The following is a 576716-nucleotide window of genomic DNA, read 5'->3' as shown; positions in this document are numbered from 1 at the left end:
CCAAATAAAGTCTATCAGCTGTGCCTTTTCAGTGCATAAAATACAGTAATCCTTGAGGTTGATTGGTAGAATGCAGCAAGCACACAGCTTGCACTATGCATCATGTCCATATGTGTCTGCAATGCATACATTCATCTGCCGGGGGCCTCCCATGTCAGCATGGGGGTCTGTGTGAGCACGACAGCTGAGAGTGTCCTGAGTCACTGGCAGCTTGTGCCGCTGCTGATGTCACCTTAAACAGTACTAACTCCATGACAAACAAGGCTCTGACAGCAATCTAGATGATGAGATGTACGACATGAATCGTTTTTTAAGGAGCGTTCTGCATTAGCATTAGTGCAACAAGCCAGAGTTCTGTGATGCTGGACGTCATAAACGACAACATTTTTGCCAGCAGTCTATTTTAAAAACCAAAATTTAGGAACCCGTATCATGCAAAACCAGCTTTTTTGAGCTTTTAAGTTTACTAAAATGTTCATTCCTTGCAAAAAACAACCTCAAAGCGGTATTTTGAAAAGCTTTGTCTTCTGTCATTGCCAACAAAGGATATATACAGTATATATAACAAAATGTCGAGTTGAACTTTTGTTATTGTTATTGACCAAATACCGTACTTATTTTCCACCATAATTTACAAATAAATTCTTCAAAAAGCAGGCCATGGATATTTCTCTCTCATTTTGTGTCTTACAGTTGAGATGTACCTATAATAAAAATTACAGGCCTCTCTCATCTTTTTTAAGTGAGAAAACTTGCACAATTGGTGGCTGAGTAAATTTGTGCCCCATTGGAGGTATATAAACTGTCTATATGCAGTTTGAGTAATACTCTGCTCTGCAGCCATGGCCTCACCCAACAACAACTTCTTCGCCCTTTTTGTGTGCTTTGCTCTTCTCCTAGGGTTATTGCAGCAAGCACAATGCTCCGTCTTCTTCGTTTTCTTCTCAGCATCAACCCCGATTCACAAACATGCAGGTCTCTGAGTCGCTGTGGTGCTGTCAACGCCACGATGAGTTTTGTGCAGCATCAATGCTGTCCTCCCATTTTTGTGCAGGACCTAGATTGGGTCGCCAGACTGAAGTCCGGTCATTGCTGGGCCTCGGCCCATCTCAACAGCGATGGTTGAGTGCTACCAATCAATTTCTACCCTTGATGGTGGCAGTGGGATGGCAGCACAGCGGCAAGGCAAGTTTATTTGTATAGCACAATACGTACACAAAGTAATTCAAGGTGCTTCACAAAACAGAAAAATGCATTAAAATCACAATACATCATAGAAATAATCAACATAAAATTTACTTTAAAAGAAAAGAAAAAATTTGAAAATTGATTCAAAAATAAAGGAAGGAAAGGAAAGAAAAGTGCAGATAGGACCTTTCAGTCATATCCACGGCTGAACAGAAATGTTTTAAGTCTAGATTTGAACATGAGCACAAAAGAGGCCTGTCTTACGACTTCAGGGAGGCTGTTCCAGATTTTAGCTGCAGAATATTGAAACGCTGATTCCCCTTGTTTAGTTCTGACTCTGGGAATCAACAGGAGGCCGGCCCCTGAGGTCCTCAGAGTACGAGATGGTTCATATGGCACTAACATGTCCGAGATGTACTTTGGTGCTCGGCCATGGAGAGACTTGTACACAAGCAGAGCTGCTTTGAAGTCTATTCTTTCAGATACAGGGAGCCAGTGCAGAGACCTGAGCACAGGACTAATGTGATCATACTTTCTGGTTCTGGTCAGGACTCGAGCAGCAGCATTCTGGATGTACTGAAGCTGTTTTACAGTTTGTTTGGAGAGGCCGGTGAGCAGGCCGTTACAGTAGTCTAACCTACTGGAGACAAATGCATGAATAAGTATCTCCAGGTCTGGCTTTGACACTATGTTTTTGATTTTGGCAATGTTTTTCAGATGGTAAAATGCCGCTGATGTTACTGACTTGATATGGCTGTTAAAGTTCAGGTCAGAGTCCATGATTACCCCTAGATTTCTGACTTGATTTGAGGGTTTAAGAGACAGAGAATGAAGTTAGCTGCTGAGACTTTCTCTTTGTTTCTGTGGGCCAAAAATAATAACTTCGGTCTTGTTTGAGTTTAGCTGGAGAAAGTTGTTCTGCATCCACGCACTGATCTGTTGGAGGCAGTGGCTGAGTGAATCCACCGGCCCATATTCACCTGTTGTCAGTGACACATAGATCTGAGTATCATCTGCATAGTTGTGATAAGATATGTTATTACTGCGTATTAACTGCCCTAGTGGCAGCATGTAGAGGTTGAACAGAAGGGGTCCCAGGATCGATCCCTGGGGCACACCACAAGTCAAGGCCATGTAGTCTGAGACACAACTCCCAATTTCAACAAAATATTTCCTGTCTTCTAGATAAGACTTGAGCCAACTTAGGGCAGATCCAGAGATGCCAACCCAGTCTTGGAGTCTGTGCATAAGGATCCCATGATCAACAGTATCAAAGGCAGCACTCAGGTCTAGCAGGATTAAGACAGTGACTTTGCCATCATCAGTGTTCAGGCGGATGTCGTTGGTTACCTTGATAAGAGCAGTTTCTGTGCTATGATGGGGTCTAAAACCTGACTGGAAAACATCAAATGTTCATTCATCATTCATTCATTTTCTTAACCGTTTTATCCCTTTCGGGGTCACGGGGCTGCCGGAGCCTATCCCGGCCACTTGTGGGCGAAGGCAGGGGGGACACCCTGAACAAGTCGCCAGTTTGTTGCAGGGTAGAATGTCCTCACTCACACACCCATTCACTCCTGCACTCACACCTATGGTCAATTTAGAGTTGCCAATCAACCTATGAAGCATGTTTTTGGATGGTGGGTGGGAGGAAGCCGGAGACCCCGGAGAGAATCCACGCATGCACGGGGAGAACATGCAAACTCCACACAGAAAGGTCCCCCACTGATGTTCTGTTTTTCATGTCCCCCAGCCGGGACTTGAACCAGGGGCCTTCTTGCTGTGAGGCAAGAGCGCTAACCACTGCGCCACCGTGCAGCCCAAAACATCAAATGAATTGTTTAATAAGAGAAAATCAGTGAGCTGTTGGTAGACAACTTTTTCAAGGACTTTTCCTAAAAATGGCAGATTAGAGATAGGTCTGTAATTATTCAGTACAGTGGGATCAAGACCGCTTTTCTTCAGGAGAGGTTTAATAACTGCAGTTTTTAAGGCCTCGGGAAATATTCCAGATTGAAGAGACATGTTAACTATTTGAGTAATTGATGGCAACACACTGTTCAGGACAGACTTTAGAAATCTAGTGGGTAACACATCAAGGCAGAGTGTAGACGAGCTCAGACGGGTGATGGTCTCTTGGACAGTTTGGTCAGTGACAGGTATAAAGTGAGTCAGCTTAGAGTGAGTAGGTGGCCGTTCGATAGTTATATATGTTGTGGAGTTGATGGCTTTTTTAATGCCCTGAACCTTGTCATTAAAAAATACAGCAAACTGATTACATTTAGGTGTGCAAACCAGTTCTATTGGTAGCTGGGTTGGAGGGTTAGTTAATCTGTTTACTGTTCTGAACAGGACCCGAGAGTTGCTGCTACAACTTCCAATGATTTCAGAGAAGTACCTTTCCCTTGTTCTGCATAAGATCTGGTTGTAAGCGTACAACCCTCCCTTACACATGCTGAATTTGCTGAAAAACCTGTCTGTGTTTAGGCCTCCATGCAGTGGCATTTTGGAATTTGTGACCGTAGTTTTAACTCTCCTTTTTTAGTCCACTGGATGTGTGTTTACACTGTAGTGTGGCACTTAAAGATTTTCCTTGTTCAGGTTAGCTCACACCAGAATTCAGGTTAATTCTCACACCTGGCAATTATAGCCAGCCATCTGAGAACACAAGCTGATTTAAAACTCCACATTTGATCATGGACATAAAAATGTTTGCTGTATTTTGGTTTAAAGCTCCGTTATCTGTTTCCTGGTTGGATGACCAAAGCTGCTCATGAGTGTTTGCACATTCATTTTTCATTAACCTGGAACTTCAATGGAAATATGAGGGTGGCGTGTCAAAGGACAAAAACACACATATATACAGATAATTATACATTTTCTCCCGATTTATATATATATATATATATATATGTGTCTTTACATATTTATTCATTTATTGTATTTAATTTATTTATGTTTAGGACACCCCCACCCCTCGCGCGCTACCAAATCCCAGGCTTCTTGGTGGGGTGTTAGGTGCAAAGAGGGAGACTGGTCATGCTCCCAAACTTGTTACTATCACATAAAAAAACACACGGCCACGTTACTGTATTTCGCGTATTCACAATAACACCTAACTTTTTTGCAACTTGTTAAAAAAACAGACTTACATTTTGACAGAGCGCCGTGTACCTTTCAAAATCGCTTTGACATCAGTAAATACACAGAATTCCTTCACATCCTCCATACCCCAGATATATATATGCCCTAGATTATAAGACGCAATGTTGTTTAATTGAAAAAAAATAAGGCTTCAAAGTGTACCATTAGTGTGAAAAATACAGTAAACACCATTTCATTAGGAAATATTGACTGCTGCACACACCACCTATTGATATTGAATCAAATCCAAAGACTTTAAAAAAACATTTTAATTTGTTTTTTTTATATTTGAATCAGAAAGTTAGGGGCTAAAGAGCTGCATGCGGTCCTTCAAATGCCGGTTCCCGCCTGCCGTTCTACCACCACTAAAATGTATTAATGCGCAATAAATGTAGTTTATGGCCTTCAATTACTTGTGACTGGGGTTGAGGGCCCTCACCATGTAGGCTTAAAGGGGAATGAGAAAGGAAAGCACGACTAAAATCCTTCCTTTCTCAAAACGCCTGCATTGCATTATATAATATAAATCATCAGCAACACTTTTTTTTAAGACCAAAAACCTGCTGGTTTTGTGCTTTAACAATACAGTTTAATTTTCAGAGGTTTTGAAATACGGGGGGAAGCAAGGACCTAAATAAAACCATCACAAAATAAGTAACAAAAACCCCGTACGAAAACTGGAACACAAAGTGAGGTTAAAAAGACAGGATGTTTTGGACTGACAGTGGAAATGATGACATGGATATATCCAGCTACAACAGGAAGCAGACTAATACAGAGGGAATGCTGAAACAACCAGCAGCAGCTGTGGTCATTCTTACTGACCCCAGGTGGGAGCAATCAGCTGAACAAGGTGCAGAGCGAAGCACAGCAGGAGAACACAAACCCGCTAACAAGACCAACAGCAATGAAATGGCACCGCCAAAGCCAAAACACATGGGCATAATCACATGGCGAAAGTCTTTAAAGGACGTCAAAACTGACAGGTAACATGACATGAGGTGCTACACTCTGATAAATCACTCAAACTAATGAGACATGATGGATTACTGAGGTGCACTCCCCGGTTGAACTGAAAACCAGCAATCAAGTTACCGTATTTTCCTCACTGTAGGAACACTTGACAGGCTTTTTTATTTTATTTTTAATGATAGGGCGGTTTATAATCTGGAGCGCCTTGTATACAGATTAATTCTGGTTGTGCTTATTGCTATCAACGCAATTTTAAGAGTTACACAGAGTGCTAGCAAAATGCTTAAATTGATGTTTTTGTAAATACACTAACTCAGCTAATGTGTAGCGGTGTGCGACTGTTCTTAATTTGGTTGGGAGTTAGCGTTGTCACAGTAACGTTTTAGCTTTATCGGTCTGTTTTTTTTACATGTGGCAAAAAACATTGGAAGTCACAGGTATCGCGATGCGCTATTGAGGCTAACACTTGTAACGTGACTAACATGTAGCGTGTTACAAACAAGTTCTAGAGTTGCTGTGATTGCAGTTACTAAAGTCTGACTGACTGACTTACCATAGGTGTCACTTAATGCCCCTATGGGAGTTCGGTGTGACTGAAATATGACATATTTTCAAAAACTGTCCAATGCGCTGTGCAGTGCAGAAAATAGGTAGCTTAGTTATATAAATGATTGATCAGTTCTGCTTTGAAAGAATTCTACAAGAAAGCTAAACGGCCTGTTTTGTTTACTATCTTATTAAAAGAGAGGGTAAAAGAACAAAAGTTTAAAAAGGCTGATATTGTTTGCTCTGATTTCTATTTTCTTTTAGAAAAGTGGAAACGTTGATATTGGGCCACATGAGAAAAAAATACAACCTACATGTTTCCATTTTATTTATAATCTGATTGGGATGGAATAATTACTGCAGAATATTCAGCAATTTAAAGTTACGTGGATGCTGCTTATAAAGTAGTACTAATGGTGGACTTAGAAAATAACAATTTAAGTGATTTTTTTTTATACCAGTGCACCTTAAAAGTTGAATGAGGTTGAAGTTGGCATACAATTTCTTTGGGACAGATATGGGTTAAGAGAAAATCGATTTCACATTTTCATAAATACCACACCAAATCTAGAGGACAACTAAAGTTAGAAAAAAAGGGTGCACGCTTCAGCCTCACACAGAATGGTTCGTGAAAATATTGTGTGACAAACTCTTTGGTTAGCTGTTTGACATAAAAAAAGACTTCTTGCACATTGTCTTGTTTTATTTTCAAGCATTCATCCACATTTTTTCTTTGCGATTAAAAAACGCTTTTATGAGACTAGATTTAGACTTTGATTACTGAAGAAAGGCCTATTTTAGGCTCTTTAGGGGCTGAATTTGGCCTTTAATAAACGTCAAAGTCAAATCTATTAAGATATTATTATCAAAGAGATCTAATAAAAATTTTCTTGGGCCACTTATTCAAAATCAGATACTTAGATTGATCTGAATATATTAAATGTGCTCATGAGTCAAAATCAATTTGTAATGTGGAGATCAGGAAATTGCAGAAGAAAAACATCCGTTTCTTTCATGGACCATGTCATCATCCTAATATGTATGCCACATCTTCTAGACCATCTTCGAGTTCAAATTGGGATCATATTAAGGAAGAAAATTGTGCATAATTTGGACAAATTATTTTTTTTCTTACACCTTGGGAAAGAAGAAACATTTTAAAGCTGCTGTCAAATTTGGATCACAGCTGCTCATTTCTGAACACAGAATCCAAAAGGAAAAAAAAATCCCCACAAAATGTTGCTTGCATGAATGAATTAATGGTAAGAGGATTACGTTCAAAGTCGCTAACTGTAACTTTAACTGACATGGTATATTCAGCAAAATGTGGCTTACCTAACACATCTGCCAAATGATTCACTATCTGTTTCGAGAAGGTAAAAACTCTAAATTATTGAATAAGAGTTTATTTTAAAACTAATATGGATAACCAAAATCAAGCTTTCAAATGTTAAAAAGCAGCCCGGTGCTGTAAGTAAGTAAAAAAGTGGCAAATAAATAGAAAAATATCTGCTTCCTCTTGCTCCTAGAAACATCACAGTATTAAAGATCCACTGTGAAGAAAATGTTGGTTTTTGGTATTTTTAACATCTTGTGGCATTTTTCTGATGACGGAGGGTATACATAAAAAAAATTAGGCTTTTAACACTGGATTTCTGAGTATTTCTGTGAATCAGGAGCTGACAAAAAAAATTCTGTTTGTAAAAGAGTTGATTTGTGACGTCACAAATCAACTCTTTTACAAAAATCCAGTGGCTGGGCCACAAGCTCCCTGTTCCACTCTGCAACAGGGAGGTCAAAGGAGGGGTGGGGTTGCTCTAACTCTACCATCCAAAACTCAGAGGTGAAATTATAATGAACAACTGCCACTCTGCAGAAACTATGTCCTAGAAAACCGGTGAGTGCATGATAATCAGCCCCCTGTTTTATCAGATGACATGTTTTGTTAGTTGATTTTCCCATGAAATTTATGCTGTTTTGTGCTGGCCCAGGCTTCTCCCTGAAGTTCCACCCACTCACTCATGGTTTCTATGGAGCAGTGTATATCTGCCTTTACTAAGGCGCCTTACCTGTATGTAGTATTGGCTTGTTTTAGATGTTTCCCTCATTAGTGTTCCAGCATTTTGAGTTTTGGGTTTCAGAGTTCTACTTCTAGTTAGTGTCTTTTCCGCTTTTTTTTGTACTGCTTTTGGTGATGTTTTTTTTCCCTTCTTGTTTTCCAACTCTATTCATCCATTTTCTTCTGCTCATCCGGAAGCAGCAGTCTAAGTGATGCCCAGACTGTCCTCCTCCAGCCCCTTCAGGGGAGTCTGGAGGCGTTCCCAGGCCAGTCTCTAACTGCATGTCGGGGGGGGGGGGGGGGGGGGGGGTCCCAGTGTCTCTGCCTGGTGGGACATGACCGGAAAAAAACTTCCCAAGGGAGGTGTCTTGGAGGCATCTGTACCAGCCACCTCAGCTGGCTCCTCTCAATGTGGAGGAGCAGCAATGACCTCCCTTAGGGGTAATGGGCCTCCTCACCCAATCTAGCCAACCTTGCTCCTCTGTGATCCACTACCTTAATGTGGTGGAGACATTTGGCCGCTAAGGTAGTGCTTGAAGCTAACTCCCTGAACTCTGCCGTGACAGAGTGTTCCAGGAAGGACAGGTCAAAGGTGACAAGCCAAACAAAGAGTGGTTCAGAATCCCCTTGTGACTGCACCACCAACAGGGTTTTATAACATAGCTGCACCACCAGGGCTGAATTTTGGATCCAGGCCTGGGGTTGGAGATTGCAGGTGAGCTGGGTTTTGGACCATGCCAGGCCCAGGCTGAAGGGATGATGTGGGATCACTCCATTGTAGGAATACCACCTGCTGGGAAGCTTAAAAGGGCCCAGTGCAATGCAGGTTGGGCATGACAGCCCATCATGAAGTACAACCCTATCACTTCGGGGTCAGTGGTGCTTCACTGAAAATAACGTGGACTCTGCTGCTTTTATGCTCACTCAGAAAAGATGAAAAAAGAAATACAAAAGAAATACAGTCAGCAAAACGCTAATCACACTGATAGAAAAAATATTATTCAGCTATAACCAAATAAATAAACTCTGATATCATTCAGAGACTCAACTTGGACTTGTAGAAAGTGTTTGCAAATATCTCTGCTTTGCATTCCTTGATGAGTCCCGGGGTCTGATTATGTCTTTCTTTGAAATTACTGAAGGCTCAAAGTGGTGTTTAGTCTTTTTTGGGTCGTATGCATTCATCAAAGAAAGGCTTGAGCCAAATTGGTCTTTCATCTTTGAACAAAATTAAAAAAGGAAAATGATAAAAGCAAACAAAGAGTTGTTTCTTGTTTCCCGTCTGTGGTCCTGAATCTGCTTTGCTGTTTGATGGTAGGACTCCTTTGTACCCCATCTGTGGGTTGACCCTAAACCTGACTGACACATCTAATGACGACTGTGATATTGTTGGAGGGATCCATAGGCAGGAGACTGTGGCTGGAAACTTAGACAACAAAGACAGGAAGTAAGACAAACCAAAACAGACAAAATCAGAAAAGAAAATGGAAATTCAACAACACAGGACGGCTTTATGGGCTGCAGGGTGACCTGGCATGCTCTGAAATGCCACAATGCACTCAACAGCAATGAACAAAGCAACAAAGACTACTGCAAAAACCATACAGATAGCTGGAAGACCGAAATTAAGACCAACCAAAAAAGAAACTTAAGGAATTTAACAGATTAAAAGACTATATGAACAAAAAGAATGAATGAGCTTCAAAGCATTGAGGGGATCAAATTACAGAATCAGAAACATCGGTGAAGGAAGATGGAACTTAAGAGGAAAAAAATGAATCGATCAAAAGTTAAACAAACCAAAAGATGAAACCAAAAGCTCAAATTCTTTGAGCACGCCGTTTGAAAACATGACAGCCAAAAATCATATTTTTGTCTTTCAGTCGAGGTTTATGTGGAAAAGATGCTTGAAACAAACAGCAAGATCTGGTTGGAAATAGAAATACAAATGTTCCTATCGTGTCAAATTAGCGCCTAAAGTATTGCGCATCAAAAACAGTAAAACCGCGCATCAAAACCCCAAATCTGCGAATCAAAATGCATAAATTGAGAACCAAAACCCACAATTTGCAACCAAAAGCTATAACCCAAAGCACAATCCTATTTCTCAGCTGGCGATTTGTTTTCTCGCCATTCCTGTTTTTGAGTTGCAGTTTTATTTTGAAATTGTCTTTTTGAGTTGCGCTTTTATTTTTTGAGTTGCGCTTTTATTTTTTGCGGTTTTGATTCTAAAACCTGTCGACACGTAAAAACAGCGACATGTCAGTCAAGGGGAGGGGAGGCGGGACATCCCTGAAATCCAGAAGCTCATTGGCTGCCGAATAACACCGAGTCTTACGTCAACAGACCAGTTTAGAATGTGCCGGTAAGTTTTTCATGTTTTTCAAATCTTTTACTATATTAAACGATCAAACTTGTACTTTATTTAACCAAAGGACACCAGCACAGTCAGATGAGAAGCTCCACCAGTAGCTGCTAGTGAAAAAAGATGTTGGAAATTTAGATGTTGCATGAAAAACTATCAGCATTGTTCTCTCGTGTTAGCATGCTAGCTAGCTCAATGCTAGCGGGGTATGTATGCGTCTGCACTATGCAGACTGGCAGACTTCTGGTTCAGTGAATCAGAGCAGAGTAAATTGTAGCAGACCAGCAAAAACGTGCTTTATTCCCCATAAAATTATTCCAGTATTAGACATCAATAGAATTATTAGTTTCTTTTTAATTAGGTGGTGGTTTTAAAATGGACTATTGCTGTATGTCTGTTGTTTTCTATAAGGGCCGTTGTTATGCATGCCATAACAAAAAAGGCAGGAATACTGAGGTAGCAACGAAGTGGATGTCCACAACTTCTTTAAGGTAAAGAAAACAATTTTAATCTTATTTTTTCTCTTCTTTTTTTGGTTAATTGACTTTGCTGGTTTTGTTTCTTTCCAGATGCAGGCTCCAAAGACGTCCCTGGTGTGATGCAAAGGCTGTCCAGCAGGCTCACAGACATCTCCTGTTAACTGAAAGAGAAGCATTTAAAATAGTTGTCCATTTTGACCATGATTGCATTGACAACATGCCCAGGCACACTGTCTGCTTCCCATTTCTCAGTGCCACCTGCACGAAAACAGTGACTTTTCCACCTCAAGTCTTTTGAGGAGTTTTAAAAACAGTTATTTTAATTTCTCTGAATTGTGGTTCAGAATTTCACAGAATCTAAAACACTTGACTCTGTGTTTCAAAGATCTTTGCAAAACCATCAGTCTTTTGTACAAAACACATTTAATGGTCAAAGATTAAAAAATGAAGCATTACAAAATACCAGTGGTGATTATTAGCCATTTCTTTTCTTAAGGGGTGCAGTATTTTTTAAGGCAGATGAGATCTGTTCACATTGTTAGTTTTTGTTACATCCTGCTGAGATGACATGCATAGATCAGTACATAAATGTTAATGTCTTGGCCATGGTTTTCCGATGTCCCACAAGGGTTGAACAATAGTGACAGGTCTGAGAGGAGAGAGGACAAGCCACAGAGGGAACAACAACTCCAACAGTTTCCAGGGGCCTGTTTCATAAGGAGGTTAAGTGTAAACTCTGAGTGTGTTAACCCTGAAATCAGGGAAACTCTGGGTTTTCCGTTTCAGAATGGGAGGTTTGTTAAACCAGAGAAAGCAGAGTAAGTCAAACCCGTTTCTGAAAGAGAGTTAACTTACTCGGAGTCAGTGTCCATGGTTACTTACGCTGTGAACCTAACCTGGTCGGGAGCAGGTTTTATTCTCTAAACTCAAGGTTTCTGCCGGTCCCCTCCCCTTTTTCTACAGAACTCAGCGGCACGAGTTCTGACGAGAACCAGAGGGCGGGAACACATTACACCGGTTTTAAAATTGCTGCATTGGCTCCCTGTGCGTTTCAGGATTGATTTTAAAATTCTTTTAATGGTTTATAAATGTTTTTATGGTCTTGGGCCTTCTTATTTAAATGATATTCTTTTAAAATATGAGCCCTCGCGGACCTTGAGGTCTTCCAGTGCTGGCCTCTTAGTTGTTCCTAAGGTGAGGACCTAAACTTATGGTGAGGCTTAGTTCTGCCATTATGGTCCTCGCCTGTGGAACGGCCTTCCGGAGAACCTCAGGGCCGCAGAGACTGTAGAGGTTTTTAAGAAGAGGCTCAAGACTCACCTTTTTAATTTAGCTTTTAGTTGATTTTAACTGCTAATTTATTCTATTAGTTTTAATATACGCTATTTTTTGTATTTATTTTAATTTTATGCATCTTATTCTCAATTTTATGTTTTTTTTTTTCTTCTTTTTTATGTTCATTGCCCAAATTTCCGTCACACAGAGACAAGTGACAAGAATGGCTTGTCTTTTTTTGGAGGACCCAATAGACGAGGAGGCTGCATTAATTCATAGAGAATTACATTTACGTCGTGCGAGGATTTTGAGACCTAGACTTGATTTTCTGTCATTTCCCCATACGTTTTTGTTTGAGCGTTACCGTTTTTCGTTGCAGTCAATTACATATATACAATGAAAACAACATTAGATATGTATTGCTATGTAGATGTTTCATATGTCAAATATTGTCAACAAAGCCTACATCCATGACATGCTCAAATTTGACCTGATTGAATTATGTTTTTATACTTCATTTTTAGCTGCTGCCATGTTCTTTTAATTCCTGCAGGATTGCATCTACATGAAAATGAAATCAGGGACATTGAATTAGATTAATGTAACAATTGCTTTTTGGAAACACAATTTGCTAGTACTGCTTACTTTCTTAATCCCATATAAACCTATACCACTTGATCAATACAAGGGTAAACAAAAGTTCACTTTTAAAAACACAATTGCATGTATTAATATTAAACTGACCAACGTTTGCAAGAGGGGAAGGTTAACAAGAAAGTCCTCTAAACATTACCGACGTTAAATGCATTTTCCCCCAGATTGGTTCTGTACACTATGCAGCATTTCATGCAATTACACCAGGAATAACACTTCAAAAGTACACCTAAATATCGCCATTTTTTTATTTCACACCTTACTCTATTTAAAAAGTTATTACAGTCAATATTTTATAACAATGATTTAAATGCAAACTTAGGCATTAACTTGAGCAGCTATGTTTTCCCACGCTAACTGTCTCTGTTTTGCAGATGCAGCGGTGTTGCTTTTCTTCCGGAATATGTGCTCATATTCACTGTAACTCTGCAGCAGCACGTCAAGTTTAGCTGGCGAAAAATACGCAGACCTCTTTTTTTCACGGTTGCCATGGTGACTCGTAATATCTGCACTCCATTGATAATGGCTTCTTATAGTCGCGGTGCGCACGCTTACCTCCGAATCAGTCCACTCAGAATTGATTGATCTTACTCGGATCAGCTTCTCTGAAACAGAAAACTCAGAGTTGTTAATCTCTCGATTGACCAACTCAGAGTTTAAGTTTAACCTCAGAGTTGGTTGAACCTCCTTTCTGAAACAGGCCCCTGGGGCCAGGGGCCTGTTTCAGAAAGGAGGTTCAACAAGGAGGTTCACAAGACTCCTCCTTTTCTTTTCTCTCGTCTTTCCGACCGTGGTCAGAAGTGCAGAGGAGATTTCCTTCAGGGCCGAAGGGAATTCTCCCTCGGGGTTCACTTCCCGTTCGAAACCCTCAACCTCCAGAGCGGATTAAGAATGACTCCAAAACAGTTATTCTGGGAATGACACCTTCTCTTTATCTAACTAAGTGCTCCGTCCTCCGAACACACAATATATACCAAGCACACACCTCTGCTCCGTGCTCACCCCCCCCCATCTGCACCTGCACTCGCCCCTCCCCTTCTCTCTCGTGGATCGCACCCCGCTCAGCACACACACGCTGCAACACTACCCTTGTATTGATCGAGTGGTATAGGTTTATACGGGATTAAGAAAGTAAGCAGTACTAGAAAATTGTGTTTCCAAAAAGTAATTGTTACATTAATCTAATTCAATGTCCCTGATTTCATTTTCATGTAGATGCAATCCTGCAGGAATTAAAAGAACATGGCAGCAGCTAAAAGTGAAAAAAAAAAATCGAGTCTTCTCAAAATCCTCGTAAATGTAATTCTCTACGAATTAATGCAGCCTCCTCGTCTATTGGGTCCTCCAAAAAAGGACAAGCCATTCTTGTCACTTAGACCGTCTCTGTGTGACGGACATTTGGGCAATGAAGGTTAAAGCGAAAAATACGTCGTTCGTCTTTAAAAAGGGGAGGGGACCAGCAGAAACTTCGAGTTTGGAGAATAAAACCTGCTCCCGACCAGGTTAGGTTCACAGCATAAGTAACCATGGATACTGACTCCGAGTAAAAGTTACCTCTCTTTCAGAAACAGGTTTGACTTACTCTGCTTTCTCTGGTTTAACAAACCTCCCATTCTGAAACGGAAAACCCAGGGTTTCCCTGATTTCAGGGTTAATGCACTCAGAGTTTACACTTAACCTCCTTTCTGAAACAGGCCCCTGCTCTGCCTGGTTTAAGTTAGTCTGTCGTCCAATGTCCACAGCATCCTGCACACAAAGAAAAATGTATTTAAGACAGTTAAAATCAGAATATATATATATATATATATATATATATATATATATATATATATATATATATATATATACACACACACACACACACACACACACACATTAAATGATACTCAGTAGCTGCATATTGTGAAAGTTAACTTCCTTTGTGAACCTGCAATCTTTAAGGTTGAGAATAAAATGGTTTGGGAATACAGTTCAGAATCAGAAAAACTTTATTGATCACACATGTGGGAGATTTGTTCTGGTACCTCAAATAAATAATGTGTTTCTGAATCATAAATTTACTTTTCTTTTTTTTTTAAATAGGGATGAACTTGATCCCAAACTAGGAAAGGTGGCACTTTTCTTACAGAAATATGTTGCTTTGTTCAATCAATCTGTAATCCCTAAAGATATATTGAGAAACCTTATAAATTATACATGAATGTACTTCTTGAAAAAAATCTTTGATTAATCCTAGTGACAATTCACGGGCAATTATTCCCAGGTTTACAAGACTGATCCTGACACTGTGGTAAAAAATGGACTTTGTTTAATCCATAAAAGTCATGAAAAGAGCTGGAAAGCCGCTAGCATTGAGCTAGCTAGCATGCTAACACAGGAGAACAATGATGATAGTTTTTCATGCAACATCTAACTTTCCAACATCTTTTTTCACTAGCAGCTACTGGTGGAGCTCCTCATCTGACTGTGCTGGCGTCCTCTGGTTAAATAAAGTACAACTTTGATCGTTTAATATAGTAAAAGATATGAAAAACATGAAAAACTTACCGGCACATTCTAAACTGTACTGTTGACGTAAGACTCGGTGTTATTCGGCAGCCAATGAGCTTCTGGATTTCAGGGATGTCCCGCCTCCCCTCCCCTTGACTGACATGTCGCTGTTTTTACGTGTCGACAGGTTTTAGAATCAAAACCGCAAAAAATAAAAGCGCAACTCAAAAAATAAAAGCGCAACTCAAAAAGACAATTTCAAAATAAAACTGCAACTCAAAAACAGGATTTCAGAATGGCGAGAAAACAAATCAGCAGCTGAGAAATAGGATTGTGCTTTGGGTTATAGCTTTTGGTTGCAAATTGTGGGTTTTGGTTCTCAATTATGCATTTTGATTCGCAGATTTGGGGTTTTGATGCGCAATACTAAACAAATCAGCAGCTGAGAAATAGGATTGTGCTTTGGGTTATAGCTTTTGGTTGCAAATTGTGGGTTTTGGTTCTCAATTTATGCATTTTGATTCGCAGATTTGGGGTTTTGATGCGCAATACTTTAGGCGCTAATTTGACACCATATGTTCCTTGCCATCCTTGGTAGTAGCGTGATTCAGAGTGAGCTGGACGGATCGTGTCGAAATTTCTGTAGTCACACTACTATGAGTCAAAGGTACGCAACCGATCTACACCCTGCATGAGACATGATGCTCCAACTTTGAGTGGAAACGCTCACTTGAATTTCCTGGACCATTTTAAACTGGACTGTACAGCTCAGTGGAAACTAGGCTTTATTGTCCTTTTCCCTTGTTTGTGTGGAAATTGCTTTAAAATAGCTTGAACAGGCAGCAACTAACTTGTAAAATGATCAAGTAATGAAGAGGCACAAACACTAAATGGAAAAATTGTAATTTACCAAAATTTCTACACATTTAAATATATTTAGTACACAATTTGCCGTTTAGTATCTAAAAACCTGACTTTTTCCGACTTTGGTCTTTTTAAGACCGACTTGAAGATTATTGTGAATACGTTCTGACTATCTTTGAACGAAAGCAGTCATGATCTCAAACTTAACCTGCCAAAAAAAAACTAATAATCCAATGTCAGTTTTTGATCAAACTACCACTGGTACTCCACCTAGCCCTTCTTTCATTAAGCAAATGGTGTTTTGTAATCACTGTGTTCTATCAAGTTTGCTCAGCAAAGCCTGTGTCTTACTCTGCCAGAATAACTGAGTCAGTGATGACTGTCCATCTTAAAAAGGGGTAATTTTTTTCTGTTGAAGTGCTCCCTTAAAACGGCAGGAGAGAGATGTGTTTTACCAGTATCTGAAATCCATCCTTTTTCAGGCTCAGATCACCAGGAACGTTCAGTGTTTTCAATCAGCAGTGACAGTTGGTGAGTAGGCGTATTCCATCAGTACAATGACCAATTCCTGAAGCCTGTATGGTGCAGTCTATGTTCTTTATTTTTATCTGTATTCAATGAACTTTGTGGCACATCCTGTGGGGGGAAAAACAGTTCACACAATTTTGTCCTTGAAGTGGTCACGGCTGGAAATGGAAAGAGAAAGATTTATCCGATTCAACACACTGAGCAAGTGCCGTTCAGACAGAAACTCTATGGAAGGCATTTGAATTTCAGATTTTTCTGTAGCATGCAGCAACCTGTCTTAAGAGATAACATAAGAAGAAACCAGTGAAAGCTATCCAAATAGACTTTTTCTGCATCTGCCGGGCTGATTGAAAGACCAAGACTTCTGGAAAATTGAACATAAAATGGTCACTCGAGATTTATGCTTCTGCGAACATTGGATAATGTGATGTAAATGCACTCTGCCCTGAATTGATTTGTCTCAAGACTGAAATTCTGAGTGAGCACGAAATCAGAATACGTTTCTCCTGAAGTAAGCCACGCTGTCAGTCTGCTTCTGAGACGGAGCCTTTTGCTGTGGAGAAGGTCGCCGCATTTGCACGCATTAATACATGCACTTGTGAGTGAGCAACACCTTGCTTTGGGTTGTGGGTATAATGTCTCGTTCCATTGGTTTGATGGGGCTGAAGGGTGCACTTAAAAGCTTCCTGTTTTGTGTCCCAACAGCTGACAACAGACACTGCATTTTACATGTCAAAGAAGCCTGGGTTGATTCCAATCTGTGAGTTGCTCATGAGATATTAATAACTCACCTGTGTGTGCTGGAGTCCATGCGTGGGTGTGTGTGTGTTGCCAGAGACTAGGAGAGAGAGTCTGTGTGTGGGTCAGAAACACCCACAGCTCCCTCTAGCTTCCCCACTCTGAATAGCTCACTGCTCCTGCAGATGCAAAGGGGTTGAGCTGTGTAGGTGTTCATAGATCCAGCTTTAACCAGCTCATTTGTCATGATTTCCAACTGAAATGGTTGTTTTGCTCTGGAGCAGGGCTGCGGCGAAAGCACCACTTTGCTCAACAACTCCGCCTGCTGCTGTCTCACTATTAAATCGCCAAATTTCGAATAATTCAAATTGCCTCTTATCTCAAACCACATGGTTGAATATTTTCCTGCATTCTTAACAGTTTTTTTGTTTTTTTTAGGCAAAAGCTCCACAGCTGCAGTGGAGGACGAAATGTCTCCGGGAGCTGGACCATTTTAGAGAAGGACCCGATGGAGTGAGACAAAACTTTGACTCACACAGAGAGCCTGCAGGAGAGCTGCTGTTTGGAATGTTGGTCTGTTTTTTATTGTAATGTACTGTAATTCATTTTTACACATTTCAGACATACGTTTGAAACCTATTAGAGTTTATTCATTTTAAAATGTAAGTTTTACGAACCAAAGTTATTAATAACAAAAAAAAACATCTAGAAATAAGACAAAATCCATTCAAAGAGCCACTCCAATCAGTGTTTCCTCAATTGTAAAAGCGTTCCTTGTGGTCTTTAAATTAGGATTACGTCGTTTTTAGCTAAATCAAAAAACCTGTCATTTTCCAGGACATAGTTTTGGCAGAGCAGCAGGAGTTCATTAGAAATTCACCTCTGACATAAACACTCACTTGAGCACAGGTGTTAGCTCACCTTTGCACAAATAGTTTACGTGATTGAATGAAATATTTCACACTAGTTGGTTTGAAGGCATAAGTATGCGTGTGTGAACATTATTTGTATTGTGTACATGTTGACATGTGAACATTTTTGGAGTCAACAGGTATGTTTATAACATTTAAGTGTGTGTGTAGATAGGCCCCGCCCTTATAGACTGAACCTCACTGTAATGATTATAACCATCCACAAACTTGTTGCTTTATGCTGCTTCATGGTTTTACACCCCTCCCCCCCATAATCACCCTCCTATCCCCCCCTCTTTCTAACATCACTCTCTCTTTTTCCCTTCTTTCCTTTTCCGTCCGGTCCACCACAAAAGAAAACGAATAAAGTTTGGCCTCGATTACAAAATGGGTTTATTCAGACATACCTCTGGTTTGTCAGTAGATTTATAACCCCTATTGTTAAAGTAAAATATGTCCAACACAAGAGGCCTTCAGCTCTCATCTGTCTGCCGAGCTGTTGGACAGGACAAGTTAAAAAAAATTTTAAAAAAATAAATAAAATTCACCTCTGAATTGTGGGCAGGACCCTTGGCACTGTAGCAACACCAACCCCCTTCCCCTTCTCATTGCTGAGAGTTCTCTGTTTACATGCGCTCCTACTTTTTCACAGCCCCTCACACCCCCAACCTGACATTACCGGTGCAGCAAAAATGGTGAGCACTATTAGAGCTATCCAGCCGTAGAGTTTTGAGCCAGATTCCAGCTCAGACAAGGAAAATATAGACATAGGGTTCATGGATCTAGTCCTCCCCAGTGGATGCATCAGAATGGGGTGGAGCAGGAAGCTTGTGGCTTGCACGACTTATTTTCTAGGCCACAAACACGGTGTTTTTCAAAAGGCTTTTTTTTTTATTTGAAATACTTGGAAATGGAGTTTTAACCTTAATTTGATTTAAACATGTCCTCTATAATCAGAAAATTCCACAAGAACATGTAAAAAGCACCAACAACACTATTTTCATCAGAGTAATTCGTTAAAGACTTGTACACATAAAACATTCAAAGAGAAGAGTTGGGACTTGACTAGTCAGCAATATAGGAAAAATGAGGATTTTTTGAAAACACGTCTGCATTGTGACATGAGCATCCTGCAACTCCAGAAAAAAAAAATAATAATAATTTTGCTTAAAATAATTTATTAATAGTATATTTCCACTGAATAACCTTCCACATATATATAATATATAAAAACGTACGAATATAAATATGTGTTTGTGTGTATATAATTTGTACTTATGTGCTGAAATCTTAAGAACAGCCCACTATATTGTTGTGTATGTATTGCTATTGTCAGATATTTCAGTCATTGTTAGTTCATATCTATATCTATTTTTATGGATTCATCCCTTCCTGCAGGTGACATACTGTCATACAGAAAGATCTTGTTTTCCTCTGCAACTACACAGCCATTGTTCTGCAGCCAACATCCATAGTGACCAGAAAACAATAAGTAGTGACCTAACCCTGGACAGCTGATATCCTGTGTTGGGCAGCTGATGTCTTGTGATTATTGTTGAATCCCATAAAAGCAGGCCAGCAGAGATGAAACATCACTCCTCCCTCAATGCAGTCTGTTGCATGGCAGATTAACTCTTTTAAGAGAAACAGAAACTACATTATTAAAAACTACATTTTCATGTATCATTATAGTCAACTTGAAGTATCCTGATCTATTATTTTTGCATAACACCAAACACTTAATAATTTTTGATTGCCATTAGCTAGTTACCCGCTGCTATAAATGCATGCAGATGATTTAAATTTACAATAACAATCAATCAGTTTCAAAACACAAATGCATTGGAACACAGTTAGAAAAATAAATACACATAAAATTTATAAAATACCATTGGCATTAAACACTAAAGAAAGCCTATAAAAAAGAAATTGGGATACTGTAAAAAAAAAAGAAGGTAAAACTGAACAATAAGGGTACATTTTTTACGTTAATAATGCATAATTAAGCGTTGATTAACTATGGAAATAAAGTGTAAATAGCCGCTTTATTGCGTTAATATCCATTACTAAGAAGATTACTTAATGCATTAGCTAGCAGTTAAGGGTTCATTTTTCAACCTTACCTAATGCATTACAAACATAATTGTAATGCATTTCAATTGAATTGAAATTACATCAGACAGTAAATGCTGTCTGGTGCAATTTTGTAGCATTATGTATTCAATAACTACATTCTATGTATTATGTTTGTAAAGGCTTATTAATGTCTAAACTTATCATTTACCATTTTTTTAAAGTTATGTAGTAATAAATACGGTTTAACGCTATCTTTTTTCCAACCCTTTATGCATGCTGAAAAGTCTCATAACCATCATTTAAGCATTAATTAATCTTAGTTAATAATATGAATTGATTATTGGAACTCTATTATAAAAGTGAATTGTAAAGTACAATTATCCCTTCGGGAATAAAAAAAGTCTGACAACCTCTTTTAATAATTATATTACATTTAGAGTCTTTTTCAAACTCTTTAGAAGTATATAATGGTGGTAAATAAGCCTTCCCTAATCACTATCATTTTAAGAAATCACACAAATCAGGCATTTCAACTCCAAACAAAGATACTGTTTACAGGTCACCTTGAATCTTAATTGTTTAAATTATCAATTATTTTTAATTGAGATAACCAACATATTAAATAACTAGAATGCTAATAATTTTGGTCATCTTCAGTTCAATTTCATTGCTGGTGTACCTGTCTGTTTATTTAACTAAGATATTAGTCTCTTTATGACAGCATGGGTTAGCGTAAATTAAAATTATTATTACATTTGCTGATACTATTGTGCCCTGCAAAAACAGCCCCATTGGAAACCAGGGAAAAATTCTTACCGCATTGGCAGATTTTCTTTAAAACAAGAGAACAAAATTTAAGCAAAAAAAAATCTGCTTAAATTTTTTTTTTTTACCATCTTAAGGTTTAGTTTTTGCAGTGTGTGCACTTTTCTTGTGGAAAAGACCTAAACAAATGTGCATCATCAATGTAGAATAGTGTTTAAAAATGTACCTCAGAGATGTGTTGTTCCAAAAGAGTAAGGGGGCTAAAACTACAACCTTGTGGAACACCATCAGAGAGTGAATGAGAACTGTGAGACTCAATAATAATAATAATAATAATAATAATAATAATAATAATAATAATTTAAACCAGTAGGCTACAGATTTGTATAAGAGGTTATCAGATAAAAATACAAAGATTCTGTGCAAAATATTGTGATTATGCCAATTTCCATTACTTTAAAATGATAAAAGTGTCCCTATGGAGAATAAATGAGTCACAGTGTGAGGCAAAAATCCAATTACAGCCCAAATGAGAGATTATGCAGTTTATTTTTCTTTAACATTTTATGTGGAAGTTTACACACTTTCAGATGCAGAATTCATGATTAGGAACTCATTCTGTAACCTGCTGCTGTGTTTCAATGTGGTTTCCTCACAGCTATTTCAGGTGGTTAAAAAAAAACCATTTATATATGTTTGGAAGCCATTTTGACAGAAAAGACTATATGCTTTTATTTCTGCTTTTTTTTAAGAATATTGGCCTCCATCATCTTTTTCTATTCCATAAAATTCTATTTATTTCTTAACCTGCACCTCTTAAAACTGCAATAAATTCTACTTAAATGAACCTCCTGGTAGGTATTGATACAAATATGCATTAAATGACCTCAGCTCCAAAATTACCCTAATTTAGCATCTACATTAAAACCAAATACATAAGTGACTTAGTTTTTTTTTTTTTTTTTCATAGCTGGAAATAAATTCAGGCGTCAAAGGAAAAAGTAGATGAACATTTAACCTTCTGAAAGTGAAAAACACAAACTACCTTGTTACATTTTTTTCCTTAAGTTGTGACATTTGTTCTCCACTTTTAGTCTGATTCTTTTCCGTGGAACTTCCAAAGCGTCTCTGCGCTCCAGTGAAGATCTGAGGTTGGAGTCGCATTTATCATCACAGATATATTACTCCCCTGCCTCACACACAGTGCTTAGGCTGTGCCCAATTAATTTGCACAAAAAATTTGTACTTTTCCCTTCCACAAAAGCTACTGTAGTGGTGCCCTTAAATATCTTGCTGTTAACCCCCGACTTGGTGCATTGGCAGTGGAACTTCCAGCTCTGCAGGGTAACCTGTCATCTTAAGTCAGACTCTGTGGAGGATGTTTTTTTTCTGAAAAAGTGCATGTGCGGGGAAAAAAAAGAAGAAACAATGGTTCAAAGAGAGATTTCCCCTCTGAGCCAGTGACACCATGACCTGCTGAGGTTTGACTTTTGCCGGCGTGGGCATCATGGCACTGCACAGCCAAATGGGGAGCGCATTATTCTGTAAATTGAGTCCCTCGAAAACCCAAATTATTTTAAATTATCACTGGAATTAATGGAAAAAAATCCACTGGGATTCTTGTTCTTTTAAAGTTTTATTTATTTATTTATTTTTTGACAAAGCTGTTCACATTAGTAAACAGCAATTTGACAAGATCACACATGGATGCCTCTTTTACAGAATTTCAGACGTGTGTGCACACAGATCGGGTGAGCCTCGGAGTGTCAAACAGGTAGAGAAAAGCTTTGCTTTTAACCTCTCACTTTGGTTTTGTGGCTTCTTCACACATAATGAGGTGCAAAGCTTGTGAGAGAAGCTGTCAAGCTGATTGGCTTGTGGCGCTCATGGTGGCCTGTCAGTGGAACGCAGGACGCAGACAAAACAAAAAGCAACAAACTTGCAAGTGTCGTGCGTGATCAGATCACAAGTGGGCAGCGGCGAGTACAGGTGTGACCAGACTCAGGGTGCATTTAGACGCCATCGCTCAGGCTACGTTTTGGGACACCTGCGGCCCCATTCTCATAACCACCTGAATACAGATGAGCGGTGGGTCACAGTGAAGGACTAATGTGTCTCTGCACGAGCTGCTGCTGTCCCACAGCAACATTTTCTCACTCTTCAAGTTTATGCGTGTGTTGGGGGGGGAGTGCATTTAATAAGAAACTCGCAAGATTTAATATTCACAGAAAAACCTCCTGCTCGCTTTTTATGTAAATTTTTTAAGAGAACAAAGAAGCTGCAAATGCAAAACCAGAGATCCATGCCATCGGTCGTGAAAACTGCCTTTTAATGGGCCTTAAATCTACAGAACTAAACTGCCCTTTTTTCTGCTTCTCATGGTTAGTGTTTTAATGAAAGAAAGCAGAAGTGAGAGGAAATGTGCTGTTCAGCAGCTCTAGCCCTTTGACGAATCAGAGACAGTAAAGTTATTTATCTGAAAAAGTCTTTTAGACTAACGTTCAAATCTTCTTTCTCTTTCGGCTTTTCCCATCAGGGGTCGCCACAGCGAATCATCCTTTTCCACCTCACTCTATCATGGACATCTTCTACCCTAACATTAGCCAACTTCATGTCCTCTGTTAAGACATCCATGTATCTCCTCTTTGGTCGTCCTCTTGCCCTCCTGCCAGGCAGCTCCATCTCCAACATCCTTCTACCAATATATCCACTATCCCTCCTCTGAACATGTCCAAACCATCTCAGTCTGGCTTCTCTGACTTTGTCGCTAACACAGGCAACATGAGCCGTCCCTCTGATGTACTCGTTCCTTATCCTGTCTAACCTGGTCACTCCTAAGGAGAACCTCAACATCTTCATCTCCGCTACCTCCATCTCAGCCTCTTGTCTCTGTCTCACTGCTACCGTCTCTAACCCATAGAGCAGAGCTGGTCTCACCACTGTCTTGTACACCTTTCCTTTGAGTCTTGCTGGCACTCTTCTGTCACACAACACTCCTGACACTTTCCTCCACCCGCTCCAACCTGCCTGCACTCGCCTCTTCACCTCTTTTCCACAATCCCCATCACACTGAACTGTTGACCCCAAGTACTTAAACTCCTGCACCTTCTTCACCTCAGCCCCCTGTAACCTAACGCTTCTACCTTGATCCCTCTCGTTCAGACACATGTATTCTGTCTTACTACGACTGACCTTCATGCCTCTTCTTTCCAGAGCAAACCTCCACCTCTCTAGCTGTTCCTCCACCTGCTCTCTACTCTCACTGCAAATTACAATGTCATCCGCAAACATCATTGTCCAGGGAGATTCCTGTCTTACCTCGTCTGTCAGCCTGTCCATCAGCATAGCAAACAAAAAAGGACTCAAAGCTGATCCTTGGTGTAGTCCCACCTCCACCTTGAACTCCTCTGTCTGACCTACAGCACATCTCACCACCGTCATACTTCTCTCATACATGTCCTGAACTACTCTGACATACTTCTCTGCCACTCCAGACGACCTCATACAGTACCACAGCTCCTCCCTCGGCACCCTGTCATACGCCTTCTCTAAATCTACGAACACACAATGCAGCTCCTTCTGACCTTCTCTGTACTTTTCCATCAACATTCTCAAAGCAAAAATGGCATCAGTGGTGCTCTTACGGGGCATGAAACCATACTGCTGCTCACAGATCTCCACCTTCTTCCTAAGCCTGGCTTCCACTACTCTTTCCCACAGCTTCATTGTGTGGCTCATCAACTTTATTCCTCTATAGTTGCTGCAGTTCTGCGTGTCACCCTTGTTCTTAAAGATCGGGACCAGAACGCTTCTCCTCCATTCCTCAGGCATCTTCTCACTCTCTAAAATCCTATTGAACAACCTTGTTAGAAATTCCACTGCTGTCTCTCCTAAGCACTTCCATACTTCCACAGGTACGTCATCAGGACCAACGGCCTTTCCGCTCTTCATCCTTTTCAGAGCCTTCCTAACCTCATCCTTTCCAATCTCTGCTACTTCCTGCTCCACAACAACCACATCTTCCTCCCTTCTTTCCCTGTCATTTTCCACGTTCATCAGCTCCTCAAAATACTCCTTCCATCTTTTCTGTACACTCTCCTGGGTTGTTAGCACCTTTCCATCTCTGTCCTTAATCACCCTTATCTGTTGCACGTCCTTCCCATCTCTGTCTCTCTGTCTGGCTAGCCTGTACAAGTCCTTCTCTCCTTCCTTTGTGTCTAACCTGTCATATAGCTCATCGTAAGCTTTCTGTTTGGCCTTTGCCACCTCTCTCTTCACTCTACGCTGCGCTTCCTTGTACTCCTGTCTACCTTCCTCAGTCCTTTCTACATCCCACTTCTTTTTAGCCAACCTCTTCCTCTGGACGCATTCCTGTACTTCCTCATTCCACCACCAAGTCTCTTTACCGTCTTTCCTCTTTCCAGATGACACACCTAGCACCTTCCTACCTGTTTCCCTGATAATTTCTGCTGTAGTTTCCCAGTCATCTGGAAGCTCATCCTGACCACCCAGGACCTGCCTCAACTTCTGCCTAAATTCCTCACAAGTTTCTTCATTCTGTAGCTTCCACCACTTGGTCTTCTTTTCTGTTTTCCCTCTCTTCTTCTTCCTGACCTCCAGAGTCATCTTACACACCACCATGCGGTGCTGTCTGGCTACACTCTCTCCTACCACCACTTTGCAGTCAATAACCTCTCTCAAATGACCTCGTCTACATAGGATGTAGTCCACCTGGGTACTCCTACCTCCACTTCTGTATGTCACTCTATGTTCCTCTCTCTTCTGGAAGTAAGTGTTGACTACAGCCATTTCCATCCTCTTCGCAAAGTCCACCACCATCTGTCCCTCCAGATTCCTTTCCTTCACACCAAACCTGCCCATCACCTCCTCATCACCTCTATTGCCCTCACCAACATGCCCATTAAAGTCTGCTCCAATAACAACTCTCTCTCCTCTGGGGAAACTCTGTATGACCTCATCCAACTCACTCCAGAATCTCTCCTTCACTTCTAACTCACAGCCAACCTGTGGCGCATACCCACTGACTACATTCACCATCACCCCTTCAATTTCTAACTTTAGGCTCATCATCCTGTCTGAGACTCTTTTCACCTCTAGAACACTGTTTACAAACTCCCCCTTCAGAATCACTCCTACCCCGTTTCTCTTCCTATCAACACCATGATAGAACAGTTTGTATCCTCCTCCAATACTACGTGCCTTGCTGCCCTTCCACCTTGTCTCCTGCACACACAGTACATCTACCTTCCTTCTCTCCATCATGTCTGCCAGCTCTCTGCCTTTCCCTGTCATTGTGCCAACGTTAAGAGTCCCTATTCTCAAACCTATGTTCCTGCCTTTTCCCTTCTCTCTCTGGCCACGGGCCCTTCTGCCTCCCCTCTTTCTTCGACCAACAGTAGTCAAATTTCCACCGACACCCTGTAGGTTAACAGCATCGGTGGCGGTCGTTGTTAACCCGGGCCTCGACCGATCCGGTATGTCTAAAGTGTTGTGGATGATTCGCATGGTTATTTTGGCAATTTTTACGCCGGATGCCCTTCCTGACGCAACCCTCTCTATTTATCCGGGCTTGGGACCGGCACAGAGGCAACTGGCTTGCAACCCCTGTGGCTAGATTTAGACTAACGTTCAAATAATGTTTATTAATTCTTCAATTTAAAATTTCTGTTTTGAAAAACAAAAAACAAAAAAAAACAGTATTTTCTTCAAAATTTTAGCAATTTATAAATTTGTTTAAAGACCCAATTTGATTGGAAATGTGTTTTTAACAGGTTCTTGTGTCGTTTTACTGATGATGGAGGACATTTGTCAAGAAAATTAAGAATTAAGAAAATGAAAATTGCATTTCTGGGTATTTCTTTATTCAATCGTTGGAAATGATGAAAAATACTGTTTGTAAAAGATTATTTTTGTTACACATAGAAAATATGCTTGGGGGGGCCACAAGCTCCAATATTGCTCACCATTTTTGTTGCACCACTAATGATAGGTTTGGGTGTGAGGGGCTGTAAGCTAGTGGGAGAGCATGTAAACAGAAAGCTTTTAGCAATAGGGAGTGGCAGGAAGTCTTGTCCACAACTCCCACAAGAATACGACACAGGTAAATTTAGGCTAAAAATGGCATAATCATAATCAAAAGTGCACTTTGAAAATAGGCTTGAGGATGATCGGAGTTGATATTTGACTGCAGCAAACAAATAATCAGACTCAAGACTCCTTCAGCATGCGTTCTTAATAGAACTTTAGAACTTTTTCAAACGTTGTCAAATATATATATTAAATATAATTTAACAAATATTTAACCAGAAAAGATTCATTAAGAGCCACAAATATCTTTTTCAAGGGCGTCCAAGAGACAAATTACAACACAACTTAAGACATTACATACAACTAAAAAACTCAAAAGACAACATTGTAACCCTGGATCTGCTGTTTTTCACAATGTTATAGTAACAAGGTATTTTCTTCTTGTGGAATCATTTAACCCTTGTGCTTTCCTAGGCACTTTAACTTAGGGAGTTGGGTCATCTAGACCCCACTAGACATTGCTCTGAACCTTTTTTCTTCAATGATTTGTGATCCTCACTGGTGTCCATGGATTCCATGAAATCTTTCCACCTTTATCCACCTTTGTCATGGTAGGGAGAACACGTCAATGCAAGGGTGGGGTCATCTAAGATAGCACCAGGGTTAAGTTTTATTCTATCCTATTAATTGTTTAATGTCCTTTTTTATATATTTATTTTTTATCAGAACTCATTTGCATGCTTTTCACTTTAACATTTGAATTTAAAGCTTTTTCACATAATTTACACATATATTAAAACACAACATTGTTTTATTTTTTCTTTGCTTGTTGACTTTATTTTATCTATCAAATAAAACAATTACTGACAATTGTTTTCAACAATATTAATAATGCATTGGATTTATCTGCACTTTTCCAGACACTCAAAGCGCTTACATTGTGTCCATTATTTATTCACTCCTCATTCATAATTGGTGATGGTAAACTACTGTTGTAGCCACAGCTGCCCTGGGGTAGACTGACAGAGGCGTGGCTGCCAGTTCGCACCTGTGGACCCATTGACCATCACTGGGATCATTCATACACATTCACAGGTGTGTATGAAGGGTCTTGCCCAAGGGCCCTCACTGGGTGGTGTTAAGTGCTCACCATTGTTACAGTAATTGCACCATACCATTTCTTGCTCATCCCCACTGAGAATTGATTCCTGGATTCCTGCGTGGCAATCCTTCACCTAACCAACTGAGCTACCAAGCCACCAATTGGTTTTTGGCTTACATTGGTCGCTACATTCAGATTAGAGAGATCTTCATCCCACGTGTCCACTTTCACTAAAATGGGGAGATATTACAAAACTCTTAATGATTGCTGCACAGATTGTGTGTGTGTGTGTGTGGGGGGGGGGGGGGGGGGGGGTATGTTTGATCTTAAGAGAAACGGAACATTTCAGAAGATTTCCCACAGAACTGACTTTTTATCTTTTAGCCCCTCCTGAATCACCTGACTCTGTTTAACTTTATCCTCTTCATATTCGTCTTTCACATTACTATTCAACCCTCACAAACTCTATAGACCATGCAAAGGGATTAATGGATGCACGTTTTTTCCCCCTGATATGTAGAACAAATGTGATTTTTTTGTTTGTTTCCCTCCTTCTTCACTTTTCAGTCCTGAGTTTTCAGTCTCGGGAGTGTTTTGCTATGTCCTTTTGAATCGGTCCTGATAGTGAACTCTAACATGGGACAGGAAAACCAAAAGAGAGGAGGTCATGGATGAGCAAGTGACTAAAGAGAGGAAATAAGATGGAAGCAGGAATGGATGAGTCATGGACTGTCCGGGGTGTTTTCTGCTTTTGCCCAAGTTTGGAAGATTTAGGACCATGACACTGTAAAAAAAAAGGGGGTCTAGGTGACGTTGGTTTGGTGTCAAGTTGTAATGAAGATGATCAGGTCAGGTGATCAGAGGGTGAGGCGTGGTCCCACTCCCCCGAACTCTGAAAAACACATTAACTGGCAATCCCCAACGTCCTTTTTTGCAATTGTGGTGAAATCTAAAACCCTCATGCTTTAGTTTGACCTGCATGCATTAAATTATTGTTGTTTTTTCTTAAATAGTACTCTTAATATTGCAGTTTGCATTAAGGCTGCAGACACAACAGGAAATCCTATAGGTTAAAAACAGAAACAAGTTAAAGCTACCTCCTCCTTTCGACCGGCCCTCACTGGCTGAGTGGCTGCTACACGCCCCTAACTCTTCCCCGTCTGCTTCTGCCACTCTGGTCAGAGCTGCAAGTGAAAAATGTATTTAAAAAAATACAAAACACTCGTTCCTCCGCATGGTGGCTAGGAGCTCACTTATAGATAGGGCAAGGAGCTCGGTCGCCCAGACAAAACACAGAGTAGAGCCACTTCTCCTCCACATTGAGAAGATCTAGCTGAGGTGGCTCTGTCATCTGGTCCGGATGCCTCCTGGACGCCTCCCTAGGGAGGTGTTTCAAGCATGTCCCACTGGGCGGGGGCCTCGGGGAAGACCCAGGGCACGTTGGAGAGACTATGTCTCTCGTCTCTCTCCTCTCGAGGTCCCCCCAGAGGAGCTGGAGGAAGTGACCGGGGAGAGGGAAGTCTGGGCATCTTTGCTTAGACTGCTGCCACCCCGACCCAGTCCTGGATGAACGGAAGAAGATGAACGGATGGCCGGACAAAACATTTTCTTTCTTTTGGTTCAAAGGTACACAATCTACTACAATCAGCCTTATAGGAGCAGATATTAACTGTTATTGGGGGTGTAACGAATCAATTTCTATTCCTACGATTGAACCAGATTGATGAGTCTTAGGCAAGTTGTTAATCAAATCTAATCCTCTTAAACCATTAAAAAATCTTTTTGAAAATATATAAATCAATATTCGATGTTGTAAAATACCATTTTGATTGAGGCATGTTCTGGATCAGTTTTAGGTCAGTGAATCGATTTGTTCAAAATGAACCAATATTGACTATGAGTCGTATTGGCAACCACAAATTATGGGATATGGTTTTAAAACGAATCGTTACACCCCTAATTGTTACCCATGATGATGCTGATGATTGGTCATATGACAGGCAACCTAGTGACATATCATAGCTTCTCATGTATAGATCACATTGGTTCCCAAAGACTTGTGGGGCCACACATTTAATGCCAGGTGCAAACATCAAGAGTGATGCTCTTGTGATGGAATCAGCCTGTGAGCATGATAATGCTCAATCTGACCAGCCTCTGACTGATTGTGAGGAGGTGCGTTGAATGACTAAAGGCCTCCTGCAGATCCCCTTGTCCATATATAGAAGGGAGGCGTTTTCAGCATTCCCTCACACACATTCATTTCTTTCATCTGGAGAATGTCAGGATGATCATGAGAATGTGATTCACGTTTTACCCCCCATGCCCTTCACACCCATTGATACGTGTCTTCATCTCCTGCTGCTCAGTTAAGTAAAAGGTGAATCCGTCTGGAGTTTGATTCTGTGTCTGCTGAGTTGCATGCAAGTTGCAAGCTGTTGCCTCAGCAGGGTTTCATGCAACGACACAAAACAAAAACCCAAGAAAGGTTGGCATTATGAGTTATTCATTCCTACACAATAACTCCAGCAAGTATGGCATAAACAGTTTGTACTGATATCTGCTCAGCCTAAGCCGATCATGACAGAATATGCTATTAGAAAGCATTCATGCTGGGACCTTTCTGTATGGAGTTTGCCTGTTCTCCCTGTGCATGCATGAGTTTCCTCCATGTGATTTAGCTTCCTCCCACAGTCTAAAAAAAGCTGCTTAGTTGAATTGGTTTGACTAAATAGCAGTAAGAGTGTGTAGATTGTTTGGTGTCCATTGCAGGACAACAGAAACGCACAAAGCCAAGGTGAACCCAGCTTTTGCCCAACAGTTGCTGGGTAGACTCCCGCTACCCCGTGACCTGGACCAGGAATAAATTAGGTTTAGAAAATGGAGGGATGGACGGATGGAAAGCATTAAAGACGACTGTTAAAGTCCAAGCAGATTCACCTTTGTATTTGATGCAAACCTCCATCTCCTGTATGTGGTCAAATCAGTATCAGCTTAAAGTTAACATAAAAAACATTGAATAGACATTGTAAATTGAAACAATAAATTACAATAAAATTCATTTAAAAATTACATTGTAAACTTACAAGAATTCTGTTTGCTGAAATATTTAAAAGTAAATTTAAAAAGCCATCCTCCTAATTTTCCTTGGGGGTGGGGTTTTAACCCTATTGGACCTGGGGCATGATTGCCACTGGGAGACTAGGTTTTGGTGACATAATTTAAGCTGAAGAACAGCATCTGCTGTTTCATCCCTCCTCTGAAGTTTCACACTTTGGTAGAAAACATTCTCACTTCTGTACGCCAACAAAACCAAAAAGTCTGAATTCAGTCAATAAAGTGAGGACTGAAAGTAAAGAGAGAGGGAAATGAAAAAACAGCAACAGTTGAAAATAAAAAAACAGCAGCTGTTCCACATCCACTTTTTCTTTCTAGGTTTGTAGCTTTATTTGATTCTCGTTTTTAGTAATTCTTGATATTCAAAATGCTTCAAAATTACATTTTTTTCTTTTTAAATGTTTATTTTGGTCTACAATGTGTGCTGTCAAGTTTACATTTCAAATTTAGAATCTGTTTTTATCTTTAAGCTGATGCCAACTTTTCACCAAACTTCGGTTTCCAAATGTGATGCAAACCCGGTTGTAAATAACTCAGCCCACCAGAGGCTTGTTTTATTATTTCTACAATAAATTTGCAGAAAATCAGATTCCTGTTGCCTTATTGAAGATTTTTTCATCTATCATTTTGATTTAGGTTGGAGCTCAAATTATTGTTTTTTTATTTACCGGTATTTGTTTATTTATTTGTTTTTTGGAGGCAGATGAACCCAACAAAGGTCTCACTTCATTCTGTCCTTTCCAATTGCCTATTATTGCAGCGCTGTTGAGGTGGGAGGAGCAAACTCCTGTCAGTGTGCCAGTCACATTTCTGGCTTTGAGTTCACTGTTCCGAATATGTTTATTACTATTGGTCCAGTGTATAAATGTGCATGGTATGTGGCCAGCAGTGGTATTGATTTGCAAAGTTGTGTCTGGTGGACTTAAAAATAGTCCAAAAGTCTGAAAAGACATCTGGTTCTTAATTTATGGGTTCAATCAGAACAAATGTTATCATTTGGAATTTGACAAAGTGGGATAAAAACAGACGAGATATGGGAAATTTAGAAACTACCCCGAGTGCAAAGAAATGTCGATCCAATGTGGAGATGGAAGCAGAAATGTGAGCAGAACGTTTGTTCTCTGTCTGTTTGGAAGTTTTCTTTGAACAAATCTTCCTGTTGAGAAAAGTGTCTGCCTGTTATGAGACACAGCTGTCGGTTCATTACACTTTCCCCTGCTTCCCTTTGACTTTACCTCCTCGGCCATTGATTTCCATGTGGGAGGGGAATCAATCGTAAATGTCTGAACCTGACATCATTCTAAGAGATCAAATTTCATGCCCACCACTTTTTCAAAGAGGAAACACCGATCCATGCCTTCACGTGTTTTCGAGCCTCAGCCATGTTCTGCAGCAGGATCATGCAGGAAATAGTGCCACTGTCTCCGTCTAACAGGTTAAAAAGGTAAAAAAGGCTCGTTTTCCCTTTTTTTTTTTAATGGTGGAGTGACCGTGATTCAGATGATTATCATGGAGATAATGGCGAAGATGAGAATAGTAATTATGACATTTTCTCCCGTTTTTGAGAGATCAAACTGTTTTGTGTTAGCTTTAGCACACAGCCATGGTAGGATTGGTTTATAAATGGTTGATGAAAGCCCAATAAGATGAACCATGCTGGGTTTATTATTAATCTGGTGGGAAGTTATCTATTTTTGACCACAATCCACCTATTTGGTTTCTTGGTCATATTCTTTGGTAAAATCTATGGACTTACTGAAGAATGTAATTTACTTGGGTAAAAACCATCTTATGCAGGGATGCATATAATATCATCGGGAGGCTGATCCGCATCTCGCTTGTGGCGTGGAGGGGAAACGCAATTCTTCACGTGCGTGTGCCCTGAAGCACAGAAGTCTATATTTTAATATAAGTAATAACTTTTAGTTTTAGCATGACTTTTTAAAGTTATAAAACTGATGTTGTTACGTATTTTCCGAGTGCTGATGTCGATGACCGGTGACTATTGATGATGTCATCGACTGGGAGTGACGTCCGAATTTGAAGACACACTATTTTTCCATAAATCTCCCCTTGGACGGTTAACCCTTGTGCTATCTTAGATGACCCCACCCTTACTTTCTAGTGCTCTCCCTACCATGACAAAGGTGGATAAAGGTGGAAAGATTTCATGTAATCCATGGACATCAGTGAAGATCACAAATCATTGAAGAAAAAAGTATCAGAACACTGTCTAGTGGGTCTAGATGACCCAACTCCCAACGTTAAAGTGCCTAGGATAGCACAAGAGTAACATAGGGGTAGAGAGAAGCCGTAGAGTTAGGGGATAAATCTAGATCTGGCTTAAATGTCTGATATTGAAAATTCTTGATTTCATATAGCATGACTGTATAAGAATCAGAAATTAAATACTATTAATTCTGTCAATACCAACTGAATTAAAGAACAACCATAACAGGGTTAAGTTTTTTAAAACACAGAATTTTTTATCTCTCTAAAACGTCATTGTGTTCACTAATATTTTATACAGAAGGTCATGTTTTTGTCAACCAGATTGGGATTTTCATGGCATGATCTGATGCAAATTATTTATTTAAAGCCAGATGATCTCCTGCAGCCACTTGTCCAAAAGCATGTGTTTCTTTTGCGATTCAGACTCTTCTGTGAGGGTGGAGGAGCACCAAAACAATTGCTCAAGGGAGCTTGCTTCTTCAACAGCTTTGATGTTTGGAGAAAAAAAATCTTAAGTGCGTAAATGCGTGCAACAACTTTTCATCTGTTGCACTTTTTTTTCAGCCTGCACATCACCTAAGTGCATCCCTGATCTAATGTTGCCTTCTTTTTTCCAGAAAAAAGCAAAACCTACCATCACTTTGGTCGTTTCTTTCAAATTAAATACTTGAACCTTCAGATCTTCTGCTGTGTGAACATTACCTCCTCCTTTTTTTGAGCGGCATGTGAATATACCTGTGGGTGTGTGCATGCAAAATTGTGAGAGCACATGTGTTTGTGTTCACTAGCACATGGGACTTCTATCCTGCCTGTACAGGTTGCTATAGAAACTGTTTTTTTCTCTCTGCAATAAAGCTTTTATCAGCGGGTAACATTTAATCTTTACATGAATAGATGTTCAACTTTAATCGGTGCTAAACTGTATGTTGCATACTTTTTAAAGTCTTTTTTGGTGAGATGACTTAATTGAGGATTTTCTGCTGGCACAGCAGGAGGGAGGTCTGATCTTTTTCTAAAATTATGCTTATTTTTTGCTGCATTTTCATGTCTTATCCCTTTTTGAATGCTGCCTTTCCAAATGTGCTGTTTCGTGCCACCGATGAGCTAAAATAATTTGTTAAAAACGAAAGAAACAGAAAAAAGGAAAATCTACTGCAAACAACTATAATGTCATGTAAGAAGGTCCAGAAGGTTTATGAATTATGGAGCACTCCTGACTAGGTGCAAAATAATCAAACCCTGATGAAAATAATGTAACAAAATAAGCTAAAGTGGAGCCACAAAATGGGTATTTTAGAAAGAAGATAAAAAAGATCACAGGGACTCCAAAAAAATGAAAATCAGACAGTACGATTACACAAAAAGGCCAGCATCAGAAAAATGAAAACTAACATGGAACAGCCATAAAAGAATGGCTAGAAAGAGATACCAAGCATAAACGGATCATTAATAGTTGTGCAGGCAAAAAATGGGCAAATCTTTCTGTGGGCAGGTGCAGCGCATGGATTTTTGAGATGGCAGACAACCCAGTAAGCTGGCAGAGCGCATAGGTTCCTTTTTTTTTTTACGGGCATGCTTTTACAACATGTACGGGTAAGTAAGGGTGAAATAGGTGAGGCGCAGGGGTATTGTATAGTTTTTGAATTTCTTCAACCACCCCCTGCTGTTCAAGTTATAATAGTTATGCGTTCTCCTTTTTTTTTTCTCTTTTCTTTTTTTTCTTTAACTTGTTCTGTCCAACAGCTGAGCAAACAGATTAGAGCTGAAGGCTTTTTGTGTTGGACAGGTTTTACTATCACAAAAAGAGGTTGTATAGCTTCGAGAAACCAGAGTGTAGATTTGTATAAACCCCTTTTTGTCATATTTCTTTTTGTTTTATTTATTTGTTACATTTTGTGTTTGTGGGGAGGGAAAGGGGAAGAATGTGAAGGGGGGGGGGGGGGGTGGAAGAGAGTAAAAGGAAGAAAGGTGAAAAGGTGGGGGATACAAGCACCACAATACATCAATACACTGTAGGTAAGGAGGAGGGATGAAGCAGACAGGGAGCAGTGTGGCAGTGTGCACGTGCACGTGGGGGTGGAGATACATGCATGCTGCCGACGTGAACCGTATGTTCATAAGGGGAACCAGATCCTACCCAGCCAGACCAGGAGAGGGGAGGAGAGCCCCCCAGGCCAGGAGTCCCCCCAGCATCCGGACCCAGGCAGCCCGGGATGGGGGGGGGAGGGGATCGCCCACCCCACCAGCCAGGCACAGAGAAGGCCCCCCTACAGGGCCCCCCCCCAATGCCCAGAGGCATAAGCGAACCCAGTGTCCGGCCCCCAGGCCACAGAACAGGAGCGCTTAGCCGTACCAGGCGGCAGCCATGGGGGCCACCGTGCGCCGGACACCGAGACAAAGGCCAGGGACGAAGCCAGGGCCCCCAGAACCCATGAGCCGCCCACCACCCGACCGGCGCCCCCTCACCGCAAGCCCAGGCACGCGACCCGAGCAACCCAGGGATCGCCACGCACTCACAGCCACCCCCCATAACCCTACGACCCTACACACTACACCCCCCCCCCCGCCATTATATCTGCCCTCCCCTCTCTGTGATGGGGAGGGAAAGCCCCAGAGGGTCCCAGCGAGCCAGCCCCCAGGTCTTTCCCAAACATGCACTCACGCACACATACTCACAATCATCTGGTTATCCTCCCCACCCCCCGCCACCACGCAGGAACACCCCCCCCCCCCCCCCCCCCCCAGCCGGCCGACCCCCAGCGCCGTATGCCCGACCATTCCCGCAGCCGACAGGATACCCATAAGCCCGGCCGCCCCGAGAGGACCAGGCGGGTGAAGACCGGCCGCCCCCCCCCCCGACCTGACCCATGTATGGAGGTGTGGGAGTGCTGTGTGTGTGCTGCAGGTAAAATAGGAGGTCTCCAGTATGGGGGGCCCCACCGCTGCCAAGCCGCAGAGCCCCCCACTCCGGGATCCCTCTGTGAGTGGTGTGTATTTGCTGTGTGTGTGCTGCTAACATGCGGTGTGTGTGTCTACAGAGGAAGTTAAAATTGTGGGGGGGGCCAGTGAAAGGTGAACATGGATGTTTCACCGTGCCCCCCTCCCCCAGACCCTCCCCACAAGGCCCTAGATGAATCAGAGTGTCTAATATGCAAGTAAAAAGCGGGGTGGAGGGCGGGTGCCAACGCGAACCCAGAGAGGGGCATCCCCAGTGAGCCCCGCCAGCATACCCCTCCCATCCAGTTCCCGAAGCCCTATGTGCCTGTGTGCAATATTTGTTTGGGTGAGAGCGGGGAGGAGCAGGCGGATAAGCACAACCGGGGGAGAAGGCTCCCCCGAGCGACCGGCCCCCCAGCCGGCTGCGGTAGGCGCCCCCCCTCCCAGGGCGGCCAGGCAGCCAGGAAGCGGCAAGCCAGCCGCAGTCGGAGGCCAGAGCCTCGTAGCGCCGAGAGACAGCCAGCAAGGAAGGGTCCCGGCGCCAGAACGGAGGGGCAAGGGGTCCAGCCCCACCATTCATACCCTGGCCTCCCCAAGGACTAGCACACCGCCCCCCCCAGCCCCCCCCCAAAAAATTAAATAATTATAATAAAATTAATAATAATAATATTAATAATAATAAAATAAACCCACCCAAGTGAACCCCTTAACCCCTGCTGTGAATGCGGCGTCGACCCCCGGGGGGCCAGGCCAATGCGTGCTCCTGGACTGTAGCCTGATTGTTACAATTGAGGAAATTTGACAATCAGAGCGTAGTTTGTGTGGACATCCTATAGGCAATTACATATCATTGTGTGCAGCATTTGCCAGGACTAACAACTAGAGTGTGGCATAAAGACACCGTACAAAGGTACAAATGTATCTTTTTCTTTGCAAATACATCACAATACATTTACCACTGACCACAATGGTACATTCTATTGTCATGTTGACCCTTTAGGCGGCTGCACGAGCCTCAAAGAACTGCAAGACACACCCGTGCGCCCTTTGAGATACAGCCCTTAATCTCTATGACCCTTTATGGTCCAAGCAACCCAGAAACCCGCATCAACCGTACAGGTAAACCCCCAAGTGGGTGCATGTGATTAAGGCATAGGCTGAATTAGATTTTTGATAAATGACATAAAACACAAATCGACAATAATCAGAAAACCAGACACAACAACATTGGCTCTGACAGGATCCCAAAAAAAAAAGTGGATTGTAAATGGACTCCAGCCATCTTTTACAGGTGAACGTGTAACATGTATGTTTGATGGAATCATACTTTACGGCCACAAATCACACGGTGGCAAGACATTTGTTTTCCTTGAAACAACGTCCCCTCAAGATGAATGCAACTTCAGTCTGTGAATTTACAATACCCAAGTCATACAACCTGCACCCATTTTTTTCCTGTTTTGTCACATTGGAATCCCAGACATTCATGAGTGACAGAAAAGCAGAGGGGGATGAGACCAAGCGAAGCAGAAAAGTGAGAGGACACTGGAACGCAAGGCGGTGAACTCCCCCCTTACTTCTTTCTTGATAAGAAATGAAAGAAACCGTGTGACTGCGCGTGCCGTCCCTCAGCTGCACACTTCTGTTAAAAATCGAATGCTTAAAGAAGGTGATGCAGTAAAATCTGGGGAAATAATAGAAACGTGATTAGTGTGACTTATGAGAACAGAGAAGCTGGTCGTTTTGTACAGTTGATGGACAACGATGAGAATACTCGGTTCCTTATGATTGTGTACATTTTTCTAATCGGTCATCTTTAACAGCTATAAAACTAAATCACTGACAATGTTTTTATGATTATAGATAATTATTATTTTGACAGGGATAAACAGAAGTTCTGTTTAAGTATAGTAAACAAAAACATGTATTGTTAATGTACATGAGGACTAAGACAAATAACACAAACTGGACTCTATGATCAGTCTAATTACTTTTATTAATATTCAATAATTACTTACATGAATGAGCTTTAGAGCACAAACTTTCACTCTGCAATGGTTTTTATCTTTTCATAGTTTGCTTTCTCCTTCCTTCAATGAATGGATGAAAAATGATTTAATTTCCAAATGATGATTAATAAATGTAATTTGGTACTTAAAGATCTGTTTGCTAAATCCGTTGATGACACATCAGTCCTTCTGTTTTTCTAATTTATTTATGGTTACGGGTTTGTAAAAACTTTTTTCACTTCATTTTAGTTCCTCGTTGACAGTTTACAGCTACCTGTCTTTTAGTTCACCGGCATTTTATAGCTTAGATTTTTATATTTATTGTTTATGACTTTCATAATGTTTACACCTGAAGGCGACTTAGCCAGAAAACCGTGTCTGTCTCCACACTTAAAGAAAATGAGGGAAACAGTGGCTGTATGGTGGAGTCTTCTATGCTTCAATAATGAGGTTTTGGATCATAAATCTGTACATCAATAAAAGATATTAAGAGTTTGTAGGTGTTTACCTCAGCGGACCCCCCCCCCCCCCCCCCCCCATCCATCTTTACAGTTTTTATTCTCTTCTCTGTTGAGACATTTTGGCTTCTAATCAGACATTTTGCTCAGATTAGCAACACTTTGCAGTATTTTCCACAATACAAGGTGCACTTAAAAGACTTATTTTTTATACATTCATTCTGGTTGTGTTTACTGATGTTGACACAATTTTGAGAGGTACACTCTTAATGTCAGTCTGTTTTTTCTTTTCTTTTTTTACAAGTTGCAATCAAGGTTAGGTGTTATTGTGAATATGCTAATGGAGCGAACATCTAGTGCTGTCGTACTGTGTTTTTTATTTCGTGTTAATAACAAGGTTGGGTTTGTCTGAAGATTCATAACCCCTGTTGTTAAAGTAAAATATGTCCAACAATAGAGGCCTTCAGCTCTCATCTGCCTGCCCAGCTGTTGGACAGGACAAGTTGAAAAAAATAAAAATTGAAAAAATATAACAAGGTTGGGCATCAGAGTATAGTCACAGTACAGTTTGTTTTAGTGGATTACGTGTGGCAAACAAGGTTGGGTGTTGTTGTGAATATCCTAATGTGACTTACGTGATGTGGCGTCAGACTGTTGTTCTCCTTTCGGTTTATCCCATCAGGGGTCGCCACAGTTGTGGAGTTACTGTGAATGAAGTTAATAAAGTCTGACTGAATTCATATCTGACTTTTCCGTCTCTTGTAATGCGCCTTATAGTTCAGTGGGCCTTATATATGACCTAGTTTAAAAAAAACACAAAAACAATAATAACTGACGGTACACCTTATAATCCAGAGCGTCCTAGACTGAAGTGTGGAAAATATGGTCATTCTCCATACGGTTTGGTCTGTAAATATTCCAAACTTTCTTTAAAGTCACCCGAATTAGAAATTAATTTAAAAACCTTTTCTGCAGAATTCTTTTTGCAAGTGTTGGAACCATTTTTGTGTCCATCCTAGCAAACGCTGCAATCTATAAGCAACATGTGTTGATGCTGTCACTTTGCTCGACTTCATCTGTTGTCCCACTGGCTTCATGAAACAGGTAATCACGTTAGCCGAGCTATTGTCTGGGAGCTGCAGCAACCTGCCTGGTAATTGAAAATGAGTGAGTGCGGCGCAGAGAGACTGTGGCAACGTTTTAAATTTGGTGAGAGAAAAAGTTGGAAGACAGTAAGGGAGGGTGTGCGAGGTGTGTGTTTGTGTGTTTTCAGCTAGATTGTCAGGGACGTTGTCCCCTAAGATTCCCCTGCAGTGATGGCTACCGGTGTCTCTCCTCCTTGGAGACCCGCTGCTTTGTCATCCCACGCGCTCACAGCCTCCTGCCTCCCTCATTTTAGGTGTGTTTTAGAGGACACACACAAACATGCAAGCACACAATCCCACAATCCTTCACAGCTGCAGACGCACTACCACATGTGTGAATTTGTTTTGGCAGACATTCACAGAATACTGTATACACACATATGTAATGGCTTTTTGGGTTCAGCTGTTGGCACACCGTGGCATCCATTATTGCTCAGCACGAAGGAAGCAAGGTCAGTCCCTCAAGGAGATCTGCATTTTTCCTAAAGTGACACCGTTCCGCTGCCCCTCTGCCCAGGATTGATGATTCTCTCGCCAGTTGCTCATTCGTGACATTTTCAGCTCAGTAGGTGGCTGGAAATCTTTTCAGCATAACAATGTTGTTTTGAAAGCAGATCATCAATTGATGTTTTTTTTCTGGTGTTGCTGTCTGTTACCTGCAGATGGAGAATGCAGGAGAAAACTCGACGTGATGTGAAATGTATGAACCGGATTTGTAGCACATCCAAAGATGGAGGTGCCACTTGACCTTTAAAACCAAAAGAAACTTTCGGTGATGTTCTATTCAATTTAAAAATCATGCAGTGGTTGAAATTGGTCCTCTATAACCATCAAATCCCGTCTTCTAACACCATCAATCATTCCTTCCATCCTTTTTCACAACCCAGCTATATCTCTTTCAGGGATGTGGGGCTGCTGGAGCCTTTCCCAGCTATGAAGGCGGGTACACCCTGCACAGATTGCTAGTCTGTTCCAGGGCTATACATGCACACGTAGGGCTGATTTAGAGACACCGATCAATCTATTACGCTTGTTTTTGGACTGCTGGAGTGCCCAGAGAAAACCCACACATGCACAGGGCGAACATGCAAACTCCACAAAGAAAGGTCCCAACAGAGATTTGACAGGACCTTCGCGCTGTGAGGCGATCAAAACAGATTTTTCTTGTCTTTAGAAAGGCATTTGTGTTGTCTGACCTTGTCACCCGACAATGACTGTAAATGAAGAGCTTGACAACCCTATTAGTGTGGATAATGAAAGAGGACAGGAATTAGAGGGAATGTCAAAACAACAATGGTGAGCAGTGAGAAAGAGAGTGAGGACCCTGAGCATTAGAATAGGAGGAGAGATTAGTAGAGCCGTTGAGAACACAACATTCTACATAATTGTTTCCCATTGGTCTCTAACCTAAGTCCTGATGAATCTGGCCAGTCTACTCTCTGCAGCAAAAATGAATGGGAAACGTGAAATTAGGTCCTTGGAGGTCAGTTTTAGTTTATAATCTGTAAAAAAAAACTATGTGGATTTGCAGTTGTTTTTATCTAAGTAGCAAATGCTGCAAATATTGCAATGTTTGTGCCTCCAGGACAAAGTGGGTAGAGGGCTCTCAACATTAACCCTTTAGCTCCAGAGTTTACATTCTTTTGACTACTGTAACTCTTTAACCATTGACATAATCAATGAAATTCTGGTGGTAGTGAAAAAAGCAGCTTTGCGCTGATATGCAACACTTTACAGTAGTGACGTGTTCACGCAATTAATGTAAATCAGCTGATTCTGTCGCAGAGAACAGCGGCTTTGTGCCATTAAGCAATGGTGTAATGCAGAATCGGTGCAAAGCCAATGTGAGCGAAGCCGCATCGCATAAGATTTATAGTATGTCAAAGAGTGTCATTTAGGTGTTGCCAGCGACCCATTTGGTGTTAAACGGTTAAAGGTGAGGACAAGTTGACGGCTGGGTCCTGCATGACTCTGTCAACCCAGTGGTCTATTTTCAGAACTGACAGACAGATGGGTGTAGTAAAGTCTGATCGCCATTGCTGCCCTGATCCAGTTTTCAATCATGTGACTCCTATGGGTGGCATCAGAGATCATGAGTCCAGTTACTGTGTGCCTACAGAAGAACTACGGCATTGGCGAAGTCAAAGTCACTGCGTTAAAAAAGTGCACGGCAAAAAAGTCATGGTCCACTGCCGTACCCTTTTTGGGTCTCAAGTATGAACTGTTAAGAATGGACCATTGACGGTAAGAAATTGGTTTTAAATCTATGTTAATTAAGGCCAACAATGTATGTCAGTAATCATCACACGTTGATATGTACAAGGGAAAACTCGACAGCTGGTGAGACGGCTCATCACGAGGACTTGGCGTCTTCCCGCCATTTCCCTCTTTTCCTCAGTCCAGCTAAGTCCCACAAAAACAAAGCAGTGTTTTGGATCGGGAAAGAGAAGGGGCTTTAAAGGAGAGACAGGGGAAAAGAGAAGTCCAGGAAGGGATGAGTGCCAGCTCCGCCTCCAGCATCCATCTGAGATCCCTCAGTATTTCTCTTCATCGTGTCTCTTCATCCTCTCCCTCCTTCCCCTTTTCCAGCAGCTGGCCAGTGAAAGACCTCTCTGATGGGGCAAACTGAGACATCAGAGTGTGTGCCAGCAAAGAACAGAGACTCTCACTAAACTCTCCATGAATTTGTCTGCTCCCTTCTCCTCCCCTTCTACCACATCGCCATCTCAGTCCCCCGTTCCCTCACTTCCCCTCGTCTCTACATGGTCTCCGTTTCATCCTTCAATCCCTCTCATCCCCCCCTTCTATACTCCCAACTTCTCCTTATCTTGTCTCTGTGTTTCTCCACAAATCTCTATCCAACTTTTCTCTCCCTGTTGTACCCCAGCTGTCACTCCACTCCCCACTTTCTTTGGACCAGGCTTTCAGTCTAGTTATAATTGACTTGGAGTGGCATGATGCTGAGCCCAAAGCAGCAGTCCTAGTGGGGAGGTCATTATGTACTGATATGAAGCGCCAGCTCCACACCACTGAGTCAACAGCAGCTTGCAGAGGCTCACTAAGCTAAGGTGTCTTTCCATAGAGCTTTTCTATTTCCAAGACCTGCTGCAGTACTAAGACTGGGAACAAGAACAGGTGCCTTCTACTTTCCAATATTGATCAGAACCCTTAAAGTCCCACTCAGATCACCTTTTGATCTATTTTCAAATCGTTCCCAATGGTCTTTTAGTAATAATGATGCCATTTTTAGCCAAAGCCTGTATCATTTTCTGGAACATAGGTTCTGCAGAGTGGCAGTAGTTCATTAGAAACTTGCCACTGGACCCATAATGGAGTAGACGGTGGCAGAACTTAAGCTTTGCAACAGTTCTTCAATGGAACTATCAGAAAACTGACTGAAAATGCTTCTTGCTTGTACCAAAACTTAAACATTGATGCAAGCTACCATTGTTAGACCTTCCTACATAACTAAACTGAAAATTAGCTCATCCACCTGACTGTGTTTGATGTGAAAGCAGCAAAGTCTAAAAATAAAACAAATTTAAACAATATTTTTTTCAGTGTTGATGTGGAGCAAATCTAGGTGCTCAGCAGGTGTTAAAAAACAAAACGCTGACAAGCGTGAACAACTTTGTCACACTTTTCCCAACACAGAGCTTGGAGAGACGCCTGTTTGAAGGGAACTCTAGAAAACTGTGATAGAAAACATCAGGTGGTCTGGTCATAGAAAGCCAAATTTGAAGCGGCGTTTGAAGGCTTTGTGGGCTTCCTCTGTGAATGCTACTGCAACAAGTCCCCAAATCAGTCACTAATATGATACTGTACTGGGATTTCCAGCTGTGGGGCTTCCTCACTGTGCGTTTTGAAGACTGTAACTAACTGAGGCTCAAACAAAGACAAAAGAAGAATTCTAAAAATGATTTAATTCAACTTGCATTTACCTGTTAACAAATGCTGACTCGCTTAAGCCACATAGACACGTTGTGCCTAATTGTGTGACAAGAACAAACTCCAAAAATGAGTATTATTTCTATTTGAGTTTTTTACTTTTCTTATTTCAGTGCATCTTTTTTTTCCTTGTGTCATGGATATAAAATGATTGTGAAGCTACAATCATTTAATCAACTAAAACCACTTTAAATTTAACGCCACAAGTAGTATTATGTGTCCTGCAGGTGCTATTTGCCCCTCCAAACCGGCCCTCACTGGCTGAGTGTCTGCTAAGCTCCCCTTATTCTCCCCTTCTGCCTCTGCCACTCAGGCCATACATGTCACAAATTCATGCAAATCAAAAAAAAAAAGGTGGCTTTTCTATGGGTTTATCTCCATAGCAACAATTTATGTCTTCGATCTCCTGAAGTTGACAAACCTGTTTATGTAATTTTTAGAACAATTAGCGAAAAGAAAATTTTGGATTTCCTTGGCAATGGATGTTTTTGTTAACCACGCCCACATTCCTAATATGTTCATATTGTATGTCATATTTTTTTCATTCAGCTTGAGTCAGAGGTTCATGTGTTAAATGTTTACGATATTCCGGTAGAAAGTGTCAGAGCCACAGGGCCACATCTCGCCACACTAACGCCATTAAAGATCTGCAACGCAGGTGTAAAAAGATATTGTTACAATTTTGTGAATGTATTTCTGGTTGTGCTCCAAATAGTTCATCAATAAGAACTCATGTTTAGCTTTAAAGTCCTTTTAAATTCTTCTTTGGAGAAAAAATGTTGGTAAAACCTGACTTTTCAGGAGGTGGGTTAGTAGATAATGAGAGAGCTTTAATTTACTTTGTATTTAATATATTTTTTGTATCTTTTTTATCTTTTATAATTCTGTATTTTGTTTAAATATTTCAAAAAGTTTTTAATACTGCTACCCCAATTTAAATGCTGTTCTGATGATGGTGCTGCCCAAATAAAGTGTAAAGCATTTACATTTTAGTATGTTTTTACTTTTACTGTATATCAGTGGTCTCCCATCCTGGTCCTTGAGGGCCATCGTCCTGGATGTTTTAGCTGTTTTCCTGCTCCAACAGATCTGCTGCAGTGGTTGAATTGCCTCCTCAAGTTCTGCAGGAGGTGGTTAATCACCTGTTGATTCAAATCTGGGGAGCAAAGAAACATCTAAACCCTGCAGGATGGTGGCCCTTGAGGACCAGGATTGGTGACCACTGCTATAAAACTACATTCTCTTTTCTTTCTCAAATATATCTCAAATATTCTCATTAATAGCTTTGGTAAGACAGTCAAGACAAATTATTTAGACATGAAAGAGACATCAGACAGACAATGATGAGATGTCTTTTAGGACTCATTCTTCTCAGATTTGTCTCATAAGCGTCTCAGGTTCGTCTCTCCCAATTCTTAATTTTTACTCAAACATTTATGTCAACTCAACCTCATTTGTCTCAGTGATGTCTTTTCTCATTCTAGCTGATCTCTTGCTCTTAAGGGACCTTTAAGAGCAAGAGATCAGAAGCAAATGATCACAGAATGATACGAACATGAGACGCTCAAACTGATCTCAAGAGATGAGATTAAGCAACATGTGAGCAACAGATTTTTCCAATGGGAATTCCATTTCTAGCATTTTACCCAAGTAGCTTCCCAATGATGCTCCAGGATTTAAGAGGCAATGGATTGAAATTACTAGGAGTTTAAATTTGTAGCTGGTACTAAAGGTCAACAAAACTTCATTTGTTGTTGTGGACTTAATCTGGTTGTATGTGTATGAATTGTGAAGATTGCTCAACAATTTTTTTCCCCTTATTGTGGGGAAATGTGAAAAACACCTACATTTCACACTATGCCATAATATGACTGCCAAGCCATTACTCCTGTGGAAATCCCATTATAATTTCAAAAAGTCCTTTGGATATCCCAAACACATGTTTTGTTTGTTTTTTGTTTTTTGGATTAAAGAAAAAAAATTGAGCCCCCTAAGAGATTTTGGCCCCATTCATTTTTTTGATAGTTTTGTCCCCTGAGAATTAAGACCTGCAAAAACAATCTGGTCCTTGCAATCAGGACTGCTGTAGGCCATAATTAATATACCGCACATAGTTTTAAATGCTAATTTTTGTCTTTAAAAAAATATTAATGAGTAAAATGCAAACAAACGGTCTACAGTCTGCATCAACAACCATAATACTTAAATAAGAACATCTTAATATTCTGAAAAGCTCCAGATCATTTTATTTCAGATGCTTCACTCACAACTGCTTTTTCATTGAGAGAATACATGGCCAGAAGAGAAAAAGGAAAACTGTTACCTCAAGGGGAGGTCAAATGTTGCAAATACAATATAATATACATTAAAAAAAGGAAATATTGACATGATACCAGGCTTTCAATGACTGTTGCTTGAATGAGGCAAAGTTAAGCATTAACCGAAATAAAAAAGTGTTATTAGGAAGTGGCACAAGGCACCCGAGGCCATCTCCTATAGGAAAGTCCAGCACTGAACCTATTTACAAGGCCACAGCTTTTCTATAACGAATGAAAATTGACTACCTTCAACTTTTCAACCTTTATTTTATGGCCCTCTATATGAACTCAGATTATCCAAGATTCTTTTACTTCACTTCAGTTCATGTCTGTGTTTCAGATCATAAGATTGAAGGTTTATGTCCTTCACTGTAACCCGTGTTTTGGCATCCAGTCCCCAACATTACAATTTTGAAAATTAGGATTTGCTTATGTGTCTATTTTATGAAACTTTTGATGGAAAATACTTGGTATTTAAGACCATTTGAATTGATTTTGAGATAGGATTTTGGTCAGTACCTGCAGTCACCAATGCCCCAGTTTATGTAATCAAGCTTCATGGCATTCACCAACTCTGGTGAATGCACTATGAGTCGCTACGGTGTATGAGTTGCAGCCTTTAAAAAAAATGCATAATAAAGAAGAAAAAAACGGAAACAAGTGGCACTTTTGCAAGAAAGGTTTTTAACAAAATACGCAAACAAGAACTGACATTTCATTGTGAAAGGTAAAATCATAACGGAATAGATAACATTAATAGACGATTAGATGCACACTTCACTGCCGTAACTGTATTTATCTCCATGAAACATGAGAGAAATCTGGTATTTAAGTGCAACATGTGATCAATTCTTCAGGTAACCATAGCACATATGTCGCACCTGAATATAAGCCGCACCCCTAGCCAAACTATGCAAAAGAACGGAACTAAAGCTATGTACACACCAGGCATGTTTGTACATGCATTTTAGCACACAGTGTTCACACTGGTCTGTCACCACCCAATACTAGTGCGTATACTCACAGTTGGAAGAGGCTTGGTGCAAAATATCGAAGTGGTACGAATCTTGCAAATCTTGTGCCAGTATTTTATTTTTTTCCACAGCTCTATTCTGATATTTTAAAGTCTTAGTTTCATTTAGTTTCAGCCTGGGCACAAACCAAAATTATTAATCTCTCATTCGTGATCGATTTGAACTGGTTGCCAATTCTATGTTTTGAAAAGGAAGTCACTACCAAATCCAAGTCCCTGGTCAAAGTTCAACTTATTTAATTTTTTAGGGCGCGTTCAATTGTTGCACGTTTTGTGTGTAGAGCCCAAACACATGGAATCCTGAAACATGCACATATGCATTTTTACATAGACTTTTCACTGGAAGAGGTCGTTCAAACGGGCGTTTCTGAGCTAAGTGTGTACTTAGCTTTATGCTTCAAAAATATATGCTCCAGCCTTTTTTCACATTTATGTGGTTAGTTTGGCATTTTCTGTGATAACCAAGCTTTTTTTATTTATTTGTGCTGTCAAAAAATAATAAATTGCAGCCATACATAAAGTATTTGGACCTTTTGTGCCCGTAACAAGCTATTTTTTGTTTCAGTGTTGTCCTCAGAGTTGTCATCAGAAGCACACCAGTCTAAGGGATCATTTCCTCACACAACTTTCTGAGTTAAGCCTTTGGTTTGCATTGTTTTAACCTGTATCCTCAATTTTCTTCATGTGCAACCAAAAAAAAAAAGATAAAAGGCAAGCCTAATTTCAGGTAAGTGTCACAAAATGCTGCACATTTAGTAGCGCTGGTGTCTCTCAATCTCTGATTTCAGGCTGTAATCCCACTCTGCAGGCAGGCAGAGAGCCATCTCAGGCGAAGCGGGAAGCTTGAAATGCTTGTGTCTGCACGTTAGATTACTGCTCCCTTCTGTTCGTCTCCTCTTCCGTGTGCACCTTCTGTTTATTTTAGTGCAGCTACTGCATCCAAAGCTTTCGTCAGAAACGACTTCCCTCACTTTAGCGTTGGATTCGGAGCTTGATCCCTTTAGCCGTCCAGATGTTTAGCTGTTTACACAAATATCAGCAAACATAAAATAATAATAAACTGAAAATGTGTGTGCATGCATGCTTTTGCATCTTTGCAGAGATTAATTAACTCAGTTCAACTCATTAACCTCTGAGTGTGTTTTCTTTATCAGGAGGGCTTGTGAGTCCTTCCATATATTGCATCCGCATGCCGTGATCCATATGGAGCAACTCATCTAAAAGAATATCTAATTAAATAATCAGGTTGCTCGTGATTCTGCGGGCTATTTGAAACTTAGTCATGCGTGCACTCGCTGGTGCTGGAGGAAATGATTCCAGAATTAAAGATATGCTTCTTTTTGTTGCTGATATGCTTCTTTTTTATAGTTTCAAGGCAAACAAAAGCAACCCAGTCTTTATGTCACTGTAAGCAGCACAGACTTAGGTACGTTAATCATTTTGGTTCTGCTTGGTGCACTTTCTTTCTCTTGTGATTCCTATTTGCACCTTGTTTAGCGTTTCACGGTTTTTTGCCTTCCTTGGTTTGATGCTCAAGCCGCTCCCTGAGTGCATTTTCCTGGAGCTGGGTTCTTGTAAACAAAGCACATGTTCTGTTCTCCTAACCTGCCTCCTGTGCCTGAATTAAGGTCACGTTTTGAAGTGAACAAACAGCACAAACCACATGTTGCAATCCTGTCACCTCCTCTTACGTCTGATAGAATTCGGCTCTCTGTGGCTTAAGCGAAAGCTGCGCTTTGATTTGCTCGTGGAAGTTTTGTTTCAAAACCCTAAGCTGTAACATACCCTTAAAATCATGTAAAATGATGTTCCTTAAATAGACAATATTCGTTTCATAACTATGCAGTGCAAGTGAATGAGTCCTGTTTTCCAGTAATGATGGAGGAATGTTGGGAAGCAGCGGTTGTAGGCACTAATATGCCAGAATACTTTTAATGTGATTTATTTTGACTAATGAATCTGCTTTCTTCTGTTTAGTGCTGAATGGCTGCACACACTCACATGGGCCAATATAAAGCCAGAGGGAAGCAGTTCATTGGTCTCTCCCCAGTAACGGCGTTTTGTTGTTTTCTTTTCCATTATTAATTAGTTGGGTTGAGACTTACCAGCGGTTCTGTTTTCGATTTTGGCTTCATTAATTTTGTTTCATAGGGACTGAGTTAAAGGGAGCGGCAACAATGTAGTGGTCCACTGCATGGCCTCTTTGAGCTTCTCTAGTGGTGCTTTTTTTTTTAGGACTGTTACATGTTTCCTTAAGCCAACGTTGGAATTTAGGGACTATAACAGTCGCTTATTTGGCTGTAATGGCACCTATTGGTGTGTTTTAAAAAGGGGACTTAATACTTATTGTACAGGGGAAAATAGTTCTGTCAGCGTGGGGGTGGTGGTGGTGGGGGGGCTTAATGAATTAAGTCGAGACATTTTACTCATCGACTGTGTAAGAGAACTGAACCAGTGATGTGCGGTGAGGTTGATGGCTGGTGAGGCACTGACTCCTCTGGAGTGAGATTTAAAATTGCACGAACTGAATATTTCACCATTCATCAAACGGCAGCTAACAGCTTATAAAATACACACAAGAACATATTTGTCCTACAGAGAATATATTTTTTTTGACATGGATAGAACACTCTTCTTGTGTATAAATTATTCATATATACTGTAAACAAATTAAAGTATACAGATGTGTTCAGCACACATTTGACCCTCAGTAACTATTTCTGGTATTTTTCCAACTGCAAATTCTGAAGCTGTAATCAGTTATCACATGTTGTCTGTGAAAATGATCATAAAATAAAATAAATTATATTAGTTAAATTTTTTTTATACCTACTCCCATGTTATTTAAAAAAAAACTAAAATTGAAAAACATGTTTGGCCTTACTTTTTGAGTCCGTGCACTGATCCTTCTCCACAAAAAGCTTGATGATCTGTTGGAAAAGTCTTCTTTATTTTCCTTTAGTTTATTGATTCTCTTCCTCTCAATGGAGACAGACGTCCGTGGTCTGTTCTGTTTCTACGGCACCAGTGTAGCTACAAAGCAGCTGTCAGCTCGTGTCTGCCCCCTGCTGTTGAGGTACATGTAGTACCTTGCAGGTACATGGGCACATGTAGTACCTTGCAGGTACTACATGGGCCCCTCCTTGGTACTACAGGCACATGCAAGGTATTCATGTAACAAACTGACCAGATCAGATGCCTTAATAAAAGTGTGTGGTCTCACGTTGAACGCTTAAAACGTTAGACAGATTGTCCCAAGCCCACTCTTAAGTAGTAGGAAAGCGGACTTCCAACAAGCTTACTCCTGATTGGCTGAGTAGGACTGTTTATTTCTCACTAGAAGGCTATGGGATTTTGGTTTGTACAGCCGTGCAGGCACTTCCTGTTTGGAACGTGAAGGGGGCGGAGTCATTTTGTATGGTTCTCATACACACTCAATGGTTTTACTGCACCGAAACTCGATCAAAGCTCATATTCTTTTCAGTCTTTTTCAAATTCTTAACATTAATGCCAATAATCAAAGTAGGATTTCTTTCCCCTTAGATTTAATCCCTAAAGGATTAAAGAAAGGGAACAAATTAGCCTTTCATCAAAAAAAAAAAAAGAATTATTTGATTTACCAAAAGCAGCGAATCTAAATGTCAGGTACAAAGGTAATCGGAGAAAATTTCATGCAGAACCAATCAAGATAAGCTATTCAGGTAGTCAGGAATGAAGTGGTATCCATGACAACTGCAACAGATGGTCAGCTGAGCTTAGCGTGTGAGTAAGAGAAAGAGTGTGGCAGCTCGATGAGTAAGCCCCACTGAGTGTTGGAAAGTTTGTGCAGCATTCAGTAACCTTCAGTAGATATCAGACCCATTCAATAATATGTCAGGCTGACATTCAGACGCCGCTTGTCGCTGCTGGAATCTCATTACCTCCGTTGGATTATGTTTCTTTCCACACATTATTGGATACGAGATTGTGATGGTTTCTCATATTGTCTCATGCAACAAAGCGCCCTCTGAAGCCCGTGTTTTTTTTTTTTTCATGTAAGACCTGGAGGCCAAATTCAGCCTGACACAAAAGTCCTGCCATCCTCCAGAGAGCTGATGTGTTAGAGGCCAGCCAGGAAGATGGTTCGTTTCATGCATGAAATAGTAAATGTAACCAACATGTCAGACAGCCTCCTAACTCTGTCCAGTTTGAGCATCCTCACATACATGAGGATGGTAGTTCTAACCCTTGTGCTATCCTAGGTACTTTAACATTGGGAGTTGGGTCATCTAGACCCACTAGACAGTGCTCTGAACCTTTTTTCTTCAATGATTTGTGATCCTCACTGGTGTCCATGGATCACATGAAATCTTTCCACCTTTATCCACCTTTGTCATGGTAGGGAGAACACGTCAATGTAAGGGTGGGGTCATCTAAGATAGCACAAGGGTTAAAAAGTGAGACAAGATGAGACAAAAGCTTCTCCCTCAAGCAAAAGGGTTGGTGAATTTTATTTGAATCATACCTTCAAATTGTGAATATTAACGTTCAACATTTGGAATTATCAATATTTTCATTTCTAGCCAAGTCGATTCAGTTGAGTTTGGAAGCATGACGACTACCAGGCTCTGGTAGTCAAGAGAAACTAGCTCTGCACTGTGGAAAGGACAAATGCTACAAAAGACCCAGAATTCAGTCTCCAAATGTCTTGAAACATTCTGGGGGTCTTAGTCGCCTCACCTGAGCTGCAGGGCTTTACTCTCATGTGGTTTAAATTTTTCATTTTTTTGTGAATAAATCGTCGGTAGTCGTAGACACCATGAATGTAAGTATTTTATATATTTACAATAGAAAATGTTGATCACTTTAAACTGGAGTGAACTATTGTTGCTTATTTAGTCATCTTTTTTTTCCTTTCTTTGCCCTTAGCCTACTGTGTTTTTGTTTGTCTGTGACTCCGCCTCCCACTCCATAACCCTTTAAACACCCATTCTGGTTAAATTGGTGTTTTTGGTGCTTTTAACATTTTCTTGTGTCATGTTTCTGAGAGGACACTTTTTAAAATTGCATTTCTGAGTATTTCTTTATTGTTGTGAATCGGGAACAGAGGGGGTAAAATGCCAATAGAAAAGAGTGTATTTTATAAAGAAAATACATTGGACAAAGGTTCCTTGCTCCACTCCATTCTGATTCATCCACTTGTAGACGACTAGATCCATGTACTTCTTTGTTTTCCTCGTCTGAGCTGGTATCTGGATCAAAACAGCACAGCTGGACAGCTCTAATATTGCTCATCATTATTGTTGCACCACCAATACTAGTATAAACCAATTGATGATGAGAAGTAGGGGCTGCATTACTGACCGCAAAACAGTCCTGCCCACAATTTAGACATCTAAAAACTTCCTGCCGCACTGCAGAAACTATAACAATTTTTTTGGTCTAAAAATGGCTTAATCACAATTAAAAGACCACTGGGAACATTTTTTACAATAGATCAAAAGATGAATGGAGTGGGGTTTTAACAGTGGAGATGTCGTCAGCGACACCTAAATAATCAAATTCTGATTCTGACACAATATTATATCGACTTTCTGTTGATATGTAATTGTTGCAAACGGCGAGAAGCACTTCAATGCTGTAAAGTGTTGCATATTAGTGCAAGGCTGCTTTCCCTCGCTTCAGAATCTTCTGGAATTACATCAATTAAGTAAACGGTTAAAGAGGTATGATAGTTGAAATAATTAAAACGCTGAGATGTCGCCAGGGAAATGTCGTAACTCTTCGACCGTTTACGCAATTTCTGTAATTCTGAATTTGAAAAAAAACAAATGTTTTGCTCCGATATGCAACGCTTTAAAGTAAAGAGTTGCATAACAGCGTAAAGTCGCTTTTCTCCGTTTCACAATTCGTTGGTTAAACAGAAATTGCAAAACGGTTGATGAGTTTTGCAGTTTAATCAACATTTATTCAAATAATGTTAATGATTGAAGCAGGTTTTAAAGAGTTAGGTTCCTTCCCAGTTTTTCCCCACATTCCTCTCAACATCTTCCAAGTTTAAACCTCTATTTTCTCCTCAATCCAGTTTGGAACTGAAAGACGGAAAAAAAACAGAATCAAGTCAAACATAAAAGGCATTTAAACAAAAATCTATTTTTTGTGTTATCTTTGGAGCAAATGACAAAATCCTGAGACACAATTCAAATGTGTGATTTTATGATAATAAACAACTTTGTTTTGCAAAAATATTTCCAACCTTGCCTAACTAAATCTTGCTATCTTGAGAGCCAAATATTTTTGCTTTGAATAAAAATTAAATGTTTGCATTGTTTTTTTTTTTCTCACACACGTTCCTGGTTTCTTTATTATCAACAATCGCAATTTCAACAAACTTTTTTAGAGAAATCGTGAAATGTGTTTGGAGCATTTCTCCAACATGATGGTGTTGGCGGCAGCATCCCACAATGAACATCAGAAACTACAACCATCAAATAAGATAAATCACACCAATACCAGGCACAATCAATTATTAATTCTTTTTCTTGGAAAAGTGGAGGCTGCGCTGCACAACAAGCATTGGAAGATAGGCCGCTGCGGGGTTTGTGTGTACGCCGCTCCTCATCTGCATAAGAATTACTGTTCTCTCCTCATCACGTTGTGTGGAAAACATGTTGCTGCCTCCAGCCATGCCCAAAGATGAGGTGTAACATAAACTCACAAGGAGGCCACTCTCAGCCCTGTGATTTCCTCTTCTCATGCTGAGAGAAAAGACTCAAAGGCGATTTGCTGTACAAATAGCACAAAGGCCCAGAGATTCACTTTTATGCAGAACTGAGACAAAGCACTCATTAGAGTGAATCAATTTTGTATTACCCATTGTGTCCCTGTATTTCTAAATATGGGTGGCTATTGTGCTTTAAACCCCATCCTATGGTATCTTTGTCCTGATGCTTCTGTGGCCCAACTGTGATAGGATGCTGCCTTGTTATAATTACATCAGAAGAGGATATCTTGGGGCGGCCGCGGTGCAGAGGTGGGGCGGTCGACCCATGATCGTCAGATTGCAGGTTTGATTCCCATGTGTCGAAGTGTCCTTGGGCAAGACACTGAACCCCACTTTGCCTTTGGTGGTAGGTTGGCGCCAGTGTGTGAATGTGTGTGTGACTGGGTGACTGTTAAGCACTTTGGGCCTTGTAGGTAGAAAAGCGCTATATAAGTAAACGCCATATCTCACATAATCTAAATGCAAGCCAAATCCAAAACTGTTTTTCTGCAAAATAATACAATGCTTGTGTACATGGCAGCAACAACACAGTTGTGAGGACTCGAATGAGTGTGACATCATCCATGGAAAATAGTTTACTTCCAGCTCCAACCAATTAAAGTAAATTCAGTCACCATTTTTTTAATATTTGGACGCCAGCGTGTTGGAGCCAGACAACCTCAGTAAGTGGTGATCGGTCCAAGTCGATCTGAGTCTGATCATTGTTTCCATGGCAACCCCCCTCACCAATCAGGAGTGAGCTTGTTAAAAGTCCACACCCCTACTGAATCAGTCAATCAAACGATTCAAATGTTCCATGTGAGACCACATTCTTTCATTGAGGCATCTGATTGGTCACTTTATAACATGATTAACTTGCAGTAAAGGAAAAAAAACGTGATGAAAATCAAAAACGTCACTGAGTACCCACTTGATGTTGCAGCAACAGTAAAGAGTGACGCTGAAACTGTCTGAAAAGCCTGCAGAGCTTTACAAACAGCAGGGGAGGATGGCAGCGATAATGTATGAGATGAAGGAAGAGGTTCGGTGGGTCAGGGGAGCGGGTTTTCACAAACCCCAGCCCTTCAGATTAAAAGCAAGACGAGACGTAAACACAATAAAGGTGAACAGCTCGTTTGATTGGATATCAAACACTTCAAGAGAATTGAAGTGCAGACTAAATGAGTTTGACTAAAAGTCATGAAAGCACAGCTTTTACATTCACAAATAAATATCTATTAAAAGCTTATAAGCAAATATGTCAGGAAAGTAACCGCATTTACATTGATAATAATTTAGGTTTTAGGACAAAACTGCTTTTTTCCCCACAAGAATATCCAATAATAAGCTTAATTAAGAACAATTACTCATTCCTGCTGTTTTCAATTCCTGAACTAAAATTGCCTCCCAATAAGAAACCCACATTAAGTAATCGATCTGATTCGTATCAGGCTTGCTGTCGGCTCGCTTACAGCTGAATAGAAGCTAAATTAAGTTACTGCTAATGTAATCATTTCCTGCTGCTGCTTTGGATTTAAAGCAATCACCACAGAGAAACACCAGCCTGGTGTCTCCAAGCATGAAAGTGTTAGGCTCCAGCTTGTGTCTCCTCTTGGAATAAAACACACATGATGCTGAACGGTCCAAATAATAGTGGAATAAAGATGTGATTTTTTGTTAAATGTCATGGAGTTGAAAGAAACTAAACTGTTTGGTGAGATCAGGAAGTTTGATATTTGATATTAATTCTGTTGGAAACTGTTTGTGACAGAGTTTCTGCCCCGTGACAGGAAGGTGGTGAGATTCAAATCCACTGCTGAGTCACACTAAAGACTCCAAAAATGGAACCCAATGCCTCCCTGCTTAACACTCAGCATTAACCCTTGTGCTATCTTAGATGCCCCCCCCCCTTACATTGACGCGTTCTCCCTACCATGACAAAGGTGGATACAGGTGGAAAGATTTCATGTAATCCATGGACACCAGTGAAGATCACAAATCATTGAAGAAAAAAGGTTCAGAGCACTGTCTAGTGGGTCTAGATGACCCAACTCCCAATGTTAAAGTGCCTAAGATAGCACAAGGGATACGTTTGGGGGTCAAAGCACCAAATGGTTCCTGAGCTCACACAGTTCTGTCTGCAGCTCTCCGTCTACCCAGGCAATGGGTCAAATGCGGAGAACAATTTTATGGGACTTTAACTTTAACTTTTTAACTGGGTGATCAAATTGTGAGACCCAATGAACTATGGATCCAAACCAGTGTCTGTTTGTTCTAAATGATTGGAAGTAATCCACAAAAGTAGTTAGTTAGTTCTTCATTTACTATTTTGATTTGTAAACAGTACAATCTGAGCTGCATAAAAGAGGACACTGAGTAAACTTGACTTCACTGTACTGACCATTTGACTTCCGGATTGCTGCATGCTGGAAAACGAAATGGAGGACAGCCTGGTTGACAAAGTAAGGACCAGGTGGCTTGTTGCGCAAAACTGTCTATTCCCTCAAATTCAATTCAATTTTATTTATAAAGCCCAATATCACTACACAGCATGGCTGTGTTTCTGTGCTTCAGAATCCACTGGAATTATGGGAATTGCGTCAATGGTTGAAGAGTTATGGTAGTTGAAAGAATGTCAACACTTGAGCTAAAGCTCTGTTGTTAAAGGGTTGAAAGATGATGAGTTAATTATCAGCTCCACTACAACCTCTGGGTGTGTTCCAACAGTTGTCCGCATTGTTTCTAAAAATTTTGTAAATTTTTAGAAATGTACAAAATGGTAAATTATGACATTTTCAAAGATGTTTAAAAAATTGCTTTAAACACAGGCCAAAGCAACACAAACCAATGGCTTAGGACTCCACAATTACAATGTAATGCTTTTCACAGAGACTGTTAATGAAATCAATTCACTACAAACCAATTGGTGAGATCACACTGTATTCAGCCATTATACAGTCATTGGTACCAATGCACTGCCTTGCGTGATTAAATCTACTGGTAATTATTTAAAAGTAAAATAGAAGCAGAAGTATTTCTTTTTAGCCTGAAGGACACCACCTTAAAGAGATGCTACATATGTTTATGTTAAAATCTTTTTAACACTTGAACAGTGAAAAATATATATTAAATTGAGATTTCAAACCCTATGTTTATATGTGCTGCAGCAGCAAGGATTTCACTCTTTATGAATCTAAACATATCCTGAATGATGTAAAATCAATGGGCTGCACGGTGGTGCAGTAGTTAGTGCTCTTGCCTCACACCAAGAAGGCCCCCAGTTCAAGTCCTGGCTGGGGGACCTGAAACAGACCATCAATGGGGGACCGTTCTGTGTGGAGTTTGCATGTTCTCCCCGTGCATTCGTGGGTTCTCTCCGGGGTCTCCGGCTTCGTCCTACTGTCCAAAAACATGCTTCATAGGTCAATTGGCAACTTTAAATTGTCCCTAGGTGTGAGAGTGAATGGGTGTGTGATATGTGGCCCTGCGTCAGATTGGCGACCTATCAAGGGTGTCCCCTGCCTTCGCCCACAAGTGGCCGGGATAGGCTCCAGCAGCCCTGTAAGGGAAAAAACGGAACATGATGATGATAAAAAAAGTGTGTTGATTTAAAATGAGCGAAAAAATGTCCAACATTAAAATTTAAAATGTGAATGTATATACAGGTAAAACATAACAAATTTTTTTTTTCTCTAGAGGTTGTTAGCTAAAGGCTGCATGGTAGTGGAGTGCTTTGTGCCTTTGGCTCATGGCAAGAAGGTCCTGATTTTAAATCCTGGCTGGGTCTTTTCTGTGTGGACTTCTTCTCATGCATGTGTGGGTTTTCTCCAAGCAGTCTGGTTTCCTCCTGCAGTCCAAAACATGCTTTGTAGGTTATTTGGAGAATCTAAATTGTCCCTAGGTGTGAGTGTGTGCCCCTGCAACCGACTGGTGACCTGCTCAGGGTGTACTCCATCTTCACCCAACAGTAGCTGGATCAGTTCCACCAACCGATGACCCCAAAAGGGATTCAACAGGTTCAGAAGCTTAATGGGGTTATTAACCTGGAAGTAGAATATATCTGAAACCCAAAACTGTAGAATCAAATGTCAAAAATTTACTGAGTGCCCCTTTGCTAATGTTAATTATTGCATGAATAAGCAATATTTAACTATTAAATGAAGTGTTAATAAGAGATAATCTAGGTGTTAATAGCCACTGTTCTGTCTACTTTGCATCGCTAATTGTATTACCTATTATATATTATTATATATTATTATTATAATATATTATTATATTATTATTATTATATATTATTATATATTATTAGTATAATATATTATTTTATTATTATTATACATATTATTATATAGTATATATTATATTACCTATTGCCTTAGTTATCAGCTAGTTAATGTTTAATATTCAACCTTAGTTAATACATAACAAAGCATTAATAACTACATGTTTGTTAATATTTTTGTTAAATCATTTACTATGTTTTTTCAATTGTGAAGCAAGGAGGTTTGACATTATGTTTTTTTTTATTAAATTTCAAAAAGCCTTTTGAAACGCTTGATAAATGCTAAAAAGTTTTACATAGATTCCTTACACGTTAATTAATCTTTGCTAATAATTTTTTAATAGCTAATGAACGTTTAAGTATGCATTAACCGACAATAGTATAGGAACTCTCATTGTAGTGTTTTCAGATACGAGTGTAAAAGTCATAGGGCGGTCGACCCATGATCGTAAGATTGCAGGTTCGATTCCCGCCTTGCACGCCCATGAGTCGAAGTGTCCTTGGGCAAGACACTGAACCCCACCTTGCCTCTGGTGGTAGGGCGGGCGCCTGTGTTCGGCAGCGGAGCGGCCACCAGTGTGTGAATGTGTGTGTGAATGTGTGTGTGACTGGGTGATGGGTCCGTGACTGTAAAGCGCTTTGTCCTTGTAGGTAGAAAAACGCTATACAAGTATACGCCATTTAAATCCCCATGAATACACGGATCAAGCTCCAAACAGGCCATTATCAGAGTTCACTCTAATAGCTGAATTCTGTTAAAGGAAAAAGTTCACAGGGACTTTTTCCTTTGACGTTACATCTTTTGAACCTGTCATGTTGATTTCATTTATTTAAATAAGATGATTTATTGTTAAAAATCAATACGTAGGATGTAATAACTTTTGTTATGGGTCTAAACTGAGGCGATGAAGCTGATTGAGCAACCAGGGAACCTGTTTACGTTTTGAGTATCTGTCATTGGCGACTCTTTGGCCGGTCACCTCCAAACAAATATTGGCTGGAATGCCAAGCCAGACTAAAATAAAGCCACCATGCCAAGATAAACAGCGGTGTCATCCCTGCAAGGTCAGGCTCTGATGTTAGTGTGTAATCTTCAGAGCTGACTGTCACAGCCCTTTGCCACAGAGTGCACAAATGATGCATACGGAGCACGAGCCGGGCCGCATGTCTCTGCACGGACAGCGGACATAAGTGATATTAATGGATGCCATTATAGAAATCTTAGAAGCTCGAGCCTTGGAGGAGCAGCTGTGAGTGGCACTGTGCAGGACGACTGACACTTTTTATCGGGACAGCGTTTTCTGCCGGAACGAGGCACGAATAAGCACAACAAATTTTTGTGCCACATTAAATGTCGCATTTCGGCTTTGCCAGGATGACCCCTGTGGCCAATTATAGGGGGAGGTTAATGCTTTGGCTGACATATCTATTTGAATGGATGAGATGTTTTTCTCATTCGCTGACACCGGAGATCACACGCCTATTATCATCACAATGGTCGTATACACAAGCTTATGTAAATGTCTCCTCACGCAGTAGTGACTGTCAGGGCCGCCGCATATTAGCTTTGTGTTCAGAAGAATGGCGAGCATGAAGAGAATAGGAGGGATAAATTCAGAGTTGCTGGGATATCAGTGCCTGAGCTGTAAGGGCTACACACTGAGATAACAAAGCCCCCCTTTTTTTCCAGCGGTGTGTAATCATATTTAATTAGTTCATCTCAAATGGTTTTGCAGTTTGCATTTACGTGCCTAGTGTGTTTTGTTGTGCCTCAGAGGGCAAAAAAAGCAATAAGATTCACATTTGAGAATCAAGAGATATTTTAAACCAAGCGGAAAAAGTACAAATGCTTTTTTTTAACCCTATCTCTAATCAATTCCCAAAGTCTGAAATGCTAAATTTGAACACGTTCCTGATGTCAGACAAAAATTGAAAGTCTCCTTCTCCGTCTCTGGAGTCTTCCTGGTTCGCCCGTCTGCTTTTAGCAGACGGAAAGCACCTTGTGGACCGAAGTGGGGCAAGCACAAAGGCCTGAGGCACAGGAAGAGATGGAAAACAGTGGCAAATAATACAGCTGCTCTCACTCACTCTGTTGGGAAATGACCCTCAATTAGGCCCCTGCATATTGCTCTATGCCAGCACCTGAAGAAAAGGCTCCTGTAGGCTTTTGGAAGATTTCATCTGTAGAGCTTTTCACTGAGCGCCATTGTTTTGGCTGCGATATCGTTGGCCGCCTGCCTCATTGTTTCCTTCATCAGACCTCTTCATCAGACCCCAATTAGCTGCACGTACGCTGAAGGACGAGACAGAATGACCAGGGATGAGAGCAGTGTGTGTGCGCACCGCGCCAGTGTGTGGACTTGTCGGCACGCATTTGCCACACGCATTGTGTGTGTTCGCATTGAGCCCGTGAGCTGCTGTCAGTAGTCATCGCATCTGGAGGAGAAGTTAACTGATTTGCCTGTTTGATCCTGCTGATGCTCAGCCGTAAGCTTGTTTGGTGACCTTTGGCACGCAGATAATAGGACTGTATAGATGACAGAACAGGCGTAGTGTTTATTGAGTTAGAGCCTCAACAGGGTCTCAATCCACACTCAAAAAGCTTAATTTCTCCTCTTGTAATTACTGTATTTTTCCCAGAGTGTAAATCTATGATTTTTGCATGTTGCGTCTTCCGCTTTATAGGGCGCACCGTCTATAAATGATCTATTTTCAAATTGATGTCATCTATAAGGCGCACCAAAGTATAAGGTGCATTAAGTGAGACAAACGAGTCAGACATAAGTTTCTCAGTCAGTCAGACTTTGTTAACTGCATTCACAGTAACTCTAGAAATTCTTTGTGACATTCTAGGCACATGTTAGAAGTGTCAGACACTTTCGAGTAATCACAATACGTGTAACTTCCAACTCTGTTTGCAACATGTAAAAAAAGAAAGACGGACACTGCCAAAACAAATGGCCTTAACCCACAATAACTCCCGGGTTTGCTATTAACACGTAAAAAAAAACACATTCCGACAGAGCTACGCACAGCAATGAGCTGCGTTCGCATACTCATAATACCCGTAACTCTTAGCTTTGTTTGCAACTCATAAAAAGACAGAGTGATACTGCTAAGATAAACTTTTCCGTGACTACTTTAACTCCCAGCCTTGTTAGTAACACGTAGAAAAACACACAGTCTGACACCGCTACACGTTAGCCACGTTAGTTTATTTATAACATTAGCGGACCATGCATTACACACCTGGGCCTTCAGTACTGCTATGTCTGATTCACTCAAACCCTCGTTAACCCTTTTTATGCCTCTAAATAAACTGGATAAAGAAAACAGTAAACAAGTCTCGCTATGAAACTACAACCAGCACAAAATATTGAAAATAACCACCTAAATCTGGAGTATTATTTATTACGATATTTACTATTTCACTCATCAAAAAATCGGATTATTTGAAGGCAAAATCCATCCTCCTCTCTTTCCTCAAAAACAGTTTGATCACCCTGTTATGTAGATGGTCGAGGTTCAGTTCCGTTAAGAAGTCCTTTTCTATTCCATCAAGGTCAGTGCTGAGAGCCGAGTCTCTCCAGTAGTGTTTCTTGGGTAGGTTTGAGTTCGCCTTAGAGCCGAACTTCTTTTCCTTCTTCAGCCATTGTGTGCTGAATAGACTTTTTTTAGCATACTAATAATGCACTTCCAATCAGAAGGTCTGAATACTGTGACGTTGCATAAGCCTGCTAGAGAGCCCTGCTGACTCCAAATCTGATTGGTTGAAAGACATTAGTGCCCGACACTGATTTTCATCAGAGGGCCTGCAGAACGGATAGTGAAGGCCTCTTTAGCTCTGACCCTGCCTGGCAACAGAGGACAGCTGAAATGTGTTTGGTTAAAAGCTCCAATTTGAAAATACGTCTGTCTGGAAGCAGCATGACCATCATAAACACAATAAAAGGAAATGGACAAAGCATTTGGAATTGAATGAGTATGCATGGACAAAATATAATTAACACATGATTCAGATATTTGTTAGGCCTTCAGAGAAGGCCTTGAAGGCCCTGACGGCCCACCACTGATTTATAATAACACCCAACCATATTTTCAGATTCTAAAGACTGTTGTTTTTCGGAAAAAAAAGGGTTTTCAAGTGCACCTTATACTGCGGAAAATACAGTAGTTTGGCCAGGGGTGTGACATATGTTATTTTAAATAAAGAGGATCATGTGGTCATAATGTTCCCACAAACAAAGCTAGAGGGCACTGTTAGTGTGTGTGTGGGTGTGTGTGTGTATGTGTGTGTCAGTATTTGCTACTGACAGCAACACAGAAGAAATACTTCTCAGTCTGATCAGCTGGTGGAGTCTAAAGCAAACATGGAGGAGAATCTGATCGCTTTTCTCCTGAACTTTGAGATCTAAATTGTATGGAGACAATAATAGAAAGGTTTGATGTGAACGCAGCATCACGTCGGGGCTGGCCAAGTTATTCAGAGGCATTGCACTTTTCACCCAGAACCACAACTTATACTCCAGTGCGACATATATATGATTTTTTCTTCATTAATATGAATATTTTTTTGCTATTGGGACTTTTACTCCGGAGCAACTTATATAGCGTGGATAATACAGTGTACACAGACCTGAGGTGGGATGGTCACATTTGCCCTCATTTGGCTGTGTTTTTGTTGAGTGTTAATTAGTTCCAGACATGCAAAGAGCTTGAAAATGCTGTCCTCCTGTCCACAACATCTAAGTGGGCTTTTCCAGGTCACCACTTTGACCAAATCCAGGAGCCTGTGGCACAGGGGGAAGGGACAGTTGTGACGATTTGCGCATTGAGGTTTTGCCCGTTTTCAAGCACACTTCTGTATAGATCTTCAACAGCAGAAATCCTTTTCATTTTCCTGAGTGGCAGGACCTCTTTTTTAATGATACCCACACCACACCTCCACCTCTTCAACATCGGTCCATCTCCTCTCACTCGTCAGCCGATCTCTGGCTGTGATAATAGAAGCAAACTCCCATCTTTGAAGATGGGAAAAGGCTCCGTCTCTGTACCATTTTGTTGTCTTCTCTGGTATTCATCGCTCCACCTGTCACACTGGAAGATTTCTTCAGCCTTCTGCACGTGTACAGGGTGTTTGTGGTCACTGACTGCCCCCCGCTGGCCCTACGAAGTAGTGCATTGCATTTGCATACTTCCCAGTGAGCAGTCTTGCATTGAAAAGGAGATTAAATGTAATGGTTGATGTAGCAGTAATAGTTTTTCTTGCTTGTAATCTTGAATGCAGCCATCTCATAAGTTTGTTGGTGTACTTTGTGATTGACTTAGCTGAGGAAAAAAGCAATCATGAGGCAGAAGGTTCTTAAAGGGCCCACATCCTCATCATCATCACTTACCAGGTGTTGCTGTCAGACTCTGCCGCAAGGTTCAGTGCACTGGACAGGTATGTTACTTTTAACACAGTGAGCAAAAGAATCCCACTCTTTTTAGGGTTATTAGTAGATCTTACATGTCCAGACTCTTAAAAAAAGTATCCTTTTCATCATGTTTAGTAAAATAAATAACCCTTGGCAAATGCCATTTTTGCCTTGTTTTGGGACAAAAACTCTGTCCATTCAAAGCTTGAACAATACTAATACATGTTTTCATTTTAACCCCTTTTAATGTGTAAATATACATGTTCAGAATGGATCAATACCGGGTTAGCCAAAAACAAAAAGGCAGAAATCATCAAATTCTGTATGAAATGTTGACATTTACAATTTTTTTTTAAGTTTGTAGGAGTTTTTGATATATGATTTTTTTTATTATTAAACCAAACTTCTTTTGCTTGAATGCCGTGAAAGAAACTGATTTCTTCCTTTAAAAACAAAAAATAAAGAACTATGTCAACAATGAATGTTTAGATCACCTTTCAGATGAGTTCATCTGAAAGGTTAATTCTTTGTTGAAGCCTGAGTCACAACCACCCTCACAGATGGATGGATACAAGCTGTCTGCAGATGAAAAATGGTCAAACCGGTAGTTCACATGAAATATGAAGCTTATAGAATGCTTGGTAAGCCTGTAGAGCGAAATTGTTTATGCACATTTTATTTCTATGGACATGCTGTGGTCTTTCCGGGACGGTTTATGGCTGAGTGTGAAGCAGCTGGGATGAGGGTCAGCACCGCTAAAGGTAGTTTGCCATCTCTTGGTGGGTGGAGTGATCCTGTCCCAGGTGGAGTTTAAATTTCTTGGGGTCTTGTTCGCGAGTGAGGGAAGACCGGAGCGTGAGATTGACAGGCGGACCGGTACAGCGTCCTTAGTTATGCGGTCGCTATACCGGTCTGTTGTGGTGAAGAGAGAGCTGAGATAGAAAGCAAAGCTCTCAATTTATCGGTCGATCTTCATTCCAATACTCACCTATGGTCATGAGCTCTGGGTCACGATCGAAAGAACGAGGTCCCAAATACAAGCAGCTGAAATGAGCTTTCTCTGTGGGGTGGCTGGGCGCTCCCACATCGCTCGACTGACCTGGGAATGTCTCAGGGTCGCCCCAGAGGAGCAGGAGCAAGTAGCCGGAGGAAGTCTTGGCATCTTTGACCAGACGGCTGCCCCTGCGACCGGTCTCACATAAGCGGAAGAAGATGGATGGATGGATGGATGGATGGATGGGTGGATGGATGGATGGGTGGATGGATGGATGGATGGATGGATGGATGGATGGATGGATGGATGGATGGATGGATGGATGGATGGATGGATGGATGGGCATGCTGTGAGCGACAGGTCACAGCGAACAGTTATAGAATATGCAAGTGTAAGTAAGGGTGAAGTAGGTGAGACATGCATGTATACAGGTTTTTAATTTTCAACCCCAAAGCAATGGTACGTTCCGTTTCCATGACTTCTCTTAAGGAGGCCGCAAGAACCTCAAAGGAACTGAAAGACAAACCTGCACTTCCCTTAGGATGCCGCAACCCCTGTCGATTACCCTCTACGGGCCCGGACAACCCAGAAACCCGCAGCACCTGACTGGGTTAAACCGCTGTGGACATGATGAATGCTTAAACTACAGTCGGGGGGCCACGAACTCCCTGCTCCGCTCCATTCTGATTAATCTACTTGGAGACAGATAGATCCATGAATGTCTTTGTTTTCCTCGTCTGAGCTGGAATCTGTCTCTGAACTGTACAGCTCTGCACCGGTAATGTTAGGTCGGGGGTGTGAGGGGCTGTAAGCTAGCAGAAGAGCGTCTGAACAGTCCCACCCACAAGAGGAGAATTTCTAATGAACTATTGCAGAAACTATGTCTTAGAAAACAACACAAGTTTTTTTTTTTGTTTTTTTTTTTTAAATTGTGGCTAAAAATAGCATAATGATAATTAAAAGACCACTGGGGGACACTTTTACAATAGATCAGAAGATCATCTGAGTGGGACTTCAACGTCATGCTTGAGTCTCCAGATTTCTTCACCGTCTCACAGAAAGCTGGTTTTGTTTTTATCTTGAAGAATACAATTTCTTCTAGGATGAGACGTCACCATTCACAGGAGAGTGTGAACGTTGTTTTTCCTAGGACTGAATCTATTTTGTTTTGGGAACTGTTAAAGAAAAGAAGACATGCAAACTTTGTAGAAGGTCTTTAGATCTTAGGCAAAGTTCAGACAGGCTTGAAATGTGCCGCAGGCGTTCATTTGTATTCTGCCGACGGCGGCTACCGCTTTGTTTGGGGATCCAAGTCCTCTCCAATCATCTCTGCATGTCACCATTTTGAAAATGAGTGGCTTAAAATAGATCCAACCATTTTGGATTTGGCTGGATGTGAAGCAGCTGCCCGAAAGAAAGAAAAAAAAGAGCTTCAGACTGACTGCTGAGCCCTGTATATGCGTGAACACACAATGACAGTTATCCTCCATGGCAGAGCTGCAATCCAGCTGGCCGGAGAATGACTGCACTTCTCTGTGCAAGAAGCTGCTCCTCAGCCCAGAGGTGAGACATGAAGGAGGGACAGCAACAGCCCTTCGACTGAGAGCTCCTAACAAGAACAGGAACCTAGAAACGAAGCTTTCTTTCTCATCCAATCCACAGCCATAATGAGGCCTGGCATCTGATGGATTACCCAGACTTATTTAGCAAAGGCTGTGTCGTTTCGTTCTTTTTCTCCAGTCGCCCTTTGCCACCCTCAGCTCTCCCACTCGGTTGAACAAAGGCCAGCCTCCTCGGCGTCGTGGTGCCATCATGTGCATCTGCTCCCTGTATGTCTCGCTCATTAATCCTTCAAAGAGAAGTGTGACATGATTTCTGCAGAAGAAAAAGTGAAAGACTTGATAACTATACTGCACATACAAACCTCAAAGTATTTTTGAAAAAAACAGAATTTTAACTCACCATCAATATATAATTTGACTTTTTATATAATTTCATGAATTAAAGTCCATTTGTGATCTAAATTCAGTGTTTTTCTTCTTCAGATTTGCACATATTTAAAGCCTCAGTCACAACTACCCCTTGGGGTGGATACAGGCTGTCTGCGGCCGGAAAACGGGCAAACCAAGACAAGGGCATGCAGATGGCTCGCACAAGATTTTAAGATTGTTGACCTCTCTGTAGACAGAAAATGTTCATGCACATTTTTTTCCACGGGCACGATGCGAGCGCAAGGTCATAGCAAATACTTAAACGACATACGTTAGTCTCTACCAGTATTTAAATCTCTTTTAAAAACTTACCTTTATGGGTGTGCTTTTAATGATTTTATGGATTTTTAAAAGTAAACTTATGATATCATTGATTTTAGTGATTTGATTGATTTTAACCGCTATCACTGTTTTTTGTGTGTGCTGTGCTTTATTTTGTCGTACTGCCCAACACCCCAATACTGTTTTTAAATTCTGGTCTTTTGTCTTATTTTAATTGTACAGCACATTGTAATCTTTATTTTGAAAAGTGCTATACAAATAAAGTTTATTTTCATTATTGTTTTTCATTTTTACAAAATTCTTCAGACTGTGCAAGGAGTCTTTAGTGCTGTTAAAGTGCTAAGTGTGCACTCCTTGGTCACTTTTTGCCGGCAGCCTGACTGTTATGCTGCGTTCACTAATTTTGCATCCCCTGCCTCTCTTTTGACAAGCGTCAAAAACTTGACACTCCTGCTGTTTGTGGGAGGAGCTTCTGTTAAAAGGTTTTAGCCTCATCGCCACATGGAGGCATTGGATGTATTTCTCATATTGTACAGTGATCAATCAATACAATTAAGAAAACTATTGTACAGGTCAGGAGAACAATCAGAATCTCCTCCATCAACCCATCATGGGTCAAAGTTGAGTCCCTGATTGTTTGATGCAAAACGAAAGACAGAAACTCCAGCCAAAGACTTCTTCCCCCATGGGGCCATGGAGACACCTGGTTTTTAAAGTCCCATCCTCCAATCACCTGCATCCATCAATCTTCCTCCCTCCAATCCTGAGCACCAACACCAGTCACTCATCCTCCAATCGTGGGCAGCCACAAGGCCTTAGTGCAGCAATCCAGGTCACCTGAAAAAAACAACCTACACACATACAAAAGTACTTTCACCCCCCTACTCAATATACAAAACATCAAATACAAATAAATAAATAAAAAACATAAAAATACGACAAGGGTCGTAACAGATGCAGCCGCTCCTGTCTATAATCCTCTACAGACCTGGACAACCCAAAACTCCTCTGAGAAGGAGGGTCTAAGGGCTGAGATGTCCAGGGTCAGGCTAGTTTAGTTTAGCAATAAGCTATTTTTCATATTTTCTGATTATTGGTCTGAAGCCTGTTGAGATGACTGTATTGTGATGTTGGGCTATGTAAATAAAACTGAATTGAGTTGAGTCAAATTGAATTGGAAAAACACCTATACACAGGTTCACGTAACTAAGAACCAAGTACTACACTCACTGCACAGCAGAAAAAAAAAATACATGAAGTTATGAAACATGAAGGATTTCTTTGGATTTTGAGGTTAATTTGAAAACATTCAGTTGTAAATGTCTCAGTCCTCCCAGTTTAAAGGGTGAAAGCCTGCTTTGTTTGGAAGTTTATCAGCACAAAGTGGTGATTCTAAGAAAAACAAATCACTGCTTTAAGAAATGACTTTGACGTCTAAATTAGGCTGTGTCTTTTTTGTTGTTGTTCTTTTTCTCCAGTTGAGAGCATCAGCTCTCGTTTGAGGTGAGACATCATTATGTGTTATGACAGCCTTCTATTATTTGCTTTTAAACCATTTGATTCGTAAATAGCACAAAAAGAAAATAATCGATGGTGAGACACTTTCTGTTCCAACTCACCACCATTAGAGGGACGACAGTGGCAGCACCCTCAAAGGAGTTTAATAAATGATACTCAAACCCTTTTTGCTTCTGTAACAGCTGCCATGTTTGCTCTATTAAAGATGATCTGTTGGATCATAGCACGAAACACGCTATTTCCAAAGCATGTATAATATTTACATCATCATTTATGTTTTCTAAATGCTTCCTGAAAAGAATTAGTTCTCCGGTCAGCTGGGTAAAGCTGGAGGCTAAAGCTCCTGTTCAAAATTTTATCAGCATAATATTAGGCAAAACATACAATAAAACCCATAAATTACATATCCTGTCAACAAAAAACAATAAAAGTCAAAACATGGGAAATATAAATATTTTAATCAAACTGAATGAGTGTTGGTTGGAGTGACCATTAAGGAAAAAGATTTTTGAAATAAAATGAGGAAAGAAATGATTAAAAATACTGAAACGTCAATTGTGCAAGAAATGATCACCTTGGTTATGGTTTAAAGCAAAATAGGGTTAACAAAAATTTCTAAGCAGTAAGAGTATCATTTTGAATTGGGTCTAGACCAACACCAATACATTTTTCATATATAATTGTTAATATTGCTGCAATTATACTTCTTAAGGATTATATTGAATCACACCTGTTGAAATTACTAATAAACAAAAACTATTAGGAACTATATGAAATTTTAACTTGTGTGATTTTTAGGTATTTAATCAGACAAGAAGACTGACAAGAAATGAGAGTAAAAAATATTATTTTATCGTGTATTTAAAGTTTGTACGAATGCATATATATAAATTTTTTGTATGAACAATGAATGCAGTGATATCAAGATCTGTTGCTGCATTTATTGCTGCCATAATAAAGGTACAACAGCCTGCCTCTGGTCTAAAGTTTTTAAAACCAGATTTCTTCATTTCTGTGTATATCATTGACTGGCGTGTGACATCACCCATGAAACTGGCTTACCTCCAGCTCTAATGACATGCAGTCCGTTCTCAGATGCCGCCAAACAAAGACATACATCTTCTAGAAGTGGATGCATCAGAATGGACTTGTGGCTTTCTGTTGAAGGTTCTATGTCACACCTACAAGGTCTTTCCAATGGCATTTTTTTCTTTTGTTCCCGATTCCCAAGGATTTGAATAAAGAAATGTGCAGAAAAGCAATTTTGAGCTAGTTGGATTGGGTTTTGCATAAGGACATATCTAAAAAAAAAGTTTTTAACCTTTTTAGGTGGGCTTTTTAACTATCAACCTTTGCACAGTAACTTTTAAACATTAACTTTGTGTGCTCATTAAAGAATAAGGCTGACATCACTTCAGGCAGAACATTCTTTTTCTTCACTGAAGTTCATATCACTCAAAAAAATAATTCAAGCCCCTCTTTCATGTAACACAATTACATTCTGTTTGTTTTATTTAAATATATTTATTTTAAAATAATGTATCTACATTTAATTGACCTAACACAAAATGTATTAATAGGTTCACCTATAAAATCCAGTAATCCAAAATAAATAAATAAATGCTGTTTTCCTGTTTCTCTTTATTCATTCTTTTTAGTATCTTCTGCCGTTTTACGACTACAATTTTTCACCTATTTTAACTATTCAACTATTAAAATGTTCAACTCTTTCGTCTAATGCCTGCTATGACTTTTGGTCCTTCAAATCCTTCGACTTTTCGAAGAGAGAAAACTTTCGTTTGTGTTTTTCCACGTTTTCCACTGTGGCTCTGAATCGTTTCAACTCGGCTTCTCCCAAAAAGACGATAAACGATGAACCTCATTTATACAAAAAATGATTCTATGTCTTTATACTGGCGGCTGTAAATTGTCACTAAAGTGTTGGCTCAGTGGATCAGTCAGCGGGATTAGCAAGCAGAGATTCTAAGCTAAAGACCGCTCTCAGATGACTTTTTTTTGCCTTGCCTTCCTTGATAAAATTGAGTTCGACTAACTCAATTATATTTCATTACATGGAAGAAATTTCTTTGAGGTGGGGTTACTCATATTTATTGGATGGAAATCCTGCCCACAGTTAAATTGAGTTCATCTAATGAGTTGTTTTTTTTTTAGTGTACTTTTGATCCCCCCCACCACCACCACCATGTTGGAGCCAAATGTCATCAGGAAGCATGATTCATCTGAGTCATCATCAGGGACAAGATGGATGAAAGTCCACACCCCTACCACTTAAAAGTGGCCTCAGGAGAATTTATCAAACATTTGGGACGTTCGGTGTGGGAGCACGTACCATTATTGAGGCATCTGGTAAGTTTATAACTTGAATAAGTTGCACTACAGAAAAAAATATAACTAAACAAATTAGTCATGGCAAGAACATTTTAAGAAAAACATATCAGAGCCAGAATGGTTATTTTGAACAATAAAATGACTGAGTAAGTAAGAGCTGTTTATTTCTCTATACGAGTCTGTAGGATTTTGGCTTCTTGGAACCAGGGGGTACTTCCTGTTTGAAGCTAAGGGGGGAGGATTCACTCAGTTCAATTCTCATATACAGTAAATAAGAAATATTTATTCTATTTTGAAGGTTGCTACCTATTGTGACCATAAAAACATGCCAAACAGAAAATAAAGGTTGAATTCCACTGTTGTTTTTTTCTTTATTAAAATCTGTCTATGACAAATTTTCAAATCAAATGTGACTAAATTTGGGGAATTTGGTTCAAACGTTGTTTATAAAGCTCCATTCAGTCAGAATTCACTTTCCAGCTGCTTTGAGGTTAAGTCATCTTCATCATTACTTATTCAGGAATAAAGAAGAATACAAAGAAGAAACAATCCTTCGGGTTGCACTGTCAAAAATTCCAATGTGTGGAAAAGAGAAGGTGAAGAAGCGCTGGCGCTCTGAGTCTCTGTTCAGCCAGAATGAAACAGCCAGAAATGACTTGCAGGGTCCTTGAACTGGATCCAGGTATTTTCCACGTTTTTATCCAACTATTCTGTGGATCAGGGAAGGGTGATCTCTGCCTCCTTCTTCTTCTTCATGGGTGTAAGGCAAAAAGAAAAAAAGGATGTGGAGCAGTGGAGCAGGGAATAAAGCCTGCCGCCTCCCTGAAGAAAGGAAGAAATGAAGCTTGTTTTTCTGTTCTGGTGAAGGACACTCACCACTGTGTTTCCATCATTCTGACCACAAACGCGACCACACTAAACAATGGGGGTGAAGACCTGCAGCTTGTTTTGGAAGGCATCCCTGCAGGCACAAACAACAACAAAGGAAAAAAAGGCAGAGTTTTAATTGTGTGTGTGTGTGTGGGGGGTGTAATTTATTGCCCGAATCACTTATTAAATTGGATCTCTGACCAACCTCCCAAACGCCATAACCGCACCGTTCGAGCAAAACATCGCCGCGGGGCAGAGAGCGTGGAAGAAGGGATGAAGGAAGCTGTGAGGTGAAAGTGGTGGAAAAAGAAAAAAGGATGAGATAAAAGCGGGATGAAACACATGCCCCGCTGCAGAACATCACTGATCCTCCCAACTGATGCCACAAGATATAAAAAGTTAAAAGAAGTTCACATGTAACCTCCAATTATTGCAACAGAGCTGAAGAGGAGGAACTCCGAGGGGACGGCGTGCCTTTTTTTAGGAAAAGAAGAAAAAGCAGTCAGAAAGTTGAATTAGCTCCCGTATTATCATGCACTCATACCGCTTGATGTGATATTTATTGCATAAATGCATTCATGCATTTTAGTCATCTAATAGAAGTTCAGATGCCGCAGTGAGCATGAAGTGATGGTTTCAGTCCCACAGAGAGTCATCATCCGTCTTCCACAGCAGCTGAACTTCACATCACAGTTTCAAACGGTGAAATTGTCAGCGCCTCGGATATGTTATGCTGTTTCATAAACCCAGCCGAGCGTGCAGACCTGAGTCCATCCATGTGGAGCGCAAAGGCAGAAACTTGTGACATGGCACCGGGTCGAGGAGTTCTGAAAATCCTGTCTGGTGAAAAGGACAAAGTTTCCCAGGAGCCGGCAGTATGTCTTGGCTTTTTTTCCTGGAAGAGCACAAATGCATAAGTGAAGATGCATGTTAAGACACGACCTCTGAGCTTCGGCTGGCTGGAAGGGCTGGCATGTCCATCACTGCCACCACAGGGAGAGGAGCTGCAGAAGACGGACCACTTTTGCCCGGCAGCAGATCGCTGCCGGGACAAACCCCTGCATGTGATCGGGCGCCAAACCCCTGCATGTGATCAGGCGCCATCGTGTAAGGTAGCTGAACATCCATTTGGGGAATTCAGAGATGAACATTGCAAGATAGGTTCCCTTGTGATGCCATGGCTTTCTCCCTCCACATATTGGTCTGAAAGCATTCTTTTGTGCGGATGTTTAATTAAAAGCTGCTGATGGAGCTGTTCTGCATGCAGCAGACGGAGGTATATTCATCGGCGCTCGTTAACCATCGCCCTGCTTCACACCGTGAGATTTTCTTACTTATTGATTTTCTTTTGTCCGTTTGCTGCCAGACAGAAATGATAAACGTGACATGGTTGTGGGGAGAAGGCCCGTCACCGAGCATGAATTTAGATAAGACGCTTAAAGCTCACAGCGGGAGCGTCATACATCAAGTTATTATCTGCTGTCACCTCCTCTCCCCTTTTAGCGCCCCACAAAGGGCAGTCATGTTGCTTTTTTTGACATCTTTTAAAATCGTGGTGGTTTGACAGCAAAGGTTTTTATCTTGACTGGGTTCCTGCAGTTTTGCATATTTGACCCACTCTGATGGGTGTTTTGGGGGTTCTAACAGGTTCTTGTGGCATTTTTCAGATGAGCGAGGTCATGGATAAAGATCATTTAAATTTAAATTTGCATTTCTGAGTATTTTTTTTATTTCAGATTGTTGTGAATCAGAAGCAGACAAAAAAATACAGTTTGAAAAGATCGTATTTGTGATGTAAAGAATACGCTGGGCGGGCCACTAGCTCCCTGCTCTGCTCCATTCTGATGCATCCACTTGTAGACGACTGGATAATCGATTTCCTCCTCTGAGCTGGAATCTGGCTCCAATGTTTCTCGCCATTTTTGTTGCACCAGTAATGTTAGGTTGGGGGTGTATGAAGCTGCAAGCTAACAGGATAGAGTGTCCCCCTCTGGGGGATCCATCGTTCTTGGGCACCACCAGCTTGACCTGTAGGGCGTGCCGTTGCTGTGGTGCCCGTTCTGGTTGGGCGGGCTGGGGTCCCACTCTGTGGTCTAATAGCCATGGATGGGGCCCTGGGCTGCCCTGTGTTGGGCGGGCGCTGCGGTAATGGCCCCTGTGGTCGGGCTGGGCCTTGGAATGAATGGATCCCCATGATATCGTTTCCTCACAGCAGTACCAAGCCAGACCTTCTTCAACTGCAGTTATTTGTTTCTGTTCACTGTTCTACTGGGGTAACTGGGTGGGTGGGGATGGGGGCGGGGGGTGGTGAGGGAGGGGTACCTTCTTTGTGGGATTGTCCTTTGTTCTCTGTTTTGAACAACTTTCATTTTTTATGACTGTTTTATCTGTTTTTATGTTAAGCGCTTTGTGTTTTTAACCAAAATGAAAGGCGCTATATAAATAAATAAAGTTTGAGTTTGAGTTTGAGTTAACAGATGGGTGATGGGAAGGGGGACGGGCTTCTTCCGCACCAGCGCTCCCGCCCACAACTCAGGTGAGTTTCTAATGAACTGCTGCCGCTTGGCAGATACAATGTCCGATTAAAAACAACACAAGTTTTTTGGATTTGGCTTAAAACGGCATAATTATAATTAAAACACAAATGAGAACACTTTTACAATAGATGAAAAGAATAACAGAGTTAGACTGTGACTGTAAAGAAGTCTTTTTCCTGAAAAATCTGCATACCTTTATATCCTGTGTTATGATAGAACTTCCATGTTTTATTACTTTAACCTTTTTAAAATAATATCCCGATTAAAAACAGGATTCCTGCTGTGTTTTCTTGCAAAAAGACTTCCTATACATGTTAAAGTGCAGAATTGTGTTCTGTTGGCAGCTTTGTTTTACTTTTTATATTATTTATTCATTTCAAGTTACAGCTCCTGTTTGTAGGATTTATTTTCTAAAAACAAGTCATTTTATTACAGTGAATTAATACTTATTTAAGTTCTTCGTCTTCCATCAAGTTCATTTGACCCCCCCACACTATGCCACCATAAACATATTACAAAAACGAAATAATTCCTTAAGTGGGATTTTATGAACACACCAGCATTTTCTTTTATGAATCAAGAACTAAAAGTTATAGATATAATAAAATGTATTACAATGTAAATCATTTATACATCCTTTACAGAACATACAAAAACTATTTCATAAGTTCATTTTTTCTTTTATTTTGTCAGCATTTGCTTCCTGAAAACCTGGAATCAGCATCATATAGAGATAGTATTGGAAAAATTTAAAAAGTGCAGACAGAAGCATACATATATGCTGCTGTGTTTGCAAAAATAAGACTTTAGAAAACGTGTTGGGTAATTGTAGTTTCAGTGATTGAAATGACATTAAAACAGGTCCTTTCAATTAAGCTAAGCCAAAATTCTTGGAGGTTATTGCAGTTTCAATTCTACAGTTCTAATCAAAGCTTCTGAGATAAGAAAACTTTTCATGCTGTGTTTCTCACCGTGGATGAATGTGTCATTTGAATTTTTATTCAACTTAATTTAATTAGCCTGTTGCATAGCAACAAGGTGATGCGGCAGCTCTTCTTTTGCATTGTATGAGCTGAACTTGTTGCTTGTTTCAGACCTAGTGTCAGGCAGCAGCGCTCGCCGTTACCTGCTTGTCCCCAACATTTGCACTGATGATTGCGTTTTTTAAGCTAATGACTGCATTACATGTTGACAACTCTTGTTTTCAAACAACACAATGCTGATAATATGAACTCTTTATCTTGCAGGGCCTGAAGGAGCTGCAGCAAATTCTCTCTCATTAATATCCACATGTTTACAGCAAGTTGCTAATCAGCAGAAGCCAATTATCTGCTTATAGAAGAACCGCGGTCCAGACAACACCTTTATTAGGCATGATGTTTGTGTGCAAATGAGCGCATGTTCATCTGTCACGGGTTTCACCATTTATTTGCTGTTCAGTTATTAAACACTAAGTGCTGGAATGTTCCATCTGTTTCACGTCATCAGGGGATGACCGATTACAGAGAGGTGGAAAAAAACAGTTAAATAATGACTTGAGTTATGAAAACTGTTCAAGCAAGTTCAGAGTAGGCACAACAGAACGTAAAATAAAAATAAAATCTTGGTCAGCAGACACCACTAAGCGCAGATTGCATAGCTGTGACATTTATGCCACTCTGATGTCCTATTATGCTTATCCTCAAACAGATGAGCCGTTTACTTTTAGGCAACATCATTAAAAGTGGACTATCTTCAGTATTTTCACACCACCAGAACATTCACATGTGAACAGCACAGCCTTGATACCCTGAGGGGGTTAAGGGAGCCGGATGATAGCTGAGCGTGTGTGTGTGTTTGTGAGTTGCTGCTCACCGGAGCGACAGGCCAGAGTTTGCAAGCAGCCCACAGATGGGACAGTGAGACCTTTCCACCGCACGACTTTTCAAGCCGGCGTCAGATGATTCAGCGTGTCCCGGCAAGCGGAGAGCTGTTTAGGGGACAGCTGTGATGCTGCAACCCCCGCCGGCCTGCTGGGATCTGAGGCGTCTGTGTGAAATCAGTCTCATTTTCATTCACTGTTTTTGCTGAATTGGTGCCCACCAAGCAGAAAAAAAAAAAAAAAACCTGTGTTACTTAATTCAGTAAAACAGACCACAGACTGTTCAAACAAAAACAACATTAGTAAAAATGTCAAGCTCTTCAGCCCCTAACAAGATTGCATGATTTCTGCTAACATGAGTCTCAAAGGGCTGTCATAAATTCCATATTACTTGGAATTGTATTATCCTAGTTTACATTAAATGAATGTTTGGTTTTGGAAGGAACGTGTATCTTGTTTGTCTTCCAGCCTCTCCCTTTAGGGGTCGCCACAGAGCACCATCAGCTGTGGTTTAACCCATCATCTCATCCTCCTCACTAACATCAGCCACCTTCAAGTCCTCCTTCACTACATCCATGAACTTCCTCTGTGGACTTCCTTCAGCGCTCTTTCCTGGTAGTTCCAACCACAGCAACATGTTACTAATATCATTCCTGTCCATCCGCTCCATGTGTCCAAACCGTCTCAATCTCCAAAAAATCTGCCATGATCCGTTCCTCTGATGTACTCATTCCTGATTCTGTCAGTCTTCGTCCCTCCCAGAGAGAACATCAACATCTTCATCTCTGCTACCTCCAGCCTCTGTCCCTAAGGCTCTAGGACCCGGAATTTTAAAACTTTGGATCAGGATTAAAGTTACCCGAATTACCAAATCCCCTGACTCCATGGACCGGATCCAAGACGAGAAAAGGGGGAGCGTTTCCCTGCAACAAGGAAGACTACAACTTTTAACACCAAATGTGAGTGTGAATGGGATTTTTAAATCTTGATGAAAGTTGTTGTTTTTATTTATATATGAAAACTATTACTATAAAAGAAAAACTGAAATAAAGAAAATGTAATTAGAATTTTTTTTTTCCATTTGTCAATATGTGTCTATTTTCTAAACATCCTTTTTTTTTGGAGCGGGGGGGGGGGGGGGTAAACATATTCTAAAAAGAAAAAACCGACACAAGATCAGCCTCAGATGCTGCTCTGAGCTGTGATCAGGACAATCGCCATTTTAAGGATCAAATTGATCCAGTATTCAATCCAATACTGTGGAAATACCCTCAAAGGGCTTTAACAAATTAAAGGTAGGATTTTGATCACCAAATCCGAATTCCAATCCTCAGGATCCATCCTGGTTTCAGATATCCAATTTCAGATCCTGATTCAATCCTGGAGGTTTAATTCTGTGGGTTATTGTTTCAAATTATGGGCATGAACCAATGAGTTACATCGCTAGAGGAGACACGCCCGCTTGAAAAGCCTAGCCAATGGTGGCGGAGCGCGACGCCATCTTGGTGAGGTCATCGGTGCCCACATGACAATGCCTTCTATAGACTTCGGTGGCATAGCTGTACATATATATATATATATATATATATATATATATATATATATATATATATATATATATATATATATATATATATATATATATATATATATATATATATATATATACATACGTTGACATGCAATTTAAGTTATTTAGATAACCCAGACAATAAGTCAATAATAAGTAAATAAATAATAACAATAAGAATGAAAATAATAATGAAAATGATTATAATAATTGTTATTATTATTATTATTATTATTATTATTAGTGTTATTTTATTAATAATATTAGTAGTAGTAGTAATAATAATAATAATAATAATAATAGATCACTAATAAGTCAACAATAAGTTGAAAAGTCAACAATAGATTTACCCTAAAAAAACAGAGAAAAACAGTAGATTTACTAATTCATGTGAGTGATCATTTTGTGTAACACAGTTGGTATGGTGTCGGGTTTCAAGCGAACAGTCTGGCCTCTTATCAAAATCTGTTTTCACAAAACGTTTTGAACTGTATTTGTAGTTGGTACCACAGTGATCCTTCTGGATTAGCTCTTTTGATTGCTAAGGCCCACTTTTTCCTTAAGTCTGAATCCATGAAAAACTGCAAGAAAAGTTCAGTCACTGAATCAGAAGTGTATAAATCTATATTACTACAATAGCCTAGTATACTGTATATAGGTTTAACAAAATAAAGTTCACATTTGTGTCGACAGCAAATTATACGTACATCATGCAGCATATTGATAATAGCCCTGCAGCATCATGCATGTCAACATGTGTACTATTAGTGATGCCCCTGCAGCATTAAAAGGAAAAAAATGACAGTCCTTACCTGTGAAATGTTATGCCTTTCTCTTTCGTGGACTCATTTCTCCGATTTTGGCAGTTGAAACCCGCACAATGAGGTGGCATTTTGCAAAAAAATGTGTTCTCATGCATGCACTGCAGCAGTGACTTGACCTCACTAAGGTGGCGGTGCTCTCCTCCCATGAGGAACCACGTGATGTCTCCTCTGGCGATATAACTCATTGGCATGAACCATCAGCCTGACTGCTCTCACCACAATCTTCTGCCCCTTTCCTCTTATTTTTGTTGACACTCTTCAGTCACACATAAACACATGAACCCTTCCTCCACCTGCTCCACCCGGCTGCACATGCCTCCTCACCTCTTTCCCAAAACTCTCTGTTGCTCTGGACTTTTGACTGGAAATTCCTAAAGTCCTCCACTTTCTTCTTCACTGCTCCCTGTCACCTCACCATTCCACTTGAGTTCCTCTCATTTACACACAGATACTGTGTCTCGCTGCAGCGGATCTTCATTCATCTCCTTTCCAGACCTCCACCTCCCTAGATGTTCCTCCACCTGCTCCCTGCTCTCACTACAGACCCACATCTGCAAACATCATGATCCACAGAGATTCCTCTCTAACACCATCTGCCAGTCTGTCCATCATCATAGAAACAAGAAGAAGCTCAAAGCTTGTTTGTTTGTGCAGTCCCACTCCTCTGTCACACCTCCAGTGTGACTCTCTGACACTTCAGAGCTTCTCATCTAAACCACAGCTCCTCTCTCTTTATCCTGTCATAGACCTTCTCTAAATCTACAGACACAAACTGCTCCTTCTTTGTTCTTCTCCAGAAGCATCATCAATGCAAACATTGCATCCCTTGTTATGTTTGGTTTTTTGCCATGAAAACACACTATTGTTCACAAATGCTCAATAATGACCTCAGTCAAGTGTGCAATATTTTACCATAACTCCATTATGAAAAGGAAACTGTGCATCCGTGCCAATTTTCCAACATATTCACAAAGAGTATTCTTACAATAAGGACACACAAACATTGTACGCCTGTGTAGATTGTAAATAGCTTTTATTTGTTCCAGCTAGGCTACTTTTGCTTGATTTGCCATGATACAAATTTATTTTCCATGTAAATATCAACATTTTACCTCGATTTGTTTCCTTATTTTTAATTCAATTAATTTCTATTTAATTTTTAACCAAGTTCAGGAGAGACTTGTGTTGAAAGTAAGAACTGTTACTATCTTCCATAATGTCTGTAAAATCTGTTAAAACCAAGGCATAACACTGAACCAAGAAAAGGCCTATGTCATTATGACGAATGGAGAAAACGTGTTTTACATTGAGCACATCAGTGTTCAGCTGGTTCTTATAAATGTCTATTCATATGATGATTTGTGTGTGTCATTTGAAAACACAAACCCCATTTTGAGAGGACATAACATTGTTTTGATTGTAAAGTTTTATTTTGCAGGAGAATTGAGGGTTTTAGCCCATTGTGTGTGTGGATTACTGTTATTATTTATTTTTTTTTAAATTGGGGGGGAGTTGTGTGTAGGGTTCTGAGAATATGAGGCGTGCTTTCAGAAAATGTTTGTAAACAGAAAACAGAAAAAAAAAATGTTTGTAAACAATTGAGAAAAACTGTGATGTGAGGATTTATTAAAAAAGCGTTGAGGTGCTTGAGCGAAGGAATCAAGGGTGTATTTCACGGATCCACCGCTAGGGGAATGTCGAGAGTCAAACGTGTCGTGTAGATTCGACACGAAGAAGACGGTGAGAAACCAGGAGCTAAGAAATAGAAGGTACAGAACGTTTTTCATTTTCCAATAATATGCATCAATAACACAGAAAGGTACATATAAAGACAGCATATTAAAGATTAACTGTTCAGCCGAGTTTAAAAAATTGCCAATACTCAGTTATACAGAAAGCTATAATACATCACACTGATCTGTCGATGATGATGCGGTGACGTGACATATTATTATTCTAACGTTTTTTCAAACATACATCTGCAAATATGACGCAGTAATTCTTATGTTAAATGCCATTCATTGATTTATTAATGATATTTCTAGCTGATAATACTAGAGGTTTTGCTATGCTGTATTGTTTGCATTGAATAATTCGGACGGGGGGTTGCACCATCCCTGGTTAGTTTCCACTTTTCAATTCTCTCTTCTTTTTTTGTTTTTGTTTCATATGTTAACATTTAGATTTGTAGACACATGAAGAAAATCCATCATGTAAGTGCTTTGTACATAGCTCGTTGCTATCGTAATGCTAGTGCTAGCTTAGGACTAAATAATGTAGCGGTTAGTTTGACAAATTTAATGTCCCGGTTCTTCACAATTAATGTTTTAATTTCAATAATCATAGACAGTATGGCTCGCAGTAGTTTTTGTTTATATTACATGGACGTTTATAGCCAATCTAAATGTTTGCCTGGTAAGTCAGACTGTCATCAGCTAGCTAGAGATCGTTAGCAATTTGGGTAGGTTATGCTAGCTACGTTTAGCTTTGGCAATTTTGCTGTTACAATACATTTTCCCATCAGTAGGGCGTAAATATGTATCTGACTTTTGTGAGTTTATTATTATTATGAGCTCCAGCTGGATTGATTGCTATTACATTTGCACCACAATGTTCTTATACGAGTCATTCTATTTATTTTTTTCAAATATAAGAGTTTTGCTACTTTTATATTTCGTAGAAACAGTGGGACAACCTATGTTCGCATGTATTTGCAGAGGCGTTTGTTAGACTGAAATATTGCATTGAGAAATCACAGAACTTTGGGGGTACTTGAAGTCATTTCCAGGTGGTATTTTTTAAATAAATAAAGTACCCAATTAAAGCAAAATATATATGTGGATCAACTATATAATATTTTACCCTTTTATCCTAATTTCAAAAACTTCTGTCTTCTCGATAATTTTAAATTTGTGGGATATATAAGAAAGTCTCCAGCACATCTGACAAAATAAATGTAGCTTTGTTTTTAGTTATTTGAGAGTGTTAGATGTAAACTGCAGAGCTATGTTTATCTTAATTAATTTAGTTAGTTTTTTTTTTTTTCAAGCTTTTAACTCTCAATCGATGTTATTGTTTTCATTGTATGTTTCTTTGTGGCTTTGTTGTTGCACAAACTGTCTTTAAAATGATCCTTATTTCTATTGGAAGTTTGACAGTTACCTATGTGTGATATTATAATAGATTACCAGCACAGTTTTACGTCTACATGGGTTTTTCTCTTTGAGTATGTTGCTTTTAAAGAGTGATTATAGTCTTTAAAGAGTTTTGCTGCCCCTCCATATGAATGAGATCATCAGGCCACACAATAGGTAATGTGCAGGAATGATTTAAACTAAGCTCATTCCCAGCAGAGGGCACCATAGCATTATTTTTCTTGGTAACAGAACGTATGATGATGGGAATGCCTATTTCTTTGTACAAAGTTCTGAAGTTTGAGCTTTTTTTTTGGGTTGATAAATTGCAAAAATTGTAAGCAGTGGACTCACTTTATTCAGCAACATCTGTAACAGGTACTCTGTGTTTGTTTTAGAGAAACATTGACAAAAAAGAATAAAGGTTTTGAGAGTCTTTGGGAACTGAACCATGACCTGGACACAGAGAGATTGTTTTTCTGTGTTGAAGTTTGTACATAAGTCAAATGCATTTATGTGTTGTTGATTTTGTTTTTTCCTATGTTTTAAATTCTTTCTGAATGATTCATTTTATCAGTATAATATGACTTGTAAATCCAGAGAGGGTGAAAAGATTCAGGGAGCTTCAGCGATAACTGTTGAGCAGACCGGCTCAAACAGAATCTTTCTTTTCTGTTGTCTGCAGCCTGTTAATGTTATTTACTTGGGTGATACATGACACATGTTAGGTCTTATTTTGACTTGATTTCTTCTCCTTTGCAGATTTTCCTCAGGAATCCCAGAAATGGAAGAACAGACGGGCTCTCCTGCAGCCAACACTGACACCAGCACCCAGAGGAACGGAGATGAGGTACGTGAGGCAGTTCACCAAAAAGATGAGACAAAAAAGGGCTTTTTATGTATTTTAGTACAAAAAGATTAGAGTTACATCCATCATTACACTCACCTATATTAGCAATTTAGTTTGAACTGGTCAAAGTGTAGGGAGGGATGTTTGTACAGGTCCATGAAACGGGTTCACAGAATTTTAGTTCAAAGACCGGAAACCTAAATTCTCTAATTATTTTAATTTGTAGGATTGCTTATGTGTTTGGGTTTGCAGATATTTTTTGTTCCCTATAAGATCAAGTTTCGGTTCTTTGCAGCTTCCATTTAAACCAGGTTTCTCTAATGTTTTTTTGAGCATCAGTCTCATCCCAGAAGGCCGTGCCACAGTAAAGACCATTCTAATTGTTTTTCTTTGCAGAAACCCCGGCGAGGCAGCTGGACCAAAGGAAGGAAAAGAAAGAAGCCGATGAAGGACAGCAATGCTCCCAAAGCCCCTTTGACGGGCTACGTTCGCTTCATGAACGACAGACGGGAGCAGCTACGGGCAGAGCGTCCAGACGTCCCATTTCCAGAAATTACCAGGATGCTGGGCAACGAGTGGAGCAAGCTCCCCCCCGAGGAAAAGCAGGTCAGTGAAGAGCATTTTGAGCAAGTTCAAGAGGTGAGGAAGATTGGATCTCTGAACCTTATTGGTTAAGGCACAGTCATTCCATTTTTTTTCTTATTCTAAAATATATTTTGATGTCGAAATACTTGCTGACTGTTCCCTTTATATATTTTAAGTCACCAAAACAAAAGCACTATGAATTTGCCTGGGTAAAAGCAACTTGTATATGCTTAACATTGTGATCATTAAATAAACTGAATTTTAGAATTTTATTATAATAACAGACGTATTGATATGCAGGTAGAGTTTTTTCTAAATCCTATTTAAAAAAGAAAAAAAGAAAATGTGTTCCGGCACAATATTGGGATACGTATCAAATCGCCAGACTCTTGCCAATACACACCCCTGATAAGCACATTCTAAATGCCAATATCTTTCCTTTAGAATAGCTTTAGAAGCTCTGAAAGTGCCACTTTAAGCATTCCCAGTGGTCTTTTATGATTATTTATTATTATTAATGATAATACTGTTTTTAGCCAAATTAAATTAAACCTTTGTCATTTTCCAGGACATAGTTTCTGCACAGCGGTAGTAGATTACCGTATTTTCCGGACTATAAGTCACTGCGGAGTATAAGTTGCACCAGCCCAAAAATGCATTATAAAGTAGTAAAAAACACAGATAAGTCGCACTGGACTATAAGTCCCATTTTGACAGGAAATCTATTTGACAAAATCTGAGACCAAGAACTAATAACTTGCACAACCTTATATGACACAATCATAGCAGCCTGTTTATCTCATAATTTCACAGTAATTCTTTCTCATACTTATTTATTTATTCCTTTCATGAAGCATCATTGGCCAACTAATACTCTGTTTTCATCCTGTATTTGTAGAAACAGTTGTCATTTTTATTTATTGCATTTCTGAATCTATGAAATCATTGGAAAATAGAATATTATGTTGTTAGCCTTCAAGATCTTACTTTAAAAAAAGGTTTTCTGATTCTCTGAGTCACTTAACATACTCTTAACACTTAACATACCTCATACATCAAATTGACCCAGGAACATCATCTCTGTTCCTCACAAATGAACATAACAGGTGGGTTAACAATGTATTTATTTCAATGTATTTCTAATATAAGTCGCTGCGGAGTATAAGTCGCACCCCTTCCCAAACTATGAAAAAAAGGGCGACTTATAGTCCGGAAAATACGGTATTAGAAATTCACCTCTGAGTTGTGGGCGGGACTGTTGGTAAGGAGCAACTCCGCCCACCTTCCCTTCCCTGTGCTGAGAGCTCTCTGTTTACATGTCTTCCTGGTAGTTTTTTGTCTGCTCCTGACTTGAATAATCAAATACCCAGAAATGGAATTTCAGGCTTAATCTTCTTTATATATATGGTCTCCATCATCAGAGAAATGCCACAAGAACAAGTAAAAAAAAAACCTTTTTCATCTGATTGGGTCTTGGAATACTGATTTTTTTTCTTTTTTTTTTTTTCTTTTCACAAATTTGATAGTAATTTGTAACAAATTGTCCCACAATTCCTTCCTCTTTCTCGTTCCGTCCTGTCAGAGATACTTGGACGAGGCAGAGCGAGATAAGGAGCGCTACATGCGTGAACTGGAGAAGTACCAGAAGACGGAGGCCTACAAACACTTTACCAGAAAAGTCCAAGAGAAGCAGAAAGGCAAGAGACACAGGGGAGGTGAGAACTGGTTCAGTTAACAGTGGGGGGGAGGCGCTGATGTCAACCCCTGAAAATAGCTAATCTGTCAGATAACCTACTTTCCCCCTTTGGGCTTCCTGTTACAGCAAAGAAACTTCCTCTCTGAGATGTTTATTAGAGCAGTCGTCGTTGGTGGTCAGATTCTGTCCACACAGGATGACTCACATTAGGTTCTTCCAGTTCTGCAGACCCCCATTAAAGTTAAACCACTTCATAATTCATTATTTATGGGTGAAAATGGATGAATGCATGTCAGGGAAAATGTCTGTCTGCTAGTTTCACTACATTCTTCTTTTCCTTCCTTCCTTCCACAGATACCGGACACCAAACAACCAGTGAGTCCCTTCATGAGGTCAGTGACGCATCTCATTCACTAAGTTCAAAGTCTTGAAACAGTTCTGTCACTAAATTCCTTCTTTCTGCCTGTTGACATAATTCCCATCACTGGAAGGAATCAGATATTTGCTAATTGACTATAGAAATAGGAGGATGAGAAAATCCTGCTTTTTATAGGATATTTCAGAGTTTAGTACGTATGTAATGATGTTTTTTTTCATACTCTACTGCTGTGTTCTGTCATCCCCTCTGAGTAGCAATCATGAATGAGGATGGATGGATGGATGGATGTGGTTCATCTTTCCGCATATCATAGACAATATATAGTTAGTTATGTAAGGGTTAATGTCCGACGAAATGTCCATTCGGGAATAAATAAATTGAAATACAATAGCAGGCAGCTGCTTGCATGTAACAAAACTCCCACATCAAATACATTCATTACATCCAATCAGACACAAATCTCCCTGTATTTACCAACTAGAATCCCTGCAGTTGCTGCTTCCATGACCTGGAAGCCGTCCTCCCTTCATGTCTCGGTGGACAGCAGCAGCACAGGGAGGCTCTGTGGAAGGACAGACTAGAGCGATCAGGTCCTGAATGGAATCCTCTGAACTGGTTTTCATGTGGATTCTCCGTCTCCCGTGTCCCCCCCACCACCACCTTAGTTTGTACACAGAACACTGATCGTGTTCCTCTGAGTTCAGCTTTAGTTTGAAAGAATACATTTGTGAAACAGGAAATCCACCCGGTGTGCTTTTATTTTGGTGGTATTTGTCTCCCTCCTGGCTCTGCTGTGTTTGCCCTCCTCCTGCACATTAACTTCTCGTTGTTTACTCACAATAGCCGGCTTATGCTTTCAGCTTTAGCTTAAGCCAGTCAAATGCTCGGCTTTTCCTAAGTGTTTAATTCATTTGACTGGCTTCTGCGTGTAATTGAGAGCTTTGCTTACGCCGCTCCTTCAGCGTGCTCTGAAGGTTCCTTTAGACCTTCAGCTTCACGAGATTCTGCAGGAATTAGATTTTTGTCAAGAAATGAAGATGGATGGTTCATCCCTATGATCCAGGGAAACCTGCATTCCGCTGTCTTTTGGCATTTTGAAACACATTTCTCCTACCTCTGGAACAGCAGTAATCAGATTACTTCTACCTCCGCATTTCATGGACCGCACAACTTTATTTCTCTGGTGGCCAGAAATGAAATCCATTATGAACCCACAGAGATGAATGACTGCACGCTGCAAGCCGTCTTCATTTCCTGCTCCTCTTCATCCTTCCTCATCCTCTCTTAACAGAAAGATGTGGAGGGGAAGGACAGGACTGTGTTTGACATTCCCATCTTCACAGAGGAGTTCCTCAACCACAGCAAAGGTGAAGAACTCGCCGTCACAACATCTAAGAAAACCCTGCTGGGTTTCAACTCTAAAGTTCTTTTTTTTTTTTTTCCTTTCTCATCAGCAAGAGAAGCAGAGATGAGACAGTTACGCAAGACCAACATGGAGTACGAGGAGCGCAACGCCGCCCTGCAGAAGCACGTCGAGAGCATGCGGGGGGCGGTGGAGCGGCTGGAGGGCGACGTGATGCAAGAGAGGGGCCGCAATGGGCTCCTGCGCCAACACCTGGAGACCCTGCGCCAGGCGCTCACCTCCAGCTTCTCCTCTGTGCCTCTGCCAGGTCAGAGCAGCCCAGGCCAGCTTCAGTCCTTTCAGAAGTACATTCATTCAGAGGCAGCAGACTATTTCTCTTTCATTTCCCCCCCAAAACAATGGTATTATTTTTCAGCATGATCTGTGTTTCTGTCAGACTGTCTGTTTCCTGTACAGTGTTCTAAAAATAACCCATGATAGGTGAAATCCATGATTGTAGATGTTTGAAAGCTGTCAAACCCCTTAACTACACACTTTTCTCAGACAAACATGAGCGTTTTCAAACCTTCATAGAGAAATAAGTTCAGTGTTATAGAATGATTTCTGTGGTTTTAGTGAACTGAATGCATTCTGTACTGGAGGAGATGGATCAACAATGTCAACTGCCAATCCGGACGCACAACACAGTGCATTGTTAAAAATAAAAAAAGCCATGCAAAGTTCCATTGAAAAAACTCTGCGAAACAGCGAGACGTGAACTGCGACATAGTGGGAGTCCACTGTGTTACACAGGGTGAAGCCCCTCCACGACTTATTTCAATTCTTTGCTTTATCCTTTACTATCATCTATACTATTTTTACTAACTGACGACATTGCGGATTGAAACTCTGACTGTTGCATCTCCTGTAGAAACACGCACACATGCAGACTCGAGCTGACCGGTCAGCTGCGTTCACACCAAACGCGATTCACGCGACTGATTTGTGTCGGCCGTCTCTGTTTCCCCTCCCCTGTTTAAAAATGTGTTTGTGAGCTTGACGCTCTGGCCGCGTGTGGGAGGTTGAAAGATCTCTTTATTTTGAAGGGCTCTACAAAAACAAACGTAACAAAATTAATTGAAGTTCAGGAGAACTATCGGATCGATTCACTATATTGGATGTGTTTTCTACCTGATGTCACTGAAACCGTCGCTCGCCCAAAGTTGAGTCCCCGATTGATTGACACGAGACCCTTTGATCACATCTGTACCATGATGAAGGCGGATAAATATAAGACAGGATTGGTGGGGTAGTAAATGGAACTGGAGTGAGTTCTGGTTCTGTATCAAGCCTGCGTGGAACCTCTCTCCCTCTCAGCATTTGAATCTGTGTAACCAAAACCCATTCATTTTGACATGTTGACATCACAGAATGGTTTGTGTGCACGTCTCCATGGTGGTTGGATGACCCTACCTTCTCACCGCTTCTCATACTTGTTCACAGGCAGTGGAGAGACGCCCACTCTTGAAACGGTTGACTCTTACATGAAGAAGCTCCACACCATCATCGTCAGTAACCCTCAGGAGCACGAGAACCTCATCAACACTGTGAGGGATGTGGTCAACCGTTTGGACAGGTATCTCTCAGCATTTGAACGTTCTCTGGATGGATTCCCAGTTTCCAGAGTTCTAAACTTGTTGGGTTTTTTTTGCTCTTGTTGTTCCGATCAGATAATTGGACCAAGCTCTGCTGAGGCTCATTCCAGATCACCTGTTCACACTGAACCGTTGGATCTTCTCCACTTCACATCCCAGTTTTCCTGAGAATTCGTTCTTCTGCTTTCATTATCTTGGCTAAACGTGGTTTCTACTATTTATTTATTGTTTTTTTAGACATTTTAAACATTTCTCACAATTGATTCCTGAATTTCACAGAGGTTTCCAGTCATTCATCTCGTTTCATGTGACGCATATTCTACATCACTTCCTGTCAGTTATCTAGTTAGTGGGTTTGTACTTTACTATATCAAAGAAACTATTGTTACATGTCTCCTGTATCTTTGCTATGTTGAAAAAACGATGTGCCATCTCTTTTTTTATTTGTGTGATACATTTTTGTCTTTTCAATAAATGTTTTGATGATATGCATTTTAAGTTTGTTAGGAATTTTGGGTACATGTTTGCACTGAAATGAAAATAAAACTAAAAAGAAACCCTGTTGTGAGAAATGAATGGAAATGCTTGTTTTTAAAGTTCTGAGTTTTAAGCAAATGAATAAATGAAGCTCATTTATATACCTCTTGTGGGGTCCACATGACCCCACCCTTACATTGGCGTGTTATCCATACCATGATAAAGGTGTAGAGGATTTCATGGAAGATCACAAATTATTGAAGGAAAAAGGTTCAACGCACTGTCTTGTGGGGTCCAGATGGCCCCATCCCAACGTTAACGTTGGGATGGGGTCATCTGGACCCCACAAGATAGCACAAGGGATAGCAAAGTAATTTGAGCCGGGTCAGTTCACCATGTGGCCTTCAGGGGTTTCTTACTCTAAAAGGGTAACTTCTAATTACTCTGAGGTGTTTTTTTTTTTTTTTACCTTTTTTGAGCCAAAGTAGACTTTGTCTTAAGTAAAAATGGCATTTACTCCATCAACTGAAAATAAGAAAACATGAGACTCTGTAGTCTGCATTACCATTGGTGAATTATTCCCAAAAATTCTTTAACACGAATTTGATTAAATAAAACGCAAAGAAAAATGTATTTCTATGATCTTGTACCTTCCCATGTTAAATCTGGGTCTGTAATGATGAAGACAGAACTGATCTCCTGGCAAAGGTAAGCGTTTTTTAGACCAATTTGGTGAAATTGACCTATTTCCCCACCACACCTGACCGTCTCCCACAGCACGCAGGTGCAGCGGTAGACTGGCCGAAACCTCTGCTCTAATGGACATGGATACACCAGAAATGGACACACACTGGTTCCAACATTCCTCTTTTCTTTTTATGGCTGTTAAATAATCAGAAGAAGTGTAATGGAGTTACATCTCAAGAACCCTGATTTATTAACCCTAACAGGCAGAGGTCAAATCTTTGTCAACAATGGCCAAGACGGAGACCTAAACCAAAAACAGTAGAACTGCACAACTGAAAATGGAGCAATGAAAACTAAAGGGTCACATCTGGTATGTGTCTGTTGTTCAGTAGAGTGATCTAATTTGTAGAAAGTATTTTCGTTTGTGGTTTCACATCGAGTTCTTTCGGGTACCTTTGCTGACTTTGGCTGAGTTCTGTCTTTTAGTCTGTTTCTACAATTTGAAACAGAAACTTAGATCATGTTTGATATTTCCCCCACATCTTTGCCTCTTTCTGACTATATTGACCTAATGGAGATCAGATGGGGGATTTATTTTAAAAGGGTTTGGGGTCTTATCCTGTAATATTTGAAATGTGATTTTTTTTTTTAAGTTACTTCAATTACGTTAGCTTGACGGCCATCCTCTAGAGATGGACTGCAAGCCGTTTTAAAAAGCACATCGCAAAGTGCTGTTTTCCTCCTACAGTTTAGCAAATAAACTTGTGCTGTTGTCTAGGACATAGTTTCTGCAGAGCAGCAGGAGTTCATAAGTAATTGCCTGTGGAGCATCCCCACCCCCCCTTCCCTTCACTCAGAACTGAGAGCTGTCTGTTTCACAATGACTTGAATAAAAAAAATACTCAGAAATGCAATTTGAGCGCCATCATTAGAAAACAGCAAAAGCCCAATTTTCATGGGAGTGGGTCGATGTAGTTTCTAAAGTCTGGTGTACGTCTCCCTGCATTGTGTTTGTAGAACTGAAGGATCTTATTTCCTTGATGATCTAGATTTAGCTTTAACTGGGCCTAATTTATTCATCTAAAGAAGCTCCTCTGTCAAAATAAAGAGTTCTTATTCATGATTTTAAACTATTATTTTTAGAATGAGATCTGATTCATCATTTTCCGCACTTGAAGCCTTATTTCCTTTCTCCGATTTTTCCAGCATGTCGCACACATTCCAGCAGATGTTCTCCACCCAGTAAAGTAGCCGTTAATTCCATGGAGCAGTGCTGCACAGTCAATGATCCGCTGAGAGAATCCAGGCTTTCCTTCACAGGATCGGTCTGGGAGGAGGGGAAATATTCCAGCCTGGAAGAAGACCACCTTACATTTAATATACAGTAGAATAGACAGTGGGAAGTTAATCAAACAGATATGAAGTCATTTTTTTTTATCTTTTATTTTCCAAACGTTGGACAAGTAAACTGGTTTTGAAATTCTAATCGAATTTTTTAAACAGATTAAAAATTGCTTTTCTTTTTGTTCTCAGGGAATTCTTTAATCTACTAAATGGTTTCTGGCTGCAGGGAGGGATGACATGCTGACAGGAAGAGCATTATGCAAGCTCAAACCATTCATTTGTTGCACTTGAACCTCATTATTATCTCGATCAACAGCAGCGCTCTGTATGTATTTGCTTGTTATCACACGTTTGAAGCAAGCTGACAAGTTTACATGCGCAGTAAATCTGAGCTGTGGTTATAGCTGCAGTTAAAGGTCAACTGCGCCGCCGCTTTCCTTCCAGTGGGCAATTGTGAAGGAGGGATGGAGGGAATGAGCGCAATGTTCTGAACTCACTGGGATGTGGTGACATTTCCCCCCCTTTATCCAGTTAGGATGATTTATGTCACCAAATTAGCTGAAACTGAAGCTGAACTATTGACAAAATCACAGACCATTTGAGGATCCATGACTGTCGGCTGTAAAACCAGCTAGGGGCTTAAAAGCAAACAGTCAAAGGCAATCCATCCATTGACAATAATAGTTTCATCATTCCCATTTACCTAAACATTTCTATAAAAAACAAAGAAAAAATATTTTGGGGGGGTGACTGCAGCCCAGTGAGATCATCTCCAAATCTATTGGTTGCAGTTCAAACAAACAAGGTGGATATTTGTATAAACCCTGTTTGTATTTGAGGCTAAACTTTAATTACTTTGATTATGTTTGTATACCTTTTTTTTTTTATTGGATCGGACAGAAAAGTTGTAGAGAGAAGAAGAGAGTGGAATGGTAGAGGTAGGGGGATATGGGTAAAAAAGAAAGAGGCTGAAAGAAAATGAAAAAAGGGGGTTAAGGAGGTTGGAGGATGTTTAAAGAGGCAGGGGGAGGTAGAATCATAATGCAACAAGTTACTAGAGGTTTATCGTCATTACTGTTTGCTGTTTGGCTAAAGGGCGGGGCTTGTCCACACACACTGAAATGTTACAAACATACCTGTTGGCTCCAAAAATCTTCAAATAGAAACATGTCAACATGAACATAATATAAGTACAGACCACACATACATTAGATATTCATACAAACTCATGTGAAGCATTTCAGTCTGTCTCGCAAACTATTTGTGCAGAAGTGAGCTGACACCTGTGTGTCTATGAGTGTTTATGCTCTGCTGAGGTGGATGATGGAATGTAAGTAAAGAAGGGAGCATGCCCGGTCACACCAAGACCCCAACCGAAGCAGCAGCCGCAGGCGGGGCCCCCTCGATGGCTGCACGGGATAGCAGACAGAGGAAATCTGCTCGCCGGGTAATCACGTTCGCCACCCACAGGGACATGGACACCCCCCGGGCATGTGTGATGTGATCCCCGGCTCATGGTCTCCCTGCGTGGAGAGAGGGCCGCCAGGCCCAGGAAGCCAGTGCCCAAGGGACCCGGCCACCATTGCTGAGGGGCCGGTTCTCCCCACCGAGGAAAAAAAACAAAAAAGAAAATCTGCAATGCTCACTCTTTGTGTACTTGTACTACATCTAAAATTACATCACCCACAACTGTAAGTATCTCCTAAACCACCATCAGAGGCTACATTTACCTAAACATTCAACTTCTCAAATTGACCTCATAATTACTGAATTAGACTCCCAACATTTAGACTCGGTAAAATCTTCTACTTAAGTTTTCTAGCTCTTATAGGAAATACTGCTTGAGGCCAGAAGATAGTTGTACTGTGTCTTCAGTCTTCTAAGTGATTTTTGTGTACAGGAAAAATCAACTGGAGCCTATCTTACCCATTGTTGGGTGAAAGAGAGGCACATCCTAGACACGTCGTCAGTCCATCATAAAGCCACACAACAACACACACTCACATCCAATACTTGAAATTCAGAACCAAAAAAGGAATCAAAGTGTGGCGATGTCATAAATGGATTAATCAAGTGTAAAACTTTTAAAAAATCAAGTTTACTTTGTTGAAAAAGGATAAAAGGAAACAGATCAATACTGAATTTAACAAAATAGGCCTTAACATTTATTTGGTATTTATCATTTTATCAATAGAAAACTGTGAAAACAAAATTTCTATACGAGCAAATAGTTGTATAAGTCAGATGGTTCGTTCTTTAGAAAAGAAGATTTTATATCATTTTTAAATTGGGGGTTTATCCTGTGGGTCGCATGTCGATGAACTCTCTGAAGAGACTCCACTTTTTTAGAAGTGCCTATCCTCTAACTTGCAGATCCACCTTTCACATGTGGACTGCTGTGCTCTGCTCATTTATATAACAAGCTTAACTGCAGCCGTCATTCCTTTAATGGTGAACCAAAATCCCCCAAATAGAGAGGAAAATGGAGAGTGACAGCTTATCTCCAACCATTCTGACCCTTTTCCTGGGTTATGTAACTCAAGGTGTCCATTCTGCCCTTGTCAGCCGTGCTTTCAGACGAGACAGCACGGCTACAGTCCTGTTTTATTCATGCCACGAAAACCCTCACAGTTCTCTGAAAAAAGAGGAACACATTCTCTGCCGCCCCAGCAGGCCGTGCCCCTGCTGCTGGCTGGGATCCCGTCCACGGCGCTCAGGGTTGACACGAGGACAGCAGAACCATGCGGCTCCAGCAGAGCGCCACAGATCCTGGAACAGAGGAAGGAGCCGGTGACTCAGAGGAGAGAGGATGAGTCAGGGATCCTGTGCTGAATTGGCACTCGGTGGAATCCTGAATAGCTTCTTTTAGAAAGAGTGGAGCTACCTTTTGTCAGACTGTCAGACTTAATCTAAGCAGCTTTGGCTTCATCACTTGCACATTTGTTTGTAAAATAAAAAAATAGTTTTGACAGACTTTTAGATGGGTTAGAATATTTATCATGCTCTTAAGATTTATTTTTTTAGAACGGAAAAGTTTGATCATTTATCAAAAACATGAGCTGATGCACCCTCAAAGCTTCTTTTAGCTCCATAATAGGGAAAGTTTGCATCATTTCTTCTTCTTTTTCAGTCTCTCTATCCCCTCCACTGCTGCTCCATTTGCCCCCTGACTTGTGCCTCTCTGCTTCTGCCCTGCTGGTGTCAAACATCTGACAGTGAAGCACATCCACAGTTCCTCATCCTTCCCCCTTCTTTCTGTCGCTGGCCTTAAAGCCTGGGAAATGAGGCGAAACAATGTTTGGAATGTGCACAAAAACGCAAGTCATTCCCACACGCTGTGGCGCTTCCCAGAAAGGGCTGAGGGAAAAATTCCCTCAGCCCTTTCATAAATCAATTTCAGTTTCACGCAAACCATAGAATAGTTTTCACTCCAGACGTGATTTCAGGCACCTCCAAAAGAACAGAGTCACTGAAAAAAGGATAGAATTTTTTTCTGCTGACTAATTTTTTTTGAGGCATTGGAACTTCAACCATCAACCTTTGGAGAAGACGGCCGTTTTCCCGAAAAGCTGCAGTTGAAGAAGAATAGGACGCTGTGGCTTGGTAGTGATTCAGTTTCTAACATCATAAGAATATGAATCAAAGAGAAACCACATTGTGTCACCTTTGGTGGTAAAAAGTTACACCCACCATAACCATAACTTTAACTTGGTGAGACATTGCATTAATCAGACTAAAATGATGCAAGTTACTTGGTGGTCAAGAAGGAATTGTGAAACTCTATGTCATGATATTCGAGACTTTGAAACAGACCCAGATGCTGGAACCCGGAAGGATAACAGGAGAGATTTATGGTAAGTATTTTGATTTATTTTTCTTGCAGGTGATTTTCCATCTTGGTTCCAGATTGCAGGTGAGTAACAGGAAGACGTGGCGTGACTGGAGGACTTCTGTGAAGGCTGTGAGGGCATGAACAGCTGACGAGGCGAGCGTGGAATGATCAGACCGTTCCGGAGGGAATCCCAGTTAGCACTCATGGTGATAACTTCCTGGAAGCGAGGCGAAAAGGCACAATTACTAAAACGAGAAATTTTCTTAAGAATAAACATGAGTGACCTGACGAGCACCATGGAGGAGCAACGAACTGGCGACGAATACTGGCTGTGGATCTCCTTAAGAAGGCAGCAGGCTGATGAGGTGAGTGGCAACAGCTGGGAATCCTCCGGAGCAGGGCAGAGAGGGGTGGGACTGACAGAGGCACCATGACATTCTAAAAGAGAAATGGACAGGTTGCATGTCTGTAACAGAGCCTAAATCACACACCCATGCACACTCACACTCACACTTAGGCATGTTTTTGGATGGTGGGAGGAAGCCGGAGTTCCCAGAGAGAACCCACGCATGCATGGAGAGAACACGCAAATTCCACACAGAAAGGTCCCCATTGGTGTTCAGGTTCAGGTCCCCCAGCCAGGACTTGAATAGGGGCCTTCTTACTGTGAGGCAAGAGCACTAACCACTGCACCACCATGCAACCCAAATGTATTATTATTATTATTATTATCATTATTAATATTATTATTACCATCATCATTATTAATATTATTATAGAAATTCGACCAATTTGATACAATTACTTCTAAATGAACTTGTCTGGTTCCAACACGGCGATGTCCGTACTACTCAAAAATGGCGACTGAATTGACTTCATTTTATTCCAGTCAGAAGTAAATCATTTTGGGTGATGTCACACTCACTCAGTCCAGTTCTCTTTTACAGTCAAAGGTATGATTAATGCCAAGTCATGCTAAATGCACCTGGCAAATGGCGGGAAAAACAATAAAACTTTGGTAGGATATAAAGGAAATAATTTATCCTGTGTTTGTCATATTCTTTAATGAGTGCGCTAAGTGTAAGTGTTATTGTTAAAACATTACTGTGCAAAAGTTGATAATTAAAAAGTCCACCTGAAAAGCTGAATGGCTCTCTTTTTACAGATATTTGATCAAAGTAATGAAATCAGTAAAAGACTTTTCATTTGACAAACCTTTCTGTGTAATTTAAGGTTTTGCCAAAACTCCTAGCAGTTTTCACAGCAAATTTTTGGCAGAATCTTTCAGGATGACAGCTCTTTCAATCTAGAGGTCAGAAGATATGGGAGAACCACACCAGGTGTCCTAGCATGCAAAAAAAAGAGACTTCCAGCTAAACCAAACTTTGCTCTGTTCCTGATCTAAACAGACCTGCAGCGTTTATATGCTTCAGTGAACTTTTCTTGCATGCGTATGCTGTTTTCTCTGCATGTTTACGTACTGGAATTATTGCTTGAATTTATAATGTTCTGTTTTTATGAATGGCAATGCTTCTTCCAGCCTTAAAACTGAGATTCTTCCTGTTATGTGGATGAGAAGAGAAGGAACAGAGTCTGGGATTTTGGTAAGAAAGAGGCAAATTTGTGCATTTTCACTTTGAATTTAAAAAATGGCAAGAAATCTATGACAAAAAACAGGATATATAATGCCTCCTATTACCTGAATGTGAAAAATGGTGCTTCTTTTCTATAAATATAATAAATATCATAATAGGATAACAGATGAAAACTTAAAATGAATTCAAAGAAAATGATTCCTTTTACATATTTTTATTCAGATTGAACTGTTTTATTTTTATATTTTTCTGTTTTCATTATAGTTCAGTCTATCAGCAAAGGCCTCCGTGTCTGCACTCTGGGTTTTTCAGTGATCATCATGGGAATCTTCTCACTGTGGCTTTGTTCTGCGCGTTTGTTTACACCCTGCTGATCGCAATCATCGTTGCCAAACACAATCAAATCAGATTGAATGTGCACTCTGAAGTGCGGCCTTACAATGAGTGAGTTTTAGGCTTTTATGGTAAAGATCAATGCAATGCTTTAACATCACAACTCATTTCAAGATTTAAGAACATTTAATCTACACTTTAGAAGTTATGGTTTGACAACAGATTTTATTGAGCTACTATTTTTTTCCACTCTTTTTTTCTGCAGCTAGATTTTTCAAATTTGAGGAATACCATACCAGGTCTGGGCTAAAGGTGCATTACTCTACTGGCGTGTTTTATAGCATAAGATTAAGAGGAATTCTGGGACTATAGGATGTGATAATCCCAAAAATACTGTTAATCCATGAAAGAAAATGTTTTAGAAGAGATAAATATGTGAATGATTAGCTTACCTCATAAGACACAGCCTTTGCAGGGTTTGTCTTTTGCAAGTAAACACTCAGGGAGAAAGGTTTACTTATTTGATAAAATCTCACATCAACCAATCGGGGTCAAAGACAGCTAGAAGTCAAACGCAAAGAGGAAACTGTTTGGAGAGCTCCACGCCATCAGGGGAGGTGGGAAACAGTTCACGGGGGAGAGGACATGTCAATCAATCAATCAATTTATTATTTGTATAGCACTTATAAAAGCCAAGGCAACCAAAGTGCTTAACATAAAATCAACTAAAATCACAAACAATACGATGCAATAAAGAAACAATAGGAATAAAACAATAAAATCAATTGAACAATAAAAGCAATAAAACAATAAAACAAAAGAATAAGATTAATAAAATGAACAATGAACAAGCTGGCCCACTAGATATGCTCACTGGAGTTAAAAGCCTGAGTAAAAAGATGTGTTTTTAAAAGAGTCTTAAAATTACTGACAGTTCTGGCAGACCTCACAGAAAAAGGGAGAGCATTCCAGAGTTTAGGACCTGCAACTGAAAAGGCTCTGTCTCCCCGAGTCACAAGCCGAGTCCTGGGAACCGCTAAAAGCATTTGATCTTCAGACCTAAGGACTCGACAAGGACGATAAACATGATAAACGATAAACATGTCAGTCAAAATCATGTGATACACAGTAAAGTTCCAACTTGCACGGTTCCACGGTTTTCCAGGCAGTGACTTACTCACTTTGCAGGGAAAGATCAAAGAGGAGACAAGAGCTTCCGGTGGTACTAGCAATGGTGTAGAAGGGAAGATGCTGAGGCTGCCAGAATACGGCTGAAGGAAAAACTGTAGCCTCAAAAATGCAAACAGACTGCAGAACATATGGACGGAATCAGACAGGGCTCCAGGAGGGGCAGGCGGGAAAGCTGTAAGCTAAAATGACACAGACACCCTGACATGAGTGCACAGAGAAGACGACAAAAGACAGGCTTTGGGTGTTGAACCCTTCATGTCTAACATCATTTCCAATTATCTCAAAAACTACTCTTCAATGTTTTTTTCCATTCAAGGTGATGCTAAATTACACAGAGTCCTGGATTCAATGGGAATTGGCGACATACCAAGTGAAAGGGTTAAATCCTTTATTCTTTACAGTGACAAGTGATTTTTTTTATCAAAACCAATTGTATACAGGCTAATAGAGTTCAGCACTAAAATACTAAAAGTTACAATGACTGTTAAATAAGTCATTCAGAAACCGTGTTCAGTCACAGTTAAATCATCATTTAAAGTGTAAATGTGTAACAAAAGTGACACACTTAAACAATACACATGGTCTTTGTTGATTTGCAGGGATATGGCATATAAAAGAGATGGAATCATTGGTGCTTTTGACCCAAAAATGCATTGGAGACCTGTTTTAACCCAAATGAATGGAAACAGATGTAATCATCCTGTCTTCAGATGGAAGACACTTGTGCCTCCACCCAAAGCTTTGAGGATGACCTTTGGGTTCTGTTCTTCTCAATTCAACACAAATAAACTAAAAGCATTTGATTTAATGTCTGCCTTACAAGAACATGTCAGGATTTTTGGAAATGCTCAGCTTGAGAAAAGAGGAGATTATGCTTCCTATTATGGCTGCTTAGAATGAGAGATTGAATTCAAACTCAGATTGAAACTTAAATTCTGCACAGACCAGCATTCTGTTTTATCATCACGTTTGCAGATTCGGCTCATGTTGCGTCTTGTTCGTGTGCCCTGGCTTGTGGACTTATAAAACTAGTTGCCAGTTAGCAATTGCCAAAAAAACTGTTTCTATGTGGAAATCAGTTGGTTAGCTTCTATTTTCCAAATGTCAGAGGAGAAAAATCTGTTTATGTCTGGGTCGCTCAAGCAGAATATTTACAAAAAAGACGTCAGAAGCTTCTGGCTGCCTGACTGTTGCAGGATAAGAAGCTCAGAGATGATCCTTTCCACTTCTGTTCTGGGCCTCCTCAACCAGACATTTCTCCTTTTCCTTGCAAACAAATAGATAAATATTTCTGCCAAGTTTTAACATATAGAAGAGTAAAACACCGGGGTTGTCCACAAATCGATACATTAAAGATTAAACTAACTTTGTGGCGATACCATCCAATTCTTTGAACTAAATGGATACAGTCTAGATATTTAGTATTCCTTTAGCATTTAAAACTACAGATAAATATCTTGTATAAAGGTATAAATACCTTTTAATAGAGAAACTCTTTGTTTTTTGAACTGGCACTTTTGATTATAAGCAACAAAAACAAAATGTTTATAACATAACAGCTTCAAACATTAAAACCTGCATTTTGGTCTTTTAGAGACTGTTTTGTTTCTAAAAAAAAAAAAAAGCTTCTTAAATTCAGGTATTATTAGCAGCGCTGTGAAAAAAAAGGTTATCATATATATGTTTAGTGAACACACCTCCCACATCCATACATACAGTACAGACCAAAAGTTTGGACACACCTTCTCATTCAAAGCGTTTTCGTTATTTTCATGACTATGAACATTGTGGATTCACACTGAAGGCATCAAAACTATGAATTAACACACTTGGAATTATATACATAACAAAAAAGTGTGAAACAACTAAAAATGTGTCATGTTGTAGATTATTCAAAGTAGCCACCTTTTGGTTTGATTTTCCCAGATCCCAGAGATGCTTAGCACTTGTTGGCCCTTTTGCCTTCGCTCTGCGGTCCAGCTCACCCCAAACCATCTTGATTGGGTTCAGGTCCAGTGACTGTGGAGGCCAGGTCATCTGGCGCAGCACCCCATCGCTCTCCTCCTTGGTCAAATAGCCCTTATACAGCCTGGAGGTGTGTTTGGGGTCATTGTCATGTTGAAAAATAAATAATCGTCCAACTAGACACAAACTGGATGGAATAGCATGCCGCTGCAAGATGCTGTGGTAGCCATGCTGGTTCAGTATGCCTTCAATTTGGAATAAATCCTCAACAGTGTCACCAGCAAAGCACCCCCACACCATCACACCTCTTCCTCCATGCTTCACGGTGGGAACCAGGCATGTAGAGTCCATCCGTTCACCTTTTCTGCAAAAACACAGTGGTTGGAACCAAAAATCTTAAACTTGGACTCATCAGGCCAAAGCACAGATTTCCACTGGTCGAATATTCATTCCTTGTGTTATTTAGCCCAAACAAGTCTCTTCTGCTTGTTGCCTTTCTTTAGCAGTGGTTTCCTAGCAGATATTCTACCATGAATTCACACAGTCTCCTTTTAACAGTTGTTGTAGAGATGTGTCTGCTGCTAGAACTCTGTTTGCCATTGACCTGCTCTCTAATCTGAGCTGCTGCTAACCTGCCATTTCTGAGGCTGGTGACTCGGATGAACTTATCCTCCGCAGCAGAGGTGACTCTTGGTCTTTCTTTCCTGGGGCGGTCCGCATGTGAGCCAGTTTCTTTGTAGAGCTTGATAGTTTTTGTGACTGCACTTGGGGACACTTTCAAAGTTTTCCCAATTTTCCGGACTGACTGACCTTCACTTCTTAAAGTAATGATGGCCTCTTGTTTTTCTATACTTAGTTGCTGTTTTCTTGCCATAATACAAATTCTAACAGTCTATTCAGTAGGACTATCAGCTGTGTATCCACCAGACTTCTGCACAACACAACTGATGGTCCCAACCCCATTCATAAGGCAAGAAATCACACTTATTAAACCTGACAGGACACACCTGTGAAGTGAAAAACATTCCAGCTGACTACCTCTTGAAGCTCATCAAGAAAATGCCAAGAGTGTGCAAAGCAGTAATCAAATCAAAAGGTGGCTATCCATATACGTAACAAAAAAGTGTGAAACAACTGCAAATATGTCATATTGTAGGTTCTTTATAGTAGCCACCTTTTAAATCGGGTCCTGAATCCTGAGCTGCCAGGATGAGCGCTTCAGTGCTGTCCTGTAGGCCAGCCCTTTCTAGCCATTGGTAGGACTTCTTGATATCAGCCACTTCAGTTATGGTCCGGTGGTACATCCCATGCAGGGGTTTGTCCTCCTATGAGGATCTGTCCTCCAGCACTGTATCCTCTGCTCTCCATTGCCTGAGACATTCACTGAGCACACTGTCAGTTGGGGCCTTGAGCTTGATGTAATCATGCATCTTGGATGTTTCATCCTGGATAGTGGCTTCCACGCTCACTAGTCCTCGGCCTCCTTCCTTGCGGCTAGCATACAGTCTCAGGGTGCTGGATTTGGGGTGAAACCCTCCATTCATGGTGAGGAGCTTTCGTTTTTTAACATCAGTGGTCTGTATCTCCTCCTTTGGCCATCTTATTATCCCTGCAGGGTATCTGATTTTTACAGATAGTAAGTACAAAGGAGTTCAATAGTTCTAAGGTTTTCCTTGTTTCTAAAGCTCATATTTTTTACTTAGTAAATATTTTTTGAAGATAAGAACATGTTGTTTAAACTTAATCTAATAATAAACACTTCTCGCAATAGAGTTCATAATTCAGTCATCTGACGTGTGTGGATTTTGAAAGATTGCTAAAAAACTAAAGGCCTCTTCATTTAGTGTCATGTCAGGAGTGGTTAAATACAAGTTTATTTAACTATTATAAGATCATCCCATTACTAAACAAACTTAAATATGGAAACAAAATGTAACCAACAAACCCATCATTGATGCACAATAAGAAACTAATCAGGTTCATGCAAAAACTTCTGATGAAACATTTTAACACAAAAACACGTTTAATAAACAGAACAACTCAAATTCATGATCTCAACTCCAGAACCGTGACAGAGCCCCCCCCCCCCCCCCCCCCCCCCCCCCCCCCGGCTCTCATTCTCTCACCCCCCCCGTTTACGTAAATGAGTCGTTCAAAAGATTAAATTGGTTCGGGAATGTCACATAACTAGTTTTTTAATTTACCACTGTGTGACTTTTATTAAAAAAAACAAAAGAACCATCATAATAAGAGTTTTAAGTTCCAAAAGCATCTCCCGAATTCCTCTTTTGCATTTTTTCTTTTCTCTTTTATTTAGTATACTTTTTCAAACAAAAAACTCATATTTAATGTATTTAAAAGTAAAACATTTTCAGACTTAAAAAATGTACACATGACCTTTACATTAAAATATATTCATTGTGCCAAATATTTCCCACCTTAGTCAGTTTCAAATGCTATCATGAAGACTGGCCAGCAGATGTCGCCACACTCAATTTAAAATGATTTACTCAATTTTAGACATTGTTGAAATACCTATGAAATTGGGGAGCTAATTTTGTCAAAAAAATGTCAAGTTCAAGTTACATTTGATAAAATGTGTTATTTGTGTGTGGCTAAAACTTTTATTTTCTGAGAATGTAAATGACATGTAAACAGAAGTTTAGGTTACATTAACACTTCAGATTGGTGAATGAAAAAAAAAATTTAAATGCTAATAAATTGTTCCCTTAATTGAAAAAATTATGGCCACAAATTAGTATCTGTGCATACACATTAACATTTGATGGTCACACTTTATTATTTGCATTTTATTAGCATTTAGTGTGCACAAATTAGTATTTTTTGGCCACAATTAGTATTTTGTGTGCACAAATTAGTATTTTTATGATCTCAAATGAGCATTTTATTAGCATTTTGTACGGACAAATTTGTTCTGTGTGGGCGCAAATTCGTATTTTATGCACAAATAAATTACTATTTTGTGCACACAAATCAGTACACTAATTATTTGGCCACCAAATGCTAATATGTGCACAAAATATGAATTAATGACAAGTCATTTTAAATTGGAGGGAAGAATCTTTGTGTCTGATGTCATGTCCATGGCTCTATACACTCTAAAGCAGGCATGTCCAAAGTGTGGGCCGTGGGCTAAATGCCGTCCACATTCAGATTTCTACTGAGCCCTCAGGCTCCCGGCATAAAATCAATAAGATGCAAACCTCACTTTCTAAGAACTGTGGATACGATTTTTGTTTTCATTGTGGTTGCTTAAATCATTTTTAAAGCTGGAGTAAACCTGGCAACACTTCTGTGACACTTTCTAGCTCATTTCTACACACAAAAAGCCCTTTCAGACATTTCTGAGAAGAAAATGAAAACAAAATGAACAGATTTGTTTCTCTCATCAAAACCACTGTGTTTCTAAGATTTTTGAATTGAAATGAATGAATTCCAAAAACCTTATTCAGGAATGTAATATGATTTAAATAGCGCAACTATTTCTGTTATTTCCTGTTCACATGACTTACGTTCAGAAGTCTACATTAATAATAAAATAAATAAATAATATGAACCCATATTTAATTTTGATGCAGCATTTTTTTTTCCTGGACAGACTTTTTCTTTGTTTTATGTCTTCAAATATGAAATTCACAGTAATTTGGGCAAACATCTATTTCGACATAGTTCTGTTCTGTATTGAAGAATAGCCAAAGAAGCTCTTTAAACGTCTTTGGCTATTAACCCCCCCCCCTTCGGCCCCCTGCACCCCTCTTTTTTTTTCTTTTTTTTTTTTTTTTTTAATTGTTTTTTTATTGAACTTTTCAAAGACAAAATACAAACTCAAGCCAGCAGCAGATCTCAGATGAACACACCACAAAATACACACTCACTGGGGGGGGGGTATATCATACTCTCAGATGTCATCATCATACAGTGTTGAAACACTTACACAAATAAATTAAGAGACAGAAAATAGAAATAAATAAAAGAAAAAAGAGGATCCAAATGATAGCACAGGACAGAAACTATAATAACAGCCACAAGGAAATTTGTTTACATATTTTTTTTGATTGGCATCTAAAATGAGCGCGATGGTGCCTTCAGGAAACTCTGAAATGAAAGTGTCATTTTCAACAGTTGCTCTTCACCGTGTTTAATCGATAGCCTTGAACGCATCGCTCAAGTAACGTCAGAGAAATGCTTAAGCCGCACCGGAACCGGTCTTTCCCACCGGTTTTTTTTTTTTTTTTTTTTTTTTTTTTTTTTTTTATATAACTTTATTGAAGATATACAAGATACAAATTCAAGTCAATTTTAAGTACACAGACAAAACAAAGAGTAACAAAATGTGCCAGGGGAGCATAAAGAACAAAAGAGAAAGAAAAAAAAAAAAAGAAAAAAAAAAAATTATAAACAAGAGAAGAAAAAGCAGCAAGTTGCTATTCTGTACATTTAAAAAATTCCAGGGTGTCAAACGTTCTTATAGCTTTGGGGTTGGAAGAATATTTTATTGCTTTGATATATTGGTTTAACTCAATCATGAAAAGTTTGAATAAGGGCTTTTTTTCAGAAAATTTGCATTTATGTATGTGGAATTTGGCTAGTATTATCAAAAGATTAATTAAATAGTATTCCCTTCTTAGTGAATTATTAACACAATAAAAACCAAATAATACATCCTTGTATATCAAATCAAATTTTTCATAAACTTTACATCGAACGAAGGAGGTGAAGTCTTTCCAAAAAATTACTGTTGGGGGGCATTTCCAGAAAAGATGTATAATTGTTTCAGTGTCTAATTTACAGAAGGAGCAGTTTTTATCAATGTCTGTGTGTAATGAGGATTTGGCTGGGTAGCATCTGTGAAGAAGTTTAAAACAAACATCCCGGGGTTTATTTGAAATAAAATATTTAGAGGACAAAGTCCAAACTTTCTTCCATTCAATATCTGGGGCAAATTTTCTCCAATAGTGGGTCACATATGGTACAACTGCAATATCTTTCTGAAACAGTGATCTTATTTTTTTATTTCTTGTAGATGTTCTTGTAAAGCAGGTCTTACCAATATTTGTTTCAAATAAAGAGACTGAATGTGAGGGTAAAGGGTGAACAAGACCTTTAAATAACATTATAACACCTTTAGGAATAGCATCCATGACTATTGCAAACTCTTTGGGGGTAACTGGAATATTATAAGTGGTCAAAAATTGATTATATGACATTAAACACCCTCCTGAGTTAAAAAGTTGATTTACATAGAGTATATTATTTTGAAACCAGTAAGGGAAGAATAAAGATTTATTTTTGTACAAAATATTAGTATTATTCCAGATATAAAATCTGTGAGGAGAAAATGAATGTTTATAGATTAGAGACCAGGCCAGAAGCATTTGTTTGTGAAAATCTGCTAATTTAATGGGCAACTTTTGAATGTTATAGTTAGATTGGAGAAGAAAAGGGAGTCCACCGAGTTTAGAAAATAAATAGTTTGGAATAAAATTCCATAAGGAATCTGGGTTGCTAAGAAATTTCTTAATCCAATTGATTTTAAAGGTGTAGTTTAAGGTGGTGAAATCTAAAACATTAAGTCCTCCTGCGTCTATTGTGTTCAAAAGCACTTTATCTTTAATGTAGTGAGTTTTATTTTTCCAAATAAATTTGTAAAGCATTTTATCAACAGTTTTACATGTGGATGCGTTAACATTTAGGGCAAGTGCTGGATATGTCAATCTGGAGATTCCTTCAGCTTTGGATAATAAAGTTCTTCCTCTTAAAGTGATGTCTCTCTGAAGCCAGCGGTTAAATCTCTTTTTGGTCTTTTCAATTATGGGATTAAAATTTAGGTTGCATCTATCCTCTGTGTTTTTAGAAATCATAATTCCAAGATAAGTAATTTGTGATTTTACAGGTATACCATGTAAAACTGAGTGATCGCATTCTGAAATAGGTAAAAGTTCACATTTATTTATATTAAGTTTAAGGCCAGAAGCTTCTGAGAATTTATGAATAAGGTTGATAACAACGGGAATTTGATCTGAATTTTTCAGAAAAAGAGTGGTATCGTCAGCAACTTGACTTATAAGAATGTGTTTATCAGCGACTGAAATGCCATGGATGTTATTTTCCTGGATGAAAGCTGCCAGCAGTTGTGCTGCTAGCAGAAATAAATAAGGGCTCACTGGACAGCCTTGGCGTACCCCCCTACCCACCTGAAATCTTGGAGACGTACCATATTTAAGTTTTATTGTACTGTTAGAATTATTGTAGAGAGTTTTAATAGCTTTTATAAAAAATGGTCCAAACCCAAATTTTTCTAGAGATCGATAAATGAATTCATGTTCTAGGCAATCAAAGGCTTTATAAAAGTCCAAAAACAGAATAAAACTATTCTCATTTATTAGTTCGGAATAATCCAATAAATCCAAAACTAATCTGATGTTATTTGTAATGTGTCTATTAGACATGAATCCTGATTGGGATTCGTCTATAATAGATGTTAAGGTTTGTTTAATTCGTTTGGCTAAAATTAGAGCTAATATTTTATAGTCATTATTAAGTAACGAGATAGGTCTCCAGTTATCAATTTGTAGTTTATTTTTATTAGGTTTGGGTATTAGTGATATAACACCTTGTGTTAGAGTAGGGGGTAGTTTTCCCAGATTAATACTTTCAGTGAGCGTCTCCAGGATAAAGGGACTAAGTTCTGTTGAAAAGTTTTTGTAAAATTCACTTGACAATCCATCATTACCAGGAGATTTGTTCTTTTTTAGAATCATTATAGCATCTTGCACTTCCTCTAAGGTTATGCTGGCATCACAGAGTTTTTTATGTGTTTCACTGATAATCTTACAATGTTTAATAGAATCTAGCAGCTCACGCGTTTTAATTTCTGAGTAATTAGAAGAGTAAAGTTTGTTGTAAAAGTCAGAGCAAAATGAGCCAAGAATTTTATGATCTGTTTCAATTTTGTTGTTAATTTGAAGAGAATCCAGAGAGTTATTGCTGAAATTAGAATTTTCTAGTCCAAAAAAATAGGAAGAACATTGTTCCCCTTCTTCCATCCACTTTGCTCTAGATCTTATAAATGCACCTTGTGTTTTCCTTTTATACATCTCTTCCAGCTTGTTCTGATATTCACCAAGTTCTATCAGCTCATTTTCAGTGATGTTCTCACTGCTTTTATTAGACAAGGCAGCAATTTTAGAGCAAAGTTCATTTTCCTCTTTCCTTCTAAGTTTTGCTAAGTTACTACTATAAGATCTCATAAATTTCCCAATATCAAATTTTAATAATTCCCATTTAGGGCTGAATATTTTTAATTCAGTAGTTTCTTCCCAGTATGATTGGATTATTTTTTTTGTCATTTCTATTACAGTGTTGTGAGACAGAAGACTGTTATTTATTTTCCAGCAAACAGCCCTGGGAATGTTGGACATTGGGGAGAGAGTTAACTTTAGGGTGACTATCATATGGTCAGAAAAGGGAGCTGGATGAGAATTCACATCAATATTAGTGACATTAATTCTTTTTGACGTCAGCCAGTAATCAATCCGAGATTGTTTAGAATAATCTTTGGTGTGCCAAGTAAATGATTTTAACGAAGGGAATTTTGCTCTAAAAGCATCCACAATTTCAAATTTATCCATGAAATTTTCTAAATACTTATTGTTTGGATTAGTTTTTTTAGGAGGGTGTCTATCTAAGGTGTTGTCATTAACAACATTGAAATCACCACCAAAAATCAAAAAGGCCTCAGGATATTTTTTAAGCCACAAACTAATTTTTCCATCCCATAAATCAAATAACTGACTGTTTTCCAAAGGAGAGTTGTAGCCATATACATTAGAAATGATCACCACGTTCTGGGAGATTAACAGCACCATAATAATTAAATGCCCATTAGGGTCACTGTAGTGATGGATGATTTCCCCAAGAAATTTATCCTTTAAAATCAAAACACCAGCCATTTTTTTAGAACCATGAGCTCCCCATATTTCTTTACCCCACTGACTTTTCCAAAAGTTTAAATCTTCCTTTGTGCTATGAGACTCCTGAATAAAACAAAAATCACATTTAAATTGTTTGATGAATAAAAAAACTGCTTTGCGTTTCAAAATATTTCTTAAACCCCTGGCATTAAAAGAAAGAAACGATAAAGACATGAACAGTAGAACAAATTCTCAACAGAGAACAATAAAGAGAAATATGAACTTCAGAAGAGTGTTTCTTACTTTAAGAAACACGTTAGAACTCGAGCTTCACTTACTCAGAATATTAACGTGTTTAAAGCCTAATAATGTCATTAAAAACTAAGTGACGTGAATAGTCACATTTTAACAACCAAGATCAAAACAGAAAGATTTTAACTAAGTTTTGCAGACACCTTGAAGTTAAGTTTTCTACCAGAAAGGAGTCAGATTGGTGTCCCACATCATCCTCGGGATGGTAACATGGTGACGGTTAGGTGGAAGGGGGCAGGAACAACTCGGTGCCGTTGGCGAAGGCGCGTCCAGCAACGTAGTAAGCCGTTTTGCCTTCTGCCCGAGCATCTCTCACCAGCGGCCAAAGGAGGCGTCGTTTCTCCCGGTCAGAAGCGATGAGGTCTTCAGAGAATCGCATGTTGTTTTCTTTCAGGTATCTGGACTTTTTGGCTGCTTTCCAGAGAGCATCTCTCAGGGCGCGGGAGGAAAATTGGAGAATGATGTTCCGTGGCGTGGTCTTATTAATGTCCCTCCTTCCAAGTCTGTGCACGATGTCGAGTCCTTCATTTACCTTGATGTTTTCATCCAGTAGGGTTTTCTGGCAGATGCTGATGACTTTAGCTTTCACATCTTCGGTGTTGTTTTCTGGAACCCCGGCCAGCCGCAGGTTCCACCGTCGAGAATAACGCTCCAGCTCTTCAATGCGACTTTCACAGGACCCCATGCGCTGTTCCCCCATTTTAACTTTTGTGTCCATCTCCTTGATTTTAGTTTTCATTTCCTTCAGTTCCTCCGAAAGGAAATCAATAGTTTTTTTCAGACCCTCAATTTTCATACAGTTCTCCCCCACCATCTTTTCAATGGAGTCAGATCTTGAGTTAATGAGGCAAGAGAGTTTGGAAACAATGCCTTCAGGGTCTTCGATTTCAGAAGCTTTACCTTTTTTCAGAAGTGGGGACTTCAGTGGCGTATCAGGGAGGGGGGTCAAAGTGAAATCGTCAGCTTCCATTGAGTCTGTTGCAGCCGCTTGGTTAGCATAGTTGTGTGCGTCTACAACACAGCCTTTTGTGGGCAGACTTTCTCGCTCTTTCCGTTTATTTTCGGGTTTTGGCATGGTGGTGATATTAATATACGGTTGTTGTTGTCACAGTCTTTTTAATTTTGGCTTTAACAAGGCTTTTTAAGCGGAGCTCGAGCGCGAGTGTCTTACCGAGACGCCATCTTGGCCGACGTCCCCCTTTCCCACCCCCCCCCTGCACCCCTCCCTTCTCGGAGCTTACGTTTTTTGACGTAGCATCTCCTTGTCTTTCGGGGGGGGGGGGGGGGGGGGGGGCAGCAAAGCTGTTGAACAGCGCCTCTAGAGTCACCAAAAAACGCCGCGCGCTCACACATTTCGGCGCGGCACCGCCAGTGCTGGCTCGCGGCGGCGCCTCCGTCAGGATCACAGCTCAGAGTCAGAGGACAGTTCGGCTCCACTCTTGGGTTTTCCTCATTCCCGTCGAGGGCGGCCGTCCCCCAGAAACCCGGATTTTACGGCTGTCGAGAGGAACTCGAGTCGGAGGGGAGGACGCGGAGCAACGCAGAGCCAGGCGAAGAAGAAAAGTTCAGGGTTTGTTTCTGTTTAATTGAAAAGTGTCTCGCCAGTTTCCCTCGGCTGCCAAGTTCCAGTTTGTACAGCTGGAGGGGGGGAAACGAGTCTTTTGCCTCGAATGTCAGTGTTTTTTCTGTCCACCTATGAGGATGGTCCCGCCAAGCGAGGCGGGTTCGGTTCGCAGAGTTCGGTTGTTTTCAGGCAGCGTTTACCGCTGTTGTCAGGGCGCGTGCCAGCTCAAATATTGGGGTGAAGAAGTGCCTCGCGGGATTCAAGAAAACTGCTAAAGTTCGGCGTCGGAAGTGACTCCAAACCAGAACCAACCTTTGTCTGCGTTCGCTGAACGGGACAGGCGACGCCTGACTCGGTTCTGACCCAATGGGGGTCCGGCAGAGGACCCAGAGGGTCTTCTGCCGGGAGGGGTGGCTGGTTCCAACTCCCCTGACATGTCGCCACCCTAATTGTTGATGCAACGTGGGTTTGGGATGGGACAAGAGGAAAGGGATGTTTTCTGTTGTGTTTTCCTGCACCCTAAAAAAAAAAGTTTCTGATCGAATTTACATTAAAAAATCTTTTCAAAATAAAATCCATTAATTATATAAAAAAAAATTCTTAAGGCAGTATTTTCCCTGTTTATTTCACTACGACAGTTTTAAAATGAAGAAAGATGTCCCTCAAACTAATAAAATAACCAGTTTTCTAACTAAAAGTTTCATTTTTGAACTAATAAATACACCTGCAGCGGTTGTTTGTAATTATAGTTGAATCTGAATGTGTTAGTAAATAAAATATTTCTTAATTAGCTTCAGGATTTGATTCAGTATTTGTTTTCAAACTTGTTTAAGAAAAATCATAAAAACAAAACCGTAATCTAACAGAAAAACATCATTTGAGGGAAGCTGATGTCTGGATATTATAACATGTTATCTCGTAGTGCAAGTGGAGATGGAGCATCAATAAAGCAGTGGAGTGGGGTTAATGAATTCACTAAACGTCCCCTCTGCTGTTGGTTATTTTTTAATTTAACCTTTATTTTACTGGGAGGATCAGTTTAGAACAGTTTCTCATTTACAATGATGACCTGGCAAAGAGGGTCCAGCAGAAATAAAACCAGGAAAACAAAAATAGACAACAAAATAAATAAATAACCCAGATTAATCCATGACATACATCCAGTATCATGAAATAGTGACTGAGATTAAAACAGCCTATATAGACATACGCCAAAAGGGAGGGATCAGCAGTTATAGCAGCCAGTTTCTGCTGGAACCAATGGTGTGATGGGAAAACGGTGGATTTAAGGGAGTTTTGGACAGAGTTCCAGCCATTTGAAAGGAATTTTGACTGAAAACTGTGCCGACCTTGGGAATGGAAAGTGTCATGAGATCGTTGGACCTCAGATGATGGCTTGGACTGAGGCTGGACAGGTATTGTGGTGTCTTCCCTAGTAGAGCTTTGTGACTAAGAAAAAGCCTGGTGTGGAGCGAAGACCAACAGTTCATACGTACAGTTGTTAGTGAAAGTTTTGATGAACTCCAGCTTTAGTCCATTCAGGGCAGAAGCTCGGATAAAAAACAAAAGAACAATAAAACCCTTTAAGCAAAGTTCCGTTCTGGATTTGACTTCTTCCTCTCTGTCTTTTAATTGCTTTCGAACTGGCCTTTAGACATCTCAGTTATTATGAGTGTTTCACTTTTAATCAGATGAAAAAAATAGTGATTTCTCTGTTGGTGAATGTTGTGTGGATCCATGTCCTCAGGGCTGCATGGGACACTTATTTGTTGGATCGTTGCCGACATTTCTGAATCAGGAACATACCTGGCATTCTTGTGGAGAGCAACAGGAAGGCTGTGTTTAGCAGATGTTTTGTGTTTTGCTCGGTTCTCCATTCAGAAAGTGTTTTACTGATTTGAGAAAAGGCAAAGTTTGAAGTGTGAAGGATCCATGCTGAAGGAGTCTTAAGTCTGATCATTTTCATGCTGCAGTTTAAGACCAACTCCGATCATCTTTTGATCGATTGCAACAGTGACCTCAGTGGACTTTTAATTATTATGATTATGCTGTTTGTAGCTAAAATCTAAAAACCTGTGTCTTTTTTAAAGAGCATAGTTTCTGTAGAGCAGAGCAGGAGGATTTTGCCTCTAAGTTGTGGATTGTTGGCGTGGAGCAACACCGCCCCCCTTCCCCTCCCTGTTGCTTAGGGCTTTCTGTTTCAATGCTCGCCCTCTAGCTTACAGCCTAGGGTTGTGCCGATGGACGATATCATCGTCCATCGTGATGGGTGACTGACATCCCGATGGAGAGACCACCATCGTGATGCCACGCCCCCGCCACGTTGCGCGTCGACACCATAAGCCGCGGTTACATGTACAAAATATCCTGATGGGATCAATGGTCGGATTAGAATCCAACCGTGTACATGGGCCCAGAAAAATGTTTTCAGAATATAAAAACGTTCACTAAGGTCACAATTTCGGTCGGAATAAATCATTCGCACACGCGCAGTATTCGCACATGCGCAGTTTGAAAACCGGAAGGGGATACAACTTCCGCCGAGCGGCTTTTTTTCCAAACTTTATTGAAGGTAACAATTCAATACAAAACGATAACAGCACCGAGCGGCTATATATATTGACATGTCAGCGCGGTAAAATACGAGACGATCTTCTAAACGTGCTTTTAATAATGTTACGGTTATTATGAAACACCTGTTCGCTCATCATTTGAATTTTAATCCGTGTGGTCAGTGCTTTTTCTGAACGAAGCCAGGATTAGCAGTATGCTAACACGGGCTAACAACATTAGCTTTGGGTGGTGCTGCTTGCTGGCTGCACGTAAACATGTAAGAATAACATCAGCCTTTATTTAGTCGGGACACGACTGGAAACACAAATCCACGTGATTGATTGAATGTTTTCTAAGGACTGAGCGACATTTCTGCTTTGAAGCTCAAACCGCTGTGTGTGCTGACGATCCGAGCTGTGCTCAGACACACGTTTAGACCCGGTTCTGAGTTCGGTTGCTTGTACCCCTAGAGCTGCGGGACGGATCGCAGTCTTAAATCTCTCACACATAGCGCTCATGTAACAAAGCGCACCCCCCCCCCCCCCCTTCCCATCAAACATAAAGCTGTAAATCCGCCCTCCGCCGGTCCACTTCGCTAGTTAAGTGCGGGAGCGGACTACTTCTTTTCTATTTTGCTTGTTACTTTTTCTGTTAAAGTCACTTCCCTCAGTTTATACTGGATCATCACGGATTAACCATTAGTTGGGAAATACAATGAAAAAAGCAAAATAACGAATAGCAGTTATATAAGAACGAAAAATGTAAAAATACCCCCCCCCCCCCCCCCCCCCGACGATGTCATCGTCCATCCCGATGGTTGACAGCAAACATCGTCAACGGCCAAATTAGGGGACATCGCCCAACCCTATTACAGCCCCTCACATAATCCATGCTAGAAAAATGGCAAGCAATATTGGACTTATGCCCAGAGCTTCCCGCTCAGATGAGGAAAATGATCTTTTTGTCTGCAAGTGGATGCATCGGAAAGAAGCCGAGCAGTGAGCTTGTGGCTCGCCCAGCGTACTTTCTACTTAACAAATAAGATCTTTTTACAAATGCTATTTTTGTCTGCCCCTGAATTACAATAACTTAAGTAAAGAGATTCTCAGAAATGCAATTTTGAGCATAATTTTCTTTCTATACATCCTTCATCATCAGAAAAATGCCATCAGACCATGTTAGAAAACCTAAAACATGAGTTTTATCGGAGTGGCTCTTTAAAGAGTTTATCTTTGCTTCTGAAGTTGATATTGATCTAAATTGATTATTTGGAAGGCAGAGAAAGAAGGATCAGTGGCTGTGAGCTTCAGCTGAACTCAGTCTCTGTTGCTGTTTACTTATCAGATATTTTCTAAGTAGATAATAGTGGAAGTTCTCCGCTTTTGTCTTTATGTTCATCCAGATCAGGATGCAATGTTCCTGTTGCAAAAAAAAAGTAAAGAATTTCTCTGCAAAAGATGTAATTCTGTTGGGAAATATTATTTTAAACATAGCAATTTTATTTATTCATTTTACATTTCCAGATAGTGTTACTTTTTAAAACAGGCTACAAATCACCTTAAAGATGATGCTTCCAAGTACTGGAGTATAAAACTTATGACCATGAGACCAGAATGTTTTTATGAATGTATGGCGATCACTTCCTGGTATTTAGTTGTTTATCAAACAGCCGAAAGCGGTTTAAATAAAGTTGGCAGCACAACATGAAGTTTTTGACATGCAAACACAGATAAACACAGTCAGTGTTGCTACATTTAGCAGCAGCTTTCCAGTAACTCTTGTTCTAAACAGCAGCTAGTGTCAAATTGAGGGACTTTTTCTGGTGTTGTGTCACATTTCAGAGCTCAAGCCATGTGTGGCTTTACTGTTCCATAAAGGATGGTGCCTGATGCAGCAGTAGCTGCTGGGCTGTGTGCAGACTGGCCTGCTGTTGGCTGATCCTGATGCCAGCAGGATGTAAACAAACGCTTTTGTTTGGAGGGAACTGACAACCAAACAGCAGAGAACCCAAAGGCAGAACGATCAAAGATCATTCATCCTCCATTAAACAAATCTAAATGGATACAGAAGAGCAAAATACAAATACAAATAATATTATTACATAAAAAACACAAGAGAAGTTATTGATGGAATAAATGTAATTTATACATGTAGTATTTGCAATTTCTTCTTTGCCCCCCACATTGTTAATCTTCTGTTCGGCAGGATTCGGTCAAGTTTTAAGCACCTGTGAGCTTTGTACACACCAGGCACCTGACGCACGTTCAAGAACACGCTAAACGCAAGTTCTTGAACGTGCGTCTAGCCCAGGGGTCGGCAACCCATGGCTCCGGAGCCACATGTGGCTCTTTCATCCATCTGTTGTGGCTCCCTGTAACTTTGGAAAATAATGAGTATTTTCTAATAATTAAATTTTATTTTAGTTTGTTCATTTTTATGGCATTTCAAAGGCGCTGATGGCTCTGTACGAGCCACGTAAAAAACAGCTTCGTAATGAGCTCGTATTTATCGGGGGAGACCTGCAGAGCTGATAGCAGGGAGAGGCACGCGGGGCGGCTTCAATAAACACTCAGATCTTCTGCCGGGAACTTGACGTGCTGCGGGGCAGAGACCAACTCGCTGATGACAGACTGGGAGTTCGCGCCAGCGTTGCCAGATAGAGTCACAGTTTTCCAGCCAAAGTCATCTGAAAACCGCTAGACCCAGCCAAAAACCGCCCAAAACAGCTTTTGTTGATCTTTTTTTCCGTACTGGACTGATAAAATAAAAGATTTTTCTAAATAAAAGATAGTTCAGACTAATAATAAAATGTGTACAATATTGAATATTTCTTCAGCGGAGCGCCTTCTTCCATTCATTTGCTTAACCCGCTCTATCCCCGCTATAACCTGAGTCCAGCTCTTTCATCCTTGTGCGGCGCTGGAGGGCCCCGACTACCGTATTTTGTGCTCTCTGTGTAGGACATGCTGAGGAGCGCGGGGGAAACAAATCTCAGCTGCAGAGGATGTGAAAAGGGTGAACAGGTAGAGAGGAAAAGCAGGTAAAGAGGCGGAGGGGGGGCTTTGGCTTCAAACTCTGTCAGAGAGATGCAAACACGGCCGTCAGATTCAGACGCAGCTTTCCCTGCAGGAGTTAAAGCAGAGCCTTTTCCTGGGATGATTTTATAAACCCCAACATGGAAACATGCTTACCAAGTAGAACTCTTCAAAATAATAAACCTGATCTCCACATTCTCCGTGTCTACCATGCATTGATAAACACATCGCTCCATGCAGCAATCAGACCAGAATCAGTAGCTCCTCCCACATGCGGCCGCGGTATGATCCTTTAAAGAACATAATGTGCATTTGCAGCGACGTATGCTTCAGACGATGTCCGATTGGCCAATCTACATGTCAATCAAGTCCCGTATCTTTTCTGGCCCGCGATCTACACTCATTGAAGATCGACGTGATGAGCACCTTTGAATAATATATACATGCATAATATATATAATGATGTCAAAACGGGTTGTGGCTCCGGGTACTTTCTTTTTTATTAGGGGCGGTCCCAAATGGCTCTTTGAGTAAAAAAGGTTGCCGACCCCTGGTCTAGCCCATATGGTGGAAATCTTGCTCCAGGCTTTTTTTTCACAGCTCTATTCCAATATATAAAGAGTTGGTTTCATTTAATTCCAGCCGGACACAAACCACAATTATTAATTTCTCCTCCATGACCATAAGTCATTACCGAATCCGAGTCCCTGATTGGTCAAAATTTGACCTGGTTTATCTTTCAACAGGCGTTCAATGGTCATGCATTTTGGACGCACAGCCTGAAAATATCTGTTAAAAACTTACTTAGCTATGTGTGAACGTTTTTACTTGGAAGCCCGAAACACACACATACGCATGTCTACATTGAGTTTTCAATGGAAGTGGCCACTTGTTTAAAGCGGAGTGAAGGTATCAGTACTTTGAAAGGCATCTGAGTGGCAGAAGAAAATATAACGGGAACATTTTTAGATGAAAAAGATTTTGGTCTTTGTGTGCTGCTAACCGGAATCAACCAACACAATGGCAATGACTTGAGTGTCTCAAACGTGCACGTTTGTTGGCATTCTCTTCTCCCTTCTTTGGCCTGTCACTCCAGTTTGCTGTATTCACGTGTTCTCCCCATTTGTTGCTATGTTTCGGCTTTTGGCCTTCATCAGCTATGTGATCGCTTCATCTGACATAATATCTGAATGGAGATGTTTAATTCTTCGTTTCCTGCCCTTTTTTTCTTCAATAAGTGGCGTGTTTTAATGTTGAACCCGATAAAGACACATGTGGACACGTCAGTCAAGATTCCTTTGGATCTGCTAATGGAGTTGCTGGGCTTTTGGCCTCTTTAGACCTTTTATTTTTCATTCTCCTTGAAAGGCTGTAGGTGATGCTGTGCCAGAGGCTCCATTACCGCTGCAGCCGGCATCATGGCAGCTCATTTGTAACCGGAGATGAGCGGTGTGTTTAGGCTCATCAGGAGCGGGGGACTGCGTAAAAAGCGCGCTACATGTGTTGGGGCGGGCAAGAACGCATATGTGCAGAAGAGCTGGGACACGTCATGTGACACCCTGACCCCCCCCCATCCGGCTCTTCAGCTGTGGAACAGGTGTGACCCAGTGGTTTTGGGCCACACATGTATGCCTGCAGATATGCACACAAGAAAAGAAATCAATAACAATCCTAGATTCAGATTAGGTAACTCTTTAGCTTAGAAATAGAATCACTCCATCATGGTTTCCCTTTTACTCAAATAGAGGTTTGCTTTTCCTGAAAGGTTTTATTTTTCATTTTCTTCTTTTCTTGCTTTATACTTTGCCATTTTCCTGGCATTGTTTAAATAGACAGCTGTTTAATAAAAGCAATTGATCAAGTTTTACACTTTCTGAACTGGAAGTACCTGCTGGTCTGAGAAAGCCAAAGTCCCATAGAATTCTGTAGAGAAATAAACAGACATTCTATTTGCCACAATAACTATTGTGGCTCTGCTCCCCTCTTTTCATAACAAGTTCTTGAGAATCATTTTTTTTCCCATTTTCATATACACATAAAGTCTTTTTTATAATGAATAAAGTATATTAAAAGTAGTTCACACAAAAAAAGGGATTTGCCATGTGCCTTATGCAAACAAAGGGACGGGTATTGGAAAGTCTCCAAAACCTTGGATGTCGGAGTGTGTTTGGATGACTTTTCTGTCGGTTCTTCAGGTTCTTGCACAGCTCAGATACTTCCATGTTGGATTGGTTTGATTTTTTATAGTTTGTAGGTTTTGTGGCAGCTTGCACTATTGTTTTAAAATACCTGTATAGTCAGTGGGTTTTGTGCAGATAACACAGGCCTGAGTGCTGTTGTGGAGTTTTGACTACTTGGATCATTGGTCTGCTGAGATTTTGGTGGAGCTGCACACACTGCAGCCTCTTGAATGATGGCCTTTTTCTTTTCTTCAAGTGTGTCTCCTTGTGTCCAAAGCTGATGCAGCTGCTGTCCTCTGACCTGCACACCTGCCAGTAGGAACACGAGCCAGAACAGTTTACTCTTCAAACATGCAGCCCACTGAGCTGCAGCCAATCCTGAGGCTTCTTACTGTTGTTGTTTTTTTAATTAAGGGAATTCAAAAGGTTTTTCTCTTTTTTTAACCCTCTAAATCAGTCTGATGTGTTCAGCCTTTCTCACTGTAAGCTCCAGGATGGGCGTCTAAAAATAAACTGAGAACCTTTCATTTTTCTTTCCCTTTTTAAAAAGAATTATGTTGATTCGTTCAAGGATGAACCCAGTTGTGCATCAAACTAGGAAGCTTAAACTCGTCCTTTTCAGTTTTGGCATACTTCTGGAAAACATTTCTATTTGTGTTTTGTGAATAGACGAAACATTTACATTCCTGCAGAGAACTTCTCATCCTCCAAGCCCCCCGTACAATGTGAGAATGTAACATTATTGCCCCATCCCACTTTGAGGCATTTGCTCATGTTTTTGCTTCATAATCAAAACAGTCCAAGTTTTAGAAGGTCAACCGCGCCTGATAAAGTTCAGTTTGGGCTGGGAGCAGTGCCTCAGAAACTCGGCCCTGCCTACAATCAAAACACAACTGAACTTTGGCAGGTTTTTAAAAAAAATAATTTTATAATTCTGCATACACTGTATCCATCACATGTACCTAAGACAAAAAAATTAGAGTTTAGAAAAAATACTTCCAGCCTGTGGACACTTCTCAATTTTCAAGTCCAGGTCAGTTCCTCATCCTGTCAAGTCTCATAAGAACATGCCAGGACAAAGGTGAACAGAAGGACAAAGGAAAGTGGCAGAGCTGATGCTTATGATAAAGTCATCCTGAAAGAAAAGAGAGAACAATATTTTTAGGTGTACAAGTCGCATTCTTTTTGTGCATAGTTTGGCCGGGGTTACAACTTTACTCAGATGTGACTTGCGTGTGATAAATTAAATTAAATACTTTATTAGACATTGAAAAGAAAGAACAAACCATTTTCCAGGCTCAAGCATTTGTTTCACAAATAAAAGTTCTTTAGAAACGTTTTTTTCAACAAATAACTTCTGTACTGTCAAATAATAATTTTAATCATCAATGTGAACAGAAGGCTTCAAATTGCGGAGATTAACCCCGCCCACCGCGACCCGAGTAATTGGATTAAACGGGATAAAATTTAAAATGATTATGAATAAAATTCAAAGTACAGTGGGACAAATAGTGACTCAGGTGTATTTCACTGCTCTACAGACTGAGCCGCTGCATCCTGACTCCGCTCTGCAGTGTTTTTGAAGCCCGCGGTGCAGCTGTGTTTGTTCGGGAGAAGAACATAGTGATAGGAAATTGCAAGAGAATTTGCACGCATGTAATGTAAGTTTGGCAAGCTGTTTTACGTACGTGTACATATTAAACTGCAACGTTATTGACGCATAGGTAGAGAAGAAGCAGAGTGACTTTGTAGCCAATCAGAATGCAGAACACAATGCACGATTGAAATCCGTGAAGTAGCAAAACCGTGAAAGTAAACCGTGTCATAGCAAGGGATCACTGTAAAGCGGAAATGCAAAAAAGGAGAGGAAGAATTCAACGGGACTTGAAATGATATAAAGAGTTGAGTTGACTTGTTAGCATGTTCTCGAAGCTATGGTCATCTATGTTTCATGAAGCATCAATGTGTTATGGTAGTCAACTGTTCATATATTCAGTCTATTGTTGTTATCTATTCTGTTACTGTGATTTGCCTTTCAAGATGAAATGTCAGTGTTTTCCCCTGGATTTTTATTGAATAAATTCCCCCCAAAAGTGATTTTACTCCAATGAGATTTGTGTATGTTTTTTTTTCTTCTTTATTATACATTTGTTGGCTACTGCAACTTGTACCCAGAGCGACTATTACTCTTAAAATCTGGTAGATGCTTTTTTAGTTTGTTTTTATGTTTCTCATCTCATTCTTTAAGCTTTCGTATTAAAGACTAAACAAAAAAATTTAACAAAAGTGAATCTTTAGCTGAGCATTACCAGGGTTTAAAGAATATATTCCAAGTTGCTACAACAGTTTCAAATGGTTATTTTTGGCCTTTTAAAAGATTGACGACTTTGTCAACATTTCTTAATATCTGGGGAATTCATGGCTGTTGTGCAGCTGATAGTGGGTTATTCATATTCTCACTTTGGTTATGTGGATCTAATAAACTATTAGCTTAGCTGCTTTATTGTAATGCCGTTGTAAACATGCTGATGTTTGGTCTACTTTAAGGCACACAGGTAAAGATGTGTTTTAAGCTTCTAAAATCCCATCATTTGGCTTTCTTTGTAACCAGAAGCAGGGTTATAAGGGCATAAATGGGACCCAAAGTTGTTGTGTTGTTGTTTGTTTTTACTCCTAAAGCATAGTCCATGACCCTGACTGAATGCGGGATGCAGCCTTTTTGCTCCTGCTCCGCTCCCAACCTCCAGCCAGACATGTGATTTAGATGCATCCTCTTGTCTGTATGCCAGAGTTCAACTGGATTGTAAATTTGAAGCTGACTTTGTAGGTTGAAGCTGGCGGATTTGTTTCCACCTTTTGAAAACACTCGATTGTAAAGGAATAGGCATCCTACTCCTTTAAACTCAAGTACAAGACCAAGTCAGCCTGTGTAGCCTAAAAACGACAGCTATTGTCTCTTAAGGTTAGGAGAACTCTTAAGATGCATGTTAACTTTCCCAGAAATCTCAATATAAAAAGAAAAAAATGAAGTTGAATAAGACATTCAGTGTAATTTCTGCAAAGAAGTTCAACATCCACAAAGCCAAGATTTCAATAAAGGCATAACTGCCAAGCCTTGTCATTATTAGCAATAAGAAAATGGACTGTTACTATATATATAAATATATATATATATAAATAAATACAAAATCAAACCATGTTGAAAATCTAAAATTATTTCCATATGGATGACCTGATTCTTTCGACACCCAAGAGATGATTTATTTAAGCTCAAATGATGGCCATTAGAAAGTAATCCATTTGAGCTGCCCAAAAAAAACCAATGCAATGATGTTCACAAAATTGTTCTGCCAATGCTCGTGATCCCATTTCATGATATAATGTAGAAGTTGACTTGTAATACACACTTCTGTACTAGTGTTACTGGCATTTCATCAAGTCTTTCTATAGTTAACATCTTTGCATGATGTGAGACAGAAGTAAAGACACTTGCATATCTCTAATTGTATTAAAGTTTAGCTGGAGATGGGCTGGCGAGGAAAGGAATACAGTGATCCCTTGATTATCGCGGGGGTTACGTTCCAAATAGAACCCGTGATAAGCAAAATCCGTGAAGTAGAAACCTTTATTTTTTTTACAATTATTATACAATGAAATACACTATTATACATTGAAAAGAAAGAACAAACCATTTAACAGGCTAAATCAATTGTTTTTTAACAAATAAAAGTACTTTAGAAACGTTTTTTCAACAAATAACTTCTGTAGTGTGCTGTCAAATAATAATTTCAATCATCGATAAGAACAGAAGGCTTTAAATTGCGGAGATTAGCCCCGCCCACCGCGACCCGAGTGGATTAAACGGAAGAAAATTTAAAATGATTATGAAAAAAAATAAAAAAGTACAGTGGGACAGATAGTGACTCCGGTCTTCTTTTTCACTGCTCTTCATACTGAGCCGCTGCATCCTCTGCAGCGTTTTTTCCTTTTGAAGCCCGCGGTGCAGCTGCAGGTGTGATTGTTCGGGAGAGGAACATAGTGATAGGCAGTTGTTGTCGCTCTTTTTTCTTCTTTGCTATAAGATCCTTATACACCGACATGCCCCCATCGATTATGTTGGCGAACTGTAATGAACGGCTCATCAAAGGGTCCCATTCTTGAGCTACTCGCTGAGTGACTTTTTAGCCAATCAGAATGCAGAACACAATGCACAATCCAAATCCGTGAAGTAGCGAAACCGTGAAAAGTAAACCGTGATATAGCAAGGGATCACTGTACATGTACTCTTGATTCAGAATATGAAATCCATGTTGGTACTGCTTGGATGGCTTTAGCCAAAAGCTAAAAAAGAATTTTTATACCTTTGTTTAAGACTAGGGCTATTTCCCAATTCTCTTACTATTGCCTAGCCCTCTAAAAGACTTTATAGAACAGGACTATCCAGGATTTTAATGCAATGTGTGCTCACTATTTTATTTCTTTTTTTTTTTTTTTTTTTTAATCGTCATTTATGATGTTACAAAGACCGTTAATAAATCCGATGTGTTCTGAGGAAGACAACTTAGATCAGCGGTCCCCAACCCCCGGGCCGCGGACCGGTACTGGGCCTTTAGTCATTTGGTACCGGGCCGCACAGAAAGAATAAATAACTTGCAGTACTTCCGTTTTATTTATTTCGTAATCTGAAAGATGTATTATTTTGAAAAATTGCCCGATTATCTGTTCCATCCGTCTATGTCACTCTTGACGCAGGCCAAGGCGCTCTTCTCGGTCATGTGATAGGTTACCGCTAAAATAAAGCCCAGGAGCTAACAAATTGAGTAAAAAACAAACGTCTTTGGAAAGTTTCTTTGCCAAGGGGAAAAGGCCTAGCAAGGACAAAGATGAGGAGCCTTCGACTTCCAAAAAAAAGAAAGCTACATTTAATAGACAGTACTTCTTTTTTGCACCATGTGTGGGAAGGGGAGAGGATGATCATACCTGTGTGATGAACAATGTCATGCGTGTCAAAATCAAAGCTCAAAGTTCGTCTTGTTACGTCTCTGTTCCTCCTTCATCGTAGCGATGCTACAATAATCGTACGCCACATCTTAAAGACCGGACCGTGAAAACTTTATCGGACGTCATACCGGTCCATGGCGTTAAAAAGGTTGGGGACCACTGACTTACCGGTAGATCATTTATGAAAAGATTACATTAAAAGGTAATTTCCCTCGCTGGACTCATCACCGCCTATTTTAAATGACAATACATCCTTGTCTATATCTGTCAATCTAGTGAGCATTGATACACGCGTGATTTCTTTGCAGAGACTTTTTGGGAAATTTCTGGGAAATTGGATTGTGGAATTAAGGGTTTAAGGGATTGGAATTAGGGGTGTAAGTTACACTGTGTAACGATTCCTGTTACACTGGCTCATAGCACAAATACCACAGAAACCCTGTGCTTGCACGACTGTGCACGGCGGGTGGTCTTAAGGGAGCCCTGCCAGTATTAAAGACCAGCGTCTCTAAAGTAACAAGTATTTGTTAGACCCTGTGTTTATTTACTGGCCACTAGTGGAGGATATACGGTGCACAGTCAATGCCTTTAACTGAACACACACTGATTGTTAGTAAATTGTCGTAGGCTCGATTAAACTCTTTTTTTTTTTTTAATTCCTAAAAGACAATTTAAAAAAACATTTGTTGATTGGGGTTTAGGTAAAAGACATTTCCCAGTTCTTAAGAAAGCCAAAATTTTTGTACAAAAAAAGGTTTCTGTGATACCCAATTTCTGGTCCAGGTTTTTAATTTCTAATAATAAATACAAATCCAAATTCTGCTGTTTTGCAGCTCAAACATTATAAAGAAAAACCACAAAAACATCCAATATCAAAGTTAAAGGTGGGTCTGCGGCTTTTTGTTTGTAAATAGATTTTTTGAGCCGTTTAAGGTGTTAATGGTTTCAGTTGGCCGAATAAACTTCCAGAGTAAACATAGTGACCAATTCCCGAAATAAGAGCATACAGTGAGAAAAAAAGTAATCCCCCATGTCCACATAAAAAAGCTCCAACCTTTTAAAGGATCCTGCTGAGTGGATTTATCAATGTCATCAGAACAAATACAAATCAAAAGATGTCATAATCAGTTTTTATTGAGTTGTTTGTATAACTGCTGGTACATTTTTACTACTGTTCTTATTTAGAATGAATCATTTATTGTTTTTAAAATTCAACTGTGGAATTTTTTTTTAATGAGCCTGAAACGGTCTACTCACAATCAATGTGAATATTGTGTTAATAGCCACATATCAAAAACACACCTCATTGTTTTAGTGTTAAGCAATGGGGGCAGGATAGGCTTTGAATGACAGCAGGGTTTGATAATAAGAACAGGCATGGGAGCAAGGTTTTATGTCTTTTATGGTTTCATTCCACTTGAAAGCAGTTTGCAGACTTTTCTGTCAGGTAAAATGAAAGGGAAAGTAAGTCAGTAGTTATTGAGTCATTAAAAGGTGCTTCTCAGAATGTGACCGTTTAGCAGTTGTAACTGGTGTGTAAATGATAATCACCCGTTCAGATCAATCTTCCCAAAGAGGGAGCCTGGAAGTCAAAAGTTCATGTTTCCTTAGGAATAAAATTGAACTGCTGTTTTTGGAAATGAGTTTTAAAGTAATAGTTTGGTCATTATCTACCAATATTTTTGAACAGTCAAACAAACTCAAAAAACACCAGAACCTGCAATATTTGGCCTTAGTCACAACTGGGTGGATACCTACTGTCTGCGGGCCAACCTGTATGGAGCACATGACATGCATATCGTAGACAACTCTATTAACTCTTTTTTACAAGCATGGTGCAGGCAAGAAGTTGTAGTGAACACCTAAACAACACCCAAGGGTAAGTAAGGGTGAAGTAGTTGAGGGGCAGGCACGTTGTACGGATTTTTCCTTTTTCAACCCCCAAAACCCTGCACATTGCGCAAGGGACCTGTTAATGCTGTTCAAGTGACACTGCAACTGTGCGCTCCTTGCAGGCCTGTTGTGCACAGCCTGGCTGTTAGAAAATAGACAATCAGGGCGTAGTTTGTGTGCTCACTCTCCGGGCGTCCTACAGGCACTTTTGTATCACATGCACACCCCATGAGTGCTGCATTTGCAATACTTTCCATTCTTTCTCAGTAAATTCCAAATGTATTGTTATCGCGATATCAAACTTTGCAATACGCATATCACAAAAGTTGGAATTTGTTTTTATTGTTTTAACTTCACACGCTTTTAATTGTTCTGACCTGACTACAGCCTCTTTTACATGCTCTAGAAAGAGATCTGTGGTCTTAATGCTCTTAAATCTCTGAGCAGAAGCAGCATTTCACCACATCCAGAATTAGACACAGTTTAGTAGACTTGTCAGAGAGAATAAGTGAAGTGTTGAGGGTGAAAAAGTTTGCAGTTTTTCAGTCATGAGACTAAAAAAATGAATCGATAGCCTAAAAAAGAAAAACACCAATTTATGTCTGAAATTGGAATCAACACACACAAACTCATCAATCTGTCATGTTGGTTTTTATTTTGATTGAAAAGGCATAAAAGTGACAGAGCAAACGTGTCTACCTCTAGACTCAGAGCATCAGTTTGCACAGATACATGAGCAACTGATCATAAAAATAAAAATTGGCATCTCAGACAAAAATGGGATGGAAAACTGTAATTATTTGGGATTGAGATCTGTTCATGTTGACCAGCTCGGGAACAAAGTAGTTGTTTCTTTTTGCCATTATGGGTCCAGTGTTGGTTTAAAGCCAGAGTCCAAGTGAAAGACATTTGTCTATTCTGACCACCAAAGGATTGGCTTTGTGCCCAGAAAGTTAGTGCTACAGTCGCAGCAGCTCTTTGCTTGTCCAAAGAGTAGTCTGTCACAGGACTGAGTATCACTGCCAGATCTCTTGATTCAAGTTCATTTAGAATCCCTGTTTCATTATTTGATTCAAAACTGCTTCAATTGTCTGCTCCATTGTTCAGCTTCTGGAGTTACCAATTTAACTCGTATGACTAAAAAGAGATGTTCCTGTTGTTCTGACTGTCTACTTCCTGTTCACTCATTTCTGCAGTATAGATAATTTGCAGATGTTAAAGCATTTCTATTTGTCTCTTTGCTGTCTTCGCTGACCTCAGATGACCTGGCCAAATGGTCACCTGTACTGTTCTGCTCATTACAGGAGTTACTCTAAAGAAATTACTCAGAACATCTGACCTTTTTGGAATGATGTTAACGATAGAGCAGTCACATTTTGTAGTCTCAATTAAAATGTTCCCGTATTTCTTATTTAAAATCACAGTAGCAAATAAATATTTTTTTGATATACAGTGATCCTAAAAATAACAGAGACTGGGGATGTTTCTAAGATTTGGCAAACTGAACACGTTCTGTACAGGAGACACAACATGGAAGAGACTGATAATAGTCAACAGCCAATTAGGACACAGAACTAAGGGTTTAGCTATTCATTTTATCAATTTGATTCATATGTTAATTTAAGGTTACTGATAGGATTCATAGCTGATATTGGTCCATTTGAAACTTTTTGATTCAATTCACTGAGCTTAAATCAATCCAGAACATCTTTAACCAAAACATCAACCAGTGTAACAGAGATAAATACCTGGTACTGAACAGTGCAGGTGAAGTTTTCCACATCCCTTGTATTTCTTGCAAGATAAATAAACAAGAATTAATGGCAAATCCATTCACCTTTAGTTTCATAAAGCTCAGCCCAGAAGACAGTGTTCCAAAAAACTAAAACAAACATTCAAAAATGCACCACGAAAGGTGAACCGCATTCTAGCGCTGGGCCAGTGTACAAATTCATTGAAAAAAATATTTTATTCTTTTGTTTTTGTGACTTAGACACAGTTAACCAGAAGGTTTACATCTTCTTTATGATTCCCACCAGGACTACAAACAAATAAGGCAAACTGTGAAAGGGAAAGTGTACATATCTGGCTGATGTCTCACAAAATGCTTATATTTATGTGAGCAATTATTAGCTCTGTTTTATAGGCTATGGCATCTCTGTACTAGTGTAATCATATCAGATTTACGTTTTTCCTGCCACTGTTAAAGCTCTGTCTGTGCTATAGCGTGTATGTGAAAGCTACTTCCTCTCAGTTTATTTACAATGATGTTGATATAATTCAGATTTAAACTTTGCACTCAAACCTGGTAAAGTTGCTGTGCAATATTGGAGATGGATGAAAAAACCTCAGTGTTCACACATCACCTGTGAATAAACATTCATTGGCTGCTCTGCCCCGACTCAGCGAGAGTCTTTCCCACAAATAATTCTGTTGGCCCAAATAAAACCTGTTATCTCACGTCGTTTTTTCAGGTCTCCCTGCTGAGTGTGAGCACATCTTAAATTATCCAACGGATGAAGCATCCTTTGACTCTGTCACACCTAATACACACACATGCCTCATTCATGCTGAGAGCCCCTTAGCCTCTACACTGCAGGCTCAAGCTTAAGCTCCGCCCTTTGGAGTGGAGCTGGTACTTGTTGGCTACATGACACGATCCAGATCACATGGAGATGGAAATGGCAAGTAAACAAACACTCGCATTCCCCTGCATCTTGGCTCAGGCCCCATTTCAAGCCACATCCGTGTCAGAGTTGCTGGTCTGGGATGGGGGTAAGGGGGTTCTGGCTTAGAACGGTTTTTTCACCTTTTAGGTGTAACCCGTGTGATGTACCTGTCTGAAATTGATCTGAGATCATGTTGTGCTTTTCTTAGACAGGGTTTATACATTTGATATTTTTTTTAGCTAAAAGTGCTTTGAAACTTCATTTTCTGCTATATTAGTTTGTTTCTAAATAATGAGATTCAACCACTAGCTTCAGAACATGGAGGAAGAGGCAGATTTGTTTAGAACGCCGTGATCCTAAAAGTTGTTGACTGACAGCAACAGGGACTGCACTCAAAGCTAGAAGCTTGATACGGGGTAAACAAGACGCAGCAAAACAAGCCTGATGATTTAGCTCATTTCTAAGGTTGTCGATAGAGGTTTGGGCAGCAGCTTTCAGGATCAAAGGGAAAAGATGATTTAGGTTCTCCCCAGGTTGCTCTGCGGTGCTAATCAGGAGTGTGGAATGTCGGAGGTGTGTGATTTCCTTCCAGAGGAGAAAATGAGATTTAAATATGCATTATACCTTTGCATGCATTTAAAATGTGCGTTGGCACAAGAGAAATATGCATGCCAGCATGTTTCACTTGTGCCAACGCACACTTTTCCCTCTGGGTCAGTGAGTGAAGCACCTGCATCGACATGTGATTTCTTTTCTTTTTTCTTTTCTGAGGGGGTGGTGGTACTTGTATTAAACTGCACTCTATTTTTGTTCTTTGCTTCAGAAAATCTTGGTGGGAAGACTCATTAGAAGGTCTTTAATTATTGAATTAAATATGATTTTTTTTTTTTCTGAGACTTCTGTTATTTTGCCTTTACAATACGTGCAGCGGTAGGGCGGTTAACCCATGATCGTAAGATTGCAGGTTCGATTCCTGCCTTGCATGCCCATGTGTCGAAGAGTCCTAAACATTTGATTTTATTGATTTAATTGATTTTATTGATTTTACTGATTTATCGATTTTATTGATTCTAACCACTATCACCATTTCATATGTGTGCTGGGTTTTATTTCTCCATACTGGAAACTGTTTTGAATACTGATTTTGTCTCATATTAATTGTACAGCACTTTGTAATCTGGATTTCGAAAAGTGCTATATAAATAAAGTTTATCGAAGAAGGTAGAAAAGCGCTATATAAGTATACGCCATTTACCATTTGACTTTATGTTTCTCTACCATCTATTTATGGACATGTGATGCAAACAAAAAGAAGTCCAGTTTTCTTCTACAAAGTTGGGTCAATTATAATTTTATAATTGGCTGAAGGTGAACCACAGTGTGATGTGTGTACTAAACACGATTTTTTTAAAAATTGCAATTCAAACAATACCTGATTAAATTAATGACCCCCTTTTTTTAACCAAGAAGAACAAAAGTCTAAAGGACCCATAATAGCGGTTTTTAATGTTTCAAGCTGTAATGTTAAAGACATTTTGCTTTTTTTTTGTTTAAAATCATTAGTGTCTTCTGGGCTTCAGTTAAAAAAGGAGTTTCTCGGTTAAAAGGCTTTTTCATTTATAGTTTAAAAAAACAAACAAATGAATAATGAATATCTTGATTGTATCAATTTAGGTAAAATAATTGTACTGTATCGTTTTGCCAAATATTTAGTTGGATCTTTTAAGTATGGAATTGTGAAACATGTATCGCGATGAAAATCAGGTGAGAGGGAAATATGCACACTCCTAATAATAAGCCTTCTGATTAATTGGAAAGTAACTTAATGTTGAATTCGTTGCTGGTCCTTACAGTGTTCACAGAGCAATTTAAAAAGGGAAAAGGCATTATGGTCATAATTAGCCTTCGTATGGAACAAGATCCTAAAAGACGTTCCAAAACATCAGCTGTGTGTTTTAGCTGTAAATGGAAACAGCTTGGATGTTTAAATTTGAATCGGCTTTCCATCTTCTTTGCATGTGGAGTTTGGTTTGTCTGGACGCCTGCAATTAGTGCCAGAAGTAAACAACCGGAACTCAAAAGAGTGTTGCCAAGGGTGTCTGCCCTCATCTTTGCAATCTGTGTTTCCCCTTTTGTTCTCAGCTGTGTCGGATGGAGAACCAGCTGCCACAGCAAGGGATTTGAACTACACTCACACTAAGAATGAGAAAGTTAAGAAGTCTCTAAGGATAGAATATAAACAAAGTGTGTTTTGTAACAAACGTTTGATTTTTAAGGCTAACGTTTAACCCCTTCATTTACTGCCCTGGGGACCTGGAGCTGCTGATGTAATCCAAAAGGCTTTTGGCTTCAGGTTTATATCTGGTATCATTTAGGAGGAAGTAGTTAACATTTTTCACTCATGATGTCATCTTTGACATGGCACCATAGGTTTACAAAGAATATTTTATGTTTTAATAAACATAGAAATCCAGTCAATGAGCGGTTCTTGTTTTTAAAAGGCTTAAATAACAATAATAGTTTTTTTAATTTGAACCGTCTTTGGAACTGTACGTGTTTCCAGTCTAATGCAGTTAATGACAAACGACATTTCCTCATATAACGCAGTCTTTGAAAGTCAATCTTTTGGAAGTTTGCATTTTCCTCCCTTTTCATGATGATATTCCCAGATTTTTTTCAGATGAAGATCAAAGGCGTTGCCCAAATTTTATGCCATAGCCAGTTTAATCTCAACTACCATGTTTACATAGTCTTAGATCATCTCCTAAACAATCCAATACGGAGATTGTTATAACAACAAGCAAATCTGGAACTGATTGATTTAGTGTATCATTAGAACTTTAAAGTCTAGACTTTATTTACTTCATAAATGGGATTAATACACTTGTGTAGGGGGGAGTGGGGTTCATTTCATTGTCTGCTTTTGCACCAAAAAAACAAAAAAAAAAAAAGCCATCCTGTGGTCTTCTTCCAAAATCAGAGGAAGGAAGTGGTTTAAGTTAAAGACAGGGCCCAAAAGTGAAGCCCAGAAGACACTTGACCTGAATCTGCATTTCAATCTTTGCTCTGGGCAAGACCACATTATTCCAGCTGGGAAGTCTTCTCATGTGTAAGGAAACATTTCCTGTCTGCATTTCAGTGGTTTGTGAACATACATGAACCCTACCATCCGAAAACAGACTACACCCTAGTATAAAATAAAATATTAGATTAAATAAATGAAATATAAAATCAGTTAGTAAAATGCATTGACAGTCTGTGACAACTGGATTGAGTGACCCCTCCCTCCTTGCATTTGAAACAGGAAGTACCGGCTGCTTTCAAGAAGCCAAAATCCCATAGACTTCTATAGAGAAATAAACAGCTATTACTCAGGTATTCTATTTGTCAGGATAACCATTCTGACTCTGCTACCTTATTTTAACGTTCTTGCTAATCCCAAATTATTTTCACGATATTTATTCTGTAGTAAAAGTTATTTAACTTATGAACTGACCAGTCAGGTGCCTTGATAAAAGTATGTGGTCTCGCGTTTGAATCATTTTACAGATTCACCCGAGCCTCCTTTTAATGGAAGGGGTGTGGCAAATTCCTCCCTACTGACAATGACTTAAACCGACCTGGACTGAGCAGAATAAAGCTGAGGAGGGTGACAGCAGAATTCCATGCCTGCAGGGATGCATGTAGGGCAGAGGCGTGGGTCATGAATAATATCTGTTGCTTCACTGCTTTTAAAGACCTGGCGGTACGTGACAGTATTGAAGAGATGGAGTTCGGTATGCCTCGTTAGTCTGCCAGCATCAGTAGTTCATGCTGCCTCTCTGGCTGGTTGATCTTTATTATTTTTTTTCGTTGATTTGATGCTGATGATAAAAAGGTGGGTCAGCTTTTTGTGATGTTTTTAAATCATTATCCTCTCAAGACACTTGCAGACTAAAGTTTACTCTCTTTTTTTGTATACTAGGTCTTTTTTCTAGAAAAAAAAACTCCCACCAGTAAACTTTCTAAACTTGACACTCTCGCTAGTAGTCAATGCAAGCTTTAAGCTGCCATCTGCCATTTCATATTTTACTGTCTTTGTCTGCAGGAGGATCATCTGCTGTCTGAAATCCCCCTGTGGCTTTGAAATAGAGGACTGCTACCGTTATTGGAGAACATCTGAGGCAATTTGGAACCATACTCTTGGCAGGTGAGCCAAATCATAACTTCAGTTTCCTTTTTTACTTTTTCTTTTCTTTTTTTCCTTTGGGTAATTTTATATTTGCAGTGGAACAAAAATCCATCTTTTGAATTTGTTTTTGTGGAGATTCCCATTCCTTTTTTTGTGTGGTGATGTTGGAATTTTACAAAGACATCATTTAGTTGAATAATAAAACTTCATGTTTTGAGTAGTTTTTGCTTTGTTCGGTTAATGCTCTTAGAGTAAACTGGATAGATGCAATGTGTATATCAGCGTCTATCAACCATAAGGGCTGATGTTTGATAGTTCTTCTGAAAGGTTTAGGCTCTTTCTAGGCCAAAGGTCCATTTTGACAGACTAGTAAACATTCACACCATCTGCACTAAGTACAGTTATGTTTGAGTGATTCTGCTGATATGGAGAAGATTATTTAGTATATGTTATGCTTTTTTTTTTTTTGGGGGGGGGGGGGGGGGGATGATTTCACTCTCCATGACTTCCTGGTATTTGAATGTTGTAGCCCCCAGCCTCTTGAAAAGCGCAGCAGCTATTTCTGGGCATGCTGTGGTAGTTATTGCTAGTTTAGTAGCTGGGACTGTTTTGTACGTTTGGTAAGTTTAGGGAAACATGGTTGTCTCTCTTGTTCTGTTAGTTGATTACGTTCGTTTTTTCACCTTCGTTTCCTGTAAAACTCCTCATTATGAGGATTGATTCTTTGGGTGATTGAAGTTCTAGGTAGGGGCTTGTCACGTTCAGCTCGTAGTCTCAGAGGCCATCCTCATGGTAGAAGCACAGGCGGAGTCTCAGGACTTGGTTTTAGCTCAAACTTTATTTCCAATTTCTTCAACTGGCATCTAACAGTCATGCCCCGAGCTCTAACTGCTAACCAACAACAACCTCCCAATGGTTACAGCTCCCACCTTTATAGGATTTCACCTTTGGGAGCTACCATTCACCCAGGTTCCCACAGATAATCTATTTACACAAAATATTAAAATATGTACATTCAAAGTTTCCCCAACCCCTATAAAAGATAAATAGATAATTTCCCCAAGCAAAAATAGAATTCACCGACTGTTCCTAAAACATTTTAATAATTCACTCCAATAATAAAATTACTCATCTAAATCTCCCCTGTTAACTTTACAATGATTTTGGTTCCCTCCCTGGAACCAGTATAAGGTCCTTGTACCCTTAGGGACCTCTTTTGCTGGCGGACCATTCCTGACACAGAAAACTGAGGTGAGTCACCACCATCAGACAAGGCCAAGACATACATGCAGCAGGTGTAAACAAATATTTAAATCTATGTGCTTTTACAGGTGCTCCTGACCTAGAAGAACATTGCTGCTGCTGCTTAACTTTAACTGTATTAAACTAATAAACTCTGTAAGTTTACCTTTTCTGCCTGTTTCTTTAATGTGACAACTGCTCGTTGTCACAGGGCTGTTGTCAGAACACTCATGTGCTCGTGATCTGGCCTTTACTTTAGTGTGAAAACTTTCAAAATATGTTTGTGAACTTTTGAATCAGCCGAATTTGTTTTACTTGTCATTAAATCCACTTTAACAGTTCCACAGTGACTTTTACCAACTTTTGAAGGGCAAAAAAAAGCTTGAATTAAGCTTTTCTGTGCTGATTTTTAAACGGGAATGAAAAATATGCTTGATTTGGAATATGCCACCAGTTTTTCTAGTGTAAAAGAACAACTGTTATGCTGGTAAGTAAAAAAAAAAAAGATGCACAAATTAAAAGAATTGGGAAAACCTGATCTGTAAACTAGCAGTCAAACAGAAAGTTGACAGTAACACAGGTTTGAAGGCAGGCATCAGTAAATATAAGGTTAATGTTTAAGTCCAGACTTAATTTTAGTTTTTTTTTTTATTGATAATATATATTTTTTGTGTTTCAGTTACTATTTTTCCAGAATCACAATATTAGTACTAGGGCTGGGTATCACCAACAATTTCCAGAATCAAATCGATTCCATACACCAGAGCCTGGATCAATTCGATTTCAATCCACTCAATTCGATTCAATTTTGAATTTACACTATTAACATAGTTAGACTTAATTGTATAGAAATACAATAAGACAATAATAAATAAAGACTCTAGCTGCTCTGCTCAGAGACACGGTTCACTCGCATGGAGCAGCAGGTTTATTCTAACAGCCACAGATCTTTTACAAAGTGTGTTGTGGAAAATTTCTCTATAAACACTACAAAGAATAATGTCAGACACAACTTATGAGGGAAAAGAACTTTGGGTTACAAAAGAAAACGTGAAATGAAAATATGTAGAGCCCGAGCAGATCTCCACGCTACTTAATTTGTCCAAGTCGGGCTACCATAGTGTGGCGTTATCCTCAGTCGAAAGGACCCCGAACTGGAAAAGGAAAAGCCTAAAAGATCGATATCTACTTTTATGGATCAATTATTAATTTATTAAGCTTGGAATGATTCAGATCTATTAATCAGTTTTATCAAAATAAAAAATCTGACAAAATATTTTAGAACAAGTTTGATAAACTACGAAGCTACACAGCTTGATGAATTGGTTGAGCATGATAGTTACTGTAGTCAGGAGCCTTACTGAGTGGTATTGTTTGGTATTTTGTTACATCTAAACAATGTTGCGAGTTACCGTGAATTAAGTTTAATTTATGTGGTGTTGCACTTAGGGTTGTGCCGATGGACGATACCATCGTCTATCGTGATGGGTGACTGACATCCCGATGGAGAGACACCATCGTGATGCCACGCCCCCGCCACGCTGCGAGTCGACACCATAAGCCGCGGTTACATGTGAAAAATATCTTGACCGGATCAATGGTCAGATTAGAATCCAACCGTGTACATGGTTCCAGAAAAATGTTTTCAGAATATAACAAACGTTCACATGGGTCACACTTTCGGTCGGAATAAATCATTCACACATGCGCAGTAGGATTTGAAAAACCGGAAGCGGATATCAGTTCCCACGAGCAGCTATTTTTTTCTCAAACTTTATTGAATGTAACAATTCAATACAAAACAATGTTGCCGAGCGGCTTTATACATTTATATGTCAGCTCGGTAATATACAAGACGATCTTCTAAACGTGCTTTTAATAATGTTACGATTATTATGAAACGCCTGTTCGCTCATCGTTTTATTTTTAATCCGTGTGGTCATTGCTTTTTTTGTTGAAAAACGGAGCCGGAAAGAAGCCAGAATTAGCAGAATGGTAACACGGGCTAACAGCATTAGCTTTTGGTGGTGCTGTAATCTGCATCTTGGCTGCATGTAAACATGTGGGAATAACATCAGCCTTTATTTAGTCGGGACACGACTCGAAACACAAATCCACGTGATTGTTTGAACGATTTCTAAGGACTGAGCGGCCTTTCTGCTTTGAAGCTTACACCGCCCCAAAGCGCTGTGTGTGTGCTCACAATCCTCTGCTCAGACACACACTTTTAGACCCGGTTCTGAGTTCGGTAGCCCGTTCCCCTAGAGCTGCGGAACGGATCGCAGTTCTAAATCTCCCACATACCGCTCATGTAACAAAGCACCCCCCCCCCTTCCACTCAAACACAAAGCTGTAAGTCCGCGCTCCGCCGGTCCACTTGACTAGTTAAGTGCGGGAGCGGACCATTTCTTTTCTAGTTTGTTTGTTACTTTTTTTGTTAAAGTCACTTCCCTCAGTTTATACTGGATAATCGCGGATGAGTCATTAGTTGGGAAATAAAATAAATAAAGTAATAAAGTAAAATAACGAATAGCAATTATATAAGACCGAAATATTAAAAATAGCCCCCCCCCCCCACGACGATATCATCGTCCATCCCGATGGTTGACAGCAAACATCGTCAACGGCCAATTTAAGGGACATCGCCCAACCCTAGTTGCACTCTCTGCATAGCCTGTTTATTACACACAAAAGAGGCTCGCATGAAGAACAATAGTTTGTAGAACTTCCCATCAACCCTTTTGACCAGTCACCTCTCTCTTGGCTTCTCTTGGCATTCTGGGTTGTGTATTCATTCTTCTTATCTTATTGCTCTTTTTTATCTAATTTGCCCCAAAATCAGGTGCATTTATGGTCCAAAAATACAGTATAATATCAGTGTCATAAGTCATGTACAGATTATCTTAGTATTATATGATACACCAGACTGTTTTCAGTTTAGATGCACATGGTCATGATGAGATTCCATTCCATTCAAACAGGTTTGATTAAGTTAATATTGAATATTCAGATTTTAATCCAAGGCTAACTTTGCTTTGTTTTCACATCACATAACTGATTGAACATAAACAAACATGAGATACTTGGAACTAAAAGTGTTTTTTCCTTTTGTCAAACCTACAATAGAAACATTTATTTACCAAAAAATTACAAAAATGGCATCAAAGGAAAATTGATACCTTAACCATATTCAAAGAAAAAAAAAATTCAAGCCCTGTCTACAGTGAGTCATATTCTAAGATCAGGTCCGAAAATCCATGAGACTAACTGAAATTCCATAAAAAATTTTTCTCAATTTCTCTTTAGCACACACCCTGTGCCCTTTGCCCTTTTAGCACTGTGCCCTTTGCCCTTTTTTTTTTTTTTTTCAAGAAACGTTTGAGCTCAGCCAGAAAAAGTGAAAGAGCATGGCTGCATTACCTACCTGTCATCTGATTAGTTTTGGATTATTGGACTAAATGACAGTGGAAGGTAAAATCAGAGTTTCTGCATTAAACCCTCTGTAAAGCTGCTTGGTCTGACCTCAACCAAATTTCTTTAGAACAACCCATCAAGTTTCATATGACAGTGGGAAACCCAAATTGCTCTTGGATATCTGAGCTTGAAATCCCACAGTAAAAAGGAAACTAGGTCAGGCCACTTAATCTGTAGCACAACTGCAATTAAACCAAAGGGTTTACAGTAAAAAGGCTCATAGACACACATGGATTGAATTACAAAAAATATAAGTGTCCATTTTATGGTTTCGTCTCTCCATTAATAATCTCTGCATATGCAGTGTGTTTTAGTACTCAAGTGGAAGCTTATACAGTATGTATGGATCCATCATCATCACTCATCGTTAGCTCAGGAAGCTCTTTCAGTCGTTCTTCTTATTGATTGTTTCATTTCCTCCCTGTGGCTTTCGCTGCTAAATGGATTAGAATGTGTCCTGTGCTCTAGAATTACCCTCACATCAGTTACCAGGGCCAGTTAATACCGTTGTTTGCCCACTAAGATCATAGAAAAAAGGAGGTCAATCAATTATGCCACTTTATGTGTTGAACTTCCAGGAAAAGGTCACGTGAAAGCCGAAACCTGTCGGACCCTAAAGACGGTTATGTCCATAAAATCAGCAGAGGCTGTCAGGGATAGGTTTTCCGATCTCACGGTTTGCCTCTTACCCAGAGACCCGGAGGCTTATTGTTAAGTGGAGTTTGGAAGCAGGCAGCTGTTGGAATTCCCAACAGAAAGCAAACAAAGACTGAAACTTGGAGGTCAAATATTTCTGAAATTCAGAGGGATGAACTGACTAATCTAAAATGATGGCATTGCAACTACTTTAGTCATTCTCAGGAATAGCTGTTTAAAAAACAAATGTGTTTATATTGAAAGGGCATCAAGGCATTGGAAATGTTCTTAAACATACAAATGTCCTGCAGACAATCTTCATCATCTCCTCTTCTCTTCATCCCATGTTGGCAATAAAAGCCAGTAAATTCCCCCTGAAATGTTTTTTTTAGGTGTTTTAGGTACAATAACCTGCTTGATGGAAACAGAAAGGTTGACAGTTTTCAATAAATATCGTTATGCTGTGCTTTTTTTCCCCACGCGTTGTAGTTACCCGAGGCTTGTTTCAGCTCAGTCATGGCTGGAATGTGCCATCGCATGAGAGGAGCTCATCACTCCTTGCAGTCTGCAGAAGTTCTCTCCAGTTCTCGAGTCAGGGATGTCTGGATATGGATACGTTTTTCCAGCCCTGCGAGCACAATGCTGCTCATGATCGCAGAGATTTAGACATGTAATCTGGGGAGTCGTGCTGTACTTTAGCATGACTACCTTAGAAGTGACATTCTCTTTGATAGCTCATTCAGTCTGATTCTTTATCTTTATACTATTTATTTTACTCGTGGTATCACAAGCACTTTGTTTTGCTGGCTTTGCTGCACTTAGAATAACATTGCATTACTTTTCTTTTTTTCTTTTTCTCTTCTCTTGATTTGTGGAGTTGCAATCCTGCTTACCTTTTAGGTAATTTATTTGAAGCTATACGACTGATTTATTTACCAAATAACCCTGAATAGAGTGAATTTTCAAGGCCCTTCTGCAAGAAAACAATACAAAAAGAAACATTAGTAGAGGGTTTTGTGTCTGTTTTCTTCTTCATGCCGGTAGAGTTTGAGGAATTTGATATGGTATTTATGCTTTGAAGGAATGGTTGGGTCACAAGTCTATGAGCCTGAGGAGGAAGTACCATGAACCTCTTTGTTTCATTTGTGTTTTTCCTCACCCTGTTGCTTGTTATGTGGACATCATTTGAGTTTGTACATTTCAGAATCATCTAATGTACCAAAGCTGGAAACATTGCATGCTTACTACCACTGTCATCTTTGTTGTGTTCAAAGCATGTTTTTCCTCATTCTCACATGCACAGCTTTTCATTAGCATAGTGGTAACCAGAATGACTATTTTCCAATGGAAAACTACACGATCAGATGTGACAGGTTTTGTCATAAATTTAGTTTGTGCGGGTGTGATATCATATAAAGAAGCAGTGGTAGGTTTATTTGGTTTCTGATCATTTTTATCCTGTGTCAAGAACATTACCTTTTCAGGACCGTCCTCCTTTTTTTTTATTTAGTTATATCTGTGGATGGTTGAACACAAAGCAGTGATATTTTTTAGCCTTTTAAAGTTATTTATTGCAGAGCTCACGACAGTTTTGTTTATTGTAAAACCACGAGTCTGACAACTTTATTATTGTCTTGTTGTTGTTTATAGCCTGGAAATGACTTACTGTTATCACTTCGACAAATTAATGAAACAATTTCTGCTTGTGATACTATTTTAAAAGACTTAGAAGCAATTTTGCGAAATCTCCTAAAAAATCTAAATGCTGGTATCCTGCAATGGTTGGAGATTTTGGTTGAGGATTGGCTTCAACAACCCTTACAGATTTTATGCTTTTACACAAGTATCATTTTAAATAAAAGAAGATGTACTGTAAATAATGTGCAGGTCTAAAACTAGAGTAGATATGGTGGCGGAAAGTCCCTTCATCTTATGATTTCACATGCTGCTGTGTAGTCTTAGTTTCAGACTTATTGGCCACCAGCGTGCCGAGACGCTTTAAACTCAATCTGCTGTAAATCCTTCAGAGCAGCCACCAATTCTTTCACTGTTTGGTTAGTCGCGTCTGACCGGCCTCTGCAAACAGCCTGATGGTGCAGCTGTTGGACTGCTGCCTGCCTGCTGCCACTCGGGCCTCGAGAGGTCAAGAGTTTGACTATTGCTGCCACAGTGACGGGGATGTCCAGGTAGAAATAATAAAAAAAAAGAATTGTAGTTGTTAAGTATAGTTTATAGCTCTTTGAATTAATCTAACCACAAAGATCTGATTACATTTTAGTTATATTTAAAGTTTAGAATATATCCAGATCTATCAGAAAGTGCCACTCAAATGATCTTTTGATCCAGTGTTTTTTTGAAATTATGATGATTTTGGTTTAGGCAAAATCCATTTTCAAGGACCTAATTTCTGCAGAGTTGCACCTCTGAGTTGTGGGCGGGGCTGTTGGCGCGGTACAACCCAGCTCTCCATGTTACTGAGAGCTCTTAATGCGCTCTCCCAATAGCTTACAGCCCCTCGCACCCTCAACCTATCATTAGCTGTGCAACAGAAATGGCGAGCAATATTGGAACTATCCAGCTGTACAGTTTTGAGTCAGATACCAGCTCGGATGAGGAAAACAAAGACGTACATGGATCTAGTAGTCTATAAGTAATATGCATCAGAATTAGGGGTGTAATGATGAATTTGATTACCTTATCGATCTGTTTGAGGCAAGTTGTTAATTGAATCCAATCGACTTAAACCATTAAAAAAAATATTTAAAAATAAGATAAATCGATAATCGATATTGGAAAATACCGAGCAGATTAAGAAAGAGGTGGTTCATTTTACCATAGCATAAAAACGACCAAAAACATCACAGTGGACAACATACATGTGATGACAGCAAAAAAAAAAAAATCAGTCCATCATTCCAGTCCAGTGTGTGGAAACTTTGAATTTAGCAAAGTCATCTGACCAAACAGTGTGCTAGAATGTTCCCTTTTGATTATTGTGTGATGTGGAAAAACAACAGTGGGTTGAACTTTAGAAAAACTAAAATGTGAATGGATTTGACATTCATTCTTGTTTACTACTTTGCTTTTTTCTACACATTTAATTTACACTTCCTTATCTTGAAGAAATACAAATATTCTGAAAAACTTCACCTGCACTGTTCAGTACCAGGTAGAGTTATCTATCTCTTAGTCACAATGGTTGAAGTTTTGGCTAAAAATCTATTTTAGGTAATTAAATTGGATTGTTAAAAATGAACCGATATCGAATATGAATTGGATCAGCAACCACAAATTATATGAATGGAATCGTTGTGAAAACAAAGTGTTTCTCCTCTAATCAGAGTAGAGCGGAGCAGGAAACTGTGGTTCAGACGTGTGTTCACACGAGCGCCCCAAAAAAAAGCCAACCCCCCCCCCCAACCCCCCCCCCCCCCCCAGACTTAAACCACCCATTTCCATGTAAAACAAATGACATTTGCGTCAGGGCGCCCCTACTATCCTGTCACCTTGCTGCTACGATGACCGTATGTTGCGCTGTGTGAAGAACACGCTGGAGCCCCCCTCCAGTGTGCACACGGGGGAAAACGACGAACAGGCAGAGAGGGGGCGGCGGGGGCTTAGACTCACCGCTTATGATTCCAGACGCGAAACAAACCAACAGCTGCTTCATCCATACAATTTATGTAATTTATTGGGTTCATTGGTTTTAAAGAAGAAAAAAAATAAACAGAAAGGAGTCTGCCTCAAAGTGAATTTGTTTCCATCATTTCACTCATCTTAACTCTGAGTGTTTGACAGACGGAAAAGTCTATTCAAGACTGTGGAAAATGGACAGAAGATTAAAGGAAACATCACGCTCTTAAAGATAAAAAAAAGTTATAATAACTAATTTAATAAATATCCTTACAGCATTTTGAATCAATAAAAGTATTGCCAAATGAACTATCGCGATATATCGGCAAAAACATTTTTCTAACACACCTAGTGTTGCGGCTCCCTGTGCCTTCATTTCTGTGGGAAACTGATCCAAATGGCTCTTTGAGAGGTTCAGGTTGCTGACCCCTGGGCTAGACGTTGAATGTCTTCTAGTCTGACTGTTGCCGGTGGTTCTGTCGCTGGATCCTAACTTTAAACTACAGGTGCACTGGGAACATGGACGGTGTAATGCAGCCCTCTGAATGCGGTAAAGGATTAAGCCCCGATCAAATGTTGCAGTACCTCAAAAAACAAACACTGGATGAAGTTTTCAGAAAGAAGCAATTTCAAATTTTGCATAAAGTGGCTTACTTTAAGTGGTCTGTTCTCAAGGGTCCCAAGAGTCTTTTTATGCTTCTTGCTTTATGTTTTCTATTTATGTCAATTCTAGTGCTTCTTAAATTGTTTGTTCACTGAAGCTCAAATCGTACATTATTAGTGAATAGGGATATGTGTGTTTTGAGTGGTGTTTTGAGCAGATGGGTGGATCTATTGTTTGAAAAAGCTCTTCTTTTACAGTGTGCCGTTCCCCTCCAGGCTTTACTTTTGCTGTTCAAATCTGATGGTTGAGGTAAAATGAAGTACGGTAGCTGGATGTATCACAGTTTCCTATTCTAAAAGGAAAAGACCCACTGTTGGATCTCCAAAGACCCTAAATTTAGCAACAATGGCTTTTGACGAGTCCTTTATATTATTTATGTGTTTTGTATGTATGTTTATTTAAACGGCCAACAGACGCGAGACATGATTTTGAGACAGATTTAGATATGAAAAGATTTTAAAAAAGAATGTGGCACATATTAGGTGGTTACCAATAGGGGTGATCCCATGAAAATTGTCTGTTGAATGAGTAAATAATTGTTTTTTATATGTTAATGTGATTAGAATAAAACAACCTGATATTTAACTTGTATTACTGTAGCTTTCTCAACTATTGCAATAAAAAAATCCTTATAAAGCCTGATGGTAGTTCTGAAAGTTATAAACATCCCATTTGTTCAGGCAGAGATGTTGTTTTGGTCTAGAGAGACAAGATGAAGAGTTCAAATGAGGGAGAAAACTTGATACTTGAAGTAATCACAAAGAATGCAGTGACTGATGATAACCCCGCATCATGTGACAGTGCTACTCTCAACTTTTGGTTTTAGAAACATTTCTCTTTCATTCCCTGAATTGAGATACAATTTCCACCTTTGGCAGCAGGTCTAAAATAAATTTAAGGTATTTAAATTACATTTGAAACTTTTTGTCAGTTTTTTAATGAAAAAAGAAAAGTATAAAAAAAGTTTCAGAGTAGAAACCATGAAATCTCATTGCCCCTTGGGGAAAATGTGAAGCCATAAGTCTTTTTGGGAATCTAAACAGATTAGGTGTTAAAAATTGTGGTTTTAACTTTTCTGTTGCAACTCATAAATGTAAATTTATGATTGTTTCCCTCCAGAGTCAAAAGGTAATAACTTTCCTCGTATAGATTGATAATGTTTTCCGTCTCTTTAGGGACGTTGGGTTGCTTCTTGCCGAAGGGCCCCCAGAGGTAGAGACGTCTTCTGCTGCCAGATGCTCCAAATGAAATTGGACTTTTGAAGTCCTAAAGGGACACAGGAAAGAGTCTACAAACTATTTTGGGAAGAAAAGAAAGTGGAATGGGGTTTACAATTAACCAGAAACTCAATACACCATTCATTGCTCTGTCAATGTGAAACAAGAAGACAGAGCAAAGACGGTCTTCACAGCAGAAGTCTTTGTTTCTTTTGATAACTCTAGATTTGAACAGTCTTTAAAATCTGACAACAGTGACAGTGTGTTGGATAAGAAAAAGTCCAAATGAAAGATAAGACTCCAGATAACACTCTCCTACGCTGTAATGTCTTTATGCATCTTACCTTATGGGGACAAGCCACAATCAAATCATTGCAAACTAAGACTAATTTGAACAAAGTTAATCTTTTATTGTGAAACTTTTCCCTCCCAGGTTTCATTAAAGCTGTCTCTTCCTCAGAGTTTTGCATTCATCTCTAAGATGGATGGAAGACCCTCCTCATTATTCACCCCAACCTCCGCTCATCACACAATGCTCAGATGGGCCGAAGCAACTCAAAAGTACACGCCTAATGAAAGCACAGATGTTATAGAGAACAGATAGATATGGGTCCACCTATGTGGTCTTCCAGAGCTCTTGAAGGTATTGTAGACCTTAAACTCATACCTTTTTAACTTTAACTGTATGTATCGGTTCTCTTTTATGATGAGAGTTCCTGCTAACATTCTCAGAAAGCTCCAGCTTCATTATTGGGAATCTGCAAACCTTGCCAGGTTGTGACATGATGTGAAGCCTTTATCGTCCAATCAGCAGCACAGGCTTGTTGTGGTGTCCTGTTGCTGCATGTCCAAGCCAAAGGCTCAGCTGTTGGTGGAATGCAAGGCTGGTTGACTTGAAAAGCTTCTTTGCAGGCTGGTCTAGTGAATTTTGACAGAGTGTAACTACTGCACGTCTATTGAAAATATTGCTAAAAGCTTTGACTGAGAAGAGTACAATGGATGATAAACTACTCTAACAGTTACGTCATTACTGCTGCATTCTTATCTTTGAAGAGTTTGCTGTGGTGTTTTATTGTGAAAAATTTGCAGTAATTTTAGGAATTTGTGTTCTAACTTTGTTATTTGTCTGGTGAGAATCACAATCAACTTTTAGGGGCCAGTTTGTAGTTGAAACCTAAAGGAAAGTGTTAATAGGTAAAAGTCAGTAGAAAACAGCTTTTTTCATAACTATCTATATTCATTCCTTTTTCCACTTCTTTTATTTTTTAAACGGTGTTGGTGAATTTTGCTTTGTCCCTGAGTTTTGTGATGATTAAATCTAACTGATAACAGGTTCAAGTTTTTTGCAAGTCATGTGACTGCAGCTGCTTTTCTTCTTGACTTTTGAAATACCAACGTGACATTTTTGTGGAGATCCTCCTTTATCCAAGAGGCATCTGTTTTCCGTTCTAGTCTGCTATTGCTGGATAAATCATCTGATAGCTATCATGTATCGTCCCTATCTCTGTTTTTTTAATTGTGTCCCCCATTTTTTTTGCAGACCAAATTCCTTACTTCCTGTCTTCAAACATTGCAGTGTTGTAAGAAGCACTGAAATTAGTAGCTTTCCACAAATGTTGTCTATTTCTGAAGTTAGAATATTTTATTCATAAACAATTACCATACAAATTAAAGCTGACGATGAATCTATTTAATATCAGTCAAATCTTGACTGAAAAGTTATTTCTCATAAGGACATTTTTACCTTTATGATAATCATTAATGTACTGACTTTATTAACTTCACTTTGCACATATTTTCACAAAGTTCTGCCGTATGAACAGGGTAACCAAGCAAATACGTTTCCTTGTCCCTGCAGAACTGACAGGCAGATTTTTTTAGTCAGCCTGGACTGCAGCTTCTGACCATTTATGAAGAAAGAAACATTTTAGAGAGATCATCCTCAGAATTTTTCTTTATGACAATACATATGAGTCAGTGTATGCACGAGAAAAAAAGATGGGTGAAATGTTTATAATATTGTATGTACCAGTAAACAAGGCTTAAAAGTCTCCACAGGCTGTAGAGTACAGGTAAACTAAATGCCTGAATGTTGCTTGAAAGAGAAATTAATGGGTGGGATGAATGTGCTTATGTTTCTATTGAATGTTTTGCAGTGGTCAAATTTCAATAGTCACAGGTTTAAACTCGCTTTTAGCACAAAACCTGGAGGATTAAGGGGTTAATGTTGGCAAAAACTACATTTGGAACCCTTTTCCAGTTAGTTGTTATTCACGTGATCTATCTACAAATAATGTAAATTCCGAAGAATAAGAGCAGGCTGATGACTGATGCACAAGTCATGAGCACCCTTTGTTTGATAAAGTCAGTGTAAAACATCATGGGTGGCTACCAGCAGCACAGCTTTTATGAGATCACATACATTACTTGTGTTTTCAGTTGTCTAATTGTGCAAATAAATTAGACATGCCCAAGCACACAATCTATTCCATTGCAAACTCGCAACAGTTGATGCTGAGCCCAGTTTCAAGTCTTTTTTCTCTTTTTTTCCTTCTGTGTTTTAGTTTTTCCGTTGTTAACATGGGCTTTCTGAACAAAACCTCTGTCAAAGAACCATAAACAGTTGGCTTTTGTCGGAAATATTGGGAGGTTTTGAAGGGAACAGAGTGATCTGTACATAATAGAATAAAATGACAACGTCTGTGTTGAGATGATTTATAGTCAACATTATCAGTGGAGCTTATCAGTTTACCAACATGTGATTCTCATAGATGTGGGCTTTGTGGCACTCTGCACTTCAACAATTTATGGAATGTTTATTGAAAAGTTTTTTTAATACGATAAGAAACATGTTTGACTACACTGTGGAAAGATCCCACTAGTAATTCAGCATAAATGCACGTGTTCACCTGATTAAGAAAAAACCCATGTTCATTGTTTGTATTTAAAGCAAATGGATTCCAATATTCTTAAAATCAGTGCCATTACTATTTTTGTCATTTTTTTCATGGAAAGCCAAATATGGTGCACAATGTTCTCTCATTTATTGCAAGAATCCATTCAGTAAATGACCTGTGAAAGGTGAAATCCTTAAAGTATGATTACAGATGTTTTAAGGCTGTACAACCCCTCACTACACAATCAACTCAGTCAGTCAGACATGAACATTTTCACACTTTCTCTCTTGTTTAAACTCTCAAAGTTCAAACATTCATAGCAAAATAACTCCAAGTTTATAGAATGAAAACAAAGATCTGATCATGATCAAAGACTTATGCAGATTTGGCAAACTGAACATATTCTGTACAAGAGGCGCGGCACAGGGGAGATTGATTGACAAGGAAAACAGCCAATCGCTGTACACAGTGCACTGTTACAAAAAGAAAATCTGCTTAATGGTGAGACCCCGAAAGGTGAACCGCAGTATAGTGAACACTGTATTACACCTTTGGGCTTGTCTCAGTGAGTCATGTTTATATTGTCATATGTGTTGTTAAAGTCCCATTACCTCATTTGTTTCCTCACCTGTTCCACGGGGGAGTGGTGAAGCAGGAGGCACAGCCACACTCAAGAGCCATTTGGCGGTTTAACCCCCAAATCCAATCCATTAATGCTGAGTGTCAAGCAGGAGCCATGTGGATTTGAACAAACAACCAAAGAAACTCTGGGCAGGACCGTTGACTGTGTCAGGGAACTGGACAAAGCGACCCCTCCCCAATTTTGTTCCAAATAGGAAGTATAAAAGTATCCACCAGCTCAAAGAAGCCGAAATCCCATAGACTGCTGTAGCGAAATAAGCAGCTATTACTCAATCTAGTTGTCAGAATAACCTTTCTTGCTCTGTCACCTTTTTTTAACATGTTCTTGATAATCCTATTTTTTTTCACGACAGTTATACTTTATCACGTTTTTCAATTAATAAACTGACCAACCAGATACCTCAGTGAAGGCATGTAGTGCCCGCTGATTGATACGTTCTCCTGAGCCCAATTTCAATGGAAGGGATGTGGACTTTCAACATGCTCACTCCTAAATGGTGACAGTAGTTGCCATAGAAACATTGACTCAGACTACTGACACCAATCACTGTCGTCTGGCTCCAATATCCCCTTTTCACCCTTTCTTCTGTGCCCCCTTACCCCCTGTCTCTACCATCCCTCCCTTCTTTCTCTTCTTCTTTTCCTTCCGGTCCAACAAAAACAACAAAAGGAGACAAATGTAATCAATATAAATAAAGTTTAGCCTAAACGACAAAAGGGATTTATACAAATACTAGTGTGTTAGAACAGGGGTGTCAAACTCATTTTCACCGAGGGCCAAATCAGCATAGTGGCTGTCCTCAAAGGGCCAGATATAACTTATACATGTAACTAAATATAATGAAAAATAAACGTAACTACTCATTAATGTTAAATACCTCATTTATTTATTATAACGTTTTAAAGTGACAACTATAGTTACATAGAAAACACATGTTTGCTTGTTACTCTATAGCATAAATCCTTTTACATTTGATTTTGTCAGGATAGGTCATATGGACAGTGTTTAAGTCCTAATATATAGTTGCCCAATCCCATATTTAAAGTCCAATTCTCCCTAGATATGAATAACTACACACTAATTTTTTATTTTTTTAAGAAATTAAAAACTTTTATGCTCTCGCTGGCCACATAAAATGACATGGCAGGCCACATTTAGTTACTGGTTACATCAGTCTGCTGTAAAACCCTATGCAATGCTTGACCAATCACAATCCAACATTTTATGACATCACGAATTAAGAATGTAATTCAGCGGAAATGTTCTAAATCAAAACAATGTTATTTTTCTAAATGGACATAAAGCAACTGCTGCAAAAGCATATAATTAAACATGACAACAACATATGATTCACATATGTAGCATACTAGATTTTTTTTTGAAGGCACATAAGTGATCTCCTTCAAAGAACAGAAGTTGATATCTTCTGAGTTAAACCACATCCTGACTGTACCAGTGGTAATGAAACATTTGAAATATAAATTATGCATTGCACTGCATGCAGAGGCAAAAACAATGCAGTGCTATGCCATTATCCCTTTCAGTCACCCGCCTCCCCAAGCTCAGCCTCACTGGCGCAGAAACCCTTTCATGTGCTTTCATCCTGTTAATGATTGTTTGCTATGCAGCTCCAGAAGAAGGCCAGCATAAAAACAGCAACTGAATGTTGTGAACTGATAGGATGTTTGAGAGAGGGAAGCTTGGTACCGACTGAAATTGTGCAGCTGCCCTATTTTGACTCAAAGGTTCCCTTTATTAGTCTATTTTTGATGCATTTCTCACTTTAATAATTCAATCAAAAAAGCTTTGAAATAAAACGAGTGGTGCAGATATAATAGTGCATCCCTCGCTGTGCTCTCAATCATATTCATCTTTATTTATTCTTAATGAATTTTAAATGGTCTTGCCTTATCTCATCCAAGCTGTCCTGCACTGTTGGAAAACACTCTCCCCCTGGGCCCTCTCCCTGCGCCGACAGGCTTTAGGGCAGAATTAAAATCGGCATCACAGGCAACACTGAACTCCATGAAGGGGGGTTACTGGATCAAGAAACATGAGGAGAACAACTGCTCTAGATTGCTTCAACTTTCTTCATAATAAAAGAAATACCAGAACTAATTTCAGCTCCTTATTTTCTATTCGCCAATTTTTAAAGTCCCACACTTTTGATTTGTTAAGTGTTCCCCTTGATCTTTTATATATGCCATTTTTAGCCTAAATCAAAATACCTGTGTCATATTCTAGGACAACGTTTGTGCAGCACGGCAGGACTTCCATCAGAAATTTCCCTTCTGGGTTGTGAGTGGAGCATGCCTGTGTTCATTTCCGATCTTTTCTTTGTTTACACACTAGAGCTTACAACCCCAAGCTTACATTGGTGGTGCAACAAAAACGGCAATCAATTTTGGAGCTATCTACCGGTACACTACACCAGTGTTTTTCAACTTTTTCTGAGCCGCGGCACACTTTAAGCTTAAAAAAAATCCCGCGGCACACCAGCATCCAGAAATGAAAAAAAAAGGAGAAACTCATAGTCTGTATTGATCTACAGCCCCTCCACAATCTCACATGCATTTTTGTGATAATTATTGCAGAAAAAGCTGGAAGTTGCAGCTGTTTTTCTAAAAGATGTAATAAAAGTTAAGTTAGAAGATTTAAAAAAAGTTTGAAGTGTGTTCGTTGTTTTCAAGACGTTTAACAACAGAACTCCTTTTACGCTGTCACTCTCACAACCCAATGCATCATGGGAGATGTAGTGCATAAAAACGGCCGGCGGAGATCGCTTTTCGGAGCTTCATGGTTTTGTTCACTTGTTCCACGGTCTGACACCGGATTCTGTGGAAAGCTACACCGCTAAAGACGAGCTTTAGCTGCTATTTTTGTTAGAACTGAGCGACTTTACGAGCTAAATCGGGACAAGGAAGTGAAGACTTTAACCACTTCTGATTGGTCAGACTGATGACATGTGATTAAGCCTTCAAGAATGATTGGTGGAGTCGTGGAGACAGTAGAAGCTGCGGGACTTTTCAGAAAACAGTTATAGCTGCAGCTGAATCGCGCTGCCGTCATTCTTATCAAAATGTCTTTAATAAAATAAAATAAACGCAAAGAAAAAGTATTTTACGATCTTTTATATTCCTAACTCCTCAGTGTTTTATCAGGGCCTGTTTGGATGAACACAGAGCTGAAATCCTGGAGATGGGAAATGTTTTTAGATCAGTTAATGAGGGCAATTTCACAAGGCACACTTGACCATCTCCCACGGCACACTAGTGTGCCGCGGCACACTGGTTGAAAAACACTGCACTACACAGCCAGATGTACCCAGATCTAGGCATCTACAAGTGGATCCATCAGAATGAAGCGGAGCAGGGACCTTGTGGCCTGCTGATTTTAGTTTGTTCATAAAAACTACAGGCTTTATCCAAAAGCATTTTTTGTGTGCTCCGGATTCACCACGATCTGAATAAATAAATACTCAGAAAGCTATTTCAATCTTAATTTTCTTCATATATGTCATAAAAAAGCTGTAAGAATTTGTTAAAAACACCAAAAACACAATTGTCATTGTAGTGGGTCTTTAAAGCTTCATGTCTTAATATACTATGTAGGATCAAAACCAAAAGCCAATTGACTATCAATATCAAAACCAAAACTAAACCAAAAGATAATTTCAAGATTACTTATATATTTATGTAAAGACGCACACACATCTCAAACAGAGAAAAGAAACATGAAAGAATGATTAAACTAAAGCAAGTTGTTTACTTGATAATGTTGATCTTGGTGTGCCTTTAAGTGAATGATGGTGTTCAGTAAAGTTCATTAAACTATAGCAGACCAATTATTTAGTCACCTTATAGCCTGTTCATTAGCCATAAACTTTATAGGGTTCAGAGTAATGGTCCATATATAATCTTTATGGACTAGTTTTCTTTTTTGTAGTGTCAACTGCTGTTACAGGTGGATACAGGCTGTCTGCGGGCAAAAAAGGGGCAAACCTGTACATGCCACACAGATGGGCCGCATTAAAATATCAAGGTTGTAGACCGCTTGGTGAGCCTGCAAAGCACAAAATGTTTTTACACAACATGTTTTTATGGACATGCTGCTGGTGACAGGTTGTAGCGAACACTTTTAGAACACACAGGGCTAAAGTAAAGGTGAAGTAGGAGACCAAGGTGTGTCATTTTGATTCTTTTTTATTTTGGGGACCCCCACCCCCCCACCCCACACACACATATGAAGTGGGAGTGGGAGTGCTTCCAGATTCCAGTTGGCTCATCCGTGCTCCTGTACCCGACCAAGTACCTCGTCTATGGCTTGTCTCTATTACTGTTCCTACACTTAGCTGTGGATTCTGTCTCCGGCTCGTCTCGCGCCCCCAGCTGTCCCCCAACTTCATCTGGATGAGATACTTTGCTGGACTATAAATATGTAGTTTTAGAGTTAGATAAGTTAATTCTTTTATATGAGTTCTGGTATATCCCCTCTCCGTCCTGGGGGAGGATCCCTCCTTCATGTGGACACCCCTGAGGTTTTGTCGTTTTTTCCGGATTCTGTCTCCTGTTTAAGTAGTTTGGTGCAAAAGTGTTACTTAGAGGAACCACGGGAAAAAAGGTAGTGATCAACAGAAAGGCACAGACAAGTCAGGCCAAAATTTCTTCCAATTTGTTTTGATTATTTAAAAAATGGCAATCACAGAACCCACTTTAATTTAACAGAGCTCTCACTATAATGAAATTTGTCGTAGTTATGCTATTTGACCACGTAAAGGAAAATAAGTCTCTGGTTACAAGTGTGTGGTTTTGTTTAGAAGTTGTTGGATGACTTGACCACAAGAGAAAAAGTGGCCTATGATGGAAACGTCAAGAATAATGTCACTAAATAAAGTGAAATTCCTGACAAAAAAACTTGGATCTGAAAGCAAGAAAACAAATCTGAACATGACCCAACTGTGGTGACGGTGGCAATGACCTGATAATGTGCAACAGAAATCACAAACTAAAAACAAAGAGGAGGGGCTCTGTTAGCCGAAACAGATCATTTGTAAAGTAATAAAAGTATGAAAATGAAGAAATAAAACCTCAACATGACAACTAAGCCTTTAACTCCATGGATGTCGCCGGCAGGACTTAAAAAAAACGTATGCTCTTTGACGTATTGTTTTTCTTAGTATTTTGATGTGATATACATGAATCAACTAAATCTGATGCGGTGAAAACTGGCAAAATGGCGCAAAGCCGCATTTCTCTGTGACGGAATCGACTGATTTACGTTGATTGCATAAACACTTCACTGCTAAAAAGTGTTGCATTATTTGCATAAACAGTTGAAGAGTTGTGGTAGTTGAAAGAATGTTAACAGTGGAGCTAAAGCTCTGGTGTTAAAGCGTTGAACACTAAACGAAGCAGATAGCCCAAGATAACCAACAATTTATTTTTCTGAATTTCATTTTATGGGTGTGATGTGTGGTTTTAAATTAGAACATTAAATATGTTGTAACGGACTGACAAATATAATATTATGAACATTTTGCTAAGAATAAACGTTGTCTTTGTATACAGTATTTTTAATGACCAAGTTTCAAGACACTAGTGCATAACATACATTCAAACGCAGCAAATCTTGATGGTTTGCTTCCATGGTTCATTCCTTTTATGTTTAAAATAACTTGATGAGGGCTTAGATGTCACCAGTTCCTTCCTTTGGAAATGCATTTCGCTGTTGACATTTCTATTGAATTTGTATTTAGCTGACCGAAGGTCACCTGGGATTGCAACCATGTGGACGAGAAGCTGACAGCTGCGTACCAATGTTGGGTTAAGATCTATCATGCAACTGATACGGCTCCCTGGGAATTCTGTTTTAATGGGGAGGATTTAGCTCGGCCTTATTCTCTCTGATGTTTTGCTTTTCATCCTTTGTCTTCAACACAAGTTCCTAATTGTCGTGGATGGCATGACAGTTGAAGGAGCAGTTCACAGATGGGAACTGAAGGACCTTTACTGTTGAAAGTAGAGTCTGTTTCACTTCACTGTCATGTTTTTTCATGTCTCCATTCTCTTTTTGTGGAAGTCAAGCTAAATGAGATTGCTAATGTTTGTTGACTGCTTTCCCACCATCCTCCTTTCTTTTCCATCTTCATTCAACTACGTTTGGGGCCATCTCATTATAAACCACTCTGAAATATGCTCCCTACCTTTCTACCCCCTCCCTTTTTGTATCACTTAACACCGCTTCCTCTATCCACCGCTCCTTCCATCCACCGCTCCCATTCGCACAGCTGCATTTGTGCCTTATCTTCTCACTCACTCAGTTGGACAGCCTAAAGATTCTTTACCACATTTGTGTGTGTTGTTGTTGATGTGAATTCCTCTCCTCCCATTCTCTTGGCCTTTGTCAAGCCTTCAACAACTGCTGACATTTGCTCCAGCTGGGTCAGGATACCTATGATTCTTTACCTGTTCCTGACCAATAGCTTTTTCCAAACAGATTTAGTTAGTTCGGATCAAAGTTTGTTTCCTCTCATAATCCGGAACACATGTTTGGTATGAATGCACTCAAGCCGACCCTGGTCCAGGAACCGCTCTCTGACGCATCTTTGGAGGTGGTCTCGGTTAGTTTTCCAATCGGACTGAGCTTTGGTTCGCTCTGAGATTTTTTTCAGTCTGAATACAATCCGTCCTTGGAGCGGATCAAGTGAACCAAAACGGCCTCCGTAGATGACGTAAACAGTGTAGGAAAGACGGAACCGATCAGCCGCAGACAAATGTAAAGCAACGATTGTCGTGTTATCAAACAGAAAAAGGGTCAGACTGCTTACTTTTTGGAACGTTTATTTTAACACAGCTGAAAATGCTTCTTACATCCTTTTCTGTGTCTCGTTACGTGGCAGGTGCGCATTACTGCTGTGACGACATCCTAAGAGCTACCTTGTAGTGTCCTTCACAGAATTTGCTTAAAAAACAATGCAATTACACCACAATGATGAGAAATGAATGTGGTTTGATGACTGCTGGCTCATTAAAACAATTTTTAGCGCTACACCAGTGACGTGCAGTCAGGAGAGGCAGGTGAGGCACAGCCTCACCTGTCATTATGGGAAGAAAAGAGAAAAAATAAATTCAATTATTATATTTAATCAGTAAGTTGTGCTTTGCGGTCATTTTCCATTTAAATGTACCATTTTTGGGTGTTTTTTCTTTTCAAAATCGCTGAATTTCCGCATTTGCCGTTCAGATACTAAGTGACCTGCGATGAGGCATCAGCCCGCTGAGCCTCACCTTGGATTGCGCAATACCTATGCAGTCAGACGGTACTGCTGTCTCTCTGTATGTCGGTTCAATCACTTGTACTATATGAGCTGAGTTTAAATAATTTAGCAGATGTATATGATGCACAGTGCTTGTTTTTATAAATAACTGTATGTGAGGGACGTGTTTCTTGTGCTGAGCGCTAAACGACGGCGAAAAAGCCGCTGGGTGAGGCCAGACATTCTCGTGCCTCATGTTGCAGTTCTCGTGCCTCGTGTTAGGGGGCGCCGGTGAGCCCTGAGATTATGACGCTAAAAATACTAGAAGAAGTGATAGCAAGCGGCAAGTCATTTTCTTCAGAAGGAGCGGCGTATGGACTTTATTTACAACTAAAGGTAAGACGATAATAACGTTTGTGCTTTTTTCTATGCTGCAGTTTGTATATGAAAAAAAAAACATGTTGAAATTATATTTTAAACAAAACGTTAACTGTTGTCAATCAAATGGTGAATAAGTTACTCAGTTATTTATATTCATGGTTCATATGTTTGTAAATCTGACTGATGACGTCAGTGCCTCACCAGCCATTAACCTCACCGCACGTCACTGCGCTACACACATTGTTTCTCACAGTTTTCCCGACAGTTATAAACACTTTGCAGCGTATCTTCATACTGAACGTCTCCTCATCACTGCAGTTGCTAGTTTCCTCACACACACCGCCTAGTTCAAAACTTTTAATTGAAATATAAAGTTTTAATAAGTTAACAGTCCCGAAAACAATTGTAAAGCGCAGCACGTCCGTCTTTCTCTTGTTGTTTTGACCCGCCCTCATAGTTCCTGGCCAATGGCTGAAGAGACCTTTAGTCACATGGTTTTGTTTACAAGCTTTGGTTCGCAGCAGAATGGGACGCTCGATGCCAGTCTGAATACAGACCGAACACTGAAACAAATTAAGCAGAACCAATCCCAAACAAAGGATTTTTCCGGTCTGAATTCACCCAAAGAAAAAAAACTTTGGTTTTCATTTGTCAAACTGTTGATTTTTTTCACAATTCTTTTGTTTTCATGCACAAACACTAAAGGAACAAAATGTTCTTAACCCAACAGTCTGCACAGTTTTAATGAAGTTTAGGCAGTACTAAATTAGTAAGAGACAATGCCTGCTGAAGTGTCTATTGTCAGAAATTAATTTATGATGCGGAAGCAACAGGAGGAATTTGCGTTGCCTGTTAATTTCTAATTATGAACACTTCCTTGGGCATTATCCACCTATACCATGATAACTTACAAAAGAGATACATTTTAAATGGAGTATTAGTACTTTAATTGTGCTAAATTCTGAGGTTTTAATCATTTTTCACAAGAAGCAGATTTTTTGCCACGTGGCGCAATGCGTTGTCATTAGGGTTGGGCGATGTCCCCTAATTTGGCCGTTGACGATGTTTGCTGTCAACCATCGGGATGGACGATGACATCGTCGGGGGGGGGGGGGGGGGTATTTTTACATTTTTCGTTCTTATATAACTGCTATTCGTTATTTTGCTTTTTTCATTGTATTTCCCAACTAATGGTTAATCCGCGATGATCCAGTATAAACTGAGGGAAGTGACTTTAACAGAAAAAGTAACAAGCAAAATAGAAAAGAAGTAGTCCGCTCCCGCACTTAACTAGCGAAGTGGACCGGCGGAGGGCGGATTTACAGCTTTATGTTTGATGGGAAGGGGGGGGGGGGGGGTGCGCTTTGTTACATGAGCGCTATGTGTGAGAGATTTAAGACTGCGATCCGTCCCGCAGCTCTAGGGGTACAAGCAACCGAACTCAGAACCGGGTCTAAACGTGTGTGTGTGAGCACAGCTCGGATCGTCAGCACACACAGCGGTTTGAGCTTCAAAGCAGAAATGTCGCTCAGTCCTTAGAAAACATTCAATCAATCACGTGGATTTGTGTTTCCAGTCGTGTCCCGACTAAATAAAGGCTGATGTTATTCTTACATGTTTACGTGCAGCCAGCAAGCAGCACCACCCAAAGCTAATGTTGTTAGCCCGTGTTAGCATACTGCTAATCCTGGCTTCGTTCAGAAAAAGCACTGACCACACGGATTAAAATTCAAATGATGAGCGAACAGGTGTTTCATAATAACCGTAACATTATTAAAAGCACGTTTAGAAGATCGTCTCGTATTTTACCGCGCTGACATGTCAATATATATAGCCGCTCGGTGCTGTTATCGTTTTGTATTGAATTGTTACCTTCAATAAAGTTTGGAAAAAAAGCCGCTCGGCGGAAGTTGTATCCCCTTCCGGTTTTCAAACTGCGCATGTGCGAATACTGCGCGTGTGCGAATGATTTATTCCGACCGAAATTGTGACCTTAGTGAACGTTTTTATATTCTGAAAACATTTTTCTGGGCCCATGTACACGGTTGGATTCTAATCCGACCATTGATCCCATCAGGATATTTTGTACATGTAACCGCGGCTTATGGTGTCGACGCGCAACGTGGCGGGGGCGTGGCATCACGATGGTGGTCTCTCCATCGGGATGTCAGTCACCCATCACGATGGACGATGATATCGTCCATCGGCACAACCCTAGTTGTCATGGTAACAGCTATCAAGCCTGCACCTACCTTGCTCTGCTACAGCGAAGGAAAGTGGTACCTAAGTTAAACGCCTCTTGCAATATTTCATAGGGAAAGTTTACCCCTCAGATGATTGAGCAAAATTTGTTTTAACAAATCAAAGTCCACAAGTAGTTTCCTGGATCGCTTTTATTGCAAGAAATATCCATCATTAACTTTGACCAGTTAATGTGTATCAACAAACTATTTCTCTCATTATTTAATAATACAAATATTTATAAACAAATGTTTACTCTGTATCAAGTAATAAACTAAGCAAGGTAGAAAGGCTGGCTATGAACTATTTTAAATTCAAGGTAACATTGCCGTTGATGGTAAAATTTAATAGAGATACTGTCATGTCCATCATAGGGACATTTGAAGGACAGAGATCTTTTCTACTGTCTTACTGTTGAGATAAACTGGAATTACCTTTGTCCACCTATGTTCTAAATTCCTGTTGGTCCTGTTACCGACTGTCATTTAGGACAGTGCAATTTCTTTTTATTAGACACCCTACAGCCAATCAGAATAGAGTGTTCACGCCAATTGAGTGTTCCAAGCCAATTGACATACACTAAATAATCCCCTGGGGGCATCAAAATATATTACTGGGTCAAAAAGATTCCTCAGATCCTCAATAGTCTGGAGGCAGTGTGTTTTCCAGCCCTACCATCTGCTGCAGCAGAGGCCTGTTGGGCTGCTGAGCCCAGAGCTCCAGTCATCCAGGATGATCACTCTGGATGCCAAATTCACAGCAAAGCCGACATTCAAACAATTAGCAGTTTGATATAAGCAGTTGACATGAAGACACGAGCCAGTGTGTGCGACACCATCACATCCCATCATGAGAGTCAGGTCTGTGGAGATGAGACTTTCAACACTGACGGGACAGCCTCTAATTAAACAGGACGTGGAGCTTTGGACAAGCCCCATCCCATTTAATGAGTGCTATTTTACACAGACAAGCTGCCTAACTTGTTTTTTTTTAACGTTTATTGTAGTTTGGAACAGCAGTGGAGACATAAGAACACAGAACAAATTACAGAACAAAATCACTAGGTCCTTTACAAAGATAAAATCAAACAGAAATTGGTAAAAAATTAAATTAAAAAAAAAAATCAATTAAAAGCCATTTCAGAATGTCCCCTTAAAACTAATCTAACTTAATCAACTTACTTTCTTATTTATCTACTTTACTACCTTGTATCAGTTCTTAACAATAGTTTTTTTTCCTTTTCCTTTTATAGTTTATGCTAATCAATCGCTATGAATGAAACATTTGAGTTGAAGCTCTTTCTCGAAATTAGAATCTTCTTGAGCCCCCGCTGTGCTGTAAAAAAACACAAAAGAAGCTTCCTGTTTAAACAAATTTTAAAAAATAGACTAGTCGAATTAATTTTGATTTAATTTTGCTCACAAAAAGGATTCTTCATCTTCATCTGCACCTCTAAACTGAAGTTAAAAAACATGTATGCTTTAATGGAAAGTTAACATACTCTAGTGTTTGGTTAAGTCTTGGTCAGTTTAAGCAGAGTGGTATTTCCAACTCAGTTTTTTCAAAGCATGCACCTCATGTAGAATTAGATTCTTTTTGGTTGCTTGTTTTTCTCAGTTTCTGTTGCTTTAGGTTTTCTCAGTTTGTTGATGACATTAGATTTCTCTGGTAAAACTCATTTGTTTCTGTCAAAATAAAAACAGACTGCAGTAAATCTGGTTCCTGACGCAGTCTGATGTGCTCTCACTGTTCCATTATTCTGATGTTTTCAGCATCCTAAAAATAACTAAAGCGCGTCTCAAGCGGGTCTCGCACTGCGTCGTTGGTATTTTTGTTTATTTTACTCAATTGAGAAGTGCAGAACTTCAAAATAAGATCATTAAGTTAGTCTTTTTCACAGTGTTCCCTGTTACAAACATGTTTTCATATTTTTTTTGTTTTTTATAACTTTACAAGTAATCCGCTTAACTTTCTTCCTACTCTTTCTGGTCCATCAGAAACTTAACCACCTGAATGGTTTTGGGTTTAGTACTGGTTTAACTTGGTTTACCTGCTGCAAAGAGGTTCGGATTCTAGAAAATTTTCATTACAGGTAAGATGTGAGGGCATCAAACCACTACACTATCCCACATCTACACACCATGTAGAGGTCCAGAAGAGTCACAGATCAGGGATCTCAGATGGAGTTTCTGTAAAGTTTCAGAAGAGAATCTTTTTGGTGCGAATACAGAGCAAGATTGGCTAACCCAAAAAAGGGTCAACACATTATCTATTTTTGGTTTAACTGTAGGTAGAATCAAGCAGCTATGATTTGGGGCCGGCCGTGGTGCAGCGGTGGGGCGGTCGACCCATGTAGGTAGGGTTGCAGGTTCGATTCCCGCCATGAGTCGATGTGTCCTTGGGCAAGATCCACCTTGCCTCTGGTGGTTGGTGGGCCCCTGTGTTCAGCAGCGGTGTGTGAATGTGTGTGTGAATGGGACTGTTACTGTAAAGCGCTTTGGGCCTTGTAGGTAGAAAAGCGTTATATAAGTAAACGCCATTTACCGTTTGGCTTCCATATAGATGTATATTTAAAATTAAAGACACGTCAGATTAGATCAACTCACAGAGTTGTGAGCTTTTTACAAATCCAGGAAAAGGTTCTTTTTTTTCTTTTTTTTTTTTTTAATGGACCATCTTATCAACAATTTTTGGCTCTGTGGCTATTTTATCATCATGATAACCGTACTTGAAAACTTTTTGAATCCTATCATTTTATTTTTTATCCGACTGACGCATTTCACACAAAAACTTGGAAAATAGAGATCAGCTGATATTGATAGTGAAAAGTAGTTGTCAAGACGACAGATTACTGATATTTTGGGTCAATATTCATTTGCAGTAGAAGTGAAAATACTTGGAACAACATTTAGAATAATACAAACACAGATAATCAACTGTTTATTTGAAAATAACAGTGAAAATAAAAAAGAAAATAAACACAGAAGTACAGGGAGTAGCAGGCCCAGCAGCATCTTTTATAAGTTGTTCTATATTAAAAAAAAGTGAACAGTTCCCTGAAATTTTTCATAGTAAATTAAATAAAAAATGTAGCATATTTAATGTTCTATTTTTCGAAAACTTGAAACAAAAAGAAAAAAACCCAGGGAGTTCCTTGGCACAGTTGCATATTTTATGAGATCATATAAAAATGTAAATAAATACTGTAGATATGAAGATATGATTTTGCATGATATAGGACCTTTAAAATTGACCTGAAGCATTTAAAAAATAAAAAAAGGATAGTTACCGATATATGTCAAAATAACAAATATCTGTGCCGATTGTCACTCAACCACTAGTCTAAAGTCCTCAAAGTTTAGCTCTATCTGTAAATAGTTTGTCCCTCCCTTTTGCTTTTTGTTTATGGTACAGGATAGCAGTCATTGGTTAGCTCAAAAACCAGCTGTAGTTCTGGAAAAAAAGAGAAAAATATAGTTTTACAATTGTTGATAAATACTTGTCATTGTCGCCTTACAACAAAACATAAATATGTGCTGTTGAACGTTGAATGTCAGAGCTCAGAAGAGTTGGGTGTAGAACGTGACGAGTGCAGCATTAAACTCACAAAGCTGCAGAGTAGGTTGGTACTGAGACAGAGATGAGGTGGAGTTCACTGAAAGGAAGCAACATCCCTACAAGTTAATTGCAATCACTGCTTGCCAGTGTGTGTTGTGTTGCTGACAGTTTGTATCTGTGTTTGTGTTTGCGTCTGCGTGTGGCATGAACTTTACCAGGGAGCTCAGGACTGTAAGTGCTGATTTGTCTGTGGTCTTCCACTGAGCCCTGTTGTTGTGTAAATGCTTCCTGTGCTTTTATTTTTTCTAATTTTTGGGCTCGGCCACAGATTAGAACAATACAGAACATGCCATGTTAAGGAAAAAGACACGCTATTGCTACATGCCTAAAAAATTCCTGGTAGGGGAACCCCATAAACCCAAAGAGACCAGGAGGGATCCTGTAAACTGGGATTTGGCGGTAGGGGTGTGGAGTGTCAAACAACCTTTTTGGACAATCCGCCTGGGAAAATCCGTGAAGTTAGCAGTGAAAAAGATGTTTGTTGCTGTAAATAAGTCAATTGACTGTTGTCTGAGTAAAGTGCATTTGTCTGTCTGTGGTTGTTTGGCAGCTCTGTGTGCAATCCGTGGATTTCAGAGTCAGAATACTTTAATCCTGATGACAAAGGAACACTGCCCAAAATCTGTTGACTGTTGTTTGTACCAGACTTACATGTTTTGATTTTGTTTTAGTGATCTTATTGTTTTATTTTATATACGTTTTGTTCATTCAGCTGGTTTTGTGATCCAGTTGGTTTGCCGAGTCTTTATAAGACTGCTTTCATGAGAGTGATTCAGCGAATGAGGGAGATTGGTTATGTATTGGCAGGGTAAAGCTGAGTTCAATAGGAAGATAAATGTCTTTGAGAACATTTTTTAACGATGCTGGCGAATGGGAGCAAATTAAAACAGCCTCTCAAAAAAAAAAAAAAAAAACACCGCTAACTAGGGAACTATTTTCCAAAGAAGACTCATGACTTTATTGATTTTTCGTCCTTCAAATGATAAGTTCTGTTCAGTGATTAGACATCTGGGAGCAGGCCAGCCTCAAATCTGCCTTGGAGTTTTTAAGCCTTTCAAAAATAAAAGCCACAGTGTTTACTAATCGGTTAATTTACTCTCTTAACCTCATCTGTCCTCCGGGAGATTTAAAAAAAAAGAAAAGAATTTGGAAGATGGTGAACAAAAAACTGTGGACTGCATGATGAGAGTAAGTGTGTTTACAGGTCCCACCTAGACTTGGAAGCAGCTGGTGTTTGTGAAGCAGAACAGGAGGATGTGGTCACCTGAGATCAGGAGGAAGAAGGTCTAAGGGGTGACACAGATTAAGTCTGTGCAAACCAAACGGTAAAGCTCTAAAATAATCCTGTGAGGAAAAATGATGCCACAGTAGAGTGGCACTAAAAGGAGCTTAATGGAATCTCTTTGGAAGCTCTTTATCAAAGACAATGCACTGAAATGAAAAAGAGACTGACACTAAACTAAAATATTTGTTCAGGAATGGTACATTTACAACTGAAGGATGGTTTGTTCTGTTCTGGATCATTTTCAGCCATATACTTTGTATGCTAGAGAACACTGGTGGTTTAAATGTCATTTTGTATTTAAAAGACCAAGACATAAAATACATTTTCTTCCTAAAAGTTCTTCCACTTCACTTTTATAAATATCAAAGCTTTTGTGTGCTCTCTGCACAAGCAGGTTGGTGTCTGTTATCGCTCACGGTACTATCAGGTTCTTTCTTTACATTCATAACTGAAGACTAGCGACCCCCTAAGCATGACAGAACTGTTCATCTGTATTTAGATGGATTGATTCAATTATTCTTTTATTCTTGGTTTTTTTTTCTTTATTTAAAAAAAAACAGATTAGGCTCACAATCAAGTAAGAATCCTCAAATCAGGGCAGCATGAAAGAGCAAAAAGGTGGCAGGAGCAACTGACAGATACATCTGTAAACCTGATTTAAGCAAAGCATATGCTCTAAGTTTTAGTCCCATGCACCTGGATGAGGTTGACCCGTGTGGTTACCGTTAGGGCTGCACGATATGAGGAAAACTTGCGATATGCGATATTAGTGATCAATATTGCGATAACGATAAATTTGCGGTAAATAAACAAATAGAAAAATAAACAAAAACATCATTCCCATTTTATTGCAACAGTTTAAAAATTATACTCCAAATGACCCTCATCGACATGGGGGACAAACGTCAGGGTGGCTAACCCTGGTCCTCAAGAGCCTCAACCCTGTCTGTTTTCCAATTCTCCCTAGACTGCTCGATAATCATAACCAAAATCAGGTGTGTTCAGTCAATCAGGATGTGAAATCACTTGAGTCAGCCAATCAACAGCAAGCTGGTTAAGGAGAGCTGGAAAACAGGCAGGGTTGAGGCTCTTCGGGACCAGGGTTAACATAATAGGCCTCCATCTGATTGGTCAACAATGGGAAGGCGTCCATCTGATTGGTCAAAGCATAAAGGGATTTATTTGATTCATTAAATGCTTCAAGCTGCTAGAAGATTGTTTTAACACATTTTGGGTTTGCGATTTATTGCGATATTCGCCGTCTTTTGCGATATGCATATTGCAGAGCTGGATATTGCGATAACGATAAATTTGCGGTATATTGTGCAGGCCTAGTTACCGTGGGTTTTTGGGTTATCTGGGCCCATAGAGGGTTGTAGACCGGTGCGGCCGTACCCTAAGGGAAGCACAGGTGTGTTTGATGCTCATATGGATATTTAATATTCTTAAGGATAATGTAAGTTACACACAGCTGTGACATTTAGATGATGCTGTTGTAAAGTGCTCTTACACCACATTGTAGTTTTTACTGGGGGGGGGGGGGGGGGGGGTGCAGGCCCGTAGTTGACCCTGTGCAAATTGCATATGCATGGGATGTGTAGGTATCATGTAAGTGCCCTTAGGGCGCCAGTAGGATGTCCACTCAAGTGCTGCTCTAATTGTCTAATTTCCTCATTTCTAACAGTCAGGCTGCACACAAGGGGCACACACTTGTAACATAAACAACACAAATGGCTCCTATTGGTGTCCATAGGGTTGGGGGAGTCGGAAAAATGAGAAATCTGTTCGACACATCTCACCTACAGTACTTCATCCTGACTTACCCTAGCATGTTAAAGAAGTGTTAACAACAACCTGTCACTCGCAGCATGTCCAAAGAAAATAATGTGCTTTACATTTTGGGTGTATGGGCTCACCGAGCGGTCTTCAATCTTGCTATTTCGTGCAGGTCAAATTTGATCTGGGTTTGCCCATTTTTTGTCAGCCGACAATCCATATCTAGCTGTCAAGGCAGTAAGAAAGGTGTAAGTGTTAAAGGGCAATTCCGGCATCAGCCTCGAATGTTTACCAAAAAAAGGCAATGCCCTGTTGAGCTGTGGGGGGGGGGGGGGGGGGGGGGGGGGGGGGGGGGGCTGTGCAGACATATGGAGAGGTTGCACTCTGTTTGTAGAGCTTGTGAGAAATGTTCAGACCAGCACATGGCAAAGCCACTTGCATCTCAAACTAATGAACCCTGACAGTCTGTGGGATAAACACACATCCACCACGACAGTCTGCCAGCAAGAAGATGTGATTTTAATGACCAGGACAAGCAATATTGACAACAGCACAGCCAACAGTTCCGGAGAACTGACAAAACTCTGACAGTCTGGGTTCAAGTTAGGGGAGAAAAAAAATCTAGGAAAGTTGGGGGGAAAAACCACACACCCACTTTTTTATAAACACAATGTGCTGCATTAAATATTTTTTTAAAGTAAAGGTATATGATAGAGATATCCCAATCAAATCATGTGATTGGAAATCAGGCCCGATCATGTAGTTTCAGATTCCATCGGAATCGGATGTTGCATCCTGATCCGAGGTTGGATATTTTTTTTTTTCTTTTTAGGATTTATGCAATAGATTTGAAGCTTATCATTACAGATTAATACTATACTAGACGTTTAATATATCAAAGACATTTTAAAAGAAAAAAAGACCAGGTTTTTGTTACTTTTAATGAAAATGGCACTCTCCTGCTGCCAAGAGACAGACGGCTGCCAAGGGGCCCCTACAAAGTGCAAGCTCCAGGAAAAAGGGATAAAAAAACAAAATCCATAATCTCTCAATGACAACCAAAACTAATACATTTTTACATTGATATGAGCTTGTTGTGAATACTCAGTCATCTTTATGCTACAGCAAAATTTTAAAAGAAAGTCACCTATCGTTTTTAATGGAAATATTATTTTACATCTGATCAAAAATGCCCTGCGACAGACTGGCGAAGCGTCCAGGGTGTCCCCTGCCTTCGCCTACAAGTAGCCAGGATAGGCTTTGATCAGAATGTTCAAGCTACTTCACAAAATTGCCTTAAATGTCTTAAAGTCTTAAATGAATACAAAAAATCCCAATAAAAAAAAATGGGGGACATTCTGGAGCTGTTTTTTTTTTTATATATATTTTACAAAAGTGTCGGATTAGGACTCTGTATTTGCAGATACTCAAATCAAATGACTCAGATCAGAGTGAACAATAACAGCCTGATCAGGACATCCCTAGTTTGTAAACATTTTTAACAACCACAGGAGTTCACTTGTGGTGCTTTATCGATGTTGGCGTGGACTAAAGATCTTTGAAGAGGCGATAGGAGTGTTCATGTCCCTCATTTAAGGAGCCTCACCAGTCCTCGATCAGACGATGGCTGGTTAGCTAAATCTTTTTAACATTGTCAGAATTTATACTTTTATTTAATTTTAAACAAACCCAAAATCAGAATGTTTCCTCTGTGGTGGCTTAGTCTCACCTGCCCTCACAGCTAGAGGAGAGTTGTCTGCAGGTGATAAATGGGCAGACCTGTAAGAGGTATCCACAAAAAAGGAAGGTCGTAGACCACTTAGTGAACCTGCAGAGTGAAAATGTTCAGGCAACAGGTCATAGAGAATACTTGCACAACACGCAAAAGGGTGAAGTAGGCACGACGGACAGATTCTTCTTTTTTGACCCCTCTCCAAATCCTGTGGACAGCACAAACCACCTGGAAGTGCGTGCTCCCTCCGTGTACGTAAATAATATGTAGCCACACGCATGTATCAGGGCAGTTGTGACTAATGCTTTACTGACGACTAGCGTCGCTCATGCATCATTAATGTGTGTGCAACTTACATTACAAATACTTCACAACAGACTTGCCACATTCACAACAATCGTACAATCCATTTTCAACGTGGCTCAAGGGAACTGCAAGACACACTTGTGCTCCCCTTAAGAAGAATAGCTGCTCTTCACCACATGTACAGGTCAACCCATACGGGTGCATGTGACCGTAGCTTTAGCCATTGCAACAGAAAACCATTATGTATTTAGATATAAGCCAAATTCTTCTTCAGTTCTGACCATACCATAGAAAGCTTCTCAGTCAACTAATTTCACATTTCACCTGCTACTGTGCAGTTCTGCAGAACTCTTCTTTAAAGTTTCTGTGTTGTCTTGCTGAGACTCCATTTTCCTGTTTTGTCCTTTATATACTTTTTATACATTGTTGCTGAAACAGAGCAGCTTCATTAAATGTCATATAACAGTATAAGTACTGTCATGTCTGAATGAAAAAGGGCAAAAATCTGTTAAGGTAGATTTCTTTTACTGGCTGTCATGTTGACAGAAGCAGGAATTGACGGAGATCTCAGCCTGACTTTTCCAGATATGAGTCTGAAACAGTTGAACAATAGTACTACTTTCAAACACACCTATATTTACTTGCTAATGTGCTGAGAGTTCTGTCTCGGCGGAACTTCAAAAGTTTCTTTTTTTCTGTTTTTTTCTTTGTTTTCATTTAAAGCATAAAAGGAAGCTAATAAAAAATAAGCCAAGGCTCCAGAGACGACTGCGATTATTTATATCTCGAACAAGACGCTCCATCTGCGCATGCATTAACCCAGCCGACTTCTTACCACGAAATCCTAAATAGGAAACTAGGGTTTTGCCTTTTGTCCCCCCATATTTTTTTCTTGTTGCATAGCAACACTGCAAAGAATCCCACTACTCATGTCTAATCAAAGGATTCTTACAAAATCTAAAATGAAGAAAGATGGAATTTGAAAACTGGGTAGAGCAGTTCTGATTTGTTGACACTAAGTATGTTCTCCCGTCACAGTTGCCATTGAACTCACCAGCTGGATTAGGAGAACCACTCTCCAGTTTATTTTTAGCATTGAAAGGATCAGAACAAAGTGGATGTTCTATTCTATCAAACGCAAAACATGACAAAAAAAATTCATTATTTTCTGGAAAAAAAAAAATCCTGTGTATCTGCATCTTATTAGAAGTAATGTCCTTTGGTGGCATCAATATCTGCTGTGTTTTCAGCTTTTCTATTAGGGAAAATGCATCTATAAATCTCCCATTTTTGTAATGATGCATCTTCAACAGACATTGCTCAAAGAAATTTCCAAATTAAAAAGATCTCAGTGGACCTTACACTTTTGGGTTTGTATGTTTTCTACACAAACTGTACAATTAATTATTTATTAAGTGACCTAAATACTCACAAAAAAGGTATTGTTACCATTTTCCCATAAATTTGTCCTGTAAACTCAGCTAAAAATAAAACTTTAAAACTTCTTGAAACTAAGTTTTATACCTTGATTCATTTGAGTTGAGCTTATGTTGAACTACATGACATTGTCACATCAGTTTCTATAAATTTGCTCTCCTTGTGTTGAAGTCTTACTCTAAAAAGGGGCCTAGATGTTCTCGTGATTTTAGGACATTTCTCGAGCCCTCACAAAAAGCTTCTTTCATTTCCACTCACATAGACGCACCCTTTCTTTGGTTTTCCATTTATTCTGCTTCCTCTCTTTTGTGCAGTTTGTTTACCTTGTCCGTCTCTGTTTTCTGTCTCTGTCATCTCCAGGTTCCAGTGGTTGGTACTCTTCGCTCCTCCAACTAATACTCCATGGCGACCAGTTTGGAACTTTGAGCCATTGCTCTGTAAGTTACTTGTGTCTTCTATGTGTTCATATGTATGTATATCTTGATCTTTATGTCTTTTCTTAGATTTTAGCATGCATATAGCTGATATGTCTCAGTTTAGTTTGTCCTGAGCTGTTTTTGCTCCTCTGTAATTTGCTATTTCGTTGCTTGACCACTAGTGTAGTTTAACTCTTTAACACACAAGCTTTATCCAGTGTTTACATTCTTTCAACTACTGTAACTCTTCAACTGTTTGCGCAAGTACATAATTCCATCAAGAAGCCGATAAGAAAAGCCCCTTTTCTCTGCTTCATCTCATTCATGTTGGTCACGAAAATGGTCAAAGAGCATATGTTATTTAGGTGCTGTCCACAATGGTGAGGAGTTCATTTTCATGCCTTCGTTTAGTCTGGTTTGCTTTTACACATTGCACTCTGTGCATTGAACCAAAGACTAAAGTGGAATAAAATACAAATCCTACAATTTCCCATCTATAATCTTGGAAGACTACATTCGTCTCCTCCAACCAATCATTTTATGCTTCCCTCATTTGAGTTAATACCTTTGTTAGATCTACATTTCTGTCTAGAAAAGTTCTTACTCTGCAGTAAAAAATTATCCAGGAGCAGCATTAAGAAGATCCAGGAGAAGCAGAAAGAAAAGATGAAATTTAGTTACCTATCAGAAAAACATACCAGTAATCTAAAAACAACCTCTTCATACAATACAGATATTGCATTGAAAGACTTGTAAACATGGTGGATTATGCAAGGCTCTTCTCACCAGCACTAATCACATCAAATTGCATATTGTTCAACCCCATTTCTTAATGACATCCTGAAGGATTGATTAGATGTGCATCAACTAAAACCAAATGGGGCTACAGGAGGCAAAAGGAAACGAAATACTTGTTCAAGCTAATGTTCTGTCTTTTAAAGCTTTTTACCAAGAGGGATCTTTATCATTTAATGGTGGTTGCTTTGCTCTAGAATCCATTCACTCTCCACTGAAGAACAGCACTCGTTTCTATTGTATAATGTAATTGCTGCTTATTTTCTTTTCTGGCTCCACTTTTCTAAAACCTTCTTAAAGAAACTGTTCAAAATCTACTAAAAATAGACCTATTCCTAAAATAAACAGAATATGCTGCCTCTAATTCAATCACTTCATATGTCTGTTTCACAGTATTTGCTGTTACTACTGTGTAATTCTTACTTTGTACACTATAAAGTGAGTGTGAGTGTGTGAATGTGTGTGTGACTGGGTGAATGGGTCTGTGACTGTAAAGCGCTTTGGGCCTTGAAGAAGGTAGAAAAAGTACTATATAAGTATACGCCATTTCCCATAAATGTGTGAACTCGCCCACTTGCATCCCCAACCTAACATTAGCGGTGCAACAAAAATGGTGAGCAAAACTGGAGCTATTCAGCTTTCCAGTTTTGAGTCAAATACCAGCTCAGACCATGAAAACAAAGACGTACATGGATCTAGTCGTCTACAAGTGGATGTATCAGAATGAAGCAGAGCAGAGAGCTTGTGGCCCACCCAGCGTGTTTGCAATATTACAAATACAATCTTTTTGTCAATTTGCATTTTTTCATCTCCTCCTATTTTATAATAATTTGAACAAAGAAATGCAATTTTGAGCTTAGTTTTCTTTATATATGTCCTCTATCATTGAAAAGAGATATGTGGCTTGATTGTACCTTTGTAAACTTTAGTTCTGGTCTGATTAAAAGTAGTCATTTTCTGACTGTGAATTGCAGACAAATATCTGTAAAAATCACTATGTTCCCATTACTGTGGAATGAATAGAGGAAACGCTTTTGCCTTTGCTGTGTCTTTTGACAACATAACACAGCCAGAAACACAGAATCACTAGCACTTTGCTGTGAATCTCACAGAGTGATTAGCTGGAGGGAGGATGTTGATGCTTGGGGAAGCTAAATCATTTATTTTGGTCTCTTGATTGACTCCCTCCCTTCTTTTCCATCTTCCATTTCACTCAGCATAACAGACGATGTGTGCTTATGTCATCTGTTGTTTTGCTGTGAACTCATCTGAAGCGAAGTTATTTTGTTTTGCTTCTTGGTTGTGGCAGAAATGACCAAACTCCAGTCTTTAGGGAGAAATAAACATCACAAACAGGAAGGAGAAAATAACTCTGACAGTTGAAAGAACACACCCAGAAGAGCCGAAGGTTTAAAGAAAAATAAATGAATAAAAAACTCGCACGAGGACATAAATATTAGCCTTTTACAAGAAAAAAAATCAAGCGTAAGAATCCGGATGACCACTCACGCTGATCTAAAAGCAACAAAAAAAGCATAATGATTAAAAAGCAGGATAAGGAACAGCTTTACAAATATTTATTGTGAAGGTAATTACTAAAATAGTGATCTGCAAATTTCTAGGACCGTTTTTCCAGCACATCGCAAAGAATATTGCCTCCAAAGGAGGCACGAAACTAGTAAGTAATAAAAAATAACAGTAGAAATTATTATTTATTTGAAGGAAAAAAATGTTTTAAATGATCATTTGCTATATGCACCTGAAACAGGGGTGGACAAATGTTTTCACACTGCAGGGCTTAATGCTCAATTCCGATTTGTTGAAAAAAAAATTTTTTTTTTTTTTTTTATTTTTTTTGCAAGGCCGTTCACATTTCCAATTAAACGCGAATTTTTGTGGTGTCCTGTGTGAACGTGAAATGACCTAGAATTGACCCGCATGCGCAGAAGAGTACTCAACGGTGAACGACGTCACTAGCAAACCTTAACAATGGATGTCAACAACAGTGTTGTCAACAGCGGAGCTCTTTTTGCATCATAACATTTATTTTCACGAAGGAGCCAGCACAATTACATTCTTTTCATTTTAAGAAGGCATTGGAGCCAGGATCGTCTGTACCGTTGTGGAATGGGGATGTGTATGTGCTGGGGCCGCGCCCGTGCAGCGCAGGAAGGAGTGACAGGGGGGCAACGGAACGGTGTTGGGGGCACGAATTCATGTTGTGTGTTACGGAGGAAGGAGAACGGTAATAAAAGAAGGTTTCCCCCAGAATAAATGCTATTGACTCTTTATTAACCCGCTCTGAAGAATCTGACAGTCAGAACGGGGAAGTGAACCCCCGGAGGAGGATCCGCCTTCGGTCCCCCATGCTTTTGACCACGGTCGGAAAAGGAAAAAAAAAATAATCACGCGAAAGGTTCAACACCACGTTCGGCCATTTCGCTGGAAATGTTTTCAAATGATAAGAGCCCTTGAGTTTGGCCTAAATAGAGCCGTCACCCCAAAAATTTAATCCAATCGGTGACCTCGGTTCCCGTCCACTGACTGGTCTCAGCAGCATCGTCCGCCATGGTTGATGTATATGTTCTTGTTCCCGCCTACTTCAGCGCAGAATGATGATGTTTGTAGCGTATCGATGACGTACGGGTCGGATACATGTAGCCTGGCCGGTCAGACGGAGGTCGCATTTCAAAAGATCGGATATGTATCGGATTCAGGACCACATACCCAAGTGGCCTGGGTCGCATTTGAAAAGATCGAATCTGTGTCGTTCAGACTGTCATTAAGGCCGCATTTACACTGCAGGTCTTGATGCTCATATCTGATTTTCTGACTATATCCGATTTTTTTTGACGACCCGCTTACATCATCTTTTAAAAGTGACCCGTATCCGATTTTTGCATTTACACTAAACAATGCTGAAACTATCAAACGCAGACGTTCTGAGGACTATGTAGCAGTATTTCCGCCTTGCGCGGACCTCTTTCGGACTTTTGTGATTGCGGTTGTCATGGAGGCAAGGCGGCGACGGAAGGAGGCGTTGCCTTGGGCGCTTCTGAGGGGATGCGCGGGGGAGTAAAAAGGAGGGCTGCTCGGCTCTCTCTGAGTTTTGAATGAAGAAGTGTTTGCAGACGTGCTGAAAGGTAACACGCTGACAGCAAAATTAGCGCACAAAAAGCACCTTAATAAGTCATGTGATCTCAGTTGCTGGTGTCCTGAGTTGACGTCACTGAGGTACGACTCGCATTTACTGGGGAATATCCGATTTGTCTGCTTACATGGCACACGCAAATGCACGTATCCGATTCGTTTCCGATTTATTTCCACATATGAGAGAGGCCTGTATCCGATCTGAGAAAAACGGAATCCATGCGCTTTTGTCCTGCTTACACGCTCACCGGTCATATCCGATCTGTGCCAAATGAGATGAAAAAATCGGAATTGGGTCACTTGAACCATGCAGTGTAATGGCGGCCTAAAAGATCAGATACAGGTCGCATAGGGGCAAAAATATCGGAATTGGGTCGTTTCAGCCTGCAGTTTGAACGTAGCCATAGGGTTCTAAAATTTTACATAAGGGCCAGGAGCAGATGTGTAGAGTGGTTTGGTAATTAACATCATAAGAGAAGTAATGTCTTATATAGAATCTTTTTTTTTTTTTAACAGAAATTTTTTCCCCTCAAAACAGTGACTTTTGTTCTCATTTTAGTGCCTATAGCATCAACCGCAAACTTAGAGAAATGCTGCGTTCATAGGGTGTAGGAATGATTAGAAAAATGACTGTCTGACTTGGAAAACCCACACAAATGTCAGAAAAAGACAAATCTTCCAACACCCCACGAATACAAAATAAATTTCTGCACCTAAGCAGAGGTCAACATATTTGTAGAGCACAATCTATCGGGAGACAATAGGAATTACAGGGAAGATAAAACATTGTTAAGGATAATCAATATAATTTAATCCACTTTGGCGAGACATATTAAATAGTTTAATGGGCGGCGTATGGACGGCAGGCCGTAGTTTGCCCGCCTTGAAGTAAAAGGACTATTTACATAACAAGATGACATTATTGTTTGCAAATGTAAGACAAGAGTGGAGCCTTCACATTCTTCCATAGAAATCTACTCTAGGATTTTTTGGAGGGGGAGGGGAGGGGTTCATGTTTGAAATTATAGAGGGAGGCTGCGAGTGACCAAAAAGCTGCTGCAAAAGCTTGTCCCACTTTCTTCAAAGAATGAAAGGCTGTTTCTGCTGCAGCTCGCCGCCGTAGGAAAAAATAGAGAGGGGAACAGAATTGATAACACTTCCCAATTACCGCCAATAAAAAGAGACTGAACTTCTTTGGGGGGAGCTTGGACATTGTGAAGCTGGTGATTTAACGTGTCTTTGTTTTAATGCCTGCTAACTGGCTGTTGGGGACTAAAATTCTTCACTTTGGAAGGCATTCAGAGCCGGCTTTTCAGTTTGAAATTGGGACATTTATTCCCAAACGGGACAGGCTTTGGTGAAGACATTTTAACATTTCAAAGAGACAAAGACTTAATGGAAGAAAGTGTTTCTTTTTATACAGTTTCATCATGGAGGAATAACTTCTATTATGCCATGGTCCGGGTGAATACTCGATTCTGATTGGCTGCTGGGTGTGCATTAAAAAGTGATATACCACAGGATAACTGCACGGAGAAAAACGAAGTTCCGGTCACCTAGCTTAAATGTTTTGTATCACTGCGCTGGCTTCTTTAAAACAACCTTTTGCTTCACATCTGGGCAAAAACAAGCGGTAAGAGGTGAACTTTCTCTCTGAACTGATGCTTTATTCAACCCATCGGAAAGATTAGCATACATCTATATTGCTTTATATCGCCGAATCTTGAGTGCAGCGGTGGTGTACGGCGTGAAACGGACTATTTGTTGCGCCTCATCAAGTAACAAATAGTCCGCTTTTTGTGAGAAAAGTGATCCAAATTGGAAAAAATGTATTGCTTTTTTTTAAGTGACCATGGTATGAGTGGGTTAATGGCCTTCGAAGTATGCATTATCACTTTTTAACACACTTCGTGGAAGCAATCGCGTCAGACGGTTCAGACTTCCGCGGCGTGCGTTAAAAAGTGATAATGCACACTTCGTCGGCCATTAACCCTTACATGCTTGTCAGACAAAGACTAACTTAAAGACCAGCTTCGATCAAAATGGTGTTTTTAGCATGCTCCTGTGGCATTTTTCCCATGATGGAGGACATAAATAAAAAATTTAAGATTTCCTTTCTGAGTAGTTTTTTATTCAAACTAGGTCTGCACAATAAACCGCAAATTTATTGTTAGTACGAAAACGAGCTTTGCAGTACGCATGTTGCAAAAGTTGTTGAAAATCTCAATAAATAGTTACCTTAAATGTGCCAAAACAATTTTATGACAGCTTGAAGTAGTTAACGAATCAAATAAATCCTTTTATGCATTTGAACAATTGGATGGACCTCTTTACATCATTGACCAATTGATGCTTGCCTCCTGTGTAGACGAGGGTCATTTGGAGTACAATTTAAGATATGTTGACTCTTACTTAAACTGTTGCAGTAAAATGGAAATAATGTTTCTGGTTGTTTTGCAATTTATTCATGTATCGAAAGTTATATCGCAATTCGCAATATTGATCACAAATATCGCATATCACAAGTTTTCCTCATATCATGCAGCCCTAATTCATGTTAGCGACAAAGTCAGAGAAGCCAGACTGAGATGGTTTGGACATGTTCAGAGGAGGGACAGTGGATATATTGGTAGAAGGATGTTGGAGATGGAGCTGCCTGGCAGGAGGGCAAGAGGACGGCCAAAGAGGAGATATATGGATGTCTTAACAGAGGACATGAAGTTGGCTAATGTTAGGGTAGAAGATGTCCATGACAGAGTGAGGTGGAAAACGATGATTCGCTGTGGCGACCCCTGATGGGAAAAGCCGAAAGAGAAAGAAGAAGATGCAGCCCTAATTCAAACCATTATGAACTGAAAAAGAGCGTAATTGTAATGTAAGAAAAACCCGCTGGGTGGGCCGCAATCTCCCTGCTCAGGTCCATTCTGATGCATCCACCTGCAGACAAATAGAACCATGTATCCTATGTCTTTGTTTTCCTCGCCTGAGCTGGAATCTGGCCCAAAACTGTATGGCTGGATAGCTCCTATATTGCTCGACATTATTGTTTCACCAGTAATGTTTGGTTGGGTGTGTGAGGGGCTGTGAGCTAGCTGGAGAGAGTGTAAACACGGAGGTAATGGTTGAAAGGAAGGGAAGGTGCGGTTGTTCTGCACCAGTGGTGCCGCCCACAAAGAGGTGAATTTCTAATGAACAACTGCTGCCATGGAGAAACTATGTCCTAGAAAAAAACATTTTTTTTTGTAAATTGTGGCAATAACAGCATGAATATGATTAAAAGACCACTGGAAACACCTTTACGATAGATCAAAAAAGGATTGGACTGGGTCTTTAAACTAGTAAATGTAAACTTATTAATCAGTAATACATCTATTCAGTAATTAAGCATTAGTTTCTGGGCTTTGGTTGATGCCTCAAATCCATTGGGCTACTCTTGAAAAAATGAGTGTAGAATATGGATTGATAGAAAATGAGGTCAGTGGAAAGTCTCTCTGTTAGCGGAGAAAGCCGGTGAGTACTGTTACAGTACGGTCAAATTAAAGCCTAACATTTTTTTTCCAATGGCTTTAAAAACAGGACTCATCACACTGTTTACACTGAAAAGGTTTTGACCCAACAGAAAAAAAATCCACGTTCAAAATCTGCTTTCCTGTTATCTCCTTTCTGGATTTGGAAATTTTCATTTTAAACCCCTTCCTGAGGGTCGGTCCCTACTTTTTAAAAGCCAAAATGCATCAGTTGGACACAGTTTACTTACTAGTTGTGTGTTCTGATACCAAAACCTACAAATTGAACTAATTTTATGGCATATTTTTAATGCCCACACAACAGAGCTGTGCAAAAACTTCCCTCAAACATACTTCCATTGACATGTATTATATAACGAGTTCCAGTTGGTGTGTGTGTGTTTTTTTTCAGGATAGATGTTAGTGTGTTGTTCTCTGTGTGTGTTCCTTTTGTGTATTTTGTAGACTCCTACACATCTGGTCATGTCTGCCTGGCCACATTGCTGGTGTTTTTCTGGAAGCCGGCAGGTTTTTGTCTCCAGGGACCTGTGCTGGCTCTTTCCCAGGCCTGGCTGCAGCCACTCTTCCACAGCCTACACAATCCCCCAAACCGTACAGGAATGCAGCCGCTGCACCATTTCCTTTTCCTCTGCCTCCATCTTTCTTTTGGATTTTGTCTTTCATATCTGCTGTTTTATGATCCAGTCAGTTGTGGTGCTTCAGTACTGTCGGCTTCGCCTCAAGGAGAAACTAACCAAATAATAGGCCATTATATTACATTAAAAAAGAGTTAAACCCTCTGTGTTTTCATAATAGATTTTCCAAAATGTGCATTTCGCCTTCAGACTGCACAGGTTACATTAATAGATTTAATCTGGAGTGTTTTCTCTCCATCATTGTATGCAGAGCAATATAATGAGTGTTTATTACCTGCTACCCTGCTCTGTAAATGACAACTAATTATTCATTGGAAACCAGACTGCAGTAACAGCTGAGACTGATCCAGCGGACGTGCCCACTACCTAGCTAGTGACATGTAAAAATGGGTCAGGTTTTGGTTTAGATTAGGAAACTTGAAATTGACTTTTCTGCATGGAGGAACTTGAGGCTTTTTCTCAAGAGACTCGAATCCTGACTTAGACATGAGGTTTAAAACTTGTGGCCAATGTTTTTTCCTTCTGGAAAAGAGATGTCAGTGCAGACATGTGTGTAGCTCGGCTGTTAGAGTTAATATGACTTTTGCCCTATGCTTGGTTGGGACTCCGGCTCTGCGCACTCTCTGTTCCTTTCGCCCCTCAATTGGGGGGCTGCCAGGGTGGGACCCACCTCCGTCCCCATGGTGGGGAATGGGGATCTAGTACACATAGGAGTGGTTGCTCCGGGGCATCTTTCTTTATAGGGGCCCCTGGAGGACTAGTCTAGCCAGACAGCTAGGCTGTCTAGTGCAGGCTCTGTGGGGTGGGGTGGGGGTGGGAGGGGTCTTCCTGCCTTCAATGTGATCAAGCACACGGCAGGAAACACACCACTCATTCAACTCACCTGCTCATTCACTGTGTACGAACACTAGCATGGTGGATTTCCTTTTTTATTTAATTTAATATGCATATCCTATGTATGCCTGTCTTTGTGCACCAGGAAATACCAGTCAGTATGATGTGTGAAATAAGTCCTCTATAAATACTTTAAATCTGTTTACTTAATACTTGTTAGTAGTTTTGTGGATACTGTGGGATGGTGTAAGTTTGTGTATGAGCATCAACACTTGTAATTTACCTATGACACTCATCCTATCCCATGACTTTGTATTATCATCTGCCCCCCCACCCCCTACCTCTCGTCTTCTCCGAGCGGCTAAAACTCAACAAATAAAGTTCAGCTTCAGTTACAAAAAGGGTTCATATTAACACCCTCCATTTATTAAACAACCAGTCTGTAAAGGCGAAACAGAAACATGTCTATCACAAGAGGCACTGCAATGTATCTGTTCATTTGCTGGACAGGAAAAAAAAAAACTACACGAAAGTGTTGAATCTCAGCTGCTTTTCTCTGTTTCAGAATCAGTTGGTTTGCATGGATTGAATTTTGTATTTCATTTATTCATTTGCGTATTTACACCAATATTTGCATAGTTGCGTAATTGCGTAAACACTTCACTCCAGTTTATCAGCAGAAAGCGGTTTTTATTTGCGTCATAATCAGTCAGTTTATGTTAACAGTCGAAGAATTTCGGTAATTTAAAGGACGTCAACACTGGAGCTAAAGCGCTAGTGTTAAAGGCTTAAGAACTTTTTCTGAACCTTTTCAGGAGCTTAAAAAGAAATTCTGTCCCTGAACAGTAGATAACGTAGGCGCCAGCTCCAAGCAAGAGTTCCTGACTCGGAGGTGGTGGGTTCAAGTTTACATTCTGGTCATACCTATTACTTTAGAAAGGGACCAAGTGCGTCCCTGCTCCTTAAGAGATGGTCCCGACCTTTGGCTGTGACTGCATGGTTCAATGCTGAAAACATAACTTGCCTAGTTGGGACAACGATTCAAACGTATTCAAATGTCTTAGGGGAAGGGGGACTCTTTAAGTTTTTTCTCAAAAATATCTTGTAGAATAAGTTAAAAAAGAAAAAAGGAAAAAAAAGCCTGGTGTCTGGAAAAATTCTGTTAGAAGACCCTGAGGCCAAACTTTTTGACACCAGCGGTGTCAAGTTCATTACTAATTTTCTTTCTGCAGCCATGAGCAGTTGCGTTGTCCACAGTCCTGTAGATTTTTAAACTTTGAATTTTTTGTGCAGATGCAAAAACAAGAAGATATTTCAATATGTTCATCATTCTTTTTGCCCAGGTCTGCTGGAAACGTTTCTTTTTAGCAAGGAATTTCTCGAAGGTGGATTCAAAAGCAGTTTGTTTGTTTTCAGAGGGTTTTTTCTTTTTACAATAAAGTTTATGAACCGTTGTTTTTGTCCATTATTGTTTATTTCAGAACATTTGGGCATTTTATTTCTAAAGCAAAAGACAGATGACATGCAGCAATTATGTCAATTTCTTTATTTACACAAGTCTTTTCATAAATGTCATGACTCTTAAAAATGGAAGCACTAAATTCAGTTTTAGAAAAACATACAATTAAACATAAAATGGGCCAAAAGTGCAGCAATTTCAGGTCCAGTAGTTCATACACAAATGTGTGCTGTTCTTGCTATGTCGGCTGCTCTATTATTTAAGCCGGCTGCAACAAAGCAGCTGAAATCCTACATCCCACTTCCTTAAGGCTTTAGCTTTCAGCCTCAATTATTCGTCTTTTGTGTAAGCTCTGTTAGCCTTTGAGAGGATGTACTGTGTGTTGAAAGTGAAACTTTGCCGTCAACATTCCTGTTTTCCCTGAAGTAAAATGATTGCCCCTTTGTAGAGAGAGAGTGTACTGGATTGGGATATTGAGTGAATTAGCCTAAGCTTTTTACCTCAAGTTCTCCTTATTGAGTTTGCCATCAAAAACTGTATCTGCTGCACACTAGTATTTTTGATCAAACAAGCCAATCAGCTTTGCATTTAAGTTTGTCAGAAATGTTTTTAAGGTATTTTTAAAAATATGGCTGGCTATGGTGCAGAGGTAGGGCAGTTGACATTTGATTAGGGGATTGCAGATAAGGTTCCCGCCTTGCCCGGCCATGTGCCAGAGTGTCTTTAGGCAGCAGTGTGTGAATGTGCGTGTGTGCATGGGTTAAAAGGGCTGTGACTGTAAAGCACTTTGGCTTATTTATATATATTAAAATATATATATATATATATATATATATATATATATATATATATATATATATATATATATATATATATATATATATATATATATATATTAGGGCTGCACGATATGAGGAAAACTTGCGATATGCAATATTAGTGATCAATATTGCGATAACGATAAATATGCGGTAAATAAACAAAAACATCATTCCCATTTCATTGCAACAGTTTAAAAATTATACTCCAAATGACCCTCATCGACATGGGGGACAAACGTCAGGGTGGCTAACCCTGGTCCTCAAGAGCCTCAACCCTGTCTGTTTTCCAATTCTCCCTAAACTGCTCGATAATGATAACCAAAATCAGGTGTGTTCAGTCAATCAGGATGTGAAATCACTTGAGTCAGCCAATCAACAGCAAGCTGGTTAAGGAGAGCTGGAAAACAGGCAGGGTTGAGGCTCTTCAGGACCAGGGTTAACATAATAGGCCTCCATCTGATTGGTCAACAATGGGAAGGCGTCGATCTGATTGGTCAAAGCATAAAGGGATTTATTTGATTCGTTAAATGCTTTAAGCTGCTAGAAGATTGTTTTAACACATTTTGGGTTTGCGATTTATTGCGATATTCGCCGTCTTTTGCGATATGCATATTGCAGAGCTGGATATTGCGATAACGATAAATTTGCGGTATATTGTGCAGGCCTAATATATATATATATATATATAATATTTTTTTTGCCCCCCGCAGCCTGAGTCCCATTAATAGGCAAATTCCAAGAGGGCTTTAAGTTAAGTAGAAAAGTGCTACATACAGTGGTGGACAAAATTGTTGGTACCCCTCAGTTAAAGAAAGAAAGTCCACAATGCTCACTGAAATGACGTGAAACGTTCAAAAGCAACAATAAATTAAAATTTATTGAAACTTAAATAATTAAAATCAGCCATTAATTTTGAGTTGTTGATTAACAGAAATATTTAAAAAAACAAACTAATAAAATAGGGCTGGACAAAAATGATGGTACCTCCATAAAAGACTGAGAACTAATTGCCCAGGGGGTCATGATGAACTCAGGTATGTCCTTTCATTGACATCACAGCTGTTTTCAAACCCATAATCAAGTCAGTCTGTCAATTTAAAAGGTTGACAAATAGTCACGTTGCTGTTTGGTGAAAAGGTGTGTCCCACACTGAACATGGACAGCAGAAAGCCAAGGAGAGAACTGTCCCAGGACATTAGGAACAAAATTATAGACAAACATAAAGGTAAAGGCTATAAAACCATCTCTAAGCAGCTTGAAGTTCCTGTGATGACAGTGGCACATATTATTCAGAAGTTTAAGACCCACGGGACAGTAGCCGACCTCCCTGGACGTGGCCGGAAGAGGAAAATTGATGACAAATTGAGGAGACGGATAGTTGGAACTGTATCCAAAGAGCCCAGAACAACCTCCAAAGACATTAAAGGTAAACTTCTAGATAAAGGTACATCAGTGTCAGATCGCACCAGTCGTCGTTGTTTGAACCAGAGTGGACTTCATGGGAGACGACCAAGGAGGACATCACTGTTGAGACTGGAATTTGCAAAAATGCATGTTGACAAGCCACAAAGCTTCTGGGAAAATGTCCTTTGGACAGATGAGAAAAAACTGGAGCTTTTTGGTAAGGCACATCAGCTCTATGTTCATAGACTCAAACATGAAGCACACAACCAAAAGAACACTGTCCCTACTGTGAAACATGGAGGAGGCTCAGTTCTGTTTTGGGGCTGCTTTGTTGCATCTGCCACAGGGTGTCTTGAAGTTGTGCAAGATAAAATGAAATCTCAAGATTATCAAGGCATTCTGGATAGAAATGTGCTGCCTAGTGTCAGAAAGCTTGGTCTCAGTCGCAGGTCATGGGTCTTCCAACAGGACAACGATCCAAAACACACAGCTAAAAAACCCCAAGAATGGCTAAGAGAAAAGCCTTGGACAATTCTGAAGTGGCCTTCCATGAGCCCAGATCTGAATCCCATTGAACATCTGTGGAAGGAGCTGAAACATGCCATTTGGAGAAGACACCCGTCAAACCTGAGACAACTGGAGCAGTTTGCTCATGAGGAGTGGGCCAAAATACCTGTCAACAGGTGCAGAAGGCTCATTGACAAATACAGAAACCGTTTAATTGCAGCGATTGCCTCAAAAGGTTTTGCAACAATTAATAAATTTTTTGTTACTTTTGAACATTTCACGTCATTTCAGTGAGCATTGTGGACTTTCTTTGACTGAGGGGTACCAACAATTTTGTCCACCACTGTATATGTAATTTACCAATATAACTTGATTAGCCGTTTTGTTTTTCTTTGTTGTTTGCAGCCAATTGTTTAGCTAAACACAGACTTCCTGTTTTACATTCGACCAAAGGCAATATTCATTGAGGGCTTTACTGTGCCTGTCATGGGATCCAGGTTTTGAGTAGCTACTATGATCTCCTTACTGGATCTGTTTACCAAATAAACTTGTTTGTTTCTTTGAAGGTAAAAACTGAAAGTTGATAGTGTTAAGGGGGGCTTTCTCCATCTTGCATACCAACCCTAGTTGATTTTCAAAGTCAACAAAAAACCTGTCTGGTTGCCTTGTTGCTCACACTGTAAAAAATATTTTTTATACATGATTACATTCTCCTGCATCAGATGTTCCCACCACTTAGATTATCTTGTCAAACCTTATTGAGTCACTCCACACCCTTCTCAGCCATACTTTCTTCCACACGTGTGTCCTCTACAATCAGGATCAGCTTTAAGCATGTGGAGGATGATGTGGAAAAGAGCTCCGGGAGAGATGGCGCTTCACTTTGACTCTAACGGAAAAGAGGCTGAACACACCTTGACATCTTTAAAGTTTGTCCTGGACGGCTACCATAATGTTTCATCTTCTTCAGGGTCAGTACATTCCCAGCTTGTCAGTCCACTGAACTAGAACTGATGGGACACAGACAGACAATAGGAGCCTTGGGTAGAGGATGAATAAAGGAGAAAAAACATTCACAGTTTGGATGTGAAAAAGCTTGGTTTTCTAGACTCGTCCTCTAATCCAATGCTATTTTATTATCGCTAAGTTGTTTCCTCTATTAGAAAGGATTTTTCTTTCTAGCAAATGATAGGAAAATAGAGAATTTACAAGCGGTATACAAAGCAATGTGCAGCATTATACCCACAGTGTGGAGAAATTTTGCCTTATTATAAAAATGTTGCTGCAGTTCATCATTGGAACAATTTTTGTGCTTAGATCAGGTTTTTCCACAATCAACATTCAGTCTGCAGTAGTGCTGGGTTGATACATTTTTTGACTCTATCCAAGTTTAATAGATCAATAATCAATACATTAAAGTAGAAGATCTTGATCTTTTATGCCTTTCCTTTTCCGGTGACCTAACGCATTCCATCAGTAAAGCCAAAATCCGCTAGCTTGATGCTAGCATATGATGGAATTTTCCATGGGCCTTATGCTTACGCTTGGTCGACCCAAACATACAGTGCTGACTAAATGAACAGCTTTATATACTCACAGGCATGGATAACCTATAAAAAAAATTGTTGAGGTTCGATTTTAGTCAGAAATGGCTAATTTAAATTTGTTTTTTGTCATGTTTTATAGCGTCAAATAAGATTCTTTTTCATCCAGGTGACGTCTGACAGTTGAGTCATGGTGCCAGGGCATATGGTCTTCTTTCTTGAAACGTTTTTCCACACTTTCAGAATCAGATTTATTGGACAGGTATGGTTTATATACAAGGAATTTAGCTTTGGTGTCTTGTGCTCTTGTGCAACCAAGCAAGGTATAGAATAGGTGTGAAAGGGTAAAGACAAAAAAGATATATAATAATAATTCAAGAATCTACTTCAAAGAGTTAAAAAAACATTTTAGGTAGAAATACTTAAATTGCATTTGCTTAATAACTTTTCTGCCTGGACAATACTATTGTCTCCTGCAAGATGGTGTTTTATAATAATGGCTTTTGGAGAATGAAATTATTAGGTCATAGTAGAAGTCTGACTCACTATTAGGTGTGATATTGATATGACCTGTGAGTCAGCCTGGAAGTCTGGCACGTCAGATCCTGTACAGTCAGAGGTTACAGTATAAACACTCCACCCAGGGTAAGGCACAATGAAGCAGGAACTTCTAAATGACCCTTTGCTGACCACATAGCTAAGGGTGAGAGATTTATCCTCTTTCATTGCTTAAGCTATGTCCCAGCAGGAAGTGCTGCCTGTAATTTATACGTTATTTTAAACTGGTCAGCGCTGCAACACAAAGGCACTGTTCTCTGTGGTAGACTTCCAAAGCTGTATGGACAACCACACAAACAACCCGAGTCGTCATCGGCCGAAGCAGGGAAACCACAATGTCTGATATCTTGCCTTGTGTTCTGCTGATATAAGAAGACAAATTATGTATGGAATTACACAAAGCGTGAACAGTAGTTGACTTACCTCTTTAACACCGGAGATGTTACTGGTTACACCCAAATAAAACACGCTCTTTGACCGACTGTAACTCTTCGACCGTTTTTGTAATTAACATGAATCAGCCTATTCTGGCACAGAGACAAGTGGCTTTTCATATCAGCTTTGAACCGATATGCAACACATGACTAATTAAAAATATTACATGACTGCTTGTTTCTGCTTCAGAATCCACTGGAATTACATTAATTGCGTTATCAGTTGAAGAATTACGGTAGTCGAAAAAGTATCGACACTGGAGCTAAAGTCTGGTTTATAAAGAGTTAAAATTTAACTCTGGTGCAAAAAGAATGTGTTTCATCTAAGGTGTGACATTCAGTGACTCCTGCAAGGTACCACCATCCTCCATGAAGTTTTGTTTTAATTCTTCAATGCTAAAACTCTCCTACGCTAAAAGATTCTACAGAAAAACCTTCTATGCCAGGGGTCGGCAACCTTTTTTACTCAAAGAGCCATTTGGGACCGCCCCTAATAAAAAAGAAAGCACCTGGAGCCACAACCCGTTTTGATATCATCATATATATTATGCATGTATATATTATTCAAGGGTGCTCATTACGTCGATCGCGATCGACCGGTCGATCTTCAATGACATGAGTGTAGATCGCGGGCCAGAAAAGATTATATAAAAAAAAAGTACTTCTTTAAAATCCACCAGCCAATCAAAATCCTCACTGAGAAGTACGGGACTTGATTGACATGTAGATTGGCCAATCGGACATCGTCTGAAGCATACGTCGCTGCAAATGCACATTGTGTTCTTTAAAGGATGATACCGCGGCCGCATGTGGGAGGAGCTACTGGTTGTGGTCTGATCGCTGCTGCATGGAGGAATGTGTTAATCAATGCATGGTAGACACTGAGAATGTGGAGAGATCAGGTTTATTATTTTGAAGAGTTCTACTTGGAAATCATGTTTCCATGTTTGGGTTTATAAAATCATCCCAGAGAAAGTCTCTGCTTCAACTCCTGCAGGGAAAGCTGCGTCTCAATCTGACGCCCGTGTTTGCATCTCTCTGACAGAGTTTGAAGCCAAAGCCCCTCCTCTGCCTCTTTACCTGCTTTTCCTCTCTACCTGTTCACCTGTTCACATCCTCTGCAGCTGAGATTTGTTTCCCCCGCGCTCCGCTCCAGCGCCGCACAAGGATGAAAGAGCCGGACTCAGGTTATAGCGGGGATAGAGCGGGTTAAGCAAATGAATGAAAGAAGGCGGCCCGCTGAAGAAATATTCAATATTGTACACATGATATTATTAGTCTGAACTTTCTTTTATTTAGAAAAATCTTTTATTTTATCAGTCCAGTACGACAAAAAACATCAAAAAAAGCTGTGTTGGGCGGTTTTTGGCTGGGTCTAGCGGTTTTCAGATGACTTTTCGGCTGGAAAACTGTGACTCTGTCTGGCAACGCTGGCGCGAACTCTCAGTCTGTCATCAGCGAGTTGGTCTCTGCCTCACGGCACGTCAAGTTCCCGGCAGAAGATCGGAGTGTTTATTGAAACCGCCCCGCGTGTCTCCTCCTGCTATCAGCTCTGCAGGTCTCGCCGGATAAATACGAGCTCATTACGAAGCTGTTTTTTACGTGGCTCGTGCGGAGCCATCAGCGCCTTTGAAATGCCATAAAAATGAACAAACTAAAATAAAATTTAATTATTATAAAATACTCATTATTTTCCAAAGTCACAGGGAGCCACAAGAGATGGATGAAAGAGCCACATGTGGCTCCGGAGCCATGGGTTGCCGACCCCTGTTCTATACGCTAATACCTTTAATGCTAAGGTCTACAGTAAAAAATTCTTCATAAACGTGTACGCTAAAATGTTCTACCCTAAAATATTCTACAATTAAGAACCCTACTCAAAACTTTCTAAAGGTTCCACCCTAAACTGTTCTACTCTAAAACATTCTATCCTAAAATATTCTAAACTAAAATGTTCTTCCCTAAAAGGCTATGGACTCAAATGTTCTACCCCTAAAGATCCCATGCCTAAAACGTTCAACCCTAAACGGTTATACACTAAACCATTCTACACTAAAAGGTTTTACTCTAACTGGTTTATGCTACAAGGTATTACCATATAAAGGTTCTACGCTGAAGGGTTCTACCCTAAATGGTTCTACGCTAAAAGGCTTCACCCACAATAGTTCTACACGAAAATTTTCTACACTAAAACGGTCCTACATTAAACTGTTCTATACTAAAAGGTTTTATCCTGAAAGGCTCTGTCCAGTGGTGACATTAAAATACATATCTCCATAACCCTGGACAGTCCTTAACTATAAGCAATCATGTTTGGTAAGGTTTATATAAAACCCTAACTACATATGTCACAGATATACTTAACAGCCAAGCTTATTGGATTTTTTTTTTTAAGTGGTAGCTCTAAAAGCGTCAGAAGTTTAGAAGCTTTGACTGCCCTGAAAACACTCCTGAAAGCAGTCCAAATCAGAAAATACTCTGCAAACTTTCAGGAGGCCTAGATCATTTTAATGTGAAAAACTCAACTGTTAGTGAACAGATTTCAGTGTAAGGGGAAGTAAATGACTATGACCAATACGCCCACAAAAGCCTAAAAACAGGCTCTTGTGGTTTTCTGACAAAAATCCACAAACAACAAAGAATTCACACAGAAGAAAAATGCCTCACAAACCCAAAAAGGATCAAAAGAAGAGACAATAAAAAAAGACCAAAAAGGATGGATGTCTTAGTCTCTGTGGTTGCCCTGGCTGGCGCAGCAGTGGTTGGTCATTCGAGATTCATTGTTGGATCTTGATCTGTGACCATGACCATGAGCTGATTGCCTCTAACACCATCTGGTTTTGTGCCAGGTGAGAGAAATGTTATAACACCTGCTGCTTGGTGCCAAATAGCACCTGGTAACAGTGGTAACAGTGAGTCAGGCCTTTATTTACTGAAACTACTCTAGGGAGACTTACACATCAAACATCAATAGGAGGTAGAGGGTATGTCATTAGAAAAAAGTTAATAACTGATGAGCATTTTGTCCTCCAATGAGGTTTTTAAAATAATAAAATAAAAAAGTCATATAAGCTTTGTACATCCTTGCATGTTGCAATAACATGAAAACATTTCTAAATGACCTTAACAATATATGCAAAAGCCTCATTTCAGAGCATTTTGGAGAAAAAATCAAAAGGAGACTGTGAGGTTTTTTGAAGTGCATTTGTTTACATCTGTTTATCATTAATGTTTTCCACTTGAAAGTTCAACCCTGCAACCAAACCGAATTAGAGTATTTACAGACAAAACCAGGAATCTTCCTCAGCTTATGGATTTATTGAGACAGTTGTTCCCACGTGCCAGAAGCTGCTCTGCTCTGCCTGATTCGTGGTGACTGATTCTCAGATGTTTTTATATTTAGAAAATACCAGTCTTACTACGATTGTGTCACTTTATTTTGCTTTACTCATCCATCACACCTTAAAAGCTAAAGTTACCATCCTGTTGTTAGCATCCACTTTGACGTCTTCATCTTCATCACAAAGCCTGAGTTTTAACCAGCCGCAAACATGTTACAGAGAATTTAGGTTCAATCAAAAAAAGTTGCCAACCTCCTGAAGATGTTTCTGATCTGAGGAAACTTGTAGAAGGAAGGCAGCTGTTAAAAAAACTTTAGCACAAAAAATGCTTCTGTGTTAAAAATAAATATGCAACTAATCAGGATTTATATCTAAAAACAAAATATGAAAAAAAAATTTGGTCTGAAGGTGATCTGAGCCCAAGTTGAGTTCTCAATGTTATAATGGCATTCTATGGAAAAAAACAAAACAAAACTGTAAAGTCGCTTTTATTGAATTTTTAGAAATCAGAAACTTCTCCAAACAACAATTTTCCTTCACCGAATCCTCGTCATCTGCAATAAATAAACTTTTGATGTTTTCAAATTTTTCTTAAACTAAATTTTGTGTAGTAGTATTTTAATGTGATTCTTTTTTTTTTCTTTTTTTTTTTTTCCAGAAACTGGAAGCTAAAAAATATTAAACGCCAACTTCACCCCCATTCAGACCGGTCCGTGAAAATATCGTATGACATTAAACCGGTCAGCAGCCTGAAAATGGTCGGGGACCATTGCTTTATTCCACAAATGGTTACGTAAAAAAAAATGTTTACTTAAAAGAGTTTGGAAACTTCATCTTCTTGCAATGATTTTTTCAAATGAAACTAATCATTTTAAATGAATGTGTCTGGCTGTTTTCCCATCTTATTGCACTTTGTGGATTTTTTTCTTTAGGTCATCATGAAATGACCACAAGAGAATTATTTTTAAAATTCAAAATACACTTCTTTTGCTAAGTATTTTGTAAATTATTTATCTTCATACTAATTATACAGAAATTTAACCCCACCTTTCTCATTCATATTTTAGCTTACTTTACCAAACTATCACTTGTTTTATTTGGGACCTTTTGAGCCAAATAAAGAAGTAACCAAAACTAGATTCATCTTTCACCCTGTGCTTATGTTATCGACTAAAGTGCTTTAGGGCTGTTTAGAGCAACTATGTGCCTTTGAAATTTGAGCCAAGCTTATGATGGATAAAATCCACTCATGTTTGCAACATAACAACACTTAAGTTGTACATTTCTTTTTAAATTATAGAGATAATAGAGATCAAAATGGTTTTTCAGTGATACTGCATGTACTGACACCTGTTCAAGGAAATAAAAACATGAAATAAAGCTAAATAATTGTTTTTCTTATCCTCTTTTTACAATAACCTACATTTTTAACCAAAAACTGTGCTGGTGATGTCTAAATGGCATTAATTCCATGCTTTCATTACTGTTTACTATCATACAGGACATGTCTTCTACTTTTATAACTTCTGTCACTAGCCTTAAAGGTCTTTCTTAACCACCGTCTTTGTCTGCAAAGAATCAGAAACCTATTATTGTGTTAAGAGGATGAGTGCTCACTGGCTGATTACCTAAACAGGGGAATTTTAACAGGGATTACCAGGCGAAGTTTGCCACCTAATGGTGGCTCTGCAACACTGCTTTTTTCAGTCATTGCCTCTCCTTCATACATATTCTGTTTTTCTGCCATGCTTCGACATGTTTACCTTGATTTTATTACAAGTGTAACAATATAAAAGAATTTATCCTTTGTAAATTTTTAGAAAGGGTAATTAAATAGTATTTTGAAGTAATGGTTCATTATAAATAGCTGGTTTCTAAAATGTAAGCTTTCTTTTTCTTTTTTTTTTAGGTCAACCTTTCTTTGGCGATTTGGAGTGGAGAGCCGTTTTTGCCCTTTCTTCTGCAGTACCCTTCTGTGTCGTGTAGCTACATGGAGGGTTTTCCTGTCCTGACCTAGCAGGCTGCCACACAGACCAGCAGCCATGTCAGCCTGCAGCACCTTCACTGAGCATGTGTGGAAACCGGGCGAGTGCAAGAACTGTTTTAAACCCAAGAGTCTGCACTGTCTGGCTCAGACTGGCGGGGGCAAGCCACCTTCTGAACAGAGGCTTCAATCAAATCAGCCCCAAAGTCCACCCCCTTGTGGGACCAAAGCTAACCCTAATCTTAACTCCAGCTCCCATAGGGCTGGAAGCGGAACTGCACGCTCAGCAAACTTCCGTCCACCGGTGGCCAAGAAACCAACCATTGCAGTTAAGCCCACCATGATGGTGCACAACTCCTCACCTGGGCTGGATTCAGATGGGAACCTACAGCAACCACCAAATGTATTAAAACAAAGCAAAACATCAGCTGTTTCTGTACATAATCGCAACGGGCTAGTGTGTAGGAGGCCCGGTGAAGCAAACAACAACAACGAAGGTGAAGACTGCACAGACGAATTTGATGGTTATGGACAAATGAGCCCAAGAACGCCCAGTGGAAATAACAACAGTGGACTGACAGATGTCCTTAAGGAAATCGCCGGTTTAGGCTCTAGCCCCACTTACTTATCTGGATCCAAGGACTTATTTTGGGGACGAATCAGCAGTTCATATAGAAGGTCTTTGGAGAGAGGTCTGCCGGCCTCCAGCTGTCTGGCCATTGGAAGCAGCGTTAGCGGAGGAACATCTCAAAAGCGTGTATCTCTAAGTGAAAGTGCAAAGGTCATTAGTACAGAGGGAGGTCGCTTCTGCTACCCAGAGTTTTCCAGTGAAGATGAATATGATGAGGATGAAGACGATGAAGATACTGAGAAAAATGACAATGAACACGAGAGCTGGGATGAAAGCGACGAAGAGTTACTCGCCATGGAGATCCGTATGCGAGGCCAACCACGATTCGCAAATTTCCGCGCTGCAACTTTGTCCCCAGTTCCCTTTGCTGCAGGGAAAAAATGGAATACTGTCCCACTCCGTAACCGCTCCCTGCAAAGGATTTGTGCTGTGGATTATGATGACAGCTACGATGAGATCTTAAATGCTTATCCCTCTGTGAACTCCAACGGAGGTATACTTCCTTATGGACCTTGTGAAACTCATAACAGTACATTTTTGTCAAATTCAGAGTCCACTACATCTCCAGAGTCTTCATCGTCCCTTCCAGAGGATTCACAAACAACCTCTAGCAGTGGGAGCAGTGCCAACTGTGTCCTCAAGAATGGAATCAATTCACCCACATCTTCTAATGCGCCTATCCTCTGTACTTCTCCTGCAAACCCAGAGGCTGTCATCGTTGCAACAAGCCCACTTAAAGTTTCTGAAACACACAAAGCTGTCCTTGCCATTAGGTTAGAGGATCAGGATGGCAGGGAGCGCATGCCAATGCCCCAAGCTCTTCCAGGTCAACCAGTTACTATAAGTTTTAGTCCCACAGAGGAACAAGCTAAACCATATCGTGTAGTTAACTTGGAAAAATCAATGATATGCAAGCCATACACTGTAGTAGATGTGTCGGCATCTATGGCTAATAAAGATGAACCGACTACCGATTCTTCGCTGCAATCAAGAAACCTTTCAAAGCCTTCCAGCCCAGTATTATTCTGCAGCACTCCTGTAAGCCTACTGCCTTCTCCAAAGTCTCCTGTTTCCTCATCTACCTCTATAATTCCAACATCACCTGCACCTATTGTTCCATCTCCCCAAAAGAAGACCGGCATAATACGCTACCAGGAGGTGTGGACATCAAGCACGAGTCCTCGCCAAAAGATCCCTAGAGTCGATCTGGTGACTGGCAATAATTCTGGCCCTTCTGTTACAACACAGTTTTGCAGTCACAAGTCAGCTCCCACCTCTCCCATTGCCGGATTGTCCTCCTCCCGAACAGTGCCTGTAAAATCCCCTAATTTATCAGAGATTAAGTTCAACAGTTTCAATAACGCAGGCATGCCTCCTTTTCCTATCATCATTCGAGATGAGCCGGCCTATGCCCGCAGCTCCAAGAATGCTGTCAAGGTTCCAATAGTTATCAATCCAAGTGCATATGACAACCTTGCTGTGTACAAGAGCTTCTTGGGACTCCATGGCGAGCTGGCACAGGCGAAAGGGGTCGGTGGCCGGGTGACCAGCCACACCTATGAGGAAATTGGATCCTCTGAGAGTGTCCAGTCCTCTTCAACAGAACGATCTCTCTCTGGTAGAGGCACATCAGCATCAGAGCGAGCATCTTTCGAGGAGCCAAAATATGCACCTGACATGATATCAAAAGCATCAAATCTGCAATCTAGAACCACTACAGAGTCTAACACTGTAATGAGCTCCACGACTGGGCCCTTATCTCTCACTACTTCGACAAATACTCTTGTTACTCTTACAGCAGATCGTACTAAATCCAGCCCGACTGTTACCATCACAACAGGTACGACAGGTAGAGATGCTGCTAGCATTAAGGAAGATGATAAAGACCCATCTTTTTCTACTAGAACAGTAGGAAGCCACAGAGAGGAGGCCAGTGCTGTGCTGTCACAGATTGTGGCCTCCATCCAGCCTCCAAAATCCCCTCCTGAGTTACCCTCTACATATGATAATTCTTCCACGTCTGATGAACTATACGCTCTCCCACCTGACGCAATTAAGGAGACCCTTAATCAGCCTAAGACTCTCTTTTCCTCCACTGATGGTTGCCTCTCCAAACCGAAGGACAATCCTTCAAAAGTTTTATCCAAATCCCAGAGTGCCTCTGCTGCAGTTCCCCTCTCCTGCCCCCGATCAGAGCCTAATGCCCCCTTTCCTCCTCCAAGATCTACATCTTCTCCCTACCATGCCTCCAACATACTGCAGAGACACTTCAGTAACTGGACTAAGGGCGTTGCTTCTAGTTCTCCAGTGCGACCCATTGAAGGGGAAGCAAACCCTCGTGGAGAAGGAAAGCATGTCCCAACAGAAAGCTCCAAACCCAAACGCTGGATCTCCTTCAAGAGTTTTTTCCGTCGACGTAAAGATGAAGATGAGCAGAAGGAGAAAACTGAAAAGGACAAGAAGGGCAAACTGCTTGGACTTGACGGTACCATCATCCATGTGCTTCCACCACCACCTGCTCAGCACCAAAACTGGTTCACTGAGGCCAAACCAGAGGACCCCAGTCAGAAGTCAACCATTATTTTCACATATAAACCAGATGCTGGCAGTAGCTTCACTGAAGGAGAAGGACAACTACAAGTAGAGGGAAGCATGGGCAATGACCTGCTAACACAAGATGGGGGTGACAAACCAAAATCTTTGGGTTCAGAACAGATGCAGTCTTCAGAAACTGTTGGAGGAGACTTCATCAGCAAGAACCTCAGGTATTTACAGATTTTACTTACTTTATTTATTCCAATAACAAATGTATTAACATAGGACATTAACCCTTTAACAACAAAGCTTTAGCTCTAGTGTTGAAATTCTTTCTAATGTTATTCTTCAGCTATTTACGTAATTGACATGCTTCCAGCAGATTCTGTCGCTAAGTAAAATGGCTTTGTGCCGTCATGCAGCACTTTACATTAGTAATATGTTGCATGTCGCCGCAAAGCTAATAGGAAAAGCTGCTTTTCTCCACGTCAGAATCAACTGATTCACATAAACGGTTGAAGAGTTATGGTATGTAAAACTGTATGTGTTGTTCAGGTGTTGCGGCAGCATCCCTGGTGTCAAAGGGTTGATGCTGGGGTATCATTCACATTTTTTTTTCAAGGAAATGAATGACAGTCTATCGGGTTAAGATTAGAGTTGCAAAGGTCAAATCAGCTCATCGTATACATGAAAAACCTGCATTAGTGTTTCCATTAATGACTTCGATGGTGGACTTTCAGTTAAAAAGTAAGGTGAAGTGTCTTTTACGGTAGCTTTTATGGAAAGAATCCATTTTTTCATGTTTACAGGTTTCATATATATTAACTTTGTACTATTTCTCACCTGTCACTGCACTTGTGCTGAGAGTTGTTTCAGTGTGCTCAAATAAATGCCATCTCCTGCTTTCTACCATCCCTCCGTGTTTCTTGAATTTAGGTACTCCTAATCTACTCTCGGCTTCTTCATCTTTCCCCTTTGAGTATGGAGATCTGCAGGCTCTTAAATATTTTACTCATCCTCCCTGTCAGGAGCTCGGCCTCATTCTGTCTCCTTTCAAACTTTTTCTTCTTTTTTCTGTGGCTTCATTTTTCATCATCCTGTCGTTTGCCTGAGGTTTTCTTCTCCTGTCTTGGTTGACGATAGTTGGCAAAAGATATGAGCGTTGGACTGTTTTCCTTAGATACTGTTGAAGTGGATGTCTGGTTAATAGCACACTATTGGGTGTATTACTTATTAGCATAACATGCATGCAGTGGACAACGTGTTTATCCAATGTTAGATACCAGAAATGTAAAACTTATTATTGGTCTATGCGGTTGATTCATCTCCCACTGTAATTAGACTTCAAAGCAAAGCATACCACGTTAAGTTGATTTTTAATACATGAAACATACAAAAGTCAATATTATCAACTATCGACCATTGTAAATAAAATGTTTAGACATACAGCTGGTTGTTGTTAGCGGTAGTCAAACTCCAGTTCTGAATAAGTTTAATAGTTTGAAGACCCACTCTGATGAAAATGTTGTCTTTGGTGTTTTTGTCACACTGGTGATTGAATCAGCTCAATAAAATACTATGCAAAAATGACTAAAAACAATTAAAAATGTAAAAAGGGATTTAATAAATAGTAATCTAAAAACGGCTGTAAATTGGTAAAAAAAAATTGACATTTTAACATGTTCTTGTGACATTTGTCATAAAGAAAATTAAACTCAAAGTTGCATTCTGAGTATTTCTTTATTCAGATCATTGTGAATCAGAAGCAGACAGGAAGCAAAGTTTGACAAAGAACTTATTTGTGATGTAGAACATCCACTTGGCGATTTGCAAGCCCCCTGCTCCGCTCCATTCTGATGCATCCACGTGTGGACAAATAGATCCGTGTATGTTTTCGTATTCCTCATCCAAGCGGCTCAAAACTGTACGGCTGGACAGCTCCAAATATTCTTTGCAATTTTTGTTGCGCCATTAATGTTTGGTTGGGGTTGAGAGGGGATGTAAGATAGCAGCAGAGCACGTAACAGAAAACTCCCTGTTAGGGGTGACGGGAAGGGGAGGTGGGCTTGCTCCACGCAAATGGTCCCACCCAAAACTCTGAGGCAAATTTCGAGTGAACTAATGCCGCTTTTCAGAAATTATGTTTTTTTATTTTGGCGAAAAACAGCATAGTCATAGTTCAAAGACCACTGGGAACACTTTTTAAATAAATGAAAAGATGATCAGAGTGGGTCTTTAATATTCTGGTTCTGCATCTATTAATTAACAATTAAGCCGATCTCTTAAAGGTGATAATTATCTGTTAGGTTGATGTTCTCGGTGGTCGAGAGAAAAGGTATTTAAGATATATTTGTCCTATTGTGTGTTTTGCCATGATTTCCCCAAAGAATTCTACAATTTTATGAAGTTTAATAAAGATTAAAGTCCTGATTCTTCTAAACTGAAATAGTTTATAGATGGAGCAAAATATCACAAGTCCAAGTCACCATTTCATATTTTCGGATTTCGTATTTTCCGGACTATAAGTCGCCCTTTTTTTCATAGTTTGGCAAGGGATGCGACTTATATTAGAACTAAATTGAAATAAATACATTGTTAACCCTCCTGTTATGTTCATTTGTGAGGAACAGAGATGATGTTCCTCACAAATGAAGTGTTAAGAGTATGTTAAGTGACTCAGAAAATCAGCAAACGTTTTTTTACAGTAAGATCTTGAAGGCTAAAAACATAATATTCTATTTTCCAATGATTTCATAGATTCAGAAATGCAATAAAAATGACAACTGTTTCTACAAATACAGGATGAAAACAGAGTATTAGTTGGCCAATGATGCTTCATGAAAGGAATAAATAAATAAGTATCAAAAAAGAATTACTGTGAAATTATGAAATAAACAGGCTGCTATGATTGTGTCATATAAGGTTGTGCAAGTTATTAGTTCTTGGTCTCAGATTTTGTCAAATAAATTTCCCGTCAAAATGCGACTTATAGTCCAGTGCGACTTATCTGTGTTTTTTTCTACTTTATAATGCATTTTTGGGCTGGTGCAATTTATACTCCGGAGTGACTTATAGTCTGGAAAATACGGTAACAATCAGAAAAAAGTAACTGTAGGATTAAGGTTAAACAAATGATTGGTTCAACCAGTTATTTGAACTTATCTTGAAAAAATGCAGTTCATCCCGTAGAAACTGAACTTTTTATAAAACGACTAAGAAATGCCTTCTCTGTTTCAAATAAATCAGCGGCTGGTCAATTATTACTATGGTCTTGGCTTTACAACAATCCAAAAGCACCTTGAGATTGGTTTATTATCAGGAAATGTCTATTCGTTTTAATTATTATTTTTGTTAGTTTCCACTATTTCAGGGACTATTGTGAGGTTTTTGCTTTTAAAAACAGAAGGGTGTTGATGGCTTTGACAGTCTGGGTAAATATTCTCATTTTTAAATACTCTGTCAGCACTGATCTAAAATAAAGAGATTTACCTGATCACTGTTGCTGCATCACTGGAGTCATTACTGCCAAAGGGATCTTCTAATTTTATGAACACACCGTGAATGCATTTCTGTTGTGGTTAGTAAACAAAGGGTTAACTCTGCTGAGCCTCTTTTTTTCTATCATTGGTTAGCAGTAGGCGTGCTCTGTAGAGCGGGCAAACACACACTTACCTTAAACAGGTGAAGATCATACTTAAAGAAGAAACGGAGGAGAGGCATGCAGGAAAAGGCTGTTTTTGTTCTTCACAGCCGACTGTCTCGCACCTTTAGACCTGGAATGGGATTTTAACCCTTGACTTGTATTCAGGGTTTCCATATGGGGAGCTGTGTGAGCCACTACAGTGGGTAAGAACCGAAACCCAACACTCTTGAACCTCAATGTGACCTGTTTGATGCATCTGGGTGGAGGGCGGTTTTCCAGAATGTTTTTTTTTTATGTATATATTTTTTTCGGCTTGGACATTATAAACACAGATCAGAGGGAGAAAAGTGAAACGCTCTGAGGCGGTTCCTGGGAGTCAGAACAAGTCAGGTCCTGACATTAACCATTCAGCAGCCATAAAAGGCATTTCTCAGTCAAGGGCCTCTTAAGGTGTGGATCCACTCTTGATGTTTTGCTCATGCAAAATAGAAGGCTCTTGAATAGCAGTTTTATAGAAAACTGTAAACCATTGACAGTTTTTCTGAGTGCAGAGTTGCTTCCACCCGTTGACATCTTACACCAAGAATCTGAGAGAAACCAAGGTGGTCATTACAGAAAACGTTTATTTTTTGACCCCTTAGAGGTCATTTCTTAGGAGTCTAGGACTTAGTTCATAGCATTGGGTATTTATGTTAGTTCTTGTAATCATAGAAAACATTTAGAACTAGCATACAGTTTATGTCCAGGTGGGGACCATCATTAATATGTGGAATTTGATGGTTTTCAAAATGCCCAAATATTGAGGCAGATATTGGGGTTTATGTTTTTGAGTGTTAATAAAAGCGATGGGCAATGAGGTAGTGGTTGTCCTGAAGCGTATTGTAGCTCTGACAAAGCCACTGAAAAACAAAGTCAGACTTTCAGTCATTAAATCTTCGCTTAACATTCATTTAGTGTCTTTTATTTCTAGACTACAGGTACAAATTCCGTTCCAAAGCTGTGAGTTCTACAAGCTAACAGTTGCTGTGACTTACTTGGAAGAAACTCATTGATGATTTTTAAATGTTCTTTGAGCCTGTCTGCTCAACTGAGTTGCCCTTTTAGGGACTTTTCTTTTGTTTAAACAAAGTCATTAGTCATTTTGGAAACACTTTTTTTTTTTACAAAAACAGGAAATGGTTTGCCACATGACCCATCAGATCAGGATAAATCCAACCCCTTAACTCACCACCAGCCACAATGACCGGCTCTGTGGGCGTGAAACTACATTTTAAATCCTCCTCTACCTCACTCAGTGTCTTTTTGTTGTTATTTAATCTTTTGAAGTTTTTATTTTCAGCCAGCAAGACACATTTAGACAGCAAAGTACTTCTTTACCTTTCAGTACAACCGTTTTGTAGAAATAAATAAACTAAACTTTTGGCGTTTTAGATCGCCTGTACAGGTTATTTATGTATAGCATAGTTTTTGGGATTCAGTATTTTTTTATTTTTTGGACATTGCAATATTTTTGAGTGGATTCTGGCTGCAAAAAACAAAGCTGTTCTTTTGTATGGATAATAAACTATTGTCTGACACTTAAAGGTAGCTCGACAGCTCGTTGTTGGTTTGTTTTTTAAACTGAGTGTAGACTAGGTTCCCAGTATTAATCCTCACAATAACTTTGAGGTGCACAAATTTGTGATATTATAGACACGTCTAGTTAATCAAGTTTTAGCTTACCAGGTATCCCTGCTGTCCTGTTATGAGTTGAACTCGAAATAGTAAGGTTCTTAGTGAACTCATACATTGAAAATATGCATGCACATTTTTAATATACAGGCATGTTATACATGCAAACATGTATACAACACGCAGTAATAAGTGAGGGTGAAAAAGGGGAGATGCAGGCATGTTGTTTAAATTTTCATTTTTAACATGTCCCATAAGAGTAGTTCATATTATGAGTGCGTGCTCTTTGCCCCGTACAGGTTAGTCCATGATTTCTACCGCAGACAGCCTGTATTTAGCTGCAAGGTAGTAGTGACTATTTAGTAACAACTAAAGTGTGACGTAACGGGCACATTACAGCAGTGTCACCCTTCTGTCGTACCTGTGAGCAGTTTGACTTTACCTTAGTCTTACAAATATTTTACAATACAACAAGCCTCAAGGGAACTGCAAGATACACCTGTTTTCTCTTAAAATGCGGCTGCTCCTATCTAAGACCCTCCATGGGCCCAGAAACCCATAGTACCTGTACAAGTCAACCCCCATTTGAGTGCATGTGGCTAAGGCTTAACATTACATTTTGATTGAGCGAGCAGGCAGACGCTTTGGCAAATGAAGGTATTGAACTACCAAAACTTAAGTGCAAGTTAAGTCAGTCTGAGTCACATGATATAAGAAACATGCCTGTGCTGAAAAAAAAATAAAGATTCTTAGTCAAGAAGCTTCAAAGAGTTTTAGCCTTTTTTAAACGTTAGGAATGACTTTAGCTTGTTATCTTTGAGCCGTGCAGGAACGACCAGTCAGAGTACAGTGAATGTGTGTGTGTGTGTTTGGCGGGGGTGAGGGGGGTTTGGCCTGGAATAGAATGTTCAGGCAGAAAAGTAAGGTTAAGCTAATTATTTATTGGCCGACGGGTCAGCAGGCTAATGCACAGAGGCACACGTCGTGCATTAGCACGGCGTGCATCCATTCAGGCTGATCCAAACCTAAAAAAAAAACTTGTGATACTTGGAGAAGTGGGGAAAAAAGGACATTGAGATTTTGACCGGATCATTTCTTAATAATAATCAGGTTTTTATTTTATTTTTTTGCTTTCGTATGAAAGTTCAACTTCCAACTCCAAAGTGTTGTCCTCTGTGAGAAGACTCACAGAGGACAGCTCATCGTCAGAGTTGAGCAATCCTCCAGAGTTTACGTCATTCCAGCAAGTCCTTCACATTTGTTTTGCTGTTTGCTCAGACGGTGTCACTTCCGTGTTCCTTTGCTCTTCATTGATTCTTGTGTGTCAGAATCTTGATGCATCTAAAAAGAATCGAACATGCCAGCTTTCTCCTCCTTTGTTTTTCTTCTCCTCATTTGACACAGAATTGTCTAAATTTAGATGTCCCTCACACACAGACGTGAAGGCGAGAAGGAAGGAACCGTTTGAGAAAGATTGTTCCATTCTGGCTTCTTTTAGCTTCATGTCTTTGGTCCACACCAGCATTGTGTGAATGTGAAGTCAGTGAGGGTTAAGGTGCAGTTGTCTGGAGGAAGTGCTGCATTTACTGCCCTAACAGCAACACGTTATAAAGGTGTAAATCATAGAAGAAGCATCTTCAGGACTTTGACTGTGGGATTACAGTTCACAATCTTTCAAGCCTGCAAATGTTCAACATGGCTGACAAATCAAACTGAATCGTTTCCACCATTTCAAGGCATTCTTAGAGCTGCTTCCTTTATTATTTGCAGCTTGTTTTTAACCTTAAAGTCCCACATGGATCATCTTTTGATCTATTCTAAAAGCGTTCCCAGTGGTCTTTTTATTATGTTTATGCCGTTTTTAGCCAAAATCAACAAACCTGTAACGTTTTCTGGGACATAGTTTCTGCAGAGCGGCAGGAGTTTATTAGAAATTCACCTCTGAGTTGTGGGCAGGACTGTTGCCCCGCCCCCCTCCATTTTGCTGAGAGCTGTTTGTTTTACAGTCTCTCCTGCTAGCTTACAGCCCCCCAACAAGCCCAACCTAACATTACCAGTGAAACAAAAAAGAGCAAGCAATGTTGGAGCTATCCAGCCAGACAGTTTTGAACCAGAAGTCAACTCGGATGAGGAAAACAAAGACGCTGAATGATACAATGATACATTTTCATCTGAGTTGGATCTTTAAGGATTATTTTTCCTTATATATTTTTTAAATGGATAATACTTCAATGGATAAAAATACATGAAATGTGTTGTATGTTGTCATGGAACTTCCATATCTCTTTTTGTGTTGTATAGCCAGTTACCGGTCAGTGGGGGCAGGGATCGGCAGCTGCCTACGATCACCCCTCTGCCTCCCAAAGTGAATCTGGGCCTTGTGTTTGGGGAGCGAGAGGAGGCCTTCGCCAACCTCATCATCAGGGCCGCCGCTTCAGCCAGCGAGGGCAGCGCCAGCTTCGGGGAGCCTGAGGAGGATGGCGCTCGTTCACAACGCTCCGCCTCCCCCGCTTCCAGCCAGTGCAGCGCCACCTACAGCAACCTGGGTAAGACAGACCGACGCAGCAGAGGATTTTTGAAGGTGGACGTAAAAAAAACACTCCGGCTCTGCACTGTGTTTGAAATGGAAAATGGAAATGAGTAGCAGAAAAACAGATTCACTGTTAAAAGAAATGGAAACATTTAACACAAAACCCAATCTGTACAGTTTATTTGTTCAAAAATAAGGAAGAAAAAGAGCAAACAAATATTTTAGCCCATTCTCTTGATGTCATCATGACAAACTAATAAAAACTGATTTCCATTTGAAAAAAAACTCTCGTTTTGATCGTTATTATGTTTTTAGGTACACATAAGTGTAAATAATAATAACATCCGTTGTTCCTTTACCCAGATCTTCTCTTACGTCTGTCTCTGCGCTTTATGTCAAAAAAATTTACAGAAATTTTAGAAAAGCTCCTAAAATCCCACTCTGATCATCTGTTGATCTATTCCACAAGCCTTTCCAGTGGTCTTTTAATCATGATTACACCATTTTTAGCCAAAATTGAATACCATTGAGCTGTGGGCGGGACTGTTGGGCTGGAGCAACCCCCCCCCCCCCCCCCCCCCCCACCACCACCACCACCATTGGTCAGAGCTCATAGCAGGCAGTTGCTAGTCTGTCCTGCATATGGTTGTCTGCTTCTGATTCACAATAATTTGAATAGAAAAATTCTGCGAAATACAATTGTAAGCTCAATTTTCTTTGTCTATGTCCTCCATCATCAGAAGAATGCCATGAAAGTTACAAACATCAAAAGCAACATTTTCATCAGGGTGGTTCTTAAACAGTAAATAACAATCCCATCAAAAATGCTGTGGAAGGTTGTAAAATCCTTTTATTATCTTTGTCTCTTTCTGCATGACATCTGTTTTCTGTTTTGTTACTTTTCCAGCAAAACAATCTACTAGCTCTTCTTGCCTGCGCTGCAGTCTGTCTGTCTTCAGCCTGTGCGTCTGCATGGAAGTGTCTGCTTTTGGCAGTAATTTATGCTCCGCTAAAATGACTGAGATTCCGTCACCCACCGTCTGTCTCCCAGAATAAATGACAAGATGATAGTAAATGGTGGAAAATGCAGCCTCTTCTTCTTTTCCTTGTTCCTGCTTTGGAATGAAGTTCAGAAGAAGGTTCTTGAGGTGTTGCCGAAAACGCTGACCTCTCCCTTGCGTTAAAACTATTTTCATCTAAATGTTTGTTTGTTTTTTGGTAGCTCTATTGCTGTTTTATCATTGTTTCGCAACAAACTCTGAATAATAAATCACTCCTCCGACTTCTGAGTTAAATTTCAATTCAAAACCTTGACTTTAGCTACAGAGCAGCTGCCTGATGCATCATTTATTTGCATAATTAATTTAAAAAACTTGTTTTCCCTCATTAGCCAGATCTATTTTATTTTGGAGGAGTTTGGTAAGAATATATTTACCAATATATATGACCATTTTAGCCTCCCTGAGTTCAGACTGTCAGTCATGTCTGTGGATAACCATCAGTTTCCAGCTTCCATCTGTAGCTCAGTGCTGCAGGTTTGAGCACACAAGATCATGCAGCAGCCCTAGTCGTATAAACTGAGAAACGGTTTGGGTTTGTGGGTCAGATGCGCTGCTGCTGTTTATGTTTTTGTAAATAAATGTGCGTCTATTTACTCGCTGATTCATCAGGGAGAACACTTTTGTTTTTTTTGCCTTTTGGTTTTGCACTAATTAGGACCTTAAGCTCCGAACGTCTTCTTGATTGCGATAAAGCCTCCGTTTGACTTTAAAAAAACTCCCTACAACCTAGTTTGACTTTGCAGCCGTGTGCTGATGAGGAGACAAACATCCTTTTTGCTCAGAGACGAAAACACTTCTCCTTCACATCCTCACAATCTTTTACTTAGACTTTATTGATCTTCTCCATGTTTGGCTTAAAAAGAGAAACAGCAAGTCTTTTACTTGCTTGTGCCTGCTCGCTTCCCTTTTTTTTTTTTTTTTGGTTGGAGCGTGTTGCGGGAGGAGGCTGGCGCTCGCCGTCTCGCCCAGTGAGAAACCTTCAGTGCGGGCGGGAGCGTTGAGCCTTCCCGTTGGCACCAGTAGCTCTTCAGTGTCTCAGAGATAGAAGCAGCTTTGCTGTTCTCTGTCCTGCTCTGCTGCTGCTCAGACTTTAACTAAACAAAATAAGACGTTGGAGGAATTGAGGTAGGTTTCCTTTGTTGTCTGTGAAGTCTTCATCTCCTGCTCATCCCTGCTTTATCAACGCTCTTTGCATCAGTCTTCGTTTGTCACTTTTCCCTGCTGGTCGTTGTTTCTACCCACTTCCTGTTGCTTTACTGCACAATAATGACTGTGTTGTTATAAATCCGCTTCAGCAACCAATGTAGACGGAATACAATGAAGGAAGTTGATATATTCCAGCAAACAACCTACAACAATTGTCTTTTGATAACGATCTGACGTCTTCTTTTAAAGGAGAACAGATGAATTCATGTCAGAAATGACTGAATCGACATGTTTGTCATGTCAGATGGACTCTCAGCCGCAACAAAATACAGTCAACATTAAACACATCCAGTTCTCCAGTTTAGAAATGCGCAGATAGCTTTTTAATCTTCAGCAAATTTCAGAAAACTTTACTTTTCCTCTTCCCCATCTCCCAGAGAGATAAGCCCATCATAAGGAGTTTAGTTTGAGTAAAGCACTGATGGGTTTTTGACACTCCCTGCATCTTTTCTCAAGCTCATGTTTGCTAAAATCCCTTTTGTGGAACAACTTGAAGCTGCTGCATTTTCTAAGCTAGCGGGAGAGCCTGTAAACAGAGAGCTCTCAGTTATGGGTGATGGGAAGGGGGAGTTGGGGTTGCTCCATGCCAGTGGTCTCATCCACAACTCAGAGTTGAATTTCTAATTAAATCCTGCTGCTCTGCAGAAACTATGTCCTAAAAAAAACGACACATTTTTTGATTTTGTCTAAAAACTGCATAATCATAATTTAAAAACCGCTGAGAATGCTATTACAATAGATCAAAAGATGATCGGATGGGACTTTAAGACGGCTCCATCCTCTATTATGTATGATTTATTGTTGTGTTTTTATGTTTTGGTTAGAGTGTTGTTCATCTGTCAGTCATCAGGCATTTCCCAACAGAGATGTGTGACGCTGCCTTCAGGGATGCACAATAGCTCCAATCATCCATATTTGAACAGTGTCAGTGCTTTAATCAATGCACTGAATGGGGTTAGTCTTATGTAATTGGGTTAAGTCGCGGCCACATCGTTGTGACAGAAGATCCTTACCACTGGAAGAAGGAGACGGCTGCTGACTTGCAGGGATTATTGAAGATTGCTGGAGGAAGACGTTCAATATTCTGCGTTTGTTGAAGAGAGGATTACCAGGACTCATTTAGTTCATCCTGTCTGCGCTGCTTAAGGCCTTCCTCTAATTTTTAGGGTCATGGCGGCGGCTCTTGCTCGTTGACGGTTACTTATCCTTTTAACCCTCTAAGCCTATCAATAAATGAACAAAATATTCACATTTGCTTAGGAAATAAGATGTTTTTATACTTTGGAGGAAATGTACAGAAAAAAAACACTTGCAATATCTTTTTTATGAGATATAGATGGTATCAGTTATGGCACTTTTGGTGATTTGAAGTTTTTGCTTGCAACAATGTTAGTTTTAGATGCAGAAATATTGACAAGGGTTTTCAGGAAAAAAAGACCCTTATTTACCCAATGTCTCAAATGTGGTCTACACATTTTTAACATGGTGTAACTGCATTATAAAGAATTAATGATCAACGCATTTAGCTTTTATTCAATACAGGTAGTAGTCGTTTAAAAAAAAAGGATAACATTACATGAGTTCTTCTGACTAGCAAGTTTAGAAAACTAGCTCATCTTTTTCCCGCCAAAAGTGTTTTTGTTTTTTTTTTAGATTTCATGGAAGGAGCCATTTTGAAATGTGCAGGAATTATGTTATATGATGATGATTTAGAGGGCAGAAAACATGGTCCAAGATATACAGAAAGGTTTTTTTAGGAAAGTTTGGACCATGCTAAGACGATAGGGGTCTCAGATTTGTGCGCATCAAATATGATGCAAAAGTAGAATTTAAGGTTTGCATTTGTTAACAAATGGTTTGTTATTAAAGGTTTTGAAGTGATACTATAAACCAATGGAGTAAAAGTCACCATGTTTGTGGTTTTATTTGGATTTGAAGGCTCTTGTCTGTGTGGGTCTCAGCTGTGGATCATCCCCTGAACCCCTCTGTTTCCTCCCACCATCTTCTCAGAAAATCAGGTCAAATCAAGCCTCTGCTGGGTTTGTTCTCCTCCCTTCATCTTTTGCAGCAGTCAGGCAGCTGGATTGTTGGAGGCATAACTTACCACCCGCCCTGCTCTCTTAACTTGAATTACTTTTAGTCGTGTGCTCATGTGCTGCAGTACACACCCTCGTGTTAGTCACTAATCTTTGTGGCAGGCAGCAAGCCAGTGACTCCTGGAAATGAAAAAGCAGGAGAAACTAGAAACCCTGTTGAGGTCGTGAGAAGAGAACATTTAGTTCTGTGGGATTTTTTTAACAGAGATAACACTTAGGCCCCAAAGCATTTTTATCCTGTTCAAAGAATCAAAATCTTGTTCTGTTAGTTTTACTCATTGACTGTAAAAGACTGAGAGATCCCTCCCACCTCGTCTTCCAAACAGGAAGTACCTGCTGGCTCCGAGAAGCCAAAATCCCATCAACTTCTATAGAACAAATAAACAGCTGTTACTCAGTCATTCTATTGGTTAGAATAACTATTCTTGCTCTGATACCTTTTTAACATGTCCCTGATAATCCCAGTTTTGCTTTCATGACATTTTTTCCCTAAATGCAAGTCATTCAAGTTATATTCTGACCAATCAGGTGCATCCATAAAAGTAGGTGGTCAAATATGTGGAATGCTGCGTGACAGATTCTCCTGTGCCCACTATCTAGTGGTAGGGGTGTGGACGTCCAACAAGCTTACTCCTTATTGGTTAGAGTGGTTTCCATCGACACGATGACTCAGACCCACTCGGACCAATCACTGCTTACTAATGTTGTCTGGCTCCAACATGGGGATGACCATGTTGTAAAAAGATGGCAGTGACTTAGGCTACGTTCACACTGCAGGCTGAAACGACCCAATTCCGAATTTTTTGCCCCTAAGCGGCCCAATTCCGATCTTTTCATGACAGTCTGAATGACACAGATCCGATCTTTTCAATTGCGACCCAGGCCCCGTGGATTAGCCGTCCTGATTCCGAATTGTAGCCGTTCTTTTCAATTGCGACCGCCGTCTGACCGGCCAGGCGACTTGATTCCGAACTGTACGTCATCGACACGCAACAAACGTCATCATTTTGCGTTAAAGTAGGCAGGAACGAGAACGTAAACATCAACCATGGTGGACGATGCTGCTGAGATCAGTCAGTGGAAGGGAAGCGAGATCCCCGATTGGATTAATATTTGGGGTGATCGCTCTTTTCAGGCCAAACTCCAGGGCTCTTATCGCAACTGGGCGGTTTTTGAAAAAATTTCCAGATAAATGGCAGAGCGTGGTGTTGAACCTTTCCCGCGATAACTTTTTTTTCTTTCTCCCCTTTGACCGTGCTCAAGCGCGGGGGACCCGAGGCGACCCTCCTCCTCCTCCCTGTTCTGATCCTTAGATTCTCCAGAACGGGTTAATAAAGAGTCCATAGCATTTATTTTGGGGGAAACCTTCTTTTATTACCGTCCTCCGTAACACACAACATGAATGCGCGCACACACTGCCCCCCCCCCCCTATTCTCTATCGCGGCACGCGCTTGCACACACGCGGGCGAGCGGCTCCAACACATACACATTTCCATTCCACTACAGTGGGTACAGACGATCCCGACTCCATTGCCTTCTTAAAATGAGAAGATTGTAATTGTGCTGCTCCTTCGTGAAAATAAATTTAATATTACAAAAAGAGCTCCGCTTTTGACAACACTGTTGTTGACATCTGCTCCGCAAACAACAAGTGACGTCGTTCACCGTTGAGTATTCTTCTGGCTTCTGCGCATGCGGGTCTCGTTTGGGTCGTGTCACGGTTACACTGGAGATCACAAAAGTTCGGATTTACTTGGAAATGTGAACGGTCTAGCAAACAATTCGGATTTTTTCAAAAAATCCGAATTGAGCATTAAGCCCTGCAGTGTGAACGTAGCCATAATTTGGTTGGAGCAGGAAGTAAACCATTTTCTTTGGGTGATGACTCACTCGGTCCTTGTTAACCAGACGTGTCCAAAGTCCTGCTTGTGGGCCAAATGCCCCCTGCTTTCAAACTCTCACCGGCCCACAGGCTCCTATTTTAAACTCAATAATATGCGTTCCCCACCACTTTCTAAAAACTAAAATGTCTTGATTGTGATTGGCTTAATGACGTTATGAGCTGTTTTAAACCTGTGATAACATCCTGTGGTGACTTGACCTTCATAGCCGAGACGAGAAGAACAGATTTACATGTTTCTGTGATCAATGCCACAAATATTTTTACCTCTGAATAAGATGAGATGTGTTTTTCTGTTCCCATAATTAAATTTAGAGCTTTACAGTGAACATTTAACTGTGAATAAACCAAGCATTTCAAATAAAGCCAGATTTTCCAGACAGACTTTTTTATTTTATTTTTTTCTATTTTTTATTTCTGGTCTTCAAATCAGAAAATCCCATTAATTTTGGTAAAATGTGTTTCTGTTTTATATGAAGAAATGAAAAGATCCAATTCCAATAACATCTTCATTAAATAGTTACTTTGCATCTAATGCTGTTATGAGGATTCAAAGAAAACGGACTGAATGTTTGGCCCTCGCACAGTTTTACCTCACCAAATCTGACACCCCACGTCTTCTACAGTCAATGGTTTTACTTCTAGGGTTGGACTTCTGATGTTCAAATGTTTTCAATCTAGAGATGGACTTTCTTTTCCTGGTTTTTCTGCCATCACAGAATAAACGTCCATCGGTCTGCAGTTCATACAATCTTTCTTTTCTTCCAGGTCAATCACGAGCCAACATGATCCCACTGAAACAGCCACGGAACACCAAAGCATCCAATGACACCTTGGCCTCCATTGACTCTGAAGGCTCAGTGGAACAGCCACACCCTAAAACCACGCCGCCGCCGCTGCCTAAGAAGGTTCCTCGCTCGGTCACTGAACCCAGCCTGACTTCTGTCAAACCTCGGGCTGAGGCCAAACCAGGCGGCACTAACCTGAGTGTGGCGAATCCTCTCTATGACCTGGACTCCACCTGGGAGACAGCTAGCCAGAGCTCGTCTCACAGCTCTGAGCCTCATCGAGCTCAGGGTCAGGAGAGCGGCGACTCTTTGGAGAGGCCCTCAGCTGGTAAATCTGCCAACAACAGCCACCTGACAAACAGCGCCTCCTCCCTGGCCTCGCAGCCTGCGCCTGCTGCACCCGCTGCACCCAGCGTCGCCTCTGGCAGAGAGAAGAGAGTCTTCCCGAGCACAGAATCTCTGGGTGAGAGACGCCAGACAGCAGATCGAGCTCCTGCTGGAGCAGCCAGCTCCAAACCGCAGATTCCTGGTCTGTATAAGGGACTGGACAGCTGGGATGAGGTGGTGGGGAGGATCCGGGGGCTCCACATGGACACGCTGCGGAAGCTGGCATCCAAATGTGAGGACCGCTTCATGGCTGGCCAAAAGGATCACTTAAGATTCGGCACAGACAGCTGGTCCCACTTCAGACTGACCACCGGCAAACCTTGCTGCGAGGCAGGAGACGCCGTCTACTACACCGCCTCTTATGCCAAGGACCCGCTGGTCAACTACGCCATCAAAGTGAGTGTTGCTGTGGTCGCACAACAAGTTCTCTTCAATTCTTCAAAGCTCATCTTTTACCAGCGTTTCTACTAAAAGTTAAAACTGCGTAAATATATCCACATCATCGTTTTGCATTTCACCCGTTAAAAACGTTTTAAATGCTACTAACTGAAACCAATGAGGAGACCTGATTCTTATGTCCGGCTCCACTGTCTGATCACAGCAGAGTCTCTCATTACTGGTTACCTGCTTAGATGACACATTCTCTCAAAAGGTACCACACCTTCAAGTTCTTGCAAAGTTTGTGTTTGCTTTGCCTCCTCTTTGTTTCTCCAAAGAGGCAAAGGGAAATTGTTTACGCAGAAATATTGGCAGCAAAACTTTGAGCCTCGGGGGCCTCCATTTCTGCCGTCTAACCCGTCCGTACATGCGTCTTGTCTCGCTGTAATCTTCAGAGGTTTGCAATTAGATCCTCTGCCTTTGAGTGTGTTTGTAGTGACATTAAGAAGTGTTGGAGGAAAATCCTCCTGAAAGAGATTCACAGCACAACAAAACGTAGATGCAATCTACAGTATTCACAGAATTTGAAACTCTTAAGGCTTTAAAGCTATGTTTTATAAAATACGGGTGTAAAAACAGCAAAAGACTGATTTGAGGAAATTCCTAACAATATTTTTTATTGGCTGTTTAATGAAAAATCCTAAAGTTTAGCTCCAAATGAAGCATCAGTGCTTGAACAACGGCACACCTCACATGTAAGGAGAGGCTGCAGGCAGAGGACTCCTGGTTTCAGCACGTTCAGTCTGACAGCAGTGAAGCAGCACATTCCTGGAGTTGCTCGGTGTCTGGATGTTCAGACTCACCCGGGTTACTGCAGCTGGGTCTCAAAATGTTAAACTGGTGTCCTCAGGTGAAGGGAATTGGCTTGTTGGACCCAGAAACACACGTGGGAATCTGCCTGTTTTGTAATGTTTAAGGCTGTCACGGATTTCCCAGATTTTTAGAGCCCTTGAGAGTTTCCTAGACAGTTTGTACCATCAAGTTTTGTTAAAAAAAAGCTATCATTAGCTAATATAAAATCAGTTTTGACGTTTAAACTATGTTTTGACCAAAATAATGACACATTTGATCTAAATAACAGAAAGTGACACAATAGAAACTTCAGAAAATAAAATATATATATTTTTTTCATTTGTGGCTTTCAAAAGTCTAATATAAAATACATAAACTCCATATCCTACTGAATTATCCTTAAAGCTATAATTGCTATTACTAAATTGTAATTGTTAGCCGAAATGGCTTCAGTTACAGAAAAAAGAAACTTAAGAGGCAAAGCACAAAGCTCATATCCAAATGAACCTAATCTAGTTACCTTAATGCTAACAAGTGCCAAATAAATCTACTATAAAATAAAGAAACATGATGAGTTGCTTGTTGCTAGTTTTAAAAATAAATTCAGTGAGAGGGAATTAAAGAATATTTAAAACAGCATTTAATGATTTTAATGTTACAATAGATACCAGCATCTGCAATAAAATGTGTTAAAATTAACCTTTATGCAAAATAGAAAGACAGCCAGAGAAAGTCAGTCACTAAAACTCTTGAAGAAACATTTAGTCTTAAAAGTGTTAAAGGATTGACGGTGCCTTGAGTTCCACCAAACATGCTAGTGAGGTAAAACAAAAGAAGGATTTATTCAGCTTCTGCTTAACAAAAGACTTTCTTCTTGGAACAGCTCATAGTTAACCCCGAAGCTGCCTGTGCACGCAGTGTGGGCATACTAAGTTAGTCCTTATCCAGCTTTTTCTATGACATTTGGAAGAAGCAAAGGGTTTTTTGATGCCTCAGAGAACTAAATGATAGGCCAAGTTTGTGTTCCAACTTTTTTTTTCTTCAATTCTTTGTGAGAAAATGCTTTTTTGCTACATTAACCAGGAGCTACTGAAAGTTCTGCAGGCAAAGCTGAGAATGACTTCAATCACTCTTAAACTGTCCGTCATGATCATTTCTGCCTCCTCGTCTTGATTTTCTGCCTTTTTTCTTTCACCTCTTTAGTTGATAAACATTTCTTACTCATGCTACGTTTGCACAGGACTCGGAAACGCACGTTTGAGCGGCCACGTCAAAGGTCTACAGAAACAATCGGATCTGCCCGTATTTGGCTTTGGAGTTTAAAACTTGCGTGTTCAAGAATCGCTACACAAGTTTTGTGCTAAATGTCCATTTAGCTCGTTATTGAACACAGCACACATGCCCAGTGTGTCCAGAACGTCATTGTTTAGTCCATTTGTGAATGCTGTTCCTCATCTGTTCTGCCTGAATGAATAACAAGTTAAATTAGATAATAAAGCTCCTTTTTTTTTTCTTTTTCCTGTCATGCAGATCTGCCGCAGCCACATGAAAGAGACCCAGCAGCAGTTCTTCCACAGTCTTGCCGTGAGGCAAAGCCTGCCGCTCCATTTCAACATCCAGCAGGACTGTGGACACTTCCTGGCAGACGTCCCCACCCGTCTGCTGCCCTGGGAGGAGGAAGACGAGGAGGAAGAGGCGAAGGGGGGCGCAGAAGGACTGACAGAAACAGAGAAAGACGTGAACACAAAACTGACCGACTCCGCCCCGATCGGTAAACTAGGGGATAGTGCGGCGGCGGCTACGGCGGCTACGACGGCGGGCCGCTTGAAGAGCCGCGTGGTGGTGATCACACGCGAGGTGCCTTTCCAGACGGTGGCTGACTTTGTCAGAGAGGGCGCCGCCAGACATACTCAGAACCCGGAGCTGTACGAACGGCAGGTCTGCCTGCTGCTGCTGCAGCTCTGCTCCGGCCTGGAGCACATGAAACCTTTCCACGTGACCCACTGTGACCTGCGCCTGGAGAACCTGCTGCTGGTCCACTGCCAGCCAGGGAACCCCTGGAACCTGGACTTACTTGAGCCCAACAACAACAGCAGCAGCACTGCGGGCGCCACTTCCTCCAGCGCTGCTGCCAACGCCACCTGCCCCGCCCGCCTCATCATCAGCAACTTCTCCCAGGCGAAGCAGAAAAGCAGCATGATGGTGTCAAATGCCGGGACGCTGCGGGACCAGTCCAGGCTGGCTCCCGAAATCATCACAGCCACACAATACCGCAAGTGCGACGAGTTCCAGACGGGCATTCTCATCTACGAGATGCTGCACCGACCCAACCCGTTTGAGGAGACGCCCCAGCTGAAGGAGAAGGAGTACACGTGGGCGGACCTGCCGGCGCTGCCCAACAGGTCTCTGTACTCTCAGGGCCTGCAGCAGCTGGCCCGGCTGCTGCTCACCGTCAACCCGTCCGAGAGGATCCGCATGTCTGAAGCCCGGGCCTGTCTGCAGTGCCTGCTCTGGGGCCCCCGGGAAGACCTGTTCCAGGCTTTGGGCAGCAGCAGCACCGGCACCATGTCGGCGTTTGCTGCCAGCCATCATGCAGACACGCTCCAAAACTGGCTGGACCTGAAGCGGACGCTGATGATGATCAAGTTTGCCGAGCGCTCTCTGGACTCGGCCTGCAGTGTGAGCCTGGAAGACTGGCTGTGCTGCCAGTATCTGGCGTTTGCCACCACAGACAGCCTGAGCCGGGTTGTGCACATCCTGCAGCGGCACGCTCCACCGCACAACCAGAATCAAACCAAAACACACACCCCAGACCCCCTCCACCTGGCTCCCTCACAGCCTCTCTGAGCTCCTGCACTCAGCTGTTCCCATAGCAACAGATCCAGATTGGTGAAGGGATGCTGGTGGGAGCTTTGTTGTTGCAGCAGCCACAGTGCTCCCATGACAGCAGCATGTTTACCCATCAGGCCTCACAGTGACAGAGCCAATAAGATCTCGCAGGAAGAAGGAGGGATGTTTCATTTCTGATCTCAAAATAGTCACCAACAAAAAAAACGGCACGAAGTTCCGATCACTTCTGCAGTTCCGCTGTCACTTGAAATATACAGAATGTTTCTCAGAGGAGGAATGCAGAGAAATCTGAATTTACAAATATTACCGATTAGTTGACCTTCAATCCCAAACTGATGTTCTGTCACTGAAGGCAAAGATCAGAGCCACGCAGATGAACATTATGAGCTTTCAAAATAAAAGAGTTTGGATGTAGCTGTTCCAGCAGCGTCTCAGCTCTCCTCTGCAGAGGATGCTGTCTGTGCTGCTGAAGGTTGAAAACACGGCACACAGTTGCTCCGGCTGCTGCTGCTTAGCTTCCTTGTTGGAGTTTGTGCAATCAAAGTGTGTTGTTTTCTCCTCCTGAGTGCAACCGTTTTTCTTTACAGTGGGTTAGTACTAACTTTCTCTTCAAGCTGTTTTGTGGCACATAAATGGATCGATTCCGTCGTGCATCTGTCACATCAAACCGTTTGAGCGTAGATGTTTGCACAGACGGAGAGCAGAGAGCAGAAAAGATGGAGAAGCGTTGCTGTGAAATGAGAATCTGAAATTTGTCTTTTTTTGTTTGTTTTCTGACATTTGGACATTTACTCGTCTTCAGAAACATTTTGTTTTCTTCCAAATAAACCACTCTGCATGTTTAACTGTTTGTAGTCAAGACAACCTTGAAGAAAAATAGATTATTTCTGCCTCTAGGATGTGAAGGGTTTGACACTAAATAAGTTACACTTCTGTTGGATTACATTCTGTTTAACAAACAGTTAACTCACATCTTTAAGCACAGAACTCAAACTACAAGATGGACTGTTACTAGTTTACATCAATAGCTCTGAATTGGTTTCATGTCGATTTGCAACACAAACTGGTCCACAGCATGAAAATGAGAGGATGTGGGGGGAATAGTGTGTGTGTCAGCACTGGTGGCTGACATTGTGTCCAGAGTTTTAGGCCTTTTTATTGTATAAATAAATATATATATAACCTTTATTTTAATCCACACTCTATTTTGTCGAGTACAGAGCACCTTTGAGTTTTGTTATCATTTATCCGTGAAAGCCGTACTTGGCTCTCTCTCTCCTCGCATGTGGCGGGGAAAGGGAAAGGTGAGTCGTTGCCACTATCCTGCACACGTCCAGACCAATCAGAGAAGGTTTCACGTTCAGCTGCGTCCTCAGCTCTGCTTAGGAGAAGAACCACTTTGGCTGTGGAATTTCAACGCAGCCTGAAAACAAAAAAAATCCCAAGTGCATCAACTGTCTGACCAGAGGGTTATGTCTGTTTTTAGTCACCACTGGACCCAAAAGCAGAGACTCTTGAAGGTGTTTCACACAGGTGTGTACAGTATGTCTCCCGACTTGTTGCCTGTCATTGTTTAGCAACTCTAACTAAACAATAAATTTATGTTTTTTTATATACTCCTGCTGGTTTTGTGTTTTGACTTCCACACACGCCCCTAGAACTCATCTAAACGAGAAAAGAAACTAGATTTGAATACTTGTTTGGATTGCAGTTCCTCCTTTCTGCCAGCAGATGGAGACATTTGAAAATGTTGATCTGTCACTGCAGTCGATGAGGCTTTTTTAGTTATTCATTTACACGGTGGAATTTGTTTGCTACAATTTATTATTTTCCACCTGAAATCATTCATGTAAATGTCATTTGTGTAACATTTTAAATTTTCCCATTTGTGTTTTGTTTAAAGAAAATGAGCTGATCGAGGCAAGACGATGAACTTTAAAAAATAAACCTACGTTTTTCCTTGATTTCCATTTCAGTTATGATTATGCAGTTTGTAGCCAAAATCAAAAATGTCTCATATTTTTGGGACATTAGAAATTTACATCTGAGTTCTTGGCAGGACTGTTGGTGTGAAGCAACCCCACCCCCTCTTTCCATCCCCCTTGCTGAGATTTCTCCATTTACTCGCTCAGTCTGTGGCATTAGGGATGCAACAAAAATGGTGAGTAATATTGGAGCTATCCAGCTGTTTGGATCCAGATTCCAGCTCGGAGGAGGAAAACAAAGACGTTCATGGATCTATTTGTCTGCAAGTGGATGCATCGGAATGGAGCGGAGCAGGGAGCTTGTGGCCCACCCAGCATATTTTCTACATCACAAATACAATCTTTTGCACACTGTAGTTTTTGTCGGCTCCCGATTCACAACAATTTTAAATAAAGAAATACCACCATCATCAGAAAAATAACATTTAAAACACAATTTTCCTTGAAGTGGATCTTTAAAACTTGTCATGAATGATTTATTTTCCAGAATAAGTAAAAAATAACAGCAGAAATGAAAAATAAAATCCTCTGTTTTCCTGCAGTCCCCTCTGGTCTGTGAACCTAACAGGACCAGCTCTCATGGTGCTTAATCACAAAGTGATCCTCCACCGGTTTTATTACCTCTGATCAATAATCTTTCAGAATAAATCTCTGAAAGGTAGCAGCACGCGGACAGAGATGTGAAAAAGGAAGAAGAGTGTTGAAGGAAAACGTTTGAGTGGATTGTTTTGCTTTGGTGTGGAAACTGTTTCGTGCGCTGTGGAGCAGAGCTGTGATTCTGCCATGAGGCGTTTCTTTACACTGCTTCATCCCTCTGAGATGGGAATGATGAAGAGGAGGAGAGGATGGGGGCGGGGCGTCAGGATGGATGCAGTGAAAGTTTGAGGATGCCCCTGGAACACGCGCGCACACCTCCCACCCTGGCTTTCCCCCCCGCTGGGATCTCGTTGCGTGACGCCGGTGCGTGTGGAGCCGCCCCTCTTCTTCCTCCTCCTCCTCCTCCTCCCCTGCTGCGGGTGAAGCCTCGGTGGTTTGTTATTGAGCGACCCGCGGGCGCAGCTCGCTGCGGGGGTGGGACTTGCTTTCTGCAACAGAGATGCGGCTCTCCAGACGGACGGACGGACGCGCGCCTCTGAGCGGAGGATAGACCCTCATCCCGCGCGCCTCCCGTCTGACCACCGACCATTCCACCTCCAGATGCGCTGAAGCAGCTCCAGTGGCCACCGTCTTCCCTCATCTTCCTCCTCTTCAGGCCAGCCAAGCACCGCCCGAGCCAGTGGATGGAGAGAGGCGCCTAAGACGGGAGAGCGGTGGAGCAGGTCTGCTCTCCTCCTCTTCCTCATTCATCCCCACTGCAGCAAAAGAAAGTCCGGTAAGGAATGTGCGCTCATTCCGATTCCGCGTCGGTTCTGATCCCACTGAGGGGATGGAAAGAGGCGCGTAAAGCTTCTCGCTTCGCTGGCGCCACATTTTCCTCTTTTTTTGGAGCTGAAAGCTGAATCTCCTGCAGCTCCCGCACCAGCAGCCCCAGTGAACTCCTGCTGGGATGGTGGAGCAGCTGCAGGAGGCTGAGGCAAGTTCAGCTGAAGTGATGTTGCAGAGACTCCCCATCTGGACCAAAGGCCAGAAACAGACAGAGGAGGCAGAGTTACCTTAGAATGTAATCAGTTAAGGAGAGGTCAGAAAGTAACTAGTGGGAAAAACTACTCGAGTACAAAAACAGCTGGAACGTGTCCCATTTAAAGTAATGCATAAGGAAAATACGGGAATAAAAACGTTAAAAACCCCCTTTGTTTACCTTGTTTTAAACTAAAAAACAGACTTTTCCTGATTAAAAGAGCAGAAGGTTTATATTCAATGTGCCAGCATTAAAAGATTTAAGTCTTTATTGTCCTTATCTAAAAACCTCGAATTAAGTTTATCCAATTAATTACTGTAGCTTTGAGGGCAAACGGTAAACAAACAGTAAGTTTATCACTGCTTTTGTCAAGCTGTGAAATTAACAATGATCTATAGTTGGAATATTGTTAGAAATCTTTAGAGGAACTGGTAGCCTAAACATTGGATCGATCTACATCTCATTGTATGGCAAAATGTTGACAAAAATAAAAACAAAAGTAAAAAACACAATTCAGTAGAACTAATTTTAGAAATAAAATGCATGCCGAAACAAAGTAAATGGCATAACAAAGGACTGTGGATTTGTGCTTTTATCACAAAAACAAACATTTTTGAAATTCATAAATTTCCTCCTCTTTGTTTTTGCTCCAGTTTTTCCAAGTTGTGTATTTTTCTGAGCCCAATGAGGTTCTCTAACAATTGAATGAAAAGTCCAAACCTTTAGCCTTAAACACATTTTATTTTTAATATTCTATGAGTCATTCAAAAGAAATGTTCTGTCATCTGAGCGTCTTCGGGCAAAGCATCTCAAGTTTGGAGAAATGTGCCTGTTTTTAAAAATCCAGGCTCAGATGTCAAAATGAAGGAAGTTTGTGGAGAAGGTTGTGCGTTTCTTGTTCTGTCATGATCTTTGCAGCATGGGGTAATGGTGGGAAGCTCCTTCTTGTTCACTCTTCAGAGGCTGGTTGCTGTTTTCTGTGTTGATTTGAGAAACTTTTAATATTTTTTCATGATTTCTTTTCCCAGAGACATTTTTTTTCCGATTATTTTAATGAGATTTGTGTCTTCTGCATGTGTGAGCCGTTTATCTGTAGTTAAAAAAGTTCTTCTCCTGACATTCTGAAGTCCCACACCGGTTGCCGGGGGAAACCAGCTGAAATACGACCCCCCCTCAAAACTCAATTTCAACAGCAGCACTTGCAATCATCTAAGAAATCAGTTTAACACTTCACACACACACACACACATACACACGTCTTTCTCCAGACTCCTCCGTGAACTTTATGGATAAATAGCTTTATTGCATTAAGAAAGCTGAGAGCACTTAGAGGACCGCCGCCCCCGTCTGAGCGGCCTCCTCTGGCGTCCTGCAGTGGTTTGTGCCCTCGCTTTAATGCGGCTAATACTTCCAGAGCAGAGCGTGGAATGGACCGCCTCGTTTTATGATGAATGCTCGTGGGCCGAGCCAAACCCCCCCCCACCCGCCCCTACGACCTCCTCAGAGGAACCTGACGAAGCTGGAGAGGGAAGCCCATAAGGAGAAGGAGCTGAATCATATTTATGAGATTAAAGCCCTGAGAGTTTATCAGACACGGGGCGCGGAGGTCAGATTATTCTGTCACTGTTCCATTCATCACATTCAAACGGAAAGTGTTTCGGACAAAAAGTCAAAGAAAAAGGAGAATTTCTTCTGTAAGATGGAGCCTTTCACCTCTTTCACCTCATCTATAGGAACCCAGGCTTTCTGTGCAGCATTAAGGTGGCTCTAACAGACATTTCTGCAGCGCTGAATGCTTTTCCTGCCCCGTATTAGCTTAATTGTGAGGCTGTTAATCTCATAAGTGGTAGGCTTGATTAGTTTGTGTTGTAGGGGAGCGACACATAAGCCTTGATTTATCTCCTGTGCTTCAGTGCCAAGACGCCAGGCTGAAGCTTCAAGATTTAAAGCCGAAGAAGAGTTTTTATCGGGCTTTGAAAGTTTGAAAGGACTTGTGTTTGTGAAGCCGATGAACGGAGAGGATCCTCTGGTTTGTGTTTTACTCTTTCCTCTCAGTAAGGCTTTGCAGTTTTGCATGTATGCTGAAAATAGTTCATCTAATGTTGTTCAATTTTTGAAATCACTGTCTGCTGTATTAAAAGGAAGCAAAAAATTGACGATAATGATCTTTTTTAGAACACATTTAAACCATTTAAACCATGTTAAAATGTGTGGATCAAATTTGAGACAGTAAATAAAGTGATTTTCTCCACTCATGTCAATATTTTAGCATCTTAAACTAACATTGGTGTAAACAAAAGCATTACAGATTACCCAAAGTATCAATAAAACTCATTTAAAAAAATGAAATAGCAATTTTTTGGGGCGGATTCCATCAAAGGATTTAAAATATGTCTTAATTCCAAAAGATGTGAATTTTCTGTCAGTTCTTTGCAGGATCAAACCTGTTTTTGTTGTCTTTCTATTAGAGATGTTAAAGTTTCTGCTTTGAGGATCTTAAAGTTAAGAACAGATTTACTGTTTTCACCCTTAAATTATCTAAAACTAAAGAGTAAAGCAGATACGTTTTATATACTTTGTAACCCATTCTGTGTAAATATGAGCAGGTAGAAACTGTGGGACAGAGTAAAGCCCCACCCACCTGTGAATGTACAAACCACACCCTTTTTAAAAACGCAAAGTCAGCCTCTGATACAATTGGAATTGTTATTTGTATGAAAAATGATAATATCATTCAAAACACAGTAAAAGTGTTTTCTATCCATTTGCTGGACCTCCTGCTTTCTTCTGAAACCAGCCTCTGGTGGTCAATGAAGGATCTGCATCATTTGGTACATCCAGGCTGTTCTACAGCTAAGATAAGTCTGAACAGCTGATGATCAGCAGATCTTCACCCGTACTTCCTCTATTAATCGATACAGAAGCATTGAATGTGGTGGGAAAAACATTTCTTTTAATTATATCACTACAATTACATGATGAATAAGCTATTATATTCCAAGTCTTCTGAGATTGGATTTTCATAATAAAAATAGAGATTTTACATCATTTTCTAACATATTTTCTTTTTTCAATTTTAAAGAATATGTGTTTAAACATAGATCAATATCTTTTGAGAGTGAAATTGCTGCTTTTTTATTTAATTATTGGTGCTTTCAGCTCTTTTAGTCGGATGCCAACCAGCACCAATAGGGTGTGATAATGAAAGAAATGTTTTTGTCATTTATGTCCATCATTTATCGACAGAGAAAATGAGTTAGTACTTCCAACAGAAAAGAACACAGAAATTCCCAGGAGGGAATAGCAGTTCTAGTTGCTGCAAAGCACGCAGGAAACTTTCTCTGTGACCTAAATGCAGCTCAGACGAGCACAACAAATCCACACAGACCTGCTCTGCCAGGAGAAGCTACAGACCTGGATGGAAATCTGCGGCGTAAAAGAAACGAAGGGAAGGATGGTGCTAAAACAAGGTCAATCATTAAGAAAATACACCCTGCTTGACTGCATTTGACTAAAAAACATTCATGTGTGTGCTTAAAAGTAGAAGAGTAGAAGAACAGGCCATGTAGCTGCTCTCCTCAAGCGCTTTCCCATTTGCTTCCCCGAAAGCCTGATCAATCACTTCTGCGTTTAATCTAGCTCAATGCCTCATAATGAAATTAAGTGTCTCCCTGATATAAGCAGTCTGTGTACAGCCAGCACATCAGGGAGCCTCTCCGTCCTTCCCTCCTTTCAGATCGGTTTGTTTTGGAGCCAGCTGCTCTGTCTTTTTTGCTTTTGCTTCTCTTGCCTATGTTTAAGTTTGAACGGCAGCCGCCAGCGTCGGTGTTTAAATGTCAGCGTTGGGGGTTTGGGCACACTGCAGCCAAACCCCTCCATCGCTCAGTCAAAGCCCTAAAAGCTTTTCGAAAAGCCACATCGTCTCTGACGGTCCTGAAGATGCAACAGCACAAACTGACCGCACAAAGTCACGCAACCGAGGACACTGCTGTCCTAGAAAAGGCCGTCGCCTCGTCTCTGCTCGCTAACTTGTTAGCTGGTAATCAATGGATTCTGAGACACGATCACGTCATCATCAACGTCCTTTGAAGAAATGTCAGTTAAAATACGTTACCACCGCCCTCGGCAACACACGTTCAAACGACCACTTCCAATGAAAAGTCCATGTGAGCGCGCGCGCATAGGCATTCACGCTTCGCTACGCAGGTTTCAGCAGCTGTGTTCAGGCTCTAAGTACAAAACACACTGCCATTGAACGTGCATGTAAAGCTAAACCACACCAAACTTCAACCAATCAGGGACACGGATTTTGAAGTGATGGTGTCCGTTTTAATGCACAGAGGTGCCAACTGTTTGAAAATTAATCATGGAAACCGAAACGGAAAGTGCAATGTGGGGATTCAAATAAAAAACGTTGGATACTACAGCAGGCAGAGCGCAAATCAAACCTGCGACATTGTAATCAGATGTCCACAGCACAACAGGGTCTCCAGGTCATTGAATGTTGTGACCTCCAGCTGTCACTAGTGTTGTTATGAGTTTAAATGCTAGTTTGCCTTTTATAACAAGTCCCTCCCCCAGGTGGAAGGACATAATGTGCGATTGAATGATGGACGGATGCAGCACATGCAGTAGAGTACACTCTGTATCGGTCTGATGTGGTTAAGACAGAAATCAGCCATTCTGTGCTCTCACCTCCACCTCTAGCCATGAGCTGTGGGTCAAGATTTAGAGGCTGAGACCATGGATCTAGGAAGCTCTGCAGGGAGGTTGAACTAAAGAGCAAATCTCATCCAACCTGGAAGGAATCCCTTCCATCTGAGACAGTTTGGATTTCATGTGCAAATGTTTCTTGCTTTCCTGTCGTCTGGTTGAAGAGTTCCACTCTAAGCTCTTCACAGCAGCCCATCTCTGAGAGACAGTCAATGTTTCCTGTGAAGGAAACACTTCTCTGCTGCCTGCAACACTCATTTGAGCTGTTTTTTTTTACATCCCATGTTACCATTGGTCACATGTCAGGGTTAGAGCTGAGATTGACTGTTAGCTTAATTCCTTCTGTGTAATTGACAATGTACCATCCTAATCTAGGACTCCAACTTAATTTAGCACCACCTTTAACAGAGAACAAAATGAAGAGAATTATTTAATAGAATTGGAAATAAAATCAGGCATGATGGCCTTAAAGCCATGCTGGACTGGTCTAAAGTCAGCAATAATGTAGACGCCGCACCAAGCAGTTTCAGTCACTTTGGCTCAGAATAAAGCATCACAGCAGAGAAGAAGACTTTCCTTTCTCCTCATTGTCTGTGGGTGAATTGATGCCAATAGTTTTCAATGTTTTTTTTTGAAAAAACAAAAACAGAAATGATGAATTCAGTTCCTAACAAAATTCAAGTGAAGAAAGGATTTTATGTCTCATAAAGTAAAACATCAAAAGCTTCTCTGCATAGAGGCAGAAGTGTGTGCCATGCACACAGGTTCATGCAGGCAGGCTCGTGCACGCAGGCCCGTGCACGCAGGCCCGTGCATGCAGGCCCGTGCACACAGGTTATCTCACACAGGTTCATGCACGTTGGCTCGTGCACACGGGCTTGTGCACGCAAGCTCGTCACAGCATCCAAGATGCATTTGGGGAGCTGCTTTCCATGGCGACGTGAGTTCAAATATACAACTCTTAGTCGAATGAAGATCGGTTCTGCCACTAGAATACAAACAAAGCCGGAAAAGAAAAGGATCAAATGCTTTTATTAGTCAAAACCATTGTATAAAAGAAAAATGTAACCAAAGATGATGAAATAAAACAACATTTGTCTTCTAGTGGTGTATTAATCGCTGATACTGTTTTAGAAAAGTACATCACAGATTTACCAAACTGTCAGCTTAGTGAGAAAGCACGGAATAGTTTAACATCACATGAGGGATCTGAGCTGTGCAAACACTCAAGGGACATGTTCTTTCCAGATTTGAGGTGAAGATGCTCGGCAGTGGCAAACATTTAAAGAAGGCGGATGCAGGTCTGGCAGGGATGAGGAATTTGGGTTTCGAGGGAAGACAACAAATGCAGATGCTCAAACTTCTGCTTCCAGAATAGAGCTGTGAGAGAAAAAGCCTGGAGCTAGATTTGCACCACTTTGACATTTCAAATCAAACCTCTTCCAACTGTCTGTACATGTGCTAGTAGCGGGTAGCAACAGTTCAGAGTGAACACTACATGCTAACAGCACATTCAAGAATCCGCTTTCAGCGTGTTCTTGAACAGGCATCAGGTATGTAGCTTTACAGTTCGGTACACCTTCTATATGACATGAGTTTGAAGATAGACCGTTCATTGACTGTGCCCCTTATAATCCAATGCGCCCTATAGTGCAGAAAAACAGTAACCTATGAGGCGGCATGTTTTTGGACTGTAGGAGGAATGCGGAGTTCCCGGAGAAAACCAACACATGCACAGGAAGAACATGCAAACTCCACACAGGAAGGACCTATGCAGGGATTTGAACCAGGGCTTTCTCGCAGCAAGGCGAGAGCAAAAACCATTACACCATCAAGCAGCTCTCCAATTTGACTCCAACCAAATCAGTCAGAAACAGCGGCGGCGTGCTTTCTCTAATTGGATCCTTCTTCTATCTACCTTCAGAACTCCTCTGCAAACTTCTGTTACCTTCAGCTGAAGTGATGCCTAATGGCATGCGGGGGGGGGGGGGGGCATAGGGGGGGGCTTCCCTCTCTGTCAGAGATCCTCCACGTTTGTTTGATGCCACATGAGTGGGCCCTGCACTGCGTCAGCGACGTTAATTGGCCTGCATGGTTTTGTTCTGCAAAGCGTTCAGTCGAGCTGTGAAACACACAGCTCTCCCCGCCCCCCCCCCCTTTTTTTCCTTTCTTATATCATTAGTGTAATGCTCCCATTTCCAACAAGCTGCTGAGGTATGGGGAGATTCCACCAAGAGGAGGGGGAGCAGGAGGTAAGGGGGAGGAATGAGTCACCCACCAGCAACTCTGATGTTTTTCTTTTCTCGCAGTTTTGCAAGATGGAGAAAAAGACAAAATACGTAGATGTATTCACCTTTCATTGTCTCATACAGACCATAATCTACAAAATTTCTCAGATTAAAGGCCTTCTTTTTTAAAATAAATACACACATTATTATAACTGCTCAATTTCTGTTTCTTTTTTTTGTTAAGCATCAAAATCGCCTTTTTTTTAATTGTCATCATTCTTCACAACAAAGGCAAGCACAGTTGCTGATATATGGAGTCATGCTAAGCTCTGTGTGGACTGATAATGATCAGTAATTGATGCTTCGTTATTGCTTTGTGTCTTCAGTCTTGTGCTTGTGTTGCATTGTGGGTGTTTGGCGCTGGAATTTGATTAAAAAAACCTTTTCTCTGAAATGTTTATATGAAGCTAAATCCATAAACACCTTCTAAAATCTGTCAGAAGTTGCAACTTCTCAGGGGAGGAGCTATGGGGGGGGGGGGGGGGGGGCATCTGCCCCCCTACCAGTAAAAAGCTTTGACCCAACTAGTCCTTCAAATTTTGGGTCAAAATAAGTAAAAGTTTTGACAAAGATCTCATTATCCCTTGTGCTATCCTAGGCACTTCAACATTGGGAGTTGGGTCATCTAGACCCACTAGACAGTGCTCTGAACCTTTTTTCTTCAATGATTTGTGATCTTCACTGGTGTCCATGGATTACATGAAATCTTTCCACCTTTATCCACCTTTGTCATGGTAGGGAGAACACGTCAATGTAAGGGTGGGGTCATTTTGACCTCCCCATATGAGATGCTCTAGCTCCACCACTGTATCTTCTGCTGCACAGACGACCTAATCTCACAGCATGAAGCGATCACTTGAATCTTTGTGTTACTGATGTCTTGGGGTCTAATCAGTGGTTCTTTCCGGAGATCAGTTCAAATGATGCCATTGATGGCATCAATACTGTAAACCCAGATAAAGAGACCCTTCTTTTGCAGAGGTTCGTCATGTAATAGAGCCCGTTAGCAAGGCGGATAAATGTTAATTGTGTCATTTTGAAACTGAAGCCCTGTCAGCTAAAGAGGTTTAATCCTGCAGGGCTGTTATCAGCGGGTCGATGGATCCCCCTGACCGTGCCGTCAGCCTGCCTACTGCTGTTTCCTGGAGCAGCAGGAGACGTCAGGAGTCATTACAGGTTACATTTTGTCCTGTGGGCTTGAACTGGCTCGCACAGCCCCTGCTTTAAAATATGCTGCAGAGAGAAGAGAGTGTGAGAGTTAGAGCGGCGACGTTTGCTGCTTCTGAAGAGGTGGTTCACGTCAAACTTGCAAAACTTGTTTGTGGTTTTCATGTGTCTCTGCAGGCCGGCTCCAGCACCATGTCCTCAGCTCAAAGTGGGGATATATCGAGCTACCAACTGAGTGGTGAGTAGACGATTGCACGTTTGAGACTGCATGTTCCACTAGCTGCTGGTCTCTCTACTGACTGCATGTGTTGGTGTTCATGTTTTCTTTTTCTACTTCCTGTCAAGTTGCGGCCCAAATTCCAAGAATCTGTGCAAAAGACCATTTAATTGGGAATAATTATTTTTTTATCTTTTTATCCAGCTAAATAATGGGGCACACATGAAGTATTTGACAAATTCTTCGAACAACAACTTTGAAAACTGATCCTTACTTTACAGATTGAAAATATTTAATCATGAATTTGACCTGTGACCTCTGCAGAGATGTCAGACTCCAGGCCTTGAGGGCCAGCATCCTGCTGGTTTTTAAAGAATCGTGCCATATACAATGGTGGACAAAATTGTTGGTACCCCTCAGTTAAAGAAATAAAGTCCACAATGCTCACTGAAAAGACTTGAAACGTTCAAAAGTAACAATAAATCAAAATTTATTGAAACTTAAATTATCACAATCAGCCATTACTTTTGAGTTGTTAATTGACAGAAATATTTAAAAAAACAAACTCATGAAATAGGGCTGGACTAAAATGATGGTACCCATAACTTAATATTTTGTTGCAAAACCTTTTGAGGCAATCGCTGCAATTAAACGGTTTCTGTATTTGTCAATGAGCCTTCTGCACCTGTCCACAGGTATTTTGGCCCACTCCTCATGAGCAAACTGCTCCAGTTGTCTCAGGTTTGACGGGTGTCTTCTCCAAATGGCATGTTTCAGCTCCTTCCACAGATGTTCAATGGGATTCAGATCTGGGCTCATAGAAGGCCACTTCAGAATTGTCCAAGGCTTTTCTCTTAGCCATTCTTGGGGTTTTTTAGCTGTGTGTTTTGGATCGTTGTCCTGTTGGAAGACCCATGACCTGCGACTAAAACCAAGCTTTCTGACACTAGGCAGCACATTTCTATCCAGAATGCTTTGATAATCTGGAGATTTCATTTTACCTTGCACAACTTCAAGACACCCTGTGGCAGATGCAACAAAGCAGCCCCAAAACAGAACTGAGCCTCCTCCATGTTTCACAGTAGGGACAGTGTTCTTTTTGTTGTGTGCTTCATGTTTGAGTCTACGAACATAGAGCTGATGTGCCTTACCAAAAAGCTCCAGTTTTTTCTCATCTGTCCAAAGGACATTTTCCCAGAAGCTTTGTGGCTTGTCAACATGCATTTTTGCAAATTCCAGTCTCAACAGTGATGTCCTCCTTGGTCGTCTCCCATGAAGTCCACTCTGGCTCAAACAACGACGACTGGTGCGATCAGACACTGATGTACCTTTATCTAGAAGTTCACCTTTAATGTCTTTGGAGGTTGTTCTGGGCTCTTTGGATACAGTTCCAACTATCCGTCTCCTCAATTTGTCATCAATTTTCCTCTTCCGGCCACGTCCAGGGAGGTCGGCTACTGTCCCGTGGGTCTGAAACTTCTGAATAATATGTGCCACTGTCATCACAGGAACTTCAAGCTGCTTAGAGATGGTTTTATAGCCTTTACCTTTATGTTTGTCTATAATTTTGTTCCTAATGTCCTGGGACAGTTCTCTCCTTGGCTTTCTGCTGTCCATGTTCAGTGTGGGACACACCTTTTCACCAAACAGCAACATGACTATTTGTCAACCTTTTAAATTGACAGACTGACTTGATTATGGGTTTGAAAACAGCTGTGATGTCAATGAAAGGACATACCTGAGTTCATCATGACCCCCTGGGCAATTAGTTCTCAGTCTTTTATGGAGGTACCATCATTTTTGTCCAGCCCTATTTCATTAGTTTGTTTTTTTTAAATATTTCTGTCAATTAACAACTCAAAAGTAATGGCTGATTTTAATTAAGTTTCAATAAATTTTAATTTATTGTTACTTTTGAATGTTTCACGTCATTTCAGTGAGCATTGTGGACCTTCTTTCTTTAACTGAGGGGTACCAACAATTTTGTTTACCACTGTATGCTGTTGATTACCTGATTTAAGTGTGTTTATAAAAAAAACAGCTTGAAGGCAGTTAGTTGGAAATCATTTAAGAAATTGGGCCCTCAAGGTTGGCAACATAGCTGTGATTGTAGTTACATTAAAAAAGCATGTCAAAGGCGAACCGTAGACATGTACACTTAAAACTTAAAATCTCTAAAATCTTCCATAGGGTTCTGAAAGGCATAAAGATCAAAGAAGCCTGAAGTGTGTACGCCCTAATGACTGGAGCTCACTATGCCCACTTAAACGACAGTCCTAAAATGGGCTGAGTGGGCGGGAAACATTTGGTTGAGTCCACCCACCTGCCAATCAAAACCACATCCCCAAAGTATCCACGGATTTGAGGTCCAATGAAATAAAAATTGCCTATTTTTAAAAATTGTTTGATGGATGATGTCATGAGCAGAAACGGTTATTTAATTGTGTTTTTTTTGGGGGGGTAAAAAGCAATATTTTAACATGGGAGTCAGTGGGAAATTGATACCTTCTGAGACCAGCCTCCAGTGGTCATTTGAGGAACTGCAACATTTGCTACCTGAGGCAAGGCTTAGTGCAGATTTTGGCGGCGTGGTCAAATGCAGCAACACGGTCGTGTCCAAATTCACTGACTTCTCACTACGTAGTAAACTACAGGGCATTCGCTGTTTTGTAGGAAAGTCCAAAACAACAATTTCAAAATCCAGTGCCTTGGAAAATTTGTCATTAAAAAAAAATGTAAGTAATTTAGTTTTTATAAATCATCCAAGTTTTTATCATCAGAACCCAGTGGATTCATAAATAGTCTTTGTAAAATGTATCTTTGTCCTCATCATGACAAAAATGACATAAGTTAAGAACACCAAACAACACAACTTTCATCAGAGTAGGCTGTTAAAATCCAGGGCACTGGACAGACTCACATTGTAGTCTTTTAGGGCAACCGTCCCCAACCCTCGGGCCACGGACCGGTATTTGGTACCGGGCCGCACAGAAAGAATAAAAAAAAATTGCATGATTATCTGTTCCATCCGTCTATGTCACTCTTGACGCAGGTCAAGGCGCTTTTCTGGGTCATGTGATAGATTACCACTTAAAATAAAACCCAGGAGCTAGTAAAATGAGTAAAAAACAAACGTCTTTGGAAAGTTTCTTTGCCAAGGGTAAAAAGGCCCAGCCAGGAGACAAAAGAGGAGCCTTCGATTTCGAAAAAAAGAAAGCTACATTTAGTGGACAGTACTTCTTTTTTGCACCGAGTGTGGGAAGGGGAGAGCATCATGACTCCTGTGCGATGTACAATGTTATGCATGTCAAAATAAAAGCTCAAGGTTCGTCTTGCCATGTCATTATTCCTCTACTATCGTAGCGAAGCTACAATAATCATCCACCCACAAAATTATAGACCAAAACTTTGTATTACGTCACACCGCTCCACTGCGTTAAAAAGGTTGGGGACCACTGTTTTAGGGGATAGGGAGTGGTGAGCGAATTCGAACACAGCTCACGTCATGTGATATACTGATGTTCAGGGCTTGGCAAACAAATACAGGCTGTGAAAAACACCTACAAGACCTGCAATAATGTTATGCAACCCATAAAAAACCTTTTACCACAGCATGTTTTTTATGCAACTCTGATTTGTCTTTTCTTTTTTTTTTTGTCAGATGCAGATTTTCTTTACAACTCTGTGTGTCCTGAATATCTCCTCATGTTACACAACAATGTCTGAAAGTAAAGCTGAAGGACTGACAGCTTGGAATCCACCATCCCTCATTGCAGACACAAACAGGCTTTCATAGGTGTCGTGGAAGAGTGCTACTCTGAGGATTTGTTGTTTGTGCATTTTCGCTTTAGTGGTGCGAAACCCTCCAGGCTGGGAGGTGGGAATCTACCTCGTGGGTTTCCTCGTCCTGCTGGGTGCAGCCGGCTTGAACATCTGGAAGTTGTGGAAGTCTGGGACCTTCCCCGCGCCGTCTCCGTTCCCTAACTTTGACTATCGATATCTGCAGGAAAAGTATGGAACGTCCTTCTCAGAAGTCAGACAGAAGGTAGAGACACACTCTGGAAAAAGTTCAGGAAACAATGATTCGTCTTTGTTTTTTACTCTTTCTAAACTCAGTCATGCTGAGCTAAAGCAAACTAATTAGATTACAGAGAAAAGTTATTGTTTCTGATGGGTAACTGTATGAATCCATGTTGTAGCGTGGCCTCATTTTAACCACCTACTTCTCCAGAGATTCTGACCGTGCTAAATCTTTGAGTTTCATCTATAGTTGTCCTCTGCTCAGATCAGATCCTGCCTTGCAGTCTGTTCAGTCTGAAGTTCACACTGGCCTCAGCAAAAACAACCACTTCCAATGAAACGTCTGTGTAAACTTGGGTTTCGGGCTTCCGCGTTTAGATCTCTTGCGTTGAAGCGTAGCTACACAAGTTTCTATGACTGTTTTGGGCACAGCCATTGAACGCACGTTGAAAGTTAAACCAGGTCAAACTTTGACCAATCAGGGACTTGATTTGGGGATTTGGTAGTGACGTATGGATGGCGTTCCTTTTAATTCACGTAAATGGTAACCGTTTGAAAACTGATCATGGAGGAAAAATCAATAATTACGGTTTGTGCCCGGCTAGAATTCTATGTGTCTGTAGCTTAAGACGTGCAGAGTGAAAGGACAGGAGGTTTCTCTGTGTTGAACTGTTTGGTTTTTGTTTTCCTGCTTTTTCCTCAAGCGAGTGGCTGCCAGCAACCACCGCCGTACCTCCACCACCTCTAGCCGTAAGCCCAGCCTGGCATTGGGTGATGCCCCAGATGCCTTCAGAGACCTGGGCCACCTGGAGCTGATGAGCAGGGAGCTGGATGCCACGGGCTTGGCTCAACTCAACCGATCCGTCTCCACAGACTCCCTCAGCTCCATCTCCTCCATTGCCCACAACTTTGGGCATGACTTCACAGTGGGCCAGCTGGAGGTGACGCTGGAGTTCGAGCCGTCACGGCAGCCGGGACACGGGCCGGGCCTGCTGCACATCAGCCTGCACCAGGGCAAAGACCTGCTGGAGAAAGAGGAAGGGGACTTCCCGGGCTGCTTCATCAGAGTCTCTCTGGGGCCAGAAGAGCTCAGTGTGGGAGTGACGAGAGTAAGAAAAGCTTTTTGTCTTCCACTTCGTGAAAGTTTGTTTTGCACCTGATGAGGACCAGATTGTTTTTGCAATTCTTTTTTCCTACTGGGCCTTTCAGTGAAGGTTTTGCCCCTGCCATATGCACTCAGTGAAAATAAACTTTGGACACAGTAGTGAATGCCCCCCCCCACAAACACACACACCCCACCCACTGAAAAATGATGACATCACAACAGGAGAAACCGTCAAAAAGATTAATGGAGCTAAAATCTCTTGGGGCTCAAAATATGAATTTCCCAACCCACTAACAAAACCACGACACGTCAGGGAAATCTATGGGAAGTTGTGAAAGTATTATGGGATGGCCAAAGGACATACAACTTGGCGGCCATTATGTGACAAAGTGTGAAATTAGGTGATTTTCCCATTTTGGCACAAGATGGGAAAACAAAACTTCTGTTCAAGCAGTCTTTATAATATTTGACACACATATCGCCATCGTAAGTCAACAACCACAACCGAAGTTTTGTTGACCTTTGACTTCAGGAAGAGTTCGCCATTTTGAATAAAAAAAAAATCCCCTTTAGTAGCTTCTACAAGAACAAACATGGATTTTGATCTATCACCTCTTAACTCCTTGAGCGTCATTGGGAAGCTACTTGGAACAAAATGTTAGATAGATTTTAAACTTCTTTAGCTTTGCGAGCTCCAAAAGTGGCATACCCCTGTTTTACAAGAATATTGTAAAAATGTAATACATGAATCTCCGGCTCAAGCGGAACCCAGCTATATAGCATATGATATGAACATACAGTATTTGGAATGTGAGCCTGGTTAACCAAAAAATCTCCATTGCCAAGAAAATCTAAAAAATTGTTGATATGAAGATAAAACCATTTTTTACTGAATTTGTTACGTACTCTGACCAGGGTGGCAGGGGCAGAAGGGGAGAGTGTGGAGCGTGTATGCGTTTTCTTAGTAACAAACAATTCTACAATTATTATTCTCTTTGTTTTATTCTACAAATTAGAAAAATCTTACATAATATTTACTACTGTAAACCACATATGAAAACATAAAATTTCAATTTCTTGGGTTTGAAATATGTTGATATAAGTTTGCCTAATCAAAGTTATGCATCACTTACGTAAATGGTCAGTGCTGTAGAGTTTGGGATTTTGTTGTAAATTCCCGAGGTGATAAAACTGAATGATCACCATAAAATCTGTTGCTTTAAACCTCTGGAGGCCTGAAGGGAGTCTTTGTTGAGTCTCTAATAATGAAGAACTTCTTTTTTTCTTTTTAATTATTTGGCCTCAGAATCAAATCTGAGCTTTTTTCTCATCTGTTTTCTTTGCCCTCTGGGCCTTAGAGCAACAGAGTCATTCTTCCCCTGTCAGAGAGAATAGTGCAATTTATTTGGCGGAGTGTGGCCTCATGGGAGCAGCAGAGGGGCTGAGGCTGAAGTCACCTCTTCCTGTCGCAGAACCACTCAGCCCAGTGAAATGATGAGGAGAGCATCTTGATGGAAAGACTTCCTCTCAGTTCTGAGTGGAAACATTAAATCACTTTGTTTTTTTCTAATCAATCATTTTGCAGTTTTTCTGAGTGTTACAGACGTTTCTTTCAAACTTTAGATTACAATATAATGGACACAGAACAAATCTAGAAATAACGTCAGACACCCACCGGCAGTTTGTTTTTACCACCTTCGCCGCCTGCCACTCGCCTTCTGTTCTTTGCTCACTTCTGCCAGGAAAGCAGTGAATCCTGGTCATCAGTGAGTCATCAGCACTCTGTGTTTCTCTGCTTTTGCTCATTCTCTGTGGGGCTGACGGCGTGCAAAGCCATCCCTTGCTGTTTTAGTGTGTGATGACAACAGAGAAGCGGTCGCTGCAGCGGCAGGGTTGGCATTTCTGAAGGAACTGTGATGGGAATACTGACATCAGCACTCCCCTCTGTGGCGGTCCGATGGGACCGTCTCCTTTTCCTTCCCCTTCTGTCCACGTTCTCTTGGCTGTTACTTCCTCCTGCCTTTGTCCACTCTGTGATCAACCCTCATCATCACTTCTTCATCGCTCTTCTCACGTAGAGGAGTCTTTGTTGTGACTGCAGAAAACAGAGATTCTGCGCCACTTCTATCCTCATGAGAATTTTCACCAAAACATTTTTTTTGTTTATTTTAAAATGACGCTGCACCTATCTACTTTTCTACATTCAATTTTCAGACACGTCATTTTAATTTTAAGTTCATTTTAAACTCCTTAAGCAGGATATAAATCTAGAGAAAGTGTCGTTATTCTCCAAACAGAAACTCAATTGTCCCCCGTAATTCTATTTCTAGTGTCGGCAGATCTATTATTAAATCTGCTCTCATCTGCTGGTTGCCTGGTAACTTCAGGGTGGACGGACTCTGTCACACAACCATGAAAATCGAATTGATTTAAACCTCTCTGTCACTTTATAAAGCCATCATGGCGGGCTTTGATGGATGAACTCCCTCCATCCCACTTTCACCCAACCCCACCCACAACCTGTTTTTTCCATATAAACTATCGATGGGGAAAAACCTCCATATTCAAGGCTCACTTGAACACATTTCTGAAGTTAGTGTGTGAATGTTATGTTTGTTTTTAAGCATTCCTCATCATAAAAGAGGTTTGAGCTTCTTTTGTGACCTTAAACCAGTTCATTCTTACTTATTGATGTCAGGAGGATCTGAAGATCTTTTATCCAACCAGTTTTTCTCTGTGTGTGAAACATCTTTAACAAAGCATGTCCTCTCTGTGTTTTAAACTTTGAACTTTATCTTGGCTGTTAGAGCAGCACCAGTGAGGATTCCGGTTTGCTTGCCAGTGAAAACTCATAAGATCCAACAACAACGTGAACCTTGACAGACTATTTGGAGGACTAATAGAAGTAAATGCTGTGATTGTCTGTAGAGGTGTTGAAGTGGCTTATCTTAAAAATACAGGATGTGTTCAAAAGATTCACAATATGAATCAATGCACTAGATTTCCTTTGTGTTCAGTGATGGTTTGGACAAACCTGACTTCAAACTAGCTGCTGTTGTAACTTCAGGCTGCTTGCTGGTCTTCTCAAGTGGGAAACTAGCTCAAACTAAATGAAATGTAAAAGTTTCCCTGTTTAAATTAAGTCTGTTATGTTCAAAAAGCACTATTTGATGTTAAATACAAAAAAGAAGGAGGCATTTGAGTTTTTTGTCCTTTTTGATTTTATATAACTTTAATTTTCAACTTTGCACAGTTTCCTACGATGACTTCTTGTGAAGACGCTTTTGCTGACAGTTCATTGATCTTCCTCTTGTTGTTGTTCATCTTTCGACATTTCCCTGCAGGGGCTGCCACAGCGAATCTGCTTTCACTGATTCACACAGCTGGTTTGGCAGAGATGTTTATGCTGGAAACCCTTCTTGACCCTAACCCTGTATTTTATCTGGGCCAGGGACTGGCACAGGGAGACCCAGACTTGGGGTTCCTTGTGGCTACATAGTTGGGCAGTAGCATAAAGGGTCTTGCCCGAGGACCCACACTAGATGAAGCTCATCACGCCCCCTGGGAAACGAACCCTGGTTTCCAATGCGTCAGTCCAACATGGCACCAACTGAGCCATCCAGCCTCTGAATGTGCTTTTAATTAGCTTGATTTCAAAAGTCTCTCCATTTTAATCAGATCCAGTCAGTTCCTACATGCTCCAACATGCAGGCCTGCATTTTAGTTCCTCGTGTCCTGCTCCCCCTCAGGTCCAGACCAATGCATTCACCGTGATCTTTGACGAGCGCTTCTCCGTCCCCATGGACCTGTCCTCCCTGGAGGAGTACAGCCTGCGCTTTGCTGCATTTGGGATTGACTCTGACGAGAGAAACATCAGCGCAGGCGTGGCCGAGCTCAAGCTGTTGGACCTAGATCTCACTATCAGACCTTTCAACGCCTGGCTCTACCTTCAGGATGTCAACAAGGTGCGTTTCTGGAGACACAGGGACCAGTCTCCCTCTAGTGGGCATTTGGAAGAACTGTTTTGTTCAATGTTTCTCTGCAGGAAAATTGTTGTTTTACTGGAAAATAGTAAATGCAGATGTTCAAAAAATATTTAGAGGCCAACTATATGTCATTCTTCTTCCCTAATATTTTTCCAATTATCATTTGACCTTTATCCAAACCCACTGAAATAAGAGAAGTCCTAATTTAGTGAAATTCAATAAGTAATGATGATGGATATAAATGGGTAAAGTTTAGAAAATCTATTTTTCCCACAGTAAATGTAACTCTGACAATTATGAAACCAAAAGTTTGCATTATTATTTTATATTTTTATGTTTTTTACTATATCAAGTTTCCATTTTATTGGCTCCATTTAATAACTTGAACAGCTGACCTTTAAGGGATTTTTCTGTCGAGTCCTCATTGCCATAGTTATAAAAAACGTCTCAGTCTATGAGAGCCTAACTTCCTATGTCAAATGTATCTCCTTTCTGATGCTGCAGGCTGTTGATGCAGTCGGGGAGATCCTGCTGTCTCTCAGCTATCTGCCAACAGCGGAGCGCCTCACTGTGGTTGTCGCCAAGTGCAAGAACCTGGTGTGGACCAACGAGAAGAACACAGCAGGTCAGGAGCTTTCAGGGGGTTTTATGCTGTATATGTTTATGTGTACGTCTTCCTCTAAAACACGGGACTCTTAACTCCGTCCCCCTTCTTCTTCTGAAGAAGACTTTAAACCCACCACGCTCTCTTGGTGGGTTTAAACTCGGCCCAAACTCTCAGACGTGGTACCATTTTTCATTCTTCTCTAACCTGTTAGGAGCTGGTTTCCTGAAAACATCAGACACTGACTTGTCTCGACAGCAACATTGTATTTTCTTCTACATGGGTTTAGTCAATGAGTTATATAGGCTAGAGTCTCCAGCTTATTCCATATGCAAAGTTGGACGCCATATTGGATATGTTTACTGCTGTGCTACAATTGCACAAACAGAGCTGGAAAAAACAAGAATGTGACTTTTCACCAGGAAATTATTGTCATCAGTTAAGTAAGGGTTAATGGCCGACGAAGTGTGCGGTTATTACTTTTTAACGCACGCCGTGGAAGCCTGAACGCGGAGGAGGGTTGCTTCCGCGAAGCGCGTTTAAAAGTAATAAAGGCACACTTCGAAGGCCATTAACCCGCTTATACCATGGTCACTTACAAAAGCAATACATATTAACCAGGTTTTAGTCCTTAATTCTTGTTTTTGTTCCGATTTGATTCGCTTTTCTCACAAAAAGCGGACTATAGCGGACGATGGGTTGGATAAAGCAACAGTTCATAGAGATGGTTCATCTCTTACCGCTTGTTTTTGTCCAGATGATGAAGCAAAAGGTTGTTTTAAAGAAGCTGGCGCAGTGATACAAAATATTTAAGCTAGCTGACCGAACTTCTTTTTTCACCGTGTGGTGGTCAGGTTTTAATGCATACCCATTAGCCAATCAGAATCGAGTATTCAACCGGACCATGGTATCATAAAGGAGAACTTATAGAAAACATTTTAGAAAGATCTGAGTTGAGTCAATTCTGTTGCCATTTTGTTGTGATACAAACGTCGCCATGTTTGAACCAAACAACATCAGTAAGCAGTCAGAGGACTCATTGTTTCCATGACAACCACTCTCACCAATCAGGGGGGGCTTGTTAGAAGTACACATCCCTACCACTTGAAAGTGGGCCCCCGGAGAATCTGTCAATCAAACGCTTCAAATGTTCGACATGAGACTACATACTTTTATTGAGGCATCTGATTGGTCAGTTTACAATTTGAATAACTTGAACTACAGAAAAATATGAAACAATCAGAATTAGCAAGAAGATGTTAAAAAGAGGAAGAATGGTTATTCTGACAAATAGAATGACTGAGTCATAGCTGTTTATTTCACGATGGAAATCTATGGGATTCTGGCTTCTATGACCGGGTACTTCCTGTTTGGGGTGCAACGGGTGAGGGACTATTCATTCCAGTTCTAATATGCAGTCAATGGTGGCCACCTGTCTATCAAAATCTAAACTATTGTCTTACACGGATGTTGTTTTCCTCAGAAACTGCCAAAGACAGTTTTTTTTTCTTTTTTGGCTCGAAGGAATAAAAGGAATAAAAAGTGTTGTTAAGGTCTGCACTGGTGCACCATCTCTGTGCTGACCTCGCTGCTGTGTTCATTTGGCTTTGTGTAGCTGTTTGGTCACAAGCTTTCACTTAAAAATGTCCACAGTACAGCCTCCTATTGGATTAATGCGGCGCAGGTGACTTAAAGATTGACAAGGACATTTCCAAACCCATTAAATCTATTGACTTTTGGCTGAAAGTGTCACTGTCAGCAGAAAATATTATTAAATGATTTATGTTGATCACAAAAAGTTTGTAATTTTTGAGTTGCAAACATTGAAAAGGTTGCATATTTTTCAAAATGCAACACTTTGTTGTTCCTACAACGAGGAAGTACTTTCTAAAAACACACTGGGGGTACAGTTTTCTCTATAAGCTTCAATATCCATCATTATTTATTTCAAAAAACAGGAACCTTCTCTCTATTTCCTATTTTATTTGTTGTTCAAAGACTATTTTGGATTTCAGTTTGAGATAGTTGGTTTACATGCTGAAAATCTAGCCTTCATTTTAATTATTAACAATAAAAACATAATTTTTTCCATGATTTTGCAGCTGCAGTTTGCATACTAGTGCGAGGCAATACAGCAATGAAGAATGATGACAAAAAAGAGGGGTTTCTGTGTTGATATCCATGGACTTGAGTTTAAATTGAAAAACACAGACCAAAAATCTAGATTTTGATGTTTCAAAAAACGTTTCAAAAAGGCCCTGAAGGACAACTGTGACCTTGTTTGTCATTTTTCTTCCTCAGATCCTTTTGTTAAAGTTTATCTCCTACAAGACGGCAGGAAGATCAGCAAGAAGAAGACGTCGACTAAAAGGGACGACACAAACCCCATCTTCAACGAAGCCATGATCTTCTCCGTTCCGTCCCTCGTCCTGCAGGTGACCAACTCTTGCAGAATAAACTGGAGAGATAGAAACAAAGCAGGGAAAGGATGAGTGACAGAACAGAATACCAGCAAGTGGAAACCTGTTTTTCCTGACTCTCTCGTTCTGTGTTTAATGTTGACACTTACATTGCTCCTGTTTTCTGTTTGCTCTGCTCTCATATCACTTCCTGTTTTGATAAAAGCGCAATAAATTGAGGAAGTGTTCTACAGTTTTACAGCGTGGTGCAACAAATATTTGCATTTACTCTGAAGGAGCAACAGCCTGAATCAGAGCAGGTTTACAGTAGAGATCTTTATGGAAATGGTTACATCTTCTAAGCTGCCAGAGATCCTGGTGTTCATGTTTCAAACATATTTAATGGCTCAGCAAAGCTTTTTAGGTTTTCCTTCAAAATAAAGCACCATGGATAATTATAAGTGACACCCAAGTCTGCAGAAGAAGCCACACACTCGTTTACTGGTTTTTCAGAAGCAGCTGAGTGACGTTCACTCAACCATGTTGTGCCGTCTGCAGGAGCTCTCCCTGAGGGTGACGGTGGCAGAGGCCACGGACGACGGCCGAGGCGAGAACCTCGGTCACGTGATCATCGGCCCCGAAGCCAGCGGGATGGGGATCACCCACTGGAACCAGATGCTGGCCACCCTGAGAAAGCCCGTGTCAATGTGGCACCCTCTGCGCAGAATATAGCCGCCCACTTGCTGCACATTCGGACGACTCCGTCTCCAGTTGATCGTCTCCATGTGAAGATGTGTTGCCGTGTTCCAATTAGATATGTGATGGTCGTCTATTCTGTGCCATAAGCACTTGAGACCTGAATGTTTAAAGCCTCATCTCGCTTCAGGTACAGGTTTCAGGTGACGCTGGTGTTTGAGATGCTTGCAGGTGATTGGTGAGTCCAAAAGTGGTGTGTCTCTTTCATCCTCACCTCACTCCTATAGCTGTTTGAAACTCAAAAGGCAGGAAGAAGCAATATATGAACATTTTCCCCCTCACAAATTTAAATGAATCACTTCAGTTCTGGACATTTGGGCGATTCATAACAAACAAAAACAAATGACCCCATTTCTGCATGGTGCCCACTCCGGCTTTAGCCTTCCATGGATGTAAATGGGGTGAGCAGTGGAAAGGCTGGGGTTCATTCTCCTTCAGGACAGCACTCCTCTGTTCATTCGGTACCAGAATTCAGTTCAGCCTCTTAGATTTGCTTGTGTTATTTGTTAACGGTGACACTGACAAACAGTAATGATTTGTTGGTTTGTTCAATATTTATTGTGCTTTTCGTAAAAACATCCAGGTACTCTTATCCAGGTGTAAAAATGTAATTTGTAGCAGTTTTTTTTATTTTTTTTTTATTTTTTTATTTTAAGCCAAAATTAGCTGCAGCCCTTAACACTGTAAATAGTGTTTTTCAACAATGTTCCTTATTTTCTTCAAAGTACAGATTGAAAATCATCTTTTTCAGTGTATTACTAACTGTAAACACCAAATTTCACTCAAAAATATACATAAAACAAATTTGTGATGACTGAATATTCACTTATTTCTGGAACAATTCTGGTAATATTATCTATGATCTTAAAGACCCACTTTGATCATCTTTTGATCCATTTTTAAATTGTTCTCAGTTGTCTTTTAATTGTGATTTTTGCCATTTTTAGCCAAAATCAAAAAGCTGTTTCATTTTCTAGGACATAGTTTCTGCAGAGCAGCAGTAATTCATTAGAAATTCACCTCTGACTTGTGGACGGGGCTGTTGCCACAAAGCACCCCCCCCTTCCCTTCCCCACAGCGTTGTTGGCAAAAGCATCTTCTTCCTGTAAATCTGTATTCAATATTCTTTTCATATAAATTTTTAGGAGGTGGCGGTGGGATAAAAAGAGAAAAGTCAGTGTAGTAGCTCACAAAGTGTTTTAACTGTTCTTTATGAAAGTAAACTCATTCATTTTCTATGCCGCTTTATCCCTTTCGGGGTCACGGGGCTGCCGGAGCCTATCCCGGCCACTTGTGGGCAAAGGCAGGGGGGACACCCTGAACAAGTCGCCAGTTTGTTGCAGGGTAGAATGTCCTCACTCACACACCCATTCACTCTCACACTCACACCTACGGTCAATTTTGAGTTGCCAATTAACCTATGAAGCATGTTTTTGGATGGTGGGAGGAAGCCAGAGACCCCAGAGAGAACCCACGCATGCACGGGGAGAACATGCAAACTCCACACAGAAAGGTCCCCCATTGATGTTGTGTTTTTCATGTCCCCCAGCCGGGACTTGAACCGGGGGCCTTCTTGCTGTGAGGCAAGAGCGCTAACCACTGCGCCACCGTGGCCCGCGGTGATAGTAAACTATCAGGCAAAATACCCAACTCATGGTTATCAGTCATGTAAAGTTTCATAACGTGCCAAGTAATAAAGCAATATTTTCATTTACAATCAATGTCTCCAACAACAACTGTAGCCTACATAAAGTCATGCATGAAGTTAGTTAGAATTTGATGTGAATGTGCCTCATGAATACAGTGTACCGCGTGAATGCTGTTTCAAATAAAAGCAGTTCAATGATAACACTGGACACATGTTTATATTTTGGCAAAGGCAACAGTATGAAATAAAAGATTAAGAGAAACCTGTTTAAACCTCATTATTTTTCCAAGATAAAGAAACCTTCAAAATAAAAGCTTTCTTTACAACACTTTTGCACTTCCAAATGCAAAAACATCAAAAGTTTGTTGTGTCTCAATTTATTTATTTTTAAGTATTTTTTCTCAAGTTTTGGGAGTAAATTATTGATCTTATAGGAAATTTGGACTACCTATCCACTAAGACACAGGTGTCAAAGTGCCAGCCTCAAGGCTTAGTGTCTTGCATGTTTTCCAACTAACCTGTCATTGTAGCTTCTTTCTGGCAAATCCAACCTGATCTTTTTTTCTTCCAACATCAGTAATTTCCCTCACTCATGTTACCCCCTTACCTGTTCAAACACGTTTTCAACCCAGTCACAAGTTCAGTCACACCTGAAAGGCAGCATCTGGTAAAACCACATTTTTGAGTTCTGCACATCATCAGAGAGTTCATGTGCTTTAGACAAAACAACTTGAGTACTGAGTAAAACTTTTTTCATATCAGTCTTAAACTTATGGAACAAGGCAAACAAATAACCATAAATGTGTAAAATATGGTTTGCAAAGAAAGTAAAATAAAAATTTGGATCAAGTGAATAAAAGGGACTGATGATGTCAGGTAAGAATACTGATTTTGAAAGGGAAAAAAATACTATTTCAGTGACAAATACAATGAAGGAAAACTATTATCTTTCTGAGTAACAAGATTGAACTAAGTAAATGTAACTCATTACTAATCACCACTTTTTATCAAGATATAAATTAGCCTTTGCAGAATACTGATTTTTTTTGTTTTTTTATATATAATAAAAGTTTTATATAAAGTAACTGTAAACAGCAGGACACATGACATGAATTCCAGCCCCTCTTTGAACTCCATCTGAAAAGTAGGTCAGATCACTTCTGTCAGCCAATCAGAAAAGAGGGGCGCCGAGGGGGCGTGGTCACCCTGAACAAAGTCCATAGGGACAAATATATAGAGTAACGCTTTCTTGCAATACATCCCCTGAAGGTTGAAACGGTTTGCATACTCGAAAGGCGCTTTCTGTCAAGATGGCTGAGAACAGAGATAAAACTACCGACCAAATGAAGACATGGAAGGAGAACAGAGGCTCTCGGGTTTGTACAAACTCCGAATACGAATTGGTTGGACTCGGAGTTGTTCCGTTCTGGTTTTGTTTTGTTTTTTTGCTGCGCAGCGCTAGTCCTTGGAATAATAAGTAAGTAGGTGAGAGGTCATGTGGGGTGGAAGCTGGTTGTTGAGACAGTTTTCTTTTGCTTTTTTTGCTTTTTTTTTATAGTAATGTCATGGTTTTGCAGAAGTGGTAAAATCCTTTGCAGTGTTGTTTCGTTGCAGTTTAGCTAGGTTGCTAACGTTTCATGTTAGCTAACCCGGTTAGAAATCCCGTTACGCAGCTATAATAAACTATTGTTATTTTTACGAACATTTTAGCAAGAGTAAAAGCACATTTATGCTTTCGGTGTGAGAATTTATTCGTAAATACTTAAAGTTGGTCATGAACCTTGACCTTAGCCGTTATGTAATGGTGATTTTCAACAAACATCTGGTGTTGCCCCTAAAAACAACCTTTTTTCATTGCAGATTTGCTAAATTTCCTCAGTTTTTCATTTTTATTTTTTACATTTTTTTGGTCACAATCACAAAAGGACACTTTAATAAACCTCTGTTTTCCCAAAAATACCACATCAGATGTCAAATTGGGGTTTATTTTAATTAACAAAAAATGAAACCTCATCTCTCATCAGAAGCCAGACGTCCTGACCACTGGGGCTGGACATCCCATTGGAGACAAGCTGAACCTGCAGACTGCTGGTCCCAGAGGTCCTCTTCTGGTTCAAGATGTGGTCTTCACTGATGAAATGGCCCACTTTGACCGGGAACGGATCCCAGAGAGAGTGGTGCACGCCAAAGGAGCAGGTCAGTGCTTTATCTAAACATGACAAAGCGGATTCAGTGGTTGACTTGATTTCCTTTCGCCGAGTTAATCGTCCAGTTTTTTAAACATTTATTTCACCTCAGATCCCTGTTTTTGCAGGTGAAATGTCTTTTAAAGATGCACAAGACAAACCTTCAGAGCATTAGTTAAAAAATATGAAAACAAACATAGAAAAGTCATGCAAAAACTGCTTAATAAAGAGTTGGCATCAAAATTTCTAAAATCTGTTCAAAGATTTTAGCAGGCTATTTTTTCCCGTTTTTGTTTTTAATGTTTTCTGTAGTCAAGAAATAAAGCAATAATCTGGTTTCCATGTTTATATTTGTTCTCTTCTGTGTTGTAGGGGCTTTTGGCTACTTTGAGGTCACTCATGACATCACCCGCTACTGCAAAGCCAAAGTGTTTGAACATATTGGAAAGACGACGCCCATTGCTGTCCGCTTCTCCACCGTGGGTAATGATTACCATGTTTTTTTCCCCCCAGCTATTAATTCGGGGCATATCTCGGCAGAAGAAAGGCCTCCTGGGCAGACCTGGAGGCCATTGGATGAAGCAATACGGCTAAGATTCAACTTTGGTGCTTATATAACCAAAGTACAATCAAACGGCTTGTTGACAAGCTGTGCCAAGGTCCACATCCTTGCAACAGTTCATGTTTGCATAGTTTTCTGTCCCTTTTATTTCTTTAATGTGATAATAGTTTCAAAACAGAACGACTGTCCTCCTGCACAGCAGAGTATTCTCTTGTTTGTCCCAGTCTGATCGTCTTTTGATCAATTTTAGGAGCGTTCCCGGTGGTCTTTTGATTATGATTGTCGTCTTTAGCCAACATTAAAAAAACTGTTTTTTTTGTGTCGTTCTGGTGTTTTTTTTTGTTTGTTTTTTGACATGTTCTTGTGGCATTTTTCTGACGATGGAGGACACAAATAAAGGAAGTTGAGCTTAAAATAGAATTTCAGAGTATTTCTTTATCAAGAGCAGACAAACAATGTTGTTGGGGAAAAAGAGCACATTTGTGATGAGGAAAATGCACTAGGAGGGCCACAAGCTCCCTTCTTCAAGCTCTCAGCAACAGGGAAGGGTTAAAGGGTGCGGCTTAGCTCCGCACCAAAAGCCCCGCCCACAACTCTGAGGTGTGTTTCTAATGATCTACTGCTGCTCTGCAGAAGCTATGACCTTGAAAATTATGCAGGTTTTTTTTTTTGTGGTTAAAAACGGCATGATCGCAACTAAAAGGCCACTGGGAGTGCTTGGAAGTAGATGATTGGAGTGGGACTTTAAGCGGAAGAGGGAGAGCTATCTGGAAGTAGTTCTTGGAATTGGTTTTGGTGATGCTTTTGCAGGGAAAGAAAGGCAAAGAAACAGCTGACACTTGTGTTTGTCTCACTGTCCAGCTGGTGAGTCTGGGTCAGCAGACACCGTTCGAGATCCCAGAGGATTTGCTGTCAAGTTTTACACAGATGAGGGCAACTGGGACCTGACGGGCAACAACACCCCTGTTTTCTTCATCAGGGACGCCCTACTGGTAGGTTAGAGAGATCACTGGAGGGTAAACGATCTGCAGAGTTTGTGGTTTATGCATTATGAGTTTCAAATACTTTATGAAAATAAGCTCCTAATCTCCACCTGCAGTTTCCGTCCTTCGTCCACACCCAGAAGCGCAACCCCCAAACTCACATGAAAGACCCTGACATGGTGTGGGACTTCTGGAGCCTGAGGCCCGAGTGTCTGCATCAGGTACCTGCAGCTGACGACGTGAATATTTAACTCTTGTGTTGTCTTGTGGGTAAAAAGTGACCCGCTACCATGTTAGTTGTAGAAGAAAAACCTTAAGTCATCAGTTTCAAATGTGAAATATGACTTTTTCTCATGACTTCCATCATGAGAAAAAGTCTAACTTTGTTTTCTGTCGGTGTTTACATGTACACCACTAAAAGCATTTAAACACCAGAAAAAGTTTAAAGGCTTCACACAAACTCTTTAATTTTTGGGTACACGCCTACAAGCACACACATCTACACACACCTACACTTCTACACACACACACACACACACACACACACACACACACACAGACATCTAAACACACACAGACACACACTTGTATACCTACACACAGCCACTTCCTAAAAAATACTATTGACCAATAATTTGAGTTTGTCTGATTTATTTCCATTTTAATATAATTATTTCAGAAGTTATTACTTCACATTTCTATAATAACGATATTAACTTTACTGTGTAAAAAAAAACTGCTGTGACAGTTTGTTAGAAAAAGTGTAATAATGTTCACTGCTGGTTGTCCTTTTGTATTGTTTAACAAAAAGTGCAATAGAAATTGAATTGAATTTAAAAGTTCTATCAGAGGTAAAGTTCATTGAAGTGGTTTTATTTTGGGGTTTTGGTTGGATGGGGAATTGCAGACCCGTAAGAAAAACGGAGTAAACTATGTTAGGAGCGCAGAAGGGTTGAAGAATTGTTTTTCTTTTCTTTTCACGATACTTTATTTTGTGCTAAAGAAGCTTGACAAACTTGATCCCCGCTGCCGTGTGCAGGTGTCTTTCCTGTTCAGTGACCGCGGTCTGCCTGACGGCTACCGCCACATGAACGGCTACGGCTCCCACACTTTCAAGCTGGTCAACGCTGACGGCGACCGCGTCTACTGCAAGTTCCATTACAAGGTGTGTTGGCCGGGGAGCTTCTCACTTTTGGTTAGGAATGGAACTTTCATCGATGCCACAATAGGGAAATTGATTAAAATGAGTTTTTTTATTCTATTTAAAGACTGACCAAGGAATAAAGAATCTATCAGTGGAGGAGGCAGAGCATCTGGCTTCCACCAACCCAGACTATGCCATTGGAGACCTGTTCAATGCTATTGCCAACGGAAACTACCCATCCTGGACTTTTTACATCCAAGTCATGACTTTTGAGCAGGCGGAGAAATTCCAGTTCAACCCCTTTGACCTGACAAAGGTAATGCAGAACTCAGATCTGGGCTTTTCTGGTCCTTCTCTTAAACTGAATTGATCCGGCTCATCGCTGAATATTTTTAATTGTAAACTGTGTTCACAGGTGTGGTCACACAAAGAATTCCCACTGATCCCTGTGGGAAGAATGGTCCTCAACAGGAATCCCGTTAACTACTTTGCAGAGGTGGAGCAGCTGGCCTTTGACCCCAGCAACATGCCCCCGGGCATTGAGCCCAGTCCTGACAAGATGCTGCAGGTGTTTGGTTGTTGTTGGATGCTTTTCTCATGTGATCAGTGAACCGCTCAGTTTCCTGTGTCGGTACAACCTCCGTCTTGATAGATTTAGCTAAAGCTTTCCCTCCGTGTCTCTGTTAGGGCCGGCTCTTTTCCTACCCCGATACCCACCGACACCGGCTGGGGGCCAACTACCTGCAGATCCCTGTGAACTGTCCTTTCAGGACCCGGGTCGCCAATTATCAGCGAGATGGCCCCATGTGCATGTTTGACAACCAAGGTAACGTATACATTGGAATGAATTCACAAAGTGGTTTAAATTTGAGTATTTTATTACCATAAAAGAAGGAAAACAAACATAAGAGGAGAAAGTTTACAAATTATGAGAAGAAAGTGGTAAATTATAAAGAAAACTCAGCGAATTACGAGAATGAAGTTATACATTTTTGCTTCAAAAAATTGTAATTAAAAAAAAAAGGAAAAAGTTCTTGTTTTTCAAAAATAAAATGTCATGTTAGGCTTTGAAACTGTCATCAAAGATGCTCAAACAACCTGTTTAATTTATGTTCTAGACTATTCAGATAAATATGATGAACATCAAAGTGCTCAATCATCTCACTGAATCTTATGTTCTGTTGTAAATGTACAACTCTATTTTTCATAAAATGCCAACATTATTTTTGAAAAAGCAGGACTTTTTTTTCTTGTAAAATCACGTCTCTCTAAATCTTTCATTTACAATTTTATTCTTGTAAAATGTTGACTTTTTTTGCTGATATAGTAAACCTTTTATAATTTTATGTATTTCTCATAATTGTACACCTTTTGTTCTCATTTATTCATTTTCTTTTAATTTCATCCTAATACTTCTTCGTACTTCTGAACTTATGAAAAAGAAATGTGTTGACAAGAGAAACCTGGCAGATTTATAAGGACTGACATTGACCAGCAGGTGGAGGCAGTGAGCTCATCTCTAGAGTGTCGTGTACACCATCACCTTTAGGCCCGCGGAACCCACAGGCTTAAATTTAGCTGCTGTTTTTATTTAACTTATTTATTTATTTTTATGGTTGCAGTTAAGTGCTGCTACTAAAACTACAAAAATAAAAATTAAAATGACTTAACTTTTTCTGGGGGTTAAAATATCAGATAAGCTTCATTTACCAAAAAAGACATTTGAACAAAAACAAATATCCATACTTAACAGATCTATGGACATTGAGCATCCATATGTGGTTTGGACATCTGAGTGTTGGAAGCATTTGTAAAAACAAGCAGCAAAGTCCAGTGAAGCAGTTGCAACATCCTGCAAGGATTTATCCATCCCATTACTTCCAGGTTCCTCTTTAAGGAAAAAAGTCTAACATTTCTGTTTGAGATGTCACTTACTTTTATAAAAACGAATAACCTCTCACTGCCTAGTCATTTTGTCTTTTAATAAGCATCTTAAATATCAAATGAGGATTTGTTGTCATCTTTTAGTCGCTTTGGATCAAAGCATCTGATAAAAAACTCCATGCAAACAAATGTTTTCCATTTATTGTTAATAATTGGTTGCAGTAAAGTCAGTTTTACAAGCAGGAGACACATTTCCACCTTCTGTTTCACCTAAAAAAACAATAAATGTGGAGTAAAACAAAAAATTGAAAACCTTTTTTTAAAAGTGTCAATTCGTGCAAGTCAAATATTGGCATTTAATATAACTTACATTTACAAATTAAGACAACCTAATTGTCATCAGTTACTATGACTCGCAGTTTTGAGTTTTAAAGCCACAGGAATAAGTTTGCATAACTTAAAAAAATAGGGAAAAACAACATAATTTTATCTTAAAAGAACTCGATATATATTAGTTACCTTCTTGTACAGGAATAATCAATTTATTTCAGTCAGTAAACTCAAAACTATGCTTTTCAAAACTTATTTTTTTAGGCAAATGATTGCCTAAAAAAGAGTAATGGTAACCTAAAACACTCTATAAGAAAAAAAGTTGATCCAACTTAATTGAATTACTTCAGTTGGTAACACCTAATTGAACTGAGTTCATGCAACTTAGTTTTTTATGGCTATTCAACTCTGAACTGCACATATCAAAGACATGAATGACCCAGCAATGTCTCATAGTTCAAGACAGGAGCTCAGGTGTTGTAAACTCTGTCTTTAAAAATGGGACATACAATGTTTTCTGCTCTATGTGGTCGTCATCTTCTACCAAACTCTAACTTATGGTGCAGAAAGAAATAAAAATAATAGCTTAAATTACTAGTTAAAACAGAGTAAAACAGCTACACAACAAAAACCATGGACAAAAACGCACACTTAAACCCCAATCTGCCCAGATATGACGTCATGGTGCATTGACACCAAAGTTACACCAACTTAATTCAATTAAGTTGATTGAAAGTAAAATAACTACATCAGACAACTACGTGTTATTTTTAAGTTGAATGAACTAAAAAAAAAAAGATTCATTTTTCACCAAACCAAATAATTAAGTTAGAACAATGGAAAAAAGTTCATCTTTCCAACTACAGCCTAAATACTCTTTTTAGATTGTGCAGCAAAATGTTGTAAACAGCTGCCTAACAATATTATTGACGCACTCCTTTCTTTGCAATGCCTAAATAATACTAATAAAATACTTTTCTCTATATTTATGAATTTAAAAAAAGGAATAAACTTTTAAATACATGTTTAAAATTTTAATCTTACTAGAAGTATACAATTAGACAATATCTTTTGTCGTAAAAAAGGAGCCTTTCCTTCTGCCCGCTTCTTTCATTAATTTGAACACACACAGACAGCCAAACAGCATGGATGTCACTTCTGCTTCCAGCCCTCTCACTCATGGTTTTCACACCAAGATTCCCCCTTCCCATGAGTCTTAGGGGCTGAAGGCGGGACTAACCCCCAGGATGCTACAATATTTAGAAAAATAAAAATTTGAGAGCATGCGGGGCAAGGAATTGTTTAATCCACCTGAAACAAGAGAGATAAGAAATCCAGGACGCAATACTTAAATCTATATATTACACCTTAATTATCCTTTTAAGTTTAATTTACTTAATTTAAACATATTTTATTTTAAATTAAAAATTATTAGTTACATATACTCAAAACAGGGGATGTGTTAAACAAACTTTATATGATTGAGTTAGAAGAGCTTTTTTGAAAACTTTGAGTATTAGCTACTCATTATATTTAATTACTTTGAACGTTCGGGTTTACAGTGTTGATGTGGTTGCTTTGCTCTGTCTGACCTCTAGGTGGCGCTCCAAACTACTATCCAAACAGCTTCAGTGCCCCAGAGACCCAGCCTCAGTTTGTGGAGTCCAAGTTCCAAGTGTCTCCTGATGTGGCGCGGTACAACAGCGCAGATGAAGACAATGTGACTCAGGTGATGAAGAGTCCGGCCTCTGCAGAGCCTTTTCCCTTCAGTCTCTCCACGACATGAATGAAACCTGAATTTAGATTTTCATTTACAACTGATTTATGATACAGATTTTGAACTAAAGTTTCCATGAAACAATGAGAGTGAAACAGCAGAACCTAGATCTTCAGATTGCAGTGACGGTGGTTGATCTGTGTGCTGCAGGTTTGTACCTTCTTCACCAAAGTGCTGAATGAGGACGAGCGCCAAAGGCTTTGCCAGAACATGGCGGGGTCCCTGAAAGAAGCCCAGCTCTTCATCCAGAAACGCATGGTGAGTTCAGGCTCCATCAACTCTGTTAAACTGTGAAAAGAAAAAACTGAAAAAAGTTAAGCAGCCATTTTAGCAGCTGCATTTGTTCACTGGGGGGGTTGTGGTTAAATGTTCCAGCAACTCTGTTTTTGTGGTTGAAGGTTTACTGTCGGGTTTGAAAAAAAAAAGAGGGTCTGTGACACACAATGAAACTGATGTGGCTGCATGAACACCAAAGTATTGAAACAAGAGTTTTAAAACCATTTAAACTTTATCCTAAAGGAAAGTAAAAAATAAATTTCTGCCTAAAATGTGTTGAAGCATAAGTGTGGTTAAAATAAGAAAAACGAAGGAAGTTTGACCAAAATTATCAGTACGTTTACTTTTTAATTCTCCTTCTGGGTCTGCTGCTGTTCAGCTGCTGCAGCTCTACATGGGGATCTGCATCACCGCTGAGCTGTGGTGGAGCGGTCCCCGCCTGAGATGCTGCTTCTGGCTGGTTATGCAGCGATTCACTGAGAGAGAGGTTCCAAATATGAGCCTTTCCAAGAACAAACCTCTGGTTTCACGCTCAGACTATTTATCATTGTCTATCCCCATCAGTTATGGGGTGGGAAAGGGGTGGGTGGTTGTAGGTCTGGGAGGGGGCTCTATTTTATTTTTTGTGCTAGTTTTTAATTATGTTAATTTAGTTTTGTTTTAATGTACAGGAATTGGTGTTATACTCTGATAGGAAAAGTTATGAATTAAGTTTGATCTGATTTGAAAATGAAAACACTTGAGCTCACAAGAACATATTTGTTCTCTCCTCTAACTGCTTAAATTTATTCATGCTTCGTGTTCAAGTCAGACCTTTCCAAATACGCACTCACTAAATTACGAGTCCTTTTTCTTTTACTGTATTTTTCAGAAGCTGTAGCAGCCAAAAGATGAATAAAAACAAATTGTGTACAAGTGGTGTCTGAGTATGAGTCGCACTTCCAGCCACTATGCAAAAACTAAAACATGATTTATTCTCTGAACAATCTGGTAACCGCTTCTGCTGGAGGATCAAAGCTCAGTGTTTCATTTCAGAAGAAATCATGAACTTCCTGTCTGTGAACCACTTAGTCTCTTGGAAGACGTGCAGCCTGCTTTCAGGCAGCAGGGCTGTGGACTTCAACAAGCTCGCTCCTGATCAGCGAGAGTGGTTGCCATAAACGCAGACTTGGACCCATCACCGCTTACCGACATCCTCGGGCTCCAACATGGCGGTGTCCGCATCCCTAAAAAATGCAGACTGAATTGTCTTCATTTGTTTGAAGCTGGAAGTGAAGCGTTTTCTACGGGTGACGTCACTAACTCAGTCCAGGTCTCATGAACAGTCCGTGATTCCAGCCTTACCTGTTATTTTCAAGGGTAGAACATAAAGAAACGTTGTGCCCCGGGTTTTCTTACACCAGTTTTTTAGACTTGAATTTGTAGACCTGAGTCTGTAGACCCTGCTTTTATTTTCAGTGTTTCTAAAATGTTAACGTTATGGTTTTGATCAAAAAGACAAACGGTTCATAAAATAAATGAGCAGCAACAAAAATGAAAGAACCACAGAAGCTTTTATTCTTCACTGTTCTCCGTCTACATTTCCCATCTATTTATTTTTTGTTTTTGTGTGTTTCTCTTGCAGGTGGAGAACTTGAAGGCCGTCCATCCTGACTATGGAAACCGTGTTCAGACCCTCCTGGATAAATACAATGCACAGGCAAAAAAGGTACTTTTTTATTTTCTCTAATAATAATGGAAAAGGATAAATATCCCGTGGCTGTTCTGCATTCATTGCTGAATTTTTTGTTGTGCAAAAATGATTTATCCTGCTGCATTTTGAACATGTGATCTGTTTATCTCAGAGCGCCAGTGTGCACGTCTACAACCGTCCAGGAGCTTCCGCCATCGCTGCTTCCTCCAAAATGTGAAGCTGCACCTCCTCTTCCTCTAACCTCAGAGGAACTCAGAATCACCAACTTCCTGATGGAACGAGATTTGAATGAACCTGCTAACAGCTACGGCTAATCACGTGTGTCTTTGCTAGCAGTTGATTGTCTGTGCAGCTCAATGCTGTCAAATACAAGATGATCGGAATCCAGGCAAATGTCTTGAATTAATCCTGTTTCAGTGGATCTGTGGACGTCATCATGTCGTCTTCTAAAACAACTTTCTTCAACGATGCGGCGCTTTCATGGATTGGATTGTGTTCTACTTTGTGATGGCAGAAAGATGTGCGCACACGCATGTGCTCGCCTTAAAAGGTTCTGCTGGGAATGAATAATGGGATGAAAATGATGCCGTCAGAGCTGTGGGAACCATCTGGAAATGCCACGCCCACTTAAGGCGGGAATATCTGATCAGAAGCTTCAATTAAACAGATTTTCTTTGTACTCAACTGTCAGTGATATATTCTGATGAAAAACTTTTTTTCTAATTATTAAAAGTTATAATATATTTTGCCTGTTTTTTTTCCCAAATCATTTTGATCTGTTAGACATTATGGTAAAAAAAAACTATTTCAATTCAAATTGAACTTCATATAGCACTTTACCTGCTACTTATTTATGTAAACCAGGGGTTTCAGACTCATTTTCACTGAGGGCCACATCAGCATAGCAGCTGTCCTCAAAGGGCCAGATATGACTTATATATGTAACTAAATGTAATAAAAAATAAATGTAATTACTCCTTAATGTTAAATAACTCATTATTTATTCTAACTTTTTAAAGTGACACTCATAGTGGCACAGAAACATATGTTTGCTTGTTACTCTATAGCATAAATCCTTTTAAATTTTGTCCGCTTATTGAAACCCACATAACTTCATTAAAGAAGAATCAAACTTTTAAGTGAATAAAGAAATATAACATTAAACTGTGCTAGAAAGAACATGTGTTACATGTTTTACATTTTGTCTGCATACACACATAAGACCTGCAAGCATTGAATGATTACAGCAACTACACATAAATAAAATGTAATCACCTAAAGCAAAATTTTTATTTAAAGAAATTAAAACCTTTTGTGCACTAGCAGGCCACATAAAATGACATGGCGGGCCACATTTGGCCCCCAGGCCTTGAGTTTGACACGTGATGTAAACCATCAAAAAGGTTTACATAAATAAAAAGAAGTTTAAAAAAACAATTATTATTACAAAAAAATAGAAAATAGTAGTCAAATATGTGACAGACTGGTGACCTGCTCAAGGTCTCCCCAGCCTGTTCCCGCTAGTGGCTGGGATAGGCTCCGGCAGCCCCGTGACCCTGAAAGGGAACAAACAGATTAGAAAATTAATGAAAAGTAGAAATGACAATCATAATAAAAACAAAACTCATTCACATCTCACAAAAACAAATGGTCCATAAAATACATTAAAACAAAATATTAAAAGCTAAACTAAGAAAATGAGTTGTAAATTTGTTTTTTAAAACCACAAGCGAGGTCCTACGGCCCCCCAAAAGGTGCATTGAAAAAAAAACTAACTGGTGAGCACCTGTTAGTAACGGGTGCACACAAGATGCCTAGATAGTGTCTGGCCATTTGTGGTCATTTGCGCACAGAGACCTTTTACCCAAGTTCGGTGCAGGGGGTGGGATCATCTAAGATAGCACAAGGGTTAAGGTCCACAGTCCTGGAATATTTTTGGGCTGACCCTTGGGACCAGCATCCTCCCTGCACTTGAGGACCTGTGTGCTGTGGGAGGGTCATACACTAAAAGCAGTTCTGTTAAAAACGATGTTCTAATTCAAATAAGACCTCTATACAATAAGTAAAGAATCTTAAAACCAATCCTAAACTGACTGGGAACCAGTGCAAAGAGTTCCATGGTAGAGTCATGTGCTCCTGTCAGGTCCTGGTTAACCCTTGTGCTATCTTAGATGACCCCACCCTTACATTGGCGTGTTCTCCCTACCATGACAAAGGTGGATAAAGGTGGAAAGATTTCATGTAATCCATGGACACCAGTGAGGTTCACAAATCATTAAAGAAAAAAGGTTCAGAGCACTGTCTAGTGGGTCTAGATGACCCCACTCCCAATGTCAAAGTGCCTAGGATAGCACAAGGGTTTAAAAGGCATGCAGCCGAGTTTTGAACTAGCTGTAGCTGATTAACAGTAGTTTTCTTCACACCAGTAAAAAAGGGCTTTACTACAATCTGTCCTAGATATTATGAACATGCGTTTTAATATTGCAGCACTGGCTTTAGAGAGAAAAGGTCTGACACAGGAAATATTTCTAAGATGTTAACAAGGTTTGTGTGTTGCTTCATAGTTAAGATCTGCAATTAAAACCACAACGAGGTTTCTGACTTTCCTGCTCACATTCACATTTACACAGTATTTTAACTATTTTGCCTAAAGACATTTTTTTGTCTTTCTGGCAAGAGGGTTCAAATCTTCCTCAATAAAATTATTTAAAATTGATTTCTTGATTTTCTTTACTCTTCAAATGAATCAACCTTTAGGTGACAGACTGTCAATTTCAATTTGACTTTCTGGGGCAAACCTACTAAATTAGCAAGGTATCATGTCAGGGTTTTGACTCATTCCTAACAAAGAAAACAAGGAAAAAATAATTTTTGTTTAACTTTTGCAGAAGGTGAAGCCCGTCTGTCACAATGCAAACTGCGACAGAGAAGTTCTGTCTTTGAAGTGCATGGAGTCTGTTTTCATATTAGGCCGGGGTTGATCACATGAAAGTGGGTCATTCAATAAGGGCAGGAACATCATATTTTATATAATCAGCCCTTTGCCCGTCAGTGTTTTCTCACTGAAAGACAGGAGTGACATTCAATTATATTAAGGTGAGAGCAGCGTGTGAGCAAATGATAACTGCACAAACTCCATCAGATAAAATATTTATTTTCTTTCACTTTACCTCCATAATTAAGGAAGTTGCTTATTTGACAGGAACTTGAGGTGAGCCCGAAGTTTGAGCTGGTTACTCAAATGTATGAAGTTTTTTGTTCTTTTTAAACCCATCAGCTTTAGCTGTGTATATTCTGTCAGGACTATGCCCTCAGCTGATCATGCTAGACTGTCATGTTTTTAATTTGTACAAAACTTTAAAAAGTATTTTCTTTAGAAAATGTTGATTTTGTATTTGAAATTCGTTTTTTGAAATTATGTAAGGTTGGCAAATCAAGGCTTCATTATTTCCTTTTACACAAAAGCGAAAGTTTTCATTTGGTTTAACCAGCAGCAAAAACTCATCCTGTAAGCAAGCTGGTTCCAATAAAAGCCGCTCTTGGGTTATGTGGGTTTTGCAAATGTCAGTTTGGTTCATTGCACCGAATGCCTTCGTGGTTTTATCTGCCACAGCCAGCACTGAAGAATTCTCCTCTAAACTAACAAAAACTAGTCTGCAAGGATTCTTGTTTTTCCAAAACAAAAAAATTAAGAAGAAAAACTAGTTTTCAAAGTACTAAAGGAAATATAACTGTGATGTTTCTTCAACTAATGTGTCTTTTGGCTCCTACCTTTAGGGGTTGCCACAGCGAATCATCTGCCTCCATCTAATCCATCCTCACCTACACCAACCCTCAACCTTCCTCCAAAACATCTTTCATGATCTATTAGATAGATGGACTCTTGATTTTATCCATCCTTCTCTGTCCCAAAGAGAACCTTTTTGCTGCTCTCATCCAACAAATAGGATGATTTTATCGCATTTTATGCACCTAAAGTCCACCTCAGACCAGGTCTTATTGAAAAACTGCTGGACCTGGACTGCTCAGACCAGAATTAAATTATGCATTAGATTATAAAGAATACATGAAGCACAGCCTCTGATTTGTGAAAACTTTATTTGATTTCTGAAAATGAGGAAGGAAGAGATGCGGACGGCGGAGGAGGGTAGGAGAGATATGGACGACAGAGAAAGAGATGGATGAAACTGAAAAAAGGAAGAGAATAACATTAAAATGTCAGGTGTCTCAAAAGAAAGGTAGACAGAGTTTTTAAACCAGAATGGATAGACTTTCTTCCTTTTTAATTGAATTATTTTAAAATTAAGCACTTCATTTAGACATTTTTATTTTTTATTTTGAAAATAAAGGTTTCACAAAACAGAAACTGTGTTTAATGTATTCTTTACTATCTAAATCCAGGTTTGAGCAGTCCATGTCCTGTGGTTTTTGAACAGGACGCGGTCTTAGGTGGTCTTAGAGTAAAAAATGCAGTGGATTGTTCCTATAGTGCCCTCGCGAATCGGAAGCTGTGAATAGCAAGCCAACTTCAGCGTCCTGTATTGAGCATGACTTGAGAGTTGCAGTAAGAAACCTGTAACCTCATTTTGAAAAGATGTGTAACACAAAGCAGGCACAATGCAGCCATTAACACAACATTTTGTTTCTTTTTGCACATAGGTTCAATGTTATTGTTCTTGTAAAGTGAATGATCCTTTATTTAATTTTTCTAGTTTCTAGCAGCAGTAATGTTTAAGATTATGATATGGTATTAGTTTTGAACATATTTGGCTCATTTTGTCACAGTTTTTTTGAGGTGTTTGTGTGTGGGGGTGTGTGTGTGTGTGAACATGTCTCCTCCTTCTAAGGGGGAACAAGAGAAAAAGTTTGAGAGCCTCCGGTTTAGAAGGTGATTGAAAATAGAAGGGGGTAGAGTTAGGCTCTGACCTGAATCTTTAAGACTCCCTCCAATCATTTTGATCCATTTGAAAGTGCTCCCAGTAGTCTTGGATTTATGATTATGCCCTTTTTAAGGCAAATAGCTGTGATGTTTTCATGGACATAATTTCTGCAGAGCGGCAGGAGTTTAGCAGAAATTCACCTCTGAGTTGTGGCAGGGACTGTTGGCACAGAAGTAAGTCTCTGCCTATTTCCCGTTATGCCTTTATTTGCACTATCTCCCGCTAGCTTAGAGCCTCTCATTTCTAAATAAAGATAAGCAAAAGCAGAATCCCTGAACAGCTGATACAATTTATAAAAATGCATAAAAGTGTATTACAAAATGATCAGGGAATTCACAGCAACCTCACACCCAATAGCGCTTTAAACCGATGAAGGTGTTTGATGTACAGAACAGAAACAGGAAAGAACACTGAGTGCTTGATGTTTCTTTGTGTAGATTTCTTGTAAATCTTGAGAAGTTGTGTGTGAATCAGGGATTAAACAATGTGTTGCCATTAACAACATCTTATCTCCGTCCAAGAAACGCTACTCGTTCCTACGGTGGCCTGTTGGGGAACATTTGTAGTGGAACCTTCAAGTGAATGATCTGCGTCTCTTCGCTTTAGCATCTGCTTTTCTTGCAAAACAAAACCAAAACTAAAATGTCGACCAACTTAAACTAGGACATCATACCAATTCAAGTTTGTGACCAAAACAAGATAATCAACCAATCAACTTTATTTATGTAGCGCTTTAACATCTGCCAGACATCCAAAGTGCTGCACAATTGTAAAGATAACCATTAAGACACTTTAGGTAAAAACATCCAAAGTAACAAAGTTAGGTTGGACACTTGTGTTATTATTGTGTTTAAACTGTGTTTAAACAATTGGCATCTAAGTAATCATTCCACAAATCTCGGGTTTGGTTAGCAGACACACCCAAGGCGTGTCATGCGATGAACACTTGCAGGTTCTTTCAGGGCAGATGTAGCAGGTGTAGACTTGGCAAAGGTTCACACTGTGACTGTGGTAAGCATGTGTCGCACTTCACATTGGAATCAATCTGATTCACAAAGTGTGAGCTGTCTGCAGGGTGAGGAGCCGTTGTTGCAGGAAGGATGTGGTTTCTTCAGTTTTCTCTTTTTCATGACTTGATGTTGCGTCTTTTTTTGAATAACTCCAAGTTGGTCATGTCCTGAAGTGGTCTGACAGGTTAAAGTGAGCAACTTGATTTGTAGTGATGGTTAGGAGCAAACATCTTATGATCTTCTCTTATCTTATCTTGTCTTATGGGCATATAGTCCTCAATCTTTACTATCCCAGTCTTGCTTCTCTTTCTCATGTGGTCCAAAAAGAAAGACATTCAAATTATTTAATATAATTAAAGATTAGCCTCAAATAGAAAAGGGGTTTATTCAGATATACACCTTGTGTGTCAACAGCTTATGATGGAATGGCCCTCTTAGCTCAAAGTATGTTGCAGGTTTGGATCTGCCCTGCCACCTTTAACCCTTGTGCTATCCTAGACACTTTGACATTGGGAGTTGGGTCATCTAGACCCACTAGACAGTGTGCTGAACCTTTTTTCTTCAATGATTTGTGATCTTCACTGGTGTCCATGGATTACATGAAATCTTTCCATCTTTGTCATGGTAGGGAAAACACGTCAAGGGTTAAATCGTTGTGAAAATACATTTGTAAAAACAAGGAAAACACAAGGACTCAGAGTTCCTTTGAGATGACACTCTGTCGAGAAATTTATATCATATTTTTGCTAATACTTAACTTTTATAACATTAAAACGGTGTCAACAACCTTAAAGGACTGACAGATGTTTTACATAAAGGAGAGTTCTGAAATCTTTTGCAATTTGTTTTTAGATGCCACAAAAGTCATCCAGGATGAGGTTCAAAAAGTTTGTCACCCACTGACTCTGGTAGCTGTTCCACTTAAAAAGACAAGGTTGACCTGTGATGTTCATTAATAAAAACACTTCAACTGTGAGAGACAGAGTATAAAAAATAATCCAGGAAATCGTATGAAAGAAATTGATCATTGTGTGAGAGACAGAGACTGTCAAACAAATGTGATGGTTTAATGAAAAGAATTAACAGTTAAAAGTTGCCACACAACCAAAACCTTTTTTTATGGAGTTTAAACAGTTTCAGTCTTTTTTTATTCATGTCGACACATTCTACAAGGCATATTTTCATTTTCAATTAGTTTTCATCCCCACATAACCCCTCCACTAAAAGTGAAATTCTTTGCAGTACCCTTAAGAGTGTTGTGTTTTTGCAGGTATTACAAAAAAGAAACTTAAACGTATTATAGGAGTCATGTTAAGCTTTATAATTCTAGGGATTACTTTTGAAGAATAAAAACAAGTCATTTGAAATGTTTTACAGTTTGCAAGTAAGTCGCATAGTAATGATCTTCGAATCCCCCTCCCCCCCACTTTTGGTGTTTTCTTGTTCTTGCAATGCATAAACCTCAGACGTCTGGAGGAAATCAAATCTCAAAGGCTGCCGTGGACTCCTGGAGCTCACACACACCTGGAACTGCTGCCAAACCAAGAGCCATGAATCCTGTTTACCCAAATGCACCTCTATCTGCCGAGGATGTTCCATTGCAGGGAACACCACAGCACATGTACCCCGGACAGCTTCATACCACCACAGCTGCAGGGGGTCACAACACCATTGTCCTCCAAGCTGAGCCCCCAAAGGACCACATCATCTGGTCCCTCTGCTGCTTTTTGTACTCCAACCCACTGTGCCTGGGACTGGCAGCTCTCATCTTCTCCATCAAGGTGAGTTCATTTTAACGTTTCAGATATTTTCCTCAGAGACTTATTTTTCACATTCTTTGTATGTTTGTTACAACATATAATGACAGGATTCCATTTTGGGTCACACAACTAAAATCAGTTTCCTTGTAGATTTTCTTTGACTCTGTAAATGTGATTGTGGGGAATATTCATGTCTGGAGGTTTTTTTCTGGATGCTGCTGACACGTTTCTATTATTTTCTTGTCTTTTTAGTCCAGAGACCGGAAGGTAGTCGGAGACCTGGAAGGCGCCCGTCACTACGGCGCCACTGCTCGCTGTCTCAACATTGCAGCCACCATCATAGCGTGCATCACAGTTATCATTGTCATTATTGTCGTTGCTGTTATTGCAAGTCAAGTGTCATCATATCGATACAGTTATGGACAGTATGGTTCAAGAAATTATTGGAAATGAGTGTTGTCTTTAACTCTAGCTTGAATTTTGCTCTGAAATTAGAGATGCTGCTTTGAGATTTCACCGTTTCACTCCCATTTTTGAAAAGATCAAATGCAGAAATGTACTTTCAAACCTGTTTTACTCTCATAATCACAAACTAAAACTTTTTGTTACTATTTGCTAGATTTTTTCTTTGAAATGCTGTTTTGCATCTGAATCACTTAAGATTGTTTTTACGTCTGACAAAATGCTTTCAAGAAGCTCATGCAAGAAGATTTATAACCAAACGCTCTTACAGTTTGCTTTTTTATGACAAAACTGAAACTGTATTTTAACTCAAAATTAAAGACTATGAAACAAAGTCACGTGTGCTGTATTATTAATTAATTAAATCTGTTTTCATTTTTTATTTTAAAAAGCTTAAAGAACTGACAATCTAAGAATCCCACTTAAGCAGAAACACAGAGATACCCTTTGGTCTCTGTAATGCTGCCTCTGTGTTCCAGGCTTTCGTCAACATTTTCTGTGACATGTTGCAACGCTCCTTTGTCGTTTACATAGACAACATCCTGGTTTACTCTGACACGTCTGAGGAGCCCGTTGAGCATGTCCACCAGGTGTTACAGTGGATGATCTAACACCATCTGTGGAACAAAGGGGATAAGTGCCAGTTCCATAAAACCTTGGTGGTCTTTCTGGGCTATGTTATCAGTGCCGGGGGCGTGGCAACGGACCAGGGCAAGGCGGAGGCAGTGCTGCAATGGGCCCAGCCGACCACAGTGAAGGAACTGCAGCGGTTCCTCGGGTTTGACAACTTCTACCGGCGTTTCAATCCTGGCTTCAGTACAATGGCGGCTCCTCTCCATTCTTCTTCAGGCCGCACCCAAACTACTAAGGACTCCAGCTACTGTTCCAGACATTCCAGATGCTGAAACAGAGCTTTACCCATGTGCCCATCCTCCATCACCCGGACCCAGCCATGCAATTCATCGTGGAGGTGGATGCCTCCAACACAGGAGCGTTGGAGACTAAATTAAGCCGTGTTCTCACAGTGTCATGGTCAGGCAACCAAGATGTTTCCATGCACCTAAAAGTAGGTGCATGGGAGCAGGTTAAAAATGGTTTGGCCCAGCACTTGAGCGCTTGTGTTTGGTGCTCATACCCCGCCCATTTCCTGGTGGCTAACCCTCTGTGCTTCCTGGTAAGTGTGGTGATGCTGTCTCCCTGTGAATCTGCTTTGGGTTTTTAGACAAATTGCTGTTTTAGCTAGAAAAAGAGCTCTGGCATCTGGAGCTCCCCTCTTTGCCCCAGTGAGCTTAAGGCGTGGATGAGTTTCTCCACACTGATCAGGTGATCCGTTTGTTTGGTTTGAGCCTCTGCCTGTTTGGTTTTAATATTTATTAATTGGGTTTTAACAGATTTTTTTTGTATTTAGGAGCAGCAGTCACTACTGCTGTTTTTGATTGGCTTCTCTAATTTTATTGCACAGCAGTTATGTGGGGTGCCAGCTCTACCCCTCTACCCCCCCAGGATACTCTCCTCTCTGCAGCAGGGCATTGAGTGTCTGAACAGTCTGAGCGTGTCTGGTTACAACTGCATCTTATGGCTGCCAACCCCAGGCCACGGTGCCCCAGCTCCTGCCAGTGGGCTTTAGGCTGCACCCTGAGCTCGGACTCTCTTCTTCCGAGAAGTGCCACGCCCTTCCACCGGACCGGTGCTAAGTTGGTTTTATCCTGTTTTTACCTTTTGGTTTTATGGTGTGTGTGTTGGTGTACACTGTAAAAATAAAATGGTAGTTTTTAGCGTAAAAACGCCGTGGCAGCTGTGGTTGCCGGAAAAGTAACATTAAAAATTACGGTAAAACAATTTTTCATTTTTACTGTAAGAACGTATTTTTTTAGTTTTCACGATAAAAAAACGTTGTCCTTCAATATCTCACTTCTGAAAAAAAAAGTTTTTACTTGAAGAAAAATCAATGTTTCACCCTAAAATGAACAAAAAATTACATTTAGATAAGCAAAGGAATTGCTAACCATTTTTGTGTAACTTAAAAGTCTTAACTTTCTATTATCTATTGGGATGCCTGTATCAACTAACTGACAGTTTTAGATAGTGAAGGAACGAAGACATCTGTCGCTTTGAGATTTCTTCCATGCTTGTTCTTAAAGTCCCGAGAATGACCAGTAAATGCGAACGGAATAAAATTAAGAGTTTTTATTGTCCCTAACAAAGAGCTCTAAACAAAATAAAACAGATCGATCTGGGTTCCCAAATCCAAGGCCTGCAAGACGTAAGAAAACTACATGCGAATTTACATGCAGCTTGTCTGGGGACAAAGCAACTTCCTTGAGTGAAGACTTTTAAACATGTGGTCAGAATCTCCTCCCCTGGAAGCATGATGGCGGCTGAATCTCCGCCTCTGTCCGCTCGGATTGGCTGACAGAGGAGCCCGCCTACTTCCTTCAGTCCATACTTGGAATCATAGCATCTGGTGTCCGCTCCACATGTGGTCCTCTATAGGTGGAAGAAACTTTCACCGCAGGGAGTCGATCCTAGAGCTTTGTTCTCCACACATGAACGGACGCCTGGGGCCTGTTTCAGAAAGGAGGTTCAACCAACTCTGAGGTTGAACTTGAACTCCGAGTTGGTCAATCGGGAGATTAACAACTCTGAGTTTTCTGTTTCAGAGAAGCTGATCCGAGTTAGATCAATCAACTCTGAGTGGACTGATTCGGAGGTGAGCGTGAGCACCGCGACTATAAGAAGCCATTATCAATGGAGTGCAGATATCACGAGTCACCATGGCAACAGTAGAAAAAAAGAGGTCTGCGTATTTTTCGCCAGCTGAACTTGACGTGCTGCTGCAGAGTTACAGTGAATATGAGCACATATTCTGGAAGAAAAGCAACACCGCTGCATCTGCAAAACAGAGACAGTTAGCGTGGGAAAACATAGCTGCTCAAGTTAATGCGTAAGTTTGCATTTAAATCATTGTCATAAAATATTGGCTGTAATAATTTTTTAAATAGCGTAAGATGTGAAATAAAAAAATGGCGATATTTAGGAGTACTTTTGAAGTGTTATTCCTGGTGTAAATGCATGAAATGCTGCATAGTGTTCAGAACCAATCTGGGGGGGGGGGGGATGCATTTAACGTTGATAATGTTTAGAGGACTTTTTTGTTAACCTTCCCCTCTTGCAAACGTTGGTCATTTTAATATTAATACATGCAATTGTGTTTTTAAAAGTGAACTTTTGTCTACTGTTGAACCTTTCGCTGCGCGAAGACTTCTCCTTTCTTTTCTCTCGTCTTTCCGTGGTCAGAAGCGCAGGGGAGATTTCCTTCAGGGCCGAAGGGAATTCTCCTTCGGGGTTCACTTCCCGTTGGAAACCCTCAACCTCCAGAGCGGATTAAGAATGACTCCAAAACAGTTATTCTGAGAATGACACCTTCTCTTTATTTAACTAAGTGGTCCGTCCTCCGAACACACAATATATACCAAGCACACACCTCTGCTCCGTACTCAACCCCCCCCCCCCCCCATCTGCACCTGCACTCGCCCCTCCCCTTGTCTCTCGTGGATCGCACCCCGCTCAGCACACACACACTGCAACACTACCCTTGTATTGATCAAGTGGTATAGGTTTATATGGGATTAAGAAAGTAAGCAGTGCTAGAAAATTGTGTTTCCAAAAAGTAATTGTTACATTAATCTAATTCAATGTACCTGATTTCATTTTCATGTAGATGCAATCCTGCAGGAATTAAAAGAACATGGCAGCAGCTAAAAGTGAAAAAAAAAATCGAGTCTTCTCAAAATCCTCGTAAATGTAATTCTCTACAAATGAATGCAGCCTCCTCGTCTATTGGGTCCTCCAAAAAAGAACAAGCCATTCTTGTCACTTAGACCGTCTCTGTGTGACGGACATTTGGGCAATGAAGGTTAAAGCGAAAAATACCGCTTCGTCTTTAAAAAGGGGAGGGGACCGGCATAAACTTTGAGTTTGGAGAATAAAACCTGCTCCCGACCAGGTTAGGTTCACAGCATAAGTAACCATGGATACTGACTCCGAGTAAAAGTTACCTCTCTTTCAGAAACGGGTTTGACTTACTCTGCTTTCTCTGGTTTAACAAACCTCCCATTCTGAAACGGAAAACCCAGGGTTTCCCTGATTTCAGGGTTAATGCACTCAGAGTTTACACTTAACCTCCTTTCTGAAACAGGCCCTTGGAGAGGTTCCCATAGCTACAATCAGTCGCAGAGATGGTAATTTATGGTCCATGTCAGACCTACAGCCCAGCCTTCCAAATGGCCTTAGAAGTGTCCCTGCAGGGGGTGAGCTTGGAGCTGAAGTCAAAACCTTCTCAAATATGCAACTTAAGGAAGCGTCTTCAAAGGACGTTAAAGTACGCACTTCAGCACAAGACTAAGATTCAATGTAATAAAAAGTAAGAGTGAAAACCCTAATAAAATGAAAAAATATATAAATTCATTTAATAGCTATGGGAGCTCTCAAACAGGGATAGGTTCAATGTGGACAAGTTGAGCAGCGGTTTAGTTACCTCACACTTGATCCCAGCATTTCCCAACCTTCAGTTTTAAACATAGACTTGACACTGTAACAACATGAACGTCACCTCTCTTCACAGCTCCCTAACTCATGGTGTGGGAATCAACACTTCCCATGAGTCTTAGTGGCCATGGGTGGGGCTAAGTCCCGGGTCTCCACAACATTGTTTACAAAACAGCTGAAGCCTCTTTAAACTGCTGGGGCCTGTTTCAGAAAGGAGGTTCAACCAACTCTGAGGTTAAACTTGAACTCTGAGTTGGTCAATCGAGAGATTAACAACACTGAGTTTTCTGTTTCAGAGAAGCTGATCGGAGTTAGGTCAATCAATTCTGAGTGGACTGATTCGGAGTTAAGCGTCCGCACCGCTACTATAAGAAGCCATTATCAATGGAGCGCAGATATCACGAGTCACCATGGCAACCGTGGAAAAAAAGAGGTCTGCTTATTTTTCGCCAGCTGAACTTGACGTGCTGCTCCAGAGTTACAGTGAATATGAGCACATATTCCGGAAGAAAAGCAACACCGCTGCATCTGCAAAACAGAGACAGTTAGCGTGGGAAAACATAGCTGCTCAAGTTAATGCGTAAGTTTGCATTTAAATCATTGTTATAAAATATTGGCTGTAATACCGTTTTAAATAGCGTAAGGTGTGAAATAAAAAATGGCGATATTTAGGGGTACTTTTGAAGTGTTATTCCTGGTGTAAATGCATGAAATGCTGCATAGTGTACAGAACCAATCGGGGGGAAAATGCATTTAACGTCGGTAATGTTTAGAGGACTTTCTTGTTAACCTTCCCCTCTTGCAAACGTTGGTCAGTTTAATATTAATACATTCAATTGTGTTTTTAAAAGTGAGCTTATGTCTACCCTTGTATTGATCAAGTGGTATAGGTTTATATGGGATTAAGAAAGTAAGCACTGCTAGCAAATTGTGTTTCCAAAAAGTAATTGTTACATTAATCTAATTCAATGTCCCTGATTTCATTTTCATGTAGATGCAATCCTGCAGGAATTAAAAGAATATGGCAGCAGCTAAAAATGAAGTATAAAAACATAATTCAATCAGGTCAAATTTGAGCATGTCATGGATGTAGGCTTTGTTGACAATATTTGACATATGAAACATCTACATAGCAATACATATCTAATGTTGTTTTCATTGTATATATGTAACTGACTGCAACGAAAAACGGTAACGCTCAAACAAAAACATATGGGGAAATGACAAAAAATCGAGTCTAGATCTCAAAATCCTCGCACGACGTAAATGTAATTCTCTATGAATTAATGCAGCCTCCTCGTCTATTGGGTCCTCCAAAAAAGGACAAGCCATTCTTGTCACTTAGACCGTCTCTGTGTGACGGAAATGTGGGCAATGAAGGTTAAAGCGAAAAATACCGCTTAGTCTTTAAAAAGGGGAGGGGACCGGCAGAAACCTTGAGTTTAGAGGATAAAACCTGCTCCCGACCAGGTTAGGTTCACAGCATAAGTAACCATGGACACTGACTCCGAGTATAAGTTACCTCTCTTTCAGAAACGGGTTTGACTTACTCTGCTTTCTCTGGTTTAACAAACCTTCCATTCTGAAACGGAAAACCCAGGGTTTCCCTGATTTCAGGGTTAACGCACTCAGAGTTTACACTTAACCTCCTTTCTGAAACAGGCCCCTGGTCAGGAGCAGGTTTAGTTGAAGGTTAGTTTGTTTACAGAGAGGTGAAGCAGCATGGCATGTCCATTTGAAGATGATTTAGTGGATGAAGAAGCTCAGATAATACTTTTTCCACCGTGAGAGGATGATAAGATCACATATGGATGTTGGAAAATTAAACTTTTTTACTTTTATCTAACATAGTTATTTGCTTCAGTTAAGATAAATCATTTGTTTGTTAAGTCAGTTTTAAAATAACACGCAGTTTTCAGACAGTTATTTTACTTTCATTCAAATTAATTCAATCAAGTAGGTGTAACTTTGATGCTGCTGTTAGATCGGCACCGCAAAGGATTGTAGATATCATTCCCTTTGCCTGTCTGGACGGATTATGGTTTAAGTGTTGCTTTGTGACCAAATGTGTTTCGTTGTTTAGCTGTTTTACTGTGTTGTGCCATGTTTTGCTGAGTTGTTTAGTCCTACTGTGCTTATGTCTCTGCACCATGAGTAAGCGTGAAGGAGAGGATGATGACTGTAAATAGCACCCCTTCAGGCAAGAACTGTAATGACAGTGATGAAACATTCTTTAATGAATTTGTGCGCAATGTGCATTTTTTCCCGTCCTCTTTATTGTTATAAAAATGAGCATATCTGCCGGCTCATACTTAGACATATGAGAGATCAAGAAATATAATTAATTAAGATGGAAAAAATATTAATTGAATTGGAGTAATATGACATTTAGTTAGATAAATACATAAATTTGAGTTGTATAAACAATTATTGAGTTTAATAGACGTTAGAAATTAGGTTGATTAAATTTTACTCAATTATTTCTTACCAATAGAAGTAATTCATTTAAGGTGGCAAAATTGGATAAGTTATATATATATATATATATATATATATATATATATATATATATATATATATATATATATATATATATATATATATATATATATGTGTGTGTGTTCCATGGTGACGCCGTGTTCCCCTCTCTACCTCCGTGCCGGTCCCAAGCCCGGTTGCCTTGAGAGGGTTGCGTCAGGAAGGGCATCCGGCGTAAAACATTGCCAAGTTTACCATGCGACTCGTTCGCTGTGGCGACCCCTGATGGGAAAAGCCGAAAGGGAAACAACACAAGTTCCATGGTGACGCCAGAAATCGGCGATCTATTGAGAATGTCTTTTTGTACCTTCCGTGCACGTGCATTAACCCAGGGTTACCAAGTCGGGGTAAGCAAGTTCAGGCGGATTTCAGCCAGAGTTCAGGCTTAAAGTCAGGCTAGTTTAAACATGCTTCCTGGAATACCCCCCAGAACTACGGCTCCCGTGTGAAGGACAAGGAGGGGGGGGTCAGGGGCTGAGCACAAGTGAGTCTGTGATTGCGCATTCAGTTTGTATTACCCAGTTAGGGAGAACAGTAAAAAAAAAAAAGTTTCCTCTAAAATAACAGTGTCTGGTTCTTTTATTAAACCACTCTTGAGGCCATAAGGGTCTGAACGGTGCGTTGACGTGCCCGTGCCTTAACACCCGGTGCGCTTTTTGTATGTGTCAAAGAATGAAAAATCCCCCGTAACTGAGACCGGGTCCTATAGCCCGGTGCGCCCTATGGTCCTGAAAATAAGGTAGTTCATTTTAGCCCACTCTCAAATTCCTGCAAAAAACACAACATATCACAGCAACTGCACATTAACATTTCACCATAAAAACCTGTGCTTTTGTCAGTAAAAAGTTGTAAAAATGACAGTGTTTGACTGTTATAAGCATTATGGAAAATTTCCGTTAAAATAACAATGCCCAAGTCCTTTACAGCAGGGTTATGTATTTTTTCCAAATAAATAATGTACTAATTACAATTTTTACCAGTGAACTGATTAACAGGAACTTTAAGTCAAAATAACAATTTCAAACCGTTTTATAGTTTACTAGGTTTTCCTGTCATGGTTTCACGATTTTTCACTGTTAAAGAACTTAAAGAAGATGACCACGGGGCTCTCTTGCCCTTTCAGTGTTTGCTTGGGGGTCAACCTCCGTTGTTCCCCTGGTCAGGAGAACCCACAGAGCTGCCAGTAGTGGACGAGTGGTTTTGCTGCTGCGAGGAGACATAGGAGGCGGCTCATGTGCAGTTCCAGCAAGCCATTTGCTAAACCCAAGTGCAGGCCAATCGAGGCAGACGGGAGAGTCCCAATCTGGGCCCCGGACAGTGGGTATGGCTTTCCACCTGAGTCCTTCAGCTATGGCTACCCTGCAAGAAACTCAGTCCCAGGGATGTGGATCTATTCCAGATTGTCAATAAGATCACTCCTGTGTCCTGCCGTCTGCAGCTGCCCCATGTTTACCGCATCTCGCCGACCTTCCACGTCTCACTGTTTAAGCCCGCCGGAGGACCTCCGAATGGGGAGTCGCTGTCTGAGTCCTCTGACATCTGCATGCCCCCCTTGATGGTAGGTGGCGAGACGGATCTTTTACAGGATCTGGCAACCCTCGGAAAGGACGATAGGAGCCCTGAATTGGAATGACTATGGAAGCATTACTGTAACATAATCAAAAATAAAAGTCAATACTAGAAATGCTTTTTCATTTTCAAAATGAAGCTGCATTTATTGACTCAAAACTGAAAAGAAAAAGCAATCTGCCAAACCACTTTCATTCTCTTCTTCAACATCGGTAATTCTGTAACTTAATTAAAATGATAAAGAAAATGGTATTTGACTTTTTTTTTTAAGCAGAAATGCTTTTTCATTTTCACAATGTAACTGCATCATTTAACTCAAAGATAAAATTCTCCAAAATCCTTTTTAATGTTTACTCAAACACCGCTTGTTCTGTGACTTAATCAATGCGAAATGCAAAGAGGAGATTGCATTTTCTTTTTCACATCGACTGTGCGAAGTGTCCCATAATTCATTTCATGTCGGCATTTCCAGGGGGGAAATGAATGAATGATTGAATGATAAATGATTACGGTACATGTTTCTTACAACATAATGGCAAAAGGACAAGATTTTGCAAATAAATAAAGATTTTTTAAAAAGGTTTACAGTTTGTATATTTCCTGCTGATATTGAAATGTATTTCATTCATCTTCTAATCTGTTTTATCCCTTTAGGGTCATGGGGCTGCTGGAGCCTATCCCGGCCACTTGCGGGCAGGGGACATCCTGGACAGGTCACCGGTCTGAAAACTTAGAGAGACCAAATTTTGGATGGTGGGTGGAGAGTCCCCGGAGAGTCCCCGGAGAAAACCAACGTATGCAACACGCAAGAACATGCAAACTCCACACAGAAAGGTCACCCACTGGTGTTCTGGTTGAGGAACCCAGCCGGGACTTGAACTGCGCCACCTTGCAGTGGTTAACAGTATTTCCACATTTAAAAATTAAGAGCAAGTGGACCAGGGACTCTTCCTCAGTGGGTGAAAAAATATAGGATGTTTCCATTGTGTGGGTTTTTGCTAAATTGTTTGTTGAAGACCAGGTCACACAGCCACTATATATATTTTGTGCGTTTTCCGCTTATGACATTTTGGTCTTTGAATCATGCGCAATTCATAAGCGTAGATGTCCGTCGATGGTCTCTGCCAATGGGTCTTTATTCTGTTTTACTACAGTTTTAAAATGTTTAAAACTTTTTATTGGTTCAAAATTATGCAAACGCATTTCTTGCATAGTTTATAAGCCATTAATATGTGATTTTTGCTAGATGCATATTACATTTTTGACTTTCCACGGCCATTCCACATACATCCATAAATGTCTAATGGACTTTTCACTCATGTACCACCAATGTATATTTTTCATATCCTTATTCTCTTTGCCTGTCTGGACGGATTGGGGTATAAGTGTGGGTTTTTGTCTAAATAATGTTTTGTTGACTAGCTTTTTTACTCTTTTTTGCCTAATTATTTTATCCTGCTAAGTTTATTTCTTTCTGCATCATGAGTGAGAGGGCGGGAGAGGATGTTGGCCAAACCCCCTGTGCTGACTTATGCTGCAAGATCTAAAATTTGAAAATTTACAGTCAAAGCTCATGATAACTAAACTCTCAGCCTCCATAGTGCAAATCCACACTGGGTCATTCATTTTAACGTTATAAAAAGCGACAATATCCACAGACATATGAGAGTTCAAAAATAGTTACATTAAGTTGAAAAGACTGTCAATGGTGTTTTTGGTGTTTTATGACACACACGCTTGCACGTGCAAACGCATGCACACACATACACACACACACATCTCGGACTGTCTCACTGAAGTACAAAGCTGAAGGCACAACTCCACCGTTCTCTACAAGCCCATCCTCTGAAACATGATTTTCTGAGGTACGAGAACAAATGGACACTGAAGCTACCGCAGCGTCACCAGAGCGTGTTAATATGACAAACTCGAGATTTCTTCTGTCGTGAGTTCGGATAATATAATTGCTGTCAGTAAATTTCTTTTCCACCTCATATGGATCAGAAAACTGTGCATGAAGGCTGGAACTTGGCAATGGCACCAACCCAAAAACTTTATCACAAGCACAGAAATTTCTATTCAAAGACTTCTTATCGTAGCATGACTTCACTTTAAACTAAACATGTGCCAAGTTCTCCTTCGCCAACTGAAACACATGATGAAAATGCTCCAGAAATTACTTACGTAATCCAACGCATTACATTCAACATTTCCAGCCATCGGTCTTTGAAAAGATGAAGAGGGCCACGCACCATGTGTCCAAATATCAAAGCTGCAGGACTAAAAACTAGGAGACTCCAGCATAAACAGTCTCTCTGACATGTAAAAGCAGAAGTCCCTTCTCCCGCTCTTTGCCAGACTCAATACACTATTTAGCCAGCATGGACTTTAGAGTCTGATGTAATTGTCCCAGTGCACTGTGGGACTCGAGGTGGTAAGGACTTGAAGTTTGATGTTTAATCTATAATTCAACAAGCAATTGTGCAAACACACAAGACATAAAGTTCGGCCCTTTATCTGTCTGAATTACCTTAGGCAACTCAAAATGTGATAAGAACTTTATCAGAGCTTTCACAATAGGTTTATCCTTCACAGCAGTGGTCCCCAACCACCGGGCCGCGGACCGGTACCGGGCCGCGGGACACTTGGCACCGGGCCACACAGAAAGAAAAAATAATTTCCATTTTATTGTTTTTTTTGTCTCGAAAAAAACGTTTTATTTTGAAAAAAAGTGACCGGATTCTCTCTGTTACATCCCTCACACTTAACGCACGTCAAAGTCGCGACACCAAACATCACGTGATACACCCCGCTAATATTAAACCAAAACAACCAAAATGAGAAAAAAACAAACTTCTTTAGAAAGTTGCTTTGACAAGGGGAAACGGGCCAATGAAGGGACAGAAGAGGAACCTGCACCTGCCTAAAAAAGGGAAATCTGCCTTTAATAGGCAGCGGTGAACGTGCCTTACGTTGCACCTCAACCCCCCCACCCCCACCCCCCCCCCCACCGGTCCGCGGTAAACGTGTCTTACGTTGTACCGGTCCGCGGTGACAAAAAGGTTGGGGACCACTGCTTCACAGTGAGTAACAGGATAGCCTCTGCGCATCGATGGACGGAGGCATTGCCTTGGGCGCTCCTGAGGGGACAGGAAAAAGGGGGACTGCGTTGGGGGCTGCTCGGCCGGCTTATGTGCTCTCTCTAAGTTTTGAATGAGGAAGTGTTTGCAGACATGCTGTACTAGTAACAGTTTGATCCAAGTGCTGAACCTTTCCTGCGCGATGACTTCTCTTTTTTTTTTTTTTTTTTTTTTTTTTTTTTTTAACTTGTCCTGTCCAACAGCTAGGCAAACAGATGAGAGCTGAGGGCCTCTTGTGTTGGACATATTTTATTTTAACAAGAGGGGTTATTCATCTTCAGACAAACCAAAGGTATGTCTGAATAAACCCCTTTTGTAATTGAGGCCAAACTTTATTAATTTCAATCATGTTTGAAAATCTTTGGTGTTGGACCGGACGGAAAAGGAAAGAGGGGAAGAAGAGAGAGGGACGTTAGAGAGAGGGGGGGGTAGGAGGGTGATAATAGGAGGGGAAGGGGGGTAAGACCATGAAGCAGCATAGAGCAGGCAGGTTTACTGGTTGTTTATCGTTACGGTACGGTTCAAATGTAGTACAAAAAGGGCGGGGCCTGTTCACACACACTCAAATATTATCAACACACCTGCTAGCCGCAAAAATGTCCACATGTCAACATGCACACAAAACAGATAGTGTTCACGAACGCATACCTATGCCTTTAAACCAACTAGTGTGAAATCTTTCATTCAATCATGCAAACTATTAGTGCAAAGGTGAGCTAACACCTGTGCTCAGGTGAGTGTTTATGTTCTTCTAAAATGGATGGTGGAATGTGAAAAGAAGGAGGAGGAGCGCCCAGCCACCCCCACACCCATACCCCCGCCGCAGCAGCAGCGGCAGCCGGAGCCCCCCCAACGCCACACGGGAACAGGCAGGGAACAACCGCCCCCCGGGCGACCAAGACCGCCACCCAGGCCAGGGCCAGCAGGACCGCCGCGAGGCCCCCAGAGCCAGAGAGCAGGGAGGCGCAGAGGGAAAGAGAGCGCCGCCCCAGCCCAGCCAGGAAAGCAGCCCCCCGCCGCGCCGGAAGAGCCCAACGCAGGGCCCCACCGGAGAGGGATGCCCACAGCCCCAGACGAGCACCCCACCACCACCCAGGAGTTCCGGGCATCCCCCCGCCCCGACCCCAGGTACGAGCCAGGACCCCCCAAGGGAGACCCGCTCCGCACTCCAGGCAGCCACCCACCCGGCCCACGGTTGGTCCAGGTAGGAGCAAGGCAGGGGCCCGCCGCCCCCGCCCAGGAGGGGGGAACCCCGGGGAAAAAAGGGCGGCCCACAAGGGATGTTATAAATATGGCCCGACCAGGCTCGGCCATGTTGGAAGTTTGGCGGGGCCCAGCGTCCAGGGGCAAGGACCAGGACCCACCCCCCAGGGACACGAACACCCCCGGCTCAGGTGTAATATGAACCCCCCCACCGTGCGGAGAGAGCACCGCCGGGCCCAGGGAGCCGGCACCCAAGGGACACGGCCGCCATCGCCAAGAGGCCCGCACCCCCCACCAGGGAAGGGGTAGGGGACAGATGGACCCAGGTCCCACCTTCCTTGTAAAATGTGTGTGCGTGTATGGGTGTTTGAGAGGGTGTTTGTGTGCATGTGTGTGTGTTTATGTTTGAATGTATATATTGAAGGGGGAGGGGTGTGTGTACTAAGGGGGGTGCAGTTAAAATTGGCGAGTAGGGCACTAAGGGGACATCTCCTGATTACTCACAGTGATGTCCCCTCACCCTCCACACCAAGGGGCCCTAAATGTCTAAGGTGCGGTTAAAATTGGCGGGTAGGGTGCCAGGAGGACATCTGCTGCTTGCTTGCAGTGATGTCCAAGCACCCCCCCTACCAAGGACCCTACATGTCTAAGGTGCAAATAAAACCGAAAGAGGGGGGGCCCACTCCATACGGCAACCATAGGAGGGGGGCCACTCCCAAGTAGCCCCCCCCCCAAGGCGCATCGCAGGCTAGACCCCCCACCCCCTCACCCTAATATGAGGTTATATAAGGAAGGGGGTAAGTTGGGGACAGCTGGTAGACTGTCCCCCGGTGGTCAAACAGCCGTCCCCCAGCCCACCCCCAGCAAAGGGGCCAGGGCCACCCAGCCCAGGGGCCCACCCCCGGAGGCGCCGACACCCCAGGCCCGGCACCACCCACCCCACACAGAGAGAGAGGAGCCAGAAAGCGTCGCCCCCCCCCGGAGCAAGCCCAGGCCCCCACCCCCAGACACCGGCCCTAGAAGAGCTCTGGTCAGGCCTCGACGGGACCCAGGAGGCCAACCGGCCGAGGCAACCACTGATTGCCTCAGCGGAGACCCTGACCCGCTAGCCCCCCCCCGACCCGTACTAATAATGGGCCCCCCCTCCCCCCCAGAACGCCCCCCCACAGGACAGGGCCGACAAGCCCCCCACCCCACCCCACCCCAGACCCCGCAGCCGAAGCGGGTGACACCCAGAGCGACCGGGGGCCCCGAGAGGGTTGTCCCGTCCCGTCCCAGAGCCAGGGAAGGGCTGATCCCAGCCCCAGGTGCAGATGGGCAGCCCATCCGGCGCCGCTGGGCCCCCCCCACCCGAGCAGGGCCCCCCGCCAACCCCCCCCCAGCACAGGCAAAGGGACCACCCCCCCAAGCCAAGCCAGACCACCACCCCACCCCCCCACCACGCACCCCCACACCCAAGCCCAGAGGACCACGCAGCGCCCCAGCCCGCCCCACCCAGGCACCGGACCCGACCCCCCGACCAACGGAGCCCCCCACCGCCCCCGCCAGGCACCGGAAGCCCCGACCCCCACCCCAAACCACGGCAGAAGGGCAAGGAGCAGCGACGACCAAACCCTCCACCCCCTAAGTCATGGAGTCAACCACAGGAGACCAGAGAGACTGAATTCTTTCAAAGTTACTTGAGCTTTGGGCTGACATTTTTTCCAAGCTGATATGATCAAACAGCAGATTTCTGTGTTGACTTATGTTTATATTTTTCTTGTTTTTCCAATTTATTAAAATAGTTTTTTTGGCAATACAAAGAGTTATGAAAATGATAGATGCTAATCCTTCTTCTATATCGATGGCACTCATGTCACCAAGCACACAAAGTGACGGTGAGGCAGTGATTGAAACCTTAAGCCAGACTGATAAATCGGCACATACCTGCTGCCAGAGAGCCTGGACAGGCGTGCAGAACCACAGTGCGTGCATGTAGCTGTCGGGTAGATTATTATCACAGTGCTCGCAAATGTCTGAGTTACTGAGACCCATCTTGAACATCCTCTGTCCAGTGTAGTAAATTCTGTGAAGAGTTTTGAGATGGATTAGCTGCAGATTTGGACTTTTTGTCAGTTTAAAGGTGTTTAGACAAAGTTCTGACCAGAAGCTTTCATCTGTGCTGATGCTCAAGTCTGCATCCCATTTTTTTGTTGGAAGGGCAATATTGTTATCTAAATTACATAAAAGTTTGTAAATTTTGGAGAGAGTTCTATTCATTGAAAAATTAATCAGAGTGGTAACTACATCTGGTAGCTTTAAATCGTCGTCTTTAATTTTATACTTTTTAGTAATACTTGATTTAAGTTGCTGATATTCCAAGAAGTTATTTATTCCATGTTTGTCTTGAAGTTCCTGGGGGGTTATGAATCTTCTATCAATAATTACGTGCTCTAGTTGTTTTATGCCCCCTGCTTGCCAAGCTGGGAAGTGAATCATTTTTTTGTTAATAAGGATGTCCGGGTTGTTCCAGATGGGTGTCATTTTGCACGGTTGAATTGATGATTTTGATATTTTGAGAAATTCCCACCAGGCTGTTAAGGTGGCATTTATATTAATGCTTTTGAAACAGTCCTGTTTTTTAACTGTTTGGCTAATAAATGGTAGCTGTGACAGGTTGATCTTTCCACATAACACCTGTTCCAAGTCTAACCATGAGTTGGTTTCTGGATTATTTTTTAACCATTTTAAGATATATTGTAATCTATTTGCAAGAAAGTATTTGTGGAAATTAGGTAGTTCTAATCCTCCACAGCTTTTTGCAGATTTTAAAGTTTTTAGACTAATTCTTGCAGGTTTGTTGTTCCATAAAAAGCTTGATATGGATGAGTCTAATGTTTTGAACCATTTTAATGGCGGTTGTGTGGGAATCATTGAGAAGAGATAATTAACTTTGGGTAAGATTTTCATTTTAACCGTGGCTACCTTGCCCATAAGTGACAAAGGCAGGTTGGTCCAGCGTGTTAGATCGTCCTGTATGCTTTTCAGTAATGGGGTGTGGTTTAGCTGCACCAGTTCTGATAGTTTGGGGGAAAAGTAGATACCCAGATATTTGATATTTCCTGTTTTAACTGGAATTGTGAGTCTTTGTTCCATATTCCTGTTGAGTGGTAATAAAACAGACTTATTCCAATTAATGGAATAGTCTGATATGGAGGAGAATTCATTTATGATCATTGCTGTTTCATTTACAGAATGTAAATTCCTTAAAAACAGTAATATGTCATCCGCATAAAGACTAATTTTATGATGGCTGTGTTTGGTTTTTATTCCTATAATGCTCTCATTCTGTCTTATTGCTGCAGCTAAAGGCTCAATGAATATAGCAAAAAGAGAAGGAGAGAGTGGGCAGCCCTGTCTGGTTCCTCTTCCAAGAAAAAAACTGTTTGAAGTCTGTTTATTAGTTCTAACTGATGCATTGGGGTTGTGATATAATATTTTGATCCAATTGATGAATGCTTCTCCAAAACCAAACTTATGGAGGGCAGCAATAAGGAACTTCCAATTAACTCTGTCAAAGGCTTTTTCAGCATCCAGCGATAGTACCGTCATTTCCTGGTTTTTAATGGTGGCAAAGTCTATTATATTAACTAGTCTACGGACATTATCATCCGAGTGTCTGCCTTTGATGAATCCAGTCTGGTCGAAGTGAATTATGTGAGGAGTGATTTTTTCTATTCTCTGTGCTAGTGCTTTGCAGATAATTTTTACATCTGCATTGATTAGAGAAATAGGGCGATAGCTTGAAGGACTAGTGGGATCTTTGTCTGGTTTTAGAAGAAGAATTATGTTGGCTGAGTTCATGTTAGGTGGCATTGATTGGCTCTCATTAATAGATGTGACAGTTTTATAAAATGTTGGTGCCAGTTGTTCCCAGAATTCTTTATAAAACTCAGCAGGAAAGCCGTCAGGCCCTGGTGCTTTACCATTAGGCATAAGTAACAGAGCTTCATGAAGTTCAGACGGCGAGAGCGGAGAATCTAAGTTTGTGATTTGATCCTCATTTAGCCTGGGTAGGTTTACATTATTAAGAAATAAGTCAATACTTTGCTCTGACGGATTGATCTGCGGTGTGTACAGGTTTTTATAAAAGTTTTCAAATGCGTTATTAATTTCGACCGGGTCATGGGTGACATTTCCTGTTTGGTCCATAATAGAGGTGATTGATGATTTTTCTCTGTTAATTTTAAGCTGATTAGCCAGAAATTTGCCAGATTTATTAGAGTTTTCAAATCTTTCAAGTCGTAGCCTTTGTATTTGAAATTGTGTTTGTTTATTAATGATGTCATTTAACCGCAGCTTTAAATTTTTCAGATCTCCCAGAATGCGTTCCTGTGCAGAAGCAGCATAAGCAGTCTCCAGGGTTTTGATTTTATTTTCTAATTCTAATAAATCTGCTTTCTCTTTGCGTTTTTTGTGCGTTGAATAAGAAATGATTTTCCCTCTCATGACTGCCTTTGCTGTTTCCCAAAGAACGCACGGTGGGATGTCTGGAGTATTGTTGAAGTCTAAGAAGGTTGCCCACTCTTTTTTAAAGAATTCAAGAAATTCCTGGTCCTTTAACAGAGACGTATTAAACCTCCAGGTTGTACCAGAGGGTGTGGATTTTTCCCTAGAAATGTTTACAGAGACTGGTGCATGATCACTGATAATGATTGGATGGATATTGGAGCTTTGAATATTTTTTAAAAGAGAGTTACTGATTAATAAATAGTCTAAACGGGAGTGTGAATAGTGAACTGGAGAAAAAAAGGTGAACCCTTTAGTGCTTGGGTGACATGAGCGCCACGCGTCGCAGAGACCCAGATCATTCATGTACTGCTTTAGAATACTTGCAGATCGCCATGTACGCTGGTTTGCTGCTGTGCTGTGTCTGTCAAGTTCAGGGTCCAAAACAAGGTTGAAGTCTCCTCCTATAATGATTGTGGAGTCAGAGTGAACTGAGAGTGAGGTGAAGAATCTGTGAAAGAAGGAAGAGTCGTCAACATTAGGACCATAAATACTCACTATACAATAGTCCTTATTCTGAATGGATATATTAATGATTACAAATCTGCCTTCTGGGTCAGTAACTGTATCCTTATGAGTAAAATTAAGATTTTTATTAATTAAAACAGCAACTCCTCGTTGTTTGGAGTTGTAACTGGCAGAGTATATAACTGGAAATTGTAAGCAGCACATAAGGTGATTCAAAGAATTTGATAAATGGGTCTCCTGCAGTAGAGCTATATCTGCTTTTAGACCATCCAGGTGATTTAACACTTTCAGTCTCTTTTGACTTCTCTTTTTCTGACCGTGGTCAAAAGGCGGATTTTACTTCGGGGTTCACTTTCCCGTTCGGAACCCTCACCCTCCAGAGCGAGATAAGAAAGACTCCAAAACAGATTTTTTTGGGAAGACACCTTCTTTTTATTACGGTTCTCCGACACTCTCCTGCTCCGCGCTCACACCCCCTTACACACACACACAGCATGCGCTGTCCCCATCATACACGCCCCCACTCCGCAACACAAGCAAAGAAATAAACGGCTTCTAGCCTGTTCCATAGCAACGGTGTCCCGCTTGATTAGTTACCGTTTGTGTCCCGACCGGGACCGGACCGGAAATAACACGGTCTGAAGCCTGAGGCTGAAAGGTAACACGCTGACAGCAAAATCAGTGCACAAAAGCACCTTAATAAGTCATGTGATCTCAGTTGGTGGTGTCCTGAGTTGATGGCACTGACGTACGACTCGCATTTACTGGGGAATATCCGATTTTTCTGCTTACATGGCACACGCAAATGCACGTATGTAACCTGTATCCGATCTGAGAAAATCGGAATACATGCGCTTTTGTCCTGCTTACACGTTTACGGATCATATCCGATCTGTGCCACATGAGAGGAAAAAATCGGAATTGGGTCACTTAAACCATGCAGTGAAAAAATTATGCAATATGCGGTATGTCTTTTTAACACAAAGGTGTCTAGCTAGGCCGCCGCTATGTGCAAAATTCAGTATGTCATGGTCCCTCTGTCAGCTCTCCTCCCCCCTCCCCTCTCTGCTTGGTTCCTAATTCGACTCAGCTGTGAACATTCACCTCATCACCTGCCAGCCTTCATAAGGAGATCCAGAACCAGTATTAATCGCCATTTCATTGCTCCTGATGGTGCTTAGTCTGGTTGTCAGTTATTCTTGTTCATGTGTTTATGCTCTCGCCTAACTTCGTTTTATACCTTGTCATCAGGACATACTAACCATGAGAGGTCACCTGAGTTTCCCAACTTCCTGAGCAGAAGGATCTCACTGATTCACCCTGTCATGCCACAAGTCTTTGCCGAACCTCCAGTCATGCCACGAGCCATCATCCAGCTTCTAACTCCAAGCCACACTGGATAATAATAAACTCTATTACTCACCTCATAACTCACCTGAGTTTTTCTTCTGTATGGGTCTGTCTCGCCTAGCAAGTCATGACAGAACGAACTGGCCATACCCCAGACCCAGCTGACTTTGAAGGACTCCACTATACAGTCTCGCAGCAAAGAGCATTTTTGGAACTACACTCCAACACCGTCTCTCGGATTACAACTATTCAAGCAGATCTTATTTCACGAATTTATGGTATCTCATGAACTCTTAATGAAATAACGAGTCCATCATTTAATTCGACAGTTCCTGCTCTCAATCAATCGGTCAGTGAACACGTCATAGATTTTCGCATTTTAGCGATAGAAGCTGGTTGGCCCAATCTAGCCTTAAAAGGCATTTTTTTTACCAATCTCTAAATGAAAATATCAAAGATCATCTCTGTTCTCAACCGGAAGCCACCACGTTTGAAGATCTTGTCTCTGCGGCTCTTAGGCCAGATATTTGCCTTAGAGAACGTCAAAATGAACGACACCAATACAACCGTAAACAATCCAACAGTCCTATCATCTCAGCCATTTCAGTCAATTCCCCTTTGAGATCAGACACTGTCTCCTCACACAAAGTTATGGAAAAACCTATGCAGATTGGCCACTCAAAGTTATCGGCTGAGAAGCGTCAAAGGCGCCGAGAAGAGGGTTCTTGTTTTTATTGCGGAACCCAAGGACATTTAGTATCACAGTGCCCTCTGCGTTTAAAAACTCCAGAGCCCCCCGTCAGTAGGCAGGCCGTGGGTGGGCAACTCTGAAAATCATAGAGAGAATAACTTTCTTTTTATTCCTTTCAAGATCTGCTAGAATTCTGAAATTCATAACCTTAAGGCCTTAATTGATTCTGGTGCTGAACAAAGCCTCATTGATCATCATCTTGACTCTAAACTCTCTCTGCCTACAGAAACCTCTGGATACCCCCATCGAAGCTTTAGGTTTAGGGGGTCAACATCTTTCACGCATCACACATCGCACCAAACCGGTTCACCTCAAAAGTCAAAGTCAAAGTCGGCTTTATTGTCAAATGTACTGCATCCATAAAGACATACAGCACAGATGAAATTGCTTTCCTCTCACCCCACAGTGCAAGCAGCATATAAAAAAATAAATAAATAAACGACTTAAAAAATAGATAAAACGACAGCAATAATAAGAAGAATAACAGTTGTCTAAACAGTGCAGAGAGCAATGAGGTGGTTAAGTGGCAGTTTAAAGTGACAACAGTGCTGAGAACAGTAAGTGGATGAGTTAGTGATGGCAGTCTTTGGTGAAAGCGGTGAACTGAACTGTTGTGAAAGTTTTCAGTGTGGGCTTGTAGGACGGAGTGGAGGGGCCAGAGGGGGGAGGGCAGGGAGGGAATTGAGTGTCCTTATCGCCTGATGGAGGAAACTGTCCTTGAGTCTGCTGGTTCTGGCCTGCAGACTTTGCAGCCTCCTCCCTGATGGCAGCAGGTTGAAGTGTCTCTGGGATGGGTGGGAGGGGTCCCCTGCAATCCTGATGGCTTTGCGGGTGAGGCGGGAGCGGTAAATGTCCGAGAGGCCAGTAAGAGGGACACCAACGATCTTCTCAGCTGTTTTCACAATGTGCTGCAGAGTCTTCCGGCAGGACGCGGTGCAGGCTCCGTACCACACGGTGATACAGCTGGTCAGGATGCTCTCGATGGCCCCCCTGTAGAAGGTCTGCATGATGGTGGGAGGAGCTCTGGCCCTCTTCAGTTTGCGGAGGAAGTACAGGCGTTGTTGGGCTTTCTTGGCGAGTGATGCAGTGTTTTGGTTCCAAGACAGGTCGTCGGAGATGTGCACCCCCAGGAACTTGGTGCAGCTCACCCTTTCCACAGCAGCACCATTGACGATCAGTGGAGCGTGTTGGGTTGGAGTTCTCCGGAAGTCCACTACCATCTCCTTTGTCTTCTCCACATTCAGGTGGAGATTATTGTCTTTGCGCCACAGAGCCAGCCTGTTCACCTCCCTCCTGTAGGGGGTCTCATCGTTGTTGTTGATGAGACCCACCACCGTTGTGTCATCCGCAAACTTGATAAAGAGGTTGGAGCTTGATGTTGGGGTGCAGTCGTGGGTCAGCAGAGTGAAGAGAAGGGGGCTCAGCACACATCCTTGGGGGACCCCTGTGTTAATTGTAATGGTGCTCGAGGTGTTGTTGCCAACACGAACTGCCTGTGGTCTCCCTGTCAGAAAGTCCAGTAGCCAGTTACACAGGGAGGTATTGAGTCCTAGCTGGTCTAGCTTGTGGATGAGCTGCTGGGGGATGACTGTATTGAAGGCGGAGCTGAAGTCAATGAACAGCATTCTGACATGAGAGTCTTTTGTTTCCAGGTGAGTGAGGGCTGAGTGGAGGGCTGTTAAGATGGCATCATCGGTCGAACGGTTTGACCGATATGCAAACTGGTAGGGGTCCAGAGTGGGGGGGAGGGTAGACTTGATGTGCTGCATGACCAGCCGCTCAAAGCACTTCATGAGAATGGGGGTGAGAGCGATCGGGCGGTAGTCATTGTAGCAGGAGGGAGAGGACTTCTTTGGGACCGGGATGATGGTGGTGGCTTTGAAGCATGAGGGGACAACAGCCTGGCTCAGTGAGAGGTTGAAGATGTCGGTGATGACATCTGTCAGCTCATCAGCACAGTTCCTCAGGACACAGCCAGGAATGTTGTCAGGTCCTGGGGCTCTCTGTGGCTTAATCCTTCCCAGTGAGCGCCTCACGCTGTCACGTGATAGCATCAGCACTAGGTCACTGGGAGGGGGAGGAGTCTTCTGTGCCGGGATACTGTTGTCTGCCTCAAAGCGGGCAAAGAAGGTATTTAGCTGGTCCAGCAGAGGGGTAGAGTAGTCGCAGGCCTGTGGGGCGGGCTTGTAATCCGTGATGGTCTGGATGCCCCGCCACAGGTTCCTGGTGTCACCACTGTCGCTGAATCGGTCAGCCACCTTCCTGGAGTGCTCCCTCTTGGCCAGCCTGATGCCTCGTGACAGGTTGGCCCTGGCTGTTCTCAGACCAGCTTCATTCCCAGCTCTGAAGGCAGCGTTCCGTTCCCTCCAGAGTCTGTGGACGTCTCCTGTCAGCCATGGCTTTTGGTTGGCTCGAAGGGTGATGGTTTTGGTGACTGTGACATCGTCCATGCACTTCCTCATGTAGGATGTGACAGTCTCTGTGTACTCCTGGAGATCAGTGATGTCATTATAGGTGGCTGCTTGTTTGAATATACTCCAGTCAGTGGTGGCAAAGCAGTCCTGTAGAGCCTCAGTAGATCCCTCAGGCCACACCCGAACCACCTTTTCAGCTGGTCTGACGGCTTTCACCTTTGGCCTGTATGCTGGCATTAGCATGACAGTGGTGTGGTCTGAGGCGCCCAGGTGGGGGAGGGGAAGGGCTTTGTAGGCTCCTTTGTGTGTGGTGTAAACATTGTCCAAGATGTTTTTACCTCTTGTGGGGAAATTGATATGTCCATGGAGTTGTGGAAACACGCTCTTGGGGTTTGCATGGTTGATGTCCCCGGCCAGGATGAGGAAGGCATCAGGGTGTGCTGTCTGCTGCTCACTGATGTGCTGGTGTAGTTCATACAGAGCCTCACTCCTGTTGGTGGTGGAGCTGGGAGGGATGTATGCGGCTACCAGCAGTATGGAGCTAAATTCTCTCGGCAGGGGTTCATATTACACCTGAGCCGGGGGTGTTCGTGTCCCTGGGGGGTGGGTCCTGGTCCTTGCCCCTGGGCGCTGGGCCCCGCCAAACTTCCAACATGGCCGAGCCTGGTCGGGCCATATTTATAACATCCCTTGTTGGCCGCCCTTTTTTCCCCGGGGTTCCCCCCTCCTGGGCGGGGGCGGCGGGCCCCTGCCTTGCTCCTACCTGGACCAACCGTGGGCCGGGTGGGTGGCTGCCTGGAGTGCGGAGCGGGTCTCCCTTGGGGGGTCCTGGCTCGTACCTGGGGTCGGGGCGGGGGGATGCCCGGAACTCCTGGGTGGTGGTGGGGTGCTCGTCTGGGGCTGTGGGCATCCCTCTCCGGTGGGGCCCTGCGTTGGGCTCTTCCGGCGCGGCGGGGGGCTGCTTTCCTGGCTGGGCTGGGGCGGCGCTCTCTTTCCCTCTGCGCCTCCCTGCTCTCTGGCTCTGGGGGCCTCGCGGCGGTCCTGCTGGCCCTGGCCTGGGTGGCGGTCTTGGTCGCCCGGGGGGCGGTTGTTCCCTGCCTGTTCCCGTGTGGCGTTGGGGGGGCTCCGGCTGCCGCTGCTGCTGCGGCGGGGGTATGGGTGTGGGGGTGGCTGGGCGCTCCTCCTCCTTCTTTTCACATTCCACCATCCATTTTAGAAGAACATAAACACTCACCTGAGCACAGGTGTTAGCTCACCTTTGCACTAATAGTTTGCATGATTGAATGAAAGATTTCACACTAGTTGGTTTAAAGGCATAGGTATGCGTTCGTGAACACTATTTGTTTTGTGTGCATGTTGACATGTGGACATTTTTGCGGCTAGCAGGTGTGTTGATAATATTTGAGTGTGTGTGAACAGGCCCCGCCCTTTTTGTACTACATTTGAACCGTACCGTAACGATAAACAACCAGTAAACCTGCCTGCTCTATGCTGCTTCATGGTCTTACCCCCCTTCCCCTCCTATTATCACCCTCCTACCCCCCCCTCTCTCTAACGTCCCTCTCTCTTCTTCCCCTCTTTCCTTTTCCGTCCGGTCCAACACCAAAGATTTTCAAACATGATTGAAATTAATAAAGTTTGGCCTCAATTACAAAAGGGGTTTATTCAGACATACCTTTGGTTTGTCTGAAGATGAATAACCCCTCTTGTTAAAATAAAATATGTCCAACACAAGAGGCCCTCAGCTCTCATCTGTTTGCCTAGCTGTTGGACAGGACAAGTTAAAAAAAAAAAAAAAAAAAAAAAAAAAAAAAATTCTCTCGGCAGGTAGAATGGCCGGCATTTAACGATCATAAACTCAGCCAGGGGGGAGCAGTGTTGGTAGAACACTCTGGCATTCCGGCATCAAGCATCGCTGATGTAAACACACAGACCTCCACCGCGGGTCTTGCCCCCCTCGACGAGTATCCTGTCGGCCCGGAAGCATGCTAACCCGGCTAGCTGGATGCCACAGTCCGGGACGTTGTCCGTTAGCCACGTTTCCACAAAGACAAAGACGCAGCACTCACTCGCAGTCTTGGACGATGTGCGTAGCAGGCGGATATAGTCCAGTTTATTGTCCAGTAGCAGGCGGATATAGTCCAGTTTATTGTCCAGAGATCGTACGTTGGCCAGCATGATTGTTGGGATAGCTGGCCGGTGAGGACTAGCCGCTAGCCTAGCACGGATGCCTCCGCGCTTCCCCCTCTTTTGCTTCCTCATGCAGCGCCTGTGGCACCTCCTCTCTGTCCGGAGCAGACCGCAGTCACGTAGTTCAGCCGGTAAGTTCCTCAGAAAATGGTCCGAAACAGTGGTTCCGCCGATGGCGAGCAGGACCTCACGGGAGTATGAGTACATTCTTTCAAAAACAATAAATCCTTGAAATCCGAAAGATAAAGCCAACAGAAAAACCAAAAAACACCGAAAGTAGGGGAGAGAGGAGTCGCTGCGTGTGCACGCGCCGCCAGTCAGTCACAGACTTAGTGCTACTGCTAACATCTGGTAACCACAGAGATTCTATCCAATTTCTCATTACCCAATCCACCCATACTCCTATTGTACTGGGTTTTTCATGGCTTAAACCAGTGGTCCCCAACCTTTTTGTCACCGCGGACCGGTACAACGCAAGATACGTTTACCGCGGACCAGTGGGGGTTGAGGTGCAACGCAAGGCACGTTTACCGCTGCCTGTTAAAGGCAGAATTCCCTTTTTTAGCGGGTGCAGGTTCCTCTTCTGTCCCTTCATTGGCCTGTTTCCCTTTGTCAAAGCAACTTTCTAAAGAAGTTTGTATTTTGCTCATTTTGGTTGTTTGGGTTTAATTTTAGCGGGGTGTATCACGTGATGTTTGGTGTCGCGACTTTGACGTGCGTTAAGTGTAATGGATGTAACAGAGAGAATCCGGTCACTTTTCAAAATAAAACGTTTTTTTCGGGGGGAAAAAAACAATAAAATGGAAAGTATTTTTTCTTTCTGTTCGTCCCGGTGCCAAAATTTCCCGCGGCCCACTACCGGTCCGCGGCCCGGTGTTGCATAATCCTCAGTTTAATTGGACCCAGGGTCAAATTATTAATTGGAGTGTCTTTTGTATGGATGTGACGAAGTAGCGTCACAGGTTGCAGGACAGTGCCTGAACATGAGCCTATTTGTTTTTTTCTCTTTTCTCCCAACCCAGTAACAGTTTATAGTTTTGTGGGACACAAGTCATTCACATTACATGTTGTGTCTAATTCTAAGGGAGCACACCTGGTTTTAAACAGAATCTCACTCACCATCAAAGTTTTCTTCCACCGACAGCCAAGCCAGAGCAATGGACACATAAGCATTTATGCCCACAGAAAACAGGAAGTGACTTCACATGTCAGAATTGTTTATTTTTTTTTTTGCTTTGTTCCCCTTTCTGTCTAATTGATTTTGTTTCAAACCTATTTCTGTATTTCAATTGTTTTTTGTTCTGTTATATATCTGTAAGTTTGGAGTGATGTTGATAATTCTTCCAGTAATTTGTTTTAAGGAATTGTTTGGATAATTGGCCTGTGGGAGGGGCTAAGTCTTTATAAGGGGTGAACCTTTCCCAGTTGAGAGAGAGCAGTCTTGTTTGCAGTGGTGGCAACAGGCTCTCCCAAAATCAGCTGAATTTGTCTGTTTTTTGGGGGATCAATAAAATCCCATTTTTGAAATTCGGAGTCTGCTGGCTTGGTCATCAGAGTGATTTATTTATTTGCTGCTGAGAATAACCCCGTCACAATGGCTAATTGTCTTAAATCAGCCATACCCTCTGTTTCAGCCTTTATTACTTATAAATCCTGTGAGGTGGACCTTTCTAAAATCCCCTCTTGTTACCATGATTAAAAGAATATTTTTTGCAAAGCTAAAGCCAGTGCATTACCAGCTCACCGCCCCCATGACTGCTCCATAAATCCGTTACAAGGTGCCACCCTTCCTAAGGGTAGGTTGTTTAATTTATCCAGTCCTGAGAAATCCTCCATGGAAAGTTACATTCAGGAGGCTTTATCCCTAGGACACATACGTCCATCCTCCTCTCCAGTGGGAGCTGTTTTTTTCCTTGTGGAGAATAAAAGGGCAAAACTTTACGCCCATGCATCTATTACCGCAAGTTAAACCAAATTAACAATTAAGTGAAAATACTCTCTACCTCTCAATACTTCTGCATTCAACTCTGTACAAGAAGCCCGTGTCTTCTCTAAATTGGATTTACGGAACGCTTATCACATGGTTCGCATCAAAGAGGGAGACGAGTGGAAAACGGCATTCAACACACCCCTGGAACACTATGAATATTTGGTCATGCCCTTTGGGTTAACCAAGGCCCCTGCCGTTTTTAAAGAATGGTAAACGATGTTCTCAGAGACTTTCTCAATCGTTTTGTCTTAGTTTATCTGGATGATATCCTAATTTATTCCAATAACCAAACCCAACATGAAAACCATGTCCGTCAAGTGCTTGAAAGACTTCTGGAAAACAAATTATTTGTCAATTATGAAAAATGTGAATTCCATGTCGATACTGTTCACTTCCTGGGTTACATCATCGAGGTTGGTCGCATCTGACCTGATCCCTCCAAAATCGAGGCCGTCGTTAACTGAGTTAACTGAGTTTCTCCTTGTTGGGATTAATAAAGTTTTCATTCATTCATTCAGATAACTGTAAAAAATTACAACAATTTCTGGGATTCGCCAACTTTTACCGCCGATTTATACGGACATACAGCAGTATTGCCTCCCCTTTGATCCTTCTCACATTTACCAGTCAACCATTTCATTGGACTTCAGAGGCCCAAAAGGCCTTTGACAGGCTCAAAGAACTCTTCGTTTCAGCTCCCATTCTTATACAACCCGACCCCTCACGACAGTTTATAGTGGAGGTTGATGCTTCAGATTCTGGTGTTGGAGCGGTCCTGTCCCAAAAGGAGGAAAGCACAGGCAAACTAAAACCTAACTAAAACTAAAACTATGAATTTTTTTTACGTAAACTGTCCTCAGCTGAGCAGAATTGCGACGTCGGAAACCGGGAGCTTTTGGCAATCAAATTGGCTCTGGCTGGAGGGAGCGGAGTAACCCTTCATCGTATGGACCGACCACAAGAATTTGGCCTACCTGCGAACCGCTAAAAGACTCAATTCCCGGCAAGCCCGTTGGTGTCATTTTTTTGATCGTTTTCAATTTTATTATCTCTTACAGACCTGGAAGCCACAATGTCAAGCCCGATGCCCTTTCCGGCAAGTACTGCTCCACCGAACACACCACCACCACTATCCTGCCATCAACCTGTATTGTGGGGGACCTCACCTGGGACATTGAAACCAGGATATTCCAAGCCCAAGGTGAGGAACCCAATCACGCACCCTACCCTAGAAGTACTCTGTTTGTCCTGTCATCTCTCAGGTTGGATGTCATATCATGGGGATATACCTCCCTAGTAAAACAACATAGACCAAAAGACAATATATTACCTGTCTAAAATAACAGAAGCAAGAGAAAACGTGATTCAAAATGAATGGCAGTCCATTCCTGCTACTCTAAACTCCATCTACCTGGTTTTGGGAGAGGTGGAACATGTCAAATGAGCCTCCTCGGGTCTTCTTCCTGGTTCTTTTTGTAACAGGTGTTATTCCAGGTGTGACTTCCAGTAGCCAATCCACTCCTGGTGCTGGAGCACCACACCAATCACAGCCCTGAACCTGCACACTAATATTTGTGAGAAGAAAATAAAGGAAACCACAAAAAGAAATACGACCTAAGACGTAACAGTCATACACTGACCAAAAATTTAAATGCAACACTTTTGTTATTGCTCCCATTTTTTATGGTATGAACTCAAAGATGTGAAACATTTTCCACATACACAAAATAACCATTTCTCTGAAGTATTGTTTACAAATCTGTCTAAATCTGTGTTAGTGAGCACTTCTCCTTTGCCAAGACAATCCATCCCACCTCACAGGTGTGCCATATCAAGATGCTGATTAGACAGCCTGATTATTGCACAGGTGTGTTGTTCTCAGATTCCAGAGAAAACTGAGCCTGTTAAAGACTGAGTTTGATCTGCTCTTCTCTGACTTCAGAGCACAGCAGTCTGGCTTTGACATCTTCGCCAATCGTTTCATCACCGATGTCTGCACTGCACTCCAACACCTTCAGATGGAGCTAATTGAGCTTCAAAGCGATAGTGGGCCAAGAGCAAAGTTCCAGAATGATGAAATCCAAGACTTTTACCATCTGCAGCCCCCTGGTTTGATGCCACAGCTTCGACTTCATGCTGCTCGTGTTCTATCCATGTTTGGGAGCACCTATCTGTGTTCATTAAAATATAAAACTGTTTGCAATTTTATGATTGTGCTTGAAATTATTTGTTTATCATTTGCAGAACATGATCAATCGATGGTAGAGAGAGAATCCACTTGGTGTGTTTAAAGACAGGCAGCATCTATTCAAAGATAGACTTGAAATTTGACAAATACGGTTGTTAACTGAGTCAACCTTTATGTTGGTATTTTTAGTTGATTACATGTTATTTATGTTTAGATGCTGTTGTAATTATTTAATGTTTTCAGGTTTTATGTGTGAATGCAGACAAAATGTTATCAAACATGCAAAGCTGTGTCCAACTGTTTTTTTGTAAAATATTGTTTGTGTTATAAATGTTCTTTGCAACTCGGTTTTATGAAAATTTCAAACTACCGTAAATTCCGGACTACAAAGCGCACCCGATTACTAGCCGCACCCACCTATTTTCATGTGTTTAACTAGTTTTATACATACACAAGCCGTGTCGGAGTACAAGCCGCATGAATTAGGCAATATTGTCATCCTGACGGATCACATCCTGACTCACAGGGCAAGTGTGATTTATTAGCACACAGTGGGTGGAGTCAGTTTTGCCTCAGGCTCATGTATTTAAGTATATCTACATCTGCCAAACAGTATGCACCTCTATTCTGTTCACAAGTTCCTCAGTTATGTTTTTTTTTTTTTTTTTAACTTATTGACAATCTAGGTATCATACATAAAATTACAAACAGTAACCATATAATCAACATTACATCCCTCAGTTATGATGAGGAAATTTACATCCGCGATTCCCCATTTCCCATGAGTCTTAGGGGCTAAAGGCGGGGCCAACGCCCGGCTCGCCATTCTGTTGTACGTGTTTAAGAATGAGCAAGTATCAGCAGTGCATGGAGGGGTGAACGGGTAAAGCTCTCCTTCCGCTTGTGTCGCGGCAGCGTTATGGGAGTAACAGGGCTGGTTAAAAAACACACCGGTTAAACTTAAAGCAGCGACGACTGAAAAGCGCGCGCCTCAGCGCGATACGCGCGCCTCCTCGCGGCGCGTGGGTCAGAAGTTTCCTTCCGCAACAAACACTTGCTCCGCGGACGCCTCGAGTAAGCCCTGGCTGCAGCCTGCAGAATGGCTCGACGCCTCTGCGCTCCGCGCTCCCGCGCGCTCCTTGTCTCCCCTTCCTATCTTCTCCGACACCCCTGGCCAGCGCGGCTTCAAGGAGGAGCGCTTCGTCCCCATTGCGCCGGTGAACGGAGCAAATCGTGTCTGTGCAGAGCAATCGGACTTAATACTGTACGTTTTGTGTATGAGGGGCGGATGCGTTGTTACGTGTGGGAGCCTTCAGACTGCCATCGGCCCCGCAGCTCACACGACACGCAGTCTCCAGCTCACACGGAGGCTGTGAGCGTTTCAATGCAAAACTCCGCTCAGTCCTTAATAACCGTTAAAACGATCACGTCAATTTGTGTTTCCAGTCGTGTCCCGACAAAATAAAGGCTGATATTATTCCCATATATTTACGTGCAGCCAGCCGAGTCACTATGACTCAGAGGTAAATGCACTCCGGAGCATGCGCTGTTCTCTCCGTCACGCAGCTGACCGGCTTTTCCAAACCCGTTGGTGATGGGGGATTTTTTCACGCTGCTTTTAACGATTGCTTTTAACTTGAAAGCTTCATCATAGTGTAGCGGCGATCACGTGCACGTTGGGTCTAATGGCACCAAAGGATTCTGGGATGCGGCTGGACATGCGTGTTTCGTTTTGTTGAACCATGACTGAAGTGTCTAAGACCTGAAGTGAGGTCCATGCTGTTTGGCTGCTTGGAGGTGTGTTGCAAAACAATTGACTTGTGTTTGGTGTTAGCGAATTCAAACCATTCACTGTGTCCAAAAATATGTACACGGCAGCTGCCAATAAATTCCATAAATTAGCCGCGTCACTGAATAAGCCGCACGGCTGTAAGCACAGGAAAAAAGTAGCGGCTTATAGTCCGGAAATTACGGTAACTTATTACTTTTCCTGGGGGTCAAAATATCAGAAAAAGAAATACACATTTGAACAAAAATAAATATCCCTACTTAATAAAACTATGGACATTGGGAATCCATATCTGGTTTGGACACCTTAATGTTGGAAGCATTTGTAAAAAAAAGCAGCAAAGTCGCAAAGGACACAAAAACTGCATTTCAGTGAAGCAGTTACAACGTCCTGCAAGGATTTATCCATCCCATTACTTCCAGGTTCCTCCTTAAGGAAAAAAGTCTACGAACCTGTTTGAGATCTCAATTACTTTATATAAAAAAATCTCTTACTGCCCAGCCCTTTTGCCTTTAATAACCATCTATAATATTAAATGAGGATTTGTTATCATCTTTTAGTCGCTTTGGATCAAAGCATCTGATAAAAAACTTGAATGTAAACAGAATTGCAGTAAAGTCAGTTTCACAAGCAGGAGACACATTTCCACCTTCTGTTTCAACTAATAGAACAATAAATGTGGAGTAAAACAAAAAGTTGAAAACCTTTTTTTGTCTCCTACATTCTTTTATCGTCTTGATGTGATTGCTTTGCTCTGTCTGACCTCTAGGTGGCGCTCCAAACTACTACACTTGAATGACAGTAAATGTGTTTCTGCACAGGATTTAAATCCTGATATTGATGGTCTTGTGAAGTTTCAGGAGAGAAAGGAGGTTAACGCCAAACTCTTATGTTCACAAGTTTTAATTTAGTGAACATAATGTCATCGTAATGTCATCGTGAACATAATGTCATCGTTTGGACGTTTACATTTTAGGAAGATGTTTCATTTTTTTCTGTAGCCCCTCTTGAATTTATTATCAGGATTGCTTCAGTGTCAGATTTAAAATATTCAGGCTGTATAAAATTGAATAAACCAATATTTTTTAAAGTGAAATTAATTTTATTTAGGATTCCATTGGCCTCTGTGAATGAATGTGTAATAAGAAATTATTAGGCTACCATGTTGGTTGAGGCATGTTTTCCAATTGGGTAAAAAAACAAGAATAAAGTTGTTGTTTTGCCTTTACGCTACTGGTCCGGCCCAGTTGAGATCAGACGGGTTGAATGTGGCCCCCAAACCAAAATGAGTTTGACACCCCTGGTGTACACCATCACCTTTAGGCGCGCGGAACCCACAGGCTCAAATTTAGCTGCTGTTTTTATTTAACTTTTTTTTTTATTTTTATGGTTGCAGTTAAGTGCTGCTACTAAAACTACAAAAATTTAAAAAATTAAAATAACTTTTTACTTTTTCTGGGGGTTAAAATATCAGATAAGCTTTATTTACCAAAAAAGAAATACACATTTGAACAAAAACAAATATCCATACTTAATAGATCTATGGACATTGAGAATCCATATGTGGTTTGGACATCTGAGTGTTGGAAGCATTTGTATAAACAAGCAGCAAAGTCCAGTGAAGTCCAGTGAAGCAGTTGCAACATCCTGCAAGGATTTATCCATCCCATTACTTCCAGGTTCCTCTGAGCCAGTACAACTGTTAGGGTTTACAGTGTAACATTTCTGTTTGAGATGTCACTTACTTTTATAAAAATGAAAAACCTCTCACTGCCTAGCCATTTTGTCCTTTAGTAAGCCTCTTAAATATCAAATGAGGATTTTTTATCATCTTTTAGTCGCTTTGGATCAAAGCAAGTGATTAATAAAACTCGATGTAAACAGATGTTTTCCATTTATTTTTAATAATTGGTAGCAGTAAACTCAGTTATATAAGCAGGAGACACATTCCCACCTTCTGTTTAAACTAAAAAAACAATAAATGTGGAGTAAAACAGAAAAATTGAAAACCTTTTTTGTCTCCTACATTCTTTTATCATCTTGATGTGATTGCTTTGCTCTGTCTGACCTCTAGGTGGCGCTCCAAACTACTATCCAAACAGCTTCAGTGCCCCAGAGACCCAGCCTCAGTTTGTGGAGTCCAAGTTCCAGGTGTCTCCTGATGTGGCGCGGTACAACAGCGCAGATGAAGACAATGTGACTCAGGTGATGAAGAGTCCAGCCTCTGCAGAGCCTTTTCCCACACAGAGTCCATTTCCCTTCAGTTCCTTCGGGGGTGTTGGTAAATGTTCCAGCAACTCTGTTTTGTAGTTGCAGGTTTACTGTCGGGTTTGAAAATAAAAAAAAGAAGGGATCATGTCAGAGGGTCTGAGATCCACCGTGAAACTGATGTGGCTGCATGAACACCAAAGTATTGAAACAAGTTTTTAAAGTTTTTAAACCATTTAAACTTTATCCTAAAGGAAAGTAAAAAATACCTTTTTGCCTAAAATGTATTTAAGCAAAAGTGTGTTTAAAATAAGAAAAACGAAGGAAGTTTGAACAAAATTATCAGTACATTTACTTTTTAATTCTCCTTCTGGGTCTGCTGCTGTTCAGCTGCTGCAGCTCTACATGGGGATCTGCATCACTGATGAGCTGTGGTGGAGCGGTCCCCGCCTGTGATGCTGCATCTGGCTGGTTATGCAGCGATTCACTGAGAGGGAGGTTCTAGTTATGAGCCTATTCAAGAACAAACCTCTTATTTTTCGTACTTAGACTATTTCTCATTGTCTATCCCCATCAGGTTGGGGTGGAAAGGGGTGGGTGGTAGTAGGTCAGGAAGGGGGCTCTATTAAAATTTTTGTATTAGTTTTTATAATATTAATTTAGTTTAGCTTTAATGTATAGGAATTTGTGTTGTAGTTTGATAGGAAAAGTTAAATATAAATTAAGTTTGATTTTCTTCAAAAATAAAACACTTGAGCTCACAAGAACATAGTTTTTCTCTCCTCTAAGTGCTTAAAGTTTATTCGTGCGCTTCGTGTTCAAGTCAGACCTTTCCAAATACGCACTCACTAAATCAGGAGTCCTTTTTCTTTTACTGTCTTTCTAAGAAGCTATGACAGCCAAAAATTGAATAAAAACAAATTGTAAACAAGTCTGAGTATGAGTCGCACTTCCAGCCACAATGCAAAAACTAAAACGCGATTTATTCTCTGAACAATCTGGTAACCGCTTCTGCTGGAGGATCAAAGCTCAGCGTTTCATTTCAGAAGAAATCATGAACTTCCTGTCTGTGATCCACTTAGTCTCTTGGAAGACGTGCTCAACCTTCCTCCAAAACATCTTTCATGATCTGTTAGATGGATTCATTCCTGATTTATCCATCCTTCTCTCTCCCAAAGAGAACATTTTTGCTGCTCTCATGGACCAAATAGGATGATTTTATCGCATTTTACTCACTGGATCCAGACCTGGGGCCTCATTTATAAAACTTTGCGTAGGATTTGCGTCAGAAGTGGCGTACGGATGAAACATAGGACGTGCGTACGCACAGAAATATTCGGATTTATAAAACCATGCGCACGCACATCATACGCATCTTTCCCTTAATAAATCACAACCAATTCTAAATGCAGTGCAGCTTTTGTGGCTTCATGACACGCCCATAGTTGCCCATAAATAGTCCGTGAAACGCCCACAAATGAATATTCATTGATTGCGAAACCATGGCAAACACAGAGAGGAAATCAAAAAAACGTAACTTCACTCAATGTGAAGTAGAAATTATCGTTGGCGAGGTGGAAAAGAGGAGAAAAATGTTGTTTGGTGGGCACAGTGTTGGCATTACTAATGCCAACACTGATGCGTTCACTCCGAATTCTTGCATTTGCCACATCTTCTAAGTGCGCAAGATCATCCATTGTGCGTCATTACGCATTGTGATGGGGCATTTTATTTCCATCCATTTATTGCATCTGACAAGCTACAGATGTCGGTAATAATCGACGTGGAAATGGGAAATTGTTCCGCGCAAATGTAATTTCTTCTGGCTTTCTGAATGGTTGAGACATACGCCATACATGGTTTTATCAAGAATAAAACAAACTAAAGGCATATGCATTAATACCATAATTCCATAGCATATGAAGAAATGTTTTAATATGAAAACAAATTTCCCCAGTGGACAATTAGTACATCTGTCCGTCCGTCCGCACGCCCGTACCTATATTTGCTCCGCCAGACGGACACACTGACGAGAATATCAGTTTTGTACATTATTTCGTTCTGTTAACTATATTATTTATGAGGATGAATTGCACTACATGCCAATATTGCAGAATATATTTCACTTTTCTTTCTGCAAATAAGTGTTCATTTGAATTTCTGTTGTAATTTTCGTTTGATCTTTTTTGTTTGTTTCACTGCTGATGGATCAAACAGGTGTTCATGTAGGCTGTTAATTGTAAGACTTGCTTTGTGAAGTCTTCATGTTATTTATGAGAGGCAGTATTGTCATTTTCACTTTCACGTGTTTCTTCCATCTGCCGACGGTGTCGCCGTTTCTCATTTCATCCGTTTTTGTGCGTACGCCTGGGTCAGAGCTTGCGTGAAGGACCGCACATTTTCCCGTCAAGTTTGCTTTTTATAAATCTCAACTATTGCGTAGAGAGTGGCGTATGCCTTCTTTTGTGCGTACGCAACGTTTATAAATGAGGCCCCAGGTCTTAGATGGACTCAATGCGGAAAATGTGATAAAATCATCCAAACTTTCACTTCAGCTTGACCTCATAAAAATATTATTTTTTCTTAAAATCAAATATGTATTTATAGAAAAAAATAAATACATCAATAAACCCTCAGTGTGACAACTTTTTTTTCTTCTTGTTAATAGTGAAGAGTGGGGAAGAGTGGAACGCCAGGGAGCAATATCATATGGAGCAGGAGACGTTGGTGATGGAAATTCCTGCTATGTTTGTTATTGTGGGCTATCGTTATTACTGTCTCAAACTAATGACAATCTGATTTTTTTCCTCACTCAATAATAGTATTATTATAGAGCACTTCTATACATTTTATTAAAATTCAGTCCAAATTGGAAAAACAGTCATGTAAATAACAATATCCCTAACTCAGTGAGAGTAGTGTATATATTTTTGCTACTTCTTTATCTCTTTACAAGTACTACCACGCTGGAAATACTTGAGCTTTTTAGGGCGGTTCATCTTTTCTTACATGTTTGGCACTGATCAGTGTGCCTTCACATAAATAAAGGAAAACTTTAGGTCTGATGGTGCTGAGCCAAACTAAGGTAAACTATGCTTTTTACATAAAAACTCTGAATCCTTTATAAATAAGATATTTCTAAATAAAGATAAGCAAAAGCAGAATCACTGAACAGCTACTTAAAATGCATAAAAGTATATTACAAGATGATCAGGGATTCCACAGCAACCTCACACCCAATAGCGCTTTAAACCGATGAAGGTGTTTGATGTACAGAACAGAAACAGGAAAGAACACTGAGTGCTTGATGTTTCTTTGTGTAGATTTCTTGTAAATCTTGAGAAGTTGTGTGTGAATCAGGGATTAAACAATGTGTTGCCATTAACAACATCTAATCTCCGTCCAAGAAACGCTACTCGTTCCTACGGTGGCCTGTTGGGGAAAATTTGTAGTGGAACCTTCAAGTGAATGATCTGCGTCTCTTCGCTTTAGCATCTGCTTTTCTTGCAAAACAAAACCAAAACTAAAATGTTGACCTACTTAAACTACGACATCATACCAATTCAAGTTTGTGACCAAAACAAGATAATCAACCAATCAACTTTATTTATGTAGCGCTTTAACATCTGCCAGACATCCAAAGTGCTGCACAAGTTTAAAGATAACCATTAAGACACTTTAGGTAAAAACATCCAAAGTAACAAAGTTAGGTTGGACACTCGTGTTATTATTGTGTGTAACCCTTGTTCTATCCTAGGCACTTTAACATTGGGAGTTGGGTCATCTAGACCCACTAGACAGTGCGCTGAACCTTTTTTCTTCAATGATTTGTGATCTTCACTGGTATCCATGGATTATATGAAATCTTTCCACCTTTATCCACCTTTGTCATGGTAGGGAGAACACGTCAATGTAAGGGTGGGGTCAGCACAAGGGTTAAGCAATTGGCATCTAAGTAATCATTCCAGAAATCTGGGGTTTGGTTAGCAGACACACCCAAAGCGTGTCATGCGATGAACACTTGCAGGTTCTTTCAGGGCAGATGTAGCAGGTGTAGACTTGGCAAAGGTTCACACTGTGACTGTGGTAAGCATGTGTCGCACTTCACTTTGGAATCAATCTGATTCACAAAGTGTGAGCTGTCTGCAGGGTGAGGAGCCGTTGTTGCAGGAAGGATGTGGTTTCTTCAATTTTTCTTTTTTTTCATGACTCAATGTTGAAAGACCTTGAGTCTTTTTTTTACAACTCCAACTTGGTCATGTCCTAAAGTGGTCTGCATCTGAATTGCTTTTCCCACTGGGCGACTTGATTTGTAGAGATGCTTAGGAGCATCTGACGAAGGGGGACATACCCTTGTCCTCCATCTCTACTATCCCACAATGTCTTATCTTTTTCATGTGGTCCAAAAAGAAAGACATTCAAATTATTTAATATAATTAAAGATTAGCCTCAAATACAAAAGGGGTTTATACAGATATACACCTCGTGTGTCAACAGCTTATGATGGAATGGCCCTCTTAGTTCAAAGTATGTTGCAGGTTTGGATCTGCCCTGCCACCTTTAAATCGTTGTGAAAATACATTTGTAAAAACAAGGAAACCACAAGGACTCAGAGTTCCTGTGAGATGATACTCTGTCTCGAAATTTACATTTTTGCTAAAACTTAACTGTTATAACATTAAAATGGTGTCAAAAACCTTAAAGGACTGACAGATATTTTACAAAAAGAAGAGTTCTGAAAATTTTCACAATTTGTTTTAGATGCCACAAAAGTCAACCAGCATGAAGTTAAAAAAGTATTTGTCACCCACTGACTCTGGTAGCTGTCCCACGTAAAAAGACAAGGTTGACCTGTAATGTTCATTAAAAAAAAACATTTCAACCATGAGAGACAGAGTATAAAAAAATAATTCAGGAAATTGTTGTATGAAAGAAATTGTTTTTACAGTGGTGGTGAAAAAAAGCATTTGGCTCCTGCAAGCACAGATCTTTTCCTTCTATTTTAGGAAGCTCTTCTATCCTCCAGTGGTTACCTGTATTAATGTCACCAGTTTGAAGTGGTTATCTGTTTAAAAATCACCTGTCCACACCCTTAAGTAGTCAGCTGCAACCTCTCCACCATGAACAAGCCAAAAATCTGTCGAAGGACACCAAAGACAAGACTGAACACCTGATCAAAACTGGGATGAACCAATCTACAGTAATTAGGCAGCTTGGGGAGAAGGGACAATGATTAGAAAATGAAAGACAAACAAGCACACTGACAATCTCCACCCACTGTGGGCTCCAAGAAGGACCTCCCTTGATTACGCAGAATGTGTTGTGTGTAAAGTTAATGTGTTGTGTTGTGACCCTTCTGGGCCACCGTAAAAATGTTAAGACATACTAATACATCTTGAGTCATTGCATCTAGCATCCACATGTGTGTATTACAACAGAGACTCTGTCAAACAAAATGTGATGGTTTAAAGCACAAAACGGGAACAGTTAAAAATTGCCACACAACCAAAAACCTTTTTTTGATGGTGGTTAAACAGTCTTTTTTATTCATGTCAACAAATTCTACAAGACACATTTTCATGTTCAATTCGTTTTCATCACCGTATAACCCCTCCTCTAAAAGTGAAATTCTTTGCAGTACCCTTAAGAGTGTTGTGTTTTTGCAGGTATTAGAAAAAAGAAACTTAAAAGTATTATAGGAGTCATGTTACACCTTACACTTCTAGGGATTACTTTTGAACAATAAAAACAAGTCATTTCAAATGTTTTACAGTTTGCAAGTAGGTGGCATAGTGTTGATCTTTGAATACGCCCCCACACACACACACACACGCGCACACTTGTCTGTTTTTCTCCTTATTGCAATGAACCTCAGACAACAGAAGGAAGTCAAACCTCAAAGGCTGCCGTGGACTCCTGGAGCTCACACATAATTGGAACTCCTGCCAAACCAAGAGCCATGAATTCTTACCCAAATGCACCTCTCTATGCTGAGGATGTTCCATTGCAGGGAACACCACAGCACATGTACCCCGGACAGCTTCATACCACCACAGCTGCAGGGGGTCACAACACCATTGTCCTCCAAGCTGAGCCCCCAAAGGACCACATCATCTGGTCCCTCTGCTGCTTTTTGTACTCCAACCCACTGTGCCTGGGACTGGCAGCTCTCATCTTCTCCATCAAGGTGAGTTCATGTTAACATTTTTAATATTTTCCTCAGAAAATTTAATTTTTCACATTCTTTGTATGTTTGTTACAACATATTATGACAGGATTTCATTTTGGGTCACACAATTAAAATCAATTTCCTTGTAGATTTTCTTTGACTCTGTAAATGTGATTGTGGGGAATATTCATGTCTGGAGGTTTTTTTCTGGATGCTGCTGACACGCTTCTATTATTTTCTTGTCTTTTTAGTCCAGAGACCGGAAGGTAGTTGGAGACCTGGAAGGCGCCCGTCACTACGGAGCCACTGCTCGCTGTCTCAACATTGCAGCCACCATCATAGTGTGCAACACAGTTATCATTGTCATTATTGTCATTGCTGTTATTGCAAGTCGACTGTCATCATATGTACAAAACACAAGAAATTATTGGAAGTGAGTGTTGTCTTTAACTCCAACTTGAATTTTGCTGTGAAATTAGAGATGTTGCATTGAGATTTGATCGTTTCACTCCCATTTTTGAAAACATCAAATGCAGAAATGTACTTTCAAACCTGTTTTACTCTCATAATCTAAAACTAATAATTTTTGTTACTCTTTGCTAGATTTTGTTCTTGCAATGGCTTTTTGCTGCTGAATCACTTAAGATACTTTTTTTTACGTCTGACAAAAGGCTTTCAAAAAGCTCATGCAAGATAATTTATACCAAACCTTTTAACAGTTTGCTTTTTTATGACAAAACTGAAACTGTATAAAGTTGTTCAAAGCATGGCATCCACACTTTAAACAAATTGTGTTTTTAGCTGGGAAAAGAGCTCTGGCATCTGGAGCTCCCCTCTACGCCCCAGTGAGCTTAAGGCGTGGATGAGTTTCTCCACACTGATCAGGTGATCCGTTTGTTTGGTTTGAGCCTCTGCCTGTTTGGTTTTAATATTTATTAATTGGGTTTTAACAGATTTATGTTTTGTATTTAGGGGCAGCAGAGGCACACTGCTGTTTTTTTTTGGCTTCTCTGATTTTATTGCACAGCAGTTACAACCTGTGGGCTGCAAGCTCTACCCCTCTACCCCCAGGATACTCTCCTCTCTGCAGCAGGGCATTGAGTGTCTGAACAGTCTGAGCGTGTCTGGTTACAACTGCAGATTGTGGCTGCCAACCCCAGGCCTCAGTGCCCCAGCTCGTGCCAGTGGGCTTCAGAGCTCGGACATTTCGGACTTCTTCTTGGCCTCTGCTGCGGCCAACAACAACCCCTCTCTTCTCCATGGTCATTGGACATAGGACCTGCAGAGAGGTGCCACGCCCTTTCCAAGGACCTGTGCTGTGCTGGTTTTATCCTGTTTTTACCTTTTGGTTTTATGGTGTGTGTGTGTGTATTGGTGTATAAGTTAGGGTGGTCATGTTTTGTTTTTGATGCTCTAAAACAGGGGTGTCAAACTCATTTTGGTTCGTGGCCCACATTCAACCCGTCTGATCTCAAGTGGGCCGGACCAGTAACGTAAAGGCAAAATAACAGCTTTGTTTTAGTTTTTTTACTTAATTGGAAAGCATGCCTCAACCAACATGGTAGCCTAATCATTTCTTATTACACATTCTTTCACAGAGGCCAATGGATCTTAAATAAAAGTAATTTCACTTAAGAAAAGGTCTATTCAATTTTATACAGACTAAATATTTGACATCTGACACTGAGGCAATCCCGATAATAAACTCATTAGGGGCTACGCGAAAAAAATGAAACACCTGCCTAAAATGTAAATGTCCAAACCATTAAAAAATTACACTAAATTAAACCTACAAACATTTGTGAACATAGGAGTTTGGAGTTAACCTCCCTTTCTCTCCTGAAACTTCACCCGGCCATCAATGTCAGGCTTCAAATCCTGTGCAGCCACACATTTACTGTCATTCAAGTGTGCATAACACAGTGGCAACACCTGCCTACATCCTGACCTTTAATGGGGCGCCATCAGTGACCAAACTGACGTCACGTGACCACTTCACTCCAACATCGTCCAGCACAGTAACTAGAGAGCTGACTGTCATCAGCTGTTGTTGTGTCCATCAACTCCAGAAACTTCGCTGTGACGGTCTCTTCAACACATCTATATGCACAGCTGTACATATCTGTGATGTTGGTGCTTTCATCAATAGCAACTGAAAATGCAATAAATGACTGGATTCCTTCAGTTGGCGCCCAAGTCTCCTCAGATGTTGGATCTGTAATCGTGGTCCTTGACAGATTTATGCTAGCAAAGGTCAATTGCTTTTTGGGATACAACCTTTCTGTAGCCTTCAGCATTTTTTAACAAGTTCACCATCTAAAAATGGTTTGGATGTTTGCACCAACTTGTCTAAAAAGGTGTCTGTCACTGCTCCATCACTGACATCACGGCTTCGGTAAATGCAGACAGTTATCAGTCCAGCTAACATTTGATAAATCTTATTTTTTCTTAACTGCAAATGGTGAAACTTTTCTTTATGGTGAGTCTCATAGTGGTGCTGAATGTTATATTCTCTGAGCACTGTGACCTGATGACATACGAAGCATGAAGGTTTTGAATTCAGCTTTGTGAACAAATAAAACTGTCAATTTTTGCTGGAAAGCTCAGGACTTCACTTCAACCTTTTTTTCTTTTTGCCAACATTTTGGTCATTAAGGTGTCACTACTGATCATTCTTATAGTAATGTAACATTGGTGAGGCTCACAGGGAACCAAACTACTGCCTACCCAGACGCAGAGCTGTTAGGTTTTGCTTTTGGCACATGCAGAGATTTGCTGTTTCTCCTTTTTTTGTTTTCCTTTGCTCTCCCTAGTGGTGGAATTGCGCGTTTCGGTTATTTCTTTAAAAAATCATAACTTGCCACAGGAATGGACTAGGAACGTGCTTTCTTTTTTAAACATCCTTTTGATTTTTACTCTTCATGTCTGGGCCAGACTAAAGCACCTGGCGGGCTGGATACGGCTCCCGGGCCGTATGTTTGACACCCCTGGTCTAAGCAAAGCCTTAAAAGAGAAATTTAAAAACCATGTGGTGGGGACATTGATTCAGATGGGTGTTCTGGGAGAGCCTATGAATGCTGACCATGCTGTGATGGGGGAAGTTGCTTCTCCTGGTGTTTCTATTTTAGATGTGAAGCACCATATCACACCCATTCGTCCACCAGAGGGTGTTCCTGCAATGCCTGTCACCTTGCCCCGCTTTGATGCATTCTCTCCTCACGTTTCTGGTTCCGGTGCGAAACCTAAAGTACGGCTAACTCGATTCCATTTGGAAGCAGAAGAGAAGGAGAGGGTGAGAAAAGCAGAGTATGATCTACGACTCCAGGTGAAGAAATTAGAAATCTAAGCCGAAAAAGAGATTAGGCTCCGTCAGAACTTGAAGCCACAAAACTTTCTTCAGGGCAGTGTCAACCCTCTCAATTTGAAAAATCAGGGAATGTTTTCACAAAGCACGGTTTGGATGTGAGTAAAAAATATTGCACTTGTACCAGCATTCAGGGAGTCAGAAGTTGACTCATATCTCAATACATTTGAAAGAATTGCTTGTGCACTACACTGGCCAAAAGACATGTGGCTTATTTTGCTCCATTGCAAATTGGTGGGAAAGGCCCAAGAAGTTGTGTCTGCTTTGTCTTTACAGGAAAGCTTGGATTACAGTGTCCTCAAAGAAGCTATACCACGTGCGAATAATAAACTGGTGCCTGAGGAGGGCCCCTCGCTTCCGGAGCTGTACCGACTGAAACTGCATTTATTGACTCAAAATAGAAAAGAAAAAGCAATCCTTTTTTTTTTTCTTCTGTAACACCGCTCATTCTGTCACTTACTTAAAATGATAAAGAAAATGGTATTTGACATTTCATTTTAGCAGAAATGTATTTTCATTTCTTATTTAAAAAGGTTTACAGCTTGTATATTTCCTGCTGATATTAAATGGTATTTCATTCATCTTCTAATCTGTTTTATCCCTTTAGGGTCACGGGGCGGCCGGAGCCTATCCCGGCCACTTGCGGGCAGGGGACATCCTGGACAGGTCACCAGTCTCAAAATTTAGAGAGACCAATTTTTGGATGGTAGGAAGAAGCCGACGTATGCAACAACCAAGAACATGCAAACTCCACACAGAAAGGTCCCCCATTGGTGTTCTGGTTAAGGAACCCAGCCGTGACTTGAACTTGGTGCCCTTCTAGCTCTGAGGCAAGAGCGCTAACCACTGTGCCACCTTGCAGTGGTTAACAGTATTTCCACTTTTAAAAATTAAGAGCAAGTGAACCAGGGACTCTTCATCAGTGGGTGAAAAAATATAGGATGTTCCCATTGGGTGGGTTTTTGCAAAGTTGCTTGTTGAAGGCCAGGTCACACAGCCACTATGTACATTTTGTGCATTTTCTTATTATGACATTTCGGTCTTTGTGATTCATGCGCAATTCATAAATGGCAGATGTCCGTCGATGGTCTCTGCCAATGGGTCTTTTTCAGTTTTAATTCAGTTTTAAGCTGTTTAAAACTTTTTGTTTCAAAAATATGCAATATAAGCACTTCTTGCGTAGCTTATACGCCATTATTATGTGATTTTTGCAAAATGCATACATTCTGCGGTGTGACAGCTTAAAATTAACTTCAGAAAAATAATTAAATCAGCTCTCTGTATGTCAGAGTTTAAGCTAATTAATCAGCAGCTGAAACAACTGATCCCAGTGGCACACACCCTTGGAGGGGTTTCAATAGTTTGAGGCTCTTTCAGAGAATCATCTGAGTTTTTATTTCCTTATGGCCTGCAGCAGTCTTGGACAGTAAAGAATTAATGGAATTTTTTTCCTTTTTTTTTCTTCAGAATTAATGGAATTCAATGGAGCTTGTGGAATAGGTTGTTTTGGTTTTCCCTCAAGCTGACACGTATGGCATGAACAGTCTGCTACAGCAGGTCATAATCCAAGCCAATTAAATTATGCAATATGCGGTGGTATGTCTTTTTAACACAAAGGTGTTAAAAAAGCTAGGCCCCTGCTATGTGCAAGATTCCGTACCTGTAATCCTTCGTTCTACCAGTTGGTCAGTGTTGTCCAAGTCTCTTGAATCTTGAGTCAAACATCTCATCAGAATACCATTTTCTGTGAAATGTGACATTTGGCCTTTGTATCACTCCGTTATCCACAGCAGAAGAAAAACAAGAAGCAAGTGTAGGATCGTTTTGCTGCGTTGTTATCAGCATGACTCTGGTAACAAAGTCATGTTCTTATTCATGCATCCTGGCTCAGTATCACTTCTTATCGTCGACTCATGGTTTTGGGTTGACTGAAGAGTCTCACTTTCATCAAGGTTAGCCATAAAAAGACTCAGACAACTCTATTATTTCACCCATCTAACAAGCCTGTCCACATGTAACAGCGAATACAGAAAAAACATTTGGCACACCCCATTTCTTTAATTAATGCAGATGTAAAAATTATCTGCAAAGCACTAGCACAGAGAATAGAAAAAGTCACTCCTCACATAATTCACTTTGATCAAACTGGATTCATCAAAGGCAGACACTCGGATGACAATGTCCGCAGACTCGTTAACATAATAGAATTTGCCACCATCAAAAACCAGGAAATGACTATACCATCAATGGATGCTGGAAAAGCCTTTGATAGAGTAAATTGGAAGTTACTCATTGCTGCCCTCCATAAGTTTGGTTTTGGAGAATCATTCATTAATTGGATCAAAATATTATATCACAACCCCAATGCATCAGTTAGAACTAATAAACAGACTTCCAACAGGTTTTTTCTTGGAAGAGGAACCAGACAGGGTTGCCCACTCTCTTCTTCTCTTTCTGCTATATTTATTGAGCCTCTAGCTGCAACAATAAGACAGAATGAGAGCATTAAAGGAATTAAAACCAAACACAGCCATCATAAAATCAGTCTCTATGCAGATGACATATTACTGTTTTTAAGTAATTTACATTCTGTAAATGAAACGGCAACAATCATTAATGAATTCTCCTCTATATCAGACTATTCCATTAATTGGAATAAGTCTGTTTTATTACCACTGAACAATAATGCGGAGCAAAGACTCACAATACCAGTTAAATCAGGAAATATCAAATATTTAGGTATCAATTTTTCCCCCAAACTATCAGAACTGGTGCAGCTAAACTACACCCCATTACTGAAAAACATACAGGACGATCTAACACGCTGGACCAACCTGCCTCTGTCCCTTATGGGCAAGGTAGCCACGGTAAAAATGAAAATCTTACCCAAAGTTAAGTATCTCTTCTTAATGATTCCCACACAACCGCCATTAAAATGGTTCAAAACATTAGACTCATCCATATCAAGCTTTTTATGGAACAATAAACCTGCAAGAATTAGTCTAAAAACTTTAAAATCTGCAAAAAACTGTGGAGGATTAGAATTACCTAACTTCCACAATTACTTTCTTGCAAATAGATTACAATACATCTTAAAATGGTTACAAAATAATCCAGAAACCAACTCATGGTTAGACTTGGAACAGGTGTTATGTGGAAAGATCAACCTGTCAGATCTTCCATTTATTAGCCAAACAGTTAAAAAACAGGATTGTTTCAAAAGTATTAATATAAATGCCACTTTAACAGCCTGGTGGGAATTTCTCAAAATATCAAAATCATCAATTCAACCGTGCAAAATGACACCCATCTGGAACAACCCAGACATCCTCATAAACAAAAGAATTATCCACTTCCCAGCTTGGCAAGCAGGGGGCATAAAACAACTAGAGCACATAATTATTGATAGAAGATTCATAACTCCCCAGGAACTTCAAGACAAACATGGAATAAATAACTTCTTGGAATATCAGCAACTTAAATCAATTATTACTAAAAAGTTTAAATACAGAGACAACAATTTAAAGCTACCAGATGTAGTTACCACTCTGATCAATTTCTCAATGAATAAAACTCTCTCCAAAATATACAAACTTTTATGTAATTTAGATAATAATATTTCACTTCCGACAACAAAATGGGATGCGGATTTGAGCATCAGCACAGATGAAAGCTTTTGGTCAGAACTTTGTCTAAACACCTTTAAACTGACAAAAAGTCCAAATCTGCAGCTAATCCATTTCAAAACTCACAGAAACTACACAGAATTTACTACACTGGACAGAGGATGTTCAAGATGGGTCTCAGCAACTCAGACATTTGTCAGCACTGTGACGGTAATCTACCCGACAATTACATGCATGCACTATGGTTCTGCACACCTGTCCAGGCTCTCTGGCAGCAGGTATGTGCCGATCTATCAGTCTGGCTTAAGGTTTCAATCACAGCTTCACCGTCACTTTGTGTGCTTGGTGACATGAGTGCCATCGATGTAGAAGGAGGATTAGGCTCTATCATTTTCATAACTCTTTGCATTGCTAAAAAAACTATTTTAATAAATTGGAAAAGCAAGAAAAATATAAATATAAGTCAACACAGAAATCTGCTGCTTGATCATATCAGCTTGGAAAAAATGTCAGCCCAAGGTTCAAGTAACTTTGAAAGAATTCGGTCTCTCTGGTCTCCCATGGCTAACTCCATGACTTAGGGGGTCGGGGGGCCTGGTCGTCCTCCTTGCCCTCCTTGCCCTTCTGCCGTGGGCCGGGGTGGGGGTCGGGGCCTCCGGTGCCTGGCGGGGGGTGGTGGGGGCTCCGTTGGTCGGGGGGTCGGGTCCGGCGCCTGGGTGGGGCGGGCTGGGGCGCTGCGTGATCCTCTGGGCTTGGGTGTGGGGGTGCGTGGTGGGGGGGTGGGGTGGTGGTCTGGCTTGGCTTGGGGGGGTGGTCCCTTTGCCTGTGTTGGGGGGGGTTGGCGGGGGGCCCTGCTCGGGGGGGGGGCCCAGCGGCGCTGGATGGGCTGTCCATCTACACCTGGGGCTGGGGTCGGCCCTTCCCTGGCTCTGGGGCGGGACGGGACAACCCTCTTGGGGCCCCCGGTCGCTCTGGGTGTCATCCGTTTCGGCTGCGGGGTCTGGGGTGGGGGGTCTTGTCGGCCCTGTCCTGTGGGGGGGCATTCTGGGGGAGGGGGGGGGGGTACTATTGGTACGGGGCAGGGGGGGTTGACGGGTCGGGGTCTCCGCTGAGGCCATCGGCGGTTTCCCCGGCCGGTTGGCTGCCCCGGTCCCGTCGAGGCCTGACCGGAGCTCTTCTAGGGCCGGCGTTTGGGGGTGGGGGCCTGGGCTTGCTCCGGGGGGGGCCAACGCTTTCTGGCTCCTCTCTCTCTGTGTGGGGGGGGTGGTGCTGGGCCTGGGGTGTCGGCGCCTCCGGGGGTGGGGCCCCTGGGCTGGGTGGGCCTGGCCCCCTTGCTGGGGGGGGGGGGGCTGTTTGACCACCGGGGGACAGTCTACCAGCTGTCCCCAACTTACAACTTACCCCCTTCCTCATATAACCTCATATTAGGGTGAGGGGGTGGGGGGCTTAGCCTGCGATGAGCCTTGGGGGGGGGGGTTACTATGCAGTGGCCCCTCTCCTATGGTTGCCGTATGGAGTGGGCCCCCCCTCTTTCGGTTTTATTTGCATTTATCTGCACCCCCCTTAGTACACACACCCCTCCCCCCTCAATATATACATCCCAACATAAACACACACACATGCACACACACACCTTCTCAAACACACATACACGCACACACATTTTGCAAGGAAGGTGGGACCTAGGATCATCTTTCCCTTGCCTCTTCCCTGGTGGGGGGTACGGGCCCCTTTGCAACGGCGGCCGTGTCCCCGGGGTGCCGGCTATCCTGGGCCCGGTGGTGCTCTCTCCGCGCGGTGGGGGGGTTCACATTACATCTGAGCCGGGGTTGTTCGTGTCCCTGGGGGGTGGGTTCTGGTCCTTGCTCCTGAGCGCTGGGCCCCGCCAAATTTCCAACTGTGGCGGAGCCTGGTCGGGCCATATTTACAACACCCCTTGAGGGCCCTCTTTTTTCCCCGGGGTTCCCCCCTCCTGGGCGGGGGCGGCGGGCCCCTGCCTTGCTCCTCCCTGGACCAACCGTGGGCCGGGCGGATGGCTGCTTGGAGTGCGGAGCGGGTCTCCCTTGGGGGGTCCTGGCTCGTACCTGGGGTTGGGGTGGGGGGATGCCCGGAACTCCTGGGTGGTGGTGGGGTGCTCGTCTGGGGCTGTGGGCGTCCTTCTCCGGTGGGGCCCTGCGTTGGGCTCTCCCGGCGCGGCGGGGGGGCTGCTCTCCTGGTTGGGCTGGCGCTCTCTTTCCCTCCATGCCTCCCTGCTCTTTGGCTCTGGGGGCCTTGCGGCGGTCTTGCTGGCCCTGGCCTGGGTGGTGGGCTTGGTCGCCCAGGCGGCGGTTGTTCCCTGCCGGTTCCCGTGTGGCGTTGGGGGGATTCCGGCTGCCGCTGCTGCTGCGGTGGGGGTCTTGGGGTGGGGATGGCTGGGCACTCTCCCTCCTTCTTTTCACGTTCCACCATCCATTTTAGAAGAACAAAAACACTCACCTGAGCACAGGTGTTAGCTCACCCTTACACTAACAATTTGCATGATTGAATGACTGAAATATTTCACACTAGTTGGTTTTAAGGCATAAGTATGCGTGTGAACACTATCTGTTTTGTGTACATGTCGACAGGTAGACATTTTTGCAGCTAGCAGGTGTGTTTATAACATTTGAGTGTGTGTGTGGACAGGCCCCGCCCTTTTTGTACTACATTTGAACCTTACCATAATGATTAACAACCAGTAAACTTGTTGCTTTATGCTGCTTCATGGTCTTATCCCCCTTCCCCTCCTATTATCACCCTCCTACCCCCCCCCCTCTCTCTAACGTCCCTCTCTCTTCTTCCCCTATTTCCTTTTCCGTCCGGTCCAACACCAAAGATTTTCAAACATGATTGAAATTAATAAAGTTTGGCCTCAATTACAAAAGGGGTTTATTCAGACATACCTCTGGTTTGTCTGAAGATTAATAACCCCTCTTGTTAAAGTAAAATATGTCCAACACAAGAGGCCCTCAGCTCTCATCTGTATGCCCAGCTGTTGGACAGGACAAGTTTAAAAAATAAATTAAAAAAAATAGAAACATTTGGCACAGAGGAAGCAAAAGTACTAGACACAACAGAAGGTTTTTCAACAACTTCTGGTAATGGAAAAACCTCCCTACCAGCTAAGTCATTTTCCAGAATAAATGAAACACCATTAATTGGTAACCGTGAACAAACGGCTACTTTAGCACTTCCTGTAACCAGTGGAGAATGTAAATGGACTTCATGTAATGGCACTCGAAGAATACTCATTTTTACACCCCAAACTTCTTCTTCTTCTTTCTCTTTCGGCTTTTCCCATCAGGGGTCGCCACAGCGAACAAGTCGCATGGTAAACTTGGCAATGTTTTACGCCGGATGCCCTTCCTGACGCAACGTTCTCAAAGCAACCGGGCTTGTGACCGGCACAGAGGTAGAGAAGGGAACAGGGAGCAGCCCGGATTTGAACCCTGGTTTCACGGACGGAAGGCGCCGAAAACCAGCACGAGCTAAACCGGCTCCCATTTTTACACCCCAAACTAATTAGACATATCCAAATTAAGTTTCTTCTGACAATGGCAAGACGGTCTCCAACATAAATGACTGATAAGCACCGGTGTCTATAAAAACAGTAACTGGTACTTTATCTTTGTCCTCCCCAGTCAAAACTACATAACCATGAGAAATAAATGGGGAAAAAATTGGGTTCCACACCAGTCTCAGGATTTTTTCAAAAGAGCTTTTCTCAACCCCACACAAGTAGGAGTCAGAGTTTCTTGTCAGTTTTCTTTCTAAGAATAGGGCATGTCTCAACCAGATGTCCTGGTTTATGACAATAAAAACAGTCACGGTTGCTACCAACAGAAGTGGACGTGCATTTATGCGCTGCTTTTGGAGAGATCTTTTGTTCGTTATTCGAACTACGATTTATTGTTGGATGGAACACATTTTTGTGAGTCAAAGTAAACTCATCCGGCAAGACCACCGCTTTCATAAGACCTGTCACTTTCTGTTCATTTAAATAAATGACCATGTGCTGTAAACATTTCCTAAACTACTCCAATAGTTCTATTAAATCCTCAAGACTTTTTACTTCACATGCAGAGCAACACTTATCAAACAAATTACTTTTTTTGCGCAAATTGGTGGTTTTTACAACATTCCTAAAGTTCTGTCGGTATGCTTTAGGGACATAAGCCTGTTCATAAGCACCTCAGTTCATAAGACTGCAACACAGTTTTCTTCAAAACTTCATAATCTAGACTTTGGTCAAGTGATAAAGAAGAGCAGACTTCTTGGGGTTTACCAACAAGTTTAAACTGCTACAGTAAAGACCAACACTACTTATGCCAATTTAATGCAGTGCTCAAAAGCACCAAAATTAGAGTCAACAGCTGACTCATGAAATGAGGGAACTATTGGTATATATTTACTGATATCAAAACCAGTCAAAGGAGAATCAGATGTACCTGGAGGTGACGTGGTAAAAGGTGATATTTTCTTTAGCTCAAGAGCTCTAATGCGGAGATTCATAGCTTGTATCTCGATATTTTTGTGTTGAGTTTCCATGTCTTTAACGCCAGGTTCACTTTCACCATCATCAGAGTCCGTCTCGTTGCCGCTCAGCTGCTCCTGAATGATCAAGTTCCTTCGTCAAACCTCCCGGGATGACAGCAAGCTCCGAGTTCATCTGCTTCACCTGTTTTTTCACAGCATCTGTGAGATGTGCGCGCATGGAGTCACAGATTAACAGTGATGGTGACGCATGGAAAAAGCCATCTGGTCTCTTTACATACACCTCACTCAGCCACTCTTTCATTTTCCCTTCATCCATCCAGCCCTTTTCGTTGTCCTTAACGATCAGTCAGGCTGGAAACTTTTCTTTCGGAAGAGTTTTCCTCTTGAAGATCACCATGGGTGACAGTTTCTGTCCATCAGCATGGCAGCCAAGCACAACAGTGAACGCCGACTTTTCATGGCCCGTTGTGTGTATCGCTATCGTGCTGGTCCCCGTCTTTTCGACAGTGTGACTCACTGGGACGTCAAAAGTGAGCGGCACCTCGTCCATGTTGGTGATGTGGCGGGGCTGTATTCGTTTGTCGGTGATCTTTTTAGCGCAGTATGAGCGGAAGGTGGAAAGCTTTTCCTTGTAATCCGCTGGAATTTGCTGCGCCACCGTAGTTCTCGCCCGGATTGAAAGATGACGGCGTTTCATAAACCGAAAGCACCAAGACGGCCCTCCTTGAAAATGTTCAATCTTCATTTCCTCCGCCAGCGTTACTGCTTTCAGTCGAATGGTGACCGTAGAGACGCTTCTCCCAGCCGTTCTCTGAATATGAATCCATTGCTCGAGTCTGTCTTCCAACTCGGGCCACTTAGCCTTTTTTCCGCGGAAACTCAGCTGTGTCTTTTTGACCTGCCGGAGTTCATTTTCCACCTTCCTCCACTTGCGAACCATGGATTCATTTATGTTGAATTTTCTGGCAGCTGCTCGATTGCCTCCTCCGCGTAGCTGATCGCTTGCAGTTTTATACTGCGCTTCATAGGCATGTCTCTTAGCAGGCGGCATTTCCGGGCTTGGAGAAACGATGTTCTGCTGAATGCACACACCTGGTCTTTTGTATTATCGGGGGTGTCTTCTTTCACGCCCTCACTTCCCTGTCCATTGTCATGCTGTCTTCTAACATGTCCTCACTTCCATCCCCTCGTTCTCAGGCTGTCTACTACTTCTCTGCCGAAGCAGTCCCACAACTACACATCAGGCACACCGGCTCATAGGGCGCCCCCTGCTGGCGGAAGAAAATTTCTGACTTTTAAGTGCGCCTTATATAGAAAATACGGTAAGTTGCACAATTCTGATCCTTGTAAAAACAAAGACGCCCCCCCCCCCCATTTTATTTTATTTTTGCTTTTGCAATGCATAAACTTCAGACAACAGTAGGAAGTCAAACTTCAAAGGCTGCCGTGGACTCCTGGAGCTCACACACACTTTGAACTGCTGCAAAGCCAAAAATGATGAATTCTTACCCAAATGCACCTCTCTCTGCTGAGGCTGTTCCGTTGCAGGGAACACCACAGCACATGTATCCCGGACAGCTTCATACCACCACAGCTGCAGGGGGTCACAACACCATTGTCCTCCAAGCTGAGCCCCCGAGGGACCACATCATCTGGTCCCTCTGCTGCTTTTTGTACTCCAACCCACTGTGCCAACGACTAAAAAACTCCCACGAGACCCAGGCTGGGAATTTATTTACAATGAAAAACTCAAAACTATACAAAAAAACCCAAACCCAAATTACAAGGACCAAAGCCTTTAACAATTTCTATCAAACACTGTGCTGCTGCCAGCTGGAGGGGGGGGGGGTTCCAACAGATGATGTGGCAGTTTCTAAAGCTGCTGCTGGAAGTCCACAGTCAATCAGGTGCTCCGGTCACTGTGGAATCCAATCTTCACACTATAGGAGGGAAAGAAGAAGGAAAGACAGAACCCCCCCAGCACACAAACACAGAAAACAGATACAGAAAAACACTCCAAATATACAAATAAAACAATATTACGGCCACAGCCGTAACACCCCCCAATCTAAGAGAAATCTTCTGCCACTCCAGAAGCCATCTCTTAGGTTGAGTGGATGCTGCGCGAAAGAGCATCCGCTACCAAATTCTCAGCTCCCTTTTTGTGTTTAATATTAAGATTAAAATCTTAAACCATCAGTGACCATCTCATTAGTCTCTGGTTTGAGTTTTGCATCCTGTTAAAAAAAACTAGAGGGTTGTGGTCAGTGTAAACCGTAATGGGATGGGAATTAGAACCAAAGTAACTTCAAAGTGCTGGAGTGCCAGCAACAAAGAAAGAGCTTCTTTCTCAATTGTACTGTATTTGATGAATGGTAAACTTCTTTCAAGTTCAGTGAGAGGGCACAAGAAGTGGTAAGAGTGGGTTTACGTAGCCCCTGAAATCCCTCTATCTGAATTTGGTGCTACATAGCCAAAGTCAGATGAATCTCCCTTTGACAACTGGTCAAGATTGAACAGAGCAATGGAGTGACAGAGGACTGTCTTCGGAGGCAAAAAACGATATTTGATTGTCTGCCTCTAGACCTGATTGTCATGTTCATACATCACTGTCCCAATCCTGAACTCTTGCTAATATTTAAATGTAAACCTTAAACTCATTGGTCTATTGCTGAGTGCACGAGGAACTTGTTGAACACAGCAATGACCATAAACGCATATCACAGACTGGACTACACACTTCTATAATCTCACAGCAACAAGATGTTTACACCTGTGTGAAGCATGTTGCTCGAACAGTTGCTCAGGCACAGTTGCTTGCAATGAACTTAGCTGAGGAGTCCACAGACCGCCTTGAATGAATCATGGTCATGTTGGAGCGTGTGTTAGCTCACCATCCACAGAAAAATAAGAGTCCCAGCAGAGGGGAGGGGCAGTCTTGCCAGAACCTGACATTCAAACCCAAATCAAATGTGTCGGGAAGAATAAGCAGAAGTTAGCTGAATTTGCAGAAGTTTATGCAACTGTGACTGCAACCGTTAGTGCTGTTTCCATACAGTGAGAAGTCCCTGGTTTGAATCCCAGCTGGAATCCTATTGTTTGAAGTTTGCATGTTCCTCTTTTATGCATATGGGTTTTTTTCTGGGCACTCTGGTTTCCTCCGAGTCTAAAAACATGCTACATAGATGAATTGGTTGCCATTTAAAATGTTCCCAGGTGTGAGTGTGTGTGGGTGGGTGTGCAACCCTCAAAGCAAAACGATCTATTAGAGACCATTTCTCTCAGATCAAAACCCAGTAGGAGGAACTTATTTCACCCTTTAGAAAAATATAACATCAATTTGAATTTATGATACTGTTAATTTTATGACAACAACAACCGACCATATAAGAAAATATATATATATATATATATATATATATATATATATATATATATATATATATATATATATATATATATATATATATATATATATATATATATATACACTGACCAAAAATATAAACGCAACACTTTTGTTATTGCTCCCATTTTTTATGGTATGAACTCAAAGATGTGAAACATTTTCCACATACACAAAATAACCATTTCTCTGAAATATTGTTTACAAATCTGTCTAAATCTGTGATAGTGAGCACTTCTCCTTTGCCAAGACAATCCATCCCATCTCGCAGGTGTGCCATATCAAGATGCTGATTAGACAGCATGATTATTGCACAGGTGTGCCTTAGACTGGCCACAAGAAAAGGCCACTCAGAAATCTTCAGTTGTATCACACAGCAGAATGCCACAGATGTCCCAAGTTTTGAGGGAGCATGCAATTGGCATGCTGATAGTAGGAATGTCCACCATAGCTGTTGCTAGGGAATTGAATTTCCATTTCTCCACCATAAGCCGTCTCCAAAGGGGGTTCCGAGAATTTGGCAGCATATTCAACCGGCCTCACAACCGCAGACCACGTGTAACCACACCAGCCCAAGACCTCTACATCCAGCATGTCCACCTCCAAGATCGTCTGAGACCAGCCACTCGGGCAGCTGCTGAAAAATCGGTTTGCATAACCACAGAATTTCTGCACAAACTGTCAGAAACGGTCTCAGGGAAGCTCATATGCATGCTTGTCGTCCTTATCGAGGTCTCAACCTCACTCCAGTTCGTCGTCGTAACCCACTTGAGTGGGCAAATGCTCACATGCGATGGCGTCTGGCACGTTGGAGAGCTGTTCTCTTCACAGATGAATCCCAGTTTACACTGTTCAGGGCAGATGGCAGACAGCGTGTGTGGCGTCGTGTGGGTGAGCGGTTTTCTGATGTCAATGTTGTGGATCGAGTAGCCCATGGTGGTGGTGGGGTTATGGTTTGGGCAGGTGTATGTTATGGGCGAAGAACACAGGTGCATTTCATTGATGGCATTTTGAATGCACAGAGATACCGTGACGAGATCCTGGGGCCCATTGTTGTACCATACATCCAACAACATCACCTTATGTTGCAGCATGATAATGCATGGCCCCATGTTGCAAGGATCTGTACACAATTCTTGGTAGCTTAAAACATCCCAGTTCTTGCATGGCCAGCATACTCACCGGACATGTCACCCATTGAGCATGTCTGGGATGCTATGGATATGCGTATACGACAGCGTGTTCCAGTTCCTGCCAATATCCAGCAACTTTGCACAGCCATTGAAGAGGAGTGGACCAACATTCCACAGGCCACAATAGACAACCTGATCAACTCTATGCGAAGGAGATGTGTCGCACTTCATGAGGCAAATGGTGGTCACACCAGATCCAGACTGGTTGTCTGAGTCCCCTGACCCCCTCAATAAAATAAAACTGAGGATTTCAGAGTAGCCTTTTCTTGTGGCCAATCTAAGGCACACCTGTGCAGTAATCATGCTTTCTAATCAGCGTCTTGATATGGCACACCTGCGAGGTGGGATGGATTGTCTTGACAAAGGAGAAGTGCTCACTATCACAGATTTAGACAGATTTGTGAACAATATTTCAGAGAACTGGTTATTTTGTGTATGTGGAAAATGTTTCACATCTTTGAGTTCATACCATAAAAAATGGGAGCAATAACAAAAGTGTTGCATTTATATTTTTGGTTCGGAAATGGACTAGATGTGAGAACAAGGTTCTGTTAGAATGCTACTACTCAAGTAATCCCACCCAGAGGGGTTACATGGATGCTTCGAAACCCACAATCAAGGCTAACCCCCAAACAACTGTTAGCCCAATGCTCTAACATCCACAAACGGCAACTCCTATCACAACTTGAGATTCAAGCGATACAATACAATTGCAACACCACGGGTCAGCCAGAACAGCAGGTCAGAGAGGAGGCTATACCACACTCTCACCCTGAGCTTGGGTACCCCAACAACCACAGATACGCTGAGCGGGGCAGCAACTGACCTGAAAGACAAGATCATGTCTAGAATGAACACTAGGCAACCCCGACACCAGCTACAACGGTTAAGTGATGTACCGCCTGCAAGTCTCCTGGAAACTATGAATGAAGCATTGAGGGCAATTCCTACCACAGTATTCACAGAAACCAAGGAACTGCTTTACACCTTTAAATCTTTGTGAAAATACATTTGTAAACACAAGTAAACAACAAAGACTCAAAGTTCCTGTGAGGTGACACTTTTTTTTTATTTACATTTTTGATTAAACTTGACTTTGTCATGGTTTGAGTTTGTTGTGTCTTGTTTTTCGTTTTAGTTCTTGTTCTGTCTTGTTTGGTTCTGTTTCCTGTTTTATTTTGAAAGGTTTCCTGTCTTGTCTTGTTTCTTGAGTTTTACTTCCTTTGGTCCCCATCTGCCCTGATCGTGTTCACCTGTGTCTTGTCTGCCCTGTCTTTATTTAAGTCTTGTCTCTGCCTTCCTCCTGTGCTGGTCCATTAGCTTTGTCATGGTGTTTTTGTCATCCCGTCTTCTTGCCTTGTTCCATGTTTTTTGCCACGCTCTTGTTCCATGTCCCTCGCCACGCCAAAGTAAGTTTTGTTTTGTAATTCCTGCTCTGCAGTCCCTGCTAGTCCCTGAACCGTGTGCCTCCGCCTCTGCATCTGGGTCCTACCGGCTCTCGAGCCACCCCGCATCGTGACAGACTTTTATAACATTAAAACGTGTCAACAACCTTGAAGGACTGCCAAATGTTTAACATAAAGAAGAGTTATGAAATTTGTCACCCTGACAAATTTCAGAACTTAGGTAATAATAGCTTATACAAAACTCAAGGACTCCACCTTCCTTCTTATTTATGTTTTCTTACACTGGTAAAAAAGACCAAAAGGTATTGGGTGCATGTCCCCAATCTTTGAGTTGCCTGTTATTTTAACAGATTATTTTATTCAGAGGTGCAGCCATTTGATTTAAATGTATTTTGTTTCAGTTTTCCCTCTGTTTTTGCAAGTGGACGTACATTAAAATTGCAAATCTCTTTTACAAGAGGAGAATGCTTATAACAAAAACATGCATTTGTACTTTTTCTAGAAATTGGTTTAATCATGACCCAATTTCCTCAGGTTATCCGAATTCATCTTTTATTTCCTCAGAATTCGGACAAATTCACTATATAATTTATTTAATAATGAACAGTTGTGGTGTTAGAATTGATCCTTTGGTGTCTCATCTAGCATCAGATGAATCCTTGGTGCAGAAGTTCACTGGTTCGAGACCCACGATAACAAAAATATCTTTTTTGTTATTGTGCTGTTTTCCGTTTATTTGTGGTCAACTTTGATCATTTCTTTATTTATCTAAAAATGCAGTTTTTTCTAGTTTAACATTGAAATGCCTTCTAGGAGGGAAACATGTTTTTTCATTTGACAAATTGTTTAAATTACAATGCATTGTGTTCTATATTTATCAATCAAGTGAGCATTTATTCACTCTTCTTTTGTGCAGAGACTTCTGGGAAATTTCCAGAAGCTTTCAGGGTGTGGGTACCGGATGTTCTCGGGCTGCTGGATGTTCTCGGGGTCCTTTGGGGTCCTTCGACCAATGATGACGTCACACTATTTGATTGGCTGTAAGTTGCCACGACCAATGAGTTAATGTCGCTAAGTTTTTTTTAAAACTTTACCGACAATTGCGGTATCATACATTAAATAACGAACAATAACAATGTAATCAATATTACCTTGAAGATCAGTCACCATTGCCAAACATAACATTAACATAGAAAATAAAGAATAGAGGAAAAAAAAGAAACAATGAACATAACACACAAATAAATAAAAACATAAGTAAAATAAAAATAAAATAAAGGAACATAGAACCAATCTAAATAGTCTAATAGTAGTTAGGGGTACTCGTGAAGTTTATATTTCTGAACAAAACTAAGCAATTTCAAGCCATTCTTCTTTTTCATATAATGAAGTGATTCAAAGTAAAAACAGAGCTCTTTATGAAATGTTATAAAAAGTGGTTTGGTCTTCAAAAATTTATTTTTGTGCATATAAAACTTTCCTTGCATTATCAGGATATTAAGAACTGTATTTTCTGGTCTATTATATGATACCACACCCAATAGAACATCTTTTGAGAGTAAATGAACTGGCATTGCAATTTTGGAAGAATACCAAAAGCAGAACTCATCCTAGAATGTTTTTATAATTCCACAGTTAAAGAATAAATGATCCACCGTCTCAATGTCATTCAAACAAAAACTGCAGTCATTCTCTTCAAACCCAAAACGAATCCTCAAAAATTCCTTAGATGGGTACGACGTCGCTAAGTAGTAAAATCGCTAAACGTAAAATCGCTCGCTAAGTAGTTTGTCCAACTGGTGTCACCGTATGGGGATGTGATCATTGGTCGAAGGACCCCCGAAGGACCCCGAGAACATCCGGCGGCCCGAGTCGATCCGGTACCCACAAGGGCACTGAATTTTGGAATTGTAGATTTAAAATAAAAAATGTCCTTTATCTGTGAGAACCGAGGGAAAAAGTGTCTGACAATTTCTGTTTTTGTGTGATTTCCTATCTTTTTTTGCCTAAAAAAACACCTTACAATTTATTTATTTTTTTAAATATTTTTTATTTTAATTTTCAACATGTCCATTGTAGAGGACAACAGGACGATATTTCTGTGAAAATAGAACCAAGCTCTTGCTCTAGTCATGCAGAGACCTGACAGCCCTCAGTAAGGCTCCCTGGACCCCATACTCCCAGAGCACCGTCCACAGGATACCACAGGGGGACGCGGTCGAACGCCTTCTCCAAATCCACAAAACACATATGAACTGGATGAGTGAACTCCCACGAACCCTCCAGCACCCTAAAGAGGTAACGGTTTCAGTTTCTTTGTGTTTGGTTCCTTGATTTCCTGTTTTATTTGTAGTATTTCCTGTTTTTTTGTTGGTTTGACTTTTACTTTTTCCCATCAGTCCTGAGTGTTTCCACCTGTGTCTTCTTGCCCTGTATGTATTTAAGTCTTGTTTTTCCCTTCCTCCTGTGCTGGTCCATATTCTGGTCTTCCCCGGTTTTTGAGTGTAATAAGTGTTTTGAGTTTTGGTTTCCCTGTTTTAGCAGTGGTTTTGGTCTCTAGTTTTTTTTTATCAAAATCCTTGTCGACCTGCAACAACTGCCTCCTTCTCTTTGCGCCTGGGTGCTCCCCATCTTTCCCGTAACAACAACAAGAAACCAGAAAAGGTAGGAACTGTCGCTGATTGGATGATAAAAGTTCTATGATCAGTATGGACCAAATCCAGCATCCCTTCATGCCAAATAACTTTTGTTTGAAATGATGGACAAGTGTCATCATCCAATCAGGAATGTCCCATGGATCCTACCTTTACCAGTCTCTTATTTTGTTTCACTTTTTTAACATGCATTTTCAGGAAACTACTTTTCCCAAAATGCTTCATTTTTCCTTTGTTTAAATTTTAGTGGTGAATTGTGTTTTGGTTTCTGGATTTTTTTGTTTTGATTTCTAAAATGTAATGTTTGTGTGTTGATTTGCTTCTTTGATTGCCATTATGATCTTCGATGTGCTGTTGCGTTAAATAATTTGTTGGTGTGATGTGCACTTCAGCGCCACCGCTTTTTTTCGTTGCATATTTTAGCTATAACATTGCATTTGGGTGAGAAGTCACTTCTGTGATAAGCAGCAAAACTTCTCACACCGGTTGTGACCATGAAACTGTTTAGGTAGTGACAGCCGCCCTTTCTCTTGAGCTGCTGTTACCCACAGGCTGTTGCAGTCAGACACCTGTGCACACGCACACAAAGGAAGTCCCTGCAGGTCATTTCAGTTTTATCTGCTTTTGTCGATTCACTGCACGGATCAAAACATTAATAACAAAACCTGAAATGTACATCCCTTAAAATCAGTGTTACCACTTTGCACTACCAACATCAAAGAATACAACAGAAGTATTTCAAATTTAGCTTTGGAAAATATAGCAAAGATCTATAATATAACGTCATGCTGTGATGTAACCGTCTTTTCACAATCTAAGCTGCTCGGTAATTTATAGACTCTGGCAGCCAGAAAAAGTAGTATGACTGTTGTTATAGCACAACAAAAAGGAATGAATGTAATGATTTCTTTCAAATCTGGGCTAAATCCATCATTTTACTAGGACACCATTACGTTGTGGCTTTGCAAGTGAGTTTTTATAAATACAGTTAGGGTGAAAAGGTGAGACAAATTAGGCATGCATGCACACACATTTAGACACCAAGAGTTTCAAGGTTTCAGAGATTCACAGATGAATTTGTGACCCAGCCATTACAGTTGGCTGCTGTTTTAAAACAAAGGTTTGCTGGTTTAAGGACCAACTCTGATGAATTTTTTGGTGTTTTTTACATGTTCTTGTGAGATTTTTCTCATGGAGGACATATCTATTCATACATCCATTTTCGGAACCCCATTTATACCTTTAGGGGTCACGGGGTTGCCGGAGCCTAACCTGGCCACTGTGAAGGCAGGATACACCTTGGACAGGTTGCCAGTCTGTCACAAGGCCACAATTGGACGACATATATAAAAAAAATTAAGCTTCATTTGCATTTTACAGTTTTTATTTATTTAAATCATTGTGAATCAGGAGCAGATGCAAAAATGTACCTGTGGTTGTAAGAAGAAACTACCTCAGCAAACCACAAGCTCCCAGCTCTACTCCATTCTGATGTAGTGCACAAATAGATCAATGATCGTCTTTTCTATGTCCTCGAGCTGGAATCTGGCTCAAAACTGTACAGCTGAATAGCTCCAATATTGATCGCCATTTTTGTTGCAGCTGTAATGTTAAACTGGGGTTGTGAGGGGCTGTAAGCTAACAATAAAGAGTGTAAACAGATGTTAAAGGTGACAGGAAGGGGGGACGGGGTTGCTCCCTGCCAATGGTCTCGCCCACAACTAAGAGGCAAATTTCTGATGAATTACTGCAGAAACTATGATCATGTCCAAATTGCCCCCCTAATTCCTAATTCCAAAGAAAACGCAGTCTATCTAATAACTTGGATTTTAAAAGTATTTCATACACAATACTCACCACTTTTTTTAAGCAGCAAATATGATATCGATTTCACAAAGTAAAAACCTAATAAATACGAGCATTTACGGAAAGTATTTATGAATCCATTGTGATCTCATGATGAAAACCTGGATAGTTTATTAAAAAAACAAGTTAGAATTTTTTTTTTCACAAAAATTTTACAAATGCAATGCATTGTGGTTTATATCAGCCAATCTAGTGAGCATCCATTCAAGGACTCTCAGATTTAGAATTGTAGATTCAGACAGCACTACAAAATGGTGAAAACACTATATAGAGCCCTTTGAAGTAACAGTGAAGGAATTCCGACACAACTTACGTCCTATAAAACAACACAGGTTTTTTTTATTTTGGCTAAAACCTACATAATCCTAATTAAAAGACCTCTGGAAACGCATTTACAATAGCTCAGAAGATGATCAAAGCAGGACTTTAATAAAAGAAATGCCACTTATTTAATGTCATCAACATACAAAGCATCAGCTGCTCAATGCACTTAGTGATGCATGTAAAACTTCCTGCATGTAAAACTTGTTGATTTTCCTACAAACTGTGACCATGAGATTGATGATAGTGATGATGTGGCTTCATGTTCTGAAGAAGTTGTGAGCTGTTTGAGTATTGATAAGCCTTTTGTGTTAGTGTTACTCTCACAGGAGTTATGTTGGTAAAATCTCATGATTACTGTAGATAAAGCCTAAAGAGCAAATCTGAAAAATGTTGAGTGGTCAGCGATGTTTTCATATAAGAGCCAAACTGAGACAGGACAGAACAGATTTCTTGAGGGACATGACCACATCTGAGAGACCATTTTTAGAGCTAAAAGATAGTTATACTCACAGAAATACTGTACAGATTTGGATGTGCTTCTATTTTTTTATGAAGGAAACAAGAAGCTTATGTAATATTTGTTTAACCGTTATGCGGTTTTTCAGCACGGAACAAACAAATGCAAAACTGTCCAACCAGAAATAAAGATAACAGACTTTTGTTATTCCAGCTGCTTTATTCCACATAGACAAATACAGAATATGTGAATCTTTCTGTCCAAATTTTTAAACCCTTTCCATCTTAAAATATAGTTTGCATAAAGTCCCTAGAAAAAGCTGGCACTTATTTGCCTGTCACATTAAGTTGGCACCTCACTGGTCCCTGACCCATTAAGCTCAGTGACCGACTCAAACAGAGAGCTGTTCATGGAGCCCTTTGCTTTCCCCGTCAGCCTTCCTGCCTTATTTAACCTCTCCCAACCCCTCCTGTCCTTTGTTTCCACCTCCCTTGCCTTTGTTTTCTTGATAAAAACACTTCCTTAGTGAGTAAGGTTTTTTTTTTTTTTTAATCCAACATTTTGGCTGTATTTCCAATAGGACCTCATATTAAAATTGCCCACGGTAAATGTATTTTTAAAGAACAATGTAACATTGTCACATTCAAATGAAATTGTGGTCTCCAAAAAGTCAAAGAAACGTTATTTGTTGGATTAGTTTCCTTTTTTTTAACTCATGTTTATGCAAATATTCAGCAATGTTTTTCTGAGGTGTAAGTTGTATTTCTCCTGTTAAAGAGCTGGTTTGTTGAGTTTGATAGATTTTTTATGCATAGAAATCCTGTCATTTGAGAAACCACACAATGCAACACATGCAAATTTGCATTGACTAAATATATAATTTGTAAAGTGATCCTTTATGGTTTTCCCACAACCCCGCTGATATAAGCAGTTTCTGTTGACGCCCTTCCTGCTTTCAAACAAGGTCTCCTCTATTTGTTGTAAGGATCACATTCAAAAGTTTCACTTAATACTGGCTGTCTTTAAATTGGCTCACTGTTTAAAGAATAGAACCACTATCTTCTGCATGACAGATTTGGAAATAACTGCATTTCTTTTGCCTTGTTTTATCAGTGGAATAACAATTGTCAACCTTAACAAAAACACCCACACGCGTTTTAAGTAGCTTGATATATCCACTCAGCAGGCACACTTATTAAAATCCATTAAGTGAATGTTGAGACAACTATTTTTTTCTGTGTGCCACTGTTTGATTCCTTAGGGCATGCTTGGCTTATCACAATTAAAAATGTAGTATAAAATCATATTCATGAACATAAAAAAGGATTGTTTTTTGCCAAACACATTATGATTCTTAGATGTAAATTAACAAGCAGATGTTTATTTATAATCCTAAAAATAATGTTTTTCCTGTAACTTGATTTGACTGCAAATGGAGAAATATATACAACATCATATGATTTGCCTTTAAGCTACAGAAAAAACAGGCAGGTGATGCGTGTTCAAAAACACACTAAAACCAAGTTCTTGAGCGCATCTAGCCTATGGTGTTCTGGAAAGGAAGCAGAGAGGGGTTTTTTTCTTCTTCTTTTTCTTTTTTTTATTGCTGCCTTGGTCAAGTCTTTCAATTGGAAGAGTGCAGTGGTGAAAATCTGGGGAATCTTACTTTTTCTTTCTCAGCTCTATTCAGATATTTGAAAAACCTGGTGTCATACACCATAGTTATTGATTTAACCTCCATGATCAATTTTCAAACAGTTGGCACTTACGTAAATTAAAAGGGGCGCATCAAAATAAGTCAATAGCAAATAAGAGTCCCTGATTGGATTATGTTGTGCATTTTGTGTCTAGAACCCAAAAACTGTTGTGAAAACATCTGTGAATGCAAGATTTTGGGAAGTGAAAGCCTGACATAGACATGTACTCGATTACATAGACTTTTTGTTGAAAGTGGTCTCTTGACCGCATGTTGCAGAATGCGGTGTGAATATGGCTTTACACTGAACTACAGTAGACATCCATAATGTCATGCAATTTTTAACTGCTCGTTTGGGGTGGTTTTGCCCAAAACAAATTTATCATGAAGAAAAAAACTGGGCAACTTGTTATGAGGTGCCGTGTAGGAAATTATTCAGAATCAGCATTCATAAACACATATGAAATCTCTCACACATACTAGTGAAATGCCTGTATACATACAACTAAAAATATATTCATCTCTCACACTCGCAACTCAAAATCCTCTCACACATACTACTGAAAATTTCGATAGAAACGAAGTTGGTTGACGTAAGGCATTTCAGTAGAAACGGAAGTTGGTCGAGAGCGGGATTTTACTAGCAGTGGTTGGGTGCTACAGTATGTCTTCTCAGTTCCCCCAAACAACTTTGGCCGACGCGACAGCTTTACTGACTAATATCCTGGCTTCAACAGAGACTATTCGCACCCTGTCGAACTCTACAAGCGCAGCCCTGCAAGGGACCCCCGTGATGCACCGTGATGGCGTCCCGTTACCACCAACAACAACCAGGAATTTGAGCCGACGCACCCCACGTTATCAAGTACAGCAGTCCTTTGGCCCGTGGAATATGGGCACAAAGAGGAAAAGGTAAATTAATGACCTAGAGTTCAACATTGTTGTATATGCCTATCAGATAAAATTTCTGATATTGTTTCAGAAACTGCGTGTCTGTACGTTAAACTGACTACGTGATCTGGTCGCAAATGACCGGTTGAGTCAACCGCCATCTGGCAACGTGCGGTCACGCTAGCCATCATTGACATTTTACATGCGCGTTTATACCATAGTTTAAGGTACATGCCCATAGCGAACTCAAATGACGGTATAAAGTGGTAATACTATAAATATGTCACAATTACCTAAGGTTTTTGTGGTCAGGAATCTAAGGAGAGCTATTGTAAGCTATATTTTGTCATGTTAAAAAAAATGTAATTTCGATTGCATGTCCTTGCATATTATAATAAGCAAAACTAATGGGAGATAAGGTCTTTTGTGTGAAATATAATAAATCAGACAGACTCAAAGTGATTGTTTTGTCTGTTGTTGAGCATCTCATGGAATGGTACAAAAAGAAATGAAGAAATGTAGAAGAGCACATCTGGTGTAAAGCTGTCATGTCAATCTTCTCAAAGTTATTCCATTGTAAGCTAAGGCAAATCTCCACTGGAATGTTGTAGAGACACATGCGTCCATGAATTTAAAAGCAGATATATGATTTTATAGGCTGAGAAAAGAACGGAACTCAGCTACTGGTTTAGAGTGAAAGCTCTATGCAAGAACCCAGCGTACCCAGAAGGGAGATCAATTTTTATTATTGAAATACCGTTAAAGTTTCACTACAATTCTGGCATTTGACTCCAAACTTTAGAAAGTTTAAAGCTTATAGCAGCTGTTATATACTTTATGTGACGGAAAAAATGTAGTTAAGACACACACTTCTTACTCTGATGTCATTTCCTGTTTATTTAATAATATCTTCTTTAATGGGGTAATGTTAAGCGTCTCCCTGGAGTCACTTGGCCATACTATTCATAGGAAAAAAACTTTAAACTTTTCCGATTTAAACATTTCCAGTCAACAGATCAGCTCGTCCTCAGGCTAAGAATATTGAACAGCACAGCCATATGCACCAACCCTGAAGCCCACACGCTCAGATGAAATCACCACATATTGCATCCTAACCACAGATCCACCCTCCTCTCACAGACACAGTTAGAAATCACAGCCTTACAGCCAGCACCCCCACAAAAGTGAAAATGGATATACTCACCTCCTGTGGTGGTGGATGATGGAGGAGAGTGGCAGAAGCAGAAAGGGGAGAGAGAAGATGCAAGATGACGAGATTCACACACCTTCTAGCAAATATCATGAGTTCCTAATAAATCTCAGAGAAACCTTCAGGCCTTGTAGTAAAGTTCTGGATGGTATTTTTTGTCTGAAAGTCATGTTTTATAATCATCTCTGAGTGGTGGTGTGTCTTTTTCTGGGACGTGTGTGAAATGGGAGTCGCGCCGCACCACCGCTGCAGTCAAGATTCGGCGATATATAAATGCTAATCTTTCCGATGGGTTGAATGAAGCATCAGTTCAGAGAGAAAGTTCACCTCTTACCGCTTATTTTCGTCCAGATGATGAAGCAAAAGGTTGTTTTAAAGAAGCCGGCGCAGTGATACAAAACATTTAAGCTAGGTGACCGGAACTTCTGTTTTCACCGTGCGGTTATCAGGTTTTAATGCACACACAGGAGCCAATCAAAATCGAGTATTCACCCGGACCATGGTATAATCTAAATTGTCCCTAGGCGTGAATTTGAGAGTGAATGGGTGTGTGATTGCAGACATTCTACCCTGCAACAGACTGGTGAGCTGTCCAGGGTGTCCCATGCTTTGCCCACAAGTGGCCGGGATAGGCTCCACCAGCTCCTTGACCCCAAAAGGGAAAAACAGATTAGAAAATAAATGAATCAATCAAGGCACAAAGCTGGTTTAAAGCACAAAAGTTAACAGTTAGATTGCCACACAACCCCATCCTTCTTTTGCTGGCGGTTAAACAATCTTTTTTATGCATGTCAACAAATTCTACAAGGCATATTTTCATTTTCAATTCGTTTTCATCACCATATAACCCTTTCTCTCAAAGTGAAATACTTTGCAGTCCCCGCAAGAGTGTTGCGTTAATACTTAACAGTTTTTAAATAATTCTAGGGATTACTTTTGAACAATAGAAACAAGTCATTTGAAATGTTTTACAGTTTGCAAGTAAGTCGCATAGTGTTGATCTTTGGATACCCACACCCCCCCACTTTTGGTGTTTTTCTCGTTATTGTAATGCATAAACCTCTGACGTCAGGAGGAAGTTAGACCTCAAAAGCTGCCGTGGACTCCTGGCGCTCACACACACCTGGAACTGCTGCCAAGCCAAGAGCCATGAATTCTTACCCAAATGCACCTCTCTCTGCCCAGGATATTCCAATGAAGGGAACTCCACAGCATGTGTACCCGGGACAGCTTCATACCACCACAGCTGCAGGGGGTCACAACACCATTGTCCTCCAAACTGAGCCCCCGAGGGACCACATCATCTGGTCCCTCTGCAGCTTTTTTTACTTCAACCCACTGTGCCTGGGACTGGCAGCTCTCATCTTCTCCATCAAGGTGAGTTCATGTTAACATTTCTAAAATTTTCCTCAGAAACTTATTTTTCATGTTCTTTGTTTGTTTGTTACAACATATAATGACAGGATTCCATTTTGGGTCACACAACTAAAATCAGTTTCCTTGTAGATTTTCTTTGACTCTGTAAATGTGATTTTGGGGAATATTCATGTCTGGAGGTTTTTTTCTGGATGCTGCTGACACGTTTCTATTATTTTCTTGTCTTTTTAGTCCAGAGACCGGAAGGTAGTCGGAGACCTGGAAGGCGCCCGTCACTACGGCGCCACTGCTCGCTGTCTCAACATTGCAGCAACCATCATAGCAAGCATCACAGTTATCATTGTCATTATTGTCTATGCTGTTATTGCAAGTCGACTGTCATCATATGTACAAAACAAATCTGCATCGCAAGGTTATTGAAATTAGGGAAAATGAGTGATGTCTTCAACTATATCTTGAAATTAGAGATGCTGCTTTGAGATTTGATCGTTTCACTCCCATCTTTTAAAAAATCAAATGCAGAAATGTACTTTCAAACCTGTTTTACTCTCATAATCTCAAACTAATACTTTTTGTTACTCTTTGCTACATTTTGTACTTTTTTGCTGCTGAATCACTTAAGATTTTTTTCATGTCTGACAAAATGCTTTCAAGAAGCTCATGCAAGAAGATTTATAACCAAACGCTCTACTAGTTTGTTTTTTTATGACAAAACTAAAACTGTATATTAACTCATAATTAAAGACTATAAAACAAAGTCACGTGTGCTGTATTATTAATTAATTAAATATGTCTTTTATTTTAAAAAGCTTAAAGAACTGACAAACTAAGAAACCCACTTAAGCAGAAACACAGAGATACCCTTTGGTCTCTGTAATGCTGCCTCTGTGTTCCAGGCTTTCGTCAACATTTTCTGTGACATGTTGCAACGCTCCTTTGTCGTTTACATAGACAACTTCCTGGTTTACTCTGACACGTTTGAGGAGCCCGTTGAGCATGTCCACCAGGTGTTACAGTGGATGATCGAACGCCATCTGTGTGCCAAAGGGGAGAAGTGCCAGTTCCATAAAACCTTGGTGGGCGTGGCAACGGACCAGGGCAAGGCGGAGGCAGTGCTGCAATGGGCCCAGCCGACCACAGTGAAGGAACTGCAGCGGTTCCTCGGGTTCGACAACTTCTACCGGCGTTTCATTCGTGGCTTCAGCACAGTGGCGGCTCCTCTCCACTCTTCTGCAGGCCGCACCCAAACTACTAAGGACTCCAGCTACTGTTCCAGACATTCCAGATGCTGAAACAGAGCTTTACCCATGTGCCCATCCTCCATCACCCGGACCCAGCCATGGAATTCATCGTGGAGGTGGATGCCTCCAACACAGGAGCTTTGGAGACTAAATTAAGCCGTGTTCTCACAGTGTCATGGTCAGCCAACCAAGATGTTTCCATGCACCTACTTTTCCCAGAAACTTAATGTAGCAGCATGATACCACACAGCTGCAGGAAATCCCCCTAACCTGGGAGCAGGATACAAATGGTTTGGCCCAGCACTTGTTGTGTTTGGTGCTCATACCCCGCCCATTTCCTGGTGGCTAACCCTCTTTGCTTCCTGGTAAGTGTGATGATGCTGTCTCCCTGTGAATCTGCTTTGGGTTTTTAAACAAATTGCTGTTTTAGCTGGAAAAAGAGCTCTGGCATCTGGAGCTCCCCTCTACGCCCCAGTGAGCTTAAGGCGTGGATGAGTTTCTCCACACTGATCAGGTGATCCGTTTGTTTGGTTTGAGCCTCTGCCTGTTTGGTTTTAATATTTATTAATTGGGTTTTAACAGATTTTTTTTGCATTTAGGGGCAGCAGAGGCACACTGCTGTTTTTGTTTGGCTTCTCTGATTTTATTCCACACCAGCTCTACACTGTAAAAAATCAATATATTTAACAGTAAAAACCCGTAAAACCACGACAGGAAAACCTAGTAAACTATAAAACGATTTTAAATTATTATTTTGACTTGAAGTTCCTGTTAATCAGTTCACTGGTAAAAATTGTAATTAATACATTATTTCCTTGGAGATAATACATAATCCAACTGTAAAGGACTTGGGCATTGTTATTTTAACGGTCATTTTCCATAATGGTTATAACAGTCAAACACTGTTATTTTTACAACTTTTTACTAACAAAAGCACAGGTTTTTATGGTGAAATGTTAATGTGCAGTGGCTGTGATATGTTGTGTTTTTTGCAGGAATTTGAGAGTGGGCTAAAATGAACTACCACAGTTTCATGACCATAGGGCGCACCGGGTTATAGGACCCTATCTCAGTTACGGGGGATTTTTCAGTCTTTGACACATTCAAAAGGCGCACCGGGTGTTAAGGCACGGGCGCGTTAACGCCCTGTTCAGACCCCTATGGCCTCAAGAGTTTTAGAAGAAACCTTTTTTTTTACTGTTCTCCCTAACTGGGTAGCACAAACTGAATAAACGCTCACAGACTCACTTGCGCTCAGCCCCTGACCCCCCTCCTTGTCCTTAAAGAGCGCGGGAGCCGTAGCTCTGCTTTCCTCCTTCTTACGCGTGTGGTAGCAAAAACACGGCTTAAGCTCACACACAAACACTGTTAAAAAAATGCAGCAGGAGCTGCATTGAGTTAGTTTTTTTTTTGTTTTTTTTTCAGTCACAAAACAGCATCTAAAAATCCATCAATCCGCTTAGCTGATAGCTGCAGTTTAAACTGGGGGGTATTCCAGAAAGCAGGTTATGCTAGCTCCCACGATAAGTTTGAGGCTAAGGAAGTTGATAACCTCAGCTTTCGGTTCCAGAAATGGAGATATATTTCAGGGTAGGTCAAGTTGCCATGGCAACTCATGCTCTGAACATAACCTGGTCTGGAGCAGGTTTAGTTGAAGCTTAGTTTGTTTACAGAGAGGTGAAGCAGCATGGCGTGTCCATTTAAAGATGACTTAGTGGATGAAAAAGCTCAGATAATACTTTTTCCACCATGAGAGGGTGATAAGACCACATATGGATGTTGGAAAGATAAACTTTTTTACTTTGATCTAACTTAATTATTTGCTTCAGTTAAGATAAATCATTTTTTTGTTAGGTCACCTTAAAAATAACATATAGTTTTCAGACAATTATTTTCCTTTCGTTCAAATTAATTCAATTAAGTAGGTGTAACTTTGGTGCTGCCGTTAGATTGGCACCGCAAGGGATTCTGGGATATCATTACCTTTGCCTGTCTGGACGGATTTGGGTTTAAGTGTGGGTTTTTTACAAAATGTGTTTAGTTGTATAGCTGTTTTACTGTGTTTCACCATGTTTTGCCAAGCTATTTTGTCCTATTATGCTTACGTCTCTGCACCATGAGTGAGAGTAAGGGAGAGGATGATGAGTTTATATAGCACCCCTGCCACCTAGACATGTTATGACAGTGACGGAAAATTCTTTAATGAATTTTTGCACTCCGTGCATTTTTTTCCCGTTCTTTTTATTGTTATAAAAATGAGCATATCTGCCGGCTCAAACTTAGACATATGAAAGTTCAAGAAATATAAGTTATTAAGATGGAAAAAAGATTAATAAAGTAATGTGACATTTAGTTAGATAAATACGTAAATTTGAGTTGTATAAACAATTATTGAGTTTGAATTAATTTAACTAAATGATTTAAATTATTTTTCAGCCATGTTACTTTTTTAATGGACTTGTACTTTTTTTCCGCCGTCATTAAAATCTCAGACTCCGTCTCACTTAAGTACAGCGCTTTCTTTTTTTTTCACCACGCGTTTCCATGGTGACTCCAGAAATCGGCGATCTATTGAGAATGTCTTTATGTACCATGCGTTAACCCAGGGTTACCAAGTCGAGCGTAATTACGCCAACTCATATCCGGTCTTTTGGAACCAACATACCCAGAGTAAGCAAGTTCAGGCGGATTTCAGCCAGAGTTCAGGCTTAAAGTCAGGCTAGTTTTAACATGGTTCCAGGTGAAACGTTTGTCATTGGGAAATTTCTCTCTCCAAACATCCACAATATCGAACTTATTCATAAATCTTTTGAGATTGGTGCTATATGAAGTTTCCCGTCTTGGAGGCCATCTATCAAGTGTATTATTGATAGCAATATTAAAGTCCCCCCCAACAAAAAGTATGGAGTCTGGGTATCTGGATAACCATAAGCTTATTTTTTCTTCTAAGGAGTCCAGTAGTTTGTCGTTGTCACTTTTATTGTTGTAACCAACCCTTTATAGGGCAAGTGACTGTTTTTGGTAATTTCCGCACCTGTTACTTATCACGCCCTTCCCCCGTCTCAGTGAGTTCAAAAGTCATGGGATCTTTACCCATGACTCAGCAAAGATCATCCTCCATTATAGGTTACTCAATTGTGCAACTTGACCAATCAGCAGAGAGCAGGGTCACATCAAATTTCCCTTTTTCTGCAAAATCAGAAAAAGTTGCTTTTGCAGCTCGGTTCACTGGACATTTTCAAAGGAATCGTCAAAACTAACCATGGTAAGTTGATGAAACTCATACATTTTATTGTTGAATAGTTGTGTTAAGTGTTGACATATAAGTTGTTTGTGGAGAATTTATTGAAATGAGTGAAAATACGGCATGAAAAATGCAGGCACCATATTTGATCATACGCCCTATTCACTAAAAACAAAATTTTACTTGGTATGTCTGTTTTTGGACATATGCCCTATGCATCTAACAAACCATATTAGTGCATTTTCTTTACAAATAAAGAAATACAACTTAGAATATTATGTTTTAATGTTGCCAAATGTTTTATATCACTATACAGTGATTCAGGGAGAATTTAAACACTGTTTTTAGATTATGAATAGTGATAAAGAGTGATTTTTGTCAGTTTATGATGTTATGACAGTTGTTTTATTGCATGTGTTTAATTTTTAGCTTCCATCAATTTTTTATGGCAAGAGGAGGGAGACTGCTGTTGTGCCAGTCCACCCTGACATTAGTGATGTTGATGAGGATCAAGATGATGATGTGTCAGACCCCGACTTCGCCCCACCCACCAACAACCAGGGCATTCCCAGACCCTCACACACAGTTGTGTGAGGGTCTATTCAACACTTTTGTTATTAGCACTTCTTGTTATTAGTACGTTTATGTTCTAAAAGTGATGTTCAAATGTTCAAATACATAATATGTGTTTTTCTTATATTTATATATATATGTATACTCATTGGAATTTGTTTTCCCACTCACGGGCAAGTGATCAAATATGGTAACTTCATTGGCATTGATTTTCTATATGAAAATAAAAAAATTTGAAAAATGTCACCAATGATATGAAGTCTTGTTATGTTCTCCAATAACACTCTAAGGTTGAATTTTAGAATTTTAGAGTATTTCATTGAGTGCCCAACAATGATAAAATTGTAAATATCATTTTTAACTGCCATACAGATGTAGTGGCCAAGAGTGTCACATTCAGAGTCTAATATGTAACCAGAAAAGTTGTTCTTAAGTGTGGTGACACCAGATGAACGTTCAGAACCATGAGATAACCAAATATCGTTGCCCCATTGTGATTTCCAAAAATTTGCATCAGTAGATGTGGAATGACTCTCTTGCAAAAAACAGAAATTTGTTTTAAATTGTTTAAAAAATAAAAATAGAGCTTTGCGCTTGAATGTTTACCTTAGTCCCCTGGTGTTGAGAGAAACGAGTGAAAAAGACACGTTTAATGAACTGATCTAACAAAGAAAGAATAGATTTACAGAAGAGAAGGGGACCGAGCACTGCACGACTCATACAAAAATAATGTAATAATCCTGACTAACTAAATAAAGATAGAATAACATCCAACCCGTTTTGGTTTAGAAAATAAAATAAAATAAAAAAAATGTGCAGCCAAAATAAGAAGAGGGCTATAAGTTTGTTTTTTGTTTTTTTCTTCTTCCTCTCTTCTTGTTCTTCTAAGAAATTAAGGTTTAAAATAAGGTTATAGCCCTAATCAGAAAATGATGTATGGACAGTAAACATCAACCAGTTTGTAATTAAGAAATAGTGTTAATAGTCTCACCGAAGCAGTCAGCTTTTAAATGTAGGATGAGCGTTTCTATGAAGGAGGGAGCACTTCTGTTCCATTGATGAAGCCACGGGCTCCAACGAAGTATGCCGACTTCCCCTCCTTGCGTGCTTTGTCTATTAATGGCCACAATTTGGCACGACGACTTCTGTCTTCCTGGGATAAATCTTCAGCGAATTTCAAGTGATTCTCTCGCAGGTAAGAGGACGTTTTGGCTGCTTTCCAGACAGCATCCCTGGAGACACGTGAGGTGAACTGTATGATGATGCCTCTCGGATTGGCGTTGCCTTGCTTCCTGGGTCCCAGTCGATGCACGGTGTCGATGACGTCAGGTAGCTTCTGTTTCTGTTCAGGTAAAACCGATTGGCAAATTTCTATCACCTTTCTTCGTGTGTCTTCTTTCTCAGTTTCCATGGCACCGTGTAGTTTGAGGTTCCATCTTCTGGAGTATCTTTCCAGATTAGACAGTCTCAGCTGGTGGTTATCCAGTTGGTCTTCGCCTCTTTTTACTTTTCTTTCAAGGTCATTCACTTTTTTCTTTACATCTTTCATTTCAGCATGCGTAAAGTCAATCGATTTTTTGAGACCTTCAATCTTCAGAGCATTTTCTTTCACCATACTTGAATTCTCTTTCACCATGATTTCCAGACTGTCCGATCTTCTGTTTATCAATGCTGAAAGATGGGATATGTCAAAATTAAAATTACAAAATTGATTAATTTTTATTGGAATAAGGCCAATAAAGAAAAATCTTTTTGCACCAATTGGGAACTTTTTAAATTTGAAACTTGTAAATTCTTAAGAAAATATGGAAGTCAAAATGCCAAATTAAGAAAAGCTGAAGAGGAAGAAGTGGTAAGCAAAATTATGTCTTATTATCAAAAAAGACCAGAAGAGGTTGAGGAGGATAAATTAACTTTAATTGACCTTCAAAACAAATTAGACCAAATATATCAACACAAAGCTGAAGGTGCCTTTGTTAGATCCAGGAAAAAATGGCTGGAGGAGGGAGAGCAAAACTCTGCCTACTTCTTTAGACTGGAAAAAAACAGATCAACAAACAACTTTATTAACCGCTTAAGTATCAATGACACTATTTCCAACAATCCGATACATTTTTCAAAATTTTGTGCTAATTTCTATTCTTATCTATACAGCTCAAGATACAATGAGGACATTTCCTCCTTATTTTTTAACAATATTCAAAACCTCCGAACTATTGACGAGGAGGACAGGAGTCAGTGCGACAGCCCTCTAACTCTGGAGGAAGTACTTAATTCCATCTTCGCGCTGAAGTCCAACAAATCTCCCGGCACAGATGGTTTATCTGCAGAATTTTACCAGGCATTCTCTAATAATTTAGCTCCGTTCCTACAACAAACTTTTTTAGAAAGTATAGAAAAAAATGCTCTCCCTTCAACACTTTCTCAAGGTCTAATAACTCTCATTCCAAAACCAAATAAAGACATACTCTTAATTGAAAACTGGAGACCCATTTGCTTGCTTAATTGTGATTATAAAATTATCGCTTTAATATTTGCTAATAGAATCAAAAAAGGTTTAGAGTTAATCATCGATGAAACGCAGTCAGGTTTCATGAAAAATAGGCATATCTCTAATAATATCAGATTGGTGCTAGATCTACTTGATTACTCTGATTTGGTGCCTGATGACAGCTTTATTCTTTTCCTAGACTTTTATAAAGCATTCGACACAATCGAACACCAATTTATTTTCAACTCATTAAAATTATTCGGCTTTGGAGATTTTTTCTGTAATGCTGTCAGAACTTTATATTCGAATGGTAACAGCTCTATAAAAATGAGACATGGCTCCACCCCTAGATTTGACCTAAAACGAGGCATTCGCCAAGGTTGCCCAATCTCACCATATCTGTTTCTTCTCTGCACTCAAATCCTATCAAACCACATTTGTTCTAGTAATGTGCAGGGCATTACCATAGCTGGCAAAGAGCTTATCATTAGCCAATTGGCTGATGACACTACACTCTTTTTAAAAAACTCAAGCCAGATTCCTCTAATCTTAGACGTAATTAATATTTTTTCTCAAACTTCTGGTTTAACATTAAACGTAAACAAATGTGAATTACTAGCTATCAAAGACTGCTCAGTTGATGTTATCTGCACGATCCCTGTTAAACAAGAAATTAAGTACTTGGGTATTTTAATTAATAAAAATCAAAAACAAAGATGTTCATCTAACTTTACTCCAATCATACAGAAAACCAAAAAGAAGCTTAATCAATGGCTACAAAGGGACTTATCCTTAAGAGGTAGAGTACTGCTAACCAAAGCAGAAGGAATCTCCCGTCTAACTTATGTTGCCATCTGCTTACACCTTGACAACAACATTTGTAAAGAAATTGATTGCACACTTCTTAATTTTATCTTGAAAAATCGAACACATTACATAAGAAAATCTGTCTTTATGAATGACTATGAATCAGGTGGACTTAACTTTCTAGACTTTAACTCTCTCAATAATACTTTTAAAATTAATTGGGCCAAAAAATTTTTGAAAAACCCCACCTCTATCTGGAACATCATACCTTTTCAGATTTTCTCCCGTTTTGGAGGCTTTAAATTTATTTTAAATTGTCACTATAATGTTGAGAAACTCCCCACAAAACTCTCATCCTTCCATAAGCAGGTTCTCTTAGCATGGAACCTTATTTACAAACATAATTTTTCTCCACACAAGTACATCATCTGGAACAACAGAGATATTTTATACAAAAATACATCGCTCTATTTAGAGACCTGGATCCAGAATGGGATCCTACTGGTGGCTCAACTATTTAATAAGGAGGGGCAGCTGTTGAACTATAACGAATTCCTATCACAGTATAATTTACATATTACTTTACAAGAGTTTTCAATGGTGCAGAAGGCTATCCCCTCAGGAATAGTAATGTTATTTAAGAACACTGATAATTTGATACCTAATCAAAATACAATATCCAACGCGGATGAATCAGCGGTAGGAAAAATATGCTTCTCTTATGGGCGTACTACTAATTTAAAAATACGCAGATTATTTCAAAAGATTTATACCTCTCCCCCGTATATTTTAAATTATTGGAATCAATTTGTTCCAGATATCAATTGGAAAGCAGTCTGGACGATCCCTCATAAGTATTTAATAATAAATAAGGTAAAAGAAGTATCCTTTAAAATTCTCCATAAAATTTACCCTGCCAAACATTACATGATAAAATTTAAAAAAGATATTAATACTGATTGTAGTTTCTGTGGAGATCACCCAGAAACAGTAACTCATCTTTTCTGGCATTGTTTGTCCACACGGAGATTTTGGAAGGAGTTCAGTAGATTCATCATTATTCATGTTTTCAAAGATTTCTCCCTGAAATGGGAAAATGTATTACTTTGTTTTTTCAGGAACCCCAAAAAACAAAAGTTTTTTTTTTATAATTAATTTATTAATTCTTCTGGCAAAATTCTACATACATAAATGTAAATTTACTAATAAAACACCATACTTCCCACAATTCATTAAAGATGTAACTTTTTACATAAAATCAATATCCTTTTCCTCCAACAAAAAGGCTCTCAGAACTATTGAAATTTGTAACTCTCTGCATATATTTAATGAATTGACTCCCCTGGCTGTTTAACATTATTTGTGTTGTATATTGATTGTATGTTGTATACTGCATTGATTGTTCTTCATGTTGTATACTTGCATTTGTTAAATAAAGTTATATAAAAAATAAAAAAAAATAATATAGAGGCTTCAGGCGAATAGAGGAGCAGAAGTTTCCGCGAAGCGCAAGCTCTACCGACCTCTAACGGCTACCCGATCGGTCTGTGCGCGTGGGCAAACATTACGTCACTTCCTCTATGTGGGCACCATCGCGAGTTAAATTATTTGATTTATGTTCACTACTACTCTTCTACTATAATTGTTGTTTGGACTTATATGTGTTTTATATTTGCAATTGTTTCTTTATTGTGCAACTGAATGTGAATTTCTGTAAATAAAAAAATGTACAATAAATTTTATTGGTAAAAATAAATAAAAATACCATTATTCTAATGGATTACTAAAAAAAAAAAAAAAAATTAAACCTGCTTCCTGGAATACCCCTCTGGGCTTCAGCCATTTTGTAAACAATGTTGTGGGGACCTGGGACTTAGCCCCGCCCATGGCCACTAAGACTCATGGGAAGTGTTGATTCCCACACCTTGAGTTGGGGAGCTGTGAAGAGAAGTGACGATTATGTCAACTACCCCTGGCTGCAGCCTGCAGAATTGCACAACATAGTGGAATGCTGGAACACTGAGGAATGTGAACATGCTGTGGAATGTTAACCCCGCCCATGCTGAGCCCGTCTTCTTCTTTGGTTTTACAAGTTTCCATGTCCAATATTGCCACCTACCGGTTTTTAAGGAGTTTTTCCTTACCGTGAAGGGGGGTCTAAGGGCAGGAATATCAGTTTAGTTTAGTCTTTTTTGTTAAAGTTTAGTATTATCCTAATGCATTCTTTGTATTCATGATCCCTTTTTCATTGTATGTTTACCTTACAATTACCGGTATGAAGCCCATTGAGACGTCTGTAGTTCAAATTTGCGCTAAATAAAAAAAAATATTTAATTGAATTAGAGAATTTATAAAGTGATTGCTGTCTTCTTATGCCTTTTGCAAGTTTCCATGTGCATGTATTAGGGAGTTAATAAATTTTGTCTGGCCTCACTTACTCAAAAAAATAACTCATTGGATGAACTCAATTTAATTGTGGGCAGAATTTCCATCCAATAAATATAAGTAACCCCACCTCAAAGAAAATTCTTCCATGTAACGAAATATAATTGAGTTAGTCGAACTCAATTTTATCAAGAAAGGCAAGGGAAAAAAACACACAACAGCAGTTTGAAGCTAGCCTCAAACTCAGAACCTCTGTATGTTGAACCTGCTAGCTAATCCACTGAGCTAACACTTTTCTGACGACAAAAAGCCGCCGGTATGAACAAATAGATTCATTATTAACATAGATGAGGCTCGTCGTGTATCGTCTTATTGGGAGAAGCCGAGTTGAAACGATTTCATGCCACAGTTCGTTTTTCACGTGGAAAAAACGAACGAAAGTTTTCACTTTTGAAAAGTCGAAGGATTTGAAGGACCAAAAGTCATACCAGGCATTAGACGAAGGAGTTGAACATTTTAATAGTTGACTGGTTAAAAAAGGTGAAGAATTGTAGCCGTAAGACGGCAAAAAGAAGAAATAAAGAGAAACAGGAAAACAGCATTCAACAGCATGCCCCTTACTTGAACTCAATTATTTTGGATTACTGGAGTTATGGGTGAAACTATTAATACATTTTGTGTTAGGTCAATTAAATGTAGATACATTCTTTTAAAACAAATATTTTTAAATAAAACAAACAGAATTTTATTGTGTTACATGAAAGAGGGGCTTGAATCATCTTTTTGAGTGAAACATTGCACCATTCAAATTTTCCTCCCCTCTGTTCTCTTTCTTCCTCATACAATTCACAATGACACAAAATGTGCTCCACTGATTCTTCCCCTTTCCTGCAATCACAACAGCACTGACGAAGGAGAATCAAATGCACGTGCTCAATGTGGGCGGGGTTAACATTCCACAGCTGACGGGCTCAATGTGGGCGGGGTTAACATTCCACAGCGTGTTCACATTCCTCAGCGTTCCAGCATTCCACTATGTTGACCAATTCTGCAGGCTGCAGCCAGGGCTTACTCGATTATGTTGTTACAGTTCTCAGTATATTTTCTAAACTGATTGATGGAAGAGCTGGAATGAAGTGTGAGGTAGTTTGAGCTCTATCCACTTCTTCCACACTGACGTTGTTGCTGTCAGACAACTCAAAGTCTGCTTTAACTATCGGTTAAATAATGCAGGTACCCCTACAGTTAACAGAAAAGATAAGTCTTATAAGAAGCATTACAATTGTGAGCATTTTGATTGACTTAGATACTGTTTTATTTTGTTCTACTTGGGGTAAAACATTGATTTTTCTTCGGGTAAAATATTTTTTTTCTGAAGTGAAATGTTGACTGTACGGCTTTTTTTATCGTGAAATCAACAACGAAAATACGTTTTTACCGTAAAAATGAAAAAATTACCGTATTTTTACAGTACTTTTCCGGCAACCCCAGCTGCCGGCGTTTTACTGTAAAAACTACTTTTTTTTTTAACAGTGTACCCCTCTACTCCCCGGGATACTCTCCTCTCTGCAGCAGGGCATGGAGTGTCTGAACAGCTTGAGTGTGTCTGGTTACAACTGCAGCTTGTGGCTGCCAACCCCAGGCCTCGGTGCCCCAGCTCCTGCCAGTGGGCTTCAGGCTTCAGAGCTCGGACACTCTTCTTCTTGGCCTCTGCTGCGGCCAACAGAGAGCAACGTCAACCCCTCACTTTTCCATGGTCATTGGACTTAAGACCTGCAGAGAGGTGCCACACAGTTCCCAAGGACCTGTGCTGTGCTGGTTTGCTCCTGTTTTTACCTTTTGGTTTTATGGTGTGTGTGTGTGTTGGTGTATGAGTGAGGGTGGGCATGGTTTGTTTATGATGATCTTAAACAGGGGTGTCAAACTCATTTTCACTTTTTTAGGGCCCAGTGCAGGGACGGAGCATGTCGGGCGACAAACCAGGTGGAGGCTCAATTGGGCCGTGTGTGGATGTAGTGTATTTTTTTTTTCATGTGTGTGCATGCCACAGAGTGGGGTGTTTCTTTTGTTTTTTGTTTTATTTCGTTGCCAATCTCCTCTACGTGGGTCGGCCCAGTGCTCCGTTGGTAAGCCTTGGCCCTCAAAGGGTCTCCTCCCATTTCTCCCATCCCAGTGTGATTGAGTCCCTTGTTTTTAATACATTTTAGTGTAAATAAAATTACTTTTAACTGGTGCCACCCAGGATGGCGTTGTTGCTTTTTGTCTGCTACTAACACTTGCCACATTAACCACACAGAACAGAACTATTGTTTCGTGTCTGACCGTGGCCCCCAGTTTACCTCTCGTGTGTGGCGAGAACTGTATAAGTGTCTAGACATTAAATGGTAAATGGCGTATACTTATATAACGCTTTTCTACATTCTTCGAAGGCCCAAAGCGCTTTACTGTCGTAGTCCCATTCACACACCCATTAACATACTGGTGGAGGCTCCGCTCCGAAAATTGCAAAGAGGGGAATGCATTTTCATTTTCATATCGAATGTGCGAAGTTACAACAGCTGCCCCTCAATCATTCATTTCCCGCCGGGAAATGAATGATTGAATGATAAATGATTACGGTAAAAGTTTCTTACAACATAATGGCCAAAGGACAAGATTTTATTTGGGCATGCCTTGATACAAAGAGAAACATTTTACTTGTGTAAAATTATTTTACTTTCAGTTAATCTAAAACCACTTTTTTCCATCCACACCTTAGGGTAAAAGGTCAAGGTGGGAGTGGTGGGGATTTTGCCTAAAAAGAAAACCCCCAAAAGATTCTTCTTCTGAAAAAAAAAAAACATTTGGGAAAGTAATAGGAGGGTAAGATGGTTTAGAGAAAATGGAAGAATGACACTGACACTTTACCTCTTTATTCATGTGTGTTGGAATAAGCATAAAGAAGAAATAAAACAAGGCTATTTGGATGTTTAGAAAGATACAGTTTGGAGGGTGATTTTTGCTCTATTTGTATCATGTAAACAAAGCTGCTGTTTGCAAATCAAACAGAAATGGGTTCACTTAATTATTTTATGTCTATGTTCAGCTACAAATGAAAAAGCTTATTTATTGCTGATATTGAATTGTATTTCAGTCATCTTCCAATCTGTTTTATACCTTTAGGGTTACGGGGCAGCCAGAGCCTATCCCGGCCACTTGCGGGCAGGGGACATCCTGGACAGGTGACCAGTCTGAAAAATTAGAGACCAATTTCTGGATGGTGGGAAGAAGCCATGAAAACTAACGTATGCAACATGCAAGAAAATGCAAACTCCACACAGAAAGGTCCCCCATTGGTGTTCTGGTTAAGGAACACAGCTGAGAACTCGGGGCCTCCTAACTCAGAGGCAAGAGCACTAACCGCTGCTCCTTACTTGCGCCTTACTGAATGTTGAGTCCGTCTCATCAGAATGCCATTTTCTGTGAAATATGTCACATTTGGAATTTGTATCGCTCCGTTAGCCACAGCAGAAGAAAAACTAGCAGCAAGTGTAGGATCGTTTTGCTCCGCGGTTATCAGCATGACTCTGGTAACAAAGTCATGTTGTTATTCAGGCAATCGGACTCAGTGTCACTTCTAATCATAGACTCATGGTTTTGGGGTGACTGAAGAGTCTCACTTTCATCAAGGTTAGCCATAAAAGACTCAGACAACTCTATTGTATAACCCATTTAACAACCCTGTCCACGTGCGACAGCGAATACAGAAAACACATTTGGCACAGAGGAAGCAAAAGTACTAGACGCAACAGAAGGTTTTTCAACAACTTCTGGTAATGGAAAAACCTGCCCACCAGCTTAGTTATTTCCCAGAATGAATGAAACACCACTAATTGGTAACCGTGAACGAACGGCTACTTTAGCACTTCCTGTAACCAGTGGAGAATGTAAATGGACTTCATGTAATGGCACTCGCAGAACCCTCATTTTTATACCCCAAACTAATTAGTCAGATCCAAATTAAGTTTCTTCTGACAATGGCAAGGCGGTCTCCAACATAAATGACTGATAAGCACAGGTGTCTCTAAAAACAGTAACTGGTACTTTATCTTTGTCCTCCCCTGTCAAAGAAACATTACCATGAGAAATAAATGGGGAAAAATTGGGTTCCACACCAGTCTCCGGATTTTTTCCAAAAGAGCTTTTCTCAACCAAAAATGAACAAAACCCACACCAGTAGGAGTCATAGTTTTTTGTCAGTTTTCTTTCTAAGAATAGGGCATGTTGCAACCAGAGGTTTATGACAATAAAAACATTCACCGTTGCTAACAACAGAGGTGGACGTGCATTTATGCGCTGCTTTTGAAGAGATCTTTTGTTCGTTATTTGAACTACAATTTATTGTAGATAGATATTTACAATTAAGTTATGAGTATCCCTAAATCCAGTTTGAGATATCCATGTCATTTTGCCTAGTCAAAACTTAATTTAAGATATCTGAAAAGGACCATGTAGATATTTTGAATTGACTTGAATTAAAGATATCTTGAACTGGAGTTATGACTGGTCAGAATCAAATTGTAGATATCTCAAACTGGAATTACAGATATCTGCAATTCAGTTACAGATATCCGTAATTCATTAAGTGGATATCTGCAACTGAATTGTAGTTATCTGTAATTATAAACCCCATACAAATGAATGGTGAAAGTAATGTCATTTGTCCTAGAAAGAAAATCTTTGAGGATATCTGAAATTGCAATTATGGATAGGAAGAATGTAGTTGCGGATATCTGAAATGTTCATTTTGTCTAGACAGAACTGAAACACAGATATCTCCAACACACAGTTTTAAATGTTAAAACGGCTTTCCATATGCTCCTGCTCCTTCCTCTTACACACCCGGCGCGCTGACACACATACACTCATTCTACAACACCTATACAGTTAGTTCATTAGTTAGATAGTACACTGTCAGAAAAAAGGGTACGGTTGGGGTACGTTTGTGAACACTTAGGGTACAAATGGTGAATTTGTACCCTAAGTGAGTCATAATTACACCTTAGGGTACTCATATGTACCATTTAAGGATAAAAAAGATACAAATATGTTTCCAACCATCAGAGGGCCCATATTTGGACCCTTTATTCCACAAACAAAGGTACAATCACTTGTGTGACAAAAGTAGTAATTCAAAGTGTATGAAACGTCACCCAAAATCATTTAATACGTTGTTGGTTATTTGGAAAAGATGCACAAAATAACCAAATATATTTAAGAGACCACACATCTTTTATGACTAGTTCTGAACAGTACACAAGCACATTATATTTTATTGATTGTGCAGAGCATCAAGATAATAACTTTTAAACATGTATTAGTGTGAGCCTGTTTTTTTTTTACTTACTTACTTAGAGCTGTTTTAAGTTTAGCCTTTAATTTAGAGCAAAAGCACAATGTAGACAAAATTATTTGATGTTTTTAACCTTATATGGTGTACTTTAACTTGGCCTAAGTTCAATTTAAATTTCTAGTATTTGAGCTGTTAATTTAAGTTATTTTTTTCTAATCATACATTCTCATAAAAAGTAAATTTTTCTGTTACTACGTTACATTAAGTGTACATATTAGTACCTTTTAGCTTTTGTACCTACACAGGAAAAATGAGAGAGTACTTTTTTCGGAGTTACCATCAGTAATTTTTATTTAAGTAGGTATAAAAACGTAGAGGAAATATGTTGGAGTAAACCAGCGAGACCACGCCCACTCTACTTTCTCAAGTTTCGTTTCTTCCGCCATTTTGTTATCCCGCAGCGGCCGGAGGAAGATAGAGGCTGTGACTGAGGTAAGTCTGCTAATTGCTCAAAAATAAGTTGGAAACTTGTTTTAAGCAGGTTCGGTTATTTTATCTGTAAGGAATAACTTTTGTGTAGTGGAATGCTGCCATTCCACCGTGTATGTGCCTGTGAGGAGATTGCAAACTACGAGCAGGAGTTTGCTAACGGTTAGCCTCAGCCGTTTGAAGTTCAGCTAAATGCAGCCATTAAATAAATTAAGCTGTTGTTTTTATTGGTGTTGTACCGCGTTCCGTTAAATACATTGAAATATATACATTTTTTCACTAGATAATTCTGTCGCCGTTTTACCGATGTACGCTGGCGTTGATGCAGCGGTTGTTGTTGCCGCCACCCCCCCCCCTTTTTTTTTTTTTCTTTCTGTCTTTCTTAGTAAGGAAGCCAGCTACTTTTGAAACGACCAGCTCCATAATTCCTACTGATATTTATCAGGTCCGTCGAATTCAATGCGTTAATCATTTTAATCTGTAATGTGTAGGAGTCCAATAACGTGTTTTTTTTTTTTACACCGCAGTATGGCAGTCCTTCCCATTTATATGTCAGCCTGCCTTAGCTGCTGTGCGCGCGCAGCCACCATTTGTCGAATGCAAGACAGTGACAGAGACTGTTTAAGTTGTCATGATCGCTCATTGTTGGTCAAGCGAAGTTTACACTGTGTTGTTGATTTTGATCATTCTCCTGCAGAGATTATTTTTTTTAAATGGAGGTCCGTGATTCCAGATACTCGTCACGATTTCCTATACCAAAAACTCATCTATAAACCAGGAAAAAATATTTTTTTTTAATTAACTTCCAAAAAATAAATCTGCAGGCCCTTAGAAGCCAGTGCATTGTCGTCAGTGTTTTTTTTTTTAGCAATTCTGCAAATTCTGCAACATTGCTGTGGCAGCTAGGGTAAACTATATATTTCCCATTACTATTTTAAAATGTATTAATTTATTTGGAACAGGGCTTAGATCTGAATAAATGCTGTGTTGGTACCTTTTGGTGTTGTAATGTTTTTTGTTTTTTGTAATATATATATTTTTTTCCCCACCAGGAAAGATGCAAGCTGTGCGTGAACATGTCGAACGCCAAAAAAAAGGTCAGCTGACCTTCAAATCCTTTTGGGAATGCGGTGAGTGGAAACATCACAATTTCCAGCATTTTCCTTTACAGGAATCAGTCAACTTTGTGGATAAACTGTCAGCTGTGATGCAAACAGATTTTTTTAATTTAAAGATAATTTCTGTGCTGTATTCTAAACATAATTTTGCTGTGTTCACAGCTGCCAAATAGTTCAACATCCCAACCTTGGACTTGAAAGTGTTTGATGACTCAAAGACAGAAGTTGATGAGGAGGTTTTTGATCTCCTGTTGAAAAACCCAAACCTTGGTGTGTTGGAAATTTGTCTGGCCGAAGATACAAATCCAGAAGGTGAAGTTTTTCTTTTAAATTGTAATTTATCTATTTTGTTTTGAATGGTTTTGGGTAAATTCCCCTTTGATGCCTGAATTTATTTCCAAGGTAAATAATCTGTGTTTTTGCTTTCAAGTCCTACAACAAGACGAAGAGTTGAAGACACCTCTCTTGCCAAAGTAAGTAAATAATCTTTTCACAAAGTCATTTCAAGCATCCAAAGTCAGGCTGTCTTTCCAATTCAGTTTAGTTGTCAAACAGTGCAGTAAGGCAGGTCATCCAAACTAGTTTAAAGTTTTCTAGGGAAACAGCAGATTGCACCGAATAAGTCACAACACATTGAATACATTCTGGAATACTGTCCTCATCATACAAACATATAATTCATCTGTATTTCCTTCAACAAAGCTCTGCATAATTAAAAAGATATTGACTATACGGGCGACAGTGGCTCAGGTGGTTGAGCGGGTCGTCCAATGACCGAAGGGTTGGCGGTTCGATCCCCGTTACCACCAGCCAAAAAAATGTCGTCGTGTCCTTGGGCAAGACATTTCAACCTCCTTGCCTCCAGTGTGGCTCCACTGGTGTGTGAATGCGCATGAATGATCCCGGTGATGGTCAGAGGGGCCGTAGGCGCGAACTGGCAGCCACGCCTCTGTCAGTCTGCCCCAGGGCAGCAGTGGCTACAACAGTAGCTTACCGTCACCAAGTATGAATGAGGAGTGAATGAATAATGGACACAATGTAAGCACTTTGAGTGACTTGAAAAGCGCAGATAAATCCAATCCATTATTATTATTATACAAAGACAGACATTGATTATGCAGTTTTTGAGGGGGAAAAATGTTTTCTGGGACATGGTTTCTGCAGTTAAATTGGAATTCACCTTCAAGTTCTTGACAGGACTGTTTTGCAGAGTTAACCGGCCTTAACTTCCCATCATGCCATTGTTTACGCTCCCGTTACCTTACAGTCCCTCACAACCCCCAAGCAACAGAATTGGCGTGCAATATTGGAGCTATCCAGCCTTATAGATGTGAGCCAGATGCCAACTCAGACGAGAAGAATGAAGACAAGCGGAGCAGGGAGCTTGTGGCCTGCCAAATGTAGCTTGTACGTAACAACTACAAGCTTTCTCAAATTACATATTTTCATCTGCTCCTGATTCATCCCAATTTGAGAAAATAAATATTCAGAAACACAGTTTTATTCTTAAATCTTATAACAAAATGTCATCATAAAAATGCTACATTTTAAAAAATAACTTTCATTGGAGTGGGTCCCCCATTTTTAACATGTCGCAGTATTTTTCTCATGATGGGCACGTTTAAAACTGCACATTTGATTATTCACTCAAATTGGGATGAATCAGGAACAGACAAAATAAATGCAGTTTGAGGAAGGTCTCTATTGTGACGCACCACATGAAATGAAGTGGGTCAGAGTCCCTCTGCTCTGCTCTATTCTGATGCGTCCACTTGCAGACAAACAGATCCATTAACATCTTCATCATACTTGCCTGAGCTTGATCTACACTATGGCCGGAAAGCTTCAATATTGCTCACCATTTTGGTTTCACCACTAATGTTAGTTTTAGGTTGGAAGGACTGTAAGGTAGAGGGAGAGGGCGTAAACGAAGGGATGATCGGACATCAGCAGAGGGTAACTACTGTGTCAATAGCCCCGCCTACAACTCAGAAGTTAAATTCTGATCAACTCCAAACCACTCTGCACAAACTGTCTTTAAACATCATCTCAAAGTGCTTTAACCCCAGTAATCAGTGCTTGCAGTTATATTTTTCATTATTAATATGGACTTTTAAATTTGATCCAATAGGTGGTTGCTGTCATTGGTGAGGATGCATCATCCGTTGAAGGTCATGTGAATGTCCTGCATATCCAGTACAGCAAAGTGCGAGAGGATATACTAAAGAAGTACCCTTTCTTGAAGACAACCTCAGGGGTCAGTGACATTTTAAATCAGTTCTCAGCTTAAAATACATTTTGAATGTCAATATAAGCTGAGACATCTGCTAAAATGAACATTAACAGCTTTAACTCAATTGTAAAAACATTGTAATTTTCTAAACCCATATATAAATATATAGTCATTCAAGCCAAGTAATATTTATACAATGAGATCACTAAAGGGAAATGGCAATGAAAGAGGCAACAAAGAATATTAGGATGTTTTATGTCTTTTGTTTGTTTTAGTTAAAGTGAATGATTAATTTTCTAATTTTTTTCAATTTTCAGTTGTTTGATGATGTTGACCGAATGCATCCATCACCTGTCAGTTTAAGCCAGCGCTTCAAGGAGGGCGTTTACCAGTATTGTGCCAAAGGTGCTTGAGCTTGTTCAAAGAAAAGCTCCATTAGCCAAAGTCTCCAAAGAAGCAAGAGAAGAGAAGAGATGCTTGCAGAGGATCTACTAGGTATTGACATAAACGTAATCTTTAGTGTGTTTTATAGTTCTTCTTTTTAGAATTCGTATCAATAATATCTTATCACATTTATGCATTTTATTATTTAAATTATGCATTTAAACTTGGTTATAAGTTTACTTTTTTATTATCTATTTTTAGAAAATGTAGAATGCAGTAAAAAGATGTGCTTAAAATGAGGTCTAGTGCTTCTTTTGTTAATGTCACAAGTTTTATTTCATGGTTTAAAAATGGTAACTGAAGTGCTATGTTCTGTTTACAATTGATCAAATGTTAAGGTTATAGTTACAATGAATGCAATGTGAACTGAAGGAAAAATATAGATTTTTCATTATTGTAAAATTGCTAATAATTGTAAATATATGCATCCTGTTGTGACACTGTGGAGCTTAAAACATTCATACTGTAAAATGTCAGAATTGTAATTGTTTTGAATGTTTAATAAATGTGATAAACAGTATACTGGTCTTTTAATGTGCTGTATCTGGTACAAATTTGCCATCAAAGGGTACAAACGGCTTGTCACTGGGGCAGTACCCTTAAAAGAACAAAGTTGTACCTTTTTTAAAGGTACATTATGGTACCATAGCACTATAAGGTACAATTTAGTCCACAGAGGTACATATTTGCCTTTGAAAGGTACATACTGAAAGGGTACAGATACGCACCTATATGAAAGGGTACAACATTTGTACCCTTGAGGGTACTGCCCCAGTGAAAAGCCATTGTACCTCTAAAGGTACAAATTTTGCACATTTTTTCGGACAGTGTAGTTAGTTGTTACTGTTATCTGTTAATAGAGAATAGTGCGTTGTAAGTATTACTTGTACCGGTATTGATTTTGCGACGCGGCTGCCGGGGGATTTTGGGTTGGGGGGGTGTAAATCGCAACACCGCAACTCCTGCTGCTTCATCAGCTCTATTCCAAACAGTGCCTGTGACGCCGCAGTAACACGGCAGCAATATGGAAGTAGGAGCACTAACTGATTGAAAAAAAACATACAAAAGTCACTGAGAGCAGCAGTAACTTATAAGCACGCGCCTCTGAGCGGAACGCGTCTCCTGTGCACTGAAACCATGGATTCTTCCTCCTCAGTGTGGGATTGGAATAGCGTCAGATATTCTTCGCCGCACACATAGCACGAACAGACCCTCATCATGGAAAATGCCAGAAGAAATGCATACAGTATATATGGATATAGTTTTCTCTGAAAGGCTTAAGAGTGGCATGACAAAACAAAATCATGTGTACTGTTTTAATATTGATTTAAATATGTTTTTTTATTTTTTATTTTAAAAGCTTAAAGAAAGTTTGGCTTTTTTTCTTTTCTTTCAGGGACCCTTGTTATTAATACAAGTCTCGAACCAGAATTTTCTTTTAGAATTCTAGGCCTTTTCGGGGACTCGAACCCCTACACATACGTGTGCTTCATTTTTTTAGGTTACAGGACTCAAACCTATACCTTTTTTCAGAATTCTAGCACTTTTGGGGGACTTGAACCCAAACATAAGTGCTTTCAGTGCTGTCAGTCTAAAGCAGTCTGAAGCAACGGACTATTTTTTCTGCAGTTCCATATTACGCCACAAGGAGGCAGTGTTGAACTTAGCTACCAATACAAAATAACTCAGGTGTATTTGCAATTGTTTTTAAGTCTGATAAATGGGTTGACATTAAGATTGAGGCATTGAAATTTTGTCTGTTCCTGTTTTTGAATTTAATCAGACATTGGTCAAGTCAGGCTTTGCTTATACCCTGATAAATATTTTTTTGTGATTGTTTAATTACACCTTCATGTTAAGTCTAAAGGAAATTTTACCCAGGTTTTTTTGTTTGTAATTCTGTATTAATTTGAAGTGATTTTTTGTGACTACACTATGGAAAGGGATGTGAATTTTGGCAGATGGAGAGGTTCAGTAACATCCACTGCTCTTCCCAATGTTGGCAGGGGTAAAGGCACGTTTTTTTTCTTTCTCCTCATTTTTCCACCCCTGGGTCTGGTTTTAGAAACCTAGTGAGAGAGAATGGTGCCTCTGAAAGGGTTTCACGTGATGGGCATCACACTCAGGGTTTGCAGGCAGCAGAGGCACCTGACAGTCATTTGCTTGGGATAGCCACTCAGATAGGACTCTCCATAGGTCAGACTATTGCCTCTTGCATTGACTCTCATTTGGTATCTAGAACAGTTGGATCTGCTAACAAAACACCGTCTGACCCATCATTATTGAATGCTGTGATTAGATCTGAAACTAAAGAGTCTGTCAGTTTTAAAGAGGAAGGGTATGATGAACAGAATGTTCAAGAGTGGGAGGGGCTTATGAGGACATACCTTAAAAAAATGGTATTCCAACTGCAGACCAAGCAGAAGTGCTGAGTAAGTTCAGTGAGAGGGCACGAGAAGTGGTAAGAGTCTATCTGAATTTTATGCTAGATGGCCAAAGTCAGGTGAAACTCCCTTTGACTACTGGTTAAGATTGAACAGAGCAATGGAAGTGACAGAGGACTGTCTTCGGAGGCTAAAAACGACATTTGATTGTCTGCCTCTAGACCTGATTGTCATGTTCATACATCACTGTCCCAATCCTGAACTCTTGCTAATATTTAAATGTAAACCATAAATTCGGTGAGTGAACGAGGAACTTGTTGAACACAGCAATGACCATAAACGCATATCACAGACTGGACTACTCACTCCTATAATCTAGCAGCAACAAGATGTTAACACCTGTGTGAAGCATGTTGCTCCACCAGTTGCTCAGGCACAGTTGCTTGCAATGCACTGAGCTGAGGAGTCCACAGACCGCCTTGACTGGTTCATTGTCACGTTGGAGTGTGTGTTAGCTCACCATCCACAGAAAAATAAGAGTCCCAGCAGAGGGGAGGGGCAGTCTTGCCAGAGCCTGACATTCAAACCCAAATCAAATGTTGTCTGTGCCGTTTGTAGGGATGGAGGTCACACAACCTATTTATAACTGCAGAGCAAATCAGTTGTGTTTTTTTGTTACTCCCCCCGATCACACACGCCTTCAGTGCTCCATAGCCCCAGCTACCAAAACAAATGAAAATAAGCCTTTCAGGTAGGGAAGGCTAGTGAGCGTGAAGGACCCAAAATTCAGATACGGTAGGCACACAGTTCCAAAGCAAGGGGGTTTATTCTTAACAAAAGGCCCTGCAGAGCAGAGTACAAAACCAAAGCTAAACTCACTGTGGGCAAAACATGAACACGTGGCAGAAGGGAGTCAGGGAAGAGACGTTAGAGACCTTAATGGACCAGCACAAGAGGAAGGCAGAGACAAGACTTAAATTCAAATAGCACTGACAAGACACAGGTGAACAAGATCAGGAGAGATTGGGACTAAGGAAATAAAACTCAAAAGCATGACAAAACAGGAACCCTTTCAAAATTAAACAGGAAAAAGAACTCAAACATGACAGAACAAAATAGAAAGCAAGAGCCAATACGAAGAAACCCAAACCATGACAAAACCTGCAACTCAGAGGGAAGAAACTAGCTGGCCTGCATTTAAAGGTGGTGGATGTAAGGCCTGATTTTATTCCCCCATTTACCACTAATCATAATTTACAGTCTATTTATCAGAGTGTGTGTGAGGAAAGAGATATTGGGCATTAACCAGTCCTCGAAAATATGCTGACCTTGCGAACTTGCGATGAACTGTTTTATGAGATTGTGACATTGAGTGGCCGGATATCAGTCAGAGCTATGATTGATAGTGGATCAATGGCTTGTACTCTGAGCTCCATTGTCATTCCTCAGTTACTACAGTGATCTGCATTTTTAAAAATCCCATCTTGGAGCCTACAGAACAATACTAGTTGGCATGTGTGATCTAGAGATGGAGGTTTATGGTTGCAAAGTTATGGTGCCAACATTAGTGATTGATGGTCAGAGTGATGATCTCATTCTCACCAGTAATTTGCTGAGGTAACTGATTAATCAATTGAAACTGAACCAAGGCAATCAGAACTATGATTCTCAACCAACCTCTGAGCAGAGCAAGTCCAAGAATATGTTTTTTTAGTTTGATGGCCAGAGTGGAACGGTGTATGGAGAGTCTGCCTGAAAAACTAGCCATTGGCAAAACAAAGACTGCTGTTACACTTGAAGCCATGACTGAGATTTTGGTCTGAGCCAAACTATAGATGACAAGTGACTTGGCTGCAGGTGGTACAGTCATAATGGAGCCAACTAGTGCCAAGTCAAGATCAAAATCAGTCATTGTGGGCTGTTGTATTTCTGAGAGATGATGGGTGGCTGCCCACTAAAGTAATTAACTCCTTTGATAAGCCTGTTACTACAAGAAGAAAATCTAAATTAGTGGAAGTATAATCCTGTGCTGCATTGGAAAGTTTCAGTGAGCCCAAAGTGATTAATCCTTCTCAGTCTGCCATCAAGCAGAATATGCAAGTACCCACGAGAGCATCAAACTGTTGGCAAACGTGCACAGTATAGTCACTGATGGGTCCAACCTTCCTGAACATCAGCAGCTTGAGAAGTCAAGTAGTCAGGTTGACCCACTGCACTCCCAACTGTACAACTTGGGACTGTCAGACATATACATTGACACATGTGAGGTGTCACTGACTGATGAGGAGAGACTCATCAACCGTATTGTGGAGCACCAGTCCATCTTTTCAAGGGACTAGTTGGACTGTGCTTTCAGGCTGTTTCCATCCAATAAGAGTTGTTGATGTGAACCCCTTTCGACTGCCATGCAGGCGCATACCACCCACTCAATATAATAAAATTACGGCAAGTTTTGAATGAGATTGAGGAAAGGGACATCACAAGACAATCCAGCAGTGGGTTTGTATCCCTTGGTGCTGGTTTTGAAGAAATCAGGAGACCTAAGAATTTGCATTGATTTCCAATAGGCTTAATGCTCGGACTTTTAAAGATGCTCACCAACTTCCTCATCCATCAGATGCTCTGGTGGCATTGGGTGGCAATGCTTTCTTTTCCACAATGGACCCCGCATCAGGCTATTATAATATTGAAGTGCAAGAAGAGGATAGAAGGTACACAGCTTTCACATCACCATTTGCACTCTATGAATACATTATGATGCCACAGGGGCTATCCAATAGTCCAGTAACATTTATGAGAATGATGCTGTGTTCGCTGATCAAAGTTTCCTCAGCCTTCTTTATTTTTTCTTTATTCTTTAGTTTTTAGCCGTTTATCTAGTGTTTGCCCCCACAGAGGCTTTAGGCCTCAGAATGGTTAGAAATGGTGTTTCAGTGACTCAAAGCACATAAGCTTAATTTAGCACCAAAGAAATGCAATTTCTTTTTTGAACACACTTTATTTAAATATGCATATCAGTTATTGACTTTTACATCAGAACAAACAGAGAACGAGTGGCATCTCAGCAAAAGTGAAAGTGAAAGTGTTTGATCACGGTCGTCTGAAACAACATGGAGTAATAAACCGAAGAGCCAAATAATTTCAAGAAATATGACACCTGGAATCATCACTTTCTCTGTATGCCTGACGTAACCTGAATAACAGCAGAGTTCTGACCTGCAGACAACTTGACCTCAACTTTCACCGCATCTGATATCAGCTGAAGAAGGATATGGACCTGAATCTAATGTCTGCAGACATAACATGGAAGAGAACTATTAACTGTTTAAACCCAGAAGAACGGCTGTTATCAGTAAAAGAAGAAATACCAACCTTGGACAATCGACAGTTTATGGACCCTTTTTATTTTTCCCTTACAGCATTCCTTTATTATAAAAATAAAAATAAAAATACAAAAAAATATTTAGAAAAGTAAAACAAATGATAAATCACTTATTGAAAATTGTTAAATTAATTGACTTTTAATGATATTACTTCATTTGCTCCTAAAATTGATAAATTTATTCAAAAATATTTCCTAATGTAGCATAATTTTGCACATTTTTTTAACTTTTGATACTTGATGAAATTTTGCTATGAAAATTCCTGAAACAGTGTTGTGTTACTGATATAGTATTATGTTTTATTCATATGAATGGCTTTTATTAGTAACATAATCTGCATATATTTCAGATGACTGATCTGCATTTGTCATGTTGATTTCTAAAATAGTTATTTTTGACGTAATACTTAAGTAATTCATCTTTGGCATGTGCTTTATCGATACCTTATGATTCTTAATTCTGACTGATAAAAACTGGGAACCGGATATTGATAAATCATGTAATAAAATGGTTATAGTATAACGGGGTGGGATTATATAGGTTCGCTTCCTTCCACTCCCTTTCAAGCAATATTTATTAATATGCCTAATTATCCTAAGTTGGTTAGTTACTGTATGAATGTATAACTGATGATTATATTGCTTTTGTGTATTATTTCTACTTAATTGCTTGAAATAAACCATTTCAAATCAAATCAAAAATCAAATCAACAGGAGTCTTTCAGAAACATTAACATAACAAAAAAATAACGAAACTATAATTGACTGACAGAGGAGAAATGTTACAGTGAGTGCACCAATTATGAGTGGATAAGCTGCCCATTGAGGTAAACAAAACTTTCCCATTGCATAAACACACGTTGCAAAAATGTATACATCCGGCCAACCAACATGTTCAGTCACAGGGGGTCCATAACTCATAGACAATCTACAACCTCAGTTGAAGTTTAGCTGTTATTTTTTTTCATCAAATAATTTTCCTCGAGGTCTCCGTCTATTGTTCAAGGGTCGGGGGTAACGTTTTCAACCAAGATCTGTTAAGCCTCTTTTTTGCCACTAAAAGAATTTTTGTAAGTTTAGCTTTTATCTTCTCCATACCTTCTTCAGAAAAGACACCTATTATATAGTAAACTTTATTTAATGGCAAATTGACCTGTGCTATGACTTCAATATTGTTTCAAATTCCCTGCCAGTTTATCAGAATAGGGCAATCCCAAAAATTATGCATGTGATCTTCAATTTTATTGCAGTTTCTCCAACATAAATTAGATCAATCTTTATTTATTTTTGTCATATTTAGAAAGGTGTCTTGAAAAATCTGATCATAATCTTCCAATTAAACTCATTCCATGTTGGACTATTCGTAATTTTATGAACCCGCTCGCAGATTGCTTCCCACTTTTAATCCTCAATGACAATGTTTGCCTCCAAATCCCATTTTCCTTTCAGGTCCAATGAATTATTTGACAGGTGTGCCTGCAAACATTTGTACATATTTGATACTATCTGCTTCTTTGATTTATCAACAATTCTTCCGATCATGAAATGTTCTATTTGAGTTGGTGATTGTCTCTAAAAAACCTCCCATTCTAGGCTTTTTTATTTTGCCTCACAAATGTAGAGATCATCGTAATGTTTTTAAAATAGAGGACGGGATCCATATGGAAAGAGCTTGAAAAAGATATAACAGGCAAGGGAGAAAGTTTATTTTGACAGTTTCTATTCGACCTACTAAGAACAGAGGTAAGATTTCCCAACACAGGAAAACAATCTCAGACCTGATTGCATGAACGCTCTCAGCTGGGTCAGATATGGCGATTGAGCTCTGATGTTTTTCTCCTTCAGCTTTCTAATAACATCTCGTACCTTTTTTTCTTTTCTTCTGGAACTCAGATGAGTAATCCTGATCGAAATACACGTTGTGCCCTTGGAACTCGACTTGGCGTTGTTTCCATGCCATGCTGCAACACAGCTCGTTTCACCTGAAAGTCCAGAAAGTGAACTATGATGGACTTTGGTGACTTCTCGCTGCTCTGCTCATCCATGCGAAAAAGTCCCACAAAGAGACCAGTCTATGGGTTTTCGGTGTTTCCCTTTTGTGAAGGCTGGGACGTTGACAGCAGATGAGATTACTGCAGTGTTTCAGGCACATGAACAAAATGAAAACAGAATGTCCTCTCAGGCTCTCCTGCTTCCACATTTTTACTTGGCTTTTTCATCTCCAGATTACAGCGGGTTAAGTGTGCTTCCTTATGAAGAACTGATGGAAAAGCAGCGTGCTGACAATACACTCAGCAGAATCATCTTGTATGTAGAAAGAGGACAAAGACCATCGAGACGGGAGCTAGAAAAATAACCAAATGAAGTCAATAAGTTGTTGAAAGACTGGGATAAGGTGGCCATGAAGAATGCTGTGTTGTATCGGGTGACAAGGAATGTTGTCACTAAAAGGAGGTCTTACCTTTTTGTTGTTCCATCTTCTTTGTGCACCAAAGTCCTCAAGGGCTTTTATGATGAGGCCAGTCACCAGGGGCAGCTGTGAACATTGCATATGGCTGGGAAATGATTTTATTAGTTGGCCCTCAATAAGCATGTTGTGGAGTATGTGAGATGGTGCAGGAGGTGTGTAGTGAGCAATTCCCCAGAACATGAAGCCAGGGCACCCTTGGATAACATCAGAAAATCTTAGCCTCTTGATTTTATGTCTGTGGACTTTTGGAGTGCAGGGGACTCTGTAAATAAGTCTTTGGATCTTCTTGTGTTCACTGATCACTTCACCAAATTGGCTCAAGCCTTTATGTTCCCAAACCAATCAGCAAAAGCAGTTGCACATCAATTGTGGCATAATTACTTCTGCATCGATAGCTTCCCTAAAAGATACATTCAGACCAAGGGGCCAATTTTGAGAGGTCTTTGATTGCTAAGCTGTTGGTGGCTGGTGTTCAGAAATCCTACATGACACCATACCACCCAATGGGAAATGGCTCTTGTGAGAGGATGAACAGGACACTGGGGAACTTGATTCGTGCCCTTGCACCTAAAGCTAAGCACAATTGGCCTGCAGCCTTGAAGTCTCTCACCTTTGTGTACAACTGCACAATTCAATTAACGACGGGTTATGAACCCTTTTTAATCATGTTTGGGAGAGTGCCATGGTAGCCCATTGACCTCATCTTTGGTTTTGTGCTTGACGTCCCTGAAGTGACGGACTACAATCAGTATGTCCAGTCATTAAGAAAGGACCTACAGGAAGCTGTTGACATTGCACAAAATGTCTCTGCCAAACAACTGCGGGATCATGCTGACCTGTGATTGAGAATTATTAGGACAGCCACACATTCAAGAGCCGTAATACCTCCACGGTATGCACCGGACAGTGTTGTCAGATTGGGCATGCATAATTTGGGCGGTTTTAGGGTCGGTTCGGCATGTTTTTCCCCTCATGAATATATAATAACGGACTACGTTATAGGCTGTGTGCCTGCTGGAGTCTTATGTACTGAAGCTCCGTGAACGCACCAGGCAGAGACGATAATGGGCTCTGTCATCAGAACCTGTTGGGGGTGTGCAACCCCCCTCCTCTTAGAAATTGTGTTCTTTAAAGGATGATACCGCTGTCGCGTGTGGGCGGAGCTAAAGTTATGGCCTGATCGCTGCATGGAGCGATGTCTGTTTACATCAATGCATGGTAGACACAGAGAATGTGGAGAGATCAAGTTTATTATTTTGAAGAGTTCTATTTGGTAATCATGTTTCCATGTTTGAGTTCATAAAATCATCACAGAGAAAGTCTCTGCTTCAACTTCCGCAGTGAGAGCTGCGTCTTAATCTGATGCCCGTGTTTCCATCTCTGACAAAGTCTGAAGCCAAAGCCCCTCCCCCCCCATCACACATCCGTCTTTAAAAAAGTTCAGATGTTGTTTGTTTTCGTGGGTAAAACACAGACACACTGTCAAGTCCGACTCTAAGCTGACGTCATGGATTGGGCGGCACCAACAAGGAGTGGACGTCGATTTCTTAGGGATCGAGTCGTCTTACATCTGGATAGTAATATGAACTGTGAAAAAAACTCATATTTCATTAAAAAAAGTTCTTCAGTGGGGCAAAAGGCCATATTTTATCAAACATATGGAAATCGTTTATTCTGAAAGGCTTAAGAGTAGCATGATATAGGACCTTCACACAAACATGCTTTTTTTCTTTTCTTTTCTTTACAAGATCTGGCAACCCTCGGGAAGGAAGGCAGGAGCCCTGAATTGGATTGACGACTAATACATTCTGACTCATTGCATCTTCTTGTGTATTATGACAGCTGTCAAAAAATGTGATATTTTAGAGCAGTGAGACCACAAAAAGATACCAGTTAAAAATTGCCACACAATAACCCTTCTGTCTCATGAAGGTTTAACAGTTTCAGTATTTTTAATTCATGTTAACAAATTCTACTAAGCTGATTTACATTTTCAATTTGTTTTCCTTACCATATAACCCTTTCTTTAAAAGGCTTGTGTTCTATTTTTGCAGATATAACAAAAAGTAATGAAAAAGTTACTTGAAATGTTTTACAGTTTGCAAGTAAGTTGCACAATGCTGGTCTCTGAAAAACCACACATACCACCACAGTTGCAGGGGGTCAAAACATCATTGTCCTCCAAGCTGAGCCTCCGAGGGACCACATCATCTGGTCCCTCTTCTGCTGTTTGTACTCCAACCCACTGTGCCTGGGACTGGCAGCTCTCATCTTCTCCATCAAGGTGAGTTCATGTTAATGTTTCAGATATTTTCTTCAAAGACTCATTTTTCATGTTCTTTGTATGTTTGTTACATCATATAATGACAGGATTTTATTTTGGGTCACACAATTTAAATGAATTTCCTTGTAGATTTTCTTTGACTCTGTAAATGTGATTGTGGGGAATATTCATGTCTGGAGGTTTTTTTCTGGATGCTGCTGACACGTTTCTATTATTTTCTTGTTTTTTTAGTCCAGAGACCGGAAGGTAGTCGGAGACTTGGAAGGCGCCCGTCACTACGGCGCCACTGCTCGCTGTCTCAACATTGCAGCCACCTACGTTATGTGCATCACAGTTGTCATTCTCATTATTAGCGCTACTGTCATTGGAGCCTTATTTACTCTTCACTTATGATAGACACAACACATGTACATTGTATTGTTTTGATTTGTTTTAAACTATAACTTCAATTTTGATTCTAAATTAGGGATGCTTTTTTGAAATTTTACTGTTTCATTCCTATTTTTGAAAAAATAAAATACTGTTTTAATAATTATGTAAACCTGTGTGGTATACTTTTTTTATTTTAAAAGACTTAAAGCAATGGCAATCTCAGAATCCTAATTAAGCAGAAAACAAAATCTGTTTATTTGACTGAACGATTACGGTTTCTACGGCATAAAGGCTAAAGGACAAGATTTTGTCAAATCTTGTGCTCTTGTAATCTAAAACCCAACCCAGTCTCATCCTAAAATGTGTAGTAGCTACATTTGTCCACATGGAAATGCGTGAGAGTTTTACAAAAACGCCCCTTAAACTGTGAGGCGGATACGTTTCATTTTTCTATTCATTTTCTACGAGCCTTCTCAGGATCACGTGACTTTGGAGGTTTGGCCTGCCTTGAGCAAAAAACATGGCGGATGCACGTTCATTTTTCGGTGGAATATCCCATAAAACAAGATATTTTGAGGACTAATTTTTATTTTGACAACATTTCTAGTGAGAAATATACCATTTTCTTTTAAAATATGCTTTCATTTAGGACATACAGTTTGTAGTTTGCTTGTTTCGTTCAACTTTTTCTCCCAAAGGCTCTGTGTTACGTTGGAGAAACACGTTAACTTTCATTCATATCTGCAGACGTGCGCGTGGGTCACGTGACTAATATGTTTCTCTTTTTTTCCGCAGAAAATTGTAAAATAAGAGTGATTGTGGACTAATTTATTTTTGAAAACATTTCTAGCAGTATATATCCCCTTTATTTTCGTAATATTGCAGACATGAAGTTGTTTGTTTGTTACGTTCAACTTTTCCTCAAAGGATCTGAAAGCGTCTGATCTTTTCCATTCATATATGCGGGCTGACGTGGGTCACGTGACGTGCCTTTCTCTTTTTTTTCCTGTGGAAAATCTCGTAAAAAGGTACGTTGCGATTTATTAATTTCTTTTATTTACATATCTAGGGACCCGTGTATAGGTTTTCTCGTTCCGTGTTGCTGTTGCGGCGATCAGGCTTTGATTGACATGTGACAACAAACCGGAAAAATGTTGAGTTCAGGGACGGACCAAAGAGTTCTTTAAATTGATTTTTCTGCATTTTAATTTATTTACACTACGAGACTAATGGTGTGTGATTAAAAAAAAAACTGTCAATTTTTTTGACGTATCTCATATATTATAGTATTACAATGAAGTGCTCTAATTTATCTGTTAAAAAAGGTTTCATCACTGTTTCCTGTAGTAATTCTCAATAAAGTTTTAAATAGGATATATTATCTAAAGTAAACAGGCTTTTAAGCCTTCAATTTGCCCCAATTGACATGAAGTGCGCATTTCGAAAAGCCAGTGAACCCAGCGTCATACGGGCACCCCCACCCCACTCCCCCGGAAACCCCCGGATGAACCCGCAGGAAGGCGCGCGGCTGAAGAACTCTTGGACAGCTGGAAGGTGGGTGATGATTTTATGGAGTCCTATACTGTTCATAATTAAATAAATAAATATTTAATTAAATAAATAAATATGAACTCATGCAAATACACAATCAACCAATAAATCTCTCATAAATATATAAAAAGATCGTGAAATTGTGAAAAACCTGCACACTGATTTTAAATTAGCCATTATATTATTCAATATATTTCATTTTGCTTTAAAAACCTGTTCATTATTTTAAAACAGCATTTTAAAATATTCATTTTAATCATGTTGAATATTATTATAATTCTACGTTTTTTTTCAGAACCTTGGATTTCAAAATCAATATTTTCCAAAGTAGCTTTGTTTTTATTTCATGTTGCTGTTTTTCACAATGGCTGATTTATTTCATGAAAAGCTTTTTCAGGAGAATGTCTCTGTCTGTCAATCAAACTAGACAAGGCGGAGACACTTTTGTGATTGGCTACTCCTTTACTCAGACTTGAGCAGCAGCACCCTGACTACATCGATCGAAGATCCTTCACCAAACGTGATGGCGCAATGCACACTCCTCAACTCTAGGGGGAGTATGCACCTCAACACATCCACAGTGTTACCAGAAATTGGGCAGTTTTTGTTCTAAATTTGCGGATAAAAGTGGCTTTGGGCGCGTGTGCATAATTCAGGTGATTTTGTGGTCGGTTCGGCGGTTTTCATCTTCTCATGAACATCTAGTAGTGGCCTAAGTTAGGCTGGGTGGTTGTTGGAGTTCCACAAAACTTCTATGAACTGGAGTTCAATAAACACACCATGCCGCGTGTGGGATGGGCTACCAGCTAATTTTTTTAGCCTGATAGCCACATGGAGTGGTTGCCTGTGCTCATCTCAGTAAAAATGCGTGGATGCACAATGTACATGGAGTGTTAAGAGATCAGGTTTATTAATTTTGAATAGTTCCACATGATAATGTTTCCATGTTTGAGTTCATGAGATCATCCCAGAGAGTCTCTGCTTCAGCTCCTGCAGTCAAACTACGTCTTACGTGTAAATCAGAGCGCGCAGCAAGTGTGTGTGTGAGCGCAAGTTAAGGGTCTGTTGCCCTGTTCCCAGGAAAAGTAATAGTAAAAAAAGGTTTCCTCCAAAGTACAGAGCCTGATTCTTGGAGTAAGCCCTGGCTGAAGAATTGCTCAATCAATCCCGGATCTCCGCTGCGTTTTCCGACCACGGTCAGAAACGTCATCGCAGGAAAGGTTCAACATTTTCCCCGAGAGGGAAAAATAAAACCAGAGGACCTGATTTATAATTATTGTCTCATTGAAAATAGAAAAGTATCATAAGGTTCAGGAGGCCTCAGCAGGCTTGTTCCGCTTTCCCCAGCCGGTCTGGCCGCCAGCTCGCCTCCCGTGAGCCGACATCAGGCACGATGTGAGCTCTGAGTGAATGGCGTGAGAACGAGGAGTGTTTTAACGGGGGGCTTCAAGATATGGACGACCGGAGCTCCTCTGTGGTTTGGTCCACACAAACCCTCAAACTACAAAAACAGAGTCGTAGATGTTTGCATCTTCTGCAGCAGACAGATAGTTTGTCTCTATTTGATCCTCTAATGTCAGCAAAGCCGTGCAGATATCACTGAAATATGTCACCTCTCTGACTGGCCCACCGCTGAGCGGGTATCCAGGAATATGAGTCGATTTCCATGGATGAGCCAATGAGTGTTTAGATCCCGCCCACTTTCACTGATTGACAGATAGACTCATTCTGCTGAGAAAGCTCTTCATGAAATAAATACGCCATTGTGAAAAACAGCAACATGAAATAAAAACAAAGATACTTTGGAAAATATTGATTTTGAAATCCAAGGTTCTGAAAAAAGAAGTAGAATTATAATAATATTCCACATGATTAAAAATTAATATTTTAAAATGCTGTTTTAAAATAATAAACAGGTTTTTAAGGGAAAATGAAATGTATTGAATAATATAATAGCCAATTTAAAATCAGTGTGCAGGTTTTCACAATTTCATGATCTTTTTATATATTTATGAGAGATTTATTGGTTGATTGTGTATTTGCATGAGGTCATATTTATTTATTGAATTAAACATTTATTTATTTAATTATGAACAGTATAGGACTCCATATGATTTGAACTTTTCTCTGTAGAAATGTAATGTTTAGATTTGGGAAACCAGAGATGGGTTTTTAGTAAAAACGTGTTGGCCGTTTAGGATTAACGATGAATGACGAGGCGTTTTTCCATCTTAAATTTAAAAGGCCGCAGCATCACGGTGAAGGCCTCTTCTGTATAGAGGACGGGGGCGGAAACGTCACGTGGTCTCCGCAAAGGTAAGTTTGCTTTTGGGTTATTTAGCCAGAAACGGGGGTCTGCAGCCCTTTAAACAGCTAAGAGCCTTTGTAATGTCTCACTGTGCAGAACTCAGTAGGACACACAAGGTTTCTCTTCAGCCTTTAGAAAATCAAACACTCATTTGCATTTATGTTATCTTGGAAACTTGATAACTACTGGGGTTTACAAAGGCTTTTTCTTTTTTACACATTGTAGATTTTATGTTGTTAGTAAATCTCAGCCAGTATTTCTTTAAGGGCCTATATCATGCAATATCAACGTTTTAAAATTTTAAGTGTATTATAATGTTAATTCCTCACAAAAACTAATCCACAGCAGTATTTTGATCCATTCACGCATCTCTCTGCATTCCTCTGAAACCCTCTGAGCACCAGCCCCTCCCAATTCACAATAAGAGGGTCCTCACATTGTGACGTCATCATAAGTGAGGAGCAGCCTCTTCCAGGAAGAGCCTGTGCAGCTAAACCGCCTCCAGGCTAACAGACACGCCCACTTTCTCAATGGAGCTAGCGGTGATCAGCAAAATGCTTTCATTGCACAATATGCACATCCATCTTTGCAAAAGTTTGGATGGAAGAAACGCAGAAACGCTGCCGACGCCGACTCTAGGTTAATGTCATGAAATAGGCGACACCCACAAGAAGAGAAAGGCGGAGCCTCAGAGATCGAGGAAATAGTTTATTCTAAATGGCTAGCATGGGATAGGCCCTCTAAATTGTGCGTATTGACCTCAAATTGATTTTTTGTGGTACGTTGTCAGGTTTAAAAAAATTCGTCATAAATGCTGGAATTTCTTAAAATATTGTGCATCACCGCTTGATAGATTATTGAAGCATTATGGGTACTGTAGTCAGGAGCCTGGCACAGTAATACTTTGCTTCAACTGTTGAGTAGATCACCAAGTTGAGTAAAGTTTGACTTATCTGACTGTTTTGTTTTGCGTGATCCGCTGTGTTGTCTGAAAAATAAGATATTTGTTTGAATTAAAAACATTTTTATTTTTTGTCAGAGAACCACAGAGGAGGGGTCAAGGAGCCACTTGTGGCTGTAGAGCCTCAGGCTGCAGACCCCTGGTCTAAACAGTTATGGCTGATTTGGCTGACCACATTTATTTATCCTAGCGTTGTCAACAAAGTTAAAGAGCCGTTCCAATGGAAGTCATGTTTTTAAGATCAAACATTTTTCTCATTATTGAGAACATTAACAAAAATATAAACATATACAGAATAATATAAGATTAAAACTGTTTCTGAGTATTTATTCAAATCCCAATGGATCAGGAGAAGATGAAACTGATTGTCTCAAAAAGCTCTTAGTTGTGACGCTCTAACTGCCATGAATGGGCCAAAGTCTCTACTCCGCTCCAATTCTGATGCATCCACTTGCAGACAAATACCAGTAGATCCATTAATGTCCTGAGTTCCCTTGTCTGAGCTGGTATCTGGCTCAAAAGTGTACACATGGATAGCTCCAATGTTGCTCATTGATTTTTTTTTTTTTGCTATGCTAATGTCGGCTAGGGCTTGTGAGGTGCTATAAGCTAGCGGGAGAGAGAATCAACAAATGGTTTATGGGAAATTAGCAGAGGCAAACATCTGCACCACAGCTCTGAGGTGAAATTCTTATGAGCTGCTGTGCTGCAGAAAAATGTCTTTAAAAACAAAATGATCGTAATTAAAAAAAACACTGGGAACGATTTTATAATAGCTAAAAATTCTGTTAGAATGTCTGATTCCTGATTCTTGTATGTGTGTATGTATATACATAAAAGAACCTCGTGTTTTTTTCCCTTTCCTCTCTCAGACTGGTCAGTTATGTGGAGACAACATGCACAAATAGTTCCTGGACTGATTTTCTGCTAACTTTGAGATGGAGAGGCTGTCAGGTTCATCTGTCTCAGTGTCCTGCATGCTCTCCCTCCATGTTGGCTGTAGCAGTGGATGCAACTTGCAAAATGTACTGTTTTGAGAGCCAACTGGGTTGTGTAAAATTCTTTTCCACCTACATTTTTGATGGTATAAATGTTTTTCTTATGTAAACTTTTCTGTTCTTTTAGGCTCAGTGGTTATTTTGAAGATGCGTTTCTGACCAAAAACACTGTGGAGACCTCCTTTGTGAACTGCATTCATGGGGAAATAGAAAATGTAAAGTTATTTTCATGTCTTCTTCCTTAAGAAAATGAACACGCCTGCATATATGTTTTATTACCACTCAATTGTCTGCTGAGGAGGAGACTTTCTGCAGTTCAAGCCCCAGCTCCACCCCTAAAAAAAGGCTTATATGAAGTAAAACCTCATTTCAACTTTGTACCAATAAATGACTTTTAATTGAAATGAGAGATTTTTTTCTGAACTGCACCAATGAAGGTTTTTTCAACCTAAATTTCAACAATTACATTATTTTTTACCTCCGTTCAAGTTTCTACAACACTAGCTAAACATTTCAGTGCTCACACCTGTGCTGAAGACACTTCTCATTTTATCTCAAACGTTTGGCCTTTGATTTGTATGTCCAACACCTTAGAATGAAACACTGACCTATTAAACTCATATAATGTGCTATGCATCTCCAAATCCTTTGTCAGGGTTCAGACTACATTTTAATTGTAGCAAGACTGAAGTAAAATGTAGCAAAATGACAATGAGTTATCTTAAATTAGGGGTAAATGACATGAGAAATTAAGAATATTAGAAGTGTGGAGTGATATGTGTATCAGTATGTTAGCTGCAGGAAGGGTGCTGTCCTTGACACGTCCCTTTACTCAGACAGGATGACAGGTAGGGAAGGGGGTAGCCGATGATCTGCTCCAGTATCTTTAGCACTGAAGCTTCTGCTGCTCTTCTTCAGTTTGATCTGAGAGCCAGACCATGATGCAGTTGGACTGGCTGAGCGATAGGTTGCCAGCAGCTTCAGACGTGCTGATGTGCCTTGTTGATAACGTCCTGGATGTTAGGAAACCAAGTTAGATCAGCTGAGATGGGCATGCCCAGGAAAGGGAAGCTGTGAACCCTCCTCTGTGCCTACTAAAGTCCAAGATGACTTTCATGGTCTTTTATTTGCCAATCAGCCTTACACTATATAGTTTCCGCACTACAAAGTTCACCTCAGTGACCTTTAATAAGTCTTTGTTATTGGCAAGTTAATTACTTATATCCAAGACATGGAGATGTGCGTGGTGGGTCCAGTATGAGCAGGATTTGGGGAACTCGCATGAAGTTTCAAGGTTTTTGCCTTTATTTGGAGGAAAAAAAGTTTTTGTCCTTTGTTGTGCAGAATTGCAAACCTAGAAAGAAATCAAGTTGAAAGAATTTATATAAATGTATTTGCCCTTCTTTTGACCCTTCTACATCATGAATATTTGGTGGCTGTTGCTTGGCGACTGTGAGATCTCTCCATAGGATTGACATGGGCTGGGCCTCTCCATGACCTTGATATGATTGTTCTTCAGCCATTCCTTGGTTGCCTTGGCTGTAAGTTCTAGGTCACTAACCTGTTGGAAGACCCATCCATGACTGATTTGAAGGGTCCTGACTTAAGGAGGGTAGGAAGTTCTCACTCAAGATTTTCCATTAATGGCTCCATCAACGTGGTGACGTAGCTCTGTGCAGAAAAATAGCCACAAAGCATAATGCTTCCACCTCCATGTTTGACAGTGGGGAAGCTGTTCTTGGGGTCATAGGTAGCAATTCTCTTCCTCCAAACCCAATGGTTGAGTTGATGCCAAAGAGCTCAGTTTTGAGCCAAACATTCCATTATGCAGAATAAACTGATAAAGCAAACCCTATTTTTCAGTGTGTGATTTTCATTTTTTCATAAATCTTAGGACAATTTAGATGATAAAAGTAACAAATATATGAAAACAGTATAATACAGTAAATATGTAAATATTTGATGTGATGAACAATGCTTATCTGATTTAGACCCAACATGAAATATTTTTTGACACACACACATCAAGTTGTGTTATTTAATGCTCGTAATTTAGACACAAATGATAGAAATGTTAGGTTTATATGCCAAAGAGGCCATGTGAAAATTTTAGTGCAAATACGCATGCGTGCGCGCCGTGCACATAAAGCCACCCCACCCCCACGTATCCGCGCGCCGGTCGGTGGGTGTTGGGCGTCAATAAAGGTAATCTGGTCGTCGCGCTTTCTGCATCTCTGCACGAGCTAAAGAAGTCTCAAAGGTAAGAAATGTAAACACACGAGGCATTAATGACTAAAAATTGTAGTAATGGCATTACTTTATGATCATCTGAAAGTATTTTCATCTGACAGATGAATGCAGCTGTTGTTGTTAAACACTGTGACAGAAGAGCGGTGCTGAAAAATACGGCCTCCATCGAGAGACTGAACGTAACACGACTGCAGGTTACTATGATCATCATAGAAAAATGTATTAATTATTTGTTTCGACTGTATAGTTATTGTGGTGGAGCAGAGGAAGGGAGGTTTGTGAGAATCGGGGTTACATTAGCTAATGATTATGGCAGCGCTCGCGCCACCGCCGGTTTCCCGGCAAAAAAAGGAACAGTAATTTACTGATATATTAAAGTGTTATGATTGACCTATTTAGGGTTTTTCTCCAAATTTACACAAAAAACGTTGTAACAACGATCATCTGGACTTGGTTTTGTAAATATTTTTAAACAGTCTCTGTCTCAGAGACCTGGACTGACTGACTCCTCCCCCTGACGTTCCAAACAGGAAGTACAAGGAGCCAAAATCCTATAGACTTCTAAAGAGAAACAAACAGCTGTTAGTCAGTCATTCTATGGGTCAGATTAACTATTCTTGTTGTGATACCCTTTTAAACATGTTTTTGCTAATTCCAGTTATTTGTTTTACCATACTGTTTCTTTATCACAAGTTATTCAAATTATAGACTGACCAACAGATGCCTCAGTAATAGCATGTGCCACCTTGAATGTTTGTTTGACAAATTCCACCAAGCTCACTTTCAGTGGAAGCAGTGTGGACTTTCAACAAGCTTACTCCTGATTGGCGACAGTAGTTGCCATAGAAATGTTGACTCAGATCAATCACTGTCAACTGGCTCCAACGTGGTGACGTCTTTATCACAGAGAAACGACGACAGAATTGACTTTGTTATGATGGATCTGGAAGTAAATGGGTGACGTCACACTCGCTCAGACTTTTTCTCTGATCCAGTCAAACTGCTTTTTTACCAGTTTTATTCCAGAAATCATTTTGGATAAGAGGAAAGACATCTTCAGCTCAAAACCAAGTCTTCATGACCTTTTTTTTATAACTTTTCTTTTTAAAATTCAGAACTAATAACCTGCACATTCTTACAAAACTGTTAGACTTCAATTGCTACCTTAATTTAATTGTAAAACTAACAACCATTGTCATTAATATGGCAATATTTTCCCCAAATCTTATCAGAATGGGGAACTGGAGACATAAAAATTCTGCTTTTCCTATTTTCAGCTGAATCTGCCACGAGGCTCGACAACGTCTTCCATCAACTGTGATCGCTGTGGCCGCCAAAACATCCAAATGTCAGGCGGGCTACAAAGATTTCAGGCCAAAAGAGAAAGCCTCACATGTGATGAAGTGTCTGTATTGGTATGTATTTACCATCTGTGACTCAGAGTCATTAACCAATTGTTGATCTGTTCACAGTGTTATATGATAATTTAAATTTTGACGATGACGATACAAAATTTGCTGTCAAACCTGCCAAAAAGTCCCGCCTCTTACCACACACATGTTGTGCCTCCTAAGTTGCCCTAAGTTACCTGATCAAGCACAAACGTGCTTTGCCTGGATGAAGGCCTTGTATCAGGTATACAGGTAATAATAATTTTACATTCACCTCAGTCTGTTCTTTCAACTCATTATTCATGGAAGCTTGATGACACGACATCTTCAATCTGCATGAACTGTAGTTTGATTAGAAACTTTCATTTGTGAACCGTCAGCAGATCTGGTCATGTCTCACCAAAACAACCACACTAATCATTTCATCATTTTCATCCATTAAGGTTGGAAAAACCAGCAGCCCTCCAGTGCTTCAGCCGTCCAACCATCAACCGTTTCAGACATCCATCCTCCCACCACTTCAGCCCCACAGCCGTCCACCAGTGTGCCAACTCCGGACATTTTACTATCCTGGTACAATCTTATTTTTCTGCACAGTTAGCAAAAATGATATGTTTTTTTAGATATTCCTGTGTTTTTTTTTATCCTCAACAAATGTTTCTCCAAAGAAATATGAAAATACAGAATCATTCATCTGGTGGTTATTTTTACACTTTTCCTCAAATCTTTAATAAGAAAAAAATAATTCAGTTCAAGTTTACTTTAGCTTCTCTTTTTAATGGGCATTACAGTTGATATAAAACATATAACATGCAATTAAAATGCTTTGTAGTTAAAAACATTTTACACACTATTAAAAGATTCTATAAAATATTATTTAAATAAAAAAGGATTCCTTTCCAAGAAAATGTTGACTACCGTATATCTTCCCATAGTAGCCCTGGCGTTTATTCCATCACAGACAGAACGGTGATGGTTAATGGGTTTATTTTGCAGCAAAACTTCATCATAAATGCAGACAAACACCAGCAGATGAACATTTCAGGATTTATTCAAATGATGAGAACATTGGATTGTGTTCTGATCAGCACTGGCTGTTGACGTTTCTTTTCTCCTTGAAGCATCAGCCTCCGTATCAAAAATCATGTTGGTTGTCATGAGGATCTCTTTCCTGGAGACACGCCCACCTTTCCGTCTTTGTGCAATAATTCATGTTCAAACCAGTTCTTTTAATTTGTCGCTTTTCTTTGCATTACCACCAGTAAAAAGTAATACGACAAAATACTTGCAGAATTTGTAAAGATTTGGATTTTGTATTATTAATTTGACTTTTTTAGTCTTTTATTATAAAATAACTATGCATTATTACTTTATTTTAACTAACACATTTATCTTAGTTTACAGTAGTCCTCTTAAACATCTCTTAAACAAGTTTACACTTTTCATCTTTCAGAATGCAGCCGTGTGATTGGAGGAAAAGATTAATATGCAATGAGGACATTTAAAGAAAAAAGGAGCAGTTTTTATTTTACATTATTACTATTTAAAAGTGGAAGTCTAATGTATATAAATGCTTTTTTATTTATTTGTTTGGCATATTTACTGTGTTAGAGTTCTGATGATTGTTTTGAGTGGTAAACGTTTTTATTTTATTTATGAAACCCAGATGGAGTTAATGGAGTGCTAGTCATGTTTTATGTTGTATATATTATTAATGAATTAATTTATTTATTTTGAAGTGCCTATTTGCAAGTAAAGAAGGCGGGGTTATGGTTAAAATACGTGCGGACAATCCAGCAACGTGCCTCTTCAACATGAATTTCCATCAGTTTTTTTGCTTGGTCGCAAATAAATAAGTCCAAATAATAATCAGCCTAATTTGTTTTTTTGTTTATTTAAAATTATATAAATATTTTCTAATTTTCTTTGTCAATAAAAGGACAAAAGGGGTAGATGATGGATGCATGTCCAAGTTTTATTATTCATGTTCTACAAGTTGTTAGAAATTGATTATTTGATGCTTTTTGTGCTTTTGTGCTTGATAAACATGCTCCTATCCGGCACTATAAAGTGAAAGGTCGTAATAACCCGTGGTTTAGCTCAGATTTGGCTAAGCAGCTACATGAAAGGAATGTAGCATGGGCAAAAGCTAGACATTCTGATTATGCATCTGACTGGCTGGCATTCAGAAAACTACGCAATGCTTGCACTACTGCAATTCGAAATGTGAACTATTTTTTGAAAAATACTACAGAAAATTTAAATAATCCCTCAAAGTTTTGGAAGATAGTTAAGTCCTTAAATGAAAATAATTCAGGTGTTGAGCTCCCTTCAAGTATAATGAAAAACACTTGTAATATAACAGACAAGACAGAGATGCTTTCATGTTTTAATAAGCATTTTGTTTCCTCTGGATCATTATTTAGTTCTATAAAACATTCAGCTGAGTACTCCCTCCCTGTGAATCACAGAGACTTGTCACATAATTTCTCATTTTCCCCCTTCACAACTTTAGAAGTCTCAAAAGCCCTTAAACTCCTTGATCCTACTAAATCTGCTGGTCCTGATGATCTGGAACCATATTTTATAAAAGCAGATTCTATCGCACTTCCACTGACCTATTTATTTAATTTGTCATTGACCACAAACACCATTCCGCATGTATGGAAATCGGCTTATGTGTTACCTCTACTTAAAGGTGGTGACCCAACAAATTTGAATAACTATAGACCAATTTCCAAGTTACCCATTTTGGCAAAAGTCCTGGAAGGTCTTATAAATGAACAATTAAAAGAATTTCTCATTTCAAATAATATTTTAAGCCCATCACAATCAGGTTTTAGAAAGCAATACAGTACAACAACTGCAACTCTTAAAGTTCTAAATGACATATCCGAATCTCTGGATGACAAACACCACTGTGCCGCCCTTTTCATCAACCTCTCTAAAGCCTTTGATACTGTGGACCATACTGTGCTTAAACAGAAACTGTGCAGTATTGGGCTGTCAGAGCATACAGTCGGGTGGTTTGCAAACTACCTGTCTGACAGGACACAGTGTGTAAAGGTTCAGAACCAAAAATCAATATTTTTAAAAGTATTCGCAGGGGTTCCACAAGGCTCAATTCTTGGGCCGCTTCTTTTTACCATCTACATAAACGACCTCGATAAAGGTATCATCGATAACCTGCACTTATATGCTGATGATACTATCTTGTACACTTCAGCACTTTCAGTTGAGCTTGCCATATCAAAGCTCCAATCAGCTTTTAATCAACTGCAGAACACCTTTTATCATTTAAAACTGGTTTTAAACTCTAATAAGACTAAATACATGCTATTCTCTAAAAGCAAAGCCAAACTCCAAAACCTGCTCCCAATTATTACAAAAGAAGGACATTTAATTGAACTGGTCACAGAATACAAATACCTTGGTATTTTAATTGATGACTGACTAACTTTCAAACCACATATTCAGAAACTGGCTCACAGGCTGAAACTAAAATTATGCTTTTATTTCAGAATCAAATCATGTTTATCATTTGAAGCCCGTAAGAATCTTGTCACTGCCACTTTTATGTCTGTCCTTGATTTTGGTGATGTGATTTATATGAATGCTTCTGCTGATGCTTTGCATGCTTTGGACACTGTCTTTCATGGTGTACTGCGTTTTATAACAAACATGAGGTCACTAACCCATCACTGTGTTCTGTATGCTCGGGTAGGTTGGCCCTCCTTATCCCAGCGCAGACTGAAACATTGGTACCTTTTAATTTATAAATGCATTCTTGGGTTGGTACCGTCTTATCTTCAGCAGCTCGTAGAACTGAAGAGCAGCAGCAGCTACAGCCTGCGCTCTAATGACATGCTCCTGCTCTCTGTGCCCAGAGTGCGCACAGAGATGGGAAAAAAAGCTTTTAGATTTGCTGCGGCACAGTTTTGGAATGAATTTTTCAATGTTTTTGTGAAAAATTGTGAAAAATTTCATAATAATCCTCTGGTTTGTTTCTTTCTTGTTGCTGTTGGGAATTGTTGTTTTGAATTGTTACAGTCAATAAAGTTTGTATAAAAAACAACTGCAATCTGTCGTGCGACATGATACCTGCAAAACAAAAAGTTTGCATTAGTATTGGAAACATTAATTTCTGTAAAAAAATAAAAACCTGTTTGTCGCTGGGCTTATTTTTAAAACTTAACCTTCCCGATAAACGTGAGACCAATCACGAAACCAGTTTAGAGCCAAACGTCTTTTTTTATTATTTACACAGTGTATTTCTAAACTCAACTAGTTGATGTTGAAAAAATACGCTTGCATGGACGTTACGACAGAGTACATGAGTCCCTAGAAATGTTATTAAACCTAAATATTAAACCTCAGACGATCTTATTTTACGAGATTTTTCCACAGGAAAAAAAAGAAACTCGCGTCACATGACCCCACGTCAGCCCACAGATATGATGGAATAGATCAGACATCGTACACAGCATTTAGACTTGTAGTGTGAATAGAATATTGAATAAAATAAATCACTAAGTAAATTTAGAGAACTCTCCAGTCCGTTCCTGAACAACATTCTTCCGGTTTGTTTAAATGTCCTTCAAAGTCGCAACAACACAGCATGAAACTTATACACGGGTCCGTAAATGTAAATAAAAATAATTAATAAATAGCAACGTACCTTTTCACGAGATCTTCTATATAAAAAAAGAGAAACTCACGTCACGTGACCCACGTCAGCCCGCATATATTTATGGAAAAGATCAAACGCATTCAGATCCTTTGAGGAAAAGTTGAACGTAACAAACAAACTACGAACTGCATGTCTGCAATGAATGGATATTATGAAAATAAAGGGGATATATACTGCTAGAAATGTTTTCAAAAATAAATTAGTCCACAATCACTCCTATTTTATTGCATTTTCTGCGAAAAAAAAGAGAAACATATTAGTCACGTGACCCACGCGCACGTCTGCAGATATGAATGAAAGTTAACGTGTTTCTCCAACGTAACAGAGCCTTTGGGAGAAAAAGTCGAACGAAACAAGCAAACTACAAACTGTATGTCCAAAATGAAAGCATATTTTAAAAGAAAATGGTATATTTCTCACTAGAAATGTTGTCAAAATAAAAATTAGTCCTCAAAATATCTTGTTTTATGGGATATTCCACCGAAAAATGAATGTGCATCCGCCATGTTTTTTGCTCAAGGCAGGCCAAACCTCCAAAGTCACGTGATCCTGAGAAGGCTCGTAGAAAATGAATAGAAAAATGAAATGTATCCGCCTCACAGTTTAGGGGGCGTTTTTGTAAAACTCTCACGCATTTCCATGTGGACAAATGTAGCTACTACACATTTTAGGATGAGACTGGGTTGCAACCCGTAAAACGGGTCTGGCTGTAGGCGGAACTTCTCAGGAGAGGGAGTGGAGGCGGAAACAGCGGCGATTCCGCAAGCAGGAGGAGGTGCTGTGGGGGTAGCAATTTGACCTGACAGATCCATTAACGATTGCGTTAAACCGTCCAAACGCCGAAAAAGTTCCTGTTGGGCAGAGGCAACTTGCGACAAGGCGTCGGCTTGGCGGCCCAGGGCAATACCCTGCTGATTGACGGCGAAGCAAAGTCCTTCTGGGTCAGCTGGGTTCGGAGTTTGGCCAGTTCCTTCTGTCATGACGCTCAAGGCGTGAGAACCCAGAAGGAAGACAGGTGAGTTTTTGGTGAGAAACGGTTTATTGATTCTCCAGGGCTGGTAGTAGTTGTGGCTGAATGAGGTCCGTTCTTGACGGCAGCTGGTGGCGTGGCTGGAGGGCTTAGAGCGGTAAGTGTGATACGAGAGGTCTTCAGGTTTTCCTGAGAGCAGCAGAGTGGAAGGCAGCGCTGACGTCACTCGAGAGGTGTTGGTATCCTGAGACAAATAGTGAGAATTAATGCAAGGCTGAGAGCAAGGCATGAGCATGAGAGCTTAAACTGAGAACCAGGCCTAGTCACCATAAGGGGCAACGAACTGGCGTTGAACTGATGAGTGAGGTCTCCTTTTAAGCAGCATGGCAGATGAGGTGAGTGAAGTCAGCTGGTGGCAATCAGGGAGCATAGCAGGCAGGTCTACATTAGGCTACATGCTAACTGACTAGCCGATCATTTATCCTGTTATTAATTTACGTCATAGATTTCCAGCAGATACCTTCCAAAACTCCCTGGTACCAGAAATCCTTCCTGCCCAATACAATAACCCTGTTCAATAACTCACAATGCAGCAGATAACCTTTGCACATTTTCTTTCTCTTTTTCTTTATTTTGCACATCTCTTTACCTGCACTGTTTTGTAAATAGCTCTTTAAATTATACCACATTATCCTTGTTCTTGTTTTTTTATTTATATTATTCTTAGTCTTTTTTTCCCTGTTAGTTGTTATGGTAACAAATAAATTTCCCACGTGTGGGATCAATAAAGTATTTCTGATTCTGATTCACATTTCTGTCTGTGTCTCATTAAATTGCATTGAAGACACGGAGGATGTTTAGAGAACAGATTTATTTATTTTAAAAAGCACAAAAGCATCCATCGTATTCACGTTCACATCTGGTACGCACTCTGTCATCTTGCTGCAAAAGCCGCTTCCTGCCGCTACTACCGTTTCTCTGTGAGCATTCAATAGGGGTAAAAATAAAGGCAAGAATGGTCGATCTGTTATTGTCTCGATGAAAATCTGAAAAATCATTGGTCTTGTTGTTACACCTTGGTTACAGGGACACGATGATTGGCCAATGATTGGCCGCAAGGCATGTTGGGAAACGTGACATACTACTATTGTTGTTATGCTACGAGCTAAAGGTAAGTGCATTAGGCGAAGCATCCAGCATAATATGATATTTTTCAGATTTTCATCGAGACAATACCAGATCGACCATTCTTGCCTTTATTTTTACCCCTATTGAATGCTCACAGAGACACGGAAGTAGGGGCAAGAAGCGGCCTATGCAGCAAGATGACGGAGGTCGTATCAGATGTGAATGAACGTGAATACGAATACGATGGATGCTTTTGTGCTTTTTAAAATAAATAAATTTGTACTCTAAACATCCTCCCTGTCTTCAACACAATGTAATGAGACACACACAGACAGAAATGTGAAGGTATCTGCTGTAAATCTATGACGTAGATTAATAACAGGATAAATGATCGGCTAGTTAGTTAGCATGTAGCCTAATAGCCTTTGAATGTAAAGCGACTGACTGCTAAAGTTAATAAAAAACAAGTCCTGAATATTATTATTCCTATTCAACCCTAAACTACAATATCAGCTGTCTGTCAACTGGCCAGCCAGTTGCCCAAATGCCGGCAAAATCTATAGAACGGCTCCGGGTTGTCCAGAACGCTGCTGCTAGGCTTTTAACCAAGTCATCCAAGTTTTCACACATCACCCCGTTGTTAATGCAGCTGCACTGGCTCACCATCCTCTAGAGAGTGCATTTTAAAATCCTGGTTTTAACATACAGAGCTCTTAATGACCAAGCACCAGTCTACATAAAAGACCTGGTGCAGCCATACTAGTAGCTAGCTACTAGTAGTAGCCTAGCAGGAGCTATCGTATGACAAAGCAGCCTAGTTATCATAAATCTTTTGATATTTTTCTTATATTCATTGAGACAGTAATAAAGTAATTTTTTTTTCATGTTCCTGTTTTGAACGAATGTGGGTCACAGAGACACGGAAGTTACCCCTGAAAGCGGCTTTTGCCGGCGTACAGAGAGCATATCCGCGTGAATGACTTATGACGTGAATAATTATTGCGTTCAAACGAAATAATTATTGCGTTCGCACGAGTTAATCATTTCGAGGGAACGGAATAGTATTGTGAGGGAACGGAATAGTATCTTGTGGGAACGCAATAGTATCTTGTGGGAAAGGAATAGTATTTCGTGCTCCGTACTAACAAGAAAGAGTGTAAACAGATGTTAAAGGTGACAGGAAGGGGGGACGGGGTTGCTCCATGCCAACGCTCTCGCCCACAACTAAGAGGCAAATTTCTCATGAATTACTGCAGAAACTATGATCATGTCCAAATTGCCCCCCTAATTCCTAATTCAAAAAAACTGCAGTCTATATAATAACTTGGATTTTAGAAGTGTTTCAGACACCATACTCACCACTTTTTTTAAGCAGCAAATATGACATCAGCGATTTCACAAAGTAAAAACCTAATAAAAACGAGCATTTACGGAAAGTATTTATCATTTCATTGTGTTCTCATGATGAAAACCTGGATAGTTTATTAAAAAAATAAGTTAGAATTATTTTTTCTTTTCACAAAAATTGTACAAATGCAGTGCAATGTGGTTAATATCAGCCAATCTAGTAAGCATGGATGCGCACTGGTTTTTCCCAGAGACTTCTGGGAAATTTCAAGATTTAGAATTGTAGATTCAGACAGCACTACAAAATGGTGAACACACTATATAGAGCACTTTGTAGTAACAGTGAAGGAATTCCAACTCAACTTACGACCTAGAGAACGACACAGGTTTTTTTTATATTGGCTAAAAACTACATAATCCTAATTAAAAGTTGCGGTTTTTCAGCACGGAACAAACAAAAGAAAAACTGTCCAACCAGAAGTAAAGATTACAGACTTTTGTTATTCCAGCTAGTTTATTCCACATAGACAAATAAAGAATATGTGAGTCTTTCTGTACAGATTTTTACTTTAAACCCTTTCCATCTTTCCACCCTAAAAACTCACCTAAGCTCACTTAGGAAAAGCATTTGATTAAAATATAGTAATGTGAAGTTTAGTTTGTTCTCATGTCTCCTGACTTCACTTCCTGTTCCTCAAAATCTCCCCCTTTTTGCTCTGTGACTTGTAAAGTGAATGAGCAGGTTCTTTTTACCTCTCACTTTGCATAAAGTCCCTAGAAAAAGCTGGCACTTATTTGCCTGTCATATTAACCCTTGTGCTATCCTAGGCACTTTAACATTGGCAGTGGGGTCATCTAGACCCACTAGACAGTGCTCTGAACCTTTTTTCTTCAATGATTTGTGATCTTCACTGGTGTCCATGGATTACATGAAATCTTTCCACCTTTATCCACCTTTGTCATGGTAGGGAGAACACGTCAAAGTAAGGGTGGGGTCATCTAAGATAGCACAAGGGTTAAGTTGGCACCTCATTGGTGCCTGACCCATTAAGCTCTGTGACCGACTCAAACAAAGAGCTGTTCATGGAGCGCTTCGCTTTCCCCGTAAGCCTTCCTGCTTTTTTTAACCTCTCCCAACCCCTCCTGTCCTTTGTTTCCACCTCCCTTGCGTTTGTTTTCTTGATAAAAACACTTCCGTAATTCACACTCTAAAAGTGAGTAAGGGGGGGGAGGGTTAATCCAACATTTTGGATGTATTTCCAATAGGACCTCATATTAAAATTTCACACGGTAAATATATTTTTGAAGAACAATGTAAAATTGTCACATTCAAATGAAATTGTGGTCTCAAAAAAGTCAATGATTTGTTGGATTAGTTTCCTTTTTTTTACTTATCTTATTTTTATGCAATTATTCAGCAATGTTTTTCTGAGGTGTAAGTTGTATTGCTCCTGTTAAAGAGCTGGTTTGTTGAGTTTGATAGATTTTTTATGCATAGAAAACCTGTCATCTGAGAAACCACACCATGCAAAACTTGCAAATTTGCATTGACTAAAAATATAATTTGTGAAGTGATCCTTTATGGTTTTCCCACAACTCCCGCTGAAATAAACAGTTTCTGTTGACGCCCTTCCTGCTTTCAAACAAGGTCTCCTCTATTTGTTGTAATGATCACATTCAAACATTTCACTTAATGCTGGCTGTCTTTAAATTGGCTCACTGTTTAAAGAATAGAACCACTATTTTCTGCATGCGCAGAAACACTGCAGGGCAGGGAGAGATTTGGAAATAACTGCATTTATTTTGCCTTGTTTTATCAGTGGAGTAACAATTGCCATCCTTAACAAAAAAACACACACGCGTATTAAGTACCTTGATATATTCACTCAGAAGCACAGCAGGCACACTCATTAAATTGCATTAAGTTAATGTTGAGACAACTATTTTTTTCTGTATGCCACTGTGTGATTCCTTAGGGCATGCTTGGCTTATCACAATTAAAAATGTAGTATAAAATCATATTCATGAACATAAAAAAGGATTGTTTTTTGCCAAACACATTATGATTCTTAGATGTAAATTAACAAGCAGATTGTCATGTGGGGGGTGGCTCGAGAGCCGGTAGGACCCAGGCGCAGAGACGGGAGGCAAACGGGGTCAAGGGCAAGGGGTTTAATTAGAACAAAAAGCGCTGCAGAGCAGGATGACAAACAAAAACTCACTGTGGCGTGGCATGAAACATGGCATGAACGGACGAAGACACATGAAGATGTTAAACACACGACCAGAAGTTAATGGACCAGCACAGGAGGAAGGCAGAGACAGAACTTATATACAGACAGGGCAGACAAGACACAGGTGAACACAATCAGGGCAGATGGGGACCAAAGGAAGTAAAACTCACGACACAAGACAAGACAGGAAACCTTTCAAAATAAAACAGGAAACAGAACTTAACCATGACAGAAAGCAAAAACCAATACAAAAGAAACTCAAACCATGACACAGATGTTTATTTATAATCCTAAAAATAATGTTTTTCCTGTAACTTGATTTGACTGTAAATGGAGAAATATATACAACATCATATGACTTGCCTTTAAGCTACGGAAAAACCAGGCAGGTGATGCGTGTTCAAAAACATGCTAAAACCAAGTTCTTGAGCGCATCTAGCCTATGGTGTTCTGGAAAGGAAGCAGAGAGGTTTTTTTCTTCTTTTTCTTTTTTTTATTGCTGACTTGCTCAAGTCTACCACTTTCAATTGGAAGAGTGCAGTGGTGAAAATCTGGGGAATCTTACTCTTTCTTTCTCAGCTCTATTCCGACATTTGAAAAACCTGGTGTCATAGAATTCCATTCGGTCACACACTGAAGTTATTGATTTCACCTCCATGATCAATTTTCAAAGAGAAGGGGTTTTGCCCAAAACAAATTTATCATGAAGAAAAAAACTGGGCAAATTGTTATCTGACCTTTCATAAATAAACCAAGACGTGTCCAGCCAGGCCAGGATCTGTTTGTTTGGTCTGCATTGGTTTCGGGTCAGATTTCACACCTGCTCCAACAAAGCACAATATCTTCAGAAACAAATAAGGACTTGTGTTGTGTCTGCATTGACAAGGATCACGCAGAGTTGCTGCTTAACCCTTGTGCTGTCTTAGATGACCCCACACTTACTTTGACCCGTTATCCCTACCATGATAAAGGTGGAAAGATTTCATGTAATCCATGGACACATGGGTTACAATTCATTGAATCTGTCAGTCTGACCCAAATCAGGTACTTGGACCAGTCCGAGTTATTCTGGGCTGCCAAGCACCTGAGGGTGGCCTCCAGTTCTTGGTTGGCCCGCTCCGCTTGAACGTTAGCCTGAGGGTGGTAACCAAATGTTAAACTGACCGTGGCCCCCAGGGCGGAGCAGAATGCTATCCAGACTTGGGACGTAAACTGGGGGCCACGATCAGACACGATGTCACAAGGGATGCTATGATGTCTGAAGACGTGATTGACAAGGGCGTCAGCGGTCTCAGAGGCAGTAAGTAGTTGAGGAAGTGGAATAAACTGGGCGGCTTTGGAGAAACGATCAATAACGGTTAGTATGACCATATGACCCTGTGATGGGGGAAATCCTGTGACAAATCCACAGCAATGTGGGACCAGGGACGGCTTGTGATTGGCAGCGGCAGCAGGAGACCAGAGGGAGGCCGGTTAGACGTCTTGGAGCAAGCACACCTACTGCAAGCTGCTATGTACTCCTTAACATCACGTTCCAAGGTGGGCCAGAAAAAACAACGTTTGAGGAGTCGAATAGTCCGATAAATACCTCCGTGGCAGGCGAGACGTGAGGTATGACCCCAGGTGAAGACCTCGGACCTGAGGGAGTCTGGTACATAGAAGGTGCCTGGAGGGTTCGTGACACCGGCGGTCACATCTCTCAGATTGCCGATACAACAGAATGTTGACAGAACGGTGGAGACAGAGATGTTGTCAGAAATGGAGTTTTTGCGTGATAGGGCATCCGGCTTGACGTTACGACTGCCTGGACGATATGTGATGGTAAAGTTGAAGCAATCAAAAAATAAACACCATCTGGATGGACGAGAGTTAAGCCGTTTTGCACTGCGTAAATACGCCAAGTTCTTATGGTCCGTCCAAACAATAAATTGTTGTTCCGCCCCCTCCAGCCAGTGACGCCATTCTTCCAACGCGAGCTTGATAGCCAGCAACTCACGATTGACAACATCGTAGTTCCGCTCTGCCGGACTTAATTTGCATGAGAAAAACGCACAGGGCTTAAGTTTCCCAGTAGTGTCTTTGCGCTGGGACAAAACAGCGCCCACACCCGAGTCCGAGGCGTCGACTTCCACAATGAATTGTTTTGAAATGTCCGGTTGAATGAAGATAGATGCAGACACAAACAAGGTCTTTAGACGTTTGAAGGCGGCATCAGCGGCAGAGTTCCAGATGAAAGGGTGATTGATGGAGGTGAGTTGCGTGAGAGGAGCTGCTATACTGCTGTAATTCCAAATGAAACGACGATAGAAGTTAGAAAACTCCAGGAACTGTTGGAGTTTCTTACGGGTTTGGGGTGTCTCCCACTGAGCGACAGCCTCGATCTTAGCGAGGTCGGGACGAATATTGCCTGCTTCAATGATATACCCCAGGAAGGGGACGGAGGGCACGTGAAACTCACACTTCTCAGCTTTTACATACAGCTGATTAGCAAGAAGCCTTTCTAGGACCAGACGGACATGATTTTCGTGTTGAGATTCATTGGGGGAGAAAACGAGAATATTGTCTAAGTACACGAAGACGAAACGATTTAAAAACTCCCTGAGGACATCATTCACCAGACGTTGGAACACTGCAGGGGCGTTAGTAAGCCCGAACAGCATGAACGGCATGACTAAGTATTCGAAGTGGCCCAACGGGGTGTTGAAAGCCGTTTTCCACTCATCATCTTCGCGCATGCGCACGATGGGATAAGCATTTCTAAGATATAGCTTAGTAAAAATTTGAGCGTGTTGGACAGAGTTGAAAACAGATTCCAGTAAAGGCAAGGAATATTAATGCTTGACGGTGATCTGATTTAATTCACGAAAGTCTATGCACGGCCGTAACGTCGTATCCTTTTTCTCCACAAAAAAAAACCCTGCGCCGACTAGAGAAGAAGACGGATGAATATGACCCAGAGAAAGAGCCTCCTGAATATAGTTCTCCATGGAGCTCTTTTCTGGACCCGAAAGATTATATAATTTCCCTTGGGGAGGGGAGCGCCATTAAGTAATTCGATGGAGCAGTTGTATGGCCGATGTGGAGGTAAAGCACAGGCCCGTGATTTACTGAAGACGGAGCGTAGGTCATCATAACAGGTGGGAATGTTAGACAGATCAATTTCTTTATCAGGACCTGAGTCAGGTAGTTTGGTGGGCGGAACAGCTGAATGCAGGCAGTTAGCCATACAGAATGTGCTCCAGTTAGTTATGCGCGAAGAAATCCAATCAATACTAGGATTATGCGTCCGTAACCAAGAAAATCCAAGAATTAATGGTGTCTGGGGACACTGAGTGATGAAAAAATGATGGTATTCCCGATGGTTACCAGAGGTAAGAACGAGAACAGGACCGGTGCGTTTGGTAATGCGTGAAAGTTGTTTACCCCCCCAGACCCGCAGCATTAACAGCGTTGTCAAGAACTTCGACAGGGAGAGAGAGGTAATGAGCGAGACTTTGCTATGCTCAGCCCCAGAATCAACGAGAGCTTTGAATTCATAAACTTGGTTCTGATTGCAGATCTTGACAGGAACGAATAAAAACTTGGAAACTTGAAAAGATTCAGATTCCCCCCCCCTCATAAACATGAGTTGACCAGACTATGCACCATAGGAGGAACAACGAACTGGCACCGGCTGAAGATCCAGGAGGAGCTCAAGAAGGCAGAGAAGATGAGGTTAAGTGGTTGCAGCTGGTCGCGTCCACAACAGGAAGGAGGGGGGAGGAGGGAGTAGTTGACAGGACATGACAGGTGGAGTGCTTTGATGCTCGAATGATCAAAAGAGTTTGGTTGAGGGCCTCGCTGAAAACTTTCCCTTCTTCCATACAGGCATAAATCCCATTGTTGAGGGTTTTATTAAGCCCTTCCAGCCCTCCATTACTCTCCGGATGGTACGCTGCTGTTCTGATGTGCTTGATGGAGCATATTATCAGAAACTCAATGAACTTAGCTGAGATGAACTGGGGGCCATTATGTGTTGTAACCACACTGGGAAGCCCCCACCATCCAAACAGTTCTTCCAGTCGGCAGGTGATGGTGTGTGTGGTAACAGAACTCAGCTGAAAAACCTCTGGCCATTTGGAATGCAGATCATGCACAACCAGGAGGTAACGTGCATGAGCAGGTGTCCCATGGAGTTCTCCACAGAGTTCAATCTGGATGTGTTCCCAAGGCAATGATGGCCACAGGGCTGGGTTGATTGGTGCCGTAGCTGGCAGACCAGTCTTCCCAATCAGAAGGCAACAGGCACAATTATGTACCAGCTCCTCAACATCTGAATCTATGTGAGGCCACCACACTATATTACAGAACCGTTGCTTCACTTTGACCTCCCCTAAGTGCCCTTCGTGCGCCATGTGAATTACTCTGGATCTAAGGGTCTCAGGGACAAATGCTCAGTGGCCATGAGCCACGCACACTGACCCCCAGCAGGAAAGCTTATTCCGAAAACGGTAGTAGGGGGGCAGGTTGTCATCCACCTTGGCTGGCCACCCATCCTCACCCATCCTGGATGTAAATGCGGAGAATCGCAAAAGTGACATCGTCAGCAGAGGCCGTTTGCAGCTCAGCCAAGGTAACTACTGAGCTGAAGGGCCCATGCAGAATGTGCACCAAGTCATCATCGCTTTCTGTGTCTAGAGTGACCTCGCCTGCTTCCTTTGTCACTGACACCGCTCTGGTGGCTGTGCCCACACTACAAAGCTTGAAAGCGGGAAGTGAGCTCTGCACTGAGTTAATAGGAATGGTGAAAGCGCCAGCGCACACCGGAGAAGAGCGACAGCAGCGTGCAAAATGGTTCAGCTTGTTGCAGTTACGGCAGCGTTTGCAGGACAGGACTGTTCTCTAGCAGAGTGTTGAATGGAGCCACAGTTATTACAACGCCGGGACCCACTCATTCTGGGTCTGCTGTCAACTCTCTTGACCGGTAGATCATCAGAAACCTCTGCGGGCAGTGTTACGGTTTGCGTCTGCAGTGATGACGTCACAGGCGGGTCTACAGCGCGGGCGAATCTGTGCGCCTCTGACAGGGCAGATTCCAACTGGTTCCCGATCACTAAGGCATCTGCCAATGTCATGGAGTCAGATTCCAGTAACAGCCTCTCCCTCAGCTGATTTGAAGACGTTTTTTCAATTAACTGGTCGACTATGAGTCCCTCCTCTAATGTCCCAAAATCACAGAGGTTTCCCAGCTCACGTACTGCTGAAACAAAATGTGCGACAGCCTCACCCGGCTGCTGACCGCGCTGCCGAAACTCAAAATGACACATCTGACGGTTCCTCCCCAAACAAAAATGGGACTTCAGTGCGGCCGTGGCAATAGCGTACTCATCATCCGATAAGCTGAGCGTTGCAAAGATTCGTTGGCCCTCCTGTCCGAGGCAATGGCAGAGGAGCGCACACTTCAGCACTTCGGCCAGATCCGTGTGGCCCAAAGCCAGCAAATAGTCCTCAAAGGACCCCAGCCATCGGTCCTCGTTCGCCAAATGTTGTGTCTGTCTGCATCGCGACAAGGATCACGCTGTGTTAAAAGCCCCCAACATCTTTATCAGAACCTTTGCAGTCAACTAGCTTCAGCTCTTAAAGGCGCAGTAACTCATTACTTATTAACGTTGCTTTGATTGCAACCAACATGACATTAATCTGAACACTTTCAGACGGAATTACGGTAGTGTTTTTCAAGAAAACAAAGGCAAGGGAATTGGAAACAAAGGACAGGAGGGGTTGGGAGAGGTTAAATAAGGCAGGAAGGCTGACGGGGAAAGCAAAGCGCTCCATGAACAGCTCTCTGTTTGAGTCGGTCACAGAGCTTAATGGGTCAGGGACCAGTGAGGTGCCAACTTAATATGACAGGCAAATAAGTGCCAGCTTTTTCTAGGGACTTTATGCAAAGTGAGAGGTAAAAAGAACCTGCTCATTCACTTTACAAGTCACAGAGCAAAAAGGGGAGATTTTGAGGAACAGAAAGTGAAGTCAGTCGACATGAGAACAAACTAAACTTCACATTACTATTTTTTAATCAAAGGCTTTTCCTAAGTGAGCTTTAGGTGAGTTTTTAGGGTGGAAAGATGGAAAGGGTTTAAAGTTAAAAAAAGCAGCAATGTGCTGTCTTCTCTTTCTGCCCCACCTGAGCTTGTACACACTGGACGGGGCAGATCCAGGAGCTTGTGCAAAGCGCATGCGTCACTGAGCTGACAGTTTGATTGCCAGCTATTTAAAATGAGAAATATTCAGAAATGCAAAATGAAAAGAATTTTTTTTTTACATTTTTTTTTACAAATAATGCCACACATACATGTCAAAAACTTAAAAAACATGATTTTCATCAGAGGGGGACTTTAACACACAGACCCGCCGCGCTGCACTGCGCGGCCTCCCGGCCGTCCTCCAGAGTATGTTGGCCCTTGTGTTAGCCTTTCAGGCCCCCTCCTCCTTGGCTCTAGGTGGAACCTCGGTGCGGTTCCTTGAGAGGGTGGGGGGGGGGGGGGGGGGTAATGTAGACATATTCAGTTTCTTTGTGTTTGGTTGCTTGGTTTCCTGTTTAGGTTTGAGTTTATTCCTGTTTTATTTTGTAGTATTTCCTGTTTTATTGTTGGTTTCGAGTTTTACCTTTCCCCATCAGTCCTGAGTGTTTCCACCTGTGTCTTGTTGCCTTGTGTTTATTTAAGTCTTGTCTTTTCCTGCCTCCCATGCTGCTCCATAGTTTTGATGTTCCCTGTTTCAGTGCCTTTCTAGTATCTCAAGTTTTTGAGTGTTTCTAGCCTGCTCAGCAGTGAATTTTGCTTTAGATCCTGTTCTCCTTAAACCTCCCGCCTCCTCCTCTCTGCACCTGGGTACTTCCTCACTTTACCCCCGAAACACATTCTTCATCGCTTTTTTATTGCAAAACTGATGCAAACTCATGCTGATATGCTAAGTTGTGCCTTTTATTAAAATAAATCAACAGTATTCAAACAGAATATCTGCATAATTGTAGCAATTTTTGCATGTTTCTTTATTAAATGCAAAAATGTATCTTTTTACTTAGAAAAGTGGGGGTAAAGGGTGAATATTTTAAGCATAATTTCTGTGAATATGTGCAATTTTAAATCTTTACAAAGAAAGCTGTCTCAGGCAAAATTGACAATTCAATAGGGAGAGATCTTAGGAATGTAAATGTGTTTGTGATATAAGAATGTGCACAAAATAGTCTATAGTCTTTTGGCGGAGGATGTCTTTATCCTGGATAAGCTTGGACCATAGATGGATAAACACTGTCTAGAGTCTAGACACTGATGGTTGTTGAGGCCAGTAAATGATGTAATAATAAATTGATTTTAAAGTTCTTTTATTGGTTTACAAATTTTTTTATGGTCTCGGGCCTTCATATTTATCTGACTCCAGGGTCTCCAGCTTCCTCCCACCATCCATAAACATGCGTCATGACAGACTGGTTACTTGTCCAGGTTCTCTCCTGCCTTTGCCCACAAGTGGCCAGGATTGGCCTTGGCAGCCCCATGACCGAGAGATGGAAAAATAGATTAGAAGATGAATGAATGAACAAATCAAGACACAATTTTAAGTTAAATATGTTTGTCCATGACATTGCTTGTATTCACTCATTACAAGAGTAATAAAAATGTTAAGACATACTAATACATCTTGAGTCATTGCATCTAGCATCCACATGTGTGTATTACAAGAGAGACTCTGTCAAACAAAATGTGATGGTTTAAAGCACAAAGTTAACAGTTAAAAATTGCCACACAGCCAAAAACCTTTTTTTGATGGCAGTTAAACAGTCTTTTTTATTCATGTCAACAAATTCTATAAGGCATATTTTCATTTTCAATTCGTATTCATCACCATATAACCCCTTCCTCTCAAAGTGAAATACTTTGCAGTACCCTTAAAGGGGTTGGGTTTTGTAGGTATTATATTACCTACAAATATTACCTATTACGTCTTATAATTTTACTTTTACTTTTGAACAATAAAAACAAGCGTTAATGTAATGCATAAACCTCTGACGTCAGGAGGAAGTTAAACCTCAAAAGCTGCTGTGGACTCCTGGAGCTCACACACACCTGGGACTGCTGCCAAGCCAAGAGCGATGAATCCTGTTTACCCAAATGCACCTCTCTCTGCCCAGGATATTCCAATGCAGGGAACTCCACAGCACATGTACCCCGGACAGCTTTATACCACCACAGCTGCAGGGGGTCACAACACCATTGTCCTCCAAGCTGAGCCCCCGAGGGACCACATCGTCTGGTCCCTCTGCTGCTTTTTGTACTCCAACCCAATGTGCCTGGGACTGGCAGCTCTCATCTTCTCCATCAAGGTGAGTTCATGTTAATGTTTCTAATATTTTCCTCAGAGACTTATTTTTATGTTCTTTGAATGTTTGTTACAACATATAATAACAGGATTTCATTTTGGGTCACACAATTAAAATCAATTTCCTTTCCTTTCTTTGACTCTGTAAATGTGATTGTGGGGAATATTCATGTCTGGAGGTTTTTTTCTGGATGCTGCTGACACGTTTCTATTATTTTCTTGTCTTTTTAGTCCAGAGACCGGAAGGTAGTCGGAGACCTGGAAGGCGCCCGTCACTACGGCGCCACTGCTCGCTGTCTCAACATTGCAGCAACCATCATAGTGTGCATCACAGTTAGCACTGTCATTATTGTCGTTGCTGTTATTGCAAGTAGAGTGTCATCATATGTACACACATATACATCAATAATTTATAGAAAATGAGTGTTGTCTTTAACTCTAACTTGAAGTTTGCTCTGAAATTAGAGATGCTGCTTTGAGATTTGATCGTTTCACTCCCATCTTTTAAAAAATCAAATGCAGAAATGTACTTTCAAACCTGTTTTACTCTCATAATCACAAACTAATACTTTTTGTTACTTTTTGCTAGATTTTCTTCCTGTAATGCTGTTTTGCTGCTGAATCACTTAAGATTTATTTCATGTCTAACAAAATGCTTTCAAGAAGCTCATGCAAGAAGATTTATAACCAAACGCTCTTACAGTTTGCTTTTTTATGGCCAAACTAAAACTGTATTTTAACTAAAAATTAAAGACTATAAAACAAAGTCACGTGTGCTATTTTATTAATAATTTAAATCTGTTTTTATTTCAAAAAGCTTAAAGAACTGACAATCTTAGAATCCCACTTAAGCAGAAACACAGAGATAGTCTTTGGTCTCTGTAATGCTGCCTCTGTGTTCCAGGCTTTTGTCAACATTTTCCGTGACATGTTGCAACGCTCCTTTGTTGTTTACATAGACAACTTCCTGGTTTACTCTGACACGTTTGAGGAGCCCGTTGAGCATGTCCACCAGGTGTTACAGTGGATGATCGAACGCCATCTGTGTGCCAAAGGGGAGAAGTGCCAGTTCCATAAAACCTTGGTGGGCGTGGCAACGGACCAGGGCAAGGCGGAGGCAGTGCTGCAATGGGCCCAGCCGACCACAGTGAAGGAACTGCAGCGGTTCCTCGGGTTCGACAACTTCTACCGGCGTTTCATTCGTGGCTTCAGCACAGTGGCGGCTCCTCTCCACTCTTCTGCAGGCCGCACCCAAGCTACTAAGGACTCCAGCTACTGTTCCAGACATTCCAGACGCTGAAACAGAGCTTTACCCATGTGCCCATCCTCCATCACCCGGACCCAGCCATGCAATTCATCGTGGAGGTGGATGGCTCCAACACAGGCGTGTTGGAGACTAAAGTAAGCCATGTTCTCACAGCGTCAAGGTCACCCAACCAAGATGTTTCCATGCACCTACTTTTCCCGGAAACTTAATGTAGCAGGATGATACCACACAGCTGCAGCGATCCCCCTAACTACCTGGGAGTAGGATAAATATGGTTTGGCCCAGCACTTGAGGGCTTGTGTTTGGTGCTCATACCCCACCCATTTCCTGGCGGCTAACCCTCTGTGCTTCCTGGTAAGTGTGGTGATGCTGTCTCCCTGTGAATCTGCTTTGGGTTTTTAAACAAATTGTGTTTTCAGCTGGGAAAAGAGCTCTGGCATCTGGAGCTCCCCTCTACGCCCCAGTGAGCTTAAGGCGTGGATGAGTTTCTCCTCACTGCTCAGGTGATCCGTTTGTTTGGTCTGAGCCTCTGCCTGTTTGGTTTAATATTTATTAATTGGGTTTTACAGATTCTTCTGCATTTAGGGGCAGCAGAGGCACACTGCTGTTTTTGTTAGGCTTCTCTGATTTTATAGCACAGCAGTTACTATGGAGTGATATTTCTGCCACCACGTTGCACACAAAACTTTCTAAGTTTTTTGCTCAAAAATTGTTTTTTTGCTTTCAAAAACGTTTTTTGCGTTTGCAAAACACATTTTTCGCGTGCGTTGTGTCAAATCTCGCTTTTGTCCCATCTTTGATTTTGCTGACTACTTTGAGTGCGACTTAGCGTGATATGACTGCCATTGGCATCGCCAAAAAGAAATTTGCATGCGTTGTGTGTCATCTCACTTTTTTCCTATCTTTGCTGAGTTAAGTTTCGGTTTGACATGACCAAGCTGCCATCAAACAGCTGCTGATTGGTCCAGATTCTAACCAATCAAGTGTCTCTGTCTCATATTGACGGTGCGCCGAGCCAGACATGGACTTTAGACTTTGTGTCGGTTCTGTTCGTACAGGGTTCTGCCGTTTTCAATGATTCTGGCCCGTTTCTCTCAGAGTAAAACCCAGAAGGAGCAGCTAAAATCAAACAGAGTTTAGTATTTATTCATGTCAGTGTAGTGATGAACGTGTTTAAAATGTCTGTCAAGCTCTGACTCCGTCCAGCAGGGAAGCAACACTTTTTAAGATTTGTATCTGAACTATTATTTTATTTTAGTCAAAAATGGTTGAAATATTAAGAGAAAATAGCATTTTTTATGACTAATATTTTTTAACTTTGGACAAACGCTTACAAGTTCTAAAACATAAATGATAATAAAAGTCAAAAAATGCCTCTTCTGTGTTATATACATTGAGTTTACTGTGGTAAGCCATCATTCTTTTGCTTATTATTGCTGTTCATCTGATCCCAAACACGTGTGCAGCATTAAATAATATGTGCTTTGAATCTTTTATTGTTTTGTTTCAACAAACAGCCCTTAAAGAAAATCACACTTTTCACTAATATTTTGAACTGCAGGATTCACAGATCACACACAGGCCTGTTGATTTAATGTCAGCAGATAAACATGACAGTTTCAGGAGATCCTCAGCCATGAATTCAAAAATCTGACTTAATAAAAATGAACTAATGCTAATAAAAAGAAAGTATGAATTATTGTTAAAATTATATTTAAAAAAAAGAAAACGTCGTCATCCAAAAATACAAAAATGAGGTTAAAAAGAGCTGGTTGAGCCTCGGCAGCAGACACCATGTTAGATTTACATGGCAATGTGATTAGTTAGAATCTGGACCAATCAGCAGCTGTTTGATGGCAGCTTGGTTATGTCACATCCGAAACTTAACTCAGCAAAGATAGGAAAAAAGTGAGATGACACACAACACATGCAAATTTCTTTTTGGCGATGCCAATGGCAGTCATATCACGCTAAATCGCACTCAAAGTAATCAGCAAAATCAAAGATGGGACAAAAGCGAGATTTGACACAACGCATGCGAAAAAATGTGTTTTGCAAACGCAAAAAAACAATTTTTGAGCAAAAAACTTAGAAAGTTTTGTGTGCAACGTGGTGTCAGAAATATCACTCCATACAGTTACAGACTGTGGGCTTCCAGCTCTACCCCTCTACCCCCCAGGATACTCTCCTCTCTGCAGCAGGGCATGGAGTGTCTGAACAGCTTGAGTGTGTCTGGTTACAACTGCAGCTTGTGGCTGCTAACCCCAGGCCTCGGTGCCCCAGCTCCTGCCAGTGGGCTTCAGGCTTCAGAGCTCAGACACTTTTCTTCTTGGTCTCTGCTGCGGCCAACAGAGAGCGACAACAACCCCTCTCTTCTCCATAATCATTGGACTTAGGACCCGCAGAGAGGTGCCACGCCCTTTCAAGGACCTGTGCTGTGCTGGTTTTATCCTGTTTTTACCTTTTGGTTTTATGGTGTGTGTGTTGATGTATGAGTCAGGGTGGGCATGGTTTGTTTTTGATGCTCTAAAATAGCGGTGTCAAACTCATTTTCACTGAGAGCCACATCATTGCCCCCCCCCCCCCCCCCCCCTTTTTTTTAGGGCCCAGTGCGAGGACGGAGCGTGTCGGGCGACAAACCAGGTGGAGGCTTAATTGGGGCATGTGTGAATTTAGTGTTTTTTTTTCTTCATGTGTCTACATGCCACAGAGTGGGGTGTATCGTGTCAAATTAGCGCCTAAAGTATTGCACATCAAAACAGTAAAACCTCGCATCAAAACCCCAAATCTGTGAATCAAAATGCATAAATTGAGAACCAAAACCCACAATTTCCAACCAAAAGCTATAACCCAAAGCACAATCCTATTTCTCAGATGGCGATTTGTTTTCTCGCCATTCTGAAATCCTGTTTTTGAGTTTCAGTTTTATTTTGAAATTGTCTTTTTGAGTTGCGCTTTTATTTTTTGAGGTTTTGATTCTAAAACCTGTCGACACATAAAAACAGCGACATGTACTTTATTTAACCAGAGGACGCCAGCACAGTCAGATGAAGAGCTCCACCAGTAGCTGCTAGTGAAAAAAGATGTTAGAAAGTTAGATGTTCCATGACAAACTATCACCATTGTTCTCCTGTGTTAGCATGCTAGCTAGCTCAATGCTAGCGGGGTTTCCAGCTCTTTTCATGACTTTTATGGATTAAACAAAGTCCATTTTTTTACCACAGTGTCAGGATCGGTCATGTAAACCTGGTAATAATGTCCCGTGGATTGTCACTAGGGTTAATCAAATATGTTATAACCTATAAGGTTTCTCAATATTTTTCAGGGTTTACAGACAGAGGGAATTATTGAACATAGCAACAATATTGCTGTGCCATATTTACAAAATGTATGTGTCTGCACTATGCAGAGCTGGCAGAATTCTGGTATCAGTGAATCAGAGCAGAGTAAATTGTAGCAGACCAGCAAAAACGTGCTTTATTCCCCTTAAAATTATTCCAGTATTAGACATCAATAGAATTATTAGTTTCTTTTTAATTAGGTGGTGGATTAAAAATGGACTATTGCTGTATGTCTGTTGTTCTCTATAAGGGTTGTTGTTATGCATGCCATAACAAAAAAGGCAGGAATACTGAGGCAGCTATGATGAGGATGTCTACAACTTCTTGAAGGTAAAGAAAACAATTTTAATCTTAATCTTTCTCTTCTCGGTTAATTAACTTTGCTGTTTTTGTTTCTTTCCAGATGCAGGCCCCAAAGACGTCCCAGTGTGATGCAAAGGCTGTCCAGCAGGCTCACAGACATCTCCTGTTAACTGAAAGAGAAGCATTTAACATATTTGTCCATTTTGACCATGATTGCATTGACAACATGCCCAGGCACACGGTCTGCTTCCCATTTCTCAGTACCTGCATGAAAACCGTGACTTTTCCACCTCAAGTCTTTTGAGGAGTTTTAAAAATAGTTATTTTAATTTTTTTGAATTGTGGTTCAGAATTTCACAGAATCTAATACACTTGACTCTGTGTTTCAAAGATCTTTGCAAAACAATCAGTTTTTTGTACAAAACACATTTAATGGTCAAACATATAAAAATTAAGCTTAACAAAATACCAGTGGTAATTATTAGCCATTTCTTTTCTTAAGGGGGGCAGTATTTTGTAAGGCAGATGAGATCTGTTCACATTGTTAGTTTTTTTGTTACATCCTGCTGAGATGACATGCATAGATCAGTACATAAATGTTAATGTCTTGGCCATGGTTTTCCGATGTCCCACAAGGGTTGAACAGGTCCGAGAGGAGGACAAGCCACAGAGGGAAGAACAACTCCAACAGTTTCCTGCTCTGCCTGGTTTAAGTTAGTCTGTCGTCCAATGTCCACAGCATCCTGCACACAAAGAAAAAATGTATTTAAGAAAGTTAAAATGAGAATACAGAATAAACATATATATACCTTAAATGATACTCAGTAGCTGCATATTGTGAGAGTTAACTTCCTGTGTGAACCTCCAATCTTTAAGGTTGAGAATAAAATGGTTTGGGAATACAGTTCAGAATCAGAAAAACTTTATTGATCCCACACGTGGGAAATTTGTTCTGGTACCTCAAATAAAAATTGTGTTTCTGAATCATAATTTTATTTATTTTTTTTAAATAGGGATGACCTTGAAGCCAAACTAGGAAAGGTGTCACTTTCTTACAGAAATATGTTGCTTTGTTCAATCAATCTGTAATCCCTAAAGAAATATTGAGAAACCTTATAAATTATACATGAATGTACTTCTTGAAAAAAATCTTTGATTAACCCTAGTGACAATTCATGGGCAATTATTCCCAGGTTGACATGACCGATCCTGACACTGTGGTAAAAAATCGACTTTGTTTAATCCATAAAAGTCATGAAAAGAGCTGGAAACCCCGCTAGCATTGAGCTAGCTAGCATGCTAACACAGGAGAACAATGGTGATAGTTTGTCATGGAACATCTAACTTTCTAACATCTTTTTTCACTAGCAGCTACTGGTGGAGCTCCTCATCTGACTGTGCTGGCGTCCTCTGGTTAAATAAAGTACAAGTTTGATTGTTTAATATAGTAAAAGATTTGAAAAACATGACAAACTTACCGGCACATTCTAAACTGGTCTGTTGACGTAAGACTCGGTGTTATTCGGCAGCCAATGGGCTTCTGGATATCAGGGATGTCCCGCCTCCCCTCCCCTTGACTGACATGTCGCTGTTTTTACGTGTCGACAGGTTTTAGAATCAAAACCGCAAAAACTAAAAGCGCAACTCAAAAAATAAAAGCCCAACTCAAAAAGACAATTTCAAAATAAAACTGCAACTCAAAAACAGGATTTCAGAATGGCGAGAAACAAATCGCCATCTGAGAAATAGGATTGTGCTTTGGGTTATAGCTTTTGGTTGGAAATTGTGGGTTTTGGTTCTCAATTTATGCAATTTGATTCACAGATTTGGGGTTTTGATGCGCGGTTTTACTGTTTTGATGCGCAATACTTTAGGAGCTAATTTGACACCATAGAGGTGTTTCGTTTATTTATTTTTACATTTTTTTTTTTATTTGGTTGCCAATCTTCTCCACGTGGGTCGGCCCAGCGCTCCGTTGGCAAGCCTCAGCCCTCAAAGGGTCCTCCCATTTCTCCCTCCCCAGTGGGATTGAGTCCCTTGTTTTTAATACATTTTATTGTTAATAAAATTACTTTTAACTGGTACCACCCAGGGTGGCGTTGTTGCTTTTTGTCTGCTATGACCACTTGCCACATTAACCACACAGAACAGAACTATGGTTTCATCACTGATCGACCCCGTTTGAGAGGTAACACCACCCTCTGTTGTTGACTTCTTCTCTAAGGCGTGCCGGTTGATCCCTCTGCCTATGTTACCGACAGCTCTGGAAACGGTGGATCAACTCATCGACCATGTGTTCTGGCATTATAGACTTCCGGAGGACATTTTCCTCCTCTCCTCATGTTTCTTATATGATTTAGCAATAAGCCTAACTCTTGCTGAAAGACGTCGAGTCAGGGAGTAGCTTCCAAGCACTGTTTATTTTCGGCATTCCACAAAGAGTAAAAAGACAATGAGGTCTCTGGCACAAACAGAAGCAGGATGGCAACAGATGACAAGACTGGATGGCAAAGACTGAATTAACATGGCTGACATTGACTTCCTCTCATGAACTCAAAAAAAACGTTCAAAATAAAAGTCTAAACTAACTAAACATGACTTCAGAATAAAAACAATTTGTTTTTTTTTAACTTGTCCTGTCCAACAGCTGGGCAGGCAGATGAGAACTGAGGGCCTCTTGTATTGGACATATTTTACTTTAACAAGAGGGGTTATGAATCTTCTGACAAACCAGAGGTATGTCTGAATAAACCCCTTTTGTAATTGAGAACAAACTTTATTAATTTCAATCATGTTTGAAAATCTTTGGTGTTGGACCGGACGGAAAAGGAAAGGAGAGAGAGGGATGTTAGAGAGAGGGGGGGTAAGAGGGTGATAATAGGAGGGGGGGTAAGACCATGAAGCAGCATAAAGCAACAAGTTTACTGGTTGTTTATCATTACGGTAAGGTTCAAATATAGTTCAAAAGGGGCGGGGCCTGTCCACACACACACTCAAATGTTATCAACACACCTGCTAGCTGCAAAAATGTCCACATGTCAACATGTACACAAAACAGTGTTCACACACGCATACTTATGCCTTTAAACCAACTAGTGTGAAATCTTACATTCATTCAATCACGCAAACTATTAGTGCAAAGGTGAGCTAACACCTGTGCTCAGGTGAGTGTTTATGTTCTTCTAAAATGGATGGTAGAATGTGAAAAGAAGGAGGGAGAGTGCCCAGCCACCCCCACACCAAGACCCCCGCCGCAGCGGCAGCCGGAACCCTCACAACGCCACACGGCAGCAGGCAGGGAACAACCGCCCCCCGGGCGACCAAATCCGCCACCCAAGCCAGGGCCAGCAAGCCGCGAGGCCCCCAGAGCCAGAGAGCAGGGAGGCACGGGGGGAAAGTGAGCGCCGCCCCTGCCCAACCAGGAGAGCAGCCCCCCGCCGCGCTGGAAGAGCCCAACGCAGGGCCCCACCCGAGAAGGGTGCCCACATCCCCAGACGAGCACCCCATCACCACCCAGGAGTTCTGGGCATCCCCCTGCCCCAACCCCAGGTACGAGCCAGGACCCCCCAAGGGAGACCCGCTCTGCCCTCCAGGCAGCCACCCACCCAGCCCACGGTTGGTCCAGGGAGGAGCAAGGCAGGGGCCAGCCACCCCCGCCCAGGAGGGGAGCACCCCGGGGAAAAAGGGGGCCCACAAGGGGTGTTGTAAACATGGCCCGACCAGGCTCGACCACAGTTGGAAATTTGGCGGGGCCAAGCGATCAGGGGCAAGGACCAGAACCCACCCCCCAGGGACATGGACACCTCCGGCTCAAGTGTAATGTGAACCCCCCCCCCGTGCGAGGGGGGGGAGCACCGCCAGGCCCAGGAAACCGGCACCCAGGGGACATGGCCGCCGTTGCCAAGGGCCCCGTACTCCCCACCAGGGAAGGGGTAGGGGACAGATGGTCATAGGTCCCACCTTCCTTGCTAGATGTGTGTTTGAGAGGGTGTGTGTTTGTGAGGGTGTGTGTGTGCATGTGTGTGTTTATGTTGGAATGTATATCTTGAGGGGGGAGGGGTGTGTGTACTAAGGGGGGTGCAGTTAAAATTAGCGGGTAGGGCACTGAGGGGACATCTCCTGATTACTCACAGTGATGTCCCCTCACCCTCCCAACCAAGGGGCCCTAAATGTCTAAGATGCGGTTCAAATTGGCGGGTAGAGTGCTAGGAGGACATCTGCTGCTTGCTCGCAGTGATGTCCTCCTAGCACCCCCCCTACCAAGGGCCCTACATTTCTAACGTGCAAATAAAACCGAAAGAGGGGGGGCCCACTCCATAAGGTAACCATGGGAGCGGGACCACTGCCAAGTAGCCCCCCCCCAAGGCGCATCGCAGGCTAAACCCCCCACCCTTCACCCTAATAAGAGGTTATATGAGGAAGGGGGTAAGTTGGGGACAGCTGGTAGACTGTCCCCCTGTGGTCAAACAGCTGTTCCCCAGCCCCCCCCCAGCATAGGGGCCAGCCCCCACCGCCCCAGGGGCCCCATCCCCGGAGGCGCCGACACCCCAGGCCCAGCACCACCCATTCCGTCCCAGAGCCAGGGAAGGGCTGATCCCAGCCCCAGGTGTAGATGGGCAGCCCATCCAGCGCCGCTAGGCCTCCCCCCCGAGCAGGGCCCCCCGCCAACCCCCCCAGCGCAGGCAAGGGGACCACCCCCCCCAAGCCAAGCCAGACCACCACTCAACCCCCCCCCCCACCACCACCACCACCACCACGCACCCCCACACCCAAGCCCAGAGGACCACGCAGCACCGGACCCGACCCCCTGATCAACGGAGCCCCCATCGCCCCCCTGCCGGGCACCGGAGGCCCAACCCCCACCCCGAACCATGGCAGAAGGGCAAGGAGCAGCAACGACCAGGCCCCCCACCCCTTAAGTCATGGAGTTAGCTATGGGAGACCAGAGAGACTGAATTCTTTTCAAAGTTACTTACAAATTCAAAAAGTTCGAAAATTCAAAGTTACTTGAATTTTGGGCTGACATTTTTTCCAAGCCGATATGATCAAGCAGCAGATTTCTGTGTTGACTTATATTTATATTTTTCTTGTTTTTTCAATGTTTTAAAATAGTTTTTTTAGCAATACAAAGAGTTTTGAAAATGATAGATACTAATCCTCCTTCTATATCGATGGCACTCATGTCACCTAGCACACAAAGTGGCGGTGAGGCCGTGATTGAAACCTTAAGCCAGACTGATAAATCGGAATAAAAACAAATCTAATTAAATAGAGGCAAATAAACTTGGGGCAGAACAGACATCATGTCGAACCGTGGCCCCCAGTTCACCTCTCGTGTGTGGCAAGAACTGTATGTGTCTGGACATTAAATGGTAAATCGCTTTTCTACCTTCTTCGAAGGCCCAAAGCGCTTTACTTTCATAGTCCAATTCACCCATACACAAACCCATTAACACATTGGTGCGGCTCTGCTCCAAAAATGCAAAGAGGATTTTCGGAGCATTTTCATTTTCACCAACTGTGCGAAGTTTCACATAATTCATTTCAAGTCAGCATTTCCAGGGGGGAAATGAATGAATCATTGATTGAATGATAAATGATTACGGTACAAGTTTCTTACAATATAATGGCCAAAGGACAAGATTTTATTTGGGCATGCCTTAAAACACAGAGAAACGTTTTCCTTATGTAAAATTATTTTACTTTCAGTTCATCTAAAACCACTTTTTTCATCCACACCTTAGGGTAAAAGGTGGGAGTGATGGGGATTTTTGCCTAAAAAAAACAACCAAAAGATTCTATTGAAGACTGATCTAATAAAAGCATTTGGTAATGTAATAGGAGGGTGAGATGGTTTAGAGAAAATGGAAGAATAACACTGACACTTTACCTCTTTATTCATGTGTGTTGGAATAAGGATAAAGAAGAAATAAAACAAGGCTATTTGGATGTTGAGAAAGATACAGTTTGGAGGGTGATTTTTTGCTGTATTTGTATCATGTAAAACAATGCTGCTGTTTGCAAAAAAAAAAAAATCAAACCGAAAGGGGTTCACTTAATTATTTCACATCTATGTTTAGCTACCAATAAAAAGCTTATTAATTGCTGATATTGAATGGGATTTCAGTCCTTTAGGGTCACTGGGTTGCTGGAGCCTATCCCGGCCACTTCCGGGCAGGGGACATCCTGGACAGGTCACCAGTCTGAAAATATACAGAGACCAATTTTTGGATGATGGGAAGAAGCCATGAAAACCAATGTATGCAACAACCAAGAACATGCAAACTCCACACAGAAAGGTCCCCCATTGGTGTTCTGGTTAAAGAACCCAGCTGGGACTTGAATTCGGGGCCTCCAAGCTCAAGGCAAGAGCGCTAACCACTGTGCCACCTTGCAGTGGTTAACAGTATTTCCACATTTAAAACTTAGGCGCAAGTGGACCAGGGATTTGTCCTCAGTGGGTGAAAAAATATAGGATGTTCCCATTGTGTGGGTTTTTGCAAAGTTGTTTGTTGAAGGCCAGGTTTACACAGCCACAATGCACATTTTGTGCATTTTCCACTTGTGACATTTCAGTGATTCATGTGCAATTCATAAGCGCAGATGTCCGTCGATGGTCTCTGCCAATGGGTCTTTATTCAGTTTTAATTCAGTTTTAAGATGTTTTAAACTTTTGATTGTTTGACATTATGCAATTTAAGCATTTCTTGTGCAGTTTATACGCCATTATTAAGTGATTTTTGATAGATGCATAAGTAAATTTGTGGCTTTCCAAGGCCGTTCCACATCCATCCATATATGTCTAATGGACTTTTCACTCATGTACCACCAATGTATATTTTTCATATTGTGTATACGGCAAACGTATCACATTACAATTGTGTAATTGACGTATGAATCCCTAATGAATTGCATATGAACAGCACAATAACACGGTTTTTGTTTGATGTTGAGTTAGGTGTTCTTTGCATGGTTCATTTCCTACTTCTTGCGTGGCTTTAACATGGTTTATTGATGATACATCTGTGAGAAATTCACTTCAAGACAACTTTCCTCACTTTTTCCATTTATACTCACATATGACCAATTTCATGACCAGTGTACGGACTGGTTGTGTAACAGGGCCTTTAGAAAAAAGTGTTCCATACTGTCAATCATTCTGCGGTGTGACAGCTTAAAATTTACTGCAGAAAAAAATATTAAATCAGCTCTTTGTATGTCAGAGTTTAAGCCAATTAATCAGCAGCTGAAACAACTGATCCCAGTGGGACACACCAAGGAGGGGGTGCAATAGTTTGAGGCTCTTTCAGAGAATCATCTGAGTTTTTATTTCCTTATGGCCTGCAGCAGTCTTGGGCTTTAAAGACTGGATTGCTTTTACAGTTTTCTTTCTTACTTAGCATTTGAGTGAAAATTTGGAAATCCCTGGCTCAAGCTAAACAAAACAATATAACAGGTTCTTATATGCAGGTTCTTCTAAGAATTACATAACCCTGATGGTCACCTCCAGGGCCCTGTTCCAGAAAGCAGGTGATGTGAATGACCTCGGTAAGTTTGAGGATAAGGAAGCAGATAACCTCAGCATTCGGTTCCAGAAATGGAGGATTGTTTCCGGGTATGTCAAGTTGCCATAGCAACTCGTGCTCTGAACATAACCTGGTCTGGAGCAGGTTTAGTTGAAGGTTAGTTTGTTTTCAGAGAGGTGAAGCTGCATGGCGTGTTGGGAAAGGGGAGTGGATAACTGAATCCAAGTGCAGACACAAGCTGATAGAAGTTCAGTTATTTAATTTGACTTGGCAGGCAGGCAGGCAGACTGGAAAGAGATGCAAAAGTTATTTTAGTTGCTCTTGAGTGTGAAGGATTGCTCAAAGCCAAGGACTTGTTACCACAGGGTGAACAATAATCTGGCGCTGGCTGGAGATCCTCCTCAGGAGGAAATAGAGTCTGTGATGGCCTGCAGGTGTGGAGGTGCTGATTGTAGAGATGAGCAGCAGGTGTTGTTCTCCAAGGAGGAGGCATGCTCAACAGAACCACAACATGGCGTGTCCATTTGAAGATGATTTAGTGGATGAAGAAGCTCAGATAAAACTTTTTCCACCGTGAGAGGGTGATAAGACCACATATGGATGTTGGAAAGATAAACTTTTTTACATTGATCTAACTTAATCATTTGCTTCAGTTAAGATTAATCTTTTTTTTAATTCAGTCAACTTAAAAATAACACATAGTTATCAGGCAGTTATTTTAATTTTATTCAAATCACATCAATTAAGTAGTTGTAACTTTGGTTCTGCTGTTAGATCCGGCAGCGCAAGGAATTGTGGGAAAGCATTCCGTTTGTCTGGACTGATTGGGTTTTAAGTGTGGGTTTTTGACTAAATGTGTTCTGTTGTCTAGCTTTTTTTACTCTGTTTTGCATAGTTATTTTGTCCTGATAAGTTTATTTCTTTCTGCATCCTGAGTGAGAGGGCCTGAAAGGATGATGATCAGTCCCCTTTTGCTAACTTACGATGCAAGGTCTAAAATTTGAAAAATTTACAGTCAAAGCTCAAGTTAACTGAACTTTGAGAGCTTTCAATAGGTTTAGCCTTCACTGTGCGCAACAGCCTCTGGAAAACAAGTTGCAGCGCACATTACCATTAAAATGTATTGATGGCCAGATTTAGTTTTTGGCAGAGTCCAATAAACCTCGTTTAACTGGCTCTCCCAGAACAGGAATTGGCTTTGGAATAGGCTGGTTTAGTTTTCCCACAAGTTGACACGTATGGCATGAACAACAGTCTGCTACAAAAGATCGTAATCCAAGCCAATTAAATTATGCAATATGTGGAGGTATGTCTTTTTAACACAAAGGTGTCCAGCTAGGCCACTGCTATGTGCAAGATTCAGTACCTGCAATCTGAAGTTCCTTCGTTCTACCAGTTGTTCAATGTTGTCCAAGTCCCTTGAATCTTGAGTCAAGCGTCTCATCAGAATCATTTTCTGTGAAATGTGTGACATTTGGCATTTGTATCGCTCTGTTATCCACAGCAGAAGAAAAACTAGCAGCAAGTATAGGATCGTTTTGCTGCGCTGTTATCAGCATGGCTCTGGTAACAAAGTCATGTTCTTATTCAGGCAACCTGACTCAGTGTCACTTCTTATCGTTGACTCATGGTTTTGAGTTGACTGAAGAGTCTCACTTTCATCAAGGTTAGCCTTAAAAGACTCAGACAACTCTATTGTTTCACCCATCTAACAAGCCTGTCCACGTGTAACGGCGCAAACAGGAAACACATTTGGCACGGAGGAAGCAAAAGTACTAGACGCAACAGAAGGTTTTTCAACAACTTCTGGTGATGGAAAAACCTGCCCACCAGTTTAGTCATTTCCCATAATGAATGAAACACCACTAATTGGTAACTGTGAACAAACGGCTACTTTAGCACTTCCTGAAACAGGTGGAGAATCTAAATGGCCTTCATGTAATGGCACTCGAAGAACACTCATTTTTATACCCCAAAATAATTAGTCAGATACAAATAAAGTTTCTTCTGCAATGGCAAGACAGACTCCAACACAAATGACTGATAAGCACCAGTGTCTCTAAAAACAGTAACTGGTACTTTATCTTTGTCCCCCCCAGTCAAAGATACACAACCACGAGAAATAAATGGGGAAAAAATTGGGTCCCACACCAGTCTCGGGATTTTGTTCAAAAGAGCTTTTCTCAACCAAAAAACGAACAAAACCCACACCAGTAGGAGTCAGAGTTTCTTGTCCGTTTTCTTTCTAAGAATAGGGCATGTCTCAACCAGATTTCTAGGTTTATGACAGTAAAAACATTCATGGTTGCTACCAACAGAAGTGGACGTGCAATTATGCGCTGCTTTTGGAGAGATCTTTTGTTTGAACTTTATTGAAATTTATTGTTGGATGGAACACATTTTTGTGAGTCAAAATTAACTAATCCGCCAAGACCGCCGCTTTCATAAGACCTGTCACTTTCTGTTTATTTAAATAAATGACCATGTGCTGTAAACATTTCTTAAACTACTCCAATAATTCTCTTAAATTCTCAAGACTTTTTACTTTACATGCAGAGCAACACTTGTTGCACAACACAAATGACTTTTTTTGCGCAAATTGTCAGTTTTTACTACATTCCTAAAGTCTGTCGGTAAGCCTTAGTTCATAAGCCTGCAACACAGTTTTCTTCAGAATTTCATAATCTAGACTTTGGTCAAGTGATAAAGAAGATCAGACTTCTTGGGCTTTACCAATAAGTTTAAACTTCAACAGTAAAGACCAACACTCCTTAGGCTCTCTGGACTGAATTTCACTCCTGGTGCAGCAAGCTTCTAGGTCAGAACTATTGTCTGATCGGGTCACACGTTGTGTGGTCCTCCCAGAAGTAAAATACATTTTAGACTCTGGGTTCTTTTCACCTAAAGCCTAATGAGATGAAATCTTGTTTTACTCTGACTGATCAGCAACATCACATGTTTTCCAGCTGCCCGCTGCTTCGAACAAGTTCACTCCATTTACACTGTCACACACCTGTCTAGGGGTTTGTAAATGGGTGTAACATAAAGGTAAAAAGGAAAAATAAATTCACCAATGACTCAAAAACTCTCACGGGATCCAGGCTGAAATTAAGCTGGGAATATATTTACAATGAAAAATTCAAAACTATACAAAAACGACCAAACTCAAATTACAAGGACCAAAGCCTCTAACAATGTCTATCAAACACTCTGCTGCTGCCAGCTGGAGGGGGGGGGGGGGGGGGGGGTCCAACAGATGATGTGGCAGTTTTTAAAGCTGCTGCTGGAAGTCCACAGCCAATCCGGTACAAGCCATGTTTACCATCCGTTACTATGCGCTCTCTAACAAGCTGGACGAGCTAACAGCGCTCATGCGTCTGCAGCGGGTGTACCGTGAGAGCAGCCTGCTGTGTTTCACCGAGACGTGGCTCCACCAGGACACGACAAACTCGGTGGTCTCAGTTAATGGATTCACGCTGGTGCGGGCGGACCGGAGCGCGGCGCAGAGCGGAAAGAAGAAAGGCGGTGGTCTGGCGGTGTTCGTGAATGACAGATGGTGTAACCCGAACCACATCACTGTGAAAGAACAGCACTGCAGCAAGGACATTGAACTGGTGGCAGTCAGCATTCGGCCGTACTACCTTCCACGGGAGTTCTCCCATGTGCTGGTGGTGACTGTTTACGTCCCTCCGTCGGCTGACGCTGCTGTCGCTTGTGAGCGCGTGCACAGCACCGTGTCCCAGCTGCAGACACAACACCCGCAGGCCCTGATCCTGATTTCTGGGGACTTTAACCATGCATGCACCCCCCTCTCCTTCACCCTGTCCAACTTCACCCAGTATGTGAACTGTCATACGAGGGACAGAAAAACTCTGGACCTTTTCTATGCTAACATCAAGAATGCATATGCTTCTGCCCCCCTCCCCCCTTTAGGACGCTCTGATCACAACCTGGTCCATCTCTCCTCCGCGTACACTCCAGTGGTGAAACAGCAGAAACCACAGATTAAAACGGTGAAGATCTGGACTGAGGAGGTAACAGAGCGACTAAGGGACTGTTTTAGCACCACAGACTGGGACGTTCTCTGCAGTCCACACGGGGAGGACATTGACAGTCTTACTGACTGCATCACGGACTATGTCAATTTTTGTGAAACACAGTGCCAACAAAATCAGTGCAGTGTTTTTCTAACAACAAGCCCTGGGTTACTCCTGAGCTTAAGACCCTCCTAAATGAAAAGAAGAGGGCTTTTCTCTCTGGGGACAAGGAGGAGCTACGCAGAGTACAGAGGGACCTGAAATATAAGATCAGGAAAAGCAAGGACTGCTACAGGAAGAAGCTGGAGCAGCGCCTGGAACAGAACAACATCCTTGATGTGTGGAGGGGTCTAAAACACATCTCAGGACATGCTGAGGCTGGAAATGGTCGCCAGGTCACAGGTGACCAAGCCTGGGCAAATGAACTGAACCTGTTCTTCAACAGATTTGATTCTGCCCAGCCGCCAGTCTCCATGCACACGGCCCCCTCTTCACACCTTTCCAGCTCAGGCGTCTCCTCCCAGCTGCAGCTGTTACCACCTCAGCACCAAACAGTCCACTCTCCCCTTCTTCCAACACAAGCAAAGGGACCCCCCCAACGACTCACAGCACCAGACCAGCCACCGCCCACCCATCCTCCAACCCCCCTCTGCCTCACCCTGAATCAGGTTAGGATGGAGTTAAGGAGAACAAAGGCCAGGAAGGCAACAGGCCCTGACAGCATCACCTCCAGGCTCCTCAGGGAGTGTGCAGAGAAAAAAATTGTAATGTTTTTTTTTACAGTTTACATGTTTTGCAGACCGCATGTTTTTTTGGCAGCTGTATTTATTTAATATTCAATATTTATTTCTTTATTTAATAAGAATCTCATTTTTGATAATGATTTTTCATAATAATTTTAGTAATATTTTTAATTATCTAATATAAATGTCATTTGTGATGTCCTTTATTGATGTTATATTATATAGATTATTTCTGAATGTCGTGTTGCCACAGAAATGAAATTTCCCCATTGTGGGATTAATAAAGTCATCTATCATCTATCTTTATCAGGTGCTCCGGACACTGTGGAACCCAATCTGCACATTATAGGTGGGAAAGAAAAAGGAAAGACAGAACCTCCCACTGCAGCAGAAACCCAAAGAAAACAAATACAGAAAAACACTCCAAATATACAAATTAAACAATATTACAGCCACAGCCTTAACGTACACATGCACTCTTTATCCCACCAAAAAAAGGTTGTTTTTTTTATTTTGTTTTATTTCAGGGACGCTTTTAATACAGGACTCAAACCTGTGTTTTTCTTTTAGAATTCTAGGCCTTTTCGGGGACTCGAAACCCTGCACATACAGTGAGGTCAATAAGTATTTGATCACCCTGTGTTTTAGCAAGTTCTCCCACTTAGAAAACATGGAGGGGTCTAAGATTTTCATCATAGGTCCATTTCCTTTTTTTTTTTTTTTTTTTTTTTTTTTTTTTTTAACTTGTCCTGTCCAACAGCTAGGCAGACAGATGAGAGCTGAGGGCCTCTTGGGTTGGACATATTTTACTTTAACAAGAGGGGTTATTAATCTTCAGACAAACCAAAGGTATGTCTGAATAAACCCCTTTTGTAATTGAGGCCAAACTTTATTAATTTCAAACATGTCTGAAAATCTTTGGTGTTGGACCGGACGGAAAAGGAAAGAGGGGAAGAAGAGAGAGGGACGTTAGAGAGAGGGGGGGTAAGGGGTGATAATAGGAGGGGAAAGGGGATAAGACCATGAAGCAGCATAAAGCAACAAGTTTACTGGTTGTTAATCATTATGGTAAGGTTCAAATGTAAAAAAAAAAAAAAACAAAAAAAAAAAAAAGGGCGGAGCCTGTCCACACACACACTCAAATGTTATAAACACACTTGTTAGTTGCAAAAATGTCCACCTGTCGACATGTACACAAAACAGATAGTGTTCACACGCATACTTATGCCTTAAAACCAACTAGTGTGAAATATTTCAGTCATTCAGTCTGTTGAGCTGACACCTGTGCTCAGGTGAGTGTTTATGTTCTTCTAAAATGGATGGTGGAACGTGAAAAGAAGGAGGGAGAGTGCCCAGCCATCCCCACCCCAAGACCCCCACCGCACCAGCAGCGGCAGCCGGATTCCCCCCAACACCACACGGGAACCGGCAGGGAACAACCGCCGCCCGGGCGACCAAGCCCGCCACCCAGGCCAGGGCCAGCAGGGCCGCCGCAAGGCCCCCAGAGCCAGAGAGCAGGGAGGCACGGAGGGAAAGAGGGCGCCGCCCCAGCCCAACCAGGAGAGCAGCCCCCCCGCCGCGCCGGGAGAACCCAACGCAGGGCCCCACCGGAGAAGGACGCCCACAGCCCCAGACGAGCACCCCACCACCACCCAGGATTTCCGGGCATCCCCCCGCCCCAACCCCAGGTACGGGCCAGGACCCCCCAAGGGAGACCCACTCCGCACTCCAGGCAGCCATCCGCCCGGCCAACGGTTGGTCCAGGGAGGAGCGAGGCAGGGGCCCGCCGCCCCCGCCCAGGAGGGGGGAACCCCGGGGAAAAAAGAGGGCCCACAAGGGGTGTTGTAAATATGGCCCGACCAGGCTCGGCCACAGTTGGAAATTTGGCGGGGCCCAGCACTCAGGAGCAAGGACCAGAACCCACCCCCCAGGGACACGAACACCCCCGGCTCAGATGTAATGTGAACCCCCCCACCGCGCGGAGAGAGCACCGCCGGGCCCAGGAAGCCAGCACCCCGGGGACACAGCCGCCGTTGCAAAGGGGCCCGTACCCCCCACCAGGGAAGAGGCAGGGGACAGATGGTCCTAGGTCCCACCTTCCTTGCAAAATGTGTGTGCGTGTATGTGTGTTTGAGAGAGTGTGTGTGTGCATGTGTGTGTGTTTATGTTGGGATGTATATATTGAGGGGGGAGGGGTGTGTGTACTAAGGGGGGTGCGGTTAAAATTGGCGGGTAGGGCACTAAGGGGTCATAGGTCCATTTCCACAGTGCAAGAAATTCACGTTGTACGATTTTTTAAAAACAATTTATTTATCTATTACTGTGACAAATAAGTATTTGATCACTTGTTTATCAGATAGATTTCTGACCAGCAAGGACCTGCTGTTCTGCTTTTAACTAGTCCAACTCCACTCAACTCATGATTCTAGATTCGTGGCACCTGTTTGAGGTCGTTAGCTTGCATAAAGGCACCTGTGCTCCCAAAAATCAGTCAGAAGTCTAACTACCAACATGGGCAAAACCAAAGAGCTGTCAAAAGACACAAGAGACAAAATGGTAGTCCTTCACAAAGGTGGAAGTGGCTACGGGGCAATTGCCAAGCAGCTTGGTGAGAAAAGAACAACTGTTGGAGCAATTGTCAGATCTTGCCCCTTGCAAGATCTCACCTCATGGGGTATCGAGGATGCTAAGGAAGGTGAAGAATCAGCCCAGAACTACACGGGAGGAGCTGGTCAATGACCTGAAGAGAGCTGGGACCACCGTTTCCAAGGCCACTATAAGTAATTCATTAAAACGTCATGGTTTAAAATAATGTATCGCACAGAAGGTTCCCCTGATGAAGTTAGCCCATGTCAAGGCCCGTCTGAAGTGTGCCAATGACCATCTTGATGATCCAGAGGAATCATGGGAGAAAGTCTTGTGGTGAGATGAGAGCAAAATAGAACTTTGGTCTTAACTCCATTCGCCGTGTTTGGAAGAGGAAGAAGGAGGAGCATCATCCCAAGAACACCATACCTACAGTGAAGCACGGGGGTGGAAGCATCATGCTCTGGGGGTGTTTTTCTGCACAGGGGACAGGACGACTGCACTGTATTAAGGATAGGATGAATGGGGCTCCGCATTGTGAGATATCGGGGCTGTTCAGACAGTACGCGCCGCGCGCGCACACACACAAGTCAAGGCAGCAAACACACAGTCAGTGGTGATCTCGTAGGGGACACGTGAGCGCCCCCCGAAAAAATTCTTTTATCCCCCAAATACTAAGAACACCAATTTCCATGTGCAATTGATGAAGTTTGCATCAAGGAGTCCCTACCATCCTGTCCGTATGTTGCGCTGTCTGTGAACACACAGCACGCGGGGGGTGGGGGTGGGGGCTGCACGAGGAGCAAACAACGAACAGGTAGAAAGGTATGAGGGGCCGTATAAGACATTATTTATTCTGAACCATTCACATTCATACATTCTTGCTCTCACAGTCATATATACTCTCTTTCGCATACATATATTCTCTTACGCATCCATATATTCTCTCTCTCACATTAATACATGCTTGCTCTCACAGTCATATATACTCTCTTTCGCATACATATATTCTCTTACGCATCCATATATTCTCTCTCTCACATTCATACATTCTTCCTCTCACAGTCATATATACTCTCTTTCGCATACATATATTCTCACTTGCACATTCATATATTCTCTCTCTCGCATGCATATATATTACTTTACACATACATACATTCTCACTCTCATTGTCACTCTTAAAAAAGAATGTATGTATGTGAAAGACAAGTATATATGAACGTGTGAGGAAGAGTTTATATGTGTGTGTGAGAGAGGAGTATGCATGAAACGGAAGTGACTTTGCATGAAAAGGAAGGCACTTTGAATGAAACGGAAGGCAGATGATTTCTCGTGCTCTGATTGGACGAGAGGCCGCCACCTCCCATTTTGAACAGACGCTAACACGAACCAATAAGAAGGCCATCGGAACCTTAAGAAATATTTTATCTTCACCTCAAGTGGTCACAAATCTGTCTGCATCTCTAGAGGCACAAAGGAATGTCTCAAATACCAATAATGGTAATAGAAGTGCCACCGAAACAGAAAACCCGTATCCACCTTATTCCTAGCCCCCATGAGCCTTTGCGTGAATTATGGGCGACACTTCCTGTAGACGCTGGAACACGCATTTACATTAAAACAAATTCCTCTTGTTTTCGATCCATAACTACATATAAATGTGGGAAAACCAGCTGTCATTTCTTAAAAAAGGCAACGGTGAGGTGGAGATGAAATATTTGTTAAGGTTCCGATGGCTGCAGGACCCCCGTGGCTACTTCTTGCCGGTTCGTTTTTTTTTTAAATAAACTTTATTAACAATATCTTGCACATACAAAATACCAAACACAAAACTCCACTGTGTGCAAAATACAATCTTCACGTTCGCCATGAGAATGAACAAAAAAAACATAATGATAACCATGTAAAACAGGTTATGCAAAAAGAAAACAAAAATAATAAGGCAAAGGAATCTGTTAAAGTTTCAGGAGAGACCATGTTTCAACTGTTCTGACAGCTTTTTTGTTAGTGGAAGATTTAATACTGTTCACATACAAAACCATTTCTTTCTGAAAAACATAAAACACGTTTTTTTTGTTGGCATATTTACACTTGTGTATAAAGTATTTAGCCATAATTATAAGTAAATTAACTACATATATTTTTTCTGCATTAAGTCTTTCTTGTGTAAAATATCCAAAAATAATATGCTCGTAAAATAATCTATAATTTTCACATTGATGAGTTCTTATAAAATGTATCACATCTTTCCAAAATAGTTGAGTGAAAGAGCAAAACCAAAAAAGATGAGGCACAGTTTCTGGTGAGGAATGACAGAATGAACAGTTTATGTCCAGATCTTTTTTAAACTTAGTAAAGAAATGTTTCACTGGATAAAATTTGTGAAGAATTTTGAAAGAAATTTCTCTGATTTTATTGGTGATGAAATACTTTTGTGGCAGGGTCCAAACCTTTTCCCACTGAATTCTACATCCAAAGCTGTTCCAGTATGAGATAACATACGGTTTTGTGGCAATCTCATTTTGAAACAGAGAACGGATACTTTGATTATTCCTGCTAGCTGAAAAACATACCTTTCCACAACACAAGTCTGTTAATTTGGGATTTCTTGCTGGTTCATGTTAGCGTCTGCACTGTAATCCCTAGCGAGTTGACTGAACTTAAAAATTATTGTGTAACAGATTACGCAACAGTTAAGTTATATTATTAAAACTTAAGTTAACATTTATTAAAATTCATATTGTCAGTTGGCTTACATTTGTATTATTTCATATAAAAAATATTAAGATTCCTCAATTTATAAAAGAGAGATTATTTACTTAAAGTTTTTAATATTTTCCAACTAAAAAACGCTTTAACTAACTATATTTTTATATTACTCAACTCATAAAATATGTAAAATTCACTCAAATGCTTTATAAATTCTTTAACTCATTAAATGTGTAGCATTGAAAATATTTAAAATTCTTCAGCTTAAAATGTATTCTAAACAGAGATATTGATACTGCCCCACTACATTTTAAAGGCTAACATTGATAAAAACCAACAAACGTGAAGGCCACACAATAATGATTGCTTAATACACTTTTTTTAATTGCTCTTTAAAAAAAAAGCACAAATATCAAGAGGATGAAGAAACAATAAGTGCAATAAACTGCATTATAAGAGTGCCACACAACATATTGACAAAAAAAGTTTGTTTTGTATACGGCAGAAAAAGCAAATGATCACAACAAAACACATTAGTTACATAACACTTAAACCAAAAAATAGTCCATTCTGGAAGACTCACTCAACGAAACATTCTTCAGCGTCAATAAATGTCCTTTCAGTGGTTTGCTGTCCTCAAGGCTCAAGACAGCATTCTGAATAAATATGAAGGCAAGTTCAAGTTTTTTGGGGTGCTGTAGGTCCAGAGCATAGATGTCCCCGAAGAGTTAGAAGAGATTAGTCAGCCAGATGTGTGGGACCACTGACGGCAGCATCCGGAGCGTCACCACGACAACTGAGAAGATACCCACAGAAGTGTCTGTGAGGTCTGGTATTCTGGAAAATACAAAACAAAAAACACAGATGAGTTCAGACCCTCAAAGATATTCATCACACTAATGTCCAAAACTGACATTCCTGCCATCTGTCAATGGGAATCTTTTCATGCTAACATTCTGTTAGCTTTTAATCAACTGGCTATGATGTTTTAAGGACCAACTCCAATTAAAATTGTGTTTTTAAAAAGTTCTTTAGCATTTTTCTGAAGGAGGACATTTATAAAATAATTTAAGACTAAAGCTTCATTTTTCTTTATTCAAATAATGATGGATCAGGAGCAGAAAAGGTAAATGAAAAGGTTCCCACTCCTTCCAATCAGGAGTCCCTGATGTTCGCCTTTCATCTTCCATCTCATTTTTAAAACCATTTAAAAATATCACTCAGTTTACAAACTACAAACAATTGCCCTATTTATTATGTCACTCAATAAAATCTCAATCAATATTAAAGGATTAGTGAAAACCATTGACAGGGAGTCGTGTGCACTTACAGTACAGGTCTTGAAGAAGTTGGAGGCATCTTCATGCAGATAAACAGGAAGTGCAAGGAGGACAAGTGCCCGTCTCATGTTCACGTCACGCTGGTCCTAAAAGAATAAAAAGAATTAAAGCTACAAGTAGCATTTAGCGGGCCCGAGCACGTGCGACCGCCTGGCACGAGCGACCGCCCCGTGAGCAACGCCCTGCTCGAGCCATTCTCGTCGTTCTTTCTTGTCCATTCTGGAGCTCCAAGCTAATGTTAATATGACAACAGCTTGTGGGGGGTGGGGGGGGGGGGACTGTAATCTGTTGCCTTAAGGGACAAAGACTTTTGCATATAGCATGAAAAAAATTCTTAAATCTAAGCCTCGTTTAGACCTGCTCATTTTCTCATTAAGGAGAAGAAGGTTTTTTATCAGATTAAGAAACAATTAATGATGATAATTGCTATTACTGTTCCTAAGAATGAGAAGAATAGAACTCATTCAATTTCCACTACAATGTCAGAGTGTCAGCTATGTCTGATAACTTGGCGAATTAGCTGGACCGGGATCTTGCAAAGTGCAGGTGGTTAACGTCCAGTGTGATGAGTCTGTGGACGGCAACAGTACAGCATAGCTTTTGGTTTCCACAAGAGAAGAATTCCTGACACATCTGCCCTAACAGACAACTACAAGAGGAGTTGAAATGTATAACACGGTGAAGGAGTTTTTGTGCAGAAAAAGGTACCATTAGAAAAGCTGGAAGCCATATCAGCAGACGGGGCTCCTGCTATGATTGACCGACAAACAGGTTTCATAACTAACTGTAAAGCTGACCAAGACTTTCCAAAATGTCTGCATTACTGCTGCTTCATTTACCAGTAGGCCTTATGTGCATAAGTGATTGGCTCTGGACACATAATGACTCCTATTGTGAAAATCATAAAAAAACCTCAGCTGCAAAGCAAAACAGCACAGGGTTTTTAAGGTGCTATTGGTGGAGATATCTGCTGAATATGGTGAATATGAATATGGTGAATCTGAACTTGTATTCTTGACTGACATTACTGGAAAACTAAACCACTTGATCTGCGAGCTGCAAGACATTGGCAAAACTATATTTTTTTATTGACCAGCCTGCCTGAGCCAGTGTTTTTCTTGTGGGGATCTTTTCTGCCAGGGCTTGCCAGCTTGGTCAGTGGATGTTGCTGCAGTTGTCTCCCTTGCTGGGACAGCTGGAGTTAAACATAGCAGCCTCACGGCTGTGAAGTGGACCCCGTTGCTGTCCCAGTCTGGATGGGCACTGTGGTAATGTTCCAATGTTCAGGCTGGCTCCTGGTATGAGGAGATTCCCAATTACCATTTCCTAACCGCAGAGCCAAGGATGTGTTTACATGTTTAGGTCAAAAATGTGATGGACAGCTTCATGTTGTCTATTGATGTAAGTTTACACCTAAACATGCCATCCTGTTACTAATCCAGTTGATGTGGTTCTCCATCTGTGTCTAGGTGATAGAAAAGCATTTTTTTATATTTAGAGCTCTAAGCAAACAAACAGTTGTCTATATAAAAGAGCTTTTACAATTGTGCACTTTTAGCAGGACTTTGAGTACATGTGACCAATGTATAATGGATTTTTACAGACTTTGTTTAAAACTGAAGGTGACAGAGACTTTGGAGAAGTGGCTACATTGTTCTGGACTTCTTTGTTTCATCCACAGAAGAGTAAAATATGTGATTGATTTTGAAAAGCTGCTGAAAAATGTATCTTTTTGAATATTGCAATTCTAATTTAGGTTTTACATTTTGTGTTCCATTTTTTGTGATTTTATTAGAAAGATTTGTGTTTTATTTGGTGTTTAAAGGTGGTACATATTGTATATACACAATCTTCTTAGAGACATTTGCTATATGTTGTGTTTGTTGTCATTGTAGTTTAATTTTATTGGATGTATTGAAAGGAAATGAAAAGAAGTTGCAGCATTGATTAAAAAAGCATAAAAGAGACATTTACTGTCTGATGTTACATCTGTAGGAGTGTACTGAGGCTGGGTTTTGTTTTGGAGCACATTCATATGTTTTGTTTGTAAAAAAAAAAAAGATAAAATATAAAGTTAATTGTATTTTGGATGAATAAAAAAGCAATGATTAGTGCTAAGGATGTATAAAAGACAAACAAAACAAAGGAAATTGCTGTATTTTAGTGTTGAACTAGGCTTTCTAACTGTTTTACTTTCTGTCTGCCACTCCTGGCTAATTTACATGTGAGCACACAGCCGGGGGGTGGGGGGGGGGGGGGGGGGGGGCTAACTCCACTCCTGCAGCAGGGGAGACTGATGAAAAGCTTGAGGATGTAAGATTGAAGTTGACCAGTTCCTTTTTCTAAATGTAAATATTTTTTATTTTTGGTGCTGATAAACTAAACAGAAGTTATGATAAAAATATTTGCTTGAGTCAAAATGTCCAAAAATTTGCTTTTAGCACAATAGGGTGATTAAGGTGGGTAAATGTTTCTCGTACGTATAGTGCTGCTTTTCAAACGTGGAGCTTTGTAAGACGCATCTAATTGTGAAATCTCAGCTTCCTGAGACAAAGGGCTGATTTCCTATGAAGCTTGATTATATGACTGCAACGGAATCGACCACTTCCTGTTTGGCAGTGCCTTACGCAGGCACCGTCAGATGTACAGCCATGAAACTTGAGATGATGAGAGAAGAGCCTTCTGAGTATCTCCAGTTTTAATTTCATGCACATCGGAAAAAGCACATAGAAAATACAGGGGAGAATGTGCCCTATGCAATAACTAGGTGGCGCTATAGAGCTCGTCCAAAGTTGTCATATCCATTGGTTCAGAATGGAAGCCTCATCATATCCATTGAATTTCAGTGAGATTGGACAAGGAATGTGCACGTGAGAGCAACTTTTATGTGCATGGCGAGACGCCCAACTTTGCCGCTCTGTCACGACCACACACCCGCATTGAAAGTTATGGCTTTTTATCAGAGTAAACTTCAATGGCTTTTTAACAGGTGGACATCATTTTGAGGTGTGTCGGCTCATCCTACTTGGAGCAGTGATGCTCCAAGTAAAACATGTCATTTCCTGTTGCCAGCAGGTGGCGCTACACCTTTTCCAGATTTTTCCACTGCAGATTTGTTCAAAGTCAGACTACAATAATGCACATCAATTTTTGTTCAGATTAGATTATGCATGGCTGAGTAATGGCCATTTTTCTTTTCATGGCGCGTTTTCGAAACGACCTCCAATTTTGACGTGCCGCCACGGTCACAAACAACCGTAAAAACTTAAAAGCTTCGCAATTTAACATCAGACATGTGTTTAGTTTACAAAACCAAAGTTTGGAGTCATTATTCACAAATCTCTAGGAGCAGTTCGTTCTAGAATGAGGCCTGCAAATGACCAAAATACAGCAAAAACGACATATTGACACCAATATAGCAGACTTCCTGTTCAACTGACAGCTTGGTACCAAGAGACTTTTTTGTAGGTTTTCATTTGATGAACATGTCCTGTGAAAAATCAAGCTTGTATGTTAAAGAACATGGCGGGGCTTGCGAAAACAAACATTGTAGGTGGCGCTATTGAGCCGTTTTTGTGCACCCGTGGGAGTGCTGTATATCTAAGTTGGAGATATGTATGGGGGAATCTCATTCTGAAATCTCAGCCTTGTGATACAAACGGCTGATTTTTTATGAATTTTTAATTATCTGACTGCAACGCAATCAACCACTTCCTGTTTGGCGGTGGCTTGCACAGGCACCGTCAGGTGTACACCCATGAAACTTTAAACGATGACAGAAAACCCTTGTGAGTATCTCCTGTTGAAATTTTATGAACATCGGACAAAGCACAGAGAAAAGATAGGTCAGAATGTGACAAAAAATGGATTTGTCACTATCTAGGTGGCGCTATGGAGCTCGTCCAAGATTGTCATATCCATGGGTTCAGAATGGAAGCCTCATCACCTCTATTGAATTTCAGTGAGATTGGACAAGGAATGTGCACGTGAGAGCAACTTTTGTGTGCACGGCGAGACGCCCAACTTCGCCGCTCTGTCACGACCACACCCCCGCATTGAAAGTTATGGCTTTTTATCAGAGTAAACATCAATGGCTTTTCAACAGGTGGACATCATTTTGAGGTGTGTCGGCTCATCCTACTTGGAGCAGTGATGCTCCAAGTAAAACATGTCATTTCCTTTTACCAGCAGGTGGCGCTACACCTATTCCAGATTCTTCCACTGCAGATGTGTTCAAAGTCAGACTACAATCATGCATATCAACTTTGGATAATATTGGATTATGCATGGCTGAGTAATGGCCATTTTTCTTTTCATGGCGTGTTTTCAAAATGACCTCCATTTTCGACGCGCCGCCACGGTCACAAACAACCGTAAAAACTTAAAAGCTTCGCAATTTAACATCGGACATGTGTTTAGTTTACAAAACCAAAGTTTGGAGTCATTATTCACAAATCTCTAGGAGGAGTTCGCTCTAGAGTGAGGCCTGCAAATGTCCAAAATGAAGCAAAAATGACATATTGACCTCAATATATCAGACTTCCTGTGCGAGTGACAGGTGGGTCCTTTCAGACTTTTTTGTAGGTCTCCATCTGAAGAACATGCCCTGTAAAAATCAAGCTTGTACGTTAAAGCGTATGCGGGGCGTCGGGACAAAAGTCACTGTAGGTGGCGCTATCAAGCCGTTTTTCTGCGCCCATGCCAATCTCCTATAAAATACGAAATTTTTCGCGACTCCTGATGTGTGTGCCAAATTTGGTGAGTTTTGGGGTATGTTAAAGACCTCAAAAAGGCGACTCTTCCGGTAGAATAATAATAATAATAATAATAATTAAAGCTACAAGTAGCATTTAGCGGGCCCGAGCACGTGCGACCGCCTGGCACGAGCGACCGCCCCGTGAGCAACGCCCTGCTCGAGCCATTCTCGTCGTTCTTTCTTGTCCATTCTGGAGCTCCAAGCTAATGTTAATATGACAACAGCTTGTGGGGGGTGGGGGGGGGGGGGACTGTAATCTGTTGCCTTAAGGGACAAAGACTTTTGCATATAGCATGAAAAAAATTCTTAAATCTAAGCCTCGTTTAGACCTGCTCATTTTCTCATTAAGGAGAAGAAGGTTTTTTATCAGATTAAGAAACAATTAATGATGATAATTGCTATTACTGTTCCTAAGAATGAGAAGAATAGAACTCATTCAATTTCCACTACAATGTCAGAGTGTCAGCTATGTCTGATAACTTGGCGAATTAGCTGGACCGGGATCTTGCAAAGTGCAGGTGGTTAACGTCCAGTGTGATGAGTCTGTGGACGGCAACAGTACAGCATAGCTTTTGGTTTCCACAAGAGAAGAATTCCTGACACATCTGCCCTAACAGACAACTACAAGAGGAGTTGAAATGTATAACACGGTGAAGGAGTTTTTGTGCAGAAAAAGGTACCATTAGAAAAGCTGGAAGCCATATCAGCAGACGGGGCTCCTGCTATGATTGACCGACAAACAGGTTTCATAACTAACTGTAAAGCTGACCAAGACTTTCCAAAATGTCTGCATTACTGCTGCTTCATTTACCAGTAGGCCTTATGTGCATAAGTGATTGGCTCTGGACACATAATGACTCCTATTGTGAAAATCATAAAAAAACCTCAGCTGCAAAGCAAAACAGCACAGGGTTTTTAAGGTGCTATTGGTGGAGATATCTGCTGAATATGGTGAATATGAATATGGTGAATCTGAACTTGTATTCTTGACTGACATTACTGGAAAACTAAACCACTTGATCTGCGAGCTGCAAGACATTGGCAAAACTATATTTTTTTATTGACCAGCCTGCCTGAGCCAGTGTTTTTCTTGTGGGGATCTTTTCTGCCAGGGCTTGCCAGCTTGGTCAGTGGATGTTGCTGCAGTTGTCTCCCTTGCTGGGACAGCTGGAGTTAAACATAGCAGCCTCACGGCTGTGAAGTGGACCCCGTTGCTGTCCCAGTCTGGATGGGCACTGTGGTAATGTTCCAATGTTCAGGCTGGCTCCTGGTATGAGGAGATTCCCAATTACCATTTCCTAACCGCAGAGCCAAGGATGTGTTTACATGTTTAGGTCAAAAATGTGATGGACAGCTTCATGTTGTCTATTGATGTAAGTTTACACCTAAACATGCCATCCTGTTACTAATCCAGTTGATGTGGTTCTCCATCTGTGTCTAGGTGATAGAAAAGCATTTTTTTATATTTAGAGCTCTAAGCAAACAAACAGTTGTCTATATAAAAGAGCTTTTACAATTGTGCACTTTTAGCAGGACTTTGAGTACATGTGACCAATGTATAATGGATTTTTACAGACTTTGTTTAAAACTGAAGGTGACAGAGACTTTGGAGAAGTGGCTACATTGTTCTGGACTTCTTTGTTTCATCCACAGAAGAGTAAAATATGTGATTGATTTTGAAAAGCTGCTGAAAAATGTATCTTTTTGAATATTGCAATTCTAATTTAGGTTTTACATTTTGTGTTCCATTTTTTGTGATTTTATTAGAAAGATTTGTGTTTTATTTGGTGTTTAAAGGTGGTACATATTGTATATACACAATCTTCTTAGAGACATTTGCTATATGTTGTGTTTGTTGTCATTGTAGTTTAATTTTATTGGATGTATTGAAAGGAAATGAAAAGAAGTTGCAGCATTGATTAAAAAAGCATAAAAGAGACATTTACTGTCTGATGTTACATCTGTAGGAGTGTACTGAGGCTGGGTTTTGTTTTGGAGCACATTCATATGTTTTGTTTGTAAAAAAAAAAAAGATAAAATATAAAGTTAATTGTATTTTGGATGAATAAAAAAGCAATGATTAGTGCTAAGGATGTATAAAAGACAAACAAAACAAAGGAAATTGCTGTATTTTAGTGTTGAACTAGGCTTTCTAACTGTTTTACTTTCTGTCTGCCACTCCTGGCTAATTTACATGTGAGCACACAGCCGGGGGGTGGGGGGGGGGGGGGGGGGGGGCTAACTCCACTCCTGCAGCAGGGGAGACTGATGAAAAGCTTGAGGATGTAAGATTGAAGTTGACCAGTTCCTTTTTCTAAATGTAAATATTTTTTATTTTTGGTGCTGATAAACTAAACAGAAGTTATGATAAAAATATTTGCTTGAGTCAAAATGTCCAAAAATTTGCTTTTAGCACAATAGGGTGATTAAGGTGGGTAAATGTTTCTCGTACGTATAGTGCTGCTTTTCAAACGTGGAGCTTTGTAAGACGCATCTAATTGTGAAATCTCAGCTTCCTGAGACAAAGGGCTGATTTCCTATGAAGCTTGATTATATGACTGCAACGGAATCGACCACTTCCTGTTTGGCAGTGCCTTACGCAGGCACCGTCAGATGTACAGCCATGAAACTTGAGATGATGAGAGAAGAGCCTTCTGAGTATCTCCAGTTTTAATTTCATGCACATCGGAAAAAGCACATAGAAAATACAGGGGAGAATGTGCCCTATGCAATAACTAGGTGGCGCTATAGAGCTCGTCCAAAGTTGTCATATCCATTGGTTCAGAATGGAAGCCTCATCATATCCATTGAATTTCAGTGAGATTGGACAAGGAATGTGCACGTGAGAGCAACTTTTATGTGCATGGCGAGACGCCCAACTTTGCCGCTCTGTCACGACCACACACCCGCATTGAAAGTTATGGCTTTTTATCAGAGTAAACTTCAATGGCTTTTTAACAGGTGGACATCATTTTGAGGTGTGTCGGCTCATCCTACTTGGAGCAGTGATGCTCCAAGTAAAACATGTCATTTCCTGTTGCCAGCAGGTGGCGCTACACCTTTTCCAGATTTTTCCACTGCAGATTTGTTCAAAGTCAGACTACAATAATGCACATCAATTTTTGTTCAGATTAGATTATGCATGGCTGAGTAATGGCCATTTTTCTTTTCATGGCGTGTTTTCGAAACGACCTCCAATTTTGACGTGCCGCCACGGTCACAAACAACCGTAAAAACTTAAAAGCTTCGCAATTTAACATCAGACATGTGTTTAGTTTACAAAACCAAAGTTTGGAGTCATTATTCACAAATCTCTAGGAGCAGTTCGTTCTAGAATGAGGCCTGCAAATGACCAAAATACAGCAAAAACGACATATTGACACCAATATAGCAGACTTCCTGTTCAACTGACAGCTTGGTACCAAGAGACTTTTTTGTAGGTTTTCATTTGATGAACATGTCCTGTGAAAAATCAAGCTTGTATGTTAAAGAACATGGCGGGGCTTGCGAAAACAAACATTGTAGGTGGCGCTATTGAGCCGTTTTTGTGCACCCGTGGGAGTGCTGTATATCTAAGTTGGAGATATGTATGGGGGAATCTCATTCTGAAATCTCAGCCTTGTGATACAAACGGCTGATTTTTTATGAATTTTTAATTATCTGACTGCAACGCAATCAACCACTTCCTGTTTGGCGGTGGCTTGCACAGGCACCGTCAGGTGTACACCCATGAAACTTTAAACGATGACAGAAAACCCTTGTGAGTATCTCCTGTTGAAATTTTATGAACATCGGACAAAGCACAGAGAAAAGATAGGTCAGAATGTGACAAAAAATGGATTTGTCACTATCTAGGTGGCGCTATGGAGCTCGTCCAAGATTGTCATATCCATGGGTTCAGAATGGAAGCCTCATCACCTCTATTGAATTTCAGTGAGATTGGACAAGGAATGTGCACGTGAGAGCAACTTTTGTGTGCACGGCGAGACGCCCAACTTCGCCGCTCTGTCACGACCACACCCCCGCATTGAAAGTTATGGCTTTTTATCAGAGTAAACATCAATGGCTTTTCAACAGGTGGACATCATTTTGAGGTGTGTCGGCTCATCCTACTTGGAGCAGTGATGCTCCAAGTAAAACATGTCATTTCCTTTTACCAGCAGGTGGCGCTACACCTATTCCAGATTCTTCCACTGCAGATGTGTTCAAAGTCAGACTACAATCATGCATATCAACTTTGGATAATATTGGATTATGCATGGCTGAGTAATGGCCATTTTTCTTTTCATGGCGTGTTTTCAAAATGACCTCCATTTTCGACGCGCCGCCACGGTCACAAACAACCGTAAAAACTTAAAAGCTTCGCAATTTAACATCGGACATGTGTTTAGTTTACAAAACCAAAGTTTGGAGTCATTATTCACAAATCTCTAGGAGGAGTTCGCTCTAGAGTGAGGCCTGCAAATGTCCAAAATGAAGCAAAAATGACATATTGACCTCAATATATCAGACTTCCTGTGCGAGTGACAGGTGGGTCCTTTCAGACTTTTTTGTAGGTCTCCATCTGAAGAACATGCCCTGTAAAAATCAAGCTTGTACGTTAAAGCGTATGCGGGGCGTCGGGACAAAAGTCACTGTAGGTGGCGCTATCAAGCCGTTTTTCTGCGCCCATGCCAATCTCCTATAAAATACGAAATTTTTCGCGACTCCTGATGTGTGTGCCAAATTTGGTGAGTTTTGGGGTATGTTAAAGACCTCAAAAAGGCGACTCTTCCGGTAGAATAATAATAATAATAATAATTAAAGCTACAAGTAGCATTTAGCGGGCCCGAGCACGTGCGACCGCATGGCACGAGCGACCGCCCCGTGAGCAACGCCCTGCTCGAGCCATTCTCGTCGTTTTTTCTTGTCCATTCTGGAGCTCCAAGCTATTGTTAATACGACAGCAGCCTGGGGGGGGGGGGGGGGGGGGGCTGTAATCTGTTGCCTTAAGGGACAAAGACTTTTGCATATAGCATGAAAAAAATTCAAGCAATGATGATAATTGCTATCACTGTCCCTAAGGATGAGAACAATAGAACTCATTCAATTTCCACTACAATGTCTAGATGAGTGTCAGCTATGTCTGATAACTTGGCCAATTAGCTGGACCGGGATCTTGCAAAGTGCAGGTGGTTAACGTCCAGTGTGATGAGTCTGTGGACGGCAACAGTACAGCATAGCTTTTGGTTTCCACAAGAGAAGAACTCCTGACACATCTGCCCTAACAGACAACTACAAGAGGAGTTGAAATGTATAACACGGTGAAGGAGTTTTTGTGCAGAAAAAGGTACAATTAGAAAAGCTGGTAGCAGTGACTGCAGATGGGACTCCTGCTATGATCAATAGACAAACAGGTTTCATCACTCACTGTAAAGCTGACCCAGACTTTCCAAAATGTCTGCATTACTGCTGCGTCATTCACCAGCAGGCCTTATGTGCAGAAGTGATTGGCTCTGGACATATAATGACTCTTATTCTGAAAATCGTAAACAACCTCAGCTGCAAAGCAAAACAGCACAGGATTTTTAAGGTGCTATTGGAGGAGATGTCTGTTGAATATGGTGAATATGAACATTGTGAATCTGAACTTGCATTCTTGACTGACATTACTGGAAAACTAAACCACTTGATCTGCGAGCTGCAAGACAATGGCAAAACTATTTTTTTTGACCAGCCTGCCTGAGCCAGTGTTTTTCTTGTGGGGATCTTTTCTGCCAGGGCTTGTCAGCTTGGTCAGTGGATGTTGCTGCAGTTGTCTCCCTTGCTGGGACAGCTGGAGTTAAACACAGCAGCTCACGGCTCTGAAGTGGACCCCGTTGCTGTCCCAGTCTGGATGGGCACTGTGGCGATGTTCCAATGGCCAGGCTGGCTCCTGGTATAAAGAGATTCCCAAATACCATTTCCTAACCGCAGAGCCAAGGATGTGTTTACATGTTTAGGTCAAAAATGTGATGGACAGCTTCATGTTGTCTAAACATGCCACCCTGTTATTAATCCAGTTGATATGGTTCTCCATCTGTGTCTAGGTGATAGAAAAGCATTTTTTTTATATTTAGAGCTCTAAGCAAACAAACAGTTGTCTATATAAAAGAGCTTTTACAATTGTGCACTTTTAGCAGGTCTCTGAGTTCATGTGACCAATGTATGGTGGATTTTCACAGACCTTGTTTAAAACTGAAGGTGAGAGAGACTTAGAGAAATGGCTTCATTGTTCTGGAGTTCTTTGTTTCATCCACAGAAGAGTAGAATTGGTGATTGATTTTGAAAAGCTGCTGAAAAAAGTATCTTTTTCAAATTGCAATTTCTAACTTGGGTTTTACATTTTGTGTTCCATTTTTTGTGCTTTAATTGGGAAGCATTTGTTATTTGTTTGGTGTTTTTAAGGTTCTGCAAATATACACATCATTTTTTAGAGACATTTGTTATCAGTTGTGTTTGTTGATTTGTAGTTTAATTTCATTGGATGTATAGATGTCGTGTGGGGGGGAGGCTCGAGAGCAGGTAGGACCCAGGCGCAGAGACGGGAGGCAAACGGGTTCAGGGCAAGTGGGTTTATTTAACTAACAAAAAGCGCTGCAGAGCAGGATGACAAAACTAAAAACAAAAACTTACTGTGGCATGGCAAGGGACATGGACGCCAGACAAGAAGACGTGATCAACATGAGCAGAAGTTAATGGACCAGCACAGGAGGAAGGCAGAGACAAGACATATATACAGACAGGGCAGACAAGACACAGGTGAACACGATTAGGGCAGATGGGGACCAAAGGAAGTAAAACTCAAGAAACATGACAAGACAGGAAACCTTTCAAAATAAAACAGGAAACAGAACCAAACAAGACAGAACAAGAACTAAAGCGAAAAAAAAGACAACAAACTGAAACCATGACAATAGAAAGGAAAAGAAGTTCAAACATTGATTATAAAAAAGGATATAAGAGATAAAAAAAAAAAGAAAAAGGAAAAGAAAAAAGATAAAATATTGATTTAATTGCATTTTGAATGAATAAAAAACAATGATTAATAGAATCAGAATCAGGAATCAGAAAAAGTTTTATTGCCAGGTTCAGTAGAGCGCACTTTACAAAACGAGGAATTTGACTTGGTGTATAGTGCAATTAAGAATAAGTTAAAAATTAAGTTAACAACAACAACACACTATATACAGTAGAGTAAGGTGAATTAAAGTGGGAGCACAGATGGGCTGGGATGGTGGGGCCTGTAAGTGGCACCGACAGTCCTTTGGTGGGCGGGGGGGGAGGGGGGGTCACCTGGGGGAGTTGGGGTTCTGTTCAGCAGGCTGGCTGCAGTGGGGAAGAAGCTGTTCTTGTGGCGCGAGGTCCTGGTCCTTATGGACCGGAGCCTCTTGCCAGAAGGGAGGGGCCGAAAGAGATTATGTCCTGGATGAGAGGGGTTGGCTACAATCCTGGCTGCCCGCCTCCAGGTCCTGGAGATGTGCAGCTCCTGGAGAGACGGGATGTGGCAGCCGATCACCTTCTCTGCTGAGTGGATGACGCGTTGCAGCTTGGCCTTGTCTCTGGCCGTGGCCGCAGCGAACCAGACTGTGATGGAGGACGTGAGGGTGGATTCGATGATGGCGGTGTAAAAGTCTACCAGCATCTTTTCAGGGAGGTGAAACTTCTTCAGCTGCCTCAGGAAGTACATCCTCTGCTGGACCTTCTTAGTGATGGAGCTGATGTTCTGCTCCCACTTGAGGTCCTGGCTGATGATGGTTCCCAGGAAGCAGAAGGACTCCACAGAGGTCACCGGGGAGTCACAGAGGATGACAGGGGGGAGGGGGGCTGGGGCCTTCCTGAAGTCCACTGTCATCTCCACTGTCTTCAGAGCATTAAGCTCCAGGTTGTTAGCGCTGCACTATGACACCAGCCTGGCTATTTCACTCCTGTAGGCCGACTCATCTCCGTCAGAGATGAGGCCGATGAGTGTGGTGTCGTCAGCAAACTTCAGGAGTTTGACAGACAGGTGACCAGCTGTGCAGCTGTTTGTGTACAGGGAGAGTAACAGGGGTGAAAGGACACAGCCCTGGGGGGATCCGGTGCTTGTGGTCCGAGTATCTGAGACGAGCTTCCCCAGCCTCACATACTGCTGTCTGTCCGTCAGGAAGTCTGTGATCCACCTGCAGGTGGAGTCAGGCACATTCATCTTGGAGAGTTTTTAATACTAAAGATGTATGAAAGACATACCGAAAAAATATGTCTTTCAGTGTTTAACTGGCTGTCTTTGGATTATGCATGCCTGAGTAATGACCATTCTTACTCCTCATCTCTCTGTTCACTGCTTGCTAATTTACATAGCAGGGGTCCCAGCAGGAGGGGGCGGGGTTGTAACACGACTCCTTCAGCAGAGCCAGGCTGAGAGAGGCTTTGACATGTAAGATGTTAGATGTTAGAATGCCAGATGTTAGAATGACCAGTTCATTTTATATCTATGAAAATATTCAGGGAGCTATGGGACATGTTCAGCTTTAGGTCTGTGAAAATTGGTGTCGATTGTTGAAACATAAGTTACCATAAAAAAATGTTTGTTTGGAGTCTAGACAGATTTAACACAGGTTTTTGGATGAAAAGGATTTTTTATAAATCATCTGTTACACTTTTAAGTCTGAAAAAAATATGGAAGGCAGCAAACACAGATCCCTACCGTTTTTAATTTTTTTGTGCTGATATTTGAAAGATAAGTTATGCAAAAAAATAGGTGTTTGCAGTTTTGCCTAAAAAGACGTTTTCGGACCTTTTTGGATGTAATACTCTCTAAGATGTCACCTGTAACTTCAATCATTCTGAATTCTTTTAGGAAGCAGTAGCACATAAATGCCTATGAAAGTTGAATTCTTGGTGCTGATAACCTAAACAGAATTTATGCTAAAAATCTTTGTTCAGTCCAAAATTTCATTAAAAAAATCAAGTGATGAAGTTTCTCGTAGACCCTATAGTGTTACATATCAAAGCTGGAGGTTATTAAAGGCATCTAATTCTGAAATCTCAGCTTCCTGAGACAAACGGCTGATTTATAATAAATTTCTATTATTTGGGTGCACATAATCGACCACTTCCTGTTAAACAGGCACCGTCAGGTGTACACCCATGAAACTTTACATGATGAGAGAGGACCCTTCTGAGTATCTCCAGTTTTAATTTCATGCACATCGGACAAAGCAAAAAGAAAATACAGGGCAGAATGTGCCCAATGCAATAACTAGGTAGCGCTATAGAGCTCGTCCAAGATTGTCATATCCATGGGTTCAGAATAGAAGCTTCATCATATCCATTGAATTTCAGTGAGATTGGACAAGGAATGTGCACGTGAGAGCAACTTTTGTGTGCATAGCGAGATGCCCAACTTTGCCGCTCTGTCACGACCACACCCCCGCATTGAAAGTTATGGTTTTTTGTCAGAGTAAACTTCAATGGCTTTTCAACAGGTGGACGTCATTTTCAGGTGTGTCGGCTCATCCTACTCGGAGCAGTGATGCTCCAAGTAAAACATGTCATTTCCTCTTGCCAGCAGGTGGCGCTACACTTTTTCCAGATTTTTTCACTGCAGATGTGTTCAGAGTCAGACTACAATCATGCACATCAATTTTGGATCAGATTGGATTATGCATGGCTGAGTAATGGCCATTTTTCTTTTCATGGCGTGTTTTCGAAACGACCTCCAATTTTGACGCGCCGCCATGGTCACAAACATCCATAAAAACTTAAAAGCTTTGCAATTTAACATCGGACATGTGTTTAGTTTACAAAACCAAAGTTTGGAGTCATTATTCATAAATCTCTACGAGGAGTTCGTTCTAGAAGGAGGCCTACAAATGTCCAAAATAGAGCAAAAATGACATATTGACACCAATATAGCAGACTTCCTGTGCGACTGACAGCTTGGTACCAAGAGACTTTTTTGTAGGTTTCCATCTGATGAACATGTCCTGTAAAAATCAAGCTTGTATGTTAAAGCATATGCGGGGGCTCGGGACAAATGTCACTGTAGGTGGCGCTGTCGAGCCGTTTTTGTGCGCCCATGCCAATCTCCTGTAAAATACGAAATTTTTCGCGACTCCTGATGTGTGTGCCAAATTTGGTGAGTTTTGGGGTATGTTAAAGGCCTCAAAAAGGCGACTCTTCCGTCGGAAGAAAAAGAATAATAATAATTAAAGCTACAAGTAGCATTTAGCGGGCCCGAGCACGTACGACCGCCTGGCACGAGCGACCGCCCCGTGAGCAACGCCCTGCTCGAGCCATTCTCGTCGTTTTTTCTTGTCCATTCTGGAGCTCCAAGCTAATGTTAATACGACAGCAGCCTGGGGGGGGGGGGGGGGGGGGGGGGGGCTTTAATCTGTTGCCTTAAGGGACAAAGACTTTTGCATATAGCATGAAAAAAATTCAAGCAATGATGATAATTGCTATCACTGTCCCTAAGGATGAGAACAATAGAACTCATTCAATTTCCACTACAATGTCTAGATGAGTGTCAGCTATGTCTGATAACTTGGCCAATTAGCTGGACCGGGATCTTGCAAAGTGCAGGTGGTTAACGTCCAGTGTGATGAGTCTGTGGACGGCAACAGTACAGCATAGCTTTTGGTTTCCACAAGAGAAGAACTCCTGACACATCTGCCCTAACAGACAACTACAAGAGGAGTTGAAATGTATAACACGGTGAAGGAGTTTTTGTGCAGAAAAAGGTACAATTAGAAAAGCTGGTAGCAGTGACTGCAGATGGGACTCCTGCTATGATCAATAGACAAACAGGTTTCATCACTCACTGTAAAGCTGACCCAGACTTTCCAAAATGTCTGCATTACTGCTGCGTCATTCACCAGCAGGCCTTATGTGCAGAAGTGATTGGCTCTGGACATATAATGACTCTTATTCTGAAAATCGTAAACAACCTCAGCTGCAAAGCAAAACAGCACAGGATTTTTAAGGTGCTATTGGAGGAGATGTCTGTTGAATATGGTGAATATGAACATTGTGAATCTGAACTTGCATTCTTGACTGACATTACTGGAAAACTAAACCACTTGATATGCGAGCTGCAAGACAATGGCAAAACTATTTTTTTTTTTGACCAGCCTGCCTTAGCCAGTGTTTTTCTTGTGGGGATCTTTTCTGCCAGGGCTTGTCAGCTTGGTCAGTGGATGTTGCTGCAGTTGTCTCCCTTGCTGGGACAGCTGGAGTTAAACACAGCAGCTCACGGCTCTGAAGTGGACCCCGTTGCTGTCCCAGTCTGGATGGGCACTGTGGCGATGTTCCAATGGCCAGGCTGGCTCCTGGTATAAAGAGATTCCCAAATACCATTTCCTAACCGCAGAGCCAAGGATGTGTTTACATGTTTAGGTCAAAAATGTGATGGACAGCTTCATGTTGTCTAAACATGCCACCCTGTTATTAATCCAGTTGATATGGTTCTCCATCTGTGTCTAGGTGATAGAAAAGCATTTTTTTTATATTTAGAGCTCTAAGCAAACAAACAGTTGTCTATATAAAAGAGCTTTTACAATTGTGCACTTTTAGCAGGTCTCTGAGTTCATGTGACCAATGTATGGTGGATTTTCACAGACCTTGTTTAAAACTGAAGGTGAGAGAGACTTAGAGAAATGGCTTCATTGTTCTGGAGTTCTTTGTTTCATCCACAGAAGAGTAGAATTGGTGATTGATTTTGAAAAGCTGCTGAAAAAAGTATCTTTTTCAAATTGCAATTTCTAACTTGGGTTTTACATTTTGTGTTCCATTTTTTGTGCTTTAATTGGGAAGCATTTGTTATTTGTTTGGTGTTTTTAAGGTTCTGCAAATATACACATCATTTTTTAGAGACATTTGTTATCAGTTGTGTTTGTTGATTTGTAGTTTAATTTCATTGGATGTATAGATGTCGTGTGGGGGGGAGGCTCGAGAGCAGGTAGGACCCAGGCGCAGAGACGGGAGGCAAACGGGTTCAGGGCAAGTGGGTTTATTTAACTAACAAAAAGTGCTGCAGAGCAGGATGACAAAACTAAAAACAAAAACTTACTGTGGCATGGCAAGGGACATGGACGCCAGACAAGAAGACGTGATCAACATGAGCAGAAGTTAATGGACCAGCACAGGAGGAAGGCAGAGACAAGACTTATATACAGACAGGGCAGACAAGACACAGGTGAACACGATTAGGGCAGATGGGGACCAAAGGAAGTAAAACTCAAGAAACATGACAAGACAGGAAACCTTTCAAAATAAAACAGGAAACAGAACCAAACAAGACAGAACAAGAACTAAAGCGAAAAAAAAAGACAACAAACTGAAACCATGACAATAGAAAGGAAAAGAAGTTCAAACATTGATTATAAAAAAGGATATGAGATAAAAAAAAAAAGAAAAAGGAAAAGAAAAAAGATAAAATATTGATTTAATTGCATTTTGAATGAATAAAAAACAATGATTAATAGAATCAGAAATCAGAAAAAGTTTTATTGCCAGGTTCAGTAGAGCGCACTTTACAAAACGAGGAATTTGACTTGGTGTATAGTGCAATTAAGAATAAGTTAAAAATTAAGTTAACAACAACAACACACTATATACAGTAGAGTAAGGTGAATTAAAGTGGGAGCACAGATGGGCTGGGATGGTGGGGCCTGTAAGTGGCACCGACAGTCCTTTGGTGGGCGGGGGGGGGGGGGGGTCACCTGGGGGAGTTGGGGTACTGTTCAGCAGGCTGACTGCAGTGGGGAAGAAGCTGTTCTTGTGGCGCGAGGTCCTGGTCCTGATGGACCGGAGCCTCTTGCCAGGAGGGAGGGGCCGAAAGAGATTATGTCCTGGATGAGAGGGGTTGGCTACAATCCTGGCTGCCCGCCTCCAGGTCCTGGAGATGTGCAGCTCCTGGAGAGACGGGAGGTGGCAGCCGATCACCTTCTCTGCTGAGTGGATGACGCGTTGCAGCTTGGCCTTGTCTCTGGCCGTGGCCGCAGCGAACCAGACTGTGATGGAGGACGTGAGGGTGGATTCGATGATGGCGGTGTAAAAGTCTACCAGCATCTTTTCAGGGAGGTGAAACTTCTTCAGCTGCCTCAGGAAGTACATCCTCTGCTGGACCTTCTTAGTGATGGAGCTGATGTTCTGCTCCCACTTGAGGTCCTGGCTGATGATGGTTCCCAGGAAGCAGAAGGACTCCACAGAGGTCACCGGGGAGTCACAGAGGATGACAGGGGGGAGGGGGGCTGGGGCCTTCCTGAAGTCCACTGTCATCTCCACTGTCTTCAGAGCATTAAGCTCCAGGTTGTTAGCGCTGCACTATGACACCAGCCTGGCTATTTCACTCCTGTAGGCCGACTCATCTCCGTCAGAGATGAGGCCGATGAGTGTGGTGTCGTCAGCAAACTTCAGGAGTTTGACAGACAGGTGACCAGCTGTGCAGCTGTTTGTGTACAGGGAGAGTAACAGGGGTGAAAGGACACAGCCCTGGGGGGATCCGGTGCTTGTGGTCCGAGTATCTGAGACGAGCTTCCCCAGCCTCACATACTGCTGTCTGTCCGTCAGGAAGTCTGTGATCCACCTGCAGGTGGAGTCAGGCACATTCATCTTGGAGAGTTTTTAATACTAAGTCTAGACAGATTTAACACAGGTTTTTGGATGAAAAAGGATTTTTTATAAATCATCTGTTACACTTTTAAGTCTGAAAAAAATATGGAAGGCAGCAAACACAGATCCCTACCGTTTTTAATTTTTTTGTGCTGATATTTGAAAGATAAGTTATGCAAAAAAATAGGTGTTTGCAGTTTTGCCTAAAAAGACGTTTTCGGACCTTTTTGGATGAAATGATGTCTAAAAGTTCACCTGTAACTTCAATCATTCTGAATTTTTTTAGGAAAACTAAACCACTTCAACTGTGATCTGCAAGGCAATGGTAAAACTATATTTTTTATGGAACAGCCTGCAGTGTTTCTTGTGGAGATCTTTTCTGCCAGGGCTTGCCGGCTTGGTCGGTGGTTGTTGCTGTTACCAATCCAGTTGATATGGTTCTCCATCTGTGTCTAAGTGATATAATCAGAATCAGAATCGTTTATTGTCATTGTACATGGGGATACAATGAAATTGCAGCAGCCTTGGAGTGAAGGAGTTACATAAAATAAAAATAAAAATAGAATAGAAAAAGAAATACTGTATTTACAACTCTTAACAAAAAATGAACAATATGGACAGAAACTGTTAAATATTAAATATTTGTGAATAAAATAGAATGGAATTACATGAGTTGCTGTGAGCACAGCTTAATAAATATCAAGTTATTGCACAGTGACCCGGTTAGACAGTCAGGATATTGCACGCATTGTAGTAAAATTAGAGTGAGGTGTGGTTGGTGGACGTATGTGCATTCCGTATGATAATTGCCTATGGAAAAAAGCTGTTTCTTAGTCTGTTTGTCCTGGTTCTGATGGACCTGTACCTCCTTCCAGAGGGCAGCAGTTCAAACAGAGGGAAAGCAGAATGGGTGGAGTTAGTGGTGATGCTAGTCACTCTGCTGAGGCAGCGAGACTGGTAAATGTCCTTCAGTGAGGGGAGGGGGCAGCCGATGATCCTCTGCGCTGTCTTTACCACTCTCTGGAGACTCTGCCGTTCTGCTTCAGTGCAGTGGGAAAACCACATTGTGATGCCATAGGACAGAATGCTCTCAATGGTTGAGCGGTAGAACGTTACCAGCAGCTCCTGGCTGACGTCGTTCCTCCTAAGTTTTCTCAGGAAGTGCAGGCGTTGCTGGGCCTTCCTGATGACAGTCATGGTGTTGTTAGACCATGTGAGGTCAGCAGAGATGGTGGTGCCCAGGAGGGTGAAGCTGTGGACCCTCTCCACACAGTTTCCATCGATGTAGAGTGGGGGTGGATCTGTTCTGTTTTTTCTGAAGTCCAGGATGATCTCCTTGGTCTTGGTGGTGTTCAGGATGAGGTTATTAGCCTGACACCACCTTGAGAGTTTCAGGACTTCGTCTCTGTAGGCCGTCTCGTCGTCCCCAGAGATCAGCCCCACCACAGTAGTGTCGTCTGCAAACTTCACCACGGTGTTGCTGGTGTGGGCTGGTCTGCAGTCTGCTGTGTACAGTGTATACAGCATAGGACTCAGCACACATCCCTGTGTGGAGCCTGTGCTCAGCGTCCGGGTGGAGGAGAGGTGGGGGTCAAGTTTGACTGTCTGTGGTCTGTTTGTCAGGAAGTCCTTGATCCACGAGCAGGTGAGTGGGTGGAGTCCTAGTTCAGACAGTTTGTTGACCAGAATGTCAGGAATGATTGTGTTAAAGGCTGAGCTATAGTCCACAAAGAGCATCCTGGCGTAGGTGTCTCTGTGTTCCAGGTGGCTCAGCGCAGTGTGGAGGGTGATGGAAATGGCATCATCCGTTGATCTGTTTGCTTTGTAAGCAAACTGGTGGGGGACGAAGATTGGAGGGAGGGAGTCTTTGATGTGTCCCAGGAGCAGCCGCTCCAGACACTTTGTGATGACAGCAGTGAGTGCAACTGGGCGGAAGTCCGTGAGGAAGGCTGTGGATGAGGACTTTTTGGGTATCGGGATGATAGTGGATGACTTCAGGCAAGCAGGGATGAAAGCCTGAGCTAGCGACAGGTTGAAGATTTTTGTGAAGACCTGGGAGAGTTGATCGGCGCAGGCCCGCAGAACCTTTCCGGGAACTCCATCAGGTCCCGCCGCTTTCCTGGGGTTTACCCTGCTGAACATCCGTGCCATCCGTGCCACGTCCATAAAGGCATTGTTTTTATATTTAGAGCTCTAAGCAACCAAACAGTTGTCTATATAAAAGAGCTTTTACAATTGTGCACTTTTAGCAGGCTGAAAAAATTATCTTTTTAAAATTGCCATTTCAAATTTGGGTTTTAAATTTTGTGTTCCATTTTTCTGTGCTTGTATTGGAAGGATTTGTTATTATTTTGTTTAAAAGTGCTACATATTGTATATACACATAATTTATTTAGAGAAATTTGCTATACGTTGTGTTTTTTGGTTTTGTAGTTTAATTTCATTGGATTTATATTAAGGAAAAGAAGTTGCAGCATTGATTAAAAAAGGATAAAAGAGACATTTACTGTCTAAGTCTTATGTTACATCTGTAGAACTGTACTGAGAGTTGGGTTTTGTTTTGGAGCACATTCATATGTTTTGTTTGTAAAAAAAAAAGATAAAATATTAGGTTAATTGCAATTTACATGACTAGAAAAGCAATGATTATTCATAAAAATCTATGAAAGACATACAAAACAAATGAAAAAGCAGTCTGCCCTCCCTCTTGTGTCTAAACTCTTGTCACCTCACTTCTGGGTTAGTTAGCATATGAACTGGCAGCTGGTGTGTGTGTGTGTGGGGGGGGGGGGGGTGAAATTTGACTCCAGCAACAGGGATGATTGAGGAGCAGGCTGCAGCATGAGGAAAAGACTTAAGCATGTAAGAGGGAATGACATCCTACAGTTGACCAGTTCATTTTATATCTGTAAAGAATATTCAAGAAGCATTTAGACATGTTCAGCTATATGCGTGTGAAACTTGGTGTGGATATTTGAAGCATAAGTAATTTTAAAACACACTTGTTTGGAGTCCAGACGGAAAAAGCACAGGTTTTGGGATGAATCAGGATTTTTTTAAAATCATCTGTTTCAACTGGACTTCTGAAAAAAATATGGAAGGCAGCAAACCCAGATCCCTACATTTAAAAAAATAAATGGTGTTGATATATGATGATTAAGTTATGAAAAAAAATAGGTGTTTGTAGTTTTGCCTAAAAAGACGTTTTCGGACCTTTTTGGATGTAATGCTCTCTAAGATGTCACCTGTAACTTCAATCATTCTGAATTTTTTTAGGAAGCAGTAGCACATAAATGCCTATGAAAGTTGAATTCTTGGTGCTGATAACCTAAACAGAATTTATGCTAAAAATCTTTGTTCAGTCCAAAATTTCATTAAAAAAATCAAGTGATGAAGTTTCTCGTAGACCCTATAGTGTTACATATCAAAGCTGGAGGTTATTAAAGGCATCTAATTCTGAAATCTCAGCTTCCTGAGACAAACGGCTGATTTATAATAAATTTCTATTATTTGGGTGCACATAATCGACCACTTCCTGTTACGCAGGCACCGTCAGGTGTACACCCATGAAACTTTACATGATGAGAGAGGACCCTTCTGAGTATCTCCAGTTTTAATTTCATGCACATCGGACAAAGCAAAGAGAAAATACAGGGCAGAATGTGCCCAATGCAATAACTAGGTGGCGCTATAGAGCTCGTCCAAGATTGTCATATCCATGGGTTCAGAATAGAAGCTTCATCATATCCATTGAATTTCAGTGAGATTGGACAAGGAATGTGCACGTGAGAGCAACTTTTGTGTGCATAGCGAGATGCCCAACTTTGCCGCTCTGTCACGACCACACCCCCGCATTGAAAGTTATGGTTTTTTGTCAGAGTAAACTTCAATGGCTTTTCAACAGGTGGATGTCATTTTCAGGTGTGTCGGCTCATCCTACTCGGAGTAGTGATGCTCCAAGTAAAACATGTCATTTCCTCTTGCCAGCAGGTGGCGCTACACTTTTTCCAGATTTTTTCACTGCAGATGTGTTCAGAGTCAGACTACAATCATGCACATCAATTTTGGATCAGATTGGATTATGCATGGCTGAGTAATGGCCATTTTTCTTTTCATGGCGTGTTTTCGAAACGACCTCCAATTTTGACGCGCCGCCATGGTCACAAACATCCATAAAAACTTAAAAGCTTTGCAATTTAACATCGGACATGTGTCTAGTTTACAAAACCAAAGTTTGGAGTCATTACTCTCAAATCTCTAGGAGGAGTTCGTTCTAGAGCGAGGCCTGCGAATGACCAAAATACAGCAAAAATGACATATTGTCATCAAAATATCAGACTTCCTGTGCGACTGACAGCTTGGTCCCAAGAGACTTTTTTGTAGGTTTCTATCCGATGAACATGCCCTGTTAAAATCAGGTTTGTACTATAAAGCATATGGAGGTGCTCGCGAAAACAAATTTTGCAGGTGGCGCTATCGAGCCATTTTTGTTTACCTATGCCGTTCTCCTATAAAATATGAAATTTTTCGTGACTCCTGATGTGTATACAAAATTTGGTGAGTTTTGGGGTATGTTAAAGGCCTCAAAAAGGCGACTCTTCCGTCGGAAGAAAAAGAATAATAATAATAATAATTAAAGCTACAAGTAGCATTTAGCGGGCCCGAGCACGTGCGACCGCATGGCACGAGCGACCGCCCCGTGAGCAACGCCCTGCTCGAGCCATTCTCGTCGTTTTTTCTTGTCCATTCTGGAGCTCCAAGCTATTGTTAATATGACAGCAGCCTGGGGGGGGGGGGGGGGGGGGGGGGGGGCTGTAATCTGTTGCCTTAAGGGACAAAGACTTTTGCATATAGCATGAAAAAAATTCAAGCAATGATGATAATTGCTATCACTGTCCCTAAGGATGAGAACAATAGAACTCATTCAATTTCCACTACAATGTCTAGATGAGTGTCAGCTATGTCTGATAACTTGGCCAATTAGCTGGACCGGGATCTTGCAAAGTGCAGGTGGTTAACGTCCAGTGTGATGAGTCTGTGGACGGCAACAGTACAGCATAGCTTTTGGTTTCCACAAGAGAAGAACTCCTGACACATCTGCCCTAACAGACAACTACAAGAGGAGTTGAAATGTATAACACGGTGAAGGAGTTTTTGTGCAGAAAAAAGGTACAATTAGAAAAGCTGGTAGCAGTGACTGCAGATGGGACTCCTGCTATGATCAATAGACAAACAGGTTTCATCACTCACTGTAAAGCTGACCCAGACTTTCCAAAATGTCTGCATTACTGCTGCGTCATTCACCAGCAGGCCTTATGTGCAGAAGTGATTGGCTCTGGACATATAATGACTCTTATTCTGAAAATCGTAAACAACCTCAGCTGCAAAGCAAAACAGCACAGGATTTTTAAGGTGCTATTGGAGGAGATGTCTGTTGAATATGGTGAATATGAACATTGTGAATCTGAACTTGCATTCTTGACTGACATTACTGGAAAACTAAACCACTTGATCTGCGAGCTGCAAGACAATGGCAAAACTATTTTTTTTTGACCAGCCTGCCTGAGCCAGTGTTTTTCTTGTGGGGATCTTTTCTGCCAGGGCTTGTCAGCTTGGTCAGTGGATGTTGCTGCAGTTGTCTCCCTTGCTGGGACAGCTGGAGTTGAACACAGCAGCTCACGGCTCTGAAGTGGACCCCGTTGCTGTCCCAGTCTGGATGGGCACTGTGGCGATGTTCCAATGGCCAGGCTGGCTCCTGGTATAAAGAGATTCCCAAATACCATTTCCTAACCGCAGAGCCAAGGATGTGTTTGCATGTTTAGGTCAAAAATGTGATGGACAGCTTCATGTTGTCTAAACATGCCACCCTGTTATTAATCCAGTTGATATGGTTCTCCATCTGTGTCTAGGTGATAGAAAAGCATTTTTTTATATTTAGAGCTCTAAGCAAACAAACAGTTGTCTATATAAAAGAGCTTTTACAATTGTGCACTTTTAGCAGGTCTCTGAGTTCATGTGACCAATGTATGGTGGATTTTCACAGACCTTGTTTAAAACTGAAGGTGAGAGAGACTTAGAGAAATGGCTTCATTGTTCTGGAGTACTTTGTTTCATCCACAGAAGAGTAGAATTGGTGATTGATTTTGAAAAGCTGCTGAAAAAAGTATCTTTTTCAAATTGCAATTTCTAACTTGGGTTTTACATTTTGTGTTCCATTTTTTGTGCTTTAATTGGGACTGTGGCATGGCAAGGGACATGGACGCTAGACAAGAAGACGTGATCAACATGAGCAGAAGTTAATGGACCAGCACAGGAGGAAGGCAGAGACAAGACTTATATACAGACAGGGCAGACAAGACACAGGTGAACACGATTAGGGCAGATGGGGACCAAAGGAAGTAAAACTCAAGAAACATGACAAGACAGGAAACCTTTCAAAATAAAACAGGAAACAGAACCAACAAGGCAGAACAAGAACTAAAGCGAAAAACAAGACAACAAACTGAAACCATGACAATAGAAAGGAAAAGAAGTTCAAACATTGATTATAAAAAAGGATATAAGAGATAAAAAAAAAGAAAAAGGAAAAGAAAAAAGATAAAATATTGATTTAATTGCATTTTGAATGAATAAAAAACAATGATTAATAGAATCAGAATCAGAATCAGAAATCAGAAAAAGTTTTATTGCCAGGTTCAGTAGAGCGCACTTTACAAAACGAGGAATTTGACTTGGTGTATAGTGCAATTAAGAATAAGTTAAAAATTAAGTTAACAACAACAACACACTATATACAGTAGAGTAAGGTGAAGTAAAGTGGGAGCACAGATGGGCTGGGATGGTGGGGCCTGTAAGTGTCACCGACAGTCCTTTGGTGGGCGGGGGGGGGGGGGGGGGGTCACCTGGGGGAGTTGGGGTTCTGTTCAGCAGGCTGGCTGCAGTGGGGAAGAAGCTGTTCTTGTGGCGCGAGGTCCTGGTCCTGATGGACCGGAGCCTCTTGCCAGAAGGGAGGGGCCGAAAGAGATTATGTCCTGGATGAGAGGGGTTGGCTACAATCCTGGCTGCCCGCCTCCAGGTCCTGGAGATGTGCAGCTCCTGGAGAGACGGGAGGTGGCAGCCGATCACCTTCTCTGCTGAGTGGATGACGCGTTGCAGCTTGGCCTTGTCTCTGGCCGTGGCCGCAGCGAACCAGACTGTGATGGAGGACGTGAGGGTGGATTCGATGATGGCGGTGTAAAAGTCTACCAGCATCTTTTCAGGGAGGTGAAACTTCTTCAGCTGCCTCAGGAAGTACATCCTCTGCTGGACCTTCTTAGTGATGGAGCTGATGTTCTGCTCCCACTTGAGGTCCTGGCTGATGATGGTTCCCAGGAAGCAGAAGGACTCCACAGAGGTCACCGGGGAGTCACAGAGGATGACAGGGGGGAGGGGGGCTGGGGCCTTCCTGAAGTCCACTGTCATCTCCACTGTCTTCAGATTATTAAGCTCCAGGTTGTTAGCGCTGCACTATGACACCAGCCTGGCTATTTCACTCCTGTAGGCCGACTCATCTCCGTCAGAGATGAGGCCGATGAGTGTGGTGTCGTCAGCAAACTTCAGGAGTTTGACAGACAGGTGACCAGCTGTGCAGCTGTTTGTGTACAGGGAGAGTAACAGGGGTGAAAGGACACAGCCCTGGGGGGATCCGGTGCTTGTGGTCCGAGTATCTGAGACGAGCTTCCCCAGCCTCACATACTGCTGTCTGTCCGTCAGGAAGTCTGTGATCCACCTGCAGGTGGAGTCAGGCACATTCATCTTGGAGAGTTTTTAATACTAAAGATGTATGAAAGACATACCGAAAAAATATGTCTTTCATTGTTTAACTGGCTGTCTTTGGATTATGCATGCCTGAGTAATGGCCATTCTTACTCCTCATCTCTCTGTTCACTGCTTGCTAATTTACATAGCAGGGGTCCCAGCAGGAGGGGGCGGGGTTGTAACACGACTCCTTCAGCAGAGCCAGGCTGAGAGAGGCTTTGACATGTAAGATGTTAGATGTTAGAATGCTAGATGTTAGAATGACCAGTTCATTTTATATCTATGAAAATATTCAGGGAGCTATGGGACATGTTCAGCTTTAGGTCTGTGAAAATTGGTGTCGATTGTTGAAACATAAGTTACCATAAAAAAATGTTTGTTTGGAGTCTAGACAGATTTAACACAGGTTTTTGGATGAAAAAGGATTTTTTATAAATCATCTGTTACACTTTTAAGTCTGAAAAAAATATGGAAGGCAGCAAACACAGATCCCTACCGTTTTTAATTTTTTTGTGCTGATATTTGAAAGATAAGTTATGCAAAAAAATAGGTGTTTGCAGTTTTGCCTAAAAAGACGTTTTCGGACCTTTTTGGATCAAATGTTGTCTAAAAGTTCACCTGTAACTTCAATCATTCTGAATTTTTTTAGGAAAACTAAACCACTTCAACTGTGATCTGCAAGGCAATGGTAAAACTATATTTTTTATGGAACAGCCTGCAGTGTTTCTTGTGGGGATCTTTTCTGCCAGGGCTTGCCGGCTTGGTCGGTGGTTGTTGCTGTTACCAATCCAGTTGATATGGTTCTCCATCTGTGTCTAAGTGATATAATCAGAATCAGAATCGTTTATTGTCATTGTACATGGGGATACAATGAAATTGCAGCAGCCTTGGAGTGAAGGAGTTACATAAAATAAAAATAAAAATAGAATAGAAAAAGAAATACTGTATTTACAACTCTTAACAAAAAATGAACAATATGGACAGAAACTGTTAAATATTAAATATTTGTGAATAAAATAGAATGGAATTACATGAGTTGCTGTGAGCACAGCTTAATAAATATCAAGTTATTGCACAGTGACCCGGTTAGACAGTCAGGATATTGCACGCATTGTAGTAAAATTAGAGTGAGGTGTGGTTGGTGGACGTATGTGCATTCCGTATGATAATTGCCTGTGGAAAAAAGCTGTTTCTTAGTCTGTTTGTCCTGGTTCTGATGGACCTGTACCTCCTTCCAGAGGGCAGCAGTTCAAACAGAGGGAAAGCAGAATGGGTGGAGTTAGTGGTGATGCTAGTCACTCTGCTGAGGCAGCGAGACTGGTAAATGTCCTTCAGTGAGGGGAGGGGACAGCCGATGATCCTCTGCGCTGTCTTTACCACTCTCTGGAGGCTCTGCCGTTCTGCTTCAGTGCAGTGGGAAAACCACACTGTGATGCCATAGGACAGAATGCTCTCAATGGTTGAGCGGTAGAACGTTACCAGCAGCTCCTGGCTGACGTCGTTCCTCCTAAGTTTTCTCAGGAAGTGCAGGCGTTGCTGGGCCTTCCTGATGACAGTCATGGTGTTGTTAGACCATGTGAGGTCAGCAGAGATGGTGGTGCCCAGGAGGGTGAAGCTGTGGACCCTCTCCACACAGTTTCCATCAATGTAGAGTGGGGGTGGATCTGTTCTGTTTTTTTCTGAAGTCCAGGATGATCTCCTTGGTCTTGGTGGTGTTCAGGATGAGGTTATTAGCCTGACACCACCTTGAGAGTTTCAGGACTTCGTCTCTGTAGGCCGTCTCGTCGTCCCCAGAGATCAGCCCCACCACAGTAGTGTCGTCTGCAAACTTCACCACGGTGTTGCTGGTGTGGGCTGGTCTGCAGTCTGCTGTGTACAGTGTGTACAGCAGAGGACTCAGCACACATCCCTGTGTGGAGCCTGTGCTCAGCGTCCGGGTGGAGGAGAGGTGGGGGTCAAGTTTGACTGTCTGTGGTCTGTTTGTCAGGAAGTCCTTGATCCACGAGCAGGTGAGTGGGTGGAGTCCTAGTTCAGACAGTTTGTTGACCAGAATGTCAGGAATGATTGTGTTAAAGGCTGAGCTATAGTCCACAAAGAGCATCCTGGCGTAGGTGTCTCTGTGTTCCAGGTGGCTCAGCGCAGTGTGGAGGGTGATGGAAATGGCATCATCCGTTGATCTGTTTGCTTTGTAAGCAAACTGGTGGGGGACGAAGATTGGAGGGAGGGAGTCTTTGATGTGTCCCAGGAGCAGCCGCTCCAGACACTTTGTGATGACAGCAGTGAGTGCAACTGGGCGGAAGTCCGTGAGGAAGGCTGTGGATGAGGACTTTTTGGGTATCGGGATGATAGTGGATGACTTCAGGCAAGCAGGGATTAAAGCCTGAGCTAGCAACAGGTTGAGGATTTTTGTGAAGACCTGGGAGAGTTGATCGGCGCAGGCCCGCAGAACCTTTCCGGGAACTCCATCAGGTCCCGCCGCTTTCCTGGGGTTTACCCTGCTGAACATCCGTGCCATCCGTGCCACGTCCATAAAGGCATTGTTTTTATATTTAGAGCTCTAAGCAACCAAACAGTTGTCTATATAAAAGAGCTTTTACAATTGTGCACTTTTAGCAGGCTGAAAAATATTATCTTTTTAAAATTGCCATTTCAAATTTGGGTTTCTAAATTTTTTGTTCCATTTTTCTGTGCTTGTATTGGAAGGATTTGTTATTATTTTGTTTAAAAGTGCTACATATTGTATATACACATAATTTATTTAGAGAAATTTGCTATACGTTGTGTTTTTTGGTTTTGTAGTTTAATTTCATTGGATTTATATTAAGGAAAAGAAGTTGCAGCATTGATTAAAAAAGGATAAAAGAGACATTTACTGTCTAAGTCTTATGTTACATCTGTAGAACTGTACTGAGAGTTGGGTTTTGTTTTGGAGCACATTCATATGTTTTGTTTGTAAAAAAAAAAAAGATAAAATATTAAGTTAATTGCATTTTACATGACTAGAAAAGCAATGATTATTCATAAAAATCTATGAAAGACATACAAAACAAATGAAAAAGCAGTCTGCCCTCCCTCTTGTGTCTAAACTATTGTCACCTCACTTCTGGGTTAGTTAGCATATAAACAGGCAGCTGGTGTGTGTGTGTGTGGGGGGGGGGGGGGGGTGAAATTTGACTCCAGCAACACAGCAGGCTGAGGAACAAGCTGCAGCATGAGGAAAAGACTGAAGCATGTAAGAGGAAATGACATCCTACAGTTGACCAGTTCATTTTATATCTGTAAAGAATATTCAATAAGCATTTAGACATGTTCAGCTATATGCGTGTGAAACTTGGTGTGGATATTTGAAGCATAAGTAATTTTAAAACACACTTGTTTGGAGTCCAGACGGAAAAAGCACAGGTTTTGGGATGAATCAGGATTTTTTTAAAATCATCTGTTTCACCTGGACTTCTGAAAAAAATATGGAAGGCAGCAAACACAGATCCCTACATTTAAAAAAATAAATGGTGTTGATATATGATGATTAAGTTATGAAAAAAAATAGGTGTTTGTAGTTTTGCCTAAAAAGACGTTTTCGGACCTTTTTGGATGAAATGTTGAATAAAAGTTCACCTGTAACTTCAATCATTCTGAATTTTTTTAGGAAGCAGTAGCACATAAATGCCTATGAAAGTTGAATTCTTGGTGCTGATAACCTAAACAGAATTTATGCTAAAAATCTTTGTTCAGTCCAAAATTTCATTAAAAAAATCAAGTGATGAAGTTTCTCGTAGACCCTATAGTGTTACATATCAAAGCTGGAGGTTATTAAAGGCATCTAATTCTGAAATCTCAGCTTCCTGAGACAAACGGCTGATTTATAATAAATTTCTATTATTTGGGTGCACATAATCGACCACTTCCTGTTACGCAGGCACCGTCAGGTGTACACCCATGAAACTTTACATGATGAGAGAGGACCCTTCTGAGTATCTCCAGTTTTAATTTCATGCACATCGGACAAAGCAAAGAGAAAATACAGGGCAGAATGTGCCCAATGCAATAACTAGGTGGCGCTATAGAGCTCGTCCAAGATTGTCATATCCATGGGTTCAGAATAGAAGCTTCATCATATCCATTGAATTTCAGTGAGATTGGACAAGGAATGTGCACGTGAGAGCAACTTTTGTGTGCATAGCGAGATGCCCAACTTTGCCGCTCTGTCACGACCACACCCCCGCATTGAAAGTTATGGTTTTTTGTCAGAGTAAACTTCAATGGCTTTTCAACAGGTGGACGTCATTTTCAGGTGTGTCGGCTCATCCTACTCGGAGTAGTGATGCTCCAAGTAAAACATGTCATTTCCTCTTGCCAGCAGGTGGCGCTACACTTTTTCCAGATTTTTTCACTGCAGATGTGTTCAGAGTCAGACTACAATCATGCATAACAATTTTTGATCAGATTGGATTATGCATGGCTGAGTAATGGCCATTTTTCTTTTCATGGCGTGTTTTCGAAACAAGGTCGAATTTCTACGCGCCGCCACGGTCACAAACTTCTGTAAAAACTTAAAAGCTTTGCAATTTAACATCGGACATGTGTCTAGTTTACAAAACCAAAGTTTGGAGTCATTATTCACAAATCTCTAGGAGGAGTTCGTTCTAGAAGGAGGCCTGCAAATGTCCAAAATAGAGCAAAAATGACATATTGACATCAATATAGCAGACTTCCTGTGCGACTGACAGCTTGGTACCTACAGACTTTTTTGTAGGTTTCCATCTGATGAACATGCCCTGAAAAAATCAAGCTTGTATGTCAAAGCATATGCGGGGGCTCGGGACAAATGTCACTGTAGGTGGCGCTGTCGAGCCGTTTTTGTGCGCCCATGCCAATCTCCTGTAAAATACAAAATTTTTCGCGACTCCTGATGTGTGTGCCAAATTTGGTGAGTTTTGGGGTATGTTAAAGGCCTCAAAAAGGCGACTCTTCCGTCGGAAGAAAAAGAATAATAATAACTCTTACAGATACAATAGGGTCCTTGCACTCCGTGCTCGGGCCCTAATTAAAGCTACAAGTAGCATTTAGCGGGCCCGAGCACGTGCGACCGCATGGCACGAGTGACCGCCCCGTGAGCAACGCCCTGCTCGAGCCATTCTCGTCGTTTTTTCTTGTCCATTCTGGAGCTCCAAGCTAATGTTAATACGACAGCAGCCTGGGGGGGGGGGCTGTAATCTGTTGCCTTAAGGGACAAAGACTTTTGCATATAGCATGAAAAAAATTCAAGCAATGATGATAATTGTTATCACTGTCCCTAAGGATGAGAACAATAGAACTCATTCAATTTCCACTACAATGTCTAGATGAGTGTCAGCTATGTCTGATAACTTGGCCAATTAGCTGGACCGGGATCTTGCAAAGTGCAGGTGGTTAACGTCCAGTGTGATGAGTCTGTGGACGGCAACAGTACAGCATAGCTTTTGGTTTCCACAAGAGAAGAACTCCTGACACATCTGCCCTAACAGACAACTACAAGAGGAGTTGAAATGTATAACACGGTGAAGGAGTTTTTGTGCAGAAAAAGGTACAATTAGAAAAGCTGGTAGCAGTGACTGCAGATGGGACTCCTGCTATGATCAATAGACAAACAGGTTTCATCACTCACTGTAAAGCTGACCCAGACTTTCCAAAATGTCTGCATTACTGCTGCGTCATTCACCAGCAGGCCTTATGTGCAGAAGTGATTGGCTCTGGACATATAATGACTCTTATTCTGAAAATCGTAAACAACCTCAGCTGCAAAGCAAAACAGCACAGGATTTTTAAGGTGCTATTGGAGGAGATGTCTGTTGAATATGGTGAATATGAACATTGTGAATCTGAACTTGCATTCTTGACTGACATTACTGGAAAACTAAACCACTTGATCTGCGAGCTGCAAGACAATGGCAAAACTATTTTTTTTTGACCAGCCTGCCTGAGCCAGTGTTTTTCTTGTGGGGATCTTTTCTGCCAGGGCTTGTCAGCTTGGTCAGTGGATGTTGCTGCAGTTGTCTCCCTTGCTGGGACAGCTGGAGTTAAACACAGCAGCTCACGGCTCTGAAGTGGACCCCGTTGCTGTCCCAGTCTGGATGGGCACTGTGGCGATGTTCCAATGGCCAGGCTGGCTCCTGGTATAAAGAGATTCCCAAATACCATTTCCTAACCGCAGAGCCAAGGATGTGTTTACATGTTTAGGTCAAAAATGTGATGGACAGCTTCATGTTGTCTAAACATGCCACCCTGTTATTAATCCAGTTGATATGGTTCTCCATCTGTGTCTAGGTGATAGAAAAGCATTTTTTTTTATATTTAGAGCTCTAAGCAAACAAACAGTTGTCTATATAAAAGAGCTTTTACAATTGTGCACTTTTAGCAGGTCTCTGAGTTCATGTGACCAATGTATGGTGGATTTTCACAGACCTTGTTTAAAACTGAAGGTGAGAGAGACTTAGAGAAATGGCTTCATTGTTCTGGAGTTCTTTGTTTCATCCACAGAAGTGTAGAATTGGTGATTGATTTTGAAAAGCTGCTGAAAAAAGTATCTTTTTCAAATTGCAATTTCTAACTTGGGTTTTACATTTTGTGTTCCATTTTTTGTGCTTTAATTGGGAAGCATTTGTTATTTGTTTGGTGTTTTTAAGGTTCTGCAAATATACACATCATTTTTTAGAGACATTTGTTATCAGTTGTGTTTGTTGATTTGTAGTTTAATTTCATTGGATGTATAGATGTCGTGTGGGGGGGAGGCTCGAGAGCAGGTAGGACCCAGGCGCAGAGACGGGAGGCAAACGGGTTCAGGGCAAGTGGGTTTATTTAACTAACAAAAAGCGCTGCAGAGCAGGATGACAAAACTAAAAACAAAAACTTACTGTGGCATGGCAAGGGACATGGACGCCAGACAAGAAGACGTGATCAACATGAGCAGAAGTTAATGGACCAGCACAGGAGGAAGGCAGAGACAAGACTTATATACAGACAGGGCAGACAAGACACAGGTGAACACGATTAGGGCAGATGGGGACCAAAGGAAGTAAAACTCAAGAAACATGACAAGACAGGAAACCTTTCAAAATAAAACAGGAAACAGAACCAAACAAGACAGAACAAGAACTAAAGCGAAAAACAAGACAACAAACTGAAACCATGACAATAGAAAGGAAAAGAAGTTCAAACATTGATTATAAAAAAGGATATAAGAGATAAAAAAAAAAGAAAAAGGAAAAGAAAAAAGATAAAATATTGATTTAATTGCATTTTGAATGAATAAAAAACAATGATTAATAGAATCAGAAATCAGAAAAAGTTTTATTGCCAGGTTCAGTATAGCGCACTTTACAAAACGAGGAATTTGATTTGGTGTATAGTGCAATTAAGAATAAGTTAAAAATTAAGTTAACAACAACAACACACTTTATACAGTAGAGTAAGGTGAATTAAAGTGGGAGCACAGATGGGCTGGGATGGTGGGGCCTGTAAGTGGCACCGACAGTCCTTTGGTGGGCGGGGGGTGGAGGGGGGGTCACCTGGGGGAGTTGGGGTTCTGTTCAGCAGGCTGGCTGCAGTGGGGAAGAAGCTGTTCTTGTGGCGCGAGGTCCTGGTCCTGATGGACCGGAGCCTCTTGCCAGAAGGGAGGGGCCGAAAGAGATTATGTCCTGGATGAGAGGGGTTGGCTACAATCCTGGCTGCCCGCCTCCAGGTCCTGGAGATGTGCAGCTCCTGGAGAGACGGGAGGTGGCAGCCGATCACCTTCTCTGCTGAGTGGATGACGCGTTGCAGCTTGGCCTTGTCTCTGGCCGTGGCCGCAGCGAACCAGACTGTGATGGAGGACGTGAGGGTGGATTCGATGATGGCGGTGTAAAAGTCTACCAGCATCTTTTCAGGGAGGTGAAACTTCTTCAGCTGCCTCAGGAAGTACATCCTCTGCTGGACCTTCTTAGTGATGGAGCTGATGTTCTGCTCCCACTTGAGGTCCTGGCTGATGATGGTTCCCAGGAAGCAGAAGGACTCCACAGAGGTCACCGGGGAGTCACAGAGGATGACAGGGGGGAGGGGGGCTGGGGCCTTCCTGAAGTCCACTGTCATCTCCACTGTCTTCAGAGCATTAAGCTCCAGGTTGTTAGCGCTGCACTATGACACCAGCCTGGCTATTTAACTCCTGTAGGCCGACTCATCTCCGTCAGAGATGAGGCCGATGAGTGTGGTGTCGTCAGCAAACTTCAGGAGTTTGACAGACAGGTGACCAGCTGTGCAGCTGTTTGTGTACAGGGACAGTAACAGGGGTGAAAGGACACAGCCCTGGGGGGATCCGGTGCTTGTGGTCCGAGTATCTGAGACGAGCTTCCCCAGCCTCACATACTGCTGTCTGTCCGTCAGGAAGTCTGTGATCCACCTGCAGGTGGAGTCAGGCACATTCATCTTGGAGAGTTTTTAATACTAAAGATGTATGAAAGACATACCGAAAAAATATGTCTTTCAGTGTTTAACTGGCTGTCTTTGGATTATGCATGCCTTAGTAATGGCCATTCTTACTTCTCATCTCTCTGTTCACTGCTTGCTAATTTACATAGCAGGGGTCCCAGCAGGAGGGGGCGGGGTTGTAACACGACTCCTTCAGCAGAGCCAGGCTGAGAGAGGCTTTGACATGTAAGATGTTAGATGTTAGAATGCCAGATGTTAGAATGACCAGTTCATTTTATATCTATGAAAATATTCAGGTAGCTATGGGACATGTTTAGCTATAGGTCTGTGAAAATTGGTGTCGATTGTTGAAACATAAGTTACCATAAAAAAATGTTTGTTTGGAGTCTAGACAGATTTAACACAGGTTTTTGGATGAAAAAGGATTTTTTATAAATCATCTGTTACACTTTTAAGTCTGAAAAAAATATGGAAGGCAGCAAACACAGATCCCTACCGTTTTTAATTTTTTTGTGCTGATATTTGAAAGATAAGTTATGCAAAAAAATAGGTGTTTGCAGTTTTGCCTAAAAAGACGTTTTCGGACCTTTTTGGATGAAATGTTGAATAAAAGTTCACCTGTAACTTCAATAATTCTGATTTTTTTTTAGGAAGCAGTAGCACATAAATGCCTATGAAAGTTGAATTCTTGGTGCTGATAACCTAAACATAATTTATGCTAAAAATCTTTGTTCAGTCCAAAATTTCATTAAAAAAATCAAGTGATGAAGTTTCTCGTAGACCCTATAGTGTTACATATCAAAGCTGGAGGTTATTAAAGGCATCTAATTCTGAAATCTCAGCTTCCTGAGACAAACGGCTGATTTATAATAAATTTCTTTTATTTGGGTGCACATAATCGACCACTTCCTGTTACGCAGGCACCGTCAGGTGTACACCCATGAAACTTTACATGATGAGAGAAGACCCTTCTGAGTATCTCCAGTTTTAATTTCATGCACATCGGACAAAGCAAAGAGAAAATACAGGGCAGAATGTGCCCCATGCAATAACTAGGTGGCGCTATAGAGCTCGTCCAAGATTGTCATATCCATGGGTTCAGAATAGAAGCTTCATCATATCCATTGAATTTCAGTGAGATTGGACAAGGAATGTGCACGTGAGAGCAACTTTTGTGTGCATAGCGAGATGCCCAACTTTGCCGCTCTGTCACGACCACACCCCCGCATTGAAAGTTATGGTTTTTTGTCAGAGTAAACTTCAATGGCTTTTCAACAGGTGGACGTCATTTTCAGGTGTGTCGGCTCATCCTACTCGGAGCAGTGATGCTCCAAGTCAAACATGTCATTTCCTCTTGCCAGCAGGTGGCGCTACACTTTTTCCAGATTCTTTCACTGCAGATGTGTTCAGAGTCAGACTACAATCATGCATATCAATTTTTGATCAGATTGGATTATGCATGGCTGAGTTATGGCCATTTTTCTTTTCATGGCGTGTTTTCGAAACAACGTCGAATTTCTACGCGCCGCCACGGTCACAAACTTCTGTAAAAACTTAAAAGCTTTGCAATTTAACATCGGACATGTGTCTAGTTTACAAAACCAAAGTTTGGAGTCATTATTCACAAATCTCTAGGAGGAGTTCGTTCTAGAAGGAGGCCTGCAAATGTCCAAAATAGAGCAAAAATGACATATTGACATCAATATAACAGACTTCCTGTGCGACTGACAGCTTGGTACCTACAGACTTTTTTGTAGGTTTCCATCTGATGAACATGCCCTGAAAAAATCAAGCTTGTACGTTAAAGCGTATGCGGGGCGTCGGGACAAAAGTCAGTGTAGGTGGCGCTGTCGAGCCATTTTTGCGCACCCATGCCAATTTCTCATAAAATACGAAATTTTTCGCGACCCCTGATGTGTGTGCCAAATTTGGTGAGTTTTGGGGTATGTTAAAGGCCTCAAAAATGCGATTCTTCCGGCAGAAGAAAAATAATAATAATTAAAGCCGCAAGCGGCGTTGTATGGCCCGCAGACGCAACCCGCCTTCCACGCCCAACTCTACTCACAACGCCTACCTCACCGCCCTAACAGCCCACAAATTAAAAGCTACTCAAGGCTGCATTTGCTAATTATGCTAACTATGCTAGCTATGCTAATGTGGCTTAAAGTGCTAGCATTGCGATCAGCATCATCAACTCTCTCAGAAAAACACATTGTGCAAAATGCTAATTATGCTAACTATGCTAGCTATGCTTATATCGCTAAAAGTGCTAGCGTAGTAATCAGCATCATTAACTGACTCAGAAAAACACATTACCTAAAATGCTAATTATTCTAACTATGCTAGCTATGTTAATGTGGCTAAAAGTGCTAGCATAGCGAGCATCATCATCAACTGACTCAGAAAAACACATTCCTCCATTGGTGAGAGCTATACGTCATAAGTTAGTTAAAAAAAAAACACTTTTTTCAAAATGGCGGCTTTTCTGTTGTTTTTATCTCCATAGCAACCATTTTATGTTTTGGTCCCCTCAGGAGGACGAACAGATTGACGTCAGTTTCGGACATATCGGTAAAAGTAAACTTTTTGTCGTCCTTAGCAACAGCGGTTTTATGCAAACCACGCCCACATTCCTTATATGTCCATATCCAGATTTTTTCAATGTATGCAGTTTCACGCATCATTGCATGCATTCAAATTTCACAGTAGTCCTTTGAAAAACATAGGAGTTATAACAGTGCACCAATTTGCTAGCTCGCCACGCGCACGCCGTTTCAAATCTACAACTTCTAATTCCAACATTTTTTCCACAGTAGCTTGCCATTGATGCCCAACGTTGGTTATTGGTTTCGTTAGTCGATTCTCAAAAAAAAAGTTCCGAATTTTTTCGTTTTTGCCGAGTCGGCACATTTTTTTGCGACGGTTTTTTGCTTACCACGCCCACATTCCTTTATCGATCTTGTCGTGCGTAGCATCGTTTTGTTCAGCGCAGGCCAAGGAATCGCATATTTCCTCTTCACGACATTCCGATGAAAAATGTGCGAGCTAGCCAAGATGGCAACGGTTGCTAGCTCGCCACGCGCACGCTGTTCAAAATCTACAACTTCTAATTCCAACATTTTGTCCAGAGTAGCTGGCCGTTGGTGCCCGAAAAGTTACGAGACGATTGATGAAAATTCCAACGACGAGTTTTCGTTGGTATCTGGTGCTAAAGGTGCTTTTTTGAGAAAATTCCAGATGGCGGCCTTTTCCCAAGGTCAAAGGTCAACAACACTTCTGGGGTGTTTGTAGACTGGAGCTGGCAGCAAGTGTGTGCAATTGCGTGAAAATCGCTCAAACAAAAGCGTCTTTCCCCCATATTGTGGGAAAACACGAAAATCGCCAATTCTCAGAGTTCGCCACAAAATGGCTTTTCAACAGGTGGACGTCATTTTCAGGTGTGTCGGCTCATCCTACTCGGAGTAGTGATGCTCCAAGTAAAACATGTCATTTCCTCTTGCCAGCAGGTGGCGCTACACTTTTTCCAGATTTTTTCACTGCAGATGTGTTCAGAGTCAGACTACAATCATGCATATCAATTTTGGATCAGATTGGATTTTGCATGGCTGAGTAATGGCCATTTTTCTTTTCATGGCGTGTTTTCGAAACGACCTCCAATTTTGACGCGCCGCCATGGTCACAAACATCCATAAAAACTTAAAAGCTTCGCAATTTAACATCGGACATGTGTTTAGTTTACAAAACCAAAGTTTGAAGTCATTACTCCAAAATCTCTAGGAGGAGTTCGTTCTAGAGCGAGGCCTGCAAATGTCCAAAATGAAGCAAAAATGACATATTGACCTCAATATATCAGACTTCCTGTGCGAGTGACAGGTGGGTCCTTTCAGACTTTTTTGTAAGTCTCCATCTGAAGAACATGCCCTGTAAAAATCAAGCTTGTACGTTAAAGCGTATGCGGGGCGTCGGGACAAAAGTCACTGTAGGTGGCGCTATCGAGCCGTTTTTGTGCGCCCATGCCAATCTCCTATAAAATACGAAATTTTTCGCGACTCCTGATGTGTGTGCCAAATTTGGTGAGTTTTGGGGTATGTTAAAGGCCTCAAAAAGGCGACTCTTCCGGTAGAATAATAATAATAATAATAATTAAAGCTACAAGTAGCATTTAGCGGGCCCGAGCACGTGCGACCGCATGGCACGAGCGACCGCCCCGTGAGCAACGCCCTGCTCGAGCCATTCTCGTCGTTTTTTCTTGTCCATTCTGGAGCTCCAAGCTATTGTTAATACGACAGCAGCCTGGGGGGGGGGGGGGGGGGGGGGGGGGCTGTAATCTGTTGCCTTAAGGGACAAAGACTTTTGCATATAGCATGAAAAAAATTCAAGCAATGATGATAATTGCTATCACTGTCCCTAAGGATGAGAACAATAGAACTCATTCAATTTCCACTACAATGTCTAGATGAGTGTCAGCTATGTCTGATAACTTGGCCAATTAGCTGGACCGGGATCTTGCAAAGTGCAGGTGGTTAACGTCCAGTGTAATGAGTCTGTGGACGGCAACAGTACAGCATAGCTTTTGGTTTCCACAAGAGAAGAACTCCTGACACATCTGCCCTAACAGACAACTACAAGAGGAGTTGAAATGTATAACACGGTGAAGGAGTTTTTGTGCAGAAAAAGGTACAATTAGAAAAGCTGGTAGCAGTGACTGCAGATGGGACTCCTGCTATGATCAATAGACAAACAGGTTTCATCACTCACTGTAAAGCTGACCCAGACTTTCCAAAATGTCTGCATTACTGCTGCGTCATTCACCAGCAGGCCTTATGTGCAGAAGTGATTGGCTCTGGACATATAATGACTCTTATTCTGAAAATCGTAAACAACCTCAGCTGCAAAGCAAAACAGCACAGGATTTTTAAGGTGCTATTGGAGGAGATGTCTGTTGAATATGGTGAATATGAACATTGTGAATCTGAACTTGCATTCTTGACTGACATTACTGGAAAACTAAACCACTTGATCTGCGAGCCTCAAGACAATGGCAAAACTATTTTTTTTTGACCAGCCTGCCTGAGCCAGTGTTTTTCTTGTGGGGATCTTTTCTGCCAGGGCTTGTCAGCTTGGTCAGTGGATGTTGCTGCAGTTGTCTCCCTTGCTGGGACAGCTGGAGTTAAACACAGCAGCTCACGGCTCTGAAGTGGACCCCGTTGCTGTCCCAGTCTGGATGGGCACTGTGGCGATGTTCCAATGGCCAGGCTGGCTCCTGGTATAAAGAGATTCCCAAATACCATTTCCTAACCGCAGAGCCAAGGATGTGTTTACATGTTTAGGTCAAAAATGTGATGGACAGCTTCATGTTGTCTAAACATGCCACCCTGTTATTAATCCAGTTGATATGGTTCTCCATCTGTGTCTAGGTGATAGAAAAGCATTTTTTTTTATATTTAGAGCTCTAAGCAAACAAACAGTTGTCTATATAAAAGAGCTTTTACAATTGTGCACTTTTAGCAGGTCTCTGAGTTCATGTGACCAATGTATGGTGGATTTTCACAGACCTTGTTTAAAACTGAAGGTGAGAGAGACTTAGAGAAATGGCTTCATTGTTCTGGAGTTCTTTGTTTCATCCACAGAAGAGTAGAATTGGTGATTGATTTTGAAAAGCTGCTGAAAAAAGTATCTTTTCAAATTGCAATTTCTAACTTGGGTTTTACATTTTGTGTTCCATTTTTTGTGCTTTATTTGGGAAGCATTTGTTATTTGTTTGGTGTTTTTAAGGTTCTGCAAATATACACATCATTTTTTAGAGACATTTGTTATCAGTTGTGTTTGTTGATTTGTAGTTTAATTTCATTGGATGTATAGATGTCGTGTGGGGGGGAGGCTCGACAGCAGGTAGGACCCAGGCGCAGAGACGGGAGGCAAACGGGTTCAGGGCAAGTGGGTTTATTTAACTAACAAAAAGCGCTGCAGAGCAGGATGACAAAACTAAAAACAAAAACTTACTGTGGCATGGCAAGGGACATGGACGCCAGACAAGAAGACGTGATCAACATGAGCAGAAGTTAATGGACCAGCACAGGAGGAAGGCAGAGACAAGACTTATATACAGACAGGGCAGACAAGACACAGGTGAACACGATTAGGGCAGATGGGGACCAAAGGAAGTAAAACTCAAAAACATGACAAGACAGGAAACCTTTCAAAATAAAACAGGAAACAGAACCAAACAAGACAGAACAAGAACTAAAGCGAAAAAAAAGACAACAAACTGAAACCATGACAATAGAAAGGAAAAGAAGTTCAAACATTGATTATAAAAAAGGATATAAGAGATAAAAAAAAGAAAAAGGAAAAGAAAAAAGATAAAATATTGATTTAATTGCATTTTGAATGAATAAAAAACAATGATTAATAGAATCAGAAATCAGAAAAAGTTTTATTGCCAGGTTCAGTAGAGCGCACTTTACAAAACGAGGAATTTGACTTGGTGTATAGTGCAATTAAGAATAAGTTAAAAATTAAGTTAACAACAACAACACACTATATACAGTAGAGTAAGGTGAATTAAAGTGGGAGCACAGATGGGCTTGGATGGTGGGGCCTGTAAGTGGCACCGACAGTCCTTTGGTGGGCGGGGGGGGGGGAGGGGGGTCACCTGGGGGAGTTGGGGTTCTGTTCAGCAGGCTGGCTGCAGTGGGGAAGAAGCTGTTCTTGTGGCGCGAGGTCCTGGTCCTGATGGACCGGAGCCTCTTGCCAGAAGGGAGGGGCCGAAAGAGATTATGTCCTGGATGAGAGGGGTTGGCTACAATCCTGGCTGCCCGCCTCCAGGTCCTGGAGATGTGCAGCTCCTGGAGAGACGGGAGGTGGCAGCCGATCACCTTCTCTGCTGAGTGGATGACGCGTTGCAGCTTGGCCTTGTCTCTGGCCGTGGCCGCAGCGAACCAGACTGTGATGGAGGACGTGAGGTTGGATTCGATGATGGCGGTGTAAAAGTCTACCAGCATCTTTTCAGGGAGGTGAAACTTCTTCAGCTGCCTCAGGAAGTACATCCTCTGCTGGACCTTCTTAGTGATGGAGCTGATGTTCTGCTCCCACTTGAGGTCCTGGCTGATGATGGTTCCCAGGAAGCAGAAGGACTCCACAGAGGTCACCGGGGAGTCACAGAGGATGACAGGGGGGAGGGGGGCTGGGGCCTTCCTGAAGTCCACTGTCATCTCCACTGTCTTCAGAGCATTAAGCTCCAGGTTGTTAGCGCTGCACTATGACACCAGCCTGGCTATTTCACTCCTGTAGGCCGACTCATCTCCGTCAGAGATGAGGCCGATGAGTGTGGTGTCGTCAGCAAACTTCAGGAGTTTGACAGACAGGTGACCAGCTGTGCAGCTGTTTGTGTACAGGGAGAGTAACAGGGGTGAAAGGACACAGCCCTGGGGGGATCCGGTGCTTGTGGTCCGAGTATCTGAGACGAGCTTCCCCAGCCTCACATACTGCTGTCTGTCCGTCAGGAAGTCTGTGATCCACCTGCAGGTGGAGTCAGGCACATTCATCTTGGAGAGTTTTTAATACTAAGTCTAGACAGATTTAACACAGGTTTTTGGATGAAAAAGGATTTTTTATAAATCATCTGTTACACTTTTAAGTCTGAAAAAAATATGGAAGGCAGCAAACACAGATCCCTACCGTTTTTAATTTTTTTGTGCTGATATTTGAAAGATAAGTTATGCAAAAAAATAGGTGTTTGCAGTTTTGCCTAAAAAGACGTTTTCGGACCTTTTTGGATCAAATGTTGTCTAAAAGTTCACCTGTAACTTCAATCATTCTGAATTTTTTTAGGAAAACTAAACCACTTCAACTGTGATCTGCAAGGCAATGGTAAAACTATATTTTTTATGGAACAGCCTGCAGTGTTTCTTGTGGGGATCTTTTCTGCCAGGGCTTGCCGGCTTGGTCGGTGGTTGTTGCTGTTACCAATCCAGTTGATATGGTTCTCCATCTGTGTCTAAGTGATATAATCAGAATCAGAATCGTTTATTGTCATTGTACATGGGGATACAATGAAATTGCAGCAGCCTTGGAGTGAAGGAGTTACATAAAATAAAAATAAAAATAGAATAGAAAAAGAAATACTGTATTTACAACTCTTAACAAAAAATGAACAATATGGACAGAAACTGTTAAATATTAAATATTTGTGAATAAAATAGAATGGAATTACATGAGTTGCTGTGAGCACAGCTTAATAAATATCAAGTTATTGCACAGTGACCTGGTTAGACAGTCAGGATATTGCACGCATTGTAGTAAAATTAGAGTGAGGTGTGGTTGGTGGACGTATGTGCATTCCGTATGATAATTGCCTGTGGAAAAAAGCTGTTTCTTAGTCTGTTTGTCCTGGTTCTGATGGACCTGTACCTCCTTCCAGAGGGCAGCAGTTCAAACAGAGGGAAAGCAGAATGGGTGGAGTTAGTGGTGATGCTAGTCACTCTGCTGAGGCAGCGAGACTGGTAAATGTCCTTCAGTGAGGGGAGGGGGCAGCCGATGATCCTCTGCGCTGTCTTTACCACTCTCTGGAGGCTCTGCCGTTCTGCTTCAGTGCAGTGGGAAAACCACACTTTGATGCCATAGGACAGAATGCTCTCAATGGTTGAGCGGTAGAACGTTACCAGCAGCTCCTGGCTGACGTCGTTCCTCCTAAGTTTTCTCAGGAAGTGCAGGCGTTGCTGGGCCTTCCTGATGACAGTCATGGTGTTGTTAGACCATGTGAGGTCAGCAGAGATGGTGGTGCCCAGGAGGGTGAAGCTGTGGACCCTCTCCACACAGTTTCCATCGATGTAGAGTGGGGGTGGATCTGTTCTGTTTTTTCTGAAGTCCAGGATGATCTCCTTGGTCTTGGTGGTGTTCAGGATGAGGTTATTAGCCTGACACCACCTTGAGAGTTTCAGGACTTCGTCTCTGTAGGCCGTCTCGTCGTCCCCAGAGATCAGCCCCACCACAGTAGTGTCGTCTGCAAACTTCACCACGGTGTTGCTGGTGTGGGCTGGTCTGCAGTCTGCTGTGTACAGTGTATACAGCAGAGGACTCAGCACACATCACTGTGTGGAGCCTGTGCTCAGCGTCCGGGTGGAGGAGAGGTGGGGGTCAAGTTTGACTGTCTGTGGTCTGTTTGTCAGGAAGTCCTTGATCCACGAGCAGGTGAGTGGGTGGAGTCCTAGTTCAGACAGTTTGTTGACCAGAATGTCAGGAATGATTGTGTTAAAGGCTGAGCTATAGTCCACAAAGAGCATCCTGGCGTAGGTGTCTCTGTGTTCCAGGTGGCTCAGCGCAGTGTGGAGGGTGATAGAAATGGCATCATCCGTTGATCTGTTTGCTTTGTAAGCAAACTGGTGGGGGACGAAGATTGGAGGGAGGGAGTCTTTGATGTGTCCCAGGAGCAGCCGCTCCAGACACTTTGTGATGACAGCAGTGAGTGCAACTGGGCGGAAGTCCGTGAGGAAGGCTGTGGATGAGGACTTTTTGGGTATCGGGATGATAGTGGATGACTTCAGGCAAGCAGGGATGAAAGCCTGAGCTAGCGACAGGTTGAAGATTTTTGTGAAGACCTGGGAGAGTTGATCGGCGCAGGCCCGCAGAACCTTTCCGGGAACTCCATCAGGTCCCGCCGCTTTCCTGGGGTTTACCCTGCTGAACATCCGTGCCATCCGTGCCACGTCCATAAAGGCATTGTTTTTATATTTAGAGCTCTAAGCAACCAAACAGTTGTCTATATAAAAGAGCTTTTACAATTGTGCACTTTTAGCAGGCTGAAAAAATTATCTTTTTAAAATTGCCATTTCAAATTTGGGTTTTAAATTTTGTGTTCCATTTTTCTGTGCTTGTATTGGAAGGATTTGTTATTATTTTGTTTAAAAGTGCTACATATTGTATATACACATAATTTATTTAGAGAAATTTGCTATACGTTGTGTTTTTTGGTTTTGTAGTTTAATTTCATTGGATTTATATTAAGGAAAAGAAGTTGCAGCATTGATTAAAAAAGGATAAAAGAGACATTTACTGTCTAAGTCTTATGTTACATCTGTAGAACTGTACTGAGAGTTGGGTTTTGTTTTGGGGCACATTCATATGTTTTGTTTGTAAAAAAAAAAGATAAAATATTAGGTTAATTGCATTTTACATGACTAGAAAAGCAATGATTATTCATAAAAATCTATGAAAGACATACAAAACAAATGAAAAAGCAGTCTGCCCTCCCTCTTGTGTCTAAACTCTTGTCACCTCACTTCTGGGTTAGTTAGCATATGAACTGGCAGCTGGTGTGTGTGTGTGTGGGGGGGGGGGGTGAAATTTGACTCCAGCAACAGGGATGATTGAGGAGCAGGCTGCAGCATGAGGAAAAGACTTAAGCATGTAAGAGGAAATGACATCCTACAGTTGACCAGTTCATTTTATATCTGTAAAGAATATTCAAGAAGCATTTAGACATGTTCAGCTATATGCGTGTGAAACTTGGTGTGGATATTTGAAGCATAAGTAATTTTAAAACACACTTGTTTGGAGTCCAGACGGAAAAAGCACAGGTTTTGGGATGAATCAGGATTTTTTTAAAATCATCTGTTTCACCTGGACTTCTGAAAAAAATATGGAAGGCAGCAAACACAGATCCCTACATTTGAAAAAATAAATGGTGTTGATATATGATGATTAAGTTATGAAAAAAAATAGGTGTTTGTAGTTTTGCCTAAAAAGACGTTTTCGGACCTTTTTGGATGTAATGCTCTCTAAGATGTCACCTGTAACTTCAATCATTCTGAATTTTTTTAGGAAGCAGTAGCACATAAATGCCTATGAAAGTTGAATTCTTGGTGCTGATAACCTAAACAGAATTTATGCTAAAAATCTTTGTTCAGTCCAAAATTTCATTAAAAAAATCAAGTGATGAAGTTTCTCGTAGACCCTATAGTGTTACATATCAAAGCTGGAGGTTATTAAAGGCATCTAATTCTGAAATCTCAGCTTCCTGAGACAAACGGCTGATTTATAATAAATTTCTATTATTTGGGTGCACATAATCGACCACTTCCTGTTACGCAGGCACCGTCAGGTGTACACCCATGAAACTTTACATGATGAGAGAGGACCCTTCTGAGTATCTCCAGTTTTAATTTCATGCACATCAGACAAAGCAAAGAGAAAATACAGGGCAGAATGTGCCCAATGCAATAACTAGGTGGCGCTATAGAGCTCGTCCAAGATTGTCATATCCATGGGTTCAGAATAGAAGCTTCATCATATCCATTGAATTTCAGTGAGATTGGACAAGGAATGTGCACGTGAGAGCAACTTTTGTGTGCATAGCGAGATGCCCAACTTTGCCGCTCTGTCACGACCACACCCCCGCATTGAAAGTTATGGTTTTTTGTCAGAGTAAACTTCAATGGCTTTTCAACAGGTGGACGTCATTTTCAGGTGTGTCGGCTCATCCTACTCGGAGCAGTGATGCTCCAAGTCAAACATGTCATTTCCTCTTGCCAGCAGGTGGCGCTACACTTTTTCCAGATTCTTTCACTGCAGATGTGTTCAGAGTCAGACTACAATCATGCATATCAATTTTTGATCAGATTGGATTATGCATGGCTGAGTTATGGCCATTTTTCTTTTCATGGCGTGTTTTCGAAACAACGTCGAATTTCTACGCGCCGCCACGGTCACAAACTTCTGTAAAAACTTAAAAGCTTTGCAATTTAACATCGGACATGTGTCTAGTTTACAAAACCAAAGTTTGGAGTCATTATTCACAAATCTCTAGGAGGAGTTCGTTCTAGAAGGAGGCCTGCAAATGTCCAAAATAGAGCAAAAATGACATATTGACATCAATATAACAGACTTCCTGTGCGACTGACAGCTTGGTACCTACAGACTTTTTTGTAGGTTTCCATCTGATGAACATGCCCTGAAAAAATCAAGCTTGTACGTTAAAGCGTATGCGGGGCGTCGGGACAAAAGTCAGTGTAGGTGGCGCTGTCGAGCCATTTTTGCGCACCCATGCCAATTTCTCATAAAATACGAAATTTTTCGCGACCCCTGATGTGTGTGCCAAATTTGGTGAGTTTTGGGGTATGTTAAAGGCCTCAAAAATGCGATTCTTCCGGCAGAAGAAAAATAATAATAATTAAAGCCGCAAGCGGCGTTGTATGGCCCGCAGACGCAACCCGCCTTCCACGCCCAACTCTACTCACAACGCCTACCTCACCGCCCTAACAGCCCACAAATTAAAAGCTACTCAAGGCTGCATTTGCTAATTATGCTAACTATGCTAGCTATGCTAATGTGGCTTAAAGTGCTAGCATTGCGATCAGCATCATCAACTCTCTCAGAAAAACACATTGTGCAAAATGCTAATTATGCTAACTATGCTAGCTATGCTTATATCGCTAAAAGTGCTAGCGTAGTAATCAGCATCATTAACTGACTCAGAAAAACACATTACCTAAAATGCTAATTATTCTAACTATGCTAGCTATGTTAATGTGGCTAAAAGTGCTAGCATAGCGAGCATCATCATCAACTGACTCAGAAAAACACATTCCTCCATTGGTGAGAGCTATACGTCATAAGTTAGTTAAAAAAAAAACACTTTTTTCAAAATGGCGGCTTTTCTGTTGTTTTTATCTCCATAGCAACCATTTTATGTTTTGGTCCCCTCAGGAGGACGAACAGATTGACGTCAGTTTCGGACATATCGGTAAAAGTAAACTTTTTGTCGTCCTTAGCAACAGCGGTTTTATGCAAACCACGCCCACATTCCTTATATGTCCATATCCAGATTTTTTCAATGTATGCAGTTTCACGCATCATTGCATGCATTCAAATTTCACAGTAGTCCTTTGAAAAACATAGGAGTTATAACAGTGCACCAATTTGCTAGCTCGCCACGCGCACGCCGTTTCAAATCTACAACTTCTAATTCCAACATTTTTTCCACAGTAGCTTGCCATTGATGCCCAACGTTGGTTATTGGTTTCGTTAGTCGATTCTCAAAAAAAAAGTTCCGAATTTTTTCGTTTTTGCCGAGTCGGCACATTTTTTTGCGACGGTTTTTTGCTTACCACGCCCACATTCCTTTATCGATCTTGTCGTGCGTAGCATCGTTTTGTTCAGCGCAGGCCAAGGAATCGCATATTTCCTCTTCACGACATTCCGATGAAAAATGTGCGAGCTAGCCAAGATGGCAACGGTTGCTAGCTCGCCACGCGCACGCTGTTCAAAATCTACAACTTCTAATTCCAACATTTTGTCCAGAGTAGCTGGCCGTTGGTGCCCGAAAAGTTACGAGACGATTGATGAAAATTCCAACGACGAGTTTTCGTTGGTATCTGGTGCTAAAGGTGCTTTTTTGAGAAAATTCCAGATGGCGGCCTTTTCCCAAGGTCAAAGGTCAACAACACTTCTGGGGTGTTTGTAGACTGGAGCTGGCAGCAAGTGTGTGCAATTGCGTGAAAATCGCTCAAACAAAAGCGTCTTTCCCCCATATTGTGGGAAAACACGAAAATCGCCAATTCTCAGAGTTCGCCACAAAATGGCCGCCAAGCCGTAGGTCGTGTGGCCGTCCCGTAATGATTTCAAAACATCTTTGGGATATCCCCGACACGTGTGTCTTGGTTTCGCGGCTGTATTTCGAAGTACATTTTGTTCGGCCCCATACGCGATTTTCGGCCCATTCATTTTTTTGACGGGATCGCTGGCCGTGATGTCATCGTCTTCGGGGGGGTGACGTTGACTTTGTGGAAAATTCATTTGCGATTTATCCCAGGTGTGTGCACATTTTGGTGACTTTTCGAGCATGCGGCGGGGGTCAAATTCTGGCTGAAAGGCGGCGAAGTCGTCGTTCCAACTGCGAAAACAATATGGTCCTTGCAGTCAGTGACTGCTGCTGCGGGCCATAATAAGGTATGAGGAATAGCAGTGCGCGACTTTGCGAGCTCGCCACGCGGACGCCGTTCCAAATCTACAACTTCTAATTGCAACATTTTTTTCACAGTAGCTTGCCGTTGATGCCCAAAAAGTTTCGAGACGATCGCGGAAAATTCCAACGACAAGTTTACGATTGAATCCAGGGGTAAAGGCGTTTTTTATAGAAGATTCAAGATGCCGGCCTTTTCCCGAGGTCAAAGGTGGACGAAACTCCAGAGGTAGTTGTGGACTTGCTCTAGCAACATGTGAGTCAAATTTCGTGAAAATCGCTCGAAAAAAAGTTCATTTTTCCATATTGTGTAAAAACGCGAAAAACGCAAAATGGCAGATTTTGGCACAAAATGGCCGCCAAACCATAGGTCGTGTCACCATCCAGTAATGATTTCAAAACGTCCTTTGGATATCGCGGACAAGGGTATATTGGTTTCGTTAGTCGATTCTCAAAAAAAAAGTTCCGAATTTTTTCGTTTTTGCCGAGTCTGCACATTTTTTTGCGACGGTTTTTTGCTTACCATGCCCACATTCCTTTATCGATCTTGTCGTGCGTAGCATCGTTTTGTTCAGCGCGGGCCAAGGAATCGCATATTTCCTCTTCACGACATTCTGATGAAAAATGTGCGAGCTAGCCAAGATGGCAACGGTTGCTAGCTCGCCACGCGCACGCCGTTCAAAATCTACAACTTCTAATTCCAACATTTTGTCCAAAGTAGCTGGCCGTTGGTGCCCGAAAAGTTACGAGACGATTGATGAAAATTCCAACGACGAGTTTTCGTTTGTATCTGGTGCTAAAGGTGCTTTTTTGAGAAAATTCCAGATGGCGGCCTTTTCCCAAGGTCAAAGGTCAACAACACTTCTGGGGTGTTTGTAGACTGGAGCTGGCAGCAAGTGTGTGCAATTGCGTGAAAATCGCTCAAACAAAAGCGTCTTTTCCCCATATTGTGGGAAAACACGAAAATCGCCAATTCTCAGAGTTCGCCACAAAATGGCCGCCAAGCCGTAGGTCGTGTGGCCGTCCCGTAATGATTTCAAAACATCTTTGGGATATCCCCGACACGTGTGTCTTGGTTTCGCGGCTGTATTTTGAAGTACATTTTGTTCGGCCCCATACGCGATTTTCGGCCCATTCATTTTTTTGACGGGATCGCTGGCCGTGATGTCATCGTCTTCGGGGGGGTGACGTTGACTTTGTGGAAAATTCATTTGCAATTTATCCCAGGTGTGTGCACATTTTGGTGACTTTTCGAGCATGCGGCGGGGGTCAAATTCTGGCTGAAAGGCGGCGAAGTCGTCGTTCCAACTGCGAAAACAATATGGTCCTTGCAGTCAGTAGCCGCGTTTACATGGGCAAAAGTAATCGGAATGAACGCCTGATCGGAAAGAAAATGCGTCATGTAAACGCGCCGTTCGGAATACTCTGCCCCGGTCAGACTCATTCGGATCAGAATTTCTTTCCGATCGAGATAGGTGGGTTATACCGATCGTTTATCCGATCGTAGAGCATGTAAACGGTCATTCCGATCGTGTGTCACTGCTGCTCTGGTTTACGTCACGCATAGACGGTGTTTCGCTGAGAGAAAGCTTTGGAGCGCATACGGGACCGACCAGCTCTGCGGACACCCCGTGAAAAGCGCCGCTCCGCTCTCGCCCCGCTGGCTCTCCCCTCTCTTACACCCCTCACGGGGGAGATTCGGAGGAGGAGCGCTCACTCGGTCCACTGGCACCCGAGTGAGCAGAGCAGCTGGATTAATAATGTTGCGTCGGGGGGGGGGGGGGGGGGTTACGTGTGCGTTTTGTTGTTTTGTTATGTGTGGGAGAATTCAGACTGCGAGCCGTCCCGCCGCTCTGGGTTAGCGGCTGCAGGACTCAGGAGGAACTGTGTTCGAACAGAGCTCGGGCCGCTAGCTCACAGAGTGGCTTTGGGGCGGTCTGTGTGAACTTTCAGAGCAGAAATAAATGTCGCTCAGTCCTTAGAAAGCTGCAGATTGCTGCGTTTCTCGCACGGTCCTGGATTTTGTGTCCATCCATCAGGCTAATGATGTTAGCCCGTGTTAGTCTGTCCTAAGCTTTCGTCCAGCTTAATTCTTCCACAAAAAAAGCACTGACCACACAGATTAAATATAACGATGAGCGAACAGGCAATTCATAATATTCATGACATTAATAAAAGCACGTTTGGAAGATCGTCTCGTATGTTACCGAGCTGCTGCATAAATGTCTGTGGAAGCGGTTTGTTTACAACGGGACCTATATCCGCATCCGGGTGATTTTTACACTACTGCGCATGCCCAAATGATTCATTCCGAACGAGAGTATGAGCCATGGGAACGTTTGTTCTAATCGGAAAGAGGTTTTCTGATCCCATGTGCACTGGTGAATTTTAACCCGACCATTGATCCGATCAAGATATTCTGCCCATGTAACCGCAGCTAGTGACTGCTGCTGCGGGCCATAATAAGGTATGAGGAATAGCAGTGCGCGACTTTGCGAGCTCGCCACGCGGACGCCGTTCCAAATCTACAACTTCTAATTGCAACATTTTTTTCACAGTAGCTTGCCGTTGATGCCCAAAAAGTTTCGAGACGATCGCGGAAAATTCCAACGACAAGTTTACGATTGAATCCAGGGGTAAAGGCGTTTTTTATAGAAGATTCAAGATGCCGGCCTTTTCCCGAGGTCAAAGGTGGACGAAACTCCAGAGGTAGTTGTGGACTTGCTCTAGCAACATGTGAGTCAAATTTCGTGAAAATCGCTCGAAAAAAAGTTCATTTTTCCATATTGTGTAAAAACGCGAAAAACGCAAAATGGCAGATTTTGGCACAAAATGGCCGCCAAACCATAGGTCGTGTCACCATCCAGTAATGATTTCAAAACGTCCTTTGGATATCGCGGACAAGGGTATATTGGTTTCGTTAGTCGATTCTCAAAAAAAAAGTTCCGAATTTTTTCGTTTTTGCCGAGTCGGCACATTTTTTTGCGACGGTTTTTTGCTTACCACGCCCACATTCCTTTATCGATCTTGTCGTGCGTAGCATCGTTTTGTTCAGCGCGGGCCAAGGAATCGCATATTTCCTCTTCACGACATTCCGATGAAAAATGTGCGAGCTAGCCAAGATGGCAACGGTTGCTAGCTCGCCACGCGCACGCCGTTCAAAATCTACAACTTCTAATTCCAACATTTTGTCCAAAGTAGCTGGCCGTTGGTGCCCGAAAAGTTACGAGACGATTGATGAAAATTCCAACGACGAGTTTTCGTTGGTATCTGGTGCTAAAGGTGCTTTTTTGAGAAAATTCCAGATGGCGGCCTTTTCCCAAGGTCAAAGGTCAACAACACTTCTGGGGTGTTTGTAGACTGGAGCTGGCAGCAAGTGTGTGCAATTGCGTGAAAATCGCTCAAACAAAAGCGTCTTTCCCCCATATTGTGGGAAAACACGAAAATCGCCAATTCTCAGAGTTCGCCACAAAATGGCCGCCAAGCCGTAGGTCGTGTGGCCGTCCCGTAATGATTTCAAAACATCTTTGGGATATCCCCGACACGTGTGTCTTGGTTTCGCGGCTGTATTTCGAAGTACATTTTGTTCGGCCCCATACGCGATTTTCGGCCCATTCATTTTTTTGACGGGATCGCTGGCCGTGATGTCATCGTCTTCGGGGGGGTGACGTTGACTTTGTGGAAAATTCATTTGCGATTTATCCCAGGTGTGTGCACATTTTGGTGACTTTTCGAGCATGCGGCTGGGGTCAAATTCTCGCTGAAAGGCGGCGAAGTCGTCGTTCCAACTGCGAAAACAATATGGTCCTTGCAGTCAGTGACTGCTGCTGCGGGCCATAATAAGGTATGAGGAATAGCAGTGCGCGACTTTGCGAGCTCGCCACGCGGACGCCGTTCCAAATCTACAACTTCTAATTGCAACATTTTTTTCACAGTAGCTTGCCGTTGATGCCCAAAAAGTTTCGAGACGATCGCGGAAAATTCCAACGACAAGTTTACGATTGAATCCAGGGGTAAAGGCGTTTTTTATAGAAGATTCAAGATGCCGGCCTTTTCCCGAGGTCAAAGGTGGACGAAACTCCAGAGGTAGTTGTGGACTTGCTCTAGCAACATGTGAGTCAAATTTCGTGAAAATCCTTCGAAAAAAAGTTCATTTTTCCATATTGTGTAAAAACGCGAAAAACGCAAAATGGCAGATTTTGGCACAAAATGGCCGCCAAACCATAGGTCGTGTCACCATCCAGTAATGATTTCAAAACGTCCTTTGAATATCGCGGACAAGGGTATATTGGTTTCGTTAGTCGATTCTCAAAAAAAAAGTTCCGAATTTTTTCGTTTTTGCCGAGTCGGCACATTTTTTTGCGACGGTTTTTTGCTTACCACGCCCACATTCCTTTATCGATCTTGTCGTGCGTAGCATCGTTTTGTTCAGCGCGGGCCAAGGAATCGCATATTTCCTCTTCACGACATTCCGATGAAAAATGTGCGAGCTAGCCAAGATGGCAACGGTTGCTAGCTCGCCACGCGCACGCCGTTCAAAATCTACAACTTCTAATTCCAACATTTTGTCCAAAGTAGCTGGCCGTTGGTGCCCGAAAAGTTACGAGACGATTGATGAAAATTCCAACGACGAGTTTTCGTTGGTATCTGGTGCTAAAGGTGCTTTTTTGAGAAAATTCCAGATGGCGGCCTTTTCCCAAGGTCAAAGGTCAACAACACTTCTGGGGTGTTTGTAGACTGGAGCTGGCAGCAAGTGTGTGCAATTGCGTGAAAATCGCTCAAACAAAAGCGTCTTTCCCCCATATTGTGGGAAAACACGAAAATCGCCAATTCTCAGAGTTCGCCACAAAATGGCCGCCAAGCCGTAGGTCGTGTGGCCGTCCCGTAATGATTTCAAAACATCTTTGGGATATCCCCGACACGTGTGTCTTGGTTTCGCGGCTGTATTTCGAAGTACATTTTGTTCGGCCCCATACGCGATTTTCGGCCCATTCATTTTTTTGACGGGATCGCTGGCCGTGATGTCATCGTCTTCGGGGGGGTGACGTTGACTTTGTGGAAAATTCATTTGCGATTTATCCCAGGTGTGTGCACATTTTGGTGACTTTTCGAGCATGCGGCTGGGGTCAAATTCTCGCTGAAAGGCGGCGAAGTCGTCGTTCCAACTGCGAAAACAATATGGTCCTTGCAGTCAGTGACTGCTGCTGCGGGCCATAATAAGGTATGAGGAATAGCAGTGCGCGACTTTGCGAGCTCGCCACGCGGACGCCGTTCCAAATCTACAACTTCTAATTGCAACATTTTTTTCACAGTAGCTTGCCGTTGATGCCCAAAAAGTTTCGAGACGATCGCGGAAAATTCCAACGACAAGTTTACGATTGAATCCAGGGGTAAAGGCGTTTTTTATAGAAGATTCAAGATGCCGGCCTTTTCCCGAGGTCAAAGGTGGACGAAACTCCAGAGGTAGTTGTGGACTTGCTCTAGCAACATGTGAGTCAAATTTCGTGAAAATCGCTCGAAAAAAAGTTCATTTTTCCATATTGTGTAAAAACGCGAAAAACGCAAAATGGCAGATTTTGGCACAAAATGGCCGCCAAACCATAGGTCGTGTCACCATCCAGTAATGATTTCAAAACGTCCTTTGGATATCGCGGACAAGGGTATATTGGTTTCGTTAGTTGATTCTCAAAAAAAAAGTTCCGAATTTTTTCGTTTTTGCCGAGTCTGCACATTTTTTTGCGACGGTTTTTTGCTTACCATGCCCACATTCCTTTATCGATCTTGTCGTGCGTAGCATCGTTTTGTTCAGCGCGGGCCAAGGAATCGCATATTTCCTCTTCACGACATTCTGATGAAAAATGTGCGAGCTAGCCAAGATGGCAACGGTTGCTAGCTCGCCACGCGCACGCCGTTCAAAATCTACAACTTCTAATTCCAACATTTTGTCCAAAGTAGCTGGCCGTTGGTGCCCGAAAAGTTACGAGACGATTGATGAAAATTCCAACGACGAGTTTTCGTTTGTATCTGGTGCTAAAGGTGCTTTTTTGAGAAAAGTCCAGATGGCGGCCTTTTCCCAAGGTCAAAGGTCAACAACACTTCTGGGGTGTTTGTAGACTGGAGCTGGCAGCAAGTGTGTGCAATTGCGTGAAAATCGCTCAAACAAAAGCGTCTTTTCCCCATATTGTGGGAAAACACGAAAATCGCCAATTCTCAGAGTTCGCCACAAAATGGCCGCCAAGCCGTAGGTCGTGTGGCCGTCCCGTAATGATTTCAAAACATCTTTGGGATATCCCCGACACGTGTGTCTTGGTTTCGCGGCTGTATTTTGAAGTACATTTTGTTCGGCCCCATACGCGATTTTCGGCCCATTCATTTTTTTGACGGGATCGCTGGCCGTGATGTCATCGTCTTCGGGGGGGTGACGTTGACTTTGTGGAAAATTCATTTGCAATTTATCCCAGGTGTGTGCACATTTTGGTGACTTTTCGAGCATGCGGCGGGGGTCAAATTCTGGCTGAAAGGCGGCGAAGTCGTCGTTCCAACTGCGAAAACAATATGGTCCTTGCAGTCAGTGACTGCTGCTGCGGGCCATAATAAGGTATGAGGAATGGCAGTGCGCGACTTTGCGAGCTCGCCACGCGGACGCCGTTCCAAATCTACAACTTCTAATTGCAACATTTTTTTCACAGTAGCTTGCCGTTGATGCCCAAAAAGTTTCGAGACGATCGCGGAAAATTCCAACGACAAGTTTACGATTGAATCCAGGGGTAAAGGCGTTTTTTATAGAAGATTCAAGATGCCGGCCTTTTCCCGAGGTCAAAGGTGGACGAAACTCCAGAGGTAGTTGTGGACTTGCTCTAGCAACATGTGAGTCAAATTTCGTGAAAATCGCTCGAAAAAAAGTTCATTTTTCCATATTGTGTAAAAACGCGAAAAACGCAAAATGGCAGATTTTGGCACAAAATGGCCGCCAAACCATAGGTCGTGTCACCATCCAGTAATGATTTCAAAACGTCCTTTGGATATCGCGGACAAGGGTATATTGGTTTCGTTAGTCGATTCTCAAAAAAAAAGTTCCGAATTTTTTCGTTTTTGCCGAGTCTGCACATTTTTTTGCGACGGTTTTTTGCTTACCATGCCCACATTCCTTTATCGATCTTGTCGTGCGTAGCATCGTTTTGTTCAGCGCGGGCCAAGGAATCGCATATTTCCTCTTCACGACATTCTGATGAAAAATGTGCGAGCTAGCCAAGATGGCAACGGTTGCTAGCTCGCCACGCGCACGCCGTTCAAAATCTACAACTTCTAATTCCAACATTTTGTCCAAAGTAGCTGGCCGTTGGTGCCCGAAAAGTTACGAGACGATTGATGAAAATTCCAACGACGAGTTTTCGTTTGTATCTGGTGCTAAAGGTGCTTTTTTGAGAAAATTCCAGATGGCGGCCTTTTCCCAAGGTCAAAGGTCAACAACACTTCTGGGGTGTTTGTAGACTGGAGCTGGCAGCAAGTGTGTGCAATTGCGTGAAAATCGCTCAAACAAAAGCGTCTTTTCCCCATATTGTGGGAAAACACGAAAATCGCCAATTCTCAGAGTTCGCCACAAAATGGCCGCCAAGCCGTAGGTCGTGTGGCCGTCCCGTAATGATTTCAAAACATCTTTGGGATATCCCCGACACGTGTGTCTTGGTTTCGCGGCTGTATTTTGAAGTACATTTTGTTCGGCCCCATACGCGATTTTCGGCCCATTCATTTTTTTGACGGGATCGCTGGCCGTGATGTCATCGTCTTCGGGGGGGTGACGTTGACTTTGTGGAAAATTCATTTGCGATTTATCCCAGGTGTGTGCACATTTTGGTGACTTTTCGAGCATGCGGCTGGGGTCAAATTCTCGCTGAAAGGCGGCGAAGTCGTCGTTCCAACTGCGAAAACAATATGGTCCTTGCAGTCAGTGACTGCTGCTGCGGGCCATAATAAGGTATGAGGAATAGCAGTGCGCGACTTTGCGAGCTCGCCACGCGGACGCCGTTCCAAATCTACAACTTCTAATTGCAACATTTTTTTCACAGTAGCTTGCCGTTGATGCCCAAAAAGTTTCGAGACGATCGCGGAAAATTCCAACGACAAGTTTACTATTGAATCCAGGGGTAAAGGCGTTTTTTATAGAAGATTCAAGATGCCGGCCTTTTCCCGAGGTCAAAGGTGGACGAAACTCCAGAGGTAGTTGTGGACTTGCTCTAGCAACATGTGAGTCAAATTTCGTGAAAATCGCTCGAAAAAAAGTTCATTTTTCCATATTGTGTAAAAACGCGAAAAACGCAAAATGGCAGATTTTGGCACAAAATGGCCGCCAAACCATAGGTCGTGTCACCATCCAGTAATGATTTCAAAACGTCCTTTGAATATGGCGGACAAGGGTATATTGGTTTCGTTAGTCGATTCTCAAAAAAAAAGTTCCGAATTTTTTCGTTTTTGCCGAGTCGGCACATTTTTTTGCGACGGTTTTTTGCTTACCACGCCCACATTCCTTTATCGATCTTGTCGTGCGTAGCATCGTTTTGTTCAGCGCGGGCCAAGGAATCGCATATTTCCTCTTCACGACATTCCGATGAAAAATGTGCGAGCTAGCCAAGATGGCAACGGTTGCTAGCTCGCCACGCGCACGCCGTTCAAAATCTACAACTTCTAATTCCAACATTTTGTCCAAAGTAGCTGGCCGTTGGTGCCCGAAAAGTTACGAGACGATTGATGAAAATTCCAACGACGAGTTTTCGTTGGTATCTGGTGCTAAAGGTGCTTTTTTGAGAAAATTCCAGATGGCGGCCTTTTCCCAAGGTCAAAGGTCAACAACACTTCTGGGGTGTTTGTAGACTGGAGCTGGCAGCAAGTGTGTGCAATTGCGTGAAAATCGCTCAAACAAAAGCGTCTTTCCCCCATATTGTGGGAAAACACGAAAATCGCCAATTCTCAGAGTTCGCCACAAAATGGCCGCCAAGCCGTAGGTCGTGTGGCCGTCCCGTAATGATTTCAAAACATCTTTGGGATATCCCCGACACGTGTGTCTTGGTTTCGCGGCTGTATTTCGAAGTACATTTTGTTCGGCCCCATACGCGATTTTCGGCCCATTCATTTTTTTGACGGGATCGCTGGCCGTGATGTCATCGTCTTCGGGGGGGTGACGTTGACTTTGTGGAAAATTCATTTGCGATTTATCCCAGGTGTGTGCACATTTTGGTGACTTTTCGAGCATGCGGCTGGGGTCAAATTCTCGCTGAAAGGCGGCGAAGTCGTCGTTCCAACTGCGAAAACAATATGGTCCTTGCAGTCAGTGACTGCTGCTGCGGGCCATAATAAGGTATGAGGAATAGCAGTGCGCGACTTTGCGAGCTCGCCACGCGGACGCCGTTCCAAATCTACAACTTCTAATTGCAACATTTTTTTCACAGTAGCTTGCCGTTGATGCCCAAAAAGTTTCGAGACGATCGCGGAAAATTCCAACGACAAGTTTACGATTGAATCCAGGGGTAAAGGCGTTTTTTATAGAAGATTCAAGATGCCGGCCTTTTCCCGAGGTCAAAGGTGGACGAAACTCCAGAGGTAGTTGTGGACTTGCTCTAGCAACATGTGAGTCAAATTTCGTGAAAATCGCTCGAAAAAAAGTTCATTTTTCCATATTGTGTAAAAACGCGAAAAACGCAAAATGGCAGATTTTGGCACAAAATGGCCGCCAAACCATAGGTCGTGTCACCATCCAGTAATGATTTCAAAACGTCCTTTGGATATCGCGGACAAGGGTATATTGGTTTCGTTAGTCGATTCTCAAAAAAAAAGTTCCGAATTTTTTCGTTTTTGCCGAGTCTGCACATTTTTTTGCGACGGTTTTTTGCTTACCATGCCCACATTCCTTTATCGATCTTGTCGTGCGTAGCATCGTTTTGTTCAGCGCGGGCCAAGGAATCGCATATTTCCTCTTCACGACATTCTGATGAAAAATGTGCGAGCTAGCCAAGATGGCAACGGTTGCTAGCTCGCCACGCGCACGCCGTTCAAAATCTACAACTTCTAATTCCAACATTTTGTCCAAAGTAGCTGGCCGTTGGTGCCCGAAAAGTTACGAGACGATTGATGAAAATTCCAACGACGAGTTTTCGTTTGTATCTGGTGCTAAAGGTGCTTTTTTGAGAAAATTCCAGATGGCGGCCTTTTCCCAAGGTCAAAGGTCAACAACACTTCTGGGGTGTTTGTAGACTGGAGCTGGCAGCAAGTGTGTGCAATTGCGTGAAAATCGCTCAAACAAAAGCGTCTTTTCCCCATATTGTGGGAAAACACGAAAATCGCCAATTCTCAGAGTTCGCCACAAAATGGCCGCCAAGCCGTAGGTCGTGTGGCCGTCCCGTAATGATTTCAAAACATCTTTGGGATATCCCCGACACGTGTGTCTTGGTTTCGCGGCTGTATTTTGAAGTACATTTTGTTCGGCCCCATACGCGATTTTCGGCCCATTCATTTTTTTGACGGGATCGCTGGCCGTGATGTCATCGTCTTCGGGGGGGTGACGTTGACTTTGTGGAAAATTCATTTGCAATTTATCCCAGGTGTGTGCACATTTTGGTGACTTTTCGAGCATGCGGCGGGGGTCAAATTCTGGCTGAAAGGCGGCGAAGTCGTCGTTCCAACTGCGAAAACAATATGGTCCTTGCAGTCAGTGACTGCTGCTGCGGGCCATAATAATAATAAACCTAACAGATACAATAGGGTCCTTGCACTCCGTGCTCGGGCCCTAATAACTCTAACAGATACAATAGGGTCCTTGCACTCCGTGCTCGGGCCCTAATAATAATAATAATAATAATAACTCTAACAGATACAATAGGGTCCTTGCACTCCGTGCTCGGGCCCTAATAATAATAAACATTCGAATTACAATAGGGTCCTTGCACTCCGTGCTCGGGCCCTAATAATAAACATTCGAATTACAATAGGGTCCTTGCACTCCGTGCTCGGGCCCTAAATATCCATTACCTTTGAAGCAAACGCAGAGCAAACACTTCCAATATTTATTTAAGGAACTTTAAGAAATAATAAAATGATACCTTTTCTAGATGTCTATTTCTAGTAAGAGGACAATACAGTGTTTATGTCATGATCCACTTCAGGTCAAAGACCCAAAGTCATTTTTAAGGCAAGTTACACCTTGGCTTCTTACAGCTGTTTACAAATGATTTGTTATCCGTTTTTGAATTATGCACATTAGAAATTCACCTGGAGGTCATAAATCCTAACCAAGCTGGCCAGTTCCTGTCTGTTTTGGTGGACTTGGTCTCAGAAAAGGGCAGCTTTAAGTTACACAAACATATAAAAACTGCACAATTTCCTCTGACTGCATCTACTCTACATAAATCCATTTCAGATCTTGACAGATGAGTTTTCATGGTTTCAAATGATGGAATGGTGCTAATGCAACATCATTTTATTATTGTAATATACTGTCATAAAGACATGACAATATTCCAAAGTGTCTCCACATACATGGCAGTGGAAACACTTTGGAATATTTGCTATGTAGTACTGCAGTATTATATGTAGTACTGCATAGTGCCAAAGTAACAGAACACAACTTGCACCTCCATTCCATTGTGCCACCTTCAGCCTGCAATCTAAATATGTTTAGTTAAATTGTAAATAATTTCAGCTCTATTTAGACCTTTGGCTAGTTAAAATGTGCATAAATGTTTCCATGCTGCCGTATAAATCTAATGATGGAAATAGTTCAGGATGAATGCATTAAATAAGTATAAAACTCACCCACTGACACCTCTTTTCTGGTGAAATGCTGGTGACTTTCTGGTGAACTTTCTGAAGTTCAGTATCTGAAAAAGCCCAAAAGAGATTTTTCAATGTTAAAAAATGTTTCAATTATATTCTGATCAAAAAACATTTATTGCACTACACAACCCATTGCATTTTTTTTTTTTTTTTAAATAGCTCTAGACAAATAACAGACAAGTTACCTCGCTGGCCTTGGCGTCTACCTGGAGGTGAAACACTGAACACTCTGTAGTTCGGTACCTGAACACAACACGAGCACGTTGATTAATTTATTTTTACAAAAACCTTTTTTATAACGGAGATCAGTGATTTATAAAAGCTTAAAGCTGCATTCAAAACCCAATGCTTCCATGTAGCAACCAGGCTTAAAACTGTTGGCGGTAGCTCCTCCCACACAACCGTTAGAGGCTTTGAGTGACATTTTTGGACAAATGTCCAGCAGCAAACTTTAGCCACAGACAGAGGCCTCCAACGCGAATTCCACACGCGGATCATGTTTAGTGTGATTGCAGCATAACAGATCATTTCTACCTCTGAAAAAACAAACAAACTCATCACTGTCGTAACTTACGGGCAGAAATGCATTTTGGGCTGGGCTCGCCATACGTCTGCTATGACAAACTAATCATGTATACATTTCCACATTAATCTCTAAAACAATCATAACACACATATGTTTAAACAACAGTAAATCACATTTACGGTAGTATAAGAGCATTTTTAAAGCATTCATTCAAAATAAACCATGAACGATACTTACCAAATTAAATCAGGGCTGAAGACAAGACGGCACCATCAGCGATGAGGCGGATGAAAAAAAAAAAAACCGAGGTTGGGGCGTCTTGAAGCGGGACGAAATCGCAACGCTTTGCAGAATAATAAAATGCTCGACTTTCAATTTCAAACGTCGCATACTCGCATTCGGCAAATCCAACATGGCCACCTGAGCTAACGTAGAGAAAACGAAAGACCCTCCCACCAGTACGTGATGACGTCATGACGCTACTTCAGGGATCTTAAAATTTTTGAGTGCTAGATACAAATAAGCTTTAAAATATTTAGCACTGTTAAGTTAAATTTGAAAAAATCTTGATAGAGCTTAATACTTTATAGTTGAATCAACTACAAAATGACATTTAAGTTGTGTAACCTTAATAGTTATGAGTCAGTACAAGTGATAGGGTTTAGAGTGTGTTCAAAATGGGAGGTGGCGGCCTCTCGTCCAATCAGAGCACGAGAAATCATCTGCCTTCCGTTTCATTCAAAGTGCCTTCCTTTTCATTCAAAGTCACTTCCGTTTCATGCATACTCCTCTCTCACACACACATATAAACTCTTCCTCACACGTTCATATATACTTGTCTTTCACATACATACATTCTTTTTTAAGAGTGACAATGAGAGTGAGAATGTATGTATGTGTAAAGTAATATATATGCATGCGAGAGAGAGAATATATGGATGTGCAAGTGAGAATATATGAATGTGTAAGAGAATATATATGCATGCGAGAGAGAGAATATATGGATGTGCAAGTGAGAATATATGTATGCGAAAGAGAGTATATATGACTGTGAGAGCAAGAATGTATGAATGTGAGAGAGAGAATATATGGATGCGTAAGAGAATATATGTATGCGAAAGAGAGTATATATGACTGTGAGAGCAAGAATGTATGAATGTGAATGGTTCAGAATAAATAATGTCTTATACGGCCCCTCATAGAAAGGCGGGCCTTAGACTCACCGCTTATGGTTCCAGACCTGCAACAAACTAACAGCTGCTTCCTAAAACTTAATAATAATAACTAATGATATTCTTCATCCATAAAATTGATATAATTTATTGGGTTTACTGGATTTAAAGAAAAATAAATAAACAGAAAAGAGTCTGTATCAAAGTGAATTTGTTTCCATCATCTCACCTAACTTAACTCTGGGTGTTTGACAGACAGAAAAGTCTATTCAAGGTTGTAGAAAATGGACAAAAGATCAAAGGAAACATCATGCTCATAAAGAATGAAAAAAATTAAATAGATATCCTGTCTGGAACATTCTCATGTATAAAGTGAAATGTTTTGTTAAAAAAACAATGTTAATGAAGAAATAAAACACTTTATGTTCTTAATTTGTTATTTATTTATTTATTTTTCGTCCTCAAAAAGTATCGATAAGAGTATTGTTAAAATACCGGATCGATAAGCAGTATCAATAAGGCCGGCTTTACACTGCAGGTCTTGATGCCCATATCCGATTTTCTGACTATATCCGATTTTTTTGACGACCCGCTTACATCATCTTTTAAAAGTGACCCGTATCTGATTTTTGCATTTACACTATACAATGCTGAAACTATCAAACGTAGACATTCTGAGGACTACGTAGCAGTATTTCCGCCCTCCGCGGACCTCTTTCGGACTCTGTGATTGCGGTTGTCATGGAGGCAAGGCGGCGACGGAAGGCGGCGTTGTCTTGGGCGCTCCTGAGGGGACGCATGGGGGAGTAATAATGAGGGCTGGCCTGGTCGGCCGTCTTATGTGCTTTCTCTGAGTTTTGAATGAGGAAGTGTTTGCAGACGTTGTGCTGAACTAACAGTTTGATCAAAGAAATAAACGGCTTCTAGCCTGCTGTTCCATAGCAACGGTGTCCCGCTTCATTAGTTACCGTTTGCGTCCGGACCGGACCGGACATAACAGCGGTTTTCAACTACGGTCTGAAGCCTGAGGCGGAAAGGTAACACGCTGACAGCAAAATCAGCGCACAAAAAGCACCTTAATAAGTCATGTGATCTCAGTTGGTGGTGTCCTGAGTTGATGTCACTGACGTACGACTCGCATTTACTGGGGAATATCAGATTTGTCTGCTTACATGGCACACGCAAATGCACGAATCCGATTCGTTTCTGATTTATTTCCACATATGAATGAGGCCTGTATCCGATCTGAGAAAAACGGAATCCATGCGCTTTTGTCCTGCTTACACATTCACCGATCATATCCGATCTGTGCCACGTGAGACGAAAAAATCGGAATTGGGTCACTTGAACCGTGCAGTGTAAAGGCAGCCTTAGAGTAGTAGTACCGTTAAAACCTTAATAATATCCATCCCTAGTCACAGTAATATACAAATAAATTGTTTAAAAAAATAGTACAACGTGATTTCTGAATGTTTCTTCAGATTCTGTCTCTCACTGTGGAAATGCACCTATGATGAAAATTTTAGACCCCTCCATTTTTTCTAAGTGGGAGAACTTGCTAAATCACAGGGTGATCAAATACTTATTGACCTCACTGTACATGTGCTTCATTTTTTTAGGTTACAGTACTCAAACCTATACCTTTTCTTTAGAATTCTAGACATTTTTAGGGACTCCTCACCTACATAAGTGCTTTCAGTGCTATCATTCTGAAGCAGTCTAAAGCAACAAACTATTTATATCCAGTTCCATATTATGCCACAGGGAGGCAGTGTTGATCTCTGTTAACAATACTAAATAACTCAGGCGTGTTTGCGGTTGTTTTGAAGTCTGATAAATGGGTTGACATTTATCTGTCTGTTCCTTTTTTTGAATTTAATCTTAGTTTGGTCAAATCAGGCTTTGCTTATACCCTGATAAATATGTTTTGTGATTGTTTAATTACACCTCTATAAAAAGTCTCCTACGTAAAATAATACATGTATACGTAAACAAAAAAAAATCAACAAGTATATAAATTAGTCTCCTTCAGCTTTCTAATAACATCTCGTACCTTTTTTCTTTTCTTCTGGAACTCAGATGAGTAATCCTGATCAAAATACACGTTGTGCCCTTGGAACTCGACTTGGCGTTGTTTCCATGCCATGCTGCAACACAGCTCGTTTCACCTGAAAGTCCAGAAAGTGAACTATGATGGACTTTGGTGACTTCTCGCTGCTCTGCCCATCCATGCGAAAAAGTCCCACAAAGAGACCAGTCTATGGGTTTTCGGTGTTTCCCTTTTGTGAAGGCTGGGACGTTGACAGCAGATGAGATTACTGCAGTGTTTCAGGCACATGAACAAAATGAAAACAGAATGTCCTCTCAGGCTCTCCTGCTTCCACATTTTTACCTGGCTTTTTCATCTCTAGATAACAGCGGGTTAAGTGTGCTTCCTTATGAAGTGCTGATGGAAAAGTAGCGTGCTGACAATACACTCAGCAGAATAATCTTGTATGTAGAAAGAGGACAAAGACCATCGAGACGGGAGCTAGAAAAATAACCAAATGAAGTCAATAAGTTGTTGAAAGACTGGGATAAGTTGGCCATGAAGAATGCTGTGTTGTATCGGGTGACAAGGAATGTTGTCACTAAAAGGAGGTCTTACCTTTTTGTTGTTCCATCTTCTTTGTGCACCAAAGTCCTCAAGGGCTTTTATGATGAGGCCAGTCACCAGGGGCAGCTGTGAACATTGCATATGGCTGGGAAATGATTTTATTAGTTGGGCCTCAATAAGCATGTTGTGGAGTATGTGAGATGGTGCAGGAGGTGTGTAGTGAGCAATTCCCCAGAACATGAAGCCAGGGCACCCTTGGATAACATCAGAAAATCTTAGCCTCTTGATTTTGTCTGTTTACATCAATGCATGGTAGACACAGAGAATGTGGAGAGATCAAGTTTATTATTTTGAAGAGTTCTATTTGGTAATCATGTTTCCATGTATGAGTTCATAAAATCATCACAGAGAAAGTCTCTGCTTCAACTTCCGCAGTGAGAGCTGCGTCTTAATCTGATGCCCGTGTTTCCATCTCTGACAAAGTCTGAAGCCAAAGGCCCCCCCCCCCCCCCCCCCATCACTCATCCATCTTTTAAAAAGTTCAGATGTTGTTTGTTTTCGTGGGTAAAACACAGACACACCGTCAAGTCCGACTCTAAGCTGACGTCATGGAATGGGCGGCACCAACAAGGAGTGGACGTCGATTTCTTAGGGATCGAGTCGTCTTACATCTGGATAGTAATATGAACTGTGAAAAAAACTCATATTTCATTAAAAAAAGTTCTTCAGTGGGGCAAAAGGTCATATTTTATCAAACATATGGAAATCGTTTATTCTGAAAGGCTTAAGAGTAGCATGATATAGGACCTTCACACAAACATGCTTTTTTTCTTTTCTTTTCTATACAAGATCTGGCAACCCTCGGGAAGGAAGGCAGGAGCCCTGAATTGGATTGACGACTAATACATTCTGACTCATTGCATCTTCTTGTGTATTACGACAGCTGTCAAAAAATGTGATATTTTAGAGCAGTGAGACCACAAAAAGATACCAGTTAAAAATTGCCACACAATAACCCTTCTGTCTCATGAAGGTTTAACAGTTTCAGTATTTTTAATTCATGTTAACAAATTCTACTAAGCTGATTTACATTTTCAATTTGTTTTCCTTACCATATAACCCTTTCTTTAAAAGGCTTGTGTTCTATTTTTGCAGGTATAACAAAAAGTAATGAAAAAGTTACTTGAAATGTTTTACTGTTTGCAAGTAAGTTGCACAATGCTGGTCTCTGAAAAACTAACACGTTTTCTTCTCCCCTCATTTTATGTTAATTTTTTTGTTTCCTTTTGTACTGCATAAACCTCAGACGTCAGGAGGAAGTTAAACCTCAAAAGCTGCCGTGGAGTCCTGGAGCACACACACACTTTGAACTGCTGCCATGCCGAGAGCGATGAATTCTTGTAATCTAAAACCGCATTTTCCATCCAGACTTTTGGTAAAATATCTAGGTCGGGATGGGGAGGCATTTTGAATAAATAAAAAACATTCTTTGAGTCTGATCATAGAACCTTTTTCTTCTGAAGACTGTAAAAAAGCAGTCAGGAAAATAAAAGGAGGGTGAGATAAAATACAGAAATATAATTTCAAACCTTTTTTACTCATGCTCTCAAACTAATACTCTTTGTTGCTTTTTACTAGCTTTTGTTCTTGCAATGATTTTTTGCAGCTGAATCACTTAAGTTTCACTAATGCAGAAACACAAAACCTGTCTATGTGACTGAATGGTTGCAGAACATGTTTCTTACGGCATAAAGTACAAGATCTTGTCAAGGCACGTCTTGACACGCAAAAAACATGTTTTTAATGTCTAAACTTATTTTACTTTCAGTTAATCTATAATTGGATCTTGTTCTTTGTAAAAGGTCTAGGTTGGGGTGGTGGGGATTTTACCTAAAGAAAAATGATTCTTCTAAAGACTGATCTAAAAAAGAAGAAGAGTGAGATGGTTAAGAAAAAATGAAAGAATTAAGACTCAAATCTGACACTTTCCCACTTTGTTCATGTGTGTTTGTACAGAACCTGTGACCTGACATGGGTAAAAAGAAGAAAAAAAACAAATTTCTTCCCATGAAATAATAATTCTTTCCTTCTAAATAGTTAATTTTTTCCCGGAAATGATTGTGACCTTTACACACCCCAACCGGAGTTAAACTTTAATGCTTCCAGCTACTGTATATCTTTATTGTAAATAAGATAACGGCTTTTTTAAAGCAACAATAAAGTTTCTTTTGCCACTGCATCATTGGTGTTTTGCTTGTTATGCCAGCATCTGGGCAGCTGCTTGGCCGGCAGATGGAGAGCCGTTGCGTTATAGCACGTGTCAAACTCAAGGCACGCGGGCATAATGTGGCCCGCCATGTCCTTTTATGTGGCCCGCAAGAGCATGCAAATTTATAATTTATTAAAATAAAAATTGGTGTATATTTACTTTTTTTTTTTTAATAAGTGTTTAACTCCGAGCTCTGATTCACGCTATTGGATCTCAAAGATGAACCATTCACTATTGAACTGTTAGCCTCCTTTAAATAACAACATCCTTGACCCCTCCCTGATCAGCAACTTCCCAATGCCAACCAATGCCACCTGGACAGACCAGCACCCCGACTTCTTGGTTGACCTCGGCATCGGAGAGGCCCCTGCTTCTGGAACTGTTTGCAGGAGAGGGGCTGGTAACACTTTATATTAAGATTCCTTAACAAGCTTTGTTAACACATTTACAAGCATTATAAATGAATTTATAGGGTGTTAGTAAGACATTTATTAGTACAATAAGTCTAATAAGGTTTATGAAATTACTTAGTTAACACATTTACAAGCATTATTATTAGGATGTTTTCAAGATGCTAATGATGCATTTACTGATATTATAGGTGCCTAACAAATGTGTCAGTGTTAATAAGCTTAATAAGATTTATTAACAACCTTTGTTAACAAATTAAGAAATATTTTTATTGTTTGGGGTTCTAGTAAGATATTTATTAGCATTATAGACGCCTGACACAAGCCTAAGTGTTCATAAGCTTAATAAGTTTCATTAACTAACTTAACGAATTTAATAGGCTTTATTAATGTGTCAGATGCTAGTAAGATATTTATTAGCATTATAGATGTCTTGCAAATACCTGAAAGTGTTAATAAGATTTATTAACATCTAAAGTCAGACCATTGTCTTCTAAATCCATATTACTAAACTGCTTATAAGCTTTGCAAATGTATTAATTAACTTTGTTAATAGTTTATTAATTGTTTTGCAGCACCTCATCTAAAGTGTGGACGTTTTTTAGCACAAACAACCACAAAGCATAAAGATTGTAAAAAGAAATTTATGACATTAAATCAGACTAAACATACACAAATCGTTCTGTAAAAGATATATAATAATTTAATTCAGAAAAATATTTTTTTTTTTAAAAACATATATACTGGTGTCGGATTATGCTACCATCATAGCTAATAAGGATAAAGTATTAGCATCTATCCTGAGTGATATATAATAATTTAATTCAGACAAATAAAAAATATTAAAAAACATATAGACTAGTGTTGGCTGACTCTTGCATCATACTAGCTAGTAATAGGATAAAGTATTAGCATCTATCCTGAGCGAAACATTCATTGCAAATCCCATCACCAGGAGACAATTCTCTGCATTCAATGCCAACTGCATTCAACCCCTGTTGCCTTGCTTCAAAGTCCACAAGAAAGTTGCACAAGCCAGTCATTTTTGAAGAACGAAGACAATAAACCTACAGGAGCCGTGCTAAAGCTAACGCGCTAACCTGCCCATCTTTGATTATGAAAGGAATCAAAGATGGGCAGGTTAACTAATGTCACCATTGGCTAATGAATCTGTCAATCAAACTCATCAGCAAAACAGGCTTGCTCACTTTCAGCCAATTGAATGGCCTCTTAGACTTTGCTTTCACACAGGTGACGAAAAAAGCCCCGCCCATCTTTGATTCTGTACCGGTCGGTCGTTAGCGTGTTAGCTTTAGCACGGCTCCTGTAGGTTTATTGTCTTCGTTCTTCAAAAATGACTGGCTTGTGCAACTTTGTTGTCGACTTTGAAGCAAGGCAACAGTGGTTGAATGCAGTTGGCATTGAATGCAGAGAATTGTCTCCTGGTGATGGGATTTGCAATGAATGTTTCACTCAGGATAGATGCTAATACTTTATCCTTATTAGCTATGATGCTAGTCATCCAACACCAGTCTTATGTTTTAAAAAAAAAATATTTGTCTGAATTAAATTATTATATATCTTTTACAGAACGATTTGTGTATGTTTAATCTGTTTTAATGTCATAAAGTTCTTTTTACAATCTTTATGCTTTGTGGTTGTTTGTGCTAAAAAACGTCCACACTTTAGATGAGGTGCTGCAAAACAATTAATAAACTGTTAACAAAGTTAATTAATACATTTGTAAAGCTTATAAGCAGTTTAGTAATATGGATTTAAAAGACAATGGTCTGACTTTATATGTTAATGAATCTTATTAACACTTTCAGGTATTTGCAAGACATCTATAATGCTAATAAATATCTTATTAGCATCTGACACATTAATAAAGCCTATTAATTTGTTGAGTTAGTTAATAAAACTTATTAAGCTTATGAACACTTAGGCTTGTGTCAGGCATCTATAATGCTAATAAATGTCTTACTAGAGCCCCAAACAATAATAATGCTTCTTAATTTGTTAACAAAGGTTGTTAATAAATCTTATTAAGCTTATTAACACTGACATATTTGTTAAGCACCTATAATATAAGTAAATGCATCATTAGCATCTTGAAAACATCCTAATAATAATGCTTGTAAATGTGTTAACAAAGTAATTTCATAAACCTTATTAGACTTATTGTACTAATAAATGTCTTACTAACACCCTATAAATTCATTTATAATGCTTGTAAATGTGTTAACAAAGCTTGTTAAGGAATCTTAATATAAAGTGTTACCGATGGGCTAAGTCAGAAGTCAGAGCTCTGTCTACCTCTCTGGTCACCAGCTGGAACTATCTCCAGAGTTCTAACCACTACATCTCTCAACAACCCCACTTCCTGGATGCCACACACCTGACTCCCATTCCTCCAATCAATCACAGAATACCTAAGCACTGCACTGAGCTTCACTCAGTGTGAAGTATCGTTTGTGACACTATGCCTTCTTTCCTGACCCTATGTCTGACTTATGCCTGCCGCCTGCCCCGATTCTCGTCTGGATTTTGACTACCCTATCTGTCCGTGGATTAATTCTTGCCCGTTGTCGACTCCTGCGTGCCTGACCCTGATTTAGCTTTGTGGACTTTTGGCTGAGCTAATAAACCTGCTGCATTTGGATCCAGCCGTCGGCCTGTTCTTGTGACAAGTTTACTCTAAAAAGCTTAAGAGTAGAATGATATGGGACCTTCATGCATACATGCTTTTTTTTCTTCAGGCCCTGGCAACCCTTGGGAAGGAAGGTAGGAGCCCTGAATTGGATTGACTACTGATACATTTGACTCACGGTATCTTCAGACACGTGTGTATTACCACAGCTGTCAAAAAATGTGATAGTTTAAAGCAGTGAGACCACAAAAAGTTAATGTCCTTCTTGCAGACGTCTTTGAAGCAGTTTTGGTTGCCCTTTTGTTCTTTGGTCTTTAACCAGCTTGCCATATAGGAGGTCTTTGCTAATGCGGCCTGCCTCCATTCTCATGACATGGCCAAGCCACCTCAGATGTCTCTCACTGAGTGCTGCGTGCATGCTGCTCATGTTGGCTAGTTCCAGCACCTCATTGTTTGGAAACTTGTCCTGCCACTTGATCTGCAGCACGCGCCGCAAGAATCTCATTTGAAAGGTGTTGAGCTTATTCTTATGCCTCGTGTGGTCCACGTCTTGCTGCCGTAGAGGAGGGTACTGAGCATGCATCCTTGGTAGACGCACATTCTGGTCTTCTCGGTGAGCTTGGAATTGTTCCACACTTGTTGGATCGGTTTGGCCGTGACTGCAGCTGCCACAGCGATTCTGCAGTTGATCTCTGAGTCGATAGACAGTGAACTGGAGATCATGGACCCAAGATAGGAGAAAAGTTCTCCACAACGTCCAGGATGTATCCCTCAATGGCGATTGATGGGGGGGGGGGGGGGGGGGGGGTCTCAGTGCCCTGGGCCATGACATTGGTCTTGTTCAGATTTTATTAAGGCCTGCCTAAATACACAAAAACACATTTTCTTCTGTAAAATTATTTTTACTTGCAGTTCATCTAAAAATGCTTTTTTCCATCCACACCTTTGGTCAAGGGTCTAGGTTGGGGTGGTGGGGATTTTGCCTAAAGAAAAATAATTCTTCTGAAGACTGTAATCTAAAAACAAAGCAGTTAAGAAAATAATAGGAGGGTATATGGTTTAGAGAAAATGGAAGAATTAAGACTTAAACCTGTGCCTGGTACTGACAGCTTTCATATTCTCCATCAAGGTGAGTTCATGTTAACATTTCTAATATTTTCGTCAGAAACCTATTTTTCATGTTCTTTGTATGTTTGTTACAAAATATGACAGGTTTTTATTTTTGGTCACAAAATTAAAATTAACTTCCTTGTAGATTTTCTTTGACTCTGTAAATGTAATGTATTATGGAAGATGAGTGATGTCTTCAACTATATCTTGAAATTTGCTCTGAAATTAGGGATACTGTTTTGAGATTTGACTGTTTCAATCCCATATTTGAAAAGATCAAACACAGAAATGTAATTTCAAACCTGTTTTACTCTCATAATCTCAAACTAAAACTTGTTGTTACTCTTTGCCAGATTTTGTTCTTGCTATACTTTTTTGCTGCTGAATCCCTTAAGTTTCACTTCAGCAGAAACACAAAACCTGTGATGTGACTGAATGATTGCAGAACACGTTTCTAACGGCTAGTACAAGATTTAATGAAGGCATGTCTTGAGTGGCAGAGACACGTTTTCCTTATATAAACTTATTTTACTTTCACTTCTTCTAAAATGAATCTAAATTGGTAGAAGGTCATGGTGGGTGTGGTGGGGATTTTGCCTAAAGAAAAAGGATTCTTCTGAAGACCAAAAAAAAAGAAGTAGTTAAGAAAGTGATGGGAGGGAGAGATGGTTTAGTAAGAATCAAATCTGACATGTTACCACTTTATTCATGTGTGTTGGAATAAGAATAAAGAAGAAATAAAACAAGGCTATTTGGATGTTAAGAAAGAGACAGTTTGGAGGGTGAGGGATGTTTTAGTGTATTTGTATCATGTAAACAACACTTTTCTTTGCATTAAAATTAAGACAAAGTGGTTCACTTTATTATTTCACGTCTGTGTTCAGCTACAAATTAAAAAGCTTATTAAAAATGTTAACAGCCTGTATATTTCCTGCTGATATTGAGTGGAATTTTCTTATTTAAAAATTAAGAGCAAGTGGACCAGGGACTCTTCCTCAGTGCGTGAAAAAATGTAGGATGTTTCCTATGTGTTGGTTTTTGCAAAGTTGTTTATTGAAGGCCAGGTCACACAGCCACTATGTACATTTTGTGCATTTTCCACTTATAACATTTCTGTCTTCATGATTCATGCGTGGTATACGTAATTCATAAGTTTTCCTTGCGTCTGACATTCGTCAATGAACTCCGTCGATGAACTCTGCCAAAGGGGATTAGTTCAGTTTTAATTAATTTTTGAGCTGTTCAAAACTTTTGATTGGTTGAAAATTATGCAGTGTAAGCATTTCTTGTGTTTATACGCAAATATTATGTAAATCGTAAGCAATTGTGCGTGATTTTTGCGAGATGCATAAGTAAATTTGTGGCTTTCCACAGCCGTTCAACGTATTTCCACGTGGTGTGTTAAGAACTCGTGGTGGAGGACCCAAAATACAGGAGACCAGGATTGGTGACAGGAACTAAAACATTTAATTAGCAAACTGAAACATGACAAAACTATGAGGGGAAACAAAACTGTGACAAAACAGAGCAGATGACCTGACAAGGATAACAGAAACCAAGACACTTAAATAGGCTGAGGGTAAATAACTGAACTGAAGACAGCTGTGGATCATGAACCTGAAGGTGGAGTGACTGACAAAGGAAACCAAAAACATGACCAAGAACAAAACCACAGAATCCTTACATGTTGACTTTTCACTCATGTACCACCGATGTATATTTATAATGTGTATACAGCAAACACATCTCATTACAATTATGGAATTGACACTTGAATCACTAATTAATTGCATATGAACACGTCAATCATCAAACACGGTTCTCGTTTTATGTTTATTTACGGCTTCTTTGGATGGTTTAGTCGTACTTCCTCCAGGGTTTTAACATGGTTCATTGATGATACATCTGTAAGAAATTCACGTAAAGACCATAACTTTCCTCACTTTTTCAATGTATACTCACGTATGACCAATTTCATGACCAGTGTACGGACTAATTGTGTTACAGGGCCTTTAGAAAAAAAAGTGTTCCATATTGTCAAGCATTCTGCGGTGTGACAGCTTAACATTTACTGCAAATGTGCTTAAAATAATTAAATCTGCTCTCTGTATGTCAGAGTTTAAGCTAAATAATCAGCAGCCGAAGCAACTGATCCCAATGGAACAGACCCTTGGAGGGGGTGCAATAGTTTGAGGCTCTTTCAGAGAATCGTCAGCATGTTAATAGTGGGGTATGGCCCAGAGGAACGCTCCTGGGTCGCTGCTGATGACATCCCTGGCCCCTCCCTGATCAGCGACCTTCACCAATGCCACCCGGACAGACCAGTGCCCTGACATCTTGGTCAACCTCGGCGTCGGAGGGCCCCTCACTTCTGGAACCGCTCACAGGAGGGGGGGCACTGTCAGAAGTCAGAGCTCTGTCTCCCCCTCTGGTCACCAGGTGGAACCATCTCCAGAGTTCTAAACACTATATCTCCCAGCAACCCCAGCGTATAAATGGCGTATACTTATATAGCGCCTTTCTTCCTACAAGGACAAAGCGCTTTACAATCACAGACCCATTCACCCAGTCACACACACATTCACTCACACATTCAGACACTGAATATATATATATATACTTCCTAGATGCCAGCACTCTGCCTTCTGTACCAAGCTTTATATCTGATAAAGTTATGAACCGGATAATGATAAATCATGTAATAAAATGGTTACGGTAGAACAGGTGTGGAATTATATAAGTTCGCTTCCTTCCACTCCCTTTCAAGCAATATTTATTAATGTCTAATTATATTAAGTTTGATATGTCATTGTATGAATGTATAACTGATGATTGTAATGTTTTTGTGTACTATTATTAATTGATTTCTTAAAATAAACCAATTAAAAAAAAATCTGGATCTGATCTTTCTGTTTCCTGACTCTGTTTGCCTGCTGCCTGCCCCGACTTTCGCCTGGATCCTGACTACCCCTGTTTCTTCTCTGATTCTCCCATGCCTGTTATTGACCCCTGCGTGACCCTGATTTAGCGTAGTGGACTTTTACCTGAGCTCATAAACCCGCTGCGTTTGGATCCAGCCGTCTGCCTGTTCTTGAGACTAGTTTACTCTAAAAAGCTTAAGAGTTTCATTATGTAGGCCTTTCACGCAAATGTGCATTTTTTCTTCTTCCAGGATCTAGCAACCCTCAGGAAGGAAGGTAGGAGCCCTGAATTGGATTGACAACTAATACATTTTGACTCATTGCATCTTCAGACACGTGTCCATTACGACAGGGACCCTGTCCAAAAATGTGATGGTTTAAAGCAGTGGGAAAACAAAAGGCTAACAGTTCAAAATTTCCACAGAACCTAAAACTTTTTTTTTTTTATGGGGGTTGAGCAGTTTCAATCTTTTTTATTCATGTTAACAAATTCTACTAAGCTGATCTTCATTTTCAATCTTTTTTCCTTTCCATATAACCCTTCCTCTAAAAGTGAAATTCTTTGCGGTACTCTTAGAGTGTTGTGTTTTGCAGGTATTACAAAAAATAAACTTAAAGGGAATGAAAGAGTCATGTTACGCCTTAAAATTCCAGGATTAGTTTTGACCAACAAAGAACAAGTCACTTGAAATGTTTTACGGTTTGCAAATAAGTTGCACAATGCTGATCTTTGAAAAACTAACACATTACCTCCCTCTGTGTGTGCTTTTGCAATCCATAAAACCCAGGTGTCAGGAGGAAGTCAAACCTCAAAGCTGCCATGGAGTCCTGGAACACACACACACTTGGGACTGCTGCCAAGGGGAGAGCGATGAATCCTGCTTACCCAAATGCACCTCTCTCTGCCGAGGATGTTCCATTGCAGGAGCCTCCTGGTTACATGTACCCCGGACAGCTTCATACCACCACAGCTGCAGGGGGTCACAACACCATTGTCCTCCAAGCTGAGCCCCCGAGGGACCACATCATCTGGTCCCTCTGTTGCTTTTTGTACTCCAACCCACTGTGCCTGGGACTGGCAGCTCTCATCTTCTCCATCAAGGTGAGTTCATGTTAACGTTTTAGATATTTTCCTTAGAAATTTATTTTTCATGTTCTTTGTATGTTTGTTACAACATATAGTGACAGGATTTCATTTTGGGTCACACAATTCAAATCAGTTTCCTTGTAGATTTTCTTTGACTCTGTAAATGTGATTGTGGGGAATATTCATGTCTGGAGGTTTTTTTCTGGATGTTGCTGACACGTTTCTATTATTTTCTTGTCTTTTTAGTCCAGAGACCGGAAGGTAGCTGGTGACCTGGAAGGCGCCCGTCACTACGGCGCCACTGCTCGCTGTCTCAACATTGCAGCCACCATCATAGCATGCATCACAGTTATCATTGCCATTGTTGGTGTTGCTCTTTTGGTAAAGTCATGGTTTTATTACGGACAATATGATATTAATATAAACAGCAATATATACAACAATAGAAATTATGGAAAATGAGTGTTGTCTTCGACTCTAACTTGAAATTTGCTTCTGAAATTAGAGTTGCTGTTTTTAGATGTCATTGTTTCACTCCCATCTTTGAAAAGATAAAAAAAAGAAAGAAAAAATAAAAAGAAATGTAATTTTAAACCTTTTTTGCTCTCATGGTCTCAAACTAATACTGTTTTGTTGATATTTGCCAGATTTTGTTCTTGAAGCTCATGCAAGAAGATTTATAACCAAATGCTCTAACAGCTTTCTAATGACAAAACTGAAACTGTATTTTAACTCTAAATTAAAAACTATGAAACAAAGTCATGTGTGCTGTTTTAATAAATATTTAAATCTGTTTTTATTTGTAAATTCAAAATCAAAATTAAATAACTGACAATCTAAGAATACCACTTAAGCAGAAACACAAAACCTGTTTATGCGACTTAATGATTACGGTAGAAGTTTCTTACTGCAAAAAGGCTAAAGTGCAAGATTTTATTAGGTCATGCCTTGATACACAGATACACATTTTACTTGGATAAAATTATTTTACTTTCAGTTCATCTAAAACCACTTTTTTCCATCCGCACCTTTAGCAGAAGGTCTAGGTAAGGGTGGTGTGAAATTTTGCGTAAAGAGAAATGATTCTTCTAAAGAGTGTGATCTAAAAAGAAAGCAGTTAAGAAAATAATAGGAGGTAGTTGGAGACTGTTACACCCCTGTCTAGGGGTTTGTAAATGGGTGTAACATAAAGGTAAAAAGGAAAATTAAATTCATCAATGACTCAAAAACTCTCACGAGACCCAGGCTGAAATTAAGCTGGGAATTTATTTACAGTGAAAAACTCAAAACTATACAAAAACAACCAAACCCAAATTACAAGGACCAAAGCCTCTAACAATGTTTGTCAAAATGCTCTGCTGCTGCCAGCTGGAGGGGGGGTGGGGGGGTTCCAACAGATGATGTGGCAGTTTTTAAAGCTGCTGCTGGAAGTCCACAGCCAATCAGGTGCTACGGACACAGTGGAAACCAATCTGCACCTTATAGGAGGGAAAGAAAAAGGAAAGACAGAACCTCCCACTGCAGCAGAAAACCAAAGAAAACACTCCAAATATACAAATAAAACAATATTACGGCCACAGCCGTAACAGAGACCTGGAAGGCGCCCGTCACTACAGCGCCACTGCTCGCTGTCTTAACATTGCAGCCACCATCATAGCATGCATCACAGTTATCATTGTCATTATTGTTTCTGCTGCTATTGCAAGTCGAGTGTCATCATATGAACACAACACATATACATCGTATGATTCAAGAAATTATGGAAAATGAGTGATGTCTTCAACTAAATCTTGAAATTTGCTCTGTAATTAGGGATGCTGTTTTGAGATTTGACCATTTCACTCCCATTTTTGAAAAGATCAAACACAGAAATGTAATTTCAAACCTGTTTTACTCTCATAATCTCAAACTAACACTTTTTGTTACTCTTTGCTAGATTTTGTTCTTGCTATACTTTTTTGCTGCTGAATCACTTAAAATTCACTTCAGCAGAAACACAAAACCTGATGTGAATGATTTCAGAACACGTCTGTAACGGCATTATTGAAGCTTTATTTAATCTTCACTTATGATAGACACAACACATGGACATTGTATTGTTTTGAGTTGTCTTAAACTATAACTTCAATTTTGATTCTAGATTAGGGATGCTTTTTTGAAATTTAACTGTTTCATTCCTATTTTTGAAAAAAAAATAAAATACTGTTTTAATAATTATGTAAACCTATTTTGTATACTTTTTTATTTTGAAAGACTTAAAGAACTGGCAATCTCAGAATCCCACTTAAGCAGAAAACAAAATCTGTTTATGTCACTGAACGATCACGGTTTCTACGGCATACGGACTAAAGGACAAGATTTTGTCAAATCGTGTACTCTTGTAATCTAAAACCGCATTTTCCATCCAGACTTTTGGTAAAATGTCTAGGTTGGGATGGGGAGGCATTTTGAATGAATAAAAACCATTCTGTGAGTCTGATCATAGAACTTTTTTCTTCTGAAGACTGTAAAAAAGCAGTCAGGAAAATAAAAGGAGGGTGAGATAAAATACAGAAATATAATTTCAAACCTGTTTTACTCTCATAATCTCAAACTAATACTTTTGTTACTCTTTGCTAGTTTTTGTTCTTGCTATACTTTTTTGCCGCTGAATCCCTTAAGTTTCACTTCAGCAAAAACACAAAACCGTCTATGTGACTGAATGATTGCAGAACATGTTTCTTACCGCAAGTGCAAGCTTTAATCGAGGCACGCCTTGACTGGCAGAGACACGTTTTCCTTATATAAAATTATTTTACTTTCACTTCTTCTAAAATGAATCTAAATTTGGTAGAAGGTCAAGGTGGGTGTGTATAGAGTCCTATACTGTTCATAATTAAATAAATAAGTATTTAATTAAATAAATAAATATGACCTCATGCAAATACACAATAAACCAATAAAGCTCTCATAAATATATAAAAAGATCATGTAATTGTGAAAAACCTGCACACAGATTTTAAATTAGCCATTGTATTATTCAATATATTTCATTTTGCTTTAAAAACCTGTTTATTATTTTAAAACAGCATTTTAAAATATTCATTTTTAATCATGTTGAATATTATTATAATTCTGTCCTTTTTCAGAAGCTCGTATTTCAAAATCAATATTTTCCAAAGTAGCTTTGTTTTTATTTCATGTTGCTGTTTTTCACAATGGCTTATTTATTTCATGAAGAGCTTTTTCAGGAGAATAGGTTTGTCTGTCAATCAGTGATAGTGGGCGGGATCTAAACGCTCATTGGCTCATCCATGGAAATCGACTCATATTTCTCGATACCCGCTCAGCGGTGTGCCAGTCAGAGAGATTACATGTTTCAGCGATATCCGCGTGGCTTTGCTGACATTAGAGATCAAATAGAGTCAAACAATCTGTCTGCTGCAGAAGATGCAAACATCTACGACTCTGTTTTTGTAGTTTGAGGGTTTGTGTGGACCAAACCACAGAGGAGCTCCGGTCGTCCACGTCTCGAAGTCCCCGGTTGAAACACTTCATTCTCATTCTTACGCCATTCACTCAGAGCTCACATTCTGCCTGATGTCGGCTCGCAGACCGCGGTCAAGTGAGCCGACATCTGCGGAAGTGCGGTCTCGCTAGCCGTCACTGACTTTTTGCATGCGCCTTTACATCATAGTTTACGGTGCACCCGCCAGCGAGCTGAAAAGACGGTATGAAGCGCTAATATCACCCATGTCACAGTTACTCATGATCAAATAACATGTACTGTGCTCAGAAATCAATGAGAGATATTGCAGCTCTATATTGTCATTTGATGTACAGATTGATTCATTTATATTGCATGTCTGACCATTCTATAATGAACTACCAAGAATAATGTGTTTGTTTGAAACATATGCAATCAGACAGATTTCTAAAAGTGAGTTTGAACATTAACAAGAGTGTTTTGTGTGTTGTTGAGCATGGCATGGAATGGAATGAAACAGAAATAGAGATTCTCCACGGAAAATGCCACATCTGGTCCAGTCATGTCAATTCATTCTAAAGTGGCTTCTGTCTAAGATTACTGTCATGGCTAGCAGGCTGTGGCAGACCCAGATGCTGGAACCCGGAAGGATACTCGGCAGACAGAATGGTAAGTATTAATAGATTTAATTCTGGAAACAGAATTTGCAGGAGAGAATACAAAGGAGATGGTTGGAGGTTCTTGAGGGCGAATACCGTGGTCCAGAGGAATGCCAGAGGGACGCCAAGACAGGAAGCAGCGAGAGGTGAGTGTGGCCTTGATTTCCAGACGAAGGTAGGATCCTGAGCAGTAGACAAAGCAAGGGGTTAGTCAAGGAAGCGAGAACCAGGGCGAGACAATACATGAGGTGGCCAGTGAAGCACCGTGGAGTACAACGAACTAGCGTCGAGTACAAGTCCTGGTTCTCCTTAAGAGCCTGGGTCCTGATGAGGCTGACGAGGAGCAGCCGTTGTCAGCAGGTGGACTTGATGAAGAGGGCCCAGCCGGGGGCACCGTGACAGTACCCCCCCTCCAACGACCGCCTCCAGGCGGAACAGGGCGGCGATCGGGATGGGCCCGGAAGAAGTCTTCGATGAGGGAGGGGTCCAGGATGAAGGAGCGCGGAATCCACGACCGCTCCTCCGGGCCATAACCCTCCCAGTCTACCAGGTACTGGTATCCACGACCCCGGCGCCGAACATCCAAGACTCGGCTGTCGGTGTAGGCCGGGGCGCCGTCGATGAGCCGGGCGGGTGGTGGGGAAGCGGACGGCGGGCAAAGGGGGCTTTGGTGGACAGGTTTGATTTGGGAAACATGGAATGACGGATGGATCTTGAGTGCGGCAGGTAATTTCAGACGGACACAGGTGGGCTTGATTATGCGCTCGATGGGAAATGGCCCATGAAGCGCGGTGCCAATTTCCGGGACGTGGCCTGGAGTGGAATGTTCCTAGAGGACAGCCACACTTGCTGTCCTGGCACATAGTTAGGGCTGGCAGTACGGTGCCGGTTAGCGATCTGGCGGTTACCTTCTGCAGTCCGGAGGAGGGCGGCCCTGGCCTGGCGCCAAACGTCCTGACAGCGCTGCAGGTGTAGTTGGACAGAAGGTACCGCCAGATCGAGCTCCTGTGAGGGGAACAGAGGTGGAGAATAGCCCAACGAGGCCTCAAAAGGAGACATTCCAGTAGCCGAGGATGGGTGGTTATTGTGTGCATACTCCACCCAGACGAGGTAGTCCGACCAGTCCTCAGGGTTTTGCGCCGCCAAACAGCGGAGGGCAGCCTCCAACTCCTGATTAGCCCTCTCTGCCTGGCCATTGGATTGCGGGTGGTATCCAGACGTGAGACTGGTGGAGGCTCCGAGGGCGGAGCAGAAAGCCGTCCAAACCTGCAAGGTGAATTGTGGACCGCGGTCAGACACAATATCAGAGGGGATGCCGTGATGACGGAAGACATGGTTCACGAGAATGTTGGCAGTGTCAGTGGCAGAAGGGAGTTGCTGTAAGGGGGTGAACTGAGCAGCTTTGGAGAATCGGTCAACAACAGTGAGTATAACCGTAAACCCATGAGAAGGAGGCAGGCCTGTGACAAAATCCATAGCGATGTGGGACCAGGGACGATGAGGCGTAGGCAGAGGCTGGAGATGGCCGGCAGGAGGCGAGTTGGAGGACTTAGCCCTGGCGCAGGTGGTACAGGCGGCGATGTATTGACGTACATCTGCGTCCATGGAGGGCCAGTAGAACCGGCGTCTGAGGAGTGTGAGAGTCCGACGAACACCACCATGGCAGGCGATCCTGGAGCAGTGACCCCAGGTGATGACATCGGACCTGAGTCTGTCAGGAACACACAGAGTGCCGGGGGGACAGGCAACAGAGTCAGGTTTCTCACCTTGGACCTGTAGTAGTTGGTTTTTCTACGTCCCAAGTGAGGTTGCCCACAAAGAAGGAGTCCGGAATAATGGGAAGAGTGGTGTTGTCATCCGAGGTGCAATATTGGCGGGACAAGGCGTCAGGTTTGCCGTTCTTACTGCCCGGGCGGTAAGTGATGGTGAACTTAAACCTGTCAAAAAACAGACACCAGCGTGCTTGTCTGGAGTTTAGCCTTTTAGCTGTACGTAGATAAGCCAAGTTTTTATGGTCAGTCCATACAATAAATGGTTGTTCAGCCCCCTCCAACCAATGTCTCCATTCCTCGAGAGCCAGTTTGATGGCTAATAACTCACGGTTTCCGACGTCATAATTCTGCTCTGCAGGATTAAGCTTCCTAGAGAAGAAGGCGCATGGCTTGAGTTTGCCTGAGGTGGAGTCTCGCTGGGACAGCACGGCCCCCACTCCGGAGTCCGAGGCGTCGACCTCCACTGTGAACTGTTTGTGGATGTCAGGTTGGATCAAAATGGGTGCCGAGGTGAACAGTTCTTTGAGTCGCTTGAAAGCAGAGTCTGCGGCAGTGTTCCAAACATATGGGATCTTGACAGAAGTGAGTCGAGTGAGGGGGGCTGCGATTTGGCTGTAATTGCGTATGAAACGCCGATAAAAATTTGAGAACCCGAGGAACTGCTGCAGTTTCTTGCGAGTTTCGGGGACACTCCACTCGGAGACTGCTTGGATCTTGGATGGGTCTGGTTTGATTTTACCGGCCTCGAGAATATACCCCAAGAAAGAAACCGAATTAGCGTGGAATTCACATTTTTCGGCTTTCACAAACAACTGGTTTTCTAATAGCCGCTCGAGAACCAGCCTGACGTGGTGGCGATGTTCCGTGGGGTTGTTGGAGTAGACTAGAATGTCATCTAAATAGATGAATACAAAACGGTTGAGATAGTCGCGAAGGACGTCATTTACCAGACGCTGAAAAATGGCGGGGGCGTTGGTGAGACCAAATGGCATGACTAAATACTCGAAGTGTCCAAGAGAGGTGTTGAAGGCAGTTTTCCATTCATCCCCCTCCCGGACCCTAACCAGATGGTAGGCATTACGGAGATCTAGTTTGGAAAAGATGTCAGCACCCTGAACGGAATCAAAGACGGAATTAAGGAGAGGTAGAGAGTATTTATCCTTCACAGTTATTTGGTTAAGCTCACGGTAATCAATGCAAGGTCTGAGGGACCCGTCCTTCTTCTCTACGAAGAAGAACCCAGCCCCCGCAGGGGAGGAGGAAGGTCGGATGTGCCCAAGAGATAAGGCTTCCTGAATGTAATTCTCCATAGAGAGTTTTTCAGGACCGGATAGATTGTATAATTTCCCCTTAGGGAGGGAGGCACCGCTGAGAAGGTCTATGGCGCAATCGTAGGGTCTGTGAGGGGGTAACGCACACGCCTTAGACTTACTAAATACGGATTTGAGGTCGTGGTAGCATGACGGCACCTTAGACATATCGATGTTCTCATTTTCGGGGATTTTAGTCAAGGCGGTAGTGGGAAGAGCAGAATGTAAACAGTTTGCCATACAATAGGTGCTCCAATTGGTAATCCGAGAATTTGACCAGTCAATTTGTGGATTATGTAAGCGTAGCCAGGAAACCCCAAGATAACGGGGGTTTGCGAAGAGTTGGTAATGAAAAACTGGTGATACTCGCGATGATTACCGGAAGTGATTAGCTGGACGGGTTCGGTGCGTGAAGTAATTTTGGACAGCAACTTCCCCCCTAACCCGGCAGCTTTTACAGGGGCATCAAGAGACTCGACAGGTAACCCGAGTTGGCGAACTAGACCAGAATCGATGAGACTGTGTTCAGCTCCAGAATCTATGAGGGCATAACATTCATGAACATGGTTAATACTTGGGAACTTGACAGGCATGAAAAGGAAAGGCTTGGATTTACTTTCAGACGGATCCCCTCGCGACCTGTCACTTAGCGGAGTTTAAACGGTTCTTGCACTAAGAAACAATATGACTGGCATCTCCACAATAAAAACACAACCCCTCATTACGGCGCTTGAGTCTTTCTTCGGGTGAAAGCTTCGAATGACCAATCTGCATTGGCTCTTCGGTAGGCAGGTTGGAGTTTTCAGCGCCGACAGATGATTGTGGGTGGTACAGAGGAGAGTGAAAAAAAGATTCCGAGGGTGGCTGCCGAGTGACACAACTCCGATCTGCTTGGCGTTCACGAATCCGTATGTCGGAACGGAGAGCGGCGGTAACCAGTTCTTTGAAGTTATCGGCCTCCGGTTGAGTACACAGATGGTCTTTGATCTTTTCGTTCAGTGATTGATAGAAAACTCCCTTGAGCGCGATATCAGACCAGCCAGCTTCGACCGCTAAAATGCGAAAGTCTATGATGTGATCACTTACCGGACGGTTACGCTGCTTGAGGCTGAGTAACCGCCGGGTGGCTTCTTCCTGCTTTCGCGGCTGATCGAATACAAGCCGAAATTCTCAGATGAATCGCTCAAAGGGGAGATGAGAGACTGGGTTAGCGGCCAAGAAAGCTTGAGCCCACTGCAGAGCCTTGCTGCGGAGTGAGTTGACAACCAGAGAAATTTTCCGTTGATCAGACTGATAGTACCTGGGAGACTGTTGAAATATCAGGCGGCATTGTAGTAGGAATCCGCCGCAGGCCTCCACGTCGCCATGGAACGGCTCGGGCTGTGACCGGATGTTTTCATCCGGAGAGGCGGACATGACGGTGGTGAGGTCACCGGGAACCAGGGATGCAGCGGTGACTGAGCTAGCGGTTTGGCTAGTAACTCCGGCGAGGGTTTGCGTGAGGTTATCCAACCGACAAAATAACTCCTGTTGGGTAGCGGACATTTGCGTGAGAGGCTTGGCGGGAGAGCAACATACCTTGCTGGGATATGGCCAGGCGGAGTGCTTCCGGGTCAGCTGGGTCGGGGTTCTGGCTAGTTCGTTCTGTCATGGCTAGCAGGCTGTGGCAGACCCAGATGCTGGAACCCGGAAGGATACTCGGCAGACAGAATGGTAAGTATTAATAGATTTAATTCTGGAAACAGAATTTGCAGGAGAGAATACAAAGGAGATGGTTGGAGGTTCTTGAGGGCGAATACCGTGGTCCAGAGGAATGCCAGAGGGACGCCAAGACAGGAAGCAGCGAGAGGTGAGTGTGGCCTTGATTTCCAGACGAAGGTAGGATCCTGAGCAGTAGACAAAGCAAGGGGTTAGTCAAGGAAGCGAGAACCAGGGCGAGACAATACATGAGGTGGCCAGTGAAGCACCGTGGAGTACAACGAACTAGCGTCGAGTACAGGTCCTGGTTCTCCTTAAGAGCCTGGGTCCTGATGAGGCTGACGAGGAGCAGCCGTTGTCAGCAGGTGGACTTGATGAAGAGGGCCCAGCCGGGGGCACCGTGACAATTACACAAAACTTTCAATGGAATGTTGTTGTTAATGATGTTCACTAATATAACAGCAAGTTTGAAGAAGATGTACTGTATAAAATTAGAGATATTTTCATTATAGTCTCATTCAGGCTGTCTCATTCAGTCAGTATATAACATGGAAACCACCCAAAATGCCACTTTATTAAAAGATTACACAAAAGTTTCACTGAATTATTGTTGGTAAGGATCTTAACTAATATCACAGCAAGTTTGAAGAAGATTTACTGTATAAAAGTAGAGATATTGCCATGTTATATGCTGACTATGAATGAGACAGCCTGAATGAGACTATAATGGCAATATCTCTAATTTTATATAGTAAATCATCTTCAAACTTGCTGTTATATTAGTTAAGATCCTTACCAACAATACTCCAGTGAAACTTTTGTGTAATCTTTTAATAAAGTGGCATTTTGGGTGGTTTTCATGTTACACTCTGACTATAAATGAGGAGGCCTGAATGAGACTATAATGACAATATCTCTAATTTTATACAGTAAATCTTCTTCAAACTTGCTGTTATATTAGTGAACATCATTAACAACAATATTCCATTGAAAGTTTTGTGTAATCTTAGACAGAAGCCACTTTAGAATGAATTGACATGACTGGACCAGATGTGGCATTTTCCGTGGAAAATCTTTATTTCTGTTTCATTCCATTCAATGCCATGCTCAACAACACACAAAACACTCTTGTTAGTGTTCAAACTCACTTTTAGAATCTGTCTGATTGCATATATTTCAAACAAACACATTATTCTTGGTAGTTCATTATAAAATGGTCAGACATGCAATATAAATGAATCAATCTGTACATCAAATGACAATATAGAGCTGCAATATCTCTCATTGATTTCTGAGCACAGTACATGTTATCTGATCATTTTTTTTTTTTTTAACTTGTCCTGTCCAACAGCTGGGCAGACAGATGAGAGCTGAGGGCCTCTTGTGTTGGACATATTTTACTTTAACAAGAGGGGTTATTAATCTTCAGACATACCAAACCCCTTTTGTAGTTGAAGCCAAACTTTATTAATTTCAATCATGTCTGAAAACCTTTGGTGTTGGACCGGACGGAAAAGGAAAGAGGGGAAGAAGAGAGAGGGACGTTAGAGAGAGGGGGGGTAGGAGGGTGATAATAGGAGGGGAGGGGGGATAAGACCATGAAGCAGCATAAAGCAACAAGTTTACTGGTTGTTAATCATTACGGTAAGGTTCAAATGTAGTACAAAAAGGGCGGAGCCTGTCCACACACACACTCAAATGTTATAAACACACCTGCTAGCTGCAAAAATGTCCACCTGTCGACATGTACACAAAACAGATAGTGTTCACACGCATACTTATGCCTTAAAACCAACTAGTGCGAAATATTTCAGTCATTCAGTCATGCAAACTGTTGAGCTACCACCTGTGCTCAGGTGAGTGTTTATGTTCTTCTAAAATGGATGGTGGAACGTGAAAAGAAGGAATGGATGGTGGAACGTGAAAAGAAGGAGGGAGACTGCCCAGCCATCCCCACCCCAAGACCCCCACCGCAGCAGCAGCGGCAGCCGGAATCCCCCCAACGCCACACGGGAACAGGCAGGGAACAACCGCCACCCGGGCGACCAAGCCCACCACCCAGGCCAGGGCCAGCATGACCGCCGCAAGGCCCCCAGAGCCAGAGAGCAGGGAGGCACGGAGGGAAAGAGAGCGCTGCCCAGCCCAACCAGGAGAGCAGCCGCCGCGCCGGGAGAACCCAACGCAGGGCCCCACCGGAGAAGGACGCCCACAGCCCCAGACGAGCACCCCACCACCACCCAGGAGTTCCGTGCATCCCCCCGCCCCAACCCCAGGTACGAGCCAGGACCCCACAAGGGAGACCCGCTCCGCACTTCAGGCACCCATCCGCCCGGCCCACGGTTGGTCCAGGGAGGAGCAAGGCAGGGGCCCGCCGCCCCCGCCCAGGAGGGGGGAACCCCGGGGAAAAAAGAGGGCCCACAAGGGGTGTTGTAAATATGGCCCGACCAGGCTCGGCCACAGTTGGAAATTTGGCGGGGCCCAGCACTCAGGAGCAAGGACCAGAACCCACCCCCCAGGGACACGAACACCCCCGGCTCAGATGTAATGTGAACCCCCCCACCACGCGGAGAGAGCACCGCCGGGCCCAGGAAGCCCGGCTGCTGCACCCCGGGGACACGGCCGCCGTTGCAAAGGGGCCCGTACCCCCCACCAGGGAAGAGGCAGGGGACAGATGGTCCTAGGTCCCACCTTCCTTGTAAAATGTGTGTGTGTGTATGTGTGTTTGAGAGGGTGTGTGTGTGCATGTGTGTGTGTTTATGTTGGGATGTATATATTGAGGGGGGAGGGAGGGGTGTGTGTACTAAGGGGGGTGCCGTTAAAATTGGCGGGTAGGGCACTAAGGGGACATCTCCTGATTACTCACAGTGACATCCCCTCACCCTCCCCACCAAGGGGCCCTAAATGTCTAAGGTGCGGTTAAAATTGGCGGGTAGGGTGCCAGGAGTACATACGCTGCTTGCTGGCAGTGATGTCCAAGCACCCCCCCTACCAAGGGCCCTACATGTCTAAGGTGCAAATAAAACCGAAAGAGGGGGGGGGCCCACTCCATACGGCAACCATAGGAGGGGGGCCACTGCCTAGTAAACCCCCCCCCCCAAGGCTCATCGCAGGCTAAGCCCCCCACCCCCTCACCCTATTATGAGGTTATATGAGGAAAGGGGTAAGTTGGGGACAGCTGGTAGACTGTCCCCCGGGGGTCAAACAGCTGTCCCCCGCCCCCCCCCAGCAATGGGGCCAGGCCCACCCAGCCCAGGGGCCCCACCCCCGGAGGCGCCGACACCCCAGGCCCAGCACCACCACCCCCACACAGAGAGAGAGGAGCCAGAAAGCGTCGGCCCCCCCCGGAGCAAGCCCAGGCCCCCACCCCCAAACGCCGGCCCTGGAAGAGCTCTGGTCAGGCCTTGACGGGACCGAGGCAGCCAACCGGCCGGGGAAACCGCTGATGGCCTCAGCGGAGACCCCGACCCGTCAACCCCCCCTGACCCGTACCAATAGTGCCCCCCCCCCTCCCCCAGAATGCCCCCCCACAGGACAGGACCGACAAGACCCCCCAGACCCCGCAGCCGAGGCGGATGACACCCAGAGCGACCGGGGGCCCCAAGAGGGTTGTCCCGTCCCGCCTCAGAGCCAGGGAAGGGCCGATCCCAGCCCCAGGTGTAGATGGGAAGCCCATCCAGCGCCGCTGGGCCCCCCCCCCGAGCAGCGCCCCCCGCCAACCCCCCCCAGCACAGGCAAAGGGACCACCCCCCCAAGCCAAGCCAGACCACCACCCCACACCCCCACCACGCACCCCCACACCCAAGCCCAGAGGACCACGCAGCACCCCAGCCCGCCCCACCCAGGCGCCGGACCCGCCCCCCCAGACCAACGGAGCCCCCACCACCCCCCGCCAGGCACCGGAGGCCCCGACCCCCACCCCGGCCCACGGCAGAAGGGCAAGGAGCAGCGACGACCAGGCCCCCCCACCCCCTAAGTCATGGAGTTAGCCATGGGAGACCAGAGAGACCGAATTCTTTCAAAGTTACTTGAACTTTGGGCTGACATTTTTTCCAAGCTGATATGATCAAGCAGCAGATTTCTGTGTTGACTTATATTTATATTTTTCTTGCTTTTCCAATTTATTAAAATAGTTTTTTTAGCAATGCAAAGAGTTATGAAAATGATAGAGCCTAATCCTACTTCTATATCGATGGCACTCATGTCACCAAGCACACAAAGTGACGGTGAAGCTGTGATTGAAACTTTAAGCCAGACTGATAGATCGGCACATACCTGTTGCCAGAGAGCCTGGACAGGCGTGCAGAACCATAGTGCATGCATGTAATTGTCGGGTAGATTACTGTCACAGTGCTGACAAATGTCTGAGTTGCTGAGACCCATCTTGAACATCCTCTGTCCAGTCTAGTAAATTCTGTGAAGAGTTTTGAAATGGATTAGCTGCAGATTTGGACTTTTTGTCAGTTTAAAGGTGTTTAGACAAAGTTCTGACCAAAAGCTTTCATCTGTGCTGATTCTCAAATCCGCATCCCATTTTGTTGTCGGAAGTGAAATATTGTTATTTAAATTACATAAAAGTTTGTATATTTTGGAGAGAGTTTTATTCATTGAGAAATTGATCAGAGTGGTAACTACATCTGGTAGCTTTAAATCGTTGTCTCTGTATTTAAACTTTTTAGTAATAATTGATTTAAGCTGCTGATATTCCAAGAAGTTATTTATTCCATGTTTGTCTTGAAGTTCCTGGGGAGTTATGAATCTTCTATCAATAATTATGTGCTCTAGTTGTTTTATGCCCCCTGCTTGCCAAGCTGGGAAGTGGATAATTTTTTTGTTTATGAGGATGTCTGGGTTGTTCCAGATGGGTGTCATTTTGCACGGTTGAATTGATGATTTTGATATTTTGAGAAATTCCCACCAGGCTGTTAAAGTGGAATTTATATTAATACTTTTGAAACAATCCTGTTTTTTAACTATTTGGCTAATAAATGGTAGCTGTGACAGGTTGATCTTTCCACATAACGCCTGTTCCAAGTCTAACCATGAGTTGGTTTCTGGATTATTTTTTAACCATTTTAAGATGTATTGTAATCTATTTGCAAGAAAGTAATTGTGGAAGTTAGGTAATTCTAATCCTCCACAGCTTTTTGCAGATTTTAAAGTTTTTAGACTAATTCTTGCAGGTTTATTGTTCCATAGAAAGCTTGATATGGATGAGTCTAATGTTTTGAACCATTTTAATGGCGGTTGTGTGGGAATCATTGAGAAGAGATAATTAACTTTGGGTACGATTTTCATTTTTACCGTGGCTACCTTGCCCATAAGGGACAGAGGCAGGTTGGTCCAGCGTGTTAGATCGTCCTGTATGTTTTTCAGTAATGGGGTGTAGTTTAGCTGCACCAGTTCTGATATTTTGGGGGGAAAATAAATACCTAGATATTTTATATTGCCTGATTTAACTGGTATTGTGAGTCCTTGCTCCGCATTACTGTTCAGTGGTAATAAAACAGATTTATTCCAATTAATGGAATAGTCTGATATAGAAGAGAATTCATTAATGATTGTTGCCGTTTCATTTACAGAATGTATATTACTTAAAACAGTAATATGTCATCTGCATAGAGACTGATTTTATGATGGCTGTGTTTGGTTTTAATTCCTTTAATACTCTCATTCTGTCTTATTGCTGCAGCTAGAGGCTCGATAAATATTGCAAAAAGAGAGGGGGAGAGTGGGCAACCCTGTCTGGTTCCTCTTCCAAGAAAAAACCTGTTGAAAGTCTGTTTATTAGTTCTAACTGATGCATTGGGGTTGTGATATAATTTTTCGATCCAATTGATGAATGATTCTCCAAACCCAAACTTATGGAGGGCAGCAATGAGGAACTGTTATCTGTTATCTATGTTATCTGATCATGAGTAACTGTGACGTGGGTGATATTAGCGCTTCATACCGTCTTTTCAGCTCGCTGGCGGGTGCACCGTAAACTATGATGTAAACGTGCATGCAAAAAGTCAGTGACGACTAGCAAGACCGCACTTCCGCAGATGTCGGCTCACTTGACCGCGGTGCTCCCAGGAGGTGAGCTGGCGGACCGACAGTCAGACCGGGCAGTGCGCAAAAGAAGACAAGCCTGCTCGTGCCTCCTGAACCTTATGATATTTTTCTATTTTCATTGAGATAATGATTATAATCAGGTCCTTTGATTTTATTTTTCCCTCTCAGGGAAAATGTTGAGCCTTTCCTGCGATGACGTTTCTGACATCTTAACACTCTCCATGTGCATTGTGCATCCATGCATTGTTACTGAGATAAGCACAAGCAACCGCTCCATGTGGCTATCAGGCTAAAAACATTAGCTGATAGCTCCTCCCACACCCAGCATGGTGCATTCATGGAAACTCAAGTTCATAGAAGCTTAGTGGAACTCCAACAACCACTCAGCCTAACTTAGGCCACTACTAGATCTTCATGAGAAGATGAAAATTGCTGAACCGACCACAAAATCACCCGAATTATGCACACTCGCCCAAAGCCACTTTAATACGCAAATTTAGAACCAAAACTGCCCAATTTCTGGTAACAATGTGGATGTGTTGAGGTGCATACTCCCCCTAGTGTTGAGGAGTGGGCATCGCGCCGTCACGTTCGCTGAAGCATCTTCCATCGATGTAGTCAGGGTGCTGCTGCTCATGTCTGAGTAAAGGAGTAGCCAATCACAAAAGTGTCTCCGCCTTGTCTGGTTTGATTGACAGACAGACCCATTCTCCTAAAAAAGCTCTTCATGAAATAAATAAGCCATTGTGAAAAACAGCAACATGAAATAAAAACAAACCTACTTTGGAAAATATTGATTTTGAATCCAAGGTTCTGAAAAAAAAAGTAGAATTATAATAATATTCCACATGATTAAAATGAATATTTTAAAATGCTGTTTTAAAATAATGAACAGGTTTTTAAAGCAAAATGAAATATATTGAATAATACAATGTCTAATTTAAAATCAGTGTGCAGGTTTTTCACAATTTCATGATCTTTTTATATATTTATGAGAGATTTATTGGTTGATTGTGTATTTGCATGAGGTCATATTTATTTATTTAATTAAATATTTATTTATTTGATTATGAACAGTATATATAGGACTCCATAGGTGTGGTGGGGATTTTGCCTAAAGAAAAAGGATTCTTCTGAAGACTAATATAAAAAAACAGTTAAGAAAGTGATAGGAGGGAGAAATAGTTTAGTAAGAATCAAATCTGACATGTTACCACTTTATTCGTGTGTGTTTGAATAAGAATAAAGAAGAAATAAAACAAGGCTATTTGGATGTTCAGAAAGATACAGTTTGGAGGGTGAGGGATGTTTTAGTGTATTTGTATCATGTAAACAACACTTTTCTTTGCATGAAAATTAAGACAAATTGGTTCACTTTATTATTTCACGTCTGTGTTCAGCTACAAATTAAAAAGATTATTTAAAATGTTAACAGCGTGTATATTTCCTGCTGATATTGAGTGGAATTTTCTTATTTAAAAATTAAGAGCAAGTGGACCAGGGACTCTTCCTCAGTGCGTGAAAAAATGTAGGATGTTTCCTATGTGTTGGTTTTTGCAAAGTTGTTTGTTGAAGGCCAGGTCACAAAGCCACTATGTACATTTTGTGCATTTTCCACTTATAACATTTCGGTCTTCGGGATTCATGCGTGGTATACGTAATTCATAAGTTTTCCTTGCGTTTGACATTCGTCAATGAACTCCGTTGATGATCTCTGCCAAAGGGGATTTGTTTAGTTTTAATTCAGTTTTGAGCTGTTCAAAACTTTTGATTGGTTGAAAATTATGCAGTTTAAGCATTTGTTGTGTAGTTTATACGCAATTATTATGAAAATCGTAAGCAATTGCAGGGCTCGACATAGCCATTTGTCCGCTGGCCCGGTCCAGCTCGCTCTAGCAGTACGGACCACAAGACTTTATTTTTCACTTGTCGGCTTGGGCCACTAAAATATCTAACGGTTAATATATTTTTCAACTTTTTCAATAAAGTATATTTTGCGAAAACGTGTAGATTTACCTCGTCTTCATCGCTTTGAAAGTTTGCCATCTGCCAAGATCGTTTTGGTGCGCAACACGTGACCAAAATGTGACAGCAACGGCGAACAGTGTTCACTCTCCGCATCCGTCGGAGAAACTTAATGGCGTGAAAATAAATATAGAAAGAGTGGATGGGGAGGCTACTGAAGATGCTGAAGAGAGACTGAAGCATGTCAGAGATGTGGAAGACATGGCAGGAATAGATGGAGTAATGGGTGGAATTAGTAGTATGGACAGCAAGATATTTAATGAATGCATTGAAGATGAAACTGTATGCATTAAGCTTTAAGCTAATTTTCAGAGAATCAAAGGCAACTCCAAATACCTGAATCTCAGACTCAAATGCAGTATAATGTCAAAGTACTTAATTTTGCTTTTCTTTACAACACTGTAAGCAGTAAGCATTTCTAGTCAAAAGCTGAATGATCTCAGTAATTTTATTTTATTTTATTTTTCAATTATTTAATTTAATTAAGTAACTAAAGTAACTAAAAAGTAAATGTAACTTTGCAACTTTAAACAAGTAACTCTGCAAATTTGAAAAACATAACAGTAATTAAGGATCTAAAAAGTAAATGTAACTTTGCAACAGTAACAAAAAGCAGAACCTCAAGGCAGTCAGAGCAAAAAAGTGAATAAAACTTCTTAACTATTGATTACGAACAAATGTGAAATAGCAGTGATTAGAAGCAGCATGAAAGCTTCTTACTACACTGCAGTGCTCTCTTCAAAAAATCTGAAACAGACTAGAGCAGATTTAAGTTTGATATGGTCTATTTTCAGTAATTGAAAAGTGTATAAATAAGTGCTAGATGTCACCAGAATGCACCAAATTGCACCATATATTAATTTTCCGGGAGGGTATGTCCCCGGACCCACCTAAAATTGCAAGCACATGTGGTGCTTGCTGCGTCCGCCTGCGGCGTCCGTCGCTAGGGTGCCACCTGCGGCGGCGGTGCTGTGCGCGGTGTCGGGCCAGTACCTTTCAGGCAGGTCCAGTAACTTTCAAAAACTACTGGCCCTGTGGGCCAGTGCAAATTTCTGGGCTATGTCAACCCCGGAATTGTGCGTGATTTTTGCGAGATGCATAAATAAATTTGTGGCTTTCCACAGCCGTTCCACGTATTTCCACATGTGTTGACTTTTCACTCATGTACCACTGATGTGTATTTTTAATGTGTATACAGCAAACACATCTGATTACAATTATGGAATTGACACTTGAATCACTAATTAATTGCATATGAACACCTCAATCATCAAACACGGTTCTCGTTTTATGTTTATTTACGGCTTCTTTGGATGGTTTAGTCGTACTTCCTCCAGGGTTTTAACATGGTTCATTGATGATACATCTGTAAGAAATTCACGTAAAGACCATAACTTTCCTTACTTTTTCCCTGTATACTCATGTATGACCAATTTCATGACCAGTGTACGGACTAGTTGTGTTACAGGGCCTTTAGAAAAAAAATTGTTCCATACTGTCAAGCATTCTGCGGTGTGACAACTTAACATTTACTGCAGATGTGCTTAAAATAATTAAATCCGCTCTTTGTATGTCAGAGTTTAAGCTAATTAATCAGCAGCCGAAGCAACTGATCCCAATGGAACAGACCCTTGGAGGGGGTGCAATAGTTTGAGGCTCTTTTAGAGAATCGTCACCATGTTCAGACAGAGCTCGTGGGCGGCCGTGGTGCAGCGGTAGGGCGGTCGACTCATGATCGTAAGATTGCAGGTTCGATTCCCGCCTTGCACGCCCATGTGCCGTAGTGTCCTTGGGCAAGACAGCGGAGTGTTTGGCAGCGGAGCCGCTATCGGTGTGTGAATGTGTGTGTGCATGGGTGAATGGGACTGTGACTGTAAAGCGCTTTGGGTAAGAAGGCCCAAAGCATGTCAATACTTATAACTTATAAGCGTATACTTATAAGCGCTATATAAGTATACGCCATTTACCATTTACCATGTTTATGGAGGGGTACGGCCCAGAGGAACAATCCTGGGTTGCCGCTGACAACATCCTTGGCCCCTCCCTGATCAGCGACCTTCACCAATGCCACCCGGACAGACCAGTGCCCTGACATCTTGGTCAACCTCGGTGTCGGAGGGCCCCTCGCTTCTGGAACCGCTCACAGGAGGGGGGGCTCTGTCAGAAGTTAGAGCTCTGTCTCCCCCTCTGGTCACCAGGTGGAACCATCTCCAGAGTTCTAAACACTATTTCTCCCAGCAACCCCAGCGTACATTTCCTAGATGCCAGCACTCTGCCTTCTGTACCAAGCTTTATATCTGATAAAGTTATGAACTGGATAATGATAAATCATGTAATAAAATGGTTACGGTAGAACAGGTGTGGGATTATAGGGATTATACAAGTTAGCTTCCTTCCACTCCCTTTCAAGCAATATTTAATTTTATGTCTAATTATCTTAAGTTTGATACGTCATTGTATGAATGTATAACTGGTGATTGTAATGTTTTTGTGTACTATTCTTAAATGATTTCTTAAAATAAACCAATTAAAAAAAAATCTGGATCTGATCTTTCTGTTTCCTGACTCTGTTTGCCTGCTGCCTGCCCCGACTTTCGCCTGGATCCTGACTACCCCTGTTTCTTCTCTGATACTCCCATGCCTGACCCTGATTTAGTGTTGTGGATTTTTACCTGAGCTCATAAACCTGCTGCATTTGGATCCAGCCGTCTGCCTGTTCTTGTGACAAGTTTACTCTAAAAAGCTTAAGAGTAGCATTTCATGGAAATGTGCTGCTATTTTTTTCTTCCAGGATCTGGCAACCCTCAGGAAGGGAGGTAGGAGCCCTGAATTGGATTGACGACTAATACATTTTAACTCATTGCATCTTCAGGCACGTGTCTATTATGACAGGGACCCTGTCAAAAAAAAGTGATGGTTTAAAGCAGTGAGACCACAAAAGGCTTACAGTGAAAAACAGCTACACAACCAAAAAACCTTTTTTATGGAGGTTGAGCAGTTTCAATCTTTTTTATTCATGCTAACAAATTATACTAAGTTTTCATCCCCCTATAACCCCTCCTCTAAAAGTGAAATTCTTAGCGGTTGTGTTGTGTTTTTGCAGGTATTAAAAAAACAAAACTTAAAGGTAATGAAGGAGTCATGTTACGCCTTCAAATACCGGAATTACTTTTGTCCAACAAAAACAAGTAACTTGAAATGTTTTGCGGTTTGCAAAAAAGTTGCACAATGCTGCCCCCCCCCCCCCCCCCCCAAACCCCCATCCCCGTGTGTGCTTTTGCAATCCATAAAGCTATGGTGTCAGGTATGGAAGCGATTCTGTAGCATAAATAAAAAGCAAAGTCAAAACCAGAAATGCTTTTCATTTTCAAAATGAAGCTGCATTTTTTACCTCAAAAATAAAATGAAAAAGCAATCAACCGAAATGCTTTTTCATTTCCTTTCTCAACACTGCTTATTCTGTCACTTAATTAAAATGATAATGGAAATGGTATTTGACATTTCATTTCAAAAAGTTATCAGGTAAATGTGTAGCATAATTCATTTAGAAATGTCTAATTTAACAATTAAAATGGATTAACAGAAATGTTTTTTAATTTTCAAAATGTAACTCCATCAAATGACTCAAAATTCATATGAAAAAGCAATATTTCAAAATAATTTTTCATTTTATACTTAAAACCGCTTATTCTGTGTCAGAATTAAAACGATAATGCAAAGAGGGGATTGCATTTGCATTTTCACATCCACCCTGCAAACCTTTTTTTCATTTAGAAAAAGCATTTCCAGAGGGAAGGCGGGGCGATGACGTCACTGCTTTCTCCGTGTGTCCGCCTGCTAAAAGACCACAGACAGACTAGGAGCAGTGGAGCTGTTAGCGGCAGAAAAAAACGGCTTTGTGGTGGTTGTGAACTTCTGATGAGTTTACAAAGCTTCTCAGAACTACATAGCAGCATGTCCGCCTTCTGCGGTCCTCCTCCTTTTTTGTTTTTTTTAACTTGTCCTGTCCAACAGCTGGGCAGGCAGATGAGAGCTGAGGGCCTCTTGTGTTGGACATATTTTACTTTAACAAACTTTATTAATTTCAATCATGTTTGAAAATCTTTGGTGTTGGACCGGACGGAAAAGGAAAGAAGGGAAGAAGAGAGAGGGATATTAGAGAGAGGGGGGAAGTAGGAGGGTGATAATAGGAGGGGAGGGGGGATAAGACAATGAAGCAGCATAAAGCAACAAGTTTACTGGTTGTTTATCATTACGGTAAGATTCAAATGTAGTAAAAAAAGGGCGGGGCCTGTCCACACACACACTCAAACTTTATCAACACACCTGCTAGCTGCAAAAATGTCCACATGTCAACATGTACACAAAACAGATAGTGTTCACACACGCATACTTATACCTTTAAACCAACTAGTGTGAGATATTTCATTCTTTCTATTACGCAAACTATTAGTGCAAAGGTGAGCTAACACCTGTGCTCAGGTGAGTGTTTATGTTCTTCTAAAATGGATGGAGGAATGTGTAAAGAATGAAGGGGAGTGCCCAGTCATCCCCCACACCAAGACCCCCGCCGCAGCAGCAGCGGCAGCCAGAACCACCCGAACGCCACACGGGAGCAGGCAGGGAACAACCGCCCCCTGGGCGACCAAGCCCGCCTCCCAGGCCAGGGCCAGCATGACCGCCGCGAGGCCCCCAGAGCCAGAGAGCAGGGAGGCACGGGGGGAAAGAGAGCGCCGCCCCACCCCAACCAGGAGAGCAGCCCCCCCGCCGGGAGAGCCCAACGCAGGGCCCCACCGTAGAAGGGCGCCCACAGCCCCAGACGAGCACCCCATCACCACCCAGGAGTTCCGGGCACCCCCCCGCCCCAACCCCAGGTACGAGCCAGGACCCCCCAAGGGAGACCCGCCCCGCACTCCAGGCAGCCACCCACCCGGCCCACTGTTGGTCCAGGGAGGAGCAAGGCAGGGGCCCGCCGCCCCCGCCCTGGAGGGGGAAACCCCGGGGAAAAACATGGCCCGACCAGGCTCGGCCACAGTTGGAAATTTGGCAGGGCCCAGCGCTCAGGGGCAAGGACCCAAACCCACCCCCCAGGTGTAATGTGAACACCCCCCCCCCCGCACGGCACGGAGAGAGCGCTGCCGGGCCCAGGAAACCGGCACCCAAGGGACACGGCCGCCGTTGCCAAGGGCCCTGTACCCCCCATCAGGGAAGGGGTAGGGGACAGACCTACCCCTTCCTTTCAAAATGTGTGTGTGTGTGTTTGAGAGGGTGTGTGTGTGCATGTGTGTGTGTTTATGTTGGGATGTATATATTAAGGGGGGAGGGGTGTGTGTACTAAGGGGGGTGCAGTTAAAATTGGCGGGTAGGGCACTAAGGGGACATCTCCTGATTACTCACAGTGATGTCCCCTCACCCTCCCCACCAAGGGATCCTAAATGTCTAAGGTGCGGTTAAAATTGGCGGGTAGGATGCCAGGAGGACATCTGTTGCTTGCTGGCAGTGATGTCCAAGCACCCCCCCTACCAAGGGCCCTACATGTCTAAGGTGCAAATAAAACCGAAAGAGGGGGGGCCCACTCCATACGGCAACCATAGGAGGGGGGCCACTGCCAAGTAGCGCCCCCCCAAGGTGCATTGCAGGCTAAACCCCCCACCCCCTCACCCTAATATGAGGGTGAGAGGGTGGGGGCCAGAATAGGGGCCAGCATAGGGGCCAGGTCCACCCAGCCCAGGGGCCCCATCCCCGGAGGCGCCGACACCCCAGGCCCAGCACCACCCACCCCACACAGAAAGAGAGGAGCCAGAAAGCGTCACCCCCCCCCGAGCAAGTCCAGGCCCCCACCCCCAATCGCCGGCCCTAGAAGAGCTCTGGTCAGGCCTCGACGGGACCGAGGCAGCCAACCGGCCGGGGCAACCGCCGCTTGCGGTCATCCTCCTGACATACCGCGGACAAGATTTGTTCTTTGGACTGCCAGCTGTCTTCGCATAGCGGAGCGCGAAGCTCCCGATGATGCTGCTGCGATCTGAGAAACCATCATATGAATTTGTGTTTCCAGTGGTGTCCAGAACAAAAATAAAGCCTGATGTAATTATCACACATTTACATATTTATTTGCAGCTTCGCGCTAAATTTGCTGTTTGATTGATGAAAGCTGGAGCCCCATCAACAGACAGCAGATTTCACCATGCTAAACGCTTGCTGGGTGGACCAAAAACACTCACTCAGCGCGAAGCTGCAGGAGACTTATCTTCTAAATGTGATTTCATTACAGTTATGAATTACAGTTATGATAATATTTTAGGGCCTGCTCGATCATATGTTTTTAAATCAGTGCGGTCAGACGACGCTGAAGTTGACATGCGATTCACAGCTTCTGATTCGCGAGGGCACTAAAGGAACATTCCGCTGCATTTTTCGCATTAAGATCACCTAAAACCGGGTCCTGTTCACTAACCACTGGACCTGGACTGCTCAAACCTGGATTCCTGGATCTTAATGCGAAAAATGCAGCGGAATGTTCCTTTAGTGCCCTCGCGAATCAGAAGCTGTGAATCGCAAGTCAACTTCAGCGGATGAACACACGGAGAAGGCAGTGACGTCATCGCCCCGCCTTCCCTATGGAAATGCTTTTTCTAAATGAATATTGAGACAATGTTCGCAGGGTGGATGTGAAAATGCAAATGCAATCCCCTCTTTGCATTTTTGTTTTAATTATGACACATAATAAGCGGTTTTAAGTATAAAATGAAAAAGCATTTTGAAATATTGCTTTTTCATTTTAATTTTGAGTCATTTGATGGAGTTACATTTTGAAATTTAAAAAGCATTTCTGTTAATACATTTTAATTGTCAAATTAGACATTTCTAAATGAATTTTGCTGCACATTTACTTGATAACTTTTTGAAAATGAAATGTCAAATACCATTTTCATTATCATTTCAATTAAGTGACAGAATAAGCAGTGTTGAAGTAGAAAAGGAAGAAGCATTTTGGTGGATTGCTTTTTCCTTTTAATTTTGAGTAAAAAAATGCAGCTTCATTTTGAAAATGAAAAAGCATTTCTGGTATGACTTTTCTTTTTATTTATGCTACACAATCGCTTCCATAGTCAGGAGGAAGCCAAATCTCAAAAGCTGCCATGGAGTCCTGGAGCTCACACATACTTGGAACTGCAGCCAAGGGGAGAGCAATGAATACTGTTTACCCAAATGTACCTCTTTCTGCCGAGGATGTTTCATTGCAGGAGCCTCCTAAATACATGTACCCCGGAACTCATGCCACCACAGCTGCAGGGGTTCACAACAGCATTGTCCTCCAAGCTGAGCCCCCAAAGGACCACATCATCTGGTCCCTCTGCTGCTTTTTGTACTCCAACCCACTGTGCCTGGGACTGGCAGCTCTCATCTTCTCCATCAAGGTGAGTTCATGTTAATGTTTCTAATATTTTCCTCAGAGATTTATTTTTCATGTTCTTTGTATGTTTGTTACAACATATAATAACAGGATTATATTTTGGGTCACACAACTAAAATCAATTTCCCCGTAGATTTTCTTTGACCCTGTAAATGTGATTGTGGGGAATATTCATGTCTGGAGGTTTTTTCTGGATGCTGCTGACATGTTTCTATTATTTTCTTTTCTTTTTAGTCCAGAGACCGGAAGGTAGTTGGAGACCTGGAAGGCGCCCGTCACTATGGCGCCACTGCTCGCTGTCTCAACATTGCAGCCACCATCATAGTGTGCCTCACAGTTATCATTGCCATTGTTGTCGTTGCTGTTACTGCAAGTCAAATGTCATCATATGTGCACAACACCTATGGTAGACGCAACCTATATTCATCGTATGGTTCATGGAATTATGGAAAATAAGTGATGTCTTCAACTATATCTTGAAATTTGCTCTAAGTTTAGGGATGCTGTTTTGAGATTTAACTGTTTCAATCCCCTTTTTGAAAAGATCAAACACAGAAATGTAATTTCAAACCTGTTTTACTCTCTCTCTCTCTCATAATCTCAAACTAATACTTTTTGTTACTCTTTGCTAGTTTTTGTTCTTGCTATACTTTTTTGCTGCTGAATCCCTTAAGTTTCACTTCAGCAGAGCCACAAACCCGTCTATGTGACAGAATGATTGCAGAACACGTTTCTTATGGCAAGTACGAGATATAATCGAGGCAAGTCTTGACTGGCAGAGACACGTTTTCCTTATATAAACTTATTTTACTTTCACTTCTTCTAAAATGAATCTAAATTGGTAGAAGGTCAAGGTGGGTGTGGTGGGGATTTTGCCTAAAGAACAAGGATTCTTCTGCTGTTAAGAAAGTGATAGGAGGGTGAGAGGGTTTAGTAAGAATCAAATCTGACATTTTACCTCTTTATTCATGTGTGTTGGAATAAGAATAAAGAAGAAATAAAACAAGGCTATTTGGATGTTAAGAAAGAGACAGTTTGGAGGTTGAGGGATGTTTTTGTGTATTTGTATCATGTAAACAACACTTGTGTTCAGCTACAAATGAAAAAGCTTATTAAAAAATGTTAACAGCGTGTATATTTCCTGCTGATATTGAATGGTATTTCCTCATTTAAAAATTAAGAGACAGTGGACCAGGGACTCTTCCTCAGTGGATGAAAAAATGTAGGATGTTTCCTTTGTGTTGTCAGGTCAGGTCAAACAGCCACTATGTACATTTTGTGCATTTTCCAATCCCAGATCGTTGGCGAGGTGGAAAAGAGGAGAAGAATGTTGTTTGGAGGGCACAGTGTGGGCATTACTAATGCCAAAAAGGCACTTGAGTGGCAAACGGCAGATGCCGTAATGCTGTAGACTCACAACCTCGGACTGTGGCCGAAATAAAAAAGAAATGGTCGGACATCAAAGTCGAAGCATAAAAAACGTCTAGCGCTCCATCGGGGCGGGGACGACACCGGAGCGCCAGATGCATGCACCGAGTGACACGCGTGGTTCCTCCGAGTGCTCCTCTGTAACGCCGGGCCCAAAAGCCCGCAGAGGTCCAACAGGACGGCTCGAGGAAGTCGGAACCGGCTCATAAGCCACTCTTCTTCGTTTGCCAGCAAGTCCTCTTGCTGTCTAAAGATGCGTTCCCTCCGAATTCTTCCATTTGCCACATCTTCTAAAAGCGCAAGATCAGCCATTGTGCGTCATTACGCATTGTGATGGGGCATTTTATTTCCATCCATTTAATTGCATCTGACAAGCTACAGATGTCGGTAATAGTCGACATGGAAATGGGAAATTGTTCCCCGCAAATGTAATTTCTTGTTGCTTTCTGAATGGTTGAGACATACGCCATACATGGTTTTATCAAGAATAAAACAAACTAAAGGCATATGCATGAATACCATAATTCATTAGCTTATGAAGAAATGTTTTACTGTGAAAACAACTTTCCCCAGTGGACAATTAGTACATCTGTCCGTCCGTCCGCACGCCCGCACCTATATCTGCTCCGCCAGACAGACACACTGACGAGAATATCAGTTTTGTACATTATTTCGTTCTGTTAACTATATTATTTATGAGGATGAATTGCACAACATGCCAATATTGTAGAACATATTTCACTTTTCTTTTTGCAAATATGTGTTTATTTGAATTTCTGTTGTAATTTTCGTTTGATTTTTTTGTTTGTTTCACTGCTGATCGATCAAACGGGTGTTCGTGTAGGCCAGTTAATTATAAGACTTGCTGTGAAGTCATTGGTTCACGTGTTTCTTCCATCTGCCGACGGTGTCGCCGTTTCTCATTTCACCCGTTTTTGTGCGTACGCCTGGGTCAGAGCTTGCGTGAAGGACCGCACATTTTCCCGTCAAGTTTGCTTTTTATAAATATCAACTATTGCGTAGAGAGTGGCGTACGCCTTCTTTTGTGCGTACGCAACGTTTATAAATGAGGCCCCTGTATTTATTTTGAAGAGTTCTACATGGTATTCCTGTTTCCATGTTTGAGTTCATGAGACCATCCCAGAGAGAGTCCCAGCTTCAGCTCCCTTCATAAAGGACGCTTCAGCGGTTTTTCTCATCTCTCTCTGACCGAGTTTGATAGCTTGCTGTCCCGCATTAACCGAGAGGGTTAAATAAAACCGGAGAACGTGATTTATAATTTTTGTCTCCATGTAGATCAAAAAATATCATAAGTTTCAGGAGGCCCGAGCAGACTGGTTCTGCTTTCTGCAGTGGATCTCCTTCTGGCCACCAGCTCGCCTCCTAGGAACCGCCACAGTGATTGCTTGTAAGGCGAACAGATGTGACGATAGACAGGATCTTTGAGCACAGACAGCGGAGATGTGTTAGCTAGAGCAAGCAGAGCTCTGAGAGAATAGTGTGCAGATTTTTGGATAAATCCCACCAGTTTCCAGAAACTCCAGCGGGGGATGGTCTGCGGTCATAGAAGGGTCAGGTAGTGTTTTTTGTTGGGTCGGGCGGTTTTCAGATGACTTTTGGGCTGGAAAACTGGACACAATCTAGCAATCCTGCACAGAGAACAAGAGTCTGGAGTATTTCAATGGGAACTTCAAGACACGGATGACCGGAGCTTAAAGAAAGATCCTCTGTGGTCCACATGAACCCTCAAAGTAGAAAACAAAGTTATAGATGTTTGCATCTTCGGCAGCAGACAGATTGTTTTTCTCTCTTCAAATGTCAGCAAAGCCGTGCAGATCATCTCTCTGACTGCTACACCACAGAGGAAGATGAGTCGATTTCCAGGGATCGCCCAATGTGCATTTAGATCCCACCCACTTTTACTGATTGACAGACAGACTCATTCTGCTGAAAAAGCTCTTCATGAAATAAATAGGTCATTCTGAAAAACAGCAATGTGAAATAAAAACGATACTTTGGAAAATATGCATTTTGAAATCTGATTTTCTGAAAAAAATCATAGAATTATAATAATATTCAACATGATTGAAAATTAATATTTTAAAATGCTGTTTTAAAATAATGAACAGGTTTTTAAAGCAAAATGAAATATGTTGAATAATATAATGGCTAATTTATTGGTTGATTGTGTGATTGCACAAGGTCATATTTATTTATTTAATTATGAACAGTTTGGGACTCCATACAGGTTTGAGAAGTCCAGGTCCTGTGGTTTTTGAACAGCACCTGGGGCCTCATTTATAAAACTTTGCGTAGGATTTGCATCAGAAGTGGCGTACAGATGAAACATAGGAAGTGCGTACGCACAGAAATATTCGGATTTATAAAACTGTGCGCACGCACATCATACGCATCTTTCCCTTAATAAATCACAACCAATTCTAAATGCAGCACAGCTTTTGCGGCTTCATGACACGCCCATAGTTGCCCATAAATAGTCCGCGAAACGCCCACAAATTAATATTCATGGCTTGCGAAATCATGGCAAACACAGAGAGGAAATCAAAAAAACGTAACCTTACTCAACGTGAAGTAGAAGTTATCGTTGGCGAGGTGGAAAAGAGGAGAAAAATGTTGTTTGGAGGGCACAGTGTGGGCATGACTAATGCCAAAAAGGCACGTGAGCGGCAAACGGTGGCAGACGGTGTAAATGCTGTAGCCTCACAACCTCGGACCGTGGCCGAAATAAAGAAAAAATGGTCGGAAATCATAGTCGAGGCAAAAAAAAAAAAACGCGCTAGCGCTCCATGGGGGCGGGGGGACGACACCGGAGCGCTAGATGCACCGGGTGACACGCGTGGTTCCTCCGAGTGCTCCTCTGTAACGCCGGGCCCAAAAGCCCGCAGAGGTCCAACAGGACGGCTCGAGGAAATCGGAACCGGCTCATAAGCCACTCGTCCTCGTTTGTCAGCAAGTCTTCTTGCTGTCTAAAGATGCGTTCACTCCGAATTCTTCCATTTGCCACATCTTCTAAGAGCGCATGATCAGCCATTGTGCGTCATTACGCATTGTGATGGGGCATTTTATTTCCATCCATTTAATTATATCTGACAAGCTACAGATGTCGGTAATAATCGACTTGGAAATGGGAAATTGTTCAGCGCAAATGTAATTTCTTGTTGCTTTCTGAATGGTTGAGACATACGCCATACATGGTTTTATCAAGAATAAAACAAACTAAAGGCATATGCATGAATACCATAATTCATTAGCTTATGAAGAAATGTTTTACTGTGAAAACAACTTTCCCCAGTGGACAATTAGTACATCTGTCCGTTCGTCCGCACGCCCGCACCTATATCTGCTTCGCCAGACGGACACATTAACGAGAATATCAGTTTTGTACATTATTTCGTTCTGTTAACTATATTATTTATGAGGATGAATTGCACAACATGCCAATATTGCAGAACATATTTCACTTTTCTTTTTGCAAATATGTGTTCATTTGAATTTTTTTTTTGTTTGTTTCACTGCTGATCGATCAAATGGGTGTTTGTGTAGGGTGTTAATTGTAAGACTTGCTGTGAAGTCATTGGTTCACGTGTTTCTTCCATCTGCCGACGGTGTCGCCGTTTCTCATTTCACCCGTTTTTGTGCATACGCCTGGGTCAGAGCTTGCGTGAAGGACCGCACATTTCAAGTTTGCCTTTTATAAATCTCAACTATTGCGTAGAGAGTGGCGTACGCCTTCTTTTGTGCGTACGCAACGTTTATAAATGAGGCCCATGGTCTTAGGTTGTCTTAGTGTGAAAAATGCAGTGGAATGTTCCTGTAGTGCCCTCGTGATTCAGAAGCTGTGAATATGAAGCCAACTTCACAGGCCACATGTGTCAAACGCAAGGCCCTTAGTTACATGTCATTTAATGTGGCCTGCAAGAGCTTAAATTGTTTAATTTCTTTAAATAAAAATACTTTTGAATTGATTACATTTTATTTATGTCTAGCTGCTGTTGTAATTATTCAATGCAGGTCTTATGTGTGTATGCAGACAAATTGTTGTCATCAAACCATTAGTTGGATGCAAGGCTGTGTGTAGCCTTTATTTGTAAAATGTAACATGTGTAACGCATAATCTTTGCATCTCAGTTTTATGTTATAATATTTCTTTATTCACTTAGAACAGTGTTTTTCAACCAGTGTGCCACGTGTGCCGTGAGAGATGGTCAAGTGTGCCCATCTCCTGGAGATCAGCTCTTGGTTCATCCAAACAGGCCCTGATAAAACAGTGAGTAGTTAAGAATATAAAAGATCTTAAAATTATTTTTTCTTTGTGTTTATTTGATTCTATTAAGGACATTTTAATTAGACGGTACCGCGATATGGCTGCATCTAAAGCTGTTTACGGAAAAGTCCCGCCCCTTTAACTGTCTCCGCCAATCATTCTTGAAGGCTTAATCACATGTCAGCAATCTGACCAATCAGAAGTGGTTAAAGTCTTCCTTGTTCCAATTTAGCTCAAAAAGTCGCTCAGTTCTAACAAAAATACCAGCCAAAGCTCTTCTTTAGCGGTGTAGCTTTCCACAGAATTTGGTGTCAGACCATGGAACAAGTGAACAAAACAATGAAGCTCAAAGCAGCTAGTCTGTTTGCGTTCGCGGCTGTTTGCACCACATCTCCCATGATGCATTGGGTTAAAGTGACAGCGCCTCAGCATACAATGAGTCGTCCTTGTTAAACGTCTCAAAACCACAACGAACACACATCAAACAGTTTATTAAATTTTCTAACTTAACTTTTTCTGCCAGAATTGTCACAAAAATGCACGTGAGATTGCGGCGGTGGGGGCTGTAGATCAATACAGACTATGAGTTTCTGCTTTTTTTAATTTTTTTTGGATGCTGGTGTGCCGCGGGATTTTTGTCAAGGTTAGTGTTCCGTGGCTCAAAAAGGTTGAAAAACACTGACTTAGACAGTTTGACCTTTCATCAATGAAGTTGTGTGGGTTTTAATAAGCGGACAAAATTTAAAAAGATTTATGCTAGAGTAACAAGCAAACTTGTACTTTTATTTCTCAGCATACATTTGATGCACACTGGCAATATGGAACAGTCAAAGAGAGTCTTAAACAGAATATACTGAAGGTAAAATAAAGCATCTGGTGTTTCACACTGCCATCTAGTGCTTTGACTAACATTGTCTATGTTGTCTCTTTGCATTTTTACTCTAAACTTGATAATACCATCACAATGAGTTGTTTAACATTAAGGAATAGTTACATTTGTTTTTTCATTCAGCTTTCCTGACCGGCAGGACAAGCTCAAGGTGGGAAGTTCGAGCCTGGCAGGACGGGAGGTCCCGCATAGTGATCAGCAGAAGCCAGCCAAGGAGACACAGAGGAGAGCCGCTCATGTTATTTAATATTTGTATTTCAGATTTATGAGTGTTTTGGATTTTCTCATAAACATTGAAAGTTTGTTGGCTTTGGTGTCTGAAGTCCTACAAATGCAAAGTTTTCTCCTGACATATGAACTCAGCCATGATCACCTAGAAGTTTTCTTCAGGGCCATTCGGAGGGCAGGTACGAGGGCTAAATTTTTAAGTTGTTCAATTTGGTGCGTTGTGAAGGCTCAGCCCATTGTTGATGACATCACAGGAAGTGATGTCGAGTTCCTTTCTTCTTCTGTGGTTTTCTGGTTTGTTGACAGATGTGTATTTGATATTTGCAGTTGTGTTTTGTATTGCATACCCAAAAGTACTTTCTTGTGAAATGGCATAATGTGCAATAAAGTTGTTTAAAAAAAAGAAAAAAAATCTGCTTTGTTGAGCTAGTTCCTGTTTCCATATGATCTCGGTCAGCAACAGAGAGAGACTTTAGTTGCCCAAAAAACCCTGTCTAACACCACAGTTCACAGTTGCTGTATTTCAATATTAAGTAACTGAGAAAACGTAAGTGTTTGAATCCTTTGTTTTACATGCTTTACTCGTTTTATTCGTGCAGTTATTTTTCTATGCCGCTAGGTGTCAATGTTGTCACTGTTTCTATGAGGTTTAAAGCAGATTTGATTATATTTTGCCTATTCTGGAGGTTGCCAATTTACCTATCATTTTGCCTATTTGGAGTTTATTTCATAATGACACACTGAGTCAGTTTTCCTTGTTTTATGTAATTAATTTATTTACAGCAGGGCTATTTGTGTTATTTATGTAATGATGAGAGGATTTTTGTTGTTTACAGACTAAATTGGAATATTCAGCAAAGGAATAAATTCAGAACAAACAAGTGGAGTCACCTCTCCTTTTTCCTCCTTCCTGTGTCCTGACCGACACCCCATCTTGTTTACGGTTAAACTCCTAGCCTGAATTAGCAATACAGTCCTTCATCCTCACACTCCTCCCTAACAGTGTGTGAGGGAGTCTCTTGAGATGTGTGATTTGGGCCCCTGCAGTTCATGCAACTATGTAAACATCACAGTTATTGTCTTCTGACTGCATCAGTTATTACTAATGGCAGTGAAGGCTTGTTCATGGCAGTGTGGAGAGTACCATCAACAATTACTTCTGGCACGTTGGAGTGGATTATGTGTAAGATGCTCTCACTTTCGTTCAGTTTAGTTGTTGCAGAATTTATAAAAATTAGTTGTATTGTATTTCTATGAAGTATTATTATGTTTTTGCAGGAGGCTGGAAAAATAACCCAACATGTAGGTAGTTCAATGCCACATTCCGGCGCCTTTTGGTTCACAGCGGGGTGAAAACTGGTACAAGAGGCAACATCGCCAGTCAGGACAACAAAATGTGCCTGACAGTTTCCAAGACATCAAAAACCAAACTGGATGCTCCGTCACCTTTTGTGGAAGAATTTACAGTGTTTGAACATGACTACAGCAAATGGGTCCTTCCTTTGCATTTGGAATTTTTGGTCAATATTGAAGCCTATATTGCTGGTTTCATGGTTATGTCTCAGGTCACGTGTGATGAGTGTAGGGACTGTTTGGTGTTGCACCATGCAAGTTTCCAGCTAAATGAAATGTATCACCTGCTGAAGCTGAAAGACAACGGGGGGGCTTGTTATACCATCTCAAGGTGTTGTGGATATCCTGGCAGGGGCAGAGAAAGCCATCAGGCAGTCCCAGAATATCCATTCAGCAAGGCATGTGCCCTGTGCAGGTGATCATCAACGTGGGCAAGTCGGAGTTTGGTGCTCTCGATGCTTTAAATTTACAGTTTCACATCACTGACAGCCAATATAGCATTGCAATCATTAATTGGATTTGTTTGAGTTACTTGTTCAAAGTTATTTTTGTTGAAGACAAGGTCATGTTGCCAAACTGCAAAACTCTCAAAGCAGAAAAATTAATATTAGGCAGAAATACACGAAACTGATCACTCAAATGAATCAGTAGGGTAAGTCTATTCTTTTATTTATTTATTGTTGGGGTTGTAAATCTATCTGGGTTTTTTTTTAGGGTAAATCTTTTGTTGACATATATATATATATATATATATACATATATATATATATATATATATATATATATATATATATATATATATATATATATATATATATATATATATATATATATATATATATATATATATATATATATATATATACATATATATATATATATATATATACAGGGCTGCACGGTGGCGCAGTGGTTAGCGCTCTTGCCTCACAGCAAGTAGGCCCCCGGTTCAAGTCCCGGCTGGGGGACGTGAAAAAAAAGAACATCAGTGGGGGACCTTTCTGTGTGGAGTTTGCATGTTCTCCCCGTGCATGCGTGGGTTCTCTCCGGGGTCTCCGGCTTCCTCCCACCATCCAAAAACATGCTTCATAGGTCAATTGGCAACTCTAAATTGACCATAGGTGTGAGTGCGGGAGTGAATGGGTGTGTGAGTGAGGACATTCTACCCTGCAACAAACTGGCGACTTGTTCAGGGTGTCCCCCCTGCCTTCGCCCACAAGTGGCCGGGATAGGCTCCGGCAGCCCCGTGACCCCGAAAGGGATAAAACGGTTAAGAAAATGAATGAATGAATGAATATATACATATATATATACATATATATATATATATATATATATATATATATATATATATATATATATACATATATATATATATATATATATATATACATATATATATATATATATATATATATATATATATATATATATATATATATATATATATATATATATATATATATATATATGTAACGACCCGGCTGGTACGTCACTCATTGGACTTCCTCCTTTGCAGGGTGGAGACGTTATTGCGTCGCCATGGCAACGTGGAAGCGGGAGCAATCTTAACTAACAAAATAAAAGTTCTAAGACTACAAAAAACAAAAAGTGAAGATCCAGCCATCAACATGAACAACAGAACTCAGCGGCTGAACTCGTGAGTTATTATTTTTCTCAAACATGACTAAAGAAAACGACGACTTTACGCTGTTTTTTTAAACGTATTACTACTCGAAAAATCTGATAAGTATAGCAAACGCCGTGGCTGCTCCGGTCTCCATTGATTTCTGTTAGGTTGTCTCGAGCGTCGACCGACGCGGGGACAGCTTTCCTGAACGGCCGGACGAGCTCAAGGTGGGAAGTTCGAGCCCGGCAGGACTTGAGGCGCCGCAGTGTGCTCAGCAGCAGCCGGCCGGGGAGACACCACGGCCCGGAGGAAACACCGCGGAGAGCCGCTCAGGTGCGACCGGGCCCGTCTGCACACGTTAAATTAAAACGCGTTTTAGGTCTCTTTAATTCGTTCAACTAAACTACATCGATGATTATGCAGTGGTATTTAAACATATTTTTTTATTCATAAATATCGTTGTTGTAACCCTTAAAGAACCACTCTGATCATCCTTTGATGCGTTCCCAGCGATCTTTTTATTATAATTACGACTTTTTTAGTCAAAATCAAATATATGTGTTGTTTCTTAAGGCATAGTTTCTGCACACCAGCAGTGGTTCATAAAACATTCACCTGAGTTTTTGTGGGCAGGGTGCAGAGTAATCCGGTCCCAGTTCCTGTCACCCATCTGATTACACTCGCTCCCACTAGGTTACAGCCCCTCACCCCCCCCCCCCCCCCCCCCCAATCTAACATTACTGGTGCAACAAAAGTGACAGGCAATATTGGAGCTATCCAGTTGTACAGTTTAAAACCAGATTCCAGTTCAGACGAGGAAAACCAGGACGTACAGGGATCTGGTCATCAACAAGTGGATGCATATGAATGGAGTGGCACCGGGAGCTTGTGGCCCACCCAGCGTATTTTCCCTGTCACAAATACGATTTACTTTTTACGATCACCTTACTACGATCAAATACGGTTTTTACGTCTGCTCCTGATTCACAATGATTTTGAATAAAGAAATACAGTATTTTCCACTCTAGATTTTAAGGCACACCGTCAATGAGTGGTTTATTTTCTAGATTCTAAATGAGCGTTATATATAGGGACGGGCGTGATGCAGTGGTAGGGGCTTCGAAGATTGCAGGTTCAATTTCCGCCTTATCCGCCCATGTGTCGAAGCGTCTTTGGGCAAGACACCGAGCCCCACCTTGCCCCTGGTGGAAGGTTGGCGCCAGTGTTTGGCAGCGTAGTTTATGATTGTGTGGGTGAATTGGACTGTGACTGTAAAGCGCTTTGGGCCTTCAAAGAAAGTAGAAAAATGCTGTATAACTATACACCATTTACCATTTTATCATTTATATGAGGCGCACAAAACTATAAGCCATTAAGTGAGACTAAAGAGTCAGAGATAAGTCCATAAGATATTCAGACTTTATTAACTGTGTTCACAGTAACTCTAGAACTTGTTAATAACACGCTACAGGTTAGAAGCGTTAGCCGCGTTAACATATTCACAATAGCTGTAACTCCCAACTTTGTTTGCAACACCTAAAAAGAAAGACTTATATGCTAAATCAAACGTTACTGTGGCTCTGCTAACTCCCAACCTTGTCAGTAACACGTAAAAAAACCTGGTCATCCCTGCTACACGTTTAATGCTGCTACAATACAGACTTTTTCATATTGGAACCAATATTGGAACCAAATGACATTAGTAATCAGTTATTGGTCTGAATCGGTCTGAGTCAACATTGCTATGGCAACCACTCTTGAAAATTAGGAGTAAACTTGTTGGAAAGCCACATCCCTACAAGTGACAGTGGGTTTAGGGCAGGTACATAAAGGAAACACTTTTTCCTTAGCTCAGAATGCATTTTCTTCACCTTTTAGGTTCACTCTATCTCTGTCTATGTCTAGATGGAAAATAAAGACGTCATTAAAATGTCTACAATAGTTCATAAAGAATGACATTATTAGCATGAGCTGAGGAATCTAAAGGCACGCGGTGATCCTGGTGTTGGGCAACAGGCAGCTCTCCTCCGCGTTCCCGGTTCACCTGGCAGACAGAGCCCACACCACCCCTCCCCTTTCATTCTCACTCACGCAGCCGCGTGTGACACAGACAGGAGCAGCTGTAGGGATGGGGATTCAAAGGCTTCAGGCTGTTACAAACTCTGATGAACAGATAATAGGAACCCAATAGCGGACCAGATATTTTTCCAAGCACTGAGCCGCTTCACCGCCGCCCCCACGTTAAATTTGCGCACCGGACAATTGCCCGTATTACCTGTGCCTAAAACCGCCACTACCGTGCCCCCCCCCCCCCCCCCCCCCCCTCTGGCATGGCTTCGGGCGTGTCCCACTATTTGAGAAGCACTGCCTTAAAGAAATATTCATCCTTCATTCTTCCCCATCATCATTTTTCTTCCCACCGTGTTTGAAATCTTCAACATCCACTTGCTATCTTGCGTTTCTTCGGTGCTGCCTTTTCTGGTGACTCGTAAATATTCTTCTTTGCATTTTTTTCTTTTAGTGGAGAAGCACCTTTCTGTGACCGACTCCATCTAGTGTTGAAACTTAGAAGTGCAACACAGTTGAGCTCAAGCGGCACGTATTTAATTATATTTTCAAAATTTGCTGCAGGCCAATAAAAACAGAGCCGCGGGCCGTAGTTTGGACACCCCTGGTTTAGGGGAATCTGTCAATCAAATGAACATATATTTTAAATGAGGTTTCTTATTGGCAGTTTGTAACTTGAATCATTTGACATATAGAATGAAAAAATATTAGGATTATTACAAACATGTTAAGAGAAAGATATCGGAGCTAGAATGGTTATTCTAACAATTATAATGATCAAATAATAGATGTTTATTTCTCTGTAGAAGTCCATATCAGTCTGGATTGTGAGGTGCGCAGTCATTTGTTTTGTTTTTTGTTTTGTTTTTCTAGAAAAATTAGGACTTTTATCTGCACCTTATTGTGCAGAAATGACAGTAATCAGAAATGCATTTTAAAACTTAATTTTCTTAATGTATGTCCTTCATTATAAGAAAAAATACCACAAGAACATGTTAAAAACACCAAAAACACAATTTTCATTGTATTGGGTCTTTAAAAACTGTCTGAGGATCTAATTCACTGCTACAAATGCTAAAAACAGGTTTTGATGCTTCTTTTGTGTTGAGATTGAAATAAACAACATCATGTTTGCTGACTCACCGTTCTGCAGGTGCTGGATGCTGAGGGCAATGATGTGACTCCGCTGCCCCTGCTCCCAGTGAAGCCAAACCACATTTCTCGTGAAACAGCAGGATTGTTTCTGGATGACTTGTTCACTCCAGATCACTCCAGCTCCAGCTCCAGCTTTGATTTGGAGTCCTCCACCTCTTTAAGCAGGTGGTGAGACTCACATCCAGCCAATGTTCTAGTGATTTAAGGATAAGTGACAGTGCCAGAATAAGAAGAATGTCTGTTTGTGTTACAGGAGCTCATTTTCTCTGTCCTCAAAGGATTCATGGATGCAGGGGAGTAAGGACAGTTTCCTTACGGAGGACATCCACTTAAGCCTTTCTACTCCATGTGATTATTATAACCTTTTATCTGTTTATTTATTATTTTTTTCTGTTTTGAAGAATACTTTCTTGTATGCCTTATACCAGGGGTCTGCTACCTATGAAGCTATGTTTACATCGCCCTTGGCAAGGCATGTTCATGCTACCACTTCCACTTAAAAGTTAATGTAAAAGGTTTTGGGCTTCCGTGTTCAAAACTCTTGCGTTCACGCGTAGCTAGGTATGTTTTAAGGACCATTTACAGAACACATGACCATTGAATGCGTGTTGAAAGTTAAACCAGTGGAACTTTGACCAATCAGACTCTCAGATTTGGTAGTGATGTATTTCCCTTTGAATTCACAGTGCCAACCGTTTGAAAACTGATCATGGGGGAGAAATGAATAATTATGGTTTGTGTCTATTACACCAAGTCTTTCATGTATCAGAATAGAGCTGTGAAAGAAAAAGTCCGGAGCAAAATTCACCAGATTTGAACCGCTTTGACATTTTTTATGCCAAGTCTCTTCCAACTGCAGGTAGAAGACATGTGCCCATGTGTTTGAACACCATGGGCTAAACGCATGTTCAAGAATGTGCTGTTAGGGTGTCCTTAAACACGAGTCACATGCCAGGTGTGTTGGTAGCTTAACGCTAAAAGGTCCAGTTTCTGACTGACTTAAGTCGTAAAGTCCCACTTTACCATTTAGAAAATGTGTCAGCATGTCCCTGCAGGAGTCGCTACAGTGAATCAGCTTTCACTCATTCGCACGGGTGGTTTGGCAGAGTGTTTCACTTCGAATGACCTTCCTTCCTAAAAGGTTTTTAGAGCAACTTTATACATAAAAACCGAACAGCAACTAGACACTGCTGTGCAGCAGAAGATCAGAACATGTTCTGTAGGATTATTTTATTGACAAATCACTTTGACAATAGATTCAACCTTTTATCATTATTTTGCCCAGTTGTCTAACAATTTAAAAATCGGAATAGAAAAAAGTTAACTAAAAAAAATTATTCAAAACAAAAATTATTTATTCAATTGCTTGGATTCTTCTTCAAAGCCAGAGAGCCACATGTTGCAGACCCCTGACTCATACCAACTAATAAAAAACACAGTATATTTGATGCTTCTCAAAGGTAAAATAGCTTATTTTTTGGTCCAAAATCATGAATGGATGCTTTATGGAGCTTTGATGGTTGTTTCCTCTCTTTCCTGAAGTGATCCCACCAAAGAAAGAAGTGGTAAAAAAACAAGTGTCAGAAGAGATTAAAGTGGCTGACATGGTTCTTATGGAGTCAGAAACGGTTACTCTGCTGGACATCTCCAGCACCGTACTCCACGAGGACGCTGACGGTGCAGAAGACGTCAGGTGAGTTCATGGAGCAGCTCCAAATCAAAAGTCTGTTTCATGCAACTTAGTTTGTGTAAAATTACTTTGATTATTTCTTTAACAGGATGAGGACCAAGCATTATGTTGAACTTTGTAAGAGCAAAGTGCACAATGCTGTAGATCAATCCACACAGACTATTGTTGGAGAGCCCAAAAACAAACTGATGCAGACCAACGAGAACACTGGGCTTGAAAAGAGTATGAATGCACTTAATCCTTAATATTTTTGATCTTTTTAAATCCATGTGTACATGAAACAAACAGTCCTGAATATGTTGTTTAAGGACATTTGTTTCACTTGCTCATGCAGGCACTTCTGCAACAACGTGGGATGTCTACGACTCTTACTGTGGCCAAGAGGAAAACTCTGGAATCGATCCTGATGATCATCATCACCCATCTAGGATGAGTGGGAGGAAGATCACTGAAAGGAGCAGCTCAAGCACCACAGGTAGGTCATTTGTGTCTTCGCCTCCTTCAAGAACCTCTTTGTGTATTAGAAACCTGCAACAAATGCATTTATACCCAAAAAAGCCATTTTCTGCTCATAAACTGCAAACATTTGTTAAAATCTTCTCATTAACAGTCAGTCTTTTAAATTTCCTATTGTAGCCGCAAAATTATGTAATGTAAAGATGGATGATTGATTCCATAAAACAAACCTCTGCACCACAGGTAGGGCAGTCGACCTCTGAGTCCTGATTGCAGGTTTGATTCTCATTAGGCAAGATACTGAACCCCACCTTGAGGAAAGAAGGAGATGATCCTTGACTTTAGTAGGAAGTCCTCCCACCAACCGGTGATCATCGATGGTGGGGGAATGGAGGTGGTTGACTCCTATAAGTACTTGGGTGTGCACCTTGACCACAAACTGGACTGGCCGGAGCAGGCTCATGCTTTGTATAAGAAAGGCCAGAGTAGGCTGTTCTTCCTGAGAAAGCTGAGGTCCTTTGATGTGTGTACCGACATGTTGCTCCTTTTTTACCAGTCGGTTGTGGCGAGTGCTGTCTTCTATGGGGTTGTATGCTGGAGTGGTAGCATGACCACAAGGGACTGCAATCGATTGGACAAACTGATAAAGAGGTGTGCATCTGTGATCGGGAGGAGGGTGGACTCTGTGGGATCTGTGCTGCAGAAGAGGATGAGGGCCTTGACTCAAAGCATTCTAGACAATCCCAGACATCCCTTGCACAAGACGATGTCTGGTCAGAGGAGCACACGGAGTAATAGGCTCCTTTCACTGCGCTGCAGGACAGAACGCTTTAAGAACTCATTTGTCCCTTCAGCTATCAGGCTGTTTAATTTAAATTCAAATTAATTTTATTTATATAGCACCTTTCATGACAGCAAAGACAGCTCAAGGTGCTGTACATAAAAACAAAATCAAATGTAATAAAATACAATAAGATACATTAAATTAGCCCCACACAATAAAATACACAAAGACAAACACCAGTGGAAAATAAATAAATAAATAAATAAATAAAGATAAACCAGAGAAACCAGAAGGCGCCGTCTGCCCTGTCCTCCTATTGGCAGGGGTGTCAGTATAAAACCCAAACACCCCAGCCAAGGGTGAGAAAACAGTCGTAAACAGTCTAATAAAATAAATATGTGTTAAAATATCATAAAAAGTATACAAGTAAAATTCTAGATTAAACAGATATGTATATGATAAAATGTCATAAAATACAAGAATAAAAATTCTAAATTAAGCAAATAAAATGATGTGATAAAACATCATAAAACATAAAAAGATTGAAGAATAAATATATATATATGATAAAATATCATAAAATATAAAAGTCAAAAAATATATATATAAATATATATATATATATATATATATATATATATATATATATATATATATATATATATATATATATATACATATATAGATTAAACAAGTAAAATGTTAAAATTATGTAGTAAAACATGATAAAACATAAAAAGACATCAAATCTAATTAAAAGCTAATTTAAAAAGGTGTGTCTTTAGTTTCTTTTTGAAAACCTCAACAGTTGATGAAGCCCTCACATCCTCAGGTAGGCTATTCCACAGACGAGGCCCATAGTATCTAAACGAGGCCTTGCCGTGGTTTTTTGTCCTGACCCTGGGGACCTTCAGCAGGCCTGCACCTGAGGACCTAAGGACTCTAGGAGGTTCATACGTTAAAAGCAAGTCTGATATAAAAGAAGGACTAAGACCATGGACACTCTTAAAAACTATTAAAAGAATTTTAAAATCAACCCTGAAGCTGACGGGGAGCCAGTGCAAAGATTTTAAGATTGGTGTTATGTGCTCCCTCTTCCTAGTTCTTGTTAAAAGGCGTGCAGCAGAGTTCTGGACTAGCTGCACGCGGTTGATAGTGGTTTTCTTTACACCATAAAGGAGGGCATTACAATAATCTATCCTTGATGTAATAAAAGCATGGATTAAGATTTCAGCACTGGCTCTAGAGAGAAAGGGTCTCACTCGGGCGACATTCCTTAGATGGTAAAATGCAGATTTAGTTAGTTGATTCACATGTTGGTCAAAGCTAAGATCTGTATCTAAAATCACACCGAGGTTCTTTACTGTGTCATTTGTAGTCATAGAGTGGCTTGACAGATAAAATTGGACCCTATCTCTCTCAGCTTCAGAACCGATAACCAAGACTTCAGGCTTGTCCTGATTGAGCTGCAAAAAGTTCTCTCCCATCCACATTTTAATGTCTAAAATACAATTTAAAAGGCTATCCAGGGGTCCAGTGTCATCAGGAGACAGGGCTACATACAGTTGAGTGTCATCAGCGTAGCAATGGAAAAAATTCCAGTCAACATTAATTTAAATCCAACAAAAACTACAATTCCCAAAACCCCCTCCCCATATTGGGTATCATCGAAAAGCCGTGCATGTCCTCTGTAGACAACAAAAAAGTTTATGCAGTAATATGCAGTGGCTTGGTAACAGTTTTGAGGTTTTCAAGTTTAGAAATGTTCCTCTATAGCAGGGGTGTCAAACTCATTTTGGTTCGGGGGCCACATTCAACCCGTCTGATCTCAAGTGGGCCGGACCAGTAGCGTTAAGGCAAAACAACAGCTTTATTCTTGTTTTTTTACCCAATTGGAAAACATGCCTCAACCAACACGGTAGCCTAATCATTTCTTATTACACATTCATTCACAGAGGCCAATTGATCTTACATAAAATTAATTTCACTTTAAAAAATATTGGTTTATTCAATTTTATACAGCCTGAATATTTTAAATCTGACACTGAAGCAATCCTGATAATAATTTCAAGAGGGGCTACAGAAAAAAATGAAACATCTTCCTAAAATGTAAACGTCCAAACGATGACAAAATTACATTAAATTAAACTTGCAAACATTTGTGAACATAAGAGTTTGGAGTTCACCTCCTTTCTCTCCTGAAACTTCACAAGACCATCAATATCAGGATTTAAATCCTGTGCAGAAACACATTTACTGTCATTTAAGTGTGCAAAACACAATGAAATGTCCATTATTATTATCATTCATTATTATAACAATCTTTTCCCGGTTTCTGCCTGAATTTTGTGGCAACACCTGCCTTCTTCCTGACCTTTGATGGAGCGCCATCAGTGACCAAAATTACTTCCTGTGACCAGTTCACTTTAACATTGTCCAGCACAGTAACTAGAGAGCTGACTATGTCATCAGCTGTTGTTGTGTCCATCAATTCAAGAAACTCCACTGTGACAGTCTCTTTAACACCTTTAATAAATATGCACAGCTGTACATATCTGTGATGTTGGTGCTTTCATCAATAGTGACTGAAAATACAATAAATGACTGGATTCCTTCATATGGCTGCCTATGTTTCCTCAGAGATGTTGGATCTGATCGTAATTCTTGACAGACTCATGTTTAAGGTCGACTGCTTTTTGGGAACAAGACTTCTGCAGCCTTCAGCATTTTTCAATAAGTTCACCATCAGAAAATGATTTGGATGTTTGCACCAACTTGTCTGCAATAAGGTAGCTAGCTGTCACTGCTCCATCACTGACGTCACAGCTGCAGTAAATCCAGATGCTTATTTATCGGTCCAGCTAATAGTTGCTAAATCTTTTTTTTCTTAACTACAAATGGTGAAACTTTTCTTTGTGGAGAGTCTCAGTGTTGCTGAATGTTATATTCCTTAAAGACATACCAAGCATGCAGGTTTGCATTCAGCTCCGTGAACAAATAAAACGCTTTCCATTTTCTTGGAAAGCTCAGGACTTCACTTCAACATTTTTCTTTCTTTTTGACAACATTTTGGTCATTATTGTGTCACTACTGATCATCCTTCAGTGGTGAGGCTCACAGGGAAGCAAACTACTGCCTACCCAGACACAGAGCTGTTAGGTTTTGTTTTTTTGGCACATGCAGAGTTATGTTGTTTCAACTGTTAAGTTTTTCCTTTGTTCCCCCTAGTGGCAGAATTGCGCATTTCGGTTATTTCTTTAAAAAACCATAACTCGCCACAGGAATGGACTAGAAACTTGCTTTCTTTTTTCATCCTTGGGATTTTTACTCTTCATGTGTGGGCCAGACTAAACCACCTGGCGGGCCGTATGTTTGACACCCCTGCTCTATAGGATACATTTGCATTGCTGGTGATCAGGAGGATAGAATACCTTTAGTCTCTGCTGCCATACACTGGTCTTTTGTAAAAACTGCAGACAAACTGTCATTTCATCCCTCTAAGAATTACAGATGTTATAATAGATCTTTGTTAAAAATCTGAGTAAAAATGTCTTTTCTCTATTTTTGATGTCAAATTTCACCACATGTAGATGTGTTTTTTTCACATGTAACATGTTCACTTGTTCCTTCTACAGGCAGTTCCATCAGCTCTCTGTCAGACATGGAAACTCAGCGGGACATTAAAAACACTACAGTAGATCCAAATGAAGTCCTGCTTTCAGAGTCCTTTCAAAAGATTTTGCTCGTAATGGAGAAAACAATTGCAACAATCCTTCACTGGCCTGAGCTGGCTGCTTTTAGACAACTGCCAGCCCTGGAAGGTGAACTCCAATCATCTCTGCATCCAGAAGGTATTTTCACTTTGAATTGACTCTTTAAGACCAAACTGTAACTTCCTCACACATCCTGTCATAATCACAGTACAACAAAAGAAATGTCTGCAATTTTAAGATGGTGAACATAATTTGAGATGCTTTTTTTTATTTAGATTCTTATTTTTTTAACAACAAATAGAAGAATGTGGTTTATTTCCTACATAAACATGATAGAAATAGCTTTGTTGCTATCTATCAAATTAAAAGTGAGAGTTTCAGGTGTTCTTTTACAGCTTAAAGCTCATTGCTGATTGTTTCAGACCTCGACAGTGCAGTGAAGCAGGTACATGAGGAAGAGTCCTCATCTCCAACCATAAAGCCTCTCTGGACGTTTGACTCAGAGCTCACCACAGGACGCATGATAACCAGCATGACGTGGAACAAGAAGAACTTGGTGAGAAACCACCAAAACTGAGGCTGCTTCATCTAATCCTCTCTTCTAGAGAAGAACGATTTCTTTTATTCAGTGACATGATGGATCCTTGTGTTCAGATGCGTCAGATCAGGATTTTGAATCACACATTGAGCATTTAGAAAATACACAGAACTAACCCCAGAATCCTCCTGCAGAACATCCTGGCTGTCAGCTATAGTGACTGTGATCCATCGAGCTCCAGAGCGAGTTTCATCTGCTGCTGGTCCCTAAACAACCCTTTGGTCTGCTTTTACGTTCTTGTTCTTCTCCAGTAAAAAAAAAAACAAAGGCGGCTATTGTGTAACAACACCACGTCTCCTTTGCAGTGGCCGCAGCGCATCTTCTCCTGTCCGAGTAGAGTAGCGTCCATGGACTTCTCCTCCAGCGACCACGGCCATCTGGCTGTGGGAATGTATGATGGCTCTGTGGCCATCTACAATGTTCAGATTCAGGACAGGGGGGCATGTGTTGCTACCAGCAGGTGAGTGAGAGTACTGTGCTGCAGAATTCAGGAAGTAAAGATCTAATAGAGAAAAATAAGAGACTTCATGTTGCACTGATGTTGTTTCTCAGCAAGTGTCCAAACAGGCACCTGCGTCCAGTCTGGCAGGTGGCGTGGAACAAACAAGAGAGTAAATTCTCTGGGCTGGAGGCAGAAGAGGTTCTGGTCTCCATGTCAGCAGATGGCAGGATTTCCATGTGGCAGCGCTGCAACAACCACCTGGAATGCATCGGTACTGTTGTCTGCATGAACCACCCTGTAGTTACAAACGGAGTTTCAGATCGACATGCCAACATTTTATACACAACAGAACACAGATAGCAGCAAATAAACAGTGTTTACATGTTTCTTTAGTGAAAGACATGGTGAGAGAGCCCTGAAACATGAAGACATTTCAAATCTTCAGTCAAGGGAACATTTGGTTACCGATAAGTTAATTGTTATATTTCTGTAACGTGATTGGCCACAAAAGGAAAACAGGACAGTCTGTGGTGTTGAGGCAAAGCAGTCAACCTCTTATTAGGATCGCACGCTCAGTTACCCACCCATGTGTACAGGTGTCCTTTGGCAAGGCACTGAACCCCACATTGCTCCTGGTGGTTATAGGTTTGCACCAGTGTGTGAATGTTTGTGTGTACGTGTTTGACTGTAAAGCGGTTTGGACCTTCTAGTCCCACTCTGATCATCTATTGATCTATTGTAAAAGTGTTCCCAGTCTTCTTCTAACTCTGATTATATCTGATTAATCTAAAAAACCTTCGTTGTGTTCAAAAAAAGTTTCAGCAGAGTGGCAGGAGTTGATTAGAAATTCACTTCTGTATTGTGGGTGGGACTGTTGGCACGGAGTAGGCCTGACCAGCCCCACCTCAACACCTCCCATTGCTGAGAGCTTGGAGCCGGGAGCTTGTGACCCGCACAGCGTATTTTCTACGTCACAAATACAATCATTTTTTCCTCTGCTCCTGATTGATGATAATATAAAGAAAAAAATACACAGAAATGCAATTTTGAGCTTGATTTCCTCCTCCCTCGTCAGAAAAAGTGCCTCAAGAACGTGTTAAAACATCCAAAACACATTCTTTCTTTGGAGTGGGTCTTTAAATCTAGGTGGAAAATTAACTCAGTGGCCTTGCAGTTTGCCCTGAGACTAGAAGGTTGTGAGTGAGTCTGATGTCACTCATAGAAAATGACTTGCCTCTGGTTCTAACCAAATCAGTCACCATTTGTTCCATGGTGGCGTTTTATACAGACGCCACCATGGTGGAGCCAGATGACATCAGTAAGCTGATTGGTCCAAGTGTGTCTAAGTCAACATTTCTATGGCAACCACTCTCACCAATCAGGGGTGAGCTTTTTGGAAGTCCACACCCCTACCACTGAAATTGGTCTTGGAAGAATCTGTCAATCAAACTCTTCAAACAGTCGACATGAGACCACATACTTCAATTGATGCATTTGAATGGTCATTTTATAACTAGTATAACTTGCACTACAGAAAAACATGAAAACATGTTAAAAAATTAGAATGATCAAGAACATGTTAAAAAAAAGATGTCAGAGAAGAATGCAATTTTGGCTTCTTGGGAGCAAGGGGACTTCCTGTTTGGAACGTAGGGGGTCACTCAGTCCAGTTCTTAGATACCATCAACAGTTTCAGTCAATTTAGACAAAATTTCTCTCTGTTGGGTTTTACATTTGATAACACTTAAAGTTGTACAGCAGGTGGATGTGGCTGTGCTCTACAGTCAGTAGCAGTTTGGAAAAATAAAACCAGTGTAACCTGCTGTAACATCTCTGCTGTGACATAAACAGAACAGCATTTTCTGTATCAACAACATGTTTTCTAAGATCTGATGAAGATACGGAGGATTCACGATGACAAGAGGGGAAATGGCGTGTCCAAGATGGTGGGAGAAACCATTCTGTCTGAGGTGTCTCCCGGACACTGCCTGGACTTCCATCCAAAAGTGAGCCGGCCACACTAATGGAACTGCATTTGGGGTCTTCCTGCTTTGACAGATGGTGTCTTCTGCAGGAGTCAGACATCTATTTGGTTGGTTCTTGGGACGGCCTCATCCACAAGTGTTCACTGAACAACAACCAGCAGTTCCTGGACTCGTATCAAAAACACTTAGTGAGTAGATCAAAGCAGAAACGTGGTGGTTAACTTTGCAGCAGTTTAGATCGTTCTGACTTTAGGTGCAGCAGTTCCTCTTCTTCAGACTGTTTCCAAATAAGGACATAAAGCTCTTATTTGCATGACAGATAAAGAACTCAGCAATGTGAATATTTGCTAACAATGATTTTTGCCCCCTCGTAGCTCGCTGTGAACGACATCCAATGGTCTCCATTCAGCCCTGATTTGTTCCTGAGCTGCTCCTCAGACTGCACCATCCAGCTGTGGAGGCACACCTGCCTGAGCCCGCTGCTGAGCTTCAAGTCCGTGCACAGCCAAGTGTGCGCCGTCCGCTGGTCCCCGGAGCGCTCTACAGTGTTTGCAGCCATTTACAGACAGCAGGTGGAGGTCTGGGAGCTGAGTTCCAACATGTGAGTGAGTCCAACACAGAATAGTCGCCGCTGTGGAAAGCTCAAATGTATTCACACCTACACTGCGCTGCAGCCTGTCCCCGGTCGTTGTCCACCACGCTGCAGCCGGTGTGACGCTGACAGCCCTCCTGTTTGCCAGAGGGACAGACTGTGTCCTGGTGGGGGACAGTGAGGGCAAAGTGACCGTCTACCAGCTCAAAAATTTCACAGCCGAAGACAAGAAGGTAAATCCATTTCACTGTACAAGACATCCATAAAATAAAAACAATCTCACCATTTTTTTCATTTGGATTCAACGAACTCCAAAAAGAGGTAGCCTAAAAATAGCAAAAAGAACACCAACCTTAAGAAGAAAATCCCTAAAATTATTTAAATTCTCTGTCCATAGTCATTTTTTCTTAACAAGAAGTCTCATATCAAAATCTAGAAACAAGAAGTTACACACACTTAAAACTGAACGTTATACAATAATAAGTACTTGCTAGTAATAAGAAAATGATTAGTATTTTTCAGTTTTTAAGTATGTAAGTCATTTTGATTACAGAGACAAATTAAATCTAAAAAAGTAAATTTTTTTGGATTTCCTTGGCATTTAAGGTTTTTGCTAACCACGCCCACATTTCTAATATGTTAATATCATATGTCATATTGTTTCATTAAGCTTAAGCCAGGGATTCATGTGTTCAATTTTCCTATTCCTGTAAAAAAACTATACAAGCAACAGGGGAATGCATTAGCATTGGGATTTCACCATGCTAACGCTGTTTAAAATGGGTTCTTTCCGAGTAGCTTCCAAATGAGGCTTGAGGAGTTAGGAGGTGATAATCCCTGGGAAGAGTTTAAATATTTACAAGGTTAACACCATTTTTTTGGTAAATTCAACAGGGCTGCCTCTTTTCTGGGTCAAAGTTCAATGAAACTTCAGTTGTGGTTGTAGACTTAACCATGCAGCATGTGTTTCTCTTTTCCCATTTTGTGGGAAAATCTGAAAAATCGCCAAATTTTACACTTTGCCACAAAATGGTCGTCATACCGTAAGTGCTGAGGCCATCCTATAATAATTTCAAAACTTCCTTTGGATATCCCCGACAAGTCCCATTCATTTCTTAGTGCAAGTGGGCCCATCAGAATAAATCCCCCAAAATCTACAACTATCACTTATTCTTAGAACATCAATCTACATTTTGTTTTTTGAAATAATGATAATGAATGCTAGTCTAGCATTTATTGAATTTTAAAATAACATCCTTTAACCCTTGTGCTCTCCTAGGCACTTTAACATTTGGAGTTGGGTCATCTAGACCCACTAGACAGTGCTCTGAACCTTTTTTCTTCAATGATTTGTGATCTTCACTGGTGTCCATGGATTACATGGAATCTTCTCCACCTTTATCCACCTTTGTAGCACAAGGGTTAAATTGAACAAAAACCTTTTATTACTTAATAAATTTAATTCAGCTCTTGAAAATTTAAATAAAATGCATTTATTTTTTCGTAGAAACATTTCTTAGGTCACATAATTTGAGTTTAGACTCCTTTCAAGTTTTTTTTGTTATCTAAAGTATGGAGAGAAAGGATTTGGACTCATTTTAAAAACAATTTCTAGATCCTAGTTCTTAATGAAAATAATGGGCTGATTTTAAGAAAAGCTTGGAAAGTTGTAGAGCACCTGGAAAAAAATGTTTAAAAAAAAAGGTTTTAAATCTTTGCAGGTAGTGATGGGCAATATATCAGCGGAATATTTGCATATTTTCAGTTTATCGGTCCGATATTACAAAGTCTACTGTTCTTGTTTTCAGAAACACTTTATTTTTGAAATGGGTGGAGTCTGCATGTTCTCCCCGTGCATGCATGGGATTTTTCCGGAGACCTTTCCTCCCACCATGCCAAAACATGCTTCACATATTTTTATTTTTGATAGGCATACATGTTCCTAATAGATCCTTGGCAATGGGGAGCTCATGGTTTACAGTTATGCCCAATCGTCAATAAATGGTCAGACTATTTTCAGGTATATTTTCTAAGTTTTATAGTGATACTTGTTCCTTTGAGATCCATTGCTGTATGCTTTAAAAGGTCAAGTACAATGTGATTGAATAGCAAAGGAAAAGTTGAATGTAACCGGCAGGTCTGCCTGTGACAGGTGCATGCCTGATTGATCGGGGGATGTAGTTCAGCTGGGTCTGCCCCTTTATAAGGAACAGGGAGTGAGTTGACAGTGGCTGCCTGCCTGGTATGTATGGCTGAAGCTCCTCTTTTTGGAGAATGTAGATCACCTTTTACTCATTTTTTCTGCTCTTTTAACTAGATGCTGTAAGTGGCTGGACGTGTTGCAGATGTCATGAGCCACTGCGTGTTCTTTACCCACCCTTTAATACATTTTACATTTCGAAATGTGACCAAGGTACAGTCAGTGCAGAGTGGAGCCACCAAAACAAAAATGGCTGAGGCAATAAAAGCTTATAAAAATTTACTTTAATGAACAATTTAAAATTGCAGTTTGACTCCAATTAACAGTACACAGATAAAATAAAAGGGAGAGGCAGGAATGTAAACAGGAAGGATGAGCTGACCGCCAGTGCAGGAGGGGAGGGAAGAGAGAGGCCGTGGACTAAGCCAGTACGCGGCAGCACACCTCACTCCACTCCATGCTGAACAAAAAAATCCACACACACACACACTATAAACGTGCAAAAGAAACTTCCACTACACACTAACAGGGAAATAAACAAATAGAGTGAGGGAACGAGTGTGGAAGACGCTGCCACAAGGGGCCCCCCTCAGCAAAACCACACGCACCGGCACCTGACTCAGACCTATGAACTGATAAAAGGAAATCTAAAACACATTAAAATGTATAAAAAGTGTTGGTAAAGAACACGCAGTGGCTCATGACATCTGCAACACGGCCAGCCACTTACAGCATCTAGTTAAAAGAGCAGAAAAAATGAGTAAAAGGTGATCTACATTCTCCAACAAGAGGAGCTTCAGCCATACATACCATGCAGGCAGCCACTGTCTGTCAACTCACTCCCTGTTCCTTATAAAGGGGCAGACACAGCTGAACTACATCCCCGATCAATCAGGCATGCACCTGTCACAGGCATACCTGCCGGTTACATGTGCATTTCTAATAAAAAAAACACAAAGGAATCTAAATGTGTTGTTCCGTATACTTAAATATCGGGATCAGCAAATATCAGCTATTGACCGCAGTTGGAGGGGAAATATCCATTATAGGTATCAGCCTGGAACAATCATATCATCTCTATTTTTCAGGTAAATTTGCAGAATAACCACCGTAAAGACGGTGTAACTGTTCATGTGACCAAGATTGAATTAGATTAATCCAATTATATAAAAACAAAAGAATCTTCTTTTTTGAAAATTTAAGAACACTTGTGATCGTTTTTTCTTTCAGGGGAAACGTCTGGATGACATCCTTGCATCAGCTTCCTGAAAACTGGAGAGAAAAAAGACCAGTTTGTCAATTCAAGAGACAATTCGTTAATTCTTCCCATCAAAATGGCTGTTGGGTCTGTTTTTGATCTTCTGTTCATTTAATGTTTGCACAAAAACAACAATTGAATAATTTACAGCAACAATCTCAGTTGAACTAGTGCAGTACATCTCCATATCAGGTATGAAATGTTTAAATAATCAGAAGTGGCTGAAACATTGTAGTTTTTTTGTCTCATGGCAGCAAAAACAAACTCCTTGCATCCCAGAGCAGATGGTGTGTTTGTCAGACACAAACCCTACTTTGTCCTGTTAAGCCTTCACATTGCCTGCCAGAACGGAAATCGAATAAAAAACAACTTTTCTCCAGTTTTGTGATTTTTCGCTTTTTATCTTATTATTTATGAAGCTGATTAAAGAATCAAACCAGAGAGGATTTTTTACCTATTTTATTTTCTTCCTTTTGATTTTCGTTCTGCATATTTTTATAAAACAAATGTATTTTAACCATTTCAACATTTGTTTGTTTTTTCCATCTCAATTTGTCGTTTTCTTTGTTTTTTTAAATGTTATCACTTGACAAAATGTAATTTCTTGTAGACTCATTTCTGGATGAAGAAAATTTGAATTTACTTTCATCTTTAGAAAGGATTCTGTTTTTTTCAGCTGTTGGATGAAACTGTTTAAGGTTCATATTATGTTATTAAGAATTTTTAAATATTCAGATGTAAATAATTTCAATTTAATATTCAAGTCTTTGAAGCTCCTGGAGGGACTTGCATATTTTGTAAAATAGAATGGAGCCTCTTCTTCCTCCAGGTTATTCTGGTAGGAGTCATTGTCCATTGAAGCTTCAGTTTTTATATTCATACAGTCCTGCAGCTCCTGCAGTGCATCCATCCAGACAGGTTCAGGAAACTGCAGGTTTGATTGACCAATGGACTCCAAACAATCCCTGGAATGAAACATAAGGTGGCCTTGTAAGAACATCTGGAATAAATTTCATACCAACATCAGTCTCATAACTTGTACAAAAACAGGAAGTCATTATTTACATTTACAGTTTTTCTCACTTTCTACCACCGCTGAGGTGTTTCTCAAAACAATGAGTGCAAACTGCAAAACACAGTAGATAACTTGCAAAAATGAGTCACTTTCACAAAATGGAAAGTCGTTTGCACAAAAGCAAGTCAGTATCTCAAAGTGGATCATTTGTTTTCAAAAGCAAGTTTTCATGTCAGTGAAAGTGTCAGTGTTGTCAGAATGACAACTTCTGACTCCTGCATCTTTGAACAATTAAGTCAAAAGGTTTGATAAGTCAAAAGCTGTTGTATCTTGTATGGACCAAGACAGGAGTTATGGGTGTTTACGCTGTTTTCTGATTGCTGCAAACATTCTAATATTCCCTCCGTATTGTTCTTTGTACTCAATCAAATGCTTCATGTCCAAAATTATACGCCATTGGACGAAATGAACACAAAACTGCCACTAGGTTGCGCCCACATGACAAAATATTGAAGTTTGCACTGTTTTACAAACTTTAATACTGCGTCACCATGCGACGCGGATGACTAAGTCACTACAGCTCCCTCTTTAAAAAAGAAGTTCAGACACCAATGCAGCTTCAAATGCCCCTACAATTCCAGCAGTAGGCAGGAGCCAGAGGGGTAGGGGAAGAATTCTGACTCGGCCAAAGTCCCACTCCAATCATTTTTAGTTCATTTGGTGTGTGCATACAGCTGCTCGGGACTTTCTATGACACTGTGGTGGCCTCAGTGGTCCTTTATGGGGTTGGGTGCTGGGCGGGGGGCAGTGAGGGCGGAGACTTGAAGAGGCTTAACAAGTTGGTTAGGCTCTGTCCTGGGCTGCACACTGGAGTCCATCGAGGAGGTGGTGGACAGGAGGATGTTGGCTAAGAAAACATCCATCATGGACGTTGAACTACGATGAATATCATTCTGTGTTCTTGTTTGGGGAACTATTTTGTGTTGCGCACAGTTACCTGTCTGTATAAATAAAGGCGGAGCCACCTGCTGTGGGCTCTTCGTGGGTGACAGGGTTAATGGCTGCCGGAAAGTTGAAAGTGCCTCCAGTCTCGTTTGTAACAGTGAAACAGTTAATACTCCAGAGAAATGTCTGAACCTGAGAGCACAGGTGGGAGCTCGCGCGCGACTCGGGAGCAGTCCGCTGCAGGAGATTCAACAATGGATACCCCCGCCCACCCCCTGCACCAAACTGTAGAGGCGCTGACCAGCTCCTTCAGCTCAAGACTGTTAAACCCACAGTGCAGGAGCCACCGCAGGTCATTCCTCCCCACAGCCATCAGACTGTCCAACACCGTATTGCAGTGACACATTATGTGTTTTTCATTCATACATTTATTTATTTATTGTTGCTGTTGTTGTTTTTGTCCTCATAATGGTTGTTTTTGGTGTGTATTTTTATTTATTTATTTGGTTTAATTTACTTTGTCATGCAGGTTACAGATGTTCTTCTGTTCTTTTATAATGTTGCACTGTTAAACTTTAAGTCCACTTTACTTTTGCTTGAATGTTAGAGAACTACGGAGGCCTGTGAGCTTCTTCCTTCAGTTAGCTTTAGCAGCACTATGGAGTAATGCATGCCGAGTGGAACTAACGAAAATGTCCTCTTTAAGTTTCTTGTTGCATGCTGAAGTTTACCAGGAGGCCACTGTGTTAACAGCACAACAGAAAGTGAGTAAAAAGATATTTATTTTGAATTTTTTAATGAAACATCGACAGACTATGCTAGCATTTTGTAACTGTTGAACGTCTTTCAAACGTACGTAATATGCTGTTGAAATATCAACATCTGTGACAAACAGTCTCACAGAGTTTCAAGTTGTGCATTTCTGCACACTGCAGTTTTGTTGTTTGCATTCAACTACCTGATGATCTCATTTCTGGAGATTTAAAGACGTTTTACGTTCTGAAAGTACAACTGGACATTATTTTTATCCGACAGGTTGTTGCGTTTTCTAAGTAGATGACTGTAATGAACACCGATCTTTATTTTGAATTTATTACAATATTTAGCTCTGAGGCGTCCTCTCACGTCATTTTATATCTTTTTTATCGTCTCAGTGGCCGACATGCAGGACGGTGCCCCGTTTAATAAGTATCTATTTTCATAACATTTAATACCAGACCACGCACATTTGCGTCCTTTACATTTACATGAGTGTAAAGGAGGCGCAGGTTGCGGAAGTCACATGACTTGTCAGAGTCATGTGACTAGATAGTGAGTGTTGGTCCAACCAACAAACATTTAGCATGGAGAAATCTGCTATCTGTTGATGGGGCTCCAGCTGTAATCAAACAGCAAAATCAGGGGGAAGCTGCAAATAAATTTGTATTTGTGGGAATTACATCAGTCTTTATTTTGGTTCTGGACACCACTGGAAACACAAATTCATATGATGGTTTCTCTGATCGTAGCAGCATTTCCGCCTTCAGCGATCATGATCCTGAGAAGCTGTGTAAACTCATCAGAAGTTCACAACCACCACAAAGCCGTCTTCTCTGCCGCTAACAGTCTGCTCCTAGCATGTCTGTGTTTCTCAGCAGCCCGACACACAGAGAAAGCAGTGACGTCATCGCCCCGCCTTCCCTCTGGAAATGATTTTTCTAAATGAATATTGAGACAATGTTCGCAGGGTGGATGTGAAAATACTAATGCAATCCCCTCTTTGCATTTTCATTTTAATTATGACACACAATAAGCGGTTTTAAGTATAAAATGAAAAAGCATTTTGAAATATTGCTTTTTCATTTGAATTTTGAGTCATTTGATGCAGCTTCATTTTGAAAATTAAAAAGCATTTCTGTTAATCCATTTTAATTTTCAAATTAGACATTTCTAAATGAATTTTGCTACACATTTAGCAGAGAACTTTTTGAAAATGAAATGTCAAATACCATTTTCTTTATCATTTTAATTAAGTGACAGAAAAAGCTGTGTTGAAGTAGAAAAGGAAGAAGCATTTTGGTGGATTGCTTTTTCATTTTAATTTTGAGTCAAAAAATGCAGCTTCATTTTGAAAATGAAAAAGCATTTCTGGTTCTGAATTTCCTTTTCATTTATGCTACACAATCGCTTCCATACCTGACACCAGAGTTTTATGGATTGCAAAAGCACACACGGGGTGGGGGTTTGGGGGGGGGCAGCATTGTGCAACTTCTTTGCAAACCGTAAAACATTTCAAGTTACTTGTTTTTGTTGGTCAAAAGTAATCCCGGAATTTGAAGGCGTAACATGACTCCTTCATTACCTTTAAGTTTCGTTTTTGTAATACCTGCAAAAACACAACACAACCGCTAAGAATTTCACTTTTAGAGGACGGGTTATAGGGGGATGAAAACAGATTGAAAATGAAAATCAGCTTAGTATAATTTGTTAGCATGAATAAAAAAGCTTGAAACTGCTCAACCTCCATAAAAAAGGTTTTTGGTTGTACTTTATTACTTAATTAAATTAAATAATTGAAAAATTAAATAAAATTCAATAACTGAGATCATTCAGCTTTTGACTAGAAATGCTTACTGCTTACAGTGTTGTAAAGAAAAACAAAACAAAGTACTTTGACATTATACTGCATTTGATTCTGAGATTCAGGTATTTGAAGTTGCCTTTGATTCTTTGACATTCAGCCTAAAGCTTAGTGCAGGGGTGCTCACACTTTTTTGGCGTGTGAGCTACTTTTGAAACGACAATGTCTTGAAGATCTACCTATAAAATATGTATGTATGTTTATTAGTTACATGTTTGTTTGAACATTGTTGTTTATATACTGATGATTAAGAACTACACAGTAAAATTACACAAAGATACTTTTGTATTAACAGATTGGACGTTTTATTACAAAGACAGAAAGCAGCGACTATCATTTGTCATGCTCTGCTGTAAACCGTGCAATAGGGGGAGCATCATGGCATTTCAAAGGCGCTGCTGCTGGCTCTGTACGAAGCCCGTGCCACGTAAAAAACAGCTTCCTTAATGAGCTCGTATTTATCGAGCGAGAACTGCAGAGCTGATAGCAGGAGGAGACACGCGGGGAAACTTCAATAAACACTCCGGTTGTCCGGAATGATCGTCTGCCGGGAAATTGACGTTTCGCGGGGCAGACAGCAACTTTCTGATGAGAGAAAGTTTAAGCTCAGTGTTTTTAAACACGAATGTGCAGTGACATATATATCAGAGGATGTCCGATTGGCCAATCTACATGTCAAGCAAGTCCCCTACTTCTCAGTGAGGATTTTGATTGGCTGGTGGATTTTTAAGAAGTACTTCTTTTTTTCTTAAATCTTTTTCTGGCCTGCCATCTACACTCATGTCCTTGAAGATCGACCGGTCGATCGCGATCGATGTAATAAGCACCCCTGATCTACACGTTTTCGAAAAATATACTTTGTTGAAAAAGGTGAAAAAGATATTAACCGTTAGATATTTTAGTGGCCTGAGCGGACAAGTGAAAAATAAAGTCTTGTGGTCCGTACTGCTCGAGCGAGCTGGACCGGGCCAGCGGACAAATGGCTATGTCGAGCCCTGAACTATAATGATGCAAGTTTTTTGGACTGATGGAAGACGCTGCAGAAAACCTACTCATGCATGCAGGAGAACATGCTAACTCCACACAGAAAAGACCCTTTTGGGATTTGAACCAGAAAGTCATTGTGCAGCTGTGAGAAGTTTATATTGAAAATAAGACTAGGGTTGGGCGATGTCCCCTAAATTGGCCGTTGACGATGTTTGCTGTCAACCATCGGGATGGACGATCATATCGTCGGGGGGGGGCTATTTTTGAATTTTTCGTTCTTATATAATTGCTATTCGTTATTTTAATTTATTACTTTATTTATTTTATTTCCCAACTAATGACTCATCCACGATGATCCAGTATAAACTGAGGGAAGTGACTTTAACAAAAAAAGTAACAAACAAAATTGAAAGAAGTGGTCCGCCCCCGCACTTAACTAGTCAAGTGGACCGGCGGAGCGCGGATTTACAGCTTTGTGTTTGGGGGGAAGGGGGGGGGGGTGCTTTGTTACATGAGCGGTATGTCTGGGAGATTTAGGAATGCGATCCGTCCCGCAGCTCTAGGGGTTGTAACGGTTTCTGTTTCTTTGTGTTTTGTTCCTTGATTTCCTGTTTTATTTTGTAGTATTTCCTGTTTTGCTGTTGTTTCGAGTTTTACCTTTCCCCATCAGTCCTGAGTGTTTCCACCTGTGTCTTGTTCCCTTGTATGTATTTAAGTCTTGTCTTTCCCTTCCTCCTGTGCTGATCCATATTCTGGTCTTCCCCTGTTTCGAGCGTTTCTAGTGTTTCGAGTTTTGGACTTCCTGCTTTGCAGTGGTTTTTGGTTTTTAGTTTGTTTAGTTATTAAAGCTCCTTATCCACCTTGAGCAACTGCCTCCTCCTCTCTGCGCCTGGGTGCTTCCTATTCCCCCCCGTGACATTATGGACCAGCCCAACCTGTACCCAGCAGAGAGGACCTGTTTTTGGTGTACCCCTGAGTGGTCCCGGATCCCCTCCTCCTTTTTCAATGGGAGTCGTCTGGCCGTGAGAGGCGGCCGTCATCGCCACCGTCGCCCTCAACGTGAGTCCTCGCCTGTCTCCGTGGTGGTGCCAGATGTTCTCCGGCATCAGTCCTTCCTGGACCCGCTGGACCAGGACATGTGGCTTTGGGAGGATTTTTGCCAGATGGAGGAGGAGGGGGTCGAAACATATTGGAACATAGACGGCTCTCAGATTTCCGCCGCCGCCTTCGACGGGCGTCGTTTGGCTGTGCGGAGGGGCCGCCGTCGTCGCCACCGCCCCTCTCGACGCCCCGTTTTAGTTCCAGAGGTGGACCTGGAAGCGCCCCAACCCGGTCCTGCGTCCAGGAGGGAGCCGGACCCACCACGACCTGTTCTGGCTCCAAGGAGGTTGCTGGATGCAACTCCTCCCGTTCCTGCCCCGAGGAGGGTCCCGGACGCTCCGCGACCTGTTCCTGCTCCCAGGAGGGTTCTGGAAGCTCCACGACCTGTTCCTGCTCCAAGGAGGGTTCTGGGAGCTCCACGACCTGTTCCTGCTCCAAGGAGGTTGCTGGACGCAACCTCTCCCGTTCCTGCCGCGGACCCTGAACCCGAGCCGCCTGCCGCGGACCCCGAGCCTGAGCCGCCAGCCGCGGATCCTGAACCCGAGCCACCTGCCGCGGACCCCGAGCCGCCTGCCGCGGACCCCGAGCCCCAGCCGTCTGCCGCGGACCCCGAGCCCCAGCCACCTGCCGCGGAACCTGAGCCCGAGCCGCCAGCGTTTTTTTTTTTATTTATTTATTTATTTTTTTTAAACTTGTCCTGTCCAACAGCTAGGCAGGCAGATGAGAGCTGAGGGCCTCTTGTGTTGGACAAATTTTACTTTAACAAGAGGGGTTATTAATCTTCAGACAAACCAAAGGTATGTCTGGATAAACCCCTTTTGTAATTGAGGCCAAACTTTATTAATTTCAACCATGTTTTGAAAATTTTGGGTGTTGGACCGGACGGAAAAGGAAAGAAGGGAAGAAGAGAGAGGGACGTTAGAGAGAGGGGGGGGGGGTGATAGTGAGAGGGGGGGGTTAAGACCATGAAGCAGCATAGAGCAGACAGGTTTACTGGTTGTTTATCATTACGGTAAGGTTCAAATGTAGTACAAAGAGGGCGGGGCCTGTCCACACACACACTGAAATGTTATCAACATACCTGCTAGCTGCAAAAATATCCACATGTCAACATGTACACAAAACAGATAGTGTTCACACACGCATACCTATGCCTTTAAACCAACTAGTAGTGTGAAATCTTTCATTCATTCAATCATGCAAACTATTAGTGCCAAGGTGAGCTAACACCTGTGCTCATGTTTATGTTCTTCTAAAATGGATGGTGGAATGTGAAAAGAAGGAGGAGGAGCGCCCAGCCACCCCCACACCCAGACCCCCGCAGCAGCGGCAGCCGGAATCCCCCCAATGCCACACCGGAACAGGCAGGGAACAACCGCCCCCCCGGGCGACCAAGACCGCCACCCAGGCCAGGGTCAGCAGGACCGCCGCGAGGCCCCCAGAGCCAGAGAGCAGGGAGGCGAGGAGGGAAAAAGAGCGCCGCCCCAGCCCAACCAGGAAAGCAGCCCCTCCGCCGCGCCGGGAGAGCCCAACGCAGTGCCCCACCGGAGAAGGACGCCCACAGCCCCAGACGAGCACCCCATCACCACCCAGGAGTTCCGGGCATCCCCCCGCCCCAACCCCAGGTACGAGCCAGGACCCCCCAAGGGAGACCCGCTCCGCACTCCAGGCAGCCACCCACCCGGCCCACGGTTGGTCCAGGGAGGAGCAAGGCAGGGGCCCGCCGCCCCCGCCCAGGAGGGGGGAACCCCGGGGAAAAAAGGGGGGCCCACAAGGGGTGTTGTAAATATGGCCCGACCAGGCTCGGCCACAGTTGGAAGTTTGGCGGGGCCCAGCGCTCAGGGGCAAGGACCAGGACCCACCCCCCAGGGACACGAACACCCCCGGCTCAGGTGTAATGTGAACCCCCCCACCGCGCGGAGAGAGCACCGCTGGGCCCAGGAAGCCAGCACCCAGGGCACCCTTGGCGCCGTTGCCAAGGGGCCCGCACCCCCCACCAGGGAAGGGGTAGGAGACAGATGGACCCAGGTCCCACCTTCCTTGCAAAATGTGTGTGCGTGTATGTGTGTTTGGGAGGGTGTGTGCGTGCATGTGTGTGTGTTTATGTTGGAATGCATATATTGAAGGGGGAGGGGTGTGTGTACTAAGGGGGGGGGGGCCTACTCGCAGTTAAAATTGGCGAGTAGGGCACTAAGGGGACATCTCCTGATTACTCACAGTGATGTCCCCTCACCCTCCCCACCAAGGGGCCCTAAATGTCTAAGGTGCGGTTAAAATTGGCGGGTAGGGTGCTAAGAGGACATCTGCTGCTTGATGGCAGTGATGTCCAAGCAGCCCCCCTACCAAGGACCCTACATGTCTAAGGTGCAAATAAAACCGAAAGAGGGGGGGCCCACTCCATATGGCAACAATAGGAGGGGGGGCCACTGCCGAGTAGCCCCCCCCCAGGCGCATCGCAGGCTAGACCCCCCACCCCCTCACCCTAATATGAGGTTATATGAGGAAGGGGGTAAGTTGGGGACAGCTGGTAGACTGTCCCCCGGTGGTCAAACAGCTGTCCCCCAGCCCCCCCCCCCAGCAAAGGGGCCAGGCCCACCCAGCCCAGGCCCCCCCCCCCCCCCCCCCGGAGGCGCCGACACCCCAGGCCCGGCACCACCCACCCCACACAGAGAGAAAGGAACCAGAAAGCGCCGCCCCCCCCCGGAGCAAGCCCAGGCCCCCACCCCCAAACGCCGGCCCTAGAAGAGCTCTGGTCAGGCCTTGACGGGACCGAGGCAGCCAACCGGCCGGGGCAACCACCGATTGCCTCAGCGGAGACCCCGACCCGTCAGCCCCCCCGCCCCGTACCAATAGTGGGCCCCCCTCCCCCCCAGAACGCCCCCCCACAGCACAGGGCAGACAAGTCCCCCACCCCACCCCACCCCAGACCCCGCAGCCGAAGCAGGTGACACCCAGAGCGACCGGGGGCCCCGAGAGGGTTGTCCCGTCCCGTCCCAGCCCCAGGTGCAGATGGGCAGCCCATCCAGCGCCGCTGGGCCCCCCCCCCCCCCCCCGAGCAGGGCCCTCAGCACCCCCCCCCAGCACAGGCAAAGGGACAACCCCCCCCAAGCCAAGCTAGACCGCCACCCCACCCCCCCACCACGCACCCCCACACCCAAGCCCAGAGGACCACGCAGCGCCCCAGCCCGCCCCACCCCGCCAGCTGTTTGCCGGTTAGACTGTCGATGCCGGACGGCGCTGCCTCCCGGCCGCCCTCCGGATCCACCTCACCGGACAGAGCGGCCTCCCGGTCATCGTCCGGAGCCGTCTCACCGGACTGCTGTTGGCCCCTGGATTGGCCTTTCGGGCCCCTCCTCCTGGACTCTTGGAGGAACCTCGGTGCGGTTCCTTAGGGGGGGGTTATAACGGTTTCTGTTTCTTTGTGTTTTGTTCCTTGATTTCCTGTTTTATTTTGTAGTATTTCCTGTTTTGCTGTTGTTTCGAGTTTTACCCTTCCCCATCAGTCCTGAGTGTTTCCACCTGTGTCTTGTTCCCTTGTATGTATTTAAGTCTTGTCTTTCCCTTCCTCCTGTGCTGGTCCATATTCTGGTCTTCCCCTGTTTCGAGCGTTTCTAGTGTTTCGAGTTTTGGACTTCCTGCTTTGCAGTGGTTTTTAGTTTGTTTAGTTATTAAAGCTCCTTATCCACCTTGAGCAACTGCCTCCTCCTCTCTGCGCCTGGGTGCTTCCTATTCCCCCCCCTGACAGGGGTACGAGCTACCGAACTCAGAACCGGGTCTAAAGTGTGTGTCTGAGCACACTTCGGATTGTCAGCACACACACAGCGGCGGTGTGAGGCAGAAATGTCGCTCAGTCCTTAGAAACCGTTCAAAAAATCACGTGGATTTGTGTTTCCAGTCGTGTCCCGACTAAATAAAGGCTGATGTTATTCCCACATGTTTACTGCAGCCAGGATGCAGATTGCAGCGCCACCCAAAGCTAATGTTGTTAGCCCGTGTTAGCATACTGCTAATGCTGGCTTCTTTCCGGCTCCGTTCAGAAAAAGCACTGACCACACGGATTAAAATTAAAATGATGAGCGAACAGGTGTTTCATAATAACCGTAACATTATTAAAAGCACGTTTAGAAGATCGTCTCGTATATTACCGAGCTGACATGTCAATGTAAATAGCCGCTCGGCACTGTTTAACATTGTTCTGTATTGAATTGTTGCATTCAATAAAGTTTGGGGGGAAAAAATAGCCGCTCGGCGGAAGTTATATCCTCTTCCGGTTTGTCAAACCCTACTGCGCGTGTGCGAATGATTTATTCCGACCGAAAGTGTGACCCATGTGAACGTTTGTTATATTCTGAAAACGTTTTTCTGGGCCCATGTACACGGTTATATTCTAATCCGAGCATTGATCCCATCAAGATATTTTGCACATGTAACCGCGGCTTATGGTGTCGACTCGCAACGTGGCGGGGGCGTGGCATCACGATGGTGTCTCTCCATCGGGATGTCAGTCACCAATCACGATGGACGATGGTATCGTCCATCGGCACAACCCTAAATAAGACCATTCTAAGTTAAAAGCAATTATTAGAAACTATATTAATTTGCGTTTATTGTTTCAATCATGGTCAATTGGGACATACTTCCTTCAACACAGGAACAGCACATATATGAAGAAACAAAAATAAGTCACAATCTGTGAGTATACATCCTTGTAATTTACTTTTCACAATACAGGTTTTTTTTCTGAAATGTTTTTGAATGAATTTATTGCAACCATAACACCTTTTGGAGTTGCCAACATTATTTACAAGAGCAGAACGAACACATGTAATGCAAGTGACTGAATATTTCAAAAGGAAACAAATAAATCATATACTGAAAATTTTGTTGATTTAATACTTTTGATCTTAGGTTACTATCATTTGATGCATCTGTTATGGAAATACTCAAAATTAAAAGTAAGTAACAAAGTAATGAGAAAAAATGTGTTTAATTTTACATATTTCTTTACATTTCACAGAAGAAATAAGAGGCAGGGATAGGCTCCAGCAGCCCCATGACCCCAAAAGGGACAAAATGGGTTCAGAAGATGAATAAAAAATAAGAAATAAATTCAAATTAAAAGGAAAAGGTATATCAGTTATCTGCAGGTATTCTCAGACATGTACTATCGCACATATAAATAAGAAAAAAACAACAACATAAATAAAAAATCGAGATCACTTCATAGCAGCGATAGCACCAAACAAAAAAGTTAGAACAGAAGAAAATAGAACACAATGAATTAAAACTTGATTGATTCCATAACAGTTAAATTACTTTGTTACCATAGCTCCAATAAAAATGACAGATAAATAAAAAACCAAATAAATGTTCTTAAAAATAATAACAAGAACAAGTGTCCAGTGAGGCAATGTAGAGTGTAGCATCTGATGGGAAGAAATCTCAGCAAAAGATAGATAGATAGATAGATAGATAGATAGATAGATAGATAGATAGATAGATAGATAGATAGATAGATAGATAGATAGATAGATAGATAGATAGATAGATAGATAGATAGATGATAGATAAATGACTTTATTAATCCCACAATGGGGAAATTTCATTTCTGTGGCAGCAACACGACATTCAGAAATAATCTATATAATATAACATCAATAAAGGACATCACAAATGACATTTATATTAAATAATTTAAAATATTACTAAAATTATTATGAAAAATTATTATCAAAAATGAGATTCTTATTAAATAAAGAAATAAATATTAAATAAATAAATACAGCTGCAAAAGTGTAAAAAACATGCGGTCTGCAAAACATGTAAACTGTAAAAAAAAAAAAAAAAAAAAAAAAAAAAAAAAATTAAAAATTGAAAAACAACAACTACAACAAAAGTAAAATCAATCAATGACTAAACAGAAAAACACCCCTGGGACCGTGGAGTGTCACTTTGACACGGTGTTGTACAGTCTGATGGCTGTGGGGAGGAATGACCTGCGGTAGCGCTCCTTCTTACACTGAGGGTGCAACAGTCTTGTGCTGAAGGAGCTGGTCAGCGCCTCTACAGTTTGGTGCAGGGGGTGGGAGGGGTTATCCATGATGGATGTCAGCTTAGCTAACATCCTCCTGTCCGCCACCTCCTCGATGGACTCAAGTGTGCAGCCCAGGACAGAGCCGGCCTTCCTAACCAGTTTGTTAAGCCTCTTTAAGTCTCTGCCTGCACTGCCCCCCGCCCAGCACACAACTCCATAAAGGACCACTGAGGCCACCACAGTGTCGTAAAAGGTCCTCAGCAGCTGTCTGCACACGCCAAAGGACCTCAGTCTCCTCAGCAGGTGAAGGCGACTCTGGCCCCTCCTGTACAGAGCATCCGTGTTGTTGGACCAGTCCAGTCTGTTGTTCAGGTGAACACCCAGATATTTAAATGTGTCCACGACCACAATGTCTGAACCCTGGATGTTCACTGGTGACTGTGATGGTGAGGACCTCTTGAAGTCCAGGATCAGCTCCTTTGTCTTGCTGGTGTTAAGCAGCAGGTGGTTAACTTCACACCAGCTAACAAAGTCAGTGATGACCCCCCTGTACTCCTGCTTATCCCCCCCTGATACACAGCCCACAATGGCACTGTCGTCTGCGAACTTCTGCAGATGACAGTGGTGGGAGTCGTAGGTGAAGTCTGATGTGTACAGGGTAAACAGGAATGGGGAGAGCTCAGTCCCTTGAGGTGCCCCCGTGCTGCAGACCACCACATCAGACACACAGTCATGCAGCCTCGCAAACTGTGGTCTGTCTGTGAGGTAGTTGATGGTCCAAGCAACCAGATGTTGGTCCACACCTGCAACCTCCATCTTCCTCCTCAGCAGTGATGGCTGAATTGTGTTGAAAGCACTGGAGAAATCAAAAAACATGACTCTCACAGTGCTCCCAGGGGCCTCCAGGTGAGACAGGGCCCGATGCTGCAGGTAGATGATGGCGTCATCCACCCCGATGCCTCGTCGATATGCAAACAGCAGCGGGTCCAGTGCTGAGCTCACCTGAGTGCGGAGATGGCTGAGGATGATCCTCTCCATAGCCTTCATCAGGACAAAAGGACTTCCTTTCTGCAATGATGTGTTGCAGACTCCAAAGCGATGATATATATCACTGTCAATCCGCACAAAAGAAAAATACATTAGTTTAAAAAAATAAATGAGTTTTATTTGATGTCACAGGGAACATATAAGAAAAAAACAAGTCCAGTAGTATTTTCGAAAGCATAAATAAAAAAGTGAAAAATGGAACTTATTTCCTTTTTGCTGTGTGCAAACATTTGACATAAATGGACTTGCTGGCCATTTATATGCTCACTAACTGGACAAATGTGGTTAATCAGGTGAATCCGAACCGACTATGAAAACGCAGCTGAGAGAAAATAGTAGACTACAAAAGAGTTAATAATCTGATTCTGCAGAACTAAATAATGACGTAACGTTCAAGCTTCCCGGTGTTTCAAAAATCCCCGCCCCAAAAAATAAAATAAAAAATCCCGCCCTGTTAAAAAAAAAAAAACTTTACCCTGTAAAGTTGGTAGCGGTGCCGATAGCTTAATGTGGGTGCTAATGTGCTTTGAAAATAGTAAACACATTGCTGCGGTTCTCTGTTCCACGAAGAAGAAACAGCAGTGTCCGTGGATACGCAACGCTACTCTGATGGAGTCACATGACTTCCACCACCTGAACTTTATTTAAACACGCGCAGATACAGAATAACAAAAAGTACAATATCGTAATGTTATGAAAAGGTATGATTGATGGGGGACCGTCGTTTGCAGAGTGTTTGTTTGACAGTGAGATCATAAAAAGAGAGAACGTGTCGCGTGAAGAGAAGAATGAAAACTGAATGTTGAAGTTATTGTGTTGGAGTGTAAACTAAAGATCGGTGCGTATGCATAGTAAAACACGACAATCTGTTAGACATATGTAGAGAGTATTTTCTGAAGGCTATAAAAAAACGAAATTATAAGTTAGTTTTTGATTTAAACGACAATGGGAGAGCTAAAAATGTCACAAAGCCTTTTTTGCACCAGCTATGCAAAGCCCTGCATGGCTGATGCAAAATCCTGGAATAGCCTGCTGCCCGTTCATTTACAAGATCCAGTTTAACCCTTGTGCTATCCTAGATGACCCCACTCTTGCATTGACGTGTTCTCCCATTACAAAGGTGGATAAAGGTGGAAAGATTTCATGTAATCCTTGGACACCAGTGAGGTTCAAAAATCATTAAAGACTCTTACAGACGTCAATTTTGTTGGTTTCACTCCTGCAGCTCCTTGGACTCTGCAGTGCTGAAGGCTGCGGCTCACATGCGCCTGTAGCGCATGATTCTGAGATTAAAGTCAGAATTCTGATATTAAATTCAGAATTCTCTATGACCTTTTTTTATTCTTTCTCCATGGCCCTAATCCTCTTCCATACCGATCAGATAGATTCTTTTCAAGTAAGAAAATCCAGTGCGTATAGTGATAATTGATTCTCTTCAGACTTTCTATATACATTTTCTTTAATATTTGGACATTTGAACATTGTTTGAGCTCATTACTTAACCCGTTCTAAAGATTAGCTCCACACACCGACACACAGTAGCCTTTCTTTGTTGTTCTTATCAATTTGATCTTGAAGTTCCTACATTCCCTCAGTTTGTAATCTCGTTCATTTTCTAAGAACTGTTTTTGGGTATTGCATTGAATTGGTACACTGGCTCTGCATAGAATTGTGCGCTGTAAAAATCCACAACGTCATACAGTTTTAAAAGTATGGACTGATAAAATAAATTGTTTGTATGATCAAGATAGCCAGCTTTATGTACTATTCTGATGGTTAACTTTTGAAGTAGAAAAAGAGGATGTAGTGAATGTGACTATAAATATACTGTATGTCTATCGGATACATAATACATTTCTATAGCTCTAAACATTTTAATAGCCATGCTTTAGATATTTAATATAGGGCACAGACACATCTATTCTGCATTTTGGGACCAGTTCCTGACCCATTTTATGCTAAAGGAAACTTCAAATCCTTCAGCAATTTTGCTCTTAAGAAAATCACTAGCACTTTCAAATACTTTTAGTTTTGATATCAGAGCTTCAGGATATTGCACAAAAGGTTCTGCTTTTCACGCAAACCCTTCAGGAAGTTAATGGGTTAAGCAAGGCAATCAAACCCTACTATCACATTACAAACACCTTCAAGAATTTGAACCCATGCAAACTGCTTCAGCAGGCTAACAGTTTCTTATTAAGAATTCAAACCATCCTTAACAAGCACACTGCAACAATTAAAAGAAGTTAGAAACGAAATAAATAATCTGAGTACACAAGAGATAAAGAAAAAATTAATGTATCTGAAACAGAAATACTATGAAGGTGGATCCAAATCAATGAAAATTTTAGCATGGAAACTTAAAAAGAAAATCGCTGACAGCACTGTAAGCAAAATCAAACATCCAGAAACCGGAAACATCATGACCAAATTAAGTGAAATGCATTTTATAAAAACTTATACTCCAAAGTAACTGGTTGGACGGAGGACGAGATTGATCATTTTCTTAACTCCATAAACCTACCAACTCTGAACGAAGAGCAAAATAAGAAAATGACAGCAGAGGTCACAGAAATGGAACTTAGGAAAGCCATAAGTCGTCTAAAAACCAATAAATCACCGGGCTCTGATGGCTTTACCGCAGAGTGGTACAAGGAATTTAAGGACGAGTTGATCCCTATAATGCTTCAGACATTCAACTGGGTGTTAAAGAAATCCCAAATACCACCAAGTTGGAACGATGCCATTATTTCTGCCATTCCCAAAGAAGGTAAAGATAAATTTGAGTGTGGCTCATATAGACCAATCTCCGTCCTTAATATAGACTACAGACTGTTTAGCTCAATTATGGCCAGGCGAATGGAGGAATTCTTACCCAATCTGATAAGTAACGACCAGACTGGATTTATAAGAAACCGGCAGACACAAGATAATATACGCAGAACCCTGCATATAATAGAGCAGATACAAATATCTAAAAATGAAGCTATGCTCATGAGTATAGATGCGGAAAAAGCATTTGATTCAGTAAATTGGGACTTTCTGTATAGAGTATTGACTAAATTTGGGTTTCATAACATAATTATTGAAACAGTGAAGGCTCTGTATGCCAATTCCACGGCAAGAGTTAAAGTTAATGGTTACCTCTCAAACAGCTTTACTATCCAGAGAGGAAACAAACAAGGTTGCGCCTGGTCTCCACTTCTATTTGCCTTATACTTAGAGCCACTGGCACAATCAATTAGACAAAACAAGAACATTAAAGGAATAAACATCCAAGGAAAGGAACACAAACTCCCGTGTTACGCAGATGATATATTAATATATTTAGAACAACCTACAAAATCCTTACCTGAACTGATGAATCTGTGCAAACATTTTGGAAACTTATCTGGGTATAAAATTAATATGGACAAAACTCAAATACTTGCTTACAACTACAGCCCTCCAGCCGTTTTGGCGGCGCAATACCCAATGAGATGGCAGACAAAATCAATAAAATATTTAGGTGTAAACATACCTAAAAACCTGAATAAATTATATGAGGAAAATTACATCCCACTACATAAGAAGATAGTGGAGGATGTAAAACGTTGGGATTCCTTTTCTTTCTTTATATTCAAGAATTGAATCCATCAAAATGAATATTTTACCGAGATTGCTCTATCTTTTCCAGACACTACCTATAAATATCCCTCAAAACCAATTTCATGAATGGGATAAAATCATATCACGTTTCATATGGGGAGGTAAAAGACCCAGAGTTCGCCTTAAAACGCTACAATTGCATAAAAATGACGGAGGGTGGGGCCTGCCTTCTCTAAAGGATTATTTTCGACCAGCTCAAATGAAAACGGTGTTTAACTAGTGTGATGTGAACTGTAACGCTAGATGGAAAGACATGGAGGAAAATTTGATCACTATTCCCATACAAGCAGTTCTGGAGGACTCATATATCCAAAAACATATTGACAATATTTGCAATCCGTGGGTTAAGTGTACACTCTCTATATGGAAAAACGTAGTTAAAGAATTAAAACTAGAAAACGACCTCTCAATATTCAAATGGTATGCCTATGATTCTAATTTTGCCCCGAACAAATTGGATTCACGTTTTAAATATTGGTCCAGCAAAGGGCTATCAACATTTGGAAGCTTGATTAAGGATGGCAAGGTAATCAGTTTTGAAACGTTGAAAGAAAAATACAGTTTGGAAAAGCAGGACTTTTATAGATACCTACAAATAAGGCATTATATAAACACAAAGATTGGAGTAAAGGTTGAAACTAAAGGAGATCTGGTTGACATAATTACAAAGGCATATAAAGGTGATGTTATTAGAAAACATATTTTTGCTCTGTATGCGTTTTTGATAAGCAAGAATCCTCACTCGACTGAATATGTGAAGACATTGTGGGAGAAAGAGGCCGGAGTGAACATAACACGGGACGAATGGACATCAATATGGAAACAACAATGGAAATGTACCGCTTCACAAAGATGGAGAGAATATGGATGGAAAAGTCTGATCAGATTCTTTATCACACCACTTCAGAAGACTCATTATGATGGAAACCCTCCGTTATGTTGGAGAAAATGGGGAAACCAAAGAGCAAATCATGTTCACATCATGTGGGACTGCCCTCTCATCAAACCATATTGGATTGAGGTTCATAAAACACTGCAAAAGATTTTCAAATGTACATTTCCTTTTGAAATTAAAACTGTTTATTTTGGATGTATGCCACAGGAATGGTCTAAACAAGATAAATGCTTGATGGGAGCCCTGTTGGTTGCAAGCAAAAAGTGCTTGACTAAAAATTGGCTCTCCCATTATGTACCAACTTTAACGATATGGTGGGAATTAACATTAGAAATATATAAAATGGAAGAACTAACGGCACATTTGAACAACAGAGAAAACTGGTTTATGTTATGCTGGAAAAAGTGGGTCCAATATACCAATTCAAATATGTCACATATTATTTCAAAAATACAAACAAATGGATAATTACTAGTCACTCCCTATAGTTCAATGTTCTTATATTTTGTTTAAAATTTTTTTTAAAAAAAACACTTATCTATGTTTGTGTATTAAGAACTTCTATGCAAATTCAAATTATAATGTTTATTGTACTGTTTTGTACTGTAAAACTGAAAACATAAATAAATAATTACAAAAAAAAAAAAAGAATTAAGCTTTAAAATCTTAAAATTAAATATCTTTCAAACGTTTGTTCACAGATTTTCTGCTTATTTGTTCTTTGTTTTGAAATAAACCATAGAAATGAAAAAAAAAAAAAAAAGAATTCAAACCATCCTGCAATTTAGCAAATAGTATCTTCAGTGGCCACTTTCAGCAAAAATGATTCACATTTATTATAGCTAATGCAATTTTTCTAGTTTAAATGTTTTATAGTTTCCAAGTAAGCTGCAAAATGTTGATCGTTCATAAACCAATCAGGTTTTGTTTTTATAATATCTGCTTTTGCAATACATGAACCTCGTATGTCAAGAAGACGTCAGACGGAGGAAGTCAAACCTCAAAGGCTGCCACGGAGTTCTGGAGCACGCACACACTTGGAACTGCTGCCAAGTCAAGAGCGATGAATCCTGTTCCACCATATGCACCTCTTGCCGAGGATGTTCCTTTGCAGGAGCCTCCTGATCACATGTACCTCGGACCTCGTGCCAACACAGCTGCAGGGGGTCACAACACCATTGTCCTCCAAGCTGAGCCCCCAAAGGACCACATCATCTGGTCCCTCTGCTGCTTTTTGTACTCCAACCCACTGTGCCTGGGACTGGCAGCTCTCATCTTCTCCATCAAGGTGAGTTCATGTTAATGTTTCTAAATTTTTTTCCTTAGAAACCTATTTTTCATGTTCTTTGAATGTTTGTTACAACATATAATGACAGGATTTCATTTTGGGTCACACAATTAAAATCCATTTCCTTGTAGATTTTCTTTGACTCTGTAAATGTGATTGTGGGGAATATTCATGTCTGGAGGTTTTTTTCTGGATGCTGCTGACACGTTTCTATTATTTTCTTGTTTTTTTAGTCCAGAGACCGGAAGGTAGTCGGAGACCTCGAAGGCGCCCGTCACTACGGCAACACTGCTCGCTGTCTCAACATTGCAGCAACCATCATAGTGTGCCTCACAGTTATCATTGCCATTATTGTCGTTGCTGTTATTATAAGTCAAATATCAAATAGATACACTTATGGAACGTATGGTTCAAAAAGTTATGGGAAATGAATGTTGTCTTTAACTATATCTTGAAATTTGCTCTGAAATTAAAGATTCCTGTTTCACTGATTGTTGATTCGACTGCTTCACTCCCATTTTTTAAAAGATTAAATAAAGAAATGTACTATCAAACCTGTTTTACTCTCATAATCTCAAACTAATACTTTTTGTTCCTATTTGCTAGATTTTGTTCTTGCTATACTTTTTTGCTGCTGAATCACTTAAGTTTCACTTCAGCAGAAACACAAAACCTGTGATGTGACTGAATGATTGCAGAACACGTTTCTAACGGCAAATACAAGATTTAATGAAGGCATGTCTTGACTGGCAGAGACACGTTTTTCTTATAAAAACTTATTTTACTTTCACTTCTTCTAAAATGAATCTAAGGTTGGTAGAAGGTCGAAGTGGGTGTGGGGGGGATTTTACCTTAAGAAAAAGGATTCTTCTGAAGACTGTGATCTGAAGAAAAAGCAGTTAATAAAGTGATAGGAGGGTGAGAGGGTTTAGTAAGAATCAAATTTGACATGTTACCACTTTATTCATGTGTGTTGGAATAAGAATAAAGACGAAATAAAACAAGGCTATTTGGATGTTCAGAAAGATTCATTTTGGAGGGGTGAGGTGATTTTTGATGTATTTGTATCACGTAGACAACACGGACCAGAACCCACACCACAGGGACACGGACGCCCCCAGCTCAGGTGTGATGTGATTCCCGGCTTCTGGCGCTAAGAGAACATATGCTGCTTGCTTGATGCCCAAGCACCTCCCCTACATGTCTAAGGTGCAAATAAAACCAAGAGAGAGGGGGCCCATTCCTTACGGCAAACCTGGGAGGGGGACCACTGCCAAGTAGCTCTTCCCCCCAAGGTGCATCGCAGGCTAAACCCCCCGCACCCTCACCCTAATATGAGATTATATGAGGAAGGGGGTAAGTCAGGGACTGCTGGTAGACTGTCCCCTGGTGGTCAAACAGCTGTCCCACAGTCCCCCCAAGTATAGGGCCCAGGTCCCCTTAGCCCAGGGGTCCCATTCCCTGAGGCGCCGACACCCCAGGCCCCACACAACCCATCCCACGCAGAGAGAGAGGAACCAGACAGCGCCGCCTGCCCCCCCGGAGTAAGTCCAGGCCCCTGCCCCCAGGCGCTGCCCCCTGGGAGAGCTCTGGTCAGGCCTCGACGGGGCCGAGGCAGCCAACCAGCCGGGGCGACTGCCGATTGCCTCAGCGGAGACCACGACCCGCCAAACCTCCAAGGGCCCGTCCCGATAGTGCCCCCCCTCCCAGAAAGCCCCCCCACAGAACAGGGCCAACAACCCCCCCCCCCAGACCCTGCATCCCTGGCGGATGAAGGACGTGAAGACCTTTCAAACCAAGTCCTCTGTATCCTGCAGTCTGATTGGTTAACTCCCCCTACTCTAACCCTCCCTCCCCCCCAGTTCCATTTTCAGACACAGATCAGTTTTGACAAAAGTTTCTCGCAAGGAATGTGTCGGAATTTAGAGTGCAGTTGTAGCGCACTTGTGAATTGCGCCAGCAGATTCACGCAAAAGCCCATTTGAGCAGTTGTAATCACAGATTTGAAGTTGTAACTCTAAAAGAACACATGCAAATGGAAGTTTGTCAGTTCAGAACAGAAGATTTTTACACACAGATGTAGATTTTTGGAGTGCAAGTTCTCACAATTGTATATTACAAGTTCTCCCATCAAATCTACAAGTGCGTTCTTTTTGGAGCATATTTGCCTTCATACTCAAACCCAGGGGTGGGCAATTATTTTAACTCGCGGCCACATTGGGTTCTAAAATTTGATAGAAGGGCCGGACCACGAGCAGATGCGTGGAGTGAGAATGATATAACATGGAATGTAGATGAAAACATTTGGATTGAAAATTATATTCTAAAACATAATATTCTAGAGTTTTTAGTTTAAAACTTTTGTTCCCATTTTTGACATTTTTTTTATTATGATGCCCTTTTGTACCTTCAAGGAGTTGTAAAGTGCTATATGTTTAAAGTTTAATTCATTCATGATCCTTTTAATGAAATAAATAACATTATTTATGAAATAAAACAATGACCGAATAACACTCAATGATTTTCAAAGACAAAAATTCAGGAAAACTATACTGATACATTTAAAAAAATAAACAATAAATAGTCGATCCTCTCCTATTATAATCCCAATAAAAGACTTTCAGAGCGCTGCAGCTCCTCACGTCTCAGTTTGCTCAGCTGAGCTGAGTTCTGCACGTGTGTTTCTCATCCATTAATAATTATGATATAATATCATAATTATATAATTATGATATACACAACACAAATACATGATTCAAGAAATTATGGAAGTTGAGAGCTGTCATCTGCTGTGATTTGAATTTTGCTCTGAAAGTAGAGATGCTGTTTTGAGATTTGACTGTTTCTCTTCCATCTTTGAAAAGGTCAAATGCTTTTTTAAGACAAAACTAAAACTGTATTTAACTCAAAATTAAAGACTATAAAGCAAAGTCATGTGTGCTGTTTTAATAATTATTTAAATCTGGATGTTTTTTAAAAAAAAAAGCTTAAATAATTGACAATCTAACAATCCCACTTCAGCAGAAACGCAAAACCTGCAATTGTGTCTGAATGATTGCAGAACATGTTTCTTACGGCAAGGACAAGATTTTGTCAAGGCCTGCCTTGAGCAGCAGAGACACGTTTTCTTTGTATACATTTAATCGACTTTCAGTTCATCTAAAATCTCAAACCGAATTTTTCCATCCACACCTTTGGTAAAATGTGTTGGTGGGGGCTAGGGGGATTTTGCCTGAAGAAAAATGATTCTGCAAGTCTGATCACAGAACTTTCTTCTGAAGACTGATCTAAAAAAAAGAGTTAAGAATAGAATAGAAGGATGTTAAGATGGTTTAGAGAAAATGAAGAAAATTAAGACTTTTACCACTTTATTCAAGTGTGTTAGAGTTAGAATGAAGAAGAAATAAAAGAAAACTGGATGTTCAGAAAGATACATTATAAGATTGATAAAAAAGACAAAAGAACTACTGACCGAAAAGAATGAAGTGTTTTTGCAAACAAGGAGGCAGATATACAGCTTTAGTAATAGAAACAATTTCCATGAATTAGCTTCTGTCTGATTTCAGATTTTTTTTTATTCTGATGACAAATGCACTTTTTTAGTGTGACCTCTTGTGTCATAATTCTTTTAATTTGAACCTAAATCATAATTATCAAAATTAAATTTTAAAAAGTGTTTGTTTTTTGTTGCCAAGCATTAACACCCCTCATCTTTTTGTGTATTAATGTTATGTAAAACAGCATTTTGTTGCTGAAAAATTCAAACAAAAACTGGTTCACTTAATTCTTTGATTTCTATGTTCATCTACAAGTAAAAAAGCTTATTAAAATGGGTTAAAGCATGTCTTCCACTGATATGCATGTTTCCTGATGACATTAAATGATATTTCCTCATTTAATAAATGCAACCAGGGACTTGTCCTCAGTGGGTGAAATAACACAGGATGTTTTCTTTGTTATGTTTTAACTAAGTTGTTTAGATAAATGTGTTTCAGATTGACTCTGCAGTTTTGCTGCTTAATCTGTAAAGCAGCATTTACACCGAATACTTTTCGAGCATCCGGGGCGTCCAGTTTCACCCAGAAATGTGCTACTAAACATGCACGAGGTTGGAGCCGCTGGGGCATTCCTGTGGCGTGTTTTAGGCATGGCTTCGTGGCCTGGCAGTAGCACGATTTGAGCGGTGCAGTGCTGTTATGGCGGCAAGGCATGTCCAGAGTAAAAAATTGTTAACTTCGGCGAGGTCACCATGTTGCATCAACCAATCAGGAACTCATCTTTGGACATGTGTACTGATTCAATATCGAGGATCAATCTGATGGTTCTAGTCCTGAGCTTCCATCCATCCATCCATTGTCTTCACCCTCTGTATCCCTTTTGGGGCCATGACGTTGCGGAGCCCGTCCTAGCTACTGTTGGGCATAGGCAGGCTACACCCTGGACAGGTTACCAGCCTGTTGCATGGCCCATGGGAGTGGATTCATCACGCCCACCACGCCGGCCACCGGGAGGCTAGCAGGTGGGCAGACAGGAGGCTGCAGGTAGGACAATCTCGGCATCCTGAACTTTTTGATATTTTTCTCATTTGCATCGAGACATTAAAAAAAAAGATTCTCTTATTTTGTTCTTATTTTTCCCTTCTTGGACAAATACGGGACAGCAAGTCTTCACACTAAGTCACAGAGGTACAAAAACACTGCAGCAGCCGTCCTTCAGATACGGCACCAGCTGTGGGAGTGAACCTCACCATACTGGGAAAGTCTGTGAATGATCCAGACATGGAGACATATTTACTGATGCTTTTGTAGAGCTCTTCAAAATAAGTAAACCTGATTTCTCAACATCCTCTGTGTCTTCCATGCATTGTAATGATATAAACACAGACACCGGTCCATGTAACGATCAGGCTAAAAACATCAGCTGGTAACTCTTCCCACACGTGTCTGGGGCATTCAGCTAATACATTTTTGGCGTGTGAGAGTTATGGAGGTGAGACAATTAGGACTGTGTACGGTACAGTATGTATGAATGTACACACACACTGGCCACGTCATGGTGCCACTTTCAATGAAAAGTCTATGTAAACGCCTCAAACCCCACGTTTCGAGCTTCCACTTTCAAAACCCTTGAATTCATGCATTACTACACACGTTTTTGAGTTAGTTCTGAAACTCTACGTCTACTGAAGATTCAACCAGCTGAACTTTAACTGCTGAACATTCCAGCCGAGCTGCAATCGTTTGCTACGTGGGATGTTGACCTACCTCATCTACAAATCTCCTTGGTTAACCTTCCCATCGCCTGCTCCTCGATGACCTTCTGAAGGTGCGTCCCTCTGAAACTGTCAAAGGTTACTTCTCTTATCATTGGTGTATATAAAATTGGTGTTAAGATTTCGTCCAGGTTCTATATTTCACTATCTTTCACTGTTGGAATTTGTGATTCTGGTGGTTTCTATGGTGCGATAAATCCACAATGGGTCTTTACCTTAACTATCTACTAAATTTCACTTTCTCAGATTTGTTCTTTAAAAGCACTGTTATTCCATTTATCTCAAGCATTTTGAAACTGATCAGTTTCTGTGTTATTTATATATTCTTTGCCGATACTAATACTGTCTTTGTCTTTATCTATGCATCGCATCCTGAGCCTGCGAACCCCTTCTCCCCGGTCAGCTTCTCCGTTTCCAGCGAATCATGTTACCCTTGCATTCCTTGATCTGCTGCTGCAACGATGACTGCTAGACGTACCTATTGCTGCACTGAAAGTGAAGGGGCGGTGGACCTCCTCTGCATTTCAATGACACTTCTGACTGACTCAATCAATCAATATGTCAACAGCAGAATGAATGTAAATTCTTTGATTATAGATGTTAAAAGAAAATTATTTGCCAGGTGGAAGCCTCAAAATTTAGGATGTTCTAAGTTGTTTTATAGTATGCGCTGGAGCTCGAATTTGGTTCTTAACCTCATTCATGTTTGTAGTATGCCAATGAAGCATAGTAATTGGCCGTTGAGCTCGTTCTTAATATTTAGATGGAACCTCAACTAAATGTTCCTTGAGCGCGTATAACTGGTATGCCAAATGCAGAAAATTATGGGTCATTAAGCTCGTTCGTAGTACTGTCGTTAGAAGCTTCGAAATAATGGATGTTACTTAAGCTCGTATAAATAGTTTGCTAAAATGGAAGAAGTTAATGGCCATCAAGCTCGTTCTTAGTTTACGGAAGCTTGAATAATGGATGTTACTTAAGCATGTCATAGTGCGCCATTGGAAGCATTGGATTGGAAGTTAAGTTAGTGTCTCATACAGGTTGTTCTTGGCAGTTTAAATTATAGTTCTGTACAGCGTTTTGCGGACGTGGGCTATATGTTCTAAGATCAGGTATGAGTAATTCTTATGTTGGCTCCCCTTTATTCTTTCCCTCTCTCTTTCAGATAGTATGTTCCCCTGGTGGTTTCCACGAACGGGAGCGGCCCTACGGTCAATGGTGCCGGGTAACACATAGCAGATCCACTAGATAGCATGTTCCCTTCGTGGCGCTGTACTCGAACGGGGGCGGCCCAACGGTCAATGGTGCCGGGTCACACATAGCAGATCCACTAGATAGCATGTTCCCTTCGTGGCGCTGTACTCGAACGGGGCGGCCCAACGGTCAATGGTACCGGGTCACACATAGCAGATCCACTAGAAAGCATGTTCCTTCGTGGCGCTGTACCCGAATGGGGGCGGCCCAACGGTCAATGGTGCCGGGTCACACATAGCAGATCCACTAGATAGCATGTTCCTTCGTGGCGCTGTACTCGAACGGGGGCGGCCCAACGGTCAATGGTGCCGGGTCACACATAGCAGATCCACTAGTAAGCATGTTCCCTTCGTGGCGCTGTACTCGAACGGGGCGGCCCAACGGTCAATGGTACCGGGTCACACATAGCAGATCCACTAGATAGCATGTTCCTTCGTGGCGCTGTACCCGAACGGGGGCGGCCCAATGGTCAATGGTGCCGGGTCACACATAGCAGATCCACTAGATAGCATGTTCCCTTCGTGGCACTTTACTCGAACGGGGCGGGCCAACGGTCAATGGTACCGGGTCACACATAGCAGATCCACTAGATAGCATGTTCCCTTCGTGGCGCTGTACCCGAACGGGGGCGGACCAACTGTCAATGGTGCCGGGTCACACATAGCAGATCCACTAGATAGCATGTCCCCTTCGTGGCACTTTACGTAAAAGGGGGCGACCCAACGGTCAATGGTGCCGGGTCACACATAGCAGATCCACTAGATAGCATGTTCCCTTCGTGGCGCTGTACTCGAACGGGGGTGGCCCAACGGTCAATGGTGCCGGGTCACACATAGCAGATCCACTAGATAACATGTTTCCTTCGTGGCGCTGTACTCGAACGGGGGCGGCCCAACGGTCAATGGTGCCGGGTCACACTTAGCAGATCCACTAGATAGCATGTTCCCTTCGTGGCGCTGTACTCGAACGGGGGCGGCCCAACGGTCAATGGTGCCGGGTCACACATAGCAGTCATACTGGGAAATGAAATGAAATGAAAATGGAATGCCACCGAAAACACACCTCATCTTATTACACACTGATTATACATTCACATTTTTCTTCTTCTGAATGATCTTGGTGTTGGGGGTTTTTGTTACCCGAAAGTTTTATGAAATTATCTCATGGAATTGAACGGAGCCTTATGCAAACGAAAGAGATGTGAATGCCAACTTAAAGAATGTGAAAATTAAGTACCGTAATTTCCGGACTATAAGCCGCTACTTTTTTTCTGCGCTTGCAGCCCTGCGGCTTATTCAGTGACGCGGCTAATTTATGGATTCAATTGACGGCCGCCATGAACGTACTTGCGGACTCAGAGCATTGGTTGAATACTCTATCCAACTCCAAGCAACAAAGCATTTATTTTTCAACACACCTCTAAGCAGCCAAACAGCATGGACTTGACTTCAGGTCTTAGACACTTCAGTCATGGTTCAACAAAACGAAACACGCATGCTCGGCCGCATCCCAGAATCCTTTGGTGTCATTAGACCCAACATGCACGTGATCGCCACTACAATATGATGCAGCTTTCAAGTTAAAAGCAATCGTTAAAAGCAGCGTGAAAAAATCCACCATCACCAGGTTTGGAAAAGCCGCTCTGCTGCGCGACGGAGAGAACAGCTCATGCTCAGGAGTGAATTTACCTCAGAGTCACAGTGACACTAGTCCATGTATTAGCAGATCCGTAATATACGAGATGATCTTTTAAACGTACGTTTATTATTGCTATGTTATGGTTATTAGGAAGCGCCTGTTTGCTCATTTTATTTTTAATCTGTGTGGTCAGTGCTTTTTCTGCCAGAACGAAGCCGAAAGTATGGTTAGGTGAAGGCAAACCTGCACTAACAACATTTAGCCTGGATGAACATGAATCGATGCGGGAAAAGCTGCATTCTGCAGCTTGGCTGAACGTAAATATGTGGGAATAACATCAGCCTTTATTTTGTCGGGACACGACTGGAAACACAAATTTACATGATCGTTTGGACTGAGCGGAATTTTGCATTGAAATCTCACAGCTTCGTGTGAGCTGGAGACATGTTCTCCTGCTGCTCGTTCACATAGAGCTGCGGGGCCGATGGCAGTCTGATGGCTCCCACACGTAACAACTCATCCGCCCCTTATCCACAAAACGTTCAGTATTAAGTCCGATTGCTCTGCACAGACACGATTCGCTCCTTCCACCGGCGCAATGGGGACGAAGCGCTCCTCCTTGGAGCCGCCCTGGCAAGGGGTGTCGGAGAAGATAGGAAGGGGAGACAAAGAGCCCACTTGGCAAGCGCGGAGCGCAGAGGCGTCCGCGGAGCAACAGTGTTTGTTGTGGAAGGAAACTTCTGACGCACGCGCCGCGCGGAGGTCTTGGTCTTGGAACAGAACTCAGAAGGGAATGTTTAGTCTTCAGCAGTCGGAAAAAATACTGGGTGTGGCCTAAACCATTACAATGAATTTTTCATATATTTCTTATCTTAACTGTTTGATAATCAATTAAAAGGTTTACAATCTTTGAACAACTAAAGTACAAAAAATGGATCAATTAATATTGCCATTTACATGTTTTTCACATTTTTTTCTTTTTTTTCTTTAATTATTGTATAGCGCATTGTGTTCTGTATCCTAATTGGTTGTAGGTCGACAGTAGGGGTTGACATTTAGAAAACCATGTGCCTCAGTTTTGAGGGGCTGATCTGGTTTCTTCTGTATTGATCTGATTTGTTTTGGAGAAGATTTTCTCAGGTGTCTGACAGCTTTGTTGTGGAGCCGGTTTTACATGAAGTTACTTTCCTGCAGACTCTACACTCTTTCTTTGTATTATCAATAAAAGTCAAATGGTTCCAGATTTTGATTTATTTCCAGTGTCTAGTGTCATTTTCTCTACTTTACATTTTTGTGTTGATGTAGTTAGTATGTTGTTACACTTGGCACTCTCTCTATCTCCCTTGGTTCACGTGTTATTGGTGCAATCCTTATGTGTCCTCAGCACAAACACCATTGACTGTAAAAATAATGGACAGCTCAACCCCTCCCTCATTGTAGTCCCAAAGAAGAAGTACCATTGCTTCCTGATACTGCTTCCTGTTTCATGTTGAAACCAGTCTACAGTTATTGGTCTGAGTCGCTCTGAGTCATTGCATCAATCACAATTGCGACAATAATTGCCATTTTTAACAATGATTTATATCATATTTTGCTGATCTGATTCATAGAGATATTTGTATTCATTTTGAATGATTCAATTCACTGACCTAAAATGGATCCAGGACATCTTTAGCCAAGACATCAACCAGTTTGACTCAGAAGGCAACATATATAGTGGCTGATCAGACCAACTAGACACACAAGGGGGAAGTTAAAAAGACTGAGACAAAATACAGCAAAGAAACTTAACTAATGTCCATCCTGTGGTAAATTAACATACACAGAGGAATGACAATAGTGTAGGTACAGGGAGGGGGGCCCTATTTTTATTTATTGATTTTGTGCTTGTTTATTTTAATTTTCTTGCTTGTTTTCATATTATTACATTTTTTATGTAAAGCACTTTGTGTTATACTGTTATATGAAAAGTGCTTTATAAATAAAGTTTGATTGATTGACTTCGTCGTCAAAAAAATCGGATATAGTCAGAAAATCGGATATCCTGCAGTGTAAATTCGCCCTAAAAGGACTCTGCTGACTGGCATGCATCCTTGTGTCAGGCCTGACTTAAGGTCCCAGCAGCAGATGACAGCAGCTGCTACAATGGTTCCCTCAGCACTGGTAACTCAAAGCATAACATTAAATTGAACCTAACTATAATAAAGTAAACTGAAATGTTTTAATTAATTTATGTTCAAACGTGTGTTTGTGTTATGTTGGGAAAAAAAAGAGGTCCAAAAGTATATGCAAAATATAAAGTGAACAGATTTACGTTTGTTATCCAAATAAACCCTTTGTTTTAGGAACCGCCTGCCTCCTGTCTCTGCATTTGGGTCCTTCACCAACCCCCCGACATAACAAATATGGCATAAAACTTATCTTGCATTTATTCCATTAGAACAGTTTTAATGCAAAAAATACCTTAAACGTGAAAGGGCTCGCTTTGGAGATTACACCTGTAACTTGGCCTTTTGGCATTATCCAATTGTCTCCATGGAGATAAGTTTTATGCCATACTGTAGAACATTCTTGACAGGATGTGTGCCTGGCACAGACTTTAAGATTTCATCCATATCTTTTAACAACTACTTGACAATTGTTGACAACTGTTAAATACATTTTTCAGTCAGACAACTCTTGCAGTAAGAAATATTTATTTGACATTTCCACATTCTTTAAGTTGGCATTCACATATTTTCGTTTGGCATAAGGCTCCGTTCAATTCCATGAGAAATTTCCATAACACTTTCGGGTAACAAAACCCCCCCTTTACGGAGCCCACAGGTGGAAGCCGGGGAGGAGGGTGGGGCGAAGAATGAGCGCTGAAGGTAAGAAAGAGAATGAACGACTGCGCACCTGTGCTTAAATAGGACGCTGAGCAGGTGAGTTAATTGACTGAACCGCCCTAGGGTATTTACCTGTAAAAACACTGCAGCGAGTATCTGCCCGAAATACGATAAATCGTCATTTCAGTCAGACAACTCTTGCAGTAAGAAATATTTATTTGACATTTCCACATTCTTTAAGTTGGCATTCACATATTTTCGTTTGGCATAAGGCTCCGTTCAATTCCATGAGATAATTTCCATAACACTTTCGGGTAACAAAACCCCCAACACTAAAATCATCCAGAAGAAGAAAAATGTGAATGTATATTCAGTATGGAATAAAATGGGGTGTGTTTTCGGCAGCATTCCATTTTCATTTCATTTCCCAGTATGACTGCTATGTGTGACCCGGCACCATTGACCGTTTGGGCCGCCCCCGTTCGAGTACAGCGCCACGAAGGGAACATGCTATCTAGTGGATCTGCTATGTGTAACCCGGCACCATTGACCGTTTGGGCCGCCCCCGTTCGAGTACAGCGCCACGAAGGGAACATGCCAACTAGTGGATCTGCTATGTGTGACCCGGCACCATTGACCGTTGGGCCGCCCCCGTTCGAGTACAGCGCCACGAAGGGAACATGCTATCTAGTGGATTTGCTATGTGTGACCCGGCACCATTGACCGTTGGGCCGCCCCCGTTCGAGTACAGCGCCACGAAGGGGACATGCTATCTAGTGGATCTGCCATGTGTGACCCGGCACCATTGACCGTTGGGCCGCTCCCATTCGAGTACAGCGCCACGAAGGGAGCATACTATCTAGTGGATCTGCTATGTGTGACCCGGCACCATTGACCGTTGGGCCGCTCCCGTTCGTGGAAACCACTAGGGGAACATACTATCTGAAAGAGAGAGGGAAGAAATAAAAGGGGAGCCAACATAAGCATTACTCATACCTGATCTTAGAACGTAAGCTCACTATAATTTAAACTGCCCAAAACAACCCGTATGAGACACTAACTTAACATCCAATCCAAAGCTTCCGATGGCGTATTATGACATGCTTAACAGCCATTATTCAAACTTCTATTAAACTAAGAACAAGCTTGATGGCCATAACTTCTTCCATTTTTGGCAACTATATATATACACGCGCTTAAGTAACATCCATTATTTCGAAGCTCCCAACGACAGTACCACGAACGAGCTTAATAGCCATAATTTTCTCCATTTGGCATACCAATTATAAGCGCTCAAGGAACATCCATTTAATTGAGGTTCCATCCATATATTAATAACGAGTTCAACGCCCATAATTACTATGCTTCATTGGCATACTATAAACAAATGAACTTAAGAATCAGATTCGAGCTCGCGCATACTATGATACAACTTAGAACATCCTAAATTTTGAGGCTTCCACCTGGCTATAATTTTCTTTTAACATCTATAATCGAATAATTTTGTCATGGTGCCTCTGTCAGACTCCTCCCCCTCTCCCCTCTGCTTGGCCTAATTCACCGCAGCTGCCGCCACTCTACTCATCAGCCTGCCAGATCTTCATAAGGAGCTCCAGGACCAGTATTCAACGCGAGTTCGTTGCCTCTAATGGTGCTTAGTCTGGCTTCTGTTCGTCTCATGTTAAGAATCCCTCGTCTTCGTCTCACGAACCTCTTGTCCTGTTCCAGGAATACCTACTCCCACGAGTGGACGGCAAAGCTGATTCGCCGAGCAGAAACCCTCCTGAAACTCACCTTCTCAGTGGAGCCTTTGGTCGAACATCAAGCCACGTCTCACGCCACGGTCCGGCGGTACCTCCTGTCCTCGTCTGGTGTTCAGATCCCCGGACTCCCTCCAGCCACGTCGCCTCCCTGCCATACCAAGATTACATCACCAGCTGAATCAATAAACCCACTTCTTGCCATAACTCACCTCCTGTCATCATTCCGGGTTCCAGCATCTGGGTCTGCCTAGCCAGTCATGACAAATTTACATTCATTCTGCGGTTGACATTGATTAATTAATTCAGTCAGAAGTGTCATTGGAACGCAGAGGAGGTCCACCGCTCCGTCACTTTCAGTGCAGCAATAGGTACGTCGAGCAGTCATCGTTGCAGCACCAGATCAAGGAATGCATGGGTGACATCATTTCCTGGAAACGGAGAAGCTGATCGGGGCGTAGGGGTTCGCAGGCTCAGGATGCGATGCATAGATAAAAACAAAGCAGTATTAGTCTCGACAAGAATATATAAATAACCCAGAAACTGATCAGTTTCAAAATGGTTGAGATAAATTAAATAAGTGCTTTTAAAGAACAAATCTGAGAAGTGAAATTTAGTAGAGAGTTAAGGTAAAGACCCATTGTGGATTTTTCCCTAGAAACCACCATAATTACAAATTCCGACAGTGAAATGATAGTGAAATATATAACCTGCACGAAATCTTAACACCAATTTTTTATATAATCAAATGATAAGAAAAGTACTTTGACAGTTTCAGAGGGACGCACCTTCAGGAGGCCATCGAGGAGTAGGTGATGGGAAGAGTAGCCAAGGAGATTTGTAGATGAGGAAGGTCAACATCCCACGTAGCAAAGGATTACAACTCAGCTGGATTTTATATTAGTGGTTCTCAAATTGGTGGACAACAAAGTACAGACTACTAAAATTTTAATTAGCCAAGGGCGTCTGAATACTGCAAAAGAGAACTTGAGAGCCATGAGGGATCATAGGTTTTGATAGTATTTTTGCTAGACTGAACCTTAAGCATTTAGAGGCGGAGTAAAACAAGACTCTAAATGGGGATGCATCTAGCAGAGTGTCATCTGCTTAAGCAAGGCAGACAGAAGACTGACTTGTGGACACAAGATTTAACACTTGAACTAATCTTGAGAGCGCATGTGATATATTTCCTACGTTCAGGGTAGAAGTTGCTCAAGGTGTTATTTAAACATTAACCAAGTCAACCGATGACACAATACTATCATTCAATATTGAAACAGCCTTAATATAATCTCCAAGGATTAAATAACCGGACGACCCCTTAAAATCATTAGAGCTGTGGATTCTGGCGGCCGGACAAACACAAACCACTCTTCTTAAATGCTTTTCCCCCAAACCAGTAGGCGCAGACTCAGAAGAACAAGTGGAGGGAGCCTGAAGACACGTCAGTCATGATAACAAAACCACTCCAGGCATAGAGAGGGAAAGATCAAACGCAAAACACGAAAATCCAGAACAGGAACACGTGGCCCAGGATCGAACTACCCAGAACAAGAACACAAGATGAACGGATGACCATAGGACCAAAGCTACAGCAAATGTCAGGTGGCCCAATCATTGACAAATCATATTAAACCAAAATTTGAATAAACGACATGCTGCACAAAAGCTAGAGATGACATAATGGGGAGAGACAAGCATCGATGAACCACCCAAATCCATAGAAGAAAAATAAATCCGGACGGGTGGAGGACCATACATTATAGATAACGTGGAAACCCAGATTTGAAAATAAAGTTTTTCCACAGAGATTCAAAAGACCAGGGATACAGAGGAAAGTTGGCCACCAAGAAATCATCAATAACATGCAAAAATGAAGGCCACCCATCGCCTACAAATATCCAGTACAGGGCGATAATAAAGTCGATTTTATGAGGACTGCCACGACAGCGGAAAGGTAAACCGACAAACACCTCGAGCGCCAACTGAAGGCCAAGAGACGCCACTGAGAGGCATAGAGGCAGAACAGTGAGACCATCAGTGAGAGTCATCCTCAGCCTTATATCGCGTTCGGAGGAAATTCGTGGAGACAGCATGGGGAAAATATGAAGAAAATATACACCAATCCTGAAGGCGCATGGGGAACCAGGCCACTGATGCCCAGAAGACTGCGAGGCGCTAGCAGGTCCAGATCAAGTCACGTCAACCTGAACACTTCCTAGGTGCCACCCTCAGTGGCGGCTTTGAAAACGATGCCCCGGAAGAATCCATCACATAGCCCCCACAAACCTCCAACCAAACTAGAGAGAGAATAACAAATTAACTGTCCAGCCGAGAAAACAAGGCCGCGACGAGACTAACACACTCACTAATGCGGCCGACGCAAGTCCCTGAAGCCAGGGCAGGACCCACTGGGGTACACAGAGCGGGGAAAAACAGGCGGAGCAGAACCAGATGCAGAATGTGCGGGGGGCAACGAATGACAATCGCTGAGTGAATAAAATGAGCCATAGACGCTGCATAAGAGAGACCAATCATAGGGGAAAATGTCCACAGAGCAGAGACGGGTCCAAGAGAGACTGATTCACATTCTAACTAATCAGCAGCTACAACAACGAAGAAAATACACAGAAGAACCGCCATAATAATAAAGCCAGCATCAAATTAAAGATAATCAAGATTCACACTCAGCTCCCAAAGAACAAAACAGCAACAGAAAACAAATGCTAAAAGCCACGATAAATTCAGCCAGCATGAGAAACCTGTCCAAACGAGGACTGCCAGCCTTCACAACCACAGAAAGGACCTCACAACCCCTGAAAAAACAACCGGATGACGCAGAACTACGCAGCAGAAAAGGAATCAGAAGTGCAACATGAAGGACCCGGAGACAAAACTACAATTCCCTGGGTCCTTAGGGGCGTGACGTCACCGAAGTAAACAGGAAGCAAAACGCAGCCTTAGAAAACTACACGGGAAAAGGACTGCATGCCGCTCACCGCAGAAAGTCGGCTGACCACGGCAGATGAGAAGACCCAGACTGCTCCTGATCGGGGGCCACGGACATCCTAAACATCGCGGAAAGCACACCCCCCCGCAGATGCACGCGACCGCGGCGAAACGAACGCGCTGTGCGCCGTCAGCCGCCCGCCGATCACCGCAAAACAGGAGAGCAGACGCGACGAAACGAAAACCCCACATCATAAAAAATGGGGATCATCCATCCGAAGAACGGTGGGAACACAGCAAGACGCCGAAAGAGACGGAGACCCGCGGGCACTGAGACCGGCAAAGAATGAGCGCTGAAGGTAAGAGAGAGAATGAACGACTGCGCACCTGGGCTTAAATAGGACGCTGAGCAGGTGAGTTAATTGACTGAACCGCCCTAGGGTATTTACCTGTAAAAACACTGCAGCGAGTATCTGCCCGAAATACGATAAATCGTCATTTCAAGTTATATTTTGGTCTATTGTCTTTTCTCAAGTTGTTTTTAACATTTACCACAATAACTTATTATTAAAACATAAAAATACAGCATATTATGAAAAGATTATATGTATAACATACAGAACGTCCCCATTTTAGATAAAAATGTTTACTGTTGTTTTAAAGGTTAAAATTAACTTGTTTCCCCATTAATTGTATCATTTTACATGTAAAAAATACAGGAAATAGTCAATTTTGCATATCATTTGTATAAAAAACAGGGTTAGTTTATAGACTTGACTAGTTTATAATGTGATTCAGCTTTGATTTCATTTACTTTAAATTAATTTACATAATGTGTCAGTAAAGTTATCTACTGTGCTGCTGTATTTTTTAAAGGAATTCCCTGATAACCACAGCTGCAAGGGTTTTCCTGTAAAAACAACAGATTTTTTCTTACAGTGCAGCACATTACAAGCACCTGTTAAGAATTAAAGATTTTCAACAAACCTTTAAGCAATTTGTTTAAACTGCTTCAGCAGTCTAACATAGTTTCTTATTAAGAATTCAAAACATCCTGCATTATTGTAGGTAATGCAGTTTTTCTAGTTTAAATGTTTTACAGTTTACAAGTAAGCTGCAAAATGTTGATCTTTAATAAACCAATCAGGTTTTTTTGGGGCTTTTGCAATGCATAAACATCAGACGTCAGGAGGAAGTCGAACCTCAAAGGCTGCCATGGAGTCCTGGAGCTCACACATACTTGGAACTGCTGCCAAGCTAAGAGCAATGATTATTTACCCAAATGGACCTCTCTCTGCCGAGGCTGTTCGGTTGCATGAGCCTCCTGATCACATGTCTCTCAGACCTCATGCCACCACAGCTGCAGGGGGTCACAACACCATTGTCCTCCAAGCTGAGCCCCCAAAGGACCACATCATCTGGTCCCTCTGCAGCTTTTTTTACTTCAACCCAATGTGCCTGGGACTGGCAGCTCTCATCTTCTCCATCAAGGTGAGTTCATGTTAACGTTTCTAATATTTTCCTCAGAGACTTATTTTTCATGTTCTTTGTATGTTTGTTACAGCATATAATGACAGGATTTCATTTTGGGTCACACAATTTAAATCAATTTCCTTGTAGATTTTTTTTTGGACTCTGTAAATGTGATTGTGGGGAATATTAATGTCTGGAGGTTTTTTTCTGGATGCTGCTGACACGTTTCTATTATTTTCTTGTCTTTTTAGTCCAGAGACCGGAAGGTAGTTGGAGACCTGGAAGGCGCCCGTCACTACGGCGCCACTGCTCGCTATCTCAACATTGCAGCAACCATCATAGTGTGCCTCAGAATTTTGCTCTGAAATTAGAGATGCTGTTTTGAGATTTGACTGTTTCACTCCCATTTCTGAAATAATCAAATACAGAAATTTGATTTCAAACCTTTTTTACTCTCATGCTTTCAAACTAATACTTTTTATTGTGTTTTGCTAGATCGATTTTTAATCCTGACAAAATGCTTTCAAGCTCATGCAATAAGATTTATAACCAAACACTCTAACAGTTTGCTTTTTTAAGACAAAACTGAAACTGTATTTTAACTCAAAATTCAAAACTATGAAACAAAGTCATGTGTGCTGTTTTAATAAATATGTAAATCTAGTTTATATATATATTTTTTTTTAAAAGCTTAAAGAACTGACAATCTAAGAATCCCACTTGAGCAGAAATACAAAACCTGCAATTGTGTCTGAATGATTGCAGAACATGTTTCTTTAGGCAAGGACAAGATTTTGTCAAGGCCTGCCTTGAGTAGCAGAGACACGTTTTCTTTGTATAAATTTAATCGACTTTCAGTTCATCTAAATCTCAAACCACATTTTTCCATCCACACCTTTGGTAAAATGTGTTGGTGGGGCTAGGGGGATTTTGCCTGAAGGAAAATGATTCTGCAAGTCTGATCACAAAACTTTCTTCTGAAGACTGATCTAAAAAAGGAGTTAAGAATACAATAGAAGAATGTTAAGATAGTTTAGAGAAAATGAAAGAATTAAGACTCAAATCTGACATTTTACCACTTTATTCATGTGTGTTGGAGTTAAAATGAAGAAAAAAATAAAAGAAGACTGGACGTTCAGAAAGATACGTTATGAGATTGAGAGAAAAACACAGAAGATCTACTGACAGAAAAGAATGAAGCGTTTGTGTGAACAAAGACGCAGATATACAGCTTTAGACTCCACACTACTCCTTTTAAGTCATTGCACTTTTTCACTCCGTACTGCTGCATTTTAATTGTAATAGAAACTATTTCTATGAATTTGCTTCTGTCTAATGTCAGAAAACTTCATCCTGTCAGGACCAGGTCTTGAGCACCAACAAAAGATGACAGACCCAGGAGAAAGAGAACATTAGAATTTATTGAGGGGACCAGAGCAGAGGCAGACTTTTAGGTGACGAGGAATGAGAGGAGGGAGGAAACGGGACAGGATCCGAAGTTCAGAGAAGGGGCGGGACGCCGGCTTCAGATGAGGAAGTCTGTTAACATTTCTTGAGGGGTATGGAAGCATTTCTGTAGCATCATTAAAAATGTAAATCAATACCAGAAATGCTTTTTCATTTTCAAAATGAAGCTGCATTTGTTGACTCAAAATGAAAAATAAAAAGCAATCCGGCAAACCGTTTTTTATTTTTCTTCTTCGACATCGCTCATTATGTAACTTAATTAAAATGAGAAAGAAAATGGTATTTGACATTTAATTTTTAAAAAGTCCTCTGGTAAATGTGTAGCAAAATTTATTTAAAAATATCTCATTTGACAACTAAAATGGATTAATAGAAATGCTTTTTCATTTTCTTCTTCAACGTCACTTATTCTGTAACATAATTTATAGCGAAAATGCAAAGATGAGATTGCACTTTTGTTTTCACATCCACCACGCCAGGAGTCTCTAACAAAATGGACAAAAGAGCAAAGAAAATGGAATGACTTGATTCGTTATCTTTAATTATTAATATTTCCAGGCTTTGTTTGTTTTGCCCTGCAGCATGTTCATATTTGTATAATTTTGACAGAATATATTTTTATGGAGAGCAAAACTATTATACTTTATTTAAAGTTGAACTTGATTTATTCTGGATTAATGTTCCTGTCTGTTTTTATTCATATTTATGTTCAAAAAGTTAAGTTTTAAAGGTTTAATAGTTTAGCTTTAGTGTGTTCAATAAATGCAATAAATGTTTATCTTGTTCGGCACCCCTACTGAGTTCTTTCATTGAAGCAGAAAAAGAGTGCCAACAGAGAAACAGAGAAAAACACTGGTAAGCACTGGTAAACAGATAAAAACAAAGACAAACACCCCACCCTGCGGCACGTGAAAAAAAAAACTAAATCAACACCCCCCCCCCCCCAATTGAGCCTCCACCGTGCCCATCCTTACTCACTCATACACCAATACACACACCATAAAACCAAAAAATGTTTTCAAAACATGGAAGTGCCAACTGTTTAAAATTGATCATGAAGGAGAAAGTAATAATTTTGGTTTGTACAAAAAATGGAATTGTATGACACCAAGTTTTTAATGAATTGAAAAAACCTGGAGCAAGATTGATGAGAAGCCTTTTACATCTGTGGGAAATTGAATAAAGAGGTTTGTGATTTCAGAATTTCTGATCATTTATCATTTATAGCTTTTGAAGTCTGTGCCGGGATCGCGCCACTGTGCGCCCCCGTCGCCTGATCAATGCACAGACAGTGTCGCACTTTTTAACTGCTCTTAATGACTCTAAATTTCTTTTAGATATGGATGGAAATGTTGATCAGCTGCTGAACGATTTTACCGCTGTGTATGTGGAGATCTTAGACGTCATTGCAGTGGCGGTTTTTGATATGGGCTATGTGGTCGGTTGCCCAAGGCAGCATTGTCCAGGGAGCGCACTTTTTATAATATTGCAGCAAAGTTATGGTGACGGAGGCATATGGAAGCATTTCTGTAGCATTTATAAAAATCAAAACCAGAAATGCTTTTTTTGATTTTCAAAATAAAGCTGCATTTGTTGACTCAAAATTAAAAAGAGAAAAAGCAATCCGCCAAACCGCTTATTCCTTTTCTTCCTCTTCTTCTTCTTCTTCAACACTGTTCATTCTGTCACTTAATTAAAATGATAAAGAAAAAGTTAGAAATATCTAATTTGGCAATTAAAATGGATTAACAGAAATGCTTTTTCATAATCACAATGTAACAGCATTAAATGACTCAAAAAGAAAATTAAAAATCAATCCTTCAAAATGCTTTTTCCTTTTTTACCTAAAAACCGTTTGTTAAAACAAAAATGCAAAGAGGTGATAGCCTTTTCTTTTTCACATCCACTGCACGAATACGGTCGCACAACTCAATTCCAGTTAGCATCTCCAGGGGGTAGGTGGGCCGATGACGTCAGTGCGTTGTTGGTCCAACCAGCAAACGGCAAAACTTTAGCATGGGAAAATCTGCTAGAGCTGTTCATGGGGCTGCAGCATCCTCGAACAGCAAAATCAGCAGGAAGTAATATTAAGGACCTGCTCACTCATAATTTTTTTAATTAATAATGTTGCTACACATTTACTAAACAACTTTTTGAAAATGAAATGCATATACTATTTTCTGTTTCCTTTTTAATTAAGTGACATATTGAGTGGTGTTGAAAAAAAAGAAGAAAAAGCAGTTTATCAGATTGCTTTTTCTTTTCAACCAGTTTTAACCAGCATGTTTGGACATTGCTTGTGGTGTCCCACAGGGGTCAGTGTTGGGCCCCAAGTTATTCATTTTGTATATTAATGATATGTTGTTTCCCTTTCGGCTTTTCCCATCAGGGGTCGCCACAGCGAACGAGTCGCTATTAATGATATAGTATCTGAAATATTTAAATTAGTTCTATTTGCTACGGTGGCCCTGAAGTGCAAAGCATTCAACAAATCACTCGATACAAAAACATTTTTAAGATCACAACAACTAAAAAAAAAAAAAAAAAAAGTTAAAAAGCAGCATTACATTTTAGAAAACAAAACAAAATTTCAGAAACCAAAACTTAAAAAACAAAAATGAAAAAAAAAAACATTTCAGAAAACAAAATTAATTTCCTGGAAAAAAAAACAATTAAAAAATGAAAACATTTCAGAAAAAAAATGAAACATTAAAAAATGAAAAACATTTCAGAACACAGAATTAATTTCCAGAAAACAAAACGAAATCTTCAAAAATGAAAAACATTTCCAAACCAGAAGAGGCAGGTACTATGGGACAACGCTGATTGGATGATCACTTTTGTCAATCATTTGAACTGAAAAGTATTTTAAATGAAGCGATGCCGGATTTTATCGTCCAAACAACAATGTACTATAACAATCCACGTATTTCCCATTTATATATCAAATAGAAAATGCAGCAAACTGATAATGAACTTTAAAATTATTTTTTTAACATTTCGCCTGACACACGATCACCCGAAAGTAGATTGTGAGCACTTTAACTATGATCGCTGTGCGCTAATGTCTACGGCTGCGAGGTTCACGCTGTCAATCATCTTCAGGTAAGAATCAATTCTGTGATCTTTTCTTTTGTCAGTCACATGTCTCTAAGGATGTTAATTTTAGGATGTTAATTAAAGTGCTGCTTTGAAAAGATAATTTCTTTTTATCTTGCGCATGTGCAAAAGGAACCCGATGGAGACGAACCGTTTTCACATGATAGCCGTTCCCGTTTTCGGTGACAACATGAGAGAAAAAGCTCCGAGCCAGCCTGATTCTGTGATTTATACAGTAATTACAGTAATTATATGGCATCAGTGTTGCTAAAAGTCGACTTTAAAATTGAAATCAGTAAACAAGTTCTTATGGGAAATAATATTAAAGTGCATTGTATATTTTTGAACCATGCATATACACATATACTGACACTTAAAAATGAACTTTAAAAGTTTATAAAATATTATTTAACCTTAATATCTAATTTTTTTTTTTAAATTGCAGGTCCTTTAAAAAACGTCTTTAACCTGCTGCATAAGCCTGATTAGTTGTAAATGATGCAGTGGGGAGTGAAAAACGAAGCACAATTCCTGGCTTTAGCGTCGGGCTGATAATCTGGAAATCACATCTGAGGAATCGCATCAAACACTTGTACAACTCCAAACAACTTAATGTTCCTTTAAGCAAAACTCCAGTTTAAAATGTTCATATTAGGCTTGCTTCATTTAGGAGTTTTTCCATGTTTACCATTTTAGGTTTTAAAGCTTTATTAACAAAGTTGATGTTTGATTTTGAAAGCTGTGGTTTAGAAATGTTTCTTTGTCAATGAAAAAACTGAATGCTGACGTGAGGATTGTAATAATGGATATGAAAATAAACAAATTTGTTTCATAGCAATGCAGTATATTTATTGAAAACTTAACATAAATATGTTATTCAATAACAGAAACAAAGAAACAGTTGTGAATTTTCCTTTATGGGCTTCTTCATGCAGTCAATCAAATGTTACGTTTACATTCAGCATTTACTCAGCGTACCTGTCAGTCACATTTATTAGAGGAAAAATGCATCTGGGAAAAGTCTGTTTGTGCCTAACAACTATATCAAAAAGAGTCATGTCAGGAAAGGTTTGTCCACATTGCTGCTCAGCATCACATCCAGAGGAAGATGCACAGGTAAGAGACGCCACTTCCTGCTCGTGCATGCTTGCAGCTTCCTCTGCACTGGACTCCAGCTCCACTGGGATCCCTGCCAGAAATAAATTTATAAATAAAAATCCCTGACAGAAAAACATCAGCTGCCGTTCATCTTTCATTCAGGAAAAAGTTGAGTTCATCAAAATGAGGAGAAAATGGGTTAAACCAGAAATTCATTAGGGAGGGGTCAAAACACCAAACTCAGAATAAAAAACATTATTTCAGTCTTATAAAAAATAGATTCTAAAACAATTTGGTATTCCTCCTCTGCCTGAAAGACTAAAACGTTTTTTTTAAAGATTTATTTTACACTACAGACTTTGCCACCTTTAGTTACACACCTGTACATGTCTGATGATGTGCACATCCAGTCATTTACTGTCATGTTTCTGTGCACTGACACACTCTAAAGTCACAGATCTTAATAGTGTGAATAAGAAGCATTCATAAATGTTATTCTGAGACACAAACTGCTGCAGTTTACCTGACAGCTTTGCTGATTTATGCGGCTGGTACACCTGTCTGAGAATCCTGCCCACGTGACCCCCCCCTCTCCAGCTGATGAGGTAACCTGTCATTAACGTAAGACTGAAGGATCTTGGATCTGTCTGTAAACACCCATCTAGAAATCACGTTTAACGCTACATTTATTAGATCAAACAAATGTGCCTCCATACCTTATCTGTGGATGACGGGACTGCATTTCCTGATGTCCGCCGTCTAACACCAGTTTCTTCGCAGCTGCTGCTTCAGACAGAATCCTCTCACAGACATTTCGAAACATTTGTAAACCTGGTTGGTGTTGATATTTCTGCGTGCGTCCTGTCATCACATCCGCTAAATATTCAAAGATTAACGTTTAAGTTAACGTTTTATCGTCCTTCCCTTTCTTTGTTTACCTGCAGAACGGACGTCATCCACACAAACTACTTCCGGGTGACCGTTCTGCTTCAGAGGAAATATTAAAAAAATTATTTAAACCTTCATTATCAGTTTGCTGCATTTTTTATTTAATATGTAAATGGGAAATACATGGATTATTGTGGTACATTGTTGTTTGGACGATAAAATCCGGCATCGCTTCATTTAAAATACTTTTCAGTTCAAATGATTGACAAACATCATCATCCAATCAGCGTTGTCCCATAGTACCTGCCTCTTCCGGTTTGGAAATGTTTTTCATTTTTGAAGATTTCGTTTTGTTTTCTGGAAATTAATTCTGTCTTCTGAAATGTTTTTCATTTTTTAATGTTTCTTTTTTTTTCTGAAATGTTTTTCTTTTTTTAATATTTCATTTTTTTCTGAAATGTTTTCATTTTTTAATATTTAATTTTTTTCTGAAATGTTTTCATTTTTTAATATTTCATTTTTTTCTGAAATGTTTTCATTTTTTAATATTTCATTTTTTTCTGAAATGTTTTCATTTTTTAATATTTCATTTTTTTTTCTGGAAATAAATTTTGTTTTCTGAAATGTTATTTTCTTTTTTTTCTTTTTTGTTTTTTAAGTTTTGGTTTCTGAAATTTTGTTTTGTTTTCTAAAATGTAATACTGCTTTTTAAATTGTTGCTGTGATCTTAAAAATGTTTTTGTATCGAGTGATTTGTTGAATGGTTTGCACTTCAGGGCCACCGTAATTTGCAAACGATACAAATATTTTCTGTGATGGTGATGACTTAAAAAACTGTTGGAAGATGTAACTAAAGAGATGAATAAGTCGAAAATATGGTTTAATATTAATTAGTTATCATTGAATTTGAGCAAAACAAAAATTATGTTGTTTGGTAACTGTAAAAAATGCATGCACATTGATGTGACGATTGATGGGGTAGAACTTGAAAGAATATATGAATGTAAATTCCTTGGTGTTGTAATTGATGATAAATTAAGTTGGAAACCACATATCAAATACATACAATCAAAATTGTCTAAAAGCATATCAGTGCTAAATAAAGCAAAATTTGTCCTAAATTATAAATCCCTTTATATTCTATACTGTTCCCTGGTGCTACCGTATCTAAACTACTGTGTGGAGGTATGGGGAAACAATTATAAAACATCATTACATTCACTGTTAATTCTTCAAAAGAGGGCGATACGAATCATACATAACGTGGGTTATCGGGATCATACACGTGCTTTATTCCTACAATCAAAATTCTTGAAACTTACAGATCTGGTGGAGCTGCGTACAGCATTAATCATGTTCAAAGCCACATACAGCATACTACCAGCAAATATACAAAAATTATTCATGAAAAGAGAGGGAGAGTACAGTTTGAGAAGAAAACAGAATTTTTACATACACAAAGCACGCACAAATAGAAGATGTTTCAGTGTTTCTATTTGTGGAGCAAAACTGTGGAACAGTATAGAAGATGAAATAAAGCAATGTCCAAACATAAAACTGTAAAATAAGATATAAATATGATTTTAAAACGATATTCAAATATATCGGATGGATATTAGATGTATATATGTATGTAAGTATACATATGTAAAAATATGTATGTGTATATTATTCTTATCTTAATATGCGCATAGTATTTTTCAATAAGTCATGCCCAGTATTTAGGACAGTACTCTGTGAGAATTATTATACCTTATAAAACATTGTATATAAATAAAGAAGCTGCTTGCTAATGTAATTAATATTGATGAGGAATAGGGGGTAAGTTTATATAAGTTTATACTTCTTCTCACTCCTTTTCGAATATGTATAATTGTATAATTGTTTATAA

At 41.1% G+C, this 576716-nt stretch overlaps 7 protein-coding genes, 8 long non-coding RNA genes and 1 other non-coding gene across 25 annotated transcripts; 12 read left to right on the top strand and 4 right to left on the bottom strand.

Annotated features, from left to right (window-relative positions):
- Positions 1 to 9930: 9930 nt before the first annotated feature.
- LOC101158940 (uncharacterized) lies at positions 9931 to 11213 on the top strand. The gene is made up of 3 exons (XR_177392.5): positions 9931 to 10274; positions 10686 to 10765; positions 10844 to 11213. It is a non-coding gene; the product is annotated as an uncharacterized LOC101158940 (long non-coding RNA).
- A 69123-nt stretch (positions 11214 to 80336) lies between these two features.
- hmg20a (high mobility group 20A) lies at positions 80337 to 88836 on the top strand. Of its 2 annotated transcripts, none has more exons than XM_004069463.5 (9): positions 80337 to 80407; positions 82535 to 82622; positions 83019 to 83228; positions 84790 to 84922; positions 85258 to 85295; positions 86574 to 86649; positions 86737 to 86952; positions 88128 to 88260; positions 88355 to 88836. In XM_004069463.5, exons 2-9 carry the CDS (start codon positions 82557 to 82559, stop codon positions 88356 to 88358), a joined length of 876 nt encoding a protein of 291 aa, XP_004069511.1. In that variant the 5' UTR covers positions 80337 to 80407; positions 82535 to 82556; the 3' UTR covers positions 88359 to 88836. The 2 variants fall into 2 exon arrangements, with proteins under 2 accessions (XP_004069511.1, XP_011474142.1); XM_011475840.4 differs by lacking the exon at positions 80337 to 80407 and adding an exon at positions 80619 to 80758.
- A 5259-nt stretch (positions 88837 to 94095) lies between these two features.
- On the bottom strand, positions 94096 to 109231 carry LOC110015197 (uncharacterized). 3 transcript variants are annotated; one of them, XR_013656356.1, is made up of 4 exons: positions 109191 to 109231; positions 97725 to 97917; positions 94915 to 97606; positions 94096 to 94836 (listed from the first exon to the last, which is right to left on the bottom strand). It is a non-coding gene; the product is annotated as an uncharacterized LOC110015197 (long non-coding RNA). The 3 variants fall into 3 exon arrangements; XR_013656355.1 differs by having other exon boundaries at positions 97729 to 97917; XR_002290329.2 differs by lacking the exons at positions 97725 to 97917; positions 109191 to 109231 and having other exon boundaries at positions 94260 to 94836; positions 94915 to 95057; positions 97000 to 97717.
- Positions 109232 to 109234: 3 nt separating this feature from the next.
- Positions 109235 to 211006, top strand: peak1 (pseudopodium-enriched atypical kinase 1). 3 transcript variants are annotated; one of them, XM_078948477.1, is made up of 8 exons: positions 109235 to 109519; positions 130932 to 131033; positions 165813 to 165889; positions 179821 to 179971; positions 186787 to 190257; positions 197643 to 197887; positions 204904 to 205706; positions 208071 to 211006. In XM_078948477.1, the coding sequence occupies exons 5-8, from the start codon at positions 186920 to 186922 to the stop codon at positions 209385 to 209387; spliced, it is 5703 nt and encodes a 1900-aa protein (XP_078804603.1). In that variant the 5' UTR covers positions 109235 to 109519; positions 130932 to 131033; positions 165813 to 165889; positions 179821 to 179971; positions 186787 to 186919; the 3' UTR covers positions 209388 to 211006. The 3 variants fall into 3 exon arrangements, with proteins under 3 accessions (XP_078804603.1, XP_023811396.1, XP_023811395.1); XM_023955628.2 differs by lacking the exon at positions 179821 to 179971 and having other exon boundaries at positions 109235 to 109512; XM_023955627.2 differs by lacking the exon at positions 179821 to 179971.
- A 1212-nt stretch (positions 211007 to 212218) lies between these two features.
- syt12 (synaptotagmin XII) lies at positions 212219 to 236158 on the top strand. Its single transcript, XM_004069462.5, has 8 exons — positions 212219 to 212747; positions 221339 to 221399; positions 225230 to 225423; positions 226103 to 226507; positions 230253 to 230468; positions 230994 to 231114; positions 233395 to 233528; positions 234051 to 236158. The coding sequence occupies exons 2-8, from the start codon at positions 221354 to 221356 to the stop codon at positions 234222 to 234224; spliced, it is 1290 nt and encodes a 429-aa protein (XP_004069510.1). The 5' UTR covers positions 212219 to 212747; positions 221339 to 221353; the 3' UTR covers positions 234225 to 236158.
- LOC144992426 (uncharacterized) lies at positions 229707 to 233934 on the bottom strand. The gene is made up of 2 exons (XR_013656359.1): positions 233663 to 233934; positions 229707 to 233551 (listed from the first exon to the last, which is right to left on the bottom strand). It is a non-coding gene; the product is annotated as an uncharacterized LOC144992426 (long non-coding RNA).
- On the bottom strand, positions 235679 to 514309 carry LOC144992425 (uncharacterized). The gene is made up of 2 exons (XR_013656358.1): positions 513947 to 514309; positions 235679 to 235820 (listed from the first exon to the last, which is right to left on the bottom strand). It is a non-coding gene; the product is annotated as an uncharacterized LOC144992425 (long non-coding RNA).
- On the top strand, positions 237071 to 247472 carry cat (catalase). Of its 2 annotated transcripts, none has more exons than XM_004069460.3 (13): positions 237071 to 237272; positions 237921 to 238092; positions 238455 to 238565; positions 239506 to 239636; positions 239744 to 239848; positions 240667 to 240792; positions 240896 to 241087; positions 241187 to 241339; positions 241459 to 241597; positions 244584 to 244714; positions 244913 to 245020; positions 246663 to 246746; positions 246883 to 247472. In XM_004069460.3, exons 1-13 carry the CDS (start codon positions 237207 to 237209, stop codon positions 246946 to 246948), a joined length of 1584 nt encoding a protein of 527 aa, XP_004069508.1. In that variant the 5' UTR covers positions 237071 to 237206; the 3' UTR covers positions 246949 to 247472. The 2 variants fall into 2 exon arrangements, with proteins under 2 accessions (XP_004069508.1, XP_078804604.1); XM_078948478.1 differs by having other exon boundaries at positions 237096 to 237272; positions 237924 to 238092.
- On the top strand, positions 254141 to 255237 carry LOC101166847 (uncharacterized). The gene is made up of 2 exons (XR_013656570.1): positions 254141 to 254462; positions 254694 to 255237. It is a non-coding gene; the product is annotated as an uncharacterized LOC101166847 (transcript).
- LOC144992533 (uncharacterized) lies at positions 293639 to 295606 on the top strand. The gene is made up of 4 exons (XM_078949252.1): positions 293639 to 293984; positions 294218 to 294399; positions 294768 to 294851; positions 294939 to 295606. Exons 1-4 carry the CDS (start codon positions 293757 to 293759, stop codon positions 295240 to 295242), a joined length of 798 nt encoding a protein of 265 aa, XP_078805378.1. The 5' UTR covers positions 293639 to 293756; the 3' UTR covers positions 295243 to 295606.
- On the top strand, positions 339610 to 342750 carry LOC144992532 (uncharacterized). Its single transcript, XR_013656569.1, has 4 exons — positions 339610 to 339643; positions 339794 to 340104; positions 341763 to 341888; positions 342182 to 342750. It is a non-coding gene; the product is annotated as an uncharacterized LOC144992532 (long non-coding RNA).
- On the top strand, positions 354467 to 359272 carry LOC144992424 (uncharacterized). Its single transcript, XR_013656357.1, has 4 exons — positions 354467 to 354754; positions 356996 to 357067; positions 358893 to 359068; positions 359146 to 359272. It is a non-coding gene; the product is annotated as an uncharacterized LOC144992424 (long non-coding RNA).
- LOC144992422 (uncharacterized) lies at positions 360357 to 364528 on the top strand. 3 transcript variants are annotated; one of them, XR_013656351.1, is made up of 4 exons: positions 360357 to 361278; positions 362546 to 362683; positions 363103 to 363232; positions 364113 to 364528. It is a non-coding gene; the product is annotated as an uncharacterized LOC144992422 (long non-coding RNA). The 3 variants fall into 3 exon arrangements; XR_013656353.1 differs by lacking the exon at positions 360357 to 361278 and adding an exon at positions 361371 to 361462; XR_013656352.1 differs by lacking the exon at positions 360357 to 361278 and having other exon boundaries at positions 361949 to 362683.
- On the bottom strand, positions 404262 to 405359 carry LOC144992423 (uncharacterized). The gene is made up of 2 exons (XR_013656354.1): positions 405229 to 405359; positions 404262 to 404735 (listed from the first exon to the last, which is right to left on the bottom strand). It is a non-coding gene; the product is annotated as an uncharacterized LOC144992423 (long non-coding RNA).
- Positions 514310 to 514450: 141 nt separating the features above from the next.
- Positions 514451 to 531898, top strand: LOC101160807 (dynein axonemal intermediate chain 4). Of its 2 annotated transcripts, none has more exons than XR_013656350.1 (17): positions 514451 to 514609; positions 514747 to 514912; positions 517800 to 517966; positions 518055 to 518149; positions 519344 to 519494; positions 519580 to 519713; positions 519826 to 519966; positions 524367 to 524582; positions 524867 to 525000; positions 525177 to 525263; positions 525348 to 525502; positions 525595 to 525755; positions 527372 to 527490; positions 527559 to 527657; positions 527844 to 528074; positions 528144 to 528294; positions 531492 to 531898. XR_013656350.1 is itself a non-coding variant. In XM_023955624.2 (17 exons), the coding sequence occupies exons 1-17, from the start codon at positions 514581 to 514583 to the stop codon at positions 531528 to 531530; spliced, it is 2271 nt and encodes a 756-aa protein (XP_023811392.1). In that variant the 5' UTR covers positions 514451 to 514580; the 3' UTR covers positions 531531 to 531898. The 2 variants fall into 2 exon arrangements, 1 of the variants encoding a protein (XP_023811392.1); XM_023955624.2 differs by having other exon boundaries at positions 527844 to 528070.
- An 18787-nt stretch (positions 531899 to 550685) lies between these two features.
- LOC101163906 (dispanin subfamily A member 2b) lies at positions 550686 to 568638 on the top strand. Its single transcript, XM_023955622.2, has 2 exons — positions 550686 to 551099; positions 568525 to 568638. Exons 1-2 carry the CDS (start codon positions 550875 to 550877, stop codon positions 568636 to 568638), a joined length of 339 nt encoding a protein of 112 aa, XP_023811390.1. The 5' UTR covers positions 550686 to 550874.
- The last annotated feature ends 8078 nt before the right edge of the window (positions 568639 to 576716 follow it).

This window comes from Oryzias latipes, chromosome 6 (assembly GCF_053564925.1).
Source record: "Oryzias latipes strain Hd-rR chromosome 6, Olatipes_Hd-rR_3.1".
In the NCBI taxonomy this organism is placed as follows: domain Eukaryota; kingdom Metazoa; phylum Chordata; class Actinopteri; order Beloniformes; family Adrianichthyidae; genus Oryzias; species Oryzias latipes.
Note: the sequence above shows the minus strand (reverse complement) of the source record. Positions and strands in the feature narration are given on the sequence as shown.

What these genes read in the sequence shown, in the direction of transcription:
- hmg20a (XM_004069463.5), top strand. Translation starts at nt 82,557, where the DNA reads ATGGAAGAACAGACGGGCTCTCCTGCAGCCAACACTGACACCAGCACC. An exon ending in CCCAGAGGAACGGAGATGAG is followed by an intron (nt 82,623 to 83,018) that starts GTACGTGAGGCA and finishes TTTTCTTTGCAG; the next exon opens with AAACCCCGGCGAGGCAGCTG. An exon ending in GTTCCTCAACCACAGCAAAG is followed by an intron (nt 86,650 to 86,736) that starts GTGAAGAACTCG and finishes CTTTCTCATCAG; the next exon opens with CAAGAGAAGCAGAGATGAGA.
- peak1 (XM_023955628.2), top strand. Translation starts at nt 186,920, where the DNA reads ATGTCAGCCTGCAGCACCTTCACTGAGCATGTGTGGAAACCGGGCGAG. An exon ending in TTCATCAGCAAGAACCTCAG is followed by an intron (nt 190,258 to 197,642) that starts GTATTTACAGAT and finishes TGTGTTGTATAG; the next exon opens with CCAGTTACCGGTCAGTGGGG. An exon ending in TGGTCAACTACGCCATCAAA is followed by an intron (nt 205,707 to 208,070) that starts GTGAGTGTTGCT and finishes CCTGTCATGCAG; the next exon opens with ATCTGCCGCAGCCACATGAA.
- syt12 (XM_004069462.5), top strand. Translation starts at nt 221,354, where the DNA reads ATGTCCTCAGCTCAAAGTGGGGATATATCGAGCTACCAACTGAGTG. An exon ending in TCTCAGAAGTCAGACAGAAG is followed by an intron (nt 225,424 to 226,102) that starts GTAGAGACACAC and finishes TTTTTCCTCAAG; the next exon opens with CGAGTGGCTGCCAGCAACCA. An exon ending in TTCCGTCCCTCGTCCTGCAG is followed by an intron (nt 233,529 to 234,050) that starts GTGACCAACTCT and finishes TGCCGTCTGCAG; the next exon opens with GAGCTCTCCCTGAGGGTGAC.
- cat (XM_004069460.3), top strand. Translation starts at nt 237,207, where the DNA reads ATGGCTGAGAACAGAGATAAAACTACCGACCAAATGAAGACATGGAAG. An exon ending in TCATCAGGGACGCCCTACTG is followed by an intron (nt 239,637 to 239,743) that starts GTAGGTTAGAGA and finishes CTCCACCTGCAG; the next exon opens with TTTCCGTCCTTCGTCCACAC. An exon ending in TCTTCATCCAGAAACGCATG is followed by an intron (nt 245,021 to 246,662) that starts GTGAGTTCAGGC and finishes TTTCTCTTGCAG; the next exon opens with GTGGAGAACTTGAAGGCCGT.
- LOC144992533 (XM_078949252.1), top strand. Translation starts at nt 293,757, where the DNA reads ATGAATTCTTACCCAAATGCACCTCTCTATGCTGAGGATGTTCCATTG. An exon ending in CTCTCATCTTCTCCATCAAG is followed by an intron (nt 293,985 to 294,217) that starts GTGAGTTCATGT and finishes TTGTCTTTTTAG; the next exon opens with TCCAGAGACCGGAAGGTAGT. An exon ending in AACACAAGAAATTATTGGAA is followed by an intron (nt 294,400 to 294,767) that starts GTGAGTGTTGTC and finishes TTGTGTTTTTAG; the next exon opens with CTGGGAAAAGAGCTCTGGCA.
- LOC101160807 (XM_023955624.2), top strand. Translation starts at nt 514,581, where the DNA reads ATGAACAACAGAACTCAGCGGCTGAACTC. An exon ending in CTTAAGCCTTTCTACTCCAT is followed by an intron (nt 518,150 to 519,343) that starts GTGATTATTATA and finishes TCTTTCCTGAAG; the next exon opens with TGATCCCACCAAAGAAAGAA. An exon ending in TGGGAGCTGAGTTCCAACAT is followed by an intron (nt 528,071 to 528,143) that starts GTGAGTGAGTCC and finishes ACTGCGCTGCAG; the next exon opens with CCTGTCCCCGGTCGTTGTCC.
- LOC101163906 (XM_023955622.2), top strand. Translation starts at nt 550,875, where the DNA reads ATGAATCCTGTTCCACCATATGCACCTCTTGCCGAGGATGTTCCTTTG. An exon ending in CTCTCATCTTCTCCATCAAG is followed by an intron (nt 551,100 to 568,524) that starts GTGAGTTCATGT and finishes TTGTCTTTTTAG; the next exon opens with TCCAGAGACCGGAAGGTAGT.